Source organism: Rhinoraja longicauda, chromosome 28 (assembly GCF_053455715.1).
Source record: "Rhinoraja longicauda isolate Sanriku21f chromosome 28, sRhiLon1.1, whole genome shotgun sequence".
In the NCBI taxonomy this organism is placed as follows: domain Eukaryota; kingdom Metazoa; phylum Chordata; class Chondrichthyes; order Rajiformes; family Arhynchobatidae; genus Rhinoraja; species Rhinoraja longicauda.
The window spans coordinates 19678831-20255546 of record NC_135980.1 but is presented as its reverse complement, the minus strand read 5'-3'; the positions used below and the strand labels follow the sequence as shown (position 1 = coordinate 20255546).

The 576716-nt window shown below is 44.1% G+C and overlaps 5 protein-coding genes across 11 annotated transcripts in view; 2 read left to right on the top strand and 3 right to left on the bottom strand.

The window, feature by feature from the left end:
* The window catches only part of mob3a (MOB kinase activator 3A), an 18012-nt gene extending 16727 nt beyond the window's left edge, over positions 1-1285 (bottom strand). The window contains exon 1 of the mRNA XM_078424328.1: positions 1214-1285. The gene's annotated coding sequence lies outside the window, so the exon portion shown is untranslated. The remainder of the gene's footprint in view (positions 1-1213) is intronic.
* Positions 1286-10534: 9249 nt separating this feature from the next.
* On the bottom strand, positions 10535-42499 carry fzr1a (fizzy/cell division cycle 20 related 1a). 3 transcript variants are annotated; one of them, XM_078424136.1, is made up of 15 exons: positions 42279-42499; positions 35819-35929; positions 35336-35461; positions 34246-34309; positions 33059-33186; positions 30579-30661; positions 27595-27778; positions 24953-25018; positions 22445-22547; positions 20681-20865; positions 19677-19910; positions 18978-19082; positions 15751-15843; positions 11277-14502; positions 10535-11138 (listed from the first exon to the last, which is right to left on the bottom strand). In XM_078424136.1, exons 1-14 carry the CDS (start codon positions 42417-42419, stop codon positions 14461-14463), a joined length of 1665 nt encoding a protein of 554 aa, XP_078280262.1. In that variant the 5' UTR covers positions 42420-42499; the 3' UTR covers positions 10535-11138; positions 11277-14460. The 3 variants fall into 3 exon arrangements, with proteins under 3 accessions (XP_078280262.1, XP_078280263.1, XP_078280264.1); XM_078424137.1 differs by having other exon boundaries at positions 42195-42288; XM_078424138.1 differs by lacking the exon at positions 42279-42499 and adding an exon at positions 42191-42210.
* Positions 42500-46974: 4475 nt separating this feature from the next.
* Positions 46975-65110, top strand: dohh (deoxyhypusine hydroxylase/monooxygenase). The gene is made up of 6 exons (XM_078424139.1): positions 46975-47277; positions 48350-48426; positions 52769-53003; positions 54776-55085; positions 59550-59819; positions 64787-65110. Exons 1-5 carry the CDS (start codon positions 47004-47006, stop codon positions 59563-59565), a joined length of 912 nt encoding a protein of 303 aa, XP_078280265.1. The 5' UTR covers positions 46975-47003; the 3' UTR covers positions 59566-59819; positions 64787-65110.
* A 1911-nt stretch (positions 65111-67021) lies between these two features.
* LOC144607371 (uncharacterized) lies at positions 67022-79349 on the top strand. The gene is made up of 6 exons (XM_078424160.1): positions 67022-67085; positions 71154-71274; positions 73685-73732; positions 74077-74124; positions 76097-76144; positions 79280-79349. Exons 1-6 carry the CDS (start codon positions 67022-67024, stop codon positions 79347-79349), a joined length of 399 nt encoding a protein of 132 aa, XP_078280286.1.
* A 38911-nt stretch (positions 79350-118260) lies between these two features.
* On the bottom strand, positions 118261-574675 carry nfic (nuclear factor I/C). 5 transcript variants are annotated; one of them, XM_078423616.1, is made up of 13 exons: positions 465854-466352; positions 463260-463366; positions 410645-411176; positions 232176-232247; positions 223124-223198; positions 221384-221507; positions 219467-219591; positions 209829-209957; positions 199884-200071; positions 188286-188444; positions 172274-172448; positions 164648-164733; positions 118261-127614 (listed from the first exon to the last, which is right to left on the bottom strand). In XM_078423616.1, exons 2-13 carry the CDS (start codon positions 463287-463289, stop codon positions 127597-127599), a joined length of 1713 nt encoding a protein of 570 aa, XP_078279742.1. In that variant the 5' UTR covers positions 463290-463366; positions 465854-466352; the 3' UTR covers positions 118261-127596. The 5 variants fall into 5 exon arrangements, with proteins under 5 accessions (XP_078279742.1, XP_078279741.1, XP_078279743.1 ...); XM_078423615.1 differs by lacking the exons at positions 463260-463366; positions 465854-466352 and adding an exon at positions 574580-574675; XM_078423617.1 differs by lacking the exons at positions 463260-463366; positions 465854-466352 and adding an exon at positions 504295-504320.
* Positions 574676-576716: the final 2041 nt, after the last annotated feature.

Below are 576716 nucleotides of genomic sequence, written 5' to 3'. Positions count from 1 at the left end.
GAACTAGTGTAAACAGGTGATCGGTCGTCGACATAGACTTGGTGGGCCGAATGGCCTGTCTCCATGCTGTATCTTTCAATCAATGTTTCTCCTATTGCTCTATTTATTCCAACAGAAGTAGGTATGTAACAGTGGGCTTCAATTCTGCCTAATCCATCAAGTTTATGTGATGGGACAGACTTGGCTAAGCTGAAAAACATGCATCACCAACCGAACATAAAATGACAAGATGATACTTGTTTTAATTTTTTTCTTTTCTTGGCTTCTGGAGCCACATGCCCTGCTCCATTTATATCATACATTGTAATCTGAATGATATATAAATAATGCAAAACAAATTCACGAATGCTCCTCAGGGGAAAATATCTAGCACCTTCACTCTGTCTGGTCTATATGCAACTCAATACAATGGTCTCTTAAATGTCCTTGGCTGCAAAATTGCAAACACTATTGAATCTTTACTGCTATGATAAAACTGATGAAACTTAACACCAACTTGGATAAGGCGAAATCATTCACAGCCCAGTCACCATAATAAAGTCCTCTGCACAAACACTTAGGGGTGGAAATTGGCAAAAACAGTCGCACAGACTAGCAACAGTCTGACAGAATCACGTTGCACAGGCAACCGACTAGAATTCACCATCACACTTCGTGGGTATATCCCTTCTTAGTGGCAGGAGTTCTGCTTGCATCTCCTCACTGGCCTTTCAATCCCCACCCCTGAGGGGAGCTCGATCTGTACCACCCTCACATCCTGGCTTGGGGGGCTCTGACTGCATCGCCATCACTGGTTCCCACCCCCTTATCTTAGGGGGCTCTGTCAGCACAACCCTCACCCTGAGAGCCTGCTCTGTATCCGACCCTCCACCCCCCCAGGGGGTTCTGCCTGGACCATCCTCACTGTACCTTTGCTCCTCACCCTCACGGGGTTCTGCCAGCACCCCTAGTATCTCTGCATCCGACCCCACCCCCCGGCCGAGCCTAGGCCTCCTGGGCCCCGGGGCAGCCCCCACCCCGTCTCCCTCTCTCCCCGGGGAGCGGGGTCAAGGCCTGCCGCTCCTCACAACCCGACCTCCCTCCCTCCCTCCCTCCCTCCCTCCACCGCCCGGACTGTGGGGCCAACCCTCCCTCTCTCCCGCCCGCCCACTTCCCCCGGGCTGACCGGGCCCGGCTCTCTCTCTCTCCTGCCCGCCTCACGCCGCTCACTTACCCCGGGCCCCTCCGGCCGCGCTCCCGCCCTCTGGCTCCGGTCCCGACCGCCGCCTCACCGCGCAGGCGCTCCGCCGCCGTGCACGCCGGGAATTGTAGTCGACCCGCTGCAGGAACGCGGGTGAAGCAAGAAATGCAACTGCAAAGCATCGCCCCAGGTAATGCAAAAACAAAATATATATATAGACGCAGCAGAAAGGCAACGGCCCCAGGTAAAGCAAGAATAAAAAGCAGCGGAAGGGCCTCGTTCCCAGGTGTAACAGGCAGACATCGACCCCAGGTACAGCAAAGCAAAGTAAAACCACAAAGCTTCGTCCCAGGTAATACAAAGACGCAACAGCAGAGCATCGGCCCCCAAATAATGCCAAAAGGCAGCACAAATACATCGTCCTCACGTACAGCAAGAATTGCCCCCCAGGTAATGCAAACGTGCAGCAGAAGGGCATTATTTCCTGGAAGAGCAAAATGCAACAGCAAAGCTTTGACCCCAGGTAAAGAAATAACGCAACAGAAGAGCATCGTCCACAGGTAATGCAACAAAAAAAAAAGCAACTGCAAGGCGCAGCCTCTGGCAGGGAACTAACCAAGTGACAGCGATTTGCAACAAAACAGAGTTCGGTGCTCTGAAAGGTGCAAGCGGATGGAAACTGCATTAGCAAGAGAAGATTAAAACATTTTCCATATGTTAATATGAGACGATTAAAAGAACACGGGAAAGTACACATGTTGCAAATCATACGCCAACTTCCCAATATATGGACTTCCCTGTTTATTCTCTGCACAATATTTTGATTTGTCATGTAGCTTTTTTACTTTGAATCCAGAATCACTGATTCGGTAAGTTTGTGGAAGGGAATTGTGCCCGGAGCCACACTTGCCCTGCTCGTCCCCTTCGAAATGTTAAGTGCTTGAATCGACCAAAAGCAAAAGCTTTTAATCTTGTGTCAAATCTGGACTATTGTAAAAAAAAATTGCAATATGTAATACTGCCAAAGGATTCGGGGATCAATCCTAACCAGTAATTGAATGTCCTTGCACTAGACTCCGTTGGGACTTTACCAGCGTTGCCCAAAACCACCCTGAATTATATATTCAAACCACGTAGGCAAATAATTTTGTTTTAAACTTTTGCCTTTTATTTAAGAGCTTCTTTTGTAGTCTTGGGGCTAACGGAACCAAGGGATATGGGGAAAAAGCAGGAACAGGGTACTGATTTTGGATGATCAGCCCTGATCATATTGAATGGCGGTGCTGGCTCAAAGTGTGCCGAATGGCCGACTCCTGCACCTATTTTCTATGTTTCTAGCAGTGGTCTTTACCTCGAAAGAATAACAATAATTCTTCAATCACACTTGCAGTTTGAAACTGTTCTTTAAATCTTGTGTGATTTCTTTATGTTAATTATCATATTTAACTGTAGTTGGAAGAAAACGGGAATCATAATTTATTTTACTAATGTTAGTTTATTCACTTTTTGAAAAGTAGTACACTGTAAGTCACATGAAATGTGACAACATTTAGTTAAATATGGAAACAGGTTAGATAGAACAGCACAGCTCAGGAACGGGTACTTTGGCCCACAAGGTATGTGCCAAACACGATGGCAAGTTAAACTAATCTTCAATGCCTGCACGTGATCCATATCCTCCCACTCCCAGTATGTCCAGTTGCCTTTCTAAAAGGCTCTTAAAGCCACTATTGTATCTGTATCCTCCTCTGCTCTTGGCAAAAAAAAGAGAAAAGATTAATAGGTACCAGAACTAGGAAAGATTAGAAAAATTATAAATTGCAGAGAAGGGTGGGGGAAACAAAGGGAACATCTGTGATAGAGTGGAGATTTGGACTAAATAATGCAGATTGCAGTGAGGCTGTCTGAGAGAAAGTGGTGAAGGCAAATTAACCGCAGCTGATGTGGATGGAGAGCAGGAAGATGAATGAGATGAGAGAGCACAGGGTAACACTGGAACTATGTTGCAGAAGTCAGTAATTGACTGAAGGCAATACAGAACAGTAGTATACCTGGACTATCTCCGACCTGGACTATCTCCGACATCTCCCTCCCGTTTCTGGACCTCACCATCTCCATCACAGGAGACAGGCTAGTGACGGACATTTACTATAAACCCACTGACTCGCACAGCTATCTGGACTACACTTCTTCCCACCCGGTCCCCTGCAAAAAGTCTATCCCCTACTCCCAATTCCTCCATCTACGGCAGCGGCTGACTAGCAGTCTGTCCGTTTTTTTTTGTTGAGTGTCGGTGTTGGGATGATTTTTATATATATTTTTTTGGTTGTGTATGTGTGGGAGGGGGTGGTGGTGTGTGGGGGGTGGGTGTGGGTGTGGGGAACTTTTCTCTTCCTCACGGCGCGGGGTGCGGCTCAGCTGCGGGGCCTAACATCCCCCGGTGCGGCTCGGCCGCTGGACTTGCATCGCCCGGTGCAGCTCGGCTGCGGGGCTTAACACCGCCCGGTGCAACTCGGCTGCGGGACTTTACTTTACATCGCACGGTGCAGCTCGGCTGCGGGGCTTAACACCGCCCGGTGCAACTCGGCTGCGGGACTTTACTTTACACCGCCCGGTGCAGCTCGGCTGCGGGGCTTAACACCGCCCGGTGCAACTCGGCTGCGGGACTTAAAACCGCCCGGTGCAGCTCGGCTGCGGGGCTTAACACCGCCCGGTGCAACTCGGCTGCGGGACTTAACACCACCCGGTGCGGCTCGGCTGCGGGACTTTTCACCGCTGGTGCGGCTCGGCTGCGGGACTTAACACCGCCCGGTGCGGCTCGGCTGCGGGACTTTTCACCGCTGGTGCGGCTCGGCTGCGGGACTTAGCTGCGCAAGGCTTGGTCGCGGGCCTTTCATCGCCCGGTTCGGCCGCGAGACGTTTCAGCGCCCGGTGCGGGGACTGTGCGGGTCGGTCGGGGACGAGCTGTCTGTCCGTGGGCGTGGGGAAGAGAGGGGAAGTTTTGTTGCCTCCATCACAGTGAGGGGGTGTTTGGAGTCACTGTGATGGATGTTTGTGTTGGGGTTATGTGTCTTGTGTTCTTTTTTTTTTCTATGACTGCTATGTAGTTTCGTTCGGTACTTCGGTACCGAACGACAAATAAAGCTCTGTTATACCTGTTATACTGTTATCTGCACCCGGGATGAGGTGTTTCACACTAGGGCTTCCGAGATGTCCTCATTCTTCAGGAAACGGGGCTTCCCTTCCTCCATTATAGATGAAGCTCTCACTAGGGTCTCCTCTACGTCCCGCAGCTCCACTCTTGCTCCCCCTCCCCCCACCCGCAACAAGGACAGAATCCCCCTCGTTCTCACCTTCCACCCCACCAGCCAGCGGATCCAACATATCATCCACCAACATTTCCGTCACCTACAACGGGACCCCACCACTGGCCATATCTTCCCATCCCCTCCCCTCTCTGCGTTCCGCAGAGACCGTTCCCTCCGTAACTCCCTGGTCCACTCGTCCCTTCCTACCCAAACTACCCCAACCCCGGGCACTTTCCCCTGCAACCGCGCGAGATGCAACACCTGTCCTTTTACCTCCCCCCTCAACTCCATCCAAGGACCCAAACAGTCTTTCCAGGTGAGACAAAGGTTCACCTGCACCTCCTTCAACCTCATCTATTGCATCCGCTGCTCTAGATGTCAACTCATTTACATCGGCGAAACCAAGCGGAGGCTCGGCGATTGCTTCGCTGAACACCTGCGCTCGGTCCGCATTAACAAAACTGATCTCCCGGTGGCCGAGCACTTCAACTCCCCCTCCCATCCCCAGTCTGACCTTTCTGTCATGGGCCTCCTCCAGTGCCATAGTGAGGCCCACCAGAAATTGGAGGAACAGCACCTCATATTTCGCCTGGGCAGTTTGCAGCCCAGTGGTATGAACGTCGACTTCTTCAACTTTAGATAGTCCCTCTGTCCCTCTCTTCCCCTCCCCCTTCCCAGATCTCCCTCTATCTTCCTGTCTCCACCTATATCCTTCCTTTGTCCCGCCCCCCTGACATCAGTCTGAAGAAGGGTCTCGACCCGAAACGTCACCCATTCCTTCTCTCTCGAGATGCTGCCTGACCTGCTGAGTTACTCCAGCATTTTGTGAATAAGTAGATCAGTAGGGATCAGCCCCATCGGCCTACAATGTCTGTACCAAACTCAATGCGAAGTTAAGCTAATCTCCTCTTCCTGCATATGATCCATATTCCTCCATAATATCCATGTGTCAACCTAAAAGCCTCTTAACTACTAAACATGCCGTGCACATCTCCTTTAAATTTTGACTCTCACATTAAAGCTATGGACTCCAGTCTGAACAATTTCACCCTTAGAAAAAGGTTCTGATTGTCGTATCTATGCCTCTCATCATTTTATGCACTTCCATCAGGTCTCCCCTCAAATACTTGCAGCAACTTAACAGGCCAACATAGTTCCAGTGTTAACACAATGCACACAGAATGTATATGATACTGTAATTTTAAAAAAATCAATAATCAGGTAATATTAGTGCAAAAACGGAAGTGTTTAGTTTAGTGCTACTGGTCAGGAATGGAGGGAAAGAGAAAGCAGGAAACTGGGAGCAGGAAGCAGATAGTTCAAGATTTGTCATCATGATGGATTCACTATTTTCCTAGATAATAGGACATTTAGTAAATCAAAAGACAATCATGCAATCAGCATGGTTTTATGAAAAGAAAAATGTTTTTGCTGTTCTTTGAGGTTGCCGTAAGAGGAACAAATAGATGATTGTTTATTTGTATAATCAGAAGGCATTTGATAAAGTGTCACATTAAAGGTTATCTCAGACCACAGCATAGATGGAGAATTGGCTGACAAATAGAAAATAAGTGGCAAGATAAACAGGTCATTTTAAGATTGTCAATTAGTAAGTTAAGGGAACCACAGGGATCAATGCTTGGTCCTCAGCTCTATTGATGAATTGCATGAAGTCAGTCTTACAGCATCGAAACAGACTCTTCAGCACAACTTGCCCACACTGGCCAACATATCCCATCTGCACTAGTCCCACCTGCCTGCATTTGGCCCATATCCCTCCGAACCTGTCCTATCCATGTACCTGTCTAAATGTTTCTTAAATGTTGCAATAGCAGCTCCCTCAACTACCTCGTTCCATGCATCCATCACCTTTTGTGTGAAAAAGTTACTGCTCCAGTTGCTATTAAATCTTTTCCCCCTCATCTTAAACCTATGTCCCCTGGTTCATGATTCCCCTACTCTGGGCAAGAGACTCTGTGCATCTACCCGATCTATTCGTCTCATGATTTTGTACACCACTATAAGATCACCCCTCTTCGTCCTGTGTACTAGAGCATAGAGTCCTTCAATTTAGTACAATGGAAACACAACCACCTGGTGTCGCGAACATTGGGGGATAACATTCCTGTGTTTTGGAAATTCCCATGTAAAAAAATATTGGAAGGAATAAGCAACAATTTACTTTACTCAGCTCCACCTAGTGGTCAGTTGTGTTGAATTAGTTCTATAAAACCAAGGACAGCTATAGTGTAATGGTCATAGATACAACTCAGAAACAGGTCCTTCGCTGCACCGTCCACTCAACCACCAATTTACAATCCAATATTCATACCATTTTGTTATTCTCTCCACCTTTGTAATAACCCCCCCCATATTCCACCAGTGATCTACTTTATTTACAGCAGCCAATTAACCTACCCAACTTGCATGTTTGTGGGAAGTGAGAGGAAACCAACGGTCGCAGGGAGAACACGGAAACTCCACGCAGACAGTACCCGAGGTCAAATCTGAATCCACGTCTCTGGCGCTGTGAAGCAGCAGCTCCACCAACTGTGCCAATTTGCAGTCATTTTTTCCCCCAGTGAATTGGAAATATACAATGTTCCCATCATTTGGCCTCTTGGTAGTTATTTCCAAGTGAAGCTCTGAAGAATCCACATTGCTTATCCTGTCATTGGTTTATGGTTGTTGGGGTAGGAAAATGCGCGTAGTATAAAAAATAAAGTGGATGAGCTTGAGGCTCAGTTAGTCATGGGCAAGTATGATGTTGTAGGGATCACTGAGACATGGCTACAAGAGGACCAGGGCTGGGAACTGAATATTCAGGGGTACACAACGTATAGAAAAGACAGACAGGTGGGCAGAGGGGGTGGGGTTACTCTGATGGTAAGGAATGATATTCATTCCCTTGCAAGGGGTGACATAGAATCAGGAGATGTTGAATCAGTATGGATAGAAATGAGAAATTGTAAGGGTAAAAAGACCCTAATGGGAGTTATCTATAGGCCCCCAAACAGTAGCCTCGACATAGGGTGCAAGTTGAATCAGGAGATAAAATTGGCATGTCAAAAATGTAATGCTACGGTGGTTATGGGAGATTTCAACATGCAGGTAGACTGGGAAAATCAGGTTGGAAATGGACCCCAGGAAAGAGAGTTTGTAGAGTGCCTTCGAGATGGATTCTTAGAACAGCTTGTACTGGAGCCTACCAGGGAGAAGGCAATTCTGGATTTAGTGTTGTGTAATGATCCTGATCTGATAAGGGGACTAGAGGTAAAAGAGCCATTAGGAGGCAGTGATCACATCATGATAAGTTTTACTCTGCAAATGGAAAGGCAGAAGGGAAAATCGGAAGAGTCGGTATTACAGTATAGCAAAGGGGATTACAGAGGCATGAGGCTGGCCAAAATTGACTGGAAGGAGGCCCTAGCAGGGAAGACGGTAGAACAGCAATGGCAGGTATTCCTGGGAATAATGCAGAGGTTGCAGGATCAATTTATTCCAAAGAGGTGGAAAGACTCTAAGGGGAGTAATAAACACCTGTGGCTGACAAGGGAAGTCAGGGACAGCATAAAAATTAAGGAGAGGAAGTATAACATAGCAAAGAAGAGTGGGAAGACAGAGGATTGGGACTCTTTTAAAGAGCAACAAAAGTTAACTAAAAAGGCAATACGGGGAGAAAAGATGAGGTACGAGGGTAAACTAGCCAATAATATAAAGGAGGATAGCAAAAGTTTTTTTAGGTACGTGAAGAGGAAAAAAATAGTCAAGGCAAATGTGGGTCCCTTGAAGACAGAAACAGGGGAATTTATTATGGGGAACAAAGAAATGGCAGACGAGTTAAACCGTTACTTTGGATCTGTCTTCACTGAGGAAGATACACACAATCTCCCAAATGTTCTAGGGGCCGGAGAACCTAGTGTGATGGAGGAACTGAAGGAAATCCACATTAGGCAGGAAATGGTTTTGGGTAGACTGATGGGACTGAAGGCTGATAAATCCCCAGGGCCTGATGGTCTGCATCCCAGGGTACTTAAGGAGGTGGCGCTAGAAATAGTGGAAGCATTGGAGATCATTTTTCAATGTTCTATAGATTCAGGATCAGTTCCTGTGGATTGGAGGATAGCAAATGTTATCCCACTTTTTAAGAAAGGAGGGAGAGAGAAAACGGGTAATTATAGACCAGTTAGTCTGACATCAGTGGTGGGGAAGATGCTGGAGTCAATTATAAAAGTAACGGGATCATTCCGAGTCAGCATGGATTTACGAAGGGGAAATCATGCTTGACAAATCTACTGGAATTTTTTGAGGATGTAACTAGGAAAATTGACAGGGGAGAGTCAGTGGATGTGGTGTACCTCGACTTTCAGAAAGCCTTCGACAAGGTCCCACATAGATTAGTGGGCAAAATTAGGGCACATGGTATTGGGGGTAGGGTACTGACATGGATAGAAAATTGGTTGACAGACAGAAAGCAAAGAGTGGGGATAAATGGGGCCCTTTCGGAATGGCAGGCAGTGACCAGTGGGGTGCCGCAAGGTTCGGTGCTGGGACCCCAGCTATTTACGATATATTAATGACTTGGACGAAGGGATTAAAAGTACCATTAGCAAATTTGCAGATGATACTAAGCTGGGGGGTAGTGTGAATTGTGAGGAAGATGCAATAAGGCTGCAGGGTGACTTGGACAGGTTGTGTGAGTGGGCGGATACATGGCAGATGCAGTTTAATGTAGATAAGTGTGAGGTTATTCACTTTGGAAGTAAGAATAGAAAGGCAGATTATTATCTGAATGGTGTCAAGTTAGGAGGAGGGGGAGTTCAACGAGATCTGGGTGTCCTAGTGCATCAGTCAATGAAAGGAAGCATGCAGGTACAGCAGGCAGTGAAGAAAGCCAATGGAATGTTGGCCTTCGTAGCAAGAGGAGTTGAGTATAGGAGCAAAGAGGTCCTTCTCCAGTTGTACCGGGCCCTGGTGAGACCGCACCTGGAGTACTGTGTGCAGTTTTGGTCTCCAAATTTGAGGAAGGATATTCTTGCTATGGAGGGCGTGCAGCGTAGGTTCACTAGGTTAATTCCCGGAATGGCGGGACTGTCGTATGTTGAAAGGCTGGAGCGATTGGGCTTGTATACACTGGAATTTAGAAGGATGAGGGGGGATCTTATTGAAACATATAAGATAATTAGGGGATTGGACACATTAGAGGCAGGAAACATGTTCCCAATGTTGGGAGTCCAGAACAAGGGGCCACAGTTTAAGAATAAGGGGTAGGCCATTTAGAACGGAGATGAGGAAGAACTTTTTCAGTCAGAGAGTGGTGAAGGTGTGGAATTCTCTGCCTCAGAAGGCAGTGGAGGCCAGTTCGTTGGATGCTTTCAAGAGAGAGCTGGATAGAGCTCTTAAGGATAGCGGAGTGAGGGGGTATGGGGAGAAGGCAGGAACGGGGTACTGATTGAGAGTGATCAGCCATGATCGCATTGAATGGCGGTGCTGGCTCGAAGGGCTGAATGGCCTACTCCTGCACCTATTGTCTATTGTCTATTGAAAGTCACCAAGTTATCCCTTGTTATGATGGCCTGAGTACTACCTTATGAATCCATACTACAGTGCACCCTCATGTTATGGAGTAGTTGTGCTCCAAGAAAATAGTCTGTATTGTGATTTCCATAATACCAACCTTTGACATAAGTAAGGGAAACTTGAGCAAAACAGTGCTGGGCGAACTCAGTGGGTCAGGCAGCATCCATGGAGGGAATGGAAAGGTGATGTTTCTGGTCAGGACCCTTCCGTCTGTTTGAAAAACGCTTGTAACCCAAAACATAACCTAATCCATTCCGTCCACATACACTGCCGGACCCGTTGAGTTCCTCCACCACATTGTGTTTTGCCCATGACAAAAGTTGTTTGTTTTCACATTGTTTGTTTAATGTTAATTTTTCTCACATTAATTCTGTAAGAGCAAATGTTTATTCCGTATCTCAACTTTTTTGGCAGAGTTTTGTGAATCGTGTTAAGGGGCGAATTTCCACCCTACAAACTGTCATAACAGGAGTACATTAGAAATTGTATGTGTGGTTTATTCACCTGTATACATTACATTTAACTTGAACAGACAGCACTCTGTTAAGATGGGAGTTAAAACCTGAATAAGATTTTATATTTCGCTTATCCCCACACCCTCACATTTCCTCAACACTGGCATCTCTAATCTTAAATTAAAAAAAATACAAAATACACCTTTATCCTTTCAAATTAAGTGGTCAAGTTGATAGCATATTCACTACAATTTCCATTTTTTGATTTCTCAAAACTAAACATACAGAAATTAGATGCGACATGGAATTTACTTTGATATATTGAAACAAATCAAAATGCAAAATACAAATAACTACATGTATTCCAGGTTCCAAGAGTGTTCATTTCAGTCTTGAAGTGAACTCCACCTTTAACCTCATTCATATTATGGATAATGGTAGATTCCCGATTTATAATCTGTGCAAATTTAAAGATTCCTCCTCTCACTTAAATTGAGTGAGGTCTAGATGAAGAGGTGGGCAAGTACAGCTGTGACACAGGATGGATTTGAACTCCTTCCCACATTCTGAATATCCAGTCTTCTTCATTTTTAGAGGAAAGAGGAGAATGTGGTCCTGAAACAAGAGGAGAAAAACGCTCAGCCACCTGAAGATCGGCAAATGATTCTGTAGCAAATATTGAATATCATTGGACCTAGGGTCAAGTGCCTAAATGGCTGGAAAAAGTGATCACTTAATAAAATAATTACTTACATTAGTTATATTTTAAAACTGCTCCTCAAATGATAGTTGGAAACAAGGAACTGTAGATGCTGGTTTACAAAAAATTGTAACTCGGCGCGTCAGGCAACATCTCTGGAGAACATGGATAGGTGACGTTTCGGGTCAGGACCCTTCTTCAGATTCAGCTTCCAAGAGTGCTAATTCTGTCCTGAAGAAATCTTTATCCTCATTCATATTATACAGTAGATTCCAGACTTAAGACAGAAAGTTATTGACTGCAAATTATATTTCCATCAACATCTTACTTTTTAACATACAATGGGGTATTTGCCCTTCTCATACCACTCACAGGTTTATGACAGGACTTTTACCTCAATTTCCCCTTCCCGGCTGAATAGAGCAATTCTGTGTCCAAATGTTTCATGTTAAATATGTGAACATGGGCAAGCATTAGTGTAAAAAAAAAAAAAAAATGTAATCCACTGAATAAAGAAATTTCACACCTCAGGTGTAAATTGGGAGGAGCTGTAATTGGGCAAGTCCGTCTCTGACATGCGGAGTTGTTTAAAGACTACCTGATCAAAGTTCAGGGCTGGCATGTTGCAATAGGGAGAGGGGGGACAGGGAGGATTGGCAGAGTAATGGAACCTTGGATGATGAGAGGGGTCGTAAATTTGGTCAAAATGTGAAAGGAAGCATATGAAAGGTTTAGAAAGATGAAATCAGACAGGGCCTTTGAAGAATATAAAGAAAGCAGGAAAAAACTCAAGCGGGGAATTAGGAGGGTGCTATGAAATGTAATTGGCAAGTTGGATTAAAGAGAATCCCAAGGCATGGTATACATATAATAAAAGACAAGTGTAAATAGGGAGAGGGTGGAACCACTCAAGGTTAAAGGAGAAAAATGTATGCTTGGAGTTAATGGTTGTAGGCCATTACTTTTGCATTGGTATTCACCAAGGGGAAGGACATGGAGAATGCTAAGATCACTCTAATGTGCCAAGATACTTTGACATCAAGGAGGTGATGTTGGGTCTCTTAAAGAGCATTTAGGTGGTTAATCCCTAGGGCCTGATGGGATCCATGAAGCAAGTGAGGAGATTGCTGGGACCTTGACAAATCTTTGCATCCTCTCTATCCACAGGCATGATCCTGGAGGACTAGAAAGTAGACAATGATGTTCCTTTATTTAACAGGAAAAATAGGGATAATCCAGGAAATTATAGGCTGGGAATCATCACATCTGTGGTAGGGCAGCTTTGGAGAAGGTTCTTCGAGATAGAATTTATTCATAGTTAAAAAATGAGCTAATTAGGGAGAAGCAGTGTTGCTGTGTGTGGAATCTTACAAACATTTTGAGGCAATGATAAAAGTGAGTGATATTACTAGGGCAGTTGATGTTGTCTACATGGACTTTAAGGTATTTTACAAGGTCCTTCAGCCTTAAGAGGCCGACTCTTAAGGCCGAGTTTATGATGCATGGGATCCACAGGGACTTAAACTGAATTACCCATAGAAAACCAAGGGTCGTGGTGGTAGGGTGGTATTCTGACTGGAGGTCTGTAACTAGTAAGTTCCATAGGGATCAGTGCTGGGACCTCTGCTGTTTGTGATTTGTAGGGCAAAAATATAGATGAGCTGGTTAGTAAATTTACAGACGACACAAGAATTGGAGTTGCAAACTGCAATAGCAGCTGTCAAAGGATACAACAAGTTACAGATAGGGTGTGTTCTCTGTGGATCATCTCAGCCAATGGTCAGAGGACCAGGGGGTTAAGAAAAAATATATTTGAGGAAGGTTGAGTATTTGTACATTCTTTATGTGCAATGGCTGTTGGTACTCAATAATTGAGCATAGTTCTAGACCGAGTGAATCAAGAGATGGGGGGGTGGGGGGGTCGGGAATGGGCTGGAAAGTGGATAGATTCACAAAGCTGATTAGAAGGCCAATATGCTTGACTTCAGCTCATATTTTCAATTCTTTTGCCTTCTTACATGATCTTTTGGAACCAAAGTTATTTACAGGACCCATCCAAATTTCAGGTTCCCAGGTATACAAAAATGGCCGATTATTTTTTTTCTTATAAAAATTAAATGAAAGCAATCCACAACATTGTAATAGTTTTGGATTTTTCCTGTTTCTATTAACCTGTAACTGTACAATTCCAGTTTTGAAAAGTGTTAGCGAAGACTTGTACACGAGTAAACTTGTCACGTCATCTTACTGATTTTACAATTTAGTCATAGTGTAACACCAATTTTAAGATTTTCAACATCTTTACTCGTTTCCATTGCGCGCCAGAAGGTTCATTCACTTGCTATTACAGAATAGCGAGAGGAGTTTTACAGTGGAATAAAAGATCACAGATGGCATAAAGAAAAATGTACAAACATCAACAGTTTTAGCAATGGTCGCCACTGACAAGGTTTAAAAAATTCAAGTGCTTTCCCATCTGTATTTGTAGAGTTTTAGACAAAAGTATTTTCAACATTATAAGCAGAAAGACCCTTTAATCCTCCTGCAAATTTTCAGGTTTATGCTTCAATTAATGCTTATAACCAGTATTAGAATTTTAGCCAATTATTAATTTAAAATATGATTATTTTGTGTAATTCAACATGATGTTAATCTTCAGTAGCCAGAATTTTTAATAACAAAATACTTAATAGAAGTATTCTTCCTGCTTAATATTTTGAAAATCTCTGCAATAGTTTCTATATATATTATATATATATGTAGGCACACAGGAAAGTCCACTATTCCGATTTAAGCATTATGCTTATCACCATAATCAAGCTTTGATTAGCATTTTCACGGCATTTCTACAGAGCGATATTTAATGTACATTTCCTACATCAACCAAATATTTACAATTAACACTAAATAAAATGTTATCCACATCACTTTTTTTTAATCTGACAGTGAAAATTAGCTGGCTTTTTATATAAACTGTACAAAGAAAATTCGAAGGTAGCACATAACTAGACCTAATTCAAGACCTTTGGCAGTCTTTTCAAACAGTTCTTTGTAAACAAACATAATTGCAAACATATTTTTTTAAATTCGAGTTGTTTGGAATGAGCAGCAAGATCCTTCAAAAAGTCCTCTGAGATCCATCCACATGAAAAAAATCAGTACCAGCATGATGAAACAATTTCTTGTATATTTATGGGACGGTTGCCATCTCCCCCATTTAACATTATTCCTCAAATCTCATCGTATCCTCGTAAAAAGATTTAGCACAGATATGGACTCCTGCAAATAAATACAAAAATTGTTTCCATGTTCGTAAAAACAATTCCCCTTTTCCCAGGAGTTGTTATTCATGCTCCACTATGTTTATTAGTCTGTAAACCCAAGATATATGGGTCTTTTGAAAATCCAATAGCATGCAAAACAAAGCCTTTCACAATATCACGGTACACGTGACAATAATAAACCTAAATATCGGCCTTTACCAAATGTTTGCATTCCTTTTTAAAAATTGTTTTAGAGAGTTGAGTTTTAGAGAGCTTCAGCATGGAAACAGGTCATTTGGCCCACCGAGTCCATGCCGACCATTGATTAACATGTTATCCCACTTACTCATTCACTCCCAACACACTCATTCACTCCCAACACAAGACTCAGGTTCGATCCTGACCACGGGTGCTGCACTGTAAGGAGTTTGTACGTTCTCCCCGTGACCTGCGTGGGTTTTCCCCGAGATCTTCGGTTTCCTCCCACACTCCAAAGACGTACAGGTATGTAGGTTAATTGGCTGGGTAAATGTAAAAATTGTCCCTAGTGGGTGTAGGATAGTGTTAATGTACGGGGATCACTGGGCGGCGCGGACTTGGTGGGCCGAAAAGGCCTGTTTCCGCGCTGTATATATATGATATGATATGATTAGGAGCAATTCACAGAAGCCAATTAACCTACAAACCCACACATCGTAATTTTGAGAACTATTGCCATCTGCATGAAAAACATTTGGTCAACAAAGATAGCAAAAATATTTGATTCAGTGATGCTGGACACGATTTGTTTATCCACAAGCCATTTGTCATTAAGACCCCACTTTGCCTGCCCAGTCTGAAATCAATTGAGAAGTGCCCAACTACAACATGGCTGATTGAATTGATCTTGGCATATATGCCATCAAAAATAATATGGCGTTTTATAGACACATCTATTCACTAGCTTCAGTGCTGACAATGGTAAAGAACTACCAAAGTAATCACCAACGTTAACATCATGGACATGGTAACGTGTGTCCTGGTGAATGGATTGGGAGCACAGCAGACATCACTCAGTGAACAGTCAGTTTGGGAACTTTCAAATAACTGGGAAGGTCAGTGCTAAGTTCAGTAACATGGGAAATACATCCAATCTCCAGCAGATTCCATTCTTCTGCACTATAGTGCAGAACACACTGACATAGTAGTTTTTCTAGGGAATCCCCACTTTGTCATCAGCAGGAACTGGCCTAAAATCACCACAGCTATCTGTAGCACCACATACCTTAGTTGAACGAGTTTTACTAAAAACATTCCAGAATCGGAGCGTTTCATCTCCAGCACCAGTGACAATGGCTTCTCCATCTGGGGACATGGCCTACAGATTAAAAAGACAAATTTAGTTTATGCAGAATTACACATTCCTTTTGCAGGTACTAAAAACACAGTAACATTGGTTTCAACAATTTTTTTAATTTTTATTAACTGCCTTTCATTTGTCTACATTTTATGAGTTGTGCGGGGCAAGTTTATTTTTACACAGAGTGGTGGGTGCCTGGAGTGGTGGTGGGGGCAGATACTATGGTAACATTTAAGAGGCTTTTACATAGGCACAATGATATGCAGGGAATGGAGGGATAGGGATCATGTGCAGGCAAAGGAGGTTAGTTTAACAGCATCCTGTTCAGCATAGATATTGTGGGTGGAAGGGCCTGTGGATCAGTTCTGTTCTAGGATTAGATCTTCCCAGGAAAGTGCTAATGGGAGATTGCTTAACCTGCATTATTGGAGAGACGGGCAAAAATAATTTTCATTCTTATCTTTAGAAGTTTATAGTCACATTTTTATTTAGACCCTACACACATTTATATTTTTTGAGATATCTCCCCAGAGATTGTTTGTCAGAAGAATGTACAGATCCAAACTTATTTGTTCTGCAGTGTGGGTCAGCCAGAGGCAGATTGTTTGACTTTGAATCAGGTTGGGGATGGGCATTGTATATACTCATGAGAAGCATGTCAGATTGTTTTTGAAGACCATCAATTCTAGTACACAGATCCAATAATTTCTACCTTCTATAGCACTTAAAATGGTTTTATTATTATTATTATTGTCAGCTGTGCCAAGATGCAGCTCTCCAGACATCATCTGATATAGTTGAATGGGGTGGCTTGACCGGGTTATGCAATGGAAAAATGCATCCCGTAATCATCACCTGCGCTTGTATAGATAGTACAGGTAGCTCTGCTACAATGCACTAGTTGCATTCCTAAGAACTTGTTATAAAAATGTGAAAAAGAGTTTCAGATTCATTATAACAAAGTTATTTCTCCCACTGAATTTTCAAAGATAAAAGGTATTTTGAAATATTTAAAATAATTGTTGTCATTGCGAGCTAAAAATAGCAATGGCTGTAGGTTACATGATGTATTCTACATTTTCCTTGACCTTCATTCCCTTTGTCCTATTTTCGCACCTTATCCTTATCTCTGCATCTCCCTCTCCCCTGACATCAGTCTGAAGGGTCTCGACCCAAAATGTCACCCATTCCTGTCCCGCTGAGTTACTCCAGCATTTTGTGTATAATCTTCCGTTACATATCCTAGACTTCTTCTCCCCCCCTCCCCCACGACAACTTTATTTTACACACGTCAACGTTCGAAGTAACTTAAGTGGTTCGCTAGTTTAAGTGGTTTTCCACTTAAAAAAACATTCCTCAATTCATCAATCGTCTTATATCCATTTTGATGAAAGAAAACACAGATTGTTGCTGAACTGCCTGTATGTGTGATGTTTAGTACTGGTTACGATCTTTGGAGTCCAAATAAGAGTTCCAACTTGAAACATCACCTATCAATTCTCTCTACAGATGCTCCCTGACCCGCTGAGTTCGTCTAGTTTAATTTGTGTTTTGCTCCAGATTCCAGCAGCTGCTTTTCCTTTTGTCTGTATGATCTTTGGTTGGCCCGGTTGTATTTATCCTTGATCTGGACATCAACTCCTGATGATCTAATATTTTTTAGACCACTTAGGTCTTGTTGTGGATGTGAGCACCTTGCACAAAGTGGAGATGCAACCATAGCAGTCTACAGGAATGTGAAGATGTTGTTGCTGGAAATTGTGCAGAGTACTGCTTAGCTCTGAGCTACAACGTGTTAACTGCACCAAGATTATTGGAAAAGTAATATTTGTTCCAGGTTTCCCTTAAACTGTGGTTAATTCGTTTTTTCTCCAGCTCTCAACTGCTTAGTATCATCTACTCATCACACTGATTAATCAGTGAGTGATGCCAATTATAGGATTACAGTTTTGAATTACTCAAGAGGCGAGTAAAATATTGATAAAAAGATAATCTCAATGCTCGTAAAATTGATGTTGCAGTATAAGTGCATAAAAATATGTCTTTAAGGTTTGTGATTTTGCTACATAACATAATAAATGTCATAAAATCTTGATAAAATGGCAAATGTGGCAAAAAGGGAGCCAGTTTAGTTGTGGCCATATCTTTTTATAAAACACAGGCACATTATGACCCATATTATGTGGGAATATGGGTTTACCAAACGCAGGCTCGGCGATCATTTCGCTCAACACCTTCGCACAGTCCGCCTTAACCAACCTGATCTCCCGGTGGCTTAGCACTTCAACTCCCCCTACCACTCTGACCTTTGTCATGGGCCTCCTCCAGTGCCTTAGTGAGGCCCACCGGAAATTGGAGGAATAGCACCTCATATTTCGCTTGGGCAGCTTGCAGCCCAGCGGTATGAACATTGACTTCTCTAACTTTAGATAGTTCCTCTGTCCCTCTTCCCCTCCCCCTTTCCAGTTCTCCCTCCGTCTTCCTGTCTCCATCTATATCTTTTCTTTGTCCCGCCCCCCTGACATCAGTTTGAGGAAGGGTCTCAACCCGAAACATCACCCATTCCCTCTCTCCTAGATGCTGCTGAGTTACTCCAGCATTTTGTGATACCTTCGATTTGTTCCAGCATCTGCAGTTATATTCCTACACATATTGTGTGGGAAACATTTAGTTGTAGGATAGAGGCATAAGAGACTGCAGATGCTGGAATCTTTAATAAAAAACAAAGTGCTGGAGAAACTCAGCAGATCAGGCAGCATCTGAGGAAGGAATGGATAAGCCACAGTTCGGATGGGGACCTTTTTCAGACTGTTGTAGGATAGTTTATAAACCTTATAGAATACAAGTCCAATGTGAAACTGATTGTCGTGCAGTAAGTTGGCAGTGTGGATCTGGACCCTGAATTTACTGCCCAGGATGTGCAACTGATCTTCCATCATCCAGTGCCCAAAATGAAGATTAAAAATTATAGTCAAGGCTGCTATAACAAATTGCAACACAAGCAAAATGCAAGAACCATTTTCTGTTGCTGAAAAGAGCAAGCAGGTTTGTAGGTTGCAGGGCTGGATGAGTGGAGTTTGTTGTAGAGTTTGTTGTAGAGTTTCAGTACTTGTGTGACATGTAATGGATGTAAAGATAATGAAACAACTCACCAAGTACAGCACTCTGTATGAATGACCAGTCAATTTGGCTACTTGTGTCAATGATGGATACTTCCACACTAGAATTTGATTTTGCGAATATCCATGAGTACTCACCTAAGGAAATTAAAAGAATCACTTTACTAAAGAACATGCTTAAATAATTAAATTGTAAGACATTTGAATAAAAATGTGGTTCAATCAATCTTACAGAAATCCAAAATATCGGCAAAATTATATGAGAATTCTACAATTCATATCCTCTCTTCAATGCAATAAAAACACACAAAACTGTGTTCTGGAAATAGATCATTTTCCCCTCAAGCTAATTGTTCTTGGAAGTCCCAGTGAATGACTGGTTAATTCTGGTATTAAATCAAAAACCCAATTTTTAAAAAGCAATATTCAATGATGATTTAGTGAAATGTTAGAAGTACATAAAATCAATTAACAAAGCAATTGTAGTCTTTTTTATGAATGTGCACATCACCAGTAAGAGCTATATTAATCATTACATAACATATGGCAAACCAGGTGGGTGGAAAGAGTGTGAGAGTCTACCATACTGGTGCAGGAGTGGATTCCGAGATAGGTAAATCAGACAACAGCAGGCTTTTTCTACAAGGACTGTTGGCATTTTGAAGCAGTCTAATCGGTTCACTTTAACCAAAACAGAGACATAAAAATGCAAATAAAACACTTTGTACTTACTAGTTCATTGGCATGTTTGGACCAGGCAAGGTTGCACACCTGGGAACCTGTATCTATACACTGCAGAGGCTGAGAGGTCAGGGTATTCCAGAATCGAATGCACCGGTCTGCAGTTCCACCACCTGATGCAAGGAGACCGTGTTGATGGGGAGACCAGGCAATGGCTTTCACAGCTGCAAGATGCTCTGTATACTGCTGTACTGGACCTGAACTGGAGTTGTTCCATACTAGAAGCTAACCAAAGATAGAGAGATATGGTTTAGAAAAAGATGCATATAATCTTTTTATAATACACAAGATCAAATTAATTTTTCTTCTACATTACAAAACCCATCTTTGTAAAACATATCTTCAAAAGTCAATTAGTTATTCTTTCAGGAGCACAAGAGATTTACAGAAACGGCACAGACCAATAATATTCTGAAAACTTAAGTGCAGGACAGATTTTTTTCTTCAAAGTAATTAGTTTTTTTCCTGAGTCCCGAGTTTAACATACTCTTAATGTAATCATGAAGGCAGCTAGAGTCCAGTTTGACATCAGCTAACAAGACCACACACAACACTGAAACAATGCGATCTGAACCACCATGAGCCTCATGACAATTTTGCTTCAAAATCTAATGGCTGTTCCACACCATTTCATCCATGTATGTGATCCATTAGCGTAAAAAATACGCAAAGTGCTGGAGTAACTCAGCGGGTCAGGCAGCAACTCTAGAAAACATGAATAGATGATGTTTCAGGTCTGGACCCTTCTTCAGACTGATTGTGGTTGGGGGGGGGTGGAAGAAAGCTGGAAGAGAGTACTGGACAGTGTTGCAGAAGCAAATGCAGTAGACCATCAGTGAAAGGAATACAGCCAAGGAAATTTTTTCCAGTGTCCCTTTTTGCACCAACAACAAACTCATGTATGGTTGCTGGGCCAGACAAGATTCTACAGCCCACCCAACTTAGCTTAGCTAAAGTCAGTCTTTTGCAATACTTTGTGTTATAGATTTTATTACCTTGTTGTCATTTCCTCCAGAAGCCAGGAGCTGGTGATCCGTTGACCACTTTAAACCACAAACCTCCTGCCTGTGCCCCTGCAGTCGCCGCTCAGATTGCAGGGGTGGGGTGCGGATGTCTCTCTGGAGAATAAGACGATCCCTGCTTCCCGACGACAGCTGATCAGCATTCCAGGCTAGCGCTCCTAGAGCACAAAAAGCTTGAAATAAATTACCTGTGATGCCAAAAATGTGTGCGCCTCCTGACACAACATACTGATCGTCTTATGCAGAAATTAATTTTGATTTGATCGGAAAAAAAAATTAGTTTGACAACACCCTGATAAAAATGTATTCTCTATAGAGTATGTTAATTAACATCTGTAATTCCTTGCCCACGTGTTAACCAGTTTACCGTTTTTGATTAAATAATTACCAAATGTGGGCATCCTGGCAAGTCTGTTATATAATGCCCTTTCCTAATTATCTTTAAAAAGATGATGGTGAGCCATTCTTGAAGCAATGCGATTCATATGAAGATACTCCCAGAACAGTTACGTACATATCCTTACATCATGATGTAGCTTCAATTCAGTGGTAAACCTGCAGGTCAGGATGGCATGCAACTGCAAAGGGAATCTGCAAGATGGTTTCCCAGATACATTGTGCCTCTGGGCTTCTGGTGACAGAGGCTGCAGATGTGGACAGGTGCTGTAGAATATGCCGTGGCAAGTTGTTGCAGTGCATCTTGTATTTGGCCCCATTGAAAGGAGTGAATGCTTAAAGTAGTGAGAAGTAGTTAGATTAATCAGGATTTTACTTAGATGGCATTAAGATTCTTGATATTTGTTGGTGCCACACTTATATTTATCCAATAATTGAATTTAAATTGCTCTCCTGTCATTCATTTTGAAACCTTGCATCTGAGGTCTTGGCACATCTACTTGTGAACACCAATGAATAAATTGTTGTGGTGGACAAATGATCAGTTATTGAAATTTACATTTCATTTTTGTTTTGAAAAATTAATAAATCTTCATGACCTGAGGGGTTACCCTATTTTTTTTGTAATTAACTTGTTTCAATGAGGTACCATTGTCAAAAATGATCAGATCCAAGCCCATATAAAACTGTAGATGATTCAGACTTTGTTAGTACCACTGCTGGTTCTTATTCACAAATTTAATTGCTGTTTTTTATTTTAAATAGCCTTTTTGCAATCATTTTTAATTACTTTTTTTAATTAAATACGTTTTAGAGCAAGAAACCACAAGTCTCTCACATGTGGGGCATTAAATTGTGGCTTGGGAAGGGAATTTGATTGATATTTGTGCAGCTGGAGGAGCACATACCAAGTGCACAGAAAACCAGAACAATGAGTTGATGGAAAACAGCAATGGTAGCAGAAAATGTGAGCAGAGATATGGTTAGGAATTATTTTGAAGTACTGAAATGAATTTACAATGAAAATTACGATTTAATCTTAAATGTGTCAGATTTAGCCACTGACAAGCCCTTTAGAGAAATATACAAAATAAATACAATGCTAAATAGATGAGTTAAGTTTATTTCCCTTCTTTCATACCTACACTGTGTTTATTTGTTTGATGAACAAGAATCAAGAGAGAAGCAAGTGTTGAATTGTCATATGTACCGAAACAGACAATTAAATTCTAACCTGCAGGTTTGCCTTCTAAAATGTTGTGGCAGATTTGCAAACAATCTCCTGATCAATCGTAGTTTTTGTCAATTAAGTTTTCTATAAACTTAAATGGAACAACTTACCCACTCTGGCAGAGTGACCTTCAAGTGTGGATAATTTCTTCCCTGCAGCTGCATCCCAAATTTGCACGTATCCTTTGTGTGTTCCAACCGCTACCAAGTTTCCCTAGATTAAATTAAATAATTACAATTCTAAGAGCCTCTTCAGTTATTATTTGAAACTGGAAGATCATTATTGCTATTTCAATGACTGAATATTAGATCAGCACATTGTTATTAATTTGTCCTTTTAAAAGACCAATTCCTTAAAAAAGGAATAATCGAAATGCCAGAATAACATTTATGTCAATTTTCTAAAATTATATGGATAGAAAATTGGTTGGCAGACAGGGAACAAAGAGTAGGGATTAACGGGACCCTTTCAGAATGGCAGGTAGTGACTAGTGGGGTACCGCAAGGCTCGGTGCTGGGACCGCAGCTATTTAAAATATACATTAATGACAGATGAAGGGATTAAAAGTAACATTAGCAAATTTGCAGATGACACAAAGCTGGGTGGCAGAGTGAACTGTGAGGAGGATGCTATGAGGATGCAGGGTGAATTGGACAGGTTGTGTAAGTGGGCAGATGCAGTTTAATATGGATAAATGAGGTTATCCACTTTGGTGGAAAGAACAGGAAGGCAGTTTATCGGAATGGTGTCAAGTTAGGAAATGGGGAAGTACAAAGAGATATGGGTGTCCTTGTTCATCAGTCACTTAAAGTAAGCATGCAGCTACAGCAAGCAGTGAAGAAAGCTAATGGCATGTTGTCCTTTATGACAAGAGGAGTTGAGTATAGGAGCAAAGAGGTCCTTCTGCAGTTGTACAGGGCCCTAGTGAGACCACACCTGGAGTACTGTGTGCAGTTTTGGTCTCCAAATTTGAGGAAGGACATTCTTGCTATTGAGGGAGTGCAGCGTAGGTTCACTAGGTTAATTCCCAGAATGGCATGACTGTCATATGTTGAAAGACTGGAGCGACTAGACTTGTATACACTGGAATTTAGAAGGATGAGAGGGGATCTTATTGAAACATAAGATTAAGGGATTGGACACACTAGAGGCAGGAAACATGTTCCCAATGTTAGGGGAAGTCCAGAACCAGGGACCACAGTTTAAGAATAAGAGGTAGGCCATTTAGAACAGAGATGAGGAAAACCCTTTTCAGTCAGAGAGTTGTAAATCGGTGGAATTCTCTGCCTCAGAAGGCAGTGGAGGCCAATTCTCTGGATGCTTTCAAGAGAGAGCTAGATAGAGCTCTTAATGATAACAGAGTCAGGGGGTATGGGGAGAAGGCAGGAACAGGGTACTGATTGTGAAAGGTCAGCCATGATCACATTGAATGGCAGTGCTGGCTTGAAGGACCGAATGGCCTATTCCTGCACCTATTGTCTATTACCGAGGTAGATTCTCAGTATTTGAGTTTATAAAAACCACGAAATATTTGAAACAGACACTCCTCTTTTACCACAAAGAGTAACTCAAGTTAGATCCAGATAATGTACGAATGCCTGAAACAGAGAAGTGCTCCCACGATGAACACATGATAAAATAGTTATGGCATTGCAAATCTGGCTCCATAACAAACAACTGCCACAATAAACAGCAAATAATTTAGCACACAATGCACAGTTTGTTCCAGGTTTTTGTGATCTACTGTGCTGGAACATAAATAATTGTTTTAAAAATCACCCCCATTTTGTTAAATCAGGCTCCTTCCACCAACCTCAGCATAAACAAAACTTGTTTTGTCCAAAGTTTAAAGAACAAATATACGTTTATTTGTGGGCTCTCACAAATTGAGGGGACTGCTACGAAGTCTCAGTTTCTTCAATATTTACAAAGTAGTCACCATTGCAAAGGAGGGAAATATGGTGGTTAATTCATGTATATGATGTCATAAACCAAATTTTCGAGTTGTATGTTTTAGTTATACAAATAAGTTGACTTGACATGAACCCCCCTCCCCCAGCCTCACGTTACAGAGGGCTTGAGTGTGTTTGTGATCTTAGAAACAGCCCGCATTACGATTTTCTGCAAGGCAGAATCTGTGCTTGCAGCAGAAAATTGAGTTGATAAAAAATAGTAAATGTTCTCATTTGCTCTTTTTCATATTAATTCCACGAGAGATAATTTTATTCCATACCTCAAATATGTGGTTTGTGATTTATGAATTCTGTAAGGGCGAATGACCATTACCCACAGTGCTTACACAAACTGCTATTGTTGAAATGAAATGCTCTCCTCAGTTTACGTGGTCCCGACATGGATGTTGAACTTTGGAAATTTTTCATTCGCATTAAATGATATTACTAAGGCTGACATTTTATTCCTTCTATTATATTTTCTTTATGTATACCAGTTATGTATACTAGTTGTGCACGACTAAAGTTTTAAAACACACGAGCAAAATAAATATGTTTTCACATATTAACAAGTGACGAGGAAGAAAATAGAAGTAAGATGAAAGGTCACTTTAAATAAAACCTGTACTTAGTCATATTTTTTAAATCATAAGAAGAAAGACTTACTCTCTCTGACCAGCCAACTGATGTCACAGAATCTCCATCTATAGAAAGGTCACATAGTCTGGTCACCTACAAGGCAGAAAAATCAGTCGATAATTAAGCAAACATTTTTGTTTATAAAAAGAAATGTATTCTGGGCATCAACATTTTCTGAAACTTGCACTAAAAACCAAAAATGAAAAGAAAATTATTTTTTCTAAAAAGTGAACACTATTAAATTGAACTTTCTAATACTCATAAAAGTGCAGTTTCCCCAAGTGCAGGTGTGTGCAGCTAACTGTGTGGATGGAATCATTTTCATGCAACTTTTTTAGCAATTTGGAGTTTCATTTGCACCCCAAAGTATGTGATGCTGGAGTGTAAGCAAACTTTATTTTGCAACGAATTAGGTTTGTACATTACAATATGTATTATATTGCATTCTAATTTAGATTCGTTTACTGTCACTTGTACCAAGGTACAGTGAAAAGCATTTTGTTGCATGCTATCCAGTCAGTGGAACGACAATGCATGATTATAACCGAATCGTTCACTGTGTAGATACAGGATAAAGGGAATATATAGTGCAAGATGAAGTCCAGTAAAGTCCAAAGGTCTCCAATGAGGTACATTGTAGCTCAAGACTGCCCTCTAGTTGTTGATAGGATGGTTCAGTTGCCTGATGACAACTGTGAAGAAACTGTCCCCAAAATCTGGAGCTATGCGTTTTCACACTACTGTACCTCTTGCCTGATGGGAGAGGGAGTGACTGGGGTGCGACTCGTCCTTGATTATGCTGGTGGTGTCAATGGAAGGGAGATTGGTTTACGAGTCTGGGCTGGTCCACAATTCTCTGCAATTTCTTTGTTATCTTGGATGGAGCCGTTCCCAAACCATGCTGTGATGCATCCCTAAAAATGCTTTCTACGTCGCATCTGTTCAAGTAGGTGCGAGTTGCTGGGGACATGCCAAACTTCCTAACCTTCTAAGGAAGTAGAGGCGTTGGTGCGTTTTCTTGGACAATGCTTGTAATTGATGGTCCAGGACAGTTTGCCAGTGATATGTACTTGTAGGAACCTGAAGCTTTCAACTATACTACGCCGCTGTGAATGCCAGGTACCAGGGTATGTGTACCGCTACGCTTCCTGAAGCGATCACTATCTCCTTTGTCTTGCTGACATTGAGAAAAAGGTTGGCTTGACACCAGGTTGAGGTTTTCAATCTTGTTGTATGATTGCCAATTGTGACGATGTTATTATGGCAATTGGAGCATGCATTTATTTTATTTTCTAGGTTCAAAGTAATTAGATGTCATTGCTTTAATTAATGATAATGAAGATGGTAGCAACTAACCAAGTCATTATCATTAACACTGCTCCAAGAAAATTCCAATGTAGCATTTTTATTTTATTCCTGTCATGAAATATTTGAGTCAAGCATATTGAATTATTTGGCTGAGCAGGGCTACATCGCATTAATTCCATTCTTACTTTTCCATTGTTGTCCGAGTCCCCCCTGGCAATACTCTCTTCTGCCCATCCATTACTATCTGTCAGATCCTCCAATAATCTATTTTCAGTTCCTTCCTCTCACTCTGTTAAAGGATTGAGCAACAATAGCAAATCTATTCATTTGACATTAAAACCATATTTAATGATATTCTATTATTCATTATTATTGATGCATCTTTAGAAAATTATTGTCTAAGAGCCGAGATGTCCATTGGATTTAAAATACACAACAGACTTCAGTGTAGCTGTAAGACAAAATGACTGCAGCCAATTCCAGTAGTTGCATCTCAAAGCCCCAGTACCTTGTTCTTTGCTTTTTTCTTCGACTTCCTCGTACATCTTCCTCTAGTGACGCTCATGGTTAATTAGAATTAATTATGGTTAATTAGATTCTTTCTATGTTCTCACTTAGGTGTCACCTGAACAGTACAGTGGGGCAAGATAGTGCTGCTGCCTCTCCACTGCAGCAACAAAGTTTCATGGTCGAGCTCTGGAACATTCTATGGTTTTTGCACAGTCATCCTATGACTGAGTTTTCCCCAGGTCCTCTGGTGTTTTCCTCCCACATCTCAAAGACATGCTGGCTTGGAGGTCAATTGGCCTCTATAAATTAGCTCAAGTGTAGGTTGGTGGTCGGTGAATTAGGCTGGAGCTCGAAGAGAATAGGTTATAGGGAAGAATGAAGGAGAATGTGATTGGTCTGAGAGCTGGTATAGTCTCAAGGCCAATTAATCTATTTTTTCTAGCATAAGGAAATTAGATATGGGAAGAAGATAGGAATATGGGTTGGAGGGGGGAAATAGATCAGCCATGAACCGAAGGCCAAATCCTGCTCCTATCTCTTAAGGACTAAGGAAATATAAGATTTTGGATCACCACCCTATCACACTTCATGCTCTCTAACCCTATCTTGCTCTGCCACCCACCTTATCAGCCATTCCAATTATTCTCTCTACCCCTCGCTCTGCAACTTTAAAAACTTGTTCAGTTCTGAGAAAATGTCACTGACATGTCAAATGTTTCTCTTCCCACATTCACTGCCTGACTTGCTGAACACGCCCAGCATTCTAAACTAAATCACATAATACCCAAATGTGAGAGTTGCAGAGGAACACAAACAGGAACAAGGAGATAGTAGGGAAGCTAGAGGCTCACCTGGCTCGTACAGGCACTCCAAAGATACACGCAGGTGCCCAGACCAACACTCAATACATTTAGAGACGACCAGTCGACAAGATTTAAGTAAAAGTCATCCTGTAATTCTGGTGCATCAAGAACTTTAAAAGGAATCTTTGAGATTTTTCGAGTGGGTTTCCTTGGCGATCGCAACAATTTTTGGCTGTTTCAGAAAGAAAGGTCAAAATTAAATGTTTAGAAAATAGCACGGCTATTTTTTGTTAAATCTTGTAATGGTTCAAATCTTTAAATGGATAAAGTGCTACCAGGGTTAAATTCAACTCATTTTATGAAAAAGCGTAATGTGCCACATATTACTCATGCTATTTTGTGTTCACATGCTAGATGATGAAAAACTACTGAAATTGACCTGTCAGATATTAAAGTAATATAGAGTTTTGCTCATTTTAACCTGATAAATACCTCTGACAAAAAATAACTTTAGAAGGCAATTCATTAATTTTGCAATAAAAAAATCTGACGGATTTTAAAAACATGTTATCTCCATTGAGGGATCTCATGGGTGAACATGATGACAATATATCCCAAAGTTGGACCAATTGTTTCCTATTAGTCTGGCTCATAGTAACATGCACATCTCAATTGTATCAATGGCCAAACTCTTCTATATTTGGGAATAAGCCTGGCTTTGTACACATTGCAAATAATGACTAGAATTCCATTACATTTTATGATGGTTATGGATAAGGGTAAGGCAGGTCTTCAGGTAAGAGTGCTAAATTTGGGGAAAACTAATGACAACAGTATTATCCAGGAATTGCAGAAAATAGATTGGAAGCAGCTTTCTGAAGACAAATTCACAACTAATACGTGGGAATCTTTTAAAGGTCAGTTGAGCAGAGTTCAGGATCAGCATGTGAGAATGATAGGACGGCAAGGTTCAGAAACCTTGGATCAGAAGATATATTGTACGATTAGCGAAAAAGAAAAAGTATATAAGGTTTAGGAAGCTGAAATCAGCAAAGGCTTTTAAGGGAAAGCAAGAATGAACTTAAGCAAGACGTGAAGTGGGGAAATGGCGCTAAAGGGGCCATGAAGTACCTTTGGCAAATAGAATTAAAGAGAATGCCGAGGCATTTTATGCAAATATTAGGGGCAAGAAGATAGCTAAGGGTATGGTATGGACACTCATAGCAAAGGAAGAATTCCATTACATTTGGAGCCAGAGGAAGTCGGTGAGGTCCTTAATGTGTACTTTGCATCAGTATCCAGTTGATGGTAAGATCAGGGTGATATCTGGTGGCAATTGAATTGAATAAATTTTATTAGCCAAGTGTGTATACATGCAAGGAATTTGCCTTGGTGCTTTGCTGGCAAGTAACAACACGACATACAGTAGACAATTAAAAATGAAATATTATAATTTAAACATGTGAAGAATAAAATAAAATACCAGAGCAAAAGGAGGCTACAGACTTTTTGCTGTTGAGTTGAGTTATTGCTTGTGGAAAAAAAAGCTGTTTTTATGTCTGGCTGTGGCGGCTTAGACAGTCCGGAGTCGCCTTCCAGAGGGAAGTGCTTCAAAGAGTTTGTGGCCAGCGTGAGAGGGGTCAGAGATGATCTTACCCGCTCGCTTCCTGGCCCTTGCAGTGTACAGTTCATCAATGGGGAGAAGGTTGCAGCCAACAACATTTTCGGCTAATCGAACGATGCGCTTCAGCCTCCGGATGTCATGCTTGTTGGCTGAGCCAAACCAGACCATGATGGAGAAGGCGAGGACAGACTCTATGATGGCAGTATAAAACTGGACCATCATTGCCTGTGGCAGATTGTGTTTTCTCAGCAGCCACAGGAAGTACATCCTCTGTTGTGCCTTTTTGACTGTGGAGTCGATGGTCATCCATTTAAGATCCCTGGAGATGATGGTTCCAAGGAACTTAAATGACTCCACAGATGTGACTGTGGTGTTGTTGATGGTGAGTGGGAACTCTCCTAAAGTCTACAATCAATTCCACTGTCTTAAGAGCATTGAGCCCCAGGTTGTTGCGAAGGCACCAGGATGCCGGTTGTGTCACTTCCTGTCTGTAGGCAGATTCTTCCCCATCCTGGATCAGTGCAATCAGGGTTGTGTCTTCCACAAACTTGAGAAACTTAGAGCTGTCTGGGGCAGCGCAGTCGTTGGTGTAGAGAGTAAAGGAGAGGGGAGAGTACACAGCCTTGTGGTGCTCCGATGCGGAGGGTCAGCGGATCCAGATGTACTTTCCCAGCCTCACATGCTTCTTCCTGTCTGTCAGGAAGTCGGTGATCCACTGACAGAGGGGTTCAGGCACAGTCAACTAGGAGAGTTTGGAGTGTAGTAGCTTTGGCACAACGATGTTGAATGCAGAGCTAAAATTCACAAACAAAATCCTTGCATGGTTCCCCTGGCGGTCTAGGTGCTGGAGGATGAAGTGCATGCCTAGGTTGATGTTGATATGCAAGGGCACGTCGATATTAAGGAGGGAGTGGGCATGCGCTTGGGGAGGGGCTGGAGAGGGAGGATCCAATCATGTAATCATTCCTAAGATAAAGAGCAGGGATTGCTTGGGGCTTGACAGAGATCTTTTCACCCACAGGCAACATGCCAAAAGGCTGGAAAATAGCCATTGTTTTTATTTTGTTTAAGAAGGGCAACAGGGACAAACCAGGAAATTATAGGCAGGTGAGGCAAGTGTTTACTTGCATTTATAAAAGCATTAACCTATCGGTGTAGTCAGCATGGCTTTGTTGGGGGGAGGTCTGGTCTCATCTCCCAAATATGAATTGAGTTTAGAAATTCCAACATGGATTAAAATGAAGGTGTCTACAAAAAGGTCCAGTCTTTTACAGCTCAGGTGTCTAAACAGAAAAATGAAGGATTTTGCCAACTTTCCTTAAAATGTACAGATCATTTCAACATAAAAGTTGTTCAAATACAGAAGTTTTGCAATGTCAGAGTTCTCATTGTGAAGTAACAAGGTTACCTTTTATTGCTAACAGGAGATAAGGAATAAGGAGATATGTCATTTCCATCATCAGGATTTGCACGCTTTGTGCTGAGAGAGTACTAGAAAATAAAACAATTGCAATATAATTTTCATTAAAGACAATAAAATAATGTATTTTGAATTATGCATTGAATCACATTCGTTTAAAAAAAATAATTCCCAATGGAGCACACAAGTTTAATAGATTACTTCGCAAGGTGCGATGTATAATCAATGTTAAAAATATAGGTCTACAGAACTTTAGATCTGATAGTTATAATCAAGAGTTCCCTGGCTAGAATAATGGAACCAGATTAATTTCACTTTCAAAACATCTTAACATGGGTCAGCACATAAATGAGAAAAACACCAGAGGGGCTTTGGGGGCTCCTGGGGTAACATCAGGATTGGATGTAAATCCTTGCCATACAAATATATTTGGGCTGATAGCAGTCAACATTCACTCCTTTCCTGAGGCCAAAATGCAAGATTAGATTATATCCAAATATTAATTCATCTGTAGCAAAAAACATAGTAGAGGAATTCAGCAGGTCAGACAGTATCTTTGGAGAGAATGAACAGGATATGTTTTGGGCTATGGGCACTCGCATGGGCCCTAGCTACGCCTGCCTCTTTGTCGGGTACGTCGAACAATCCGTGTTCCAGACGTACACTGGCCCCATCCCCGAACTCTACCTCCGCTACATCGACGACTGCATTGGTGCTACCTCTTGCACCCATGCAGAACTCACTGACTTCATACACTTCACCTCCAATTTCCATCCTGCCCTTAAATATACCTGGACTATCTCTGACATCTCCCTCCCGTTTCTGGACCTCACCATCTCCATCACAGGAGAAAAACTAGTGACGGACATTTACTACAAGCCCACCGACTCGCACAGCTATCTGGACTACACTTCTTCCCACCCGGTCCCCAGCAAAAAGTCTATCCCCTACTCCCAATTCCTCCGTCTACGCCGCATCTGTGCCCGGGATGAGGTGTTTCAGACTAGGGCTTCCGAGATGTCCTCGTTTTTCAGAAAACGGGGCTTCCCCTCCTCCATTATAGATGAGGCTCTCAATAGGGTCTCTTCTACATCCCGCAGCTCCGCTCTTGCTCCCCCTCTCCCCACTCGCAACAAAGACAGGATCCCCCTCGTTCTCACCTTCCACCCCACCAGCCAGCGGATCCAACATATCATCCACCAACATTTCCGTCACCTACAACAGGACCCCACCACTGGCCATATCTTCCCATCCCCTCCCCTCTCTGCGTTCCGCAGAGACCGTTCCCTCCGCAACTCCCTGGTCCACTCGTCCCTTCCTACCCAAACCACCCTAACCCCGGGCACTTTCCCTTGCAACCGCACGAGATGCAACACCTGTCCCTTTACCTCCCCCCTCAACTCCATCAAAGGACCCAAACAGTCTTTCCAGGTGAGACAGAGGTTCACCTGCACCTCCTCCAACCTCATCTATTGCATCCGCTGCTCTAGATGTCAACTTATTTATATCGGCGAAACCAAGCGCAGGCTCGGCGATCGCTTCGCTGAACACCTGCGCTCGGTCCGCATTAACGCAACTGATCTCCCGGTGGCCCAGCACTTTAACTCCCCCTCCCATTCCCAGTCTGACCTCTCTGTCATGGGCCTCCTCCAGTGCCATAGTGAGGCCCGCCGGAAATTGGAGGAGCAGCACCTCATATTTCGCCTGGGCAGTTTGCGGCCCGGTGGTATGAACGTCGACTTCTATAACTTCAGATAGCTCCTCTGTCCCTCCCTTCCCCTCCTCCTTCCCAGATCTCCCTCTATCTTCCTGTCTCCACCTATATCCTTCCTTTGTCCCACCCCCGACATCAGTCTGAAGAAGGGTCTCGACCTGAAACGTCACCCATTCCTTCTCTCCCGAGATGCTGCCTGGCCTGCTGAGTTACTCCAGCATTTTGTGAATAAAAGGATATGTTTTGGGTTGGGACCCTTCTCCAGACTCATTGGCAGGACACTGACCTGAAACGTCATCCAGCCCTGTTTTTTTTGCTGCAGATTTCTGATATCTGTTATCAATTCCTCTGTAATTTGAGGTCGAGGTTAGGTTTCAGCACAAGTTCATCTTTCCAGAGTCCTGGATTGCTTTCACTTCTCAATTACAAACAAAAGCTTACTTTCCTAGCATTAATTAATGCTAAATTTGGGCTGAACAGGCAAAGTAATATTAAAACCTGGCTTGCACCTTCAAATTGAACAAATAAATTTCATCATTTCTTCATGTACTTTGTCAATCATTTTTCTCCCACTCACTGTAAAAATGCTGTTCATACAGCTATTGCCACTGTCTGTGAAAAATACCATATCAGTCTTAACTCACACATTCCCTTTTCCACCTACCAGCATTTTGTGGCTATGAATATGTTAAAGAGTGTGACTGAGGAAGTGAACAGGTTATATTGCCATGTTTTATGGGTACACAGATCATACCTTAAATAAACTTTTCTTTTCAGGGGTTGAAGGCTGTAGCCTTCTATCTTCGGTCTGAGGGTCTTGGACCTTTTCAATCCCTGCTCCAAGCAGCTCATTTCTCAGCAATGCAGAGTAAGCAAGCCCATCTGTAAACAAAATACGTTCAGCAGAAATTCTAAATTTAAAGAAAGCTCAAATTGAAGGCCGAGTTGTTACTACAGTTTGCTGAAATGTTTATCACATCACGCATAAACAGCAACCCTGCACCATTTAAGGATAAAGAAAACGATCTACTTTTAAGCTACAAATGGGTTTCCAGAGACAGGTAGTCCTGTAGTTGTACAATGTTTAGAGCTTGCGTGCCAAAAGGTGAAACACAATTTCTAAATATTGGAATCATTGGAAGCAGTCTGCTGTTGTCAGATTATTCTGGCGCCTACTAATGGGAGGCTCATGATTCATGAACGCAACAACATTGAAAATAAAAGTGGGGAGGCCATCTGTCTCCCCACACCTTCTCTGCTGTACAATATGGTTGATTGTGGATCTTTTACCTTTGTATCATTTTTCCATACCAATCCCACAACCCTGAATATCCAAAAATCCATCAATCATGCTCTTGATTATACAGAATGTGCACACCTGTCAAATGTATTGAATTTATTACCTTATGGGTGAAGAAATATTTCTTCTCATTCCCAACCTGAATGTCTGATCCCATATCAAGACCATAAGGCCTTAATTAGATATTATGTCTAAGGCCTAATCATTCTCTCCTCTACCCCACTGAAATGAATGAGTCATTGCACCTGCAACTGGCCCAATCTGCTACAGGATCATTTGATAGATTTCTTAACATAACTAGCATTCCAGCGCTGGAGTAGCACAACTGGAAACACAGTTATGATCAGCTGATAGAATGTTTAGGGTTTCTATGTCTGATTGAGCTTTGGTAAGAAACGTTCTCTGGTGACAGACAAACACATATTTCCACCGGTAATGGGCTTTTCTAAGTATATATTGTGATTTGATCTAAAATGCTAAGAATTATTTTCCCTTTAGTTTTACCTTGACTACTCATATTTTATTAAGCCTATACATAACTTGTAAACACCTGCTTCAAATAGGAAAACATGACACATCGTTGGTTTACTGAATTGTGGGAATGAGAAAGATTAAAATAACTAAAAATATAAGTACCAGACCTTTGCCAGTGTCAGAGGTTACATCTTTAGCTTTTCTGTTTTGACTGGGTGACTTTTCATTTTCCTAAAACAGATGAGAATCAGAATATATTTTCAGTTATATGGATTCAGCGCTCACCTTTACACAGATCTGTCCACTGTATCAACCTTGAAATCGTCCCCAAATGTTTCAATGAATAAATGATGTTTAATGTATACTTGCAAATCAGGGTGAGCTTCACTTTAGTTACTAACAACTGTTTTTCCGGTTCCTGGTCTGGTTTTGTAATTCAATACACAACCAAAAATGTTCTGTTGATGGGCAGGGCAGAATGACCAAAATAGTTTTACTCCTGCCAAACCACGCATGCTTGGTGGTCAGTTACTTTTACTGTCCATTAAAAGAATACAGATAAAGGTATGCTATTTTCTCTACGATATTTTTTCAAATTAAAAAATGTGGTACATAGCACTAAAGAAAATAAAAAAGAAAATCACAAATCAGAAAGGTAGCGCTTTTGTAAAAAAAATATATAACCTATGAATCCAGTAATTCTTAGTCCTTGCGAAATGTCATTATTGCTAAGACCCTTTTTTATTACCAAAAATGGTCTTAGCAAATGGATAAAGTTTAGAGAATATTAAATGATAGAAATTGGCACATCTACCAGTTAACTGTTAGAATCAATTCCATTGAGATGGCTGGATTTTACATATTTTAAAAAATCTGTTATATAACCAAACAGCCAACCAAAATCATTCAAATAGAGCAAAATAGATACATTCATGTAAAATAAATGGCTTATGAAACAAAAAGAATTTTGCTGAAAATCCAAAACCCAGGAATACTAAAGTAGAAAGCCAACGATTAATCATTCACAATTTCACAAAATATTGGAAGAACAGCTTTGGCAAATCAGGTAAAAATAACGTCAGAATTTGCACATAACCAAAAAAGAAAAAGACCCATATTACAATATTATATAAAAGACTTCACAGCCAATGAAGATGAGATCAACAAAAACTATGATCATAGTTACAATAGCTCTTAAGGCAGGTACGTTTACCCCCAAAATGTCTGCTAAACCAAATGATTTTGAAAACAACATACATTTATTCTGTGGAAGTTTATACTCCAGTTAGCTGCTGCTCTTGATGGAATAAACCGGTCCCCACTTTTACTTGGTGATGATACTGGTGAATTGGAAGGTGTTAATGTTCTCCTAACTTCTGATATCTGCACAAGATTAACAAAGGAAGAATGACATTAAGTTCCAATTAAATTGCGACAACATAATTTTTAAGATACAGACCGCAGAATTATTATATTTAATAAGAGATTCACATCAGTTTATCATATACTGTAGGTCAAGGTACAATTAAATGCCTTGTTCACATGAAGCTCAGAATAAATACAGTAATACTAAAACAAGCACAAAACAGCAGAATGATGCAAGATTGTAGTGCAAGTCCAAGTAGTGCAAAATAATATTAAAGTACAATATCAGATTAGCCAAATTAGCCAGAGTTGAGAGAACATGTATTCTGCTGTAGATGCATATCTCAATAAACATATTTAAAAAATAGTACTTACACAAGGTACTGTATTTTCATTCTGAACATTAATTTGTCTTAAAAGGCGCCTTTCATAGTCTTGATCCATACTGAGGGAGGTCAATTTAAAGATTTTACCAAGATATGAAATCTGAAATCAGGAAAGAAAAGTTGTTTGAAAAACCCAAAATGTAAACATTCGGATCTACTGTGGACCTTTGTACCAACCATAGCCATGACAGGAATAACAATCAATTCACTAATCGATATTCAGATAAACGAATTGGATATTTTTTCAGAAAAGATCCGCATGGCATGGTGTAATTGTTTCTTTCTTAATTGATGCTGCCAAATCTACACACACAATATTTTCACTTTTAATTCACTTTTCCAACATCTGCAATTCAGCGATTAATGCTTTGACTCCTGAAATATGGAAAGAAATTCCTTAAGTTTCAGAGATGCAGCGTGGAGACCCATACACTAGTTCTATCCTACAAACCAGGGATAAGCTACAGCAGCCAATTAACCCTCAAACCTGCAAATCATTAGAATGAGGGAGGAACCAGAGCACCCGAAGAAAACACACAGGGTCACAGGGAGAATGTGTCTGTACCGTAACTCCAGACAGCACCTATAGTCAAAATCGAAGCATGGTCTCTGGCACTGAAAGACAGCAACTCTACAGCTGCGCCACTGTGCCACCCCTAGTTTCAGTGTTGCCAGACACACATTTGTCTTTCCTTGTTTATTTAGTAATTTTCTGCTGCAGTAATGTTTTGTCCTGAAATATGGGGAAAAAAGTACATTTCGACCGAGAGGAGAAATAAAATCTCAGTTTCTACCCAAGAGTCGACTCTTGTCATTCCAGGACCACAATTTTTCAAATTACTCTCCACTCAAAATTAATTTTCACAGTGTTGGCATATTTAATTGATTAATATAGTGTTGCATTACAGAGGGCACCAAAGTTTTTATATTACTTCCAGAATTATCACTTAAAGACCATTTGGCAATCTGAAACCCATCTTCGCCTTCCTCTCTCTTATCTGTCTCACCAGCTGATTTTCCCCACCATAGGAAACACACCTTAGAAGTCCACCACAGCATTATTTTTTCAATGTACAGCCACCTCCATTGATCCCTAGAGATGTCTTGTGTGTACACATTATTACATCAATAAGGTACAGACACTTATAAGACCAATGAACTGATTGTGGACTTTGCAAGAGGAAGGATGAGGACCCACAATGCTGTTTATATCAACGGGACAATGGTGGAGAGTGAAAAACTTCACATTCCTGGGTGCGCATATTTACGAAAATCCTGGACCCAGCACACTGATGTAATTATAAAGAAAGCACATCAAAGCCTCTACTTCCTGAGACGATTACGGAGATTTGGTATGTCAGAAAGGATTCCCTTGAACCAATACAGATGTACAGTAGAGAGCATATTGACTGGTTGTATCACAGCCTCGTTCAGCAACTTGAATGCCCAGGAATGAAGACTGCAAAAAGTTTTGAACACTGCCCAGCCCATCACCAGCTCTGACCTCCCCACCATCGAAGGGATTTACCGGAGTCGCTGCCTCAAAAAGGCAGCCAGCATAATCAGAGACCCCCATCACCCTGGCCACACACTCATTACACCCCTGCCATAGGAACAGCTTCTTCCCTCCAGCCATTAAACACCATAACCTCAAATAAGCTCTGAACTACATAGACTATTATTGTTATTATTGCACTATTATTTTTTTTGTGTGCACAAATACACATAGGTATAGATTTTATACATAATATGTTTACAGTATACTATGTTTACATATTTTGAATATTTACATATTCTGTTGTGCTGTAAGAATTTCATTGCTCTATCTGGGACATATCTGACAATAAAACACCCTTGACTTGACCAATGACCCAGGAGTTAAATGACCTATTGCATCCATATCAGCTAAGGAAAAGATATCCAGTCATTATCAATTGCTCGTTCATGGTCCACAGCCCTGTAGATTATAGCACAAAGTGGTCGAATTTAAATACGTTTTCTGCCCAATAGCTCCAGTACACCTATCTAACGGCCTTTATTGTTCTACTGATTATAATGTAATGAACATTTGACAATTAATTACCTCTCTGCTAACAGAAGAAATCCATTAGCCACACTATCTTGGTCCTTCAGACATAAATGGAAGTTGTTTCTCTTTGACCCAGTGGGCCAATGTCATTCTCCACAAATAAATCAAAGCTATTTCAAACTCCTCAACAGCTTCATAATTACATGTTTGTGCATTTGTGGTCAAGTCTCAATCTACATGCTTCATTCTCTTCTACCAATTAATGAAGGCCTTCCGATCATTTCCTTTGGCCGCAGGATCATTTCTCTTGAACAGTCTTCAGATAACATACTGCCATGTTCTCTAGTATTAAAAAAAACCTCCAACAACATCCCTCTTCATCTCCCTTAAAATGTTCTGAAAAGATGAAAGGCGATTTATAAAAGATTGCCCCGATCATACCTGATTGCTAATTCAAATTGATTGCTGGATCTTGTCACTTACGAAATAGTTTTATTCAATTAAAAGGGGCAAACTTCTCAAGATAAGGAAACAAAAATAGCATACAATTCTCACACAGACAAAATATATTATCAATGCATTCACTGGCATTCATGGTTGCAAGAACATCTATGTTAATTCTGAAATGCACGTAATTGGGAACCCCAAAGACTGTTCTGTTAGAGGTTATAAATCTGTGATTGTTCACTCGACAACCTAAACTATAATTGACACAGCAACTTCCACTTTTGTGGCACAGATTAAGTGTTGCACCTTGGGAACATCAACTGCTAGCATGGAATATCAGGTATTGCTGCATGTTGATGTTCAAACCAACAAATTAGTAACTATTTTGCAAAACCTGTGAGAATTACAGCAAGTGATACATATCAAGAAACATTAAATCTATTAAACTGCAGGAATGGGGATTACTTACCCCATTCTTGAATTTTCTCAGTCATAAGTCAAATGCATTCTAAGCCGTTAAGATATATGTACGACAATTAACCAATTCCAGTATTATTTTACAAGGAGGTAGATGCTGAAATATATTTTTCATATTTTTTCATATTTCAGATACAGCGCGGAAACAGGCCTTTTCGGCCCACCAAGTCCGCGCCGCCCAGCGATCCCCGCACATTAACACTATCCTACACACACTAGGGACAATTTTTTAAAAAACATTTACCAGTCAATTAACCTACAAACCTGTACGTCTTTGGAGTGTGGGAGAAAACCGAAGATCTCGGAGAAAACCCACGCAGGTCACGGGGAGAACATACAAATTCCTTACAGTACAGCACCCGTAGACAGGATCGAACCTGAGTCTCCGGCGCTGCATTCGCTGTAAAGCAGCAACTCTACCGCTGCGCTACCGTGCCGCCTTATAGTTGGCCTTATGTTGCTCAGTGAGTATGAATTAGATGGTCCCATGCTGTTGTCAACAAGTATAATAGGTCAAGAAGATCTAGCTAACAGTACACAACTATAGGACTGCAACTACCTAAATCACATTTGACCTTGCGTTTGTGGAAATTACCTTTGTTGAGAAAAAAAGGGAACAAAATGAATGACATGGATGCAAATTGACACTCTTCTCTCCCCCCCCCCCCCACCTCCCAAGAATTGCCATTTTTGCAACTCTAAAGTGCCCAAGGAACATGTGGCATATGTTCATACTACATACTACTGTAACAAATTGCCTACTTAAAATAACAAGGAGGCACAGAGAAACAAGAGACTGCCAATGCTGGAATCTTGAGTGAAGTGCTGGAGGAACTCAGTAAGTCAGGCAGCATCTGCAGAAGGAAATGGACAGACAACGTTTTGGGTTGGGACCCTTCCTCATAATGTTGAGTACCCATAAAAGAGAGAAATGGGAATGGCCAAGGTAGCAAGCATCCTTGGCAATACTTCCAGTCTTCTCAATGCACCTATCAGGATAGTAATTGAAAAACTTGTTTTCTATGTGGTATAAAGCAGATGATTGCACAAATCACATGTGATGAGAAAGATTTTTTGATGAAAAAGTATGCTCATCCTTTTAAAGCTCTATTAAGTATTTGCCACCAGTTTTATGCTAGCATGCTTTTCTAAAAATATCTTTCCTATTATATCACCTTTGATGGATCGAGACAGTGGTTGCGTGGAGGGTTTAAACGAACATTCTATATGCTAAACTATAGCATTCTGTTCTGTCCAGATGCTGCATAACCTGCTGTTTCTAGTGTTTTCTTCAACACATTAAAAGCATGTGATTTTTATTTTTACACCCAATTTAGAGGGGTGAAAGGAAAACAAAAATGCAGTGAGAAGTGAAAGAACAGATGCACTGAAAACACTCAGTTCACATAGCACCTGTGGGAAATACTCCCGAGAGTCTTCGACGTGGAATGTTAATGCTGTTTCTCTTTCCACAGGTGCAGCGTTGCTTGATGAGTGTTTCCGGCATATTTTGTTTTTTCGCCTGATTTCCAGCACCTGTAGTTATTTCCCTAAAAACTTTCATTTGATGACCATTCCTATATTTTGGCTAACGATTCCCTCCCTCAGTTAACACAAAGGAATAAACAGATTTCATATCTCTGTATGAATGAACAAACATTGCTACAACTCAATAGTGGAGCTCCCAAATAGTTTCAATACAGACATGCAAGCACATGAAAGACATGAATCAAGATGATTCTTGGGTTCAGTGAAAAACCCTAGCCCACTGACAAGCAATGGTAATGCGCCTGCAGAGACCGAACAATGCACTGTTATGTTTCATGTGTTAGGTTTAGCATTTTGTGAAAGTAAAATGCCAGGAGCTATCCAATAGGTTTGAAGACACTTTTAAAACTAGGACATGCTCTAGTGAGAAAAAGGAGTGCCAGGGAATTCAGAGCATGAAGACGACAGGATGTTCAGGTGGCTGCTTCCAGTGCAAAACTCCACCTGGATCAGATGGCCCTTGGCCATGACACCAATTACCCACAGGCTCTAATCACCCTGACACTGAGTGCCCACCGGAACCAGGGCTCCATCTGCCACCAGGACCAAGCAATCCCTTAGCCTTTATACCCTTCTCACAGGGTAACCACCAGGATAATACACATATACCCCATTCAGCTCAGTCATGGGACTGTACCCTCTTAGCAACAGAAACCCCTGTCACCTGAGAAACCCACTGGGATGATAAACCCTGACACCAATTCCCCTCCAGGACCAGGAACATGTCCACTCCCATGCCACCAGGTACCTACCAAGAGCAGGCAATCCCTTTGGCCTTTCACAGAGTAAACACCCAGACCAGTCACACACACCAAGTACTGTACTCCATTGGCACTAGAAACGCATCACCAAGAATCCACTGGCACAGTATGCCCTGACACCATGTGCCCACCAGCACAAAGCACAACTATGGGACGTTCTCCCGAGTAACAAGAAGCCCTGCCACCAAGGACCCATTGGGATTATACACACCGGGATACGAAGTTACCACCAGGATGCCCACCCCACCACCAATTATACCATTCACAGGATAACTAAGATCAGGTACACAGACCTCAGTATCACACAGTGGTGGGGCTGTAGTGGCTAGAGGAACCCATCACCAGGTACCCACCCATGTACCTGTGCTTCTTACACCAGGTACCCACCAGGATCTGATACACACACCGACAAAGGGTGGTATTGCCTTGACAACAGGAGCCCATCACTAAATATCCACTGGAATCCCATTAAGGCACCCACCGCCACCAGGCACTCTTCTGCCACCAGGTACATGACAAGACCAAGTAACTTCTTAGCCTTTATACCTATCACAGGGCAATTACTAGGAACAGTCACGTTTACGTAGGCACCATGGGACTGCACCTACTTGGGAAAAGGAACCCTTCTTCAAAAGCATTCACTGGAATGATACACTCTGAATTCGTGCCCACCAGCGCCAGCCACTAGATTTTCGCCAGGACCAAGCACACACACCCTACGGAATCATGGAATGGTATTGGCAACAAGAGCCCTGCACTGAGACCATTCTCTGGTGCTTGCACCAGGTAGCTGACAGGACCCATTAACATTACTCTCTCCAGTCAAACCGCTTAACTTCAACTTTATTCGCGCAGGACAACCACCAGGATCCATGCATGGCACCGAGCACACAGACGTGGTCTGGACCCCTCACCGAGGGCTCCTAGACCGAGTGTCCGAGGTACCACCCTCGGGGCAAACACTCGCCGGGAACGGTCACCGTTGACTCTCCCGGTCCCACACCCTCCCAGCTACTTGTCACCACCATGGAAATTGGATTACAGGGTCCCAGTCAGGCACCTGCTGCCACCGCCATCATCCCAGTCCCCACACATGTACCTACCGCCGCCGGCCGGGCCGCGCTCTCCCGTCAGACGCGACTCCCACACAACATGGCGGCCACCGCTTCCGGCCGTCCGACCGTTACCTTTGTGACGTCACCAGGATTCAAACCGCCGCCGGAAGTGCTGCGTTGCCACGGCGACGACGCTTGCATTTGCCTGCGGGCGATGCTCAGGACCGGGACCCCGGGACCGCGGAACCCGTAGCCGTCGAGGCTGCAGGCCATCGGAGCGCTCTCCGCTCCCCTTCCTCATTCCCGCGATTCGTGCTGGAGTCTCGCTCGAAAGCTTCGGCGGCGAAGGGCGGAAGGGATGCCCGGAGTCACGTGGTGGGGAGAGGGGCACTTCCGGCGAACATGGCGGAGGAGACGGCGCTCCCGCTCATGTTCCTGCTCCTCTTCCTGCTCACCAGGCGCCGGGCCGACCTGGAGCACACCAGCCTGGGCCGGAGGAACGACGCGCGGCGCAGGCTGCGGATCAGGCAGTATTTCCAGCAGCGGCAACGCAAGATGATTCTGGTAGGAGGGGGTGGAGCGACGCGGCGGCGGGGTTGCCCGGGTTACGGTGGAAGAGAGGCGATGCCCGGGTCACCGGTTGGAGAGAGGGTTGGAATTGATATTCGGATTACGGGACGGTGGGGGTATTGATGTCCGGATTTCGGGAGGGAGGAGGGGTATTGATCGGTTTACGTGGAGGGGGAGTTGTAATTGCAAATGCTGAAGACAGAGACAAAATTATGGAGTAAATCAGCGGGACAGGCAGCATCTCTGGAAAGAAGGAAGGGGTGATGTTTCGGGTCGAGACCCTTCAGGCTCCTCGATTGAGGGGGGAATGGCGGTGCGGAAGAGCAGAAGCGATTCCCAGGTTTCGGGTGAAGGGTTTGTCTGGGTTAGGGAGAGTGGGGGAGGATTCCCGTATTGGGGTGTGGATGATACCCGTTTTGGTGGGGTGGTGGTGACGTGCAATGACTAATTTGGTGTGGGGGGATCTCCAGGTTGGGATGAGAGATGCCTGGGTTACAGGGTCTGGGATGCCTGGGTCATTGCGGGGCATGCCAGGTTACGGGAATGGGTTCTGCGATCGGGGAGGGAGCGGTGGTTATCCGGTATACAGTGGGCGGGAGAGGGATGCCCAGGGGAGAGGTTTTAGACTCTGAAGAAGAGTTCCGAACCGAAAAATCACCTCTTCCGTTTCTCCAGAGATGCTGTCTGACCCGATGAGTTACTCAAGTATTTTATGTCCATCTTCCTATAAAGTTGAGATAGCATGGACAAAGGGCCCATTTCCGTGCAATCCAGCTCCATGACTCTTTTAAAAGAAAAAGTGCAAGTGCCACAACTAGGTAGATTGGGAGTACATCTTTTGCATATGCATATTGCACCTATCTGACAGCTGTGATATCTGATAAACTGTTCTTTCAGCAGTGAAGCAAATAGAAGCTGAATTATTTCTGGGAAACACCTCTTTCTCAAGAAACTATAGGTGCTGGAGAAAAACATAAAATAATAGAGGAATGCAGCCGGTCAAGACAGCCTGTGGAGGGAATGGATAGGCAACAGTTCACCTGTCTTCAGGCTTCTCCCTACTCCAATCAGTCTGAAGAAATGTTCCAACCTGAAATATCCCACCCCAAAATGGGTTAAATGGCCAAATGTGTTTTGATAATTCTATAGCTTGGATTATCATGGATGAAATAGTAACATTGTTTGCTGTTAATTTCTAGCATGCTTTCCTCAGTGTGCAATGGTGTGCAACATTTATTTTTATTATTTAAAAACGTTGTGATTAAATGAATTCTCTGTGCACTGATTTTACAGTGAAATTAAATGTTGATTAGTGGTGGTATTCCTCTTAAATGATGTAACTTGGATATTTTTCTTTCTCTGTAAAATATTGTCAGGACAAGTGGAGAGAACTTTGTTGCAGTTGGCTACACACCCTGTGACCTGAAGTATTATTTCAAATATTGGGTGCCTGAAATGAAAAATGTTGAACATTCCCCCCTTGAATGCAATCATTTCCAAGATATTCCTTTGCATGCTGTGGTATTTCAAGGCAGGAACTAGCTGTAATGGCAAGTCCCTTTGCAATCTAACTTTTTTTCCATTAAAATTTTTTTTAAATCCTATGATATTTCTGGATGTTTAAGGAGTGCATTTGTGATGATTTCTTTGTTTTCAGATGGTGATGGCACACGGAAATAGTAGCTCTAACTGTCGCACACGAATCTGGTGTAAGCCAAGAAGTTCAGACTGGTGGGAACGTGTGGTTTTGGATGAGTTTCAGCCAAATGATTGGCTTGAAAATTTCAGAATGTCTAAAGAAACATTTTTTCATGTCTGCAACAAACTGAAGCCCATGGTTTCTCGCCGAAACACTCACCTACGTCCAGCGCTACCCTTCGAGAAGAGAGTGGCAGTGGCATTTTGGCGACTTGCTACTAATGTGGAATACAGAACAATTAGCCATTTGTTTGGGATTGGCCGTTCAACTGTGTGTAAATGTGTAAGGGAGGTGTGCCATGCTATAGTGTCCCTTTTAAAACCTCTGTATCTGAGTCTGCCTTCTAATGAAGGATTTGAAATGACGGTTCAGAGATTTGGAAGGAAGTGGAATTTCCCCCAGTGTGTTGGTGTGATCGACAGTTGCCACATACCCATCAGTGCCCCACCACAATATCACAGAAATTACTTAAATGGAAAAGGGTGGCATTCTGTTGTGTTACAAGGAGTGGTTGATGATACTGGGAAATTCTGGGATGTCTGCACTGGATTTTCTGGTAGTTCTCTTGACGCAAAAATTCTGAGGAACTCTGATCTGTGGACAATGGCTACTGAAAGAAGGTTGTTCCCTGACTGTTCAAAAAACATTATAGGCACTCCAGTGAACTACTTCCTGATAGGCAGTTCTTCGTATCCACTGCAGGAATGGCTCCTGAAGCCCTATTCAGAAACGGAAGTACTGACACCGCATCAGCTTGTGTTTAACTACAGGTTGAGCCAGGCTCACGCCATAATAGATGACACGTTCGGACGGCTCAAAGCACGTTGGCAGTGTCTTCTCAAGAGGAATGACTGCAGCCTTGAACTGATCCCGACCATGATCACTGCCTGTTGCATTCTTCACAATGTCTGTGAGACACATAACGATGGATTTAACAGTGAATGGCTGGGTGTTCTGGGCCAGGAGGAATTTCCTCAGCCAAATCAAATAGTGTTAGATAGAACCGTTGACAGCCAAGCAGAAGAGATCCGTGAGGCGTTGTCTGTTTATTTTATGGGTCTGCAGAAAAGATAGTTCTCTAAGTGGTAACATTTTTAGAAATTGTAAATAATATGATTTTTCACTAGCTATCTGAATAGGAATGTCTTGATATTGTGGTACGATATGCCATTATAATAAAACTATGCCTCATGGTTATTAAATGAAAAGTTTGTTGTTTTTGTTATACACTAATCAATAATTTGGTTAAATACAGCTGCTGTTAGCTCAGTAGTAGATTTATTTATTCAGTTCCAAGCATCGTGAGAAAGAAATTGAGAAGGGAAAGTGAGAGTGTTTTGATTGATGTTTAGATCTCGCCATGCAATGGTGCATGACATGACTTGTATCTAATTTCTATAATCAGCATAGGTAGTAATTTGCTGATACTATGCTTGAGCATAACCTTTCATTGTAGAATAAAGAAAACAGCTGGAATAGTATTGAATATCTCACCAGTGAGTTCAATGATACAGGACTCAGGCCTTTCAGCGCAATGACACATCATGTATCAGTTTTTGAAACAGTAAATGAGATATTTAACTATGGGTTTTTAAATAATGGATGAGATAGATCTGTAAATGTGGGTCAAGGGGTTATGGGGAGAAGGCAGGGGAATGGGTTAAGAGGGGAAGATAGATCAGCCATGATTGAATGTTGTAGTAGACTTGATGTGCCGATTAGCCTAACTCTGCTTCTGTCGCTTTTACGAACTAAACTGCAAATGACCCGCTGAGTTACTCCACCATTTTGTGTCTACCTTCGATTTTAACCAGCATCTGCAGTTTTTTTTCCTACACAATCTCCAGTTCTTTGGGTTTTTTGAACAATGAAGAAGGGTCTGGACCCGAAACGTCACCCATTCCTTCTCTCCTGCGAGGCTGCCTGGCCTGCTGAGTTACTCCAGCTCTTTGTGTCTATCTTCGGTTTAAACCAGCATCTGCAGTTCCTTATGTGTGGGAAAGAATGCAGATGCTGGTTTAAATCAGGTCGATACAAAATGGTGGTTTCGGGTCGAGACCCTTCTTCAGGCTAAAGAAGGGTCTCGACCCGAATATGCCAGAGATGCTGCCTATCCCGCTGAGTTACTCCAGCATTTTGTGTCTATCTGTAGTTCCTTCCCACACGAGACGTCTTTAACTGTGGGGGGTTTTTGTGAATCAGATACATCTTTAACTATGCGTTTTTAAACATGGAACGAGATTCATCACTAACCATGGATTTGTAAACACATTTTAAACATTGACTGGAACGCAAATTAATGGATGTGTGCACACGCTTTAAACATTGAGATCCAACATTATGGATTTGTAAAGAAAGTTTAAACATTGAGATACAACTTCATGGACTTGTAAACAAGTTTTAAACATTGACTGGGTTACAGATTTAAATGGGTTTTAAGTTTCGTGGCCAACTTTAAACACTGAATGAGTTGGTTCAGTCACTCTCTCCCACGGCCCCGCCCACCCGGCACGTGACTGAGCTACGATTGGCTGCTGACAGCGGTGGGGACGGGGCGGGATCACGTGCCCCCCCGGACGGGGTTGAAGATGGCGGACGACGAGGTGGTGGAGGCGGTCGGCAAGGTGCTGGTGGACGCGTCGAGGCCGTTGAAGCAGCGCTTCCGGGCGCTCTTCACCCTCCGCAACCTGGGCGGCGCGCTGGCCATCGAGTGGATCTCGAGGGGCTTCTCGGACGAGTCGGCGCTGCTGAAGCACGAGCTGGCCTACTGCCTGGGCCAGATGCAGGACGAGCGCGCCATCCCCGTGCTCCGGCGGCTGCTGCACGACCGCAGCCAGGAGCCCATGGTCCGGCACGAGGCAGGTGGGGACCCGGGACGCGGCACCGTGGGCTGCTGGGGACACAAGTGACTGCAGCTGCTGGAATCTCGAGCAAAGCACAAAGTGCTGAAGGAACTCAACGGGTCAGGCAGTACCTGTGGAGGGAGTGTGTAGGGAGGAGCTGGTTTAAACCGAAGATAGGCACAAAAAGCTGCAGTAATTCAGGGAGACCTGAAAGACGCAAAAAGGCTGGAGTAATTCAGTAGGTCAAGCAGCATCTCTGGGGAAAAGGAGTAGGTGACGTTTCGGGTTGAAACCCTTCTTCAGACTGAGTGTCAGGAGAGGGAAACTAAAGGTATGTAAGGGTACATAGAACAAATTAATGAAAGATATGCAAAAAGGCAGAGCAAAGCCAGCAATGATGATCAAGGAATAGTGGAGCCCTCCTCAGTGGGTGTTGTTGGCTGTGTGGGAAAGGTGACAACGAGTAATGCAAACTGAATCTCAGCAGGATAACAGTGAAGCTAGTATGCTAACGAAGGTGGGGGAGGGATGGAGAGAGAGGGGATGCAAGGGTTACTCGAAGTTTGAGAAATCAATATTTATACTGCAGGGTTATAACCGCAGATAGACACAAAAAGCTGCAGTAACTCAGCACATCAGACAGTATCTCTGGAGAAAAGGAACAGGCCACGTTTTGGGTCGAGACACTTCTTCTGAAGAAGGACCTCAACCCAAAACATGACCTATTCCTTTTCTGCAGAGTTACTGTCTGACCTGAGTTTTTGTGACTATCTTCAGTTTAAACCAGCATCTGCAGTTCCTTCATACACACCGCTGGGTTATAAACTGTCCAAGCAAAATATGTAGATGGAGGAATTTGGATTAAGGGATAGTCTTTGCAGGAAATAGGTTGGGTTGAAGTGTCTAGATAGTTGTGGGAGTTAGTATTTTTATAATAGACGTCAGTCGATAGTCTAACTCAATGGAAACGGTGAGATCAAGAAAGTGTGGGGAGGTGTCGGAGATGGACCAGGGTGAGTCGGAATACCGCAAATTCAAATTATTTATTTTCCTGAATTCTGATTTTTGTTTTTGTCACAATGTTATTTCAGGCGAGGCGTTGGGAGCTATTGGGAAACCAGAGGTCCTTGAAATGTTGAGAAACTACTCAAGTGATCCAGTCATAGAAGTAAGATTATCTTAATTGAATTTTACAGATCTACATTTTAATATTCAGTGGATTAGGTATGCCTGCTTGCATTACTTTAAAAGGTTTGAATGACACACTTTTAAGGAGAAAATTGATTTGTTGATAAATTTGTTATTGTTCATATTTTCAATTTCACAAAAGCAGCAGATGTAGATTACTTTGTTAGGTTTAAAATCCAATGGTACTTCAGCTTCATTAGTTAACTATATAGTTCCTTTTTGTCTAGAATGAATAGTTACGTGATTATTTTCTCCCACACAATGGGTTTGTAGTCTAATTTCAGGACTGACTATGGTTGCATAGTTGTATGCAACCTTTATGGTTGCAACCTTTCCTAGACCCAAACTGGAATATAAAAAGGGCAGGCAACACATGGCTTTCTTCCTGCCCCAACCCTCAAAGAGAAGTATGTAAGAAAGAACTACAAATGCTGGGTTAAATCAAAGGTAGACACAAGATGCTGGAGTAACAGCTGGACAGGCAGCATCTCTGGAGAGAAGGAATGGGTGACGTTTCGGGTCGCGACCCTTCAGACTGATGTCAGGGGAGTGGGCGGGATAGAGATAGAATGTAGTCGGAGACAGTAAGACTGGTGGGAGAACTGGGAAGGGGAGGGGATGGAGAGAGAAGGAAACAAAGAGCTATTTGAAGTTGGAGAAGTCAATGTTCATACCGCTGGGGTGCAAGCTACCCAAGCGAAATATGAGGTGCTGTTCCCCCAATTTGCGCTGGGCCTCACTCTATCAATTGAGAAGACCCAGGTCAGATTGGGAATGCGAGGGGGAGTTAATGTGCTGAGCAATCGGGAGATCAGGCAGGTTAAGGTGGACTGAGCGGAGGTGTTCAGCGAAATGATCGCCGTGCCTGCTCTTGGTCTTGCCGATGTACAGACGTTGACACCTGGAACAGCAGATACAGTAGATGAGGTTGGAGGAGGTGCAAGTGAACCTCTGCCTCATCTGAAAAGACTGTCAGGGTCCTTGGATGGAGTCGAGGGGGAAGGTAAAGGGAAAGTACCTGGGGAGGGGGTGGTTTGGGCAGGAAGGGACGCGTTGACCAGGGAGTTGCGGAGGGAACAGTCTCTGCGGAAAGTAGAAAGGGGTGGAGATGGGAAGATGTGGCCAGTAGTGGGATCCCGTTGGAGGTGGTGAAAATGTTGGAGGATTATATGCTGTGTACGACGGCTGATGGGGTGGAAGGTGAGGACAAGGGGGACTCTGTCCTTGTTGCGAATGGGGGGAGCAAGAGCGGAGCTGCGGGATATCAAGGAGACCCGAATGAGAGTCTCGTCTATAATGGAAGAGGGCAACCCCCATTTCCTAAAGAATGAGGACATCTCTGATGATCTAGTATGGAAAACCTCATCCTGGGCGCAGATGCAGCGTAGATGGAGGAATTCAGAATAGGGGATAGAGTTTTTACAGGAAGCAGGGTTGGAAGAAGTGTAGTCTAGATAGCTATGGGAGTCAGTAGGTTTGTAGTAGATGTCGGTCAATAGTTCCGTCTCCTGTGATGGAGACAATGAGATCCAGAAACGGTAGGGAGATGATCCAAGTGAATTTGAGTGCAGAATGGTAGTTGTGAAGTTGATACCTGCCCTCAAAGAGAAGTTTTGTTTTCCAGCTTGTGACTGTCGATAAATTGATCAATAGACATTAAGACTGGTTTCATTAATTCCTGTTAATTTGGTCAAATCTGGCTGTGTGGTTTCTGACTTTGATTTGACCATGTTGACAGGAATTAATGAAACCAGTCTTAATGTCTAGAGATCATCAATTAATGGAGGTGAGGATTCCTCAATTCCCTGCAAATCCATGTACCTGTCAAAAAGCCCCTGAAGTGCCACCATCTTATCTGCCTCCACCAGCTGCCAAGGGTGCCACCCTTGGCAGCTGGTTCCAGACACCCACCAACTTCTGTGTGTTAAAATCTTTAAACTTTTCCACTCTCATCTTAAAGCTATGTCCTCTAGTCTGACATTTCATTCAGGCAAAAAAGGCTCTGGCTGTCAACCCTATCTATTACGCCTCTCATAATTTTATATACTTCTATTAGGTCTCCCCTCAGCTTTTAGTGTTCTAGATTGGGCTGACTCACTGGTTTTGGATTACTTAGTTCACTGGTTTACATCCTTTTTGAACATAAACTCCACTTTTATGAAATGTATACCTCCTCAGAAACATATGCATTATGATGGATTATGGTTGTCCCAGGTCTGCTAACAACCTCAGACGAGGGTAGGTGCCATGCTGATTATTTTGGGGTTTTTTTGTGACCTTTCAGGCTAAATTACCTCTTACTGAAGCCTCACCTTCTCCATGTTTCCAGTTTCGGCGCTGTGCACACGGCAGCCAGCCACCAGTTCCCAGTTGATAGCTATCAAACTTTACAACTTCTCCTGTCGTGGGGTACTGTGACAGACCACCCCCCCCCTCCCCAATCTTTGCACATCCCCAAGACTTTCTCGTCACTTTAATTTCATGTTTCGTGTATTTTTTGTTTTTATAACTTGGCAGTTCAATTTTCCTCCTGGGAAAAATAAAGTTGTAGCGTATTGTACATAATCTCTGGTATCTTCCTGACTGGGCCCCATTTGCCAGGTTGTCAATTGCTGATGCAGTCTAAATCGGTCATTTTGCTGCATTTTCACCTTATCGGTGGCATTCTGTTGATGTTGGTCAAACATTTATCACAGTTTGCGAATGGTTAAAAAAAACGGAGCGAGAGTAGAAATTATTAGACAAACTTGCCCTTCTGCCACTTTGTTGCACTCTGCCGCTCTTTCACAGTCCTGCCCTGTGACCGCCAATGAAAATTTCGACCTAATCGCAATGTGTTTGGTGTTAAAATGAGATTTTAAAATGTCAACCAGATTTGTTTAATTTATTAGTACAGAGCTGAGTTAAAAGATATCTGCTTTTTGTTTCTGCCTGAGGACTTGGGTTTCTCTGGCTTGGTTCCAGATGCAGGAAATACGGATCCTGACCTGTGCTTGGTTCAGTGAGTTCAGCTTGATGATGTGTGTCAGAGACCATAGGGCATTACAACTGACCTTAAATCAGTGAGAAAAAATATATTTAAACCTGAATTCTGATTTCTCAACCCTATCCAGGGACTGCAATGCTGCATTGATATCTCAAATTTGAATTATTTATGCTCAGTGTTTCCAATTCAACATTTGGAACAATCTTCGAATGGTGTAGCTGGTCAAAAATGATGCAACAAGTTATCCAGAACTTGGAAAAACATTACTAAGTGTAATTCACTGATCTGTTCATTGCAACAGTAGCAAGGTTCTTTTGATAGTATCATGGCTTTCTAAATAATAGCACCTAATACGAATTTTCAGGAAATTGTTCTTTCACAACTTAACTAATATAGTTTAATTAATTAATCAATAAGTAGTTGGCTGAGCTGTGCCCAACTTCAAGCCTCAGTAATATGGGTTTCAAAACTAAGAAGAGGAATTGAAGGCACATTTTGGATGATATGAATAGATTTCAGTTGAATTGTTTAAGAAAATAACTGCAGATGCTGGTACAAATCGATTTATTCACAAAATGCTGGAGTAACTCAGCAGGTCAGGCAGCATCTCGGGAGAGAAGGAATGGGTGACGTTTCGGGTCGAGACCCTTCTTCAGACTCAAGAAGGGTCTCGACCCGAAACGTCACCCATTCCTTCTCTCCCGAGATGCTGCCTGACCTGCTGAGTTACTCCAGCATTTTGTGAATAAATCAGTTGAATTGTTGTCTGCTTTGGTTGAATTAGTAATCCATTAATTCGTTAGATTCTCAGATGGCATTCTGTGCAATATGTGGGGGGGGGGGGGGGGGGGAGTGAGGTTAGTGAAGGAAAGAAAATGAGTTGCAAGAAAGTCTACAAATCATCTTTCTGTTCTGTTATGTTCAATAAAAAGGTGGTGAGATTTATCTGACTTGTCTGCAGCAGTTCCCGACCCACGAGAAGTTGTCTGTCCGTTTACCTCCACAGATGCTGCTCGACCACACAGTTCCTCCAGCACTGTATTTTGGTGATGCTTTTTATATTGGTGAAAAAATTTATAATGCCAGACTTCAGTTTAGGAGATGGTGTAGTTCTTTTACTTTTGTAGTTCTTTTACTTTTGTTGAATGAACTGACAACCCATGAAGTATTATACTCCAAGGATCAACATGGTGTTGAAAGTCATGGCAGGTGAAAGTAATGGAATCTGAATTAAAGCGCAGAACTGGTTTTAAGGAGCCTGTGTGGTTTTAATTTACTTTGGAATGTTTGTAGCTGTCTAAGACTTAAAAGATGAATTATTGTATTCATTTTTTAGGTAGCTGAAACGTGCCAGCTTGCGGTTAAACGAATTGAATGGCTGCAGAACAACAAAGACCACAGCGAAAACCAATACTGTTCAATTGACCCTGCTCCCCCGTCTCCAGAGAAAGACATTCAAAAATTGAGGGAAACTCTGGTGGATGAATCCCTGCCCTTGTTCGACAGATACAGAGCTATGTTTGCCCTTCGGAATATTGGTACTAAAGAAGCAGTACTGGCTTTAGGCGATGGTATGAAGTTCATTTGTTTCTGCCATGTCATTCATTCACCTTGGGTGTTGGGTTAGATTGTAACTTAACACCTAAATCATGTTAAGTTTTCACTCTGACATGGTTTTTTGACCAACTAAGGTTGGTCTTTAGATTTATTATGTCAGAGTGAAAATTAATGTTCTCTTCTAACCACATCAGAATGTTGTGTGCTCTAGCTTTCATCTCAGAGATCAGAGAGCATAGAAACTAGATTAATATTCCAAAGGAGAAATGCGGCAGGGCTTTGATGTCTTAGAGTGAAACTATAAATTGGGTCTTTTTCTGATGTCTTCAGAACATTAAGATCTTATCGCATCATCCAGGGAAGAAAAAAAATAATGATATTGTTCCCATTGTCAAGTCAAGTCAATTTTATTTGTATAGCACATTTTAAAACAACACACGTTGACCAAAGTGCTGTACATAAGTTCAGGTACTAAGAGCGAACATACAATGGCACACAAACATAACAGCATATACATAAACAGTTCACAGCGCCCCCTCAGAGGGCCTCAAATTTTAGGGAGTAGAAATAGGTTTTGAACCTGGACTAAAGGAGTCGATGGAGGGGGCAGTTCTGATGGGGAGAGGGATGCTGTTCCACAGTCTAGGAGCTGCAACCGCAAAAGCGCAGTCACCCCTGAGCTTAAGCCGAGACCGCGGGATAGTCAGTTGCCCCAAGTCGGCCGACCTGAGGGACCTGGAGATAGAGTGTTGGGTTAGAAGATTTTCGACATGTGGGGGGGGCAAGCCCGTTTAGGGCTTTGTATGTGAATAGGAGGAGCTTGAAGTTGATTCTGTACTGTACTGGGAGCCAGTGGAGAGAGGCCAGAATCGGGGTGATGTGGTCCCTTTTACGGGTACCCGTCAGGAGTCTTGCTGCGGCGTTTTGGACCAATTGCAGGCGGGACAGGGATGATTGGCTGATCCCAGTGTATATGGAGTTGCAGTAGTCTAGGCGGGAGGAAATGAATGCGTGGTTGGTATTTGAACCAATCATCCAGTTATACTAGTTACTATTTTTAGTCATTACAACAAAACTACAAAATACTTTTCAGTGACATGAGATCCCTTCCCCCCCCTACGGGGGGAAGCCTGACAACAGAGGGGAAGAAGCTGTAGCTGAGATTAGTGGTATGCGCATTCAAGCTTTTGTATCTTCTGTGATGGGAGCAGGAAGAAGAGGGAATAACTGGGGTAGAGAAGGTGTAGGGTACTGCAGAAGCTGGCTTAAACCAAAGATAGACAAAAGGCTGGAGTAACTCAGTGGGACTGGCAGCATCTCTTCGGATCGAGACCCTTCTTCAGACCCAAGAAGGGTCTCGACCCGAATCATCACCCTTTCCTTCTTTCCAGGGGTAGAAAAAGTTCTTGATTAAGTTGACTGCTAATTACTGATAAATAGGCTCCTTTCAAATCATGTGTTGAAGGTGTTTTTGCAGCAGGGAAGCTAGTTCTTGTTCTCACTGACCAAAATAGCAACTACTAAAGGCAATGGGTCTTGGTTTGGAAAAATATGCAGCTACAATTTTCGCATTTCGGAGTGCTATTTACTCTTGTTTGATCTTGCAAATAGATTATGCCAAGAAGCTTTGTTTGCATTTGAGAAAGATGTGCCCCAATAAAGCAGCAAATTACCTATTATTTACATTGCTCAATGACTTTCCACACTTGGATGTATCAGATCTTACACGTGGGATCTTCTAAATACAACTTGTGGCATCTAACTTCATGTGCATTTTCTTGTCCAGGTTTACAATGTGGCAGTGCATTATTTCGACATGAAATCGGCTATGTCTTTGGTCAGATGCAGCATGAAGCCAGTATTCCTCCGCTTGTAACAGCGTTAAAAAAAATGGACGAGAGCTCCATGGTACGTCACGAGTGTGCAGAAGCCTTGGGTTCCATCGCCAAAGAGCCATGTGTGGAAGTATTGAAAGAATATCTGCACGATAAAGAACGCGTTGTGAAAGAGAGTTGTGAGGTGGCACTGGACATGTCTGAATACGAAAACAGTCCCGAGTTCCAGTATGCTGACAGTCTGATCAGATTACAGCCAAGGTGATGTGGAGAATTTAACATCGACTTAATGGGATTTCTGTCACACAGCCGATAGACTTTTCAGAGTCTTTGGGACACAATTCTCAAGAACTTCTTCCAGTATTGAAGATATTTATTGTAAATTTCTCGATGTTTAATTGTAACTTGCAGAAATGCCAATGAAATACGTTGCTTTATTTATCTATTGTCATATCTAATTACATATAGAGGATACTTGACCCATCAAATCTTTGCTAGCTCTGAGCATTGCCGTCAATCTTATTCCCCAGTAACCTAAGATAAATACAAAGTGCTGGAATAACTGAGCAGGTCAGGCAGCATCTGACCCGGGCAGTCCACGACCCGCAACATTGTTTCACCACGTCTTCCACAGGTGCTGCCTGACCAGCTGAGTTACTTCAGCACTTTGTGTTTGAATTAGTTAATGCATTAGATATGATAAAGATTGACTCAGTGGTGCCTCGGTCATTACTTTTATGCTCCAATTCCAGTGATTGTGTTTCGATCCAGCATCTGCAGTTTTTTTTTCTTCCCTGGAACCTATTCCATCTCACATGTTCATCATCTCCCCTTACTCCATTTGATTCTTCTGCTATCCTCCCAGAGCACCAATAATTTCTAGTAATCGGGTTCGCTATCAGCATATGTGGGAGGAAACTGACACACCCGGGTGAAGCTTGAGAGGTCACGGAGAATGTGCAAATTTCCACATAGGCACTGGAGACTGATGAGGATACTGATCTGATTTTCTTTATGTTCAGCAGCTAAAAGACCCCTGAGATGGGTTAAACCTTGAAACAATGAACGTACAATTCTCAAAACTAGTAACTTCCTCCAAGTAATGAAACAAAGTTGCTGGAATTGTGAGGCGGCAGCAATAAGTGATGCTCCGCTGGGTCATTCTTTATATTGCGTCTAATTTATTAACTCGTTCAAAATGTGATCATTTTATTTCATATTTTATTAGCTGCTAATTTTGAGGGAAATACGAGCAAACTTAGTACTTTGGGAAAAGGTTTCATTGATGATTGCAGATCTGCAGAACTGTGAAACCCTTGACCAGAAAATGTATTAAAAGCAATTTAGAATCCGTGTCCCTTGTGCATTTTTAGGAAATGTGAAATATTAATTTTTTTGGCAAATTCTGCAACAACTTAATAATTTGTAACTGGTCTGTTATAAAATTAAATTTGGTAAAGTAAACTTGTAACCTAGGAACATAAATTATAAGCAAGATAGAACATAGAATAGTATAGCACAGGAACATGCCTTCAGTGTTTGTGCCAACTGTGATCCCAAGTTATCCGATCACCTCTGCCTGTACATGATCCAAATCCCTCCATTCCCTGCACTACCATGTGCCGATCTAAAATTCTTTTAAATGCTACTATTGTATCTGTCTCCACCACCACTCCTGGCAATCCATTCCAGGTCCCCACTATGTAAAACAAAAACTTGCCCTGCACATCTCCATTAAACGTTCCCCTCTTATCTTGTAGCTATGCCCTCTAGTGTTGGACATTTCCACCCTGGGGAGAAAGTTTCAGACTGTTCCTGATAAAATTGGACTTGAATGTTAGCAACACATAACACAGCCTGAGACAGGCTTATTAATCATCAGATGTCCAGTCAGCTGATGGGAGGCATAGTGCATAATGCCACTACTTAATATTAGTTCACACGCATTTAATGTTTTAGTTGGTCTGAAGAAGGATCACGGCACAAAACGTCACCTACCCATGTTCTCCAGAGTTGCAGCCTAACCAGTTTAGATGGCTCTTAATTGGTTTGTTTAGGGGAGGAGTATCAATATTACCTGCAAAGGTAATTGTCCATCTTTTTTGGACAATTTTTTAAAAAAATTAGTAAATGCCGTAATTAAGTTGGGTATTTGAATCAGATTCTATACCTTGAATCTGTTCAATTGCAGTAGAGCAACTTCACGTTGGAACCGAATACTATTTTGTGTGCAAGAAATACAAAGACATCTCTTTCTAGCTAGCAATGCTTGTGTACATTGATGCTGAGGTGCCGGAAGTTGGTCAAAGAGATAAGTTCGCAGCTACATGTTAAAAGTGTCAGGTTTTGTGAGATAATTCCGCAGTTTAGGACCTTGGTAATTGAGGCATAGCTGCAAATGGTGACATTAGAACATAGAGCAGTATATCACAGAAACAGGCTCTTCAAACAAAAATGTCTGCTGATGATATTTCCAAATAAAACAAAGCCACCTATCTGCAGTAACACATTAATGTCTGATGAGCGTTTGACGGTTCTGGGGGTGTACTCACTGGAGTTTAGAAGGATTAAGGGGGGGGCTCTGAATTTTAATGAATAGTGAAAGGCCTGGATAGAGTGGACATTGAGAGGATGTTTCCACTAGTGGGAGGGTCTAGGGACAGAGGGCACAGTCTCGGAATAAAAGGATGTACCTTTAGAAAGATGAGGAATTTCTTTAGTCAGGGTGGTGAATCTGTGGAATTCATTTCCATGGATGGCTGTGGCGACCAAGACCTTGGGTACTTTTAAAGCACCCTTTATGGGCGATTATTTGCATACAGGTATACAAGCAAAGGATTTCACTGACTTGCCACATGTGATAAAATATTCAGTTCACAACTTCAGATAATAAATTTGGAACAGTCTGGCTGAACGGCCTGCTGTATGTTTTGATAACTTTCCTTAAATATTATATCTGAAACATTATACTTTCTCACTGCAAGTGCTGCCTGACTTAATGAGTGTGTTTCTGGCATTTATTTTTATTACAGAAGGTTATTGATGCAAGGGCGTAACTTACTTGCATGCTCCACATAAACCTTCACATCCAGGCTCACGCACACCATGACTCCCCTTGCCCTGTAATTAATATTTAGTAATTTATAAAAGTGCACCTTGTATCCTAATGCTGTTTATCTGTTTATAGTTATTAATTTACCTTTTAATTGCGTCATATGTAATTTCTTAGGCTAGGCTTTGTATTTTGCAGCTTCAGGGTTATAACTGCAATTGTTAGGTGTGTCTAAATCATAAGCTCTAAATACTGTGCCCATTTATGTCATAGTCATAGAGTGATACAGCTTGGAAACAGGCCCTTCGGCCCAATTTGCCCACACAGGCCAACACGTCCCAGCTACACTAGTCCTACATGCCCGCGTTTGGCATATATTCCTCCAAACGTGTGCTATCCATGTACCTGTCTAACTTTCTTAAATGTTGGGATAGTCCCAGCCTCAACTACCTCCTCTGGCAGCTCGTTCCATACATCCACCATCCCTTGTGTGAAAAAGGTACCCCTCAGATTCCTATTAAATCTTTTTCCTTTCACCTTAAACCTGTGTCCTCTGGACCTTGACTCACCTACACTCGGCAAGAGGCTCTGCATCTAGCTGATCTATTCCTCTCATGATTTTATACACCTCAATAAGATCACCCCTCATCCTCCTGTGTTCCAAGGTATAGAGTCCCAGCCTACTCAACCTCCCCCTATAGCTCAGACCCTCTAATCCTGGCAACATCCTTGTAAATCTTCTCTGTACCCTTTCCAGCTTGACAACATCTTTTCCTGGTGCCCAGAACTGAACACAATACTCTTAAATGTGGCCTCGCCAACATCTTATACACCTGCAACATGACCTCCCAACTCCTTTACTCCAATTTTGTGATTGATGAAGGCCAATGTGCCAAAAGGCTTTTTGACCACCCTATCTACCTGTGACTCTTAAGGCAGTAGACAAAGGTGAATACGAAATAAACTGATATACACAATGTGCAAGACCTCATGTTAATTATCATTGCTTTCATTTGGAGTTGTTAAGTATGCTTATTGGCATACATTCTTTTTTCTGTTACCTGTTATATTATTCCTTACCTTCAACAAATGGCGGAACATGGCACAACTGGTAGAGCCGCTGTCTCACAGTGCCTTAGAGCCGGATGCTGTGACCTTGGGTGCTGTCTGTGTGGAGTTTGCACGTTCTCCCTATGACCGAGTGGGTTACCTCCGGCTCCTCCGGTTTCCTCCCACAACCCAATGATGTGTGGGTTTGTAGGTTAGTTGACCCTCTCACCATCTAGAGTGCAGTCCTGATCTCCCATCTACCTCATTGGAGACTTTTAAATTATCTTTAATCGGACTTTGTCTTGAAACTAAATCACTAAACTAAATAAGGACAGTTTCTCCAGTCCTGTGATGAAAATATTTGGTCTCAGGAGCAGATACCACTACCTTTAGATGGAAGAAAATGAGGGATGAATATGTAATGAGTGGTAGAGCATTACAGAAACAGCCTCTTTAAAGGTACACACCTATGAATCTACTCAAATGCCAGGACGAAATGCAGCTTCTAAAGGATTAAGAACAGGAGAGGATAAAGGATATTATTTAATAAGACTTGTCAGGTGGAACCTAGGGTTAATCTGCACGATATGTATTTAACTGCAACCTTTTTGTAATACACACAGCATCTGCAAGGAGTAGCTATAATAACGTGAGCACTAGCTCATATACTGGTCCAGCTAAAAGTATGACTGGTATTCCAAACACAGCAGGATCCCCTTTCCAGTACACGCTTGGAGATGAAATTGTATACAAAGACTACAAACCACCATCAAGAGATGCTATTCATCTTCCTCAATATGTTATCTATTTGTTGATGGCAGGCCTGATTGTTATCTTGGTAGCATATGCCATAGTAGGACATCTAATCAAGGATCTGCTTCATGATTTTACAGGTAAGGCACTCTAGATAACGTTCAATTTAATTTTTTTATTTAGAGATACAGCGCGGAAACAGGCCCTTCGGCCCGCCAAGTCCACGCCGCCCAGCGATCCCCGCACACTAACTATCCTACACACACTAGGGACAATTTTTTACATTTTACCCAGTCAATTAACCTACAAACCTGTACGTCTTTCACAAAGTAGTCACTATTTGGAAAGAACAGAAATCTTGAGAAGGCCACCAGACAATCCTTGAACCGATGGATTTCATTTTGGGAGGCACAGTGGCACAGCAGCAGAGTTGCTGCCTTGCCATGCCAGAGACCCGGGTTTTGAACCTGATTATGGGTGCTGTCCGTATGGAGTTTGTCTGTTCTTCCTGTGACCGTTTGGCAGAGTTAGTTGCAGTCTTGAATAATTTATATTCTTGTGTGTTTGCCTGTCAGTGATGCTGTAGCAAGCAAAATTCTCCTTGTACCCGTACCTCACCGTACTTGTGCATTACCGTGACTTGACTTGACATAACACCATCTGGATCAAAGTTAGCACACCATCTACCTTGCCAAACATGAATTGCCTCCACCACCAGAGCTCAGTAACTACAGTGTGTGCAGTATTCACAATTCACAACAGTTATTTACTCAGGCCACTAACACAGCCCTAAAACCACAACCTCTATCACACAAAGGGCCATGCTGGTCAGCACATGGATACACTGACTCCACCTAAAGCTCCCCACTGTCAAACCCCATCCTGGTCATCACTGGTCCTTCACCATTGCTGCATCTAAATCTGGGAAGTCTCTCCTCAAAAGCAAAGGGGGGAGCACCTTCACCGGAAAGGTGACTCTCCACCATCATCTCAGAGATAATTAAGGTTGGACAATAAATCCTGGTCTGGCCACCACCTCCTCAGAAAATAAATCTGAGGCTTTATAGATTCCAGCTATGTCTTGTGTCCACCATTAAGGCTACCTTTTGCAGGATCTGAGTGGTGAAGGAAAGGTGTAGACCCTTTTAGTGGAGTCAGGACCAGGCAAAACTGACCAATTTGTCATTTGGAATCAGAATCAGAACACAAATTGCTGGATGAACTCAGTGGGTCAGGCAGCATCTGATCAGAGCAAAGACAGGTGACGTTTCAGGTTTTGGATCCTTCGTCGAATCAGAGCCAAAATGTGGCCCGTCCATTCCCTCCACAGATGCTGCCTGATCCGCTGAGTTGCTCTAACACTTTGTGCTCTGTTCAACATTCCAGCATCAGCAGTTCCTCGTGTCTCCAATGAATCTTAACTGATTTTTGACAGAACATGCATGGACGAACCGGGTTATCCGTCACTTAAAGATAGACACAAAATGCTGGAGTAACTCAGCGGGACAGGCGGCATCTCTGGATAGAAAGTATGGGAGACGTTTCGGGTCGAAACCCTTCTTCAGACATGGCTGAGGGACTGGTGCAGAGAGCAGGGATTTAGATTTCTGGACCACTGGGATCTCTTCTGGGCTAGGGGTGACTTGTACAAAAGGGACGGGTTGCATCTTAACAGCAGGGGGACAAACATTCTGGCAGGCAGGTTTGCTAGTGTGACACCTGTGGCTTTAAACTAAGTAGTGGGGGGGAGGGGTTGACAAATTGTGAATATGAAGATGAGGTAAAAGGGAATACAGGAGATATTGCAAAAGACTCTCGGAAGAATGGGAACAGAAGTTCTAGAGCGGAAAAGAAATTAAGGGCAGGGCCAATTGTGAACGATGTGAGAGGGGAGGTAAATACAGAAGTTAAAGTGTTGTACTTAAATGCGCGTAGTATAAAAAATAAAGTGGATGAGCTTGAGGCTCAGTTAGTCATGGGCAAGTATGATGTTGTAGGGATCACTGAGACATGGCTACAAGAGGACCAGGGCTGGGAACTGAATATTCAGGGGTACACAACGTATAGAAAAGACAGACAGGTGGGCAGAGGGGGTGGGGTTGCTCTGATGGTAAGGAATGATATTCATTCCCTTGCAAGGGGTGACATAGAATCAGGAGATGTTGAATCAGTATGGATAGAAATGAGAAATTGTAAGGGTAAAAAGACCCTAATGGGAGTTATCTATAGGCCCCCAAACAGTAGCCTCGACTTAGGGTGCAAGTTAAATCAGGAGATAAAATTGGCGTGTCAAAAATGTAATGCTACGGTGGTTATGGGAGATTTCAACATGCAGGTAGACTGGGAAAATCAGGTTGGAAATGGACCCCAGGAAAGAGAGTTTGTAGAGTGCCTTCGAGATGGATTCTTAGAACAGCTTGTACTGGAGCCTACCAGGGAGAAGGCAATTCTGGATTTAGTGTTGTGTAATTATCCTGATCTGATAAGGGGACTAGAGGTAAAAGAGCCATTAGGAGGCAGTGATCACAACATGATAAGTTTTACTCTGCAAATGGAAAGGCAGAAGGGAAAATCGGAAGTGTCGGTATTACAGTATAGCAAACGGGATTACAGAGACATGAGGCGGGAGCTGGCCAAAATTGATTGGAAGGAGGCCCTAGCAGGGAAGACGGTAGAACAGCAATGGCAGGTATTCCTGGGAATAATGCAGAGGTTGCAGGATCAATTTATTCCAAAGAGGTGGAAAGACTCTAAGGGGAGTAAGAGACACCTGTGGCTGACGAGGGAAGTCAGGGACAGCATAAAAATTAAGGAGAGGAAGTATAACATAGCAAAGAAGAGTGGGAAGACAGAGGATTGGGACTCTTTTAAAGAGCAACAAAAGTTAACTAAAAAGGCAATACGAGGAAAAAAGATGAGGTACGAGGGTAAACTAGCCAATAATATAAAGGAGGATAGCAAAAGTTTTTTTAGGTACGTGAAGAGGAAAAAAATAGTCAAGGCAAATGTGGGTCCCTTGAAGACAGAAGCAGGGGAATTTATTATGGGGAACAAAGAAATGGCAGACGAGTTAAACCGTTACTTTGGATCTGTCTTCACTGAGGAAGATACACACAATCTCCCAAATGTTCTAGGGGCTGGAGAACCTAGGGTGATGGAGGAGCTGAAGGAAATCCACATTAGGCAGGAAATGGTTTTGGGTAGACTGATGGGACTGAAGGCTGATAAATCCCCAGGGCCTGATGGTCTGCATCCCAGAGTACTTAAGGAGGTGGCTCTAGAAATAGTGGAAGCATTGGAGATCATTTTTCAATGTTCTATAGATTCAGGATCAGTTCCTGTGGATTGGAGAATAGCAAATGTTATCCCACTTTTTAAGAAAGCAGGGAGAGAGAAAACGGGTAATTATAGACCAGTTAGTCTGACATCAGTGGTGGGGAAAATGCTGGAGTCAATTATAAAAGACGAAATTGCTGAGCATTTGGATAGCAGTAACGGGATCGTTCCGAGTCAGCATGGATTTACGAAGGGGAAATCATGCTTGACAAATCTACTGGAATTTTTTGAGGATGTAACTAGGAAAATTGACAAGGGAGAGTCAGTGGATGTGGTGTACCTCGACTTTCAGAAAGCCTTCAACAAGGTCCCACATAGGAGATTAGTGGGCAAAATTAGGGCACATGGTATTGGGGGTAGGGTACTGACATGGATAGAAAATTGGATAACAGACAGAAAGCAAAGAGTGGGGATAAATGGGTCCCTTTCGGAATGGCAGGCAGTGACCAGTGGGGTACCGCAAGGTTCGATGCTGGGACCCCAGCTATTTACGATATACATTAATGACTTAGACGAAGGGATTAAAAGTACCATTAGCAAATTTGCAGATGATACTAAGTTGGGGGGTAGTGTGAATTGTGAGGAAGATGCAATAAGGCTGCAGGGTGACTTGGACAGGTTGTGTGAGTGGGCGGATACATGGCAGATGCAGTTTAATGTAGATAAGTGTGAGGTTATTCACTTTGGAAGTAAGAATAGAAAGGCAGATTATTATCTGAATGGTGTCAAGTTAGGAGGAGGGGGAGTTCAACGAGATCTGGGTGTCCTAGTGCATCAGTCAATGAAAGGAAGCATGCAGGTTCAGCAGGCAGTGAAGAAAGCCAATGGAATGTTGGCCTTCGTAACAAGAGGAGTTGAGTATAGGAGCAAAGAGGTCCTTCTACAGTTGTACCGGGCCCTGGTGAGACCGCACCTGGAGTACTGTGTGCAGTTTTGGTCTCCAAATTTGAGGAAGGATATTCTTGCTATGGAGGGCGTGCAGCGTAGGTTCACTAGATTAATTCCCGGAATGGCGGGACTGTCGTATGTTGAAAGGCTGGAGCGATTGGGCTTGTATACACTGGAATTTAGAAGGATGAGGGGGGATCTTATTGAAACATATAAGATAATTAGGGGATTGGACACATTAGAGGCAGATAACATGTTCCCAATGTTGGGGGAGTCCAGAACAAGGGGCCACAGTTTGAGAATAAGGGGTAGGCCATTTAGAACGGAGATGAGGAAGAACTTTTTCAGTCAGAGGGTGGTGAAGGTGTGGAATTCTCTGCCTCAGAAGGCAGTGGAGGCCAGTTCGTTGGATGCTTTCAAGAGAGAGCTGGATAGAGCTCTTAAGGATAGCGGAGTGAGGGGGTATGGGGAGAAGGCAGGAACGGGGTACTGATTGATAGTGATCAGCCATGATCGCATTGAATGGCGGTGCTGGCTCGAAGGGCTGAATGGCCTACTCCTGCACCTATTGTCTATTGTCTATTGTCTATTCCTTCTATCCAGAGATGCTGCCTGTCCCGTTGAGTTACTCCAGCATTTTGTGTCTATCTTCGGTGTAAACCAGCACCTGCAGTTCCTTCCTAAACATTTTACTGTCACTTAAATGACTAAGAACCAATTATTTAAACCTAACCGCAAACTCCAGCAAGAAACCACACATCATTGCCTAAAAAGGTCCAGCAATTGGCCATTAATGCGGTGAATCCATGCAAATTCACCCTTATCATAAATAGACCAGACAGGTTGATGCTTATTTCTAAAGCTGTACTTGCCTCCACTACAGATTGCTTACTTGGCCCTAGTCCTGATTTGGAAGACTGGAAGATGCAAATTACAGAAGATGATTTCATTGTGAGGATTGAAGAGCCAGAAGAACAAATAGACCATGTCAACATTGCAGTTAACATCCCGAAAATCCGCGTTACACCAAGCTACGAGCTGTACCAATGACTCCATTACAGACAGCCACTGATGTGGACAAGAAAAAATAAGGTTGTCCACAAAACCTCGCAGCATTACAGGAATGTGTAGCCAGTTCCTGAGAGAGACAAAGATCTGTCTGAAAGATTTTTGAATATTGGGTCAATATTGCTGTAAAACGATACTGTAGCCAATTGTTGTTAAATTAAATTATATTTAAACAAATAAACTAAACAAATCCATTTCCCAAAGAACTTTTCTACCTTTCCTGCCTCAGCGTTATAAATGAGAATTGAATAGTTCAGGATATATTCTCTGATCCCCACTTGACAAAGAATTTGTAGAAGTTGCTTTTATTCTTCTTGTTAAGGGCTGTGGAGGGCAAGTCAGTTGCTATTTTTAAGGCAGAGATAGACAAATTCTTGATTAGAACTGGTGTCCAGGGTTATGGGGAGAAGGCAGGAAAAATGGGATTAGGAGGCAAAGATCAGCCATGATTGAATGGCGGAGTTGACTCTATGGGTCGAATTGCCTAATTCTACCCAATAACTTGTGAACTATTAGTAGGTGTTTTACTCAGCAGTGAAGCTGAGAATTTAATATCTGGAGCAAAGGAGATCTCAGTCTTAAACCAACAATTATTTTCTGGGGAGAAAGCTTGCCACTCCTGGAGATACATATCGTATCATGTTCACAGAACATGGGACAGTACAGCACCGTAACTCTGTACGCTTAGTCTGAAGGACTGATGTTGGGGGAGTCCAGAACCAGAGGTCACAGTTTAAGAATAAGGGGTCGGCCATTTAGGACTGAGATGAGGAAAAACTTTTTCAGTCAGAGAGTTGTGAATCTGTGGAATTCTCTGCCTCAGAAGGTAGTGGAGGCCAATTCTCTGAATGCATTCAAGAGAGAGCTAGATAGAGCTCTTAAGGATAGCGGAGACAGGGGGTATGGGGAGAAGGCAGGAACAGAGTACTGATTGAGAATGATCAGCCATAATCACATTGAATGGCGGTGCTGGCTCGAAGGGCCGAATGGCCTCCTCCTGCACCTATTGTCTATAATAAGGGGTCGGCCATTTAGGACTGAGATGAGGAAAAGCTTCTTCACCCAGAGAGTTGTGAATCTGGAATTCTCTGTCAGAGAAGGCAGTGGAGGCCAATTCATTGGATGTTTTCAAGAGAGGGTTTGATTTAACTCTTAGGGCTAAAGGAATCAAGGGATATGGGGAAAAAGCAGGAACGGGGTACTGATTGTAGATGATCAGCCATGATCGATCATATTGAATGGCAGTGATGGCTCGAAGGGGCGAATGGCCTCCTCCTGCGCCTATTTTTCCATGTTTTCATGTTTCTATCTGATTTTTAATCCACTGTTTTTACTGCAACAGTAATAAGGCTGAATTGGAAAATGTTAGGCTAATTTAGTGTCTCAAAATTATAGGTCAGGAATTGAGGCTAAAATATTGTCTCCAGGACCTTTACAATAGAGCCCCTTCTTCAATAGGAATCACAAAAAAAACTTCTATGTTTGCTGCCTTTCATAAGCCCCACCCTAATGTTCAGCTAGGCTGAAGACAAAGTGTTTTGTTGGAATCTGAAACAGGAATTCAGAAAATGCTAATTAAAAATCCGAGTAACAGCTCAAAGTTCTACGAGTTATCTGTAAATGTGGGGAATTGATGCTTCGATTTCCAAGGGTCTCTATAAAAGCAAAGTTTCATTTGCCAATCTGAGCAGAAAACTGGGTGAGCATTGCATGAGCCTCACTCTCCAGAAACAAAACGTAGCACCCGGTCCCGGCGGAGAAAAGATTTCAAAGTCCATTCTTTCGTTGTTTATTTGCCAAAGCACCAGATAATAATATGTTTCATGTTGAATTAAATCTTCAGGCTGTTACTTTCACTAAAACTCCCAAGCAATCTTCATAAAACAAAGCTTCTTTTTAAATGTCCTAATATTCCTAAATATTCATGAGCATTTATTTGTTTAATTGCACACAGTGCTCAGTACTTTGATCCTTGGCTTGCCCTATAGATTAGAGCACTCGGGTCACCTGTGCTCATTGCTTGACACCATCTTAGATTCACCTGGTGAACATGGGTTTACCTTGGCAACCTCTTATTGTTCTGCTTTTAATCAGCACGGCAAATGCACAGAGCCGTAAGTACTATCTTATTATTTTTCCATGCTCTCTCTAGAAAGCTGAGTTGTAACTCTGTTTACAAGGAAGAAATGTCCAACAAAAAGACATTTATTGTGAAGTGTCAAAAGTCATTTTAATTCTGCCCATGCACTTTTACGGTAAACCTGATGTTTCAAGCAATCTAACCCACTGAGAGCTGTTTTATTTTAATTCTTGCAGAAATGGGAATTAGAGTTGTGGGATAACTCTTACAGGAAATGTGTGCTCAGAGCTCTAACTTTTAAGTTTAACATTTCCTGTATCTTTCTCCCTTTGGGTGATTTTATGGGGACAGATTAACGTTAATTGAACAGTGTCAATTGGAATACTCGTCTATATTTATGAACCCTTGAATAAAAACATGTTTTAGTTTAAACATACAGCATGGAAACAGGGCCTTCAGTCCACTGAATCCATGCACACTATCAATCACCCATTCATATTAGTTCAGTGTGATCCCACTTTAGCATCCACTCCCTACACGCTTGGAGCAATTTTACACAGGCCAATTAACCGGCAAATCCACTTGCCTTAGGTGTAGGACTATTATTGTCATGTGTACCGAGGTACTGTGCAAAGCTTTGTTTTGCATGGTATCCGAACAGATCAGATATTACCACACATAAATATGTACAAGCAAAACTCAAGTACAACAGTTCGAGCAAAGAGAAAGACATATAGTGTGGAATATAGTTTCTCAGCATTGAAGCAAAGCAGTTCCCGAGATGAAGTCTAATGTCTGTAATGAGATGTAGGAGAAGCAGACAGTACCCCAGCTCATGGAAGGGCTGTTCAGAAACCTGATACCAGAGGGAAGAAGCTGTTCCTGAGTCCTGAGGGGATCTTATCGAAACGTATAAGATTATTAAGGGGTTGGACACATTAGAGGCAGGAAACATGTTCCCAATGTTGGGGGAGTCCAGAACAAGGGGCCACAGTTTAAGAATAAGGGGTAGGTCATTTAGAACTGAGATGAGGAAAAACTTTTTCAGTCAGAGAGTTGTGAATCTGTGGAATTCTCTGCCTCAGAAGGCAGTGGAGGCCAATTCTCTGAATTCATTCAAGAGAGAGCTAGATAGAGCTCTTAAGGATAGCGGAGTCAGGGGGTATGGGGAGAAGGCAGGAACGGGGTACTGATTGAGAATGATCAGCCATGATCACATTGGATGGCGATGCTGGCTCGAAGGGCCGAATGGCCGAATGGCCACCTCCTGCACCTATTGTCTATTGAGTCTGGTGGTGCACGCTTTCAAGGGAATGGAGCGAAGAAGGAATGACCAGGGTGGGAAAGGTCTATCTGTATGTTGGCTGCTTTCCAGAGGTAGCGTGGTGGAGATGAAGTAAAAAGGGTGGACTCTGGTCTGTATGAAGGGCTGAGCTACATCCACAACTCTCTTCAATTTGTTGCTGTGTCTTAAACCCCTGCAATAGTCTGTTCGAACTTCTACCATCGGGCAGACGCTACAAGGCCTTCTATGCCAGCACCTACAGACTCAGGAACAGCTTCATCCCCAGGGCCTTAGCTGCCATGAACCGGTCCTGCTGAGCCGGATGGTCACATCGCACAGTGAACCGGCACAGATCTACTTGCATTTTATTCTGTTTTAAAACTGTTTCTAATTTGTTTCATTGGGTTGTTTATTTAAATTAATACTGATTAGCTAATTAATTTATTGCATCATATCGGAGGGGCATTCCCAATCTCGTTGTACCCCCCTGTACAATGACAATAAAGATATATTATTATTATTATTAACAAGGAACTGCAGATGCTGGTTTATACCAAAGTCACAGACTGCTTTTTTATGGTGAATCTGGTGAAATAATTGTAGACTCTTTAGTGAGTCTCTTAGGAGTCATTTTACTTGTAAGGAAAAAGTGTTCAATTAAACAATATTCAATGCAAAGTCAAAAGTAATGTTAATTTTGTCTATTCACCTTTACATTGAATTCTGATGTTTCAAACAAATTTGCCAGGACTTGAGGGCCTGAGCCATAGGGAGAGGTTGGACATGTTATGACTTTATTCCTTGGAGGCTGGGGGATGATCTTATAGAAGTATATAAAACTATTAGAGTAGATGGAGTGAATGCACAGAGTCTTTTTTACCAAGAATAAGGCAATCAAGAACCAGAGGACATAGATTTAAAGTGAGGGGGGCAAGATTTAATATAAATCTGAGGGGCAACTTTTTCACTCAGAAGGTGGTGGGTATACGGAATAAGCTGCCAGAGGAGATAGTTGAGGCAGGTACTATAACAACATTTAGAAGACACTTGGACATCTATAGCGATTGGAAAGGTTTCGAGGGATTTGAGCCACAAACAGGCAACTGGGAGTAGCTTAGATTTGGTACCTTGGTCGGCATGAACGAGTTGGGCTGAAAGGTCTGTTCCTATGCTGTATGACTCTCTGTGCTAGCAACTCATCGAGACAACCAAACGTACATAGCTCAATAAGTTAATTGTTTTCCATGGTTTGATATGTGACTATGATTTACTATGGACTTTATTTTGGTTGCATTACATACTTTGGTTTTGCACTGTTATGGGCTGATAAGCTAGTGCTATTGATTTTTTCATTTGTTTTAGTATTGCTTATCATATGGAGAACCAAGGAACTGCAGATTGTCAAGTCAAGTCAAGTCAATTTTATTTGTATAGCACATTTAAAAACAACCCACGTTGACCAAAGTGCTGCACATCTGATTAGGAAAATGATTTACAACCGAAAACACTGGTGGAGTAACTAAGCAGGTCAGGCAGTAACTCTATAGGACATGGATAGGGGACGTTTCAGGTCGGGACCCTTCTTCAGGGAGAAAGTTGGAAGAGAGGCAGAGGTGGGACAAAGCCTGGCAAGTGATAGGTGGATACAGGTGAGGGAGGAGGGGTGAACGGCAGATGGGTGGAGTAGGTGACAAATGCTAGAGCTGAAAATGAGACAAAAATGTTGTTAGATAAGGAGAGAAGGGGAGTGATATGTGAAGGCAGAGGAAGGGATATAAATGGAAGGGAATGGGAGGATTATTGTACATGTATTCTTGTGTTATTGCTTTGATGGGGCTGCAAAGCTGCAGGAAATAAGGATTTCACTTTTCTGTTGCTGGTACATATGATGATTAAACACTCTTAGCTGTAAGAAAATAACTGCTGGTACAAATCGAAGGTATTTATTCACAAAATGCTGAAATAACTCAGCAGGTCAGGCAGCATCTCAGGAGAGAAGGAATGGGCGACGTTTCGGGTCTCGACCCGAAGCGTCGCCCATTCCTTCTCTCCTGAGATGTTGCCTGACCTGCTGAGTTACTCCAGCATTTTGTGAATAAACACTCTTAGCTTCTCTCTTAATAAGGGTGGCACAGTGGCGCAACTGGTAGAGCTGCTGCCTCACAGTGCCAGTGCCAGAGGCCTGGGTTTGATCCTGACCACTTGTGTCTGTGTGGATTTTGCATGATCTTCAGGGTCCTCCAGTTTTCACCCATATCCCAAAGACATGTGGATATGTCAGTTAATTGGTCTCTGTGAAATTGCTCCTGGAGTGGATGTGAGAGTGGGATAACTAAAAGCTAATGTGAATGGGTGACCAATGGTCGCTGTGGGCCAAAGGGCTTGTTTCCATGCTGTATCTCTAAAACTAAAACGAAAACTAAATTAACACTTTAAAATCATATTCAGTTATAAATTAGTTTGATCCTGATGATGGGTGCTGTCTGCACGGAGTTTGTACGTTCTCCTTGTGACCGCATGTGTTTTCTCCGAATGCTCTGCTTTCCTCCCACATTCCAAAGACCAACAGCTTTGTAGGTTATTTGGCTTTGGTAAATAGTTCCTAGTGTGTAGGATAGACCTAGTGAACGGGTGATCGCTGGTCGGCACGGACTCAGTGGCCGAAGGACCTGTTTCCAAGCTGTATCTCTAAACTAAACCAAACCAAGACTGCTTTAAAATGTACTCAATGAAAGGCCAAAAGTGAACAGCTGTTTAGTGAAATGCTTTTTGTTAAGTTTATCTTAAAATATCTTTGAACTTTGTTGAATTTGAAAGGTTCAGCTAAAGCAGACACTCTCCTAGTCTGGCAACCTTGGCTGACTGGATTCACCGCTGTCATTGTGTTCCTCTTCATTGTCTTTGTTGCAATGATAATCAAGAAAGTTCTGCATGGAAAGTAAGTAAATGCATTGTATCTACTTAGAATTAGATATTAGATTTCCAAGGTCAAAGAATCACCAAAAGCTTCAAAAGAGAGAAGATAGAACATTGAACAGTACAGCACAGGAACAGGCCCTTTGGCCCACAATGTCCATGCAGGACATGATGCCCACTTAAACTAATCTCCTCTGCCTGCACGTGATCCATGTCCTTCCAATCCCTGTATACCTTCGAAATGCCACTATCGTATCTGCTTCCACCACCATCTCTGGCAGCGTGTTCCAGGCACCCACCACAAGCCACACCAACGCCACCACTCCCTCAGGAGACTGAGGGAATTCGGCAGGTCTCCAATGACTCCTACGAACTTCTACAGACACCGCAGAAAGCATGCTGTCGGGTTGCATCACAGCTTGGTTTGGGAAGATCTCTGCCTACGACTGCAAGAAATTGCAGAGTTGTGGACGTACCCCAGTCCACCACACATTCCAAACTCCCCACCATTGACTCCATCTACACTTCACGCTCCCTTTAATAAAGTAGCCAACATAATCAGAGACCTTTCCCACCCCAATCATTCCTTCCTCACCCAGCTCCCATTGGGCAAAAAGATACAGAAGCTTGAAAGCGGGCACCAACAGACTCAAGAACAACTTCTTCCCTTCCATTATCAGGCTTTTAAAAGGTCTTCCAGAATGTACTGTCCGATGCACCTCTGCTCCATTGTGCACAGTGGACTTTGACTCACTGTAATGCTACAATGCTGTGAACTATATTCTTCACTTTATATCTTCCCCTCTGCTCTTCCTATTGTACTTGAGTTTGGCGATTGCATTTATTTACGATTTTACCTGATCTAATCAAATAGCATGCAAAAAAAATTTTTCTCTGTGTAAAAACAATTGTCGCACACATCTCCTTTAATCTTTGCCCCTCTCCCCTTAAACCTATGCCCTTTAGTCCTTGACCTTTCCACCCTGGGAAAAAGCTTTGGACTGTTTACCCAATCTATGCCTCTTATAATTTTATGTACTTCTTTCAGGCCTCTCCTCAATGTCTGATCTTCCAGAGAAAACAATCCACGTTTGTCCAACCTCTTATCCAGTCAGCATTCGGGTGGCGCCGTCAGCGATGGCAGCCTCACCAACAGCCTGTCTGTCCTTTTGTCTTTTTTGTTATTTTTAGTGTGTTTTAAAAGTATGTGTTAATGTTCTTTGGTTTGTTTTATGTAGGGGGGGGGGAACTTTTTTCAATCTCTTACCTGGACAGAGATGTGATTTTTTTTCTGGATCGTATCTCCGGTTGCTCTGCGGCCTAACATCATGGAACTGGCGGCTTTGCTCGAGACTGACTTTGAGCCCCACCGCGGGGCCGTGGACTTACCATCCTTTGCCTGGGATCGACGCTCCAACCGCGGCCCGCGATTCCAACATCGAGGAGCTCGCAGTCTCGGGTAGAGACTGATGTCGAGAAGCTCCAAGCCACACGAGGCTCGACCAGCACCGACCCGGGGTCCGATCGCCTGGCGCGGGGAGCTGAGGTCCCCCTGATGCGGGAGCTTGATTGCCCCGATGCGGAGGACTCGACCGTCAGCTGCGTGAGCCAGGATCGCCCCGACAACGGAAGGTTCGAGTGACCCGACCGCGGGAGAAGAAAGAAGGGAAGAAGATTGCCTTCCATCACAGAGAGGAATGTGGGGGTGTCTCTTTGGCGGATGTCCATGTTAAACATTTATTTGGGTGTCTTGTTGCTCTTTATTGGTATGACTATATGGCAAATCAAATTCCTCATATGTTGCAAAACATACTTGGCTAATAGATTACTATTATGAGCATGGTTATTATTCTGGTAAACCTTTTATGAACCCTCTCCAAAGCTTCCACATCTTTCCTGGAATGGAGCAAACTATGCACACTTTGTAGTGAAGGAAGACACCGATAATAAAATTGTGTGATAATAAACAGGTGGATTGGGGTAGCCTTGACTCTGGGAAGAGTGAGTGAAGTTGGGGTCTGTGGACCCTGCATGGGGATTTTGATTTACCTTCCCTCCTGTAAGTCTCTGAGCCATGGGCACATTACAGCAAGCATCTTAAAGTACGGAAGAGATACCACCAATGTTGCATCCATAACTTACCTCGTTTCCATCGGAAGGATAAGTGGACGAACATCAATGTCCACTCCCAGGCTAACATCCCCAGCACAGACTCTCTATTGCAGTAAGGTATCTCCGAGGGGCAGACCATACCATCTGCACATCCAACACCTGTCCACAGTGGGCCCACAATTTATTTGCCCTTTCTTCTAAATCGCAAATGGCCATCAGTGAGGGTGCTGGGGCAATGCCGAGATATAGTTTAGTCCGTGGGTTCTGCGTTAATACTGCGGAAGAATTGTTGTAATTTATTTACTTGTTAAATTTTATAGGAAAAAAGAAACTGATGATTCTTGCCTTGGGTTAAACACTGAGGAAAGGTAAGGCACTGTTTTTATCAGAACTTTATATTTTACTCTTATATTCAATTCAGTATTAGCTTTGGAACGTATTCTGCTCTTCACGGGTAAAAAATAAATGTAAAACACCAGAGAATTCGATAAGTGGAGCTTTGATGTTAAAGGTCAAATCTTTCTTTGTCAAACTTGTCACTTGTGACGGAAAATGAAAAAAATCGTGTTTGGAGTTTGGGCCACACAGTGTTGCGGCGGTAGAGTTATTATCTTACAGTGCCAGAGACCCAGGTGCTGGGACATGGTTTATCTCTTGGTGTGTATACCTGGGGAAATATTGTCACATTTTATCTCCTCACTACATCCTACAGGAGCAAGGACGTTGAAATGCTTGGCACCAACTCATGCCCTGCTGAAAGGTAAGGTGCTCAATAATCTACCTCATCTCCATCTTCCTGTCCTGACACCGCTTGATGGATTTGCTTTCTCTCCAAATATCTGTCGTCCTCAGTCTTGACCATATCCAACAATAGAGCATCAGAGCTGGCTGAGATTTCCAAAGTTTCTCTGCGCTCCGAATGAAGATACCTTCCTCAGGTCTGACATAAATAACCAACAGCATCTCACAACGCTATGATCAGGAACTATGCATGTTTCAATCAAGTAGTTTCGTCATAAAGTCATAGGCCCAACTTGCCCCACTACAATAGTCCCACCTGCCCCTATTTGGCCCATATCCCTCCATTCCTGTCCTATCCATGTACCTGTCTAACTGTTTCTTAAACATTGGGATAGTCCCTGCCTCACCTACCTCCTCTGGCAGCTTGTTCCATACTCCCACCACCCTTTATGTGAAAAAAATACCCCTCAGATTCCTGTTAAATATTTTCCCCTTCAACTTAAACCTATGTCCTCTGGTCCTCGATTCACTTCCTCTGGGCAAGAGACTCCATGCATTTAGCTTAGTTTATTATTGCCATGTGTACTGAGGTACAGTGAAAAGCTTTTTGTTGCATGCTATCCAGTCAGCGAAAAGACTGTACATGGTTACAATCAAGCCGTTCAGAGTGTACAGGATAAAAAGTATAACGTCCAGTGTAAAATAAAGTCTAATAAAGACCGATTCGAGATAGTTCAAAGGTCTAAAACAAGGTAGATGGGAGGCCAGGACCACTCTCAAGCTAGTGAGAGGGATGGTTCAGTTGCCTGAAAACAGCTGGGAGCAAACTGTCCCTGAATCTGGAGGTATCCATTTTCACACTTCCATACCTCCTGCCTGATGGGATAGGGGAGAAGAGGGAGTGACCGGGATGAGACTCATCTATGATTTGCATCAAAGGCTAATTTGGAGATCGATTCTGTTTTTCAATCCCACTTCTTTCCTTCTGAAGAAATATTTGCTGCTTTTTCTCTCTTTTTGTCCTTCTAAATCGCAGCTGGCCATCTGTGAGGATGAATTGACACTGCTGAGACCTTGGTTGGTTGCTGAGTTACAGCCAGATTTGATCAGCTGCAGAAATAGCTGGGGAAATGGCAGGTAGAGTTTAATCCAAGCAAGTGTGAGGTGTTGCACTTTGGGAGGTCAAATGTCAAGGGAAAATATGGAATGAATAGCATGACCTCAACAGCAGTATGGAGGGATCTTTGATGTGCAGAGGACTCATGGGGTCCAAGTCCATAACTCCCTGAAAGTGACAGCACAATTAAATAGAGTGCTAATGAAGGCATATGGTATGGGGGCATTGTGTGAGAGAGTCAGGAAGTCATCATGCAGGTTTGTAGAACTTTGGTTAGGCTGCATTTGGGTATTGTGTGCATTTCTGGTTACCCTATTACGGAAAGGGATGTGGAGGCTTTGGAAAGAGTGCACAGGAGGTTTACTAGAATGATGCCTGGATTAAGGGGCATTACCCACAGGGAAAGGTTGGGCAGACTTGGATTGTTTTCTCTGGAATGCTGGAGGTTGCGGGGAGACTTGATAGAAGTATATCAAATTATGAGAGGCTTCGATAGTGTAGACAGTCAGAATCTTTTTCTCAGGATGAAAAAATCAAAAACTGGAGGGCATAGCTTTAAAGTTTAAAGGAGACATGCGGGACAAGTTTTTTTAAATACAGAGAGTGGTGAGTGCCTGGAACACGGGGTTTGTGGTTGAGGCAGATATGATCGTGACATTTGAGAGACTTCTGGTTAGGCATTTGGATATGTTGGAAATGGATGGATATAGATTATGTTTATGTCAGGCAGATAAGAGTTGGTCTTGGCATCATGTTTGGCACAGACATTTGTGGGCTGAAGGTCCTTTTCTTGCGCTGACCTGTTCTATGTTCTGCGTAACAGAAATATCTGCAGAAGGATTGCTATGTTTTATTATTCATTGAATTTTTACAGGAGCAAGAAGACTGGAGACTCCAGCAGAGACTTAAACGTGGAAGAAAGGTAGGGCACTGTCCTGTGCAAATGTTTATATTTTACCGCTATATTCAGCGAAGCGGAGATTTCTGTTGTAACTTCTACTGCTCTACTTCATTTGTAGTAAAAATAAAAGAAATGCAAAATAACCAGCACATTTTATTAGTGGGGAATTGATGTTGCTGTCCAATCATTTTTACATTTGCGTTAGAGTCATAAAGTCATACAGCACGGAAACAGGCCCTTTGGCCCAGCTTGTCCATGCTAACAAAGATGCCCCATTTACATTCGTCCCACCTGCCCGTGTTTGGCCGATATCCAACCAAACTGTTCCTATACACGTATCTGTCCAAATGTCTTTTAAATATTGTTTTTGTACCTGCTTCAACTACATCCACTGACCCCTCGTTTCATATACCCACCACCCTCTGTGTGCAAAAGATGCCCCTCAGGTTCCTATTAAATTTTTCCCCTCTCATCCTTAGGTTCCTCATACCCCTATCGTGGGTAAAAGACTCTGCGCGTTCACCTTATCAATTACAATTAAAAAGAAAAGCAACAGATTTAATTTTTGTAGACTATCTCCAGCTCTGTATGGTTAGAAAACATATATTTAACAAAGAGAAACAATCTGTAATCAATTGTTTCCGACTTTGGGTGTTGATTTAGAATTTTGGAATCTGAGGGGATGTAATTATTGGCCTCTGTAAATTGCCCCTAATGTGTAGGGAGTGAATGCGAAAATGGGATGTCGTTGAATAGTGTGAACGGGTGATGGATGGTTGGCGTGGACATTCCGGGCCTGCTTCCATGCTCTACATTTCAATCAAATAACTAACCAACCAACCAACCTACCCATCCATCCACCCATGTTTGGCCCACATCCCTCTAAACCTTTCCTGTCCATGTACCTGTCCAAATCTCTTTTAAATGGTGTTCACTCATGGAATTTTACAGGAACAAAGAAAATGATGATTCCAGCATTAACATTGCAAACATCGAAGAGAGGTAGGGCATTGTTTGTGCCAATCTTTATACATTATATTCAGTGAAATTGAGATTCACAGATACATAGACAATAGGTGCAGGAGTAGACCATTCGGCCCTTCCAGCCAGCACCGTCATTCAATGTGATCATGGCTGATCAACCACTATCACTACCCCGTTCCTACCTTCTCCCCATATCCCTTGATTTCACTAGCCCTAAGAGCTCTATCTAACTCTCTTTTAGATGCATCCAGCGAATCGCTGAGGCAGAGAATTCCACAGATTCACAACTCTCTGGGTGAAAAAGCTTTTCCTCATCTCAGTACTAAAAGGCCTACCCCTTATTCTTAAACTGTGGCCCCTGGTTCGGGACTCCCCCAACATCGGGAACATGTTTCCTGCATCTATCGTGTCCAATCCCTTAATAATTTTATATGTTTCTATAAGATCCCCTCCCATCCTTCTAAATTCCAGTGAATACAAGCCCAGTCGCTCCATTCTTTCACCATATGACAGTCTCGCCATCCCAGGAATTAACCTCATGAACCTACGCTGCACTCCCTCAATAGCAAGAATGTCTTTCCTCAAATTAGGAGACCAAAACTGCACACAATACTCCAGGTGCGGTCTCACCAGGGCCCTGTACAACTGCAGAAGGTCCTCTTTGCTCCTTTACTCAACTCCTCTTATTATGAAGGCCAACATACCGTTAGCTTTCTTCACTGCCTGCTGTACCTGCATGCTTACTTTCAGTGACTGATGTACAAGGACACCCAGGCATCTTTGTACTTCCCCTTTCCTAACCTGACTGACACCATTCAGATAAAAATCTGCCTTCCTGTTCTTGCCACCAAAGTGGATCTCACATTTATCCACATTATACTGCATCTGCCATGCATCTGCCCACTCACACAACCTGTCCAAGTCACCCTGCATCCTCATAGCATCCTCTTCATAGTTCACACTGCCACCCAGCTTTGTGTTGTCTGCAAATTTGCTATTGTCACTTTTAATTCCTTCATCTAACTCATTCATGTATATTGTAAATAGCTGCGGTCCCAGCACTGAGCCTTGCGGTACCCCAGTAGTCGCTGCCTGCCACTCTGAAAGGGACCCGTTAGTCCCTACTCTTTGTTTCCTTCTGCCAACCAATTTTCTATCCATGTCAATACCCTACCCCCAATACCATGTGCTCTAATTTTTCCCACTAATCTCCTGTGGGACCTTATCAAAGCCTTTCTGAAAGTCCAGGTACACTACATCCACTGGCTCTCCCTTGTCCATTTTACTTATTACCAGATTATTTTTGTAACTTCCACTGCTCTACTCCAGTCATTGTAAAAGTACAAGATTTGTGAAACACTAGTTTAATGGTGGGTATTGGTTTTATATACGTATCTAACTTGTCAATTGCAAAGATAAGTATGGAACAAGCTGCCAGAGGAGGTAGTTGAGGCTGGGACTATCCCATCGTTTAAGAAACAGTTAGGCAGGTACATGGATAGGACAGGTTTGGAGGGATATGGACCAAGCACAGGCAAGTGGGGCTAGTGCAGCTGGGACATTGTTGGCGGTGTGGGTGAGTTGGGCCAAAGGGCCTGTTTCCACACTGTATCACTCTATGACTATGACTCTATGAAGGATTTGATTTTTTTAGATTAGTTTAGTTTATTATTGTCACGTGTACAGTGAAAATAATTTTTTGTTGCCTGCTATCCAGTCAGAGAAAAGGATTATAACTAAGCCATCCACAGTATAAAGGGAATAACGTTTAGTGCAAAATAAAGTCCAGTAAAGTCCACTTAAAGATACTTTGAAGGCCTCCAATGAGGTAGATAGTGGGTCAGATCTGCTCTCCAGTGATGACAGGCTGATACAGTTGCTTGATAACAGCTGGGAAGAAACTGTTCCTGAATCTGGAGGTATGCATTTTCACACTACTGTACCACTTGCCTGATGGGAGAAGGGAGAAGAGGGAGTGACCGGGGTGAGACTCATCATTGATTATGCTGGTGACCTTCTTGAGGCGGCGTCATTTTTGGAGACTCATCTCTCTACACATTTAAAGGAGGATTGATAAGGAAGTCCCAACTCAACAGCTGATCATAAATCATATTCTTAATGTAGATAAACACGTAAACGATTGTTTCTAACTGTATCCATGTCTTGATTTAGAACTTCAGCCTGTGAGGAATCTGAGGGGATCTCTAACCCAACGGACATGGATAAAATGTCCAACCTATGAAGCGCTCTAAATGGAAGCTTGCCTCTGAGCTCATTGCCATCCCTCCATGGATAAAACATTTATTTTCCTTTGAAAGTATAAAAGTGACGACTCGGTGATTAGAAGCTTTCACGCTCTCCCCGTGGAATAATGTCCTTTCCTGCAATAAAGCCACGTAGAAAAGATTGGTGAACTTTTAAAATGTTTTGCGACTGATGAAAATGTAATTTATCCTGTGACAGGCAGCGATCTTCTGTAAGAGGTGGGTCTGTCCAAAATGATGCTGGAAATCTGCACTAATCCACTGAGTTTTTACTCTGAATTGGGGTTAATCGCATAGATACATGTTTGGAATTTGATGCAGATTTTGAATCCTTTAAATATTAATGAAATGCAACAGATGGTTTAATGTACTGCCTTGGCAGCTGTTCTTTCAAAGACCAAGATTAACTCGCTTAAATTGAAATAAATTGCCCTATTTTTGATCGTGTAATTGTTAATTTTTTTTTTCAATGTTATCCATACCAAAGTACCTCTTTGTGAAACAAGCTGAGTTTCTCCTGTTTAACAATTTAATATTAATTGTTAATATCAATATCAAAAGACAACCACATAATGGGCGATGCAGTGTTGTGGTGCAGCTCATGATGCTGCTGCCTCACAACACCATTGATCCCAGGTTCAATCCTGATATTCGGCGCTGACTGTGAGGAGTTTGCAGAGTCTCCCTGTGACTGCTTATTTTGGATGTTTAGAAGTTTTTAAACAAAGCCCAATAAAAGGGCACATGGTGTAATGGTAGAGCTACTGTCTTACAGCGCCAGGGACCCGGGTTCCATCCTGACCACGGGTGCTTGTCTGTACGTACGTTCTCCCCGTTCTGCCCTGTGACCTGTATGGGTTTTCTCCGAGTGCTCCGGTTTCCTCCCACACTCCGAAGACGTACAAGTTTGTAGATTAATTGGCTTGGTATATATGTAAAAAAATATTGCTAGCGTGTGTAGGATAGTGTTAATGTGCGGGAATCAATGGTTTGAGCCTGTTCTCACGCTGAATCTCTAAACTAAACTAAACTAAATAAGGGGAAAACGCAAAGTGCTGGAGTAACTCAGTGGGATGGGCAGCATCTGTCGAGGGAATGGACAGGTTACATTTTGGATCGGGATACTTCTTTAGATTGATTCTGTCCTGACTCAAAACATCCCCTGTCCATCCCCTCACACACCCCAAGGACATGTGGCTTTGTAGGCGTTCATTACACGGAGACACAAGGAACTGCAGATTCCGGTTGACAAAAAAAACATACAAAGTGCTGGAGCAATTCAGTGGATCAGGCAACCTTCTGGAGTGCGTGGATCGGTGACATTTTGGGACAAGACCCATCCTCATACTCAGACTGGTATTAGTATTGGTATAGTGTTGGCATGTATACTGAGATACAGTGGAAAATTATGTTTTGCGTGCTATCTAGCTAAACTATGCTTAATGTTGCTGCAATCAAACCATACATGGGTATAACAGGTACAACGTAAAGAGGAAGAAAGTGTAGAATATCGTGTTACAGCTACTGAGAAAGTACAGATAAAAAAGTGCCAGAGCTGCAACAAGGTAGATTGGGAGATTGGGAATGTACCCTTACCTAATGAAAGATTCTTTCAAGAGTCTGATAATAGCCGGGAAGAAGTTGTTCTTGAACCTGGTAGTACGTGCTTTCAACCTTTTGGAACTATCTACCCAACGGGAAAGGGGAGAAGAGAAAATGACCAGGGTGTGAGTGGTACTTGATTAAATTGCCTCCTTTCCCGAGGCAGCGTGAAGTATAGATTGAATCAAAGGGGGGATGAGGGTGGTCTGTGTGATGGACTGGGCTACATGTATCCGCAACTCTCTGCAATTTCTTGCGGTTTTGGGCAGAGCGGTTGCCAAACCGAGCTGCAATGAATGCTGATAGGATGTTTTCTACAGTGCATCTGCTGAGAGTCATTGGAAACATGCCAGATTTCCTTGGTCTTCTGGGGAAGCAAAGGCGTTGATGTGTAGGAAAGAACTGCAGATGCTGGTTTAAATCGAAGGTAGAGGCGTTGATATGCTCTCTTGACCATAGTCTGGTGGTTTCATGGTTAGCACTCATGAAATTAGTTCCAGATTTATTTAATTACTTGAATTTAAATCCACCAGCTGCCACAGTGGGATTCAAACTTCCTGGTCCAGTAATGTGGATGCTGCTTCAATCATTTAAGCAATACAAGAGAGTCAAGGACGTTCAAATGCCATGTAGGCCGACAATGGAAGAATTACATTCTTACCTGCTCTGCAGGCTCATTAATGTAGTAACACACAATCCATGACCAACCTCACAGTATATAATGCCATATAATATAATAAATTAATAATCAATAATACTAGGTAACTAAACCATTATAATGCAAAACCTAGTCCATGGTGCAACCAAACAAGTGCATTGTAGATCTGCTGTAGCATCCCATCCCGAAACATCACTTATCCATGTTCTCCAGAGATGCTGCCTGACCTGTTGAGTTACTCCAGCACTTTGTGTCCTTTTTGTAAATCAGCACCTGCGGGTCCTTGTTTTTCCACAGTAGATCATAGTTGCTGAGGTACAGTCCGTGTTCAAGAGCCTGATGGTTGTTGGTAAGAAGCTGTTCTTGAACCTGGAGCTCATGGTTTTCAGGCTCCTGTAACTTCTACCCGATGGTGGTAGCGAATTGAGTAGGGTTTTGTAGGTCTTTGGTGGTATTTGCTGGCATTTTGAGACAGCACCTCCTGTAGACCCCTTCGATGGTGGGGAGATCAGTATCCACAATAAATTGGGCACTGTCTACCACTCTTTGTAGCCCCCTTTGTTTCAGGGTGTTCTAGTTACCAAAGCAGGCCATGATGCAAGAGTCAATATATTATCTACTGTACATTTGATAGAGTATTGGGCACCAAACTGAATTTCTTTGATCTTCTAAGGAAGTAGAGGTGTTGATGAGCCATCTTTGAGATTGCATCAATGTGTTGGGCACCGGACAGGCCTTCAGAGATATGCATGCCCAGGAACTTGTTCTTGACTTTTTCCACCATGATTGCCATTGATGAAAACAGGTTCATGGAACCTCAGCTTTCCCTTCCCGAGGTCAATACCTAACTTCTTGGTCTTGTTGATGTTGAGAGCAACATTGTTGCTGTGGCAACATTCGATCAGACGATCGATCTCCCTACTACGCTCTGACTCGTCATTACCTGTAATTCGTCCAACAGCGGTGGTGTCATCGGCAAATTTAAAGATGGCATTGGAGCTGTGACTGACCACATAGTTATGGGTATAGAGTGAGTAGAGCAGGAGGCTGAGCAAACAGCCTTGAGGTGCCCCTATGCTGGTGTTCATCCAGGAGGAAGTGTTCATACTGATTGTGGTCTGTCAATGAGGAAGTTGAGGATCCAGTTGCCAAGGGAAACGCAGAGACCCTGTTCCCTGAGTTTAATGGTAAGTCCAGAGGGGATTGATGGTGATGAACACTGAGCTATAGTCGATGAATAACAAACAGCCTGTTGTACATGTCCTTCTGGTCCAGGTGGTTCAGTGCAGCGTGGCGAGCCAGCGAGATCGCATCCTCCATTGATCTGTTGTGGCAGTAGGTGAATTGTGGCGCATCCAGGTCCTTACTCAAGGAGGAGCTGATATGTATAGTAGCCAACCTATTAAAGATCTTGATAACGAGAGGATGTGAGTATCGGTCCTTCTGCAGTTATACAGGGCCCTGGTGAGACCACATCTGGAGTATTGTGTGCAGTTTTGGTCTCCTAATTTGAGGAAGGACATCCTTGCTATTGGGGCAGTGCAGTATAGGTTCACCAGGTTAATCCCCGGGATGGCGGGACCGTATTATGAGGAAAGATTGGAAAGACTGGGGTTGTATTCACTGGAATTTGGGATGAGAGGGAATCTTAAAGAAACATATAAAATTATAAGAGGACTGGAAAAACTAGATGCAGGAAAAATGCTCCCAATGTTGGGGGAGTTCAGAACCAGGGGCAACAGTCTAATAATAAAGGGGAGGCCATTTAAAACTGAGATGAGAAAAAAACATTTTGACCCAGAGAGTTGAAAATTTGTGGAATTCTCTGCCACAGAGGGCAGTAGATCACTGGATGAATTTAACAGAGAGTTAGATAGAGCTCTAGGGGCTAGCGGAATCAAAGGATATGGGGAGAAGGCAGGCATGGGTTACTGATTGTGGATGATCAGCCATGATCACAATGAATGGTGGTGCTGGCTCGAAGGCCAAATGGCTTCCTCCTGCATCTATTTTCTATGTTTCTATCACCATGGATGCCAGTGCCACTGGTCAGTAGTCATTGAGTCCTGGCACCTTTTTCTTCTTAGATACCGGTATTATGGATGCCCATTTTAAGCAGGTGGGGACCTAAACAGCCTCGTCTTGTGATATTTGACATTGAAATGCTCAGAGAGAATTTTACAATCCTCGGAAAAGGAGGTACGACATACTCTGATTGTCCTTGGTTTTGATCTGTGGACCTATTAAATCCATTGTGGAAACAAGAAACTACAGATGCTGGTTTACAAAAAAAGACACAAAGTGCTGGAGTGGGTCAGGCAGCAAAATTCCAATTGTGGATTGACCAGCACCTTATAAAGCCTCAACATTACTAGTTTAGTTTAGTTTAGTTTAGAGATACAGTGCAGATACAGGCCCTTCGGCCCACCGAGTCCGCATCGGCCTGCGATCCCCGCACATTAACACAAGCCTGCACACACTAGGAACAATTTACACTTACATGAACCCAAGCCAGTTAACCTACAAACCTGTACGTCTTTAGATTGTGGGAGGAAACCGAAGATCTCGGAGAAAACCCACGCGGTCACGGGGAGAACGTACAAACTCCATAAAGACAGCACCCGTAGTCGGGATCGAACCCGGTTCTCTGGCGCAGCAAGTGCTGTAAGGCAGCAACTCTACCGCTGCGCCACCGTGCCGCCCACTATTTTATATTCTACTTCTCTTGAAATACAGGCTAACATTGCTTTTGCTTTCCTTACTACCGCTCAACCTGAAAATTAACCTTTTTGGGAACCCTGTACCAGCACTCCCAAGCCCCCTTGCACCTCCGATTGCTGAAAATCCTCTCCCCATTTAAAAAAACAGCCTTTTTCTACCAAAGTGCATGGCTACGCACTTTGCTACGCTGTATTCCATTTGCCACTTCTCTGCCCACTCTCCCAACCTGTCCAAGTCCTTCTGCAGACTCCCTGCTTCCTCAACATGACCTGCCCATCTTCACATCATCCACAAACTTGGCCACAAACCAATCAATTCGGCACGGTGGCGCAGCGGTAGAGTTGCTGCCTTACAGCGAATGCAGCACCGGAGACTCAGGTTCGATCCTGACTACGGGCGCCGTCTGTACGGAGATTGTACGTTCTCCCCGTGACCTGCGTGGGTTTTCTCCGAGAACTTCGGTTTCCTCCCACACTCCAAAGACGTACAGGTATGTAGGTTAATTGACTGGGTAAATGTAAAAATTGTCCCTAGTGTGTGTAGGATAGTGTTAATGTGCGGGGATCGCTGGGCGGCGCGGACTCGGTGGGCCGAAGGGCCTGTTTCCGCGCTGTATCTCTAAATCTAGATCTAATTCAGTTTAGATTTATTATCGTCATGTGTACCGAGGTAGAGTGAAAAGCATTGTTTTGCATGCTATACAATCAAATCCAAACACTCAAACAACATTTAAAAGACACTTGGACACGTACATGGACAGGAAAGGGTGAGAGCGATAGGGGCCAAATGCGGACAAATGGGATTAGTGTAGATGGGGCATCTTGGTCAGCATTGACAAGCTGGGATGAAGGGTGTGTAGAAAGGAACCGCAGATGCAGGTATATACTGAAGACAGACAGAGACACAAAGTGCTGCAGTAACTCAGCAGGTCAGGCAGAGTCTCTGGAGAAAAAGAATGGGTGGCGTTTGGGTCTGGACCCTTCTTCAGACTGAAGGGCCTGCTGTATGACTCTATGACTAAATCAGATAAAACGATACTTAAATACAGTGAAGCCAAACTCAAGTACAGCAGACAGAGTGAAGGGATAGATACAGAGTACAGAATATCGTCCCACGCATTTCCAACATGGATATCCTGACCTTTTGTGTGTGGGCTCAGTTGCTATTTGGAAAATTATTCCATAATAACACTGTGAAAAACACTTTGCCTTGATACAAACAACCAGCAGAGGTCAGCAGAAGTTTGCATTTAAAGGAAGCACTTCCACTAATTTGACTGCCAAGAAGGTCCCAACCCCAAACGTCGGCTCTCTGTAAAGAACCATAAATGTTTAGAATCCTAGACATTACGTTGTCGCCTATCCATGTCCTCCAGAGATTCTGCCTGACCCACTGAGTTACTTCAGCACTTTGTGTCTTTTTCTTTTTTGCCAAGAATTAAACTTCAGCAACTTAAATATTATTAACCGAACTATGAGATAGAACATAGTTTCAGTATTCCAGTCAATGTTTAACTCTATGCAGTCACAAGTACGGGTTTCATAAAATGGCCTCCAAACGCCGATTGAGATCAGTCCCTAATATTCAAAGAGGGCAGCAAACTAAAGCTGGTTATTTTTCTCTTCACTGGGAAATTAAAGCTCGTAAATCTTCTAAGTTTCCTTTCTGTGCTGTTGCATATTGACCACTTGGAAGGACTGCCATTTCAGTCAGGCATTGATTCATCCACCTTAAAGGCCTTATTTTATTCACATTTTCCTTCCTCTCTGAGTCTAAAGAAGGGTCCCAACCCAAAAGTCACCTTAGGTTTAGGTTTATTAATGTCACGTGTGCCGAAGTACAGTGAAAATCTTTGTTTTGCATGCTATCCAAACAAATCAGATCATACTATACATATATACAAACAAGTCAAACTCATAGAGCAAAGGGGAAGATACAGAGTGCGGAATATAAGATAACTGCAGATGCTGGTACAAATCGAAGGTATTTATTCACAAAATGCTGGAGTAACTCAGCAGGTCAGGCAGCATCTCGGGAGAGAAGGAATGGGTGACGTTTCGGGTCGAGACCCTTCTTCAGACTGATGTCGGGGGGGCGGGACAAAGGAAGGATATAGGTGGAGACAGGAAGATAGAGGGAGATCTGGGAAGGAGGAGGGGACGGGAGGGACAGAGGAACTATCTAAAGTTGGAGAAGTCAAGGGACTATTTAGATAGTGCAGAATATAGTTCTCAGCATTGTAGCGCACCAGTTCCAGAGACAAAGTCCAATGTCCGCAATGGAGTAGAGCTGAATCAGACAGTACCCTAGATAATGGAAGGACCATTCAGAAGCCTGATAACAGAGGGGGAGAATCTGTTCCTGAGTGTGGTGGTGCACGTTTTCAAGCTTCTGTACCTTCTGCCAGATGGGAGCGGGGAGAAGGAATGGCTGTGGCTAGACAAGTCTCTGATTATGCTGGATGCTTTTCCAAGGCAGAAGTTCAGAAGCCTGATAACAGAAGGGAAGAATCCGTTCCTGAGTCTGTCGATATGTGCTGTCAAGCTTCTGTATCCACTGCCTGACAGGACCAGGGAAAAGAAGGAATCACCTGGGTGAGGCAAGCCGTTGATTATGTTGGCTGCTTTTCCGTGGCAGGGTGAAGTGTAGATGGAGTTAGTGGTGGGGAGTGTGGTCTGTGTGATGGACTGGGCCACCTCCACATCCCACTGCAATATCTCGTGGGCAGAGTTGATCCCCGACCAAGCTTGATGTAGTATGCTTTCAGCATGCTTTCTATGGTGCAAATGTAGAAGATCGTTTGCATTGTAGGAGACCAGCAGAAATTCGGCAGTCTCCCCCAATCAAATGTCAGCTATCCAGGCACAAGGAACTGCAGGTGCTGGTATTAGAAAAAAAGACACAAAGTGCTGGAATAACTCAGCGGGTCAGGCAGCTTCTCTGGAGAATAGGGACAGGACACCACTTTGTTTTCGTGCAGTTCTATGTTCTATGCTCTATGTTTTATGACTGTGTGACTTTGACACAGACTGGGCAAGTTACAGATGAACGACTGTGAACTAACACGTTGAAGTGATATGAATATGGCAGCGACTTCACGGAAAAATCAGCCCGGAATAAATGATTACACAAAAAAGTAGGAATTATCTGTGATGACTGCTGATATGGCAGCTGGACCCGTTTCTGAGTTTTCACAGTTTCCACGGCTTCTTCTGAGTGCATATAACATTTTTGAAAAGGAACATAATGATTTTTCTTTCCCAAGGATGGTGGTTTAGATTGGGGTGTTTTAAGTTGGCAGCACATTTCTGAGAGTCATTATGGATGTGTGTTGGAAGCCAAGGCTTAAATTATATAAATTCTCGATTTATAATCAATCGGCAGTTTTTTTTTTCTAACAATGGTATTTTGAAATAAAAGAAAACAACCCTTTGGAGGATACTCAGCGGGTCAGGCCGCATCTGTGGTGGCAGAGGAAAAGGGAAAGTCCACTGTTCGGGCCGAGACCTTGCTTCAGGGTCTGAGCGTCGGGAGGGGAGATACTGGTGTTTGGGAGGGGCGAGGCAGAGGCCTGGGGTGATGGATGGAGCCAGGTGAGGTGGGGGGATGATGGGCTGATGGAACCAGCTGGGGAGAAGGGAGGGGCGTGGGGTAGGGAGTGATGTTGGAAAGGGGTGAATGGAACCAGATCAGCGAGGGATAGGATCACAGTCATTTCATAAGTTCACAACAAATCGGAGCAGATTTAGGTCATTCGGCCCATCAAGTCTACTCCACCATTCAATCATGGCTGATCTATCTTTCCCTCTTAACCCCATTCTCCTGCCTTCTCCCTTCATTTTTCTATCTGGGACATATGACAATAAAACACTCGATCCTTGACTCTCTCTCCGTAACCCCTGACACCCGTGCTAATCAATGCAGCACAGAAACAGGCCCTTCAGCCCAACATGCCCATTCCAACCAATATTCCCCATTTACAGTCATCCCACTGACCACATTAGGCCCATATCCTTCTAAACCTTTCCTATCCATGTACTTGTCCAAATGTCTTTTAAACATAGAAATAGTACCTGCCTCAACTACCTTCTCCGGCAGCTCATTCCATACACTTACCACCCTTTGTATGAAAAAAGTTAATTCTCAGTTTCTTATTAAATCTTTCCCCCTTCACCATAAATCTGTGTCCTCTCGTTCTTGATTCCCTCACTCTGAGTAAAATATTCTTGGCATTCACCTTATTTATTCCCTTCACAACTTTATACACTTCTATATGATCATCCCTCAGTCTCCTGCACTCCAAAGAATAAGGTCCTAGCCGGCCCTTGATACCTGGCAACATCTTTGTAAATCTCTGCACTCTTTCCAGTTTAACACCATTCTTCCTACAGCGCATCCAACATCCATCATTCCCTTAGATGGTGGGCAGACGGGGGTGGGGATAGGTAGTGTAGGCCAAGGGAGAGGGAATCCTGGTGGGGTATGTGTGTGGGTGATGAGCAAGCGGAACCAGATAGGGGGTGGTGACATATCTAAATAACCAGGAGAGAGAGCACATTCGGATTGCTTGAAATCAAAGATATTAGAGGAACAAGATGGATCACTCCGTTGAAATCGTCTATACTGAAGTGCAATTCGTTAAGGAGCGGAATGGCCGCCATTTTAGTAGGCAAAACCCGCCGTTCGCTATGCTTCTCGCAGTGTAATCAGTGTTTTGGGGGAACAGTATGTGTGATGATATCGTTAAAATGCAGAATATATCTCATCTATCAATTCACAGAATTTTTTTTTTTCTTTTTAAATGTTTCTGCAAGTTTCTGCCTACTAAAATGGCGCCATGACATACTTAGGGTCGAGTAGTCTATCTTGCTCCTCTAGTATCTTAGGTTGAAATGGATAAGGTTGAATGAAGAGAGAGAACCTCAGTGGTTTAATAGTTCAATGGTTCGGTAGTTCGATGGTTCAATGGTACATTAATGTCACATGTATCTCGATGAAGTGAAATTCTTTGTTTTGCAACCAATACAGTAAAATCATACTATACATAAGCACAAACATACCTAAGTACAAGAGTTCAACAATTGTGTAACAATAGTCAATTACACCGAGGCAATACACAAAGAGTTGCTATGTTTCCAGTGCCATCTCGTGTCCTTCAAGTTCAACGTTGTTTAACATATTAAAATATTAGAATCTTATCTTGGCCACAAAGGGCCATTGTCCTGGCAACAGCATGGGTTCAGAGTTCGAGGGTCAACCGGGCCAGGCGATGTTGTCGATGACCTCCACCTCCACAGGAGGAGAGGAAAGACCAGGGTAAATCAAGGCCGGCAACAAATGACCACAGGCAGGGTGGTGCCCTGGTTGGCCAACTGTTGGCGAGGGAAGATGTAATCTCAAGAGTTGATATACCATCTCTGGGCAACATTTGGCAACAGAACCTAAATGGAAGGTCTACTATTGAACTCATCTCTGGATGTAACAACTTTGTGTAGAATCCTTAAGAACTGGGTTCAAATCTTTTGCAACCAGACATAACCCCTTGTAGATTTCATCAAGCTTGCATCCAAAATGCACAGATTGTAGATGTAAAGTCTAACGATGTCTCTTTGTTCTGCAATGTCACTTATGTTTCTCTTTCCATAGATGCTGCCTGGCCTGTTGAGTATTTTCTGTTTATATTGGGTGACAGTATGGTCCTTCCATAAGCCAGGGTATGGTATGAAGAAGGGTCTCGACCCAAAACATCACCTTTTCTCCAGAGATGTTGCCTGACCCACTGAGTTACTCCAGCACTTTGTGTCTATCTACCATCTGATTCATTTCCACCCCATTGCAGACATTGGACTGGTGCACTACAATACCGAGAACTACATTCTGCACTCTGTATCTTCCCCTTTGCTCTACCTATTGCTTTAGAGTTTGACTTTATTGCATGTTTTTTTTTAGTTTAGTTTAAAGATACAGCGTGGAAACAGGCCCTTCGGCCCTCCGAGTCCGCACCAACCAGCGATCCCCACACATTAACACTATCCTACACACACAAGGGACAATTTACACTTAAACCAAGCCAATTAACCTACAAACCTGTAAGTCTTTGGAGTGTGGGAGGAAACCGAAGATCTTGGAGAAATCCCACGCGGTCATGGGGAGAACGTGCAAACTCTGTACAGACAGCACCCATTGTCGGGATCGAACCCGTGTCTCTGGCGCTGTGAGTGCTGTAAGGCAGCAATGCCACCGCTGCGCCGCCGTGTCGCACCATCTATGTCTAATATTATCAGATTTGATTGGATAGCATACCAAACAAAGCTTTTCACTGTACCTCAGTACGCGTGATCCTGAGGCAAGATGTATAGCGTACAACCCAAACCATTCTCCCTTGAATAAAACGAGTTGGTATTCTTCAACCCCTATGAATTTCCTTTCTTCTGCCCGTCCTTGATGCGAATGATTGCTAATGCGCTTGGGTTGTTTGCCCAAGCAGTAAAGGATTAGCCAGATGAGGTGCCTGTGGAAGTAATGACTTCTTTCAATGTTGGAGGAAGTGTTGAAAATAAAACCCAGAAGAAACCCTCCATTTTGAGAGGCGGAGGAAGGATTTGCAAGGTTTTAGAATCCATCTGCCAGGGTGCCAGGTGGGCTTAGCTTTGCTGACGAGAAGATAAGGAGCACTTCAGCTGGCATGTGCCCGCGCCAGGTGCCATCTGCACAGACTTCGACAGGGACCATGTTTGGCCTGAACTTCCATTCCCTGACCGAAGCAGAGCTGGCCAAGTTTCTGTCATGAGCAGGAGATGAAAATCTTTTGCACAATCCAGTTATTACAGCTGTTGGGGTGAAACCCAAATGGCCGGGAACACTGAGTGGCATCGTGCCAAGAGAGAGGCGAATCGTGACCCTTCACCCTGATGTTATTGCAGCTGGCTTCGGATAACACGGGATTAATTCCTTTCTTAAATAACGGAAGAAATTTCTTTTTCCCACTGCCTCTGTTTACAATCCCAATCAGCTCAGCTCGGGCTGGGAAAGGTAGGTAATTATTTAAATAATGAGAACTTAGAGCAGGAATTAAAGCAGTAGACCCCTGAGCAAGTCTATGGGTAGTCGCTGTGTGTGCATCACAACAAGTCAGTTACAGTAATCCTGCATTGCAAAGTTGACTGGATTCATTGAGGTGAAATACTCTTTGGAATGTTCTGAGCTTGCAAAAAGGAATACGTAAATAAATGTCTGCACTCATCTGTATTTAGTGACAAGTGATAAAACCAGCTTGCTTGTACCTGATTGAATTGAAAGATTGAAACAGACCCTTCGGCCCATCGAGTCCACGCCGGCCATCAATTCCCCATACACACTAGTTATCCCGCATTCCCATCCACTCCCTATGCACTAGCGGCAATGAGCTGAGGCCAATTAACCCTCAAATCCACAAGCCTTTGGGATGTGGGATGAAACCGGTGTACCTGGAGGAAATCTACGTGGGTCACGGGGAGAACGTGCAAACCCCTCACAGACAGCACCCGAGGTCAGGATCGAACCTGTGCTTCTGAAGCTGTGAGGCAGCAGCTCTACCCGCTGCACCACTCTCTGCTGCCCTCAGCTCACATAATATTTCTTGTATAACGTTGCAAGAAATGTTTCTTGTACCAGTTTTGTCCCAAATGTATTATAAATCATTTGAGTAATTGATCATCAATGTGTCACCCATGTATTCCTGCGGCAGATTTTACAATCATTGAACATTACCTCATAGAATCTGGTTCTTTAGCTCTCAATATCTGTGCCAAACATGATCCAAGTTATACAAATCTCATCACCCTCCATTCCCTGTATATCGATGTGCCTATCTAAAAGCCTCTTAAACGCCACTATCGTATCTGCCTCCACCACCAGCCCTGAAAGTGCGTTCTAGGCACCCATCACTTTCACGTAAAAGATGTTGCCCACATCTTCTTTAAACTTTGTCCCTTTTGCCTTAAAACTATGCCCTCTAGTCTTTGCCATTTTCAATCTGGGAGAACGGTTCTGACTGTCAACTCTATCTACGCCTCTCGTAATGTTATAAACTTCTATCAGGCCACCCCACAACCTTCTATGCTGCAGGGAAAACAATCCAAGTTTGTCCAACCTCTCCTTGTAGTTAACACTCTCTAACCACTGGCACCACTGTTATATTTTCCATAAGTTTCTTTGTTAATTGGAGGTAGATATGATAGTGGTGTTTAATAGGCTTTTAGATAGGCATGGATATGCTGGGAATGGAGGGATATTAATCATGTGCAGGCAGAGATGATTAGTTTCATGGCATCATGTTCATCATGAACATTGTGGGCCAAAGGGCCTGTTCCTGTGCTGTACTGTTCTATGCCTATGCTACCGAGGGAATTCATTTGGTTGAATTCAACTATGGTACACTCTTTAGGAAGATCTTGAGCGAGGCACCTAGTAAATATTTTTCATCAATCTTCTGCGCAGAAGATGGGCCATTGGACCATGATAGAGAATGGACATATGTGTGAATCCTCTCTCTGTTACTTCATCAATTATGAAAAATAATGATAATGAATAAGTTTATTGACCAAGTATGTGCAAATACAAGGAATGTGCCTTGGTGCTCCGCTCACAAATGACAACACAAACATTCAGTTAACAATTAAGAATAAAGCATAAACACATCAAAACAATAAGGATACAACATTACGGTCTAAACATGGGTGGGTGAAAATAAACCAGAGCAAAAAGGAGACTACAGACTTTGGTTATTGAGTAGAACTACTACTCGTGGAAAAAAGCTGTTTTTATGTCTGGCTGTGGCTGCTTTGACAGTCCGGACATCCACCAAGGATGTGGTAAAGAAGCACAACTATGGACATATCCATCAGCTATACTGTCGCCATGGCCTCCTGTTTCTGGTGCAGATGGTCCTGTTGCAGTTTCATGTAATTTTTCATTGCCTGAGGTTTATTGCTGTCACGTGTACTGAGGTACAGTGGAAAGCTTTGTTTTGTATGCTATCTAATCAAATCAGATAATAAGATATATTAATGCAATCCGGTCAAACTTAAGTATAATAGGTAGAGCAAAGGGGAAGATACTGAGTGCAGTATACAGTTCTCAGCATTGTAGCGCACCAGTCCCACAGACAAAATCCAATGTCCGCATGGGATAGAAGTGAATCAGGCCATATCATGGCTTGTAGAAGGACCTAATATAAACAGAAAATGCCGAAAATATTCAGCAGATCAGGCAGCAACTTTGGAAAGAGAAACAGAAGTGAGACAAGGCAAGACAAGGAGGATTTTTCCAATGTCTGCAATGATAAAGACAAAGTCCAATATCTGCACCATCCATAATGGGGTAGAGGGGAATTGGACAGTGCCCTAGCTCATGGAAGGACAGTTCAGAAGCTTGATAACCTCGGGGAAGAAGCTGTTCCTGGGTCTGGTGGTGCTTTCAAGCTTCTGCCAGATGGGAGTACGGAGAAGAGGGAATGACTGGAGTGGGACAAGACTTTGATTATGTTGGCTGCTTTTCCCAGGCAGCGTGAAACGTAGATGGAGTCAATTCGATATCCACATGGAACCTGTGGTGGTCTCTTCAAAATCCACAGGATTCCAGTCTCAATAGATAAAGAGACATGTTTATCCCTTTCCTTCTAAAATATCATTAATGTAATCTACTGTCAGGAAGATGCAAGGGTTTCTGCTAATTCCGTCTGGAATAACTTTCATAATTTAATTTGTGTTTTCATTAAAACTCACACTCTATTATCAGCAGCTTTTAAGATATTTGCGGTTAGTGTAAAAATGCAAAATGTAAAAATGCAATAAAGTGGGTGGAAGACATATAATCTACATTTCAGTTCTATTTTGCGTATGTCAGCATGATCGAGAAAGGAATTGCTTCATTCCAGTTAGTCACAAGAAAAAGGTTTCATTGAGGCACAAGGAACTGCAGATGTTGGTTTACAAAAAATGGATACAAAGTGCTGGAGTAACTCAGCGGGTCAGACAGCAGCTGTGAACATGGATAGGTGACGTTTGGGTTAGGTCCCTTCTTCAGACTAGACTTTAGACTTTAGAGATACAGCGCGGAAACAGCGCGACCAATGATCACCCCATATACTAACACTTTCCTACACATTAGTGACAATTAACCTACAAACCTGTACATCTTAGGAGTGTGGGAGGAAACTGGACCTCTCCAGGAGAACGTACAAACTCTGTTCACACAGTACCAGTAGTCAGCATCGAACCTGGGTCTCTGGCGCTGTAAGGCAGCAACTCTACCGCTGTGCCACTGTGCTACAAGTCGGGCCGAAGGGCCTGTCTCCAAGACTCATGGTCTATGTCTCTATGTCTCTATGTCTCTATGACCTGATCAATTGTGTATGTCACGGATTTTCTGCTCTTTTTTTCACGCATCTTGCTTTTGACTAAAATTGAATTTGTGTGTGTGTGCATTTGTGTGTTTGTGTGTGTGTTTGTGCATGTGCTTGTGCATGCGTACGTGTGTGTATGTACACATGTGTGTGTGTATGTACACATGTGTGTGTCTGTGATTGTGTGTGTGTAATCTATGCAAACATCTGCAATGACGTTTTCAGGGTATATTTTGTAATTAAGTATTCTAACACTGCAGGCCTGATTTTACCCCACAATTTAGTTTAGTTTAGTTTAGTTCAGTTTAGTTTAGATGCAGCATGGAAACAGGCACTCGGTCCACCGAGTCCACGCCGACCATCGATCACCCATTCACAGTTCTCCTATGTTATCCCACTTTCTCATCCACTCCCTACACACTAAGGGCAATTGACAGGGGGCCAACTAACCTGCAAACCTGCACGTCTTTGTGATGTGGAAGGAAATCAGAGCACTCGGAGGAAACCCACGCGGTCACAGGGAGAACGTCCAAACTTCACACGGACAGCACCCGAGGTCAGGATCGAACTCATGCCCCTTGCGCTGTGAAGCAGCAGCTCTACCAGCTGCGCCACTGTGCCGCACGATACATTGCATGTGGCGTAAAATCTCTACAAACATGCACAATAATGTTCTCATGTGATGACAAGGCCGTATTTTATAATAAAAAAAATATTCTCGCAGTCCCATTGTTCCCACAATTCTTATATCTCTGGCACTCCTCAAAGATCCTGCTTGTTATTTGAGAGACTATTTGAACAAATAAAGGTACAATTAATTTTACAAATCTTATGATGCATCCCTCAGGGCAACACTGGCCAATAGCCACAACTAATAACCCTCTTCCATCCTTCAGCAAAATCTGCCAAAGAAAATGCCATATGAACTGTTTTCAAAGTACCAATTTTTCTCAAGGCTTCAAGCTTCACAATTGCCTTGTTTTTGAATTGTTAGTGTGACAAATGGCCTCATTTTTCAAATAAATATTTCAATAATCAAAGAAACCACAATTTCTTCAGCTTTCAACAGAAGTATATTTAACAAAAACTTCCAGCTGGCTAGATCAGCTTTGAAGGAAATTGGCCAGATGCCAATAATAATTAATGATCTAGATTATTTGTATTTTACTGTTTTTGGGATAAAATTTCATAAATTTAAATTATTGCGCTTTCAATTTAAATTCGTTTTAAAGTCCGGTGCCCATTTCACATAATGGCTTCCATTTGAGGGAAACATTTGGAACTGATCCGGTGGTTTTAACAAATCTGGGTTGACTCATCACAGCACTTGCTCTCCCCAGTGAAAAAGAAATGAAAGATTTCTACTCCCATATCTGCAATGTACACAATTACTCATTGCTGCCAGGATAAGACTTGGGCATTTTCCGCCATGTTTTTAATATGTAGTTGTTACAATGGGCTCCATGCAATTTTGACCCCTAATTGAGATCATATTGCTAAAACATCTCTGGGAAAGTCAACTCATTTTGACATCTGGATTCCATTTGCTTAGCATTTTGTTTTGCACCACCCACACAGCGCACTGTACATTACACCACTCAGTTTTAGAAGTTTATTCCATCTACTCAACATAGGCTGTCATCCACTTCGGGAGGAGGGAAGAGAGCGGAGTGTATGTGCAGCCGGGAATGAGCACCTGGCAAAACCAGCCAAGTAGAACAGGAAAAGTTCTTCACTGATGGCAATCAATCAGTACCCGCTTGGTCGGTAAGGTGGAAGGGCAGCATGGTGGCACAGCGGCAGAACTGCTGCCACACAGCGCCAGAGACCTGGGTTTGATCCTGACTACGGGTGCTGTCTGTGTGGAGTTTGTACCTTCTCCCAGTGGCCATGTGGATTTCCTCCGGGTGCTCCGGTTTCCTCCCACATCACAAAGGCGTGCAGGTTTGTAGGTTAATTGGCCTACTGCCCCCTCTAGAATGTGCAAATGGGAATCTGTAAAGTATTCACAAGTTATAGGAGTAGAATGAGGCCATTCTGCCCATTGAGTATACTCCACCATGCGCCCGATATAACGACAGCTTCACAGGCTGTTTAACACACGATGTCCCAACTGTAAAGCGAATAGAGGTGATATTTCTATCACCACTCTCTATTTTTTTTAAAATCCCAAAGCAGAGGCTTGTCCACAACCTCTGGGTGGGTGGTTATAGCAACTTCTGGTGCGCAGACTTGCCAAGTTCAGTGAGGTATTCCCAACATATGTGATTAGGTACGAAGTATAAATCCCAGCTTCCTTTCAGCATGTTGACATGTTTTTCCTTCCTCCTGTTTAATCCCACGTTCCTTTCTGCTGCATATCCATGTGCCTATCTAAATCCACTTAAACACCATTATTGTATCTGCCTCCACCACCACCCCTGGCAGCGCTATCCAGGCACCCACCACCCTCTTTCAAAAACCTTGCCCCTCACATCCCCTGCAAACTTTGTTGCCCCTTTTGACCTTAAAGCTATGCCCTCTAGTCATTGACATTTCCACTCTGGGAATTTTTTTTTGACTGTCTACCTTATCTATGCCACTCATAATTGCATATACTTCTACCAAGTCTCCCCTCAACCTCTGCTATTCCAGAGAAACCAACCCATAGTCTCTCCTAGATAGACACAAATGCTGGACTAACTCAGCGGGATAGGCAGCATCTCTGGAGAGAAGGAATGGGTGACGTTTCGGGTCAAGACCTTTCTTCAGAATCTATGTACCTCCCACTCCCTTGACATCAGTCTGAAGAAGAGGTCTCGACACAAAACGTCACCCATTCCTTCTCTCCAGAGACGATGACTGTCCCGCTGAGTTACTCCAACATTTTGTGTCTATCTTCGATTTGAACCAGTTCCTTCCTACACAGTTTCTCCTATCTCTCCTTACAGCGAATTCTCTCCAATCCAAGCATCATTTTGGTGAAACTCTTCTGCACCCTCACCAAAACCTTCACAGCCTTCCTGTGATGGGGTGACCTATACTACAGGCAACACTTCAGATTTCCCCAGTGTCTTTTTGCCTGACCAATTATCTCCTTCACTTGATTCTTCCGATGATATAACTTTCTCATATTTAAAGAATAAATATCAATTTTTGGTCAGTGTACAGTTAATTAAGGCAAGTTGAAGAAAAAAAAAACAATTTTCCCATTTTAAAAACAAAGCTTTGTGATGTTATCAGCCACACAGTCCAATTCTTCAACAATATTTGCAATGACTGCATATACAAGGGTCAGTACAAGTTGCAAAACTTCAAATCAAATATTTCTCCCTTCAGAGTGCAGCACTTTTTATTCCCCAAGGAACCAAAACACCATTCTGTTAGACTTCTTCTAAAATATGTTTATGAGAAGTCACAGAATGTGCAGAATAATAGAAAGAAATTGCAATTGTGGGAGGAAGCGACGGTCTTTTGTTATTTTTGGGTAGAATACAAGAACATGCCGTTGCCTTCATACAAGTGAAGCTGTCTCTTCAGCTGTAACTCTGTCTGGTCTTGTACAAAGCAAACGGGACATTAACAATAAGTCATCGAAGTGCTGGAGTAACTCAGCGGGTCGGGCAGCACCTGTGAGAAGGGAAAAGGTTGATGTTTTCAGTTTTTGGACCCTTCGTCTGAAGTGATAAGTTGTTGACCTTCAACTTCTAAAACAGTTGACTCCCGTCACCCATGTTTTTACACTGTTTCTCATCAAGTCAAGTCAAGTCAAGTCAAATTTATTTGTCACATACACATACACGATGTGCAGTGAAATGAAAGTGGCAATGCCTGCGGGTTGTGCACAAAAAGAATTACAATTACAGCATATAAATAAAGTTAATAAGTTACTATTAGTGTCGACAAAAATTTAGTCTCTGGGGTTATAAAAGTTGACAGTCCTGATGGCCTGTGGGAAGAAGCTCCGTCTCATCCTCTCCGTTTTCACAGCGTGACAGCGGAGGCGTTTGCCTGATCGTAGCATCTGGAACAGTCCGTTACTCAGGATACTGTATCTGAAGAAGGGTGCCCGCCCAAAACACTATCATGTTCTCAAGAGATGCTGCCTGACCTGCTGAGTGGCTCCAGCACTTTGTGTTATTTTTTTTGTGATCCAGCATCTGCAGTTCCTTGTGCCTTCCTCCACAGATGCTGCCAGTCCCACTGAGTGCCTCCAGCACTTTAATGTTTGCTCAAGATTCCAGCATCTGCAGTCTCTTGTGTCATCGTGACACTTCTGTTTTTTAAGATCGGTCGAAAGGAATCCCATAATTTGGTCTGCCAAATAATTTCAGATGTGCCCAAAACATTCACATTTCCATTATCAAAGGAAGCAACATTAAACAGGGCATCTTCACAAGGAGCTCTTTGGTGTTGCTTTAGGAACCATCCCCTTCCCTGTCCCCTTCCACCTCTATTCCTTCCTCTGACTTCATGCTTCTCCCTTTATCTTACAGTCTTTGTCTTCTTTCCATCTCTGGCTTTTGTCCACCAAACTGTCCCCCCCCATTGGTATCCACCTAGCACTTGCCAGGCTTATTCCTGCCCGCACCTCTCTTTTCTAGGTTTCTCCTCCCTACTATAATCAATCTGTAGAAGGACCCCATCCAAAACTTTACCTATCCAAGATGCTGCCTGACCTGCTGAGTTCATACTGCACTGTGTATTTTAAGAAAATAACTGCAGATGCTGGAACAAATCGAAGGTATTTACTCACAAAATGCTGGAGTAACTCAGCAGGTCAGGTAGCATCTCAGGAGAGAAGGAATGGGTGACGTTTCAGGTTCACAGAGGGGGAGCAGTGAGAGAGCATGTTGCTAAACTCTCGTCGAAGAGAGGAGGAGAACTTCTTCAAAGTGGACATGCCTTGAGGAGAAATCGCAGTGGAGCAACAGGTAGTATAAGAAAATAACTGCAGATGCTGGTACAAATAAAAGGTATGTAAGAAAATAACTGCATTCACAGTTATCTGAAGAAGGGTCTCGACCCGAAACGTCACCATTCCTTCTCTCCTGAGATGCTGCCCGACCTACTGAGTTACTCCAGCATTTTGTGAATAAGCACTTTGTATTTTGATCAGCGTCTTTAACTTCAAGTAACTAACTTTTCTGTCTGCACCAGAACTCACCAGTGACCCTGTGAGCAGGAAACGATGAGCTGGAGGAATGAAATAACCTGGCACTGTGATTTGAGTAAGATTTCTTTCTCTGCCATTTCAATCTGCACATAATGTTTCAGAGGTAACGATGGAGACAGATACAATATTGGTTATACAGAGGATTTTGGAAGGGCACGTGAAAATGCAGGGAGAGGATCACATGCAGGTAAATGAGAATAGTTCAACTTGGCATCATGTTCAGCACAGACATTAATGGCCGATGGACTGGTTCCTGTGCTGTAACTTTCAATGTTCTATGATTTCTTCAATCAAAAGCTCTGACTCAGAAACAGGAAGGTTTTAACGTTGACTAGCTAATACAACCTTATCTCACTTTCAGCAGCCAATCTTCAATAGTTCCATCTTAATTCTGGTGACATGGGCTGAGAAAATGTTACAGTGGATGGGAGGGTAATGTAAAATCGTGTGTGTGAAATGTGTGCTGGGAAATGTCTTGTCCAGATTGCCAACGATCTGTTGTGGACCAACCACGTTGAAGTGGCACCCAAGAAGGCACACCGGAGCCTCTGCTTCCTCAGGAAACGAAGGAAATGACTCTTACACACTTCTACAGAGGCACCAAAGAAAGCATACTGCCGGGTTGCGTCACCACCTGGATTGGGAACAGCTCTGCCCAAGACCGCAAGAAATCGCAGAGAGTTGTAGGTGTAGCCCAGTCCACCATAACAGACCAGAGGCTCCACCACTGACCCCATATACACGTCACGCTGTCTCGGAAAAGCAGCCAGCATAATCAGAGATTTGTCTAGCCCCGGTCATACCTTCTCCCTGCTCCCATCCGGCAGAAGGTACAGAAGCTTGAAAACGTGCACCATCAGACTCAGGAACAGCTTCTACCCCTCAGTTATCAGGCTTCTGAATGGTCCTTCCATAAGCTAGGGTACTGTCTGCTTCACCTCCACCCCATTGAGGACGTTGGCCTTTGTCGACAGAACTGAGGCTGAGAACTATATTCTGAATTCTGTATCTTCTGATTAGCTAATTTGATCGCATAGCTTGCAAAACAAAAGTTTTCACTGTACCTCGGTACACATGACGCATAAACCTAAACAGCGCACATGTGAACCAATGTGATTTTCCCCACCAATGGCCAAGAGAAGTGATATGTTTAGGAGATGGAATTTGTACTGTTTATTGGGGAGATAATTATCTCACAGATGTTTATTATTTCCAAACTATATTTTCAAAGCACAGTCTTAATTTATTTTGTTGTTAGCAGTATTAAAAGATAATTAATAGTGTATGCTGTTAAGATTAAAACACGCCATTTAAAAAAATATTCCGCACCGTTAATGGTTTCCAGCTGAGTTAACACAGAATTAGGATAATTTTTCATTTGTTTTAATTTTTGGGCTCTTGACCAAGGCGAACACTGAGGACAGTCTGTTCTGTGGATTCCAATCCCACTAGGGTATGCCTTAAAGCTGTCCAAAAATACTTCACTTCTGATCTTTCACATCTAGCAGGGAGGAGGGTGTTCCATCCCCCGGTGCGATTGGACAGGAATCAAACACGAAAGCGGAGATGAATGAGTGCCATTTAAGCTGGTTCTCTTGGCCCACACTTTCCTCTCTCAAGATACATTGGCCTGAATCAGTGCAAGCCTGTTACCTGCAAGGAATGTGCAAGGAGTTCAGAATGAAAAGGCTGTTAATTTGTTTATGATTAATGAGGGCAGTGCGAAATGGCACTCTGGCACTCTTGTTGCAGGATTCCTGTGCTGTCCATGGGGGTGGCAGCTGGTAGCACCGCTGCCTCACGGCTCCTGTGACCCAGGTTCGATCCTGACCTCGGGTGCTGCCTGGGTGGAGTACGCAAGTTCTCCCCGTGGCCGTGTGAATTTCCCCCCGGGCGCTCCAGTTTCCTCCCACATTAGGAGGTTAGTTAGCATTTGCAAATGACCATGAGTGTACAGGTTAGTGGTAGAATTTGTGGGGAGTGGAATTTGATGGAACTAGGGTGACAGAAATCGGATTCATGGTTGCTTAATGGTCAGCACAGATTCGATGGGTGAAGGGCCTGTTTGATTTTTTTAAAAGACACAAAGTGTTGGCATAACTCAGCAGGTCAGGCGGCCTCACTGGAGAATAAGACCATTGGTCACCCATTCACACTAGTTCTGTTATCTCACTTTTCATCTACTCCCGACACACTTTACAGAGGTCAATTAACCTACAAACCTGCAAGTCTTTGGGACGTGGGAGGAAACTGGAGCACCCAGAGGAAACCCATATGTCTCAGGGGGAACGTGCAAACTCCACACAGATAGCAGCTGAAGTCAGGATGGATCCCAGAGCTCTGGTGCTGTGAGGCAGCAGCTCTACCAGCTGCACCCCCATGCCACCCTGTAACTATGACTAACAGTACTATGTTTGTGATATAAATTCTTCAGGACACGTGTGTTCACTGCAGCTCAATTGATGGCTCTGTACGAGTTTCCTTGGAGACACAAAAGACTGCAGATGTTGGAACCTTCACCCAAACACAAAGTGCTGGTGGAACTCAGCGAGTCAGGCAGCACCTCGGGTCAGGAGGGTACAGACAGACAACTTTGCAGGTCGGGACCTTTCGCCAGACCAGGACACCCCTAGCATTTATTTCAAGAGGACTAGAATCCAAACACAGGGATGTAATACTGAGGCTCTATAAGGCACTGGTCAGGCTGCATATGGAGCATATTGAAACTTACTAAATAGTGAAAAGCTTGGATAGAGTGGATGTGGAGAGGATGTTTCCACTAGTGGGAGAGTCTAGGACCAGAGGTCATAGCCTCAGAATTAAAGGACAGCATTTAAAAGACATTTGGACAGGTACTTGGATCGGAAAGGTTTCAAGGGATATGGACCAAATGTAGGCAGGCGGGAGTTTAAATGGGGAATCTTGGTCACCATAAACAAGTTGGGCTAAAGGGCCTGTTTCCGTGCTGTATGATTCTATGATGCTAATTTAAGGTTATCCTTTCAATGGACCAACATATTACACAGCAGGGTCAAATTTACCCTATTCTCTGACTAGGACTGTAACTCTGAACCTTCTTGGTCTGAGGTCAGAGTACAATGATCAGATAAAGCTGCTGCCATGACATGCCTGTTCAATGGTTCAATGGCACTTTCTTATCATATGTACATAAGTACAGTGAAATTCCTTTCCTGCATACAGTTCAATAATAATCTCACTATACAGAGACACAATCAGCCTTCAGTACACAGTGTAGGAATAGTAGATTACACTGAGGCAGTACACAAGAGTCGTCATGTTTCTGGCACCATCTTGCATCCTCAAAGATACTAAAGAACTAGAGTCTTAACTTGGTCATAAAAGCTTGTTGTCCTGGTGGTGATAATGGGTTGGAGTTGCAGGGGTTGGCATGGCGAAGCGACCTGGTAAAAGTGCTCGACCACTGCGGCGCCACTCCGTGCCACTGTAGGCCATGTCCGATCCGCGCACTCTGCCTCGAGGAGCGGCTCCCGATCTAATCAAGCCCCAGGCTGATGTAGGGCCTCCTGCGGCCTTCTCCGCCGACAGCTCGATCCAGACACATCGAGCCGCGAACGTGCCGTCCCTGGCTTCATATGGCCACCGCTCGGCCTCCATACCACGGGGTGCCTCCCGCGGCCGACCTCGGAACATCTAGAGCGCCACCTAGTGCGTGGGAGGTGAGCCCACAGCCTGCTGACCAGCACCAAACTTCCCCTCCATCCACCAATCAATTCTTTTGCAGCCTAACTAAATGCAAGTCTCGTGCCATCGTCTATTTGTGCATTGAGAGTCGGTGAAATGCTAAAGCACTCTTCAATGTATTTTCAGAGCATTTTTCGAGCATGTCACAGTTTATTAACCTACTGCAAATCTGGTCATGGGATGTTAAATCAGGCTGACGATCCCACAGCTGGACAGTTTAATGGCGCCAGGTTCTGGCGTTAATATTTCATTCATAATCTGGCAGCTCTTATACAAGGCTTTTTCCAGTTGCCCGAGGAAAAATATTTCTTAAAAAGCATACGTTTAATAATGTCAAAAGAGGCATGTCCATGAGAGGCATAGATAGGGTAGACAGTCAGAACCTTTCTCCCTGGGTGGAAATGTCAAAGAACATATTCTTTGGGGTGGCACGGTGACACAGGAGTAGGGATGCTGCTTTAGAGCGCCAGAGTTCGATACTGACTAAGGGTGCTGTCTGTATGAAGTCTGTACGTTCTCCCTATGGCTGCGTGGGTTTTCCTCGGGTGCTCCGGTTTCCCTCCACACTGCAAAGACATACCGGTTTGTAGGTTAATTGCCTTTGGTAAAGATTGTAAATTGTCCCTAGTGTAGGCTGGTGCGAGTGCAAGGGGATCGATGGTCGGCACAGATTGGATGGGCCGAAGGGTCGTAGCTTTAAGGTAAGAGGGGCAATGCTTAAAGGAGATGTACAGGGCAAGTTTTGTTTGTACAGAAGGTGGTGGGTGCCTGGAGTGCTTTCAGGGATGGTGGTGGTGGTGGTGGTGGTGGAGGCAGATACGATACTGGTGTTTAGGAGGTTTTTAGGTTGGCACATGGAGATGCAAGGAAAGGAGGGATATGGATCACAATAGACAATAGACAATAGGTGCAGGAGGAGGCCATTCGGCCCTTCGAGCCAGCACCACCATTCAATTTGAGCATGGCTGATCATTCTCAATCAGTACCCCGTTCCTGCCTTCTCCCCATACCCCCTGACTCCGCTGTCCTTAAGAGCCCTATCTAGCTCTCTCTTGAATGCATGCAGATAGAAGAGATTAGTTTAACTTGGCATCATGTTCAGCATGAACAATATGGGCCGAAGGGCCTGTTACTGTGCTGTACTGTTCTATTTTCAATGTTTAAGATGATGCAAATCTTGGCATGGAAAAGACAAAATCTTTTCTCAAATATTCAGATAAATTGAGTGGGATTGATGTGCTAAAAAACCTTGCAAGAATAACAGCAGAAGTAGGATAGATATTTTTTATACAATCCTCGATGAGGAATGTGGTAAATTAAGTGTGGGAATTTGACATAGCTGATTGGAAAAACAAACATTGGATTGTGTGAAGTGAGACACCCAGAGAGAATCATTCGTTCCTGCCGGTTATTATTTTGAGATTTCTTTTTCTCAGTCATTTGGGAGCATCACTTCCTGAGGTTGTGGAACAAAAGAGGTTCTTACACGAGGCTGAATGGTAAACAAAGACACAGAGGAGCTCCGCAGGGAGGTGAGGAGAGAGATCTAAGATCCGGGACATAGAGTCATGGAGTCATACAGTATGGAAACAGGCCCTTTGGCCCTACTTGCCCAGGCCGACCAACATGTCCCATCTACACCAGTTCCACCTGCCTGCGTTTGGCCCATGCCCCTCTGAACCTATCTTATCCATGTACCTTTCCAAATGTTTTTTTAACACTCTGGGTGTAAACTTTTTCGCCTGAACCAACATGGAAATAATAATAGACACAAGGAACTGCAGATGCCGTGTGTAGGAAGGAACTGCAGGTGCTGGTTTACACTGAAGATGGACACAAAATGCTGGAGTAACTCAGCGGAACAAGCAGCATCTCTGGGTAGAAAGAATGGGTGACACTTCCGGCCGAGACCCTTCTCCAGACTGGCATCAGTTTGAAGAAGGGTCTCGGCCCGAAATGTCACCCATTCCTTTTATTGCAGATGCTGGTTTGACTTGATTATATTTATGAATAGTCTTATCTGATCTGATTGGATACCACACAAAACAAAGCTTTCTTTGTAGTTTGGTACACGTGACAATAATAAACCTAAATCCTAAGCCCTAAACTTCTATTAATTGATTACATTTTTGATTATTATATCTTATCTGTGTGTATTGCATTTATGTATGGACTTCTTAAACTGATGCAAGTAAGAATTTCATTGTTCTGTTGTCGATATATATGACAATTAAACACTCTTGACGCAAGACTTTCTTGATTGGCATGGGCAAGTAGTGCTGAAAGGTAATGAAAAGGAACTGCAGATGCTGGTTTACCAAAGAAAGACATCAAATATTGCAATGACTCAATGGTCAGGCAGTATCTCTGGAGAACACGCAGATGTGACGTTTTGGGTTGGGACCCTTTTTCAGTTAAAAAAAAGTCTGAAGAAGGGCCCTGAGTTGAAACATCACCCATCCATGTTCTCCAAAGATGCTGCCTCACTCACTGAGTTACTCCCGCATTCTTGTCCGTCTGTGTTTTTCTTGGGATGAAGGGCCTGTTTGTATGCTCGATAACCCTGTGACTCCATGAGTAGCAACCTACTGAATGTAGCAAATGATTACTGAGAAAAAGCAGATAAAACTATTTTTCTTTGGACTGCTCACACTTGACAATCCAGGAGAAGATGTCAGGAACTCTACTGAGCTCTGGGTTGCTGTAATCTGCCTGCTTTCATAGCATCGAGTTTCCAATAGCTATTTTTGACATCGTAACTTGTATTGGTGGCCCCAGTGACTACTTGCGAATCTGGAGCTACTGAACTGCCCTTTGCTGGGTGGTTTTGAAAAAAATTATTCACGGTGGTTGGAGCCATAACCTGCATATTTAGGAAATGTGCCTGATTACAGCACACACATCCAATGCCCAACAAAGTGACCACAGGGATTCAGCAACTTTCTCTGGGCACAGGATGTACCATTGTTTAATTAGTCTGCTTTCACCCCATAAAAGATGCAATTTCCACTCTAATGGGAATAACTTTAACTGTTAGAAACAGTTTAAATAGTGACTCAATGGAGAACAATCACCGGGTGTGGAATAATGACTTAGGCCTCACACACACACACACGCTCATACACATACACACACACACACACACACACACACACACACACACACACACACACACACACATGCTCATACACACACGCACACGCTCATACACACACACACACACGCTCATACACACACACACACACACACACACGCTCATACAACACACACACACACACACACACGCGCACACGCTCATACACATAACGTGTGGAATGGAATACTTTATTGTCACATGTGATGAGGTGCAGGGAAATTCTTTGCTCATGTGAACACACAAACACAGACTCACATACATGCGTACGCTCATACATGTACATGCACACATGCACAGATAAGCACACACACAGCCACACACACCCTGAGTCCATGCTGACCATCGATCACCTGTTCACGAAAGGCAGGACAAATCCAACTAGTTACCACCCAATCAGTCCACTCTCAATCATCCAAAGAGCATACAACCATCGAATTGTACAGCAGACCCACGATGTCCATTCAGAACACGGACATGAGGTTAAACTAATCTCTTCTGCCTGCAAGTGATCCACATCCCTCCATTCCCTGCAAATCTATGTGCTCATCCAAAACCCTCTTAAATGTCACTATCGTATCTGTCTCTAATCAACAGCGAAGCGATGGGGAAATAGACAACAGACAATAGACAATACACAATAGACAGTAGACAATAGGTGCAGGAGTAGGCCATTCGGCCCTTCGAGCCAGCACCGCCATTCACCATGATCATGGCTGATCATGCACAATCAGTACCCCATTCTTGCCTTCTCCCCATATCCCCTGACTCCACTAAGAGTTCTATCTAACTCTCTCATGAAAGCATGCAGTGAATTGGCCTCCACTGCCTTCTGAGGCAGAGAATTCCACAGCTTCACAACTCTGAGTAAAAAAGTTATCAAATATTATCAAATAAGGTTAATTGGCCTCTGTAAATTGCCCTCATAGGGAGTGGATGAGAAAGTGGGATAACATGGAACTAGTGTGAACAGGTTGTCAGCATGGACTCGGTGGGCCAAGGGGCCTGTTTCCTTGCTGAATCTTTCAGTTCAATCAATCAATCAAAAAATTATACTGCTTTCACACTTGCAGAGGCAGGTCCCACTGTTTATCAATAACCACTTCCTTACAAGGTTCAGAAGTTTGGCATGTCCCCAACAATCCTCACCAACTTCTACAGATGCATGTAGAAAGCATTTTATTGGGATGCATCACAGCACGGTTTGGGTACAGCTCCATTCAAAACTGCAAGAAATTACAGGGAATTGTGGACGCAGCCCAGACCATCACACAAACCAACCTCCCTTCCACTGACTCCATCTACAATTCGCACTGCCTCAGCAAGGCCACCAACATAATCAAGTACCAGTCTCACCCCAGTCATTCCCTCTTCTCCCATCAGGCAAGAGGTACTGATGTTTGAAAATGCATACCTCCAGATTCAGGGACAGATTCTTCCTAGCTGTTATGAGGCAACTGAACCGTCCTCTCACCAGCTAGAGTGCGATCTTGGCCTCCCATTTACCTCATTGGAGACCTTTGAACTATCTTTAATCGGACTTTATCTTTCACTAAATGTTGTACCCTGTATTCTTTATCTTTGCACTGTAGTCAGCTTGGTTGTAATCACGTATAGTCTTTTCTTTGACTCATGCACCGAAAGCTTTTCACTGTACCCATGACAATAATAAACAAAACTAAATTAAGTGGCACTAACCATTTGCAATGACATTAATATCTATTGTGAAGTTCTTTCATGCAAAGCTCTTTTAACTCACGGAGCCTTGATGGTACAGACTGCCCTGGGCTTTGAGGAACTTGATCCATGTAGACTCTTGTTCCCGCATCAATCACTGTATCTCAACATCTCAGCTATTCTGGGAGCTGTAGATTTTGCACTTCTCCAGCACAGTGTAGAGAAAGGGGAGCACGTTTCACTATTTTGCTTGTCCTTGCATGATCTTTACATTTTGCAAGGCCAAAAACACTCCAGTCCAGATGAGGGGTCCCGACCCGAAACATCGCCTGTCCATTTAGAATCAGAGTCAAGAGTGTTTTATTGTCATATGTCCCAAAATTCTTACTTGCAGCAGCACAACAGAATATGTAAACATAGTACACTGTAAACAATATCATAAATGCGAAAAACGAGAAAGGGTTGTGAATTTGTGGGATTCTCTGCCACAGAGGGCAGTGGAGGCCAAATCACTGGATGGATTTAAGAGAGAGTTAGATAGAGCTCTAGGGGCTAGTGGAATCAAGGGATATGGGAAGAAGGCAGGCATGGGTTATTGATTGTGGACGATCAGCCATGATCACAATGAATGGTGGTGCTGGCTCGAAGGGCCGAATGGTCTCCTCATGCACCTATTTTCTATGTTTCTAAAAAAAAAGTTCAGTATGTGCATATATACACATACTCACAAATACACACACATATAGATCATATATCTATATATATAATATATACATACATACAACTACACACAAAAAACATACAATGGTAGTGCAATAATAGTCTATGCAGTTCGGATCTTATTGAGGTTGTAGTGTTTAATAGCTGAATGGCTGTAGGGAAGGAGAGTCATGGAAACAGGCCTTTCGGCCCAATTTATCAATGCTGACCAAGTTGGTATGCTGGGCGAGTCCCATTCGCCTGCATTTTGCCCACAGCCCTCCAAACCTTTCCTATCCTATCCATATATCTGTCCAAATGTCTTTTAAAAGTTGTAATTGTATCAACTTCCATAGCTTCCTTTGGCAGCTCATTGCAGACATGGACTAACCTCTGAGTGAAAAAGATGCCCCTGAGATTCCTCCTGAATCCCCCCCCCCCCCCCCGCTCTCACCTTTAGCCTATGGCCTCTAAATTTAAAATCCTCCCCCCAGGAAAAAAGTGAGCGTTCACTTTATCCATGCCCTTTGTGATCTTGTCCACCTCAATAAGGTCGCTTCCTACGCTCCAAAGAAAAACGTCCAAACCTATCCAACCTCTCCCTGTAACTCAAGCCTGCAAGCCCAAGTAATATCCTGGTGAATCTCTTCTGCACTCTTTCTATCTTAATGGTTTCCATAAGCAGCCGAGGTCTGGATCAAACGAGGGACTTTGGCACTGTGAGGCAGCAGCCGTACCAGCCGCGCCACTGTGCCACCCTTTTCACAGAGTTAATCCCCTGTGATATTTTGTCTGGTACAAGCATTGACACAAATGCTTCATGGACAGCTTTCTGCTTGCCCCTTGTAACTTGTAATGTCGCCTGGAATTGACACCAGCTCTTCCAAGTCCAAGGCAGTGCAGCCATCTACACTATTGAGAAGACAGCATGGTTGATTACATGGCTGGGTCATGTAAAATGCTTGTGGACGGTGCCAAGTGGATCTCAGATGAAGATGAATTCATCCTGCCTTCATTTAGCCAGAGTGCATGCACCATTTACAAGATTAATAGCAGACAATCAATGACTATCCTTGGATAGATCTCCCATCAGGTTCAAAACAATGTACCAGCTAATAAAATGGCACACGATAGCCAAAGCGTTCAATTACGCAGAAAATGTTTTTCAATGCTGTGAGACTGAACTGTAGCATAAAATTGATCATTAAAAGCATTCAGAGCTTCATGTTGTGTGTGTGTGCAATGAGTCTTGAAATCACACGGTTCCCATCACTCACTCAAAGCTCAGAGACACGCAGGGATGGTGTTGGATCAGGGAATGTGCACAGTCGATGCTGTCTCCGTGTTGTCGACCTGTCCTAGGGCACCACGGATGGAGGGTGAGGTGAGAAAGGCAACACAGTGGCACAGCAGGGAGAGCCACTGCCTTACAGCGCCAGGGACCCGGGGTCGGTCCTGACCTCGGGTGCTGCCCGTGTGCGGCGTTTGCACGTTCTCCCTGTGACCGCGCGGGTTTCCTCCGGGTGCTTCCGATGTGTTGGTTTGTAGGAATACTGGTCTCGGTAAATTGCCTCTGGTGTGTAGGGAGTGGATGCGTAAATGGGATAGCATAGAACTCCAAAGACGTACAGGTATGTAGGTTAATTGACTGGGTAAAATGTAAAAATTATTCCTAGTGTGTGTAGGATAGTGTTAATGTGCGGGGATCGCTGGGCGGCGCGGACTCGGTGGGCCGAAGGGCCTGTTTCCATGCTGTATCTCTAAAAAAAAAGAACTAGTGTGATCGGGTGATCGATTGTCAGTGGGCCGAATGACCTGTTTCCATGCTGTATCTCTAAACTAAACTAAACTAAATGGTCGGGGCAAACTAAGAATCTATGCCTCCTGAAGGGACAGCCACTTGTTCAGGAATGCTTGGAGCATTAGGATTGGAATGCATTAGGGTTAGAGTGAAGCAGCATTTGGGAGCTTGTTGAAGAGGGATCACTTGTTTGGCCAACCATGGTGTTGTGCTTCAGTCATGGCATGGACATGGCCAGGAGGGGCTTGTTTGAGGGATGGGTGAGGTAATGAAAGGCAAAAAGGCCCATTTACAGACCAGACGGAAAAGGTGATAGGAAGTGGGGCCTGTCCATGATGACTCTCCTGGGAGCAATGCTCCATCCTCTATCTCTACGAGACTGGAACTTCCTTTCAATGGAGAAGAAGGGCAGACATCTTTAGTTGGAGCATCTCCACGCCTGGACCTTGGTGATGAAGGCCACAAACCCCCCAGAACTACTCAGCCTCCCTGAGGTCTTCCCAAACATTGGGTTAATATCTGGAGAAACAAGCTCCAGTTACTGGTCCTGACCTGAAACATCACCCGTGCATTGCCTCCACAGGTGCCACTTGACCCGCTGAGTTCCTCCAGCAGACTGTGTTTTGCTGTAGGGAGTCATCTCCCAGGCTGCATGCTCAAAGAGAAGGGAAATCATCTTCTTTTCCATGAGTAGAAAACCTTCTATGAGCAAGGGAGTTTGTTGCACCTGAACTATAGACTGGCCACAAGTGATTGGACTGGATCCATATGCTCTGGATCTCTGTCAATTAGACAGGTTCCCTACTCCCTGAATGTCCCTGTCCGGTGGCATTCAGATCCTTGTGGTGACCACCCTGAATATGGGCCGTTCACCCTGAGACAGATTGCCCTGACCGTCTTACTTTAGCCACTTTGCTCCTGGGTTCAAAGGCTACCCCTTCTGCCCTTAGCCCTTGCTATCAGCGTGGCTGCCTGTTGAATTATCAGCGTGACCTCCTGTTGAATTATAATCCAACCATCTCCAAGGTTACCAATAGACAATAGACAATAGGTGCAGGAGTAGGCCATTCGGCCCTTCGAGCCAGCGCGCGCCATTCAATGTGATCATGGCTGATCATCCACAATCAGTACCCCGTTCCTGCCTTCTGCCCATACCCAAGGGGTATCTCTGCCCTCTGGCCCTCACTGTGGATCTGTCAATCTTCGGACCAAAGCTTGTAGACACGTAAAACTTTAAACTCTGCCTGCCTGTCCTTAAAGCTATGCCCTTTATTGAAGCACAACACTGGGCCGAAGGGCCTGTTTCCATGCTTTATCTCTAAACGAAACTAAACTGAACTAAACTAAACAGTAGGGGCACAACACTGGGGGTTCCTCATATAATCAGGAGTCATACTGTTTATTCCAGAGGAGAGAAGCTGATATAATTACGACTTTTAAACAACCTTTGAACAGATGTATGGATCGAGTCATCGAGTCGAGTGATACAGTGTGGAAACAAGTCCTCCGACACAACTCGCCCACACCCCACGCTGGCCAACAATGCCCCAGCTACACTAGTCCCACTTGCCTGCGTTTGGTCCATATCCCTCCAAACCTGTCCTATCCATGTACCTATCTAATTGTTCCTTAAGTGATGGAATAGTCCCAGCCTCAACTTGTTCCATACGCCCACCACCCTTTGTTACCCCTCAGATTCTATTAAATCTTTTCCCCTTCACCTTGAACCTATGTCCTCTGGTTCTCGATTCCCCTACTCTGGGCAAAAGACTCTGTGCATCTACCCGATCTATTCCTCTCATGATTATGTACACCTCTATAAGATCTCCCCTCTTCCTCCAGTGCTCCATGCAAAACCTCTCCCTATAGCTCATACCCTCTAGTCCTGGCAACATCCTCGTAAATCTTTTTTGAACCCTTTCAAGCTTGACAATATCTTTCCTATAACATGGTGCCCAGAACTGAACACAATATTCTAAATGCAGTCTCACCAACATCTTATACAACTGCAACATGACCTCCCAACTTCTATACTCAATATTCTGACTGATGAAGGCCAAAGTGCCAAAAGCCTTTTTGACCGCCCTATCTACCTGTGACTCATCCTGCCCCTCCCTTAACCAGGTTTCAGTCATGGCTACAACGTTCCAGTCACTCAGACCTATCCATGCCCTAAGCTCATCTGCTTTATCCCTTGCATGAAGATACGTGCAGTTTAAACCAACCCTCCTTCCTCACTCTCCGCCTTTCACCTGCCTATTCTGTCCATTAACCTTTCTCACACCACCCTCCATACCACCTTCTAGCCTCTCACCTGCCTCTGTCCTGCACGAGATCCCTGCCACTCCCCTGCCAATCTAGTTTAAACCCTCCCGTGTAGCATTAGCAAACCTTCCCGCTACGATCTTATCGAAACATATAAGATTATTAAGGGGTTGGACATGTTAGAGGCAGGAAACATGTTCCTAATGTTGGGGGAGTCCAGAACAAGGGGCCACAGTTTAAGAATAAGGGGTAGGTCATTTGGAACTGAGATGAGGAAAAACATTTTCAGTCAGAGAGTTGTGAATCTGTGAAATTCTCTGCCTCAGAAGGCAGTGGAGGCCAATTCTCTGAATGCATTCAAGAGATAGTTAGATAGAGCTCTTAAGAATAGTGGAGTCAGGGGGTATGGGGAGAAGGCAGGAACGGGATACTGATTGAGAATGATCAGCCATGATTACATTGAATGGCGGTGCTAGCTCGAAGGGCCGAATGGCCTCCTCCTGCACCTATTGTCTATTGATGTTGGTCCCCCTGTAGTTTAGGGGCAACCCGTCCCTTTTATACAGGTCACCCCTGCCCCGGAAGAGATCCCAATGATCCAGAAATCTGAATCCATGCCCCCTACACCAACTCCTCAGCCACCCATTAATTTCCCCTATCTTCCTATTCTTACCTTCACTAGCATGAGGTACTGGAAGCAATCGTGAGATCACTACCCTGCAGGCCATGCTTTTCAGTCTTGTTGCAGAAAATTCTTGTTGCAGAACCTCCTTCCTCTTCCGACCTATATCATTTGTGCCAACATGCACAATAACCTCCGGCTGCTCCCCCTCACTCTTGATAGGAAGGGATTCGAAGGATGTGGGCCACTATGGGACCAATATGTCAACTTAGTCGTTGTGGATAAGGTGGGCCGAAGGGCCTGTTTCCGTGCTGCATAATTCTGTATGACACTGCATGATATAAAGTGGTTCTGAGAGGTATCCTACAAAATATATACAGCACACTTCTCCCATTTTTTGAAGGAAATAGGCAGTGGATTTGCGTCAGGTGGTTTATATTCTCCCACCCAACACCCCTCTGTGTTTATTGTGGTAAGGGAAGCAGGCAACAGAAGGTGGAATGTTCTCCAGATTACGATTCCCACACATTGACACAGACACTGTGCAGTGAACTTGGTGCAACCCTGCAATCAAAATGGTGTAATTAGCAGCAGCGAGATCAAAGAAAGCTGAAAGATTGACTAATTATAGCAACACTGAAGTCTGAGTGACTTTGTCTTCTGAGTGTGACACTCTGATCATTCCTGACTTATTTCTCTGAATACAGAGGAAACACACAGCAGCCGAAGCAGAAATTCTTTAATGTCTCTGATTGCTTATTTCTGCACAACATCGATTATGAGCTAATATCTGTGAAAGTGTAACAGAAAGAATGAAGTAATCTTATCTGACATCATGCAATCCATACACCACCGTTCCCTGCATATCCATGTGCCTTCCTTCTTTATTATTTTACATTTGGTTTATTTTTTTTTGTTTGGTTTAGAGATACAGTGCGGAAACAGGCCCTACGGCCTACTGAGTCCGCACCGACCAGCGACCCCCGCACATTAACACCATCCTACACTAGGGACAATTTACACATACACCAAGCCAATTAACCTACTTACCTGTATGACTTTGGAGTGTGGGAGGAAACCGAAGATCTCGGAGAAAACTTTTGCGGTCACGGGGAGAAGGTACAAACTCCGTAGAGACAAGCACCCGTAGTCGGGATCAAACCCGGGTCTCTGGCGCTGCAAGCACAGTAAGGCAGCAACTCTAACGCTGCGCCCTAGATTATTTAGTAATTATTTTACATTTAGCTAGATTTAAGATGTAACGGGAAGATGTGAGCATGTGGAGAAACTCTGCAAAACACTTCCTCACAAAAAACACTCCTCCAGTTTGGCTTGCAGACATTCCGGACCTCACAAATGACTATCAAAAAGATTAATAATAAGATTGATGGGACTGATAGGAATACTAAAGAGTTGACATGGATCACTGGGTCAAACAGCCTCCTCTCCATGTTTACCAGAAAAATACCAAAATAAAAATGATGAAATTCTTGCATCTTGCATACACTACTTCCTCTCAAGATGGAAGCCCTACAATCTAAAATACATAGTTTTACAAGAGATGTGCGGGCAAGTTGTTTACACAGAGAGTGGTGGGTGCGTGGAACTTGCTGCCAGGAGTGGAAGTGGAGGCAGATACAATCGTGGCATTTAAGAGGATTTTGGATAGGCACACGGATATGCAGGGAATGGAGGCATATGGAGGAACACTTAACAGGCAGAGGAGATCAGTTTAACCATCATGCCAACATGTTTGGCATGGACATTGTTGGACGAGGGGCTTGTCTCTGTGTTGGACTTTTCAAGTTTCTCGGGTAGACCTCCGTGGTGCAGGATCTTAAATGGTGCTACCCACTTAAAATTCTTCTCACCTGGGTGTCATGGTGCACCAGTCATTGAAAGCAAGCGTGCAGGTGCAGCAGGCAGTGAAGAAAGCGAATGGTATGTTAACATTCATAGCAAGAGGATTTGAGTATAAGAGCAGGGAGGTTCTGCTGCAGTTGTACAGGGCCTTGGTGAGACCGCACCTGGAGTATTGTGTACAGTTTTGGTCTCCTAATCTGAGGAAAGACATTCTAGCCTTAGAGGGAGTACAGAGAAGGTTCACCAGATTGATCCCTGGGATGGCAGGACTTTCATATGAAGAAAGACTGGATAGACTAGGCTTATACTCGCTGGAATTTAGAAGACTGAGGGGGGATCTGATTGAAACATATAAAATTCTTAAGGGGTTGGAGAGGCTAGATGCGGGAAGATTGTTCCCGATGTTGGGGAAGTCCAGAACCAGGGGTCACAGCTTAAGGATAAGGGGGAAGTCTTTCAGGACCGAGATGAGAAAACATTTTTTCACACAGAGAGTGGTGAGTCTGTGGAATTCTCTGCCACAGAAGGTAGTTGAGACCATTTCATTGGCTATATTTAAGAGGGAGTTAGATGTGGCCCTTGTGGCTAAAGGGATCAGGGGGTATGGAGAGAAGGCAGGTACGGGTTACTGAGCTGGATGATCAGCCATGATCATATTGAATGGCGGTGCAGGCTCGAAGGGCCGAATGGCCTACTCCTGCACCTATTTTCTATGTTTCCATGTTTCTCCTTCTTGTCGCATTTTAACCAGAACAGCATCCAGCTAAGGTTGTCAGTGTCATGAGCAAGACACAAAGTGCTGGAAATACTCAGTGGGACAGGCAGCCTATGTGGAGGGAATGGACAGGCAACATTTCGGGCCAGGACACTTCTTCAGATTGGCTTGAGTCAAATTGAGTAAGAAGAAAAAATGGGAAAAAAAGATGGGGACAGGACAAAGCATGGCAAGTGATAGGTAGATAGGAAGGATGGTTTTATTGGCGGATGGGCAGCATGGTGGCGCAGCTGGTAGAGTAGCCACCTCGAATGTCAGGTTCAATCTTGACATTTGGTACTATCTGTGTGGAATTTGCACGTTCTCCCTGTGACCACGTGGGTTTCCTCCAGGTGCTCTGATTTCCTCCCACAACTCAAAAACATGAAAGTTTATAGGTTAAGCGGCTTCTATAAATTACCTCAAATGTGTAGGGAGTGGATGAGAAAGTGAACAGAGTCTCACCATGGAGCCAGTTGCTCTTCAAAGAGAAATTGCTGTAAAATATCATAAGAATTACCTTGGTAATACCTTCTTCCTGCATCGGTCGGGCAGAAGGTGCAGAAGCTTGAAAGCGCGCACTGCCAGACTTAGGAACGGCGTCTTCCACAGTGTTATCAAACTGCCGAAGGGTCCTTCCATAAGCTCGGGTTCAGCACTGATTCTCCAACCCACCTTTTTGCGGACATTGGACTTTGTCCCTGGAACTGTTAAGCTACAATGCTGAGAAACAATGTTCTGCGCTCTTTGCTCTACCTGTACTTGTGTTTGGCTAGATTGAATTAGAGTCATAGATTAATTCAGCGCAGAAACAGGCTCTTCGACCCAACTCGTTCTTGCCGACCAACATATCCCTTCTAAGTTGTCCCATTTGCCCACGTATCACCTGGGACAAGACTTTATATCTTCCTGATCCACGTTCAAGTGTCTTAAATGCTGTTATAGTACCTGCCTCAACTATCTCCTCTGGCAGCTCGTTCCATACACCCACCACCATCTGAGTGATAAACATGCCCCTCAGGTTTGTATTAAATCTTGCCTCTCTCACCTTAAACCTGTGTCTTCCAGTTCCACGATTCCCCTACCCTGAGTAAAAGAGTCTGTACATTCACATTATATATTCTCATCTTGATTTTTTACACCTCTATAAGATCACCCCTCAGCCAACGAATAAAGTCCCTGCCTGTCCAACGTCTCTACAGCTCCGGCCCTTGAGTTCTGGCACCATTCTTGCAAACCCTCACATTGATGTATAGTATTATCTGTTGTGATTGGATAGCATGCAAAAGCTTTTCACTGTGGCTTGGTATACATTGGCAATAATAAACAAATTGTACTTGAGTTTGACTTGATTGCATTCATATATACTGTTACCTGATCTGTGTGGGTAGCATGCAAAACAAAGCTTTTCACTGTACATTGGTACACGTGACAATAATGAACCAAAACCTAAACTATATTCGGTACTCTATATCTTTCCCTTTGCTCTACCTTTTGTACCTGGGTTTGGCTTGATTGCATTTATGTCATGTATATCTGATCTGTTTGGATAGCCTGCAAAACAAAGCTTTTCACTGTACCTCGGTACGCGTGACAATAATAAATTTAAACCTACACTCCATTCTGCACTCTTTCCCTTTGGTCTATCTTTTGCACTTGAGTTTGGCTTGAATGTATAGTATGCCTGGTCTGATTTGCTAGCATGCAAAGCAAAGCTTTTCACTGTACCCGTGACAATAATAAACCTACAATTACAGAGCAGTCACATCGTTATGTTTCTGGGAGAGAAAAAAACCCCATCGCAAACTGAATGAAGACGACATAGCCAGATCTATAGCATAGCTTGTTTATTTTTTTAAACTTTTTTTTGCATAGGGAAACATACTCAATTCCAGTAACTGTATGTACTTTGAGCAGCTGCAACAGTAATGGCAGAATATGATGGTTATAATCAAAAGTCAAGCTGAGTTCACACCAGGTTTAAACGAGTGGTGATTTAGTTACATATATTCTGTACATCTGTGCGCATGAGCAGCACCTGAGGTGTTGCCCTTTCAGTTTGTCCCTTTACATACTTAGCTCAGGATTAAAAAGACAAGTACAATCAAAATAAAGGATACTTTTTTTAAAAACTTGTTTTAGTTGCTGGAGTAGATGTACTGTGATGAAGAACAATTACTGTGTCAGAAATTTGCATCTGGCAACTAAAGAGCCACAGGTTTTGATCTGGTGTGTAGTGTGTGTGTATGTCTTTGCAGCAAGCAAGCGATTATTGATTAACTACTGTAGTAACTACTGTAATATTCTAAAATATAATGAAAAACCCTCAGAAATAACATGGTCTCAACATGTTCTCAGGAGAATATGTTGTGTTGGAATCACGACAGTGATGTTCAAAGGACATTTGCAATTGAGACTGTGTGACAAAGAATTAAATGCAAGACTGGTAAACTGTGAAAGTTCAGGCTTTGCAAAGCAAAATTGAATCCAGCAGTCAATTATCAGGCACTGCATTTATTAAAAAGGTTTTTGGTACTTTTTTTTACTGCTGGCTTGTTAAAATTGTTATAAATAATTGCAGAGACTAATGCAACTGCATAGTCGACCATTGCTCTCTATACAAGTACGTCAACTTCCAAAGCTCCACTGTTGTTACTGCTGTAATGTTACACAGCAGATCACTCTCCACATAACCACATGCAGGAGGAAAGTGAGCTGCATTGGTGGATCTATTGCAGGTTTTCTTGTGGTTCTATACAGTGAAGTTCAGTGCAGTTGGAGCGAAGTTTGCTAAGATGAAACCTTCTTTACATGGACCTGCTTGATTTGGGTTCTGCAGGTGGGCTAAGGCTTTTAACATATGGTGTGTCGAAATTAATCTATATTGCTTTTGGTTACTGGTTTTAATAGTTAAACAAAGATCATGCAATCATTTCATCCTGGAGTGCTGACTGAATCATCATGTAGTAAGATTCGCAAATGAGTTATGTTAACCGCAAATTGTTTAAATGCAAAACAATTTTCAAAAATGACTCCAGCAGTCTGATTGTTTGCAGCGTTTGCCTCTTACAAACAAGACTTTACAATGATCAGAATTTGCTTCAGAGAGATTCTGCATGGAAACAGGTCCTTTGGCCTATCAAGTCGACACTGACCATCTATCACCTGCTCACACTAGTTTCTGTTATCCCACTTTCACATGCACTCCCTGGACATAAGGGGCGATTTACAGAGGCCAATTAACCTACAAACCCGCACGTCTTTGGGATGTGGGTGGAAATCGGAGTACCCTGGAGAAAACCCGCGTGGTCACAGGGAGAATGTGAGCACTCCACATAGACAGCACCCGAGGTCAGGATCAAGCCGGGGTCTCTGACGCTGTGAGGCAGGGGCTCTACCAGCGCATGCCACAGCGACTAAATTTAGACTTTGTAATTGGGCCAACAAGGTGAGGTATTCTGGATGGGTTTGAAAAGCAGTGGGGAGTGTTTCAATGATTTAGTTTTGGGGTCAAGGAGACTTATAGTCAACACTCTTAAAACAAAATGGTTAGGAGACAACTAAGACGAGCTAATTTTAAGAGGAAGATGATGTTGTCAGAGATAATCTGAAGAGCCCAGCTATTGCCAGACCCAACAGCAAGATAGTCTCCAACAGACAGATCCCAATCAATGGTCACTGTCCATGTAAAGAAGGTTGAGGAAATAACTGCCTTCGAAACCTGATTGTCAAAGATGGAAAACTGAGTTTGCCAAACTGGTTTTCTAACATCAGTATGTGTACAGGAACCTTCATGAACTTCCTTGCAAGTTAAGAGTTTTTGCACAGCCTGAATAAAAATGCCTGTGGAGGTGACAGGTGTCACCTCAACTGTCCTTGAGAACTCAGCTATTCCCTGCCTTTCAAAGAGATTTCCAGAGACCTAGTTACAGATGAACTGTGTGTGTGTGTATGTGTGAGATACAACAATACCAGTATATCTACTGTCTTCTACAAAATGTAATCTGGCTGTTTAATGTGAGTCATTGCGCCTTGCTGCAGAAGAGCTGCACAACAGATATTATAAAGATGGAGGTTGTGATGGAATTTGCATATTCCTTTCAGGCTAACTGAAGCAACTGGCACATTTTGCAGGGGGTTAGAGAAAACCTTAGAAAAAATATATCTGTGGTGTAGACCTAAGAATGGTGTTGATTTTCTTTACTAATGCTGTGACTGCAGGCAATGTCGGTGGCAACGTGTTCCGTCCTTGGGCCCTGCCTTGAGTTATTGCAGAAACGGAAAGGGTGATAGATGTGGAACAGTGCAAATTTGTCCAGGGTTTGAGGAGGCAAACGAGTTTTGTTAGTGTCTGGATGGGTGGTAGAGTGCATGCCTTCTTGGCAGCTCAGGTCTTGATACTGTGCAGACTGAGAGGTGATCTCATTGGGTATGGTGAGGGCAGCCAGCCACTGTATTCCTGAGAGCTTTGCATGGGCAAGGATTAAACTAATAGTGGTTAGAAACAACTCAAACTATTATTACAGCAAATGCTAAGGAGCAAAGTGCTGGAATAACTCAGCAGGTCAGGCAGCATCCTTGTAGAACATGGATAGGTGACGTTTCGGGTCGGGACTCTTCTTCAGTCTGATTGTAATAGGGGAAAGGCCAGGCTTTGTCCCGTCCCACTTCTGTTCAAGCTTTTTCCCCACGCCCACCACAATCAGTCTGTAGAAGGGTCCTGACCTACAACATCATCTATCCATGTTCTCCAGGTTTGCTGCCTGATTCATTGAGTTACTCCAGCACCTTGTGACTTAGGAAAACCAGCATCTGCATTTCCTTGTTCCTCTATTACAGCAATGGTCTTTCTTAAAATGGACCTGTGACTCCCTCCCAAAGTTTAAAAGTCACAGACATCTTCAAGATTTCCAGGACAATTTTCCAGATCCATTGTTTTGTTAATTTTGTTTAAAGTAAAGAATGTATTTTAGATTAGATTTTACATTATCTCACTGTAATCTACCTGATGCTTGCAACACGCACAGGTTCATTGGGTAAGAACGAGGATTGCCTTCCAAAATGATTGGAAAGGTAAGAATGAAACGGTTAGAAGAAACTGCAGATGTTGGAATCTTGAGCAGAAAAGACAAAGTGCTGGAGTAAGTCAGCGGGTCAGACTGCATCTCTGGAGAACATGAACGGGTACAAAGTGCTGGAGTAAGTCAGCGGGTCAGACTGCATCTCTGAGGGACATGAATAGGCAACGTTTTGGTTCAGGATCTTTCTCCAAACTCAGTATGTTCTTTGATCTCAAGAAGGTCCCGATCTGAAATATCGCCTGCCCATGTTCTCCCGAGATTCTGCCTGACCCACTGAGTTAACCCCAGCACTTTAAGAATAAAGGGGAATCGTTTCATTGAGATTAAGAATAAATTTTGATCGGCACGTTTTAATTAAAGAAGTATCTTCAAATTTTTTTTTGAAGAGAGTGCATAGAAAAATGCACTTTGGCCCACTTAGTCCACGCTGACCATTGATCACTCATTTACACTTGTTCTATGTTATCCCACAATCACATTCACTCCGTACACAATGGGAGCAATTTTACAGAGGTCAATTAACCTAGAATCCCACAAGTCTTTTCCCAGCAGAGATAAAGTGACAGGGCTGAAAAAACGATCAATATTTTCTATCGTAACTGTGACTTGGCGATGGGGTGCAACAGGCGATATCTTTTAGAGGGCAGACTATTTCTTGGGTCAGTAAGCAAGCTCTCAGTCTGTAGGAAAACTGAGTGGAGTGTTGGCATAAGAATGAACGCCAACATGGTGGCCGTATAAATCTGGAGAGAATCACTGAACATAGAAGGGTTGGAATTGATTAGAAAGGAACACAATAACAGGGACAAAGGTCACCTTTAGTCTGGGCAGCACAGAGACCTGATCTTGCACAAACTCCACTGATGTCAGGGTCCACCCTTACAAACCCCAACAAAAAGTCATCAACCAACTCGGAACCCCTTAAGTAATAATAGAAAGTCACACGATTGCCTGTGGCAGCGTTCTATCTTGCTTGAGACTGATGGATGAAGGAAAATTCTCCAGTACAAGGGTAGGACGGAACCTGCTGCCAGCCATTGCCAAAGGTTTAAATACACGTAAACATGTTTTCTGTCCTGCCTTAAAAATAAACTAGCTACCAGCATTGCATCGTTCTTTGTACAAACAATACTGTACATTGCATACAACAATTTGTCGGGCTCCCTTGCCCTACAAAGAGTACACATAATCTGTCCTACTCCCACCAGTTTAGCACTTGAAAGTCTACAGACTTTTTTTTCTTTTAAAACAGTCAAAAAGACTACAATGACAACACTCCTTCTCAAAATTCCAAGTGTTTCATACAAGTTTGACATAATTACTCTTCATAAAATAAAGCATTTTTTTTCCATTTACAATGGCTCTTTTACATCAGAAGCCTATACTTTTAAAGTATAGGAATATGCAAAACCATAAAAATGAGGACAATTACTGTATTTAAATACAATAAGGTAACGGGAGAGTTTAACTCAAATCCAGTTCCCATTGGAGGAAGAATACTCTACAAATGGTATATAATGCTGAACATTCTTAATAAGCCAGTGTAATGAAACATTTTTTGTTTGTACTTTTCTCATTACAAAAGTCTTTGCCTTATAAAATAGGGTAGATTAAGTAAAACATACTTAATAAAACTATACAGCTTACAAATTACACAGTCTGCAAGGAAGGCAGCTAATGTCAAAGACCAGATGCAACAAGGATCAGATGTTTTGGCACTGGCCTGATTCATGTCATCTTTGTTCAGCATCCCAGTTAGCATTACAAGTGTCGAATGAAATTCAAATTAAGAAAACTCGGAGACATTAGTAGGATCTTAAAGCAGAGTTATATGTGACTTGGTTATCACTTATCATTTCACCCCGTGCAGATGGGTTTTTACATTGAACACTTCCATAGCATATTGACACCCCACCGCTATTGCTTGTGTTTTGTATTTTTTTCTGATTAATGTTTTATGTACAACCTTAATTTGTGGTTTTCCAGATTCTGATGTGGAACTTTCCCCTCAAAGCTCAGGATAGTTTACAGTTGCAGCTGTGAAGCACTTGGGTCTGCTGGAAGAGTGGGCCCATCGACCCAATTTCTGCTCAGACCAGATTCAGAAGCAATCTGCTTAACAATTGATGTAAATCATGAATTTGTTTCTGAGAAAATGTAGCATTGAGGAATCTTATCCTCACAGAAAATAATAGGAGATTGATGCACTTTTTAAAATCTAATCTTTCCATAGCAATGCATAGGATTGATTTCAGATCAAACCAGTATCAAAGTGTGGGATCATACTTTGGGACCAAAATATTGGGCTTGACAACCTTAGTCGAACAATTGCCCGATCAACTTTAGTGGGACACAGCTGACTCCAATTGAGTTGATTATGATTTTTTTTGAGTCGAACATTTGAACCACACAGGAAAATAAAGGAAAAAATATTTGTTTCGTTAATTTGTTACCAACATGGTGCTTCACAGCTTTACTGTAAAATATACATTTCCCCCTCCTCATGTCCAGCCTCCCTAATCAAAGATTAAACATTGCTCATTTTAGGAAAAGGACGTCTCTTTATAGAGAGCTGCACCAACTTTGGTCAATTCAAACAAAATCAATATTTAAAAAAAAACTAGATAGGTATGATGCTGTAGTTATCGTGTGTGCTAACTCAAAGTGATTAAAACAAGCTACATGTCCTACAACTAAGACGAGACTGGTATTGCATATTTTCCAAAGATTTGAAACTATAGGTGCTGGAAGACACAAAGAGGGAGCAACAAAAATGAAACACTTTTCATTAAAATATTAGTGACGAATAACTTCTGAAAGCAATGTTCCTACACAACTGCAAGATGAATATATTCTTTTATGAAAATCCATAGAATCACTGGAATACTGATAATTAGTGCTGTTACAATGTCCTATGAAGCAAAAAATCATAAACCTTTACAATTTTACCAATGGTATTTTTCTTAATGACAGCAGCCAAACATGCATGCCAAAGATTTGTGCAGTGATACCAAGGAAATTTATTTTTTTTGTGTGTTTTTTAAAAAAACGTTTTTTTTCTCAAAGACAAGGCACATAATGTGGTATAAAATTTCCGTGCAAATCAGGAAAGGATCTTGTCAGGAGAAAAGAGTGAAGCCAGCACATAGTTGCCATGCATATCAGAAGTCAGTGTGTAGCTGACTGATTTTCATTTAGCTGGTTCACAAAGTTTACTACCAAAGCACCATGCATCCATCACTCAGCACCTTTGATGAAAAAGAACATGTTAATATAAATACGTCTATAGAGTTTGCCTCACTATTTCTGCGTACACTCGTGAGGTCTTTGGATGCCAGTATTTTGAGCTCAGGCAAGACCAGGCAAGCTGGTAAAATAAGCGCACGTGGAGAGAAATGTTTTCAGGTGCAGGCTGCTTTTGTCAAAAGCTTTCAGTTTGTGAACAAAAAAATGAAAAGTTATGCCAAATATTGCTTTTGATATGTGTCAGTTTAAATGGATGATGTCGTGTGCACAAGTGTTGTCTTTCCTTTCTCATGAGAGTAGCTGTTTACCCCCCTGATTAAAAAAAAGTAAAATAACACGTAACATACTAAGGCATTTGTGTTCACCTCTGACGGGTGGGGGAGGGAGAGGGAGGGCGTTGGCGCGTGGATGGGGGTCGGGAGATCTAGTTTGGATAGGTGTTGGTAGCTGTTTAGGTGGGGGTTGAGTGGGGGTCAGGAGATGTTATTTGGGTGGGGTCTTGGGAGATTTCGTTGGGGGTTAGGAATTTTGATGGGGGTTGGAGGTTTGGGTTGGTGTAGGGAGTTTGGGTGGGGGGGTTGGGAGTATGGGTGGGGGGTGGGAGTTTGGGTGGGGGGTTGGGAGTTTGGTTTGGTATAGGGAGTTTGGGTGAGGGCTGAGAGTTTGGGTGGGGGGTTGGGAGTTTGGTTTGGTATAGGGAGTTTGGGTGGGGGTTGAGAGTTTGGTTTGGGTGTTGGGAGTTTGAGTGGGTGTTGGGAGTTTGGCATTGGGAGTTTGGGTGGGGATTTGAATTGTTGTTCGGGTGGGTGTCAGGGCTTGTTGTTCGTTTGGATGTCGGGACTTTGGGTGGGGGTTTGAGCTGTTTTCTGGAGGTGCTTTGGAGTTGTAGTCTGCGTGGGGACTGGGAGCTAGGATCGGATGTGGGGGAGGGGGGTGGGGGGAATGGCCTTTCGGTGCACTTTTGTGCCACAGTCGCCTGGCGACAACAGTTTGCCCGTTTTACAGTCCTGAGCTACAAGGACAAGATAATAAGAATCGCTAAGTTAGAAATTTATTTACTTTCAATTGCACTTGCCTCTTAAATCTTTACAAAAGATTATTCTTTCTCTGTTTAAACAGGAAATTAACCTGTTCTTTAAAAATGCAGCAATCTCTTCTTCATTCCCCCCCCCCCCACCCCCCACCCCAATTTAAACATGATTATCGATTGAACATTAAATATCCAAGGCATGATTTTGAAGCTACCTTAGACATTGTTGAGATCTGGTCCAGTTTTCCTGCATAATAGCTTTAAAGTATTTAGGAATAACTTTAGAATTAAAACTAAAAAGAAAATCCCCAAATATATTGATTCTCGAAACATTTTACTCGGCCAAAGATAACCCACTAATGATACTCTCGAGTTTGCAGCCATTGTATGAAGCCATTGAAATAAAGGGTATCTCTAACTGGGAAGGTGAGGTAACCTATGCTTGGGACTGTGAGGCTTTGGACTGACACAGCTTCTGAGGACTTCCCTACAACCCTCTATGCAACCACCTAAGTCTCCCAGAACTATCACCAAAACCTAGTTATGGACTATGTCATGCACTATTGAAGATAAGCAATTAATAACTAAAACCAGTAAATCTACTGCTCTGGCAGGTGAGTGTCTATATCTGTACTATTAGCTGCATGCAAAAAAAAAAGTAAATGATACTTAGGGTGGGAAAATTGGAATTGAAAACTGTAAGCATTTATCTGACTGATTTTGCGTTTTGGTTTACGACAGTTAAATAATCGTAAAAATGTGTTTAAAGTTTCAGGTTGGTTAAATCATTCACGGCGTTGAGATTCTTAACACTGCATATATTTAATTTCTTCCTTAGCTTATAAACTGCAGTCAAAGTGAAATTGTTCCGTGATGTTCCTATTTAGTATGTTGAGACTAGGTGGGCACATCTGCAATTTGGGCTTGAAGGCGTTTTTTTTACACATGTCGGCAACTGAACTACTTAAAGGAATGATTTTACACCAAAGTATTAAACACATTTGTTTGTGTATCAGAAAAATAATTCTCAGGTTTAGTGTGGCCAGATTTTTTTGAACAGAAGCATAGAATGTAACTTGCTATTAAGCTAATGAATTAGCCGTACTGAAGTGATGGTGTCCAATGTGTAGGCTTCATTAGTGCACATTTTTTTTTAATATGATGAATAAAAGTTTACCGTCAAGTTAGTTTAAAAACAAAAATTCACAATTAAAATCAAGATTGTTTTCGCTTTGAAAAAGTGGAAGAATTGTCCTTAAACTGTGATAATTTCTTTTACACCAGACCACCAGTACTTCCACGCACAGGCACACAACGCTCTGTGCATTTCGGCACTTGAAGTCTAGTTCACGAGGCTTTTAGATGCTTAACGCATGTTTGCAGAAGGATTGTGCCTGCAAAAGTTGTTCTTTAAAAAGGAAAAATCAACAGGATAACCATAATGCAATTCGGACCTATGTTTAGCTGATGAAGATTAATTTTCCCACCCTGTCAAAAGCAGATTTAGTAAACTTTGTTCTGTAATTATTATTTTTTTGAAAGAAATATAAAGGCTTATTTGCATAAAACAGACAGGGAACCTCAGGCTAAGCATCAGCCAATGGAAGAAGTGAATTGCACCCATCTTCGGACCATGTTGGTAGGATGATAGATAGTGTTTCTGACTTTACATTTTCTTTTCAAGGCGAGCGGATAAATGACCTTCTCCCTTGTTTCTCTCCGTTTTTAACTTGAAACCAAAATCGGCGCTCAACCATGCTTCTTGAAACATGATCACACAACTTCTGTAATACTTGGAAGGAGGACTTCAACTACCCCAGATACCAGGACTGTGGAGACAAAGAAAACACAAACTTTAGTGACAAGGACAAAAACGCTTTCATGCAGTAGAACAAATCAAAGTGCAGACACTATTATTTATCAGCAAGGAAAAACATTGCAAACATCACTTCAATAGTAAACGATTCCCTGGCTGATTTCTCAGCAGTCTGGCACAGGATACATAGAGCATAGATCAGCACAGGAACAGGCAGGCGCTCAATGTCTGTGTCAAACATGATGCCAAGTGAAACTAACCTCCTGTGCCTGCACCTGATCCATATCCCACCATTAGCTGCATATCCATGTCTAAAGGCTTCTCAAACACCACTTTAGATTTCAGAGATACAGCGTGGAAACAAGCCCTTCAGCCCACCGAGTCCACGCCGACTAGCGATCACCCCGTACACTAGGACTATCCCACACACTAGAGACAATGTAAATTTTAACCAAAGCTGATTAACCAACAAACCTGTGCGTCATCGGAGTGTCGGAGGAAACCGGAGCACCTGGAGGAGACCCATGCGGACACAGGGAGAGCATACAAACTCTTTACAGACAGCACAAGTAGCCAGGATCGAATCCGGGTCTCTGGCGCTGTGAGGCCGCAGCTCTACCCCTGTGCCACCCTGTTGTGCACCACTGTTGTATCTGTCTGCACAAGGGCTATATCGCTCCAGTCATGTGTCTGTCCAAAGGCTCTTAACCGCCACTATCACATCTGCTCCACCACCACCACCCCTGGCAGCGTGTTCCAGGCACCCACCCTGGACATGCCCATTTACGGTACTGTTCTGAGTGTTTCTTTGCCAGGAGCTGATTATTCTATGAAGCAAACAATGTGATGCACACACAGTTGTGTTTCTCAGCCACTTAGTCTCTCAATAGCTGTATTGGATTATCCATTTTTAATGATGTTATGGAGCGATAGATTGACGCTCTGCGCTCCACTGTTCTCTGCACCAGTGTTTAGCTGCTGTTCGCAGTAAACTCAACGCACTTTGTATTGCACTTGACAGATGGCACTGGCATCTGTTTGCCAATTGAGCGGCTTTGACTCGTTTCTGTAAGCAGGCAGCTGCACAGCAAACATTGTCTGCTCCTGGGAGTTTACCGCAGCCAGCAGGCCAATGCTATCAGGAGTGTCATAGAGTCATACAGCATCCAAACAGGCTCTCTGCCCAACTTGTCCAGGCCGACCAACATGCCCCATCTATGCAAGTTCTATTTGGCTGCGTTTCTCCCATATCCCCCTTCACCTTTGTTATCCAAGTCTTTTCAAGTGGATCCAATCAGCAGAATACTAAAATTCTGCACAGAACCAATTAATAGCAGCAAATCTTGAGAAGAGCTAACAAGGGTAGAATAATTTGACGAATAATTCAAAGTCTTTGATCTGAAATTCTGTTTCTCCTTCCACTGGAGCTGCTGAGTGTTTGGATAGGAAAGGTTTGGAGGGATCTAAACGCCAAACCTGTGCAAATTGGATGAGCTTAAAGGCGGCATCTTGGTTGGTTTGGACGAGTTGGGCTGAAGGACCTGTTTCCGTGTTGTGTGACTCTACCTAGTAACATAGCTGAAGGTGTTAATATAAGACATTAAAATGACATTTCGGACTCTGCACCAATCAGAGAAATTTAAAAAGCAAACACTTTGTTCTAACAGAGTGTGCTGCCTAAATGCCATTTATTTAGATTAGTTTAGTTTCGAGATTCAGTGTGGAAACAGGCCCTTCGGCCCACTGATTTCGAGCTGAGCAGCGATCCCCGTACACTAGCACTATCCTGCACACACTAGGGTCAATTTACAACGTTACCAAGCCAATTAATCTACAAACCTGTACGTCTTTGGAGTGTAGGAGGAAAACTGGAGCACCCGGAGAAAACCTATGCAGGTACCCGGGGAGAACGTACAGACAGCACCCGTAGTTAGGATCAAACCTGGGTCTCTGGTGCTGTAAGGCAGCAACTCTACCGCTGCGTTACCATGCCCACTCTTATATTTTATAAAGGAATAAAAGTGGCTGTTTACATTATTGCTTTAAGAAGCTCTTTTACATTTAACGTCCAACAAACTAGACTATTCTGAGTGGGTAATATTTACCTTTGAGGAGAGGATGTCACAGAAAGTTGCTGAGCATTATAAAAAAAAGGGACCGTTATTCTTGAGTTGACAGCAGTCATCGTTGGAGCTGCAGAAATTCACCACAGCAGCTTCAAGGTTGTTTGAACTTATCACTGATTAGCAGAAACGTCCTTGGCGTATATCCCAGGAGGGAGTCATGAACAGTCTGCCACTCCTCTCCGCCAGTATCTCATGTGTACATTATCCCTTCAGCAAGATAGGGTTAATGCAAAGAGCATTTGCTCATCAGGTTTTAGTAAGCAGCGGGGCAAGCAAAGAGGACAACGTGCAAGGAATTCTGAGTGATGTTTCAGCATTAAAGGAGGAATGCGGGCGGTTCCAATCGATGCAAAGCAGCCCACTGTGTGCGGCATCTCTCCCTTGTACATTTCTACTGGTTCGCACAGAACTTCCAGGTAATATCACAGTGAAAAAGCCTAACAACTTCCCTCAAAGTCAAATAATCTCATTAAATTCTTCGACTAAATTCAGGTAACAAGAGATATACCTTTGAAAACAAAGTGGCCTTGAACAAGGCACAAAATGTGGATTAGTAGAATCGGTAGAACGATGGAACACAGAACATAAAATAGTACAGCACAGGAACAGGTCCTTCGGCTGTGCCAAACATGATGTCAAGATAAACGAATCCCCTTTGCCTGCATGGGATCCATATTCCTCCATTCCCTGTCTACCCATGTGCCAGTCCAAAAGTCCCATAAAGGCCACTATCGTACCTGCCTCCACCACCAGCCCCAATAGCGCATTCCAAGTACTTGCCACCACCTGTGTAAACTTGCCCCGCACATCTCCTTTAAACTTTGCCCCTCTCACCTCGAAGCTATGCCCTCTAGACTTTGACATTTTCACTCTGGGATAACATTCTGACTCTGCACCCTATCTATGCCTCTCACAATTGTGTATACTTCTATCGGGTCTCCTCTCAATCTCTGGCAGTTCAGAAGTTGGCAAGAGTTGAGAAAATACTTTCTTGAAGAAAAAGTGGTGCCGATGTAATATCTTATTCTAACAGGAATAGAAACAGCGCCTTGCTTATTTAAACAGATCTAAACCACATTACGGAGAGCAGCTAACTTGAAAGGATGTAATATGTGTTGATAAAATTATTTCTGTTGGCTTCGAAACACTTGCAGGTTATAAAATCCTTCTCACATGTTGAGAGATGTGCGTGCCTGACTCCACCAGGAAAATATAGCATATTTGCCTGCTGACGGGGACTATTGGCTTGGCTTCCTTTACTTTAGACACATTCCGTACAGGCAGCACCCAGAGTCAGGACCAAACCAGCGTTGCCCCTGACTGGCTTAGTGGTAGACTACGGAAGATGGTATCGACCTCTGACATGACTGAACCTCTCTGGTGCTCTACTTGAGGAGTTGTATCCGAGATCCTGATCATAAAGCAAAAATTAACATCTCAAGGGAGAGGCAAGTTTGTTTCATATACTTGAGACCCAAGGAATTGCAGATGTTGGAATCTTGAGCAAAACACAAAGTGCTGGATGAACTCAGTGTGTAAGGCAGCAACTGTGGTGGAAATAGATAGGTGATGTTTTGGGTCAAATTGAAGAAGGGTCCTGACTTGAAACGTCGCCTGTCCATTCCCTCCACAGATGCTGCCTGACCCGCTGAGTTCCTCCATCACTTTGTGTTTTAGAGTCATAGACTCATAGCGTCATACAGCACGGAATAGCCCTTTGGCCCAACTTGTCTACGTCGACTAAGCTAGTCCCATTTGCCCGCGTTTGGCCCATTTAAACCTTTCCAAATCCATGTATCTGTCTAAGTGTCTTATAAATGCTATTATAGTACCTGCCTCAACTACCTCATCTGGTAGCTTGTTCCATCTACCACCATCCTCTGCGTGAAAATGTTGGCTCTCAGATTCCTATTAAATCTTGCCCCACTTGTTTGTTTTATGTAATGGAGCTTTGCTGGTGAAAAATATTAATTCACAAGAATATTTATTCCTAACCTATACTTCATTGGTGACTATTCAGTTTGAATCTGTGCTTCTTAAGTTTAGCTCTTTGGTTGCCTGCCATTATAATAATAATATTCCAATTGTGCATTACTGCATTTATGTCCGGGTAAAAAAAACATTCTATGAAATAAGAGGTCATATTGTCATACAGCATGGAAACAGGCCCTTCAGCCTAACCTGGCCACTGCTGGCCAACATACCCCATCTACTGGAGTCCCGCCTGTCTGCTTTTGGCCCATATCATTCTAAACCCATATTCCCGATGCTGGAATCTTGAGCAAAACGCAAAATGCTGGCGGAATTCAGTGGGTCAGGCAGCATCTGTGGACGGAATGGACAGGCGACATTTCGGGTCGGGACATTTTTTCTCTCAGAGTCTCTGTCTCTCAAGACCGAGTCGGGTTATTAGGAGAGGTGTTTAATGGGACAGGAGTAGGCAGGAACAATGAGTCTGCCAGGGCATTTCTGCCAGTGGGTTTTGGGAATGAGATAGAAATGAATTGTGCAGAGATGGATGCTGTGGAGAACTGAAGAAGGGTCCTGACCCGAAATGTTGTCTGTTTGTTCTCTCCCCAGAAACTTCCTGACCCAGTGAGTTCCTTCAGCACTTTGTCCAAAATCTACTGTCTGTCTGGGACAGTCTTGAGTGACTGCTTGTACTATCAAACGAACCACCTTTTGATATCTTATGTCTCCACTTATCATCTATGTAAAATGTTCCATTGAGAACTTCAGAACTTTTCCAAATGGTTCTTCCAAATACATAGTCATACAGCATGGAAACAGGTCCTTCAACCCAACTTGCTCACATTGACCAACATGTCCCATCTACACTAGTCCCACCTGCCTGCGTTTGCCCCATATCCCTCTAAACCCGTCCTATCTTCCAACTCTGGATTAACACAGCGGGTTGGGCAGCATGGATAGGCGACGTTTCGGTAAGGGTCCTGGCCAGAAACTTCACCTATCCATGTCCTCCAGAGATGCTGCCTGTCATGCTGAGTTACTCCAGCACTTTGTGTTCATCTAGTTGGTTAACGAATCTCGCCACCTACAAATTGGCAGCTGTGCTTTCCTCCAGTAAAACTGTGATCTTACTTCCAAAGTATTTCACTGGCATGTGCCACGGATGCTTAATTCTTACTCTCAGGGATCAAACACATCAATCATTGGGAATGTTCCTCTGTTTCAGAGTGCTGCCAACATACACACCACTGATCTTAGCTCTGAGTCGAGGCTTCCGACCATTGAAAGTCTGCCCAAGTCCCGTGCCACTTTCATACAAAGCGCTCCTGTACGATGAATGTTTTCTCATCTACCTCACTCAAACGTGCTGCCTGTTTTTCTTTGACGCTCTCCAGTGTAATGAATGTTTCTCTAAAACATTCTCCCGGGTGATGGATGTTTTTTCTCCAAAACGCGGAGAATAATTCCCTCCCCGTTCGCGGTCCAGGCAGTTCGTTGTGAGACAGCCTCGATGAACAAGCGGCATTGATACCTGGGTCCGAGTTTACTACCGGTCGTGGGTGTTCTCGGCAATGATAGAATGGTTCCACCAACGTTGACCAAAAATGTTTCTCCAAGGAAATGGATGCCAGATCTTTGTAGGTGGCGGCCATCTCTGAGTTTCTGATTGACGGGTCATAAAGGCTTGGTTTAGATGATGTCATATCAGAGTCTGGTTTAGTGATGTGAAAATATTTTTCACTTTCAAAATGGCTCAAGCGGATAAATCCAAAAACAACATCACAGCCGACACGCTGCTGTAGATGGCGGTTTAGTTTAGTTTAGATTAAAGATACGGCATGAAAACAGCCCACTGAGTCCACGCCATCCGGCGATTACCCGTTCACACTGGTTCTATGTTATCTCACTTTCTCATCCACTCCCTACACACATGAGTCTCAGTGCAGTGGCATAGTGGTTAGTTAGTGGACTAGTCATCAGTGGCCTGGATCAGTGACCTGGAGACATCAGTTCAAATCCCATCATTGCAGCATGGCAATATAAATGTTGAGGGTGGCACAGTGGCGCAGCTGGTAGAGCCCCTGCCACACAGCACAGGAGATCTGGGTTCCATCCTCACCTCGGGTCCCCTTTGCGTGGTGTTTGCATGTTTTCCTTGTGACATTGTGGGTTTCCTCAGGGTGTTCTGGTTTCCTCCCATATCCCTAAGGTGTGTGGATTTGTAGGTTAATTGGCCTCTGTAAATTACACCTATTGTGTAGATAGAGAGGGATGCGAAAGTGGGATATGGGACATGAAACTAGTGTGAGAATAATATGTAGTATAAGAAAATAACTGCAGATGCTGGTACAAATCGATTTATTCACAAAATGCTGGAGTAACTCAGCAGGTCAGGCAGCATCTCGGGAGAGAAGGAATGGGTGACGTTTCGGGTCGAGACCCTTCTTCAGTCTGAGACCCTTCTTCACCCATTCCTTCTCTCTCGAGATGCTGCCTGACCTGCTGAGTTACTCCAGCATTTTGTGAATAAATGAAACTAGTGTGAATGGGTTATCGATGGTTGGGTTGAGGGGCCTGTAACCAAGCTGTATCTCTAATCTAAACATTAAGGTTAAGTTTTTTTAACAAAGTGAGTGGCGAGTTCCTGGAACGAGCTGCTGGTGTTGGTGGTGCAGTCAGATACAACAGCGGGTGGTTTTGAGATTTTTGCTTAGGTGTTTGAATACAAAGAGAATGGAGGGACATGGATCACATGCAGGCAGATAGGAGATTGGCTGCATCGTGTTCGACACAGACATTGTGGGCCGATGGGTCTGTTCCAGTGCTGTACTGTTTTATATTCTATGTTCTATGTTAACGAGTAACTGCACTCATGAGATGAGAAGGAACTTTTTCACCCAGAGAGTTGTGAATTTGTGGAATTCTCTGCCACAGAGGGCAGTGGAGGCTAAATCACTGGATGAATTTAAGAGAGAGTTAGATAGAGCTCTAGCGGCCAGTGGAACCAAGGGATATGGGGAGAAGTTGCACACAGGTTACTGATTGTGGATGATCAGCCATGATCACAATGCATGGCGGTGCTGGATCGAAGGGCCCGAATGGCCTCCTCCTGCACCTATTTCCTATGTAGTCAAGAGTCATGAGTGTTTAACTGCCATATGTTCCGAAAGTTAACAATGAAATCCTTGCCTGCAGCAGCATTACAGGTTTGTAAACACCGGACTCAATAGATAACGTAATAAAACAAACAAAAAAAGAGGTTCAATAAGTAACAAAATTCACAATATTAGTGAAAAACACAACAAAAGCCCAAAGTCCCCAGTGCACCCAAGACAGTTCGTAGTGAGAATTTTTAGTTACCGTTGTGTTTAATATCTGGAAGGTTGCTGAGAAGAAACTGTTCCTGAAACTGGAGGTCAGGGTTTTCAGACTCCTGCACCTTCTTCCCGATGACAGCAGTGAAATGAGAGCGTGGCAAGGGTGGTGTGGGACCTTGATGATGCTGGCTGCCTCTCTGAGTCATTGTCAATGTTTCAGATGTGAGTGACATTCTTATCAACTGGAGTTCATAATATCTGAAGAAGGGTCTCGGCCCGAAAAGTCACCCATTCCTTCTCTCCAGAGATGCTGGCTGTCCCGCTGAGTTACTCCAGCTTTTTGTGTCTTCCTTTGGTTTAAACCAGCATCTGCAGTTCCTTCCTACCCATAATATCCACGACAGAGTCAAGGCATTGGGGCTCCCAAACTCTCACTGCTGAACTATCTTTGTGAGTCTGTATGCACGTGACATATTCCGATAACTGCAACAATGCAGTTATCCCATCTAAGCTAGTCCCATTTGCTTGCATTTGGCCCACGTCCCTCTAAACAAGCTCTTGTGTAATGTTACAGAATGTTATAGTAAAACCACTTATTTGCCTTGAAAGCAGTCATACTGGGCTTGTTAAAACCTGGGGCTAATTAATGGCTCTAATTACAGAGACAATGTGACATATTTACCAACATTTGATTACCCATAATTTGAAAGAAAGGCATCATGAAAGTGGGTTATGATGCTGTGGGTTTGGGGAAAAATGCAAAGACAAACATAAAGCTCTGTAATTTTATGACAGTGTGGTCTAAAATCAGAGCGCTTTTTAAACTTGGGAGTATTCCCTCCAGAGCAGCAGTAATTGGCAAAGAAATTGCAACTACAATCAAAACTCAGAAGCCTTGAGTTTCGTCTTCATCAGTGTGGATAGTGGGGGCGTCATCGCCCCCTCAACCCCTGGTTCAATCCTGACCTCCGGTGCTGTCTGTGTGGAGTTCCCTATTCTCCCTGTGACCTCGTCAGTTCTCCCCCGGATGCTCCATCATCGAATGGCCAGGATCGAAGGAGATTAACAAAAGTGGTGGACACTGTCCGGTTCATCACGGGTACTGACCTCCCCACCATCAGAGAGATCTACAGGAGATTCTGCCTCAAAAAATCAAGTACCCACACCATCCTGGCCACGCTCTCATTTCACTACTGCCATCAGGAAGAAGGTACAGGAGTCTGAAAACAGTGACCACCAGGTTCAGCAGCAGCTTCTTCCCAACAAAGATCAGGCTACTGAACACTACAAACACCAACTAAACTTCCAACCATGAGCTATCTTGGTTGCACTTGGGGCGATGGGCTTTGTTTTGTTTTAATACACTAATATTATTATTTTTAATTTATCAAACTTATTTTTAAAAATGTTTTAATTATGTTGTCTATTGAGTACTGTGTTTACAGACCTGTTATCTGCTGCAAGTTAGAATTTCATTGCTGCATTTTGGTATAGATGACAATTGAGCACTCTCGACTCTTGAAAAGATACATGTGTCGGTGGGTTCATTGGTTGCTGTAAGGCGAGGTGCAAGTGAGTGATTGTATTTAGGAAAGTCGATGAGAGTGTAGGGAGTGTGCGTAAGGTTTGCGTAAATGGTTGCTTGATGGTTGACATTGAGGAAGGAGCTTTTTCTGGGGTAGACAGTCGCAAAAGGACTAAAGGACACAAAGTGCTGGAGTAACGCAGCAGTCAGGGAGCACCTCTGGAGAATAGACAATAGACAATAGGTGCAGGAGTAGGCCATTCAGCCCTTCGAGCCAGCACCGCCATTCAATGCGATCATGGCTGATCACTCTCAATCAGTACCCCGTTCCTGCCTTCTCCCCATACCCCCTCACTCCGCTATCCTTAAGAGCTCTATCCAGCTCTCTCTTGAAAGCATCCAACGAACTGGCCTCCACTGCCTTCTGAGGCAGAGAATTCCACACCTTCACCACTCTCTGACTGAAAAAGTTCTTCCTCATCTCCGTTCTAAATGGCCTACCCCTTATTCTTAAACTGTGGCCCCTTGTTCTGGACTCCCCCAACATTGGGAACATGTTTCCTGCCTCTAATGTGTCCAATCCCCTAATTATCTTATATGTTTCAATAAGATCCCCCCTCATCCTTCTAAATTCCAGTGTATACAAGCCTAATTGCTCCAGCCTTTCAACATACGACAATCCCGCCATTCCGGGAATCAACCTAGTGAACCTACGCTGCACGCCCTCAATAGCAAGAATATCCTTCCTCAAATTTGAGGAACATGAATAGGTGAGGACATTTCGGGTCTACCCTCTGCCTAGACAGTCATAACCTTTCTCTCAGGTTGGAAGTGTCAAATACTAAAGAACATAGCTGAAAATCTTAAAGAATAGATGCCATTGCTTTAAGGTGAGAGGGGCAAAGTTTAAAGGAGATGTGCGGGGCAAGTTTTTTACACAGAGATTTAGATTTTTTTAGATTTAGAGATACAGCGCAGAAACAGGCCCTGCGGCCCACCAGGTCCGCACCGCCCAGCGATCCCCGCACACTAACACTAGTCCTACACCCACTAGGGACAATTTTTACATTTACCCAGCCAATTAACCTACATACCTGTATGTCTTTGGAGTGTGGGAGGAAACCGAAGATCTCAGAGAAAACCCACGCAGGTCACGGGGAGAACGTGGGTGCCAGGAACGCACTGATAGAGGTGGCGTTGGATGTAGAAATGATAGTGTCATTTAAGAGGCTTTTAGACAGGCACATGGACATGCAGGAAATGGAGGTATATGGATCATGTGCATGCAGAGCAGATTAGTTTAGCTTGGCATTATGTTCGGTATGGACATTGTGGGCCGAAGGGCCTGTTCCCATACTGTACTGGTCTACTGTCTATGCTCCATGACTCTATGAGACACTGATCAGATTGCAACATTTCTGATGGACTCTCACTGAAGAAACATTTGCTTTTGGAGACATTCACAGCCTCAGATGATAAGAACGTCCACGGTTCACATGGCATTCCTGTGTCACACTCCCAACTCTGTTTGGGTACATTTCTTGGAGGTCGATTCACGTGACCCTTTCTCTGCAGTTATCAGTATGTGTTGCCTGCATCCATACTCGCAAAGATATCGCAGTAATGAGTCAGACCACTCCTCGAGTCTGCAGTAGTTCTTATGAACTCCTATTGATAAGAGTGTCAATCGCATCTGAAGCACTGACTGCTTTAGTTTGCTTACACACCCCCATCTCCAATAGCTGGCCAATTCCCTCCATATCCAACAACTGGCCAATTCACTCCATATCCAACAGCTGACCAATTCACTCCATATCCAACAGCTGGCCAATTCCCTCCGTATCCAATACTTTTACACCTAATTGACAAATTGTTCAAGACGATGTTTGGGGGAACAATAAATAAAATTCAATGTTCTCCTGATTTTGCTCACAAGAGGTAATAGAGCCCCTTTTCCCATTCTTTCAAAAATGTATCCACCATCCCATTAAATGTGTCCGAAGATTTAGCTGATCGATATCTTGCACACAAAGGCTTCATTGTTAACCAAAATTGAACAAAGTTATTAATGAAAACACTGGAAATTAGGATCACTTGGCACTCAAGCCAGACCTACCATTCAATGATCATCGCTATTCCGCCCTAGGCCTTAAGTATTGCTTCATAAGTTCATGTGATAGAAGCAGAATTAGGCCATTCGGCCCATCAAGTCTACTCCGCCATCCAAGCATGGCTGATCTACCTCTCCCTCTCGAAGGTATCACATAATGCTGGAGTAACTCAGCAGGTCAGGCAGCATCTTGGAGAGAAGGAATGGGTGACATTTCGGGTCGAGACCCTTCTTCAGACTCAACGTCACCCATTCCTTCTCTCCAAGATGCTGCCTGGCCTGCTGAGTTACTCCAGCATTTTGTGATACCTTTGATTTGTACCAGCATCAGCAGTTATTTTCCTACTCTCCCTCTCAACCCCATTCTCTTGCCTTCTCTGTATGACCCCTGACACCCGTACTAATCAAGAATCTATCAATCTCTGCCTTAAAAATATCTATTGACTTGGCCACCACAGCCTTCTGTGGCAATGAATTCCATAGATTCACCACCTTCTGAATAAAGGCACGCTCTGACCACCCTACTGCACTGTGATCGTTCCCTATAGTCCTCCAGTCCCCAATCTATCAGAAATGTATCCATGATCTCTTTAAATATCTCCAGAGAGCTAGCCTCTAGAAGTAGGTTAAAAAAAGATTGGAGTTGATGCAATTGCAGTGAAGAGATGTTGCCTTGTTGCAGAATGCTGCCTGGATTAGATAATATTAGCTGCAAGGAGAGATTGGACAAACTTAGATTGTTTACTCTAGAATGTCAGAGGTTGGGGGGGGGGGGGGGGGGGGGGGGGGTGGGGACCTGATAGAAGTATATAAAATTATGAGAGGGATATATAGGGTAGACAGTCAGAACCTTTCTCCCAGAGTGGAAATGCCAAAGACTAGAGGGCATCATTTTAAGGTGGAAAGGGCAAAGTTTAAAGGAGATGTATGGGGCAAGTCTTTAACACACAGAGTGGTGGGTGCCTGGAACGTGCTGTTAGGGGTAGTAATGGAGGCAGATGTGATAGTGCATTTATGCAGGGAATGGAGGGATATGGATCACATGCAGGCAGAGGCTCTTTGATGATATTGGGTCTCTTTTTGGAAAAGAAAGGAAGGGAGGGAAAGGGATATGGACCATGAGCAGGCAGAGGAGATTAATTTATTGTGGCATTATGTCCGTCATAGATATTGTGCATGAGAGGGTGGTGAATCTGTGGAATTCTTGCCACAATTGGCTGTGGAGACCAAGCAATTAGGTATTTCTAAGGCGGAGTTTGTAGATACTTGATTGGTAAGGGTGTCAAGGGTTATGAGGCGATGGCAAGAGAATGGTGTTGAGCGGGAAAGATAGATCAGCCGTGATTGAATGGCAGAGTAGACCCGATGGACCACATCCTCTAATTCTGCTCCTCTGACTTACGCACATGATTTTTCTGTTTAACTCTCTGGAATGGGATCTGAAGCTGGAACATTCCGGCAAGATTGCGGCCAAGTGATATTGCACCTCAAATTTTGGAAAAGTACTAAATATTATATTGTTGGAGTTTAGTGTTTGCTTCCAGTCATCTATATTCTTCACATCATATTAGTTTGCTCTAGTTTAGAGATACAGCATGGAAACAGACCCTTAGGCCTACCGAGTCCACGGCCGAACACTGGTTCTGCGTTGTCCCACTTTCTCATCCACTCCCCATCAGAGGCATTTTTTTAGAGAGGCCAATTAGTCTACAAAACTAGTGTACAAAGTCTTTGAGATGTAGGAGGAAACAGGAGCACCTGGAGGAAAACCACATGGTCACAGGGAGAACGTGCAAACTCCACACAGACAGAACCCTAAGTCAGGATCGAACCCAGGTCTATGGTAGAAGTTCTATCAGCGACGCCACCGTGCTGCCCAAAATATATTTCCCAAAATTAATCAGGCATATGCAGAAAATCAGCCAGCATTCTGGAAACGTGATAAATCTGATTGGGAAAAGATACATTGACTTCAAAGCTTTGAAAGCATTTAATGTTTAGCATCAAACGTTATTGCATTTGACTGAAAGAAAATATATAAATGGCTTCATGAACTCAGGGAGGCTAAATTTTACTGTTGACATAAATTTCTATCAGTATGGAAAAATATCCCAAGGACAGGGCTGTATTTGTGCTAGGACACTTATCTTTCCTCCTGCAATTAAGAAAATTTCCTGTTGGTGTGAGATTACTTTGAATAAAGCGCAGCACATTTCAAAGTACTGTAAATCAATCAGGACTTTAAATAGGGAGTGGAGTTCAAACAGAACTTTACAATTGCCAGACATTAGTCTGACACTTTGCAGTTAAATGGTGCACTGATAAAGGCCACTTAAGTTCCAAGGTGCTGCCGTCACAGAGTGATAGGATGTTGAGACTTTCAATGCTCCCAGGGCAGGAGAGGGTGATAGCATGAATCAGGGCAGAGAGGCAGAACTGGCAATCCCCTGGTGATTCCGATCCTTCCCAACTCCCCGGTGCTGTCTGATTAAATGACGGATCGACAAAGTTCGAAGCCTGCTAATCTACCTCCCGAGAGGCAAGGCAGAAAGCTAAACACAAAACAAAGACAAATACTTCAAAATGGAAGCCGGGAAACCTGTCTATAAACATTAGGGCTGCTTAGCAAAACAAAACAAATTTTTTAAAAAAAATGGCACCAAACAGCATTTGAAGTTTCGAAAAGAAAACATGGTGCAGTTAATCACAAAAAAATGTCCAACTGTGCTGCAGATTTTGAAAATAAATGTGACTGGGGTTTTAAAAACTCTCTGCGCAAGCTCCCAGTTCAACAGGAGTTACTTCAAAATCCAAGAAATCTTCATTGAAACAGGAAAAGGAGATCAAAGTTCTAACTGCAAACCAGGGTGCAGGAGATTATTCTGGAAGGCCTCCATCCATCTCTGTTGCTGGGGCCCAGGGGGGCTGCAGTCACGACAGGCTGCCTGTGCAATGCATGCATCGATCTACTCTCTTCCAATTAATTTAAGCTGGAGTGCAGACGATTCGGTTTCCGATCTGCCAGAAATACTACTCGGCATGAAGGCTTTCATTTTTAAAAAAAACTCCAGGCGGACAGAGTTGACGCGCGGTAGCCCGGCCGATGGTGTTTATTCACAGAGCCGGGAAGGAGCGGGTTGCATCGATTCCATTTTGTTTTTTTGGAAGTCCCTGAAGTTCAAGTTCATCCTGGGATTACATCATGTCTGGTTTCCCCTGGCAACCAGACAGCCCCGACGTGACTGCACTCTGCATGGGGGCAGTGCACACTTCCCTCAACGCAGTTGGGAAAGCAAAGGCAGCTCAAAATGCAGTCAGATATTGCGGGAGACTGCTTATCTCCATTTCCACGAAACAAAATGCAGTGAGAAAAGATTGAGGCGGCTTTCGACGGTTTCTGGAAGGTTCTTAATCTGCTTCCGTAATCAGTCAGCTAATATTTGCAGAAAAAGAATTGGTGGGGGTGGTGGTATAAAAAGCAATGGACAGGCCAGGAGTGAAGGAGATTGCAAAAGATGGTGGACACTGCCCGGTCCATCACGTGTGCTGACCTCCTCCCCGCCATCAAAGGGATAGATGGCGCTCACGTTGTCGACCTCCCCGTGGTGAGCCCTGTCAACTGACCTCACTCAGTCAGGCGAACGACAACAAACAGAGACAGCAGAAGCAGAAGCAGCTTCATAACTTCTGCTGCCTCAAACGCAAGAAGAAGAAAGGGATGGATCTACAGGAAACGCTGCCTCAAAAAGGCAGCCAGCATCATCAAAGACCGACAGCATCCTGGCGGCCACACTCTCATTTCACTCCTGCTGTCAGGAAGAAGGTACAGGAGTCCGAAAACCATGACCACCAGGTTCTAGAGCAGCTTCTTCCCAACAACTATCAGGCTCTTGAACGTACGCAACACTAACCACAACTATGAACTCGCACCTATTTCTCTCCTCCCCCTCCCCTTCCACCTACATTCCTTCCTCCAGCTTCACAATCTGCAACTCTTCAATTCTTTTGCTTCACAACTTCTATCTTTTCGTCTCTGACCTTTGTCCACCATCTGCCTATCACCCACCCCCTCACCTTAATCAACCTATTACCTGCCAGGCTTTGTCCTGCCCCTCCTCTCTTCCAGCTTTCTTCCCCCTCCCCTCCCCATCACCATAATCAGTCAGAAGAAGGGTCCTGATCCGAAATAGGCAATAGACAATAGGTGCAGGAGGAGGCCATTCGGCCCTTCGAGCCAGCACGGCCATTCAATGTGATCATGGCTGATCATTCTCAATCAGTACCCCGTTCCTGCCTTCTCCCCATACCCCCTGACTCCGCTATCCTTGAGCTCTATCTAGCTCTCTCTTGAATGCATTCAGAGAATTGGCCTCTACTGCCTTCTGAGGCAGAGAATTCCACAGATTCACAACTCTCTGACTGAAAAAGTTTTTCCTCATCTCTGTTCTAAATGGCCTACCCCTTATTCTTAAACTGTGGAAACATCCTTTCCACATCCACTCTGTCTATGCCTTTCATTATTCTGTAAGTTTCAATGAGGTTCCCCCCCCCCCCTCAACCTTCTAAACTCCAGCTGTCAAACGCTCATCATATGCTAACCCACTCATTCCTGGAATAATTCTTGTAAACCTCATCTGGACCCTCTCCAGAGCCAGCACAACCTTCCTCAGATATGGGGCCCAAATTTGCTCACAGTATCTGGCTCCATCGTATTTCAGACACCCACCACTCTCTATGTAAGAAGAATCTCGACCCGAAACATCACCTATTCCTTCTCTCCAGAGATGCTGCCTGTCCCGCCAAGTTACTCCAGCTTTTTTGTGTCTATCTATGTAAACAAAGATGTTCCCAACATCTCCTTTAAACTTTCCACCTCTTATCTTATAGCAATGCCCTCTAATCTTCAATATTTTCACTCTGGGAAAAAAGTTTCTGACTGTCTACCCTATCTGCGCCCCTTGTAATTTTATACATTTCTATCAGGTCTCCCCTCAGTCTGCAACATTCCAGACTAAACAATCCAAGCTTGTCCAACTTCTCCTTGGAGTATCCCCTAAACCAGGCAGCATCCTGGTAAACCTCGTCCGCACCTTCTCCAAAATCAGCACATCCTTCCTGTAACTGGGTGACCTGAACCACATGCAATATCATGCAAGTAATTTTCATCATATTCTTCAGACTTGTTGAATGATGGATTTCCAGGTACATGTTATCAAGTTAGTTAAAACCAATAAAATACATGCAGCCTATTGTGTATTTAAAATATGGTTTATGTTTGGTCTGATGATTTTCCTCAAGATTTGATGTGATAATTTTCCTGAGAGGTATGGTTCAGGTAGACAGCCAGAACCTTTTTCTCAGGGTGAAAAAGTCGAGCTGTAGAGGGCTTAACTACAAGGTGAGAGGGGAAATGTTTAATGGAAATGTGCTGGGCAAATCTTTAACACAAAGATTGGTGGGGGCCTGGAACGCATTGCTGGGAGTGCTGGTGGAAGCAGATATGAAGAGTGGCGTTTAAGAGACTTTTAGATAGGCACAAGGATATGCAGGGAATGGAGGGATATGAATTATATGCAGGTAGATAAGAGTTGGTCTTGGCATCATATTTGGCAAAGATGGCTTGCCAGGAATAATGTTGGAGGCAGATATGATAGTGGCATTTAAGAGGTTTTTAGATAAACACATTGAAGTGCAGAGAATGGAGGGATATGTATCATGTACCAGTGTATAAGATTAGTTTAACTTGGCCTCATGTTTTGCACAATCATTGTGGGCCAAAGGGCCTGTTCCTGTGCTGTACTGGTCAATGTTCTATATTCTATGTTCTATGCTCTATGTTCTATGTTTTATGTTCTGCAGAAAGATACTAGAGGAGCAAGATGGACCACTCCGTTGAAATCGCCTATACTGAAGTGTAGTACGCAAAGGAGCGTAATGTCCGCCATTTTAGAAAGGCAAAACCCGCCGTTCGCTATGCCTCTCGCAGTGTAATCAGTGTTTTGGGGGAACAGTATGTGTGATGATACCATTAAAATGCAGAAAATATCTCATCTATCAATTCACAACTTTTTGTTATTTTTCTTTTTAAATGTTTCTGCAAGTTTCTGCCTACTAAAATGTCGCCATGACATACTATGGTTTTTAGGGTCGAGTGGTCTATCTTGCTCTGCTCTATTATCTTTGGTTCTATATAAGATTACCGTTTAACTACAAGTGAAATAGGCCTTGCATTTTATTCGGTGGCTCTGACACTTCGTCATAGATTAATGAGTTTCAGTGTTAGCCTGGAAACTCAGCAACTCCCCAAGGACACCTGTTGAAAACATCTGCAGCTCTACTCCCAACGGGCCCATCTACTGATGTCTCAACATCAATAAACGGATATCCACCTCAGTGCATGTATATAGAAGATGCAAATGCCACTGGACACATCAAACATAAATCAGAGCAGAGCCTCCTGGCTCAATAAACTTAAGTACTTGGAAAAAAATGTTATACTGTGACCTACAAGCTCTTCTCAAGAAAATAAATGCCAATAAAGTTCAGGACAGAGATTTATTCTGCTAGCTAATTGTTAATGTGTATGATTCTGAGCGTTATTATTTGAAACTAAATGAATTACAAAAGGAATTAGCAGCCGTAGAGAAGACACTGTGGGGTGCTACCAAACCCATGGTGGTATTAGAGGGAAAGAGTTGCAATGTTTCAGTCGGTTGGGTCTTCACTTGAGATGATCACATTTTTTTTAGAGTTCTGAAAGGATTAAAATATATAGCTTTCACATCTTGCATGAAACATAGCGGGCATGGCAAGTCACTGAAATTATACATGTGGTGACACTGGCCAGTACTAACCTCCCCACCATCGAAGGGATCTATAGGAGGTGCTGCCTCAAAAAGGTCAACACCACCCTAGCCATACTCCCATTTCACTCCTGCCATCGGGACGAAGGTACTGGAGTCTGAAAACCATGACCTCCAGGTTCAAGAACAGCTTCTTCCCAACAACCATCACACACACTTGAACATACACACTAACCACAACTATGGGCTTGCACCTATTTCGCCCCTCCCCCTCGCCTGCCACCTACATTCTTTCCTCTAGCTTCACAACTCACAACCCTTCAATCCTTTTGTCTCACACCTTTTGTCTTTTTATCGCTGGCCTTTGTCCATCATCTGCCTATCAAGGTTCAAGTATAGTTTCTTCCCAACAACCATCAGGGTCTTGAACACTGCACGGCGCTAACCTCAAATATGAACTATGGCTGTCTTTAGTTGCACTAAACACTTCAGCCTTTTTTACATTTGTGTTGCAGTTATTAATTTATTGAATGTTTGTTTATTATATATTATCTATGTGTATGACTTCTTTACCATTTTATCCACATGTGTTGCCACTTTCAGGGAGTTATGTAGCCCAAGATCACTCTGTACATCAATTTAATATCAGATAAAACCTCTGCTATTGGGAGGAGTCATGAAGAACTCATGCTCATAAGTCAAAGGAGCAGAATTAGGCTATTCGGCCCATCGAGGCTACTCTGCCATTCAATCATGGCTGATCTATCTTTCCCTCTCAACCCCATTCTCCTGCATTCTCCCCATAACCCCTGACACATATTAATCAAGAACCTATCAATCTCCACCTTAAGATATCCATTGACTTGGCCTTCACAGATGTCTGTGGTAATGAATTCCACAGATTCACCACCCTCTGACTAAAGAACTTCCTCATCTTCTGCTTTCTAAAGGTCTGTCCTTTTATCATCATCATCATCATCATATATCTACAGCCGGAAACAGGCCTTTTCGGCCCTCCAAGTCCGTGCCGCCCAGTGATCCCCGTACATTAACACTATCCTACACCCACTAGGGACAATTTTTTTACATTTACCCAGCCAATTAACCTACATACCTGTACGTCTTTGGAGTGTGGGAGGAAACCGAAGATCTCGGAGAAAACCCACGCAGGTCACGGGGAGAACGTACAAACTCCTTACAGTGCAGCACCCGTAGTCAGGATCGAACCTGTGTCTCCGGCGCTGCATTCGCTGTAAAGCAGCAACTCTACCGCTGCGCTACCGTGCTACTGAAGCTATGGCCTCTGGTCCTAGCCTCTCCCACTAGTGGAAACATCCTCTCCACATCAACTCTAGCCAGGCCTTTCACTATTCAGTAAGTTTCAATGAGGTCCCCCCTCATCCTTCTAAACTCCAGCGAGTACAGGCCCAGTGCCGTCAAACGCTCATCATATGTTAACTCTAAGACTACTCTCAGCTTTCAGCCAAGAATGTGGCTGGAAGACATTTGCTCTAAGGAGCTTCATAGCTTCACCCAGGACTATTTGACACCATGATATCAGTTTCTTCAAAACAAAAAAAACCAAAATTAGCAATGGCTACAGATGCCCTTACACAATTTACTATGTTCAATTATGTAAATACAGTATCCATAAAATGGTATTCTGGATAAGTGTAAAGGTCATTTTTCTCAGTCTGCTGCTAACTAGCTGTGGCCAGTATCACTCACTGCAGATACGCATCTAACAGCCTTTAGAGGCCGCTAAATTACCCTTTGCGCTAAATATCAAGTTCTTTCACAAACTGAGATAAAAATGATGGGAAGCGAGCAGCTCGGAAGCAGAATTCTGCTTATCAGAGCCGCGTAACACTGTAGACAGCAATTCTTTGGCAAAATGATTTGAATTAATGCAAAGATCAAAATACCACTCTTTTATGCAGGAAATTTCTGACTTTGTTACAGGAGACAGTTTGCGGACTGGAAGGTGAATAACGCTATGATAATCACGTGATAGGTACTGCTTCTTCCCCTCTGTTATCAGGCTTCTGAACGGTTCTTCCATAAGCTAGGATACAGTCCGATCCACCTCTACCCAATTGTGGACATTGCACTTTGCGTCTGGAACTGATGCGCTACAATGCAGAGAACTATGTTCTGCACTTCTTATCTTCTCCTTTGCTCAATCTATTGTACTTGAGTTAGACTTGATTGTATTTATGTGTAGTATTATTCTATCTGTTTGGATAGCATATAAAACAAAGCTTTTCACTGTACCTCGGTACATGTGACAATAATAAACCTAAACCTAATCTATATTCTGCACTCTGTACCTTTTCCTTTGCTCTACCTATTGTATTTGAGTTAGATGTGATTGTATTTATGTATAGTATATTTTGGAATGATTGCATACCAAACAAAGAAAGCTTTTCACTGTACCTCGGTTCATGTGACAATAATAAGCCTCAGCCTAATGCCCTGTTTAAGCTGAAGGTTGGCATGATCAATGAGTTCAATAAGTTTAAGTTCAATAAGTTTACAGGTTGAAAACTGTATGTTTCTATGAAAAGCATTACAAACTGTCATCGCATTTTATAGCACGGTGGAATCATTCAGACCACCTTGTTTGTGCCATTCCCCAGAAAAGCTGGCGACTTTTCGGACTTTTACAACTTTAAAATAACTACTGCTGTGGCATGAGTTCTTACAAAATGTGAAATGTGAATTTCAGTGTATCTATGAGTTCAATTCTGTGCGTGTGTTTAGGTTCATTATCATCTTGTGTACCGAGGTATAGTGAAAAGCTTTTGTCAGTGTGCTATCCAATCAGATCAGATAATACCATACATGAATATAATGAAGCCAAACACAAGTACAGCAGGTCGAGTGAAAACAAAGATAGCAGAGTGCAGAATATAGTTTCTCAGCATTGTAGCACAACAGTTCCAGTGAAAGAGTCCAATGTCTGCAATGAGGAAGGTTGCAGAATTGGGATTGAACCCAGCCTGTGGAAGGACCGTTCAGAAGACTGATACAGAGGGGAAGAAGCTGTTGGTAAGTCTGGTGGTGCACACTTTCAAGCTTCTGTACCTTCTGCCTGACGAGAACGGGGAGAAGAAGGAATGACTGGGGTGGTCTTTGACTATTTTGGCTGCTTTCTCAAAGCAGCAGGAGGTATAGATGGAGCAAATGGGGTGTTTGTGTGTGCAAATGTGCATGTGTGTGACTGTGTATGTGTACGTGTGTGTGTGAGCGGGGCTGTGTTGGTATGTGTGTGTGTGTGCGTGTGTCTGTGTGTACGTGCGTATATGAGTGTATGTTTCCGTGAGTGTGTGTGAGAGTGTATGCATGTGTGAGTGTGTGCGGGTCAGTATGTGTGTGTGCATCTGTGTGTACGTGTGCGCCTGTGTGTATGTTTCCGTGTGTGTGTTCGTGTGTGCGTATGTGTGTGTGTTTGACCGTGAGTAAAGTAAGACAGCTGGTACCAGGGCTTTTGAAGTGCTTAACACGTCTAAGTGTGCCTTTGAAGTTCTTTTTTTCTGAATGCACTCTGTTCTAATGACTTTGCTACACTGCATACATGACCTTTTTAGAATATAAGCAACATCATAAGTTGAAATGACTTGGTTTCATTCACACTGAGACATTCTTTCTCAGTATTATACTCTTCAATAGCATTAAAGCAGTTCCCACCATTTAACATTTAACAGCCCATTAATCCTTTTTCATCTAAATCCCACCAGGATACAGGATAGATCCAAAGTTTTTGAACGCCACCTAGATCCCCATCAATCTTCAATGCAATTAGCTTCCTTCATTTTACGCTTGTTCCTAAACACATCCAAGTTTTCTTTACTCCTTTTTGGAATGCTGGATCAAAGATCATAAAACATAGGTACTCCAAAGATGTACAGGTATGTAGGTTAATTGACTGGGTAAATGTAAAAAATTGTCCCTAGTGGGTGTAGGATAGTGTTAATGTGCGGGGATCGCTGGGCGGCGCGGACTTGGTGGGCCGAAAAGGCCTGTTTCCGCGCTGTATATATATGATATGATATATGATATATGATATATGATAGGAGCAGAATTAGGCCAATCGGCCCATCGAGTCTGCTCCTCCATTCAAGCATGGCTGATCTATCTTTCCCTCTCAACCTCATTCTCCTGCCTTCTCCCCATAACCCCTGACACCCGTACTAATCAAGAAACTATCAATCTCCACCTTAAAAATATCCATTGACTTGGCACCACAGCCTTTTGTGGCAATGAATTCCACAGATTCATCATCCTCTGGCTAAAGAAATTCCTCCTCATCCCCATTGCAAAGGTACGTTCTATTATTCTGAGGCTGTGGCCTCTGGTCCTACACACTCCTGCAGCTGGAAACATCCTCTCCACATCCACTCGAATTAGGCCTTTCCTTATTCTGTAGGTTTCAATGGGATCCCACCTCATCAACTCCAGTGTGGACAAGCTCAGTAAATAGTCGGGCAGAGCGAAGCTTCATGGATCAAGTTGTGTCTTTTACTTTCTCTTTCCTTTTTCATCTCCAGCTACGTATCTGTTCCAGACTAAGTCATTCAGCAACCAACTTAGTAACTTTATAACAGACTGCCAACCTTACTGTGGTCACATTAATCAGAGGTTTGCTGTTTCTGGAGAGATTGGATGGTGGCACAATGGCACAGCTGCTGCCTGACAGAATCAGAGATCCAGGTTAGATTCTGTGAGTGGAGTTCACTCGTTCTCCCTGTGACCGCGTGGGTTTCCTCCAGGTGCTCCGGTTTCCTCCCACATCAAAAAGGATGTGCCGGTTAGTAGGTTAATTGGCCTCTGTAAATTGTTCCTAGTGTGTAGGGAGTGGATGAGAAAGTGGGATAACATAAAATTGGTATGGAACAGGTGATGGAGACACAAGGAACTGCAGATGCTGGTTTCCAAAAAAGCGCATAAAGTGCTGGAGTAACTCAGGCAGCACCTCTGGAGAACATGGATAGCAACATTTTGGGTTGGGACTCTTCGGTCAGCATGGACTTGGTGGCCAAATGGCCTCTTTCCATGCTGTATGTATGAATCAAAAAGAGCAGGCAACAAACTTTCATTTTTATTTTCTTGACACATCTCCAAAAGTGGTGATTAAAATGCTTATGAAACTTAAATAGTGCAAAAAACACCTTAAAACTATGAAGTTGCTGGTTCAGCCTGTTGCTAATCTACAAATTCACACCACAGTCTGTTATAAAGAAAATGTGTTTCCAGAAAATGTTTGGTTGGTTGTGCAAAGCATTACTGCATGAACTGATTAAAAGACACAGCATGGAAACAGGCCCTTCGGCCCACTGTTCCATGCTGACCAGCAATCACACCCGTTCACACTAGTTCTATGTTATCCCACTTTCTCATCCTTTCCCTACACACAAGGGGAACATTTACAGAGGCCAATTAACCTACAAGCCCGCACGTCTTTGTGATGCGGGTGGAAAGCGAAACACCCGGTGGAGACCCATGCGGTCACAGGAAGAATGTGCCAACGTGCCACCTCCACACAGACAGCACCCAAGCTCAGGATCGAACCCGAGCCTCTTTGCAGCGGCTCTACCAGCTGTTCCACGTTGGTTTATTATTTAAAGGGATGCATATTTGCCAAGGTTAAAAAGCTGCTGAAGTGCTTTGAACATAAATAATTGCTTTGGACGTGTCCACATGCAAAAGAGTGCATTGATGATTGACCGAGGGACAGAACCCTGGCCCAGAACCCGGAGCTTTACCAGAGCACCCGGAGGAAACCCACGCGGTCACGGGGAGAACGTGCAAACTCCACTCACAGACAGCGCCCGTGGTCAGGATCGAACCCTATTACTTTCCGTATTTCTTGTTTCGGAGCTGGAGATTCGTCGCATTGTGACTGGAAGCTGGAATGCATTTTGTGGGCAGCGCTATAGGACGTTGAAGGGTGCCGCGAATAGAGTGGAACATCTGATCGCTTTGACTTTCAAAGGTCATCTGCCTTTCTCTGGAATGCCAAGTTAAAAGCCCTTTTTGATTCCATTAGAATTAATTAATAACTTTCTAATCCAGAGCTGTGCCCTGGAAAAAAGAAATTGCTTCTGTGTGGCCTTGTTAGTAGACAGGATGTTCCATTATGAACTGTTTACAATTTCTAATGTCGCTTGTTAACTACCAAGGCTGACATTTGGCATGCTCCCACGTGCAGCTCTGTTCCCAGTGTATTCCAGGTGCCACAGTGATTGCAGCTGTGCACTGTCCATAGTCCTCGCTATTAGAGGTACGAGAGTTGTGACATGAACAGCTCACAGTGTTGGATTACCTGATAATGAAGGGCCTAGATAGAGTGGACTTGGAGAGGGTCGTTCCACTAGTGTAAGACTCTCAGAGCAGAGGGTACAGCCTCAGAATAAAAGGACGTACCTCTACAAATGGGACGAGGAGGAATTTCTTTAGCCAGAGGGTGGTGAATCTGTGGAATTCATTGCTACAGACAGCGGTGGAGGCCAAATCCTTGGGTGTTTTTAATGCGGAGATTGAGATTAGGAAGGGCAGAAAAGGTTACGGGGAGAAGGCTGGAGAATGGGTATGAGTGGGAAAAATAGATCAGCCATGAATGGCAGGGTAAACTCGATGGGCTGAATGGTCTAATTTTACTACTATGTCTTTTAGAAAGACTGCCAAGTAACCAGAAAAGGAAAATAACCTAAACAAAATTCCAGGCCTTTTCACCTCTTTTATGTATAAGGTTTGCTCTTAATATTTACATTCAGTAGACAGAATAAATTGACATTGATCTACTTTTCTAGCAAAATACATTTTATTTCAGACTGGCTACTAGTTTTAATTCACGCCTGGTGTAAAAAATCACTCTTGATATACAAGTGCATGCTCTACACACTGAAGACTGCTGTATCCATATTTTTATCCAGTTTCCCCTCTGACATCTGACGCTCCAGAAGAAAACTGGACCAAACTCTCCTTAAAGATAATATCCTATAATCCAGGCAGCATTCTGGTACATCCTTCCTGTATTCAAATTAAATAAATGGAGTAACAGCCCTGATGATGCCTCATCTAAGCCATTACCATTTGCCTATGTTTGGCCCATTTCCCTCTCAACAATTCCTGTCCAAATGTCTGTTCAGTGTCATTATAGTACCTGCCTCAACTGCTCATGCAGCTTGCGCTATATACCTACCACCTTGTGTGTAAAAAGGTTGCCCCTCAGATCCCTATTAAATCCTTCCCCTTTCTCCTTAAACTTCTGCCCTCTGTTTTCCTGCTCCCTCTAACCTGGGAAAAAGTCCATGTACACATGCTGTCTATTCCCTTCGTGATTGTATGCACCTCTTTAAGAATGCCCCTCAGCAATCCTGCACTCCAAGGAATAATGTCCCAGTCTTCCCAACCTCTCGCTACAGCTCACGCCCTCGGGTCCTGGCAACATCTTCGTAAATCTTCTCTGCGCTCTTTTCAGCCTAATGGCATCTTCGAACTGCCGTGTAATTTGTCCAGAAAAACTCTCCTTTGGACTCAAACAATGCTCACACTGGAATATTTGACCTTTCTGCCTTGCCGCGATTATAATTGTGGGGAGTCGTTCGTCACAAGAATGCCGTTATGCTAACAAAATATTAACATCCAACCTCAGAATCAGTCACCCTCGCCAGCCTTCCACCACAAGAAACAAACAGTTCAGGTTTCTGGAGAAGCACCAAAGCAAAAGCCTTCTAATACACTTATTAATTAAATACCTGCAAGCTGCTAATTTGCTAACTAAAGGAGAGATAAATTACAGGGGAAGCGAAGACTAAGTAGATCATTAGTATCCACATGGAGGAAACCACTGATGTGTGTTTTAGGAGACCAGAGTTTGTATCTAATTAGTCCGATTAATATAACAGTGACAGAACCATACGCCACAGGGCACCCAGTTGAAAATCTAGTCAAAATCATGGAAAATGTCTCGGTGGATATCAGAAATTTAGTTTAGTTTAGTTTAGAGATACAGCGCGGAATCAGGCCCTTCGGCCCACCGAGTCCGTGCCGACCAGCAATAGCTGCACACTAACACCATCCTACACACAGCTAGGGACAATCTACGATTATACCAAGCCAATTAACCTACAAAATGTGCAGGAAAGAACTGCAGATGCTGATTTAAATCGAAGATAGACACAAAATGCTGGAGTAACTCAGCGGGACAGGCAACATCTCTGGAGAGAAGGAATGGAGAATCTCTCCAGAGATGCTGCCTGTCCCGCTGAGTTACTACAGCATTTTGTGTCTATCATCAATAAACCTACAAACCTGCACGTTTTTGGAAGAAACCTGAGATCCTGGAGAAAACCCACGCAGGTCACGGGGAGAATGTACAAACTCCGTACAGACAGCACCCGCAGTCAGGATCACACCCGGGTAAGGCAGCAACTCTACCGCTGCGCCACCGTGCCGCCCAGAGTAAGGGGTTTCTTTATGTAGCATAGAGCAAGGGAAATATATTTGTGATATTTACTGCATTCTCAGCAGTTACAAGGCTGCTCGAAAAAGGTTCATGAATTCAATGTTCGTGCAGAATATTGCCCTCCATCAAAGACTAGACTATATTTAATGCAAAAGTGCTTGCCGACTACAAATTGCCTCCTGCCACGTTAAGGCAGACTCAAAGAAAAACAAAATCCCTGTACACAATCAGGAGTGAGGAAGCTGGCCACAAGTTCCGTGTGAACACAAAATGTGGGAACTAAACCAACTTGGTTAAACCCTCTGTAGAACAACTTCAAACATGCATTCAATGTAAAATGCTGCCTGACATCTTTACAGCATTTTATTGGTGTAATGAGTAGCATTTATATTCACCTGATGATTAAATGATCTATTTCAAGAGGTAATTTTCCAAGGTTTAAGATGGGCTGAGAGGCCATTGAACACAGGCATTCAATTCGATTATTTATAATCACCTTTGCACCACTGTGCATTTAATATAATTCAGTGTTGCTTAACCAAAATTACTTTTTAATTAATATTCCCTTCATAGAAATATTATCATGGAGGCATGAGGAACTGCAGATGCTGGTTTACAAAAAAAAAGCCACAAAGTGCTGAAGTAACTCAGTGGGTCAGGCAGCATCTCTGGAGAACATGGACAGGGGGTGTTTCTGATCTAGTCTCTTCCTCTTAAAAGATCACACAGCTTTACTGAAATTGGAAGATTTATTTTTTTCTTGACACAAAACAAACTGAAAGAACTTCATGGTGAGATCTACACTTGCAGTGGTTGCTCGGGTGACAGAGGTGTCACTTGGGCACACTGAGTGCATATAAACCTGTGGCACAAGTCGTGCCAAACGCCACATGAGAGCCATAGATTCATACAGCAGGGGAACAGGCCCTTCGGCCCAACTTGTCCATGCCAACCAAAATGCCCCACCTAAGATAGTCCATTCAGCCCATGGCTGGCCCATATCTCTCTGAACCTTTCCTTTCCCTGTACCTTGCTATTGTACCTGCCTCAGCTACCTCCTCTGGCAGCTTTTCCATACACACACCACCTGAGTGAAAACATTGCCCCTCAGGTTTCTATTAAGCGTTCCTCTCTTACTTTAAACCTGTACACCATACTTTTTTATTCCACCACCCTGGGAAACAGACTCTGTGTATTCCCCTTATCTATTCCCCTCATGATTTTATACACCTCTAAGATTTATAAGATCACCCTTCAGCATCCTGTGCTATCGGCTGATGAAGGCTAGCATCCTTAAAGCCTTCGTCAAAACCGTATCAAGCACTTTTAAGAAACTATGTGCTTGTACTCCCAGATCCCTGTGCTCTACAACATTCCCGGGTGTCAATGATACCTCAGCATAGAATTAAACTGAATTGAATTGAAAGACACGGCATGAAAATGGGCCCTTCGGCCCATCGAGTTCATGCTGACCATCGAGCACACGTCCACATTAGTTCTATGTTATCCCATTTTCGCATCCACTCCCTATACATTTGAGGCAACTTAGAGAGGCCAATTCACTTACAAAGCCGCATGTCTTTGGGATGTGGAATGAAACCGGGGCACCTGGAGGAAAGTCATGTGGTCACTGGGAGAACATGCAGACTCCACACAAACGGCATCCTGTGCCTCAGCGCCGGCCTCCGTATTAGCGTATTAGCATTGTGAGAGGGGCAAAGTTTAAAGGAGATGCACAGGGCAGGTGTATTATACAGAGGGTGGTGGGTGCCTGGAACGTGCTGTCGGGGATGATAGTGGTGGCAGATATGATGGTGGCATTTAAGAGGCTTTTAGATAGACACAGGGATATGCAGAGAATGGAGGGAGATGGATCACGTGTATGCAGAGGAGATTGGTTTAACCTGGCATCATAACTGGCGCAGACATTGTTGATCGAAGGGTCTGTCCCTGGGTGTGATGTAATTTTTGATGTTCTATCTCACCTGCTGACATCAATTGTTTCTAGATGTAGGTAGAGGTTAGGCAGCTCAGACTTTATTCCTTGGAGGGCAGGAGGATGTAAGGGGGGAGGGTGCAGGGTGATCTTATAGAGGTGTGTAAAATCAAGAGTGGGAATTCATAGGGTGAATGCAGAGTCTTTTACTCAGGTTTGGAGAATCATGAACCAGGCAACACAGGTTGAAGGTGAGAGGGGCAAGATTTAATAGGAACTTGAGAGGTAATTTTTTTCACACAGAGGGTGTTGGGTATATGGAAGGAGCAGCCAGAGGAGGTAGTTGAGGTGTCTATTATAACAACATTAAAAAAAACCTTGGATAGGAACATGGATAGGGAAGGTTTAGAGGGATATGAACCAAATACAGGCAAATGAAACTAGCATGAATGGGGCATCTTGGTCGGCATGGACATAGATCATACAACGTGGAAACAGGCCCTTCAGCCCAACTTGCCCACGTTGTCCAACATGCCCCATCCACACTAGTCCCACCTGCCCATGCTTGGCCCTTAACCCTCTAAATCTATCCTATCCATGTACCAGTGCAAATGTCTCTAAAATGGGCCGGATGGCCTGTTTTCGTGACTCTTTGACTCAATGACTCTATCTGCCGAAGCAGACCAATGGGAGGTGGTCTCCAGGCTTCATCTCACCATGTGCGGCCTCATTAATATTTTGCGAGCAGCAGAGATGCAGCACGGTGGCAGCTAATTAGGAGCAGGACATCTGTACACTGCCCAGAGTCATGCCAAGCCAGAGGGAGCACAACCACCAGATTGCTCGTTAGCATTCGGATAGCTGTACAATCTCGCTATTATTATCATGCATAAACTATGAAAGCCTCATCACAAATTGAGTTTGAGGTGTGAGTGCTGGAAAAGGTCACAAATGGTTAAATTGTGCATCACCAGCTTTGTACAGCTGGTACTTGAACATGCCGTCTCCACGAAACACACTGCAAAACCAGCATTGTGAAGTCCACAAAGTTCTGTCAGTGTTCATGGTCTGTAATAAATAAATGTCTGCTGCTTTTGAACTGAGAAATATGGACCTCCCGGTTCAAGACCAGCTTCTGCCCATCAACAATCAGGCTCTCGAACCCCACGTGCCCGACCCTAACTGCAACCCTACCTACCTCAGAAACTCGACATAAAATGCTGGAGCAACTCAGCAGGACAGGCAGCATCTCTGTAGAAAAGGAACACCTGGAGTACTGTGTGCAGTTTTGGTCTCCAAATTTGAGGAAGGACATTCTTGCTATTGAGGGAGTGCAGCGTGGGTTCACTAGGTTAATTCCCGGAATGGCGGGACTGTCATATGTTGAAAGACTGGAGCGACTAGGCTTGTATACACTGGAATTTAGAAGGATGAGGGGGGATCTTATTGAAACGTATAAAATTATTAAGGGGTTGGACACGTTAGAGGCATCTTGAGAGAGAGCATCTTATTGAAACATATAAGATTATTAAGGGATTGGACACGTTAGAGGCAGGAAACATGTTCCCAATGTTGGGGGAGTCCAGAACCAGGGGCCAGAGTTTAAGAATAAGGGGTAGGCCATTTAGAACGGAGATGAGGAAAAACTTTTTCACTCAGAGAGTTGTAAATCTGTGGAATTCTCTGCCTCAGAAGGCAGTGGAGGCCAATTCTTTGGATGCTTTCAAGAGAGAGCTAGATAGAGCTATTAAAGACAGTGGAGTCAGGGGGTATGGGGAGAAGGCAGGAACGGGGTGCTGATTGTGAATGATCAGCTATGATCACATTGAATGGCAGTGCTGGCTCGAAGGGCCGAATGGCCTACTCCTGCACCTATGAACCGGTGAAGTTTCGGGGTCGAGACCCTTTTTCAGATTGAGACTGAGACCCTTCTTCAGGCTAGCTCTTCAGTCTCAGTCTGAAGAAGGGTCACGGCCCGAAGCATCACATGTTCCTTTTCTCCAGAGATGTTGCCTGTCCCGCTGAGTTACGCCAGCATTCTGTACCTATCTTCAGTGTAGTTCTTTCCCACCTCAGAAACAATCTACAGTGGACTTCCTAAAAGGTGGCTCTGTGTACTTTGGCTTGCATTATTATTTTAGGATTGGCTAGTTATTGTCACCTGCACCGAAATACAGTGACAAGCTTGGTTTTGCATGCTGTGCAATGAATGTAAAGAATGTAATACTCTTAACTGCAAAAAAAAAGATTTACGAGGATTTTACTAAGATGGGAGGGTTTGAGTTATAAGGAGAGCAAGGACAAGATGGGACATTTTTCCAAGGAGTGTAGAAGGCTGAAGGACCTGGAGGTTTAGACAATCATAAAGATCAGAGATAAGATGCATAGATAGGGTGGACAGTCAGAACCTTTTTCCCCAGGGAGGAAATATCAAAGACTAGAGGGCATAGCTTTAAGGTGAGAGGGGCAAACATTAAAGGAGATGTGCCGGGGTATTTTTTTTCACACTGAGTGATGCGTGTCTGGAACGCGCTGCCAGGGGTGGTGGTGGAGGCAGATACGATAGTGGAATTTGAGTGGCTTTTGGATAGGCACATGGAAATGCAGGGAATGGCGGAGAATGGATCACATGCAGGCAGAGGAGATTAGTTTAACCTGGCATCGTGTTTGACACAGACATTGTGGGCTGAAGGGCTTGTTCCTGCTCTGCGTTCAATGATCAATGAACATCTTTTTTTTTCCGAAATGGGTAAGAATGTTGAAACTTGTACTTTTGACAAAGGAGGCAGTGATTTTTAATCTCAAGAATCTGAGCTGGAATCAAATGCCGAGTATTCTCAGGGTTTGAAGAGCAGTGTATAATTCCAATGACCTTCTTATCCCCCAGTGGTTTGCTGTTACTGAAGACCCCTTACACATTGAAAGGTTTATGCAAGCCTCTGAAACATATTACAGACAGATATTAATCATTCATTGAGCGGCACTGCTCCCAGCATTAATATTCCCATGCTATTCCTTAAATTTGCTGATTTGCAAGGTGACACTTTGTAAAGATTTCAATTACTGGAGCTTCAATTTCTGCTTATCGATCGACCAAACTGTGTAAGCCCTGTACTGCATTGGTATTGATTACAGCTTTTACAACTGGCACTCGACAAAGACAGAAGAAAGTGGGAATCTCTCAGTGGAAGATGTTTCATCTCGGTTTAGGAATTCCACATCGTACGTGAGTTAAGGTGCAGCAGCCACAAAGGCACATCCGCGCATCTATTCCCACAGGAGACCGAGGACATTCGGCCTGTCTTCAACAAATTTCTGCAGATACGCCGCAGAAGGCATACTGTGGTCCGGTTGCATCACAGCTTGGTTTGGGAACTGTTCTGCACAAGACCGTAAGAAATTGCAGAGAATTGTAGATGTAGCCCAGTCCATCACGCCGACCAGACTTCCCACCACTGACTCCATCTACACTTTAGGCTGGCTCGGGAGAGCAGCCAACATAATCAGACATGTCTCACCTTGGTTATTCCTTCTCATCCCTGCTCCCGTCCAGCAGAAGGTACAGAAGCTTCTCTGATTCACCTCTGCCCCAATGCTAACATTGGACTTTTCCCTATGAAACTGGTGCGCTACAATGCTGACAACTATATTCTGCACTTTGTATCTTCCCCTTTGCTCTTCCTATTGTACTTGAGTTTGATTTTATTGTATTTATGTAAAATATTATCTGATCGGATTGGATAACATGCAAAGCAAAGCTTTTCACTGAGCCTCAGTACACACGACAATACTAAACCTCAATAAACCTAGAAGGCAATGCTAGGATTTACCTCAGATAATGCCAATAATAAACCTAAACCTAACATGGCCATGTTACTTTTTCACACAGACAGTGGTGGTTATACAGAAGGAGCTGCCAGAGGAGGTAGTTAAGACAGATACCATGACAACATTTCAAAGACATTTGGACAGATACACAGACAGGAAAGTTTTAGATGGAAAAGGGCAGAAAGTGGGCAGGTGGGGCTAGTGTAGTGGAGCAGCTTGGTTGGCATGTGCAAGTTGAGCCGAAGGGCCTGTTTCGGTGCTGTATGACTGTATGGCACTCCCTCCATAGATGCTACATTGCCCTCTGAGTACTTCCAGCACTTTATATTTAACAAATATATACTCATTGAGAAAATTTACCCCTTGGTTACCCATGTTTAAAATGCTTAAGCACGCGTTGCAGATGCACGGAGCTGCAGAAGCTGTATTCTTACGTAGAACACAAAGTGCTGGAGTAATTCAGTGGTTGAGGCCCCATCTCTGTAGGACATGGATAGGCAACTTTTCGGGTCGAGACCGTTTTCAGGGACTGAAGCAGGGTCCCAACCCGAAGCATTGCCTGTCCAAACACCCGCATTATGTGTCTTTTTTTTTGTAAACCAGTATCTACAGTTCCTTGTTTCCATATCTGAGAGAGTAAGCGGCTAAAACTATCATAGAATGAGAGAACATTTTGCCTTCATCCACAAGTGGGAGATGTGTATCTCTTTTCTACCAACAGTTAGGAATGTTGAGGACAATATTTGTGACAATATGACGCCATTGTAAACAACAGTTAGAAACTTCTTGTCATCAGCAAACTGTGTTCCTTGCGCCTCTGTATATTTGGGCTGTTAATCTAATGTCGCAGATGCTTAACAGCAGCAAGCATCTACAGGTGCATGGTAGAGAGCATACTGACTGATTGCATCAGTAGGTGCAGGGGGTATGGGGGGAAGGCAGGAACGGGGTACTAATTGAGAATGATCAGCCATGATCACATTGAATGGCGGTGCTGGCTCGAAGGGCCGAATGGCCTCCTCCTGCACCTATTGTCTATTGTCTATCACGGCCTGGTTCAGCAACCTGAAAGCCCAGGAGTGAAGGAGATGACAAAAAGTGGTGGACGCTGCCTGGTCCATCAACGGTACTGATGTTCCCACCATCGAAGAGATCTATAGGAAGCGCTGCCTCAAAAAGACAATCAATATCGTGAAGAACCCACACCACCCTGGCCAAGCTTCTACCATCAGAAAGAAGGTACAGGAGCCTGAAGACCATGACCACCTGATTCAAGAACAGCTTCCTCCCAACAACCACCACACCCTTGAACACTGTACAACACAAACTCTCAGTTACTATGAACTTCTACAAACTGTGTCTTTGATTTCACTGCGGGCTTCTGCTTTTGCACCATTTTGGTTACCTTGTATTACAGTTATTAATTTATATTATGTTTTTAATTAAATTAATATTATCTGTGGATTTACGGGCCTGTTATGCTGCAGCAATAATTGTTCCATTGTCAGTGCATATGACAATTAAATACTCTCGACTTGTGACTCAAACCAACCCATACCACTTCAGAGGAACATTACCGAACAATTTTTAATGTTGAATCACATCAGGAGATCTGCTCGCTCTCAGATCCTAAAGTAACATAATCATCTTATTTACATCATGATTCCAACCTAATATTTAAGCAGAACTTGTATCAATGCCCCCTAAATTAAAGAAGGTATTTTTCTTAATGTCGCATGTAAGCCCCAATTCATCACTACCTTTCAATTATTCTGCATTAAATATAAAACTGCTTTATCCCTTTAATCTGTCATTTTTCCATCACATGGCATTTGCTATTATCGTTTTAAGTTGCCATTTTGATTTCTTTGCTTTTCTTCCGTTCTGCAGCTTTATGGTTTTGAAAGGGAAGGGTAAATCAATAGTTTTTAAAAATCCATAGATTTGGTAACCATGTCTACTGTCAAAGTAGAAAGTTAGAGAAGCCTTTTTCCTTTGCTTGCAAAGGGATTGGTGACATTGTTGAAAAGCAAACTGAACGAGAACTTGAAAAGGATAAATTGAAAAGGAAATGTGCGAAGAGGAGAGAGATGGTATTTACAGTGGATAACTTCAGTTAAAGATCTAACACTCACCCGGGCACAGTTGGCTGAACATAATTTCCATGATCCTCTCATTATTTTCACGCTGATTGGTTCTTTTCTCCTTTAATTCTAGTTTGCCAGACCACCCAATGGATCCATATACCAGCCCCTGAATGAGGGAGTCTGAGAGAGATTTAGTCAGTGATAGACAAGTCTTAGTCATGCTTGAGGGATTGCTGAAAGTCATTGACACGCCCCCACACCCAGACACACACATCCCCACTCATCATCTGTCCTCACCCTCATCTATGCTCATCCCTCTACCGGGAGAATAAACCTCATCTTACTTACATTTAGGTTTGGGGTTAGGTTTACCATTGTCACATGTACTGGGGTACGATGAAAAGCTTTGTTTCGTGAGTTATCCAATCCCATCAGGTAATATTACATGTGAATACAAACAAACCCAACTCAAGTACAATAGGTAGAGCAAAGAGGAAGATACAGAATGCAGAATATAGCTCTCGGCATTGGAGGGCATCAGTTCCATAGACAAAGTCCAATGTCCGCAATGGGGCCAAGGTGAATCAGGTGGTACTCTAGCTCATGGAAGGACTGTTCAGAAGCTTGATACCAGATGGGAACAAGGTGTTCCTGAGTCTGGTGGTGCGCGCTTTCAAGCTTCTGTGTCTCCTGTCGGACAGAAGCAAGGAGAAGCAGGAATGACCGGGGTGATTATGTTGGCTGCTTTTCCGAGGCAGCTTGAAGTGTAGATGGAGTCAATGGTAGGGAGTCTGGTCTGTGAGATGGACTGGGCTATATCTCCACAAGGCAGGCCACAGGTTGGAACATCATAGGGCCAACTCCGTAGCTATTACTCGCATCTGGTGCTGCTTTGCAAAATTATCCCTAAACACGTGAATTCAGGCTAGATTGCTCAAAATGTTTCAAAGTAGTAAATTAACTTGTGGCAACAAAGTGGTTGCCTTAGCCAAGAAAATGTTCTAGATCCTTGTACGATAATGTAGAAAGTGTTTGCTGAAGTCTCTGACTAGGTGTGTAAAGATTGTATCCCTTGAAGAGAACTACACTGACAAAAAGGGATTGAGACTGCTGTGAATTCTTACCATTAAAATGGTCTTTTTAAGCACGATTTACCAACTTTGATGTCAACTGAATTAGATACTTCAAATGATTTATATCAGATCCATGGCAAGCTAGTACAATCACTTTACAATGAGCAAGGTACTAGGATCGCTTATAGACACTTTAGAGAAACATAGAAACATTAAAAAAATAGGTGCAGGAGTAGGCCATTTGGCCCTTCGAGCCAGCACCGCCATTGAATATGATCATGGCTGATCATCTAAAATTAGTACCCCGTTCTTGCTTTTTCCCCATATCCCTTGATTCCTTTAGCCCTAAGAGCTAAAATATCCAGTGAATTGGCCTCCACTGCCTTCTGTGACAGAGAATTCCACAGATTCACAACTCTCTAGGTGAAGAAGTTTTTCTTCATCTCAGTCTTAAATGGCTTACCCCTTATGCTTAAACTGTGACCCCTGGTTCTGGACTCCTCCAACATCGGAAACATTTTTCCTGTATCTAGCATGTCCAATCCTTTAAGAATTTTAGATGTCTCTATAAGATCCCCTCTCATCCTTCTAAATTCCAGTGAATACAAGCCCATTCCTTCATCATATGTCAGTCCCGCCATCCCGGGAATTAACCTGGTGAACCTACACTGCACTCCCTCAATAGCAATAATGTCCTTCCTCAAATTAGATCAAAATTGCACACAATACTCCAGGTGCGGTCTCACCAGGGCCCTGTACAACTGCAATAGGACCTCCTTGCTCCTAAACTCAAATTCTCTCGCAATGAAGGCCTACATGCCATTAGCTTTCTTCACTGCCTGCTGTGCCTGCATGCTTACTTTCAGTAACTGATGTACAAGCACACCCAGGTCTCGTTGCACCTCCCCTTTTCCTAATCTGACACCATTCAAATAATAATTTGCCTTCCTATTCTTGCTACCAAGGTGGATAACCTCACATTTATCCACATTATACTGCATCTGCCATGCATCTGCCCACTCACCCAACCTGTCCAAGTCACCCTGCAGCCTCATAGCATCCTCATCGCATCTCACACTGGCACCCAGCTTTGTGTCATCCACAAACTTGGAGATGTCACATTTAATTCCCTCGTATAAATCGTTAATGCATATTATAAATAACTGGGGTCCCAGCATCGACCCCTGTGGCACCCACCAGTCACTGACTGCCATTCTGAAAAGGACCCGTTAATTCCTACTCATTGCTTCCTGTCTGCCAACCTGTTCTCTATCCATGTCAATACCCTACCCCCAATACCATGTGCTTTAATTTTGCACATTAATCTCTTGTGTGGGACCTTGTCAAAGGCTTTTTGAAAGTCCAGATACACCACATCCACTGGCTCTCCCTTATCCATTCTACTTGTTACATCCTCAAAAAATTCCAGAAGATTAGTCAAGCATGATTTCCCCATCATAAATCCATCCATCATAAATAATTTGACCGATCCTGTCACTGCTTTCCAAATGCATTGCTATAACATCTTTAACGATCGACTCAAGCATCTTCCCCACTACACATATATTGAATTAGTACCCCCAAATGTTTCTTTGCACAACTAAAACAAACCCCTAATAAAGGTGCTAGCAGTTCAAAAAACATTTCAACTTATTTCACAAGGATTGATTAGGAAACACTCTTCGGAATAAATATGCTTGTTGGTTATCAAGCATATTTTGAAAGATAAAATGATGAGCGAGCGATAAATGGAATAGGTCTCAAGTACAAACCACTTGGAGACTGAACCTTCTACAATACCTGCGGCTGATAAAGGCTACCAGGATCTCTTGGTCCTATTCCGACAAAGGATCGGTTAGCTGGGGGTGTGCCAGGTGTTGAGTATGCTGAAATAAAATAGCATTGTTACTAGCCATGACAGAGCCCAGACACGAATGAACATTGACCATATCATGACTCAAACACATTTTCATTAGATCGATAGAATCGCTGAACCACACGTACATACGTACACACAACAAGCTGAGCGGGAGCCGTGTGAGATTTGGGTCCGGTTTCCTCCCACACTCCAGAGACGTAAAGGTTTGAGGGTTAATTTGGCTTCTGCGAATAGTAAATTGGCCCTAGTGTGTAGGATAGTGCTAGTGTACGGAGTGATCGCTGGTCGGCACAGACTCGGTGGGCCGAAGGGCCTGTTGCCACGCTAAACGTCCAAACAAAACTAATGAGCGATGTTCCTAAGAAACAATATATTGAAATTTTCTTTCTTGAGTTTTAAATCATTTCGAAAAGGAGGTAAAAAAGCAACTGTTCTCAGAAGTAGATGTTAAATTGAAGGAAGGAAGCACGTGAGGTGGGAGACAAGGGGAAAACAATTAAGGTACCCATCAAGGCTGCTGTGTTGTTATTTCCTACTTCTTTAGGTTTTAGATCTTGCAGATCTTATCGAGAAGGAAGCTGATCGTGGGTACCCTACTGCTGTTCAACTTAAGGGCGACCAACAGTTTATTTACGATCATATTTATGGAAAATGGCTTTGTATCCAATATGTTTCATGAGCTAAAATGTAAACTTATCGCTGTTGTACTTTTTGGCCTCCATGCGTCAGAGGGAATGGGAATTTCTCTTTGTAGAATATTACAGACAGTGTCTCGAAGAAAATGCATAGCTGATTTATACAGAATTACTATTATGCTTCAAGTCAAAAAAGGGAAAGGCCGTCAAAAGAACATAAACATAGAACAGTACAGCACAGTACAGGCCCTTCAGCCCTAAATGTCGGTGCCAACCATGATGCCGATTTAAACTAATCCCATCTGCCTATACCCCTTCATCCCCTGCTTGTTCATATGTCCTTCGAAAAGCCTCTTAAAGGCTACTATCGTATCTACCTCCGCCATCACACCACAGCGTGTTCCAGGCATCCGCAACCCCTCTGTGCAAAAACCTGCCTCTCACATCTCCTTTAAACTTTGCCCTCTCACCTAAATGCTATGGGGCCTTAGCATTTGACATTTACATCCTGAGATAAAGACTATCTACTGTATCTGTGCCTCTTATAATGTTACATACTTCCATCAGGATGCATCTGGATTTGGGACTCAGAACATAGACCACGACAGCACAGGAACAGGCCCTTTGGCCCACAATGTCCGTGCTGAACATGATGCCCCTCTGCTTGCACGAGAACCATATCCCTCTAGTCTCTGCATATCCACGTGTCTATCTAAAAGCCTCTTAAATGCCACTATTGTATTTGCCTCCACCACCGCCCCTGGCAGTGTGTTCCAGACACCCACCACCCTTATACTTGCTACGCACATCTCCTTTATCTCCCTATAACTCTGGGCCTTGAGTCCTGGCAACATTGGTACCTAAGTTACAGAAATGCTGGGCAAAGTCCCAGAGTAAAGCTCTGCCAAACGGCTACACACAGATAAATAACAGTGCTGCACAGTATCCCACCTTGGAGAGAAGAATAAGTTCCACAAACTACAGGGGCTAACAATCCTGACTTCACAACCTGAAGCCCTCCTTCACTTTCCAGCCGCCTCCTGTTTCAAAAATAACTAATTGTTGATAGTCATTCTCAAAGCTCAGGCTGGAAAATTCATTGCCACAGGATCTGCTGTGAATTCAATTGTGTTAGAGGACGTCGACAACTGCAGTTCAATGGGATTCCCACCGCAATTCTGGCAAAGTCATGGAACTGGAGCTAAAGCACCTCAAAGAAAGTTCCTGGCCCACATCTTCTGTGGACAGCACGATGGCACAACGGTAGGGTTACTACATTCCAGCGCCAGAGACCTGGGTTCGGTCCTCTCTGTACAGGTACTCTTTGTACAGAGTTTGTACGTTCTCCCCCATGACCTGCGAGCGTTTTCTCTGGGTGCCCCGGTTTCCTCCCACACTCCAAAGACGTACAGGTTTGTAGGTTTATTGGCTTCGGTAAAACTTGTAACTTGTCCCTAATATGTGTAGGATTGGGTTAGTTTGCAGGGATCGCTGGTCAGCGTGGACTCGGTGGGCTGAAGGGCCTGTTACCGCACCGTATCTCTAAGCTAAACTAAATGTGCCAACTCATTATCTTTAACCCTCATGCGTTGAGCAGGTCCAGCAGCTTGCTATCAAATATCATAATCATATGACGTGGAAACAGGACCTCTGACACACTGAATCCGCACCAAACATCAAGCACCCATTTACCCTCGTCTGACACGAACCCCATTCCATTCTCCCCGTCTTTTACCGCAGTCAACCAAAGTGTCTTTGGGATGTGTAAGGAAACAAGAGTGGCACAGTGGCGCAGCCGGTAGAGCTGCTGCCTCACAGCGCCAGGGGCCTGGGTTCGATAGGGATCTTGGGTGTTGTCTGTGTGGAGTTTGCACGTTCTCCCTGTGACCTCGTGGGTTTCCTCCGGGTGCTCCGGTTTCCTCCCACGTCCAAAGGACTTGTGTGTTTGTAGGTTGATTGCCCTCTGTAAATCTCCCCTAGTGTGCAGGGAGTGGATGAGAACGTGAGATAACATAGAGCTGGTGGGAGTGGGTACTTGATGATCAGCATGGACTCGGTGGGCCAAAGGGACTGTTTCCATACTGTCTCTGTCACTCAAGAGACAGAGGAAACTCATGTGGCCATCGGGAGAATGTGAAAACTCCATACAAACAGCATCTGAGGTCAGGTTTGAACCTGGAGCTTTGAAGCAGCAGCTCTACCAGCTGCGCCACCCTGCCATCTGGGATGCCATTGTTGTGCCCATCTGAGTGGGGACCAGAGCTAACTTCAGCTCCAGTCCTCCTTCGATCTGCTCAGGGAAGCTCAACAATACCATCACCCATACTTGCAGGATCCCAGGACTGCCGTGCTTCCTTCACCAACTACACTAGATTCCTAACTCTCCCGAATGCTAACTATTTTAATTCCCATTCCCATACCAACCATTCAGTCCTGCCTCCTCCATTGCCAAAGTGAGGCCACATGCAAACTGGAGGAACAATACCTCATGATATGCTTGGGCAGCTTACAGCCCAACAGTATGAACATTGAACTCTCCAATTTTAGGCAACACCTCCCCTCCACCCCCCTACCCCCCTTTTCCCCTGGCTCACGGAAGACCTGATAGGAGCATTTAAACTCATGTGAGGCATAGATAGGGTAGACAGTTCGGAAAAGTCACAAGGTGCTGCTTCGGGTCGGGACCCTTCAGATTTAAGAGTCAGAATCTTTCTCCCAGGGTGGAAATGTCAAAGACTGAAGGTCATCGCTTAAAGCTAAGAGAGGCAAAGTTTAAAAGAGAGTTGTGGGGCAATTCTTTTACAGAGAGCGATGGGTGCCTGGAATGTGCTGCCAGGTGTGGTGGTGGAGGAAGACATGATAGTGATGTTTTAGAGGCTTTTAGATGGGCAGGGAAGGGAAGGGAAGGATATGGATCACATGCGATTAGTTTAACTTGACCTCATGTACAGCACAAACATAGTGGGCCAAAAGGCCCATTCCCGTGCTGTACTGCTTTGTGTTCTCCATCGTGGAGTTCTGTTTTTGCATTGAATATTATTTCTTTTAAGCAAACATACCGGGCACAGCAAGGACAAAGTACAAACGTTTGTTTACTGAGACCAAACCCTCTCACATCCCTTTACCAGTCCATGTATTTACGGATGGGAGCTAGCAATATACAGATGTTTCATAAATAAACTATGAGACAATAATAAATTATTTAAGTCAATCACCATCTAGGTAAGTATTCCTCTTTTCAGATGATTACCACCTCCATTTATGGGATTTGTAATGTAAATTATTCAGCAGGCTCAACTTGAGTCTTTAAGCAAAAAGTATTTGCCCAGAATTGCAGCCAAATTGTTAAATGCTTACATCTTTAACCATACACTGAAGGCACATTAAATTTAGAACATTTTTAATCAGTCGGCCAGAACGCTCATATCCCAAGGTAGGCACCTCAAAGTCTCTGCCAAAGTAAGACTCCGTTTGAAAATGTCTTTATTATTTATTCATAAAGCTCAAAGTAGAAAGTTCGCTTCATCCTGACTGTGACGATTCTTTATGGGATCTCTTTCCATTGCTACGTTTTGTTTTTGGATGTTTCTTGAATAAATGCTTGTGTTCCTATTGTAATGTAGGGAGATTAGTCTATCTTGGCATCATATTTGGCACAGGCACTGTGGGTTGAAGGGCCTGTTGTTCTGCTGTATCTTTCTGTGTTCGATGTAACTGGCCGAAGCCCATGTGGTCACAGGGAGAATGTGCAGTGTCCACATGGATGGTTTGGACAGGTGTACAGACAGGGTGGCACAGTGGCCGAGTTGCTGTCTTACAGCGTCAGAGACCCAGGTTCGATCCTGACTATGGGTGCTGTCTGTATGGAGTTTGTACGTTCTCCCTGTGATCTGCATGGGGTTTTCTCCGGGATCTCAGGTTTTCTCCCACACTCTAAAGATGTATAGGTTTGGTAGGTTAAATTGGCTCGGTATAACTGTAAATTGTCCCTAGTAGGATAGTGCAAATGTGCGAGGATCGCTGGTTGGCACGGACTCGGTGGGCCGAAGGGCCTGTTTCCGCTCTATTTCTATACTAAATTAAACTAAAGGAAGAGTTTCGAAGCAGCAAATGAGACTAGCCCAGAATGCCAACTTGGTCGGCATGTTCAAGGTGGGCCAAAGGGCATCTATCTGTGCCGTACGGCTCTATGATTCAACGATTCTATAACTGCAACCAAGATAAGGAACAAACCAAATTTTGAGGGCGTGCAGGGTAGGTTCACTAGGGTAATTCCTGGAATGGCGGGACTGTCGTATGTTGAAAGACTGGAGCGACTAGGCTTGTATACGCTGGAATTTAGAAGGATGAGAGGGGATCTAATTGAAACATATAAGATTATTAAGGGACTGGACACGTTAGAGGCAGGAATCATGTTCCCAATGTTGGGGGAGTCCAGAACCAGGGGCCACAATTTAAGAATAAGGGGTAGGCCATTTAGAACAGAGATGAGGAAAAACTTTTCCAATCAGAGCGTTGTAAATCTGTGGAATTCTCTGCCTCAGAAGGCCATGGAGGCCAATTCTCTGGATGTTTTCAAGAGTGAGCTAGATAGAGCTCTTAAATATAGCGGAATCAGGGGGTATGGGGAGAAGGCAGGAATGGGGTACTGATTGTGAATGATCAGCCATGATCACATTGAATGGCGGTGCTGTCTCGAAGGGCCGAATGGCCTACTCCTGCTCCTATTGTCTACAAAGCCGGGCCACTGACTGCTTAACACTGTGCTGCCCTTTGATAGACCTTTATAATCTCCGTGACCAGGTGAAGTAATCACTGCTGTGAATATTTTTTAAGGAGTGGACTTCATCCAATAGCCTTTGCATGAAACTCAGAAACAGTGAGTTAAAATTCAACACTAAGTTATGATGCTGTATTTTTGTATCATATTTACAGTTATGGAGTATGTGGGGCAGTTGCAAGATATGCTGTGATCAAAGCCTTCTTTATTTTTCACGTTAATCCATTTAATAAGAAAACAATCAAAACAAAAGAATATTCTGATTCTGTGAGCATCAGTGAGGACTAGAATCACTCAGTGAATAATGTGTTATATAGAAGACTTAAACTATGAATTATATTATAATTTGTGACTAGTAAAACATCTGGTTTGGTTTCATTACAAACATATGGGGGGGGGGGGGAATTCAAGACATAAACCTGCATAATCTGCTTAATCTCCTTATGCTGTTTCATGAAATATAGAACAGTACAGCATAGGAACAGGCCCTTCGGCCCACGATGTCCATGCTGAACCTGATGCCATGCTAAACTAATCTTAGATGGACACAAAAAGCTGGAGTAACTCAGGCAGGCAGCATCTCTGGAGAGAAGGAATGGGTGACGTTTCTTCTGAAGAAGGGTCTTGACCCAAAACGTCACCCATTCCTTCTCTCCAGAGCTGCTGCCTGCCTGAGTTACTGCAGCTTTTTGTGTCTATCTTCGGTTTAAACCAGCATCTGCAGTTCCTTCTTACAATAAACTATTCTTCTCTGTCTGCACGTGATCCCACATCCCTCCATTTGCTGCATATCCATCTGAAAGCCTCAAACGTCACTATCATATCCACCACCACCCATCACCCTCGGCTTAAAAAACTAGCCCCGGTTATACGTCTATCAGATTTCCCATCAGCGTCCAGCACTTCAGAGAAAGAAATCCTAATTCTTGCTGAAAATCTGGCACTCAAATTTGTGGGAGACATTTTTTCTGAGCTATAGTGCTGGAGGATTCATTCCACATTGCAGATGAAACCTGATTGATTTGATTTGGAGTTTTTGTGCAAGAATAATGGATGCTTTTCAATCCAGAGATCTAATCATTCTCTCTGAAAATGCAGAAAGAAGAATATAAAGGTACAGGCTACAAAAAGCGGTCGCAAGATAACACATAGGTCCTTGAGTCATAGTGCCGCACAGCATGGACAGAGGTTCCAAGACCCAAATCATCCATGCCGACCAAAATGCCCCATCTATGCTACTCCCATTTGCTTGCATTTGATCCATATCCTTCTAAACCTTTCACATCCATGTACCTGTCCAAGTGTCTTTACAGAACTGTTATAGACCCTGCTTCAACTATCTCCTCTGGCAGCTCGATCATATACCCACCACCCTCTGAGTAAAAAAGTTGCCTGTCAAGTTCCTGATAAATCTTGCCCCTCTCACCTTAGACCTTTGTCCTCTGGTTATTGCTTCTAACTCTGGGAAAAAGACTCTCCACATTCAAACTATCTATTCCCTTCAGGATTTTGTAGGCCTCTATAAGATCACCCCTCATCCTCTTGTGCTCCAAGGAATAAATTCCTACGCTGCCCAACCGGCCCTGAAGTCCTGCTAACATTGTCATTAATCGTCATTAACTCTGACCGATGAGGCCAAATGTAGTTTAGTTTATTTTGCTTTAGAGATCCAAAATGGAAACAGGCCCTTCGGTCCGCTGAGTCCACGCCGGCCATCAATCACCCGTTCACACTAGTTCACCCGTTCACACTAGTTCTACGTCATCAATCACCCGTTCACACTAGTTCTATGTCATCCCACTTTCGCATCCACTCCCTACACACATGGGGCAATTTACAGAGGCCAATTAGCTTACAAACCTGCACATCTATGGGATGTGGGAGGAAACCGGAGGAGACTCACACAGTCACAGGGAGAACATGCAAACACCACACAGAAAGCACCCAAGGAGCACCCCAGGGTCAGGATCGAACCTGGGTCTTGGGCGCTGTGGGGTAGCGGCTCTACCCGCTGTGCCACTGTGCCGAAAGCCTTCTGGACCACACCATCAACGTGTGATGCCAGTGTCAATGTTCCTGCAGATAATCCCAATCCATCCGAGTCAGTACTTAAGAAAAGAGACAGTGCTTACTGGGTGATGTTGGAGAGGTGGCTCCACCCTCTGTGGTTGTGGTGGTTGTTTTGGTGTCAGGTGGCATCGCCAAAGTTACCGATCTGGCCATGGTTGGGGGGGGCGGGGGAGCCAACATCGATGTGGAAATGTAGTGGCTCGGTACTTTGCTCACCACTTGACCGCTGCCGTTTAGCTGCAAAGAAAACGATCACAATCAACGATCACAATCAAAGCATTTCACAAAATTCATTGTGGTGGGTCTCTAATCCCAGAGAAAACAATCCAAGTTTGCTCAACCTCTCCTTACAGCTCATACCTCCTAATCCAGGCAGCTTTCTGTTAAACCTCTCCAAAGACCTCCACATCCTTCCGGTAATGGGATGAACAGAATTGCAGTTCTGTACCCAGCACTGACATTTACGTGGGAAATCAAAGCTATCACTTCTCTGTCGAATGATTGTGCTGCAGTTCAACGGTTCTCCCTATTATGCAGTGGGAGGTTACACATACTGGTGTTAAATCACGGACTGTATCAGACACTGACATGTAAAAAATGGACTAAAGACTTCTCCCACCCCGGTCATTCCTTCTTCTCACGTTCCCGTCAGGCGGAAGGTACAGAGGTTTGAAAGCGCACACCACTAGACTGGGGAACACTCTCTTCCTTTCTGTTATCAGGCTTCTGAAGTCATTCCATAAGCCAGGGTACTGTCCAATTCACCTGGATATTCACCTGAATATCCAATCAGTGGATATATTTAAGGCAGAGATAGATTGATTCTTGATTAGTATGGGTGTCAGAGGTTATGGGGAGAAGGCAGGAGAATGGGGTTTGGAGGGAGAGATAGATCAGCCATGATTGACTGGCGGAGTAGACTTGATGAGCCGAATGGCCTAATTCTACTCCTATTACGTTTAGCCTTATGACCTCTACTCCTCCATTGGACTTTGTCTATGGAACTGATACGCTAAGAACTAACGTAAGAACTAAGATGCTGAGAGCTATATTCTGCACTCTGTATCTTCCCCTTTGCTCTATCTATTGTACTTGAGGTTGAATTGATTGTATTTATGTATGGTATTCTCATATCCGTTTGGATAGTATGCAAAACAAAGCATTTCACTGTACCTCGCTCGGTACATGTGACAATAATAAACCTGAAGCAAAAGCTGAAGTTGACCAGCTGCATCAACAGTCACACCCATGCACACGGTTGTAACAACAGCAGGCACTTCCCATCTCGAACCTGCCTCAACTAGGGCCATTGATCAGGGTTCAATCCAAATCCAAATCCACCCAGAGTATAAATAAACCCAGGCAGCGCACGTACATATTTTCTTTAAGAGTCAGTTATTTTGAATCAGAGTTCAGTCGGTTCAATTTGAATTCAGAATGGCAAGCGGGCCTAAACATCTTTGGGTGTAGCGTTCAACCTGACTGGAGTAGTACCTATTTTTTAAGCAGTGCAAAATTAAGTTTGGAACAGAGAGTTAAGGAAGAAACTGAAATATCATGAACAGTTAAATAAATCAAAATCAAAAACACCCAGGGCTGAAGGAACCCAGGCAGCATCTGTGGAGGGAAAGGTCAGGCAACGTTTCGGGATGGGACCCTTCCTCAGACTGATTGGAGTAGGGGGAGGGAGAGAAAGCTGGGAAAGGGAGGCGGGGGCAGGACGGTCTGGCAAGTGAGAGGTGGATACAGGTGAGGGGGAGGGGGGAGTTGTTTGGTAGATGGGTGGAGTTAGTGACAAAGGCTGAAGGTGTAAAGGAGATAAAAGGGTGTGAGATAAGGAGAGCAGAGGAGTGAACTGTAAAGCTAGAGGGAGGGATATAGATGGGTAGGTGATTGGGGGGAAGAGAGGCAGGATAGTGGAAGAAATGGATGTGTACTGATGTGGAGAGAGGGCCAGGAAAGAGAGGGGGGGGAAGGGGGGGGGAGAGGACGGACGTTCTTGGACGTTACTTAACTTTGGACAACAGCCAAGAGTGTTTTATTGTCGTATGTACCAAAAGGAAACAATGAAACCCATACTTGCAGAAGCATAATAGGTTTGTACACACAATATTCAATAGATAATATAATAAACATACAAAAAAGTTAAATAAATTAAAAAAACCCATTATAGGGCAAAAGCAAAACAAAGCCTGAAGTCCCTCGGCAGTTCATAGTTTGGAGTTTAGTTCGGGTTCATCGTGTTCAATAGCCTGATGGTCATTGGGAAGAAACTGCTCTGAACCTGGACAGTAAGGTTTTAAGACTCCGATACCTTCTTGTTCATATAATCGAATTGTAAGTTTCCCAGAGTTACTTCAAAATCCATTTTGGTTTAAGATTGTCGCCTTGAAATTTGCGATCTACAAACATAAAATTATGATTTGTAGCCAACGAGCTTTCTCGACACCAATTATGGTTCGTGACCACTGACATCTTATGCCAGAAGCTACCGATTACAGGATATGTGAAAATTAGATGGTTTGCCCAGGCCACGGAGGTGCACTAAATCACCCACAATAACTCTGAAACTCTTTTTTGTTGTTGTCATTTTTGGGTTCTGGGTGGTACTGGCCATTTAGAGTCATAGAGCACGGAAACAGGCCCTTCAACCCAACACGTCCATGCTGGTCAAAATGCCCTATCTTTGTTAGCCCCTTTTGTCTGCAATTGATCTACATCCCTCTAAACCTTTCCTGTCCGTGTACCTGTCCAAGTGTTTTTAAATGCTATTATAGTACGTGCCTCAACTACCTCCTCTGCAGCTCGTTCCATACACCCACCTCCCACTAAGTGAAAAAGTTGCCCCCTCCCAGGTTCCTATTAAATCTTTCCCCTCTCATCTTGAAGCTTTGCCCTCTGGTTCTTGATTCACCTATTCTGGGGGGAAGACTGTGTATTCACCCCATCTATGCTCCTCATGATTTTATTCAGCTCTATAAGATCACTCCTCAGTCTCCTGCACTCCAAGGAATAAAGTCCTAGCCTGCCGAAACTCCCCCTTGCCTGTTTTGTACATTCTGAGCCAAAACATTTATATAAATTGTCAAAGGTTACAGGGAGAAGGCACGAGAATGGGATTGAGAGGGAAAACTAGATCAGCCATGATTGAATGGTTGAGTAGACTAGATGGGCTGAATGGCCTAATTCTGCTCCTATGTCTCATGGCCTTACAAATGACAAACACCAATAGGCCCAGCACTGATGAGTCCCACACCATGAGTTACAAGCTTCCAGTTCAAGAAACAACCTCCACCACCACTCTCTGCTTCCCATGTTTAGTTTAGAGATACAACGTGGAAACAGGCCCTTCGGCCCACCGGGTCCACGCCGGCCAGCGATCCCCACACATTAACACTATCCTACACATTCTGGGGACAATTTATTTTCACATTTACCAAGCCAATTTACCTACATACCTGTACGTCTTTGGAGTGAGGGAGGAAACCGAAGACCCTCGAAGTCAGAGGGTGGTGAAGGTGTGAAATTCTCTGCCTCAGAAGGCAGTGGAGGCCATTTCATTGGATGCTTTCAAGAGAGAGCTGGATAGAGCTCTTAAGGATAGCGGAGTGAGGGGGTATGGGGAGAAGGCAGGAACGGGGTACTGATTGAGAGTGATCAGCCATGATCGCATTGAATGGCGGTGCTGGCTCGAAGGGCTGAATGGCCTACTCCTGCACCTATTGTCTATTGTTTATTGTCTGTTGTCTATCTTGGGGAAAACCCATGCGGTCACGGGGAGAACGTAGAAATTCCGTACAAACAGCACTCACAGTCAGGATCAAACCCAGGTCTCTGGCGCTGCAAGTGCTGTAAGGCAGCAACTCTATCGCTGCGCCATCATGCCTATGATGAAGCCAACTTTATATCTCATTTGATGATAGACACCAAATGCTGGAATAACTCAGCGGGTCAGGCAGTATTTTTGGAGAAAAGGAATAGGTGACGTTTCGAGCCAAGACCTTTTCTTGAAGGGGATGGGGGAAAGGGAAAGGAGGGGCGGGGGGCGGGGGGCGGGCTAATGCAGAAATGGGTGCACATCCAGGTGTTAAGTTCAGAAACACTGCTAAAGTCTTGTATTCTCTGCTAAAGTCAAAATCTCTGCTGCTTAAAACTGTCACTTTGACAAGGCAATAAAAGATTTATTTTGTATTATTATGCCCTGGTAATCTCACTTCACACAGACAGCATCCATGAACCTTTAATGTTCATACAATCATCAACACTCAACTTTATTTGAAGTTGTGGAGAGACAGGAGGAATGTGTCCACAGACCAAGACTATGTTAATCATAGAGTCATACAGTGCAGAAACATGCCCTTCGGCCCAACTCATCCATGCAAACCCGGTTGATGGCTTTGCTAGTCCTATTCGCCTTACCTTTGTCCCACCTAATAACATTCATTTTGCAGCCTGATCAAGCATGGATTAAGCTTATTAGTCATGGTGCCATAGAGTCAGTCAGACAGCACAGAAACAGGCCCTTTGGCCCAACGAACCCATGGCAACCAAGAAGCCCCATCTACACCATCCCATCTGCCTGCCTTTGGCCAATATGTCACGAAACCTTTCCTATCCCTGTAACTGTCCATGGATCAAGTTGTCAAGCCGAATTTATTGTCATTGGCACGGTAGCGCAGCGGTAGAGTTGCTGCTTTACAGCGAATGCAGTGCCGGAGACTCAGGTTCGATCCTGACTACGGGTGCTGCACTGTAAGGAGTTTGTACGTTCTCCCCGTGACCTGCGTGGGTTTTCTCCGAGATCTTCGGTTTCCTCCCACACTCCAAAGACGTACAGGTATGTAGGTTAATTGGCTGGGTAAATGTAAAAAAAAAAAATTGTCCCTAGTGGGTGTAGGATAGTGTTAATGTACGGGGATCGTTGGGCGGCACGGACTTGGTGGGCCGAAAAGGCCTGTTTCCGGCTGTATATATATGATGATATGATGATATGATACAGGGAGGTACAGTTACAATGAAAATCTTGCCTAGTTTAGGGATTACTTAGTTTAGTTTAGAGTCACAGAGTGGAAACAGGCCCTTCGGCCCAGTGAATCCACGCCGACCAACGATCGCCTATACACTAGTTCTATGTTATCCCAGTTTCAAATCCTACACACTCGGCAGAATTTACAGAAGCCAATTAGCCTACAAACCTGCACGTCTTTGGAATGTGGCAGGAAACCAGAGCACCCGGAGAAAACCCACAATGGTTACAGGGAGAATGTGCAAGCTCCACACACACACACACACACACACACACACAGCACCCGAGGTCTGGATCGAACCCGGGTCTCTGGGGCCGTGAGGCAGCAGCTCTACCTTCTGAGCCATTGTGCCTTCCTGGCAATGATCATCACTGTCGCAATTGCTTCCAGCTGAGTCACGACGTCTATTATGATGTTTAATTTTTCCATTTCTAATGAATTAGACACCATTCCCATGTCTATCCCAGTGAGGAAAAAAAAAAGAATCTTCAATAATATTTTCCAAACTTTGAGTCTGTGGTTACACCAGAAGACTTGGGGACTTGCAGGGAAGTAGTTACATCTCCCACAGCTGAATAAATAACCGAATTAGAGACGAGAGAGCTCAAATATGTACACAGCAGCATATTCGACAGTTGTGGTGTGACTGGCAAGTAAACCACTTGCCTTAAGAATATGTTGTTGAGTAAACAGGACTGCACAGAGTCAACTTCCAGTGTCTTGCCAGTGGGAATCATTGCTGAGGAGGCAACTACACCATCGACCCAGGACTGGACGATTTTAAGGGGACTCAGCAAGGCATGGATCCCAACCTGCATCTTGCTTGCGAGAGGTTCCCTATAGGATGGAGTGGGCACAGAGTACAGGCCCCTGGTGGCAATGTGCTGGGAAAATGGGCTGCATTCAGTTAGTCACTGGTGGTGTGACCAAGGGCTTTAATGGAGCACAACACAAGGAAAATATTTGGGTTCATTGGCCTATTTTAGTTCAGTTTAGACAATAGACAATGGACAATAGGTGCCCTTCGAGCCAGCACCGCCATTCAATGCGATCATGGCTGATCACTCTCAATCAGTACCCCGTTCCTGCCTTCTCCCCATACCCCCTCACTCCGCTATCCTTAAGAGCTCTATCCAGCTCTCTCTTGAAAGCATCCAACGAACTGGCCTCCACTGCCTTCTGAGGCAGAGAATTCCACACCTTCACCACTCTCTGACTGAAAAAGTTCTTCCTCATCTCCGTTCTAAATGGCCTACCCCTTATTCTTAAACTGTGGCCCCTTGTTCTGGACTCCCCCAACATTGGGAACATGTTTCCTGCCTCTAATGTGTCCAATCCCCTAATTATCTTATATGTTTCAATAAGATCCCCCCTCATCCTTCTAAATTCCAGTGTATACAAGCCCAATCGCTCCAGCCTTTCAACAGTTTAGTGATACAGTGTAGAAACAGACCCTTTGGCCCACCACAAGCCCAAGTCAATCAACGATCATCCATTCACTAGTTCTATGTTATCCCACTTTTGCATCCTATAGGGGCAACTTCCAGAAGCCAATTGACCTACAAACCAACATGTCTTTGCGATGTGGAAGCAAACCAGAGCACCCGTAGAAAAACCATGCAGTCACAGGAAGAACATACAAACTCCTTACAGATAGCACCCGAGATCAGGATTGAATCTGGCACTGTAAGGCAGTGCTTTGCCCAAGATTGCAACATCTGCAGTTCCTTGCTTCTCCATTTTATTGATCCACTGCATAATTGCATCAAAGTCTGACTACTATGAAGAAAAATACCCACAAATTGCTGGAGTAACTCAGTGGGTCAGGCAGTATTTATGGTAGGTGTGGATGGGTGACGTTTTGGGTCGGGACCCTTCCTCAGAGTGCATTCATTGCAATGCACAGGACCAGCAACCAAGAGCCTGCTCCCTTGTCATTCTTGTCTTGGTGCTGGAAGTCATGGGTTTGGGTATACAGTTAGAGTATTGTCCAGGGCCTAGAAAAGGATCTGTTCAGATTAATCCACTTCCCATAGTGTGCTGTTAGGAAGTGGGTTAGGCAGACAGACAGAACCTTGTTCCCAAGGTGGAAATGTCAAACACTACAGGGCATAGCTTTAAGGTGAGAGGGGAAAGGTTTAAAGGAGATGCATGGGGCAAGTTTTTTTTTACGCAGAGGGTGGAGGGTGGCTGCAATGTCGTGGTGGAGGCAGAGACAATAGTGGTGTTTAAGAGGCTTTTGGATAGCCTCCTGGATATTCAGAGAATGGTGTGATAAGGATCACATGTAAGCAGTTAGGATTTTCTTTTGGCATCATGTTTTGTGCTGTACTGTTCAATGTTCTACATTCTAATCTCCTCTGCCTGCAAGTCTACGCTTGGTCGCGCCAAGGTACAGGAAGCCACACCGGGAACACGGATGCAGTAGATGGGGTTAGAGGAGGTGCACGTGAACCTCTCCCTCACTTGGTAGGACAGCTGCGGTCCCTGGATTATGGTGAGCGAGGAGGTATAGGGACAGGTGTTACATCTGTGGTTGCAGGGGAAAGTACCTGTGGAGGGAGTGGTCAGTCCATTTCCTCCACAGATGCTGCCTGACCTGCTGAATTTCTCCAGTACTTCTGTTTTGCTGAGCAGTCGAGCATCTACAGATCTTTGTGTCTCTCTTATATTTCAAGGATATGCCAAAATAATTTAACTTAAGAATCTGAATAGATATCACAGCAAAAATATATTTGGTCTGCATTTTCCATTGATAATATGTTTACAATCAGTACTAATTTACAGTCCAATTCAACCCACTAATTTTAACGTTAATGTAATGGTTGGGGCAATATCACTGGTATTCTATTTCAGGCAGTACAATCATTGTCACTATTAGATTGTAAAAAGGTTCACGTTCGGGAAAGCACAAATCAATCACTTCTAAATATCGATTCAAATTTTAGAACATAGACCAATCCAGCACAGCACAGTCTGAAGAGGGTCTCGACCCGAAATGTCACCCATTCCTTCTATCCAGAGATGCTGCCTGCCCGCTGAGTTACTCCAGCTTTTTGTCTCTATCTACAGCACAGGAAAGGCACTCTTCAGCCCACAATGTTGGTGCCGAACATGATGTCAAGTTAAACTGATCCCATCTGTCTGAACATGATCTATTCGCTGCACTTCTGGGTGCCTACCTAAAAGCCTCTTAAACTCCACTATCGTATCTGCCTCCATCACCACTCCTGGCAATGTGTGCCAGGCCCCCACCACTCACTGTCATAAAACTTGCCCTGCACATCCCCATTACACTTACCCCCTCTCATCTTATAGCTACGCCCTCTAGTGTTGGACATCTCCACCCTGGGATAAAGGTTCTGACTGTCTACCCTATTTATGCCTCTTAAGATTTTAAATACTTCTATCAAGACACCCTTCAACCTCTGACGTTCCAGAGAAAACAATCCAAGTTTATCCAACCTTCTCTTGTCGCTGAAACCCACTAATCCAGGCAGTATTCTGGTAAATCTCTGCACCATCTCCTAAGTCTCCAGATCCATCCTGTAATGGAGTGATCAGAACTGCATGCAATACTCCAAATACATCATTCAAAAATAACTTTGCTGGTGAAAGTACCTCATCATATGAAACAATCTTGTGTGGCTAAACTCAAAGTGCTGGAGTAACTTAGTCCGTCAAGCAGCATCTGAAGAGGGAATGGAGAGGTGATGTTTTGGGTTGGTACCCTTCTTCAGTGATTGAAATGGTGGGGGGGGGAAGGAACAACGCAAGAGACCCAGGTTCGATCCCAAATGGGTGCTGTCTGTACAAAGTTTGTACATTCTCACTGTGACTGCGTAGGTTTTCACCGGGTGCTCCGGTTTCCTCCCATACTCCAAAGCCAAACAGGTTTGTAGGTTAATTGGCTCCAGTAAAATTGTAAATTGTCCCTAGTGTTTAGAATAGTGCTAGTGTATGGGGTTATTGCTAGTGGGCTGAAGGGATTGGTAGATAGAGGGGTAAAGAAGGCATATGGTATGCTTGCCTTTGTAGGTTAGGGCATTGAGTATAAGAGTCAGGGCATTATGTTGCAGCTTTATTGGAGTTGGGTTGGGCCTTATTTGGAGAACTGTGTGCAGTTCAGGTTGCCCCATTACACAAAGGTTGAGGAGGTTTTGGAGAGCGTGCAGAAGAGGGTTACAAGAATGATGCCTGGATTAGTGGGTTTTAGCCATGAGGAGAGGTTGAACAAACTCAAATTGTTTTCCCTGGAACATTGGAGGTTGAGAAGAGACCTGGTAGAAATATTTAAAATTATGGGAAGCGTCGATAGATAGGGTAGATAGTCGGAGCCTTTTTTCCCAGGGTGGAAATGGTAAGGACTCGAGGGCATCGCTTTAAGGTGAGAAGGGCAAGTTTTGAAGGACCAAGTTTACTACATAGACGAGAGTGGTGGGTGTCTGAAACGCACTGCCAGGGGTGGTGGTGGAGGCAGGTAGAATATGACATTTAAAGGGCATTTAGAGAAGGGATGTAGAGATGCAGGGAATGGAGCAAGGCAGGCAGCAGAGATTAGTTTAACTTGGCATCTTGTCCAGCACGCATGTTGAGGGCCAAAGGGCCTGCTCTGTGCTGCACTGTTCTAAGTTCCATTCTGTAACACGGGCACCAGGTTGAATTGTCCTTGGAACAGTCCCAGCAGAGCAGTGAAGCCTCAGTCAGTGCAAAGAGACTGGGGGGCAGACATACAGAAACTGAACTTTACACAGTGATACAAGATGTAAAAATTTGTCTGAGCTCCACAGTAGACGTGAACTGAGATAAAACGTCTCTCCAACAACCTTACTGCAGTAAACTGGTCTGAAATGTTTCATTGTTTGGACTTTAGAGATACAGCGTGGAACAGAGTCTGTGGTGACCAGCGATCACCCCGTACACTAGCACTATCTGACATACTGAGGACAATTTACAATTTTACAATTAAAGACGCTTGACTTTATTCTTGAGCTACTCAATTGTCTTCTCCAATTTTTTTTCACAGAGAGGGTGGTGGGTAAATGGAACAAGCTGCCGGAGAAGGTAGATTCAAAATGCTGGAGTACTTCAGCGGGTTAGGCAGCATCTCTGGAGAAAAGGAATAGGTGACATTTCGCATGAGAGTCAGGGGAGAGGGAAACTAGAGGTATGAAAAGATACAAAGAACAAATGAATGAAAGGTATGAAAAGAACAAATCAAAGCCAGGAAAGATGATCAAGGAAAGGAAGACCCACAATGGTCAATTGTTGGCTGTGGAGAAGGTGATAACGAGTGGATAAAAAAACAATGAAACTAAGCAGGGCGAGAGTGAAGTAGTAAGACAACTCGGGTGGGAGAGGAACGGAGAGAGAAGGTAGTTGAGACAGGTTTAAAAGACAATATTTAAAAGACACTTGGATAGATACATGGATGGGAAAGGTTTAGAGGGACATAGGTCAAATGCTGGCAGGTTGGACTAGTATAGATGGAGCATTGTGGTCAGCATGGACAAGTTGGGCCGAAGGAACTGTTTCCATCCAATGACTCTATGACTCCATAAAGGCCACTGTGTCGTCAAGAGTCCCAATCGGATGTGAACAGCAACCGCCATCACAGCAACTTGACACCAGCAGCAACAATGAGTCAGGAACTTTGGCAGCAACATGTGAACAACACAAGACAGCTGCTTCAAACCATTAGGCCCCCATCACCCAGATCAGGATCGGTGGAAATTACAGACTGGATGTGGGAGAAAACACCCAGTGAATGAGTCATCAAGAATAGTGGCTGAAAGTGGGGAGAGGATCGCAAAGGAAGAATGAAACACAAGTTAAACCTCTCAGCTTTTTCCATCCACGTCGATGCTTATCTATTAATAATACAGATGGAAGAGGGATTGCAAAACCTCTCCCCAGAGCAAAACAAGAGAAACAGGGAACTGCAGATGCTGGTTAAAACACAAAAGGACACCAAGTGCTGGAGTAACTCAGCAGGTCAAGCAGCATCTCTGGAGAACATGGATAGGTGATGTTTCGGGTCAGTACAGTTCTGCGGTTTCGACCCGAAACATCACCTATCCATAAGTCAGACACAAAGTGCTGGAGTAACTCAACGTGTCAGGCAGCATCTCTGGAGAAAAAGAATGGGTGAAGTTTGATGGATGAAGAAGGGTACCGACCTGAAATGTCACCCATCCCTTTTTCTGCAGAGATGCTGCCTGGTGCACTGAGTTAGTCCAGCACTTTGTGTCTATCTTTGGTTTAAACCAGCATTATCAGTTCTTTGCTTCTACATTACCTATCCATGTTCTCCAGAGATGCTGCCTGATCTGCTGAGTAACTCCAGCACTTTGTATACTTTTCTGAACAATTCATTGATAATAATTGCACCAAAAAAGCAAATATCTTCAGGCACATTTCCCCCAGTTGATGTTTCAGGTGAAGTTACAAGTATTCCTTTACATCATGTTGCAGTTATACTGGAATTGTTTCCATGTTTAGAATGTGGTCAACACACTGGAATAAGAAGAAAGCTTGCCCATTGGTCCACTACATTACAGGATTATATTCAGCAGAGCTTTAAAGAAACACATCTGCAAATAGGTTTACTTAAAATGATGTTTCTGGCAGCACAGTAACACAGCTCATCGAGCCGCTGCCTCACAGCGCCAGAGACCCGGTTCGATCTTGAACTCGGGTGCTGTCTGTGTGTGGAGTTTGCACGTTCTCCCTGTGACCGCATGGGTTTCAATAGACAATAGGTGCAGGAGTAGGCCATTCAGCCCTTCGAGCCAGCACCGCCATTCAATGCGATCATGGCTGATCACTCTCAATCAGTACCCCGTTCCTGCCTTCTCCCCATACCCCCTCACTCCGCTATCCTTAAGAGCTCTATCCAGCTCTCTCTTGAAAGCATCCAACGAACTGGCCTCCACTGCCTTCTGAGGCAGAGAATTCCACACCTTCACCACTCTCTGACTGAAAAAGTTCTTCCTCATCTCCGTTCTAAATGGCCTACCCCTTATTCTTAAACTGTGGCCCCTTGTTCTGGACTCCCCCAACATTGGGAACATGTTTCCTGCCTCTAATGTGTCCAATCCCCTAATTATCTTATATGTTTCAATAAGATCCCCCCTCATCCTTCCAAATTCCAGTGTATACAAGCCCAATCGCTCCAGCCTTTCAACATACGACAGTCCCGCCATTCCGGGAATTAACCCAGTGAACCTACGCTGTACGCCCTCCGGTTTCCTCTAGGTGCTCCGGTTTCCTGCCACATCTCAAGGACGTGCGAGTTTGTAGGTTAATTGGCCTCTGTATATTGCCCCTTGGGTGCAGGGAGTAGATGAGAAAGTGGGATAATGTTGAACTAGTGTGAACGAACGATTGATGGTCAGAGTAGAGTCGGTGAGTCTGTTTCGATGATGTGTCTTTCAATCAATCAAGAAAACTATAAGATCTTCCTTCTGGGCAACAAAATGAAGAATAAAACTATCTTTGCAACTTTCATGACCTCAACAGGGACATTGCAGCCTGTGCTATTGAAGGGAGCTCACCACTGAAATGAAATAACTGTTCTAACTAAGCAGTGCAGAGATGCAGCAAAGGTATCAGTTTTGTTGATATTGACTATTGGTCAGATATGTAGGAGAATTCACCTGTTTTTATTTTAAAAGGTGCCTCAATATATTTTGCAGCACCTGGTCGCCCCATTACAGGATGGTGTGGAGGCTTCAGAAAAGGGTGCAGAAGAGGCTTTACCAGAATGTTGTTTAATGAAACAAGTTCACTTGCCATGGGTCAGGCATTGAAGATGGTGCAATCAAGTGACACAATGTCAGAGATTGAAAATTATTATAAATTGAGATTTTAAAAGAACATACCTAGTCTTTTAGAGTAGTGCGATAGAACCAACTGCAATTCCAGTTGCCCACCATTCATGCAGTTCCAACTACTGGTCACAATTGGTGATGTTTAAGAAATGGATCAAAAATGGGTGAAGATTGAATGATTGAAAGATACAGCATGGAAACAGGCCCTTCGACCCACTGAGTCCATGCTGACCATCGATCACCCATTTGCACTAGTTCTATGTTATCTCACTTTGGCATCTACTCCCTACACACTCGGGTTAATTTATAGAGGGCAATTAACCTACAACCCCACATGTCGTTGACTTTAGAGTTTAGAGATACTGCGTGGAAACAGACCAAGGTACAAACTCTGTACAGACAGCACCCGTAGTCAGGATCAAACCCAGGTCTCTGGCGCTGTGAGGCAGCGACTCTACAGCTGCGCCAGTGTTTGGGATGTGGAAGGAAACCAGAGCACCCGGAGGAAACTCAGGGAGACCGTGCAAACTCCACAGAGACAGCCCTGGGGATCAGGATTGATATCGGCTCACAAGAGCTGTGCTGCCACAATTCAATCTAGGCTTCACGACGGTTCAGTTCTCAAGCATTGACTTGTGAGCTGTATTTAATCAAGCAGAACATGTTTCTGTGTGGGTGCGAGCCCATTAGGCCCACCACTGATCAGTCAAAATGATTGAAGATGGTTCAGTGGTTAATAGTGCTGTTAGTAATGCACACAGACCAGGAAAGTCTGCTTTAATCAATAGCTGGTGCTGTTGTGGTTGAGAAGTGATGATAACACAATAACTACATTAACCAGGCCTAGATGAGGGATGTTAAAATCAGTTATTAGTCCTACCTTTCCCCTATTATACTGCGGGGTCGTTGAGGTGTGATTTCCACTCAACGATCCCACAGTGCATTCCCAGTTTGAAAATTGCAGCAAATATGGTAATATCATCAATAACAGAGAATCGCTCCCGACAGATGAGGAGCAGACTTTTCAGTGTTGTCCTTCATGTTCAGATATGCCATTAACATTTAGGCACTAGGAACTGCAGATGCTGGTTTACATTTAAAAAAAGGCCCAACGTGCTGGAGTAACTATTGCTGACACACTGAGTTTTACTCCAAGCTTTTGTGTCTTTTTTTGACATTAAAGTTTATTGTCCAGCTTCAGACAGGAATGGACATAGAACATAGAACGGGCACAGCACAGATGCAAGCCCTTTGGCCCAAAAGGTCTGTGATGAACATGATGCCGAGATAAACTAATCTCATCAGCCTTAACCTTTCATTCCCTGTATCTCCCATGTGCCTATCTAAAAGCTTCTTCAACAGCATTATCGTATCTGCCTCCTCCACCACCACCCCTGGCAGCGTGTTCCAGGTCTCTGCCACCATCTGTGTAAAAAAAACATGTCCTGTGCCACTCCATTAAACATTGTACCTCTCACCTAAAAGCTAAGCCCTCTAGTTTCAGTATTTACCCCCTGGGGAAAGGATTATGGCAGTCCACCCTGTCTATGTCTCTCATTATTTCATGTACTTCTTTCAGGTCTCCCTTCAGCTGGAATATAGTTCCATGTGAATGAATTCTATGAGTAGATGAGTATCAGTCTGAAGAAAGGTCCTGACCCGAAATGTCACCTATCCATGTTTACCAGAGGTACTGCCAGACCCGCTGAGTTACCCCAGCACTTTGTTTCCTTCTATGAGTAGATCCTGTTCATGATGCTGGATGTATTTTTATTCTGGATTGGTGGAAAAACTGTAAATGCAAATGTACAGCTTTATGCAGTGGGAGCTCGTAGTTGAATAAAGATCAATACTTGCACTTGGATCTTGAGGTATAAGCAAGGGAGCAAAGCAAGGTAGCGCTGGAATGAGGAGACTCCATGTGTGCTGATCCCAGAAAAAGATCCACTATCATCCCATGTAATCGGCCCACCTTTTAAAGTCCCTTTCCCACTTGTAAATCTATCACCATTTCTAGATGTACAATATTTCTTTATGCTACAATGCTGAGAATCTATATTCTGCATTCTGGCAGTTATCTCTTCATTCCGCCCCATTGTACTTATGTTTGGCTTGATTGTATTCATATACAGTATTATCTGTAGAAACAAAGAAATGCAGATGGTGCTTTACACAAAAGGAATCAGAGTGCTGGAGTAATTCAGAGGGTCAAGCAGCATCTCTGGAGAATATGGATAGTTGACATTTCACGTCGGGACACTTCTTCAGACTGGAATAGTCTGAAGAAGGGTCCTGACCCGAAACGCCACCTATCCATGTTCTCCAGAGATGCTGCTTGACCCGTTGAGTTACTCCAGCACTTTTGAGTCCTTTTATAGTATCACCTGAATTGATCGGGAGGCACACAAACAAAAGCTTTTCATCATACCTTGGTACATGTGACAATAATAAACCTAAACCTCTACCTAAACTTCTCAATCAATACATATATATATATTCTAAAAAATTGAAAGCATTTCAATAAATACATTGCGACTTATTTAATTGATTTAGTGTAGCATGTTTCAAACTAAATTCAATCATAAGGTCATTTTTATGTCAGAAGACTGAAAGAAACAATTATGCAATTTAATACACTGAATTTTTAAAACCTTAAACAGATTACTAAGAACACTAATCTTGCCCAATATAATTGAGCGAATGGTGTCAACCGGAGAACAAAAATGATAATGAACCACTAACATCTTCACCGCCCATTGACTGAGATCTACCTGGAGGGCATTTCCTCAAATTATAGGCATTGAGCGTTAAAACCAAAACCAACTTTAATTTCTGTCGAGAGAAGGGCTACCATATAAAGCACTCGACAGCAACTTGTTCTATTTATTGTTGAAAGAGCAATGGTAATGCATTACAGGCTTATAATTTCACCTCCCTGCCAGGCCGAGTTTCTAAGACAATCCAACTGTTGGAACAGTTACTATTGTGAGTCTTTGCTGTTGGTCAATGTGTTTTTAAAAAAAAATCAACTCTTCAAAGAAAAAGTGCAATATATGGTAGATATAATTTCCCGACAATTTGTAATTTCCACGCCGGAATCGTCGGAATTTTCCTACTTTAAGAAGACACTAACTAACGTAAAAAGAAAGAAAGAAAAAAAAAATAGCACAATAAAGTAGTCACTTTCACTGTAGGGTTGATAAGTACAATGTCACCTTCACGTGAGGATAACACTCCCCAGGTCCTGGGGAGTAGAACAACTGACACAGGGTGTCTCGTTCGGCAGGAAGTACTCGTCCTCTCATCTGAGCGCGGAGTGGGATTGTCACTGAAGTCATGGAGAAGTCCGTGGATCTCTCGCCCTCCCTCCCAGTCTGTGTGAAGGCAAAGGGCCCACGAATGGGAACAAAAACGGGGATAAATTGGGGGATAAAAGGTAAATGAAAAAATGAAAACATTTTGCAACACAATGCCGAGATAGATCATGTACACTTTACACACTACAGTTAATTTGCCGAATCGTTTTTTTCTAGTTATCGACTTGATTACACTTCTAGGTTGCAAAATACATTCCATAGCACGTCTAATTATAGTCTGCCAACTCAAACGAATCATTTGCAGACAAAATATAAATATCTATTCAAGTAGGGAAACTAATGAAATTCAAATAAAGGCCACTTATATCTGTCATACAGTACTATTAGTCACACTATGTTTAGTTTAGTTTAGAGATAGCATGGAAATAGGCCCTTTGGCCCACCAAGTCCATGCTGACCCATTGGTCACTTATTGACACTAGATCGATGTTGTCTTATTTTTGCATCCACTCCCTACACAACAGGGATAATTTACAGAGGTCAATTAACCCACAAACCGACACGTCTTTGGGATATTTTGGAAAACACTAGCCACTAGTAGAAAGCCTACATGCTGACAAGGAGAATGTACAAGCTCCACACATAGACGTCACCCGAGGTCAGGATCGAACCTGGGTCTCTGACGCTGTGAGGCAGCAGCTCTACCAGGTGCGTCACTGTACTGCCCTGTTTTAAACCTGTGTTTGAGTTAGGTGCATGTGCCCAGCATGAGGAAGATTTCAAACTTAAGTACTGCACAGTTCAGAGAGTAGAGTGATGACAGGCGATTATTCGTGGTCTTGTTAAAAGCAAATTCATAAACCTGTGTCACTAACACAGATGTTACTTTTTCTTATCAATGAGAGATGAAAGTGAAGGGCAGCATTTGTGGAGGCCGTGGTAAAAATGCATGTGTTGTAAATCACACTGCCGTGAGTAGCTAACATCAAGCTCCAGTTCTGAGGGATTAATCGAAGGACGCAGAGGGAGGAACACACATCTTTTATTCCAGCAAAGACTCAGCTGCACCTTCAACGAGATATGATCAAAAAAAATTGCAGCTGAGATTTCGACATTATTCAATTTAAAGGTTTGGATAAAATTCTGTAAAATGTAAACATTCTACAGAATTTGTTACTTTTGATTGTTACTACTTATCTTATAAGCTACCAAAATTCACGATATTTCCATCTAACTTATTGCTACAATAATAAATTATACAAAACTAAACTAAACTAAACTGGGGCAGCACGGTGGCACAGCGGTAGAGTTGCTGCCTTATAGCGCCAGAGATCCAGGTTCGATCCTGACCACGGGTGCTGTCTGTAGGAGTTTGTACGTGCTCCAGTTTTCTCCCACACTCTAAGGATGTGCAGTTTTGGTAAAATTATAAATTTTAAAGTTCTGGTCGCCCTGTTACAGGAAGGATGTGGAGGCTTTGGAGAAGGTGCAGAAGACATTTACTGAACACTGCATGGACTAAAAGGTATTCGCTACAAGGACAAGCTTGGCCAAACTTGGATTGTTCTCTCTTGAGCATTAGAGGTTGAGGGGAGAACTGATGGAAACATATAAAACAAGATGGAAATGTCAAAGACTAGTGGGCAGAGGTTTAAGATGAGAGGGGCAGAGTTTAAAGGAGATGTGCAGGGCAAGTTTTTACACAGAGGGTGGTGGGTGCCTGGAATGTGCTGCAAGGGGTGATAGTGGAGGCAGATGTGATGTTTGAGGCTTTTAGATAGGCGCATGGATATGTAGGGAATGGAGGGATATGGATTACGTTCAGACGGAGCAGTAGTTTAATTTGGCATCATGTTCTGCATGGACATTGTGGGCCAAAGGGCCTGTTCCTGTGCTGAACTATTTTATGTTCTATGCTCTCACCAGTTCTGACTGGCAGATTCACTGGATAGCAGTGTGGAGCAGAGCTGCTGGTATCCTTCAATCCCCAACACTTGCCTGGTCCGAGCTCAGTACAAGGCAAGGATTGTACTTGATACTCTCATGGTCCAAATGGACAAAATCACTTCATCTGCAACATGGAGTCCTAGAGCCATGTCGCACGGAAACAGGCCCCTCGGCCCAACTCATCCATGCTGACCAAGAGGCCCCATCTAAGCTAGTCCCACGCACGTTCACTGAGCCATAGATATTTTTCCAATGCAGCTTTTCTGAATTCATCTTAAAACCATAAGACTATAAGACATCGGCTCAGAATTGGGCCATTCAGCCCATTGAGTCTGCTCCACTATTCGATCATGGCTGATCTATCTTTCCCTTTCAACCCCAATCTCCTGGCATCTCCCCGTTACCTTTGACGCCCTTACTAATCAAGAATCTGACAATCTTCGCTTTAAAAATACGCAGTGTCTTGGCCTCCACAGCTGTCTGTAGCAACTAATTCCACAGATTTGCCACCCTATGGCTAAAGAAATTCCATTCTCAAGGTACATCCTTTTATTCTGAGGCTGTGCCCTCTAGTCCTAAATTCTCACACGACTGGAAACATTCTGTCCTCATCCACTCTATCCAGGCCTTTCATTATTCAGTAGGATTCATCCTTCTCAACTCCAATGAGTACAGGCCCTGAGCCATCAAATGCTCCTCATGCGTAAACCCAATCATCCCTGGGATCATTCTCGTAAACCTCCTCTGGACCCTCTCCAAGCCAGCACATCCTTCCTCTGATATGGGCCCCAAAACTACTCACAATATTTCAATTGTGTCCTGAGAAATCGAAACCCCGAGAATTGTTGCTGTAGTTGCTGCCCCCTCTCGTTCAGGTTACCTGGCAGCCTGGCCTGCTGATGGGTACATACGGAGAACCCAGCTGGCACAAGACTCCCCATGCCACCAACTCACCTGGCTTAACAGTCCGAGATATTTTCACTTGTCCAACTGTCAGCACTTTGAATACTGAACTGAAAAAGGGCTCATCGTGCTTTAGAGTGGCTTCAATAGATTGGCTTCATTGTGCTTTAGAGTGGCTTCAATAGAGTGGCTTCAATAAAACATAGAACGTAGAACAGTACAGCACAGGACCAGGCCCTTCGGCCCACAAACGCTGTGCCCAATATGATGCCTAATCTTCTCTGCCTGCACATGATCCATATCCCTCCATTTCCCGCATATCCATTTGCCTATCTTTCCCTTTCGGACAAAGAGTCTCGACATGAAACGTCACCTATCCACATCCTCCAGGAATGCTGCCTGACCCGCTGAGTTTTTAGTTTAGTTTAGTTGAGAGAAACAGTGCGGAAACAGGCCCTGTGGCCCACCGAGTCCGCACCGACCAGTGGTCCCCACACACCAACACTATCCTACACATACTAGGGACAATTTAAACATACACCAATCCAATTTACCTACATACCTGTACGTCATTGGAGTGTGGGAGGAAACCGAAGATCTTGGAGAAAACCCACGCCGTCACGGGGAAAACGTACAAACTCCGTACAGACAGCACCCATAGTCAGGATTGAACTCAGGTCTCCGGCACTGCAAGGCAGCAACTCTACCGCTGCGCCATTGTGAACAGCGTGGCGTTACTCCAGCACTTTGTGTTCTAAGCCTATTTAAAAACCTATTAAACGCCACTATTGTATGTGCCGCCACCACCACCCTTAGCAGCACGTTCCAGGCACCTACCATGCTCTGTGTAAAAAACTTGCCCTGCATCTGAAAACTCCTTTAAATGTTTCTATTCAATGTATTTTTGCTCCCATGGCATTGTTGTGAAAAACCTTTTGCCAGCCCACGGAGAAAAACAGCAAATAATGTAAATTCAATGCTGTCTATTTCTAATGACACCTACTTTCCACCACAGAACATGTGGGCTGCAAAACCATCTGTGAGCTGAACTTTTGACAGTAATTAGAGAAAGATTCACGATGACAAGTTGCGATACATGAAGTTACCTACTTATTGGCAAACCTGCCCATCAAATCTTGCTGAGATGTGTTTGCAGTCTGTTAATTATGATTTATACAGAAATGGTTCTTTGAAATAAACCCCATAAATTGATTAATTGGAAGATGCAGCATAGGAGCAGGCCTGGGTCAGTGGAAAGGACCCGACCTGAAACGTCATCCATGTTGTCTTCCTGAGATGCTGCCTGACCGACTGAGTCACTCCAGCACTTTGCATTTTACCATGGAAATAGGCCATTCGGCCCACTGAGTCAACACCAACCATCGATCACCCACACACATGAGTTCTATGTTATCCCACTTTCTCATCCATTCCCTACACTCTAGGGCCGATTTATAGAGGACAATTAACCTACAAACCCGTATGTCTTTAGGATGTGGGAGGAATCCCAGAGCACCCGGACGAAACCCATGCGGTCACAGGGAGAACGTGCAAACTCCACACAGACAGCACCCGAGGTCAGGATCAAACCTGGGTCTCTGATGCTGTGAGGCAGTGGCTCTGCCAGTTGCTCCAGTATGCTGCACAGTTTCTCTTGGCTATTTCTGGTGACTAATGAGTGAGTATCTGTTGACTAGTTACCGTTTATTACCTGTGGTTTCTGACAACGTTGACATTTCAGAATGTGACATGAAATGATTAGGGAAATGATAATGAAAGTCTTGGTCTAGCTAATTGAAGGGCTGTGCTGGTGGACATTTGTGCCTGCCCAATTGTACTAAAGCTTTGCTTTGGTAAGTTGTGCTGAAGATTTTCTCTTTACATTAGGAATGAAAAATATTGCACTCCCTCATCCAACAGTAGATTTCTTGGCTCAGTTCAGTTATATGGTACAGATCTCGTGACATTTTTCCTTCCCAAGTGGCCTTTTCAAGAAAACAGGGTGTCCAAATAGACTTAATAAGATCAGATTGAATAAACAAAGTGGGACCCACACAGCCGAGTTCCTCACTGGTACTGACCTCCCCACCATCGAAGGGATATATAGCTGCTGCAAGTAAGAATTTAATTGTTCTGTGGTCGGTATATATGACAATTTAGTTTAGTTTAAAGATGGAACTGAAACAGGTCCTTTGGCCCACTAAATCCACACCGACCATTAATCACCGTTCACATTGATTCTATGTTATCCCACTGTCGTGTCCACTCCTTACACACTAGGGGCAATTTACGGAGGGCCAATTAAACTGTAAACTCGAATGTGGGTGGAAACTGGAGGCACCCAGAGGAATCCCATGTGATCACAGGGAGAACGTGCAAACTCCACACAGACAGCACCCGAGGATCAGGATCAAACCAGGGCCTCTGGCGCTGTGAGGCAGCGGCTCTACCTGCTGTGCCACTGGTTAAACACTCCTGACTCTTGACATGATGGCCGAATGCCCTAGATTTCAGCTGAAAATTGACAAGAGCGTATTTTCACCTGGAACGGGTAGCCAATAGGTGCAGGAGTAGGCCATTCAGCCCTTCGAGCCAGCACCGCCATTCAATGCGATCATGGCTGATCACTCTCAATCAGTACCCCGTTCCTGCCTTCTCCCCATACCCCCTCACTCCGCTATCCTTAAGAGCTCTATCCAGCTCTCTCTTGAAAGCATCCAACGAACTGGCCTCCACTGCCTTCTGAGGCAGAGAATTCCACACCTTCACCACTCTCTGACTGAAAAAGTTCTTCCTCATCTCCGTTCTAAATGGCCTACCCCTTATTCTTAAACTGTGGCCCCTTGTTCTGGACTCCCCCAACATTGGGAACATGTTTCCTGCCTCTAATGTGTCCAATCCCCTAATTATCTTATATGTTTCAATAAGATCCCCCCTCATCCTTCTAAATTCCAGTGTATACAAGCCTAATTGCTCCAGCCTTTCAACATACGACAGTCCCGCCATTCCGGGAATTAACCTAGTGAACCTACGCTGCACGCCCTCAATAGCAAGAATATCCTTCCTCAAATTTGGAGACCAAAACTGCACACAGTACTCCAGGTGCGGTCTCACCAGGGCCCGGTACAACTGTAGAAGGACCTCTTTGCTCCTATAATGCAAGAGCAATTGAAAAAGTTACTTTTGCCCAATTATGCAAGGACAAAAGAATAAAGCAAAGAGAACAAATAGAGCCAAATAGAATCTTGTCCATGCTGACCAAGATGACCCAACTAAGCTAGTTCCATTTGCTCACATTTGGCCCATATCCCTCTAAACCTCTCCTATCTATGTACCCGTCCAAATGTCTTTAAATGCTGTTATTGTAGCTGCCTCAATGACCTCCTCTGGCAGCTCGTTCCACATATCCACCACCCTCAAAGTTAGAAGTTGCCCCCTCAAGTTTGTGTTAAATTTTTCCACTCTCACCTTAAACCTATGTCCCCTGGTTCTTGATTCCCCCGAAGCTGGGTAAAAGACCTATCAATGCCCCTCGTAATTTGATACACCTCTATAAGATCATCCCTCAGTCTCCATCGCTCCAAGGAAAGAAGTCCCACCTTGTCCAATCCTTACTTTCGCTCAGCCCCTCGACTCTTGGCAATATCCTTGTAAATCTTTCTTGCATTCTTCCCAGCTTAATGACATCCTCTCTTCAGCAGGGTGACCAAAACTGAACACAATACTCCAAATGCGGCCTCACCAATGCCTTGTACAACTTCTACACTCATGTGACACTGAAGTATTGATTCAATTCTTTTGACTGAAATTGTGCTGAAATTGACTTAAGTACAGGAGGCACAGAGACATTGACTACCAGAATGATGAACCTAATATTACTGAAGTGCTTATTAAAATTGCAAGATCAGTTCTTTAAAGCAGATTTCTGCCAACAGTTTAGCTTATAAACATTCTTTGATAATGTCTCCAAATTATATACGTTGACTCTACTGGTTTAATATATGACTAGACTGAAATTATACATAGAATAAAAGTTACAACTTTCCAACCAACTGATTGTTCTTAGCTAACAGCAGTAATTTTGCACAGCTGGAAGCACTCGATGGTTTTGAACGGATTAGTGGAATTATCATTCAAAGAATATTGAAATATTAAAAGAGCTGGACTTAAAACTTGAAGTGTAATAAACCACAGTAGACTAATCTGCTAAACAGTACTTGTTCTCTCTGTTCATCCAAAACACATGATGTAGATACTCCAAAACTGGGGAATGTGAACAATTAACTCGTGCATTGTGTAGATACATGGAACTGCAGATGCGCTTTTACAAAAAAAAGACACAAAATGCTGGAGTAACTCAGTGTGTCGGGAAGAATGTCGCCTATCCATGCTCTCCAGAGATGCAGCCTGACCTGCTGAGTTACTCCAGCACTTTGTGTCTGTTTTTAATCTCTTTTTAGTCTTTTTTTTTTAATCGCAAGAAGATCTAGCTTCTTCATCCTTCAGTCAGCGATGTGACTATATCTTTCCAGTGCTCTCCGGAGCACAATGCATCTACTGGGAGAAACTCCACTGTTCTCAGTGACTACCCACCGGGATGAGTGAAAATCACAAGAGGTTTTTAGACAGGCACATGGATGTGCAGAAAATGGAGGGATATGGATCATGTATATGGCAGAGGAGATTAGTTTATCTTAGCATTGTGATCGGCATTGACATTGTAGTCAGAAGGGCCTGTTCCTGAGCCTTACATTCCGCAGTCTAAGCAAACAAACTGTCCCTTCAGACTCATTCCAATTTTCATCTTCTTTGCCTAATGGTCCAATGGTACTTTACAGGTACCTAGATACAGTGATTTTTTTTTGTTTTGCACACACTTCAGTAAAATCTTACTATACATTAGCACAAGCATACATAGTAGAAGAGTGTAACTGTAGTGTAAGATCGGCAACTTGATCGCCCGAGAGCAAAGGAGATTATAAAAAATGGTGGTTACAGCCCGGTCCATTGTGGGTACTGACCTCCCAACCATTGAAGGGATCTACTTGAGGTGCAGCCAGTATCATCGAGGACCCACATCACTCTGGCAACACTCTCATTTCATCCCAGCCATCGGAACTAAGGTACAGGAGCCTGAAAACCGCGACCACCGGGTTCATGAACAGCATCTTCCCCACAACCATCAGGCTCTGTGAACACCATACAACACCAACTCAACTCTGAACTTTGGACTTTCTTTGGGTGCCCTCAGCACTTGAAGTTTTTTTTCCCCCACTAGTATTGGGGCTATTACATTTATTAATGTATATGTTTATGAAATGTTATCTATGATTGCTGTGTTTACAGGCCTGTCAAGCTTCTGCAAGTAGGAATTTCATTGGTGCATTTTGTTGGTGCATTGACAATGAAACACTCTTGACTCTGGACTCTTGAGCTCAGGTTCACGTCTTATCGGACAAACTCCCAACTGCACGCGGCCGGTGAACAGCCCTTAAAATATACACTTTTCATTACTTGTAAAAGCAAAAAAGACTGCAAATATAGTAGGATTAAAATGAACAAATATATATCTGAAAAGTAAAGGAGATACGAAGAATTACACTTTTCCAAAAAGGAGACAAAGTGCTGGAGTAACACAGAGGGTTAACTAAGAGGCAGCATCTCTGGAGAACATGGATAAGTGTTGTTTATAGATTGGGATCAGACTGAAGAAGGGTCCCAGCCTGAAACATCATCTATCCACGTTCTCTAAAGATGCTGGCAGACCCAGCACTTTGTGCCTTTTCCCAAAAAGTTAACCTGCCTTATCCTTTGACAGACCTGTTGGATTTTTTTTAACATTCACTTGTGGCTTTTGACCCTGTTTTTATGGTTTGGCATTTTAGGGGGTTGTCTGACTTGCAACTAAGACCCGACAGCAGGAGATTGGTTGGCATGGCAGTTCTGGTGAGCTGTTATGCCAAGTGATTTACTGGTGGTATGGGGTGGGGAGGGTCTGGAGATGTCGTGGGTGGCATTTTCATGCCCAGGTAGGGGTGTGAATGGCAGGAAGTTGCCACCTCGAGATATCCCAATTTCTTTAGATAGAAGGCAGCAAAATCATGCCATTAGATTGTATTAATATAAGCAACATGGCAGCGTACTTGACCCCATAGACAACTAAAACAGACACAACATGCTAGAGTAACTCAACAGATCAGGTGGCATCTCTGGAGAACATCAATAGGTGACATTTTGTTTCGGGACCCATCTACAGACTGATTTGAAACATCACCTAGCCATCATCCAGAGATGCTGCCTGGTCTGCTGAATTACTCCAGCACTTTGTGTCTTTTTTTTTGTTGCAAACCAGCATCTGCAGTTCCTTGTTTCTACCCAGCTCAAACCATGAAGCTGTTGACCATCTCTACAGCTGCTATGTTGAAGAGGACATAGCAAGGGGTGCGTCCGTAATGTCGGCAAATTTGGAGATAATGTATGCACAGAAAGAAACAACGTTGTAACAAATGAGTGGTAAATGTGATTTTTTTAAAAGACACAAAGTGCTGGAGTAACTCAGTGGGTCAGACAACATTTCTGGAGAACACGGATAGGTGATATTTCGGGTCAGGACCCTTCTTCAGTCTGATTTGAAACGTCAGCTATCCATATGCTCTAGAGATGCTGCCTGACCCGCTGAGTTACTCCAGCACTTTGTGTCTTTTTTTCCTAAACCAGCATCTGCAGTTCTTTGTATCTACCATAGACTTGAGCACCTGGGCCGAACTGGGCCAATCAATAATTATCCATATATTCATAATGATTCTAATTTTAGTTTAGAGATACAGCATGGAAACAGGCTCTTCAACCCACTGAGACCGTGCCAACCAATGATCACACTAGTTACATGTTAGACCATTCTACACACTAGGGGCAATTTACAGAAGCCAATTAACCCATAAACCTGTACGTCTTTGGAATGTGGGAGGAAGCCGGGGCATTCGGAGAAAACCCCCAGGGAGAACATACAGACTCCGTACAGTCAAGATCGAACCCGGGTCTACCGCTGTGCCACTGTGCTGCCCTCATTCTAATGAGCAAATGATACAGATAATGGCTTCTATGAATCATAATAGCCTGCTAACGTCTATCCCAGCACAATTATTGTATCTGCATTTCCCTGTTAACATTCACATATTGACAGAAATTCGAGCAACTCCTTCTACCTAACTGCTATATCCAGTTCACAGTCCACAAATTTAATTTCACAAAGATTTTACCACTTCTGGGTTTTGCTGAAGGAATGTGTAAATGTTCCTCGATATCACGTCCGGGTTAAAACACGTTCACGTTTGCATAGTTAACTTAGTTGCTTTTTAGGCTTGATGCTTTGGCGGCTAGGAACTAATTACCACTCCACTGGTTGCCCCCACTGGCATGCTCCACTGCAACCTCTCTGCTGGCTCTCCCTCCACTGGCACCCCCCCACTGGCACTTTGTCCACTGGCACTTGCTCCACTGCAACCTCTCCAATGGCTCTCCCTCCATTGGAACTGCCTTCATTACAACTCCCCCACTGCAACCTCTCCACTGGCTCTCCCTCCACTGGCACTCCCTATACTGGCACTTTGTCCACTGGCACTCCCTCTACTCATGCTCCCATCACTGCAACCTCTCCACTGGCTCTCCCTCCACTGGGTATAGCCTGCGTGTGGAGTTTGCACGTTCTCCCTGTGACTGCGTGCGTTTACCTCCGGGTGCTCCAGTTTCCTCCCACATCATAAAGGAAGTGTGGGCTGGTAGGAGATACTGGAGATTGGTCTCAGTCTAACTGCCCCTAGCATGCAGGGAGTGGTTGCGGAAGTGGGATAACATAGAACTAGTGTGAACGGTGGATCGATGGTCGGCGTGGACCTGGTGGGCCGACGGGGCTGAGGCCATGCTGTGCCTCTAAAGGAGATCTAAGGAGCGAGAGGAGCAAGGTCGGGAAAGGGTGATGGTTCTGGTGGCCAGAGAATGGGAGGTGATAGAGGACATGTGAGAAAAGGAGACAGCTCTAATGTCACTGCACCCAGGACTCTCTGACCAAACCTCTAGCAACCTTTATGACATCGCTTTGCAACCGAGCGTTTGGAAACCTTTTGGAATCGGAATTTTTTGATGAGATATCCTGTGAGGAAAATAAATTGGAAATCCTAAAAGCTGACGTGGAGGTAAGATGGCTTTAAAAATAAATTGAATTCCAAACTGTCTTGGCAATGCCTCTATCATCATATCATATCATATATCTACAGCCGGAAACAGGCCTTTTCGGCCCTCCAAGTCCGTGCCGCCCAGTGATCCCCGTACATTAACACTATCCTACACCCACTAGGGACAATTTTTACATTTACCCAGCCAATTAACCTACATACCTGTACGTCTTTGGAGTGTGGGAGGAAACCGAAGATCTCGGAGAAAACCCACGCAGGTCACGGGGAGAACGTACAAACTCCTTACAGTGCAGCACCCGTAGTCAGGATCGAACCTGCGTCTCCGGCGCTGCATTCGCTGTAAAGCAGCAACTCTACCGCTGCGCTACCGTGCCTCTATGTTCTTTTGCGACACAGAATGAAGTCCAATTTCACACCAGCGTGTTAGAACGTGTGCATGAAGGATTGCTCTTACCGGGCCAGGCTGTTGACTGGATGAATCGCAGGCAAGGGAGACCAAGTCCTTGAGAGGATCCTGAGGATTGAGATGAGGTGGGAACCGGATCGTTGTGTGGGGGAAGTAGCCGGAAGCACTCTGGGGAAGGATGGAAGTTGTTGGAAAATGCAACGATGAAGAGGCGTGCGGGCTTCTTGATGCGAGACCTACACATACACAGAAGAACACATTCAACTTCGAAACTTTTTGAAGGAAAAAAACAAACAATTGAAGTTCATTCAAGATAGACACAAAATACTGGAGTAACCCATGTGGCCAGGCAGCATCGCTGGAGGAAAAGAATAGGTGACGTTTTAGGTTTGGACCCCTCTTCACATTGTGTCTAACTTCGGCGTAAACCAGCACCTGCAGTTCCTTCCAACAGAAGTTTATTCAAATTTTGAATTTTTAAGGTTTTGTTTAGTTTAGAGATAGTTTATTGTTTGCTATTCGCCATCACTAGACATCATATCAGTTTAGTTTTATTTAGTTTAGAGATACAGCGCAGGAACAGGCCCTTTGGCCTACAGAGTCCACGTTGAACAACAATCACCTATTGGCACCAGTTCGCTGGTTCAATGGTTCAATGTTTCTTTATTATCACATGTACATTGTACGACGCACAATGACATTATTTTTTTTGCATACAGTTCAGCTTCAGCGGTTGCATAATGTACAGCAGTTTGCACTTTTATGGTCTGGTTACATAGTAATATCAATAATTTATTGCATTGTTGATGTTTTTTTATTTGTTATATTGTTCCATTACTGTTCTTGTAAAGCTGTAGCAAATAATAATTTCATTGTTCCATTCTTGATGTATGTGACAATTAAACACTTTTGACACTTGGAATGAGGATACAAATTATATTTTTTTGAAAGTTTTTTTCAGTTGATTCTCATTCCCACAAGTATAATTCCATCACATAAGAATCAGGAGCAGGGCAATTGAATCTGATCTTCCAATCTACCCTGTTGCAGCCCTTGCACATTTTCTTATCTGCACTTTCTCTGAGGCTGCAACACTATATTCTGCCTTCTGATTCGCTTCTCATTTTGCCCTTCCAGTTGTGGTCATGTATTGTATGATAGCACTCACAAACGGAATGATCTGCCTGCAAAACAGGTGACAATAGTAACCAAATGCCAACATCAATGGACCATTGAAAATGCTTAGAAACATAGAAAATAGATGCAGGAGTAGGCCATTCAGCCCTTTGAGACAGCACCGTCATTCAATGTGATCATGGCTGATCATCCACAATCAGTACCCCGTTCCTGCCTTCTCCCCATATCCCTTGATTCTGCTGGCCCTAAGAGCTCTATCTAATTCTCTTTTGAATTCATCCAGTGAATTGGCCTCCACTGCCTTCTGAGGCAGAGAATTCCACAAATTCACAACTCTCTGGGTGACAAAGTTTTTCCTCATCTCAGTTCTAAATGGCCTACCCCTTATTCTTAAACTGTGCCCCCCTGGTTCAGGACTAACCCAACATTGGGAACATGTTTCCCGCATCTAGCTTGTCCAATCCCTTAATAATTTTATGTTTCTATAAGATCCCCTCCCATCTTATATTCCAGTGAATACAAGCCCAGTCATTCCATTCTTTCATCATATGACAGTCCCACCATCCCAGGAATTAACTTGGTGAACCTAAGCTGCACTCCCACAAAAGCAAGAATGTCCTTCCTCAAAATTAGGAGACCAAAACTGCACACAATATTCCAGGTGTGGTCTAACCAGGGCCCTGTACAACCGCAGAAGGACCTCTTTGCTCTTATACTCAAATCCTCTCGTTATGAAGGTCAACATGCCATTAGCTTTCTTCACTGCCTTCTGTACCTGCATGCTTACTTTCAGTGACTGATGTACAAGGACACCCAGGTTTCGTTGCACCTCTCCTTTCCCTAATCTGACAGCATTCAGATAATGGATAACAGGCCTTCCTGTTCTTGCCACCAAAGTGGATATCCTCACATTTATCCACATTATACTGCATTTGCCATGCATCTGCCATGCATCTGCCCACTCAGCCAACCTATCCAATTCACCCTGCATCCTCATAGCATCCTCATTGCAGTTCACTCTGCCACCCAGTTTTGTGTCATCTGCAAACTTGGAGATGTCACATTTAATTCCCTCGTATAAATCGTTAATATATATTATAAATAACTGGGGTCCCAGCACCGATCCTTGCGGCACCCCACTAGTCACTGCCTGCCATTCTCAAAAGGACCCGTTAATTCCCACTCTTCGCTTCCTGTCTGCCAACCAGTTCTCTATCCATGTCAATGCCCTACCTCCAATACCATGTGCTCCAATTTTGCACACTAATCTCTTGTCAGGGGCCTTGTCAAAGGCTTTTTGAAAGTCTAGACACACCACATCCACTGGCTCTCCCTTCTCCATTCTACTTGTTACATCCTCAAAAAAATTCCAAAAGATTAGTCAAGCATGATTTCCCCATCATAAATCCATTCTGACTTTGACCGATCCTGTCACTGCTTTCCAAATGCACTACTGTAACATCTTTAATAAGTATAGTATAAAAAGCAATTTTGTCCAGATAAACACAGTAGTCACAATGATGACAGAGGTTTATTTGCACTCCTATCAATGGTGGATCGATATGTTTGAGTCAACAGAGCAAATAGGGGAACCAAAAGAAAGATTTGTAGTCATTTGAGTTATACAGCATGAAACCAGGCCAACCTCGCCATGTTGACCTATGCCCCCTTGTTTAGCTTAGTTGAGTTGAGTTTAGTTTAGTTTAGCTTAGTTTCATTTAGAGATATGGTGTGGCAACAGGCTCTTCGGCCCACTGAGTTCACATTGACCATCAATCACCCATATGCTAGTTCTTGGTTACCCCACTTTCTCATCTTACATACTAGGGGCAATTCACAGAACCCAATTAACTAACAAACCTGCTCATCTTTGGAATGTGGGAGGAAACCTGAGCACCCAGCGACAACCCACACGGTCACAGGGAGAATGTACAAACCCCACACAGACAGCACCTGTAGTTAGGATCGAACCCAGGTCTCTCCTATTCTGGGGAAAAAGACTGTGCATTTACCCTATCTATTCCCCTCATGATTTTATACACCTCCATAAGATCACCCCTCAGCCTCCTGCACTCCAAAGAATAGTGTGCTAGCCAACCTCTCCCATGTAGCACAGCCCCTTGAGTCAATGGAATGTTGTTGCTGGAGGGTCCTAGAGAAGTGACAGCTCTGACTTTCACTCCATGCCATGCCTCGAAGCTGTCCTTCCTGTCACTGTAGAATTTCTGGCATTTTGTAAATTTCCCCGGTGTGGGACGAATAAAGGAATATATTATCATTATTATTATTATTTAGTTTCCCCCATAGAGCCTAAACAAAAGCCAGAACTTTGACCGCCCACCTCAGGCTGCTCCTGTTTCATTGGACTTCAATTGGCATTGACCCAAGGCAAGTACTCTAATGACTGTTCAGCATTAATGATTGCAGACAGCACTCAGCCTTAATGCAGTCACATAATTTGAAGCAGAAGACTGTTTAAAAGAGTACAGGGGCTTCCTGGGTTACAGGGTTGGATTCGTATTGGTTTATTATTGTCACCTGTACCAAACGTACAGTGAAATGGTGTTGCCGTGTGGTATCCAGTTAAATCGGATAACAAGAAAGCAATCGAGCCAAACTCAAGTTCAATAGGTAGAGCGAAGAGAAAAATATCAGAAACCAGTTTCTCAACATTAAAGTGTAACAGTTTCAGAGAAAGAGTCCAATGACCGCAATGAGGAGAATGGGGACAATGCCCTAACTTGTCGGAGGAACGTTTATAAGTTTGATAACAGCGGTAAAGAATCTGGTGGTGTGGGCTTTTCAGCTTTTGTATCTTCTTCCCAATGGGAGAGGGGAGAAAAGGAAATGATTGGGGTGAAAAAGGTTTGTGATTATGTCGACTGCTTTCTCGTGGCAGTGTGAAGCGTAGATGGAGTCAATGATAGGGAGTTCAGTCTGCATGATGGACCGGGCTACATCCACAACTCTCTGTAAGATGACATAACTTAAGGCAATCTGCCTCCACCAAAGGCATATTTCGAGGTAGTATCATTAAAAACAAAATGTTTTCTGATATCAATTTAGTTCAGTTTAGTTTATTGTCAAGTGTTAGCAGCTTATATTGCACGCTGACCAGTCAGCGGAAAGACAATACATGATTACAATTGAACCACTTACAGTGCATCGATACATTATATGGGAATAACGTTTAGTGCAAGGTAAAGCCAGCAAAGTCCGATCAAAAGTAGTCCGAGGTTCAACAATGAGGTAGATAGTAGTTCAGAACTGCTCTTTTGTTGTGGTAGGAAGATCTCACACAAGAGATTAGTGTGCAAAATGAGAGCACATGGTATTGGAGGTAGGGTGTTGACATGGATAGAAAACTGGTTGGCCGACAGGAAGCAGAGTAGGAATTAACGGGTCCTTTTCAGAATGGCAGGCAATGACTAGTGGGGTGCCGCAAGGCTCAGTGCTGGGACCCCAGTTACTTACAATATATATTAACGATTTAAACGAGGGAATTAAATGTAACATCTCCAAGTTTGCAGATGACACAGGGTGGCAGTGTGAGCTGTGAGGAGGATGCTATGAGGCTGCAGGGTGACTTGGATAGATTGGGTGAGTGGGCAGATGCAGTATAATGTGGATAAATGTGAGGTTATCCACCTTGATGGCAAGAACAAGAAGGCAGATTATTATCTAAATGATATCAGATTAGGAGAAGGGGATGTGCAACGAGACCTGGGTGTGCTTGTACATCAGTCACTGAAAGTAAGCATGCCGGTACAGCAGGCAGTGAAGAAAGCTATGGCATGGCATGTTAGCGAGAGGATTTGAGTATAGATGCAAGGACGTCCTACTGCAGATGTACAGGGCCCTGGAGAGGAAGAACTTTTTCAGTCAGAGAGTGGTGAAGGTGTGGAATTCTCTGCCTCAGAAGGCAGTGGAGGCCAGTTCGTTGGATGCTTTCAAGAGAGAGCTGGATAGAGCTCTTAAGGATAGCGGAGTGAGGGGGTATGGGGAGAAGGCAGGAACGGGGTACTGATTGAGAGTGATCAGCCATGATCGCATTGAATGGCGGTGCTGGCTCGAAGGGCTGAATGGCCTACTCCTGCACCTATTGTCTATTGTCTATTGACCGCACCTTCTGTATCGTGTGCAGTTTTGGTCTCCTAATTTGAGGAAGGCCATTCTTGCTATTGAGGGAATGCAGCGTAGGTTCACCAGGTTAGTTCCAGGAATGGCATAACTGACATATGATGAAAGAATGGGTCAACTGGACTTATATTCACTGGAATTTAGAAGGATGAGAGGGGACCTTATAGAAACATATAAAATTCTTACGGAACTGGACCGGGTAGATGCAGGAAAAAAGTTCCCAACGTTGGGGGAGTCCAGAACCAGGGGTCACAGTTTAAGAATAAGGGGTAGGCTTGGTTTGGAAACACGAATGCCCAGGAACAAAGAAGAGTGGTGAAGATTACCCAGTCCATCGTAGGTACTGACCTCCCCATCATCGAAAGGATCTATAGTAGGAGCTGTCTCAAAAAGGCAACCACATCACCCTGGCTGCCATCTCATTTCATTCCTACCATCCTTCCATATCTCATTTAAATTTTGGCCCTTTCACCTTAAAGCTAGTCTATGACAGTTGGTACCCTGGGGGAAAGGTTGAGACTGCCTACCCTATCTATGCCTCTCATAGTTTCATAAGATCATGAGAGATAGGAGCAGAATTAGGCCATTCGACCCATCAAGTCTACTCCGCCATCCAATCATGGCTGATCAATCTCTCCCTCCTAAACCCCATTTTCCTATTTTCTCCCCATAACCTCTGGCATAATAATGAAAAAAACATGAAATTATAATTTCATATATTTCTATCAGGTCCCCCTCAACTTCTGGCATTCCAGGGAAAACAATCCAATTCCGTCCAACCTCTCCTTGTAGCTAATACCCTCTAATCCAGGCAGCATTCTGGTAAACAAATTTTGCACCCTCTCCAAAACCAGACCAGAACAGCACACTCCAATACTCCAAATGCAGCCAAATCAAAGTCCTATCAAGCTGCACCATGACATCTTGACAGACAATGCCTTGACCTATGAAGGCAACCATACCATATACCTTCACCACTCTATTTATATGCGTTTCCACTTTCACAGAGTTATGGACTTGGACCTCAAGATTGCTCTGTACATCAATGTTGCTCCGGTTCTTGCCGTTAACTGTTTATCATCCCCTTACTTTCAACCTAATGTGCTTCACCTCACACATAACTCTTCATAGCTGGTTTCCCACAGAAACTAGTTGGACAAATTCTTAGCTTATCTTTGTGGTTAAGGGAATACTTAGGTCAGGCCCTTCCAAGTATTTAAGGACCTCAAAAATAAATCTGAAAACAAACAGTCTCATCAATTTTCAACCAGGGAAAATTAAATTTAACCTCAATAAGGGGGCATTCTAGAGTTTTTGTTTTTTAAAAAGCTAAGTGTGGTGCACATCATTGTGCTGATAATAACTAACATGCAAACTTCCAGATATCTTGGTTGTGACGGTATTGAGCTACGAGCAGGTACATTCTGTTTTTTTTAATCTTCCGTGAGATAATCTATTCTCTCCCCTTGCATCCCTCAGCATGTACTGCTTGCATCCCTCAGCATGTACTGCTGCAGTCCCTCAGTACTGCTTGCACCCTTCAGTACTGCTGCAGTCCCTCAGTATCCTCAGTACTGCTTGCATCCCTCAGCATGTACTGCTGCAGTCCCTCAGTACTGCTTGCATCCCTCAGTACTGCTGCAGTCCCTCAGTATCCTCAGTACTGCTTGCATCCCTCAGCACGTACTGCTGCAGTCTGGGATGGGCCAGTCGGCAACATTCTCCATCGGGCATCTCGCTGAGCTGGGACGCCATCAAGTTTCGGGCGGACCGAAGAGCGCCTTTCATCAACTCGATGGTCCTCCAGCAGCAGTTAATGTGCGTCTCGGAGTGCGTCCCACAGAATAGCCCATAAATCGGAGAGTTCCACTCCCCGCACCACTGTGCCGCCCATGGGATTTTTGTTTTCTGTGTTTAAAGTGATTTTTGTGTTTTGTTTGGAATAATGCTGGCAGCCATGAGTCCTTGGCACATTAACACATTGGGTCCAGCACATTGAAGCAATCATAAAAAAAGCCCATCAACGCCTCTAGTTGCTTGGAAGATTGAGGAGATTTGGTATGTTTAGCTTTGTGTATTATTGTCATGTGTATCATCATCATATCATATATATACAGCCGGAAACAGGTCTTTTCGGCCCACCAAGTCCGTGCCACCCAGCGATCCCCGTACATTAACACTATTCTACACCCACTAGGGACAATTTTTACATTTACCCAGCCAATTAACCTACATACCTGTACGTCTTTGGAGTGTGGGAGGAAACCGAAGATCTCGGAGAAAACCCACGCAGGTCACGGGGAGAACGTACAAACTCCTTACCAGCACCCGTAGTCAGGATCGAACCTGAGTCTCCGGCGCTGCATTCGCTGTAAAGCAGCAACTCTACCGCTGCGCTACCGTGCCGCCAAGGGACAGGGAAAAGCGTTTTGTTGCATGCTATCCAGTCAGCGAAAAGACGGCACATGATTACCATCAAGCCATCCACGGTGTACAGGCACGGGATAAAGTTTAGTGTCAGATAAAATCCAATAAAGTCAGATTAAAGATGGTTCGAAGGTCTTCAATAAGGTAGATGGGAGGTCAGGATTGCTCTCTAGCTGGTGCCAAGGCGATCACAAGAAATTGTGTACACTGCATGGTTCATCATGGGTACTGATCTCCCCACCGTCGAAAGGATCTACAAGAGTCACTACTTCAAAAAGGCAGCCAGTATCAGCAAAGACCCACACCGCTCTGGTGTGGCATTCTCTCATTTCACTCCTGCCATTTGGAAGAAGGTATAGGAGCCTGAAAACTGTACCGTCCAGGTTCAAGAATAGCTTCTTCCCAACACCCATCGTGCTCTAGAACACCACATGGCACAAACTAAACTATGAACAGTCTTTGGTTGCACTGAGGACTTTGCGCTTTTTGCACAAGTCTTGGGGTTGAAATGTTTTCTTCTTTATTGTGTTATCTGTGTGTATTGTGTTTATGGGCCTGCGCGTAAATGTTTCAATGTTCCGTTCTAGGTACATATGATAATTAAACACTCTTGACTCGCAACATTAAAATATTGCTGGATTTCCACTGCCTTCTTAGTAATCCTGTAAGTATACAACTGACCCGTAACACCTCACATTAGAAAATATGAATTAGAGTGTGGTGTGGAACCAAGATTAATTAAGCTTGAGAAACGTTGTTCCATATTGACAACAGGATCTTCATGGTACCTGTCTAACATCCTGCAGTTTGGAAATAACAAATGTTTTCAACAAACCCATTTGTTTGAATCAGTATTCACAGAAAGCCAATTTTATGTAATTGCTTGGTATGTATCAATCGGAGCAGGCCAGCTAAGGGGAGGGGGGGGGGGGAAGGGATGGCTTGCTGTTTTCACATTACAGCAAGGAGTTAAGATTGCACTGCATATAAACAGGCCCTTCAGCCCGTGTGTCTATGCTGACTGCCATCCTACTTTCCTGCCTTGATTCCATGTTATACCAACATTTAAAAGACATTTGGACAGGTACGTAGACAGGAAAGGTTTAGAGGGATATGGTCCAAACGCGGGCAAGTGGGACTAATGGGGCAGCTTGGTTGGCCTGAGCAAGTTGGGCCAAAGGGCCTATTTCCGTGCTGTATGACTGTGTGACATTTACCTCACTTAAGAATTACCAACAAAGGTAAAAGGTTGTGTCTTTTTTAATCAAAAAATAGAAGGCGTGGTTTTAAGTTGAGATGGGCAACATTTAATAGGAACCGAAGGGGTAACTATTTCACTCAGAGGGTAATGGGTATATGGAATCAACTGCCAGAGGAGGTGATTGGGGCAAGTAGCAGGTAGGAAAGGTTTAGATGGATATTGGCCAAATGGGACTAGCTTAGACAGGGCATGTCCATTACAAACCTTGAGGGACAGGACATCTGTACAAAAAGGGTGTACATTGTTCAAATTCTGAACAAAATCTTATTTTGCCTGATTTATACAAAAGGACAAAATTTCATCCAATCCTAAAGCTATAATGTACAACAAGATCACGCAATCCAATGTATCTATAGATATTCAGACTAATTTGCACACTTATTTGCTTTATATTTGCACACTTATTTGCCATCTTATTTCCAGAACACGATGGAAAGTGATAGGGACCCAAGGAACTGCGGATGCTGGAATCTTGGAAGAAAACACAAAGTTTGGAGGAACTTAGAAGGCCAGGCAGCATCTGGGGAGGAAATGGGCAGACGACATTTCAGATTGGGACCCTTCTTCAGACCGAGAAATGACCCGATCCGAAACGTTGCATATCCATTCCCTCCACCGATGCTGCTTGACCCATTGAGATCCTCCAGCCTTTGGTTCAAAGGGGCGGAGTTAATCAGAAGCAGACAGCAGATGACACCCAGTAAATAATTGAAGTCAAAGACAGGCACAGCATGCTAGAATAACTAAGTGGGTCAGGCAGCATCTCTGGAGGAAATGGATAGGTGACAATTCGGGTCAGGTCCCTTCTTCAGCCTGATTGTAATCGGCGAAAGGAATCCTGACCCGAAAAGTCACCTGTATATTTTCTCCAGAGATGCTGTCTGACCCGCTGAGTTATTCTAGCATGCTGTGTCTATCTTTGGTATAAACCAGCGTTTGCAGTTCATTTCTTATTAAATAATTGGACGTCTCTGTTCTTGTCTTTCGAGGGGTTAGGTTTCCGTCGGCATTGTTGGCGGGATACTTACCACTGTGCACGGCGATCACGGGGCGGTGGTGCTGTGTGAAGCTACCCAATCGTGAAGACGAGTCCTGTGGAGAGGGGCTGTTGAACGGAGATTTGTCCATCTCGCTCTTCTTCACTGTAGGGGAGATCCCTAAAGGAAACACAAACAGGCAAGGTCTCAGTAACTCCCATCCACACAGTCCCACTCACTCTTAACGTCTTGATTGATTACACGCATTGAAAGATAGAGCATGGAAACATGCCCTTCAGCCCACAGACCATCAATCACACTAGTTCTATGTTATCCCACTTTCACCTCTGACACACTAGCGGCAATTTACAGAGGCCAATTGATGCTAACCTTTAGATTCTGTCAGAGAATGTCTCTGTATTTGTTACTTGTTCACTGTTTAATTAGAGATGCAGCGCGGTAACTGGCCCTTTGGCCCAGCGAGTCCACGCTGACCATCTACCACCCGTTCACACTAGTTCTATGTTATCCCACTTTCTCATCCACTCCTTACACACCAGGGGCCATTCAGAGAGGCCGATTAATCTACAAACCCCCACGTCTTTGGGATGTGGGAGGAAACCGGAGCACTCGGAGAAAACGCGTGCAGGTCACAAGGAGAAGGCGCAAACTCCGCACAGACAGCACCGGAGTGCAGGATCGAACCCGGGTCTCTGGCAGTGTGAGGCAGCAACTTTACCAGCTGCCCCCCCCCCCCTCCCCCCATACCACCATTCTTCTCTGCTGCTGGAGCAGGAGCTCCTGGACCAGCTAAAATGAGAGGTTAAGGATGTGGAATAATAGCACCACGTTAATCTGGTCCACAAACACAGGAGATGGTCGGTTGACAACCAACCTGATGCCCTTTGGTTTGCCCGAAACGTGTTGGTCTGCAGGCCAAGTGAGATGTTCGTCAGGGAAAGTTGCCGACTGGCCCCATTCCAGACTGTAGGAATACGTGCTGAGGGACGCACTGAAGCTCGGTGCAGCCAACGCCAAGGTTCTGTGGGGGAGGACCACAGTCTCGGGCCCTTCCTCTGCTGGACATTGAGGGGCAGAGTCCGGTGGGGACACCCCTCAGACAAGGGAATGGATATCACCCCAGGGGCCGCATCGCTGAACAATCTGGATCAAGGCAACGGCTGGAGGCCTTGCAGCCATGGCAACGGGTCTTTATGGCCAGCTGCATCTTGGAGTTTGAAAATGGCGCCAAAATCTGATGACTCTTGTTCAAGGCCCCTGCGGGATATTTCTATACACTTTGTACTTAATTTGGGATGGTGTTTATGTAGAGTCATGGAGTCATTCAGCATGGAAACAGGCCCTTTGGTTCACCTTGCCCACACTGACCAACATGTTCCATCTACACTAGTCTCACCTGCCTGCGTTTGGCCCATATCCCTCTAAACCTGTCCTATCCATGTACCTCTCCAGTTGTTTCATGAATGTTGACAGTCCCTGCCTCAACTACCTCCTCTGGCAGCTTGTTACTGTATAGTATTACCCTATATACCCGATTACTGTATGGTAACAATTTACTGAACTGTATGTAAATAAAGAATTTCACTTTAGTTTTGGTTTTTAGTTTAGAGATTTAGCGCGGAAACAGGCCCTTCAGCCCACCGAGTCTGCACCGACCAGCGATCTTTGCACATTAACAGTATCCTACACACACTAGGGAACATTTTTGCATTTACACCTAGCAAATTAGTGGTGCAGTCAAACCTGTATGTCTTCGGAGTGTGGGAGGAAACTGAAGATCTCGGAGAAAACCCACGCAGGTCACGGGGAGAACGTACAAACTCTGTACAGACAGCACCCGTAATCAGGATCGAACCTGGGTCTCAGGTGCTGTAAGGCAGCAACTCTACCACTGCGCCACCGTGTCGCTCTGTACCTCAGTGTATGTGATAATAAAGAACCATTGACCATGACTGGCAAGGGTGTTTTGTGTAAAGATACGTGCGAGCGCGACTAGTAGATGTACTGAAAATGTATGAAGAGTTTTTGCAGTTTGCGTTGTATATATATATTTACGATTAATAATGTTTATTTTTGGGATAAATAAAGGCTCCCTGGGCTGGATGGCCTGTTCTGTGTCGTGAGAAGTAAATCCTTATGATGTTCCATGATGATTAAGTGGTGTACACCATCTTCACGATGAATTCAAAGGTAGCTATTCGTTTTTGAGGTCTACAATACATCACTGTGCTCATGAGGGTACGTTCTTTTACCATGTCCTGCCTAACCCAGTAAACCACTTCTGTTAACCTTGGAAATACAAATGCGCACAGCGTGAAGGAACAAAGCAGTTTCCTGTTGCAGCAATTTGACCTTTTCCTCAACATCAGCGCACGACACCGTTTCATTCCCCAGCTAAACAAGCTAACATTATGACCTCCAGATCACTGTGCATCTCTGGAGGAGATGATCATGAATATTCAGCCCAGTATCCAAGGCTTTTAACCACATGCGTAACAATATTTGCTGCACAGTGGAAGGGCTGGTGGAGCTGCTGCCTCACGGTGCCTGAAACCCTGGTGCTGTCCGCGTGGAGTTTGCACGTTCTCCCAGTAACCGCCTGGATTTCCTCCCAATGTTCCGGCAAAGACAGGTGGGTTTGTAGGATAATTGGCCCTCTGTAAATTGCCCCGAGTGTGTAGGGAGTGGATGAGAAAGTGGGATAATATAGAATGAGTGAGAACGGGTAATCGATGGTGGGCATGCACTCAGTGTGCCGAAGAGCCTGTTTCCATGCTCTATAAGTTCATAACTTATGAACTTATATCGCATGCAAACAGTCCCTTCGGCCCACTGAAAACCGAGTTTGATCCTGACCGTGGGTGCTGTCTGGGTGGAGTTTGCACGTTCTCCCAGTGATTGCCTGGGTTTCCTCTTGGTGCTCTGGTTTCCTCCCGCATCCCAAAGATGTGTGGGTTTGTAGGATAATTGGCCCTCTGTAAATTGCTCCAAGTGGGGGGGCAGGGAGTGGATGAGAAAGTGGGATAATATAGAACGAGTGAGAACGATGGTGGTCATGGACTCAGTGGGCCAAAGGGACTGTTTCCAAGCTATATCTCTAAACAAAATTCAACCATGGGGAGAGACTGGCCAGGTTGGACTTGCTTACCCCGGAGTGAAAGAGGCTGAGAGAGTTGACCTACTAGAAGGAGAAAAAAGGGTCTCGACCCAAAACGTCACCCATTCGTTCCATCCAGAGATGGAGCCTGTCCCGCTGAGTTACCCCAGCACTTTGTGTCTATCTGCTAGGAATGTATATCATGAAGTAGGATACACCGTTAAGAACTTTTTCCCTTGGTAAGAGTATTGCGAGTAAGAGGACTTAGGTTTAAGTAGAGAGGAAGGAATTGAAAGAGAAGTTCAAAAAAAAATCTTTGTTAATATCTGGAATTTACTGCCAGAGGATGTGGTGAAATCAGATGCAGTTATTCGGTTTATGAGATGCTTACACGGTAGATGCTTACACGGGCTAGTATAGAAGAGTATGGACCTAATGTGGGCAAATGGGAATTATGCAGATGGATAAAAAAAAAGTTGGCACAGACTTGATGGGCTGAAGAGACCGTTTGTGTGCTGTATAAATGTATAAAATAGTTTAAGAATCGACACAGAATTTCATTGTCAGCTGTTCAATAAATTCAATAGGAACCTGAGGGACAACCTTTTCACACAGAAGGTGGTGGGTACATGGAAAGAGTTGCCACTGGAGATAGTTGAGACAGATACTATAACAAAAATTAAAAGACATTTGGAGAAGTATATGAATAGGAAAGATTTGGAGGAATATGGGCCAAACGTTGATTGGTGGCATTTGTAGATAGGGCATTTTGATTGGCATGGGCAATTTGGGCTGAAAGACCAACTTTAGTATATTTTTTAATGGGTATGGAATGAACACTGAATTCTCCAAATTTAGGTAACTAACCAATAAACACTACCACCCCATTCCCCCTCTCTTCCATGTTCCTTACCTGTATATGCACCGATTTCTCCCATAATCCCACCCTTTTGAGCTTTCCCCGTCCCCTTCCACATTTATCACTCCCTGCAGCCTTGCACGTAATGCCTCTTCTCTCCTTATCTCACAGCCTTTTGTCCTTTCATCTCTGGCCTTTTCCAACCATCTGCTAATAAGCTCGCTCCCTCCCTCCCCGGGTATCCACCTATCACTTGCCAGGCTTTGTCGCACCCCAACTTATTTCCAGCTTTCTCCCCTCTCAGTCTGAAGAAAGGACCTGACCCGAAACGGAGCCTGTTCATATTCTCCAGAGATGCTGCCTGACCCGCCGAGTTACTCCGGCACTTTGAGTCTTTTTTTGTAAACTAACATCTGCAATTCCTTGTGTCCTTCGAGCTATAGGGAGAGGTTGAGTAGGGTGGGTCTCTATTCCTTGGAGTGCAGGAGGATGAGGGGTGATCTTATACAGGTGTATAAAATCATGAGAGGAATAAATCGGGTAGATGCACAGAAACTCTTGCCCAGAGTATGGGAATTGAGGACCAGAGGTCATAGGTTCAAGGTGAAGGGGGAAAGATTTAACAGGAATCTGAGGGGTAACCTTTTCACACAAAGGGTGGTGGGTATATGGAACAAGCTGCCAGAGGAGGTAGTTCAGGCTGGGACAATCCCAATGTTTAAGAAACAGTTAGACAGGTACATGGATAGGTCAAGTTTGGAGGGATATGGACCAAATGTAGGCAGGTGGGACTAGTGTAGCCGGGACATGTTGGCTGGTGTGGGCAAGATGGGCCGAAGGGCCTGTTTCCACATTGTATCACTCTATGACTCTATAAATAAATACTTTGTTCCCTAACATGAGAAAAGCAGACGACAGCTATTAATGGAATGTCAATCGCTTATGAAATTCGCAGAAAAAGCAACCATCTCAATTGTGAGTTTCACAGAAAAGTGTTGTTGGTTTACTTATGGAAGCCCTATGGAAATTGCACATTTCTAGGTACAGGGAAGTATTGTTCCTGAATGAATGGATGGATATGGCAATGATGGGTGTCGAGAGGGAGAGTGTTTTCAGGATGTCAAGGGATCTAGGGCAGGATGGTTAATTAATTTAATTAATTGAAGGATGTAGCATGGAAACAGGCCCATGAGCCCACTGTGTCCATGCCAACCATCGATCACCTGTTCTCACTAATTCTATGTTATCCTACTTTCCCATCCACTCACTTTACACTAGGGGCCTGTTAACCTACAACCCCACAGGTTTGGGAGGTAGCCAGAGCATCCAGAGAGAATGTATGCAGTCACAGGGAAAACTTGCAAACTTCACACAGACAGCATCCGAGGTCAGGATCGAACCCAGGTCTCTGGCGCTGCCAGTGGCTCTACCAGCTGTGCCACTGTGCTGTTTGTAGCCTAAAATTCTGCTGGTGGCCCCACTGTTGTGCAATGGACAGGGAGGGAGAAGTGGGAATGAGGGAGGGAGATGGACGGGGGGGTGTGTTGCTAAGGAACCAGTGGCAGTGGCAGTGGCATCCACTGGTAAATGCTATTCTCCTTCAACGCAGCCGCACGGTGAGGCAGCTTGTAATTCGCTCCTCAGCTGTCAGGCCTGCTCTGCTTCCAGTGGAAGGTCTTTGAACGTAACCAGCTAACCACTTGTTAATGAAAGGCTAATTGGGACTGTCTAGACAGGAAAACAAAACCCCACGATAATCCCAACCACCTGCTGGGCCTATCACTTTAGGACTAAAGTTAGAGCCTTTCCCCAACCTTGGGGGGGGTCAAAGGATTTACTGGAGTCTATAAAATCCCGGCACTTCCAACGCTGGTCCCTGCCCTTCCACAAATCCACATTAAAAGAAAATGCCATTTGTCAACGGAGATATGATTTTATTCACAGCTTCTGAAAATCTATTTAACGTAAAGACGAGTAATTTACAACCTGCTAACTGTCGGGGGCAGGAAGCCGTAAATCACCAGCTAAACAACGCGTGCATCAATTTACACCAGCTCTGTCCGCACTCCTAATTCCTCAGACCATGCTTCTGAAGTAAATGTTTACAGCTACAACAATTTCACCGCCAACCTGATCTCCACTGGCGTGAATTTTGAGTAAATGAACAGGTAAGAGCAACTTCATTTAAGTGCCCTGTTTACCCTTCTGGGGATGTTGAGCTAACAGGATTTAAGATTACCCCAGGGGGCATTTTCATTCTGATCACCCACTACCAGCCTCACCGCTGCGTAACCAAGCTCACATCTCCCCCTGGCATCCCGGCCCATCCACAAATCCCACAGCATGAAGACGTATAAATCGACTGTCAGGATGACAGCCCTGTTGCTGCACATTTTATTTTGTTCAAAAATAGGAATCTCGCAAAAATGGTTGGAGCATGTTCATAAGCTCCAGGAGCAGAATTATGCCAATCAACCCATCAGGTCCACTCCGCTATTCAAGCATAGCTGATCTATCATTCCCTCTCAACCCCATTCTCCTGCTTTCTCCCTATAACCCCTGACACAGTTAGACAGGTACATGGATAGGATGTGTAGGAAGGAACTGCAGATGCTGGTTTACACATGGACAGGACAGGTTTGAAGGGATATGGTCCAAACGCAGGCAGGTGGGATTAGTGTAGACTAATGTAGCTGGTACATGTTGGCCGGTGTGGGCAAGTTGGGCAGAAGGGCCTGTTTCCACACTGTATCACTCTATGACACTCTCAATGAATATGCAGATCCCTGCATCAGCTTTATTTTCTTAAAACTACATCAACATCAGAGCCTTTTATAATGGAGTTTGTATTTGTAACATCTTTCACTCAATATTCACTGATATTCCAAATCTATTCATAATTAATTATGTACGTATTTTTAAGGGGGGTTTTATTTTTAAATAACTGCTTAATACATGATAGATGATGTCCACTTTGCATTAGTAAAATTCACTTTATTGTCAGTGTGTTTAAGAGACTTTTGGATAAGCACATGCATATGCTGGGAAAGAAAGAATATGGACTATGTGCAAGCACCATAGAACTACTTAGAACCGAGAATTTAGAATAGTGCAGCACTGGAACAGGTACTTCGGCCCAGAATGTCTGTGCCAAACATGATGCCAAGGCCAACTGTTATCTGCCTGCACGTGATCAATAACCCTCCAATCCCTAGATATCCATGTGCATATCCAAAAGTCTTCTAAATGCCACTGTTGTACCCGTATCCACCACCACACCCAGCAGATATCACAAAACGCTGGAGTAACTCAGCAGGTCAGGCAGCATCTCGGAGAGAGGGAATGGGTGACTTTTCGGGTCGAGACCGAAGAAGGGTCTCAGCCCGAAACGTCACCCATTCCCTCTCTCCTAGATGCTGCCTGACCTGCTGAGTTACTCCAGCATTTTGTGATACCTTCGATTTGTACCAGCATCTGCAGTTATTTTCCACCGCACCCAGCAGTGTAATCCAAGCACCTTCTGTAAAATACTTGTCCCGTACATCTCCTTTAAACTTTGCCCCTTAAAGCTATGCCATCTAATTTTTAATATTTCCATCCAGAAAAAAGGTTCTGACAACCTACCCGCTCCATGCCACTCATAATTTTATTTACTTCTATTAGGTCTCCTGTCAGCCTCCGATGTGCCAGATAAAACAATCCAAGTCTGTCCAACTTTACCTTGTACTAATGCCTCCTAATTCAGGCATCGTTCTGGTAAACCTCCGAAGCATCCTCTCTTAAACCTCCTCCACATCCTTCCTGTAATGGGGTGACCAGAACTGCACCCAATGCTCCAAATGTGGCCTAACCAAGGTACTATAGTGCAGCATCATGACTTCCTGACTCTCATACTCAATGCCCTGACCAATGAGGCAAGCAGAGCATACTTCTTTTACCATTCTATCTATTTGTGTTGCCACTTTCAGGATGTTATGGACGTGGACTTTAAGACGTGATGTTAAATGTCTTCTCCTTAATTGTACAAACTTGTATTACTATTATGTAATTATGGGCGGCACGGTAGCGCAGCGGTAGAGTTGCTGCTTTACAGCGAATGCAGCGCCGGAGACTCAGGTTCGATCCTGACTACGGGTGCTGCACTGTAAGGAGTTTGTACGTTCTCCCCGTGACCTGCGTGGGTTTACTCCGAGATCTTCGGTTTCCTCCCACACTCCAAAGACGTACAGGTATGTAGGTTAATTGGCTGGGTAAATGTAAAAGTTGTCCCTAGTGGGTGTAGGATAGTGTTAATGTACGGGGATCACTGGGCGGCACGGACTTGGAGGGCCGAAAAGGCCTGTTTCCGGCTGTATGTATATGATATGATATGATATGATGATATGATATGTTTTTATTGCATTGTTCATAGTTATATATTTATTACTATGTTGGATTAAGTTGCTAGAAGTAAGATTTTCATTGTTTCATCACCGGTAGATCTGACCATTGAACACTCTTAACACTTGACTTGACACTTGAGTCTGAGGAAGCATCTTCAAAGTACCAATAAACTGGTGTTCCCAAATTGGACCATTTACACAGGCTGGACCTCCCCCTTGGTCCTTCGAAGGTACAACCACCGTCAACCATCAGCGAAGGGCTGATGTAAAGCAGATGCTATTCAAGGCCTCTCTATCAGCCAGCTCCCACCCCTGAACCTTGGACTGAAGAAGGATCCCGATCAGAAACGCCACCTATCCATGATCTCCAGGGATGCTGCCGGACCCGCTGAGTTACTCCAGCACTTTGTGTCTTTTTTTTGCGAACCAGCATCTGCAGCTCCCTGCAACTACGTTTCCCCCACAGGTTCTGTGGAGTACCAACAGGTGGCACTCACGTTCCAGTGCCACCGGCGCCAGAACAAATCAGTCTGAAGACAGGTCCCAGCCCGAAACATCGTTTGTCCATTCCCTCGACAGATGCTGCCTGACCCGTTCAGTTACTCCAGCACTTTGTGCTTAGCTCAAGGTTCCAGCACCTGCAGTTCCTTGTGTCTCCCAGTCCAGTTCTGGATGCCCTTCAAAAATGGGTCCACCTGCTCCACCAACAATAACATTTTGGCAGTCGAGGGTGACATGGTGGTACAGCTGATAGAGTTGCTGCTTTCGCATCAGAGACCTGAGTTCGATCCTGACTTTGGTCGCTGTCCGTGTGGAGTTTGCACGTTCATCCTGTGACCGCGTGGGTTTCCTCTGGGTGCTCCAGTTTTCTCCTGCATCCCAAAGACGTGCAGGTTCGTACGGAGTTTGTACATTCTCCCCATGACCGGGTGGGTTTTCTCCGAGACCTTCGGTTTCCTCACACACTCCAAGGACGTACGGGTTTGTAGGTTAATTGGCTTGGTGTAAGTGTTAATTGTCCCTAGTGTGGGTGGGATAGTGTTGGTGTGCGGGGATCGCTGGTCGGTGTCTGGAGTTGGTGGGCCAAAGGGCCTGTTTCTGTGCCATATCTCCAAACTAAACCAAACAAATCTTCAGACGCATATAGATCTTCGAGAACGTGCAAACTCCACGCAGACAGCAGCCGAAGTCAGGTTTGAAGCCGGGTCTCTGGCACTGTGAGGCGGCAGCTCCACCAGCTTCGCCACTGTGCCACATGATGTTGTTACCTTGCTGCTAATATGGTTCCTTCTACAGGGTAGGAACGTGGCAGGTCAGGTACTGTACTCACCTCCTTCCAACTCCTCTTGCCAATTCCGACTGCTTCCGGCTGGTGAGCTGGGAGACGGGTAAAACTCCCCCCCTGGGCTAGTGTCAATATCATCTTCCATGGAGCCTGACTTGTGTCTCTTACTCCTGCAAAGTATTCAAAAACAAAATATTTTGTTTACTACCAAGTACAGGTCAGTTCGCACTCTTCCCTCTTTTGAATCAATGCATGCTGAGAATTATAGGTCACAAAAATTAGTTCCCAAGTATGTTGCATCCCAATGTTTTGTTCCACTGGAACAACCACCTCAAAGTTAATGGGATCTTTCTCCGTGAATAAGTTTCATCAGTGGTAGGGGCAGAATTAGGCCATTCGGTCCATCAAGTCCACTCCGCCATTCAACAGTGGCTGATCTATCTTTCCCACTCAACCCCATTCTCCTGCCTTCTCCACATAACCCTGACACCCGTACTAATCACAAATCTATCTATCTCTGCCTTAAAAATATCCATTGACGGCCTCCACAGCCTTCTGTGGCAATGAATTCCACAGATTCACCACCCTATATACAAACATTTCGAGGGGCTTCAGCTGAGTCTCAAGCCTAGCGGTTTACTACAAGGGCAAAGGTAAAAAAAGTTAAATATCGCCTATTAGTTTCAGAGGCTTGTCTCCAACTCAACTTATCACCTCAGGAAAAGCCCGGGTAAAACGAAATATAGAGACACAAGGAATCGCAGATCTCGATTCTGTGGTAAAATACTGGAGAGCTCAGTGGGTCAGGAAGCATCTGTGGAGGGAATGGATAGGCAATGTTTTGGGTCGGGACCCTTCATCAGACTGATTGTAACAAAGGGGGAGAAAATGAGAGGTGAAAGCGGGGCAAAGCTGGCAAATGATAGGTGGACACAGGCGGGGGGGGGGGTTGATTGGCAAATGAGTAGGCAAAGACTCGACATGAAGGATACAAAAAGGGGTTAGATAAGGAGAGAAGCGGAGCGAAATTAATGAGATGGAGGGATATAGATGGATGGAGACAGGGATGGGGAGAACGGGTAGGTAACGGGAGAATTAGATGCGCACTGGGATGGGTGAAGGAACACAGGAAAGGTGGATGAGGAAGGGAGGGGGGGGGGTATTATTCAAAATTGGAGAATTCAATGTTCATACTGTTGGGCTGTTAGTTACCCAAGTGGGATATGAGGTGCAGTTTGTGCGTGTGGCCTCATTGGGGGCAATGGAGAAAGCTCAGTACAGAAAGGTCAGAATGGGAAAGAGATTTAATTTTTTTTTTAAAAATAAATAAATAAATAATGATAATAATAATAATATCTATATACTAAAACTCTCGTTTGTTATCTTGTTTGTGACTGAACTTCAGCCAAAACGGTGCACGATAGCACGACAATTTTAGGCCCCCCTTACTCACCATTGTCACTTTAGTGATAATGCAAGTAGTTTTATTGAAATCGGTCTTATATTTTTAAAGTTATTCACATTTTAAATGAGTTTAAGTTGGCATCATGTTCACCATTGACAATGTGGGCCAAATGGCCTTTCCTATGTTGTACTGTTCTATGTTCAATGTCCTAGTTTCTATCAAGTGAGAAATGGGTAACAAGGGGACATGCGCCCTCCACCAAACCCTCCAGGCAGCTTAAGAGATACGAGAGGTGCTCTGATTCTTCACAGTGAAATCCTGTTTCAACCTCACTCACTGCTCTCTGCAATCTGTGCTTACCAACTTACTGGAATCATTTGGCACTTACCTTTCCATCAAATGCTCCAGAAAAAAAAAACAGCTCGTCAAAAAAGAAAGCAATGGAAGTTTGCACCTGATTGACTTTGCCAAGGAAATCACGGCTGCAGTTACAAGAACAGTCCGACAGTGTGTTCTGTTAAACAGCCCTGCTGGGTCAGAGAGTTTCAGACACGTACCCGCTCGAAGAGCTGCTTGGCAGAGTTCTCCTCATGCCTGCACTTGGTGGGTTCAGATCGTAGGCCAAGTGCCCTTGTAACTCTCCGAGAGAGAAATTCGGCCCTGTCCCCGTCACAATGGGGGCTAAAAAATGAAAGAATCAAAACATGTTAAAACAACCCATCAGAATTCCCGGAACATAGACACGAAGTGTGGAGTAACTCAGCACGTGAGGCAGCATCTCTGCAGAAAAAGGATGGGTTATGTTTTGAGTCAGGATCCTTCTTCAGACTTGGGTCTGAAGAAGGGTCCCGAACCCGAAACATTACCCATCCTTTTTCTCCAGAGATGCTGCCTCACACGCTGAGCTAATCCAGCACTTTGTGTCTATCTTCAGTGTACACCAGCATCTGCAGTTCCTTGCTACACAATCAAAATTCTCTAATCTCTACTGTGTTTAGTTTTCCATTCCGATTACGTTTAACTCCTTCCTTCCTTCCTTGGCGAATGTATAAATTGTCTCTAATGTGTGTAGGATAGTGTTAATGTGCGGGAAGTGCCAGTCGGCACGCACTCGGTGGGCCGAAGGGCCTGTTTCCGCGCTGTATCTCTAAATTAAACGAAACTAAAAGGGATATGGGCCAAGTACAAGCAAGCGGGACTACCTTCGATGGGGCATCTTGGTCAGCATGGGCGGGCTGGGCTGATGGGTCTGTTTCCGCGCTGTGTGACTCTCTGACTTTAATCAAACTCGGGTTACTGAACTGAGCATGCACTTTATGCATATCCAACCCTGCACAGAGTATCTCAAGCCACAAAGTACACGGGTCGAGTGATTCGAATCCAAATGTTCACATTTCTTACAAAATATTGACAGAAATTTGTAAAAATATTTATGGTTCTACAGCAGCCCTGCTGAGAGAGTGATGTTTATTGAAAGCCTCGTTAAAACTTCCAACTGAATGAAGCAAAGTCATTGCTTTCTCCCCCCCCCCCCCCCCCCCCCTTCTCCCCTCTACGTCTGAACTCCTTTGCTCGACCGTGCAATGGTTTGCAACGGATCAGTTCACTTAGAGTCAGAATCGATTTTCGGAGCCTCTTGTAGCTGCACACCATTTCACACCAATGGGGAGCTGTGAGGAATTTTCAGTGGCGAATGGTTCTGCAATCAGCACCAAATCCAAGGCTACAAGTTCAATTCAACTTTTCCCGATCTCTATCATTGCTAATTTAAACGTCAATGATGAGAGTAATTATTAGACAGTCGTAGAGTCATCCAGCAATGAAACAGGCCATTTGGCCCATCTTACCCACGCTGACCAGGATGCCCCATCTACGCTAGTCCCACCTGCCCCTGTTTGGCCCACGCCCCTTTAAAAACCTTGGATCAACAGAAAATGCTGGATTAGCTGAGTGGGTTAAGTGGCATCCCTGGAGGACGTTTCGGGTCAAGGCCCGTCAGAAGAAGGATCGTGACCCGAAACCTCATCTATCCATGTTCTCCAGGGATGCCGCCCCTGACTTACTCCAGCATTTTGTGTCTTTCCTTGGTAAACCAGCGTCAGCAGTTCCTTTTTTCTACATTCTCCCTCTAAACCTTTCCTACGCATTATACCCATAAAAATAATTAATAAAGCAGCATTCCTAAGCTACAAATGGCTACGATCTGTTATAACAAATCTAATCAATTTTTTTAAAAGGGCTATGTTAAAAATGACCATCCAAGCTGTAGAGTTAGTACAAATAAAAAAGACACTTACTTCTCGATACTTGCACCAGCTCCGTTACATTGAAGACACCTGAAGTCACAAAACTTTCTTGAAACTCGGTGTGTTCTGCAAAAGACAAGACAATGAACTGTTTCTGGTTGCCTGGCCCGACAAAAGGCACAGAAGAGTGAAGATGTGTACATTTCCAGATGGGTACACCAGGGGCAAATTTACAGAGGCCAATGACCTACAAACTTGCACGTCTTTGGGATGTGGGAGGAAACCAGAGCACCTGGAAGAAACCCACATAGTCACAGGGAGAACATGCAAACTTGACACAGATAGTACCCAAGTTCAGGATCGAACCTGGGTCTCTGGTGCTGTGAGGTAGCAGTTCTATTAGCCATTACCACTCTGCGTTCTTTCCAAGCTTCCCCCTCACACCTGGCTTCCACATTGAATGAGGAAGGATGGTAGAACTGCATGATACATAACTGTCACACATGTGCACCAAAAACATATGGCCTTGAGGGAAACCTCTCCAGATGCACCATAGAAACTGAACTATCCAGATGCATCCCAGCTTGCTTTGGCAACAGCTCTGCCCAAGACCGCATGTAATTAAAGAGAGTTGTGGATGTGGCCTCTCTTCCCATGGACTCCATCTATACTTCATTGCCTTGGGAAAGCAGCCAATATAATCAAGAACTATTTACACCCTGGTCATTCTCTCTTCTCCTTCTCCTGCCAGACAGAAGATACAAAAGCATGAAGGCATGTACCATCAGATTCAAGAACAGCTCTTCTGCCCGTTTTTCAGGCCAACTTGCCCACACTGACTAACATGCCCCATCGACACTAGTCCGACCTGCCTGCTTTTGGTCTATATCCCTCCAAACCTGAACTTGTCCAAATGTTTTATGAATGTTGTGATGGTACCTGCTTCATCTATCTCATCTGGCAGCCTGTCCCACCTACATAGCACCCTTTGTGTAAAAAGGTTGCCCCTCAGGTTCCCATTAAATCCACCCCCCCCCCCCCACCTTAAACCTATGTCCTCTGCTTCTTGTTCCTTTACTCCAGATAAAAGACTGTGCATTTAGCCTGTCTAATGATCTTGCACTAAACATTATTCCCTTTATCCTGTATCTGTTCACTGTGGACGGCTTGGTTGTATTCATACACAGTCTTTCTGCTGACTGGATAACATGCAACAAAAAACGTTTCACTGTACCTCCGTACACGTGATCGTGACCTAAACTAAACTAAACTACTGCGCCCGCATGTGTCATAGAGTCATAGAGTGATACAGTGTGGAAACAGGCCCTTCGACCCAACTTGCCCACACCGGCCAACATGTCCCAGCTACATTAGTCCCACCTGCCTGCGCTTGGTCCATATCCCTCCAAACCTGTCCTATCCAAGTACCTGCCTAACTGTTTCTTAAACATTGGGATAGTCCCAGCCTCAACTACCTCCTCTGGCATCTTGTTCCATACACCCACCGCCCTTTGTGTGAAAAAGTCACCCCTTGGATTCCAACTAAATCTTTTCCCCTTCACCTTGAACCTATGTCCTCTGGTCCTCGATTCCTCTACTCTGGGCAAGAGACTGTGTGCATTTAGTGGTTCTAAAATATGTGGTTCTAAAATAACTGCCTTACCATAAGTTCTGTCTGGGAAGGGCTACAACGAGTGACACACAAAGTTGTGGTTACAGCAACTAAGTAACCGTCACCTCCTGGGCCGACGTACAAGAAACATCCCATTGTAATTCAACACAAAGTTGAAACAAGGTCAGCCTTAAATTACGTAAGCTCCAGAAGAAATACGTTATCATGTCAACGCTAATGCAAATCTGGTTTGTGGTAGCGCTTTTGGCATCTAGAAGGGACATGGGTTACGGCAGATAACACACAGCACCACCCACACCAGGTTTCACAGCAACAGCTCTGCCCACAACACAGCAATAGCTACTTCCTGAGCTCCGTCTTCCCGTCAGCTGACAGACATGGGGGCAGTCGGTGCTTAAACGGGTAAATCCTCTCCTCTCTGAGCCTTCTCCGCCCACAGATTTCTGTTGGCAGTGCCTCCTGCAATTCCTCTGCACCCAGCACAACAATCCTATCTTTGTGTCACAGTTGAAAGCTAATGTAATCGTACTCACTGAACTTGCCTCTATCAGTTAACCACATCAAAGTTCTGTTTTCTGGGGAATTTTATTTGCAACAGCTGCCAAACACTGGAGTATCTAGAGAGTCACTGGCAGGCTCATCTCCAGGGGCATCTCCTTGAATAGTCAGGAGAAGCAAGGAACTGCAGATGATGGTTTACACTAAAAAGACAAAAAGTGCCGGAGTACTCGCTGGAATTTAGAAGATTGAGGGGGGATCTTATAGAAACTTACAAAATTCTTAAGGGGTTGGACAGGCTAGATGCAGGAAGGTTGTTCCCGATGTTGGGGAAGTCCAGAACAAGGGGTCACAGTTTAAGGATAAGGGGGAAGTCTTTTAGGACCGAGATGAGAAAGTTTTTTTTCACACAGAGTGGTGAATCTGTGGAATTCTCTGCCACAGAAGGTAGTTGAGGCCAGTTCATTGGCTATATTTAAGAGGGAGTTAGATGTGGCCCTTGTGGCTAAAGGAATCAGGGGGGATGGAGAGAAGGCAGGTACGGGATACTGAGTTGGATGATCAGCCATGATCATATTGAATGCTGGTCGGTGCAGGCTCGAAGGGCCGAATGGCCTACTCCTGCACCTATTTTCTATGTTTCTATGTTTCTATGTAACTCAGCGGGTCAGCCAGCAGCTCTGGAAAACGTGGATAGACGATGTCTCGGGTCGGGAACCTTCTTCAGACTGGGCCCTTCTTCGGGAACTGCGGATGCTGGAATCGTGAGCAAAGCACAAAGTGCTGGAGGAACTCAGTGGGTCAGGCAGCATCCGTGGAGGAAATGGATCAGTCTGAACATGCTGCCTGACCCGGTGAATTCTTCCAGCACTTTGTGATTTGCTGAACCATCTCGGGATGCTTTGCCACGTTAGATGTTGTTTTACTCTCTACATTTGTGCTTCCCTAGATCAGTAACTGAACTCAAAATAATTAAACTTAAATTTCTGACCCAGATGGAAGAAACACAACTTTTGTTGGGACCCGCTTTTCAGTTCAATTAATTTTTCGTGTGATGATAATTGAATAGTTTTAACACAGCCGGTTAAAATGTAGCACATGATTTGCTCCCAGTTAGTTGATCATTCTACCACAATATTCTCCTGACATTACAGTTCAAAAGAATTACCTTTAGTTAAGAACTCAACAAGAAAGACGTGGATAACACCATCAAGTTAAGATACAACATATTACATTTTGCATTTCTAGTCAACAATGAATATGAATGTATATATTTCAGCTATAAAAACAGGGAAGCGGAGAAGATTTACGAGGATGTTGCCAGGACTTGAGGGCCTGAGCTAAGGGGGGAGGTCGGGCAGGCTAGGATTCCATTCAGGAGGCTGAGGGATGATCTACGGAGCTGTATAAAATCACAAGGGGAATAGAAATGGTGAATGCATAGAGTCTTTTACCCAGGGTAGGGGAATCAAAAGCCAGAGGACATAGGTTTCAGATGAGAGGGAAAATATTTAATAGGAACCTGAGGGGTCAACTTTTTCGCTCAGAGGATGGTGGGTATACAGAAGGAGCTGCCAGAATTAAGGCAGGTATTATAACAGCAATTAAAGGACACTTGGATATGGATAAAAAAGATTTAGAGGGATATTTATCCAAATGTATGCATAAGGGATTAGCTTAGATGGGGCATCTTGGTCAGGAAGGATATGTTGGGGCTGAAGGGCCTGTTTCCATGCTGTATGATTCTATCACTAGTTAGGTACAATATGTAGAACTTATGTAGAAGGAATGGGTGACGTTTCGGGTCGAGACCCTTCTACAGACTAACGAAACCAAATTAAGCCTTCACTTTAGCCTGAGAAAAGAACTGAGTTTACGCTTAAAAAAATCAAAAAATCTGATGTATTACAAGTTGTGTTCCTGTGGTTGCATTCAGCGCAAATCATGTTTTACGACGCACTGTATTGTACGCTGTATCGCTGGGGCCATTTATTTACAGTGACTGAGTGTTTTTATTATGTAGCTCTTTGGATTGTTTATGGGTGCTTTGGACTCGGATTTCTCCAAGTGTTATTTATTCGGTGATAACAATAAAAGATGGCTTTCGTTTTCCGTACCTTCCTTTACCTTTTCATCAATACTTGCATAATTTGAAAATATGCAGAAGGATGTGCAGATGGTAGGTAGTGTGGCAGTGCAGGAGGTGGTGAGAGTGTATGGTTGGGTGAAGGGACGATAGAGCATTGTGGTGACCGGCTGTGAAGATACTGAGTTGCAGTGTCATAGAGCTGTACAGCATGGAAACAGGCCCTTCAGCCCAACCTGTCCACGCCGACCATCGTGCTATAATACAATAACAGCATTTGAAACACGTTTGGACGGGTGAATTGATAGGAAAGGTTTGGGGGCATATGAGCATTACACGGGCTGGTGGGACCTAGTGTAGATGGGGTATCTTTGTCGGCATGGGCAAGTCGGGCTGAAAGGCCTGTATGATTCTATAGCTTTAGTTGGGATTCTGGGCTGGTCTTTTTTGCCTGCAAATGTCTTTTGAAAGTTGTAATTGTATCTGCTTCTGCAGCTTTCACTGGCAGCTCAGTCCAGATACGTATTGCCCACCGAGTGAAAACGTTTTCACTGAGGTTCCTCTTAATCTCACACCATAAGCCTACAACCGTTAGATTTCGAGTCCTCTACCTTGAGTTTAAAAAAAAGACCGTGTGCATTCATTGTATCCTCATAGGCTGGCACAGTGGTACAGCTGCTGCCTCATAACGCGTTCGATCCTGACCTCAAGTGTTCTTTGTGTGCAGTTTACATGCATGGGTTTCGTCAGGGAGCTCTGATTTCCTCTCACTGACAGCAACCTCTGGATTTTGAGATTTAATTTTAAGTGCAGATGCCAAAAGTTGGCGTTAGGTTAGCTTGCTCTCATGGAATGAAGGCGGAAAGAACAGGCAACTGGGTGATCTATTCACACCACGCGTGCGCATACTTGATAACACAGATCCTGGTCAGCGTGGTCTCGACGGGCCGAAGGGCCTGTTTCAAGCTGTATCTCTAAACTAAAATACATCTCAATAATGTCACCCCTCAGCCTCCTACGCTCCAAAGACAGAAGTCCCATCCTATGCAGCCTCTCCCCATAACCCACCCCATAAGTCCAGGCCTAGTGAACCTCGTCCACACCCGCCCCGGCTGTGTGGTTGGCTGCAGAAATATCAATGTCACATTCATCCTTCACAATCAGTCATTTACAAGAATGATCCCTGGAATGAGTAAAGTTACCCTATGTTGAGCGTTTGTCAGCACTGGGCCTGTACTCACTGGAGGTTAGAAGAATGAGGGGGGGGGGGGACCTCATTGAAACATACAGAATAGTGAAAGGCTGGATCGGATGGGACTTCTGTCTTTGGAGTGGATGTGAAGAGGATGTTTCCACTAGTGGGAGAGTCTAGGACTAGAGGTCGTTGCCTCAGAATTAAAGGATATTCTTTTAGGAAGGAGATGAGGGGAAATGTCTTTTGTCAGATGGTGGTGAATCTGTGGAATTCTCTGCCACAGGAGGCTGTGGAGATCGTCAGTGGATATTTTTAAGGCAGAGATAGATGGATTCTTGATTAGTACAGGTGTCAGAGATTATGGGGAGAAGGCAGGAGAATGGGGTTAGGAGGGAGAGATAGATCAGCCATGATTGAAAAGCGGAGTAGACTTGATGGGCTGAATGGCCTAATTCTACTCCTATTCCTTATGACTTTATGACCTTCTGCACGGCTGTGGATATCTCGTTCATATGTTTATGTTTTGTTGGAACCTTCCAACTCTGGGTTACATCCGTCCAATTCGAGCTGTTAGAGTTATCGAATCACAGAGTCACACAGCACAGAAACAGGCCCTTTGGCCTAACTTGCCCATGCCTACTAATGTGCCCCATCTACGCTAGTCCCACCTGCCCACATTTGGCCCTTATCTCCCTAAACCTTTCCTGACAATTACTTGTCCAAATGTCTTTTGAAGTTAAGTGGGAAAATAATCAAAGAAGCTGTTGATGGGCATGTAAGAGGGATTAATTTTCAGGAGTACAGGGCTAATAAGGAGAGGGAGAATAGGGTTGATAGAATTGCTCTGCTGGGAGCTGGCATGAACTCAGTGGACTGAATGGCCTCCTTCCATGTCATGTTAAGTAAGAGTCAGAGGGACCGATGCATCTTTTAAATGTCGTTATAGTGCCTAACTATCTCAACTACCTCCTGTGGCAGCTCGATCCATATACCCACCACCCACTGTGAATGAAAAAGAATCAAAGAATCCTCAGGTTCCCATTAAATCTTTCCCCTCTCACCTTAAACCCGCGTCCTCTGGTTTGTGATTCCCCTACTGAATCCACGGATTAAATAACCTGATCCTAAATCGCCTGTGTCATTCACGGAGAATTAATGCCAGACTTGTTTCCAATACTTAGTTGGAGCAGATAATGGAAGCATCGTTGTACGGTTGATACCGATTTATAAATAAAAGGATTTCTGCATAACTCCAGGGATTCTTGCAGGGAACTGGACTGACCATCAAAGTCATTTTCCTCTCTGCAATCGGTAGCATTTTAAGTATCAAATATGCCACACCTCTGGAACAAAGGGGTAATGTATCACTGACAGACTTTCATAGCAAGGTGCTTCACCACTGGGGATTAAGTATGAGTTTATGTCTCCGGATGTGGTTTGAATTTATTATCTATCCTTTGTTGGGTCTAACTCACAGGATAAAACACAAGGCGGATCTTTAACGTACAAATAACCTGGATTAAAATAGAAAGACTGGTCATAGCTGCTTTATTTTACTCCTGCAAGCACATCGTAACTCAATTGCTTTCGCATTTGGTCGTTCGACTTTGGAAGGGTATTCAACTCAAATTAAATGAATTTACGAGGAATTGTTGGTATGTATTTTGTGCGAAGTTGCTTTAGAAATAAGAAACCGGTACTGCATAAATACGACAATGTCTTTGTCATAAAAAGCACAAGGAAAAAAATTCTAATAGTTCATTCCAATCAACTTAACCAGGAGTCAGATGAATACAGTAAACAGTGAAAGTGTGACCCTCTGGGCAATGTAAAGGTTTACACTGTGGGAGAGATAAGTTTTCTGCATCAGGACATTGGCAGGGGGACTAGCCGAGTGTAGATCTGTACCAGTGACAGGAGATACATCAACATGTATCCATCAATAACAAGTAATAAAAGTGATAGAGGGCTGGTGGAGTGTACACATCAGTAACGTTCTCTCCCCTCTCCCATCAGGCACAACGTAGAACAGTACAGTACAGGGACAGGCCCTTCGGCCCACAATGCCTGTGCCAAACATGACGACAACACCAATTCTTAACTGCCTGCACATAATCCATATCCGTCCATTCTCTGCATATCCACATGCCTATCCGAAAGTCTCTTAAACACCACTATCATATCTGCCTCCACCCCCACCCCTGGCAGCGCGTTCCATACACCCGCCACCTCTGTGAAAAAAAAACTTGTCCTACACATCTCCTTTAAACTTTGCCCCTTAAAGCTAAGCCCTCAAGTCTGTCCAACCTCTCCCTGTGGCTAACGCCTAATCCAGGCATTCTTCTGACAAACCTCCTCTGCACCCTCTCCAAAGCCTCCACATCCTTCCTGTAATGGGGCGACCAGAACTGCACATAAGACTCCAAATGCGGCCTAGCCAAAGTCCTTTAAAGTTGCATCAAGACTTCCTGACTCTTACACTTTACGCTTGACCAATGAAGGCAAGCATACCATATGCTTTCTTTACCACTCTATCTACTTGTATTGCCACTTTCAGGGAGTTATGGCAATTTACAGAGGCCAATTGACCGACAAACGCCAACGTTTTTGGGATGTGGGAGGAAACCGGAGCGCTCAGAGGAAACCCAAGCAGTCATAGTGAAAACATGCAAACTCCAACACAGACAGCAACCAAGGTCAGGATCGAACTCTGGTCTCTGGCGCTGCGAGGCAGCATCTCTACCAGCTGCGCCACAGTGCCATCCTAAATAAATATGTATTCCACGCAATATGTATGCCACGCAAATAAATATGTATTCATCAACAACGCAATAAATTCATAAAAATAATACAAAGCATGGGGAAAATATACAATTAATGGCAAGACTTTAACAGCCTGTGGTGGCACGGTGGTGCAGCGGTAGAGTTGCAGCCTCTCAGCGCCAGAGACCTGGGTTCGATCCTGACAAGGGGTGCTCTCTGTATGGAATTTGTACGTTCTCCCTGTGACCACGTGGGTTTTCTCCAGGTGCTCTGGTTTCCTCCCACATTCCAAAGACATACAGATTTGGTGGCTAATTGGCTTTGGTAAAAATTGAAAATTTGTCCCTAGGGTATGGGATAGTGCTAGTGTAGGGGGATCCAGTGGTCGGCATGGACTCTGTGGGCCGAAGGGCCTGTATCTGCGCTGTATCTCTAAACTAAACTAAACTGAAGTATTGATGTACAGAGTGTTCTTAGGACCGTTGCTCCTGTTTCAATGCTAGTTGGACTGTAGCTCCTGATTCTATGCTTGATTTCTAAGTACTGGCTTAAGTGGAGCATCTTGGTCATTGTGGATGAGGTGGGCTGAAGGATATGTTTCTGTGCTGTGTATCTCTATGACTGTAACTGATGGTCTCTGTGGGCATGAACGAGTTAGGCCCATGTTTCCATGCTGTATGTCTGTATGACCTTAACCGGTCAGCATGTGGCCTTGGTTACATGGTCGAGTTGGGCCGAAGGGCCTGTTTCCAAGCTGTACGTCTCTATGACTCTAACCGGTCAGCCTATGGGTTAGCATTGACGAGTTGGGGTGAAGGGGCCTGGCTCCGTGCCGTGTGTATCTGTGACTGCAACCGATGCACACACATTAGTAACTCTGACAGCAAAGGAACGATAGATAGCTGCCAATTGTTCACACAGTACTCACCAATAGTTCCTGCCTTGGTGTCATCAGCTTCAGAGCCGATGGCTGTCCTCGGGCTGCTACCTTGCTCTGATTCTGCGGAGAAAAAGAAGGTTCGAATGAGCAAGAAGCAGGTTTAACCATGCGCTCTAAAGCTACAACACTGCAAGATGCTGTGCATCCGAAGCCTTGTACCACATACACAATGAGCTAGTTATGACAATGAGCTGCCAAAGTAAGATCATCTATTACTCCAATCCAATAAAACACTGAAGGCTGCTTACCTGGACCTCTTGTCATAGAAACATAGAAAATGGGTGCAGGAGTAGGCCATTCAGCCCTTCAAACCAGCACCACCATTCAATATTAACATGGCTGATCATCCAAAATCAGTGCCCCGTTCTTGCTTTCTCCCCATATCCCTTGATTCTGTTAGCCCTCTCTAACTCTCTCTTGAAAACATCCAGTGAATTGGCCTCCACAGCCTTCTGTGGCAGAGAATTCCACAGATTCACAACTCTGGGTGAAAACGTTTTTCCTCACCTCAGTCCTAAATGGCCTCCCGCTTATTCTTAAACTTGTCTCTTCATCTGACACTCATTTATCCCCGTTTCACCTCCAGCCTTTGTCACCCACTCCACCCTTCTGCCAACCAAACCTGGGCAAGTGATGGGTGGATGCAGGAAAGGGGGGATGTGTTGATTGGCAGATGGTTGGGCAAAGTCAACAGATGAAAGGACAAAAAGTAGGAGATAAGGATAGAAGAGGCGTGAAATATGAAGCCAGAGGATGGAATGTAGGTGGAGGGGGCGCGGGGAGCAGGGGGAAAGGGACACAGTGGCACAGCAGTAGAGCTGCTGCCTCACAGTGCCAGAGAGCCAGGGTCGAACCTGACCTCGGGTGCTGTCCGAGCAGAGTTTGCACGTTCTCCCTGTGACCGAGTGGGTTTTTCTCCGGGTGCTCCAGTTTCCTCCCACATTCTAACGATGTGCAAGTTTGTAGGTTAATTAGCTTCTGTAAACTGCCCCGAGTGTGGAGGATAACACAGCACTGACATAGAGCTAGTGTGCATGTGGTCGACGCAGGCGTGTGCCGAAGGGCATGTTTCCAGAAATCTCTAATCTAATCTCACATTTTGTCTTTTTAACTCTGGCCTTTGTCCAAGCACCTGACTATCACCCCCCTCCCCCCTCCCCCCTCCTCACCTGCATCCACCTATCACTTGCCAAGCTTTGTCCTGCCCCCACTTCTCTTTTCCAGCTTTCCCCCCCCCTACTACAATGAGTCTGAAGAACGGTCCCAACTCGAAACGCCAACAGTCCACTCCTTCCACAGCTGCTGCCTGATCCACTGAGTTCGTCCAGCACTTTGTGTTTTGCACTGGATTAGTCATAAATTGCTGCATTGTGCATTTTTGAGACAGAATGGCGTGGAGAATCGTGTATAATTAATATGTTGCTAGCTCCACAGATAAATTTAAAACTCCTGGAAGCACACATTGACATTTTGTGACATTGTAAATTGCGAGATAGCTAAATTGCATCAACGCTTATTTATGTAACCTTTAAACAACAATGCATACTGGGACCCTATAACGATACAACCTTGTGCAACTTTTCATCCGTTGGTGGAAAATGACTCCACAATGGATGTTTATCTCGTCTTAAAGGTAAAATATTGACTTTGGTGAGATAGCATTTAACAGACAAGAAATCACTCTCTACTCATTGAAGTCCCTCCAGGCACTTTGTTATTCAATTTTGGCAAGAAAATCCAATACTGTATCTGAATTGAATTGAATTGAATAAATTTTATTAGCCAAGTATGTATACATTCAAGGAATTTGCCTTGGTGCTTTGCTCGCAAGTAACAACACGACATACAGTAAACAATTAAGAATAAAACATAAAACATTAAGAATAAAACATTATAGTTTAAACATGTGAAGAATGAAATAAAATACCAGAGCAAAAAGAGGCTACAGACTTTTGGTTGTTGAGTAGAGCTACTGCTCATGGAAAAAAACTGTTTTTATGTCTGGCTGTGGCGGCTTTGACAGTCCAGAGTCGCCTTCCAGAAGGAAGAGCTCCAAAGAGTTTGTGGCCAGGGTGAGAGGGGTCAGAGATGATCTTACCCACTCGCTTCCTGGCCCTTGCAGTGTACAGTTTGTCAATGGGGGGGAAGGTTGCAGCCAACAACCTTCTCGGCTGATCGAATGATGTGCTGCAGCCTCCGGATGTCATGCTTGGTGGCTGAGCCAAACCAGACCATGATGGAGAAGGTGAGGACAGGCTCTCTGATGGTAGTATAAAACTGGATCATCATTGCCTGTGGCAGATTGTGTTTGCAAGAGCTGAGAGCTCATTTACCAATGCTGACCCCACATCTGTAAAATGCACATACTTGCTGCCAGGGGTGGTTGTGGCGGTAGATACGATAGTGGCATTTAGATAGGCACATGGATGTGCAAGCAATGGAGGGATATGGATTGTGAGGAGGCAGCGGAGATTAGATTAACTTGGCATCATGTTTGGCACAGATATTGTGGGCCGAAGTGCCTGTTCCTGTACTGTATCATCCATCCTATGTTCTATGTTTTTCACAAAATGCTGGAGTAACTCAGCAGGTCAGGCAGCATCTCAGGAGAGAAGGAATGGGTGACGTTTCGGGTCGAGACCCTTCTTCAGACAGAATTCTCTCCTGAGATGCTGCCTGACCTGCTGAGTTACTCTAGCATTTTGTGAATAAATACCTTCGATTTGTACCAGCATCTGCAGTTATTTTCTTATACTTCTATGTTTTTCAGTTTAACAGATAATGGGAGATGAAAGTGGAATGAGAGTTCGGTGAATCTCATTCCAGTTCACTTTAGGGTTAAATCTGGCCCATCAAAGTGGACATTTCTTGCAAGTTCAGCATCGATATGAAGAGGTTTCAGCTTTTTCCTGATGCTGCAGTAAAATGATTAAATCATGAGGGGTAATTATCAAATGATAAGGAGAATTATAAAACCATGAGAAGAATAGATTGGGTGAATGTTCAGAGGTGAACCACAGTGATAGGGTGAATTAACTGAATCTTTTACTCAGGATCAAAGATACTAGAGGAACAAGATGGACCACTCTGTTGAAATTGCCTATAGTGAAATGTAGTACGCAAAGGAGCCATTTTAGTAAGCAAAACCCGCCGTTCGTTATGCCTCTCGCAGTGTAATCAGTGTTTTGGGGGAACAGTATGTGTGATGATACCATTAAAATGCAGAATATATCTCATCTATCAATGCACAGATTTTTGTTATTTTTCTTTTCAAATGTTTCTGCAAGTTTCTGCCTACTAAAATGGCGTCATGGCATACTACGGTTTTTAGGTCTATCTTGTTCCTCTAGTATCTTTGCCCAGGATAGAGGAGATAGGTTTAAGGAGAGAAGGTAATGATTTAATAGGAACCTGAGGGGAAACATTTTCATACAGAGGCTGGTGGGTATATGGAACAATCTGCCAGAGGAGGTGGTTGAGGCAGGTACAATCAGGGGTGCAGTGCTGACCGGAGCGTCGCTCCAACACCTCTGTTAAAAAAAAGCCAAAATAAACAGCAGGGAATCTTAATTAGCAGGGAATTTAACAGTGGCCGCTCCGACACCAGTGACAGCTCGGGAACCTAAAAAAATTAGCACTGCAACACTGGGTACAATAACAATGTTTAAAAGACACTCGGGCAGGTTTATGGAGAGTAAAGGTTTGGAGGGATATGGGCCAAGCACGGGCAAATGGTACTAGCTTAGTTGCGGCATCTAGGTTGGCATGGATGAGTTGGGATGAAGGGCCATGCTGCATGAGTCTATGCGTCTCCAGCTGTGAGGTGTGAATGCACCACTGATGTTGTGGCACGGTAGCGCAGCGGTAGAGTTGCTGCTTTACAGCGAATGCAGCGCTGGAGACTCAGGTTCGATCCTGACTACAGGTGCTGCACTGTAAGGAGTTTGTACGTTCTCCCCGTGACCTGCGTGGGTTTTCTCCGAGATCTTCGGTTTCCTCCCACACTCCAAAGACGTACAGGTATGTAGGTTAATTGGCTGGGTAAATGTAAAAATTGTCCCTAGTGGGTGTAGGATAGTGTTAATGTGCGGGGATCGCTGGGCGGCACGGACTTGGAGGGCCGAAAAGGCCTGTTTCCGGCTGTATATATATGACATGATATGATATGATATGTTGTGTGCTGCACACTGATGCTACTGAGAACAGTACCACACTGCCCGCTCTGGGTGGTGAACGAGAGAGACCTGGTCACACTATACTAGCGATCAGATCCACAGACTTCCTATTCTCGTAACATGAGACAAATTTCCTAATTATTGAGTGGTTCGCAACACAGTTTATGTCTGCAACGATTTGGAAATTGAAACCAGATAGAAACAAGTCAATGAGAAGATATTCATTTATAATTGTATGATATTCTATACAGATCCAATTCAGATTATTTTTTGACTAAAATGCCCTTAGTTTTGATGTATTTCTTGATTTATTTTTTCCTTTGACGCTGCTGCAAAAAAGCAACGTTATTTTAGCCACATATCAGAATGCAGCTTTAATACAACACTAACTGGATTTATGCCACATACCATACAGATTAGCTGCAGATGCTTCTAGTATCCTTCAGATTACTTATTATGTTTCACTGAAGCCAAACACCTAGCAATTTATTTTCTACTATTTACAGTTAGCTTAAACTTGAAGAGCTCAGTAACATCCCCAGCATGAAACATTAGATCTCTGCCACTTTTTGTAAGTATGTCAAATAGATAAAGCTGTAGGTGTTGGGAATTGATTGATTGATTGATTGATTGATTGATTGAAAGATACAGCATGGAAACAGGCCATTCGGCCCATTGAGTCCTCGCTGACCATCGATCGCTCGTTCACACTGATTCTATGTTAGCCCACTTACGACCACTGAGTCCATGCCGACCAATGATCACACGTGGACTAGTTCCACCTTATCCCAGTTTCAAATCCTACACACTAGCGGCAATTTACAAAGGTCAATTAACCTCCAAACTCACACGTCTTTGGGATGTGGGGGGGGGAAACCGGAGCAATTACGGAATTGATCCTCACGCATATCACTATGGTTTTGTCTGATGAGAGGCATTGTTAGGGGAGACAGTCAGAACTTTTTTCCCCAGAGTGGAAATGTCAGAGACTGGAAGTCATGGATATGCAGGGAATGGAGGGATTTGGATCACGTACATGCAGTAGAGATCAGTTTGATTTTGGCATCAGGTTCAGCACAGACATTGTGGGCCAAAGGGCCTGTTCCTGAGCTGTTCTGTTCTGTGTTCTGAACATCCACCAGGAAGTTTTTAGGTAAGGTATTAACAACAAGAGCAAAGCAGATTGAATGACCCATGAATTGTTTATGTGTTTTGTAAACCCCTGGAATGAAGTCAAGAGTCAAGAGTGTTTAATTGCCATACGTACTGACAATGGAACAATGGAATTCCTATTTGCAACAGCATAACAGGCCTGCAAACACAATGCACACAAGTAACATATAATAAACAAATGCATTAACAACTCCTATATTAGAGCAAATAAGCCCTAAGTCTTTAGTGCAACCAAGACAGCCCACAGTTCATTAGACACAAAATGCTGGAGTAACTTGGCAGGTCAGGCTGCATCTCTGAAGAACATGGATAGATGACATTTTGGGTTGAGACCTTTCTTGACTCGTCTAAAGAAGGGTGTCAGCCCGAAACGTCATCTATCCATGTTGTCCAGAGATGCTAGCTGACCTGCTGAGTTACTCCAGTACTTTGTGTCTTTTTATGTAAACCAGCATCCGCAGTTCTTTGAGACTCCTGAGTAACCAAGGAGATGCTGTAGAGAAGACGCTGCCTGTGACTTTCCAGATATTCTACTATTTTGCAGCTGCTGGACGTAAAATTCCCCAGAAAACAGAACTCCGGCTATTTGTGTCATTTTGTGTATTGACCAGCATCTGTGGTTCCTTGTTTCACCATAGTTCACAGTTTTAGTGTTTTGTTGTGTTCGACAGCCTGATGGTTGTTGGGAAGAAGAGTGACCATGTTTGGCGTCCAAGAGTTAAGATAAATATATGAATTTTGGGGGACACTGACCTACTATTTGTTATTGCACAGGTTACTGCACAGGTTATAAAGTATTACAGGCGGTGTTATTGGGATGGGTTTCTCAGAGGTGTGAGCCCGAGAGAGAATTTTGCTTTACTGTTATGTCAGCTGTGCCATGTCGGCCTGCTTTGTTCACATCTTTGGCGCCACGTTCAGCAGTAGTTATCAGACATGCGTTGCTACGGTTACGGATGCACGCTCACTCCTGCCAAGTGGTGGTGAGCAGCTGTCTCACTTTCTACAAACCGTCAGTGGCTTGGCTGCAAGTGATTGTGGACTGGATGTCCCCTCGTGTGACTGACACACGAAGCCAGCCTGCCAACCATGCCCGTAAACTCATCGTGTCGGGTTGCATCACAGCCTGGTTTGTGAACTGCTCGGCCCAAGGCTGCAAGAGGTTGTAGACAGATGGAGCCCAGTCCATCATTCACACAGACCAGACTCCCCACCACTGACTCCATCTACACTTCACACTGCCTCAGAAAAGCAGCCAACATAATCAAAGACATCTCTGGAGAGAAGGAATGAGTGACGTTTCGGGTTGAGACTGGTCTTAAGAAACGTCACCCATTCCTTCTCTCCAGAGATGCTGCCTGTCCCGCTGAATTACTCCAGCTTTTTGTGTCTTTCTTCAGTTTAAACCAACATCTGCCGTTAATCAAAGACATGTTGGACTCACCCTGGTCATTGCTTCTTCTCCCTGCTTTCATCCAGCAGAAGGTACAGAAGCTTAACACTCAGGAACAGCTTCTTTCCTTCTGTTATCAGGCTTCTGAATGGTCCTTCCATGAGCTAGGGCACTGTCCAATTCACCTCTACCCCATTGAGGACCTTGGACTATGGAACTGATGTGCGACAATGCTGAGAACTATAATCTGCACCCTGCATTTTCCCCTTTGCTTTATCTATTGTAATTGAGGTAGAACTGAATATATTTATGTATAGTATTATCTGAACTGTTTGATTGCATGCAAAACAGAACTCTTCACTCTACCTTGGTACAGGCGACAAAAATAAATCTAAACCGTTGACTTTGAATCCATCAAAATTGGCAAAACAAGGTGTGCAGTTCCCCTGCCCACTCCCACCTTTCTTTTCCAGCTCTCTCCCTCCTACTCCAATCACTCCCAAGAAGGGTCTCAACCTGAAACATCATCTGTCCATTCCTTCTGCAGATGCTGCCTGACCCACTGAGTTACTCCAGCACTTTGTGTTTTTCTCAATATTCCAGCATCTGCAGCTTGTCGTAATCCATTAACCGCTCTGCTGAGACATCTCTTCAAAGTGTGGCTACTGTGAAGATGATTAGTTTAGTGAAGCAGCGTGGAAGCAGGCTCTTTGGCCCATCGAGTCCATGCCAACCACTGACACCCATTCACATTATGCTACATTGGGGTAAATGTTGAAACGTTTCCACTGGTGGGAGAGTCTTAAGAAACATAATTAAAAATAATAGAGCTGGTTAAGGTGGTGCATTGTGGAGATCTCCACCCCAGAGGGTTGTGGAGGCTGGATCGCTAGAGATTTAAAGAGGATGGAAATCAATCTTTGAAAGATCGGGGATTCGAGGGCTGTGGGGAAATGGCACAGAAGTGGCGTTGAGGCCTGGGGCAGATCAGCCATGCTTATGCTGAACGGTGGGGCTGGCTTGAGGGGCCGAGTGGCCTAGTTCTACTCCTAGTTCCTTCTGCCCTTGTATTCACACAATGTAATGCAACCAATGACCCCCACCCATATTCTGCATCCCGACAGCATCTCAGAATGATTTCTAGGAAGTTACTTGGCTGAAAATAGATGCAGACTTTCTCTTCCGTAAACCGTTCCTGAAACTCCTAATTCAACTCTCAGTTTCAAACAGAAGTGGCACAACATCGTGGAAGTGGCGGCGCCTAACGGCTATGGCTCGCTAGCAGTCTGTTCGTCTTTTTACCTTTTTTTGTTGTTGTGTGTCGGTGTTGGGATGGTTTTTGTTTTTCTTTGGTTGTGTATGTGTGGGGGGTGGTGGTGGTGTGGGTGGGGGGGTGGTGGTGGGGGAGTGGGGGAAACCTTTCTCTTTTAGGTCTCTTCCTCACGGCGCGGGGTGCGGCTCGGCTGCGGGGCCTTCCATCGCCCGGTGCGGCTCGGCCGCGGGGCCTAACATCGCCCGGTGCGGCTCGGCCGCTGGACTTAACAGTGCCCGGTGCGGCTTGGCCGCGGGGCCTTCCATCGCCCGGTGCGGCTCGGCCGCGGGGCCTAACATCGCTGGTGCGGCTCGGCCGCTGGACTTAACATCGCCCGGTGCGGCTCGGCCGCGGGACTTTACATCGCCCGGCGCGGCTCGGCTGCGGGACTTTACATCGCCCGGCGCGGCTCGGCCGCGGGACTTTTCATCGCTGGTGCGGCTCGGCCGCTGGACTTAACATCGCCCGGTGCGGCTCGGCCGCGGGGCCTTCCATCGCCCGGTGCGGCTCGGCCGCGGGACTTAGCTGTGCAAGGCTCGGTCGCGGGGCCTTCCATCGCCCGGTTCGGCCGCGAGACGTTTCAGTGCCCGGTGCGACTCGGCCGCGGGGACTTCCATCCCCTTGCGGGGACTGTGCGGGTCGGTCGGGGACGAGCTGTCTGTCCATGGGCATGGGGAAGAGAGTGGAAGTTTTGTTGCCTCCATCACAGTGAGGGGGTGTTTGGAGTCACTGTGATGGACGTTTGTGTTGGGGTTATGTGTCTTGTGTTCTTTTTTGTGTATGACTGTTATGTAGTTTCGTTCGGTACCTTGGTACCGAATGACAAATAAAGCTCTGTTGAACTGTTGAAGGACATACTCGGATGATAATGTCCAGACTGAATACCCAGTGGGTAAGCCAGCATCTCTGGAGAACATGGATAGATGACGTTTCTGGTTGAGACCTTTGTTGACCCGTCCGAAGAAGGGTCCTGACCTGAGCCATGGTCTCCTGAGATGCTGCCTGACCCGCTGAGTCACTTCAGTGCCTTGTGTCTTTTTATGCAAACCAGCATCTACAGTTCTTTGTGCCTCCTGAGCTTTCAAGGAGATGCTACCAGAACAGACTGCCCGTGACTTTCTTGATAATCTTGTATTTTGCAGCTGCTGTACGTAAAATTCCCCAGAAAACAGAACTCCAGCACTTTGTGTCCTTTTGTGTATTAACCAGTATCTGTAGTTCCTTATTCCTCCATAGTTCATAGCTTAGTGTTTCATTGTGCTCAAGAACCTGATGGTTGTTGGGTCGAAGACTGACCATGTTTGACATCACGAGTTAAGATCAATAAATTATTTTTGTGAAACACTGACCTATTACTTTATATCGCACAGAGAAGTATTACAGGGGCAGGTTTCTCAGAGGTCCACTTGTCTCAATACCCAGTTGTTTTCATTTTGATACCTTGGGGAACATATACATGAATATCTATGCTTCCATTCTTAATCCCAACACCCAACACAAAGTGCTGGAGGAACAATAGTAGGTCAAGCAGCATCTGTGGAGGGAATGGACAGACAACAATCTTCAGACAAGGTCCTGACCTGAAACATCACCTATCGCCGCCCAAAGAGGGTCCCATCATTCCCAGATAATTTTCATATTCCCTAAAGCATCTCTGATCCGAGGCTTAGGTTTATTATTGTCATGTGTACCAGGATACAGTGAAAGGCTTTAGCTTGCGTGGTACCCAACCAAACCGAATCATACAAAACATGAACATGAGGTATTCAAGAATCCCAGGAATTAGTTGTTTGATGAGTGTTTGTCGGCACTGGGCCAGAACTCACTGGAGGGGGGACCTCATTCAAACATGCAGAATAGTGAAAGACTTGGATAGAGTGGATGTGGAGAGGATGTTTCCACTAGTGGGAAAGTCCAGGACGAGAGGTCATAGCCTCAGAATTAAAGGACGTTCTTTTAGAAAGGAGATGAGGAGAAATGTCTTTAGTCAGAGGGTGGTGAATTCTTTGCCACAGAAGGCTGTGGAGGCCAGGTCAGTGGATATTTTTAAGGCAGAGATAGATACATTTTTGATTTGTACAGGTGTCAGAGGTTATGGGGAGAAGGCAAGAGAATAGGGTTAGGAGGGAGAGATAGATCAGCCATGATTGAATGGCGGAGTAGACTTGATGGGCCGAATGGCTTAATTCTACTCCTATTCCTAATTACCTTATGAACACATGTATAATGTGATCTGATCTCACAAATACAATCAAGCCAAAGACAATAAACTAAACTCAATCTCACACAAAGTAAGATGCCTGCAATGGGGTTGGTTGGAAATTGGGACTGTACTCTTGTGTCTATGGGACTGGAGATCTCTTGGCCTCGCTCTTTGATGCTGTGCAATTTCTGAGGACAGTGAGTCACCATTATAAACCTTTGCACCATCCGCAAGGGTCCACTGTGATTTTAAGGGGGCCTGACAACAAGGAATAAAGTCCCAGCCTGCCCAAAATCTCCCTATAGCTCAGGCATTCGAGACCTGGCAACATCCATGTAAATCTTCTCTGCATTTTTTCCAACTTTATGACATCCTTCCTATAGTACGATGAACAAAACTGAACACATGGCTCCAAACCAGAGTCTTGTACAACTGTAATATAACATCCCCACTTCTATACTCAGTATCCTGACCGATGAAGGACAATGTACCAAGAGCCTCCTTGACCACCCTATCTGATGCCACTGTGACGCCACTTTCGGGGAACTATGTACCTGCAGTCCTACTTTTCTCTGCTCTATATCACTCCCCAGAGCCCTGCTATTCACTGTGAAGATCCTGCCCTGCTTTCACTTTTATAAATGCAACATTCTGCACTATAATGCATTAACCTGTTCAGTGCCACCTCCGAGTATAAGTGGGTCAAGGCCAATAGTGTGTAAAAAACAGTTGGCAGCCAACAGGTTAAACTCCGTTAACCATTCCACAGCTCACTTGCAAAGCTGATCAAGATCCTGCTGCATTTTTTGATAACCATCTTCACTGTCTCCAATACCACCGACTATTTACTTGACACTGGCTAGGCCAACCTATGCCCATCCCTTACTGCCCTTGACCTGAGTTGTTTTGCAAAGCCACATCAGAGGGCACTTGGCCAATCTGCCACTTCTTTGCGCACAAAGTGGGGTGCAACTCGCAACTATTTAGACAGGCGCTCATGCTGCGCTTTCAAACGACAGCTGCACAAACACTGCAGAGCATTTGGCTGACCTTACCCGGGTTCAGTAAGGGTAAGGAACAGAAGGCTGAGAAGCACAAGCGCAATTTGCCACCAATGGCTTCAGACAACAGGAACTGCAGAAATGGACAAGAATATCTGGTCGCAAAGCAAAACGAACTGAAACAATATACAGGCCACCACCATCGTACCAAAGTTCCATCGTATCTTTTCCACCATCTCCCCTGGTACAGGGTCCAGGCGCCCAACACCCTCTGTAGAAAAAAAACTTGCCTCGTACATCTCCTTTGACCTTTCCTCCCCTGACCTTAAATCTATGCCCTGTGATGGGTATTGATGGCTGGCATAGACACCATGGGCCAAAGGGCCTGTTTCTGCGTTGTGTAACTTCATGAGGTGCATAATTTCTGGTCAATTCTTGGAGTTAATGGCGCCTGGTCCCTCTGCCAGGGGAGATGGTGGAAAAGATACGATGGAACTTTGGTACGATGATGGTGACCTGTTTATTGCTTCAGTTAGTTTTGCTTTGCGACTAAATGAGTTTTGGGGAGGGCACTTGAGATAACAACTGCGGTGGTGTTAGCTGGGGAGTGGTGGGTGGTTCTGTATTAGCTGACCTCAATGTCTTTTCTGCAATGGAGAGTCCACCACTATGCACAGCATTCTTATTGAAACTTCAGTCCGAAGAAGGGTCTTGAGGCGAAATGTCACCCATACCTTCTCTCCAGAGATGCTACCTGTCCCGCTGAGTTACTCCACCATTTCGTGTCTATCTTCTTATTGTAACTACAGACTTAGTCCAAGGCAGAATACCCGAGATAACCGAGGAAAGCATTGAAACCTGCAATCTTGCAAGGTATGAGCTAGAGTAGAGGAAGTCAATGAAAGTGTTGGAATGCCAAGTATGAAACTCAGCTTATGGTAAAAACAGGAAGTTGGGGTTCCATAACTTGACTCCATCTGAATGAGGAACCAGGGAAAGTGATGCAACAATAATTATAGATGAAAAGAATGGATACCAACTGTAATTTAATGCAGACTGAAGAAGGGTCTGGTCCAGGTATGTCACCTGTTCATTCCGTCCTCAGTTGCTGCCTTACTCAAGATGCCAGCGCCTGCAGTTATTTGGATCTTTGTAATTTAATGACTGATTGAGTGGGGTTTGGCTGACAGTGTCATAGAGCTGTACTGCACAGAAACAGGCCCTTCAGCCCATCTTGCTCATGCTGATCGAGATGGTATAATTGGGCTAGTCCTATTTGACTGCATTTGGCCCTTTACCCTCCCTATCCATACATCTGTCCAAATGTCTGTGGAAAGGGATAGAATCATACAGTACAGAAACAGACCCATTGCATCTCATCCATGCTGACCCAGATGCCCAATCTAAGCCAGTCCCATTTGCCCGCATTTGGCCCATATCCATCTAAACTTTTCCTATTCATGGAACTGTCCAAATGTCTTTAAATTCTGTTACAGTGCCTCAACTACCTCCTCTGGCAGCCCGTTCCATATATCCACCACCCTCTGAGTGAAAATGTTGCCCCTCAGGTTCTTATTAAATCTTTTCCCTCTCACCTTAAACCTATGTTTTCTGGTCCTTGATTCCCCTGCCTTAGGTAAAAGGCCCTGTGCGTTCACCCTAGCTATTCCTTTCATATTTTCCATAAGATCATCCCTTAGCCTCCTGTGCTTCAAGGAATAACCAATGTTGTTATTGTACCTGCCTCAACTACTACCTCTGGCAGCTTGTTCTATATACCCACCACCCTCTGAGTGAAAAATTTGCCCCCTAGGTTACTATTAAATCTTTCCCCTCTCACCTTAAACCTGTGTCTTCCAGTTCTTGATTCTCCTACCCGAGGTAAAAAAGGTCCAATGTATTCACCCTGTCTTTAATTGTTGTTATAGAACCTGCCTCAACTACCTCTTCCAGCAGCTTATTCCATATACCCACCACCATTCTGTATGAAAAGGCTGTGCCTGCCCAACCTCTCCCTATAGCTCAGACCCTCAAATCTTGGCAACATTCTCGTAGACCTTCTCCGCACTTTTTCCAGCTTTCCGTTCCAGTTCTATTCTGGGAATGCAGTCGGGAGTCTGAGCGGTGAACTTCCAGTTTAGCAGCTGTGCTTAGATGCGGTGTGGAAGGTTCCTGGCGTCACGTGATCTGGATCTGCCGGCTCGCCAAGGTCATAACTCAAACATAAAGTCCTTGTGCTTCATTCACTTTATGTGACAACTGGACATCAGATGACCGGATCTAACTTTTTAAGGTTTCAGGAACTGTCAGTTCACAACAGAGGTTCCAAGAACCCCTTCACCGCTGGGGGGGAGTGATGCTCCCCGGAACCCCTCGAGAGGGTGGCACGGTGGCGCAGCAGTAAAGTTGCTGCCTTACAGCGGCAGAGACCCGGATTTGATCCTGACTGTACGGAGTTTGCACATTCCTTCCGTGACCACTTGGGGTTTCTCCGGGTGCTCCGGTTTCCTCCCACACTCCAAAGGCCTAAAGGCTTGCCGGTGAATTGGCTTCGGTAAAAATTGTAAATTGTCCCTCGTGTGTGGGGTAGTGCTAGTGTACGGGGATCGCTGGTTGGATGGTCGCTAGCCGGCATGGACTCTGTGGGCCGAAGGGCCTTTTTTTGTGCTCTATCTCTAAACTACACTAAACTAAAGTTTAATCCGAGCAAGTAGAACAGTACAGTGGAACAGTACAGAAAGGAACCAACCCTTCGGCCCACAACGTTTGTGCCCAACACCGCTCTCATCTTATAGCTATTCTCTCTAGTGTTGGACATTTGCAGTTCTGGTCGCCCCAGAGGGTTGGAGAGGGTTCAGAAGAGGCTTATCAGAATGCTGCCTGGATTAGAAGATATTAGTTACAAGGAGAGGTTGGACAAACTTGGGTTATCTTCTCTGGACCGTCGGAGGCTGAGGGGAGACCCGTTAGAAGTTTATTCAATTATGAGAGGCATAGATAGGATAGATAGTCAGAATCTTTTTTTCCCAGGGTGCAAATGTCAAAGACTAGAGTGCATAGCTTTAAGGTGTGAAGGGCAAAATGTAAAGGGCAAAATGTAAATGCAAAGCAAAATGTAAAATGTGAATGTTTCAGTGCTGTACTGTTCTATGTTCAATGTTCTTTGAATTTACTGCATACTTGGAACATAATAAAATCAGGAGCCCATGATGTAAACACTGCAGTTACATAAACCTTATCTAACCATTATCTAACCTGTGAGCCCAGACTGACCATCACACACCCATTTATACAAATCTTGTTTTATTTGATTCATTGTGTCTTTCAACTCTCCCCAGATTTTACCCCTCGCCTACACACGGAGACATTTACAGTGGCCAATTAACCTACTGACGTGTACACCTTTGGCATGTGGGAGGAACAGGGGGCAACTTACATGGACACAAGGAGAACATACAAATTCCATAAAGACAGCAAAGGAGGCTAGGATCTGTTCCCGTGGTGTATGACTCTCTGAGCCAGTGATTTAGAAGAAAAGCAGAAAGAAGAAAAGCCATTTTAGCTATTAATAAGAGGGAAAAAAATGTCTCATGTCTCTGACTTTAATAAGCTTAATTCAAAACATGCGCAGTAAAAACACATCGATCCAATCTCCCACCATCTCCCCACCCTACCCCAGAGTTACCATCCTTTCCCCTCCACCCCACACTCCTATCCTATTTCCCTATCACACAGGTAAGTTGCCATACCATCACTGAAAAGACGTTTGGACAGGTACATGCATAGAAAAGGTTGAGAGGGATACGGATCAAATGTGGACTAATGGGACTAATGTTTAAGTGAATGTCTGTACCAAATGTAACCTCCGGAAATGTCGGATGGGCTTGTTTAAGAATATGTTTTGTGAATGATATTTATTATTTGAATAAAGTATTTTTTGATATAAAAAAAAAAATCTTAGGTCACAAGGTTGGGCCGAAGGGCCTTGGTCCCGTGCTGTATGATTCTTTCAATCTCCTTGTTGAGCCCAGGGTCTGACTGGATCCCTTAACATTGTACAGTGGATGGTCACAGTTTGTTTCCCAGGGTAGAGGAATCTACAAAAAAACATAGATTTGAATGGAGAGGAGAAAAGTTTAAAAGGAACCTGTGCAGCAGGTGGGGTTTGGAATGTGTTGTCAGAGAATGCAGTAGAGGCAGGTACAATCACAATGTCTAGAAGATATTTGGACAAGCATAAGGATAGAAACAGGTTTCGAGGAATGTGGGCCAAATGGAATTAACTTGATTAGATATCTTCGACCAGTTGGGCCGAAGGGCCTGTTTCTGTTCTGTATGACTCCAAGACTCTAATTAGCTTTTGCGAAAGGATTAATGTTTTTTTTAATCAATTCACACATAAAATCTTCTCCTGTTAATTGGTCCTTGCAATCAAAAGTAGAAGCACAATTTAAGACAGGGCATGCCTTGGACAATGCAGACACTTGAGAATAATTAAAAGCAGGAAATGTCCCAAAATAACGAGGATTTTACAAACTCAGCAGCCATGTGCTCTGAGAATGACTGCCTTGAGATCTATTTTAAAACCCTGAAGCTACAAACCGACATCTACCATTCTCCCCCGACACCCTCCCAACCCAGTCCCGACCGATCAGCTTCACTTTCTTGGCACAAGGTCCACTGGCACTGGAAACGACCCAAATCTTTGCCAGGGAGTCAATAGACAATAGACAATAGGTGCAGGAGTAGGCCATTCAGCCCTTCGAGCCAGCACCGCCATTCAATGCGATCATGGCTGATCACTCTCAATCAGTACCCCGTTCCTGCCTTCTCCCCATACCCCCTCACTCCGCTATCCTTAAGAGCTCTATCCAGCTCTCTCTTGAAAGCATCCAACGAACTGGCCTCCACTGCCTTCTGAGGCAGAGAATTCCACACCTTCACCACTCTCTGACTGAAAAAGTTCTTCCTCATCTCCGTTCTAAATGGCCTACCCCTTATTCTTAAACTGTGGCCCACAGTGGAGTCATAGAACATAGATTAGTACAGCACAGGAACAGGCCCTTCGGCCCACCAGGGCTACTGATCTTGGATAATCAGCCATGATCATATTGAATGGTGGTGCTTGCTCGAAGGGCCGAATGGCCTAAACCTGCATCTATTTTCTATGTTTCTACCTCTGTGCAGAACACGATGCCGTTAATCTCCTTTGCCTGCACACGATCCATATCCCTCCATTCCTTGCTGCCTATGTAAAGGTCTCTTACACACCGCCACCATATCTGCCTCTGCCACCACCCCTGGCAGCGCATTCCCCCTGCACATCTCCTTTAAACTTTGCTGCTCCGTGCACTCTAGTCATTGGCATTTTTACATTACTCTGGTCCATCTGAGGATAACGTGCGTAATTTTGATACATTTAAGGCAGTGGAAAACTTTAGAATCAAAGAACTGCAGTTGCTGGAATCTTGCATTGAACACAGAGTGCTGGAGTAACTCGACGGGCCGGGCAGCATCTCTGGAGGGCATGGATCGTTTCAGACCGAAGAATGGTCCCGACTCAAAACGTCACCTATCCATCTCCTCCAGAGTTTCTGTCTATTCTGCTGAGCTACTCCAGTAGAAAACGTTGCCTTGTTGTCTGAACACAACGCAACTCAAACATGGTGGTGAAAAACAAAATTTGCCCTGTGGTGCGGAGATTGCACTGATATGTAAATGTTCTGCTTTTGTTTAAGTGTACATGCTGGAACTTAGTTTTACAATTAACAAAGTGAACGGAGCAGCAGTAAGGATGCACAGCATATTTGAACTTCACACCCCAGTTGAAGCTTCCTCTCACTGACAGGAAATGGTTGGGACTTTTGACCGGACAGTCAGCCTTGAACTCGAGCTGTGTACTCATGACCCCAGCTGGAGACCAACAACGCAAACACATCCAAGCGCACAGTGTTTCTGGTGCTGTGACGCCTTTCATGATAACGATGCACTAGAACAATCCGAGCAAGAGTAAATGCTGAGAAATAAGAGAATTACGACATAACAACATTTTAAAAGGCAGGTAAATGGGGAGGAAAGAGTTAGAGGCATATGGGCCAAATTGTGGGAAATTGAGGCATCTTAATCAGTATGGGCGGATTGGGCTGAAGGGCTGTTTTCGTGCTTGATGACCTTAAGGCTATAAGACATAGGAGCAGAATTAGGCCATTCGGCCCATCAAGTCTGCTCCACCATTCAATCAGAGCTGATCTATCTTTCCCTCTCAACCCCACTCTTCTGCCTTCTCCCCGAAACCTTTGACACCCTTATTAATGAGAAACCTATCAATCTCTGCTTTTAAAATACCCAATGACTTGACCTCCACAGCCATCTCCTTTTTGCATCTCCTACTTACCTTAAACCTATGCCCTCTAGTTTTAGCATCTTTTAATCTGGGAAAAAAGCATTTGCTTGATCCATGTCCCTCACGATCTTGTTCACCTCAACAAAGTCACCCCTCAGCCTCCTACACTGCAAAGACAAATGTACCAGCCTATCCAACCTCTCCCTGTGAGCCAACCTGCAAACCCAGGCAACATCCTGGTCAATCTCTTCTGCACCCTTTGTAACTGTTTGTTAACGGATTCAAATCTCCTTCACAAGTGCTCCAAGATCTCTGTGTTGTGTGCTAGTGTTAGGGAAGTGAGGAAATTATATCACACTTGGCTGGGCAAAACACCAAAGTGCTGGTGGAACTCAGCGGGTCAGGCAGCATCTGTGGAGGGAAATGGACAGATGATGTTTCGGGCTGAGACCCTTCTTCAGACTGTGGTCTGACAGGCTGAATATGTCTTCTTATTTCTCTGACAAGGGAGGTGCCTTCATGGTCTGGCAGCTGAATTGTTCATCTAACCGCCTGCCTGTCAAAAACACCTCTTGCCAAAGTCCACCTGTTTGCTGCCATGCTTTGTTATCCCCCCCCCCCAACAATCAGTGAAGAAGGTGTCCCAACCCAAAACGTCACCTATCCATGTTCTCCAGGGATCTTGCCTGACCCGCTGAGTTACTCCAGCACCTTGTGTCTTTTTTTTGTTGTAAACCAGCATCTGCAGTTCCTTGTTTCTAGAGTTTTGGGCAATGTAATTTCCAAAATTCACAAAGAAGCATGAACACAAATTTTGAGAAATTCAACATCAACATTCAGGCTGTACTTCACAAAGTCACCATCTTCCTCCTCTGTGTATAGTTAATGGCTCTGATTGTCATTGTAAATTGAACAAAATTTATTCGAGGTAAAGGTCAACAGTCTAATCAACTATCAGACATTTCTCTCATAAATGATTCACTATCTATTTCTTGTGGGATTTGACAGGCTCGTCAACTGAAAGTTGTATCACCAATGTATTCTTCCGATCATCAACAGTTGTTAGAACAGGTCTCAGAGTCATACAGCACAGAAACGGGCCCTTTGGCCCAAGTCGCCCATGCTGACCAAGGTGGCCCATCTAAGCTAGTCCCATTTCCCCCACGTTTGGCCCATATCTGCAGTGACGCAGCGGTAGAGGTACTGCCTTACAATGCCAGAGACCCGGGTTCAATCCTGACTACAGGTGCTGTCTATACGTTCTCCCTGTCAAGCCTTGGGCTTTCTCTGGGTGCTCCAGTTTTCTCCCACATTCCAAAAGTCATGCAGGTTTGTAGATTAATTGGTCCCTGTAAGTCTCTGTAAATTGTCCCTGGGTGTGTAGGATAGAACTCGTGTATGGATGGCTGGTCGGTGCAGACTCGGTGGGCCATACAGTCCGCTTCCATGCTGCATCGCTAAAAACTAAACCTAATCCCTCTAGACTTTTCCTTTCCATATACCTGTCAAAGTGTCTTTTAAATGCTGTTATGTTACCTGCCTCAACTACCTCCTCTGCCAGCTCATTCCATTATCCCACCGTACTCTGAGTGAAAAGTTGCCCCTCAGATTCCTTTTAAACCTTGCCCCTCTCACCTCATCTTGAGAGTCTACCTTCAAATTCGCCGCAAGCCCTTCTGCCTTGGACGAATAATGTACGCCAGTAAATAGCTCGAGAGATCGGAAGATTCTTCTGAGCTACTCCCAGTCTGTTGTGGAACCCATTTAACCAGAAGAGCAAAATAAATTCCTGGCTCTCATTAAAGGAAAGACTACGTTGTCCAAGCGAGAGTAAATGCTAAAACAAAGCTTCAGTACTGTGCATACTTGCACTGACTGCATTGCCCACATGTTTTGTTGGGTGAATTAATTTTGCGCTATGATACATCCAGTGAACATAGAACAGTACAGCACAGCAACAGACCCTTTGGTCTCCAATGACTGCGCTGAACATGAAACCAAGTTAAAATAATCTCCTCTGCCTCAACATGATTAATATCCCTCTATTCCCTGCAAATCCATACGTTGGTCCTAAAGCATATTGTATCTGCTTCCACCCCCACCCCTGGCAGTGCACTCCAGGCACCCACCAATCTCACTGTGTAAAAAAACTTGACCTGTGTATCTCCTTTAAACTTTGCCCCTCTCACCTCTCTCTGCCATTTTCATCCTGGAAAATAGATTGCAATTGTTTATCCTATCTACGCCTTTCATCATTTTTATATACTTTCTTCAGGTTCCCACTTTCCAGAGAAAACAACGGAATCAAGGGATATGGGGAAAAAGCAGGATCAGGGTACTGATTCTGGATGATCAGCCATGATCATATTGAAAGGCGTGCTGGCTCGAGGGGCCGAATGGCCTACTCCTGCACCTACTTTCTATGTCTATGTTTCTATGTTTCTACAACCCAGCGGTTTCTCTAACTTCAAGTAACCCTTGCTTTCCCTCTCTCTCTGTCCCTCCCCATCCTAATTCTCAGACTGGTTTCACTGCCCTTCTGATTAATTTTACTGATTGTATGCCTCCTTGTCCCCTTCCCCTCATCTAACAATGAACCATTCTACATGCTACATTGTCTGCTTTGATCTGTCGTTTTCACACCTTACCCCTCCATGTCTCTAGTCTGCCTCTCCCATGACTCTCAGTCTGAAGGAAGGTCTCGACCCGAAACATCACCCATTCCCTTTCTCCAGAGGTGCTGCCAATTCCTCTGTATTACTGTATTTTGCGTTTATCCAAGTTTTTACAACCTCCAGATAGCTAATACCCTCAAATCTAGGCAGCATTCTGGTAAACCCTTTGCACCCTCTCCAAAGTCTCCACATTCTTCCTGTAATGGGAATACTATGGCAGGAATGATTGAGATTACATAAAGTCACATAGCACAGAAACAGACCTTTCTGCCCAACTTGCACATGCTGACCAAGGTGCCCCATCTTCACTAGTCCTAGCTGCCCACATTTTTCCCATGTCACCTCTCAACCTTTCCTATCCATGTAGCTGTCCAAATGTCTTTTAAATGTTGTTATATTATCTTCCTCTACTAGTTCCTCTGGTGTAGACACAAAATGCTGGAGTAACTCAGCGGGACAGGCAGCATCTCTGGAGAGAAGGAATGGGTGGCGTTTCGAGGTCGCTCCAAAACATCACCCATTCCTACTCTCCAGAGGTGTTACCTTCCCGCTGAGTTACGCCAGTATTTTGTGTCCATCTTCGGTGTAAACGAGCATCTGCAGTTCCTTCCTATATACTTCCTCTGGCATCTCGTTCCATATTCCCACCGCTCTGTGTGTGAAAATGTTGCCTCTTTCAGGTTCCTATTAAATCTTCCCCCTCTCACCTTAAACCTATGACCAGTGGTTCTTGTTTCCCCTATTCTGGGTAAGAGACCCTGTTTACTCATTGAGTACAGCCAAAATTTGGTCTCAACGGTAAACAGAGTTAGATCTTAGAGTACAGTGCAGAAACAAGGAACGGCAGATGCTGGTTTACACAAAAGGGCACAAAATGCTGGAGTAACTCCGTGTGTCAGGCAGCATCTCTGGGGAACGTGGATAGGTGACGTTTCGGGTTGGGACTCTTCTTCAGACTGAGTTAGATCTTGTTCAATGCAGAGATGAAAATGATAATACTGCTGTGCATCACAGCTGCCACTGCTGTGGTAAATATTCTTGCAGAGATAAGGAACGACCCTGATCACTTCACACTAAACTGCCCTTCATTCTGAAATATGATGTTATTCTCAAGAGGCTCTTTTCCCTTTGCACTCGATGACTTGATGCAGCACAGCAAGTCTTACAAGGGAAGCGAAGACAAGAGCACAAAAATAAGATATTCTTTTGGGATTGGCACAACGCAGCACATTTTTTGTAATCAGTGGGGAACTCCACTGTCATAACCATTCCTCATCTGATATTGGCTCTGAATAGATCTTGTCAAAAGGAGTTAACATCCACCTTAATCATTTAAAAAGTAGAACTGTTATAAATTGCACAACCCACAATTTACATGCACTTCAAATGAGGGAGTGTCCCAAGAGAACATGCTCAGAAAATGGACATCATAATTAAGATTTAGCTCAATTAGTTTTCTTTTGTCATCTTCGCTTGCAGAGCAATGCAAAGATGAAACTTCAGAACTGCCATCTGTGGGTTTAAACAATAGGGAGGCATTTCCTGGCATTCTGTGGGATGAACAACATATTTTTTCATCTCTTCTTTTCACGAATGTTTTGGACATATTGAGTTGTGGAGGAAGGAGATACAAGGAACTACATTTTGCCCGTATTCTTCTCGACGTTTCCTATCCATGTTGCTGTCCAAATGTCTTTTAAATGTTGTTATAGTATCTTCCTCAACTACTTCCTCTGGCATCTCATTCCATATGCCCACCATTCTCTGTGTGAAAAAGTTGCCCCTTTTAGGTTCCTACCAAATCGTTCCCCTCTCACTTCAAACCTATGACATGTGGTTCTTGTTTCCCCAGTTCTGGGTAAGAGACCCTGTTAATTCATTGAGCACAGACCAAATTTGATCTCAATGGTAAACAGAGGTAGATCGTAGAGTACAATGTAGAAACAATGAACTGCAGATGCTGGTTTACCTAAAGGAACACAAAGTGCTGGAGTAACTCTGCAGGTCAGGCAGCATCTCGGGAGAATGTGGACAGGTGATGTTTTGGGTAAATAGAGCTAGATCTTAGAGTAAAGTGTAGAAAAAAGGAACTGCAGAAGCTGGTTTACCAAAATAAAACACAAAGTGCTGGAATAACTCAGCAGGTCCGGCAGCATCTCTGGACAATGTGGCTAAGCGATGTTTCGGTTTGGGAACCTTCTTTAGAACAAGCACTTCTTCAAAGTGGACATACTTTGAGGAGATTTTGCAGACGAACTGTAAAATCTAAAGGAAATGCAGATGCTACTTTACCAAAAGAACGCAAAGTGTTGGAGTAACTCAGGGGATCAGTCAGTGTCTCTGGAGAACACAGATAGGTGACATTTTGGTTAGGATCCAAGTTATAGAATCAATTAACATGCAGTCACTGCATTGTGCTCAGACTTGGAAGCATAGTGACGCAAGGTTGGCACAGTGGTACAACTGGCCGAGCTGCTGCCTCAGTGCTAGAGGCTTGGTTCGATCCTGACCTCAGGCACAGTCGTTGCACATTCTCCCTGTGACTGTGTATTCTCCTCCACATCCTAAATATGTGCAGGTTAATTGACCTCTGTAAAGCGCCCCTATTGTGCAGGGAGTGGATGAGAAAGTGAGATAACAGCGTGAACAAGTGATCGACGGTCAGTGTGGACTTGGTGGGCCCAAGGGCCTGTTTCAATGCTGTATCTCTCAATCGATCAAAATTTGTGGAGAGTTAATGTTTCCGCTCAATTCCCAGTCTACAGATGCTGCTTGCCCTACTAAACAATTCCAGCAGCTTTAATTTTGCTTTTGCTGGCATCGGTTTCAGTTACACAATACTCATTTAGTCCGGATGGCAGAGAAGGAGTGGTTTTGAAGGGGGTGGAAGGGATTAAACCTACAGTAACCTACAGTCAACAGACCGTGAGGACTTTTTTTTTAAGAAGAAGGGTCTCAACCCAAAACATCACCCATTCCTTCTCTCCAGAGATGCTGCCTGGCCCGCTGAGTTACTCCAGCATTTTTTGTCTACAGTCAACAGACCTTCCCTTGACACCGTAGAACATGGCACCAATCCCATAGATGGCAGACATTTGCTTGCCCTCCCTCCAACCCTGGAAGTGTTTGTGGGCAGTGTGAAACCAAGATGGTAATGGGTGTGGGATAAAGGATAAACCATGTAAACAAAATAAGGAAGATAAAAAAAACCCCACAAAACTATGGAAACCAATGATTACCACAATGTATTTATGATAGTACAGGCTAAAATTTATTCTGTAGTATATTCTGTAGCAAAGTACTATATATCCTGGCAGGTTCAGTTATATGAGATGTAATGAGATAAAGTCTGGAATTCAGGAATTTTGCTCAGTTGGACAGTTCATCCACCAACAAAATTGTTATCATCACCTACTTAATCTGTTATCTACAAGGGTATAGTTTGATAGTTTAGAGATAAAGCATGGAAACAGGCCCTTCGGCCCACCAAGTCTGTGCCAATCACTCATTGGCACTAGTTTTATGGTATCCCACTTTCTCAGCCACTCCCCATAGAAAGAGAATGAATATACATTTATTATAGCCAAAAGTGGACGACACTTGTCAGGATGCCCTGGAAAGTACTCTGTGATTCAGAAAGAGTGCCACATAAACTACCATTCCGTCAGTAGTCACTTACTTCAGTACATTCAATAAGTGAGGTTGAATAATGGGGATGGATGCAAGAAACTGCAGATGCTGCAATCTTGTGTGGAACACAAAGTGCTGGGGTAACTCAGTGGGTCAGGCAGCATCTCTGGAGGACGTGCAGAGGCAAAGTTTTTGGTCAGAACCCTTCTTCACACTTATTCCCACAAACGGCAACATTTATGTTCACATGTGGGAATAATGTACATGTGGATTATCTCAATTTATCTCAATCCTGACTCTTATGCTCAATGCAATGACCGATGATGGCAAGCATACCACACACCTTCTTAACCACTCATTCTACTTGTGTTGCCACTTTCAGAGAGCTGTGGACCTGGACCCCACGATCCCATTGTACATAAACGCTATTAACTGTATACTTTTCTCCCCTGTAACATCATCCCTTTCAGACAGGGTGGAATCAGTGACTTCTGCTGAAATTTGTAACGACCTTACTATACGACCACCAAATGCACCCTGGAAAGCAATGTGACAATAAACTAACCATCTAACCGATGCCAAAAACCCCCACAAACTGCTGGAGGAACTCAGCAGATCAGGCAGCATCTCTGGAGGACATGGATAGGTGATGTTTTGGGTCGGGGCCCTTCTTGGCACTACAATTAATCTGAAGAAAGGTCTTTACACAAAATATCACCAATCCATGCCTTCCGGAGATGTTGCCTGGCCCACTGAGTTATTCCAGCATTTTGTAAATTCCCTGTGTCGACGACTAAATAACGTCGCTGACTCGAGATTTGATCTTGGGGAGAATTAGGTCATTTATATAATGGAGGCTTTTCCTGGCCTCTGAAGCTGAAGTTCCAGTGTAATGGCTCAGCATTGTCGCCGGTTGATGTCCCATCTGATAGGAGCAGCCTCCTCCGCTCAAAGGCTTTAAAAGGCCACTGTTATGATTTAATGTGAGTTTGTTAAACCTGACAAACAACATACAGGGCTGCAGCATGAAGACAAAAGAGTGAGCTTTGATACCATGATTAGGTTCATATTATACTCTCAGCTAACATGACCCTCTTTTAGGTAAAACACCCCACAGATACATTAGCAGAAAATACTGGCAGAGAAATCTGTTCTCAACGTTATAATAGTGCAGTGCAATCTGTTTCTGAAATCTATACCAAGGGAAACCAAATTGTTAAACTGAAGTTGAATTTGTACACAAAACGATATTTTGAATCTAGTGGAAAAATAGCTACCCCCATGTGTAAAATATATAAGTAGTAAAGGCCTCTATTTCACCCTTCTCTTTCTACCAGCTATCTTCCCTCTCTGCCATCAGTATTGATGAAGGAGGGTTAGACTCACAGTTACACAGCATGGAAATAGGCCCTTCAGCCCAACTCGCCCATGCTGACCAAGATGTGCCATCTTCAATCAATCTGTAGAAGGGTCCCAACCTGAAGCTTTGCCTGTCCATTCCCGCAAAGATGCTGCCTGACCCGTTCAGTTACTCCAGCACTTTCTGTTTAGCTTAAGATTCTAGCATCTGCAGTTCTTTGTGAGAGCCAGAGGAACTCAGTGGGTCTTTTTCAGCTTTCCTACATCTTTTCCAGCTTTCTCCCCTATACTACAATCAGTCTGTAGAAGGGTCCTGACATGAAATGTCAGCCATCCATGTTCTTCAGAGGTGCTGCCTGACCCACTGAATTATTCCAGCACTTTGTGTTTTGCCTCCAAACATAAACGCTCGCACATGCGTTGCAGTGATAGTTTGCACCATACCTGAGCAAAAATCAGGTAGCAATCTCACTCAGAAAAGCCACAAGGATAGTAGATGTGACAAAATGAATAATTAAATTAGCACAGAACGGAAGTGAGGATTATCGCACAACGTTGTGGCCAAATGGACATTTCTTAGCAATCAACGCACTGCACCAACTCGGAACTGCTTGCTCAATGAATGACATGGAAATAATGGAACCTCAGAGTACTTCAAAATTGGTACAGCTGGTAGAGTTGCGGTCTCACAGCGCCAGAGACCCAAGTTCGATCCTGACCTGTCTGTGTGGAGTTTGCACGTTCCACCTGTGACCGTGTGGGTTGGCAATGGAGGTAGATACCACAGCAGCAATTAAGAGGCTTTTAGTCATATGGATATATGCAGGAAATTGAGGGATATGGATCGCATGGAGGCAGAGGAGATCAGTTTAACTTGGTATCATGTTTGGCATAGACATTGTCAAGTCAAGTCAAGTCAATTTTATTTGTATAGCACATTTAAAAACAACCCACGTTGACCAAAGTGCTGTACATTTGATTAGGTTCCAATAGAAAAAAAAATGAAAACATACAGTAGTACGCAAACAGTTCACAGCGCCTCCTCAATGAGCCTCAAACGCTAGGGAGTAGAAATATGTTTTGAGCCTGGACTTAAAGGAGTCGATGGAGGGGGCAGTTCTGATCGGGAGAGGGATGCTGTTCCACAGTCTAGGAGCTGCAACCGCAAAAGCGCGGTCACCCCTGAGTTTAAGCCTAGACCGTGGGATAGTGAATAGCCCCAAGTCGGCCGATCTGAGGGACCTGGAGTTAGAGAGGGGGGTTAGAAGATTTTTGATGTAGGGGGGGGAGTGTCCATTTAGGGCTTTATACGTGAATAGGAGGAGCTTGAAGTTGATTCTGTACCGTACAGGGAGCCAGTGGAGAGAGGCCAGAATCGGGGTGATGTGGTCCCTTTTACGGGTACCCGTCAGGAGTCTCGCTGCGGCGTTTTGGACCAGTTGCAGGCGGGACAGGGAAGATTGGCTGATCCCAGTGTATAGGGAGTTGCAGTAGTCTAGGCGGGAGGAAATGAAAGCGTGAATGATTTTTTCTGTGTCGTCGAATTTGAGGAAAGGTTTGATTTTAGCTATGGTTCGAAGTTGGAAGAAGCTGGCTTTTACCACAGCGTTGACTTGCTTATCAAATTTTAATGCAGAGTCAAATATCATGCCGAGGTTTTTGACATGCGGTTTGACTAGGCAGGATAGGCTTCCAAGACTGCCTGTTATCAATTTGATGGAGTCGGGGGGGCCGAATAGGATGACCTCAGACTTGCTCTCATTTAATTGGAGGAAGTTCTGTGCCATCCAACATTTTATGTCCTCAAGGCAGTGTGAGAGGCTGTTTAAATTTGACTGGTTGTTGGGTTTCAGGGGGAGGTAAAGCTGAGTGTCATCGGCATAGCAGTGGAAAGAAATGCCGTGCCTTTGAATGATTTGGCCAAGGGGGAGCATGTATAGAGAAAAGGGCAAAGGGCCTGTTCCTGTGCTGTACTGTTTTATTTTAGAACATAGAACAGTATAGCCCTTTAGCCCACAATAATTGTGGCAAACATGATGCCAAGTTAAATTGATCTTATCTGCCTGTACATGATCCATATCCCTCTATTCCCTTTAGAGGCCTGATTAAAAGCCTTTTAAACGCCACTATCATATTTGCCTCCACCACCACCACCGCTGGCAATGCGTTCCACATGCCCACAGACCTCCATTAAACTCTTCCCCTCTCACCCTATGGCTATGGCCTCCAGTGTTGGACATTGCCACCCTGGAAAAAAGGTTCTGACTGTCTACCCTTCTATATCTTATAATTTTATATACTTCTATCAAGTTTCCTCTCAACCCCCAACATTCCAGAGAAAATAATCCAAGTCTGTACAACCACTCCTTGTAGCTAATACCCCATAATCGAGGTAATTCTGGTAAACCACTTCTGCACCCTTTCCAAAGCCTCCACACCCTTCCTCTGATGGGGTGACCAGAACTGTCAAGTCAAGTTTATTTGTCACATACACATACCACGATGTGCAGTGAAATGAAAGTGGCAATGCCTGCGGATTGTGCACAAAAAAAGAATTACAGTTACAGCATATAAATAAAGTTAATAAGTTACTATAGTGTAGACAAAAATTTAGTCTCTGGAGTTATAAAAGTTGACAGTCCTGATGGCCTGTGGCAGCGGAGGCGTTTGCCTGATCGTAGCATCTGGAACAGTCCGTTACTGGGGTGGCAGGGGTCCCTCATGATCTTGCTTGCTCTGGATCTGCACCTCCTGATGTATAGGTCCTGCAGGGGGACGAGTGTAGTTCCCATGGTGCGTTCTGCCGAACGCACTACTCTCTGCAGGGCCATCCTGTCCTGGGCAGAGCTGTTCCCAAACCAGACTGTAATGTTGCCGGACAGGATGCTGTCTACAGCCCCAGAATAGAAGCAATGAAGACACAACTGAACACACAATACTCCAAATGTGGCCTAACCAAAGACCTAGAGAGCTGTATCATGATGCCACTTCTGTGCTGCCCCACTTAAAAAATTGTGCCTTATTATTAAACTACGTCGAATGACTAGTAGTAGCCATATAAAAGTGGGAAAATGTGTCTCTAAGTTTAATCTTTAACAACCTTTCCTTGTGCATTTGTCTGTTTGGTTTTTATATGCACTGAACTTTTTTGTTGTTTATTGTGGGTTATACGGGTACTATGTTTACATATCAGTTGCGCTGCCGCAAGTATGGATGTCCTTGTTACGATTCGGGATCTATCTATAACAATAAAACACTCTCGACTCTCAAAAAATCTTTTTGAATAAATAATCATTTCTTGTGGAATGCAAAGTACAAATCCTTTGGCTTGCTTCATTCAAAGTGAACAAATGAACCGCTTATTACAGTATGGCAATCAGCAGTTGTGCCAGATGTTTCGGACATGTTGCATTCTCCACAACAACTATTCACCAGGGGAAACCTCCCACGGATATAAATGATTACCAACAAAAATGACCATGGAAATAAAAACAGGTCGCTTGAAACACTCAGCAAGTTAGACAGCACCTGTGGAGAAAGAAACAACGTTGATGTTTCAGGTCAAAGACTGTCCATCAGTTATGTTCTGCTGAAGGATCATTCATCTGAAACACTGCATTGCGTAGAAGGGTCTTGACCCGAAACGTCACCCATTCCTCCTCTCCAGAGATGTTGCCTGTCTTGCTGAGTTACTCCAGCATTTTGCGTCTATCTTCATTGTATTGGTGCTGGTATTGGTGTAACGAGCACTGTCAAAAACCTTGTTTGCTTGCTATCCAGTTACATTATACCATGTCTGAGTACAATCAAATCCTACACAAGCACAAAGGATGGCACGGTGGCGCAGCGGTAGAGTTGCTGCCTTACAGCACCAGAGATCCAGGTTCAATCCAGACTACGGGTGCTACCTGTACGGAGTTTGTACGTTCTCCCTGTGATCGCTTGGGGTCTCCCTTTAAAGCTCTGCCCTCCAGTCTTTGATATCTTTCACCTGGGAATAAGGTTCTGACTGTCTACCTTGTCTATGCCTCTCATAATTTTGTATATTTTTATCAAGTCTCCCCTCCAATGTTCCAGAGAAAACAATCCAAATTTGTTCAACATGTCCTTGTAGCTAATACCCTGTAATACAGGCATAAACTTGGTAAATCTCTTCTACACCATAGAAACATAGAAAATGGCTGCAGTAGGCCATTTGGCCCTTCGAGCCAGCACCACCATTCAATATTATCATGGCTGATCATCCAAAATCAGTACCCCATTCCTGCTTTCTCCCCATATATACCTTGATTCCGTTAGCGAATACATTTTGATTTCGAATACATCATCTCCAAAGCCCTCACATCCTTTCTGTAATGGAGCACCCAGAACAGCACACAATACTCCAAGTACGGCCTAACCAAAGTCCTATAAAGCTAAATCATGACTTCCTGACTCTTATATTCAATGCCCCGACTGATGAAGGCAAGCATACCTAATGGTTTGAACAGTGAATTCTCCAATTTTAGGTAACTAACCTACAACTGCCCCCCCCCCCCCCCCCCCTTCAAGGGCCAAACGTGGGCAGGTGGGACCAGTGGGGCAACTTGGTTGGCATGGGCAAGTTGGGCTGAAGGGCCTGTTTCCATGCTGTATGACTGGTTCTTCCGGGAATTGAGCATTCCTCGACATTCCATATGGTCGGCAGAGTATTGCAGCTGGTACAGCCGCTGCCTAACAGCGCCAGAGTCCCAGGTTTGATCCTAAACTCAGATGCTGCCTGTGCAGATCTTGTGCGTTCTCCCTGTGAGCGCATGGATTTCCTCTGGGTGCTCCGCTTTCCTCCCACATCCCATTGATGTGCAGGTTTGTCGGCCAATTGGCCGCTGCAAAGTGCCCCTGGTGTGTGGGGAATGGATGCGAAAGTGGGAAAACATAGAACTAATGTGAACGGCTCGGTGGGCCGGAGGATCTGTTTCTATGCTAAACTAAACTAGACTAAACTAAATACATTAAACTAATCTAAACTAAATGTATAATTTGTTGTCTAGCCACCCAATCCACCAGCCTTGCCCTTGAACACTCTCTGCCTTACAAATCTTCACATCGTCAAATTGCAAATATTCATATTTCTATTATTAAAGAGCAGCTGACTGTAAGATGCAATTTGGAGTCAATAATAATAATAATAATAATGCATTATATGTATATAGCGCTTTTCATATACTCAAAGACGCTTTACAGGGATTTAGAGAACATAGGGAAATGAATAAATAGATAAATAAGTAAATAAGTAAACGAACAGAGAAAGGAGACAGAAGGTGAGGTGACCTTCAGTGGTTGAAGGCAGTACTGAACAGGTGAGACTTCAGTGATGTTTTGAATGTGGTGAGTGTGGAGGAGTCTCTAACGGTTTGGGGTAGTGAGTTCCATAGGGTGGGAGCAGCGATGGAGAAAGCCCTGTCCCCCCCAGGATCTGAGTTTGGTCCGGATGTGGGGGGGATAGGAGATTGGCAGCAGCAGAGCGGAGGGTGCAGGTGGGAGTGTGCCTGTGGAGGAGGTCGGTCAGGTAGGATGGGGCCAGGTTATGGAGGGCTTTGTAGGTTATGAGGAGGATTTTGTACTGGATGAATGAATGGAGAAATCCTATGATATTTAACATAACACTCAATGGAAGAAATGAGAAACAAGAGAGTTATTTACAAGAGATCTCCATGGATCTGAACAAATGCTAGACTCCACCTGTTTCCCAGGATGGAAAGATCAGACATAGCATTAAGCTGAGAAGGGCAACGTTTAAAGGAGATGTGCAGGGCAGAGAGAGAGTGGTGAGTGCCAGGAACGCACTGAAAGGAGAGGTGGTGATGGAGGCTATAGCGGTGTTTAAGAGACTTTTGGCAGGCACATGGATCTGCAGGAAATGGAAGGATATAGAGAAGCAAAGAACCGTAAATGCTGGTGATACACAAAAGGACACAAAGGAATATGGAACATGTGCAGGCAGAGGAAATTAGTTTAACTTGGCATCATGTTCGGCACAGACATTGTGGGCTGAAGGGCCTGTTCTTGTGCTGTACAGTTCTATGTTTGATGTTTGTGCAGCATCCTTCAGATAGCGAAATCATTGACCCCAGGTCTTTACAATCCTTAGTCCAATTTCTTTATCTTTATCTTCTGTAGTGCTCTATTTTCCAGCATCTTTTGATTGATTGATTGATTGATTGATTGATTGACTGATTGATTGACACTTTAACGCAAGACTTCTTTACAAATATCAGATAGAACGCTGCCATTCTTCTCGGTTAACGCACAGAACAATTCTGACTGTCTCCATTTCGTGCGCTCATTCCGCTGTTGTACTTTATGAAATGTAATAAAAATAAGTGCACAAAAATAATTTGTACATTTCTTTATTTTGAAGTGGCAGACAGCTGTCGCTGCCCAGATGTATTAGATTTAATTCAACAGGCAAAATGTGGAACTAAAATACAAAGGAAGCAACTGTGCTGCTATCAGTCTGACATTTTCAATACCAGGGAGTATCCCGCTGGGCAGATCAGAAGAAATTCCAAGGCTTTTTGATGTTTTTTGTTTTTAAAAAAAGTTGCATTCTTTTTAGAATCATGGATAATAACTCCTAATTCTGCCTTACAACTGCAGCCTATTTGTTGGGTAAGTAAATTATTTATTTGTAATCCTCCTGTTCAGTTACACTTTGAGCCAATTTTATGGATGTTCACATAGTTATTTGTGGTTTGGTTGAATTCTGTTTCTGTTTCTATGTGGTCTGAAGGGTAGAGGCACAGAGGCATAGATTCATACAGTGTGGAAATAGGCCCTTCGTCCTAACTTGCCCACGCCGACCAAGATGCCCCATCTGCACTCGTCCCACCTACCTGCATTCGGCCCTTATCCCTCTAAGCCTGTCCGATCCATGTACCTGGCAATGTTTCTTAAACGTTGCGATAGCACTTGCCTCAATACCTCCTCCGGCAGCTCATTGAGAGCAACCACCCTCTCTGTGACACAAAGTTGCCCTCAGGTTGCTATTACAACTCCCCCCCTCACCTTAAACCCATGTCCTCTGGTTCTCATAGTAGTAGACAACTTCCAATGTGTTTGCTTCCAGGCCTACTCTACTGTGTTTGAGATTCAAAAAAAGGGTTATGTTGAGGTCTTTCCAATTGGGAAACTGTTTTTTTGCACTAGCTTGGGTTTACTTAATCTGGATTTCATAATGTTGCCATGAGCTCACAGGTTGTAGTTCAATGTTTCAGAGCTGCTGCCAGGCATTTTTAGTTATTTGCTTCCAATTTGGTGCCTCTTTGGTTTGATGCAATATACCAGAGACAAGAAGGGTCTCGACCCGAAACGTCACCCATTCCTTCTCTCCCGAGATGCTGCCTGACCTGCTGAGTTACTCCAGCATTTTGTGAATAAATACCAGAGACAAGTGGTGCCTGCCAAAATGCAACCCGATTAAATCTGAAATTATACTTTCGTTATAAAGTGGTCTCGCCTTACATTGCACCTGAGACTTGGATCAATTGACAGACACAGCATGGAAACAGGCTCTTCGGCCCACCGTCAATCAGCTGTTTGCACTAATTCTATGTTATCCCACTTTCTCATCCATTCCCTACACACTAGGGGGCAGTTTACAGAGGACAATTAACCTACAAACCCACATGTCTTTGGGATGTGGGAGGGAGCCGCCGAAGAACCCAGAGGAAACCTATCGGGTCACAAGGTGCTGGAGTAACTCCGCAGGTCAGGCAGTATCTCTGGAGAACATGGATTGGTGGTGTATCGGGTTGAGACCCTTCTTCGTTTCCACAGGGAGAACGTGCAAACTCCACACACAGACACCACCCAATGTTGGAACTGAGCCCATGTCTCCGGTGCTTGAGAATGCGCCATTGTGCCATTCCAAAATCAAAATTGGAACTGCTTCTAAGCTAAATCCTGTCTTACTGGAGAATGCTTTCCTGGCCTTTGTAGTAATGGCACATTTTACACAGTGGTCGGAGCTGTAGCACAAGTGTAGTCTCTGGAGTGGCTCTGTGTAAGCATTAAAACTACCGGGGGTTGGTCCATGTATTGGACTGCAAACTTCACAGTGTTTCATTAAAAGCAAGTGTAGATAGATCCCATCAAGTATTTTTAATAACTCTCCAGTGGTTCGCATTACAATTCTCTCCCAGATGGTCAAAAGGTTGCACACTCAAGGATATCCACTCTGGCAACCATTTATCATGTTCTCATTTGTTCAGAAAATTACTAAATCCCTGGTCCCAGAGGTATGAAAACATGAAGGCCAGGGTCAAAATGTTGACTAAACAGTGTTTGGACTGTGGTCTAACAGCTCATGCATAGACATCTGTTAAGTACAATACAGCAATTCAGGTTTTGCTGGAGGCTTTTTAATAACTCAACGGAGAGGACATTATGTTCTTTATTAGTGTTCCCTGCCCCTCCTTCCCAGGGAGGTTCTGCCAAACATTTCCTTGTACGAAAATGCAGACAGATTTCCACAGATCACTTTCAATACGATCGTATCGGCGGCTGGAACTACGGACCACAGTACAATGTTCGCACAATGCTTCAGGTCAAGTTTCCAAACAGACCACGCCACAGGACGTCCCACCTGGTGTCCTGCCAATAAGCTCGGAAACAATTCCAATATTTACCTCCCTCCGAGCTTCTAGCTTTTAAAATTCTGGATGAACTTTACAGGATTCGGCAAGAATCCAATTCCTGACAGAAGGCAAGACACGGGGAAATTGCCCGCTAATAAAATGCAGGGTTTTACAAATATTTTTGATTTTTCTCTCCATCGCCACCCCACCCCCAACAAAAATAACTGCGAAAGCAACAAAGGCATCAAAGCAACAAAGCAAGTATTCTTGAGCCTCTGTGTAAGTTATCGAGATAAGTGGCCAACTAGTAATTTCCTTCAATGTTTTTTTTTTACCAGTTTCACATGGTGACCATGGTGAGGTCGGCTTTATTAAAATAAAAGTTAAACCAAGACTGCTTTCCCTTTTCGAGAAAGATTCCAAGAGCTGATTTCTTCGGAGTTTAAACTGAAGTTTGATTCAAAGATTGCAGGAGTCATTTTCACCTTAAACGGAACGACGACTTTCACGGCATGCACACATAGCGATTCGCTTTTCCCCACTAACTTTTTCTTAGCATATCATAAATATTTAAATCCGATCAAGTAACTGAAGCCAAGTTCTCCCTTTGTTATTCCCTCTGCTTTAAATAATTCATTTGCTTTTTAATCAAATCTTGGCTGCCGTTCTGTGCCACAAAGTTCTTGGCTGCCATTTCGAGTACAAAAAAGCTTTTTGGCAGCCATTTTAGGTAGCTTCTTGATCAGTGTGTACACAGTGTGTGTGGAGCTCAGTGCCAGTCTAAGCAAGTGCCAAAATAGAAGTCCCAAACATCTTTCCAATGTCATCAGTCGCACGATGACACAAATAAATGGCATAAAATAAAATAAAAGATAATAAGTAATCACTTTGCATTGTGAAAAGAAATGTGTACTTGCATCTCTCTTTGCTTGTCCCATCATGTTTATCATTGCAAGGAAGAAAAATACTGAAATAAATAGGCAGGTGGAGTAAATTAAACAGCGTTTTGATTATGTGATATATGTTTTTGAACTTCTCCACTTACTATGTGCAATTAACCTTTTGTGTCTGCAAACTTCTGACTCAAGGATACACCATCTAAATGTTTCTTTAATTGAAAGCTCTGATTCAGTTTCTAATCATTTACAATTAGTCTGCCAATCATTACGGGATTGGATTTGTTACATTAACACTTAAATTCCAAAAGCACCAAATGCTGCATCTTGTAGCTACTATATTTGGCAATGTTAAAAAAAAATATTTAGCCACGGTGCTATTTGTGTTATTTAGATTTAGATTTAGATTTATGGTCAACACTGCACTGGTTTATCTTTAAATTTTTCTTGACGGTAAATAAAGAAATGATCCTTCATCAGTCCATCCTGCAGAAGGAAAAATCAGCTACTCCCTGCTACTTTAATTCCCCCACTTGTAGATTAGAATTGAGCAGATTGTGTCTAGTTTCATGCAGTTGAAAAAAAAAGTAGGTTCAAAATGAATCACAGTATTTGGAAGATAAGATGCAGTGCGTTGAGTTCCAGTGCTAAATTAATGTTATGAAATTTCTACTTACTATTAAATTGGTATAGTTTTCCCTGTCAACTTAGATGCCTCACCATACTATTGAGGAGACATTTGTCATTGGTCACCAGGACACTACAGGTGCAAGAGTATTGGCGACTCACTGTGCATATCGTTTTTCAATTTTGTTGATAATCCTGTCTACAGGTAGCATTTATGACCAAGGAATTCCGCTTAAGGTCGTTCAGATGTCCTGCACCACTGCATTTCAAGCGCACAGTGCTGGAGGAGCTCAGCGGGTCAGGCAGCATCTGAGCAGAGAATGAACAGACAACGTATTGGGTCAGGATCCTTCTTCAGACTGATTTGAGCCTGAACCCGTGCATGGCACAAGCTTCCATGGGTAGTGGTGGGTGCAGACAGGATAGCCTTGATTTGAGGCTTTTGGTTAGGCACAGGGGTATGCAGGGAATGGAGGAATATGCATCATGTGCAGGCAAAAGGGATTCGTTTTATCTTGGCAAGGACACTGTGGGCCTGAGTGTGCTATTCTATGTTCTATAAATGCCCCAACCCCATACATGGTCTGTCCATTCTCTCCACAGATGCTGCCTGACCTGCTAAGTTCCTCTTCCTGTTCTGCTTAAGATTCCAACGTCTGCACTTCCTCATGTCCCCATTGCATTTAAATCAGTCTTTAGACTTTACTTTAGACTTTATAGATACGACACGGAAACAAGTCCCCTGGGCCATTGTGTCCGCGCCGACAGCGATCACCCTGAACACGAACATTACTCTACAGACTAGGGATAACGTACAATTTTACTGAAGCCAGTTAACCTACAAATCTGTACGGAATTAAAACGGAGCACTGGGAGAAAACCCACGTGGTCACAGGGAGAACGTACAAACTCTATGCAGGTTGCACCCAAATTCAGGATCAAACCCTGTTCTCTGGTGCTGTGTGGCAGCAGCTCTACTGTTGCATCACCATGCCACCCAGTTAACTTATTTCTAAATTCACAATTTTTATTCCGATTTCTCGCTGTTAGGGCATTTTAGGGCATTTAGTGCAGTTGAGTGACAGGGAAGTCTGCAGTCTCCTTCGTGGGTTCTCCAGCTTGAATGGTTTGAACCACACTTTGACTGCATGGCAAGTCTAGGTTTAGTTTTAGGTTTAGGTTACGTGTACCGTGGTACAGTGAAAAATTCTGGTTTGCACACTATCGAATCTGGATATTTTTAAGGCAGAGATAGATAGATTCTTAATTAATACAGGTGTCAGGGGTTATGGAGAGAAGACAGAAGAATAGCAATTCTTGCTATTGAGGGCGTGCAGCGTAGGTTTACTAGGTTAATTCCCGGAATGGCAGGACTGTCATATGTTGAAAGACTGGAGCGACTAGGTTTGTATACACTGGAATTTAGAAGGATGAGAGGGGATCTTACCGAAACGTATAAAATTATTAAGGGGTTGGACAAGTTAGAGGCAGGAAACATGTTCCCAATGTTGGGGGAGTCCAGAACCAGGGGCCACAGTTTAAGAATAAGGGGAGGCCATTTAGAACAGAGATGAGGAAAAACATTTTTAGTCAGAGAGTTGTAAATCTGTGGAATTCTCTGCCTCAGAGGGCAGTGGAGGCCAATTCTCTGAATACATTCAAGAGAGAGCTAGATAGAGCTCTTAAGGATAGCGGAGTCAGGGGGTATGGGGAGAAGGCAGGAACGGGGTACTGATTGAGAATGATCAGCCATGATCACATTGAATGGCGGTGCTGGCTCAAAGGGCCGAATGGCCTTCTCCTGCACCTATTTTCTATTGTCTATTGTCTATAATGGGGTTAGGGGGGAGAGATAGATCAGCCATGATTGAATGGCGGAGTAGACTTGATGGGACAGATGGCCTAATTCTGTTCCTATCACATATGGACATGAACTTTTGAACTGATCAGGTAATACTAGAGATAAATATAATCAAGCCAATGTCAAGTATAATAGCAGAGCAAAGGGGATGTACAAGCAGACAGGGCAAAAGGTTCTGAAGAAGGGTCCCGATCCATTTCCCTCCACAGATTCTGCCTGACCCACTGTTCCTCCAGCACTTAGTGCTTTTGTTTTAGGACAAACAGATGTTTGTAAATATTTTTTTGCATCAAGCCACATTTGGCATCACATCCACTGTCTAATAATGAAATAGCAGTGTCTGCAAAACCACCATGTCACTTAGCCCTTAGAATTAGCTTAAGCCAAGCCAGCTACAATCCACGTCAACACTGCCTTCATTTAAAGTCACAGAACTTCAGTTTTCCTTTTGCATTTGTCCGAGATCACAGGACCGCACAAGTTGGCAAATTCACTCTCATTGTGTGACGCAGTTTGACCAAGACTTGAACTCTTATGTTAGCAGTTCAGAGAGGAAGGATCTAGTCTCTGTAGTTAGGTTTGAGGTTTATCACAGCTGCAGTCAAAACCAATATAATGAAACTCTCGCTTCTGTGAAGGTAAACAACATTTGGACTTTTTGGTAATCAGACTTTAATGATGAGTTGTTATGACTTTTTGTGCATCTTGTCCCCTACATCACAACAGTGACCACATTTCAAGCTATTTACAGTCATGACTTTTAAAGACATTTGGACAGATATAGTCTGAAGAAGGGTCCCAACCCAAAACATCACCCATCCATGTTCTCCACAGATGCTGCCTGACCCACTGAGTTACTCCAGCAATTTCCATTTTTTTGTAAACCAGCACCTGCAGTTCCTTGTGTCTCCATTGTACAGATAGGTCTAGGTCTACAATACGATACGATACGATAAAACTTTATTCATCCCCTGAGGGAAATTGATCTGCAAACAGTCACAACACACAAGATACACAAAATTTAAAGTGAAAAAAAAGAAAAAGACAAGCGACTGTTGGCTGGCTGCTTTGTGCATAGCGCCTTCACCGGAACAAACCAACAAACCAACACAAACTTATCCCCTGGGCAGAGGATTCTAAACTAAGGTCCCCCTTTGTAATCCCACTGTCCCTCACGGCGGTCCCCCCATGCCGGGTCCCCATTGTTCTTCACGGTGGTTCCCCCACCCCCCAGCAGGTCCTCCATTGTCTTCCCCACCCTCCCCCCTCACGTTCCACCATTGCTGTGGCACAAGCTGCCGCCACGTTTCCCACTGCCGCCACCGGGCTCCCATCACCGCTGCCGCTGAGGCTCCTTTGACCCAGGCAGGCCTCGCCGCCCGGCTTCTCTGCAGTCCCCTGGGAGGCCTGTGGGGCGAGTCGGGCCTACTCCCGCTGCGCGTGCGGCGCCCCAGCCTAGGTTTATTATTGTCACGGGTACTGAGGTGCAGTGAAAAACTTTTGTTTGCATGCTAGCCATTCAAATCAGATAATAACATACATGAGTGCAATCAAGCTCAAGTACAACTGGTAGAGCAAAGGGAAGAATACCAGAGTGCAGACAGCACAATAAAAGTTGGTAATGAAAAGCAGAGCAAAGTGTCCTTGAACATCATCTGTACTTCAACACTTTGAGTCAGAATGTTTTAAAACGTTCATATATGTGAACTAAAAATTCTCTTTTAAGGAGAAGTTAAAAATCTCAAAGCACTCATTGAAAATTGCAATATTATATTAATGCTTAATAATTCATCATACTCCTTCAACTAACGTTTTAATGGAAATGCTAAAATGTTTAGAATATATTAAAAGCCCCCATGAAAATTGTAGTAAACAAGTTTCTTTGGAATATATTCAGTGCATCGGCACATTCCGCTTTACAAAGCCTACCTTCAAGGCCACAGGGTATTAACTATCTCTGGTTCCAAAAAGCAGAGTTATCAAAATTAATCTTTTTCAACAGCTCCAGCTTCCAACCAGAATGATTCAGCTAAATGTGCAGATTTATTTGCATTCTTTCACAAACGTTTAAAATGTGATTGTGGGAGAGGAGGGGAGATATCAGAGCATGGCCCACCTTTCACTTCTCGAACCTGGTTCCCAAGGCAACACACCCTGAACTTGGAATGCTGCACCTTGTAGCTAATACCAATCAAATTTTATTTACTTCTAGCAAGACTCTCTTTAGTCTCTGATGCTCCAGAGAAAACTAAGTTTGTCCAACCACTCCTTATAGGTAGAAACAAGGAACTGCAGATACTGGTTTAAAAAAGACACAAAGTGCTGGAGTAATTCGGTGAATCGAGCATCATCTCTGGAGAACATGGATAGGTGATGTTTTGGGTCGGGACCCTTCTATGGATGGGGCCCAACCTGAAACGTCACCTATCCATGCTCTCCAGGGATGCTGCCAGACCCGCTGAGTTACTCCAGCAGTTTGTGATTCCTTATACCTAATACCCCCTAATCCAGGCAGCAACCTCCTCTGCACACTCTCCAAAGCCTCCACATCTTTCATGCAATGGTGTGACCAGAACTGCATGCAATGCTCTAGATGCGTCCTCACCAAAGTCCTATGAAGTTGCAACATGACATCCTGATTCGTATGGTCAATGCCCCGACTAATGAAGGCAACATACCATATGCCTTCTTTACCATTCTATCTACTTTGTCACTCTACCTTGATTGCTTCTCTGTGTCAAGGTTGATAATGAGGTAATGCTTCAATACAACACAGAACTGCTCAGGAGGTGTAATAGTGATTTCCAGTGTGGAAAATAGGAGCAAGGGAGGGAATCATCTAAAAGCGGAACCCTGCAGTAATTACTCCCCGTCTTGTGTTACTGAGGTTTCTCCAGGCCAGACTGGGAAAGGAGACACAAGGAACTGCAGATGCTGGTTTACAAAAAGAGACACAAAGTGCTGGAGTAATGCAGCGGGTCAAGCAGCTTCTTCAGAGGACACGAATGGGTGACGTTTTGGGTCGGGACCCTTCTTCAGACCGATTGATAGTAGGGAGGAAATTGCTGGAGAAGAGATGGGAGCAGGACAAAGCCAAGCAAGTGATAGGTGGATACTGGTGAAGGGGGGGGGGCGGGGGGGTGTCGAGGGTGGCGTTGATAGGCAGATGGTTTGGACAAAGACCAGAGACAAAAAGACAAAAGGCTGTCTTTTCACTAATACCTTCACTCTAAAAAGTGCTCGGTCTAACAACACATTGTGATCAAAGAAGTAAAGCTTTTAAACAGTCATGTGAACTGGTTAAAAAGAGGTTAACATTCTCCCTGTAGCATCTGCAGCATTTAAATAAGATGCCAGAAGGAAGCCACAGGCACCTCAGAGATGCTCTCGACAGAGTCTAATTGAAGAACTTCATCTATTGACTTGTCCGATTGTAATGGTTCTTTTGCTGCGTTACGTTCTGTAGAGGAACAGAGAAGCCAGGCCTGCAGTTCTCTCCGGAGATGCTGCCTGAACCGCTGAGTTACTCCAGCATTTTATGTGACTATCTGCAGTTTTTCATTCCGGGTCATAGACGTCAAAGACTTGCAGTCAATTACTCAGATTCGAGCAAAGTGCCGATGTCTCTGTGTCCACAGAGCCAATAACTACCAGAAAAACGTCCTCGGGCGATTTGGCTAACTCTCGTATATTACGCTTCAATTTTTGCCAAGTTTGACATCTAACCAAGTCACAACAGTTGCCAAGTATTTACCCACATCGAACAAAAGTTAAAAGGACATTACTGTGTTATTAGAGACAAGGCACAATTATCAAAAACTATTATGGCACATGCTGAGATTGTTAGCTATCTGCCAGCTCATTCAAAGACTGATGAATTACCTATCGCTTAACCATGACCCCCACGAACAAACACTCCTCCTCATACCTACCCCTTGACAATGACCCCACTGACCAACTCCTCCTCTTGCACACCCCCTGATGGCCTTCTACCCCCTCTGACCTTTTTATTTGCTGCCAGGACACCAACCGTGCTGAGTCCTCCACTCCACCTACCCACCAACCCCAACCACCTCTGAACGCACAGTCCTCCTCTCACTCAGTAACAATCCCACCATTGTCATTAAAGCCGCTGACAAGGGAGGTGTACAGTGGAGAGCGTATTGACTGGTTCGATCACGGTCTGGTTTGGCAACTTGAACGCCCAGGAGTGAAGAAAACGTCAAAAAGTGGCAAGCACTGCCCAATCCATCACGGGTACTGAACTTCCCACCATCGAAGGGATCTATAGGAGTCGCTGCATCATCAGAGACCCATACCACCCTGGCCAAACACTCATTTCACTCCTGCCATCGGGAAGAAGATATAGGAGCCTGAAAACTGTAACGTCCAGGTTCAGGAACAGCTTCCAGGTGGCTCTTCCCTACAGCCATCAGGCTAATAAACACTACAACCTCCAAATAAGTTCTGAACTATTCACAAAATGCTGGAGTAACTCGGCAGGTCAGGCAGCATCTCGGGAGAGAAGGAATGGGTGACGTTTCGGGTCGAGACCCTTCTTCAGACTGATGTCGGGGGTGGGACAAAGGAAGGATATAGGTGGAGACAGGAAGATAGAGGGAGATCTGGGAAGGAGGAGGGGAAGGGAGGGACAGAGGAGCTATCTGAAGTTGGAGAAGTCGACGTTCATACCACCAGGCCGCAAACTGCCCAGGCGAAATATGAGGTGCTGCTCCTCCAATTTCCGGCGGGCATCACTATGGCATTAGAGGAGGCCCATGACAGAGAGGTCAGACTGGGAATGGGAGGGGGAGTTAAAGTGCTGGGCCACCGGGAGATCAGTTGCGTTAATGCGGACTATATAGTTCTGAACTATATAGAGTTGGGGTGGTGGTTTTGTCTTTTTGCACTATTATTGTTTGTTTGTTTTATATGTATGAATGCATACATAAATACAATTTCCCTCCTGGGATAAATAAAGTTCCATCATATCGTATCATATTTATCTATATATTATATATATTTTTTAAATGTATATATTCAAGGTTTTTATTTATTTACACAATGAATCTAAGGCGTGTAATGTAAGAAGCTGCAAGAGGAAGAAGTGATAAGGAGCAGGGTAACGGGACTGATTGGATTGGTCTGCTGGAGGACTGTGTGGACTCAAACGGCTGCATGGCCTCTTTCTACATTGTGAAAATTAAGTAAGAAAATGCCACTAAATTCACTCAGACTCAGGCAGCATCTGGGGAGGAAATAGACAGGTGACATTTTCAGATCAGGGTACTTCTACAGTCTGAAGAAGGTCCAGACCCGAAAGGTTGCTTGTCCATTTCTCTCTCCTCATCCGCTGAGTTCCTCCAGCATTTTATTTATTGCAGTTCTTCTTCAAACTTGAATTACTCTCCCTGTTGGCGGTTGGCATAATCACAGATCCCATTTGACACAAAATGGTGGTAACTTGGAGACACCAGGAACTGCAGATGCTGGAACACAAAGTGCTGGAATAACTCAAAGGATCAGGTTGCATCTCTGGAGGACATGGGTAGGTGATACGTCAGGTCTGGACTCTTCTTCAGACCAATGGTAAATTGACCTTGAAGTTGTTGCCTTCATATGAGCCAATTCCACATATCCACAATCAATGGAACATAGTTTTGATTAATTACTGGTATTTTCTGAACAATGTAATAATACTACCTGATATAGAAAATGGCTGGTTGTTCTTTTTCCCTCAGGAGCTACTTAACAATTACTGATTTTACAGTCAATTAGATAAAACTTTGTCACTGACAGGTACAATGAGAAATACAGTCACTATAATATGGTTTATAATAGAGGGACTTGATGCATCCTGAATGGACTTGCACAATGCTGAAAGGATGTAACTGCCTTCACTTGTTTGACAGAAGGTATTTTTCCCAATGAAAAATCACCGACATTTAATTAACACTTCCTTAAATCATTTTCTCTTTCGTAGCATCTCAGAGAATGTTCAGTTTCAGGCTCTGCTCTGAATATCTGCCCCAAATAGACATCATAACGCAGGAACGCAGAAATAGAACAGTACAGTTTGAAGAAAGGCCCCCAACCCGAAATGTCACCTATCCATGTTCTTCAGAGATGCTGCCTAACCCACTGAGTTATCCCAGCACTTTGTGTCTTTTTTTGTAAACCTGTACCTGCAGTTCCTTGTTGTTACATAGAACAGCACAGCGCAGGAAGCACTTTTTGTTTGTAAACTAGTATCTGCAGTTCCTTGTTTCTACATAGAACAGTACAACACAGAAACAGGCCCTTTGGCCCACAATGTCTGTGCAGAACATGATGCCAAATTAAACTAGTCTCATCTACCTGCATGTGATCCTTATACTTTCATTAGCCACATATCCAAGCGCCTATACAAAAGATGCTTAAACACCACTATCATATCTGCCACCACCACCACCATGGCAGCACATTCCAGGCATCTACCAGTCTCTGCGTTAAAAATTCCCCTCAACATCCGAGGTTCCAGAGAAAACAATTCAAGAATGTCCCAGTTAAAAGATAATACCCTTCAATTCAGACAGCATTCTGGTAAATCTTTTCTGCACCCTCTACCAAAACCTCCACATCTTTTACGTGACCAAAACTGCACACAATACTCCAAATGCAACCCAACTAAGAATCTTTGTAATGCTTGCTTTATAAAGTTTTATAAAGCAAAGAAAGATTCACCAGATCGACTGTTTCGGATTATGATTTCATGGAATGAGTTGAGATTAGCAGACTGGGCGTTTAGTCCAACGTGTACTGTTATGTAACTTTGCTAAGGTTCAACTCATTGAATCGTGGATTGCTGTGATAAAGGTTAACACAAACAAAGACAAAAGATGCTGGAAAACTCAGCAGGTCAGACAGCAACCATGGAGAGAGAAAAACAGAGTTAACATCTCAGCTGTGGGGAAGCAGTTCCACCCGCTGCGCCACTGCGACACCCAGGAACCATATCATATCATATCATATCATATATATACAGCCGGAAACAGGCCTTTTCGGCCCTCCAAGTCCCGTGCCGCCCAGCAATCCCCGTACATTAACACTATCCTACACCCACTAGGGACAATTTTTACATTTACCCAGCCAATTAACCTCCATACCTGTACGTCTTTGGAGTGTGGGAGGAAACCGAAGATCTCGGAGAAAACCCACGCAGGTCACGGGGAGAACGTACAAACTCCTTACAGTGCAGCACCCGTAGTCAGGATCGAACCTGAGTCTCCGGCGCTGCATTCGCTGTAAAGCAGCAACTCTACCACTGCGCTACCGGTCCGCCTAAGACATAAGACATATCCTTCCATGTCTTATCAATCTATCTTATCTTCCACGCCTTGAATCATAGAATCATACAGCACAGAAACAGACCCTTCAGCCCATCCTGACCAAGATGCCCCACTTGTTAGTCCCATTTGCCCACGTTTGGCCCATATCCCTCTAAACATCTATATAATAAAACTCTTGTTTGTTTGTTTGTTTGTTTGTTTGTTTGTTTGTTCCTGAACTACAGCTAAAATGATACACAATAGTGCAACAATTTTAGGCCCACCTTACTCATCGTCGTTCCTTTGGTGCTAATGGAAGAAGTTTCATTGAAATCGGTGATATATTTTTAAGGTTATTCACATTTCCTAGGGAGGGAGGGAGGGTGGAGGGAGGGGGAGAGGGGGGTAGGAGGGAGGATAAGGGGGGTTGAGGGGGATGGAGTGGGGGAGGGGAAGGGGAGGGGGGTGGAGGGAGGGGGTGGAGGGAGGGGGAGGGGGTGGAGGGAGGGGAAGAGGGGGAAGGGGAGGGGGGTGGAGGGGAGGGAGGGGGGTGGAGGGAGGGGGAGAGGGGGGAAGGGGAGGGGAGGGGGAGGAGGGAGAGAGGGGAGGAGGAGGGAGGGAGGGGGGGAGGAGGGAGGGAGGGTGGGAGGGTTGGGGGGTGAGGGTACTGCACCAGTGCAGGAGAGGTTTGGGCCCAATGGGTCCACTTGTTCTAGTTGTCTATAAAGCTACCCGTTTGGGGGAATGCTGGTTTGAATAAAAGCAGAGAAAGCCCTTGAAAAGCAATCACTGTGCTCCTTGATGTAATTATAATGCTTTATTTTGCAGAGACCTATAGTCAGTATTTTTGCTGTTGCATATTATAGTTAGAAACTGCTGACTCAGCCATGTTCTCATAATGACCTTAAAGGAAATATATATCACAAATAATTAACAATTCAGAGCAGTACTATTTTTCATGGGGATTTGTTTTGGAACTCTACTACAAGGGTATAGTGTTTTGTACAATTTATTTTTCAATCCTTTTGAAATATTTTTAATTCAGTTACCAAGGCTGTTAAGTGCAGCAGGTTTCAATTATTTTACTTTTTTTAATTTTTAAAGATTCAGCATGGAAACAGGCCCTTCCGCCCACTGAGTCCACGCTGACCACTAATCACCTGCTCACACTAGTTCAATTTTATACCACTTTCGCATCCACTCCCTAAATGATATGGTCAGGGCCAATTATCCTACAAACCCGCACGTCTTTGGGACAAGGGAGGAAACTGGAGTTCCTGGAGGAACTCAAGCAGTCACAGGGAGAACGTGCAAACTCCACACAGACAGTACCCGAGGTCAGGATCGAACCTGGATCTCTGGCGCTGCTAGAGACTATCAGCGTGACCATATCACCCCCGTCCTTTATAAACTCCACTGGCTCCCCATCCCCCAGAGAATCCAGTACAAAATCCTCCTCATAACCTACAAAGCCCTCCATAACCTGGCCCCATCCTACCTGACCGACCTCCTCCACAGGCACACTCCCACCTGCACCCTCCGCTCTGCTGCTGCCAATCTCCTATCCCCCCACATCTGGACTAAACTCAGATCCTGGGGGGACAGGGCTTTCTCCATCGCTGCTCCCACCCTATGGAACTCACTACCCCAAACCGTTAGAGACTCCCCCACACTCACCACATTCAAAACATCGCTGAAGTCTCACCTGTTCAGTACTGCCTTCAACCACTGAAGGTCACCTCACCTTCTGTCTCCTTTCTCTGTTCATTTATTTATTTACTTATTTATCTATTTATTCATTTCCCTATGTTCTCAAAATCTCTGTAAAGCGTCTTTGAGTATATGAAAAGCGCTATATAAATAAAATGTATTATTATTATTATTATTATTATCAGAATTAGCAGCAGCATTAAGCCTTTCTGGGTGCATGACGCAAGCTAGAGTCATAGAGTCAGAGTGATACAGTGTGGAAACAGACCCTTTGGCCCATCTACTCGAATGGATCAACTGGGCTTACATTCACTGGAATTTAGAACGATGAGAGGGGATCTTATAGAAACATATGAAATTCTTAAGTGATTGGACAGGCGAGATGCAGGAAAAATGTTCCCCATGTTGGGGGAGTCCAGAACCAGGGGTCGCAGTTTAAGAATAAGCGGTAGGCCATTTAGGACTGAGATGAGGAAAAACCTTTTCAGCCAGAGTTGTGAATCTGTGGAATTCTCTGCCACAGAAGGCAGTGGAAGTCAATTCACTGGATGTATTCAAGAGAGAGTTAGATATTAGCTCTTTGGGCTAATGGAATCAAGGGATATAGGGAGAAAGCAGGAACAGGGTACTGATTTTGGGTAATCAGCCATGATCATATTGAATGGCGGTGCAGGCTCGAAGCGCCGAATGGCCTACTCCTGCACGTATTTTCTATGGTTCTATGTTCTATGTTTCTAACTTGCCCACACCAGCCAACATGTCTCAGCTACACTAGCCCCATTGCCCGCATTTGGTCCATATCCCTCCAAACCTGTCTGATCGATGTACCTATTTAACTTTCTTAAAATGTTGGGATAGTCCCAGCCTCAACTACCTCCTCTGGCAGCTTGTTCCATACACCCACCCCTCAGAAAACGTTGCCCCTCAGATTCCTATTAAATCTTTTCCACTTCATCTTAAACCTATGTCCTCTGGTCCTCAATTCACCTACTCTGGGCAAGAGACTCTGTACATCTACCCGACCTATTTATTGCTCTCATGATTTTATACACGGGTTCACGGGTTATTGCATCAGTCTCAGAATTTGTGTGATAAAAAATTAAAAAGTGCATCCTTAGGAACAATCTCTTGACACATAATAGGGACGGCATAATAGCCACATATTATCTTGACACATAATAGGGATGGCACAGTGGCGCAGATGGTAGAGCTGCTGCCTCGCAGCACCAGAGACCCGGGTTTGATGCTGACCTCAGGTGCTGCCTGTGTGGAGCTTGCACGCTCTCCCTGTGACAGTGTGGGTTTCCTCCAGGGTGGTCCGGTTTCCTCCCACATCCCAAAGTCGTGCGGGTTTGTAGGTTAATCGGCCTCTGTAAATCGCCCTCCAGCTTGTAGGGAATTGGGGTAACAGATGTGAGATTTTCTCTCACACCTACTGTCCTTTCATCTCTGGCCTTTGCACCAACCATTTGGCTATCAAAAACCTCCTCTGAAGAAAGGGTTCCGATCCAAAACGTCACCCATCCCTTTTCTCCAGAGATGCTGCCTGACCCGCTGCGTTCCCCCAGTGCTTTATGTCCTTAATTTTGCGGTTCCTTCTTTCTCCGTGCATTGAACATCATCAGTCGTGGACGGACAAGATGTCCCTCGCTTGTGACATCACACAAATAACCCTTTTTTTTTTTAGAAAGCCGGAGATGTTTTCTCACATGCCGCATGCAAGCTTATTTGTAAAGTGACATGAAACAGAATATTTGACTGGTTTGGACGGGTTTAAGTTGCGAATCAATGCGTCCATTGTATTTGTGGTCTTATGCCTTAATCAGATTATATCAGAATTTCCTGCCACTTCAAAAGAAAGGGATGGCGTGTCCTCCTGCTCTCTTCTACTTGCATTCCCATTTCAAGAAAGAAACGTCTTTATAAACTTGGGCTTCACTTGCCATAAAGATAGCTTGACGTTAAGTCATTCTGTTACTTGTCCTACTGCTCCAAGTTCTCCTGCAGGGCAAAATGCCTCGTTTGGTTCCCTCCGCCATTCCACAAGAAAATGCCCGTCTCTAAAATCTCGTTGGGGTTTCATTCCACATTTAATGCCTACATTTTAACGAGGAAATTCCCCAGCAAATCTTTGCGGAAAGGATTGTGAACGGTGGGCCAGTGTCACAGCTGGTAGAGCCGCTGCCTCACAGCGCCAGATACCCCAGTTCGGTCCTGACCTGAGGTGCTCGGCTGTGTGGAGTTCGGCCTTCCTCCCGTATCCCAAAGACATGCTAGTTTGTAGGTTAAGTTGCCTCTGTAAATTGCCCCTAGTATGTAGGGAGTGGATGTGGAGTTGGAATTAACATAGAACTAATGTGAATGGGTGATTGATAATTGAGATGGACTCTGCGGACCAAAGGGCCTGTTTTCATGCTGTATCTCACTCTCTAAATATAGCAGAAGACAATAAAGAAGATGTGAAAGTGTAGGGCAGACACTTAATTCTGCACTCTGTTTCCTTTCTCTTTTTACACAACCTGTTGTATTCATGTCTTGTTTAATTGTACACCTGTGTGTCACGACGGATCTAGGGAGCGCTACATGTCTGTGTATGTGACAATAATAAACCAATAAGAGATAATAAGATTCGATTAAATACATTTAAAAGAATAACATAGAATAGTACTGCACAGGAAAAGGGACTTTGGCCCACAATGTCTGTGCCAAACATCTACATACTAAAACTCTCGTTTGTTTGTTTGTTTGTTTGTTCCTGAACTACAGCCAAAATGATACACGATAGCGCGACAATTTTAGGCCCACCTTACTCACCGTCATCCCTTTGGTGCTAATGGAAGAAGTTTCATGGAAATCGGTGTCATATTTTTAAAGTTAGTCACATTTTAAAGTTTAACTCTATCTCCTAGGGGGGGGAGGGGAAGGGAGGGGGGAGGGTGAGAGGGAGGGAAGGGGTGGAGGAGGGGGGAGGGTAGGAGGATAAGAGGGGTTGGGGGGGTGGAGTGGGGGAGGGGAAGGGGAGGGGGATGGGGGTGGAGGGAGGGGGAGGGGATGGGAGGGGGAGGGAGTGGGGAGGAGGGCGGAGGGAGGGAGGCGTGGAGGGGGAAATGGGGAAGGGAGGGGGGGGCAAGGGGGGAGGGGAGAGGGAGGGGGAGGGAGGGAGGGGGAGGAGGGAGGGGGGGGGTGGGGTGGAGGGGGAAAGGGGGGTGAGGGGGGAGGGGGAGGAGAGAGTGCTGCACCAATGCAGGAGAGGTTTGGGCCCAACGGGTCCACTTGGTCTAGTGTGAATCAAAACTCCTCTGCCTGCAAGTGATCCATATCCCTCCATTCCCTGCAGATCCATGTGCCTATCCAAAAACCCTCTTAAATACCACCATTGTATCTCCCTCCACCACCACCCCTGGCAGCAAGTCCAAGGCATCCACCATCCATTGTGTAAAAAACTTACCTAACACATCTTTAACCTTTGCCCATCTCACTTTATATCTATGCCTACGAGTCTTTGACATTTCCACCCTGTGAAAGAGATTCTGACTGTTTACAGCCACAATTTTACCTATTCTAAGCTATTTTCCAGGCATAGGCTCCTGAGAAGAAGTGATCCTATTTGTCAAAACCTTGTTATTGCACAGCAAAGAATTCCAGTGTTAAAAATATTATCCCTCCAGCTCCAATATGCCCCATTGCTTTTTAAACAGATGCCTTGTAGTGTATTTTTCATGGAATAAAGGTTCTGAGAACCGAGTGAGTTTAAAATACCCTATTCCAGTGAAAAAAGACCCACACGTACATTTCAGAAAGCAACATATTGGAGAATTCACAGAATAATCAAACTATTTCAGACACCAAAGCGTGCGAAACATTTTGAAATGAAACTCTCTGAAAATTGCCTTGTAAATGCAAACATTATTCATAAATGTTAGAATAAATATACAGTTTTGAACTCTGAATTCCAAGAATAAACACAGACATTTATCTAAGATTTAACATCTTAATTCCAATCTCCAATATTAATGTAAAATACACGCCAACACACTTTGATATTTTTCTTTTACCTCTGCAGGTTAATTTCCTTTTAGAAGTTATTAAATGAAGCTCTCTATCCGTGGTGTTTATATTTAATTTCGAGTTTGCCTTGTGGCAAAACTGGCACTTGCGACATCTCAATCTGTCTTGTTTGAAAACCAAGAGAATCCCACACAGAGATTATGGGGGCTGAGGAATGGTAACTGGCTGGATAAGTAGATCCGAGGACAAAAGGTGCTGGAGTAACTCAGCGGGTCAGGCAGCGGGTCTGGACAACATGGACAGGTGACGTTTCGGGTCAGGACCTTCTTCAGGCTGATTATAGGTGGGCAAGAAATCTCCCCAGCGTGGGGTCACAAAGGCTGGCAGGTAATAGGTGAACAAAATGTGCAGGAAGGAACTACAGATGCTGGTTTCAACCGAAGATAGACATAAAAAGCTGGAGTAACTCAGCGGATCAGGTCGCATCTCTGGAGAAAAGGAACAGGTGACGTTTCGGCTCGAGATCCTTCTTCAGACTGAGAGTCAGGGGAAAGGGAAAGAAGAGTTATAGACGGTGATACAGAGAGATATAGAACAAATGAATGGAATAAATGCAAAAAGTAACCATGATCAAGGAAAGGTGGAGTCCATTGTTGGCTGTGGGCGAGATATACAGACAGTGAAACTCAACAGGATGACAGTGAAATTAGTACGGTGACTAGGGAGGGGGAGGGACGGAGAGAGAGAGGGGATGCAAGCGTTACTTGAAGTTAGGGAAATCAATATTCATACCGCTGGGTTGTAAGCTGCCCAAGCAAAATATGAGGTGCTGTTGGTACAGGCGAGGGGGTTATTGATCGGCAGATAGTGGGAACAAAGGCCAGAGATGGAGGGACAGTAGCTGTGAGAGAGAAAGATTGAAGAGTTGAGAATTGTGAAGCCAGAGGAAGGAATGCAGGAGAGACTAAGTCACGACTTCCTGACTCTTATACTCAATGAGAACAGATGAAGGGGAGCATGCCATACACCTTCTTTACTGCTCACGTCTACTTGTGTTGCCACATTCAGGGAGAAATGCAAACATCTCCACAGCCATAGAATCTCAATACAGGACCATTTTATTATTTTTAACATTTGTTACATGAAATGCAGGAAATACAAAAATGCTGCCACAGTATCAGACAGATGCTCCTGCTCTGAATTCAAAACTGTGGTCCAATTCTAATCAACTGAATCCTAGACTGCCTTTGCACAAGGCATCTCACACAGACCGTGAAATAAAATGACAAAACAAATCAATACTTTTTAAATAGAATGTAGTGTCCTTGCAATCTGCAAAGTGCTTTAGGGTTCAATCAAGAGTATCGATCTTTTTTATTGATCAGAACGGTGCTATGTATTCTGATTAACATTTATGAAACAGTGAGGCAGAGTGGAACACATTCCAGTAGCCATCATTGAGGCAGAACAATGGGCGATTGAGTAAGGTAGGTTACAGGATGAGACACAAAGTGCTGGAGTAACTCAGCGGGTCAGGCAGCATCTCTGGAGAACATGCATAGTTGACGTTTCGGGTCGGGACCCTTCTTCAGACTGCAGAATGCATTCTTCACATGTCCGGTCTGGACCTGAAACATCGCCTGCCCATGTTCTCCAGAGATGCTGCCTGACCCGCTGAGTTACTCCAGCTTTTTTTGCTTATCTCCAGTTTAACTAAAATGGTTTTGGTGGGACACAACTAACAAGCTTTGGAGAAGGAGGTCTTTGATTATATGTGGCAGACACAAGGAACTGCAGATGCTGCAAACCTGTATAGAACACAAAGTGCTGGAGGAACTCAGGTGGTCTGGTAGCATCTCTGGAGAACATGGACAGGCAACGTTTCAGATCGGGACCCATCTTCAGACTGATGTTGCAAGCTCCCACTAACAACATTTGCTGATTTTGTAGGATATGGGCCAAACACCGGCAGTTTGGACTAGTGTAGATGGGGCACCTTGGTCAGCATGGGCAAGTTGGGCTGAAGGGCCTGTTTCCATGATGTATGACTCCATGACTCCGTGAGAAGATTGAAATGTTATCAATTGCACAAAAGATGTTAAAAGGGCAGGGAAAGTGTGAACATCACCGACCATAGTTCTAAGGTGAGGGGGCAAAGTTTAAAGGGGATGTGTGGGCAAGTTTATTGCACTAAAATGGTGGGTGCCTGGAACGCACTGCCAGGGGTGGTAGTGGAGGCAGATATAATAGTGGTGTTTAAATTGGCTTCTAGGTTTTCACATAAATATGCAGAGAATGGAGGGATATGGATCGCGTGCAGGCAGTGCAGATTAATTTAGCTTGGCATCATGTTCGGCACGGATGTTGTAGGATGAAGGGCCTGTTGCTGTGATGTATCTTACTTTGTTCTATGTTTATTAATGATGGGGCAGATTTATTATCAGACTGGCTTGCTGTCAGGAGACGTAAAACCTTGTGATTTTATTCCCTTTCCACTGATACTTCCTTCCTTGTTTGTTTGCTGGTGCCTTGGACATTTCTTGGACTGCAAGATTGATGCAAGAAGTAAATATTTTGCAGCAGTCTATGCAGTTGAGGAGAAAGACGTTGAAGGGAAGTTGTTACTGATCTGAGTACTGATGGCTATGTTGCAGTGGAGGAGGAAGTGAGATCACCTCAGGTCAGGAGTTGCATGACTGAAGCCGTTTCTGGCCTGAACAGCAGGTGAACCAGTGATAGGGTGAATGCACCGTCTTTAATCCAGAGTAGAGGAGTCAAGAACCAGAGGACACTGTTTTAAGGTGAGGGGGGAAAGATTTAATAGGAACCTGAGGGACAACATTTTCACACATAGTAGTAGCTATATGGAATGAACTGCCAGAGGAGGTAATTGAGGCAGATACCATAACAACATTTAAAAGACATTTGAACAGGTACAGGGACAGGAAAGGTTTAGAGGGATAGGAAAGGTTTAGAGGGATATGGGCCAAACACAGGAGGCTGGGTCTAGTGTTGAGGTGGCATCTTGGTCGGCATGGGCAGGTTGGGCTGAAGGGCCTGTTTCCATGCTGTGTGAATCTATGGCTTGAACCCACCACAGCAGCTCTGCATAATTCCGCTCCCGACTGTGGAAGTTGCTCTCATTATCAAAATGGTAGCTGGCCAGCTTTAGAGATACAGCACGTAGCAGGCCCTTCGGCCCACTGAGTCCACGCCGACCGTTAATCACCCGTTCACACTCGCTCTAAGTCATCCCGTATCTGCATCCACTCCCTACACACTACGGGCAACTTGCAGAGGCCACAACCTACAAACCTGCAGATCTTTGGGATGTGGGAAGAAACCGGAGCACCCGAATGAAACACAGGCAAACTCCACAGACAGCGGGCGAGGCCAGGATCGGACCCAGGCCTATGACGCAGCAGCTCTACCGGCTTTGCCATTGTGCTGCCCAAACCACACTTGGGTCATGTGTGTACCGATGACACTAAATCCCCCATGTATACTCCTTGCTAATTTTACAGACACACAAGTGACTTCTGATTAATATTCTGCAGCTCCAGCTGCCTGCCTTTGAAAGGTATCCCTTTGAAAGTGCATTTACCCAATCGATTAGTGAAGCACATTTATTGTTTTAAGTTCCCAAGAGAATTCCTTCTTGCTCTGTATTGTGCGTCCTTCACCATTCAACTGCTAATTTCTTCTTTCAAAGCCATCCTTGTTCATTAAGCTTCGTATCTTAGCACGCACCATCTAATATCTTTGTTGCAAAACTCTCCAGCAGTTCAGCACAGAAACATGCAATCTGGCCCACAATGTCTGTGCTGAACGTGATGGCAGGTGAAAAATCAGGCCACACTCAAGCACAATAGGTAGCGCGAAGGGAAAGATACAGAGTACAGAATGTAATTTAGGTTTAGGTTTATTATTGTCACCTGTACCAAGGTGACTGTTTCACAGGCTATCCAACCCGATTAAATACTACTGCTATGTATACATTTAATCAAGTCAAACTCAAGTACAATAGATAGAGCAAAGGGGGAGATACAGGGTGCAGAATATAATGGTGCAGCATTTCCATAGACCTATCGGGAGAACTGATGGAGATAAACACAATTAAAGGGGCAAATGTAGACACAAGTGACTGGAGATGCTGGAATCTTGCAAGGAACATACAAAGTGCTGGAGTAACTCAGCGGGTCAGGCAGCATCTCTGGAAGACCTGGATAGGCAACGTTTCAGGTCGGGATTTTCCTTTGGACTAGTGGGACATATATTGGGTAGATAGTGAGAAACTCTTCCCTATGGCACTTGGTGTTGAAAACTAGAGGGCATAGGTTCAGGGATTACAGGTTTCAAGGAGATCTGAGGAAGAACTCTCACCCAGGGCATGGTTGGAGTCTAGCACGCACTGCCTGAGGAGATGGTGGAGGCAGAGACTCTCACAACAAAGAAATACATGGACAAACACTTAAAATCACCAAGGCAGAGAAGACTGTAAACGAACTGCCGGTAAATTGGATCAATACAGTTCTATTCTTAATGGTGGGCATTGATGAAATGGGCCGAAGGGCCTGTTTCAGTACTGTACGATTCTATAACTCCAATGACAGTCGGCGTGCTGGAGTGTCTGCAACATTCCACAATCCCTTATTTTTATTTAGCAACTCAACTGAAAATATCTATCATGTGTTGGGCAGGTTGTTGCATGCAGCATATTTTATTAATACAATGCCACCAGATGAATTATTTAAAATAAGCATTTTCTGATATTTTATATTGCACGCTAATAATGAAGCCAGCCTTTTTTTTAAATTGCGGAGCAACAGCAGATATTTTAATGCCCACTTACACTGAATTGTTTTTCTGGCTGACCACAACATATCAGAAACACCCGCCTTGTCTGGACTGCATCACTGACAATTTGTGGGCGGCACGGTGGCAGAGTTGCTGCCTTACAGCACTTGCAGCACCGGAGACCCATGTTCAATCCCGACTACGGGCGCTGTCTGTACGGAGTTTGTACGTTCTCCCCATGACCGAGTAGGTTTTCTCCAAGATCTTCGGTTTCCACCCACACTCTAAAGACGTACAGGTCTGTAGGTAAATCGGGTTGGTGTAAGTGTAAATTGTCTCTAGTACGTGTAGGATAGCGGGCATCACTGGTCGGTGCGGATTCAGAAAGCCAAAGGGCCTGTTTCCGCGCTGTATCTCTAAACTAAACTAAACCAAATTCAAGGTGACCTGTCCAACCGAACAAAGCGTTCTCTATGGTTTTTGCAAAAGCAAATCGTGTTTTATGAAGCTGTAAAATTGTGTGAGGAGGTTTGCCGTGGTGGAGATGGAAGTGCGGTGGGTTTAATTATAGTCCCAGAAGATATTAAATTGTGTTGCACATAAAAGTTTTAAAGCAAATATAAAGAGAAATTAAGAACTTGTAAAAGATCAATCGGTCATTGCCATTTAAATGGCATAGAGTGGACTGTAAATAGGATTCTTGGGGATGGGTTTCTCAATGGTACTTTTATTTCTAGTTAGTTTTTGTTTGGTTTAGAGATACAGCAAGGAAACCGGCTCTTCGGCTCACCGAAAATAGACACAAAATGCTGGAGTAACTCAGCGGGACAGGCAGCATCTCTGGAGAGAAGGAAAGGGTGATGTTTTGGGTCGAGACCCTTCTTCAGACTGATGTCAGGGGAGGGGCTGGGACAGAGATAGACTGTAGATGGAGACAGTAAGACTGGTGGGAGAACTGGGAAGGGGGAGGGGATGGAGAGAGAGGGAAAGCAAGGGTTATTTGAAGATAGACAAGTCAATGTTCATACCGCTGGGGTGCAAGCTACCCAAGCAAAATATGAGATGCTGTTCCTCCAATTTGCACTGGGCCTCACTCTGGCAATGGAGGAGGCCCAGGACAGAAAGGTCAGATTCGGAATGGGAGGGGGTGTTAAAGTGTTGAGCCACCGGGAGATCAGGTAGGTTAAGGCGGACTGAGCAGAGGTGTTCAGCGAAATGATCGCCGAGCCTGCGCTTGGTCTCGCCGAGGTACATACGTTGACACCTGGAACAGCAGACACAGTAGATGAGGTTGGAGGAGGTGCAAGTGAACCTCTGCCTCACCTGAAAAGATTGTCAGGGTCCTTGGATGGAGTCGAGGGGGGAGGTAAAAGGTGTTGCATCTCCTGCGGTTGCAGGGGAAAGTACCTGGGAGGGGGTGGTTTGGGTGGGAAGGGACGATTGGACCAGGGAGTTGCGGAGGGAATGGTCTCTAAGGAAAGCAGAAAGGGGTGGAGATGGGAAGATGTAACCAGTAGTGGGATCCCGTTGGAGGAGGCTAAAGTGTTGGAGGATTATATGCTGTATGCGATGGCTGATGGGGTGGAAGGTGAGGACAAGGGGGACTCTGTCCTTGTTGCGAATGGGGGGAGGGGGAGCAAGAGCGGAGCTGTGGGATATCGAGGAGGCCCTAGTGAGAGCCTCATCTATAATGGAAGAGGGGAACCCCCGTTTCCTAAAGAATGAGGACATCTCCGATGGTCTCGTATGGAAAACCTCATCCTGAGCGCAGATGTGGCATAAACGGAAGAATTGTGAATAGGGGATAGAGTCTTTACAGGAAGCAGGTTGGGAGGAAGTGTAGTCTAGATAGCTATGGGAATCAGTAGGTTTGTAAACCTCCTCTTCAGCCCACCGGACCATCAATCGCCAGATCGCACGAGTTCTATGTTATTCTATTTTCTCATCCACTCCAGACACACTAGGGACAATTTACAGAGGGCAATTAACCTACAAACCCGCGCCTCTTTGGGATGTGGGGGGAAACCCACAATGTCACAGGGAAGCTGTAATGTTCATGGGCAACACGGTGGCACAGCAGTAGAGTTGCTGCCTTACATCGCCAGAGACCTGGGTTCGAGCCTGACTACGGGTGCTGTCTGTACGGAGTTTGCATGTTCTCCCCGTGACCGCATGGGTTTTTTTCTGGGTGATCCGGTTTCCTCCCACATTCCAAAGATATACAAGCTTGTAGGTTAATTGGCTTTGGTAAAATTGTCCATAGTGTGTAGGATAGTGATCGTGTACGGGGATCGCTGGTCAGCGCAGACTTGGTGGGCTGAAGGGCCTGTTTCCTCGTTGCATCTCTAAACTAAACTAAACTAAACATGCAAACTCCACAAAGGCACCACCCGAGGTCAGGATCGAACCCGGGTCTCTGGAACTGTGAGGCAGCGGCTCTACCGGCTGCTCTACTGTGCTGCTCCAAGCAGGGGTTAACTTTGACGTAGGTTAGACCTCCCACACAGTTTAATTTAACACTGTGGAAAAGTTAAAGTGTTACAAACACTTTTAACGAATTAACATTGCACATGCCGCGGTTTAAGTGTGTTCTTTAAATGATTGTGGGACGTTTTTACTGATTCTATAAGTAACAGTTTATTGTGTGGAGTAACTCAGTATTTTTCCAAACCAACTTAATGGAGGTCAAAATAACTGAGTGAAATAATCCAACCCACCAGAGTCAATAAAGAGAGAAGAGTGTGACTTGTGTGGAGTTGTCATTTACTGGTTTTGTAAGTTATTATGAGCTGCAGTTTTCTGCAACGTATTCCCTGAGTTCAATATCCACGTGGCAAAATGTGCTGCATGCATTGGTGCATTGAGGCTGCACTGTTGCAGCTCAGATGAGGCTAATTACTGTCCCCAATTACTGCAGGGATTTACAAGGAGACTTTGCACAAACGTAGATTGTTTTCTTTGGAGCATCAGAGGTTGAGGGGTGACCTGATAGGAGTTTATAAAATTATGAAAGACATAGATAGGGTAGACAGTCAGCACCTTTTTCCAAGGGTGGAAATGTCAAAGACTGGAGGCCACAGCTATAAGGTGAGAGGGGAAATGTTTAAAGGAGATGTGTGGGGCAAGATTTTTTACACAGAGGGTGGTGGGTACCAGGGGTGGCGGTGGAGGCAGGTATAGTCGTGGCAATTAAGAGGCTTTTAGATAGGCACATGGATATGCAGGGAATGGTGGGATATGGATCACCTGCAGGCAGAGGAGATTTGTTTACTCGTGTTCGGCACAGACACGATGGGACAAAGGGCCTCTTGTACTTTTTTAAGTTAAGTGTTTAAATTGACATGAGTTAATTTTGATATGAGTAGTTTTGGTTTAGTTTAGAGATAGAGAGCGGAAGCAGGCCCTTCGGCCCACCGAGTCTGTGCCGACCAGCGGTCCCCAAACGCCAGCATCATCCTACACACTCGGGAAATATTTACAATCTTTACCGAGGCCAATTAACCTACAAACTTGTAAGTCTTTGGAGTGCGGGAGGAAACCGGAACATCCGGAGAAAACCCATGCGGTCACAGGGAGAACGTACAAACTCCGTACCGACAGCACCCGTGGTCAAGGTCGAACCCGGGTCTCTGGCGCTGTGAGGCAGCAACAATACCGCTGTGCCACCATGCTACACCTAGAGACACAGGTTAATTTTGCAAAGCTGTTCCTTTGCCATACCGCAATATTTGGTGATTTAATTTAAATATACCTGTAGAAGTGTAATGATGAGCATCCTATAAGTGGAAGCAGGAAGCATGTGCAATGCGGGAGTCACTCTCTGTCTGTGCAGAGTAAATGTGCCAATCCACTCAAGTCTGTTTCAGAAAGCAGTCAGAATGGGTCACATGTTTTGCAGAAGGTTGTTCAAGGAAAATAAAACTGGAGACACAAGGAACTGCAGATGCTGATTTCATGCAAAAAAAAAACCAAAGTGCTGGAGTAACTCAGCAGGTCCAATAGCATTTCTGGAGAACATGGATGGGTGATATTTCAGGTCTTCAGACTGATTGTAGTGGGGTGGGGGGTGAGAACATTTCAAGTAAGAAACTGGAATCAGATCACTCTGTTGAGCTGCATTTACATAGAGAAGCCCGGATATTGTTGGCAGAAGGGCCTGTTCCTGTGTTGTACTGCTCTGTATGAGGCCTAATGTTGATGCATCATGGTTCTGAACTGGTGCAGGATTTGTGTTGAGGCTTGAAACGACTGCAGAGCTGATCAGAGTCAGTTTCCCTCCCGAACCTTTGTGTCTGGACATGCCTGGACTCCTGAATCAGGCAGCAGGGATGAATCAAACACACAGTGCTGAAGGAACGTAGTGGGTCAGTCAAGCAGCATCTGTGGACTGAGTGGAGATGCAGCAAATGGAGATGCGACCCTTCTTCAGACTGATGAGGTAGGGGTGAGAAAACTGGAAAGGAGAGGTGGGAACGAGACTAAGCCGGGCAAGTGATAGGTGGATACATGTGAGGGGGTGGGAGGATTGATTGGCAAAAAGGGTGGAGTGAGTGACAAAGTCTCGAGGAATGCAGATGCTGGTTTACAACAAAAAAAAAGACACAAAGTGCTGGAGTAACTCAGCAGACCGTCCTATGTACCTTTTCATATCTATCGGTTCCCTCTCCCCTGACTCGCAGTCTGAAAAAGGGTCTTGACCCATAACGTCACCTATTCCTTTTCTCCAGAGATGCTGCTCCATGTTATGGTATTGCTGCCTGACTTGTTGAGTTACTCCAGCACTTTGTGTGTTTTTTTAGATTTGGCTTCTTTATTGTCACATGTAAGGAGATACAGTGAACAGATACTTCTGCTTGCATACTCTTCAATCAAATCAGATAATGCTATAGATGAATACAATGAAGCCAAACTCAACTGCATAAGGCAAAACAAAGAAAGAGATACCAGAGTGCAGAATATAGTTGTTTTTAGAAATATAGCATGGAAACAGGCACTTTGGCCAATCGAGTCCATGCCAACCATTCATCACCCGTTCACACTAGTTCCATGTTATCCCATTTTCTTATCCACTCCCTACACACCAGGGGCAACTTACAGAGGCCAATAACCTACAAACCTGCATGTCTTTGGCATGTGGGAGGAAACTGGAGCACCCGGAGGAAACCCACGCAGGTCACAGAAAGGACATGCAACCTCCACACAGACAGCACCCGAGGTCAGGTTCGAACCCGGGCATCTTGCGCGATGAGGCAGCGGTTCTACCAGCTGCTCCACTGTGTCGCACCCAGTTCTCAACATTGCAGCTTAACACATCGTGTAAGTAACAATGAAATGAATGATTGATGAATCAATTGTGCTAATGTGAGTGGTAGATTGAATGAATATACACAGGCCAGAATCAACATGAGAACACTCTGCACTTCTTCTTAAACTAACATACTGTACTACTTATTGTCCACCAAAAAACATGAAGCGGTGTCTCAGTTTAACATGTCAGTGCTGTTTGCTTGCTCAGTGGCCCTCCAATAGGCTTTAATATATTACCCCTTTCTTCCCTGACAGGCTTTGGCTGGGAAACCAAGTGGCCAAACAAAAGAACAGGTCAACTGTACACTGAAAGCTGCCCCCACTTCTGTGACATGTCCCGCTGATGCCAAGATATTCTGCACTCTCTATCTTCCCCCTTTGCTCTACCTATTGTATTTGAGTTTGACTTGTTTGTATTTAAGAGCCAAAAGTGTTTAACTGTCAGTTGAACCGACAATGGATCAACAAAATTCTTATTTGCAGCTGCTTAACAGGTCTGTAACACATTACACATAGATAATACATAACAATCTAATATAAAGCAATCAATAAATTAATAACCCCCAAATTGTGAACGGCATGGATAGGGTAGACAGAACCATTTTCTAAGGGTGAAACTGTCACTAGGCTAGAGGGCATAGTTTTGAGGCAAGAGGAACAAAATTTAAAGATGAGCAGAGCAACATTTTTTACACAGGTTGGGTGCCTGGAACATGGTTTCAGAGATGGTGGTGGAGGCACGTATGATGGTGGCTTTTAAGGAGAGGAGATGGGGCCACAGTTTAAGAATAAGGGGTAGGCCATTTAGAACGGAGATGAGGAGGAACTTTTTCAGTCAGAGAGTGGTGAAGGTGTGGAATTCTCTGCCTCAGAAGGCAGTGGAGGCCAGTTCGTTGGATGCTTTCAAGAGAGAGCTGGATAGAGCTCTTAAGGATAGCGGAGTGAGGGGGTATGGGGAGAAGGCAGGAACGGGGTACTGAGAGTGATCAGCCATGATCGCATTGAATGGCGGTGCTGGCTCGAAGGGCTGAATGGCCTACTCCTGCACCTATTGTCTATTGTCTATTGTCTATTGAGATCAATTCATTTGGCATCATGTTTGGTATGGACATTGTGGGCTGAAAAGCCTGTTTCTGTGTTGTACCGTTCAAAGTTCTATGGAGCATATGGTGAACGTAGGGTTCAGGCACCAACCGTTACAGCTATTCTCCTACCAAATTATTAAAAGCTAATCACCACGCTTCAATAATCAGTAGGGATGGTTCGTGGATAGCACAACTCATGAATTCAAAGACTGCCCCTCAGACTTCCACTGAGATGTAGATCTGAAATTTAAGCTGTCTTCTCATTGAAAGGTGATCAAGATCTCACCAGACCAGAACTCATCCAAGATCTAAACAGTGACCCGCCAATGGTACACCAAGGCCTTGACTTGTTTTGCTTGGCCATTTCTTTCCTTCAACAATCACCAGGCAAAGCAGAACTCCGTGTTCTGCGTGTGATGTGAATCTATCCATTAAACTCAACTCAGAAGTCAAATATTTATACAGTTAGCATTCATGGTGTTTTCCAGAGGTAGCGAGGGAAAGAGGCAGGGCGCCATTAAGCGCAGAATAGATTAACTATTCTGTTTCACCTTTATTTAATTCAAAAGTTCTAGCATCGTCCACATCATCTGCCATTTGTGCATCCATAAAGTTAGTTTAAAGCAGTGAAGGCGGACTTGATAAACTGTTTTTTATATGGTTATTTTCCCCTGCGCAGTGTGAATAAAAGAATATAACTATGAAAGATAGACACAAAGTGCTGGAGTAATGGAGTAACTCAGCAGGGTCAGGCAGCATCTCTGGAGAAAATGGATGGGTGACATTTTGGGTCAGGACCCTTCTTCAGACTGAAACTGTGGGGGAATACTGGAGGAAAGAAAAGACCTGGATAAATCAAGGTCGGCAACAGATGACCTCAGGCAGGGTAGTTCCTGCATGGAGAGGACATTTGCCTTCTATTAAAAACAATTCTTGTTCTGTGTTCAAGAAAGGGCATTTCTCCAGAGAAAAGGATGGAAGTTAAGGCAAATTAAGACTGTCTAATTAATTCTCTCATTTTTAATAATATCCACCTTTGCACCTTCTGTCTTTCCTGTAGAGCTCAGAGATATGGTTACAGAGCCAAACTGCACAGACTGTAAATGGGACCTATACATTTCTATTCTTAGCATGGTTTGCTCAGAGAGTTTAAAATTAATATAAAAAGCCGGCTAGAATTAAAGGGGCCATACCAAACATCAACTCAAAACAGTAGCAATTCATGAACACATTTATCGATCTTTGAAATTCCTATCTTACATTTTACAGCTTTATATGTCACACTAAATCCGTTTTAAAAGTTTCTGAGTGATCTTGGAGCGCAGGAGGCTATGAGGTGATTGAAGGTTGTCAAAGGTTCTGAGGAGAAGGCAGGAGAATGCGGTTGAGAGGGAAAAACTGAGCAGCCTTGATCGAATGGTGGAGCAAACTCAATGGACTGAATGGCCTAATTCTGCTCCGATGTCTTATGATCTGAAAAGGTGCATAAGATCATGAGGGGGGATAGATAGGGTGAATGCACACTTTTACCCAGAGTGGAGGAATCAAGAACCAAAGGGACAACCAACCTGAGGGGCAACTTTTTCACACATTGGGTGGTGGGTATATGCAACGAGCTGCCAGAGGAGTTAGTTGAGGCAAGTACTATAACAACATTTAAAACACATTTGGACAGGTGCCTGGATATGAAAGGTTTAGAGGGATATATCCCAAACACAGGCAGGTGGGATTAGTGTAGATGGGGCTTCTTGGTCAGCATGGGCAAGTTGGGCTGAAGGGGCTGTTTCCGTGCTGTATGACAATAGGACTCTTAAAATGCAATGTGTCCAGAACAAGTCTCCTGAGCATGATCTTGAATAGAGACGCAAGGAACTGCAGATGCTGGATATTTATAGTCGGGATATATAGTTTCGATATTTCAACATCATAACAAGGAAGTTATTAGTTATGACATTTCAACCAACAACTGGTGAACCATCTTTATGTTAAATCAAAGTCACAGGGCTGGGGTATCCTTGTGCAGAAATAACAATTATAAAATTAATTGAAGTAGTTCAAAAGCATTTCTAAGGCTACAAAGCAGCAAAGGGCTAAATCACTGCCTTGGTTATAAGGCATTAGCTACAACGAGAGGTTGTACAAGCTTGGATTGTTTTCTGTGGCGCACCAGAGACTAAGGGGAGACCAGATGCAAGTATATAAAATTGTGTGGCATAGATGGGGTGGACAGTCAGTACTCTTTTTACAGGATAAGATTTTTTTACACAGAGGGTGGTGGGTGCCTGGAACACACTGGCAGGGGCGCATTGACCAAACTGATCTCCCGGTGGCCGAGCACTTCAACTCACCCTCCCATTTCCAGTCTGACCTTTCTGTCATGGGCCTCCTCCAGTGCCATAGTGAGGCCCACCGGAAATTGGAGGAACAGCACCTCATATTTCGCCTGGGCAGTTTGCAGCCCAGTGGTATGAACATCGACTTCTCCAACTTTAGATAGCTCCTCTGTCCCTCCCTTCCCCTCCCCCTTCCCAGATCTCCCTCTATCTTCCTGTCTCCACCTATATCCTTCCTTTGTCCCGCCCCCCTGACATCAGTCTGAAGAAGGGTCTCGACCCGAAACGTCACCCATTCCTTCTCTCCCGAGATACTGCCTGACCTGCTGAGTTACTCCTGCATTTTGTGAATAAATACCTTCGATTTGTACCAGCATCTGCAGTTGTTTTCTTATACACTGGCAGGGGTGGTGGGAGAGGCAGATGCGATAGTGGCATTTAAGAGGCTTTTAGATGGGCACATCAATAGGCAGGGAATGGAGGAACATGGATCACGTGCAGGCAGAGGAGATTGGTTTAACTTGGCATCATGTTTGGCATGGACATTGTGGGCTGAAGGGCCTGTTCCTGTGCTGTACTGTTCTACGTTCTATGTTCTAGGTAAGGAAAGTATCTGAGCTGTAACGAAACACAACAATTTTAATTGAAACTAACATGTCAGGAATAATTTTATTTTGTCAATTTCTGCTCGCTGTCTATATTTATTAATCATTTAAAAAGGCTTTGGAGCTTATATCTTGCCTCTATCGTTATGCAAATGCAAGTGCTTCCAGTTCATTTGATTGCAAAGCTGAAGGAAGAAGCCTAGCTATTTTTGAACAGTCTCAGACTGTCTGATTCATTTAGTTAGGTGTTTGACAGCCAATTATTTTTGAACGTGGTTGACAGCAAATATAAGACCAGTGAAGTCTCGATGAAAAAGGAAGTTGGAACCCTCTATGAAAATAAAATGAAATTTAAAATCTATAATAACAAAAAGACTCAATTAACATAATGCTGACTCGGAAGGTTAAAGTCGAAATTAACTGGATAGTTTTTCAATGAATTTCGAAAAGAGTTGCTTTTTCACACAGAAGGTGGTGGGTATTTGGAACAAACTGCCAGAGGAGGTAGTTGAGGCAGGTACAATGACAACATTTAAAAGGCATTTGGACAGGTACATGGGTAGGAATGGTTTAAGGGGATAAGGGCAAATGGGACTAGCATAGATGAAGCATCTTGGTCAGCATGGACACATTGGGCCAAAAGGCCTGTTTCTGTGCTGTATGAATCTATATTTAATTATATTTGTTTATGTTCTTGATCACCCCAGCTGTCCAGGATAAAAAATGACCCAAACCATTTTTTTGTGCATAATTTTAGAGATTTAATATTTAATCATTAGAGATTTAGAGAAAGTTAAATTGCATTAAGAACTGCCACACTTTAACTTGACATTCTAAATAAGTGCTCTATAATAACATTGTTCCTTTTCTTATTTATAATAATAGTGTGTGGGAAGGAACTGCAGATGCCGGTTTATACCGAAGATAGACACAAAGTGCTGGAGTGACTGGGTGGATCAGGTGAAAAAGGACAGGTAACGTTTCAAGTCGGAATTCTTCTTCAGACCGAAGAAAGGTTCTGACCCAAAACGTCACCCATCCTTTTTCTGCCTGACTCACCGAGTTACTCCAGCACTTTGTGTTTATAATATTTATAATTGATTTACAAGAAACACAGACTATCTACGGCTAAATTAACTGTTTAGTTATGGAATTTAATTCTATTCCTTGTCATGCTGTCCATCGATCACCCATACACTAGATCTGTGTTATCCCACTTTCTCATCCTACACACTAGGGGCAATTTTACAGAGGCCAATTAACCAACAAACCTACACGTCTTTGGGATGTGGGAGGAAACCAGAGCACCTGGAGAAACCCATGCGGTCAACAGGGAGAATGTGCAAACTCCACACAAAGAGCATCTATGTCTCCACACAGACAGAGTCGTGTTCACACCAGATCTATTATCCCACTTTCGCATCCACACCCTGGGGCAAATTTACAGAGGCCAACTAACTTACAAACCCGCATATCTTTGGGGTATGGGAGGAATCTGGGGTCACCAAAGGAAACCCATGCAGTCACAGGAAGAATGTACAAATTCCACACAGAAGGTACTCAAGGTCAGGATCGAACACGGGTCTCTAGTGCTGTGATGCAGTGGCTTTACCAACTGTGCCACTGTGCCGCCCCATCTTAACATCATCGCCATATCACCCGATGAATCCTACGGCCCTTTAAAAGCCCTTTAATCTGCCGTATGATCCATTGAACTCCCTGGCATGGTGCTTCAAAGCAAAAGTGATTTTGGTTCCTGAAACAGATGACATTCAACTTCACTTTGTAAGATCCATGGATTGCATGATGAGTCCACATTGCAATTGTGCTTCTCATGATTCACACATCATTAATAGTACGCCCAATATCACTGTCCATTTATATTGCTACTCTGACCTCAAAACAAAGTCAAGTCACAGAGGTCTAAGCCATGGAGATGTTCAAATGATCTTTGATAAGGATATCTTTGCAAGATAAGATGTCTTAGTTTTGGTTGTACTATATCAGCATGAATAAAGAATTGGCTAATCAGCAAAAGAAGCAAGCAGGTATAAGGTGATGATGTTAAATACTGTCTCCTACCCAGCCTCTCTTTCCTGTGACCCCCCATCCCTTTCTCCCACTATTTCATCCCCCCCCCCATCCATTTCCACCTATATCCATCCCTCTGGCTTTACATTTCACTCCTTTTCTCTCGTCATCTTACAAGCTTTGGTCCCCTTTTCATCTCTTGCCTTTGTCCACATATCTGTGAATCAAAACTCTTCCTCACCTGTATCCACCTATCACTTGCCAGGCTTTGTCCTGACCCCTCCCCCACCTTCCTCCTACTACAATCAGTCTGAAGAAGGGTCGCGACCCGAAATGTCGCCTGTCCATTTCACTCCACAGGTGTAGAAACAAGGAACTGCAGATGTTGGTTTTGCAAATAAAAAAGACCCAAAGTGCTGGAGTAACTCAGCGGGTCTGGCAGCACCTGTGGAGAACATGAATAGGCGACGTTTCGCTTGAGATTGATTGTCAGACAAAGCCTGGCAGGTAAAAGGTAGATAAAGGTGAGTGGGGTTTTTGATAAACTGGAACAGAGGGACAGGACCGAGCCTGACAACTGGAAGAGAGGATGGGCAGGACAAGCCATCCACAGGTGCCACCTGACAAGCCATCCCCAGGTGCCACCTGACAAGCCATCCCCAGGTGCCGCCTGACAAGCCATCCCCAGGTGCCACCTGACAAGCCATCCCCAGGTGCCACCTGACAAGCCATCCCCAGGTGCCACCTGACAAGCCATCCCCAGGTGCCACCTGACAAGCCATCCACAGGTGCCACCTGACCCACTGAGTTACTCCCACACATTATGTTTTGCTCAAGATTTTAGCATCTGCAGTTCCTTGTGTCTCTGGAAATGGAGTGCTGGCAATAACTCAGCGTGTCAGGCAGCATCTCTGGAGAAGGTGGATAGGTGCTGTTTTGGGTCGGGACCTTTCTTCAGACTGATTGTAGGTGGATGGGGGGGGGGGGGGAGCAGGAAGAGAGGTGGAGGTCATAAGGTCATAAGGGATAGGAGTAAAATTAGACTATTCGGCTCATCAGGTCTACACTGCAATTCAATCATGGCTGATCTATCTCTCCCTCCTATTCTCCTGCCTTCTCCCCAGAACGTCTGACACCTGTACTAATCAAGAATCTATCTATCTCTTCCGTAAAAATATTCATTGACGGCCTCTACAGCCTTCTGTGGCAAAGGATTGCACAGATTCACCACCCTCTGACTAAAGAAATTTCTTCTCATCTTCCTAAAGGAACGTCCTTTAATTCTGAGGCTATGACCTCTAGTCCTACAGGGAGGGCAATTTCTGGCAAGTGGTAGCTGGCCACACGTGAGGCGGGGTTTGAATGGTAAATGGTTAAGCAAAGGCTAGAGATGAAAAGAAAAAAGCATTCTCCCATTCCCCATCCCCACATCCCCTTCCACCTATATTTCACCTTCCTCTTCACATTTCACACCTATCCTTATCGTCTCATCTCACATATTTTGTCTTTTCATCTCTGGCCTTTGTCCAAGCATCTGCCAATCAAACCCCATCCCCTCACCTGTATCCACCCATCATTCGCCACGCTTCGTCCCACCACCACTTCCCAGCGTTTCCCCCCAACCCCCCCCCCCCCCTCACTACAATCGGTCTGAAGAAGGGTCACGACGCGAAACATAGTCCATTCGTGGACACAAAATGCTGGAGTAACTCGGCGGGACAGGCAGCATCTCTGGAGAGAAGGAGTGGTTGACGTTTCGGGTCGAGACTCTTCTTCAGACTGACCCTTCTTCCCCGCTGAGTTACTCCAGCATTTTGTGTCTATATCGTCGGTTTAAACCAGCGTCTGCAGTTCCTTCCTTACACACATAGTCTGAAGAAAGGTCTCGACCCGAAACGTCACCCATTTCTTCTCTCCAGAGATGCTGCCTGTCCCGCTGAGTTACACCAGCATTTTGTGTCCATCAAAGCCTATTCATGTTCTCCAGAGATGCTGCCTGACCAGCTGAGCACTTTGGGTTCTTTTTTGGTCAAGCAGCATCTGCAGTTCCTTGTGTCGACGCCATGCAGGGAGGGTCCTCTTGGTGTGCAGTCTGGCTCCCAGCCTGTTGCCTTCAGCGCAAAGGAAGTAGCTACGTGGCAGGGCTCTGATTTGGAAAGAAGCTTGGAGCGGATGAAGCCAGCCGATGTGTTGCGGCTTCTTAGGTAGCTTGCTGTTCTTTACTGGGACCGATTCAAGAATGTGTGCTCAGTTAAAAAAAAAACTAAAAAAAAACATATGGTCTGGGTTCCATTTGCAGGCATTATTTATTCAAAATGAAAAGTTGAAATTTATAGAAGTTCCACACTGACATTTATACTAAAGGATGATCGAATGTTTGCAGCTTGGCAAAGCATTCAGACCTTATGTTATTCCTGCAAAAACATTGCCCAGCCTCATGGAGTCAATAAACCTTGCATCCTTCAATGGAGGTAATTAAAATAAGAACTCTTCCACCTTCCCAAAGCCACTGAACTTTTTCCTCCTCCCATCTTTGCATACGTTTTGTTCTCTATTAGGTTATCCCCGAGTGTGTAGGGAGTGGATAACATAGAACTACTGTGAGTGTGTGATCGATGGTCGGCCAGTTCCGTGCTGTATCTTTCAATCAATAATTTAGATTGTTGGCACCTTTGAACTCGAGGGGTTTTTAGTCCTCCACAATGGCGTCTCGTCACTATCTCTTGACTTTGGTTATAAGTTCATAAGTGACCAGAGCAGAATTAGGCCATTCAGCCCATCGAGTCTACTAAGCCATTCAATCAAGGTTGTTCTGTCTTTCCCTCTCAACTCCATTCTCCTGCCTTCTCCCCATAATGTTTGACACCCTTAATAATCAAGAACCTGCCAATCTCTGCTTTAAAAATACCCAATGACTTGACCTCCACAGCAGTCTGTGGCAATGATATCTACAGATTCACCATGCTCTGACTAAAAACATTCTTCCTGATCTCTTTTCTACAGCGACGTCTTTTTATTCTGAGGCTGTGCCCTCTGGTCCTAGACTCTCCCATTAACGGAAACATCCTTTCCACTTCCACACTATCCAGGCCTTTCACTATACGATAAGACTCAATGAGGTCATTCCTTCCCCCACCCCCCCCCCCCCCCCTCCCCATCCTTCTAAACACCAGCGAGTACAGCTGTCAAACGCTCATCATACCTCAACCCAATCATCCCCGGGATTATTCTCACAAAGAATTGCTCTCATTCCCAGACTTCTGACGTTGACCCAATGCTCTCTCAATCGGGTCTGACAACTTAGAACAAGGTTATTGGAGCACCATGTAAAAATTGAGGGCCGTGGAAATGGCTGCTCATCTGAAATTGCTCTACCCCAACCCTTTAGGGTGAATCAAGTGCAGAAGTGATTCTTGCAGCAGAGCGAGTTAGGTTTCTTGAACAAAACACAAAGGGTTGGAGTAACTCGGCGGGTCAGATAGCATCTGTGACAGGAGTGGAGACATTTCGTTTCAGGTTGGGACCAATCTTCAGACTCCAGGACAAGTTTCTCACAGGGTCTTGAACTACACTTTCAGAAGACCTCCAATCTCCAGATATGTGCTGGATGGACATCTTTCGGCTGCTGAAAGCAGTTTCACCCCGCACAACTGTCAAGTGGATTTGGGATTTAGACTTTACTTTAGAGATACAGTGTGGAAACAGGCCCTTCGGCCCACTGAGTCCGCACCGACCAGCAACCACCCTGTACACTGGCACCCACACACTGGGGACAATTTAATAAGTTATGGAAGCTAATTAACTTACAAACCTGAACGCTTTTAGAGTGTTGGAGGAAACTGGAGCACTCAGAGAAAACCCATGTGGTCACAAGGAGAATGTACAAACTCTGTACAGACAGCACCTGGAGCCAGGATCGAACCCTCATCTTTGGCGATGTAAGGCAGTAACTCTACCGCTGCGCCACTGTGCTGCCTGTTTCCATGCTGTACAACTCCATGAATCTAATCTGTTTTCTTAATAACTCACTGCCAATTAGGATATTTAGAAAATTATTTAGGATACTTGGCAACGACCAATTAAGGGTTTAGAAAATAACACAATTTGCCTTAATGTGTTAATGAGTATGTGTGTTTGTGTTTGTGTGTGTGTGTGTGTGCGTGTGCTCTGGGCTGTGCGCGTGTGATAATGTGCGTGTGCGCTTGTGTGCATGCGTGTCACAGTGTGTGTGCGCGCGCGCGTTTGCCTGTGTGTGTGTGTGTGTGTGTGTGTGTGTGTGAGTGTGTGTGTGTGTGTGTGTGAGTGTGTGTGTGTGTGTGTGTGTGAGTGTGTGTGTGTGTGTGTGTGAGTGTGTGTGTGTGTGTGTGTGTGTGTGAGTGTGTGAGTGTGTGCGTGTGTGTGTGCGTGTGTTCTCAAAAAGATATTTACAGAAAATGATTGATACAGGGAGCCAAGAGAGCAGGATATGAGAAACTCATGAGGACATGAGTAGACTACCAACTACCTGACTCTGACCCATATCCCAACCCCTTTCACCTGTCCATGACAGTTCAAGATAGGCATTCTTGAACCTCAAAAGCAGCCATACACACATTCTATTCCCCCATCATATAAAAGCACAGCATCAGCCCAATCTTCCAAAGTCATCCTGCTCATATTTCTAATTTCCAGGACCTGTAATGTTTGGGTAATTATTTGCCCTTGTACAGTTGACCTTCACTTCCAGCAGAGAGCACCGCGTGTCTTTAACCTTCCCGAGCGGGCAACTTTTGGAAAGACTGCTCACCAACAGAGCAACAAGTGCGTTCGCTCCGAGCCTGTTCCACATGTCCACCAGTTTAAAAAAACAAACACGGCATGTGACGTTTTACATAAGGAAAAAATTAGCTATTCTGAAATCATACCATGGGACGAGGTTCCCCCCCCCCTCCCTCCCTCCCTCTTCCCCTCTGCTATTCCAATAATTCTCATCTGGTTTTCTTTATGTGGTCATTTTTGTTGGCAACCTAGCATAATTGCGATGACTTGGATTACTTTTAGGCTACAAAGCAACATGCCTCCCAGAGCCGATGTGCAGGAAGGAACTGTGTGTGGATGCTGGTTTAAACGGAAGATAGACACACAAAGCTGGAGTAACTCAATGGGTCAGACAGAATAGGTGATGTTTCTATGTATCTCAATACATCACAAGTCTATATCTCTCATTTCCCTTTCCCCTGACTCTCAGTTTGAAGAAGGGTCTCGACCCGAAACGTCACCTATTCCTTTTCTTCAGAGATGCTGCCTGACCCGCTGCGTTACTCCAGTTTTTTGTGTCCATGGCTCCCGGGACCAATGACTGTAACGCAGCGCAAATGCTCTGTAGCCACGTTGGGCTGGTTTCCATTCAATAGCTAACGTCCACTGATCCATCTGCTGTGGATCCTGCGACCCGGGGCACAATCCAGGGCATGGCCGTCTTGCGATTGGAAAGATCATGTCACCCTGCTCCACGGCATCCATTTCCCTGACATAAACAGTGGGAGAATTCCTGGCCCAAGTGCATGTTCACACAGAATCGGCCTTGTGCAATTCTGCCAGGAGCTCCAGGGCGGTTTGTGGTTGCACAGATCAACAATACTAAAAATATAGTCAAAGGCTTTGCAGCAGTTTGGTAAGAGCAAGTAACGACCATAGACTGCTTTTCACATCGAAAATTTGCATGAAGGAAGTACATCCTTCAGTGTCAAAGAATAAAAGGACCATCACCCGTTCTGAATGAGTCCCAGCACGGAGCCATTGTGCTTATGGAATCATGGAATCACAGAGCCATTCAGCCTAACTCATCCATGCCAACCAAGATGCCTCATCTAAGCCAGTCCCACCTGACCTGTTTGGCCCCTCTCCCTTGAAACCTTTCCTACGTTTCGGGTTGAGGGCCTCGGTCTGAAGAAGGTTCTCGACCCGAAACATCACCCATTCCCTCTATCCAGAGATGCTGCCTGTCCTGCTGAGTTACTCCAGCATTTTGTGTTAGTCTTCGAAGGTATTTATTCACAAAATGCTGGAGTAACTCAGCAGGTCAGGCAGCATCTCAGGAGAGAAGGAATGGGTGACGTTTCGGGTCGAGACCCTTCTTCAGACTGAGTTACTCCAGCATTTTGTGAATAAATACCTTCGATTTGTACCAGCATCTGCAGTTATTTTCTTATACTACCTTGTGTTAGTCTTCAGTTAGGTCAGGATCATCTACATCTGCAGTTCCTTCCTACAAATTTTAAAAGCTGTTTCACCAGCTTTGGAAAATAATAGACAATAGACAATAGGTTCAGGACTAGACCATTCGGCCCTTCGAGCCAGCACCACCATTCAATGTGATCATGGCTGATTATTCTCCATCAGTACCCCGTTCCTGCCTTCTCCCCATACCCCATGACTCCGCTATCCTTAAGAGCTCTATCTAGCTCTCTCTTGAATGCATTCAGAGAATTGGCGTCCACTGCCTTCTGAGGCAGAGAATTCCACAGATTCACAACTCTCTGACTGAATTTTTTTTTCCTCATCTCCATTCTTAATGGCCTACCCCTTATTCTTAAACTGTGGCCCCTGGTTCTGGACTCCCCCATCATTGGGAACATGTTTCCTACATCTAAAGTGTCGAACCCCTTAACAATCTTATACGTTTCGATAAAATCCCCTCTCATCCTTCTAAATTCCAGTGTATACAAGCCTAGTCGCTCCAGTCTTTCAACATATGACAGTCCCGCCATTCCAGGAATTAACCTAGTAAACCTACACTGCACTGCACGCCCTCAATAGCAAGAATATCCAAGAATGACATCGTCCAAACAGAATGCAATCTTTGGCAGAATGATTCTTTCATTTCAAAAGGTGAAATTTTTGATAAAGTGCAGGAGGTCATCTGTGGAGCAAAGTGACATGTGATTCAACTGATGCACGTTGGAAACAAACACTGTTGTTGGGCAATGTGCAAATTTCAACAGACACAATGACACAGCCGGTCGAGCTGCTGCCTCACAGCGCCAGAGACCCAGGATTGATCCTGACCTCGGGTGCTGTCTGCGTGGGGTTTGCACGTTCTCCCCGTGACCGAGTGGATTTCGTGACCGAGTGCTCCAGTTTGTCGGGAGTGGATGCAAAAGTGGGATAACTTTTTTTGTTGTACATTATGGTGTTTACAGAGTTCTAAGTTTACATACCAACAGTGCTGCTGCTAGTAAGAATTTCATTGTCACATTTTGGGACATTTGACGATAAAACTTCCTGGACTCTTGAACTAGTGAATGGGCAATCAATGGTCAGCATGGACTTGGTGGGCTGAAGGACCTGTTTCCATGCTTTATCTTTCAATGAATGAATCAATCAAGCCCTCTCTCTGACAGCTAAATTGTGCATGGTAATGCAGGCCGGTTTTACGTGCACCAGTATAAAGTACTACAGTGTTCACAATTACCATCATTGTTTTAGGCGGTTTTCATTTCCGTGACATTTCAATGTAAAACCAGACACAAGAGTGCGACAAGCAGCCATTGACCTGTTAGGACTTGAGTCAAGGGAAATTTCTATCCAACTATCTTTCAACAAAGTGCTCCCATATCTATATATAATTAAGCACCATCATTGCTGGCATGGAATATTTACCGCAATGTTACAAACAAGATGTTAGACTACAAGTACAGGAACGACAGAACTTTTATTTGTTCATTTAGAGGAAGTGGCCATCAGTGGCATAGACAGTGTTTATTGTCAATGTGGTTGCCCCTGATTGCTGACACACTTAGACCACACTGAGGTGATGGCACATTGAGCAAACAAGTTAAAAAGATGATATTTCATAGAACAGAGATCAGTACTGCACAAGAACAGGCCCTATGGCCCACAATGTCCATGCCTAACGTTATGTCGTTAAACTCTTCTCCTCTGCCTGCATGTGATCCACATCCCTCCATTCCCTGCAGATCCATGTGCCGATAAAAAGCCTCTTGGGCCACCATTGTATCTGCCTCTGCCAGTGCATTCCAGGCACCTGCCAGCCTTTGTGTACAAAACTTGCCCCGTACAACTGCTTTAAACTCTTTCCTTCTCAGTTTGTGCCATCTAGGCTTTGCCATTATCAGGGAAAACGGTTCTGTCTACCCTATCTATAATTCTCAAAATATTATAAGTTTTAAACTGAGACTCTGTGGGTCTACCCGATTTATTCCTCTCATGATTTATTGAACAGAAGAACAAAATAAATTTGGATCTGGAGAAGGCCACCCAGCCCCTCATGCTTGGCTGGTCTGACTCAGGTCTCATGGTTTTGTGGACAATTCCCTAAAGCCCTCAACTCCCTGGAGCAAAGGGGCGGCCGCTGGAGGCAAAAGGTGGACGAGATGCTGTCCAGTTTAGTTTCGAGATACAACGGGGAAACAGGCCCTTCGGCCCACCGATTTTGCATTGACCACTATCCAACACATACTTGGGATAATTTACTTATACCAAACCAATTAACCCGTTGCGGGGCATGGTGTTGGCGGAGGCAGCGCGAGAGGCCCTGCAGCAGCCGGGCGAGCGGTCGGATCGAGCACAGCCTGTATGGAGAGGCGGTGGAAGGAGCCGGCATCACGCTGGACTAGGCCGACCCCTGCTTCATCGACCCCGTGCCGCCAGGACACCGGCCATTAATGTGAGAAAATAGGAAATTGCAGAAATGTCCTTGAGCCAAGATCAGACCTTTCAGACAAAATGTGTAGGAAGGAACTGCAGAAGCGGGTTTAGACCGGAGATAGACACAAAATGTTTGAGTAACTCAGCATCTCAGGAGAAAAGGAATAGATGACGTTTCGGATCGAGACCCTTCTTGTGTCCATCTTCGGACTTTTCGTGGATTTGTAAGTTGCAAGATGGCGCCAGAATGTGGCGGCTCTCTGCGTGCTGTTCCAGTAAAAGATCTATTGTATTCAGGCAAGGTATAATTTGACGGGACAGCATGCAGGACCAGCTTTACATTGTATCTCTTTGCAGGCTACAATAATAGACTGAACGAAACAAAAACAAAACAGCAAAGGTAGGTGTGGTCTTCCCGTTGAAATGCTGAATTGAGGCATTCTTCGATTATCCTGGGGCAGGTTGTCAGTGTACAGGGAGTTCCCTTGACTGCGCCCACCAATATTCCTCTCTCAATCATCCCCGCCACAACAGAGATGAATTAGTCATTTATCTCATTTTCTATTTGCAAGCCCTCCTTGCTCTGTACTAATTGACTGCAGCATTTCTCTAAATAAGAGTGACTACATTTTTCAAAGTGATTAACAAACGTAGAAGCGCAGTAAGGCAGCTTCCAGGCATGCGAGGCATCGCGCAAGGGCAAGTTTGTTCTTTCTTCTGCAGCAAGCCCTTTGCTGATGTGCATGTAATCAAAGAACCTCCTCTGTGGAGACAGCCTGGCAAGTTTTTGATAATCCAGCACAGATCTCGCTAAATGACATAGGAGGCTTTCTCTGTAGTCACTTCGAAGCAGGCTGTGAGTGTTCTCATTGGGATTTCTTGGAGAGCACAGAACAAAGCTCGCTGTGTTACTGCAGTCATTATGTTACGTTTTATCCCTAGGTCTGAGCTGACCAACACTATCAGACCAGCGTAGACGAGACACAGTCCAGTTTAGTTTAGTTTAGTTTAGAGAAACAGGCCCTTCGGCCCACCGAGTCCGCATCGTCCAGAGATCTCCACCTACCAGCGATTCCCACACATTAACACTATCCTACACACACTTGGGACAATCTACACATATACCAAGCCAATTAACCTACAAACCTGTACATCTTCGGAGTGTGGGAGGAAACCGAAGATCTCGGAGAAAACCCGCGCGGTCATGGGGAGAACGTGCAAACTCCGTACAGACAGCACCCGTCGTCGGGATCGAACCCGGGTCTCTGGCACTGCAAGCTCTGGAAGGCAGCAACTCTACCGCTGCACCACCGTGCCACCTCAGTAGTTTTGAACGAGGAGGATGTGAAGATCCCCAGTCCTCGCTATCTGTCGGAAAAATGTTGAAAAACACCGCAGATGCTGGAAATCTGAGATTAAAAAATAAACTGCTGCAACCACTCAGCTGGACAGGCAGCATCTGTGGAGTGAGGAACAGTTGGACTTTAGTCCAGGGTCCTACGTCAGAATGGAGGCATAAGGAACTGCAGATGCTGGTTTGCAAAAAACCCACACAGAGTGCTGGAGTAACTCAGTGGGTCAGGCAGCATCCCTGGAGAAGATAGATGGATGATGTTCCGGGTTGGATCCTCCTTCAGACTGATAGGTCATGCAGCATTCTGGTAAACCTCCTCTCCACCTATTCTAAAGCCTCCACATCCTTCCTGTAATGGGGTAACCAGAACTGCACACAACACTCCAAATGTGGCCTAACTAAAGTCCCATGAAGCTTAATGACGTTGTGACACTTATACTCTTACGGCGGCATCTAGCTACTCGTGTTGCCACTTTCAGGGAGTTGTGGACGGAACCCAAAATCCCTTTATGCACCAATGCTATTAAGGGTCTTGCCATTAATTATATACTTTTTCCGTACGTTTTAATGGTGGCACAGTGACACAGCTGGAAGAGCTGCTGCCTCACAGTGCCAGAGACCAGGTCCTGGTTCAATCCTGACCTAGTGAGCATCCTATGCAGAGTTTGCACATTCTCCCCGTGAGCACGTGGGTTTCCTCCGGGTGCTCCGGTTTCCTCCCATATTGCGTGCAGGGTCTGTAGGTGAATTGGCCCTCTGTAAATTGCCCCTAGTGTACAGGGAGTGGATGAGACAGTGGGATAACATAGTACTAGAGTGAAGGGGTGATCGATGGTCGGCGTGGACTCGGTGGGCCAAAGAGCCTGTTTCCATGCTGTAGCGTTCAATCTTGCACTCTTTGAATTTGACTGCCCAAACTGCAATACCTTAAGCTTGCTCAGATTTGAACTCCATCTGCCAGTTCTCTGCCCATTTCTGTGACTCATTTGAGAGGCCCTCACAGTGTGAGGGGCAGACAGCTGGATGTACTGGTCACGAAAGTCATTGGCGCAGAGTTGAAGTCCCCCACCACCTTCAGGGTCAAAACTGATGGAGAATACAGGCAATTCCTCTCTATAACTTGAGAAGGAACGAAAAGCTCACATACCCATTTCCACAGATCTACCATCTCTATCCCAGTGTGATTGCTATGTAGCTCAGATGACCTGGCCTGCCTTGGCTATCCAACTATTTCAGATAAATCAGCGCTTCCTGGCCAAGGAAAATAAAACATTCATTCAAAAGATGGCTTTTCAGAAAATGAATTCTATAAAGAGCATGTCACAAACTGTTATGAAATATGATTTTTTAGAAATATTCAGGTCTGAGGTGCTTGGAAATATAACTCATCTTTCAGAATGTTCACATTATCAGCGATGGTCATGTTCTGTAATCTGTGTACGGCAGCTTCCTGATGTGCTTCCTGCAAAATGCTCCATTGTTGTCGCAGATGTTATGTGCCGTAACATTACTCTGCAACTGTATAAAGGTTGTCAGAAAGAGTCAAAGGAAACAGTGCTGGATGGGAGAAGATTACGTTCAGGAACTCACAGCAGCCTTAATGCACCTGACAATATCAGAATAACCAAGAGACACGGCCGATGCTGAAATCCTCAGCAAACCGCAAAGTGCTGGAGGAACTCAGCAGGTCAGGCAGTATCAATGGAAGAATGGACAGACGACTTTTCAGGTCTGAAGAAGGGTCCCAATCAGAAACATCGCCTGTCCAGGGGCAACACGGTGGCGCAGCGGTAGAGTTGCTGCCTTACACTGCGAGAGACGCTGGTTCAATCCTGACTTGGGGTGCTGTCTGCACGTAGTTTGTACGTTCTCCCCAAGGCCTGCATGGGTTTCCTCCAGGTAGCTCCGGTTTCCTCCCACACTCCAGAGACGTACAGGTTTGTAGGCTAATTGGCATGGTGAAATTGTAAATTGTCCATGGTGTGCGTAGGATAGTGTTAGTGTGTAGGGATCGCTAGTTGGCGCGGACTCAATGGGCCATAGGGCCTGTTTCCGCATTGTATTTCAAAACTCATCTAAACTAAACTGTCCATTTACCTCTATAGATAATGACACAGGGTGCTGGAGTAACTCAGTCCTCATCAATGGAGCACTACGGTTCATTTCTTGCAAGACTATAGAGTTGTTATTTTAGTTTAGTTTGGTTTAGTTTAGAGATACAGCATGGAAACAGGCCCTTCGGCCCACCGGATCCGCACCGACCAGCAATCCCACATATTAACACTATCCTACACCCACTCAGGACAATTTATTATATTTATCAAGCCAATTAACCTACACACCTGTACATTTGGAGTTTGGGAGGAAACCGAAGATCTCGGAGAAAACCCACGCAAGTCACGGGGAGAATGCACAAACTCCGTACAGACAGCACCCATAGTCGGGATTGAACCCGGGTTTCCGGCGCTGCGTTTGCTGTAAGGCTGCAGGACCTATAAATAATTTCTGTTTTTCCATGGTTCAATGCCTTCCGTCTTTGAGAACTTTATGTGTAATTTATACCTACATAATCTATATATAATTTCTGTTTTTGTGTGTTGTTCTTTTTTCTAATTATGTTTTTGCACTAATGTCTTTGTTTTTTGTTGCAAAATCCATGTTTCAACGCCTTCCGTCTTTGAGAACTTTATATGTAATTTATACTTACATAATCGATATATAATTTCTGTTTTTTGTGTGTTGGCTGAGTGTGCCAGTGATGCTGCCGTAAGAGAGATTTTATTGTTCCTGCAGCTCACTGCCATGGGGTAGATGACTGATATTGAACTTGAAATTCTTGTTCTCGAAAATTTGACTGTGCCATCTTTTGGCATTAAAATAATAACACTGCCAAATGCATCGACAAATTGCAAAACATTTTATGATGCAAATTTAAAAGCAGCTGTCTGAATACAGGTGTGTCTGGTTCTTTAAATAACCTTCTGATGTAGCTGGAGGCTTATTCTGTGAACAAACAACACCCACTGTTGGCAGCAGAAATCTCACTGGAGATGAATTTTGGGCACCGGGCAGAAATCACACTGTCAAACTCCAAGGAAAAATACCAAGTACCAAAATAATCCTTCCGTTGTGGGTGGCACAACAGCATAGCGGTAAAGTCACTGCCATTCAGTGCCAGAGACACAGGTTCCATCCTGTCTGTGCAGAGTTTGCATTTCTCCCTGTGACCACGTGGGTGTCCAGCAGGTGCTCCGGTTTCCTCCCAAATTCCCACAAAACGTTAACGACTTGGATGAAGAGATTAAAAGTACCATTAGCAAATTTGCAGATGATACAAAGCTGGGTGGCAGTGTGAGCTGTGAGGAAGATGCTATGAGGTTGCAGGGTGACTTGGACAGGTTGTGTGAGTGGGCGGATGCATGGCAGATGCAGTTTAATGTGGATAAGTGTGAGGTTACCCACTTTGGTGGTAAGAATAAGAAGGCAGATTATTATCTGAATGGTGTCAAGTTAGGAAAAGGGGACGTACAACGAGATCCGGGTGTCCTAGTGCATCAGTCACTGAAAGGAAGCATGCAGGTACAGCAGGCAGTGAAGAAAGCCAATGGAATGTTGGCCTTCATAACTCGGGACGCAGCGCAGCGGTAGAGTTGCTGCCTTACAGCGAATGCAGCGCCGGAGACTCAGGTACGATCCTGACTACGGGCGCCGTCTGTACAGAGTTTGTACGTTCTCCCCGTGACCTGCGTGGGTTTTCTCCGAGATCTTCGGTTTTCTCCCACACTCCAAAGACGTACAGGTATGTAGGTTAATTGGCTGGACAAATGTAAAACAAAAAATTGTCCCTAGTGTGTGTAGGATAGTGTTAGTGTGCGGGGATCGCTGGGCAGCGCGGACCCGGTGGGCCGAAGGGCCTGTTTCTGCGCTGTATCTCTACATATAAAAAATCCAAAATCTAAAAAAATCTATAACAAGAGGAGTTTAGTATAGGAGCAAAGAGGTCCTTCTGCAGTTGTATAGGGCCCTAGTGAGACCGCACCTGCAGTACTGTGTGCAGTTTTGGTCTCCAAATTTGAGGAAGGATATTCTTGCTATTGAGGGAGTGCAGCGTAGGTTAACTAGGTTAATTCCTGGAATGGCGAGACTGTTATATATTGAAAGACTGGAGCGGCTAGGCTTGTATACACTGGAATTTAGAAGGATGAGAGGGGATCTTATCGAAACATATAAGATTATTAAGGGGTTGGACACGTTAGAGGCAGGAAACATGTTCCCAATGTTGGGGGAGTCCAGAACCAGGGGCCACAGTTTAAGAATAAGGGGTAGGTCATTTAGAACAGAGATGAGGAAAAACGTTTTCAGTCAGAGAGTTGTAAATCTGTGGAATTCACTACCTCAGAAGGCAGTGGAGGCCAATTCTCTGAATACATTCAAGAGAGAGCTAGATAGAGCTCTTAAGGATAGCGGAGTCAAGGGGTATGGGGAGAAGGCAGGAACGGGGTACAATGAGAATGATCAGCCATAATCACATTGAATGGTGGTGCTGGCTCGAAGGGCCGAATGGCCTACTCCAGCACCTATTGTCTATTGTCTATTGACATGCGGATTTGTAGGTTAATTGGCTTTTGTAAAGTGCCCCTAATGTGTAGGATAGTAGTGCATGGGGTGATTGTTGGTCTGAATGGACTAGGTTGGCCAAAAGGCCTGTATCACCAGACTAAACTAAACTAAGCTCAACTAACCTAACCTAAACTAAACCAAACAAAACTATTAACGACTGATGTTACCACATCCAGAAACGCTGATCAATTGGCCAATGGAACATTAACATGACTCTCAATTTCACAAGACCTATTCCTCCAGCCTCGCTCACTCAAAATGATACAAAGTGCTGGAGTAACTGTGTGGGTCAGGCAACCTATCTGGAGATCATGGGTAGGTGATGTTTCGTGTCGGGACCATTCTTCAGATTGATTGTGGTGTGGCGGGTGGAGGGGGAGCGGGGGTGAAAGCTGGAAGAGAAAAAGGGGCCTGGCGAGTGATAGGTGGATTCAGGTGTGTGGGGGGGGGGGGTTTGATTGGCAGATGAAAGGACAAAAAATATGTGATAAGGATCGAAAAGGTGCGAATTGTGAAGTCAGAGGAGGAATATATGTGGAAGGGGTCAAGGGGTGGGGAAGGGGAAGAAATGGAAGCCAATCTAAGTTGAACACAGAGAAGCAGGAAAAACAGGGAAGAGGGATTGTTAGTAAGTTGGTTACCTGAACACACAGATATCTAATACTTCCTCCTTCCCAAACCAATTTATTATTACAGATCTTTGGCTTCACCCCACAACTAACATCATACTTCACTCTACATAATCCCACCTTAAAATGTCCCTCTCCATTTTTGTCTTTTAAAGTCACAATGACCAACAAAACTTCACCCCCTGGTGTTTTCTCTTTTCAGTCCAGCATCCAGTTTTTGCTTTAAAACACAAAGTGCTGGAGGAACTCAGCGGGCCAGGCAACATCTGTGGAAGGAACGGAGAGGTGGGCCGGGAACCTTCTTCAGACTGAACAAAGGTTCAAGACTGCTCCAGATTCCAGCATCTGCAGTTCCTCGTATCTCAGCGTTTTTAAAAAACCCAACTTGTGCTTCCACAAAGCAACTTCAGGCAATTCCTGTACATTAAAGTGCTTCATAAAATGGGATTTTTTTGTTTGGGGTCAGACCGGCTCTACAATATTTATCAGCACTTAAGAGTTCTCTGACCACAGAACTGTTCTGACGCAGACTTTTACAGTGCAATACCACTTAATGACAGGAAGCTCAACATTTTTGTAACAACAGCAAGCTTTTATACTGCCTGCCTGTTTTCTGCAGGGAACGACCCGTGCCCTGTAATTCAGATCAATTTTGAAGCTGCAGCTAAATGACAGAGTGCACTGCTCATCAATCTGGGCACAGCACGGTGTCTTATATCAAACAGCCCTCACAAGATTCAGTTCAATGGCCATTCTGGTCCAAGTGGTCCCCATAACCCTGGGCATTCCAGGATAGATAGGGTAGACAATCAGAACCCATTCCCCCCGGGTGCAAATGTTAAAGACTAGAGGGCATAGCTTTAAGGAGAGGGGGGAGGACAACGTTTAACGGAGATGTACAAGGCAATATATATTTTTTTACACAGAGGATCATGTGCCTGGAACGCAATGCTTGTGGGTGGGGGGGGGGGGGGGGGGGGGGGGTGATGGAGGCAGATACAATAGTGCCGTTAAGAGGCTTTTTAGTCATTAAGCTGGAAAGACAATTTACGAGGATGTTGCCGGGACTCAAGGGCCTGAGCTATAGGGAAATATTTGGCAAGGAAGGACTTTATTCCTTGGAGCGCAGGAGGCTAAGGGGTGATTTTATGGAGGTGTATAAAATCATGAGGGGATTTGATAGGGTGAATGCACAGGTTCTTCAAAGTAGGGGAATCAAGAACCAGAGGACAAAGATTTAAGGTGAAGGGGGCAAGGTTTAATAGGAGTGTGAGGAGCAACATTTTCACTCAGAGGGTGATGTGTATATGGAATGAGTTGCCAGAGGAGGAAGTTAAGGCAGATATAATAACAACACTTGAAAGACACTTGGACGGGCACATGGATAGGAAAGCTTTAGAGGGATATAGGCCAAATACAGGCAAAGGCAAATGAGCCCAGCTTAGATGGGGCATCTTGGTCAGCATGGAAAGGTTGGACTTTCTGACTCACTAGATAAGCACATGGACATGCAGCGAATGGAGGAATATGGATTACATGCAGGCAGAGGACGTTTAACTTGGCATTATGTTCGGCATGGACACTGTGGGCCAAAGGGCTTGTTCTGGTGCTGTGTTGCTATGTTCTATGTTTGCAACAGTACACAAACTGAGCCTGTCCTCCAGTGAACCTCAGAATTGGGTTAAAATAAAACCATTTAAAGTAAAATTTGTCCTTTATCAATCAGACTGCACGGGTCAACAGAATCATCTATTGTAAGTGCCATCTGGTGATAGTCTTTCTGTGTGACCCAATGAGCAGCATCAGGGATTTACACTGTAGCAGCAAATGGCTTGTGTAGAATGTTTAAAGGGAGAAAACAAAAATCACATCTTGCTCTTCAAGCCGAGACTAGGTTCAAGACATATTTTAAAAACATGCGCTGGCATGCTCAGTTCTGCAAACGTGCAGCATTTCAAAATGCATATTTAATTCATTTAATTTGCAGATCCCATTAGTTTGATTTCAACTCATGATTAAAAGTACATCCTTCCATAAAACCCTCATGGAGGAATGAGGCTGGATTCTCAGCTAAAGTGTGGAATCGATTGCAAGCTGGGAATGAGCAGAAATCGCTTGGCAGACATAGGTCGCTGGATCTTGGTGTTCTAGAAGGATGCAAAGGGAATAAACAATGGAGCTTTCTCGAAAGGGGCGAGGAGGAGTTACGGGATTAATGAACATCCTGCATGAACAGGGTATTGTGTTCACAAAATCCACACAAATTAAAAGTGCTGACGAACACCACTGTGATGCTTCATGCAGTTTCCCTTTGCACCTCACCCTCAACTTCAAATGATTGAGTTATTAGCTGTGGTTGATCATCCTGAGAAGAATTTGCAGACTTTGTGTCTTTGTGCTGGAAAGTATGCAGCAAAGATGTACGAGGATGTAGCCAGCGCTACAGGAAGAGGCTTGGGCTGGCTGGGACTTTATTCCTTGGGGTGCAGAAAGCTGAGGGGTGATTTGGTAGCGATGTAAAGAATCACGAGGGGAATAGATTGAGTGAATGCACAGAGTCTTTAACCTGGGGTAGGGGAATCAAGGAGCAGAGGGCATAGGTCTGATAGAATATCCTGCCAATTATTGATTTGATTCAGATACAGCATAGAAACCGGCCCTTCGGCCTACCGAGCCCATGCCGACCATCGGTCACCCGTTCACACTAGTGCTATGTTATCCCACTTCCTTACATACTATTTACAGCAGTCAATTTACAGTGGCCAATTAACCTTCAAACCCGCACATCTTTGGGATGTGGGAGGAAACCGAAGCACCTGGAGAAGACCCATACAGTCAGAGGAAGAACGTGCAAACTCTACACCGCAGACAGCACCCGAGGTCAGGATCGAACCCGGGTCTCTGGTGCCATGAGGCAGCAGCTCTACCAGCTGCAACAAAACATCCTGATGTGGTGGCAAGCAATGGGGTTTTTTTTTACACTTCTCACACTCAGAGCACAAGTTTGTTTTTACAGAAGGTCCTTAGGAATTGGGCACCTCCATTCTCAAATCTTCTCCACATTCTGCAGTGCCGTCAGGCCTAGAGCTGCCATCTGTAACTTTGTGAAGAAATGTGTTGAAGGTGCAATCTGCTGTTGTATTAAGTGCCTGGAATTTAGCAGTAATTATGTCATATACCCCAGATCCTGTTCAAAGCCACACTGCATCCATTACAAGCATCTGTTCTTCTACAGATGCCTGCGTATTTGTTGCCAAAACATATTCATTATTGTTTATAGTTCATAGATAAAATCTGTCACACACTGTTAATTCTGAATGTAAAGAATGTAAATATTCCCACACTAGCTGTGCATTGCCCTGTATGCATGGTACGGTATTTACATACCAATGTTTTCATGTTCTCGGGAATTTTTCATGATCGGGGTCAAGTAGGCTTACGCAGGGTGACAACAATAAAAGAAAAGAGATGGGGAATTCGAGACCCAGAGCAGGGAAATCGTGAACCAGAGGACATTGGTTTAAAGTGAGGAGGACAAGATGTAATAGGAATCCGAGGGTTTTTTACACAAAGGGTGGTGGGTGCATGGAAGGAGCTGCTGGAGGAGGTAGTTGAGGAAGGGACGATTGCAATGTTCAAGAAACATTCAGACAGGTACATGGATAGGATAGGTTTAGAAGGATAAGGGCCAAACGCAGGCAGGTGGGACTTCAGTAGAGGGACAAGTTGGTCGGTGTGGGCGTTTGGTCAAAGTGCCTGCTTTAAACGCTTTATGACTATGACTTTATGACAAGGAACTGTGCAAAGGGGAGAAAAAAAGACAACGTGCTGGAGAAACTCAGCAGGTCAGGCTTCATATCTGGAGAACATAGATAGGTGACATTTGGGATCAGGCCCTGATAGAAGGATATAAAATTATGAGAGGCATGATAGGGTGGATAAAACCTTTTATCCCAGGGTGGAATGTCAAAGACACAGCTTTAAGGTAAGAAGGGTCATGTTTAAAGGAGATGTGCCGGGCAGATGTTTTATGTATGCAGAGGGTGATGGGTGCCTGGAACATGCTGCCAGGAGTAGTGGTGTAGGCCGATATGATCATGGCTTTTCAGAGGCTTTGAGATGGGAACATAGATATGCAGGTGATGGAGGGATATGGATCACATGCAGGCAGAGGAGATTAATTTAACTTGGCATCATGTTCGCATGGACAATGTGGGCCGAGGGGCCAGTTCCTGTGCTGCACTGTTTTATGTTCTATGGTTAATAACTAGAACAAGGTGAAAACCTTTTATACAAAAGCTCGGTGTGGAAACAGGGGATCAGTGATTTAGGGGGATGTCAACCACGATCAAAAGGACACAAAGTGCTGGAGTAACACAGCAGGGTCAAGCAACATCGCTGGAGAAAATGGATAGGTGACATTTTTGGGTCGGGATCCTACTTCAGACTAATTTTGGGATGGGGCAGGGGCTGGGGGGAGGTGGGGATGAAAACTGGGAGCAAAGAGAGGCAGGACTAAGCGAGGCAGGTAATGGATGGAAAGTGGGGTTTTGATAAGGAAGATGGTTGGAACAAAGGCCAGAGATAAAAGCAGAAGGTGTGAGACAGGATTGAAGAGTTACAAATTGTGAAGCCAGAGGAAGAAATGTAGGAGAGGGGGGAGGGGGAGGGGAGAAATTAGTGGGAGTGGCACAAGGGAGGGGAGGGGGGAATGTAAGGGAGAAAGGGGAGGTGGAGGGGGCGGTTTGATAGAAGTGACCTAAAATTGGAGAGTTCAACATTCATACCGTTGGTCAAGCTACCCAAGTGGAATACGAGGTGCTGTTCCTCCAGTTTGCATGTGGCTTCACTCTAGCAATGGAGGAGGCCCAGACCAGCAAGGTCAGTGTGGGAATGGGAAGGGGAGTTACAATAGTTCAACCAGTATTAGGTAGGTGGCTTCCTGATGAACACAAAAGCCAAGAATTCGTATCTTTGACGATGCCTTTCAAGATGAATGTTAACAGCAATCGCAAAATCTGACCTCGACACACCGGGCTCCTCATGTGGCTGGAAAGGTTGTAACACTTGATTTGATTTAAGTCTGTTGTTTAAGTCAGAAACCATACCAATTAATGATGCTGCGACATGCCATGCATTAAGTTGCCTGAAATTGAAAGTTTATGTAGCAACAATATCATCGACTGTACAAGAGTACAAGGCATGCACTGAAAGTTAATGGGGTGATGGGCCATAGATGGCCTTAAATCACTTTGATGCTTACTTCATCCAACTGTGATTGTCTTTCCCAGCCAACCGTGAGCGCAACGAGATTGTTGCAAAGCAATCCCACTGATCATCAATCTTGATGGAAGTGGGGAAGGGATGCACAGCATCAGATAGCATGGAAACAGGCCCTTCGGCCCAACTCATTCATGCTGCCCAAGATGCCCCATCTAAGCAAGTTTCAGCTATACGTGTTTAGCCCATATCTCTATCATAGAAACATAGAAAATAGGTGCAGGAGGAGGCCATTTGGCCCTTTGAGCCAGCACCGCCATTCATTGTGATCATGGCTGATCGTCCCCAATCAATAACCCGTGCCTGCCTTCTCCCCATATCCCTTGATTTCACTAGCCCCTAGAGCTCTATCTAACTCTCTCTTAAATCCATCCAGTGATTTGGCTTCCACTGCCCTCTGTGGCAGAGAATTCCACAAATTCACAACTCTCTGGGTGAAAAAGTTTTTTCTCACCTCAGTTTTAAATGGCCTCCCCTTTATTCTAAGACTGTGGCCCCTGGTTCTGGACTCGCCCAACATTGGGAACATTTTTCCTGCATCTAGCTTGTCCAGTCCTTTTATGATTTTATATGTTTCCATAAGATCCCCTCTCATCCTTCTAAACTCCAGTAAATACATGCATGTGCCCAAATATCTTTTACATATTAATATAGTATCTGCCTCAATTATTTCCTCTGGCAGCTCGTTCTATATACCCACCACCGTCCATGTGATGAAGTTGCCCCTCAGGTTCGTATTAAATCTTGCCCCCCTCACCTTAAACCTATGTGGTTTCCTCTGGTTCTTGATTCCCTGACCCTGGGCAAAAGACTCAGTGCATTCATCCTATTTATTTCCTTCATGATTTTATACACCTCCATAAGATAACCCCTCAACCTCCTGCACTCTAAGGCTTAAAGTCCTAGCCTGCAAACCCTTTCCAATAGCTTAGGCCTCAACATCCTTGTGAATCTTCTCTGCACTCTTTCTACCTCCATAACATCTTTCCTTTCACAGGATCATAAGGTCATACGGGATAGGAGTAGAATTAGGCCATTTGGCCCATCAAGTCTACTCCACCATTTAATCATGGCTGATCTATTTCTCCCTCCTAACCCCAATCTCCTGCCTTCCCCCCATAACCTCTGACACCTGTACTAATCAAGAATCTATCTATCTCGGCCTTAAAAATATCCACTGAGTTGGCCTCCACAGCCTTCTGTGGCAAAGAATTCCACAGATTGACCAGCCTCTGACTAAATAAATTTCTCCTCATCTCCTTCCTAAAAGAATGTCCTTTAATTGTTAGGCTATGTCCTCTAGTCCTAGACTCTCCCACTAGTGGAAACATCCTCTCCACATCCACTCTATCCAAGCCTTTCACTATTCTGTATGCTTCAATGAGGCCCCCTCATTCTTTTAAATTCCAGCGAGTACAGGCCCAGTGCTGACAAACGCTCATCATAGGTTAACCTACTCATTCCTGGGATCATTCTTGTAAAACTGGACACCATGCTCCAATAAGATGCACTTTTTAGGGACTCTGGCACCTCTCTGAAGTAATGCTCCAATGAGAAAACGTCTGGCATAAAGCAACATTCTGCTTCATCATTCTAAATTCATTATTGAAGTGGTGAAAAATTTAAAAAAACACAATCTTCCCTTTATAAGTAAACTTCCTCAAGGGAAGCGGATTTTGGAAAAGCCAAGTGCTGGAATATTGCTGGCTTGGACACAATGAGCTGGTTTCTGTGCTGTGCCACTCGAGAGCAAATAACACCTTTAAAAAGTAAAATGATTCAGGAGTTTTCATTCTGCCGGAGCAAAAGCTGAGAGGTTTATTGAAATATTTTTTGTTGTTTGGAATTTTTTGCAAGTTCTGGAACACACCCAGAACAGGAGAAAGACATTGGTTCCCCATTCCACCCAAGCTATTTTCAAGAGACAACCCTAATCCTGCCTCGATAACGGAACACTCCAGTGCCAATATGCACCGTAGAAAGCAGATGGTTGTGTTGCATCACAACCTAGGCCTCATAGCAGAAGCGTCCACGTCGCGGGGCTGGAAACTGGAAGTGTCCTGAGCTCATTCTGCTACCACCATCGTCTACTGTACAAGTAAGGTCCCCACTGATTGTCACCGGAAGCTTGTGCCCTTTTCAGGACGGACGACGACAGTGATGTAACATTTGAATGATGGACACGAAAGAAGATCACAACCTAGTTTGGGAACAGTTCTGCCCAAGACTGCAAAAAATTGCCGAGCGTTGTGGGTGTGGTCCAGTCCATCACACAGAGTAGACCCCATCGTTGACTCTATCTACACTTCATGCTGCCTCGGGAAAACAACCAACATACTCAGGACCATTCCCACCCTGGTCATTCTCTCTTCTCCCCACACAAGTTGGCCAGAAAATACAATAGCTTGAAAGCACATCCCACCAGGTTCAGAAACAGTTTCTTCCCCACTGTTATCAGACTTCTGAACAGTCCTTCCATAAGCTCGGGTACAGTCCTGATCTTCCAATCTACCTCAATGCAGTCATTGGAATTTTTCTCTGGAACTGTTACACTGCTGAGAAACTGTATTCAGCAATGTGATATTGTTCTCTTTGCTCTACCTGTTGTAGTTGTGTGAGGCTTGACTGTATTCATACATTCATTACAAATGTAATGCATTATTATTATTATTATCATACATAGTATTAACTGATGTGACTGGAAGCGCACAAACAAGTTGTTCACTGTATCTTCTTAAACACGACTATAATAAATCAATATCAATACCCCTTGCACCACAATGGACTTATTTTTTTCTAATTATGTTTTTGCACTAATGCCTTGTTTTTGTACATTCTTCTCTCTTTTTAAGAATTTTATGTGTTGTTTCTGTACAATTTGTTTTTGTGTGCTTGTCAGTGTCTCTGTGTCTAAAAAATGCTGCTGCAATTATAATTGTACCTCACAGCACTGGTGCAGCTGACAATAAACTTGAACATTGAACTTGGAAGAGTGTTAGGGAGAGTCTTGAAAAAACTGAAGATGCATCTTCCCTCAACAAATCAAACCAGTTCCATGTAAAAAAAGGGCCGTATCACTGCCAAGGCAGGGGTCTATTACACATCTTAATTGGGATGAAAAATTGGGAGTTATTGGTAATCTTTGCTCTGATTTACACTTTACACTTTTACCTATTCATTTTTGACACTTTTGCCCGTTTCAATAGCTGCTTTGATAAACGGTAGTCTTTCTCCCTAACCTTGGAGCCATTAACACTAAGCTTCAGTGCCTGAGGTCTACTTTGCAATCTTGCAATACAATGGTTACAGTGGTTACAATGGTATTTACAATGGTACTTTATTTGTCACATGTACCGAGGTACAGTGAAATTCATTTTTGTTTCCAGTTCAGTACAATTATCACTATACATAAGCACCCTTGTTGCGGCTTTTTGAGCCCTATCTAACTTGAGATAGAGTTTCAAATGTTGTAGCTCACAATCTAGGTTGGTCTCACAATTAAACAGAACAATATTAGTTTAACTGAGCTCTTCCACTATACTTTACATATGATTATTCATCTAATGTTATTGGGAAGCTTCGTAACACCTTTATGGAAATACCTTTGTAACACCGTTATGGAAATATCTTCGCCACTAAGACTGCTAAGACTTGTTCAAGAACAATATACAATTAGCAATACTATGTGGTTTTGCCAGGGTCTCTTATATTATGCAAACACAAGGTTTAATAAAACACAGGACACAAAGTATTGGAGTAACTCAGTGCGACAGACTGCATATCGAGAGCCAGGCGAACAGGGATAGGTGACATTTTGGGTTGAGACCCTTTTTGAGAGTCAGAAGTAAGGTCTGAACCTGAAACGTCACCCATCCATGTTGAGTTTGAAGAAAGGTCTAGACCCAAAACATCACCCATCCATGTTAAGTCTGAAGAAGGGTCTCAACCCGAAAGGTCACCTATCCATGTTCTTCAGAGATGCTGCCTGGCCCACTGAGTTACTCCAGCATTTGTGTCCTTTTGTGTATAAACCAGCATCCGCAGTTCTTTGCTTCTACAATAAAACTCAATGTCTGTCCACATTTTGTGTCTCTCATCTATCTAGACGACTGGTCCATCTGTTGCTAGACAACTCCCAGACTATTTATTACCGCCCATAGCTTAACAAACAATACCACAGGGATGGATGCCAACAGTGTGGTCTGGAATGTGCTCTGTGGGAGAAAGCTCCCCACACTACTGGGCACAACCCTGTTACTACCAGCTGAAAGTGGCAATCAGGCCATCAATGTGTGAATCAGGAAATGAAGCAGGAGGTGATAATATTATAAGGAACTTACACTGTCCCCCTTTCACCAAAGTCTCTCCCTCGGGCTTTTACATTCCTCTTCCCTCCTAATCTGACACACTTTCAGTCTCATTTTCAGCTCGAGCCATTGTCCACCAATCCGACAATCAAACCGCACCTCCCTCCCCCACTTACCTGTATCCACCTATCACTTGCCTGGCTTTGTCCTGCCCCCACCTCCCTTTTCCAGCTTTCTCCCCCCCCCCCCCCCTACTACAATCAGTCTGAAAAAGGGTCCCATCCTGAAATGTCACGTATCCATGTACTCCAGAGATGCTGCCTCACAGGTAACCTGCTGAGTTACTCCAGCACAGATTATCATCATCATCATCATCATATATATACAGCGGGGAAACAGGCCTTTTCGGCCCACCAAGTCCGCGCCGCCCAGCGATCCCCGCACATTAACACTATCCTACACCCACTAGGGACAATTTTTTTTACATTTACCCAGTCAATTAACCTACATACCTGTACGTCTTTGGAGACCAGGATTATCTTCCTGGTATCTTTCTCTTTGTTCTACTTCTGTACCTGTATTTGGTTTGATTGCGTTCATGTATAGTATTATCTGCTTAGATTGGAGAGCAGGCAAATAAAGACTTTTCACTGTAACTCGGCACACGTGACAATAATAAACCTGAATGTTAGCTGTATTTACATAGTTCTGAAAATAATCTAAGTGCCCTAAATTTTATGATTTAATGCTCTGAAGTTTTCCCACATGGCCTTGGTCCTCTGTGAACAATTAATGTTTGTGGCTGCTGCACAACACACACTTTACTAACTACATATCGTTCTGCATTACCAGTCCCTTAAACCGTTACCCAAATCTGTCAGCAGTCCCCTGTTTGAATCGCACATTTTGGAAAGGAACGTCTTTTGGTTTAATACCTTTTGTGGCCATTACAGTAATCTGATACCAGAATTAGGACCGTTTGGAGTAATGACAGTAATGGATGCATAACTTGAAGGCATAAACCAAACTTGAAGGCATAAACCAAAACCAGATGCTCCAATCCCTCTGATCCACCTTCAGATACTTGTGCAAAAGCCCACTCCCCAATGGGTGAAGTGGACTTCACCAAACATTATTGGAACCACACCAGCTTTCTGTCCCACTAAGTTATCTGGTTTTAGTTGCCAAACTTCAACAGAACCTCAGTGCACTTGTGGAGATTTTTTCGGCTGTCAACTTGCCTTTGGATTTCGTTAAGTGGAATGTGTTTTGTGCTGGCCAGTTACAAATATTGCAACCACAGCTCTCTCAGCAGCTTGGTTTAGAGATGCTTAATTGTGGTGATTGGTTTGCATGCGTGCCAAACACACAGATGACCGACCAAAAGAAAGGGAACTTTGGTTTAGTTCGGAGATACAGAGTGGAAATAGACCATTTGGCCCACCGAGTCCGTGACGACCAGCGATCGATCACCCACACGCTAGTTCTATCTTACACACTAGGGACAATTTACAGAAGCCACTTAACCTACAGGAAAGAAACCAACTCGGTCACAGAAGGAATGCACTAACTGTACGCAGACAGCACCCATAGTCAGGATCAAACCCGGGTCTCTGGTGCTTTAAGGCAGCAATTCTACCGCTGCGCCACCAGGCCGCCGCTCGGGCAGAAGAAACTCTCAGACGTGTTCTGTCAGTTGTTCTGTCCGTGTTATTTGGACAGAAATGAGGGAGAAAGTCTTGCTTGTGAGTAAACGGAATTTCTTCCGCACTTCCAGTCTGGTGGTGTTGTTGGCAGAGGAGCAGTTCTGAGGAATTCCCCAGCCTGGATGGCAGGGTTGTACTTTTGTTGGAGATGCATGAACTATTCCATCCCAAGGGCCTCCCTCACCATCGCCTCTTCATCAACAAGCCCCAAAAACAGTGCTAATGCAGAACATACAACATGGTGCAGTACTGGAACAGGCAGCATCACTGGAGAACATGGACAGGTGATGTTTCAGGCCAGGACCCTTCACAAATAATTTATTGAGCACCTCAAACACCTTATGTGTCCTGTGATCCCTTAAGAGTCAATATGAAAACCCTTAATTGGCTGGAAGATTATGGACTTATGCTCAAGAGCTGAGATGCTTTGCTCCATAATACGATTCTCAGAATGTTTACTTTTGTCTCCTGACAGGAAATTCTTGCTGTATCCTTTCCGTTGCTCTGTGTGCAGAGTTGCTCTGTACTCTCACCTCAGCCAGGCAGCTTCAGCCAGTCCTGTCACCCAAACCAAACCTCACACAAGCGACATACAGCACAATTAAGTTTTCTTTTAACTGGGGTTCCTGTTAGATCAGTGTGTTCATATGATTGTGAAAGTCTTTGTTTTAGAGTCATACAGCATGGCAACAATTCGGCAATGCCAACCAAGACGTCCCATTTAAGCCAGTCCCATTTGCCTGTGTTTGGCCCATCTATATACTAAAACTCTCGTTTGTTATCTTGTTTGAAACTGAACTTCAGCCAAAATGGTACACGATAGCGCGACAATTTTAGGCCCACCTTACTCACCATTGTCACTTTAGTGATAATGCAAGTAGTTTTATTGAAATCGATGTTATATTTTTAAAGTTATTCACATTTTTAAGTTTAAAAGGAGGAGAGGGGGAGGGGAGGAGAGAGGGAGGAGGGAAGGGGGGAGTGAGGGAGAAAGGAGATGGGAGGGTTGAGGAGAGAGGGGAGGGGGGGAGGACAGGGTGCTGCACCAATGCAGGAGAGGTTTGGGCCCAACGGGTCCGCTTGGTCTAGTATTCCTCTAAACCTTAATGTGAATCCATGTACCTGTCCAAGTATCTTTTAAATGATGTTATGGTACCTGTCTTCACTACCTCATTTGGTTCCCTATATCCACCAAGTATATTTTAAATGTACCCACTTCCTCCGGTAGCTCGTTCCATACACTCACCTTCCTCAGTGTGAAAAAGTTGCCTCGCAGGTTCCAATTAAATCTTTCCCCTCTCACCTTTTTTTCCACTGCTATGCCGATGACACTCAGCTTTACCTCCCCCTGAAACCCAACAACCAGTCAAATTTAAACAGCCTCTTGCACTGCCTTGAGGACATAAAATGTTGGATGGCACAGAACTTCCTCCAATTAAATGAGAGCAAGTCTGAGGTCATCCTATTCGCCCCCCCCCCCCGACTCCATCAAATCGATAACAGGCAGTCTTGGAAGTCTATCCTGCCTAGTCAAACCGCATGTCAAAAACCTCGGCATGATATTTGACTCTGCATTAAAATTTGATAAGCAAGTCAACGCTGTGGTAAAAGCCAGCTTCTTCCAACTTCGAACTATAGCTAAAATCAAACCTTTCCTCCAATTCGACGACACAGAAAAAATCATTCACGCTTTCATTTCCTCCCGCCTAGACTACTGCAACTCCCTATACACTGGGATCAGCCAATCTTCCCTTTCCCGCCTGCAACTGGTCCAAAACGCCGCAGCGAGACTCCTGACGGGTACCCGTAAAAGGGACCACATCACCCCGATTCTGGCCTCTCTCCACTGGCTCCCTGTACGGTACAGAATCAACTTCAAGCTCCTCCTATTCACGTATAAAGCCCTAAATGGACATTCCCCCCCCTACATCAAAAATCTTCTAACCCCCCTCTCTAACTCCAGGTCCCTCAGGTCGGCCGACTTGGGGCTACTCACTATCCCGCGGTCTAGGCTTAAGCTCAGAGGTGACAGCGCTTTTGCGGTTGCAGCTCCTAGACTGTGGAACAGCATCCCTCTCCCCATCAGAACTGCCCCCTCCATCGACTCCTTTAAGTCCAGGCTCAAAACCAATTTCTACTCCCTAGCGTTTGAGGCTCATTGAGGAGGCGCTGTGAACTGTTTGCGTGCTACTGTATGTTTCATTTTTTTCCTTAGTACCTAATCAGATGTACAGCACTTTGGTCAACGTGGGTTGTTTTTAAATGTGCTATACAAATAAAATTGACTTGACTTGACTTGACCTTAAACCATTGGTTCTTGATTTCCCAACTCTGGGTAAAAGATTCTGTGCATTCAACCTTTGTATTCCTCTCATGATTTTATACACCTCTGTAAGATCAAAGAGGAGCCAGTTCTAAAGTAAAACATGAGGATCAATGGAAATCAGCATTCAAGATCCAGTTTTGATTAAGGCAATGAATGTTACTGATGCCAAATCAAGTAGAACCTTCTTTTAATAAGGGGGGGGGGGAACAAAGGCTGATTGGCCTGTCTCCACTGATTGTTTGGACTGAGTTTCCTTAACCAATAATTTATCAATGAGCACATCTCACATACAGTGTTCATGGTGAGAAAGAGAATCAACTGCACCAAATTAGCGGTAAAGATGCTGCCATACAGCGCCAAAGACCTATGTTCAATCCTGTCTATGAGTGTTGTCTGTATGGTGTTTGTAAGTTCACACAGTGACAGCGTGGGTTTTCTTCTGATGCTCCGGTTTCGGCCCACACTCCAAAGACGTACAGGGTTGTAGGTTAATTGGCTTTGGTAAAATTGTAAATTGTCCCCAGTGTGTAGGATAGTGCTAGTGATCGCTGGTCTGTGAAGACTCGGTGGGCCAAAGGGCCTGTTTCCACGCTGTATCTCTAAAGTCTAAAAGTCTAGTCTAAAGTCTAAACACACTGGAGATATTGACATTTTGCACAGAATATTGATTGCGCAAGGCACCGACAGTGGCAAAAAACAACCCACAAAGTGCTCAGCAGGTCAGGCAGCATCACTGAAGAACATGGATAGGCAAAGTTTTGGGTCGCGACCCTTCTTCAGACTGTGGACAAAGGGTTTGAGATCAGGTGTAAATTGTGAAACCGGAAGAAGAAATATAGGTGGAATGGAACAGGGGAGGGGAGGGGAGTAATAGGTACGATTCCAGTTGGGGCACAGGGTAGGGAGGGAGGATAAAAGGGAGGAGGGGTGAGGGGGGGAGGAAAAGAAGGGGGGGTTGTAGAATTTACCTAAAATTGGAGAATTCAATTTTCATACCATTGGGTTGCAAGCTGCCTAACAAGTGTGAGTTTGTAGGAGTGTTATTTTGTAATTTTAGCTCCAGAGACCCTGGTTCGATCCTAACAATGGGTGCTTGTCTGTACAGAGTTTGTACTTTCTCCCCGTGACCTGCGTGGATTTTCTCTGTGATCTTCAGTTTCCTCCCACACTCTAAAAACGTACAGGTTTGTAGGTTAATTGGCTTGGTAAATTGTCCCTAGGACAGTGAGAGAATGTGGGAAACGCTGGTCAGGGTAGACTCAGTGGGCCTAAGTTTCCACACTGTATCTCTAAACCAAACTAAACTAGCATTTTGGAATGTACCCTTTGTTCCGAACTCTTTGATTTATTCCCTGTTCAACAGAATCTTTAAATGATGGTCTGTGTTTGTGGCCTTTTTAACCACAGAGTGTAATAATCATTCAAGAGCCAGTTATAGATTGCATGGTGAGGGAGAAGCAGCAGATAGTACAAAGCTATGGCCAAATTCAGGATGCATGTTTGGCAGACCTACCCGCCTTCTGGAACTTCATTAATGTCACAAGTACCAACGTACAGCAGACAGCTTTTACTTCACTGCAATACAATCAAAACAGATAATACCATAGAAACAATGAGCTGCAGATGCCGGTTTATAAAAAGCACACAAATGCTGGTTTAACTCAGCGGGTCAGGTAGCATCTCTGGAAAACATGGATAGGCGACGTTTCAGACTAAAGAAGGATCTCAACCCAAAACGTCACCTATCCATGTTCTCCAGAGATGCTGCCTGACCTGCTGAGTTACTCCAGCACTTTGTGCATATTTCAGATAATATTACACATAAAAACAATCAAGCCAAACTCAAGTACAATAGGTAGAGCGAAGGGAAAGATACAGAGTGCAGAATATAGTTTTTCATGATATGGATCATGTGCATGCAGATGAGATCAGTTTAACATCATCATGCTCAGCGCCACATTGTGGGCTGAAGACCCCATTCCTGTGCTGTACTGTTCTATGTTCCGTGTTCCCAGCCACTCCCTACATACAAGAGGCAATTTACAGAGGCCAATTAACCTACAAATCTACACGTCTTTGGGATGGGGGAGGAAACAAGAGCACCCGGTTTCTCACGCAGTCACAGGGAGAACATGCAAACGCCACAAAGACAGCAACCGAGGTCAAGAGCGAACCCTTGCCTCTGGTGTTGTGAGGCAGCAGCTCTACCACCTGCGCCCTTGTATCGTCCATGTTTTGTTGGTCCTTACTTTTGGTAAAGTTGCTTGTAAGAACCAGCAAGAAAGTGAGCTTGCAAGTCGTCATTGGTTGAGGTGTTGTTGTGCAATGGACCCCAGAATGGACTCCTTACATTCAAGATAGACACAAATTGCTGGAGTAACTCAGCGGGACAGGCAGCACCTCCAGAGAAAAGGAATCGGTGATGTTTCAGGTCGATACCCTTCTTCAGACTGAGAGCCATGGGAGAGGGAGACATGGAGATATGGAAGGGTAAGGTGTGAAAACATAGGTCAAAGGGGACGATGCACAGAGGGGGAGCAGCGAGAGAGGGTGTTGCAGAATTCTCGTCGGAGAGAGGAGAACTTCTTCCAAGTAAGTACACCTTGAGTTGATTTTGCAGTGGAGCAGACAAAATGTGTTGGAGATTCGGGTTTACACTGGACATAGACACAAAATGCTAAAGTAAATCAGTCTGCTGGAGTTCTTTTTTAAGCACAATTGGACTAGATAGAGGGAATATGAATAGGATGTTTCCACTAGTGGGAGATTCTAGGATCAGAGGTCATAGTCAGAATTAAAGGATGTTCCTTTAGGAAGGAGATGAGGAGGAATTTCTTTCGTCAGAGGGTGGTGAATCTGTGGAATTCATTGCCACAGAAGGCTGTGGAGGCCAAGTCAATGGGTATTTTTAAGGAAGACATAGATTCTTGATTAGTACGGGTGTCAGGGGTTATGGGGAGAAGGCAGGAGAATGGGGTTAGGAGGGAGAGATAGATCAGCCATGATTGAGTGGCGGAGTAGATCTTAATTCTGCTCCTATCACTTATGATCTTTGCACTGCCTCGGGAAAGAAGAGACAACCTCCTATGCTCCAAAGGACAAGCTCCCAGCCTATCCACCCTCGTCCTATAACCCTAGCCCGCAGGAAACCTGTTTGTGCACGTTTCTGCGTGTGTTTGGACAGTGAGGCTGCACAGGAGAGGAAATGGCAGAGTGTGATGATTTAACATTGGTTGCAGCAAGGAAGAAAGACAAAGGATTTCCTCCGGCTGAGGTTGTTTTAAAAAATAAGAACGCATTTTGAGAGAAAACTCACCAATTTATTTGTTTTTTAAAATCTACAGCGTGGAAATATGCCCTTCCGGCCCACCGAGTCCTCGCCGACCATCGATCACCTGTTCACACTAGTTCTATGTTACCCCATTTTCTCATCCATTCTGTGCACTCGAGGGGCAAATTACAGAAGCCAATTAACCTACAAGGTGGGTGCCTGGAACACATTGCCAGGGGTGGTGGTGGAGGCAGATATGATAATGGCATTTAAGAAGCTTTTTGTGTAACAACATACTCAGCATCCACTATACGGGCTGATATATTCAGTAGTAGATCATTTTACATGATGATTTTAGTGATGGAGGAAATAGACAAATTAAGAACATTTGATAGTGCAGCACAATTAATACAGTTAAGGCAGAGATCTGTGCAATGGAGACCAAAACATTGTAGCCTGGGCTGCTCAAAGATATTAATTGACTTGTGATTCTAATTCTACGCCCTTTTGTGTATTAAAGACTTTTAGTCTTTCAATAGAAACGGGTGGCATTGGTGGTGCAGCGGCAGAGTTGCTGCCTTACAGGGCCAGAGAACCGAGTTCGATCCTGACCATGGATGTTTGTCTGTACGGTGTTTGTACATTCTCCCTGTGACCTGCGTGAGTTTTACCGGGAGCTCCAGTTTCTTCCTACATCCAACGAGGTACAGGTTTGTAGGTTATTTGGCTTGGTAAAATTGTAAAATGTTCCTAGCGTGTGAAGAATGGTGTTAGTGTGCGGGGATCGCTGCTCGGTGTGGACTCGGTGGGCTGAAGGGCCTATTTCCGCTCTGTATTTCTAAACTAAACCAAACAAAACAAAAAAGTAAACTCCACAGCCTTACATGGATGGACTGGTCTCCAGAGACAGAATACCAATGGCAAGTCGGTTTTGTTTTGTAATAATTCCTCTTACCTCAGCAAACACACAATCATTTGACTCCCAAAGGGTACCACTGGGAGAATCATAGAGTCACACAGCATGGAAACAAGCCCTTCGGCCCAACTGGTCCATGCCGACCAAAATGCCATTTGACCATGTTTGGCCGATACCCCTCTAAACCCTTCCTTTCCATGTACCCGTCCATGGATGCTATTATAGTACCTGCCTCAACTACTTCCTATGACAGCTTGTTCCATATACCCACCACCTCTGAGTGAAAGAGTTGCCCCTCAGGTTCCTATTAAATCACGCCCCTCACCCCTTAAACCTATATCTTCTGGTTTTTGATTCCCCTACCCTGGGTAAAAGACTCTGCATTCACCCTATCTATTCCCCTCATTTTTTTAATACATCTCTGCAAGATCATCCCTCAGCCTCCTGCGGTCCAAGGAATAAAGTCCTAGTCTGTCCAATTTCTTCCAGAACACCTTGTGAACAGAGTACTCGGATGCAGAGTGAGGGATGTGATGTTTGACATTGTAGGAATGTCAAATGTCAAATGGAGATAGGTATCTCAAAGAGTTAAATGCATGATAGCAAAACGTTTACATAATGACCCTTGTAAACTGAAGAATCTCTTCCCCAATATGCAGCAGGCATTTTATGCATTCTTAACGCAAAACACAGTGGCGTAGCTGGCAGAGCTGCTGCCTCACAGCACCTGAGACCCGGGTTTGATCCTGATCTCATGTGCTGTCTGTGTGGAGTTTGCCAGATCTCCCTTAATAACTGCAGGGTTTCCTCCCGGGGCCCTGGTTTCCTCCCACATCCCAAAGACGTGCAGGTTTGTAGGTTACTTGGCCTCTGTAAATTATCCCTAATTTGTAGGCAGTGGATGAGAAAATGAGACAACATAGAACTAGTGTTAACATGTGATTGATGGTTGGCATGGGCCGAGGGGCCTGTTTCCATATTGTATCTCTACAACTAAAAACGAAAACTAAAGGGTTCAGAAAAGGATATGTAATGAACGTCTTTGACTGCCAATAGACAATAGACAATAGGTGCAGGAGGAGGCCATTCGGCCCTTTGAGCCAGCACCGCCATTCAATGTGATCATGGCTGATCATTCTCAATCAGTACCCCGTTCCTGCCTTCTCCCCATACCCCCTGACTCCGCTATCCTTAAGAGCTCTATCTAGCTCTCTCTTTAATGCATTCAGAGAATTGGCCTCCACTGCCTTCTGAGGCAGAGAATTCCACAGATTCACAACTCTCTGACTGAAAAAGTTTTTCCTCATCTCAGTTCTAAATGGCCTACCCCTTATTCTTAAACTGAAGGGTTACAGAAAAAAATACAGCTTTGCTGTCTCTTGATGAGATAGCATCAACAATTGGGTTGGTAGAAGGAAAATATTTCCAGTAATATCCAACTGTTTAGTCTTACATTTGACTTTGTTTTGATTGTTCAACCATTATTAAAATTAAACTCTTATCTGATTTAACATGTTCTTTTCTGTGATTCATTAGCCTTTTCTATCTCAGTTACAGTATCAGTTCTAACATTAACCTTTAGATTAATTCCACATATCTGAAATGCTCGTGGATTTATTTTCTACATTCAGGGTGCTATATAAATGCCATATGACTTTGTCATTGGTACAAGCTTGCTAATCTTTTGCCGCTTGTACAAACCAATTGCAATGTTCGCGCAGCAGGTTGAGCTGCTGCCTCACAACACCAGAGACCCGGGATCGATCCTGACACCGGGTGCTGTGTGGAGTTTGCACGATCTCCCTGCATGACAGCCTGGGTTTCCTCCGGGTGCTCCGGTTTCTTCCCACACCCCAAGGACGTGCAGGCTTTTAGGTTAGACACAAGAAACTGCAGATGATGGTTTGCAAAAAAATTAGACACAAAGTGCTGGAATAACTTAGTAGGACAGGCAGCATCTTGGAGAATATGAAGAGTTGATGTTTTGGCTCTTGACCCTTCTTCAGACTGACTGTAATAGGGGGGAGAAAGCTGGAAGATACTTGTTGGTTTGTAGGTCTCTGATTGCCCCAAATGTGTAGACGATAGATGAGAAAGTGGGATAACATCGCACGAGTATGAATGGGTGATCGATAGTCGGCGTGGACTTGGTGGGCTGAAGGGCCTATTTCCATGCTGTATCTGTAAACGTAACAATTCTTCCTATTCCCTTGCAGTCCAGTAACTCCAGATCTGTGTATCAAGTCTATTGCCCCAATGGTGCCCCGAGTGAATTTTTACTGGTGCTTTAAGTGTATTAAATATTATGGATGGGAGATAAGACAGAAAATGGTGAATGTACACAAAGAACAGGAGAAGCATCTCAGGAGGAACAGGAAGGCTAGGAAATTGCACAATTAAATTATTTCAAGACTATTAAATTATTTCAAGAGAAGATAACAATTCAGTTCCTTAGATCAGGGAAAGCTCAAAAGCTGAATCAAAAAGTGATTTGCAGAAAATAGGCTAAAGAAATTAAAATGAAATGAATTGAAAGATACAGCATGGAAAAAAGGCTCTAAGGCCCACCAAGTCCACACTGACCATCGATCACCCATTCACACTAGTTCCATGTTATCCCACTTTTGCATCCACACACTAGGGGCGATTCACAGAGGCCGATTGACCAACAAACCCTTCGGGATGTGAGAGGAAATCAAAGCACCCAGAGGGAACCCACAGGGAGAAGGTGCAAACTCCACACAAAGACGGCAGCCCAGGTCGAGATCGAACGCGGGTCCCTGGTGCTGTGAGGCAACGTCTCGACCAGCTGCGCCACTCTGCCGCCCTTCCTAAATCTGGATCCTTTAACATTTTAACTGCAGCATACGTGGAACTGTTTGGACCTCAGATGTGTGGCAATCTCACATTCCGGTCACTTTCTTGGACTCGATTTGCAGATTTGGTTTCCTTGTAGTCTTTGATCGAGTGGCAGTTGAAATCTTTCAACATGTACAGCCAAAGTGAAAAGCAGGCACACTTAATGAAAAGCAACATCAGAAGGCAGCACCACGGAGGTTTACGTTGATGCCCACTGCTCCACCCTTTATATGTAAGGGGACACATTTTATGCACATTGATTGAATATTTCCTTACTCCCAAAGCACTGAACCCTGGAGAGGGACCTTCTCCCTCCTGGTATCGGGGAGAGTGCTCGTGTTACCAGCCTAGAATGTAATGTCAAGAGTAAGCAGTGTAGTCAGAAGGAGCCTTGGCAGCAGAATGTCAGCTAAAGTTATGGTTTGTAGTATGATCTGATCTCAGAATAAATCCCGAACTCAACTCCGAGTACACGGATGTAGCTTCTATGATTACACTGGCCCGATCCTGTCCATCACACAGTGGTTGTGAACTGAAACTTTGGTTTGGGTTTAGGTCTATTAGCGTCATATGTACCGAGGTACATACGAAAAGCTTTGCTTTGCATGCTATCCAAACAGTGCAGGTGATACTATATGCAGAATCAAAAGTCAAACTCAAGGACAGTAGTTGGAGCAAAAGGGAAGATACAGAGTGTAGAATATTTGACTATACTACAGCATTGTAGTGGATCAGTTCCATAGACGGTCCAATGTCCACAATGGGGTAGAGGTGAATTGGACAGTACCCTAGCTTGTGGAAGAATCATTCAGAAGCCTGATAACAGAAAGGAAGAAGTTGTTCCTGAGTCTGGTAGTGCGCACTTTCAAGCTTCTGTATCTTCTGCCTGATGGGAGCAAGGAGTAGAAGGAGTGACCGGGGGTTGGGATAAGTCTTTGATTATGTTGGTGCTTTTCTGTGGTTGCTTATTTCATATTTCATTCAAGCACTCATTCAAAAAACACACCAGTGCCACATCTTGACTGAATTTAAAGATGCAGCATAGAAACATGCCCTTCGGCCCACCGAGCCTATACCGGCCATCAATCACACTAGATCTACGTTATCCCACTTTCACATCCACTCCCTACACACCACGGACCATTTCCAGTGGCCAATGAACCTACAAACTTGCACGTCCCTGGGACGCGGGCGGAAAACGGAGCACCCGGAGAAAACCCGCGTGGTCACGGAGAATGTGCAAACTCCATGCACAGACAGCACACGAGCTCCGGATCAAACCTGGGTCTCTGGCACTGTGAGGCAGCACCTCTACCAACTACGCCACTGTGCCGATATTACTGAAGTTTGATACGTTGCAATTCATTTCCAAAAATAGTTGCCTGTTTATTAAATTCATGGCAAAAGCTTTGATTCTGACCCAGCACACTCCCCCCCCCCCCCCCCCCTCTGGTTTACATGCGCTGAAGGTAGTTGAACCTGGACTCACATCATGTGGTTTGTCCTATTAATCATCCACTAATCACTCAGTCAGAAATAAAAAAGGAACGTGTTAAAAGCTTGCTTAAAAAGATCATAAGGAGGCCTATGCATCACTTTAACAAGAAGTTACTTGAGGCACGATTTGACCATTTGCTTCTGAAAAATTACGCAGAATCCATTGTTGCTCAGTCTTAGCAAAAAAAGAAATTGGCTTGTTTACAGAAGGTGCTCCCTCGTGTTGACAAGTGAGGGCAAAGAGGACTACCCTGCCACTAGGGGGAGTAACGGGGCAGGGGCCAGATACTCCTGAGATGGATAAGGTTCAGGCCGGCAAGCATTATAAGATGCTGTTAGATACAGACTGGCAATGGTTAAAAGCCCAAGAGCAAGTTTATCATGCTGTGTCAATAAAAAAGGAATATATAAAATGGTACAACTAAAGGTAAAGAGTATAAGGTTGCATAGAAATGTACTGAGTTTGGAGACAGTTTCTATTACAGTTGGAAAACTCACACCAGTGAACAGCGCAGCCAAATTTGACACACTATACATGAATCACAGTTTAAAATATTGCATCTTGATCTCATTCAATATTTCATGATATGCTGTACGCATCCATAAAAATGCAAAGATTTATTTTATCGCTCTATTCTCATCAAAATGTATTTCATTAGAAAGCTTTCCCTATTTATAAAATAATGAGCAAGCGAGATTACATCTTTCTTTGGAAATGATATGATACATCTGCAACACTGTCAGAGAGGAAACTCAGTGTGCAGTAAAGGCCTATGTTTTGGGAATAACCTATGCAGTGTTTGAGTTCTATGCATGATATCATTTTGTTCTCTACTATTGTAAGAGGCATTGTTTAGCTTAAATGAGTTATGGACTTAAATAACAACAAAACACAACATTCTGACTACTCAATGGATAAAGAAATTTCTCCAACATTTGCTGTTTGCTGTGTTACAAACTATTGTACAGATAGTTATCTGAAAGTGGCGTCACAGGTAGATAGGGTGATAAAGAAGGCTATTGGTACATTGGATTTTATAAGTCAGGATACTGAGTATAGAAGTTGGAGTGTTATGATTTGGCTGTACAGGACTTTGGTGAGACCGCATTTGGAGCACAGTGTTCAGTTTTGATCGCCCTGCTGTAGGAAGGGTGTCATTAAGCTAGAAAGAATGCAGAGAAAATTAATGAGCATGGTGCCAGGGCTGAGTTATAGAGAGAGGTTGAGCAGACAAACACTTTATTCCATACAGCACCTGAGGTTGAGGGGTATCTTATAGAGGTGTATAGATAGGGGAAATAGATAGGGTGATTGCTCAGAGCAGGGGAATCAAGAACTAGAGGACAGAGGTTTAAGGTGAAATGGAAAAGATTTAATAGGAACATGAGAAGCTACTTTTTCACTCAGAGGGGTGGTGGGTATATGGAACCATCTGCCAGAGGAGGTAGTTGAAGCAGTTACTATAAAAGCATTTAAAAGACACTTGGGCAGATGGATTGATAGGAAACATTTAGAGGGATATGGGCCAGATGCGTAAAAATGGGACTGACTTAGATGGGGAATCTTGGTCGGCATGGACAAATTGGGCCGAGGGGCCTGTTTCCATGCTTTTTGACTCAATATGTACAACTGTCCCTAAATCCAAGTACAAGTGGAAACAGCATTTTTGAATCTTACTGTTTAAAAACCATCAGGATACTACCTGTACAGAGAAGGAAGACTAACTCGTTCATTCTTTCTTGACTGCATTCCCTCAATTCTGAACAAACTTAAGATTTAAAATAACAGCAAAGGAAATCAACCGAGTTTCTGACTGTGTGGAGTTTACATGTTCTCCCTGGGACTGCATGGGTTCCTAACAAAGATAGACACAAAATGCTGGAGTAACTCAGCAGGACAGGCAGCATCTCTGACCCTTCTTCAGGCTGAGAGTCCGGGGAAAGGGGAACGAGAGATATAGAGAGATATAGAACAAATAAATGAAAGATATGAAAAAAGTAACGATGATCAAGGAAGCACTCATTACTTTTTGACATATCTTTCATTTCTTTGTTCTATATCTCTCTTTCACAGTGGCACAGTTGGTGGAGCAGCTGCCTCAGAGCACCAGAGACCTGGCCCCGATCCTGACCTGGCGTGCTTCCTGCGTGGAGTTTGCACGTTCTCCCTGTGATCGTGTGGATTTCCTCCAGGTTACTCCGATTTCCCCCCACATCCCAAGACACGTGGGTTTGTAAGTTAATTGGCTTCTGTAAATTGCCCTGAGTGCCTGGGGAGTGGATGCGAAAGTGGGAAAACATTGATCTGGTATAAATGGCGTGGACTCAGGGGGCCAAACAGCATGGACTTGGTGGGCCGAAGAGCCTGTTTCCACGACGCATCTCTGAACTAAACGAAGCTAAATAAACAGAAATTCGATTTAGCAGTGATTCCGAAGAGAAACGAGTGCACAAGAACTTGCCACATCTTTCCGAGTGGACTGCTGCAACTTAAAACAAATACTCAAATACAGAGATCTGTCGGGTTTTAGCATCGGTCAGAACGTCCTTACTGTTGGTGAACAGGCGTTGCTTTGTGATGTAAACAGAGGTCAATGGTTGCTACTCTGACCTCCAAACCATCATTGGCATCAACCCAGCATCGCAGGCTGATTGACATCGGGATGTGGCTGCCCTGTATATTTCCAACAGGCACTCACTGTCCATCGGCCGATGTCCTCCTTGTCATGATGGCGTCTGGCACATTTTTGCCTCTCCAATGTGGCACAGACTTTATCTCGATGCTTTCAGGGTCAAAAACGCAACGGTGATCCCAATTCCTTGCCAACAGCCACATCTTACTCGATGTGCAAGAAGGAAGTGCATCTATACCGAACCGGACTAATGAAAAAAGTCTTAATCTTCACCCGCTGCTGGGTCGCAGTTACATCAGTTGTGTGACAATAACGCGCCCCACTTAGATTTTATAATTTCAGGTGGCACTGTTTCACTTTAATAAATATCACATCACAATTTTGGCATCAGAATGGTGTTACTTTAGTGAAGTTTGTTTTCATTCAATAGAATAAAGTAAAGGAAAAGTTGAAATTGAGTCCGACATCTTGAACCGTTCTTTTAGCTGCAAAGAAGGGAGTGAAGATTATGTATGACATGATGCGTGAGTGTACTACAGTTAAAACAGCCCTTGCCAGAGGAACTGTAGGAAATGGCTACATCCTGTGCGATTACAAGTAAAAATTCTCTTGGTGTCAATTTTCAGACTGTACACAAGCCCCTGTATTTTCTGTAGATGTGCAGGGCAGGTTTCATTTGCAGAAAGTGGTGGGGGCCTGGAACGCACTGCCAAGGATGGTGGTGGAGGCAGACACGGTAATGCCTTTTAAGAGGCCTTTAGAGAGGCACATGGATATGTAGGGAATTGAGGGATATGGGGAGAAGGCAGGAGAATGGCAAGATCGATCAGCCATAATTGAATGGCAGAGCAGACTCCATGGGTTGAATGGCCCAATTCTGCTCCTATGTCTTATGAGCTTATATTATGAACGTATTTCGATCACGTGCAGGCAGAGAACATTAGTTAACATGGCAACATGTCTGGCATGGACATGTGGGCTGAAGGGTCTTTTCCGCTGCTGTACTGTTCTATGTGCAGAACACAATTTCTTGTTTTAAATATAAAGGAGAAAATTATAGATTGCATACAATTCCATCCAGTTTCATAGCTGTGGTCTCATATAATAAAATAAATTCTCCTCCTCTCTCCGATGGGAGATCTGCGAGACCCTTTCTCTTGCTCCTTAAGAATGTTACCCATCTGCTAATCAAACCACCTCCCCTCACCTGTATCCACCTATCACTTGCCTGGACCTATCCCACCCTCACCGATCTTTTCCAGCTTTCTCCCTCTTACTACAATTAGTCTGAAGAGGGGTCTAATCAGAAACGTTGCCTGTCCATTCCCTCCACAGACCACCGGCTGACCTGCTGAGTTCCTCCTGCACATTGTGTTTTTTTCTCATATTGTGAGGCTAGTATTTATTATTGATTTATTGGTTAAAGGGTACAGCATGGAAACAGGCCCTTCGGCCCTTTAAGTCCACGATGACCACTGATTACCCATTCGCATTAGTCCTATGTTCTCCCACTTTCACAGCTCCACTGCCTACACATCAGGGACAATTTGCAGAGGCCAATTAACCTACAAACCCGCCCGCTTACGGGATGTGGGAGGAAACCGGAGCACCCAGAGGAAATCCAGGCGATCACAGGGAGAACGAGCGAACAGCACACATCGAGGTCAGGATTGAACCTGGCCTCTGGCGCTGAAAGGCAGCAGATCTACCAGCTGCGCTGTTATACTTCCACCTGTGAATAGGTGGCTCGAGTCAGGTGCACTTTTTCATGCATCGCATCTTTCAGCCACAGAGGAAGTTGGTTGCATTGTCCAGCTGTGGCTGACTGAGTCACTTATAATATATTTGGAAGCGATCGCTGGAAGCATCACAAGAAATACTCTCTCTCTGGTCTGCTGCCATGCATTCTTTCCCTTGAGTACCATCTTCTAATTGCAACAGTCACCAGCTGTCTATCCTGGCACAGAAAGTAGAAGACACGATAGGTTTGCCTGATGTCCAAGTTCAATTATGCAGCATTAGGGCAGAGCACTAAAATGTGTGCAGCAAATGTGTTTGGCTTTACCCACAACTCCGTGCTGTGGAAGAGGGGAGTGGCGTTCTCTCTCAGACTTTAACCGGTTTGTTCCTTGAAGCACTCAACAATAACAAAGATGGCAGTCTGCCGACACACTGTTAACTCATTCACTGACTAAGCTGGCTCGTCACGGTGCAGTGCCTGGACTCTGGAGAATTTAATTCCTGCTTCCCTTCTGTGTCTCTCTGATTCATAGAACAGTTAAGCAAAGGAAAAAAATCCCTTCAGCCCACAATGTCAGGCGTGGGCCAAAGGGCCCGTTTCCATGCTGTATATCGAAACTAAACTACACTCAGCATTTCCTTTGGACTGCAAAATGTTTACATTGGTCACTTTGTGTAGTTTAGTTTCGATTAGTTTAGCTTAGAGATACGGTGTGGAAATAGGTCCTTTGGCACACCAAGCCCAAGCCGACCAGTCCCCGTACACTAGGTCTTGTTCTATCCTACACATTAGGGATAATTTACAGAAGCCAATTAACTTACAAACCTGCACCTGAATGTGGGACGAAACCCGAGCACCCAGGGAAAACCCACGAGGTCACAGGGAGAAGGTGCACATCCCATACAGGCAGCCCCCCGAGGTCAGGATCGGACCTGGGTCCCTGGCACTGTGAGGCAGCAGCTCCACCAGCTGCGCCACCGGGCCGCCCACTTGAAAGGAAATACCTCAGTTTAACAACTCACCTGACAACGCTGTACTCAGCTAAAACTACACCGAAGTTTCCCCATGTGTTTATATGCTTGTGCCTGGAGTTAATTCGAGGCTTGAACCCTACGAACCAAACCACCGCTCACACTTAAATCACTCAAAACTGATTACTCAGAAATGTAGCTTTAAGAAAAGTCATGTAGGAATGTTGGAGGGAATACAGGGCCGGCATTTAGTCTTGAAACCACACACAACCGAGGCACACAAGCACAGAGAGTGAACTTGCTGCCCACTGGAGTCATGGACACAGCAGGTGTTCAACTTGCAAATCACTGTGGAATGTTAACTGCCATTTCAACCATCCCTTTTGGACAGCAAAGATGCTTTGAATAGCACGATTTGGCTCTCCGCTTGGAAAAATCTGGTAAATTTATAGACTATCAGAGATTCCCATGTTCTGAAGCAGAAATATCTGCCGAAGAATAAAGCTCACAAGGGCTGGGTGTCAAAGTCCCTTTGAGAGGAGACCGCCAGCTTCAGTGTGAATCATATGGCCTTCTGGAGGGGAAAGTCAAGGTACAGAGGCTCACAAGTGACGTCACAGATAGATAGGGAGTTGGAGAAGGCGTTCAGTACATTAGCCTTCATGGTACTGATTATAGAGACAAGGATCAGCAGATGCTGGTTTACACAAAGGGATACAAACCGCGCTGGAGTAACTCAGCTGGTCAGGCAGCGTCTCTGGACAGCATGGATAAGTAACAGCCTGAGGAAGGGTCCCAACTCAAAACGTCACCTATCCATGTTCTCCAAAGATGCTGCTTGACCCGCCAAGTGACTCCAGTACTTTGTGTGCCACTGAGTAGGAAGTTGGGATGTTGTGTTGCAGTTGTACAACACGTTGAGTTGTTATTTGGAGTATTGTGTTCAGCTTGGAGTCACCCTGCTATAGGAGGCATGCCACTTAGCTGGAAAGAGTTCAGAGATTTACGAGGAGGTTGCCAAGAATGGAGAGGCTGAGCTGTATGGAGAGGTTGGGCAGGCGAGGACTTTATTCCTTGGAGGGCAGGAGGATGGGAGGTGATCTTATAGAGGTGCATAAAATTATGAGAGGAATAGATAAGAGTTAATGCACTTTGACTTTTATTCAAGGTAGGGGATTCAAGAATCAGAGGACGTGGGTTTAACGTGAGAGTGCAACGATTTAATAGGAACCTGAGGAGCAACATTTTCAGTCGGAAGGTGTTTGGTATATGGAACGAGATGCAAGGGGAGGTGGTTGAGGCAGGAACGATAACAGCATGAAAAAGAGACTTGGACAGGTGCATGGATAGGAAAGGGCAGCTTGGTCGGCACGGACGAGTTGGGCCAAAAGGCCTATTTCTGTGCTGTGTGACTCTATGACTCCACGATGACGCAGCGATACAGGAAATAGTTTAATGCCTCAGCATTCTTCAGGCCGCACTTGAGCGGACAGGCTCAGGTCAGTAACAAGCGTGACGAAGTTCACAAAAGTCATCTTAATTAGCGTGGGTGAAATTCTGTCCATGTTTTTGCCAACAGCTGCACTTGCTGGTGGAGTGGACGGTGGAGCAAGTGGTCCAACAGTTTGAGAGCCATCTACGTTTCACAGCACAATATCCTTATCCTTTTCTACAGTGGCGCAGCTGGTAGTGCCTTGCCTCACCTCTGCAAAGACCCGGGTTCAATCCTGGCCTTAGGCCCAACTGGCCCATGCTGACCAACGTGCCCCATCTACACTGGGTCCCACCCGCCCATGCTTGGGACACATTCCTCCAAACCTATCCTATCCATGCACCTCAGCGGCTCAGGCAGCGTCTCTGGAGGAAAACGATGGGTGATGTTTCGAGTCGGGACCCTTCTTCTGACACGAAACCTGACCCGAAACTTCTTCAATCCCGACCCAAAACACTGCATATCCTTTTTCTCCCGAGATGGTGCCTGACCTGCTGAGTTAGCCCGGCATTTTGCGTCTCTCTTTGATATAAACCAGCATCTGCAGTTTCTTGTTTCTACCATCCATGTACCTGTCAGTGTGCTCTCCATCACTCACTCCCGGCTGGTGGAGGTGCCTGCTGAGAGCATTCACTCCGTGTGCGCACGAAACACAATTTTCCAAAATCTAATTTGAGTCGCAATACTGTGCTACCTTTCCGCTCATCCCAATACAAGAGCCGACGAAGGGAGAATATGCAGAGAGTGGATGCCGTCGATACTCAGCATTGGTGATTTTTTGTCTTTTGAACAGAGACGGGATTCAAACAATGCACAATTTTAATACACCAAATGTACAATAAAATGCAGCCAAGACACACACACACACACACAACACAATCTCACTTTACATCAAATCACATGCCCGTCTCATGTCATGACAGAACAACATGTCAACGCCGATATTCATCACATTCTAAGTTGCCTTTGAACTGAGTTGTTCCTGACCCTGGGGCTGCCAGTAATGTCAGTGGACTTGGAAAAAAAAAAACCTTGTTATCTGTTTGTGCAAACACGCTGCTGGAAAGCTCCGGCATTCCGAGTCCGCCGCATATTTTGCTGGATTACAGCAAAAAAAAAAACCTGGTAAGATGAAGAGTTTATTCGGCTGCTTTTGCGCTCCTAATGAAGTTTGACTTTGACAGGGCTGGACGAGAGGATCTGAGCATCTGTCAGGATAGCTTTCTCTCACTTACATTTAATGAGACATGGCACGGTGCCAACCCGGAAGCCAGAGCGAACCCATTAGAACACACTGCCTCTGCCAAAATCGTACAAGATTAAACAAGGTTTCTTGAAGAAATAAGGTCACATTAGGTGCATCGCAGGCAAACATTCAGCTGATGTTTTATTCATGAAGGGGCCTCCTTAACAACACTTTCTGTTACCCGAGTGGCATAATATGTTCACTTTGTCCACAGCTTTGATCTAAATTGCGATTTATTGAGACTGAGATGCGCCAAACAAACCTTGTTTAAAGAGACAGTGACTCTTTCACCCCTTTTGAAGATCCTCTCTGAAACAACCAACCTACTGATCGAACAATTTGAAACTTAGGCCTAAACAACTGGATGATAACAGACACAAAATGCTGGAGTTACTCAGTGGGACAGGCAGCATCTTTGGAGAGAGGAACGGGTGACGTTTCGGGTTGAGACCCTTCAACATTGACTTCAAATTCATCTAGTGGAGCCGCTGCCTCACAGCATCAAAGACCCGGGTTCGATCCTGACCTCGCGTGTTGTCTATGTGGAGCTTACATGTTCTCCATGTGACCACTCCAACCCAGACAACCCCCCCTTACCTGTATCCACCAATCACTTAACAGACTTTAGTCTGTCCCCACTTCCCTTTATCACTTTCTCCCCGCTACTACAATATTAGAAGGGTCCCGACCTGAAAATTTGCCTGTCCATTTCCCTCCGCAGATGCTGCCTGACCCGCTGAGTACCTCCAGCACTTTTGGTGCAAAAGCAAACTCAAATGGAATGGCCGTTTTAAATGCCTAACTTTTTCTAAGATTGAGGACTTGTGATGTTCATAACACAATGGTTTTTTATGCCATTTCTACAGTAAAACTCACAACAGTTTGGACACAATTTGTCTAACTTCCATTCTATCGCAAAAAGACACAAAGTGCTAGAGTATCTCAGAATCTCAGAAGGTCAGGCAGCATCCCCGGGGAACATGGATAGGTGATGCTTCGGGTCAGGACCCTTCTTCAGTCTGATTGTGGTGCGGGGAGGGGGAGAAATCTACAAGAAAGGAGGGGCCGGACAAAGCCTAGTGAGTGATAGGTGGATACAGGTGAGGGGGGGAGGGTGCGTTGGTAGACAAATGACTAGACAATGGCCGCAGATGAAAAGACAAAAAGTGTGAGATAAGAAATAAGGGAAAGAGGCTTGAAATGTGAAGCCAGAAGAAGGAATATAGGTGGAAAGGAATGGGAGGAGGGAAAGGGAGAAATGGGTGCACATCCAAGTGGGGAAAAGGAAAGAGAGCCTCCCCCCCATCCACTTACTGCAATCTGAAGAAGAGTTCTGACCCAAACCAGTGCCTATCCATGTGTAGGAAGAAACTGCAGATGATAGACACAAAGTGCTGGAGTAATTCAGCAGAACAGGCAGCATCTTTGGATAGAAAGACTGGGTGACGTTTCGGGTCGAGACCCTTCCTCACCCGAAACGTCACCCATTCCTTCTATCCAGAGAGGCTGCCTGTTACATGGAGTTAGTCCGACACTTTGTTTAGTTTAGTTTAGAGATACAGCGCAAGAAAAGGCCCTTCGGCCTACCGAGTCTGCACCGACCAGCGATCCCCGCACATTGACACTATCCTTGGGACAATTTTCCTTTTTTTTAAAAACCAAGCCAAGTTAAAACTTTGGAGTGTGCAAGGAAACCAAAGATCTCGGAGAAACCCCACTCAGGTCACGGGGAGAACGTACAAACTCTGTACAGACAGCACCCGTAGTCGGGATCGAACTTGGGGGCTCCGCCGCTGCAAGGCAGCAACTCTACTGCTGCGCCACCGTGCCGCACTTAGTGTCTATCTTCCATTGCCGTTACTCCCACATTTTGCCTATTTTGTGAACCGGCATCTCTGGTTCCTTGTGTCTCGCATTATCTCAACCGAGAAGCGACTTGCGCAGAATCACACGCAGTTGTGTCCTCTCTTGCATGTGGTTAGCCACAGCTGACTTCACACTTTAAAATTTAAGGCAAATTGAATGTGAACATTTGCAAACAATTGGGCCTTTTTTTCAGATGCGAAAGAAAATAAGGAAAGCTATCATGTTGCACTAAGTAAATATACAATTTGGAATATGACAGTAATGGTTGTAAAAAGATCACTTAAAATAAATTAATTGAATTCATCTTTGAAGCTCTCTCAATAAGAAAGAGTATGTTTGTTTCTCTCCTGCTCCATAAATAATTTGCGGTAACCACATTTCAGGCAGGCACAGTGTAGGTTTAGAAATCTGCAACCCTGCAGGAGCCCCCTTGATGTGACATATCCACAGCAAGTTATACAAAAACAATATTTCATTCAATAGCCCTTTGAAATATTCCAGTTGAAGGATTCAGAAAGGCTGCCTTAAAAACTCCTAAATGCCTGTTCAAGATGTACATTGACACTTTAAAGATTGCTTATAAGTGCCGTACATGTGTTTCGCAGAACAATCAACGTCAATTTTAATTCTGACAACTCAATGGAAACAAGGCAGTTAAAATAGACCTACTCATTTTCCTTTGAGTCCTGAGCAAAACGCAAAGGGCTGGACGATCTCAGCGGGCCGAGCAGCATCTGGGGAGAGAATGGACAGGCGACATTCTGGGTCAGGACCCTTTATCAGACATGAAACGTCGCCTGTCCATTTCCCTCCACAGATGCTGCCCGACCCGCTGAGTTCCTCCAGCACTTTGTGTTTTGCTCAAGATTCCAGCATCTGCAGTTCCTTCAGTCTTCCTATGAATTCTGTTTTGTTCTCGAAGGTTCTGGTTCATGCTGATGTCTCAGTTGTCTCCCTCAGAACGTGGACCGACTGGGCTCTGATAACCCAACCACGAGTATGGCTGCCATCTTAACCAAAGGTCTGCGCGGTAAAACCATCAGGATTCCTTGCCAAGCCAACCCGCTGAGAAAAGGAAGGAGACACAAGGAACTGCAAATGCTGGAATCTTGAGTAAAGCACAAAGTGCTAGAGGAACTCAGCGGGTCAGGCAGCATCTCTGGAGGACGTGGACAGGCGATGGCTCAGGTCAGGACCCTCCTTCAGACGCCAGGGCTGGAAGAGGCAGAAGTGACCCGATGAATTTTTGTTTTATCTTCTTGGGGGGTGCGGAAGCTCAGAAAAGAAGACATTGGCTCTCTCCCCAAATTCGATTGTTCTTGATTACAGCTAATGTGAAATTTTACAATATTGTCGATTTTTTAAAAGATTTTTTTAGATTTAGAGATACAGCGCAGAAACAGGCCCTTCGGCCCACCGGGTCCGCGCCGCCCAGCGATCCCCGCACATTAACACTATCCTACACCCACTAGGAACAATTTTTACATTTGCCCAGCCAATTAACCTACAAACCTGTGCGTCTTTGGAGTGTGGGAGGAAACCGAAGATCTCGGAGAAAACCCACGCAGGTCATGGGGAGAACGTACAAACTCCGTACAGTACAGCACCCGTAGTCAGGATCGAACCCGAGTCTCCGGTGCTGCATTCGCTGTAAGGCAGCAACTCTACCGCTGTGCCACCGTGCCACCGTGCCACCGTGCCGATTCAAAGAAACATTAGTGTGCATATTTTGATTGAATTGACTGGTTGAAAGATGCAGCGTAGAAACAGGCCCTTCAGCCCACCACGTCCGCCCATGACCACCAACATCGATCACCCATTCACACGTTCGATGTTATCCCACTTTCACATCCACTAGGGGCAATTTACAACGAGCCAATTAACCTACAAACCCACACGTCTTTGGGACATGAGAGGAAACCGGGGCACCTGGAGAAAACTCATGCTGTCACAAGGAGAACGTGCAAACTCCACACAGTCAGCACCCAAGGTCAGGATCGAGGCCGGGTCTCTGGCTTTGTGCGGCAGCAGCTCTACCAGCCACTGTGGTTTCCTAGAATTTCTAGTACTTGACCTTCATGTACATCTACATGTTAGCTCCTCCTGTTAGTTCGCGACAAAGCCACTCTTTCAGGCAGCCCTTACACAAAGGCGACAAACCAGTTTTATGATATAAATAGTTTGCCTATTTTAGAAACATCTTCATGTATTTTAATCTCCGTAATTATCAGTAGCTCTGACAGACTAGTATCTGAGACAGTCAAAACCTCTTTGGTATGACAGATATTTTAATCAGTTTTTTTGGTTCATTGACAATTAGGCCAGGGAAAGGGAACAATACTGGAGACGTGTGTGAGTATAAACACTGGGAGAAAGAAATGCTTATATTTAAAGGAGACGTGCGAGTAAGCTTTTTTTTCACGCAGAGAGCGGTGAGTGCCTGGAACGAGCTGCCAGAAGTGGTGATGGAGGTATATATGACAGAGATATTACAAAATGCTGGAGTAACTCAGCAGGTCAGGCAGCATCTAGGGAACGGGTGACGTTTCGGGTTGAGACCCTTATTCAGTCTGAAGAAGGGTCTCGACCCAAAACGTCACCCATTCCCTCTCTCCTAGATGCTGCCTGACCTCCAGCATTTTGTGAATAAATACCTTCGATTTGTACCAGCATCTGCAGTTATTTTCCTATACCACAGAGATATTGATATATTGATCAGAAACAGAGGAGTTAATTTTAACTTGGCTTCGTGTTCGGCACGGACATCGTGGGCCGAAGGGCATGCCCTAGCGCTGTAGTGTTCTGATGTCTGTGGACAAAGCTCCAGTGAGACACATGTAGCATCTGCAGTGAACCCATGCAATTCCTGCAGGGCCAACTGGTGCTTGCGACAAAAGCACAAATTGTAATCCCAGTCATTGCACAAACACTTTACCGGCTCTGAGCATTGCAGGTGCTATTAAAAGAATGCTTACATGAGGTGGAAGTGTCTAAGACAAGATGACAGACACAGGAGTTGAGAAGTAGATGGTAAAATAGGGATCAGAGGGGGAGATAACATTTAGAACATAGAACATACAGCAGTACAGCACAGGAAGAGGCCCTTCGGCCCACAATGTCAGTACTGAATATGGGTCCATTTCCATCTCTTATCAACCTGCACATATTCCATATCCCTTCTTTTCCCCATGGTGGAAACATCAAAGAATAGAGAGCACAGCTTTAAGAAGAGAGGGGCCAAATTTAAAGGAGATGTGTGGGGCAATTTTGTTTTTACACAGGGACTGGTGGGTGCCTGGAACACTGCCAGGGGTGGTGGTGGTGGTGGAGGCAGATACGATAGTGGCGATTAAGAGGCTTTTAGATAGGCACATGGATATGCAGGGAATGGATGGATAGGGATGTATCCCTCTGATATATCTGGCTCATCGTCACCTCTGGCTGCGTTCCAGGCACACCCGCCTTGGCCGTCCAAGCTCAGAGAATGGCCACTTGAAGGAAGTACCAGAGGTTTCCTATGGAGTCGCATGTAGAAGCTGGCTTCAGGAAAGGTTGGGGACAATGGCGGGGATTTTGGAAAGGAATCATTTCCAAGTAGGAACTTCCTGCACTGAGATTCTTTTGATGCCACAAACCATGTGATTTACCCAGATCCCACAAGGGACTGTTTACAATTTACCTCAGATGTTCAGTTTTATTTTTTTTAACCTTGGGTCTTTTGGTTTGAGACCCAAGGTAGATACAAAGTGCTGGAGTAACTCAGCTGGAGTAACTCAGGCAGCATCTCTGGAGATAAAGGATAGGTGATGATTCGGGTTGCGACCCTTCTTCAATTTGAAAGTATTTTGGGGGTGGGAGGGGAGGGGTTATCATATCATATCATATATATACAGCCGGAAACAGGCCTTTTCGGCCCTCCAAGTCCGTGCCGCCCAGCGATCCCCGTACATTAACACTATCCTACACCCACTAGGGACAATTTTTACATTTACCCAGCCAATTAACCTACAAACCTGTACGTCTTTGGAGTGTGGGAGGAAACCGAAGATCTCGGAGAAAACCCACGCAGGTCACGGGGAGAACGTACAAACTCCTTACAGTGCAGCACCCGTAGTCAGGATCGAACCTGAGTCTCCGGCGCTGCATTCGCTGTAAGGCAGCAACTCTACCGCTGCGCTACCTTGGACGGCAACAAATGTCCTCAGGCAGGGTGGTGCCTTGGTAGGCCCATTATTGGCTTGGGAAGGTGTGAGCTCAAGAGGGATACAATGCGGTGAACTGTGGAACTGGTTAAATGATTAGGATGGGGGGAAGAGGGGAGAGGAGTGTTGGTAGAAGTTACTTAAAATGACCAAATTCAACATTTAAACCACTGGGTTATAAGCCTACCCAAGAGAAATAGAGTCCAATGGTCTATTTCCATCACTGTCTGGATTGATAATAATCCAAAAATAACAAGACAGCAACCTAAAGGAACACATTTACTGTTGTGTTGAAGTAAACATTAAGAACAAGAGAAGAAGTTGCAAACAACAACACTAGTGGGATTTCAAAGCATTGGGAGTATCCACATGACTGGATTTATTTTAGAGCTACTGCTGCTGTTAAGATAAAGGGGGGAAAAAATCTATACATAAAATCAAAAAGGATATTGTTTCATTATACAAAAGAAAAGCTCATTGCCAGTGATCATCTACAGGAAGACATTAAGCAGAGGAAACAAGGCTGCAGGCCAGACAATGGCCTGTTTCCATGCTGTATGGCTGAACTAAACTAAACTGAGCGTCAGAGATGTAGCAAAATAAATACTTCCATTACAGAACAGACAATTCATGAGGGGAATAGATCGGGTGAATGCACAGAGTCTTTTCCCCAGAGTAGGGGAATCAAGAACCAGAGGACATTGTTTTAAGGTGAGAGGTGAAACGTTTAATAGGAACCTGAGTGGGAACTTTATCACACAGATGATGTATGGAATGAATTGCCGCTCCAGAGGAGATAGTTGAGACAGGTACTACAACAGCATTTAAAAGACATTTGGATAGGTACATGGATAGGAAAGGTTTAGAAGGATAGAGGCCAAACGCTGGCAAATGGGACATGAGTTGGGGCATGATGGGGCATGAGTTGGGCCGAAGCACCTATTTCCATGGTGTATTACTCTATGACTCTATAACAAAGATTTTCACCATCACATGATAACACTGAGCAAACAGAAGCCCCAGTTAAAAGAAAAGCTGAATGATGAAAGACGTACTCCAAAGACGTACAGGTATGTAGGTTAATTGACTGGGTAAATGTAAAAAATTGTCCCTAGTGGGTGTAGGATAGTGTTAATGTGTGGGGATCGCTGGGCGGCGCGGACTTGGTGGGCCGAAAAGGCCTGTTTCCGCGCTGTATATATATGATATGATGATATGATGAAGATTGGTACCAAGCTGACTGTAGGAATAACATTTAAGGGCATGTGGGCATTCAAAGACGACCATGAGATTGGATAACCATTGAATTGAAAGTAATAGGAACATAAATTGTGTGATGAACTGTGGTGGCAGATGTATGGAATAATAGGAAAACAGTTCACACTGTAGACTGGGAATAACTACAAGCCATGCATGTCAAAGACACAAGAGACTGCAGATGCTGGAATCGGGAGCAAAAACAAACTGCTGGAGGAACTCACTTGTATTCCATTGAGTCCCTTCTCCTTACTGTTCCCCCATTTGCCTCATCCACCTCAATTATTTAGTTTAGTTTAGAGACGCAGCATGGAAACAGGCCCTTCAGCCCACGGGGTCTGTGCCGACCAGTGATCCCCGCATAGTAACACCATCCTACACACAACCTTTACCAAGCTAATTTACCCACAAACCAAACCAGTACGTCTTTGGAGTGTGGGAGGAAACAGTAGATCTCGGAGAAAACCCACGCGGTCACGGGGAGAACGTGCAAACTCTGTACAGACAGCACCCGTAGTCGGAATCGAACCCGGTTCTCCGGCGCTGCAAGCGCTGCAAGGCAGCAACTCTACCGCTGCGCCACCGTGCCACCCATTTGCTCCCTTTCTTCCCCTTTGTTATCAGGTTCTGGGTAAACAGGGCACTGTCCGAGTCACCTCTTCCTCATTGCGGACATTGGACTTGATGCGCTACCACGCTGAGAACTATATCCCACACTGTATCTTCCCCTTTGCACTACCTATAGTACTCGAGTCTGACACGATTGTATTTATGTACAGTAAATATCTGATAGCATGAAAAACTTTTCACTGTCCGTTGGTACACGAATCAATGGTAAACCAAAACCTAAACCTAAACCTAAACATGCAGGCAGAGGAGATTAGTTTAACTTGGCATCATGTTTAGCACAGACATTGCGGGCCGAAGGGCCTGTTCCTGTGCTCTACTGTTCTGTGTTAACTCCCTCATGTGTAGTCCAACTTTCTTCTGCACAAGTGTTAGCACTGGATGGTAAGGAGTTGCAGTGCGTGGAGCCTCACATGCTCTACGACATTATTATTGAGTGAGTACAAGGATTTTTTTGCCACAGCAGACCTCTTCACTTAGCTTTGTATTATAGCTACATTACTCACAGTCCTCTCGACTCAATCATTGATATGGATTATAATCGGATGACGCCAGGCACTAATACTCCTGGCACCTCACAATTTACAAACTGCCAGCAAAATGACCACAAAAAAATGCCCTCTGTCTGTGCTGAGAGGATACACTCTGCGTAAAGAAAACTTTCTTGATGGTTGGACACAGATGAAAAGACAGGAGGTCTGAAGTCAGGACAACAGCTTTTCATCTCGTGCCTTTGTCCAACCATCTGCTTCTCACCCCCCCCCCCCCCCCACCCTCCCCTCATCTGTATCCAACCATTACCTGCCAGGCATTGCTCTGCGTCTCCTCTCCCCACCCTCCCACCCACCCCCACGTACAATCAGTCTGAAGAAGAGCCCCGAACCGAAATGTCACCTATCCATGTTCTCCAGGGATGCTGCCTGACCCATTTTCTTCCAGCACTTGTGTCCTTTTTTTGTAAACCAGCATCTTCGGTTCCGTGTTTCTATATGTTGCAGCAAGTAAGACTTATCCCATTGTCAGTACATGTGACGATTAAACGTTCTTGACTCGTGACTCATGCTCTTTGAGCCACGAAGAGACCTTGAAATTGCCGTCAATGACTACAGCTCAGAAAGCAGGCAGCTGGACTTTCCACAGTTTTCTTTCACCTTACCCCCATATTGAAAATTAAATCAGCAGCAGCCGAATTTATAAAAAATTGCTGTCATAAATGTCTGGACTTTGAAAGATCAAAAGCGGCTGGGATGTGGTTTGGCAATCAATGCTTAACTGGAACAGACACCAGGCAGAATATGAAATGGATTGAAATACTCAAGAGATGTGCAAGGTTAGTATGTTTCCCTTCAGCGAACTTTCCTGGTGTTTCAGTTCATGATAAAATCGTCTGAAGTAAAAAACGTAGTTTAGTTTACTCTGATCTACGTACGAGGTCCCAATCATCAACACTAACTACATTACTAAAAACAATGAGTTAGATTTTCTCCCATCTCCAGCTGTGAACAGTGGGGACCTCCGTCAAAAACAAGAAAGTGTGAGGAACACACGGTCTTTTCTGCTGTTGAACCATGGAACAGTGCAGCACAGACTCAGATACTGGCACACAATGACTGTGCCGAACATGATGCCTAAAGATGTGTCCCGACCCGAAAGGTCACCTATCAATGTTCTCCAGAGATGCTTCCTGACCTGCTGAGCTTTTCCAGCACTCTGTGTCCTTTTGTGTAAACCAACAGCTGCAGTTCCTTGTTTCTGCTTAATGCCATGACCATCTCCTATTTACCTGCACATAATCCACATCCCTTCATTCTCTGCATATCCATGCGCCTATCTGAAAGTCTCTTAAATGCTACGATCGTATCTCCCTCCACCATTCCTCCAGGCACCCACGACCTTCCGTATGAAACACTTGGCCCGCACATCTTCTTTAAACTTTGACCATCTCACCCTTATGTTACACCTTCCTGGGAAAAGGTTGAGGCTGTCGACCCTATTTATGCCTCTCAAAATTCTATATATTTCCATCGGGTCTCCCCTCAACCTCTGGCAAAACTGAAACTGTTCACTCTTTAGCATGACAGTAACACAGGTGATCCTTCTCCAAGTGTGAAGAAGGGTTCCGACCCAAAATGTCACCTGTCCATTCCTTCCACAGATGCTGCCTGACCCACTGAGTTTCTCCAGCACTTTGTGTTTTGTTCAAGAGTCCATCATCTGGAGTTCCTTGTGTCTCCAAGTGATCCTTAGCCCACTCTTCTTAGGGAGAAAGGACTGGAAGAGCTTATTTTGCCTTGAGATCCAAAGGGCAGAGTAACTTAATGGAGTCACGAGGAACAGCAGATGCTGGAATCATTAGCAGATGCTGGAATCATCAGCAGATGCTGGAATCATGAGCAAAACACAAGGTGCTGAAGTAATTGTGGTGGCACAATGGTCCATGGTAGTTGCTGCCTTACAGCACCAGAGACTGAGGGTTGATCCTGACTACATATGCTGTCAGTGTGGAGTTTGCACGTTCTCCCTGTGACTGCTTGGGTTTCCTCCGGGTGCTCCAGTTTCCTCCCACATTCCCAAAGACGTGCAGGTTTGTCGGTTAATTAGCTTCTGTATATTGTACCTAGTGTAGGATATAACTAGTGGAGGGGTGATCGCTGATAGGCTCAGAATCGGTGGGATGAAGGGCGTGCTCCTATAGACAATAGGTGCAGGAGTAGGCCATTCGGTCCTTTGAGCCAGCACCACCATTCAATGTGAACATGGCTGATGATTCTCAATCAGTACCCCGTTCCTGCCTTCTCCCCATACCCCCTGACTCCGCTATCCTTAAGAGCTCTACCTAGCTCTCTCTTGAATGCATTCAGAGAATTGGTCTCCACTGCCTTCTGAGGCAGTGAATTCCACAGATTTACAACTCTATAACTGAAAAAGATTTTCCTCATCTCCGTTCGAAATGGCCTACCCCTTATTCTTAAATGTTGCAATGTTCTATGTACTTTGAGTGAATTAAAGAGTATATTCATGAGTCATTTCATATTGATGCTAACACGCAAAGTCCTTCTCATAAACAAATGACAAGCTGCTTTTGGTTTGTTCTGAGAGATTGGGAAGATTTGTTAACCAATTATGCTATAAAACAGTACGATAGTGGCATTCAGCCGACTTTTGGATAACCACATGGATATGCAGGGAATGGAGAGATATGGATTTGTGGAGCAGATAAGGATTGGTCTTGGGATTATGTTCGGCACTGACATAGTGGGCCGAAGGGCCTGTTCCTGTGCTGTACGGTTCCATGCTCTATGTCCTATGTTCTAAAACCAATGACATCACCATTGTATTGACTAGCAACCATCTTTAAGTACATAAAGCGCTGGAGTAACTCAGCGGTTCAGGTAACATCTCTGGAGACCATGGATAGATGACGTTTTGAGTTGTGATCTTCAGACCGAAGATCCTCCCCTGCTGAGTTATTCCAGCACTATGTGTCTTTTTTTGTCAGCCAACACCTGCAATTCCTTATGTCTCCAAAAATGTTGGTCGATCCTTGTTCTCCAGTAAATGCTGCCTGACCCACTGAGATACTCCAGCACTTTGTCTCTTTTTTGTGTTGTAAATCAGCACCTGCACTTCCTTGTGACATCCTGGGCAGTAGCCACTTCCTGCTCCTGTGCCAGGGCGCCAGTGTCCCACTGGGTGTAGAGGCTTCTGGAAAACTGGGCCGAACGGAGTTCTTGCCAACAATTGACCTGCCCGAATTTCTCTCTTACTAATTTAAATTGAGAAACAAATAACTCAGAGTCTGTGGATACTTATTCTCCCGACACACACTCACTTACGCAATCATCTTTTAGCCTGCCAGGCAGGAAGGTCGCCTTGTATCTTTCCGAGGCTTGGCTGGCTAAAGAGTAATCGGCAGTGTTGGTGGAGGTGTCAACGCACAGACTAAATATTGCATCACCATTAATCTCATCAACACTCTCCCTGGGCTTTTTCCTCTTCCTTTGCCAATTACCTCAGAGCCAAGAATCCCCAACCCTGGATTATTGGCAGCTCCTGCCCAAACTCTTCACCGATAGAACGTGCAATTTGGTTTTTTTTAATATCTCCCGGGCCTGCTTCCTATGTGTAAACAAGGCTGCTCGTGCTCAATTGTTCAGAGGCCGAGCGCCCAGCACAAGGCTTCTGCCACGTCCCACCTACGTCCCGAAGCTGCAAAGAATTTCGGATGCAGCAAATTAATTGCAAACTAGAGACAGTGTGTTCCAATTTATCTTGGCTCTCGCTCGGCAGACTTGGAATCCAAACCATGCAGCTGGTATGTTTGCAGCCCGAGAATGGACACGGATAGGAACCACCCCTCCCACCCCCCCACTGAAAGGACACGTTTAAAAATAAAACTTATCTGCATCTGATTGTTTAAACTAGGGGCCAGGAATGAGTACAGATTGCACAATCCTATTAGAAAGCTCTGCCCATTAGTTCAGTTTAGTTTAGAGATACAGCACGGAATCGGGCCCGTCAGCCCACCGAGTCCGTGCCAACCATCGATCAACCGTTCACATTAGTTCTATGTTATCCCACAACAGGGGAAATTTTACAAGAGGGCCAATTAACCTACAAACCCGCGGGTTCTTTGGGACCTGGGAGGAAACAGGAGCACCCGGGACAAACCCCGCGCGGTCACAGGGAGAACGTGCAAACTCCACCCACAGACAGCACCCGAGGTCAGGATCGAACCTGGTTCTCCGGCACCGTGACGCAGTGGCTCCACCCCTGTGCCGAGTTGACCCGTTACTATAACCAGTTAAAAAAATATTCAATAGTGAACAGCCCATTAGAGACTTTGCACATCGCTAATACAGAGGAAAATGACAGGGCAGCGTTCCTCTTGGCCTTTCCACTTTATATTTCTAAGTGCTCCGTGTGCAAAATGAACGAAAAAATGCTGATTATGACACAGGGAATAAAAAGGTTGTGCTTCCAGCACAGGCTGACCTTGGTACAAAAAATGACACAGAGTTCTGAGCTAAATCAGAGGGTCAGGCAGCATCCCTGGAGAACATGTATGGTGACCCTTCTTTAGACCTATTGTGGTGGGGAGAGAGGTGGTAGGGGGGATGAAAGCTCCAAGTGAGGAGGGGCAGGACGAAGCCTGGCAGTGACAGGTGGATACGGGTGAGGTGGGGGGAGGGGGGTTTGATAGGCAGACGGTTGGGTCAGAACATGGTCAAAGAGCAGGAGAGCAGAAGTAATCACAGATGGGGAACAGTGCGAGGGGGTCTCACAGAACTGTTGAAGAGAGGAGAAGGACCTTCAAATAAGGCATTTCTTGAGGAGATTTTGTAGTGGAGCATTAAAAAGGAGACACAAGATTATTTTAAATAATCTATAATAATCTATAATAAACTACAGATGCTGGTTTGCAAAGAAAGGCACAAAGTACTGGAGTAACTCAGCGGGTCAGGCAGCATCTTTGGAGAACATGGATAGGTGATATTTCGCATCGGGGCCCTTCTTCAGACTGATTGTGGTGGGGGAATGGGGGGAGGGGTGGGGAAAGATAGCTAGATGAGAGGAGGGGCAGGCTAAAGCTGCACCAATTGTGTGCATGGCCTGAGCACGTGGCTGGTCAACACTTTGGACAACAGGGTGTCTTTAAAGAGGAGCGGGAGGGTGACAAACCTCCTCTTAGCATCTCAGAAGCACGCTAGAGTATTTCCTTTCCACAGACACCCGTGCTTCAGATGTGGACGTTAAGGCTCCACTCCTGGCAAATAATTTGGAATTTTTTGACAAAGAAAAGAATGATTTTTTTCCCCAAGGAAAAATAATCAATCTTATTCGTTGGAGGAAATCTAACTTTGCCCAGAATTTAGAATAAATGTATATACATTTTATTCATTTAATAAATATTTTTTCCAATTTTGTCCAGAAAGAATAAACATTTTTTCTTATATGTCAGTACAAATCTAAATGTATTTAGAGTTTAGAATAAATTGAAATAAATTTCATTTTATAAATAAATATTTTTATAATTTTGTCAAGAAAGAATAATCACTTCTAAAATAAATCTCTCTTCTAAATTTATTTAGAATTGGGAATAAATTTAATTATATGATATTAATATTTCAATATTAAAATTATTAATATTTAAATGATATTTATTTATTAATGAATAATATATTATAATTATTATTTTATAATTTTGTCAAGAAGGAATAATCTTTATTTCCTATTCTTTTGAAGAAATCTAAATTTCTTCAACATTTATTTAGAATAAATTTAAATACATTTAATAATAAAAATATTTAAATAAATAAATAATTTTTGCTTTTATCATTTCGTCAAGAAAGACAACTTTCTTTTGTATTCTTTAGAGGAAATCTAAATTTCATTTACATTCATTTTAGAATAAATGTAACTAAATGTTATTTATTTAATAAATAGATAGTGATTAGTATTTTTATAATAAACAATAAGAAATGATTTTATTCAAGTTGTACACATTGAATTATTTGCAAGTTACTGGTCTCCAAATTATCTTCCACAAAATGTCTGGTGTGTTTCAATGTAACTATTTTTTAAAATATCAAACAATAAGCTTTCACGGTTAAATTAAACTGAATGTTGAACATCTAATAAATACTGTACACAGGATCCCGAAGAACAAAGATACAATTTGAGCAAGGGCTACTGATTTATCAAAGTGAACCTACAGGTAATATAATTCAGTGACCAATAACCGGGTCAGTTTCTTAAGGCCTGTACACAGAGGCTCACTCACTGGGTACGAATATCAAAGAGCAGCCTTAACACGCAAATTAATGTGCAAATAATCCACAGCCTTTCCTTTCACATGTTTGTAGAGCACAAATTTCCAGAGCAATGTATCATCGTTCAATTATGCCATGTAAACATCTTGTTTATGAGAAAGTTCAACATTATAATGCGGGCGTAGCCAAAGAGCTAAAACAATCTCTACCTGCAGAGCTTTATGAATAAACTGAGAAAAGAAATGACATTTTATTGAATGACAAAGTGCAGAATGACTTGTAGCTATCTGAGATATAGTGATATAATTGCAGGCCTTGCAATAAGCCGTAAATGGCAAGAATGAAACCAGAGAGATTTATGTTCTTTATTTAAACCCACATTTAGATTGGAGCCTGAAATGCGTTTCTGATTGTTGTTATTATAAAATAAAAGACTCCATTTCTTTGTCGGTGACAGTTTCATTCTCCGTGTAGGTAACTGAAGGGCCGGATCTCCTGGAGCAATGCCGATGGTTGTGACCAGACCTGTCCTGGCCAAGCTCTCATCTCGCTGCTACCATCGGGAAGAAGGGACAGGAGCCTCAGAGCCATCACCCGAAGGTCAAGAACAGCTTCCTCCCATCAACCAAGACTCTTGAACCACCCTGCACAACCCTGAGCACAACCTTACTGCAGGGCGACACAGTGGCGAAGCAGCGGAGTTGCTGCCTTATAGCGCCAGAGACACGGGTTTGATCCTGACCACGGGTGCTGTCTGTACGGAGTTTGTACGTTTCCCTGTGACCACGTGGGTTTTCTCCAGGTGCTCTGGTTTCCACCTGCACTCCAAAAGTGTACAGGTTTGTAGGTTAATTGGCTTCTGTAAATTATCCTTCGTGTGTAAGATAGAACATGTGTATGGGTGATCGCTAGTCGGCACGGACTTGGTGGAATGAAGGGCCTGTTCCCACGCTGTATTTCTAAACTAAACTAAATTATGGACTTTATATAATGTTGCAGTAGGTATTTCACCTTACACAGTTACGGTCTGGTCACGTAGAACAACTGATAATAAATACATTGTGTTATTCATTATTTCATATTTATTTGTGATGTTTATATTGATGTTGATGTTGATATTTAGGCGCATTAATGAGCCTGTAAAGCTCCAAAGCAACAAGTCTGGTCTCAGTGCAAATGACAATTAAACATGCTTGACTCAATGATGTTTAGGATGTGGTATAGCTGGCAAGCCCAGCATCTACGATCAGCTCTGACTGCCCTCTGAACAGACAAGCCTGTTGGGCCATTACAGAGAATATTCATGAGTCAACCACATTGTTGGGGACTGGAGTCACATGTACGTTAGTTAATCAGATGGACTTCTATGGTGATCCACTCGTCTTGTGCTCAGCATTGCGAAATAATTATTTAAAAAACAACATACTAACTGAATGTAAGCACCACACAGTTGCTTGGCGGTATTTAAATTCGGGTCGCTGGGTTACTGGCTGAGGTTTCTGGGCTACTTATAGCAGCATCTTAACCACAGTGCTACCATCAACATGTCCAGAGTCTATTTTGACTGCTCCACTGTGAAATCTCCTCAAGGTGTGCCTACTTTGAAGAAATCCTCCTCTCTGTGACGAGAGTTCCGTGAGACCCTCTCGCTGCTACCTATTACCTACAGGCTTGGTCCTGCCTTGCCCCTTTTCTCACCCCCCCCCCCCCCCCCCTCCTCCTCACCTACAATCAGTCTGAAGAAGGGTCTGGACCCAAAGCATCACCTATCCATGCTCTCCAGAGGTGCTGCCTGACCCACTGAGTTACTCCAGCATTTTGTGTCTATCTTTGACTTCAATTATTTATTGGGTGTTATATGCTGTATTTTACATAGCTGCAGCACTTCTGATTAACTCCACCCCTTTCTACAAAACACAAAGTGCTGGAAGATCTCAGCGGGTCAAGCAGCATCTGTGGAGGGAACGGATTTGCGATGTTCTGGGTCAGGACATTTCTCAGTCTGAAGAAGGTTTATGTCCCATTGTGCATTAACCAGCATGTGGAGTTCTTTGTTTCTCCCCAATCCTTCCGCATGTTTACACAACTTCAATTCCAGCCACTTGCCCAAGTTTCATTTTAATAGTCCATAGTTCATAGAGTCAGAGACATACAGCATAGAAACAGGCCCTTCGGCCCATTACATCCATGTAATGTCTGTACTAATGCTACTTTCCTGAAGTTGGCCAGTAGTCTTCCATGCCTTGGTGTTCACCCAGATACTTCTTAAATCTTGTGAAAGAGCTACCTCCAATAGTGGACTGAAGGGCCTGTTTCCATGCTGTCTGACTCTATGACTCTTGTGTTTCTATGTTGGTTATCACAGAACATGCAACAGTACGCCACAGGAACAGATCCTTCGGCCCTTTAGGTCTGTGCCAAACAGGCTGCCAAGTGAAACCCATCTTAAACACCACTATTCTATCTGCCTCCCCCACACCCACCAACCCCTGTGAAAAAAAACCTGCCCCTCACATCTTTCAACTTTTGATAGACACAAAAAGCTGGAGTAACGCAGCGGGACAAGCAGCATCTCTGGAGAGAAGGAATGAAGCCTGAAGAAGTGTCTCGACCCAAAACGTCACCCATTCTATCTCTCCAGAGATGCTGCCTGTCTGGAGGGCATGTCTGCCTGCCTGTCCCGCTGAGTTACTCCAGCTTTTTGTGTCTATCTTCGGTTTAAACAAGCATCTGCAGTTTATTCCTACTCCTTTCAACTTTCCCTCTCTCACCTCTAGTCTTTGACATTTCCACCCTGGGGAAAAGGTTCTGACTGTCTACCTCATCTAAGCCTCTCATACTTTTATACATTTCGGTGAAACACCATGGCACAACGCACTTAATTCTGATGAAGCGTCACTGAATAAAAACACTCATTCGGTTTCCCTTTCCACAGATGCTGCCGGTCTTGCTGAGTGTTCCCAGCACTTGCTGTGTTTTTATTTTTGTTATAAACTCAAGCTGATGTTGTTGTTGACAGGAGCTTAGGTGAATGATCTCTGTGAGAGGTATCTGTGAGAGGATTAGAGAATCTCAAATCGTGCAGTCTCCAGACGAGGGTTAAGTCAGTACAGAACCAGGTAATGACGTTTGACTCTCAGCTCTGACTTGGGTAAAATAATTCAGTCCTATGAATAGGAACATAGAATATAGAAAAACACAGCACAGGAAACAGGCACTATGGCCTACAATGTCTGTGCCGAACATGATGTAAAGTTAAACTGATCTCAAGAGAGAGTTGGATATAGATCTTAGGGCTAACGGAATCAAGGGATGTGGGGAGAAAGCAGGAACGATACTGATTCTGGATGATCAGCCATGATCATATTGAATGGTGGTGCTGGCTCAAAGGGCCGAATGGCCTACTCCTGTACCTATTTTCTATGTTTTATCTGCCTGTACAAGATCCATATCCCTCTATTCCTTGCACTACCATATGCCTACCTAAAGGCGTCTTAAACACTCCTATTTTATCTGTCTCCACCAGCACCCTGACAATGGCCCTCACCATTCTCTGAGTAAAAAATTTGCCTTGCACATCGCCATTAAACTTTCTCCCTCTCTCCTTATAGCTATGCCCTCTAGTGTTGGGAATCTCCACACTCGGGGAAAAAGGTTCTGACTGTCTACCCTATCTATGCCTGTCCTCATTTTATTTACTCCTATCAGGTCTCCCCACAACCTCTTAAAAGCCACTATCGTATCTGTAATTAGAAGACAGATACGGTAGCGGTGTTTAAGCCTTAAATAGATACACGGAGGCAGCGCATTCCAGGCACCCACCATCCTCTGTGTGAAATACACATCTCCTTTAAATTTTCCCCCTCTCACCTTAAAGCTATGCCCTCTAGTCTTTGACATTTCCACCCTTTTTCTGCCCTATCTATGTTGCTCACAATTTTATATACTTCTATATAATTTTATCTACTTCTGCGAAGTTGTACCTCCGCCGTATTACTGAGACGATAAGGCTCTATCTGAACCCATCTCCCATTAAATAATCATCTTACTGCTGCCACATCACCAGCTGGGGAACAGTTCAGCCGCGCTAACCCCGAGAGGTTGCTGCTTTACTTCACGTTCGGCTGGGCTGTGTCAGATCTGCAGGAAATGTCAGAGGAAGTGTCGCTGGAAGGAAGACTCCTGCCTTCGTTGTGCTGCCTTGACACTGCTGAAGTGGCAATCACACCGCTCTGTACTACCAAACCAGACACGCACTGTACTCTCACACAGTGCCAACGACCAAACATTGCCCCTTCTTACAATAATCCTTTTCTGTTTGCCTCCCCCCCACTCTTAGACTTTGAATATGTAACTTGCTCTTGTCGCTCGTTCATAAAAGCTCTCCGCAGTCTGCCTTCAAGTGATATCTCTCAGGCCAGCTGGCAAAAGAGGCTCATGCAGACTTTCACTTTATTTGTAACTGGCAACGCCTTCTTCATATCATCAGCAGCAGCAGAGCATCAACACAGAAGGCCTTGCTAATAGAATTACATTGAAACATAAACCCTTGTATTCACTGATAAAGATGAAAAATACAACCTTTTATGTTAATCTCTACTTGCTTCGCAATTATATAACAATGTTAAAAAAAAAAGAACTAGCCGCCAATGCATTTATGATCAGTAATAAACATGCCCAAAATAAAACTCAGCTGCATGGCTGGCTTTTGAAGTGTTTTTGGATACTCCTGCTATGTAACTATAAGTCATTTGACACACTGGAGAGAATACAGGCTTCCATTACTCCCTTCCATAGTTTGAAGAGACGGACCCGAAACGTCGCCTATCCATGTCCTCCAGAGGTGCTTCCTGACTCGCTGGGTTGCTTGTTTGTTGCTTGTGATTCCACCGCCTACAGTCCCTTGTGCCTCCACTTTATCATTTGATGGCCTCCACACTTCACGATCCAACCCATCAGTCATTTCCGAGGACGTTGTTTAAACATCGTTTGTCTCTTTCAGTCAGGGCACCTTCGCAGTCTGAAGGGGTCTCGATAGCGCAACTTGGAGTTGAACCTGAGCTTCCTAAGCCGACACTGGCAAAGTTTAACCCGGCTCATATCACTTTGGTGAAATTTATAAACATCTTGAGCTCGTACAGAGCCATGCACAGTGCTCATATGAAGTTCACATTGCAATCTTTCACACAATGAAATCTGAATTTCAATTCTGGCGTCAAGGCAGTGGAATGAAGGCCAGGAATTTTCCTCGTGGGAAGAGGGGAAAAAGTGAGCAGAACGTAGTCAGAACTGCTGGTGCAAAACGCCCATTTAGCTTTATTATTTTCATGTGTACCACAGTATATTGCATATTAGTTTGAATCATTCTGATCATTAACTGATTTAGCTTTCATGTTTGACTTACACATTGTCATATGTACGGTAAGAAGTTTTGTTTTGCATGCTATCCAAACCGATCAGATAATACCATACATAAATACAATCAAGTCAAACTCAAGTATAATAGATGGAGCAAAGGGGAAGATACAGAGTTCTCAGAATACAGTTGTCAGCATTGTAGTGCATCAGTTCCAGAGACAAAGTCCAATGTCTGCAATGAGGTAGAGGTGAATCGGACAGTACCCAAGCTTGTGGAAGAACCACTGGGAAGCCTGATAACAGGGAGGAAGACGATGATCCTGAGCCTCTTTGGAACAGAGAATTGCAGATGCTGGAATCTCAAATAAAACACAGAATGCTGGAGGAACACCACGGGTCAAGCAGCATCTGTGAAAGAAATGGACATGCGGCGTTTTGGATCGGGACCCTTCTTCGGACTCTGAGGGTGAGTGAGGTGAAAGAGACAGAAATTAAAAAATGAAAACTTTTAATTCAAGAGGCAAAATGGAATACTATTTAGGTTTAGGTTTGTAATTGTCACGTGGACTGATGTACAGTGAAGAGCTTTGTTTTGCTTGCTATCTTAGCAGATCAGATATACTATACATAAATGCCATCGTCAAATTCGAGTACAATAGGTAGAAAAAAAGGAGAAGATAGAGTGCAGAATATAGTATAAGAAAATAACTGCAGATGCTGGTACAAATCGGAGGTATTTATTCACAAAATGCTGGAGTAACTCAGCAGGTCAGGCAGCATCTCGGGAGAGAAGGAATGGGTGACGTTTCGGGTCGAGACCCTTCTTCAGAATATAGTGCAGAATATAGTTCTCAGCGTTGTAGCGCATCAGTTCCATAGAGAGTGCTGGAGGAACTCAGCGGGTAAGGCAGCATCTATGGAGGGAATGGACAGTTGACATTTCAGGTTGGAACCCCTTCTTCAGAACTGCTCTTGTATAGCTGGTGCATTGGGAAGTAGTGGCGAAGAGCGTCCACTAATAGTAAATTCAAAAATAGAACGTCTAATTTTTCCAGAGTGAAATGGAGAACAACCATTTGTGCATCACTTGAGAAATTCGACCAGCATCTTCCTGACATGAACTCTCGGCTGACACTATTTTCAGACCGGAGACTAGGTGTTAGAACAGGGAACAGCGCGGCACATTAACAGGCCCTAAGGCCGACAACATCCGTGCCGAACATTTACCGTGCCGAGCAAGGTAAACGAACCTCCTCTGCCTGCACATGATCCATATCCCTCCATGTCCACATGCCTGTCTAAAAGCCTCTTAAATGCCGCCATCATATCTGCTCCCGCTACCAGCCCTGGCAACGCGTTCCAGGCACCCACCACCCTCTGTGTGAAAAAAGATTCCCAACACATCTTTAAACTTTGTCCCTCTCACCATAAACCTATGCCCCCTTTAAGTTGAGCCATGTGATGATGCCATATCCGAGCCAATATGTGGACCATGTCTGTGATGTCTCTCTGTTTAACTGTGCCTAGATACAGATTCTGCACCCCTACACCCTACTGCCAGTGTCCAGAATCTGAATCCCACCTACCCAACCCGATCGACTATGACATGTTGGGCTCAATGGCTTGTTTCCATGCTGTATGACTCCAAGACCCTACATCTGCTCAACCACGAGAGTCTCGACTTCCTGCACCACCCACACCCGCAGTCACCCATCTGCCAATCTCTGGACCCTTCACCCATCATCCTCTGACCTGCCAGACATCAGTGCCACCCTTGCCAACCCACTTTGGGCAGGTGCACCCCATCTCGTCCAACAGCAGTCATGGAGAGCACCTACTCAACTCTGAACAGATGCGATGCCTAATAATTTGTAATGGGCAACTAATATCGAAAAACTAAAAGGTTGTGAAGTCTGTGATACGCGTTGCTTCACAGAATAATCTCGGGCATGTGTGAAAAGCGCAACTGAGTTAGAAGCCCATATTCTCAGCGGTGGAATTAAGTACAGAGCTACCGCAGGCATGAAAAATAAACAACTCAATCAAATATTTTTCATTTGAATGAAGAATCTGGTCCATTCACAAAAAATTCCAGCTCAACACTAAACAGAAGTAAAATACTGTAACAAGTTCTGACCAAATATTTTATCCTTTGTGTAGGGGCCTAATGGGCACATTATTTGGAGAATGGTTGGTGGGTGTGATAGCACTGGTGGTTTTTTGAGAATTGATTTTTATCTCAAATCTAAATCTGCCATTTATCTGAACTTACCCTTACGATGAATGGATTTATTAAGACTCGGTGTTTCACACTTGTTGGCACAACTTACTTTTGTAGGTAGACTGGAAGGCTCTCTGGCCTTCATCCGTCAGGGAACTGTGTAAAGAAGTTGGGACTTTTGTTTGCATTTGGAGCATTGTGTTCAGTTTTGCCAGAGGAAAGGTGTTGTTAAGCTAGAAAGAGTGCAGAGAAGATTTACAAGGATGTTACCAGGACTCAATGGCCTGAGCTACAGTGAGAGGTTGGGCAGGCTAGGACTTTATTCCATGGAGCAGGATCTTATAGAGGTGTATTAGATCATGAGTAGAATAGGTAAGGTGAATGCACCGAGTCTTTTTAATGAGAGAAAGAAGCACTTAAAGGAAATATAAAGAAATACAGATGCTGGTTTACAAAAAAAGACACATAGCGCTGGACTGGAGTAACTCAGTGGATCAGGCAGCATCTCTGATGAAGTGATGTTTTGTTTTGGGACCCTTTCCCAAACTAAAGGACCACTAGAGTGTGTGGGATTAAGGTGAGAGGAGAAAGATTTATTAGAAACCTGATGGGCAATCTTATCCACAGGGAGAGTGTTGGGTATATGGAACAAGCTGCCAGAGGAGGAGTTGAAGCAGGTACAATAAATTCTTGTGTCACCAAAAAAACAGGAATGATGAAAACAGCCTGCTTTTCATCTCTGGCCTTTATCCACCCATCTGCCAATTAACACACCTCCACTCATTTTTATCCACCTGTCACTTGCAAGGGTTTGTTCCACCCCCTCCTCTCTTTTCCAGCTTTCTCTCCCCTACTACAATCAGTCTGAAGAAGGGTCACAACGCAAAACGTCAGCTATCCATGTCCTCCAGAACTACTTGGACAGCTTACAACCCAGCGGTTATGAATATTGATTTCTTTAACTTCAAGTAACCCTTGCATTCCCTCTCTCTCCGCCCCTCCCCCACACTAGTCGCCCTACTGGTTTCACGTGTGTCCTGCTTAGTTTCACTGTTTGTATTCACTCGTTTTCACCTTCTCCACAGACAACAATGAACCATTGTGGGCTCCACCTTTCCTTGATCACCGTTGCTGGCTTTGATTTGTTCTTTTGCATACCATTCATTAATTTGTTCTTTGTACCTTTTCATATCCCCGGTTTCCCTCTCCCCTGCCTTTTAGTCTGAAGAAGGGTCTTGCTCCGAAACGTTACCTATTCTTTTTCTCCAGAGATGCTGCGTGACTCGCTGAGTTACTCCAGCACTTTAAGAGTGTAATGTTCTTGTCTGCGATTTCTTGTGTGTACATTTTCCTTTCACTTGCTGTCTTTGTCACTGTTACCTCCTGCAGTGCTCTTGTTTAGAAGGGTGAACAGTTCTTTACGGTTTAGAGTGCCATTGATTATCCAGGCCTGTAAGTGATTCAATATTGCCTTCCTATGTTAGACTCAACAAACTGCAGATGCTGGAACCTTGAGTCAAAAGCATAAGTGGAAGAACTCAGAGGGTCAGCCAGCATCTGTGGAGGCGATGGACAGACAACATTTATGGTTGGGACCCTCCTTCAGACACTTCCTCTGTGACATTTGCTTGCATCTATTGTTTTCCTCTATGTGTAACATCCATCCAGTCAGTGTTGGTATTGAAATGCAAAACTTTGGAAATAAAAACAGGCAATTTGCCTTTTTGATATTTTTAAAAAATTGATAAAATGGAAATGCTGAACATCTGAAATACCAAAAAAACTTGCGGAAAATATCCAGTGATTCGGGCAGAATGGGTGCGTAGAGAAACGGAGTTAATGCTTCAAGTTAATTATCTTTCATCCAAAGGTTTGAAAGATGAAAGGGGCAACGTTTAATGGAGATATGCCGAGGGAAAGTTTTACATGGAGGGTGGTGGGTGCCTGGAACACGCTGCCATGGTGGCATTTAAGAAGCTTTTCAATAGGTGCAAGGATATGCAGTGAATGGAGGGATATAGATCATGTGCAGGCTGAGGAGATTAGTTCAACTTGGCATCATGTACGGCACAGACACTGTGGGCTGAAGGGTCTGTTCCTTTGCTGTACTGTTCTATGTTCTCTGTTTGCATTTATCTTTTGACATGCTTCCAGCAAGAGGCAAAGCTGCAGCAGAAAATAGATCAAGTGGATGATGTGTCAGTTTCTTGGGTGGTAGTCAATGGTATTTTACACTACAGTCGAGTGCCACAGCTCAAAGATTTGCAGTTCGTTGCTTATTGTCGGCAGACTGGTTTGGATTACAGCCAAAGTCATGAGTCTGAAACTGGAAAAGTTTGTGGCTAGTATGTGTAGAATTGGTGGGTCTACTTTGAATAGAACTTCGCGGTTGAAAGCAGCACAAAATGAATTCCATTTAACACTCATGTGATGCTTCTGCTTTTAGCCAGATTTGTCGGCATATATCACCAGCCCTGGCTAAGCCCCACCCAATGTGCCAACAGCCTCGATGTACAGCAAAATCAGGGCATTTTGAAACTGAAAGCTACTTCAGATAATCATTCAAAACAAAAGTCAAAATGGGAAATCCTTGTTAAAATGAAGACTTCATTGACGTCAATGCAGATGGCACAAATCTGCAGTTCACTCTAGGATAGAACATTATCAATCATCATTCCAGACCAAAACACAAACCTCTGGAGAAACTCGGTGGACCAGCCAGCAACTGGGGAGGGAATGGGCAGGAAACAGTCTGAAGAACAGCCCTAACTCAAAACATCATTGGTCCATTTTCCTTCACAGATGCCGCCTGACTCTCTCAGTTGCTCCAGCACTTTGTGTTTTGCTTAAGATTTCAGTATCTGCAGTCTCTTGTGCCAACCTATTTAACGGTTAAATACGTTAACCTCACAAGAATTCATCTCCTTTTTCATGAGACTCAGAGGGTGGTGGGTATATAAGTTGCCAGAGGAGGTAGTTGAGGCAGGTACTATAACAGCATTGGGACTAGTTTAGATGGACCATCTTGGTTGGCATGGCCGAGATGGACCGAAGGGCCTGTTTCCGTGCTGTATGACTATGAGAACTAGAATGTGTGCCACGGTTGATGATTTCTGATCATCGTTAGTCAGGCACTGCACAACTCCACAGTGCAGCCCAACTACTGAGTACATGAAACATACGTTCTTTCTTTGGCAGCTTACTTGAAGAATATTATCTTCTCCATCTGTTGCCATGCGAACTGTAACCATTCAATGCTGCACCTGTCAGGTATGTTGCATTGTGTTATTCTGGCTTGGAGTTCCAAACAAACCTATACTGACCCTCGTGTTTATGCACTCCAAAAGCAATTATCTTGCATCTTTGCATTTATTTTGTCAGTCGCTAGCTCCCGGCTGCTCCTTTATTCCCATTGTTCATGGCCGCTGGACGTTTGCTTGGATTGTTTTCCCTGCAGCGTCAAGGACTGAGGGGAGACCTGATAGAAGTCCGTAAAATTATGAGGAATTTATAGGGTAGACAGTCAGAAACCTTTTCTCAGGGTGGAAATATCAAAGACGACGGAGCTTTAAGGTGAGAGGGAAAAGACTGAGGGGCAACCTTTTCACTCTGATGGTGGAGGGTATATGAATGAGCTTCCAGAGGAGGTAGTTTAGGCAGGTACTGTAATGGCATTTAAAAGACACTTGGACAGGTACATGGATAGGAAAGGTTTAGAGGGATATGGGCCAATACGGGAAATGGGGCAAGCTTAGATGGGCATCTTGGACGAGTTAGGCCAAAGGGCCTGTATGATTCCATGGCTCTAACAGTTACTGCATGCTCACTCAAAGTTTCACTCAACCTTCTCCGTTTCCATAGTTCCCAATCTCGAGGTCATCGTGTTCCCTTGTTTGCTTTCACCACTGTTTTTTGTGTGACATGCATAAGATCTTACCGGTCTATTTTTATATTTCCTGCTAGTTTCATTTTCTGGTTTCTCACGTTTTATCATGTTTTTGTGTCATTATTTGTTCGCTTCTGAAACTATCTGTGACCTCATTAGAAAGATCATCGGAGGACAAGGAGCATTCCAAGCATCAGTTGAAGGACCTGCGCTGTTTCTAATTTATCTTAATTAGTTTTGCTCGGAAACAGTGGTTATATCATGGTTATATTATGAGAGTGGGCGTGCAGCAAAGCTGGTGGGGGAGGAGAGGGAACTGGGCTCTGACCTTTCGCACCCTCAAGGTCGGCCGTGGGAGGCATCCTCAGGGAACAAAGGTGGATGGGCGAGTAGAGGACCTTTTTAATTTTTAATTTTAGTTTTTGAGATACAGTGCAGAAACAGGCCCTTCGGCCCACAGAGACCCCACCAACCAGTGATCCCCCCAAACATTAACACAAGCCTACCTACACGCACTGGGGACAATTTACACTTATACCAAGTATAGAAACCCAAGCCAACTAACCTACAAACTGGTACGTCTTTGGAGTGTGGGTGGAAACCGAAGATCTCAGAGAAAACCCACGCGGTCACAGGGAGAACGTGCCAGCTCCATACAGACAGTACCCGCCGTCGGGATCGAACCCGGGTCTCCGGCGCTGCAAGCGCTGTAAGGCAGCAACTCTACCGCCGCGCCACCGTGCCGATGCACTGCTCATTATAACTTGAGGGCAGACTTGACTTCGGAAATGGCGCCAAACCACGGCGCCTTTTGCATGCGGGATCAGTAGACTATTTCTGTATCATTTGCAAATCGGGGATGTGCTTAGGTATACCAATACCCTACTGGACTGTTTATTAAGAAAATAATTTCACTGTACGTTTGCACTTTGCACGTGTGACAATAAAAGCACCATTGAACCATTATATTTAAAATAAATATTTAAAATGATCTTAAAGACATTTGGACAGGTGCATGGATAAGAGATACATGGATTTAGAAATACATCGCCGACCAGCAATCCCCGCACACTAACACTATCCTACACACATGGGACAATTTACAATTTTACAAAACCAATTAGCCTATGAACCTGTACGTCTTTGGAGTGTGGGAGGAAACTGGAGCTCCCGGAGAAAACCCATGCAGGTCACGGGGTGAACGTACAAACTCCATACAGGCACCCCCCGTAATCAGGATCAAACCCGGGTCTCTGGCACTGCAAGTCAGCAACTCTACCACTGTCCCACCGTGCCGCCCCTGAGTTTGGGAGGGACATGGCCAAAAGCAGGCAAATGGGACTATCTTAGATGGGGCATCTTGGTCAGCATGAACAGATTGGGCCGAAGGGCCTGTTTTCGTGCTGCATGGCTACGGCTCTATTTAAAAAGTAGGACATGCAACAGCAAGAATACTTTATGAAATTCATCGTGGAGGAGTTACGGTCATGGTTAAGTTTCCACGACTTCACCGTTCCATCTTTCTCGAAGTTATGATTCAAATAATTCACCGTGGAAGCTTCCAACACACACTTCTCTTTTAGAGAAAATTAATGAGTAATTGAGAACCAGGATGCTTTGAAGACAGTGTGTGTTTAAAATCAGAAAGTGTAACGATGGTTGTTTATAATTTGCAAGGAAAGTCTGATTAACCCCAATGAAGTTATCCAGCGGTTTCCTGTGCTTTCAGTGTACTGATTAGCAAATCATTCATCCACATTCTACCACAAACAGAACCGTGCAAATGTATTTTACGGCATATTCCCAGATTCTGGGGGCTTGGTACACCTTTCACATTCATGTTGCAGGAATGGGTGGTTTGAGAATAGACAATTCAGCAGATCTCAAGGGGATTCTGTTTCGATCCTGACTTTGGAGGATGTCAGTGCAGACAGTGCATGCTGTCTCAGTACAAAAGGGCATCACCGTCAAGCATCGCTGAAACAACTGTGGGACAACGAGATTGAGGTGGCAAAGCTGGAGAGTTGGTGCCTTCCAGCGCAGGAGACGGGTTCAATCCTGACTACGGGTGCTGTCTGTACGGAGTTTGTACGTTCTCCCCATGACCGCGTGCGTTTTCCCCGGGTGCTCCGGTTTCCTCCCACATTCCAAAAACGTACAGGTTTGTAGGTTCATTGGCTTTGGTTGTAAATTGCCCCTAGTGTGTCGGATAGTGCTAGTTTATGGGGATCATGTCAGGGCGGACATGGTGGGCCGAAGGACCTGTTTCCATGCTGTATCTCTGAACCAAGCTAAACTAAAACCAAACTAAACTAAACCAGCACCTCATATTTTGCCTGGGCAGTTTGCAGCCCAGTGGTATGAACATCGACTTCTCCAACTTTAGATAGTTCCTCTGTCCCTCCCGTCCCTTTCTCCTTCCCAGATCTCCCTCTATCTTCCTGTCTCCACCTATATCCTTCCTTTGTCCCGCCCCCCTGACATCAGTCTGAAGAAGGGTCTCGACCCGAAAAGTCACCCATTCCTTCTCTCCCGAGATGCTGTGTTAATCCAGCATTTTGTGAATAAATACCTTTGATTTGTACCAGCATCTGCAGTTATCTTCATAAACTAAACCTCCATCTGGGAGGTTGAAGGAAACCCTCCTCTTGAAACAATGGAGGAGGCTGCCTATGTGCGTCTTAATCACTGGACCCTAAATGTGAACTGTTTGCGTGCTACTGTATGTTTCATTTTTTTTCCTTAGTACCTAATCAGATGTACAGCACTTTGGTCAACGTGGGTTGTTTTTAAATGTGCTATACAAATAAAATTGACTTGACTTGACTTGACTAAATCCACAATTTTTCAACCCAGACGCAAGTACTCTGCCATGGAGCCATGGTAACAACTGCAGAGGATGGTGGGTGCCTGGACTGCCCTGTCAGGGGTGGTGGTGGAAGCAGATACAACAGCGGTTTTTAAGAGGCTGTTAGATAGGCAGAAAAAGACCGGGTCAGGCAGCATCTCTGAAGAACAAGCATAGGTGACATTTCATGTCAAGACCCTTCTTCAGACTTTGAGATAGGCACATGGATATGTGGGGAATGGAGGGATATGGATCACGTGCAGGCAGATAATGAGCTTAACCGGCCGTCATGTTGGCACACGTTGGTACAGTCCAGCTCTGTAACATGTTACGTGCTATGTTCATAAAAATCCCATACCTACTGTTTATCCACTCAGAGCATTTCACTGTGAAGAACCTTAGCAAGTGACGGAAGAGAATGGAAAATTGATCATAGATATCTCTGAGCAATGAGACTGGTGGATTAAGCAAAAAACAAAGTGCTAAAACTCAGCCAGGTAGGCAGCATCAATGGAGGGAAATGGACATATGACATTTTAGGTCAGGACCCTTCTTCAGACTGGTGGCCTTGAAAATTGTTAGGGTGGCATGGTGGTGCAGCTGATAGAGCTGTTGGCTCACAACCTCTGATTCCCGGTCAGCATGGAGTTTGCACGTTCTCTCTGTGACTACGTGTGTTTCCTCCGGGTGCTTTGGTTTCCTCCCACATCCCAAAGACATATGGGTTTGTAGGTTAATTGTCCCCTGTAAATTGCCCCTGGTGTGTAGGGAGCGGATGCAAAGGGGATAACATAGAACTGGTCTGAACGGGTGATCGATGGTCGGCAGTGACTCGGTGGACTGAAGTGCCCATTTCCATGCTGCATCTCTAAACTAAACTAAAATACTCTTCAAACTACATTTTCTTGACACACACTCCAGTTGCCTTTTTTGGCTAAAAATATCCAAACATTAAGCTATCCACTGGTGGATTAGCGGGCTCAATGATAATGAATATTTTATTGGCAACTTGTTTTTATTAATTCCTAAGAACTAACTTTTAGCACGTTCATATGGGAAGAATTTGTCTGCCATTTGACCACTGTCAACATAAAATAGTAACTTTACACATTGAAACAACAAACTAAATGTTCACAGAATAATATTGGAATCAGAAAGTCACACAGCTCGCAGACAGGCCCTTCAGCCCAACTCATCCATGCCAACCGACAGGCCCCAATAAATGTTAGTCCCTCTTCTCCGTGTTTAACCCAAGTGTTTTTAAAATGTTGCTATTGTAGCTGCTTCAACAACCTCCTCTGGTAGCTATACCCATCACCCTCTGTGTGAAAAAGGTTACCCATCAAGTTCCCATTAAATCTCCCCTCTCATCATAAGCCTACATCCTCTGATTCTTGATTCCCCAACTCTGGGTAAAAGACTCAGTGCATTCACTCAAGCTATGCCCCTCATCATTTTAAACACCTCCATAAGATCACCCCTCAGCCCCCTGCACCGCAAGGAATAAAGTCTTAGCCTGCCCAACCTCCTCCGATAGCTCAGGCTCGCAAATCCTGGCAACATCCTCATAAATCTTTTTTGCATTCTATCCAGCTTAAAGATATCCTTCATGCAAAAGGGTGACCAGAACTGAACATATCACCCCAAATGCAGCTTCACTGACATCCTGTACTCAATACCCTGACCAATGAAGACCAATGTATCAAAAGCTGTCTTGTTCACCCTATCGACCTGTGACGCCACTTTCAGAGAACTGTGCACCTTTGTATAAATGACAGAAGATCAATAGAGGAAGCAACACACTGAATGTCTGAAGTGGGATTAACAGCAAAACATTAATTACTGACTTAATTACATTGGTGTTCAGATACGGGGAGAGGGAATATGAGGTCTAGTGATCACAGCTGAGACTGAGGAAGTAAGCAATGGAAACGAGATATGAAGATTGGAAATGGGTCCAGCTGAGAATTAAATTAATGCATAATGCAGACAACATGAGATAGAGCAACAAGGAGAAATTACGATAATTAATTTCCATTCAAAGACGAGTCCAGTACTATTTAATTTAGTTTAGTTTAGAGATACAGCATGCAAACAGGCCCTTCGGCCCACCAAGCCCATACCGGCCATTCTAGTTCACATTAGTTCTATGTTATTCTACTTTCTCAGCCATTCCCTACACCCTAGGGGGGAATTTTACAGAGGCCAATTAACCTACAAAACCTGCAGGTCTTTGGGACATGTGAGGAAACCGGAGCACCTGGGTGAAACCCAAGTGGTCACAGGGATAACGTTGAAACTACACGTCGTTGGAGGGTCGAAAGGGCCTGTTTCCGGCTGTATATATATGATATGATATGATATGATGATAGCATCCAAGGTCGGGATTGAATCCAGGTCTCTGGCACTATGAGGCAGCAGCTCGAACTCAGGAGGAGCAATGAAGATAAAGGGAGAAGAGTGCAGATTTATAAGTATTTCCAAGGTACGTCAGAATCAGTGAGCTTGTGAAAGATGCATTGCATATCAAAAGTGATCTAGATAAGAGTACGGTTGAATTCAACAGTGTAACACTTTATGGGGCTAAAAACAATGCGTACGTCATTTAATTAATCTCATCGGAGTTAAACGGGACTCTATCTCTATGCAAATAAAGATGACATTGTAATGCAAAACCAGTTGCTTCATTTCAAGGTGAACTAAACTGCTGCAGATTTACTCCTTGCTGCAGAAAGATGCAGCTGTCAAAGTGGACCAGTCCCCTACAATCAGAAAGCAACAACCTTGTTGTGAAAGAAAGTCGTGTGAAATCTTATCAATGTCACATAGAAACCAGAGGTTGCCACAAGATGTTTTGCCGTGACCTTTCCCACCTTGGTCATTCCTTCTTCTCCCTGCTCCCATCGGGAAGAAGATGCAAAAACTTGAAAGCATGTAGCACCAGAATGAGGAACAGCCTCTTCCTCTCTATTATTAGACTTCCAAATGGTCCTTCCATAAGTTAGGGTTCATTCCTGATCTTCCAACCTACCTTATTGCAGATATTGCACCTTTTCTCTGGAACTGTTATGCTACTATGCTGCACTGATATTTTTCAGTCTATTTTTTGTACCTGTGTTTGGCTTGATTGGATCCACGTATTCTTTGACAATGTGTAGGAAGGAACTGCAGATGCTGGTTTAAACCGAAGATAGACACAAAATGCTGGAGTAACTCTGCAGGACAGGCAGCATCTCTGGAGAGAAGTAATGGGTGACGTGTCGGTTTGAGACCCTTCTTCAGAATCACTTTGCCTCAGTACACATTAGAATAATAAACCTTAACCTAAACATAAAGAGAGCCTTTAGTATAAAAGGGAATGACATCTACATCGTGTGTCACAGAGATTCTCTTCAAACTCAATCAGAACAAGAATTAATAATGTCCAATTTAGAGTTATTGTTGCATTGGAAGGTGCACCAAAAGTTAAACTCCATCAGAATATGTTCAGGTTAAAACAAACCTTTAGCTCAACAGAACACCGAATTGTAGATTCAGCTGAGCAGGATCAGTGCACCAATTCTCCTCCACGCTGACTGTCAACAGTACAAATCAATGCCGTTCTTGCAAACTAATTAAGAGGCTATCAGAGAGCCACATGGGTATCCAGGGAATGGAGTGATGTGGAAGAATAATGAGAGTAGTTTAACTTGACATCGTGTTCAGCTTGGACATTGTGGGTTGAAGGGCCTATGCTGTTGTGTTCTATGTTCGAATCCACGCCTGGGACCCTGCATTAATCAATGCTCATTTATCAGGCTATTAAGAGCAAAAGTACTTTTTTTTTGGAAAGGTTATTATCCACCAACACCTGACATGGATGTGAATTAACTTGGCACCATCCATGTCCCCTGATGAATGTTATGCATTTACCATCATCACGTATGTGACATTTCAAAGCCACGATAGGGGTCTTGGTATAGTTATGATAAGATGCACTTAAGGTGTCAGGGGTTACGGGGAGAAGTCAGGAGAATGGGGTTAGGCGGGAGAGATCGATCAGCCATGATTGAATGGCGGAGCAGACTTGATTAGCCGAATGGCTTAATTCTCCTCCTATCACTCATGAACATGAACTTTTTAAGGAAGGGATATGGTCAGCCGATCCCACTACAATCCATATCCAGGCACGGTTTATTCTTTTGGTTGCAATGAAAATTTGATGGAAGTGGGCATGTTGCCTATTAAACATCCTAATCAACTTTACATTTTATTCAGTTAATGATAATACTGACCAGTTGCACCACGGCCTGGTTCAGCAATTTGAATGCCCAGGAACGAAGGAGATTACGGAGAGTGGTAGATGCTGCCCGGTCCATCGTGGATACTGATCTCGCCACCATTGAAAGGAGGTGCTAGAGGAGGCACTGCCTCAAAAAGGCAGCTAGTATCATCAAGGACCCATTCCACCTTGGCCACACTCTCATTTCACTCCCAGCCTCAGGAAGAAAGTATCGGACGCTGAAAACTGTGACCACCTGGTTTAAAAACTGTATCTTCCGAGCACCCATCAGGCTCTTGAACACAGCACAACACTAACCACATCCACTACTTTGGACTGTCTTTGGTTGCTCTATGGACTTTTGGTCATTTTTGCATTCGTAATATGGTTATTAATTCATTGAATTAAAAATATATATATTATATATTATGCAATATTGCACTTAGGGGCCTAAAAAGCCACAGGATGTAAGAATTCAATTGTTCCATTGATGGTACGTACATATGACAATTAAACACTCTGGACTCTTAAGGAAGTCTAATGAATACGTATCATGGACGCCCTACATCTGTCAATTTGAAACATGCTGAAAGTGAAAATGGACACATGTCTAGACACAATTGCTTAACTCACTGGCCCCAGCTCAAAAATGAAAAAAAGGCCGTGCAGAAAGCAGATAACGATATCACTTCACAGTCAAACACCCCAGGTCAGAGCAACATTTCATGGAAAAGAGATATGACGGATTGCAAGATAAAACCCTGCCTCCATCACAGTTGCCACGCTTGGAATAAATGTAAATTGTCCCCAGTGTTTGTAGGATAGTGTTAGTGTGCGGGGATTTCTGGTCGGTGCAGACTCGGTGGGCCGAAGGGCCTGCTTCCATGCAGGAACTCTAAACTAAACTAAAAAGAACAAAATGCCAGGTTAAACTATTCTGAAGAAGGGTCTCAACCCGAAATGTCACCCATTCCTTCTCTCCAAAGATGCTGCCTGTCCCGCTGAGTTACTCCTGCTTTTTGTGTCTTTCTTTGGTTTAAACCAGCATCTGCAGTTCCTTCCTACACATTAAACTAATCTTCTCTGCCTGCAGGTGAACTGTTTCCTTCCATTCCCTGCATATGCACTTGCCTATTGAAAAGCCTCTTAAATGCCCCTATTGTACCTGCCTCCATCAGGCACCCACTGACCTCTCTGTAAAAAAAAAAACTTGCCCCGCTCATCTCCTTTAAACTTCGTCCCTTTCACCTCAAAGCTATGACATTTCTTTGACATTTCTACCCTCGGAAAAGTTTCTGACTGTCTACGCCTCTATGCCTCTCATTCTCTGTGAATTTCTTCTGAGACTGAAGCCAAGTATTTATCCCTGGTATAAAGCGGGCACCAATGGTACAGCAATGGCGTGAACCCAAACCCTACTGGTAACAAGCCTGCTTCTGTATCAGCCTGGCACAGGTAGAGGAGAGCCAAGAGCAGTCAATAAGCCTCAACTACCTCCTCTGGCAGTTCATTCCATAAACCAACTGCCCTCTGTGTGAAAAGGTTGCTTCTCAGATTCCTATGAAATCTTTCCCCTCACACCTTAAACCGATTTCCTCTGGTTCTTGATTCCCATATTCTGGGTAAAAGACTGTGCATTCACCCTACCTCTTTATGATCTTATACACGTTCTGTGCTCATACCACAACTATGTCTTTCAATGCCAATTCTCTCAGTGAACAATGCTGTGGGGAATCCCAAACAGTCACGCCACGTTTCTGCATTTGAAAGTGCATGTGCAGACTCCCGAGATTGTGGTCCAACTTGTTGCAAACCAGCAATGACCAGTTTTGGTTACCCATTTTCATTTCCAGAAAGTGCAGGGCACTTAAGGGCCTCTCCCAGTTACGCGATTTTTAAGGCGACTGCCGGCGACTGTCAAAGTCATAGCAGATCGCCAAAATTTTCTTTGACCCTACAACAATGACGAGTCAGGTCGATACAAGTTACTTTTTTTTGTGAAATTAGCACCTGGCTAAGAGATTACACCGTCTTTGGAAACATCGCAAAATTCCCACGCTTATCTGACCGTCAAACTGTCGCCTCCAATCTACCTGTCAAATGTCCTGACGGTAAATAAATTGGTTACACAAAACTATCTTCTGGTATCTTCAAATGCCTTTTCTTAATTTAATATTACGTGCTTCTAAATGCATCTGCGACAACCTAGCAAACCTGGGAACACCATGCGACATGCTCGCGATAAGCTACGATACCTGGCAACAAGCCAGCTGTCGCCGGGAAATTTCTAGCAGGCAAATTTTTCCGGGACGCGCCGAGATCCGCTACGATTCACTGAAGACTCCCCACGGTTATGCCCGCGACACCCCGGCGAACGTTCGGCAACAGCCAAGTCGCCGACAGTCGCCTTAAAATCGCCTAACTGGAACAGGCCCTTTAATCGTTTAAAATATGAATTTTCCTTGCTTTGATCGTCAGGGGTTAGACTGACTCCAATGTGATATTGTGGGTTTGCTTCAAAAATGAGTCTCAACCTGAATCTTCACAGATTTGTTCTGCCTTATCTCAGAGTTACTCGAGACTGAGGGAAAGAAATACCATGTGTTTCCCTCCCTTCTCTAGTCACAAGTCTTTTCTTGTTATTTCTGCATTGATTTTTTTACCTGCTTAATTTTTCAACTGATTACCAAATGCTGAGAACGTTAAAAAAAAATGTGATGGTAACTTTCACAATGCTTCAAGTGGGTTTTCGAGAATTCTGTGTGCCGTGCAGGTTTTGGTAATTTAATTTGCAAGGCTCTCCCTCTCCCTCGGAAAACAAAGGGCTTTCTTCTTCACTGGCACTTTAGCTGGTGCTTAATGAAATAATTGCATGGGGCTGCCAGGCAGATTTAAGGTCTGTTAGTCCTAAGTAATGTTCTCCCACCAGATTCTGCAGTCAGCAAAACCTCCTTTCTGCCTTGCAGATCACAGCACACCAATTCGGAAGATTGATTACCTTAATACTGCCGTGGCTTTGACTTTGAACCGTGACCTCCCCACATAATCCAAGGTTAGGAGCTACCAACCCTGACAGGCATGAGAGTGCAGCAATGCTCATCAAGGGAACATAATGATCATTAGTTAATGCAGAGCCATTTTTTTTTCCACAGGATGCTCTCTCTAGCTAGGATGCAGGTAGCATGGAAATGTCATTGAGACCTTCAGCGCTTTTATTAATTGATTCTGAAGGCCTTTCAGATTTTAACGTAGTTCGTACTCTCACTGTTGCAGTTCAAAGTGAATTATGCTGGAAACACATTTAAAAATCGTACGACCTGGCTGTCTTAGGCTCTCCTTTTTGCTACAATCACACAGATAATTTTATTTTTAATATCACAGTGCCCCTCCAATTGTGATTTCATAGAGGATGTACCTTTAACCCTTGAGAAGACGGACAGACTCTTACAAGCTGCAACAAAACTTGATCTTACACCCAATGCAGCAAAGACACAGGTGATGCAGATCCATTCCAAAACCAGCAATCCTATCCTCATGCACAGCACTGCCCTGGAGGAGGAAGAAACATTCACATACCTAGGCTGTGTTGTGGACACCACAACAGATGCAGACATAAAAAAAACAGAATCAATAAGGCTAGGATGCTCAGGAAGATCTGGAGTTCAAAATACATCTCAATCAACACCAAAATACGCATCTTTAATTCAAATGTGAAGCATGTGTGGATCAGAGACATGGAAAACAACAAAACACACAACAAACAGGCTGCAAACATTAATTAACACTTGTCCCAGGAGAATACTAAACATCTGGAGGAGAGACAAAGTAAGCAATGTGGACCTGTGGAAAAGAACAAGCAAGGATCCCATTGACTTACACATTCGAAAGAGAAAATGGAGTTGGATTGGACACACCCTCAGAAAACCTGCCACAAACGTCACCCGGCAAGCCCTGAAATGGAACCCCCAAGGAAAAAGGAAAAGAGGTCGCCCCAGGAACAGCTGGAGATGAGGTGTCCAGGCAGAAATGTCTGGGAGTGGGCTCAACTGGGGAGATCTCGAAAGAACCGCCAACAACCGAGTGAGGTGGAGGACATTTGTCAATGGCCTATGCTCCCTAGAGGAGCCAAGGGCTTAAGAAGAAGTAGAAGAAGTACCTTTAACCCTTGGGTGACATTAGTTGTTAGATTTGTAGAGTCAAAAACAGCATGGAAACAGGCCATTTGGCCCAACTCATCCAGGCCACCCATGATGTCCCATCTCAGCTGGTCCCATTTACCCATGTTTGCCCTATATACCTCTAAATCTTTCCGACGCATGTACCTGTCAAATTACCCATGAAATGTTGGCACAAGGAACTGCAGATGCTGGAATCTTGAGCAAGACGCAAAGTGACCCGAAACGTCGCCTACCCATTCCTTCTCCAGAAGCTGCCTGACCTGCTGAGTTCCTCCAGCACTTTGTGGCTATTAAATGTTGTTATCGTGGCTGCTGTTACATAGAACATTTAGACAAGGCAAGTACAGTACAAAAACAGGCCCTTAGGCCCACAATGTCTGTTTACTGAACACAAGGCCAAGATAAACTAATCTCATCTGCATATGATCCAAATCCCTCTATTCCCTCCATATCTATGTGCCTATCTTCACAATACTCATATTGTGAAGATGAAAGGGAATGAAAATGGGAATTTGCCAAGGCTCTCTTCGTACATGCTTCAGAACTATATGTATTTAATTGACCATGACATTGAGAGATTTATTTTCAACGACCATTGTCCAAATGATGAAACCAGAACATAAACACTACCTTGAAAGCATGACACGAGCCTTTCAATAGTGTATGTTGTCACACCGAATAACATGCATAACTATTCAGCAAAAAAAACAAACATTCCAGTGAATTATCAGTTCTGACATTTGCTAACAAATACATTCAATGCCCACACACTGTTCACCTTCAGTTACTTGCCCTGAATTCCACATCCAAATGATAAAAATATTTTTAAAGTTTTATATTCAGCAGTTGTGAGTTTATAACCACTAGTCACAAAGTCCTACAGCTTGGAAAGAGGCCCTTCAGCCCAACTCATTTTATCATTCCTGCCAACAAAAATGCCCCATCTCAGTTAGTTCCTTTTGCCTGTTCTTGGCCCGTGTCCTCCTAAACCTTTTCTATCCATGTACCAATCCAAGTGCCTTTTAAATGTTGTGATTATACCCACCTCCTTTGGCAGCTCATTCCATATATACCCACCAACTTCTGAGTGAAAAAGATGCGGAGAGAAAGTTGAAAAAGGAGAGGTGAGGAGGTTAGAAGGATGAGAGGGGATCTTATCGAAACATATAAGATTATTAAGGGGTTGGACACGTTAGAGGCAAGAAATATGTTCCCAATGTTGGGGGAGTCCAGAACCAGGGGCCACAGTTTAAGAATAAGGGGTAGGCCATTAAGAATGGAGATGAGGAAAAAAATTCAGTCAGAGAGTTGTAAATTTGTGGAATTCACTGCCTCAGAAGGCAGTGGAGGCCAATTCTCTGAATTCATTCAAGAGAGAGCTAGATAGAGCTCTTAAAGATAGCGGAGTCAGGGGGTATGAGGAGAAGGCAGGAACAGGGTACTGATTGAGAATGATCAGCCATGATCACATTGAATGGTGGTGCTGGCTCGAAGGGCCGAATGGCTTACTCCTGCACCTATTGTCTATTGGGACAAAAAAGTGTTAGGTGAAAACAAAGAACTGTAGGTGCTAGTTTACCAAGAAAGACACAAAGTGCTATTTTGTCTGATCCGCTGAGTTACTCCAGCAATTTGTGCCGTTTCGAGTGATAGGTGGATGCAGGTGGGGGGGGGGGGGGGGGGGGTGGATAGGCAGCTGGATGAAGTAGCTGACCAAGGAGCCAAAAGTGTGTCAGATAAGGAGATAAGAGGAGTGAAATGTAAAGCCAGAGGGAGGGATATAGGTGGAAGGGGATGGGGAAGAGGGGACAGAGGAGAGATATAAAAAAGAGAAATGAGGATCTCAGGGATGGGAGGCGAGTGTACAAAGGAGGGGAAAGGAGTGAGGTAACTGGAGGGTGCGGGAGATAGTGGAATAAATTGGTCGGGTGGTGTGGGGTGAGGTAGGGTGGGGTAGGAGGCATGAAAGATATAGGGGAAAAATAACCACGTACTCAGAATATACACACGAGAGGAAATCTCTCTCCAGGAGCCACGGCAGAGCGGATGCAGGTGACATATTAGGATTTGAATGTTGACTTGTACTGTCATAAAAATTACCGGAATTCCAAGGCTATTTTTCACCAGCTGAGCAAGGGTTCCAGCAGGCAAATCCCTTTGATGAAAATAATTAGGACACACTGTATATTTGGGTGGAGAGATTAACTCTGAAGACTTAAGCTCAAATAACATACTTGGATTGTTTTCTCTGGAGCGTCGGAGGCTGAGGGGAGACCTGATAGAAGTGTATAAAACTATCAGAGCCATAGCAAGGATAGACAGTCAAAATCTTATTCCCCCAGGGCGGAATATCAAAGACTACAGGGCCCAGCTTTAAAGGGAGGAGGACAATGTTTAAAGGAGATGAGCGGGGCAGGTTCTTTTGACACAGTGGGTGGTCATAAGGTCATAAGTGATAGGAGCAGAATTAAGTCTACTCTACTCATTCATGGCTGATCTATCTCTCCCTCCTAACCCCATTCTCCTGCCTTCTCCCCGTAACCCCTGACACCCGTACTAATCAAGAATCTATCTATCTCTGTCTTACAAATATCCATTGACGGCCTCCACACCCTTCTGAGGCAAAGAATACCACAGATTCACCACCCCTCTGACTAAAGAAATTCCTCATCTCCTTCCTAAAAGAACATCCTTTAATTAAGGCTATGACCTCTAGTTCTAGGCTCTCCCTCTAGTGGAAACATCCTCTCCACATCCACTCTATCCAAACCTTTCACTGTTCAGTACATTTCAATGAGGTCCCCCCTCATCCTTCTCAACTCCAGCGAATACAGGCCCAGTGCCGTCAAATGCTCATCATATGTTAGATGTGTTAGGTGGGTGCCTGGAGTGTGCTGCCAGGGGTGGAAGTGGAGGCAGATATGATAGTGGCATTTAAAAGGCTTTTAGATAGGCAGGTGGATATGCAGGGCAGGGGGGGATAAGGATCATGTGCTGGCACAGCAGATTATTTTAACTAAGCATCATGTTCAGCACAGACATTGTGGGCTGAAGGGCCTGTCCCTGAGCTGTACTGTCCTCTGTTCTGACTCTGTGGTATGTTAAGATCAGAGGAGAAAACAGTTACCTGACGCAGAAGACTAACGATGAGAAGGGTGAAGTTTCAACTAAGCAACTGGGAATATTTAAGTGGACAAAACAGAACAATGAACTGAAAAATAATGAGAAAAAGTGACATAATAATTGCACAGAGAATTCAAGATGTAAGTTTACAAAAATACAAAGGAGCAGAAGGGACAAATTGTGCAAAGGGATGGTGAATAGAAAGCAATTAGACATCACCACTGAGCGACTAGAGAGAATTTAATCTCTGCTGTAAATTTTGAGGACGACTTAGGGAAAACACAGATAAATGCTTTGTTATAATTTCTTGAAGTAAAAAATAATGGAAACCATATTTGGGCCAGGAGAAATAACTGCCTTTGTGGAAAAATGTTGAAAATCAGTTGAAATTCGTAAAAATCTGAAGTGAAATTAAAAGTTGCTGGAAACACCCAGCTGGTCAGGCAGCATCTGTGGTAAGAGAGATAGTGTTTAATATTTTGATCAAAGGCACTTCATGAGACGTGGGAAAGAGAGCACGGAACTCTCCCTTTCTCAGTTCTAATGAAAGATCTTTGATGTGAGACATTAACTCTTGTTTCTTACTCCACAGATACTGCCTGCCTGCTGAGGCCCTCCAGCAGTTTGTTTCCCAAGACTGGTTATACCATCCTTTTAGCCAGAGACGATTTTCTGATCCTCAGCAAAAGACGCAGAGTGCTGGAATAACTCAGTTGGTCAAGCAGCATTTGCGGATGGAATGGACGGGCCTATCCATTCTCTCAACAGACCTGCTGTGTTACTCCAGCACTCAGATCGCCACTCAAACATCAGATACCCTGACATCAGTCTGAAGAAGGGTCTCGACCCGAAACGTCACCCATTCCTTCTCTCCAGAGATGCTGCCTGTCCCGCTGAGTTACTCCAGCATTTTGCGTCTACCCTCTCCACTCAAACAGTTCACTGGTGTGCTTTAAAACCCCGCTGAGTTGCTCCAGCATTTTGTGTCTATCTTCGGTGTAAACCAGCATCTGCAGTTCCTTCCTACACAGGTCTGCCTTTTGCCTCCACCGTGAGTATCACAAGCCATGTGTAAGTGGGAGATCTGATGTTCCCTCCCAATTGTGCACGGCAGCTTCAGTGGCAGCCCGTTAGAAAGACCAGAGGAACAGAACAAGCTTAGAGCTTCCATCAGAGGTATAGTGGATAATGGAGAGAATCCATAGAAATTCAACCCACGGTAATTATATGATCATTCATCCCGTAGCACAATGATTACCAGAGAGTGGTTGTCTTGCTGTCAGAGAGCATGGGAATAACACTACAGAACCTTAATGAGTAGTCTTGGATGTACATAGAACACAGAACAGTACAGCACAAGAACGGGTCCTTCGATCCACAGTGTGTGCCATGATGCCTAGACCAACTCCTCTCTGCTTGTTTTTGATTCACATCCCTCCGTTCCCTACATATCCATGTGCCTATCCAAAAGTCTCTTAAATACCCCGATCTTATGCTTCCACCATCACTCCTGGAAGTGTGTACCAGGCATCACCACCCTCTGTGTAAAAGATTAAAAACTTGCCCCGCACCACTCCTTTAAACTTTGTTCCTCTCACTTACACAATAGACAATAGACAATAGGTGCAGGAGGAGGCCATTCGGCCCTTCGAGCCAGCACCGCCATTCAATGTGATCATGGCTGATCATTCTCAATCAGTACCCCGTTCCTGCCTTCTCCCCATACCCCCTGACTCCGCTATCCTTAAGAGCTCTATCCAGCTCTCTCTTGAATGTATTCAGAGAATTGGCCTCCACTGCCTTCTGAGGCAGAGAATTCCACAGATTCACAACTCACTTTAAGGATATTCCCTCATAATATTTGATATTTCCATCGTGGGAACAAGTAACTCTATATTCTGCACTCTGGTATTTTTCTCTTTGTACTTGTGTAAGGGCTTCATTGTGCTTATGTACAGCATGATTTGGCTGGATAGTACGCAAACATTTTGACTGTATTTGAGCACACATGACACTAATAAACCAATAACAATAAAAAAAAATCCACCAAGCTTACTTTAGTTATTTCATGTTATTAAACAGAAGTTCAAACTTGTAAGTGCAATGTTGAGATCTGCAGGACCAAAGAATGAAAAATCTTCAAGCGATTATGGCTTGTATAAACCCCCAGCAGCCAGAAATACCTAGTCACTTCAGCTTGTTTCTGCAATGCTTGCCACTCTCTTGTTCAAAAGATGCTTCCCGAAGCCATGTAACCTCATTTAAACTATTCGATTACCATGGCATTACCAACTCACTTAGCTCGAGATGAATCAGCGGTGATAAACTGATCTACTGGAAGCACTTCCCAAAGAGGCCAGAAATGTCTACTTGCCTTCCATAAAAATGCAGAAGATGACATATCGTTATTTGCAACGTTAACTAGTAATCAGGGAAAAGTTCCTTTCAAAACACAATCGACGTTATTAAGCACTGCAAAAAATGATAAATATATCAGCTGTGTCTTCATTCTGTATATTATTCAGTGGTGGTTAATTGGAACAGCTAAAATTACTTATGTCATGGTTCTGTATTTATTAATACAGAAACTAAGGAAGAGCAAACAATTTTCAAATGACTGTACTCTTGATGAAGTGTTTTCATTTCAGTGAGGATATGAGAGAGTTCAACGAAAGAAAAAGCAATAATACCTCTACAACACAAACGCTCCCTTCGCATCAGATGTTGGTATTTACATTCTAAATCATTTATTAATCACATTTAGTAAATTGTGTATTTGCTATTTCGTTTGTTGCGGAATACTTTGTGGAAGGCATAGAGGCTGGTAGCATCACGGCCTGGTTCAGCAACTCGAATGCACAGTTACGAAGGAGACTACAGGGAGTGTTAGATGCTGTACCACGGGGACTGACCTCCCCACCATCGAAGAAATCTACAGGAGGCACTGCCTCAAAAATAGGCAATTTACAATTTTACCTTAAGCATCTTAACCTACAAGCCGTTGGACGTAACTGTGGGAGGAAACCCGAGCACACAGAGAAAACCCATGCAGGTCAGAGAGAGGGAATGAATGGGTGAGGGTCGAGACCCTTCTTCAGACTGAAGAAGGGTCTCGACCCAAAACGTCACCCATTCCCTCTCTCCTGAATGCTGCCTGACCTGCTGAGTTACTCCAGCATTTTGTGATACCTTCGATTTGTACCAGCATCTGCAGTTATTTTCCTACACGAGAAAACCCATGCGGTAACAGGGATGACGTACAAACACCATACAGCCAGCATTCGTAGTCAGGATCAAACCACGGTCTCTGGCGCCGCAAGGCTCCCCTGCAACGTACGTACATAGTGCAACCAAAACAAAACCTACAATAGATCATGGTTGCTGAGGTAGGATTGCTGTTAGTGTTGTGCAGGGTGGTTCAAAAGCCTGCTGCCTGCATCATCAAAGACCCGCACTACCCTGGCCACGCTCTCATCCTGCTGCTACTATCGGATAGAAGGTATGGGAGGAGCCTGAGAATTGTTACCTCCAGCTTCAAGAACAGATTCTTCGCAACAACCATCAGGCTTTTGAACCACCCTGCACAACACTAACAGCAATCGTACCTCAGCAGCCATGATGTACTGAGTTGCGGAGCGGCACAGTGGAGCAGCGGTAGTGTTGCTGTCTTGCAACCTGACTACGAATGCTGGCTGTATGTAGTTTGTACGTCGTCTCTGTTACCACATGGGTTTTCTCCGGGTGCTCCGGTTTCCTCCCACACTCCAACGGTGTACAGGGTTTGTAGGTTAAGTTGCTCCGGTAAAATCGTAAATTGGGCCTAGTGTGTAGGATAATGTTGGTGTACGGGATAATCTGGTCGGCGCGGACTCGGTGGGCCGAAGGGCCTGTTTCCGCGCTGTATCTCTAAACTAAACCAAACTGCAAAGATATACAGGTTTGTAGGTTAATTAGCTTTGGTAAAATTGTAAATTGTCGCTAGTGTGTAGGAGAGTGCTGGTGTACAGTGAGATCGCTGGTCAGCGTGAACTGTTTCCAAGCTGTATCTCTAAAGTCTAGTTTGGCAACCTTGTATTAATGATTATTGTATATTTATATGCGAGTTATTGGATTAACGGGCCTTTAAAGGTGCACCAAGTAAGAATTTAATTGTTCCATTGTCAGTACATATTACAATTACACAGTCTTGACTCGATCTTAATTTTGATGTTATTAAAGTAGAGGAAATTAATCTTGGCAGCACAATGCAACTTAACTGCAACCCATTCACGTGGGGCACCAGACCCAGCTCTCTATACAACACAGCAAATACATTACAGGCAATTTTATCTAAAAACAACAGCTCTGCCTAAGACCGCAAGAAATTACAGAGAGTTAGTTGTAGACGGAGTCCAGTCCATCACACAGAACAGACTCCCCATCATTAACTCAATCTACACCACACTTCCTTGGGAAAGCAGCCAGCATAATCAAAGACTTGTCTCACCCTGGTTATTCCTTCTTCTCTCCACTCCCATCGGACAGAAGATACAGAAGCTTGGAAGTCTGCAACACCAGACTCAGGAACCACTTATTCTCCCCCCTCCCCCCTAAGAATAAGTGGTAGGCCATTTAGAACGGAGATGAGGAAAAACTTTTTCAGTCAGAGTTGTAAATCTGTGGAATTCACTGCCTCAAAAGGCAGTGGAGGCCAATTCTCTGAATGCATTCAAGAGAGAGCTAGATAGAGCTCTTAAGGATAGCGGAGTCAGGGGGTATGGGGAGAAGGCAGGAACGGGGTACTGATTGAGAATGATCAGCCATGATCACATTGAATGGTGGTGCTGGCTCGAAGGGCCGAATGGCCTACTCCTGCACCTATTGTCTATTGTCTATTCCCTTCGTTCCAAGTTCAAAGATCCTTTCATCTGCTTAAATTCTTGGACAACAGACTGGGAGTGTTTTCTCTGGAATGATGGAGGCTGAGGGGAGACTTGACAGAAGTATATGAAATGATGAGAGGCAAAGATAAAGTAGACAATCAGAACCTCTCACCCAGGATGGAAATATCAAATACTGGCGGGCATAGGTTTAAGGTGAGAGGGGCAAAGATTACAGCAGGTGTGCGGCACAAGTTTTTATTTTACACATAGGGTGGTGGGTGCCTGGAACGCACTGCCAGGGGTAGTGGTGGAGGCAGAAACTATAGTGGCGTTTAAAAAGCTTCCAGATAGGCACATGAGTATTCAGGAAATGGAGGGATATGGATTATGTGCAGGCAGATATGTGTTGGTCTTGGCATTATGTTGTGAGCCGAAGGGCCTGTTCCTGTGATGTACTATTCTATGTTCCATATTCTCCTTGTGGAAGAGAAACAGCCTCTGTTGCATGGTCCTCGAATATACCTTTAACTTTGTGTAACGTTGCCTTGTGATTGTCGTTGGTATAATGCATTGCTTGCGGCAGCAGCACAAGGGAAGAATCAGTAATAAAGACTTAAAAACACAAGCACTGATTAAAGTGATATAGGCAGTAAATCATTGTCCTTTTATCCTGTGTTTGTTTCAATAATACTCTTTCTAAATTCATCTACTTCAAAAAAAACCTTGAGTTCTCCGCCACAGAGGGCAGTGGAGGCCAATTCACTGGATTTATTCAAGACAGAGATAGATATAGCTCTTAGGGCTAATGGGATCAAGGGATAATGGGAGAAAGCGGGAACAGGGTACTGATTCTGGATGATCAGCCATTGAATGGCAGTGCTGGCTCGAAGGGCCGAATGGCCTACTCCTGCACCTATTTTCTACGTTTCTACGTTTTTTTTGCATCAAATATAAAGCAGGTGAGTTATATTTCTTTGAAACAAAGCAGTGTTTTTACTAAAACATTAAGTGCAAGTACAAGACTGAAGCAAGGGGGCGTAAAGGTTTGATGTTATGATGAGGTTTGACCTGGAGTACTGCAGGCAGCTGATGTGAGAGTGCTCCTTTTACCCGATTAATGTGTGCGGTATTTATACAATTACATACTGAGTGTGTGCTCACTCAGTCAGAGTGTTCTAAATGTTATTTGCTCGTGGCCAAAGGCAAAGACAATTTCAGAGATTGAACAGTGCAAGATGGAATGACTGGCTCTTGCACAGAGAGAGAGAGAGAGAGAGAGAGAGAGAGAGAGAGAGAGAGAGAGAGAGAGAGACAAGTTGCAGCCTCGAAAATTGATTTTGAAAGGAGAAATGGATTGGACGCTGGTCCAACCATTTTTATAATTGAGGACTTGTCCGCAAAGTGCAAGATAGAAACAAAAGGCAACATACTGTTAGTAATATAGCTCAGAATGCAATATTGGTACTATAGTGACTACGGACAGACAAAATCAAAGATGGTTGATTTCAATTAATTGAAGCAAGATGGGCTGAAAGATGAATTTAATCAGTGAAAAACTATCCTCTTTCAGAAATAGGGCAGGCAGTCAGAACCATTTTTTCCCCCAAGGTGGAAATATCAAAGATGAGGGGGGGGGAGTGGGGCTTAGCTTTGAGATGAGAGGGGGGGGGAAGTGTAAAGGAGATGAGCAGGGCAGATTTTTTTTGCTGGTGGGTGCCTGGAACGCACTGTCAGGTTTGGTGGTGGAGGCAGATACTACAGAGGCGTCTAAGAGGCTTTTAGATGGGAACATGGATATGCAAGGAATGGAGAGCAGAGATTAGTTTAACTTGGCATCACGTTCGGAACAGACATTGTGGGCTGAAGGGCCTGTTCCTGTGCAGCACAAAAAAAAACCCCACTGATTTCTTAATTGTGCAAAATTCAGTTTACTGAGAGTAGATCAAACTTTCTAAATGCATCAGCATCACTTGTGAGATGGAATCAGGCAAGATCGAAGGACGCATGGAAACACAAGGAACTGCAGATGCCGGAATCCTGAGCAAAATACAATGTGCTGGATGAACTCAGCGGGTCAGGCAGCATCTCAAGAGGACATGGATGGGCGACATTTTGGGTTGGGATCCTCCTTCAGACTGAAGGTTCTGACCCTAAACGTCACTTACTCATGTTCTCAAAAGATGCTGCCTGACCTGCTGAGTTACACGAGCACTTTGTTCCTTTTTTAATAAACCAGCACCTGCAGTTCCCAGCATCCCCTGCAGAAATGCCTGAAGCTTGCTTTTTGCCCTGGATGTCTACGTCAGAAACAGTCAACTGGCTCATGGTTTGACAATGCACTGAGGCAGCTATTCGGCCGCCTTTCCCTCCACAATATAACGCACATTAGTTTGAATCATTCTGATCATCCATTAATTTAGGTTTTATGTTTATTTACACATTGTCATATGTACGGTGAAAAGTTTTGTCCTGCATGCTATCCAATCAGATCAGATGATACTCTACACACAAATACAATCAACTCAAACTCAAGTACAAAAGATAGAGCAAAGAGTGCAGAATACAGTTCTCAGCATCTGTTGGGCCAAAGGGCCTGTTTCCGTGCTGGACGACGGACTGTATGAATTCCAGAGACAAAGTCCAATATTCGCAGTGGGGTAGAGATGAATCGGACAGTACCCTCGCTTATGGAAGGACCGTTCAGATGCCTGATACCAGAGGGGAAGAAGCTGTTCCTGAGTCTGATGGTGCGTGCTTTCAAGCTTCTGTATCTTCTACCCGGATGTGAGCGGGGAGAATGGGGGAAATGAAGGTAGGCTTGATTTGTACGCAACTGAAATGATGGGATTCATTTTGATGAACTGATGCCAGTCACCGACACACAATAACATTAAAATAATGAACAAGCTTTGCTTCCCCTTTCAGTGGAATTTCCTCTCTGTCTTAACAGACTGCCTAGCAATGTTTCAAGTCTCTGAGCCCTTTGTTTGCAGAATCCTATTTGCCTCACTCGCTCACTCAAGGAGAAAGTGTGACTACTGTTTAGGTGTCTGTCGTTCAACGTTATTTTTGTGTGCTCAGACAGAGCAGAACAGAAATCTCCTGACGCTCTGCAAACAATTATTTACAGTCAATTATTTACAGTTTGCAAGGAAAGCCACATCTAAGCTAGAAAGTTAAATAACTTCTATGACACCCTTTTTTTAAACTAAAAAAAACTCTGCTTTTGAACCAACGCTTTTGGAGTGATTGTTCTTCAAATTCTCTCCGTGGTAAAATGATCAAAGAATTCCAAACTGTGACAGGAGTCCTTGAAATAAATTTCACAGGGCGAACTCACATCTTCCACAGGCTTGGAGTCCACTTGCGGAAGCTAAAAATACTTATTGAAACATTTGGTGAAGACATTATGCTCAGCGTGTTCAGAGTAAGCAATGTAGAGGGTCTTGGCAGGTCCACCCGTATCCAGGTAGCTTCCTCTTGTAGATTTAATACTGCTAATAAGCTAGTGTCATTTGGAAACAAGGGTATGTATCATTGACTCCATCTACACCTCAAGCTTCCGTGGAAAAGCAGCAAAGGTAATCAAAGACTTGTCCCACCCCAGTCATTCCTTCTTCTCCCTGCTCCCATATGCTCCCATATGGCAGAAGGTACAGAAGCTTGAAAGCATGCACCACCAGACTCAGGAACAACTTCTCTCCCCGTGTGTTTTCAGACTTCTGAATCGTCCTTCCATAAGCTAGGGTTCCGCATGATTTGCCTCTATTTCATCGCGGACATTGGACTTTGTCTCTGGAACTCATACAGTCACACAGCGTGGAAACAGGCCCTTTGGCCCAATTGCTGCTCTACAATGTTGAGAACTAATTAATTTTAAGGTGCAAGACTTGAGAGGAAAATCAAACCCTTGATTAAGTGATGCTAATATGACCAGCAAATTCCTGTGTAACCGTGCCAAGTGTCGTGACCAGAATTGAATTTCTATTTGCGTGGTAACAATTCTGAATGCTGATTACAATTCTGAATGCTGATTGTTTCACTGTCATTCCAATAGAAATTTTCGGATCTTTGAATAGTGTATCATCATCATGTGGTGATATCAGGCCAAATACCTGCCGCTCAGAGTGGGCCTTTTGTCAACATGGTGTCACCTGTCATCATGGTATCATCAACATCTGTCAGCACAGTGGCGCAGTGGTAGTGTTGCTGCCATACAGCACCAGAGACCCGGGTTCGATCCTGACTACAGGTGCTGTCTGCAAGGAGTTTGTACATTCTCCCCATGACCTGCATAGATTTTCTCCGGGTGCTTCGGTTTCCTCTCACACTCCAAACACATAAAGGTGGTAGGTTAATTGGCTTCTCTAAAAGTGTAAATTGTCCTTAGTGTGTGTAGGATAGTGCTAGTGTGCGGGGATCACTGGTTGGCGCAGACTTGGTGGGCCGAAGGGCCCGTTTCAGCACTGAACAAAAAACAAAATGGAGGCAACAAATGATCTCTCATGAATGTTGAGATAGTTGCTACCACATCAGTCATATACTGATTATGAGGCAAGGATCGAGGTTGTCAAATAAATCTAACAATTGGAACAACATTCAGAATGCCACATTGAAAGTCAATGTCAATTATTTTGTTCCAATGCCAACTGACTAGATACTCGTGGCATTCAAAACCTGTTAAAACGGTCAAACTACTAAATTCAATACTGCTGCCGGGTACATTGTGACAGATGAAAGAACAAAGAATTCAAGTTCAACCAGTCCACTGTTGGAGACAATACCTTCATCTGCCAAGGCCCTAAAGCTTGGAATTCATTCTCTAAATCATTCTGTACTCCCACCATAATATCTCTTTGTGGCTCGGTGTCAAATGATATTTGATAAAACTCTTGCAAAGTGTCTGGGCTTGTTTTACCAAGTTAAATCCACAACATAAAATGCAAACTTTTGTTTCTGTTCGTGTTAATGCAAATTTAGGCACGAGAGGAACATTTCATGTCCCTATTGCGGACATTGGACTTTGTCTATGGAACCGGTGCGCTACAATGCTGAGATCTATATTCTGCACTCTGTATCTTTCCCTGGGCTCTACTTATTCTACTTGAGTTTGTCTTGAATGTATTTAATGTACAGTATTTGCTGATCTAATTGGATAGCATGCAAATCAAAGCCTATCATTGTGCCTCGGTACATGTGACAATAATAAATCTAATCCTAAATCTCATTGCTATAATGAACAATAGTGGGAGTTTATGGCAGCAGGAGTTTTATAAAACGGGGAGACAGGAAAGGAAGTTGGCCACTAGTTCAGGTACTTCATTCAAATCCTGCCAATGTGAGTGGAACTGGTCTGAAGAAGGGTCCTGACCCGAAATGTCACCTATCCACTATCTCTGGAGATGCTGCCTGCCCCGCTGAGTTAATCCAGCACTTTTTTTGGAATCTGTACATTCATACTTTAGAGATACAGCATGGAAATAGGCCCTTCAGCACACCGAGTCCATGCCAACCAGCAATCACCCTGTACTCTAACACTATCCTGCACACTAGGGACAATTTTACTATTTTGCCAAAGCCAATTAAAATACAAACCTGTACGTCTTTGGAGTTAGGGAGGAAACCGGAGCACCCGGAGAAAACCCACGCAGTCACAGGGAGAACGTACAAACTCTGTACAGACAGCACCTGTAGTCAGGATCGAACCTGGGTCTCTGGCGCTGTAAGGTAGCAACTTTACCGCTGCGCCACATTGCAGATGATGGGTGAATATACTTTATTTTCTACCAATATGAAGTGTTTGTACGGCCAAATCAGCTCACATTACACCAAAGCTCCATGCCCACGATGTGAAGTGTTACTTCTGATCAGACACATTAATGCAGCTGTAACAAGACTGCTATCTTCTGGATCAGTAACCTGATCTGTTACATTCAGTACCTGATGAAAAGCCAGCAGCTGCCCTTGCCATTTACCAGAGTAAAACCCAGTCATTTATTTTTCCTTGTTCACCCCAGTGTGAACTGAACGAAGATCCACTGAAGAAATAAATGAAAGGTCTTCAAAAAAAAATGACAGGAGCTAAAAAAAGAATATATCCATCTGGGTGAATCTTAAGAGGATTCAAGGAAACGCGGAGGGCAATTTGAAGTGCCACCATTAGAAAATAGAACAGTACAGCACAGAAACAGGCCCTTCAGCCCACAATGTCTGCGCTGAACATAATGCCAAGACAACCTCTTACCTGCCTGTAAATAATCTATATCCCTCCATTCCTTGCATATCTATGTGCCTATCTAAAAAGCATCTTAAACACCACTAGAGTATCTACCTCCACCACCTCCACCAACGCATTGGCAGCACGTTGCAGGCACCCACCACTTGCAGCATGCATCGCAAGTGAAAGCCATCGAACATGCATGGGACCTTGTGCCAATGCATGGGGTTACAAGGGAATATCACAAGTCCTTTCTGAGCTGTTTCTGTGCAGGTCCCAGAGGGAAATTAGATTTGTGTGCATAAATTATTCACTGGCAGCTTCTCACAAAAGGAAAATGCTCCCAAATTTATCCAGTTTGTCTAGGCGCAAATCATCAGCTGACTTGAGGAACTGCAGATGCTGGGGTCTTGGTCAAAACACAAAATGCTGGAGGAACTCAACGGGTCAGGCAGCAATTGTGAAAGCGAATGGATAGATGACATTTTGGGATGGAATCCTTCTTCAGATAAATCATTGGCAGCAACTTGGTAGAAGTATATAAAATCATGAGAGGCCGAGATAGGGTCAACAGCCAGCAGCTTTTTCCCCCCAAGGTGGAAATATCAAAGAGGAGAGGGCATAACTTTAAGGTAAGAGGGGCACAGTAGAAAGGAGAAGTGAGGGGCAAGTGAGGGGGAAAGACCATGGAAAGGATATGGAAGGAGCTGCCAGTGGAGGTAGTTGTGGCAGGTGCTAGCACAACATTTGGACAGGTGCATGGATAGGATAGGCCTCGTGGAATATGGGCCACACGCAGGCAGGTGGGACCATGGGGCATTTTGGTTGGCGTGAGCAACTTGGGCCCAAAGGCCTGTTTTCACGCTGATGACTCTCAGCACCGTTTTACAGAGAGCGGTGGGTGCCTGGAACATGCTGCCTGGGAAGAATGGTGGAGCCAGTTACTATAGTGGCGTTTAAGTTTTTAATAAGCATGATGGATGTGCAGGGATGGAGGGATATGGATCACGTTCAGACAGAGGAGATTAGTTTAGCCTGGCATCATGCTCGGTACAGACATTGTGGGCTGAAGGGCCTGTTCCTGTGCTGAAGAAGGTCTCGACCCGAAACATCACCTATTCCTTTTCTGCTGCCTGACCCGCTGAGTTACTCCAGCATTTTGTGTCTATCTTCAGTGTAAACCTGTTCCTTCCTACACTGTTACTGTGCTGTACTGTTCTATGTTCGAACTTTGCTGCCGAATACTAATGGAGCTCCCGACGCCTGATTATATCCATAGTGTAGCCGCGGTAACTTGGGACAAGGTTCTGACAACAGTTCACCAACACCCGAGAGTTGTTGGCTGGGTTTTTACTGCCCCAGTATTAACATCATAGAATCGGCATCTCACATTCTGCCTCACCCTGAAATATGCCGAGGGCATGTGGCTGCTATTTTTGCGCAGGAGATGCTAACTAAACTTGGCCCCGAAAATGAGATCTAAGTATCTGTTACAGTTTAAGCTTTGATTTAATCACTACACTTTGAAGCATGGGATAACTTTTGAGTCTGAAGAAGGGTCCCGACCCAAAATGTCTCCTATCCTTTTCCTCCAGAGATGCCGCCTGACCCACTGAGTTATTCCAGCACTTTGTGTCTATCTTTTAATTTCCTCAATCAATTTTTCGTTTACTTTTTCGTTTTGAGGTGCAGCGTGGAAACAGGCCCTTCAGCCCACCGAGTCCACACTGACCTGCGATCCCCGCACATTAATGTTATCCTACACACACTAGGGACAATTTACACATACTCCAAGCCAATTAACCTACATACAGTACCTGTACGTCTTTGAAGTGTGGACGGAAACCAAAGATCTTGGAGAAAATCCATGCGGTCGTGGGGAGAACATACAAACTCTGTACAGACAGCACCCGTATTCGGGATCGAACCCGGGTCTCCGACGCTGCAAGCACTGTAAGGCAGCAACTCTACCGCTGCGCCACTAATTATAACAACATTTAAAAGACATTTGTACACGTACATGGATAGGAAAGGTTTAGAGGGATACGGGCCAAATGCGGGCAGGTAGGACTAGTGTAGATGGGGCATCTTGGTTGACGTGGGAAAGTTGGACTAAAGGGCCTGTTTCCGTGCTATGTGACTCTATAACTCAATCTCTCTGCGATTACTCCTTCAACCATGGGGTATTCCTTGAACTGTTGATGGAGATATATTTTTTTATTTTGCCTTTCTTTTCTTCTCTTAATTCTCAGCTTCCTGCTCTATTCAGTAGATGATTTGGTAGAGTTTGCCCACTCTACAATTCCTTGCACTGTTAGTTATTAAGACTGCACCATTTACCTGCCCCTCACATGCCAGATGCTCCATTTTTCTTGTGAACACAAGGAACTGCAGATGCTGGTTTACTAAAAAAAAAGACACAAATTTCTGGAGTAACTCAGTGGGTCAAGGAGCATCTCTAGAAAACATGGTTAGGTGACGTTTCGGCTAAGGACCCTTCTTCTAACTGATTGTGATGTGTGGGGGAGGTGGGTGGGTGGGGGGAGAGAAAACTGGAAGGGAGAAAGGACAAAGTCTAGTCAGTTATAGGTGGATTCAGGTTAAGGGGGAGTTTATGATTGGCAGATAGTTGTACAAAGGCTCACGATGAAATGACAAAAAGCGTGAGAAAAGGATAGAAAAGGTGTGAAATGTGAAGCCAGAGAAAGGAATACAGGTAAAAGGGAATGGGGGGTGAGGGCGGGAGGGAAGGGAGGATTCCCTGTTTGAATAAAACTTTTTTTTTCCACGCTCTATCAGTCTGCATTTTTAGCAACTTGTGGAATATTCACAAAGCTCTAAACATGCAAGGGCAGGTCTAACTGGAAAAGCCATTAGATGTTCTGCCACAGCAACCTGTGAGCCAATATTTATTTAAAACTAAATATGATGCAATTATGTTTGGTATAATTTTTTCTCTTCCAATATTTCCCTTTTGTTTCAGCCTCTGAGCAAAGATCTCACGAATGAAGCCAATGTGTCCAATACTTGTGTTATGCTGATGAGCTGTTTCTATTCTGTTTCTTAATTTAGTGCATAGAACAAAGAACAGCACAGTACAGGAACAGGCCCTTTGGCCCGCAATGTCTGTGCCGAACATGATGCCAAGCTAAATGAATCACTTTTGCCTGCTTGTGATCCAAATTGTTCCATTCCTTACATGGAATCATAGGATCATAGAGTGATACAGTGTGGAAACAGGCCCTTCGGCCCAACTTGCCCACACTGGCCAACAATGTCCCAGCTACCCTAGTCCCACTTGCCTGCGCTTGGTCCATATCCCTCCAAACCTGTCCTATCAATTTACCTGTCTAACTGTTTCTTAAACAATGGCATAGTCTCAGCCTCAACTACCTCCTCTGGCAGCTTGTTGAATACACCCACCACCCTTTGTTTGAAAAAGTTACCCCTCGGATTCCTATTAAATCTTTTCCCTTTCACCTTGAACCTATGTCGTCTGGTCCTCGATTCCCCTACTCTGGGCAAAAGACTCTGCGCATCTACCTGATCTATTCCTCTCATGATCTTATACACCCCTTATCCTCCTGCGCTCAGAGACCCAGCCTACTCAACCCCTCCCTATAGCTCACACCCTCTAGTCCTGGCAACATCCTCGTAAATCTTTTCTGAACCATTTAAAACTTGACAATAACTTTCCTATAACATGGTGCCCAGAACTGAACACAATATTCTAAATGCGGTCTCACCAATGTCTTATACAACTGCAACATGATCTCCCAACTTCTAATACTTAATACTCATGACCTCCCAAGTTCTATACTCAATACTCTGAAGGCCAAAGTGGCAAAAGCCTTATCTACCTGCGACTCGACCTTCAAGGAACCATGCACCTGTACTCCTAGATCCCTCCGCTCTACAATACTGCCCAGAGGCCAAAATGTTAGATAGAGCTCTAGGGGCTAGCGGAATCAAGGGATATGGGGAGAAGGCAAGCACCGGTTACTGATTGTGGATGATCGGCTATGATCACAATGAATGGCGGTGCTGGCTCGAAAGGCCAAATGGCCTCCTCCTGCACCTATTTTCTATGTTTCTATGTTTAATTGTTGGAGCAGTTCAAATATGCATTTTGTACATTTACTCTTGCTATTCCCAGCAATCTGTTCTTGATCCAAACTACAAAAGTAAACCATCCTTGCATCAGCTCAGTACTTTACATAAGTTCCATTTCATGTTTCCCAAATCTGTGCCAATGTTTTTATGTTTGAATACTTAACTGGGAAGTATAAATGTGTACATTACAACCAGTCATTGTCATACAGCATGGAAACAGGCCCTCCATGCCAACCAGGTTGCCTCCAACATGCTGGTCCCACGGGCCTGTGGCCCACATTCCTCCAAACCTTTCCAGTCTGCCTACCCATCCAAGTATCTTTTAAATGTCACAATTGCCTCTACCCACCCACCTCTACTACTTCATTCCACAGACCCTCTATGGGCAAACTTTGCCCCTTTGCACCCTTTCATATCTTTCCTCTATCATCCTCCCCCATGTCCTCTAGATTCAGACGCGCCTACCTTTGGGACAAAGATGGTGTCTATTCACCCAACCAGTGCCCCTCGTGGTTTTATCATAGATAAATAGCAGCAAGGGGCAACTTTTTACTCAAAGGGTGGTGGGTATATAACGCTAGATGTCAGAGGAGGTAGTTGACGCAGGTACTAGAACAGCATTTAAAAGACATTTGGGCAGGTTGGAAGGGTTTAGGGGGCTATGGACCAAATGTGGGTAAAGGGGACTAGCTTAGATGGGGCATCTTGGTTGGTACAGATGACTTGGGCCGAAGGGTCTGTTTCCTTGCTGTATGACTCTACGTATAGCAAGTTGCAATGGCCAGTCCCTAATCACAAGGGTTAGCAAAAGGCAACAACAGTGTATCTGTGACAGCTGTAAGTGCTATCAGGGCACAGATGGACTGTTACGTAGGGCAGGGTGGCCTGAATTAGTTCCAAGGTGCCGGGGAGGTTTCTGGTCGATTGCTACAGTTCAATGCTATTACAGCTCAGAGAGCAAATCCCAGGAATGTCTGCCACTTAAATCCATCTGCTTGCGTAGTGAATGAGCCTCGTCCGTCTCGAGTGTAAACCTACTGCAGTATCCTACAGACTGACACAGTTGGACTGCCACACTCCACTCCTCTGTATTCCAGACACAACTCCTGCCTGGCTTTCAAACTGTGGAATCCGAAGGGAAACAGGAAGAATTAGAAAATACAGAGCTCGGCCATTCAGGATTAGAATAAAGTAAAACAAAAACAAACTCGTCTCTGGAACCTGCCTGCCAATTTATATTTTCCACGAACCAAAATATTTCTCTTACTTTGAGAGGCTACAGGTGGAGATTAACACATTTGATTTCCAGGATGGTGTCCAATCGTCTTCTCCTGTAAAAGGAAGGCCTCAAGTGCCAAAGCCATTTATTATTTTCCAGAGACATTCCATAGTCTAGGGATTAACTATTAACCTGCAGTCGGCATGTTTGTAACCATGGCTCACGGCTGTGATACTGATTTTAATGGAGTCCTGATTGTTCGAAGGGACTTTGCAAAATTAGCCATTAGTCTGATATACAAAAAAGATTTTGTTGATTTCTCTAATTTCAAGTAACCCCTGCATTCTCCCTCCCCCTCCACCACCCTAGTTGTCCTACTAGTTCCACTGTACGCATCCTTGCAGCCCTTTGTTATCACCTCTTCCCCAGCCAACAATAGGCCATTATAGGCAGCACCCCTCCTTGGTCATCTGTTGCCGACCCTGCCTTGATCTGGCCTTTTCTTACCTCCCATTCCATCCCCTCTACTTTCAGTCTGAAGAAGGGTCTCAACCCGAAACATCACCCATGCCTTTTCTCCAGAGATGCAGCCTAACCCATTGAGTTACTCCAACACTTTGTGTCTATCTAAAGATCCGAAATCTATAGATGTTTCTTTTTAGAATGGAAATGTCAAAGTACTTCCATTAGATCACATAGTTGTGTTATAATTTCAAAAGTTCTCATGTGGAGTATACATTTTATTTCTTGGCATTGTGGTCACATTGGGTTAACTATGAATCTAGTTCATGCCATATTTTTTTGATGAAAATATGTTCTATTATGGCTCTGTATGCCAACATAATAAAAGTCAAAATATGTTCTTTTCCTGTTTCATTAGAACTACTGCCATCTGTTCCCTGGTCTTCGTCAGTCTAAAATAATAAAGTTAAACTCCAATCCAAGGTTTCTAAGTAAGGAGTTAACGTCATTACCACGAAATATAGAAAACAGGAGGAGTTCGCCCCTTGACCCTTTTAGTCTGGCCTACCATTCACCAGGCCGGCGAGGCTTTTTCTAGTGCTGTAGTGTTCTATGCTCTATTTCCTATGATCATGGTTAATCATCCAAACCCAGCCCCCTGTTCAAGCTCCCCCTTCACCCCAACCCTCCCCCTTGCCCCTTGCTAAGAACCCTTCTAATCTGAAGAACTCGCTTTACAGAAATTAATACCAAGTCTGAAGAAGGGTCTCGACCCGAAACGTCACCCATTCCTTCTATCCAGAGATGCTGCCTGACCCGCTGAGTTACTCCAACATTTTGTGTCTATCTTCCTTTAATACTACCAAGCTTCACTTCAATACAACCAAGTTAATCTGCTAAATGTTTTCACCAAATCTTCATACCGTCAATGCTAATTTGCCTTCTAATGCTGGACTTACAGTAGCAACAAGCCTTTTGCCTCCTGAGAGGCAGGCCCCAATGAATTCTGACAAAGATCTCAAATGCCAAGAAATTGCTGGAAAAAGTCAGGGAATTTTCAGGGGAATTTTCTTGTCCAATATGAAAATTACATCACAATGAGCCAATAATGCCTTGCACTCTTAATCATCAACTGGTATTGTAAACCATTCAGAGCGGCACAGTGGCGCAGTGGTGGAGTTGCTGACTTACAGCTCCAGAGACACAGGTTTGACCCTGACTACGGGCGCTGTCTGTGCGGAGTTTGCATGTCTCTCTGCCTCAGAGTGGAATTCTCTGCCTCAGAGTGGAATTCTCTGCCTCAGAAGGCAGTGGAGGCCAATTCTCTGAATGCGTTCAAGAGAGAGCTAGATAGAGCTCTTAAGGATAGCGCAGTCAGGGGGTATGGGGAGAAGGCAGGAACGGGGTACTGATTGAGAATGATCAGCCATGATCACATTGAATGGTGGTGCTGGCTCGAAGGACCGAATGGCCTACTCCTGCATCTATTGTCCTCCCTGTAACCGCCTAGGTTCTATCCTGGTGCTCCGGTTTCCTCCCACATGCCAAAGACGCGCAGGTTTGTAGGTTAATTGGCTTCTGTAAAATATTCCCTATTGTGTCGGATAGAACTAATGTATGGGTGATCGTTGGTCGGCACGAGCTCGGTGGGCCGAAGGGCCTGTTTCCACACCGTATCTCGAAAATAAACTAAATACTGCTGGCCTTTTATTAATTTTTATTTATCCTTCTGAAATTGTAAGTTAATATTTTTCATTAACTTTCCTTATGATAGCGGTCAGATGCAATTTGATGTCCCACCTGGCAGGGGAGTTTAAACGTAGCACATAAAATCCAGTGCATAGTTGATTGTGAATGACTAATGGTTAATTTAAATCATGCATTATACGCAAGCATAGATTACTTTAAAAAGTACAGTCGCATGATTGCCAAAGTTGCAAAACCACTGAAAGAGAAAATAGGATTTAAAAATTATTTGCATCAGCTGAAATGACCTCCAAGATTTAAAAAAAACTAACTCCAGCCTTCTTGAAATCCAGGCAGCTGATATTTGTTGAACCACGCATACAGTCAAGAGATTGATAGGTTCTGTAGTACCTGTGGATTCTCAGCAAACCATGGCGTACAACAAGCCAGCTGCTGGTTAACTTTCTGAATGCAAAATTAACAAGTTTGAAGATGACATGAAACTAGGTGATACAGAAGGTAGTAAAGATGGTTGTCAAGAATTACAGCAGATATTGATCAGACGGGCAAGTGTGCAAAGGAATGGCAAACGGAGTTTAATTCAGATAAGTGAGAGGAATTGCATTTTGTAAACCAAGGCAGGAGCGTAGTGAATGGTAGGGCCCTGGGAGTGTTGTAGAGCAGAGAGATCTAGAAATAGAAGTATTTAGTCACTTAGATACGCACATGGATATACAGGGAACGGAGAGACACGGATCACATGCAGTGGGGAGAGGTTAATTTAACTTGGCATTATGTAGGGCCCTGGGGAGTATTATCGAGCAATATATAGTCATTTAGGAACATGATTATGTAGGGAATGGATGTGGTTCACGTGCAAACAGAAGAGATTCGTTTAACTTGGCATCATATTTGGCATGGACACTGTGGGCCGAAGTCCCTGTTCCTGTGGTGTACTGTTCTCTAATCTATGTCGAAAAATAAGATGGAGCAAGGTGTCTGTTCCTAAAAACATCTTAATTATGCCGCTTGAGGATTAACCCAGAAGCAGCAGATACGGATGAAATGTTAGCAATGTTGTACAAAGGCATTAAAGCACATCAAGATGCAGTATAATATAGATAAATGTGAGGTTATCCACTTTGGCGGCAAAAACAAGGAGGCAGAATATTATCTCAATGGTGTTAGGTTAGGTAAGGGGGAGGTGCAGCGAGACCTGGATGTCCTTGTACACCAGTCACTGAAAGTTGGCGTGCGGGTACAGCAGGCAGTGAAGCAAGCCAATGGAATGTTGGCCTTCATAACAAGAGGATTTCAGTATAGGAGAAAAGAGGTTCTTCTGCAGTTGTATAGGGCACTGGTAAGACCACATCTGGAGTATTGTGTACAGTTTTGGTCTCCTAATTTGAGGAAGGACATCCTTGTAATTGAGGCAGTGCAGCGTAGGTTCACGAGATTGATCCCTGGGATGGCGGGACTGCCATATGAGGAAAGATTGAAAAGACTAGGTTTGTATTCACTGGAGTTTAGAAGGATGAGAAAGGGATCTTATAGAAACATATAAAATTATAAAAGGAATGGACAAGCTAGATGCAGGAAAAATGTTCCCAATGTTGGGCGAGTCCAGAACCAGGGGCCACAGTCTTAGATTAAAGGGGAGGCCATTTAAAACTGAGGTGAGAAGAAACATTTTCACCCAGAGAGTTGTGAATTTGTGGAATTCTCTGCCACAGAGGGCAGTGGAGGCCAAATCACTGGATGGATTTAAGAGAGAGTTAGATAGAGCTCTGCGGCTAGTGGAATCAAGGGATATGGGGAGAAGGCAGGCACGGGGTATTGATTGTGGACGATCAGCCATGATCACAATGAATGGTGGTGCTGGCTCGAAGGGCCGAATGGCTCCTCCTGCACCTATTTTCTATGTTTCTATGTCTCTATGTTTCTAAGGTCAAATTACTGTCAGTGGAAATGGAGGGCAGAGCAAGTCCAGCAAAGTTCTGGACTCTAATAACAAAGTTATTAAAATATATGACACTCACTAACCAACATTACTGCTTCATCTCAGTATTTCTGAATGAAGGTAAAGTTAGATATTAAAATAGAACATAGAATGGAACAACACAGGAAGAGGCCCTTCGGCCCACAATATCCATGCCGAACATGATGCCAAGATTAACTAATCTCCTCTGCCTGCATGTGATCCATATCCCTCCATTCCCTGTATTCCCATGTCCCTATCTAAAAGCTTCTTAAACGGAAAATTGAAAGGTTTCTTTAAACAAGATTTATCAGGATTTTTTTTGTGATTTTTTAAAAAAATTTAATTTTTGAAAGCATATGTACAAATAATAATAAACGACAAACTGGTTATAGAGTTCTTACATAGCTTCAATTTTTAAATTTTTAAAGAAAAAATAAAGATGAAAAGAGACTGAAAAAAAAAGACTATAAACTAATAGAGAGAAAGCAAAGAAAAAAGAGAATTACAAACATAAAGATTATGGGGATAGATCCGGGAGTTAATGAGCATAGTTGTACTTCCAACCCTAAACTCAAGTTTTAACTTTAGTTTTAAATTTTAGTTTTGTGACAAACCCATTTACTTTTTTTAAAATTCAATAAATGGAGACCATATTTTAAAAAATAGATCTGGTTTGTCAATTAAGGCAAACCTTATTTTTTCCAAATGCAAGGTCTCGGTCATTTCCGTAATCCACATTTTAATTGTGGGGGTTAGATTTTTCAGAATTTAATGGAGTAAATAAACAGTAACAGGTTCTCACGTTGGATGGAGTAGAGCTGGTTTCACAAAGCTTCATGTGGGAGTAGATGCTGCTGCTTGATATAATGCTAATGAAAAGACTTTATAACTACTTGGCAGCCTTTTCCATTGTGCATTAACTGATCAATCCCCCTCATCCAAAACATGCTGTGTGTTGGAGACACAAGTGACTGCAGATGATACAATCCCGAGCAAAATGCAAAGTTCTGGAGGAACTCAGCGGGTCAGGCAGCGTCTTGGGAAGGAATGGACAGACGGCGTTTTGGGTCGGTATGGAACTGATGGTGGATAATGCAGAGAACTATATTCTGCACTCTGCACCTTCCCCTTTGCTCTATCTATTGTACTTGAGTTTGACTTTCTTGTGTCTATATATGGTATATCTGATCTGTTTGGATAGCATGCAAAACATGCACACGTAACACATAACAATACTCGGTACACTTAACAATAATAAACCTAAACCCTCCTGAGTTGCTCCAGCACGTTGTGTTCTGCTGTATATTGTCTTGTACTCCCACACCCACATAGCTATTGACCTGGGATCTTCTCCCTTAGTTCACCTTTCCAAACCCCTCCCCACCTGATTCCACGTCCATTGTTGCCCCCTCCCACCCCTTATTGTTTCACCTATCAGCCACCGTCTCCACTCTCCTCCCTTCTCCTCCCCACCTGACACCATCCGCCATTATTTATTTTGATCTGTTTCCACCTATCACCCACCAGCTTGTCTCACCCCCCCACTCCAGACAATCTCTTCTCTTCTCTACTCTCCTGGTTCTGATTCAGAGTCTTGGCCTGAAGTGATGACTGCCCCATTGCCTCCACAGATGATGTTCGACCTGCTGCACGCTTTCCGTGGTTTGTTTTAAGCTCCAGTGCACAAGAGAGTTGCTCTTTCCACTGCTATAAAAAGGCCAAGGGCCTTGGAATACCTGCTAAGTACACCCTCAATATTTCGCCATTTATCACACTACTGAACCATCCTCCCATGAGCGAGAGCATAATCCCGATCTTCCAACGTACCTCATTTAGGACCTTACACTTTTTTATAATCACCACTTTCTCTGTAACTATAACATTGAAACACTATATTCTTCACTCTAATATTTTTCTCTTTGTATCACCTATTGTACTTGATTGTACTCATGCCTAGTATGGGGTGATTGTACTTATGTATAGTATGATTTGGATAGCACGCAAACAAAGCTGTTAGCTGTGTCCCGATATACGTGACTATAATAAACCAACACCAGTGTCTCTCAATACCCGCTTCACCTAAAGTGACTTCTACTTATTGTTGCTCAAAATCTTCCATTTATTTTTCTTTAAATTTTCTCTGAAAGCTGACATTTTGTGCACTAATCTTTTTTCTGACATCTAATCATTGTGTCTTCAACTTTTCACCAGATGGTAAAAAAACTTTAAAATATTGAAAATCACGATTGCACTTCATGCTATATTTAAATAAATAACACCACTTGTCTTGCAAACAGTAAATTATTGGATTACAAAATCCATTTGCCCTTAGTGAGGATTAAGAGCAATCAAAGCTTACATTTTATAGTTTCTCCTCATTTATCCCATCTACAAGGGTCTCTGACGGAACAGAAAGCAAACATTAACTCACACCCTTACTCAAGACACAAGGTCAATCTGTTCCAACAAGTAACCTGCAATGGAAGACAGGACAACTTCACCCGAAGCCACACCCAACATCAACCATCTTTACGGAACAGATAACATGTCATTTGTGCCTAGAAATCTCCTCTTGTTTTTAACAAACAGGAAAGAAAAAATTATTACACAAAAACAACGGCACACCATTATTATTTTATATGTGCTGATTCAGTCCAAAAATTGCACATTGCATCCTCTGCAAGGAAAAGTCTCGGTAAACTTCATTGTTCCCAGTAATTCTACAGAAGATACATTGGATTAGCTGTTCGGTAACAGCCAGGGCTTGAAACGGATTCGTCCAGGAACATAACTATACAAGAACGTGTCCTTTGCCAACTCAGATCAAAGTGGAAAATCACAGGCAGTATAAATGAGGCTTTTGATACATTCAGGTGTGAACAGAATCGATACTGTGTCGTTGACCTGTACTGCACTCACAGTACTGAAACCCGTTATTTACGTCCAGTTAATGTAATCCCACTGGATTTGAGGGGGCAGAATCCACAGGAACACAAGATTCCAGGAAATCAGACCTTTTACAAAATTACTTGAAGAAATAAATCACATTTTAGATTTTAATTCTAGTTAAAAGCAAAAAACTTGCAATAAAAAGCAATAAATTATTACTGGTGACATGAGATAAACTTGTATTGCATTTAGGGTCCTTATTCTAACATAGACATTAACCTTCTTATTGGAAGTATGATGACCCTGATTCTAAACCGCATGCTGAGGAACGTTATCTCACAATGTGCGTTAGTTTACTAATTCAGGTTCACACTCATTTGATGGTGAGAGTGGTATTTTTACAATCGTCCCTAATAAAATAGTTGTAATCTAACTGGCTCTACGTTTGACAAGGACCAAACATAGAACATAGAAACATAGAAAATAGGTGCAGGAGTAGGCCATTCGGCCCTTCGAGCCTGCACCGCCATTCAATATGATCATGGCTGATCATTCAGCTCAGTAGCCTGTACCTGCCTTCTCTCCATACCCCCTGATCCCTTTAGCAAAAAGGGCCACATCTAACTCCCTCTTAAATATAGCCAATGAACTGGCCTCAACTACCTTCTGTGGCAGAGAATTCCACAGACTCACCACTCTCTGTGTGAAGAAATGTTTTCTCATCTCGGTCCTAAAAGACTTCCCCCTTATCCTTAAGCTGTGACCCCTGGTTCTGGACTCCCCCAACATCGGGAACAATCTTTCCGCATCTAGCCTCTCCAACCCCTTAAGAATTTTATATGTTTCTATAAGATCCCCCCTCAGTCTTCTAAATTCCAGCGAATACAAGCCCAGTCTATCTAGTCTTTCCTCATATGTAAGTCCCGCCATCCCAGGGATCAATCTGGTGAACCTTCTCTGTACTCCCTCTAAGGCAAGAACGTCTTTCCTCAGGTTAGGAGACCAAAACTGCACACAATACTCCAGGTGCGGTCTCACCAAGGCCCTGTACAACTGCAGCAGAACCTCCCTGCTCCTAAACTCAAATCCTCTTGCTATGAATGCCAACATACCATTCGCTTTCTTCACTGCCTGCTGCACCTGCATGCTTGCTTTCAATGACTGGTGCACCATGACACCCAGGTCACGTTGCATCTCCCCTTCTCCCAATCAGTCACCATTCAGGTAATACTCTGCTTTCCTGTTCTTGCCGCCAAAGTGGATAACCTCACATTTATCCACATTATATTGCATCTGCCATGCATTTGCCCACTCGCCTAATCTATCCAAGTCACTCTGCAGCCTCCTAGCATCCTCCTCGCAGCTAACACTGCCACCCAGCTTCGTGTCATCCGCAAACTTAGAGATGTTGCATTCAATTCCCTCGTCCAAATCATTAATATACACTGTAAATAACTGGGGTCCCAGCACTGAGCCTTGCGGTACCCCACTAGTCACTGCCTGCCATTCCGAAAAGGACCCATTTATTCCTACTCTTTGCTTCCTGTCCGCCAACCAATTTTCTATCCACCTCAACACTGAACCCTCAATACCGTGTGCTTTAAGTTTGTACACCAATCTCCTATGTGGGACCTTGTCGAAGGCCTTCTGAAAGTCCAGATATAACACATCGACTGGTTCTCCCTTATCCACTCTACTAGTTACATCCTCGAAAAATTCTATAAGATTCGTCAGACATGATTTGCCTTTGGTAAATCCATGCTGACTTTGTCCGATGATTTCACCACTTTCCAAATGTAATGCTATCACATCTTTAATAACTGACTCTAGCATTTTCCCCACTACCGATGTTAGGCTAACTGGTCTATAATTCCCCGTTTTCTCTCTCCCTCCCTTTTTAAAAAGTGGGGTTACATTAGCTACCCTCCAGTCCTCAGGAACTACTCCAGAATCTAAAGAGTTTTGAAAAATTATCACTAATGCATAATTCTAAGAATTATGATGACTTGTTCGCAAAGTTTACAAACATATTACAGCTGTTAATCCTGTTGACAAAAGGTTAGAGCAACAATGCAGCAGTTTAAAAATGTACAAATGGACATGAAGTAGAACATGGAAAGACACGTTAAGTAACTGACCTGCAAGATCAAAACATTTGCAACCAAACTACCTTTCATTAAAAAAATGAAGCATTTCTCCATCCAGTTATTGATACAATCAAACAGTATGTTAACACAAGGTCTATTGCCTTTGGTTTAGAAATGGGATTGTGCTTGGCACATTATTTCCATCAATACATATGGACATTACGTCACATGCACTGTACGATGCATGTTTATTAAGTGTAATGTGCCAAATAACTGGGATCAACATTTCAAAACACAGTGCTTCTGCACAAAGAAACTTTGCAAGCTTTCATATTGTCTGCAGTGGGAGAAAGAGTATAAGTCAAATTTTCAAAACGCATCATGAAATCACTTACCTCTTTCTTGCACAAAGTATGCCAAGTATAAATCAAGTTCCTTAACTGAAACACTTATGTGATGGGGCTGAACGCACAGCGTGGGGTTACTACACTGTTGGGACTTCACCAGACGCTCTCCATCAGTACTTTCCAAAGGGATCCCTTTAAACAGGATCACCATCACCAGATCCAACCTCCAAACTTTATCCGCTTGCCGTAAACAATCTATGCGTCTTATTTTGCCTTTCTGGTCCGGATTTGAGAGAACGCAGCATGGAGCCTTCTTCCCAGTGATGGTCAGCACAAAATCCTCACGGTACTCTGGACGGATGTCCTTGCGCAGTTTGGCCAGTAGCCTCGAGGCCCACTTTTGCTTCACCTCCGCTTTCTCGCTCAACAACTCGTCCTTCACCGCTCTCTCCTCATCCTTTGTCATCCGCTTCTCGTGCTTCTTGAAGTACTTTCGCTTCCGAGCTTGCAGGTTGAACCATGTGTAGGCAAATGCACGGACGTGCGGAAGAAGTGCCTCGATGAATGGATGGAATTCATCCTGGTGAAAGAGATCACAAAGTCTCAGAGGATGCGGTAAATAACCGAACACAGAACACAGAGCAGTCCAGCACGGAAACAGGCCCTTTGGCTTTGGCCCGCAATGTCCGTGCCCAACATGATGCCAAGATTAACTCTTATCTGCTTGAACGTGATCCATATCCCCCCATTCCCCACGTATCCAGGTTCCTATCCAAATGCCACTGTTGTATCATCTTCCACCACCACCACCTCCCCTTGTAGCGTGTCCCAGGCAACCTCTGTAAAAAAACTTGCCTCACACATCTCCTGTAAACTTTACCCCTCTCACCTTAAAGGTCTGTCCTCTACCCTTTCACATTTCCACCCTGGAAAAAAGGTCCAAACTGTCTACCCTATCTGTGGTCTTATAATTTTATCTACTACAATCAGGTCTCCCCTCAGCCTCTGAGACAACAATTCGCTGCCAGTGCATTTATTATCATTGTATGTTATTTTTTTTAATTTCGGAATCACAAAATTGTTACTGCATGGAAGGTGTCTGAATATAGCAACAAAACACAACGTGAATTTTAATAAGAGTGTCCATTTCTCTCAGAGCTGCCAAAGTCTCATCTCACAGCAGTCCTTTCCTCATCTAAAAGTTAAAAGCTGCAGATGCTGAAAATCTGAAACAATATCAGGTGATGTCGGAAACACTCAGCAGGTTAGGCAGCATCTGCTTTCAGATCAATGACTTTGCATCAGAAGGCAAAAACATGCTTTGTTTTTGATTGAATGATTGAAAGGAACAATGTGGAAAAAGACCCTTTGGCCCATCCAGTCCATGCCTTCCATTGATCACCTGTACACATTAATTCTATGTTATCCCATGTTCACGTCCAGGGTCCATACACTAGTGGCAATTTACAGAGGTTAACTGACCGACAAATCTGCACCCAGGAGGCAACTGGAGCACCCGGAGGAAACCCAAGTGGTCTTGGGGAGAACGTGTAAACTCCACAAAGACAGCTCCCATGGTCAGGATTGAACCCGGGACTGGTGCAATGAGGCAGCAGTTTATATAGTTGATTGCTTTGGAATGGAAAATACTGAAATGGTGGGGGAGTCAGACATGATAGTCATTTCGCTGTGAGCCAGCAACTCTAACCCAGGAGTAACAATCAAGGTGAAGGGAAAATAGCACAGATTTAAACGTGTGAGGCAGCAGCTTTTCCAGTTTTGCTATTGTGCTGTCCTAACGTTATTGATATGATACCTTTAAACATGTTTTTAAACTTGCTAAGATGTGCCATAGCCTTAAACAGCACGATGCTTGTTCCACAATGAACTAACATTCAGCAGTTAAATTTGGCTTAAGAAAGAATCTTCCAAAGCTGAGAAGATGTTTTATTTGCTGAGAAGGTCTGACGGATAAAAAAGTACAACATGAAAGGGCAGAAGATCATGCAGCATCTGTGCAGAGAGAAACGAAGCCTGCGTTTCAAGATGATGGTCTTTCAACACAAGAGGGAGGAAACGAGCCTGCTGCAGGTTGCACAAAGAGGGTTGGGTGGCAAGACCAATGAGGTAATCTGAGTGATATGAATCTGTAAACAGCTCTTCCCAAGACAGCGATAAATTGCAGAGAGATGCAGATGTAGCCCAGTCCATCACACAGACCAACCAGACTCTCCACCATTGCCTCCATCTACACTTCATGCTACAGCCAACAGAATCAAAGACCTTTCCCACCCCGGTCATTCTGTCCTCTCCCCGCTCCCATCAAGCAAAAGTCGCTGAAGCTTGAAAGCGTGCACTACCAGACTCAGGACCTGCTTCTATCTCTCTGTTATCAGGCTTCTGAACGGTGTTTCCAGCAGCTAGGGTATTGTCCATTTCACCTCAACCCCATTGCGGACATTGGACTTTGTCTATGGGACACCCCCACCAAGATGGTGCTGAAGCCAGGCCACTCTTTGCACGCTGGTCTCAGAAGAGGATCTACTATCACACATTACAATCGCACTACGCCTTTAAACCTTTATTTACCCTTTATCTGTACACTGTAGACAGCTTGATTGTATTTATGTATAGTAGTATCTTTGACTGGATAGCATGCAAACAAATGCTTTTCCCTGTACCCTGGTACACTTTAGACTTTTAGACTCTGGAGATACAGCATGGAAATAGGCCCTTCAGCCCACCAACTCCGTGCCGACCAGTGATCGCCACATGTACTAGCACTATCCTATACATACTAGGGACAATTTACAATTTTACCGAAGCCAATTAACTTACAAACCTGTATCGGAAAGAACTGCAGATGCTGGTTTAAATCGAAGGGAGATACAAAATGCTGGAGTAACTCAGCGGGACAGGCAGCGTCTCTGGGGAGAAGGAATTGGTGACGTTTCAGGTCAAGGCCCTTCTTCAGTCTCAAGAAGTGCCTCGACCCGAAACGTCACCCATTCCTTCTCTCCAGAGATGCTGCCTGTCCCACTAATTTACAAACCTGTACATTTTTGGAATGTGGGAGGAAACCGGAGCACTCGCAGAAACGCACGCGGAGACAGGGAGAACGTTTAAACTCCGTTCAGATAGCAACCGCAATCAGCATCGAACCCGTGTCTCTGGCGTAGTAAGGCAGCTACCCTACTGCTGCGCCATTGTGCTGCCCAAATAAACAATAATAAACTAAACTGACCTAAAACTAAACAAAGCTTTACGTTGTTCCTCGCTACAGGTGGCAATAGTAACCCTAAACTTAATACAGTGCCACAGATGCAAAGAGAGGGTGATGAATGTTATTCATCATAGTTGATGCCATCTAAAGAGAGGGTGATTAATGTTATTCATCATAGTTCTTCTGACTGAAGGAGGTGCAAATGGAGGGAAATGAACGAGGACAGATGCAAGGACAAGTAGAGTGAACAGTGCTGGAACAGGAAGAGGCAAGCTCTGCAGCTGCAGGAAACCCGAGATAAAAGAGGACGTTGGAAATACTTGGCAGGTCAGATCGTGTCTGCAGAGAGAGGAGCGATTATTCATGTCATAGACAGATGACCATAAATCAATTTTGATGCAAACAGATAAAGCTGGTTTTGCATGAATTCAACGTCGAGTCCCAAAGGCTACAACGTATCCAGACAAGAGATTTGTCTCAGATTTCTAGCAACTGCTGTACTGCTCATGTCACAGTTCCAGTTTGCTGTTCCTCTTCTGTGCTGTCGCTCTTTATACCTGCTCCAGACAGATCAGTTAAGGATAATGAGGCTTCACCGTCCCTTGTCAGGCAGCACCACCACCATCTGTGTCCTCTGCAAACCCTTGCTCTCCATCCTATCGCAAACATTCCGTCCTATCACTGATATCCTTCATTCATTTTAGTTTAGTTTACAGATACAGCGCGGAAACAGGCCCTTCGGCCCACCGAGTCTGCACCGACCAGCCATCTCCGGCACATTAACACTGTCATACACACACTAGGAACAATTTACACATATACCAAGCCAATTAACCTACAAACCTGTACATCTTTGGAGTGTGGGAAGAAACTGAAGATCTCGGAGAAAGCCCGCACGGTCACGGGGAGAAAGTACAAACTCCATACAAACAGTATTCGTAGTCGTGATCGAACCCGGTTTTCTGGCGCTGCCAGCGTAGCAAGGCAGCAACCCTGCCGCTGCGCCACCGTGCTGCCCTGTTCCATCTGTAGCTCTTGTTTTCCTTTCCCCTGACTCTCACTCTGAGAAAGGGTCTCGACCCGAAAGGGTCACCAATTCCTTTTCTCCAGAGATACTGCCTGACCTGCTGTTACTCCGACTTTCTGCACTTCTTCCCATCTAACCCAGACCCATTTACCAGTATCTTCAGACAATTCCTTTGTTCTCTCCACTCTTTCTTCTTCGCTGCAACTTCGAATATGTTTCATTTCTAACCATTCCTGTTCTGATGAAAGACCACTGACCAGAAACATTAACATTAGTTCTTCCACCACAGGTGTTGCCTGAACTGCTGAGATAAGACGTACACGTTTGTAGGTTAATTGGCTTGGTATAAGTGTGTGTAGGATAGTGTTAACATGTGGGGATCGCTGGTCAGTGCGGACTTGGTGGGCTGAAGGGCCTGTTTCCGCACTGTATCTCTTTTTTTTTTTATGAGATAAATTTTTTATTGGAGATAGGTACATCTTTACAGTCATACATTTTTAAATTGATAATATTGTCAATTATTATTATATTGTCTCCAATACCTTTTGCCCCCTTTTTTTTTTTAAACTAGATAGAACTAAAGAAATAGATGAAGTAAAGAAAGAAAAGAGAGAGAAGCAAAATAAAAACAAAAACAAAAACAAATTATAAAGATAAGGAAAAAGTTAGTTAAAGAAGAATGGAAAAATTTATTAAAATAACAAAAACTTCATTCGAGATATATACGTACATTTCAAAGTATAGCATTTCATCCATTCTTTAGTCCGAGTGCTAGTCAGGTTCCTGTGCTGAACCATTCTGACCCTTTAAGTAATCAATAAAAGGAGACCATATTCCAATGAATAATTCCTGTTTGTCCAACAGGGAAAATCTGATTCTTTCCACGTTTAAGGTCTCCGTCATTTCTATAATCCACATTTTGATTGTGGGGACCGTAGGGCCTTTCCAAAATTTTAGAATTAATTTTTTTCCCGTTATTAAACTATAATCCATAAAGTTTCTTTGTATTGTTCTAAATGTTTGATTTAATTCTAATATTCCGAGTATAATTAATTTTGGATCTGGGTCCAATTGTGTGCTGGTTACTTTAGATATTATGCTAAAAATATTTACCCAGAATTTTTTAATTTTTATACAGTTTGCGAACATATGAAATAATGTAGCTTCTAAATGTTGACATTTATCACATTTGGGTGAGATATGTTGGAAAATTTTATGTAGTTTTGTTTTTGAATAGTGTAACCTATGTATTACTTTAAATTGTATTAGAGAATGTCTGGCGTTTAGTGAACACTGATGTATATGTTGCAAACTTTCTTCCCAAGTATCTTTCGTAATTACTTGGTTTAATTCTTTTTCCCATTTTTGTCTGTATAAGTCCGTGGAGGGAATGTCACTGTCTAATAAGATATTATATATATAAGATATTAATTTTTCTGTATTAGGATGTTTGTTCCAACATTCATCAAGAATTTCTGAATTTCTAATTCGAAAATTTTGGGAGTTCGATTTTACATAATCTCTAAGTTGAAGATATCTGAAATAATCATTTCCACGAAGACCATAAGTCTGTTGCAACTCCTGAAATGTCAGAAAGGTGCCTTCCTTATAAAGTTGTCCCATATTTTTAATTCCATAATCCTTCCATTGTGTAAAACCCCCGTCTACCCATGAAGGCTTAAACAAAGGATTATTCACAATTGGAAGAAAAAGTGATAAATTATCTAATTTTAATGTCTTTTTTAATTGTTTCCAAATTCGTGTAGCACTAAATATTATAGGGTTTTCCCTATAAATTTTTTTGTTTAATTTAGACGTAGCAAATAATATCGAACCAATATCAAAAGGTAAACAATCTTCCTTTTCCATTTTTAACCAGTCTGGTTGATGATCTATTTCTTCCAACCAGAAATTCATATTTTTAATATTAACTGCCCAGAAATAAAACAAAAAATTGGGTAAAGCCAGGCCTCCATTTATTTTTGATTTACACAAGTGTCTTTTGTTTATCCTATGATTCTTATAATCCCAGATAAAATCATTAACAATAGAGTCCAATTTTTTAAAAAAGTTTTTTGTCAGATATATCGGAATTGTCTGAAAAAGGTATAATATTTGCGGTAAAAAAATCATTTTTATGGCATTAATTTTGCCAACCATTGAGATAGGGAGTGTTTTCCAATATTGAATATTCTTATGTAGTTTGTTCAGTAATGGGGGGAAATTTGCTTTAAATAATGATGTATATATCTTAGTTACATAGATACCTAGATATTTAAATTTTTCATTTACTATTTTAAATGGAAATTGTTGTATTATCTGTTTATTATGTTCCCTTATTGGCATAATTTCGCTTTTATTCCAATTTATTCTGTATCCTGAAAATGAACCAAATTGGGTTATTAGCTTTAATAGGTTTGGAATACTAATTTCTGGTTTTGTGATGTAAATTAATACGTCATCTGCGTATAGAGAAATTTTATTCACTGTGTCCTTTGTGTTATATCCATGTATTTCCGGATGCCCCCTAACTCTTTCTGCCAGTGGCTCAATAGCAAGCGCAAATAATAATGGGGATAACGGGCATCCTTGTCTACAACCTCTAGATAGGCTAAATTTCGATGACAACCTTTGGTTTGTAAATATTCTGGCCGTGGGATTTGTATATAACAGTTTTATCCATGTACAGAATTTCTCCCCTAGCTGCATATTTTCCATCACCGAAAATAAATAAGACCATTCAACCTGATCAAATGCTTTTTCAGCATCAAGTGAGATTATTGCTAGATCTTCATTAATAATTCTCTTGGAATATATAATATTAAATAATCTTCTTAGATTATAGTATGAGTATCGTTTCTGAATGAAGCCTGTTTGGTCAGGGTGTATTAATTTATTCATCACTGTACTTAATCTATACGCTAGTATTTTAGTTAAAATTTTTTGATCTGTATTTAAAAGTGCAATTGCTCTGTATGATCCCGGATCTTCCGGATCTTTATCAGCTTTAGGAATGAGTGTTATTATAGATTCATTTAGAGTGTCTGGAAGTTTCTGTTGAGTATATATATACTCATACAGTCTATGTAAACGTGGGCTAAGCAAATCATAAAATTTTTTATAAAATTCGGAGCCTAAACCATCTGGTCCTACTGCTTTACCATTTTTTAAAGAACCAATAGACTCCTCAATATCCTTTGTCGTAATCTCCCTTTCTAATACTTCTCTATCGTTTGAATCTAAACCTTTTAAATTACATTTTTTTTAAAAGTCTGCTATTCCTTCTGATTGTGCTACGGTTTTAGTTGAATAAAGGCTCTGATAATATTGGAGAAATCTATCATTTATGTCCTTGGGCATTTTTAAACTAAACTAAACTAAACTAAACTAATGCTTAGTTCCTTTAAAGATTACAAATTTCTAAAAAAATATAAAGTATTCCGTACATTGGGCAACACTATCCTTAGCAAAATCTAACCGCAAAATGCTATTTTGCCTACACTACAAAGCTCCAATACATGATCACACATTTAAAAACACAGTTTATTATTGTATTCCGAAGAAGAGCATTGACATGAAATATTAGAACTTAGAACAGTACAGACCAGGAACAGGCCCTTCGGCCTACATTGTCTGTGCCGAACATGATGCCAAGATAAACAAATCTCTTCGGTCTGCATATGATCTATATCCCTCTATATTCATAAGCCTCTTAAATTCCACTATTGTATCTGCGTCCTCCACCAAGCCCCAGCAGCACATTCCAGGCACTACCATTTGTGAAAAAAAAACAATTGCCCCACACATCTCCTTTAAACTTTGCATCTCTCACCATAAAGCGAGTTTTTAACATCTCCACTCTGGGACAAAGGTTCTGGATGTTTACCCTCTCGTGATTTCATATACTTCTATCAGGTCTCTCCTCAATCTCCGACATTCCAGAGAAAACAATCCAAAGTCAACTGGATCTCATCTGCAGGTTTCTTGCATTCTGATTTGTGACGTGCCAATTTGGAACAAAACCAGGGGGCGGATAGAGCTGCTACCTCACAGTGCCAGAAACCCGTGCTCAGTCCTGTCCTTGGGTGCTGATCCAGAGATCTGGCAGCAACTCCAGAGACACCGGTTCAAATCCCACCATGGTGGCTGGGGAATTGAAATTCAAAGACAGAAATAAATTCTGGAAATTAAATAACAAAAGTTCAGCAGCTAGGAGATTACTAGACTAGATTAATTCACGAATGTCCCCCAGTGAATGAAATTTGTCATCCTTCCTGTCTGCAACCCACAATTAGTAAGTTTGCAGATGACACTAAAATAGGTGGTATCGTAGGCAGCGAGGATGGTTATCAAGAATTGATGCTAGATCTTGAGCAGTTGGGCAGGTGGGCTGATAAATGGCAAATGGAGTTTAATTCAGATAAGTATGAGGTGATATATTTTGGGAAGTTAAACCAGGGCTTCATAGTGCATGGCAGCGCCCTGGGGAGTGTTGTACAGCAAAGGGACCCAGGAGTATGGCTACATTGCATGTTGGCCTTCTTGACAAGAGGAGTTGAGTATAGAAGCAAAGAGGTCCTTCTGCAGTTGTACAGGGCCCTAGTGAGACCGCACCTGGAGTACTGTGTGCAGTTTTTTGTCTCCAAATTTGAAGAAGGACATTCTTGCTATTGAGGGCATGCAGCGTAGGTTTACTAGGTTAATTCCCGGAATGACCGGGCTGTCGTGTGTGGAAAGACTGGAGTGACTGGGCTTGTATACACTGGAATTAAGAAGGATGAGAGGGGATCTTTTTGAAACAAATAAGATTATTAAGGGATTGGACACGCTAGAGGCAGGAAACATGTTCCCGATGTTAGGGGAGTCCTGAACCAGGGGCCACAGTTTAAGAATAAGGGGTAGGCCATTTAGAACGGAGTAGAGGAAAAACGTTTTCACTCAGAGAGTTGTAAATCTGTGGAATTCTCTGCCTCAGAAGGCAGTGGAGGCCAATTCTCTGGATGCTTTCAAGAGAGAGTTAGATAGAGCTCTTAATGATAGCGGAGTCAGGGGGTATGGGGAGAGGGCAGGAACGGGGTACTGATTGTGAATGATCAGCCATGATCACATTGAATGGCGGTGCTGGCTCAAAGGGCCGAATGGCCTACTCCTGCACCTATTGTCTATTGTCTATTGAAAGTGGCATCCCAGGTAGGTGGTTAAGAAGGCTTTGGGCACACTGACCTTTAACAGTCAGGGAATTGTACATAGAAGCTGGGACACTATGTTGCACAACATGGTGAGGCTGCATTTGAAATACTGTGTTCAGTTTCATCACCCTTTTGTAGGGAAAGTGCCATTAAGCCACCCAAGATGTCCCATCTAAGCTAGTCCCATTTACCTGTGTTTGGCCCATATCCCTCTAAACCTTTCCTATCCACGTACCTGTCTAAACGTCCTTTAAATGTTGTTATTGTACCTGGCTCAACTACCTTTTCTGACAGCTTGTTTCATATATCCACCACCCTCTGTGTGGAAAACGTTGCCCTTCAGATTCCCATTAAATCTTGCCCCTCTCACCTTAAACCCATGTCCTCTTGGTGTTGATTCCCCTACTCTGGGTAAAAGCCTTTGTGCATTCACCCTGAGAAATAAAATTTCAAGAAGAACCATGCATAGCGTGTGAAAATGGCAGTACAGATGACGAGCTTGGTCTTGGATTTAATTCTGGATCCTATTAAAATGAAAGATTCCGAATAGCTATTGAAATAACTGGTTATTTAAAAAAATATTTTATTCAATTCATGTTCCTGAATCAATTGGAAATTTTTATTTCATTGCAAAGCCTTAGCATGAAAGGTTAGCGCAAACTGTATCAAAAACATTGATCAGTTACCAGCAGCTAGCAGTGTAGGCTACCACAATAAAACATATCCAAGCTGAGACATTCTCATCTTATGTGCAGTTTTTTGTGATTATAAGCAACAGGAGATATTTTGGCTCCTTCGTTTTCATATTAAAAAGGAACAACAGCACAGGAGTTGGTCGTACATCTGTCCAAATCTATCAATTCTGTTACAAGTTCAAAGCAAAAGATGTGGAGCAAATGCAACATCAATCTGATGGCCTGATCGCTGAAACTTATTATTTTGGACTGATAACAATATTATTACCTTGCCTGAAAACACTTTAAGCTGCTTCCAGCTTAGTGCTGTTTAGAGCCAGTCAAATTTCATGAGTGGAAGGTCCCTGATTTTCAACCATCTAACCAAGTCCAACACTCACGAGAGCTTAGCTTCATTTAGTTTAGGGAAACAGCATAGAAATAGGCCCCTCGGCCAATCGAGTCCACGCTGACCATCCATCACCCGTTCACACCAGTTCCCATCCACTCCTTGCACACTAGGGGGAATTCGCCGAGGATAAATAAACTATAAACCCGCACGTCTTTGGGATGTGTGAGGAAACCGGAGCACCTGGGGAAAACCCAGGCAGTCACAGGGAGAACGTGCAAATTCCAGATAAAGAGCAAAAGAGGTCAGGATCGAACCTGGGTCTCTGGCGCTGTGAGGCAGCAGCTCTACCTGTTGAACCATTCTACCGCCCTCGCTCATTCTTGGAGCAAGTCAGCACCTGAGACAAAATTTACAGGCGTTTCCTTTCCCTTTGGTTCAGAGTGAGTGCCGGGGATATCTGGCATGTACGATCCTTTACTGCGTCGTTCTCTGTGCATTAATGACAATGCTGGTTTGAAGTACATAATGTCCATTTAGGATCTTGCACAGTAACACATTAGTTATCAAAACAAATTAGTCCCTGCATGTGCAGACCACGATCTGCATCTGGCAATGTTTAACTGGTTCCTGTCTCATAAATGAAGAAATAAAAATTATTTATCTACGTTCTGTAGATCAGACTTGTTTTTCTATGGAGTGGGGATTATCAAATCAAATGTGCATTCGGTCCATGCAATCCTGAATAAGTGGCTTAATACAAGGTTATTTCTGATTGATTTACGATGTCAAACGCATTTGCTCTTCAAGGTGACTTTTTCTTTTCATAATCAATCACTTCTTCCTAATTGACTCTGAAATGCTAGTGTGCCTTTGTATTGTAAACCAGAGCGTTTCAGGCTTTGGGAGGTTGAATATTAGAAGAAGGTAAACAATTAATGACTCTTAACGGCATTGATGTCGAGAGAGTAAAACAGCCCTGTGCATTCACCCTATCTATACCCCTGATGGTTTTATACACCTCTACAAGATCGCACCTCAGCCTTCTATCTCAAAGGAATAAAGGCCCAGACTGCCCAACCTCTCCCTATAGCTGAGGCCCTCTAGTTCTGGTGACATCCTCGTAAGCTCGACACTCTACAATACAATACAATACAATACAATACAATACAATAAATCTTTATTGTCATTGTACAGGGGTATAACGAGATTGGGAATGCGCCTCCCATACGACGCAATAATTTAGTTCGTTTAAACAACAGCAACCAGCTTAATGACATTCTTCCTAATGCAGGGTGACCAAAACTGAACACAATACCCCGTCTGAATCTGAAGAAAGGCCCCCACTCAAAATGTCACCTATCCATATCCTCCAGAAATGCTGAGTTACACCAGCACTATTGTGTTCGTTTTTGTAAACCAGCATCTGGAGTTCCTTGTGTCCATGATACATCTAGTGTGGCCTCACCAACGTCTTGTACAACTGTAACATACTGTATTAAGGTGTCAGGCCAAAGATTGGTTAAAGAACACAAACTAAAAGTCATGAAATTGTATACACAACTAACAATATTCCACAACTATTATTTTGGTATTACAATCTTCAGGAATACACAGCAATAAAAAATGTAGATCCTTAAATGAATATCCTATTGAATATCAATGGGACCTCTTTACAACACAGAACCATCAACAACATTGGTGGAGCTTTTGTACATAAACAGCTTTGTCAGTTAGTAATTTGCTCTTTGGAGCTTTTACTATAGAACAAGGACTGAAGTGAAATTGATTTGATCTGAATTGAAAGAACAACATGGAAACAGGCCCTTCAGCCCTTCGACTCCACACCATCCATCGACACCTCGTTCTATGTTATCTCACTTTCTCATCCACTTCTTACACACCAAGATCAATTTACAGAGGCTACTTAACCTCCAAACATACCAAGTCTTTGGGGGCTATGGGAGGAAACTGGAGCTCCCAGAGGAAACCTACGTGGTCACAGGGAGAATGTGCAACATCCACACAAACAGCACCCGAGGTCAGAATCAAACCTGGGTCTCTGGCATTGTGAGCGAGCTACTCTACTGGCTACATCATTATTTTGCAGTTTAGAGATACAGCGTGACAACAAGCCCTTCAGCCCACCGAGTCCGCATCATCCCGGATCACTCGTACACTAGTTCTATTCTTGACACTTGGAACAATTTGCAGAAGCCAATTAATATACAACCCTGGATGTGTTTGGAGTGTGGGAGGAAAGTGGGGCACTTGGAGAAAACCCACGCAGTCACGGGGAGAACGTACCAACCCCATATAGACAGCACCCGAGGTCGGGATCAAACCCGGATCTCTGCTGCTGTAAGGCAGCAACTCTATCACAACGCCACTTGTGCCGCCCCAAGATAAGAGTGACACGATGGTGCAGCAGTAGAGTTGCTGCCTTACAGCGCTTACAGTGCCAGAGACCCGGGTTCAATCCCGACTACGGGCGCTGTCTTTACGGAGTTAGTACATTCTCCCCGTGACAGCGTGGGTTTTCGCCGAGATCTTCGGTTTCCTCCCACACTCCAAAGACGCACAGGTTTGTAGGTTAATTGGCTTTTGGTATAAATGTAAATTGTCCTTGGTGCATGTAGGATGGTGTTAACGTGTGGGAATCGTTGGTTGGTGCGTACTCGGTGGGCCGAAGGGCCTATTTCTGCGCTGTATCTCTAAACTGAACTAAAAAAAAGTGTTTCTCAGCATTCCTGGAGCCATTCTTTCTTTTAAGTTCGAGGGTAAAATTATTCAGCCCAAATTTCTATCAGTGTCCTAAAGTTCACCCTGGGTTTAATAGTTTTCTGCTGTCAACATGGTCAGTGGCAAAGATAGACAAGCTGTCATGTGTCACGGTGACTTTGTACAGACCCTCTAAAAATAGCATCTGCACAGCAACAAAATAAAACACAAAGGCTCGCAGGCAATGGAACACTCCAGTATCCAGGAAGACTCAAAATCTCTGAGCTAATTTTAATTTTACTTGATACATGAGTTCATACAAAATTTGTGCAAACAGCCAGCATGATACCCAACCACCCACTCATCAAGAACAGAGAAAAAAGAAAAAAAAACTAATTATTTTAATGCATCATTTAGTCATCTAACAACACGAAATTGGACGCCAATTTATTTTGTAATCAGCTATGTTATTGGTCAGGTGCAATAGCTGAAAAAATCTGTTAAAACATCTTGTTTCACTATTTCCTTACTTACCTTGTAAGTTAAGTGCTTCGTATTCTTGGATCAAAAGGCATTGTCAATGAATTTTAAAAAATTGAAGATACAGAGAGAATAGATACCATGTGGGTTTGACGTTAATATAGACAAAGCTTCTTTTTGTGACAGTTCGGTGTACTGGCACTGCTAAAACTGTAAGATCTAGACTGCAGCTGGTAGAGCTGCTGCCTCACAGCACCAGAGACCCGGGTTCGATCCTGAGAAGGATTTGATTCCATGCTGCATCTCTAAACTAAACCAGATTTTCAAGTTTAAAAAAAAATTGTGATTTTTATGCACTTCAATTTGAAATTATCAGTTTTACGATTAAAAAGTTTAATAACATTTTTAAAACTTTTGATTGAGAGATACAGTGTGGCTTTAAAGTCTTCCGGCCCATCAAGTTTATGCCCATCATTGAACGCTGGTTCACACTAGTTTGATGTGACTATGCCACTTTTGCATCCACTGCCTACACACTTGGGGCAATTTACAGAGGCCAATTAATCTGAAGAAGGGTCTCGACCCGAAACGTCACCCATTCCTTCTATCCAGAGATGCTGCCTGTCCTGCTGAGTTACTCCAACATTTTGTGTCTATTTTCAGTGTAAACCAGCATCTGCAGTTCCTTCCTACACCTTTAATCTACAAATTTGCACGTCTTTGGGATGTGGTAGGAAACCAGAGCACCCAGAGGAAACCCATGCAGTCTCAGGGAGAACGTGCAAAGTCACACAGTCTCAGTTTAGTTTACTATTGTCACATGTACCAAGGTGAAAAGCTTTGTTTGGTTGCTATCCTGTAAAAACTGTGCAAGATTACGATCAAGCTGTCCACAGTGAATAGATAAAGGATAAAGAGTACAACATTTAGTGCAAGAGAAAGTCTGACAAAGTCCGATTCAAGATAGTTCAAAAGTCTCTAAAGAGGGAGATGGGAGGTCAGGATTGCTCTCTGGCTGATGAGTCAGCACGTGAGGTCAGGATTGAACCCAGGTCTCTGGCAGTGTGAGGCAGCAGCTCTACCAGCTGTGCCTCTGTGCCACAAGGGTGATTAGTCTCAAAATCAAAACAGAAAAGGTGGCCATAGTGATGGGAAAAAAAACATTGATAAATGTGGCCGAATTTTAATTGGCATGTATACTGGAACCATTTTATCTACAAATATAGCACGGATTCGACATTTATGTAGCATCTATAAACACGAAAGGTTCTGTGGTCACAAATGTGTGATATTCAATCTTACAAACTGAATCAAAAGAAAATAGGAGTAATTCTACAGCCATGTCAATAAAAACTTGCATATCCATGACATAAAATTAAAAAGAATCCCAGGGTGCATCAGAAGCAAAAAGGAAAAGTAACCCCATAAGGAAACAAAATGCTGGAGCAACTCAGAGGGTCAGGCAGCATCTGTGGAGAACATGAACGTTTTCAATCGGAACCCTTCTTCAGCCTGATTGTAGGGGGTGGGGGGTGGGGGGGGGGAGAAGCTGAGAGAGAGGAGAGGCAGGATAAAGCATGATAATAAATGGTCACAGGTGAGAGGGGGAGGGTTTGATAAGCAGATTGTTGGAACACAGTCCAGAGATAAAAGCGGAAGGTGTGAGACAGATTGATGTGCCGAATGGCAAATTGTGAAGCCAGAGAAAGGAATGTTGGAGGAAGTCTCCAAAGATGCTGCCTGACCCGCTGTTACTCCAGCACTTTGTGTAAACCAGCATCTGCAGTTTCTTGTTTCCACAGAAAAGAAAAGACAAAATAGGACACTTAGTTGAACGGAGACATCAGTAGAATGGGGAGACTGAGAAACTGTGGTCAGCGAGATAAACATTAATGACAGTCTTGTGGAAGTAGTGAAAAATGAGTTCAAGGAAGAAATTGCACCAAAATATATAACCTGCAGGCAATCAATGAATAGGCAAAATATTTCTATAAGAGATGATGTTAGGATGAACTAAGTTTAAAAGAGCCAGTGAGACAGCCAGGAACAGAAAAATCCATGAAAGGGTGGCAAAGACATGAAAAGATTTTAATTTGAAGGCATCAACTTGGATTGGAAATTTTGGAAGACTAGTTGAAGGCTGCCAGGGCCTGATTATGGGTGACCTGGAATAGGTGCAGAGTGCTTTGGTGAAGGGCAGGAAGGCATGGTGCAGCTTTATAAGACTTTGGTTAGGCCACATTTGGAGTATTGCATTCAGTTCTGGTCACCTCATTACAGGAAGGGTGGGGAAGCTTTGAAGAGGGTACAGAAGAGGTTTACCAGAATGCAGTCTGGATTAGAAGGTATTAGCTACCAGGAGAATTTGGAGAAAAAAATTGGTGTGTAGAAAGGAAGTGCAGATGTTGGTTTATACTGAAGAAGGGTCCCGACCCGCTGAGTGACTCTAGTACTTTGTGTCTATCTGGAAAAATGTGGGTCATTTTCTCTAAAATGCCAGAGGCGAAGGGGAGACCTGATAGAAGTATATAAAATTACAGAGGCATAGATAGGGTGGACATACAGAACCTTTTTCGCTGGGTGGAAATGTCAAAGACTAGAGAGTATAGCTTTAAGGCGAAAGGGACTGAGTTTAAAGGAGATGCGTGGGGCACCGTGGCAGGTACAACAAAAACATTTAAAAGATATTTGGGCATGTACATGGATGGGAAAGGTTCGGTGGATATGGGTCAAATCCAGACAAATCCAGGCAAATGGAACTAGCTTAAATGGGCATAATGGTTGGCATGGATGAGTTGGGCCGAAGGGCTCGTTTCCTGCTGCATGACTCCATGACACTAAAACTAAATATAGCACAGTGGTTCAAACTCTGAACACAACTGCAGAATCTGTTATTAATACGGTGTGGGTCATGTTCAAAATGTATTTCAGTATTCTGTATACTAGAAGATTGAATGCAGAAGAGAACAGCATGGGAACAAGTTCTTCGGCCCACAATGTCTGTGCTGAACATGATGTCAAGTTGAACTAAACTCCTCTGTTTGTACATGATCCGTATCCCCCCATTCCCTGCATATCCAAGTGCCGATCTAAAAGCGTATTAAATGCCATAATCGTATCACAACCACCAGAAGCACATTGCAGGCACCCGCCACACAGTGTAAAAAAACTTGCCTCACACATCTCCTTCAAATATTGCCCCTCTCCCATTAAAGTATGCCCTTAACACTATTAAACAACTCCAGAATTACAGCAGACTAGAGGGTTTAATTTCAAAATTAATTTTACCTACAAGTGATAGAAATCAGCTCATCTATACAATGCAGGAGCTTGAAACCGCACACCACCAGACTCAGGGACAGCTTCTTCCCCTCTGTACAGCCCTTCCATAAGCTACTGTCTGATTCAACTGCACCCCACTAAGGACATCAGAGTTTGTCTCTGGAACTGATGCGCTGCAATGCTGAGAACTATATTCTTCACTCTGTATCTTCCCCTTTGCTCTCTCTGTTTTACTTGAGTTTGACTTCATTGTGTTTATGCGTAGTATTATTTGATCGGATTAGATAGCGTGCAAAACAATGATTTTCAGTAGTCAGTACACATGACAATAATAAACCAAGACCTGAACTGTCATTAAAAACTGCAGGAAGGAACTGAAGGAACTGCAGATGCTGGTTTACACCAAAGATACTCACAAAAAGCTGAAGTAACTCAGTGGGTCAGGCAACATCTCTGGAGAAAAGGATTAGGTGATATTTCGTGGTCAAGACCCTTCTTCAGACTATGAGTCAGGGAAGAGGGAAATGAGAGATATGAAAAGGGTCAAAGGACAAATGAATGAAAGATATTCAAAAGGGCAAATCAAAGTCAGCATCGATGATCAAGGAAAGGTGGAACCCACAATGGTCCATTGTTGGCTGTGGAGAAGGTAATAATGAGTGATACAAACAGTGGAACTAAGCAGGACAACAGTGAAACTAATAGGACAACTAGGGTGGGGAGGAATGGAGAGTGAGGGAATGCAAGAGTTACTTGGTTAGAGAAATTAATGTTCATTCCGCTGGGTTGTAAGCTGCCCAAGCGAAATATGAGGTGCTATTCTTGTTTCAAAACAAGCTGTCTTGTAAAGGCATTGTGAAATGACATAATTCATTGGGTTAAAGCAGTTCCATAGCTTTATAATGCACTTGTACAGAATATGAACTCTTAAAGGATGCAGAGTGAACATGCTTGATGAACAAAGCTATTAGCCACACTGATAACCTCACAAACTCAATAATAGTTTCTCAATCCATCTGCGGTTGTAAAAACACTGATCAAAGCTGTTTGAACTGTAGGGGATTGGGTATCCTATATGAAAGAAATTTGTCAAGCTAAATTTGGTTCAGCAGTCAAACAGAATTTTTAACTTGAAACGGGTAGGCAGACAGCACCACAGAGCTACAAGACTACTAATCAAGGAGGTTTCGTTGAGCAACGATCACCCATTAACAGTGCTGCCTGGCTCTTCCACCCACCTGTTATTTTGAATAAATTCAAACAAGTATCAATCCCGTCACCAACTGCATTTGGCCCCATGCACAGTAAGAACCAGTCAATCACCAGTTCACTGCACTCCGAGAAACATAGCCAAGGGTAGACCTCAGGTGAAACAAACTGAGTACAATAATACTCAATCCTTATTTGTAAATTCAGACATACGCATAATATTGTATGATTAGTTCATAAGTCATAGGAGCAGAAATAGGCCATTCGGCCCATCGAGTCTACTCCACCATTCAATCATGGCTGATCTATCTTTCCCTCTCAAACTCATTAGAGGGAACCCATCCTGCTTCTTCCCAATACCCTTTGACATGCTTACTGATCAAGAATGATGTTCGGACTAGATTATGTGCAATAGCATTATTTGGGATGATTTTAAAAAGAAAAATTATTTGCAACAAGTATTTTCCCTGCAGGGTGCAGCAAAAGGTTATTCGACACATGAGGGCAGCACAGTGGGTAGAGCTGCTGGCTCACAGTGCCAGAAACTCAGGTTCGATCCTGACCTCGGGTGCTGTCTGTGTGGAGTTTGCAAGTTCTCCCTGGGACCGTGTGGATTTCCTCAAGGAGCTCCAATTATCCTCTAGTGCGTTGGGAGTGGTTGCAAAGGTGGGATAACTTAGAACTAGTGTGAATGGGTGATCAATGGTAGGTGTGGACTTGGTGGGCCGAAGAGCCTATTTCCATGCTGTATCTCGAAACTAAACAGACATGGTGGTGTTTAAGAAGCTATTAGACAGGCACATGGATATGGAGGGAATGGAAGAATATGGATCATATGCAAGCAGAGGAGATTCGTTTATCTTGGCATCATGTTCGGCACTTACATTGTGGGCTTAAGGGTCTGTTCCTGTACAGTTCCATGTTTTTATAGAAAATAGAGATGTTAGGGGCCAGAGCCGACAAGATTTGCAGTGCTATAAGTTTGCAAAAGCAGTTTTGATTATAAATTGGACATAGGAATTCATAACGGAACAATAAGACGACAAACTTCATAACCAGAAGTGATACTTTGTGGATGGGTAACACCAAAATGTTAAAGATGTGTAAACTAAATTGCAGAGACACTGACTTCTGCAGAAAGCTAATTATGAGCGAAGTCTATCAGCATGTTTGGAACCTGAGAAACATTTCTCACAGCCTGTGAATTCCTGACACAAGCTGTTTTATTAAACTTTTGTGCTAAATGAATTACTAAAGAGGTAAATTAAAATGATTAAGACAGTGGCCTACGACAACATTGCAGGTCCGAAAATGTAATACACAGATAAAAAATATATTTTAAAAATTGAATAAATGAATAACCTTAATGGTTCTTCCATACACTGGGGTAATGTCCGATCCTCCACTACCACACTGCAAATATTGGACGTTTGTCTCTAGAACTGATGCACTGCAATCCTGAGAACTATATTTCCCACTCTGTATCTTCCCCTTTGCTCTATCTGCCGCACCTGGAGTATTGTGTGCAGTTTTGGTCTCCTAACCTGAGGAAAGACGTTCTTGCCTTAGAGGGAGTACAGAGAAGGTTCACCAGATTGATCCCTGGGATGGCGGGACTTACATATGAGGAAAGACTGGATAGACTGGGTTTGTACTCGCTGGAATTTAGAAGACTGAGGGGGGATCTTATAGAAACATATAAAATTCTTAAGGGGTTGGAGAGGCTAGATGCGGGAAGATTGTTCCCGATGTTGGGAGAGTCCAGAACCAGGGGTCACAGCTTAAGGATAAGGGGGAAGTCTTTTAGGACCGAGATGAGAAAACATTTCTTCACACAGAGAGTGGTGAGTCTGTGGAATTCTCTGCCACAGAAGGTAGTTGAGGTCAGTTCATTGGCTATATTTAAGAGGGAGTTAGATGTGGCCCTTTTTGCTAAAGGGATCAGGGGGTATGGAGAGAAGGCAGGTACAGGCTACTGAGCTGAATGATCAGCCATGATCATATTGAATGGCGGTGCAGGCTCGAAGGGCCGAATGGCCTACTCCTGCACCTATTTTCTATGTTTCTATGTTTCTATCTATTGTACTTGAGTTTAACTTGATTGTATTAATGTATAGTATTAACTGATTTGATTGGAAAGCATAGAAAACAAAGCGTTTCACTGTACCTCGTTACACGCGACAATAATAAACCTAAACCTGGACAAAATAGTACAAAATCCGAAGTTTGTAGTACAACCAAAGACAGTCCATAGACAGTTCAGAGTTGCTGAAGTTAGTTCAAGAACCTGATGATTGATGGGAAGAAGCTGTTCTTGAACCTGGAGGTCAGGGGATTCAGACCCCTGTACCTTCTTCCCGATGGTAGAAGTGAATTGAGAGTGGACAGGATGGTGTGGGTCTGACGATATTGGCTGCCTTTTTGAGGCAGTGTCTCCTGTAGATCCCTTTGATGCTTATTAAATATTGTGATGGTGTGATGGAGGCAGAGAGTCTCACAATATTTAATTATGATTTGAGGATGATCTTTCATCCAAAGACAGGGATGGAATCTGGATCATCCTCAAATCTTCTCTAAATCTCTATCCCCAAAGCTTCTGTCTTACAAGGGTTGACACCTCTGCTATTGGGTAATGTTCTTCACCAAATAACTACCCCATCTTTACTCTTTGTTATTTTGTATGCCTCTATCAGATTACCCCCTTCCCTTCCTCCGCTCCGCTCCATAAACTATCCAGTCGCTCTTCATTGTTGAAATACACCATCCCAGGCAACATCACAGTAAATCTCCATGAATCTTCTCCAGTCCAAAATGTACAGTAGTGCGGCGACCAGAATTCTATACAGTCCTCCTGTTTAGGACTTATCATTATTTAAAAAGTAACCTATCTGCTATTGTATTGTCAGGCCTGGCTAATAAAGGCTGTTATCAGCTTATCTACCAGTGCTGCCACCTTCAGGGGTCCCTGAACTTGCACACTGAGGTCTCTACATTTTTCAAAACTCCCAATAGTTTTGACATTCATTACGTACTGTATGTCCCAACATTATTAGTCCTCTGACAATGCATTACCTTGCACTTATCGGGATTAAATTGCATCTACCATTGTTCTGCCCATTTTACCAAGAAATCAATGTCTTAGTTTAGTTTAATTTAGTTTAGAGATATAGCATGGAAACAGGCCCTTCAGCCCACTGCGTCTACACTGACCATCGGTCACTCGTTCACACCAGTTCTACTTTCTCATCCACTCCATACACACTAGGGAACATTTGTACAGAGGCCAATTAACCTACAAACCTGCACATCTTTAGCAATGGCAGAGAAAACAGAGGCACACGGAGGAAACCACGGCAGTCAGAGGGAGAACTTGCAAACTCCACACAGACAGCACCCAAGGTCAGGATCAAACCTGGGTCTCTGAGAGGCCCTTCTTGTAACCTGGCTCACCTCCACCACATCAACTGAACCACCATTGTTCAGGTCATCTGCAAACATATTAATGACATTCCTACAATACCCCCAAATGGTTCGGGCGGCATAGTGGCTGTCTCACAGCATCAGAGACCTCAGGTTCAATCCTGACTTTGGGTACTGTGTGAAGTTTATACGTTCTCCAAGTGGCCGCGTGGGTTTCCAGCTGGTGCTCCGGTATCCTCCCATATCCCAAATATATGTGGGTTTGTAGGTTAATTGGCCTCTGTCAAGTCAAGTTTATTTGTCACATACACATACACGATGTGCAGTGAAATGAAAGTGGCAATGCCTGCAGATTGTGCAAAAATAAATAAAAAATTACAATTACAGCATATAAATTAAAATACAGAAAATAAAATTTAGTCCCTGGAGTTATAATAGTTAACAGTCCTGATGGCCTGTGGGAAGAAGTGGATTGGGCCTTTGTTCTCCACAGTGAAACGAGTGGAGAACAATGAAGGCATGCACTCTAGTTGGAGACACAAGGAACTGCAGACACTGGACGCTTGAGAAAAACACAAGGAGGAACTCAGTGGGTCACCAGCTGGACGCTTGAGCAAACAACAACAGATGCTGGAGGAACTCAGTGGGTCACCAGGATCTGGGGAGAAAAATAGACAGACAAGCTTTCTGGTTGGGACCCTTCTACAGTCTGATTGGAATGGGGTAGGGGGGAGCAAGCTGAGAAAGAGAGTTTGGGGTGGGACAATGGTGGCAAGTGATAGGTGGATACAGGTGAGAGGGGTTCCAGGTGATTCTAGTTCCATGGACACTAATTTAGCCAACATAATTAAAGACCTCTCTCACCCCAGTCATTCCTCCTTCTCTCCCTCTCATCAGGCTAAAGATACAAAGGCTTGAACCTTACGTAGCCACCTAAACCTTCAAACTGACTATGGACCATTCAGCCCATCTAACCTGTCGGAATTATTTACTTTATATCTGTGAACTTATAGAGTTGTATAAGATCATGAGAGGAATAGATCGGGTAGACGCACAGAATCTTTTGTCCAGAATAGGGGAATCAAGAACCCGAGGATATAAGTTTAAGGTGAGGGGGGAAAGATTTCATAGGAATCTGAGGGGTACTTTTTGACACAAAGGGTGGTAGGTGTATGTAACGAGCTGCCGGAGAAGGCAGTTGAGGCAGGTACTCAGTTCAGTTGAGTTTATTGTCACGTGCACCAAGGTTCAGTGAAAAGCTTTTGTTGCATGCTAACCAGTCAGCAGATTACAATCGAGCCATCGACAATCGTACGATCGAAACATAGCATCGCAACGTTTAAGAAACATTTAGAAAGGTACATGGATAGGACAGGTTTAGAGGGATAGGGACCAAACGCAGGCATATGGGACTAGTGTAGATGGGACACGTTGGCCGATGTGGGCAAGTTGGGCCGAAGGGCCTTTTTCTATGTTGTAAGACTCTATGAACTGTTTTATGTTAAATTGAGTGCTATGCTTTGCAAATCTATTACTGGGACTATATGAACTTAGTTCCCGTGTTAGAAAGATAAAGTATTTCTATCAGAACTGCGAAACCAGGTACTGAAAGAAATAATCTGCTGGATCACACGACACTCTGAGTTTCCAACTATTTTGCAGGACCTTTAGCAATCTCCTCTTTGTCACGGATCAAAACCACTGATCTATGGCACGCACATGACCCAAGAATTTCCTTGTGGAATTCAGGGAATGTTAGCTTACAAAGAGGTAAATGTGTGTGCTTGGTCCCAGGAGACTCACTCGTCAGTTTTCCTTCAGACCCTCCTATTTTGGCTCCATAACTTACGGTGTCAGGGCTTCATATTAATACCAGGAAATCCTGACAAAGTGGAGACACAAGAAACTGCCGATGAAGAATCTTGAGCAGGAAACAAAGCGCTGGAGGAACTCAGTGGGACAGATGACGTTTGAGTCTGACTGAAGGAGACGTTTGAGTCTGACTACCAGAAACGTCGCCCAGCTATTCCCTCGCCAGATGCCGCCTGACCCGCTGGGTTCCTCCAGAGCCTTGTTAAACTCAGCAAAGGGCCTCGTCTCATAGTTCTTTTGACAAAGGATAGCGAAGCTCTGGAATGCTCTATCCCAGAGAAGGTCAGGAATATTAAAGTGGAGGCAGATCATCTTTTGAACGACCAGGGGGTTGAGGACAAAGGGGATCTGGCACAGAGGGGAGTTGCGGCCCTGGTGTAGGCTTGAGGGGTTTGTTAGGTGGCCTACACCTGCTGTGATTTAATTGTGTTCTTGTATTCTCATCTTAATTAATATTGTTCCAATATTAACAAATACATTAAAATAGTTACAACATGGTGGGTATATGGAATGAGCTGCCAGAGGAGGTAGTTGAAGTAGTTACAATAAGAACATTTAAAAGGCACTTGCACAGATAGTCATAGGGTCATATTGCATGGAAACCGGCCCTTCAGAACAACTTGCCCACACCGACCAATATGCCATCTACACTGGTCCCACCTGCCCGCACTTGGCCCATATCCCTCAAACCTACCCTACCCACGTACCCATCTAAATTGTCTCTTAAATGTTATGATGGTATCTGCCTCAACTACCTCCTCCGGCAGCTTGTTCCAGACACCCACCATCCTTTGTGTAAAAAAGTTACCCTTCAGGTTCCTATTAAATCATTCCCTACCTCACCTTAACATGGATAGGAATAGATTGGAGAGATATGGACCAAATGCAGGCAAATGGGTCTAGCCAAATGCAGGCAAATGGAAAGGGCATTTTGGTCAGCATGGATTAGTTGGGCCAAAGGGCTTTTTTTCCATGCTGTATGACTATCACTGTATCTATAAACAGAGGAGCAAATGTACCCAATAATTACAGACCAGCAAATAGTGTTAGGGCATACTCCAGAATGAGTAGGTGCAGAACAAAAGCTATACTAAATAATAATATGTGAAGCCTTGCAAACACAGTTAGATCCTTTGGGCTGGTAACTGCCTCAGATTCCATTTCTCACCTGCACACTCAGGGCAATATACAATGGCCAATTAACCTACCAACCCCCATGTCTTTGGGATGAGGGAGGAAACCAAAGCACTCCGAGGAAACCCACACAGTCACAGAGAGGGCGTGCAAACTCCACACAGTCAGCAACACAGAGAAGAATTGAACCTGCGTCTCTGGTGCTGTGAGGCAGCAGCTCTACCAGCTGCAACACCGTGGCACCCTCGATTAATGATAGGGAAAAGGGTCTCTCTCATAGCCTTATTTAACTTAATGTTGGCATAAAACTACTTGGGAGGTCCCCATTCTTACAGAGAGAATTGGAGCAATTAAATAGATGAGTTGAGATATGGAAGATGATCTTAGTGTGGTTAAAACTAAATGAATCCAAAATAAACTAAACCCAAAAGTCCTGCCACAGAACCACCATCTGTCTGTTGGGAGGCACAGTGGTGCAGCAGTAGAGTTGCTGTCTTACAGCACCAGAGACCCAGGTTCGATGGTGACTTCGGGTGCTGTCTGTACGGAGTTTGTACATTCTCCCAATGACTGCGTGGGTTTTCCCCGGGTGCCCCAGTTTCCTCCCACACTCCAAAGATGTTTAGGTTAATTGGCTGTGGTTAAGAAATTTTAAATTGTCCCTAGTGTATAGGATAGTGCTGGTGTACAGTGATCGCTGGCCAGCACGGACACGTTGGGCTGAAGGGCCTGTTTATGCGCTGTATCTCTAAACTAAACTAAAGGCATCATGAAGGCGAAAGTGATCCATTAGTAGAGGCTGGAAGCTAAAAGAGACTTAAAAAATTCACCAAATTAGTATATGGCAGTTATAAAGATTGCGGATCAGATAGGAAAATTCTTTTGTAAAGCAAGTCAGAACAGATTAGATCCACTTTGCATAAACTAAAAGTGATCACTCTCGATAGCAACACAGTCTCTATTCCCTGCATTTCCTTGTGTCTATCCAAAAGCCTCTTAAACACCAATTTGCAACTAACACTCTCCAGTATCTAAAAGCAACCGATATCAAAAAACTGAATGGTATTCTCAGCTGAAAAACAAACCTTTGAACACATTGAGAATGTGCAAAGTAACCCTCCTCAATATCAGTATTTATTCAGCAACTTAGGAACCATACAGAAGATTGTACCCGTGTAAAGGGGGAACTGATTTAATCACACAGCATGCAAACAAAATATTTTCACTGCACCTTGGTACACGTGACAATAATAGAGTCTCTTGTCAAAATACAGTCTTTTACCCAGAGTAGGGGAATCAAGAACCAGAGGACATACATTTAAGGTGAGAGGCGAGAGGTTTAATTGGAACCTGAGGGGAAACCTTTTCACACAGAGGATGGTAAGTATGGAACAGGGTGACAGAGGATGAAGCTGAGACGGGCAATATAACAACATTTAAAAGACATTTGGACAGGTACATAAATAAGAAAGGCCGAGAGGGTTATGGGCCAAACTCAGGCAGGCGGGACTAGCATAGATGGGGCATCTTGGTCAGCATGAGCAAGTTGGGCTGAAGGGCCTGCTTCGGTGCTGTATGACTCCATGACTCTAATAATAAACCAACACCAACTTGTAATGTGGCATCAGCTCTCCTAGGTGAACAAGTTATCCTTCTCCTTTGGTGACAAATCATTTATAGTTTACAAGAATGATCCCAGGAATGAGTAGGTTAACCTATGATGAGCGTTTGTCGGCATTGGGCCTGTACTCGCTGGAGTTTAGAAGAATGAGGGGGGACCTCATTGAAACATGCAGAATAGTGAAAGGCTTGGATAGAGTGGAAGTGGAGACAATGTTCCCACTAGTGGGAGAGTCTAGGGCTAGAGGTCATAGCCTCAGAATTAAAGGACGTTCTTTTATGAAAGGGAGGAGGAGGAATTTCTTTAGTCAGAGGGTGGTGAATCTGTGGAATTCTTTGCCACAGAAGGCAGTGGAGCCCAAGTCAGTGGATATTTTTAAAGGCAGAGATAGGTAGATTCTTGATTAGTACAGTTGTCAGAGGTAATGGGGAGAAGGCAGGAGAATGGGGTTAGGAGGGAGAGATAGATCATTCACGATTGAATGGCGGAGAAGAATTGATGGGCCGAATGGCCTAATTCTACTGCTATTCCTTATGACCTTAGTGCGGGAGTCAGACAAATGGGTTAAAGAAAGTTACGCAATGAAATATTGCTAAAGTGGCTCCACCTCCTCCGGCATTCACACTGAGGGGGAACTAGCAGTCAATTCAAGCTAAACCTATAAAAATATTTAGCTTTGTTTTGTTCAAAATGTTTGCGGTGGAAGGGATATGTATGAAAGAGTTTGTATTGTAGGAAACCCCACTCATGATGCTGAGTTCATCGCCCACACATACCTGTGGTGGTTGTGGGTTGTGAGGTTTGATTTCACTCTATGGAGAAGTTTGCACAGACCACTGCTCACTATTAAATTGTACGCAGCCTTCTTAGTTAGCAAAACCAGGAATGACTGAATAAGTAGTATTAAAAAGGAAACATAACTAAAAGGCAGACAAGATTTGTGGCAGTGCTGAATTTCTTTTTCAACAATACATTGGCAATGGCAGCTGTACTGATTGAATATCAAGAATGTACAGGCAACAATCGAGTTTAAAAGGACACAAAGTGTTGGAGTCACTCAGCGGGTCAGGCATCATCTCTGGAGATCATGCCTAGGTGTTGTTTTGGGTCTGGACCATACTTATATTCTGAAGAATATAAGTAATTGTAGTCTGGAGGAGTGTCACGAGTTGAAACGTCACCTATCCTTTTTCTGAAGGGCCTGTTCCAGTGCTGTACTGTTCTATGTTCTAGATTTTAGAATGAAAGAAATAGAACAGAAATTATTTTTTGAACTAAATTCTCTCTAGAACGAATTTCTTTTGGATCACATTTCATTTAAGCATAACAATGATCTCTGTCCCAAATGTGTACATTTATCTACAATGAATTTCTCCGTAAACAGGATCTGAATCCTGATAGTTCACCTGCATCTTAGAGTTGTTAAGAAGCCGCAGCACTCTCTGTTTTTCCAGAGAGTTGTGGATGTAGCCCAGTCCTTTACACAGGCCAGAATCTACTATTCTAACACTCTTGTACTTAAGTATTGTTGTGCCTATTTTTACTAAACTGTATGGAAGAAAAGGAATTTTACTGTTCCTAGGTACCTACTTTCCATCATTGACTCCATCTGCACCTCATGCTCAGAAAAGCAGCCAAGATAATCAAAGACTTGTCCCTCCCCGGTCATTCCTTCTTTTCCTTGCTGCCATCTGGCAGAAGGTACAGAAGCTTGAAAATGTGCATCAGACTCAGGAAGAGAAACTTCCCCTCTTGTTTTCAGCCTTGTGAATGGTCCATCCAGAAGCTAAGGCACTGTCCGATTCACTTCTATTCCATTTGTGGACACTTTAGTCTGTCTATTGAACTGGCGCACTACAATGTTGAAAACTATATTCTGAACTTGGTATTGTACGAGTTTGAACTGATTGTATCTATGCCGGGTGTATCTGATCTGTTTGGATAGCATGCAGAACATAGCTGTTCATTGCACCTTGGTAGATGTGACAATAATAAACCTAAACCAAACCTTAAATTGTCATTGAAACACAATGTCTTGAAATGGCATTGTGAAGCAACTTGACAACATTGTGCTAAAGCACTTCCATAGTCTTAGGCTGTGCTTGCATAAGATATGAACTCTTATAGGATGCACAGTGTACTTGCTTGTTAATTAACCTTAGCCTGCGGTTTCTCTCAAACTTCTGTTCCTAACGCCTTATTTTCCACTGCCCAGCAGCAGTGTTCTGTCTCATGCTAGTGGGGCGTTTTATTCCATGGTACCACATCATAAAGCAAACACCAACTCTGTCCGTGTCCCAGTGGAAAAATCTAACCTCAGAACAGTAGGTTCTCTGACTGCGACTGAACATTATTTGGTTTAGGTTTATGATTGTCACACGCACCAAGATACAGTGAAAAGCTTTGTTTTGTATCCGACCCAATCGAATCTGATAATATCATACACAAATGCAATTAAGCCAAACTGAAGTATAATAGATAGAGCCCAGAGAAAGATAGAGAGTGCAGAATATAGTTGTCAGCACCGTAGAGCAACATTTCCAGGGACAAAGTCCAATGTCCACAATGAAGTAGGTTGGAGAATCAGACTCTGCCCTGGCTCATGGAAGGACAACAAGCCTGATAGCAGAGGGGAAGAAGCTTTTCCCGAGTCTGGTGGTGCGTGCTTTTCAAACCTCTGTATCTTCCGCCCGAAGGCAGCAGAGAAAAGAAGAAATGACCGGGGTGGGAAAGCTCTGATTATGTTGGCTGTTTTTCCAAGGCAGCAGGGGATGCCCATGGTGGCAATGGGGGAGAGGCTGGTGTGTTTGCTGGACTGGGCTCCATCCACAACTCTCTGCAGTTTTGAAGTATGCTCAGTATTTCAAACAATTGATTAGCTCTTTAGAGCCGCACTTTATTCCAACAGCGGAGAACTGATTGCAGTACACAATGGCCTGATGTCTGTGGCAGTAACGACAGCTAAGTTGCTGGCAAGTGCCACATTATTTTATGGAGTGAAGTTTGAAATGGAAATTGCAACGATGTTGGGCTTGCTGTGGTAAGTCTGCAGGATTCATCCTCTCTAATATATTGGAAGGAATCTCCTTCAACAGATATCAATTTCAGCCGTTTGTAAGCCATTCATACTGCAAACTGCCCTGAAATTCTGACACAGGCAGTCCCTAGTTTGTGAGAGGATTCCATTCTTGAGAACTATCTGTAAATCAATTTATCCACAAGTCAGAAATATCAATTTTCTACAGCCACCCGCATCATATTGTTCTCGATACACTTGCTATGATTCTTTCACCCTAACACTACCTGTAATTAAAGTAATGGAATATATAAACTGTATCCAGTCACAAATGTATACCATGAAACATTTTATTATTACAGATAATTCCATTATAAATGCATGTTTCCACAAAGACAATTGGATATAACACAAATGATGAATTAGGGAACAATTTTGTATTCCACAAGCCAAAAATGGTTACAGCACGGTTTCAATCAGAAACTGGAGAACCATTTAAAAGTTACTTTTGAAATAGACAAGTGGAAAAAAAAGCCTTTTAGCTTACTTTAGTTTAGAGATATAACGGGGAAACAGGCCCTTCGGCCCACTGAATCCGGGCCAACCAGCGATCCCCGCACACTAGCACCACCCTACATACTAGGGACAGTTTACAATTTTACCGAGCCAATTAACCTACAAACCCATACATCTTTGGAGTGTGGGAGGAAACTGGAGCTCCCAGAGTAAACCCACGCAGACCACAAGGAGAATGCACAAACTCCATACAGACAGCACCTGTAGTCAGGATCATACCCGGTTCTCTGGCACTATAAAACAGCAACTATACCGCTGCAATTGAAAAGAAAAAGGTCCAGGGGGATAAAACTGTTTCATGTAACATCCCTGCAGTAATCAGGCAAAAAAAACCAGTCTGTCAGTTTCACTACTAGAGGCTATTTAACAACAAGCAATCTCTTTTTTGACACTTCTGCAGTGATACTCAATTAAACAATGTAACATACAGCCTTTAGCATTGTGTAGGAAATAACTGCAAATGCTGGTTTAAATCGAAGGTAGACACAAAATGCTGGAGTAACTCAGCGGGTCAGGCAGGATCTCCAGAGAGAAGAAATGTGTGACGTTTCAGTCTGAAGGGTCTCGACCCGAAACGTCACCCATTCCTTCTCTCTAGAGATGCTGCCTGACCCGCTGAGTTACTCCAGCATTTTGTGCCAGCCTTTAGCATTGAGGCTTGCAGTCACAAAATAAACCATTATTTACGAAACTTCTCTGGGGATAAAACTTTGCAATTGCAAGTCTGAATCTCTCTAACCTCTAACCCACTTGTCTCCATTGACACAATTATTTTTATAATGCGATTTTCTATAGTGGGAGGTTTTCTTCGGGACACAACTATCAAGTTGTAGCAGATCTACCTGTAGATTTAGCTTTAAAACTGTCTGGGTGACTCTGAACAAATTTCTGCAAGTCCATAACCGGGGAGCCTCTGTACTTTGTTGTAAGTGAGATTTTAATTTAGTTTCATTTGGAGATACAGCATGGAAACGGGCCCTTCAGCCCACCGAGTCCACGCCGACTATCAATCACCCATTCACACTAGTTCTATGTTATCCCACTTTCCCATCCACTCCCTACACACGAGGGGCAATTTACAGAAGCCAATTAACCTCCAAACCTGCATGCATACCTTTGGGATGCGGGGGGAAACCGGAGCACCCGGAGGAAACCCACGAGGTCACAGGGAGAACGTGCAAACTCCTCACACGGACAGCACCCGAGGTCAGGATTGAACCCGCATCTCTGACACTGTGAGGCAGCAGTTCTCTGCCAAGTTAAATCCTAACAACTGTAGGCAAACCACCTCCCTGGAAAAGAACGAACTTCACATGAATATTTCAAAACATAAAATGTATTCAATGCTTTTTAATACCTGCTTATTTCAACTTCTATTTTAATCAGATGTGTGCGCGTTTATATTCAGCACCATGTGTAATGTTTAAATAATTAATTAGGAAATGTGTGCATCTAGTTTCCAGGTGTGCTGTGAGTGTGTTGGGCTGTTCAATCACGCACAACACAGCACGGGTGTTTGGTGCCAAGAACAGGCTGCACTGATGTTGAACATTGTCGGCATCAGAGAAGGGAAAGCTTATAGCCAAAGTTTAGTTTAGTTTAGAGATTTAGTTTAGTTTAGATCTACAGCCCGTCAGCCCACCGATTCCGCGCTGACCATGATCCCTGCACATTAACACGACCCTACACACACCAGGGACAATTTACATTTATACCTAGCCAGTCAACCTATAAACCTGTATATCTTTGGAGTGTGGGAGGAAACCGAAGATCTTGGATAAAACCCACATGGTCACGGGGAGAACGTGCAAACTCCGTACTGACAGCACCCGTAGTCGGGATCGAACCAGAGTCTCTGGCGCTGAAAGAGCTATGAGGCAGCAACTCTACCGCTGCGCCATAGTTCCGACAAGATCACTCGTCCTGTGTGGGGAGCTGCGTTTGAGGTCAATGACAACACCACCACTTTTGCAATCGCAAGAGTCTGCAGATGCTAGAATCTGCAGCAACAAGCAATCTGCCGGTGGAACGCAGCAGGCCGAGCTGTATCTGGGTAGGGTTTTAGAATCATAGAGTCATACAGCTTGGAAACAGGACCTTCGGCCCAACTCACCCATGCCGGCCAAGATGCCCCCTCTATGCTAGTCCCACCTCAGAATAAAAGGACGTACCTTTAGAAACGAGACGAGGAGGATTTTCTTTAGTCAGAGGGCAGTGAATCTGTGGAATTAATTGCCACAGAAGTCTGTGGAGGCCACGTTAATGGATATTGTTAAGGTGGAGATTGATAGATTCTTGATCAGTACAGGTATCAGGGGTTATGGGGAGAAGGCAGGAGAATGGGGTTGAGAGGGGAAGATAGATCAACCATGGTTGAATGGTGGAATAGGCTTGATGGCCCGAATGGCCTAATTCTGCTCCTAGAACATGAACCTATGAACCTTCGCATGATTGGCCCATATTCCTCTATCTATGTCCTCTGGGTCTCAATTCTCCTATTCCGTATAAAAGGCTCTGGGCACTGTTTATTCGGTGGGGGGTGAAAGATGGCCCCTGATGTTGAGTTTCAATCCAAAATTCCTTTCTCCACCTCCCTCATCCCCATTTCGATGCTGTTTAATGCACTGAGCTCCTCCAACAGGTTCTGTGACATCTCATATTCTGCTTAGGTTTCTTACTGCCCAATGGTATGAACATTGAAATCTCAGATTTCAAGTAATACCTCCTCCCCCCCACCTCTCAAATTTTCCTGTGCACCCCCAATCTGACACCCTTCCGCTTCCCTTTCACCTTTAACCTTTGTCATGTACTCCACCCATTTGCCATTCATTCCCCTCCACCTCACCTGTGTCCACCTATCACTCGCCACGCTTTGTTCCGCCCCTAACTTTCTTCTAACTCTCCCCCCCCCTCAATACAATCAGCCTGAAGAAGGGTCCCAACCCGAAATCTCATTCCGAGCCATTCCCTCCAGAGATGCTGCCTGATCCGCTGGGTTACTCAGGTACTTTGTGCTTTGCACAAGTTTCCAGCATCTGCAGTTCCTTCTGTCTCCTCCATTAGATTGTTTGCTGTGCAGAACTACTACTGCTACTGGTGTTATTGTCCCCAAACTCAGATCAGCTCAGGCTGCAAGATGATCCAAAGGCCGTTGTTCATGATGCCCAAAGGATGCCACAAATGAGTTCCCAATCAGCAACGGTACAGATATCTTTCAGTGAGAGTGCAACAACTGGACTGTGACATTATATTCTTGCTTCCAGCAACTGGAGCTCAAATTTCAGAATTAGGAAGCTTTTACTCAAGTTGGCTTTAATTTTTGATAATTATTCACCAGGTCATCTGGTGTAATAGTTGAACATTTTGAGTCATACTGCACAAAAATAGGCCCTTCAACCCAACTCGTCCATGCCGACTAGGATGCCTCATGCAGACTAGGCCCATTTGCCTGACATGTGGCACAGTTGAAGCTTGTATTCAGCATTTTTACCAATAGTGCGTCCTCCTGGCCTTTTCAACACTTAAAACAAAGTGTTCTGTCCATTTACTTTGTAAATCCACATCCTTCTAAAGCTTTCCTATCCATGTAGTAGCCCATATGTTGTTATTGTACCCACATCCTCATGTAGCTCGTTCCATATAACTACCACTGTCTGAGTGAAGAACTTGCCCCTCTTAACTTTAACCTATACCCTCATGTTCTTGATTCCCCTACCCTTCAGGGAAAAGATCCTGTGCATTCACCCTATCTATTCTCCTCCTGAGTTTATGCACCTCTATAAGGCCACTCGTCAGCCTCCTGCGTTCCAAAGATAAAATGCAGCCTATTTAATCTCTCCCTTTAGCACAGGCCCTCAAGTCCTGGCAACCTCCTGATAAATATTCCCTGCATTTTTAATCTCCCCTGCCTGCATGTGATCCATATCCCTGCATTTCCTGCATATCCAGGTGAATTTTTCTTCATTCCAAAGTAACAGGTTGTACAGGGCTTTTTTTTCTAGCAGTAACCTGAATTATGAGTGAGATGAGCCAAGAAATCTGTCCAATGTGCAGTGCAATATCCATCCCTCAGCTGGTGCATGCAAATATTGATCCCCTAATCTAGCTAGTCATCGACTTCAGGAAGAATGGTGGAGTACACGCCATTATCAGCATCAATAACGCTGAAGTGGAAATAGTTGAGAGCTGGCGTTAATACTACCAATCATCTGTCTTGGACTAGCTACATTGAAGCGACAGCCATGAAGGTACAGCAGTGCCTCTTCTTCCTTAGGAGATGGAGGCGATTCAGCATGTCTCCAAAGACTCTTACAAACTTCCACAGGTGCTCCATAGAAAGCATGCTGTTGGGTTGCATTGCAACTTGGTTTGGGAGCAGCTCTTCCCAAGAAATTGCAGGGAGTTGTAGATGTAGCCCAGTCCATCACACAGACCCAACTCCCCTTCAGTGACTACATCTACACTTCACGATGCCTTGCGAAAGCATAATCAAAGACTTGTCCCATGCCGGTCATTCCTCCTTCTCCCTGCATCCATCAGGCAGAAGGTACAGAAGATTGGAAGTGCACACCACCACACTCAGGTGCAGCTTCTGTTTTTAGGCTTCAGAATGGTCCTTCCATAAGCTAGTGTACTGTTCAATTGGCCTCTACCCCTGTGACCACACACCCCATTCTGCATCTTTTCCTTTGCTCTACCTATAGTGCTTGAGTTTTACATCGTTGGATTTATGTCTAATATTGTCTGATCTGATAGCATACAAAGCAAAGCTTTTCACTGTACCTCGGTACACGTGACAAGAATAAACCTAAACCCATTCGCCCAGTGTCGGTGGGACATTTGCTCTGGGAACAACTGTGACTAATGTTTCATGACCAATTGTTCTCAAGCACTTTGAGGATTTCCAAGGACTGGATGCTTATAAAAATGTTAATTTGCCTACCTCAAATGACAAGGTCACATTTGGAGAGATGTTAATGAATTGGAGTATTCATAACAGAACAAGATTAGAGTTCAGACATAAACTTTGAAATCGTGATGATAGACACACATGATCAAGCTTGTTTTAGTTGGGGAGGAGGAAAGAATTATGCTGTAGGGAAGTCTTTCATGTTCAATATTAATAGCAATTCAGTGTATGATGGATATATATATATTTTCCATAAGTAGCAAATAGCACACATATTGCCCTTGGCATTTACTTTTACCAACAGGGATGACTACCACTGATTTAGAATATAAACACATAACACTACACCACAGGAACAGGCCCTTCGGCCCACAATGTCTGTGCTGAACATGATGCCAAGATAAGCCATTCGCCTCTGCAATGCACGTGATCCATATCCCTCCACATCCATGTACCTATCTAAAAGTCTCTTCAACACCACTATCATAACTGCCTCTACCACCACCTCTGGCAGCACGTTCCAGGCACCCACCACCATCTGTGTAAAAAAACCTGCCCCACACACCTCTTTTAAACTTTGACCCTCCCGCCTTAAAGCTTTTCCCTCCAGTCTTGGACTATTTTTTAAAAGTTTTTAACTTTGACAAGTTTTAATAAACTTGTTTCCCCCTTTACAACTGGTTCCCTCCCTTCACCTAAATGCTTTACACTTTTTCTTACACTTAATGCTTTACAGTATCAGTGAGGATAATCACAGCTGAATTCAACCCTGTGCTTATCTAATGAGGGGCATAGATAGGGTAGACAGTGAAAACCTTATTCCCCAGGGTGGAAGTGTCAAAGACTAGCAAGCATCGCTTCAAGGTGGGAGGGGCAAAGTTTAAGGGAGGTGTGTTTTTAGTACATGGTGGGTGCCTGGAAGGTGCTACCCGGATCGATAGTGCAGGCTGATACGATAGTGGCATTTAAGAGGCTTCTAGATCGGCACATGGAATTGCAGAGAATAGAGGGATATGGATCACATGCAGGCAGAAGAAATTAGTTTATCCTGGGTAGACACAAAATGCTGGAGCAACTCAGCGGGATAGGCAGCATCCCTGGAGAGAAGGAACAGGCGATGCCTCGGGTAGAGACCCTTCCCCAAAAATTAGTTTATCCTGGCAACATTAACTGCACGCACATTGTGGGCCGAAGGGCCTGTTCCTGTGCTATACTGTACTGCTCCATGTGTATGCATCTTCCAGCGCAACACATCAGATAGATATTAGCTGCAGTGTCCCTTGCTAATTTTTCTACTAGAGTAGGCACCTATAAGCAAAACATGGTGCTTCCATCCTTGAAATGAACTAATTCACTGGAGACTGGGACTTCTTGATCTGACTGGTTTAGTTTGCACAAGGCAAGCTGCCTGGAAAGGGGAAAGCCCTCTGCAAGCTATTTAATTGAAAATGTCCTCTCAGAAATAAAATATAAAATGTCTCGATTGATTTATTCTCCGCATAAGCCGTGGGTAAAATGGGCAGGAGGAAAAGAAAATCTCTCATCAAAAGGAGTTAAACAAATGTGGTTAACCCTTTAGAGATAAATATTTAATATTGTAGGAGAGGTACAAGCACAAAGCTTTAAGTGGCTTGCAGATGGAGAATGGAAGGATATGGCTGCCTCGAGCTCGATTAGATCAGGCACTGCTGAGCACATGGATCAGACGCGGTCTGCCGCGGAGCGGAGCAGCGGCGGAGGACATTGACACATCGCTAGGCCAGGCCGACCCTGCAACTCCGACCCAGTGCTGCCGCCATGACAATGGGCCTTCATGGCCAAGTTAAGACTCTACATTTTTAACAACTTTGAAACTTGAAGTAAACAAGTTGGAAACGTGGCAACTCTTGTGTACTTCCTAAGTGTATTGTACTCTTTTTTGCACTCTTCTTATACATAAGTGTAATTGCACCTATGTGTGGGAAGATTTTCACTGAACTGCGTGCAAAGAACAGAATTTCACTTTGCCTAGGTACATGTGACAATAAAGTACCATTGAATCACATGCAGGCAGAGGAGATTATTAAGCTGACATTATATTCAGCAGGGACATTGTGGGCGGAAAGGCCTGTTCCTGTGCTGCATTGCTCTATATTCTATGTTCTACGTACTCATACCAAACCAAATTGGGAAGTGATATGTTTCCTGTGTTACATGGATATAGTTGAGTTTGAAAAACCATGGCCTTCACTCCCAATCACTTAATTTCAAATTTGGCAACAGCAGCTTGCAACTCCTGGTGTCAATCTTAGCTACCCACAGCTAAAGGAGGCAGAGAGGTATCAGCTGAGGGAGCTGGGCTTGGCTGGGAAGGGGAGCGAAGCCAGAGGCCACAATTCTTCCCATCAAATCACTTGTGCAGCCTAAGTATTCATCCACCGATGTCACAGTGGAGGTTTCACACAGGTGAGAAGACTTCATTTTTTTCCCCCATTTCCCCCACCCTTAATAGTTTTTGAAGGTATGGATTTAAGAGAACAACTACATGGTAATATAAAACATAGAACACAGAACAATACAGCAAAGGATCTGGCCCTTACCGCCCACAGAGTCAGTGACGAACACGATGGCCAAGTTAAACGATTCTTCTCTGCCTGCACATGATCCATATCACTCCATTTTCTGCATACCCGTGCTTATCTAAAAGCTTCTAAAATGCCACTATCGTATCTGCCTCCTCCACCACCCCCGGCAGCGCGTTGCAGACACTCATCAACCTCAGTGGAAACAAACTTGCCCCGCACATCTCCTTTAAAGTTTGCCTCTCTCACCTCGAAGCAGTGGCCTCTAGTCTTTGACATTTCCACCATGGGGAAAAAGGATCTGATTGTTTACCCTTTCTATGCCTCCCATAATGTATATATTTTAGATACCTCTTTCGGGAAGTTCAATATAAATTTCCACGGTATCATTAAACAGAGCAAGTGTTTACACATTTCCCTCTTTGCACTGTCAGTTAGTTCTCCACTTTCCGCCTCAACGTTAAAGAAAGGTTTTTCAGGTAATGGACTGAACACTTGTAGTTAACCTAAGTGCTGCGGTAACTGAGAGCTTTTTTTTTTACTGTTGCTGAAAACCTACAGAGCTAGCTAGGTACATACTAGAGAAGAGCTGAGCAAAAAATGTTAATACCAGCCATCTCGTGGATTCAGTATCACGTTTTGGCTAGAAAGCTTTCACATGAAGGATAAAACTGATGGAGGGATTTAACACAAGGGAAAAGCAGTTGCTTCAATTATTTCCTATAAATAATCAATAAAGAAAATACTGACTTGCTAACAGTTTGACTGTTACCACCAAAAAAAACCCAGAAGTTAGCATTGAGAAAATAAACAAGTTGACAAAACTGTGAAACAAACAATCAGGTAAATCAAGTAATATATGCAAAGATAAGGAAGCACCAAGTCATGCTTGAGTCCGGGAAACAATGAATAGTTATTGCCGGAATTCTGCAATGCAACTTTATAGGGTCTGTTGCAATGTCTGTGCTCAATAAGATGTCAGGTTAACACAATCTCCTCTGCCTGTATATGTTCCATACCCCTTCATTCCCTGCATATCCATGTGCCTTTCTAAAAGCGTCTTAAACACCACCATTCTATCTGCCTAGACCATCTCCCCTGATAGCACCTTCCAAGCTCCCAGCACTTAAGTGGTTAGTTAAAGTGATTAGTAACTGGGAATCCAATAGGCCTTGGTGGACCGAGCACAAGTGTTCAGCGAAACGGTCGCCAAGTCTATGCTTGGTCTTGCTGACATGCAGGAGACCACATCGGGGACACCGGATATAGTAGATGAGGTTGAAGGAGGTGCAAGTGAACCTCTGTCTCACCTGGAAGGACTGCTGGGGTCCTGGATACAGTCGAGAAAGGAGGTATAAGCACCCAAGTGTGTTACACCTCCTGCAGTTGCAGGGGAAAGTACCTGTGGAGGGGGTGGATGGGGTGGGAAAGAACGAGTAAACCAAGCTTCTCAAGAATCTAAAGTGATTAAACCCAGCATCTGAAGGCACAATGTTCCTCTTTGCTCTGTCTTCACTGGGCTCCCAATCTCTGCAATAGTAGCCCAGGCAAGGAGTTGTTCCACTGACTACATCCTGTGCCACCCATCCTGGTGTGCATCCATTTCTCCCACCATCCCGTCCTCTTATCCCCAGCCCCTTTACCCATCCACCTCTCTCTCTGGCTTTACATTTCACTCCTTTTCTCTCCTTATCTGACATACCTTTCTCTCCTTTTCATCTCGAGCCTTTCACCTGCTAATCTAACCCCCTTCACCTGTGCCCACCTACAGGGTGCAAAGCCGGCGCTGCCTGACCCGCTGAGTTACTCCAGCATTTCATGCATTTCCTTGGTGAACCGGCATTCACAGCTCCTTGTTTCTCCACCTATCACTTGCTAGCCATAGCCAACGGGACACTGATTCTGGATGATCAGCCATGATCATATTGAATGGCGGTGTTGGCCCGAAGGGCCGAATGGCCTACTCCTGCACCTCTGTTTCCATCAGTCTGAAGAAGGGCACAAAATACTGGAGTAACTCAGTGGAGCAGGCAGCATCTTTGGAGAGAAGGAATGGGTGACGTTTCGGGTCAAGACCCTTCTTTATACTGAGAGTCAGGGGAGAGGGATTCTAGAGATATAGAAAGGTAAGGTGGGAAAACAACAGATCAAAGCGGATGGTGATGATAAGGAAATGTAGAACGGTTCATTGTTAGCTGAGGGGAAGGTGACAAAAAGTCAGTAATATTTAATCAAGTGCCGACAGTCTGAAGAAGGGTCCTGACCCAAGACATCGCCTGTCCGTTCCCTCCACAGTGCTGCCTGACCCGCTGAGTTCCTCTTTGTGCTTTGCTCCATTTCCATGCTGCTGGTCTCTAACAGAAACCACAATCCAAGCCCCAGGGACAAAGCGACGTACATTTGGTGATCCACCAGCAATAGCAACTAGGCCCAAAAAAGAAAATCTGCTTTCCAAATAAACATTCAAACATTCTGAAATACAATACTGCTCTGTTTAGTACCAAAAGGATTTACTCGCTATTATATATTTACATCAAAACACCGCATATTGTTTGATATGCTGACTCAACCTCGAGATTTCGATTGATTCTTGTATTGATTTACTCAATGTATATTTAGATTTCCCGGCAATTGACTCGTAAGCAGAATAGTGAGATCAAGGCTCATGCGTGACAGAGCAAAACATGGCAACTTCTCAAACTGGTATGATCACCAAAGGCCCAAAGAAATAAACTAAGGGTGTGATTTGTTAATGACTCATTCGGGACTATTGTCATGGCCACAGCAGAGATTCTGGAACGAGAGGTTGGCGTTTGGAAGGAAGGGTGGGCTGCTAGCCGTGGGAGGCATCATTTAGTACGAGGTCAGACTGGCATGTTCCACGGTCCACGACTCTGACGAAGGGTCTCAACCCGAAATGTCGCCTATCCCCATTCTCCAGAGATGCTGCCTGACCGGATGAGTTATTCCAGCACTTTGTGTCCTAATATTTTGAAGCGCATTTGTTTGAAATTTTTCACAGACAGGTAGTTCTGCTCCAACACAATGGTTGCATTCCTATAAAATGCAACCTCGTACAGAAGAAAATGTTGTTATTGAATAGATGACTTGGATGAAGGGATTAAAAATACCATTAGCAAATTTGCTGATGATACAAAGCTAGGTGGCAGTGTGAACTGTGAGGAAGGTGCTATGAGGTTGCAGGGTGACTTGGACAGGTTGTGTGAGTGGGCGGATGCATGGCAGATGCAGTTTAATGTGGATAAGTGTGAGGTGATCCACTTTGGTGGTAAGAATAGGAAGGCAGATTATTATTTGAATGGTGTCAAGTTAGGAAAAGGGGTTGTACAACGTGATCTGGGTGTCTTAGTGCATCAGTCACTGAAAGGAAGCATGCAGGTACAGCAGGCAGTGAAGAAAGCCAATGGAATGTTGGCATTCATAACAAGAGGAGTTGAGTATAGGAGCAAAGAGGTCCTTCTGCAGTTGTACAGGGCCCTAGTGAGACCGCACCTGGAGTACTGTGTGCAGTTTTGGTCTCCAAATTTGAGAAGGATATTCTTGCTATTGAGGGCGTGCAGCGTAGGTTTACTAGGTTAATTCCCGGAATGGCGGGACTGTCATATGTTGAAAGACTGGAGCGACTAGGTTTGTATACACTGGAATTTAGAAGGATGAGAGGGGATCTTATCGAAATGTATAAGATTATTAAGGGTTGGACATGTTAGAGGCAGGAAACATGTTCCCAATGTTGGGGGAGTCCAGAACCAGGGGCCACAGTTTAAGAATAAGGGGTAGGCCATTTAGAACAGAGATGAGGAAAAACTTTTTTAGTCAGAGTTGTGAATCTGTGGAATTCTCTGCCTCAGAGGGCAGTGGAGGCCAATTCTCTGAATACATTCAAGAGAGAGCTAGATAGAGCTCTTAAGGATAGCGGAGTCAGGGGGTATGGGGAGAAAGCAGGAACGGGGTACTGATTGAGAATGATCAGCCATGATCACATTGAATGGCGGTGCTGGCTCGAAGGGCCGAATGGCCTACTCCTACACCTATTGTCTATTGACCGTGTCAATAACAAAAAGAGTGTTCGAGGGAGGGGGGGGGGGGGGGGGGGGGCGGGAGAGAGTTTCACTCTCTCAATAACAACGTTTATTTTCCTGCACAGTTTTGAAAAGTAAAGGTCTTTTCAGGAGCAATAAGTTAATTTAGTACTAAGGACTGAATGTTACATTGTTTAACAGAGTATCCTTGCACGAGTTCAAATCGAATGGCTCAGTTAAAGTTGACCTGTGTTCTTAAGAGACACAGCGGTCTGATTACTATGGGGAGGTTACCTTAAGGCCATTTTCCACCTATACTATTTAAATCCTAGACAGCTTTTTTTCTGTTAATTTCCAAGGAAACTTTTAAGTGGTTCTCTGGTTCCCGATCAATTTCAGTTTTCAGCCAATTCAGCTCACATAATGCAAATAATATTTCCTAATTCATCACTCGCGTTATATCCAATTTGTATTACGGAAACATGCATTATAGCAGAACAACCTGTACTCCAACTATAAATTGTTGTTCCTGGTTTAATCGAAGTACAAGTTGCAAACAAATTTAAGTAAAGTAGGCAAACAGAAAACAGATAATTTATTATGTGCATCAAATTTGCAGCTTACAGATCACATACAATCAAATGAATCCTTGTTAGAAAGGGCAGATATATATTGGTCAAGGAAAGGTAAGAAAAGTTTCTAAATGTTTATTCATCTCCACTTTACTATTTTAAAATGATGTACAGAAAGATCTTGGGGTCCAAGCTCATAGCTCCCTGATAGTGACCACGCAGATAGAGAGAGCGATAAAGAAGGTGTATGGAATGTTTGCCTTCATTGATTGAGGCATTGTTTACAAGATTCAGGAAGTCATGTTGTAGCTTTATAGGACTTTGCTTAAGCCGTGTTTGAAGTATTGTTCTAGTCACAGGATGTGGAGGCTTTGGAAAGGATGCAGAAGAGGTTTACTAGAATGCTACCTTGATTAAATGCATGAGCGATATGGGGAGGTTGGTCTGTCTTGGGTTGTTTTCTCTCGAACACCCGAGGTTGATAGAAGATCTGATACAAGTATATAAAATTATTAGAAGCATAGATAGTGTAGACAGAACTTTTTTACCTAGGGTGGCAGTCAAAGGCTAGAAGGCATAACTTTAAGGTGGGAGAGACAGTTTAAAGAGGTGTGCTGGGCAATATTTGTTTATGCAGGGAGTGCCGTGGAATTATTTCCAGGTCCATGGAATAAGGAAATGGAGAGATATGGATCACGTGCAGGCAGAAGTGATTGGCTTATCTTGACAACATGTTTGACATGGACATTGTGGGCCGAAGGGCCTGTTTTTGTGATTTACTCTTTCATGTTCTATGATCCTTCTACACATTACACTTACTAGAGTATTAAAATGGAAAGGGACAATCAAAGCCGATGTAGAATTTGATCAGAATCTATACCCACCCAAAAAAACATTGAACACTTATCCAAAAAAAAAAATCAGACTTCCATTACACTGATTCACTCCGAGGAAAGAAAAATGTTCCCAGTTTCTAAACTTATAGTACACTTATTGAAACTTAAGATCATCAGTTCTCCAGAACAAGATGCGATCAACGTGGTCAACAGCTGCAGATTTAAAGACTGCTAAAGTGACCCCAAAGAGTCCGAAAATTCACCACAGACTGAGTTCTGAATGTTTTATAGAACATAGAAAAGTACAGCACAAGAACATGCCCCTCAGCCCACAATGTCTACGCTGAACATGATGCTGACCAACTCTTAACAGCCTGCATGTAATCCATATATTCCTCCATTCCCTGTGTATCCCAATGCCCATCCAAAAGTCTCTTAAACGATTGCATCTGCCTCCACCACCACCCCCAACAGCACATTCCAGACGCTCACCACACACTCTGCCCCGCACACCTCCTTTAAACTTTGCTCCTCTCACATCTTGGGGGGAAAAGGGTCTGACTGCCTGCCCAATCTATGCCTCTCATAATTTTTACAAATTTCAATCAGGTCTCCCCTCAACCCCCGGTGTTCCAGCGAAAACAATGCAAGTCTGTCCAACTCCTCCCTGTAGCTAATACCCCCCTCAAACAGGCATCATTTTGACTACACTGAGCACATTTCCCAAAAGGCTGCCCACTGAGAGGGGGCTCTGCCAAATTCAGCAGGAACTTCAAGGTGTGCAAACAGAGAGCGGGTCTTGAAAATCACCCCACTGCTAAATGGCACAAATCTGTGCTTTTGTAACGCCCAGAAATAGCACCCTGATGTTGAATTTATGTCCCTTTCATCTGAAAACTCTAGTCCGCAGGTTAAATGCTGACAAATCATCATAGAGGAATACAGCAGGAAAGATGCAAGCTCACGCCATCATGCTTTAGCCAATTCTCCAGCAGAGTTTGCTGATCAGTTCGGCTCTCTATTGCCAGAGAAATGTCAATGCCCCTTCAAGCATATATCTTGTTCCCTTTCAAAAATTACTATCGCGCCTGTTTCTCCCGCCATTTCAGTATTTTCTTCAGACCAAACCAGTGCATTGCAACAAAATAACAAGAAAACGAACCAAATATTTTCTCTGCACGTTAGAGCAAAAGGTTCTTTGACACTTGAGGGCAGCACTGTGGTGCAGCGGGTAGAGCTGCTGCCTCGCAGCACCAGAGACCTGGGTTCAATCCCGACCTCTGATGCTGTCTGTGTGGAATTTGCACGTTCTCACTGTGAACGCGTGGGTTTCCTCCGGGTGGTCCTGTTTCCACCCAAATCCTCAAAACGTGTGGATTTTTGTGGATTCATTGGCCTGTAAATCGGCCCCAATGTGTAGGGAGTGGATGTGAAAGTGGGATAATACAGAACTTGTGTTCAAAGGTCAGTGGCTTTAGTGGGCCGAAGGGCCTGTTTCTTTGCAGTATCTTTCAATCAATTAATCAATCAATCCACCCCCCTTTCAAAAAATATTATCAAGTGCGTGGCATGGTGGCACAGCGATGAAATTGCTGCTTGCAGCGCCAGAGACATGGGTTTGGTCCTGACCACAAATGCTCTCTGTACGGAGTTTGTACGTTCTCCCCGTGACCTGCGTGAGTTTTCTCCGGTTTCCTCCCACACTCCAAAGACGTGGAGGTTCGTTGGTTAATTGGTCTCTGTACATTGCCCCCAGTGTGTAGGGAGTGGATGAGAAAGTGGGATAACATAGAACTAGTGTTCGAAGGTCGGTGTGGTTTCAATGGGCAGAAGGGCCTGTTTCCACGCTCTATCTTCCAATCAGTGAATCAATCAATCCACCACCCTTTCAAAATGTATCATCAAATCTGCCGCTTCTACCGTCGCATGTGGCCATGTCCGCAAGCCAGTCTGCTGTTCTCTCGGATGCTCGTACATGGGCTCTGCATAGGACCACCGATGTGGTCTTCCGCCTTGCATAACATCTGACTTACGTAAGTCGGAGAGCATCTGTATTTCTTTTTAAGCTTCCCCTTCCTCCCCTGTGTAGCTGAGGCTAACACTATTTAACCATCACTCTGAGCTTCTGGTTAATGAAAACATGGACCCTCTCTCTTTCAAATTCTCCTTTCAGTTTGCCTTGCAACCATCAAAGGTTTTGGGGAGAAACACCCCAGGTTTTCTACCTTCAAAATCTTTTCAAAACTGTTCCATTCGATTTATTTTTCCTCTTCTCATTTTACCGGCCCAAATGAATCACTTTACACTGGCGTGTTAAACTTTAGTGCCACATGTCTGTCCATTTCCACAGCCTGCCAATATTCTCCTGAAACCTGTGGAAGTCTTTAAAATATTGCAGGGGTTTTTTAAATCTTGTTATATCTCTCTCCAATCAAAACAATCTTGGAGAATAATTAAGATTGCTTTTCAAAGCAGAAGCAAATCATAGAAAACTTTGTTAATCTCAAGAGTCTGGAATATTTAACTGCCATATGCAGCTTTACAGGCAAGGCAAGATGGAATTTCATTATTTTATAACGACACAATTATAATCTTGTTTTATAATGGCACAATTAAAGGGTAATTTGCCTGTTAGATCCATGACAGCAGCCAGGGAGTAATCCCATTAGTCACATTTCCCCTCTCCTTATTTCCCGTACCCCTGCAAATGAGTCCCTCACAATCCCCCTTCGACTCTTTCTCCCCTTATACTAGATACGAAAGGATAGTTTATCAATCTGATCTAACAAACTTGGATAGTTTTCTCTGGAGTGTCAGAGGCTGAGTAAGGACCTGATAAAACTTTTTTTTTAATTATGAGAGGTGTCGATAGGGTAGCCAGTCGGTATCATTCTCCCAGGCTAGAAGGAACAGCTAGAAAGCGAACGGGGCAATGTTTAAAGGAGATAGGTGGGGAAAGGTTTTTATTGAAACACAGAGTGGTGGATGCCAGGGGTAGGGATGGAGGCAGCAGATACAATAACAGTGTTTAAGAGGCTTTTAGATAGGCACATGGATTTGCATGGAATAGAGGGATATGGACCGTATGCAGGCAGAAGAGATTACTTTTACTTGGTATCATGTTCGGCACCTGTTCCTGTGGCCTGTTCCTGTGCTGTGCTGCTCTATGTTCAGTGTTCTACATTTTTGGGGTGAGGAGAATGTGCAAACTCCACACAGAGAACACCCAAGGTTAGGATCGAACCCGGGCCATGGAGCTGTGAAGCACTCTCTGTGACACCCAACCATAACCCATTCAGCAGCTCCCTCTCCTGAGATGCTGCCTGACCCGCTGAGTTACTCCAGCATTTGTGATACCCTCAGCCTTGCCATCACCTGCAATGGCAGTGGGTAGAGCTTCTGCCTCACAGCACCAGAGACCCAAGTTCGATCCTGATGACAGCTGTTGTCTGGGTGGAGCTTGCACATTCTTCCTGTGACTGTATGGGTTTCCTTTGGGTGCTCCTCTCACACCCCCAAAGACATGTGGGTTTGTAGGTTAATTGGCCTCTGTAAATTGCCCCTGGTGTGTAGGGAGTGGATGAGAAAGAGGGACAACATAGAACTAGTTTGAACGGGTGATCGATGGTCGGCCCGGACTTGTGGGCCTAAGGGCCTATTTCTGTGATGTTTCTCTAAACTAAACTAGCCAAAATGAAGAAACATTGAACTGCAGATATTGGTGTGACAAAGAAAGACACAAAATGCTGGAGTAACTCAGCAGGTCAGGCAGCAACCCTGGAGAACATGGATATGTGACATTTCGGGTCGAGACCTTCAAACAGTGAGATGGGGCTAAAGTGAGTGTCTGTGGGGAAACCATGTGCTCTGCAAGCATATTCCCTGCCCTTACAAGCACTCATGCAGTCAATCGGCTACACTTGAAACAGCATTTCAGTCAGTGAATGCCATATCAGTAGATGAGCTACGTAATTTTAATCTGTGAGACTAGGTATTAATAAGTAACATACCTTTAACTCCCAACGCCATTATAATGTAATACTAATTAACCAACTATCATTTTACTGTCCTCAATTTCAGTGAGAATTTTTTTCAGTGAGGAACTGGGATTCTTTTTCATTTGATCTCAGTTGCTTTGCAGTGTGCACCAGCAGGTCAGTTGTGGTGGCTGTGAATTAAAGCCCTGCTCTGCCTCGAAACTGTGACAGAACAGCAGCCGTCGAACACCCAGGCGGGGTTTTTCACGGCCAAAACATTACCAAACTGCTGACCATTTTGCGTTTTCAGAAACATGCCACTGAGAAATATTCACAACAGAGCAAAGGCACAGAGTCTTTTAGCGTAAATGCACAGAGTCTTTTACCCAAAGTAGGTGAATCAAGAAACCAGAGGACATACGTTTAAGGTGAGAGGGGAAAGATTTAATAAGAACGTGAGGGGCAGCGTTTTCACTCAGACGTGGTGGGAAAACGGAACGAGTTGCCAGAGGAGGTGGTTGATTAACGATATTTGGACAGGTATGTGGATAGGAAAGGTTTAGAGGGATATGGGCCAAACGCAGGCATATGGGACCAACTCACATGGCGCATCCTGGTCGATATGGACGAGTTGGGCCAAAGAGCCCGTCTCTGTGCTGTATGACTCTATGACTGCGGAGGAATGAGTGGGTATGTACCATGGGCCGAAACTCCCCAGCAATGTCACTGCATGTGATTGGGACCACTCTGGTACGTTGATTTCGGGAACTGACGGCCCCATTGGAGGTTTGTCCGGCTCCCAATTAAATGAGTGGACTGACATCTCCGAAGCCTTCAGTGAACGGAAACACCAGATTCAGTTTATGTAAGTACAGTTCAGTACGTGCAAGTGGGGAAAACTGAATCTGGCGAAGAATTTGCCTCAAGTAAATGCAAGCTGTCGTCTTAAAGATGACCGCCCTTGCCCTGCAGCATGTGACCTTACAGCTGACGTACCCTAACTGATAAAACAGTGGATTTAATCTTTTCCATGCTCCAGGAAGCTGCCCCATTGGCAGCCACAGTTCCCAGCAGCATGGAAAATTAATTGGTTCAGTTTAATGCATGTCCATCCTGTGACCTCCTTCCCATCCCAACTCTCACACTTCTACACGCAGTGAACCTCAGTCTATTTCCCCGACGTTGTGTGTAAATTAGCAACTACAGATGCCCAGAGGCATTTCACATTGAATATCTGCAACCACTGGCCTATATATATATATTTATTGTGTGTGTGCACGTGCGTGTGTACACACACATATAATACATACATACATAATACATACACACACACACATACATATATACACACACATATATATACACATATACATGCACACACATATATATACGTGTATATATATATACACACACACCCACATTATATATATATATATATATACACACATGTATACACACATGTGTAAATATATATTAAAAAATGTGTGTGCCTGTCTGTATACGTATGTGCATATACGTGTGTGTGTGTGTGTGTGTGTGTGTGTGTGTGTGTGTGTGTGTGTGTGTGTGTGTGTGTGTGTGTGTGTGTGTGTGTGTGTGTGTGTGTGTGTGTGTGTGTGTGTGTGTGTGTGTGACACACACACAATATGTAGGTTTAATGTACATATGCTGTAATTACAAGTAGATAACTTTAGTTTGCAAACTCAGGCGAGTATTTTTTTTAATACAAAACGATTGTAGTTGTGTACAGGACTGCACACAATTAGCATTATCTCCTGCTACTGTTTAGCAAGTGGATGCCAGCTGGTTATTCACAGAGTGTGTTACTGCCATCAGTACTGTAGCAATGTGACACATGACTGTGGCCAGACAATGTTCCCATTCTCTGCTCCTTAGTCATTATAAAATAGCAAGGTAATATTCAAAGCAGCGCCCATTTTAACTGGAACACCATTGTACAAGACCTGACCAGATACTTTAAAAAGAAAGGCAATGCACACCAAATTCACGCTGAAAATCTTCCTTCATAATCTGAGAATGCTTTGAATCCCAGGCCATAAATGAATAGTATTTTTCATGTCAACACCCACTGCTGACAATTAGAAATTATAGTTCACTGACTCCCACAAGCTTCAACTTCAGAGTTTCACATTATTTTCCATGCTTTTACATTGTGACTGCAAGTAATAGTGCAGGCCAGAGAATAAAGAATTTCTCTGATAAAAGCGTTTTGATTTGGTGATCGTACCAACAGTCTCCTATTTTACTCGAGTCAGTTTCTTAAAGCACACAGGTCCACTGACAAGGACTTTCGACCTTCTCAATAATTGATGGGATATTAAAATCGGCAATAAAAATGTTTGGATATATTTTATGTTGAGGAATAGAAGTTAAGAGGGATTGATAAAAACATGTCAAAGGATTGACAAGTGAAAGAACGTATCAAAGAACAAAGAAGCATCGTGTGACATTTTTTAAAGTTGTGTGGAACAACATAAAAGGTAAATTAATTTAAATGTGAAGTGATAAAGAAAATACAGTAAGAAATAAAAATATTTAAAAATAAATAAAATATACTGGCAAATAAGCCTTCAGGTTTTAGATTGTATTGTATACATTAAGTTCCTTTCACTTTCATTTTTCCTTGCTATGTATCTGAAATGTCTTCTAGCTCCAAATAGGAAGTTCCCTTTTGTCTGTTATTATCAAAGAATGTTTATAATGCTTCTAGACCATGAAACTATTTAAATAATTATTAGGACAATAATGCAGCTTTGTTATCCGATACAGACTGTCTGGACAGATTAGCTACACTTCAACTGCTTTCCGATTACTGCAAGCTGCACTCCCTCTTCAGAATAGATTTCACGTTCTCGATCCTCAGAAATAAAAATAACTTGCAAGTAAATTATAAATGCCCGCCATTAGTACATTATCACCTTTTCCCTGCGTCTGGTGTTCCAGTTGCTACTGAGTTTTCACTTTAGGAATCCACGTTTCGATTCCCATGCATTTCACAAACTGGAATACAAAATCTGGCACCTCCAAAGGAAGTAGCGAGGAGACGTATTTACAAAGTTTCTCACCGAGCTCGGGTTTTTTTTTCCCTGAACCAAAATAAAAACTCTTCAAAAAAAATGTGTAACGTGACATCTCTTGAAAGAGCAAGTGAAATTGCGTGATCAGATCACCACTGTACCGAGTCTGTTGTTCAATTTTAGTAAGCAACCACGGAACTTTCCTAACCAGGTAGAGAACTTAACTGAATATAGATCCACGTCGAAAATACAAACTGAATCACCATGACCAAATGACTTAAATTATATACCTCAAACACAATTAAAAAATTAAATAGTTTAACTACATTTTAAGAAAATATGGGATTAAATGAACAGACGAAAACTGTAGCAAATGGATTCTCGTGGGGAAAAAAAACTCTTGCAACCTGCAGGAGTTCCAATAGGACACAAATCATGTTCCATTCTTGGGATCCCAAATACAGGATTCCTCCGGCAAACTACCTCCAATCCAAGTCCTCTCGTTTTACCACAACGCCGAATGTTTGCAATATAATTTGGACTTTAAATTTGTTTTTTAAAGTTTGATAAATAAACGACAATAAATAAATGTCTTCCTATAAATGAAGTGGCAAAAGGATCAACAAACTGCAATGTTCAACAAAATAAAAGTTCTTCCAATTTCAAATGGCCGCAGTAACAATGTTTTTTTTAAAATCCATACTTGCAGCTGGAAGTGTTCTGCAAAGTTTGAAAGAGCCAAGTGGGAAGAGGGGAGTAGCAGAAGGGGAGGAGGGAGAAAATGTGGACTCATTTTCTTTCTGCAGAGACTGGCAGGCGTGGGTAAGGGGGAGGGAGAGGGAGAGGAGGAGATGGACGGAGGGAGGGAGGGGAATAGGGAGGCAGATGGACAGGTATAGGGAGGGAGGAGAGGAATAGGGGGAGAGGGAGGGGAGGGAGAAAGGGTTGGCATGGAGAGGGGGAGATAGGGGATTGAGGGAGAGGGGAAGACAGAGGGAGAGGGAAAAGATTGGGGGAAGGGAGGGGGAGAAGATTGGGAAAGAGGGTAGAATTGGGGAGGGAGGGAGGGATAGATGGGTGGGGAGGATGAGATTTTTGGAGCATGAACAGTGTAGGGGACAGGGAAAGGGGGTTACAAGAAGGGGATGGGTGGAGAGGCTGGAAGGAGAGGTGGGGGACAGAGGGCAAAGATGCAGAAGAAGGGAAACAAGTGTAAGAAAGCATGGTGGAGAACAGGCGAGAGATTCAGAAAGGCGGCATGGGTAGCACATGGAAGGCAGATAAGGGTAGATAGTGGAGTGGTGAAGTTGGAAGGGAAGAGGTTACGTGGGGAAGGAAAAGGGGGCAGAAGCAGAGTGGTGATGGGAAAAAGGGCCACCACTGGGCATGGCAGGGTGGGGGAGAGGGCCGAATTGGAAGAGTTGAGATGGAAATAAAAAAGAGGCAGCTGAATGAGGGAGATGTTGAAGGGGGGAGGGTGGAATGATGCCAAGCGGGAAGAGAAAGGGGTGAAAGAGGTAGGGAGGAGTAGGGGTTAAGGTAAGGAATGGAAAGGGGAAGATGGCAAAGAAGGGGAAAAAATTAAGAAGATGAATTCAAAGGTGAAAGGGGTGGAAGAGGGGAACAGAAGGAGCAAAGTGAGGAGAAAGTGAGGGATAGGGGAAGAGGAGAAAGCCAGTGAGGATAGAACTGGAATAGAGGGGGAAAGGGCGAGGGGAGAGGAGGGTTAGGAAAAAGCAGTGCTGGCAGACAGGGGAGGAGTGGGGAATGTCAGTGTGTATTGAGAAAGGAAAGGAGGTAGAAGCTGGGATAATGGGAGGGCTTTGGAGCAGGAAGGAGGCTAGAGGTCGGCATGAGGAGGGGGGGTAGAGGGGGGCATGAGGAGGGCATGAGGAGGGGGGTAGAGAGGGGCATGAGGAAGGTGGGTTGAGGTGGGCATGAGGAGGGGGGTAGAGGTGGGCATGAGGAGGGGGTAGAGGCAGGCATTGGGAGGAGGTAGAGGTGGGCATTAGGAGGTGGGATAGAAGTAGGCATGAGGTGGGCAAAAGGTGGGCATGAGGAGGGGAGTAGAGGCAGGCCTGAGGAGGGGTCTAGAAGTTGGGATGAAGGGAGGAGAGGTAGGCACGAGGAGGGGATAGAGTGGGCATTAAGAGGGGGGTAGAGAGGTGGGCATTAGGAGGGGAGCTAGAGGGAGGCCTGAGGAGGGGGCTAGAGGTGGGCAAGAGGAAAGTGAGGGGCTTGCTAGTGGTGGCAGGGGAGGGCAAGTGGAGGGGTGTTAGAGCAGGTGGTACAGGAGGCAAAAAGTGAGGGGAGATCAGAGATGGGTGTGGAGGGGCATTAGAGGCATGGGTGGAGAGGGGGCATAGGATGGGAAGGGGAATTCGAGAGAAGGGAGCAGAGGGGGAGTTCAGAAGGAGGGGGGGTGAGATCAGAGGGATTATGGGGGTGATCAGAGAGAGTGGAGTTGAAATCAGGGGGATATTGGGGTGATCAGAGGGAGAGGGGTGATCAGGGGCAAAGGAGGTAGGAGGTTAGCGGGAAGGTGATCAGAGGGAGGCGGATCAGGTGGGGAGAGGGAGAAATCAGAGGTGGGGGAGGGGAGTGGGAAATTCGGAGGAAGAGTGGGGAAAGAGATGGTGGGATAACGAGATGGGGGGGGTGGTGGAAGGGGGAACAGTGGACGAGGGTGGGATTGGGGGAGATATCAGGAGATGGCATGGACTGGGAGATGGGAGGGGGGCGAGGGCTGCGAGGCGCACGTTGCCTGCTCCCCTCCCGCCATTTTCACCAGTTGCCGCGTTGCCCAGGCAGAAGGCGCCGCGGTGAGAATGGGATAGTAGAAAGACGATGGTCCAGGGTCAGGAATGGAGGGGGGAGGGGTGGGGGGAGAGAGAGAGAGAGAGAGAGAGAGAGAGAGGCTTGGCAGCCCCAACTTACCTGGGTCAGGCAGAGCGGGGAGAACATCATAACGGCCTGCAAGCAAAGTCTCTCTCTCTAGATCATCCAAAAGTTACGGAATCATCGCTGCGGCGTCTCGATCCCACCTACACACACTCGCACAGTGAGAGGGGGCAGTGAGTGGCTCCAAGCTCAGTCCGCCCAGCCCAGCCCAGCCCAGCCCAGCCGCCCGCTACACCGCCGGCCAAGCCAAGCCAAGCCAGGGAGTCCCACGACCAGGGCTCTGAACAGCCCAGGGGTGGGGGTGGGGGTGGGGGTGGGGTGGGGGGGGGGCAATGTCAGCGCTGGGGGGGTAATACAACCTTTTACCCCCAGTCCATGCAATACTGTACTCTCTCTTTCTCACCCTCTCTCCCTCCCTCTATGTCTCTCTCCCTCTCTATCTCTCCCTGTCAACCGGCAACATACTCGCTCTCGCTCACTCACTCTGTGTCTGTCTCTCTCTCTCTCTCTCTCTCTCTCTCTCTCTCTCTCTCTCACACACACACACACTCAGTCCCTCTTCATCCGTTGAGGGAGCATTTCAGCAAAGTCCCATTTCGACCAAAAAGAAATTATCCCACAAACATTCCCATATGGGTGGGAGAGGACGTGGAGGGAGGGAGGGATGGAGGGAGGGGGGGTTGATGGAGGGAGGGAGGGATGGAGTGAGCGAGGGAGGGAGTGAATGAGGGAGGGAGGGAGTGAATGAGGGAGGGAGGGAGGGAGGGAGTGAATGAGGGAGGGATGGATGGAGGGAAGGAGGGAGGGAAGGAGGGAGGGAAGGAGGGAGGGAGAACCCGGCGCGTTTTGCAGCAGTGTCAACCAGAAGCGAAAATATCGCTACTCTCTCTCTCTCTCTCTCTCTCTCGGACTGCTGCAAAATCTATCAGCCACAACTCTCGCCTCTTGCAACGTTACAGCCAAGTTCAAATATTTTTAAAACAAAAGGACTCCAATAAATCACCAGTTGTGTGAATGACTCCGCTTGGGTTGCAGAAAGTGTAAAAGTTATTAGTAATCACTGTACCCGCTTTCTAGAGTCCCATGCATTGGGTTGCAGAAGGAAACACACGCAGCCGCACAAACAATGATTAGCTTCACAACAAAATAGCTATTCGGATACATGAAACCCCGATTCTATTTAAGAGATTGTTCCTCTAAATATTTCCGAATAATTGAGACTTCGGGGGTAAATAGTCATTTGTCTACATGTTACTAAATGCCGATGAGGGAGGGTCATCCGAGGTACATAAATCACAACTATTGTACGCTCGGCCGAGCAACTAACCGATGTTATCAGTGCAAACCAATACTGAACATAATAAAAGATTAAAATAGTCAGTTCACTTCACCAAGGTAGCCGGACCTTACTAAAAGACAATATACACATACAACGCCAAACCAAGCTACCGAAACCAAACGCACAAACCACAATGGTTTTGTTCAGAAATATATACATGATCCCTTTAATATAACGCGCATTATGAATCGGGCATTTACTTTTTTTTTCTCGTTCAATCTGTTTTCCTCCTCTTTGGTCGGTCAATCAATAGTGTTGACTGCAATAATTTAATCTCTATTTCTCCATTCACTTTGGAAATATAATGGAAATCTTCCTAAGAAACGAGGGCGACCGGATTGTGGAATATTATGAGCAAGTTATTCTGCGCACAGTTTCAAACGGGACTGGTTACAGATAAAAACAATATTCCCCGACTTAAACTTAATTGATCAAAACTAGCTTCCAATGCGAAACTGTTACATATAAACATTGCAGTGCTGAAAAGCGGCGCAGAAACTTAAGGGTATTTGGTCAAGAGTATTATCCCACCAAGGAACTTGAGCATTTCTGAACGATTCGATATTTTGCAATTAACACGAAAGCATTTTTTGAATAGTCATGGCGAATTTGAGCAGCTAACCTATTTTCCTGGCCACTAGATAGTGGATTAATAGCAGAACCAGAACAATACTGCTTTTATTCTCGAAACTTTGTGAAAATGGACCAGAAAATCAATTTTAAAATTTAACCCACCCCCCCCCCCAAAAACAAAATAACACCGCACTGCAACAAAGTGTGTTTTTTTTACGAATTGGGATTGTTAAATTATATTTAGATATGTTTGGGAGAAGGATATGATCTCAGGGAAAGGCTACTTGTGCAGGCCGAACAAGACGCGGTGTCCCTTTATCAGGGAGTGGGTTATAAACGCGTCCCAGTCTTGGTGGCCCGCGTCTCGGTTCACGAGTCAGGTTGAAGCCGGCGGCTTCTCGGAGCGCCTCGGCCATTACCGCTACGATCACACACGCAGGACTTGGACTTGGACTCTAAATGTACGTAGCCGATGCACACGTATACAGATCACGCACAAATTCATTTCAGCTGGCAAGCAAACTGCTCGCAGATGGGAAATGTGCCAAGATCAGCGCTTTTGCTTTCTGTCTGTCTCTCCCCCCCCCCCCTCTCTCTCTCTCTCTCCCCCTCCCTTCCACCACCACAGAAATCTTGGCGCAAACCCGGTCGCAACGAACAACTGCGCCAATCCACCCACCCACCCACCGGCCTGACGGTGCACCGAGATAATACGTACCATTGCCATGTGAAAGTACGTATTGAACTTGCAGCCGATTTAGAAGCGCGGCTAACCCTTCATTTGTATTCCTTTCCAATTCGCTTACTTCATCCAGAGGGGATATATATATTTTTTGCCTTCGGGCTTTGGCTCTGTGTTGTGGGTGTTGTGTATAGATGAGTGTGGGGGGGCTTTTTAACTCGCTGCTTCTAACAAATCCGATGTAAAAGTGAACGCAATCGGCGGATCCTGATTGCCTAGCAAGGCGATGGGGGAGGGCTACTTTTGGCCGCTTTAGTGATGAGCTGATGGCGTCGTATAAAAATATTACAGAAGTGAAACGAGCGGGCGAGGCGTTGCTGTGTATTTCCGCAATGGCTTAGATTTGCATAGGGAAATCGCTCTATTACCATATTAAGCTTTTTGTACACATTCATTACAGGACAGATTACTGTACATTGTTTCTTCCTCTATCTCTCACTCCTGGAGCAATATTACGTTGGGCGCGTTGTCATCTTTAGGTTTACACAAGTACAGCAAATGACCTTAAAGCAACCAACACGTGGTGCTGTCTGGCGTTCACTGCCGGTTACAGTTTAAGGAAATAGCATTTTATAAAATAATAATAAATGACTGCTCTGCTCCAACAGGCTTATTAATCACCAAATAAGTTCCAAACTACATAGACCTGGAGGGCACTATTAATGTTTGTTTTTCATATACTGAACTTTTTTTGTTTATTAGGGTGTTTACAGTATATATATATATATATGGGACATGTGTAGATGGGCATCTTGGTCGACATGGGCATATATATATATATATTTGCCCACGTCGACCAAGATGCCCCATCTACACATGTCCCACCTGTCCGTGTTTGGCCCACATATCTCTAAACCTTATATATACACCGTGTAAACACCATTATATATATATATATATATAAATATATAAATAATATATAAAATGGTGTTTACAGAGTGCGCGTGTGTGAATATATATAAATATATATATATATATATAATGGTGTTTACATGGTGCATATATAAGGTTTAGAGATATGTGGGCCAAACGCAGACAGGTGGGACATGTGTAGATGGGGCATCTTGGTCGACGTGGGCAAATATATATATATATATATATATATATATATATATATATATATATATATGCCCATGTCGACTAAGATGCCCATCTACACATGTCCCATCTGTCCGCGTTTGGCCCATATATATATATATATATATCTAAACCTTTCCTATCCAGATTGATTCTTAAGAATCAAGAGTGTGTTATTGTCATATTTTGACTTGAAGCAGCACAACAGATTTTATATATATACATATATATGCTTCAAGGTTTAGAGATGGGCCAAACGCGGAAAGATGGGACATGTGTTCATGGGGCACCTTGGTCGATATGGGAAAATCCGGCTAAAGGGTCTGCTTCCACGTTGTATGATTCCATGACTCTATGAGCAGCCGGCCTTCACCTAACTTTTCATCGGAGGGGCAAATCAAAAGATTGACTAACACCTCTTAAAAAGATCAAGACGAACGGTGCCTGTGAGAAATGTTTAGTAAAATTAAATTAAGACATTCACGTCCAATGGCAAGAAGGGATATTTGCCATTTGTCCAATTTCTACACAGGAAATGCACCTTCAATTTTCCAGAACAGAATTCCAAGAAGTAGGATCAATATAAAAATAATGTGTCTCAGAAAACTGGGCGGCCTTTCCATAATTCATTTGCCAATTGCTTTTATTTTGCCTGTTTTTTTTTGTTTTAGAGAGAGGATGGAGAATGTTATATGTTTTGATTTAAAATGCGAGTTGATCCCCTGTTGTAAAATAGAATTAAACTAGGCGGTCTTTCCACAATTCATTTGCCAATTGCCTTGATTTTGCATGTTTTTGTTTTGGAGAAGGGGTAGGAGAATGATATATATATTTAACTGACTTGATCTGTTGTGAAATAGAATTCATATAATAGTCTTGCTACAACTTTATTTCAAAATAAAATGCCAACCTATCCAGAGGTGACGCCTGACCCACTGAGTTACTCCAGTACTTGTTTTTTATTTTATTCCAAACAGATTGACTTTCATTTTCCTTGTAATCGCAACATGGGCAGACTATTTCGTCCCCAGCTCTGTTTCCAAAGTATGACTAACGTTTACTTCAACACCCTTATTGGTTAACAGAAACACATATCAACTATTGATTTTGTTTGGCTCAACACTAAGAATGTTGGAAACACACATGCTGGCGGGCCAGGTAGCATCCGTGGAAAGGGAATCCGAGTTAACGTCTCAGCTCAAGTCCCGGTGAACGGACTTCGGCCTGAAACATAAATTGTTTATTTCTTCACCTGCTGGGCGTTTCCAGCATTTTCTGGGGTTTTATTTTTATTAAGGATTTCTAGTACCTGCGTGTCTCTGATCTTCAATCGGTTTGACTGATTTCCATTTGAGAAGAAAGCTGGAGAATTTCTACCGACTTTTCACTCTCCAAACGACCCGCGTCTAATTCTGACTCGGGCCACACTGCAATAGATTATTCTGTTAGCAAGACCGCCTCCAGTGATCAGATCACGCAACCATAATTACTGTACATGGGAGACTTGCATGGACCACAAATTCCCTGGAGGGTCAAATTCAGGCAATATCAAGACACCAAATTTACTTTTAAACTATCAACCGAAAGGTTAAGAAACTGAAATCACACAATTAATCTCTAGAAATAGAGTTTAGTAGAAAAATGATGTTTTTTCAAGATAATTGTGTATAACTAATAATGAATTAGTAAACCAAGTATACACAATGGAAAGAAAAGTTAGCATACATGGGACGAAGGGCGAGCCTGATATGGAAAAAAAAAATAACTGCACCTGTCGGTAGCAATGGAATTATCAAGTGTAACTAATGGAACACCATTGTCGCTTTGGTGATGCTTGTTAATGTTACACACGGAGAAAGGGAAGCAACAACTCAATTAGTGCACCAGCGCGGAAGACCGCCAGTAAGGATGAGAGAAATGCATTTGAGAAACGTAGAGTTTTTAAATTCCTTTATGTTGGCTTGAAACCATATTACAGCCAGTTCACAGGAAACAAATCTGGCCAAATGTCCTCGTTTGATTCTCACCAGCCAACCCAACTGACCCTGGGAACTGCTGGAAAATGCTGGTTGTATCTCATGGTTTTTCGCCTCTATGACAATTTACAGCCAGTGGGCTTTTTTTTAAGGCAATTTCCTTCTTCAGAAGAAATTAAAATAGATGGATTTGAGACACAACGAACTGCAGATGCTGGGATCTTGGGAAAATCACAACGTGCTGGAGGAACTCAGCGGGCCAGGCAGCATGTGTGGAGGGAATGGACAGGCGACGTTTCGGGTCGGGGCCCTTCTCCAGACCACGTTGCTCTTGGCTAACGCCGCTTCGAATTCCTCCCAGTTTTCAGCGTTCCCTGCTCCGTGACAGTTAGATGGTCGCTGTGTTTATTTTTTATTTTATTTTTTTAAAGAACTTAGAGAAAATTATGCAACTTCTTAAAACAAGAATAAAGCTATATATGCTGCAAATTTGCACTAAAAGCAGAACAGGCTGGGAACAGAGGACAGACTAGTCAGCATCTGCCGAGAGAGAAACACCACGAATGTTTCAGGTTAAAACGCAAAGTGCCAGAGCAACTCTCGGTTGCAAGCAGCATCTGTGGAGGGAATGAACGTTGGACTCTCTTCAGTTATTTATTTTTAAATAATTTCTATTTTCATTTCACTTCATTTCTTGTCGCACTGGCCTGAATCCGAAGCGGAACCCCATTCTGCTCGGGAGTGGAGTCGTTTTCCCGCTTTGAACCAAGATTGCTAAGTTATTGCCGGCCCGCAACCATAGGTTAAATCAATTGAGACCAAAATAAGCCGTTGCCAGCCTCCGTCATAGTGACAGCAAACAAGGGACATGATAGTGAATTCGGGGTGTGCGAGCTTTTGTTAAACTGTTTATTGTGATTGGCGAATGGAGGGATATGGGTTATGTGCAGGCGGATAAGAGTTGGTGATATAACGAACTGCAGAGGCTGATTTACCACAACAAAAAGACACAAAGGACTGGAGTAACATTGCGGATCAGGCAGCATAGACTTCACTATCCATGACCTCCGGAGATGCTGCCTGACCCGCTGAGTTCCTCCAGACAGTAGGTCTTCGCATCATGTGCGGCACAGACAGTGTGGGCCGAAGGGCCTGTTCCTGCGCTGTATTATTCTATGTTTCAGGTTCAAATCGGGCAAACAAGTTTTGCAAACTGCTGAAACTCCTTCATTTTAGTGAGATACACAGCACGGAAACAGGCCATTTTGCTTCAAACACCCATTAAAGATAATCCCACACAAATCAAGCACCATTAAATATCAATATAATTATTATATGTATCATCCTTCATGTCAATTTTCCACCGCCCATTTACACTAATCCTACACTAATCCAATTTTATTTTCTGCAGATTGTTATCGGTTCCCCCCAGATTCCACCACTCCCGACACTCCAAGAGCAATTTACAGAGGCCAATTAACTTAGAAGCCCGCTCACCTTTGGGATGCGGGGGGAAACCGCAACACCCAGAGGAAGCCAATGCAGTTACAGGGAGAATGTGCAAACCCCACACAGACAGCATCCGAGGTGTGGATCGAAGCCGGGTCTCTGGCGCTGTGAGGCAGCGCCTCTACCAGAACAGCGCAAATGGATAATACAGAGCGTGTAACCACCTCGCAAGGTCGATCTGTGTCAAGCTTACCTTGGCTTCTGGGGAGAGCAGGGGTCGAGTGAGGCTCACTCACCTGTGTGTTATCCTCGTTCAGCCGGCGGTGATTTGTGGCAAGGACTCGTTATTTTAAACTGCAACCCAGTGTCAAACTAGTCCTGGTGGGACATTTCAAAAAAAATAAATCCGGTTTCCCGAAGATATACCGCAACGTACATCCTTACAGAACGCAATCATTTGTTAACCCCTGTCTTATCCAAATCTTAAATAAAGTGCTGGAGGAACGAAGGAGATTACAGGGAATGGTAGAGAGTGTCAGAGAGTGGTGGGCGCTACTCGGTCCATCACGGGTACTGACCTCCCCGCCATTGAAGAGATCTCTTGGAGGCGCTGCCTCGAAAAAAAACAGCCAGTGTCACCAAAGACTCATAGCGCCCTGGCCACGCTCTCATTTCACCCCTGTCACCGGGAAGAAGGTACAGGAGCCTGAAAACCATGATCTTCAGGTTAAAGAACAGCTGCTTCCTAACAACCGTCAGGATGTTGAACAATACACAACACGAACCAAACTATGAACTTTTATGGACTGTCTTTATTTGCACCCAAAGACTTCGGGTTATTTGCACTAATATTTTGGTTATTAATCATTTTTTCTTATTATATATTATCCATGCATATTGTGTTACAGGCCTGTTATGCTGTTGCAAGTAAGAGTTTAATTGTTCTCTTGTCGGTACATATGACAATTCAACATTCTTAACTCTTGGCTCGTCAACTCGGCGGATCAGCCACTGCTGTAGAGGGAATGTACAAACCACACCATATACTCCCTCCACAGATGCTGCCTGGTCTGCTGGGTTCCTCCAGCACTTTATCTTCAAATATTAGTGTGTAGGATTTGTGCCCCTAAGGATCAGAGACTTGGATGTGATAGTCTTGTCAGTGCTGCTCTAGTAAGGACCTGCACATTATTCGTCCCCCACCTCTCTTTTCCAGTTCTCTCCCTCTCCCTTCTCCCATCAGAATCAGTCTGAAGAAGGGCCCTGACCGAAACGTCGCCTGTCCATTCCCTCCACAGGTGCTGCCTGACCCGCTGAGTTCCTCCAGCACCGAAGATCGACACAAAAAGCTGGAGTAACGTTTCGGTTTACAGTCAAGAACCTTGTCTGAAGAAGGGTCTCGACCCGAAACGTCACCTATTCCTTTTCTCCAGAGACGCTACCTGACCCGCTGAGTTACTCCAAATGTTTGTGTCTATCGTCTGTGTTATCCAGCGTTTGCTGTTCCTTCCTACACGAGTTCCTCCAGCATTTTGTGTCTTGCTCAATACATTTCCAAGGCAAGCCAAGGACTGCCCTTACCATTTAAGATCCTTGTGCCTATGTAAATTATTCGTCTTCACTCAAAGTGGGTTCCAGATTATGCAAGGGTACTTTTGATCATTTTGAAGCACCTCGTTTCTGAATAGCAGTGTGTCTCACTCTGAATATTTTGCTCTCATTACGAAAATAAATCATTTTGGAAAGTAGTTGGATCGTGCTTTCTCAGTCTGCAGTGAATCTCGGGTGAAGTATCTGCAAAGGCAATTTAAAAAATGGATTGTGAAATACTCCCGGCTCACGACAGGGCACAACACTGGATATTATTAAAATAAAGCCGCCAAGAGGATTTCAAAGTAGTCCGAAGAAAGACGTGGAAATAATATAGTGCGTTCAGATATAGGTTCAGGACGCGGGGCAGGGAGGAGTCTGTATAGTGGACAGATATGACCCTGTCGCTGAAGAGACTTGGCAACTTGAAAACGTTCAGCAACTTTGTATTAGGTTGCGTCGAGTGTGGAGAAAGTGTATCTGTTGTGGATGTTTTAACACCTTAGGAACTGGTTTGGGAAGCGAACATTGGTGGGGAGGGGGAGTGGTGGAGGGAAGGGAGAGGGTGTGGGGAGTGGGAAGTGTTGATGGCGGGGGAGAGGGAGGCTGGTGGGGGAAGCTACTGGGGGCGTAATGAGGGAGTGGGGTTAGTAAAGGGTGGTATAATGGGGAGGGGATGGGGTGAGTGAGGGAGGGGAATTAATGAGGATGGGGATTTAAAGGAGGGGGGTTCGCGTGGAAAGGGGATTTGGATTAGAGGGATGGGGGGAATTAGTGGGGGGAGGGAGGGAGGGGGTCAATGGGGAAGGAGGAATAGTGGGGGAGGGGGAAATCAGCGGGGTAGGGCGGGAATTAAGGGGGACGGGGGGATTAGCGGGGAGGGGGGTTAGCGGGGGGGGATTAGTGGGGAGGGGGATTAGCGGGGAGGGGATTAGCGGGGGAGGGGGATTAGTGGGGGAGGGGGGGATTAGCGGGGAGGGGGATTAGCGGGGGAGGGGATTAGCGGGGGAGGGGATTAGTGGGGGGGGGATTAGCGGGGGAGGGGGATTAGCGGGGGAGGGGATTAGCGGGGGAAGGGATTAGTGGGGGGGGATTAGCGGGGGAGGGGGATTAGCGGGGGAGGGGGATTAGCGGGGGAGGGGGATTAGTGGGGAGTGGGATTAGCGGGGAGGGGGATTAGCGGGGGAGGGGATTAGCGCGGGGTGGGGATTAGCGGGGTGGGGATTAGCGGGGAGGGGGATTAGCGGGGAGGGGGATTAGCGGGGAGGGTGGGGATTAGCGGGGGGGATTAGCGGGGGGGGGATTAGTGGGGGAGGGGGATTAGCGGGGAGGGTGGGGATTAGCGGGGGGGGGATTAGTGGGGGAGGGGGATTGGTGGGGATTAGCGGGGGGGATTAGCGGGGGGGGGAATTAGTGGGGGAGGGGGATTAGCGGGGAGGGTGGGGATTAGCGGGGGGGGGGATCAGTGGGGGAGGGGGATTAGCGGGGAGGGTGGGGATTAGCGGGGAGGGGGGGATTAGCGGGGAGGGGGGGATTAGCGGGGAGGGTGGGGATTAGCGGGGAGGTGGGGATTAGCGGGGAGGGTGGGGATTAGCGGGGAGGGTGGGGATTAGTGGGGAGGGTGGGGATTAGCGGGGAGGGTGGGGATTAGCGGGGAGGTGGGGATTAGCGGGGAGGGTGGGGATTAGCGGGGAGGGTGGGGATTAGCGGGGAGGTGGGGATTAGCGGGGAGGGTGGGGATTAGCGGGGAGGGTGGGGATTAGCGGGGAGGTGGGGATTAGTGGGGGAGGGGGATTGGCGGGGAGGGTGGGGATTGGCGGAGGAGGGGGAATTACAGGGGGAAGGGAGGATTACAGGGGGGTGATTAGCGGGGGAGGGGAGAATTAGTGGACGATTAGCGGGTCAGATGAGGATTGGCGGGGAAGGGGAGGGTTAGCAAGAGAGGTGAGAAAGCGGGGGAGAGGGATTAGCGGGGAAATGGGATTAGCGGGGGAGGGGATGAACGGGGGAGGGTGGGGGATTAGCGGGGAAGGGGTGGGATAAGCGGGGGAGGGGAGGATTATCGTGGAGGGAAGAATTAGCGGGGGAGGGGGGGGGGGATTAGCGGGATAGGGAGATTAACGGTTTAGGGGGATTAGCGGGGTAGGGGATTGGTGGGGGGTGGAATTAGTGTGACGAGGGTGGGATTAGGGGGAGCGGAGGGTTAGCGGGGGAGGGGAGGGTTAGCGGGGAGGGGGGATTAGCGGGAGGGGGGTGTCGGTGTTATTGCAACATTGCAGTGCCGGCTGAGGGCACATTTGTGGGGGTGGGGGAGCTCAAATTCTATAACTGCTGTCAAATATTTCCAATTAAACATATAGGCAGACAAGCTCAAATAAGTGACCAAGGCCTGGACCCCATTCAATATTAAATAAAATGCATTTTCTCAAAATGTGATAATACCCGAGGAGCGTAGAAGTATTTGGCACCCCGTCCTCAGACTAATACATCTTTAGCGACACCGTGCGCGCCACCCTGGTGGTTTACATCGTCAGTAATACCTTGTAGTACTCAGGGGAAATGGATCTTCACCAGTTAGGTGAGCATTCAGAAGCTCCGCAAGGTTTCGGATTCGTGTGACTTCATATATATATATATATATATTAGGATTTACAACCCACGCACACGTCTACTGGACGTGTAATGGAAATAGTGAACCCCGGACAACTGGCGAAGCGGACAAAAATCTGACAATAACATCAAACTTGGACTGTTTTCTCTGGAGCGTCGAAGGCTGAGGGAAGACCTGATAGAAGTATATAAAGTTATGAGAAGCAGAGATAGGGTGGGCAGACAGAACCCTTCCCCCCAGGGTTGGAATGTCAAAGACTAGAGGGCATACATAGTTTTAAAGATTAGACTGGCAAAGTTTAAAGGAGATTTGCGGGGCAATTTTTGTTTTACACAGAGGGTGGAAGAGGATGCCTAGAACAGTGTTTAGAATAGTGTTTAAGAAGCTTTTAAAATGGGCATTTCGATATGCGGGGAATAGAGGCGTATAAACGACGTACAGGCAAAGAAGATTAATTTAACTTTTACCCATCATGTTGGTCAGGGATATTGTGGGCCGAAGGGCCTCTTCCTGTGTTGTGCTGTTCTATAATGATACAAAAAAACTGGGGTTTGCAGAAAGACTGTGATATTATTTCCCCTTTATGTACAGAATATCGGAATCTAGAAGCGGATGGCATTGGCAATATTGAATAGGGACCCGAGAGGCACCTTTTTCACGCAGTGTATGGAATGAGCTGCCAGAGGAGGTAGTTGAGGCAGGGACGATAACAGCATTTAAAAGACACTTGGAGCGATACATGGATAGGGAAGGATCAAAGGGATGTGGGCCATACGCGGGCAAATATGGCTAACTTGATTGTCAATGGTTCTGGGAGAGAAGGCAGGAGAATGGGGTTGAGAGAGGAAAGGTACATCAGCCAATGTTTGAATAGCTGAGTAGACTCGATTGGCCGAATGGCCTAATTCTGCTACGATGGACCATGAATGAGTGAATTTATCTTACATCATGCATCTTGGTCAGCATGGACGAGTTGGGGAGAAGGGCCTGTTTTCCTGCTGTACGACTCTATATGGACTCAGAGTAGAAAGCTATTAAAAGAAGTTATTAGTAAATCTAAACTGAAACCTACATTCTTTGGGGGAATTACCATTTTGAAAACTCGGAGTATCATTATAAGTCACCTTTCATACAAAAAATAATTCATAACCATAATACAACAAAGTTAGTGTTTAAAGCCCAATGGAAGGTGGGAGTTAATGCCTCAGAATATGGTTAACTTGCCAAGATGCTGATAACTGGCATCTGAGAGTTTTAATAACACATCCTGAATATTTTAGTTCACTATGTAATCCGAGTCTCTCTCTTGTAATCCCAGTGGACGGAAAGGATGGTTTTATTTCCTCCTGGTAAGTAAATATTACAAAACACACTGATTGTTTCACTCCTTGCTTCCAGACCAACGTCTCTCATTGAGCCCTGTGGCTCTCGTGATAACTGAACGTACATTCATGAATGGACTAATTTCGCCTTAGAGGGAGTGGGATGCCTGAAGGCCAGGGTACCTGGATTGGATTCGTGTCAGCTTCGAACGAGCAACAATAGTTCAACTCTACTGACATAACGGCGCAGCAAATTCCAGACATTAGTATGCTGCAACATTAACTTTTATTTTACTACTCCATCTCTAAACTTAAACTAAACTATTTTTCTCTTTCTCTTCTTAATGGAGTCGTTATGGACCCGCGATGGGTGCATTTAAATGTTTTGCGCAGAAACGGGATTTTAAAATGAACCCCTCCCCCCCACCCCCCATGTTTTTAAGGCGAGGGGGGCAAGATTTAACAGGAACAGATGCTGCCCGACCTGCTGAGTGTTTTACAGCATTTTAAAGTTAAGGAGTCATAGAGCATCTAGCACGGAAGCAAGCCCTTTGGCCCAACTCGTCCATGCCAACCAATATGCCTCATCTGGGCTAATGCCATCTGCCAACGTTTGGTCCATATTCCTCTAAACCTTTCAATAGACAATGGACAATAGACAATAGGTGCAGGAGGAGGCCATTCGGCCCTTCGAGCCAGCACCGCCATTCTATGTGATCATGGCTGATCATTCTCAATCAGTACCCCGTTCCTGGCCTCTCCCCATACCCCCTGACTCCGCTATCCTTAAGAGCTCTATCTAGCTCTCTCTTGAATGCATTCAGAGAATTGGCCTCCACTGCCTTCTGAGGTAGAGAATTCCACAGATTCACAACTCTCTGACTGAAAACGTTTTTCCTCATCTTTGTTCTAAATGGCCTACCCCTTATTCTTAAACGATGGCCCCTTGTTCTGGACTCCCCCAACATTGGGAACATGTTTCCTGCCTCTAACGTGTCCAACCCCTTAATAATCTTATACGTTTCGATAAGAACTCCTCTCATCCTTTCCTATCCATGAACCTGTCCAGATGTATTTTACAGTACCTGCCTCACCTACCTCCTCTGGCAGTTTGTTCCATAGACCCACCACCTTCTGTGTGAAAATGATGTCCATTAGGTTCCTATTAAATCTTGCTTCTCTCCCCTTAAACCCACGTTATCTGGTTCTTAATTTCCCAGCCCTGGGTAAAAGACTCTGCATTCTATCTTTCAGGGTGACCACAGTAGGAAAGCAAATCTAATCGAAATAAATATAGAAATGACTGTAAACAGATAATTAAATATTTTATTGGTGGTTTCTACCGTTTGAAATAAATGGCTGGACTTTCATTTAACATGTAATACTGACTCTCTAACAATTTACTATTCAATACACAGAGAATGATTTAGTTTAGTTTAGAGCTGCAGCGTGGAAACAGGCCCTTCGGCCCACTGAGTCTGCACAAACCAGCGATCCCTGCACATTAACACTGCCCTACACGCACGAGAGACAATTTTACATTCATACCAAGCCAATTAACCTACGTCTTCGGAGTGGGGGAGGAAACCGAAGGTATCGGAGAAAACCCTCACAGGTCACGGGGAGAATGTGCAAACTCCATACGGACAAACTAAAGGGCTTTGTCGTTGATGATGACACTCAGCTATACTATCCTACTATCATTGAGTCAGCCTGAATCTGCTACCTGAGCTATGAAACTGATGGCCTGTGAAACAACGTTCGTGACTATTCCTCTCGTCATTGGCAACTGAGCCCCAAATGAGCAGAAGACTAATGCTGAAGCTCTTTGGTCATTTTCAACCAGAAGTGATCCATTTCTTTTCTCCTACAGAGTAGAACAGCACAGCACAGGAATGGGACCGGTGACACACGATCTGCAGGTTTTCATATTGTGATAAGAAAATGGCAAACTGCAGAAGGCTGATTGAAACCTGGAATCAACCGATGCTAAACTGAGATGGACTGACCTCCCCACCATCGAAGGGATCTATCGGAGACGCTGCCTCAAAGAGACAGTCAATATGATCAAGGAACCACACCACCCTGGTACGCTCTCATTTTACTCCGACCATTGGGAAGAAGGTACAAGAGTCTGAAAACCGTGACCACCAGGTTAAAGGATAGCTTCTTCCCAACAGCCATCAGGCTTTTGAACACTACACAAGACGAACTAAACTATGAACTGTGAACAGTCTTAGTTCCACTGAAGTCTTCAGGTGTCTTGAATTAATATTGAAGTTTTTAACATATTGATTTTTTTTTGTTAATTATGTTATCTATGAGTAATGTGTTTGCAGGCCTGTTATGCTGCTGCAAATAGGAATTTAATTGTTCCGTTGTCAGTTTGGGCAGCACCATGGCGCAGCGGGAGAGTTGCTGCCTTACTAGTGCCAGAGACCCGGGTTCAATTCTGACCACGGGTGCTGTCTGTACGGAGTTTGTGGGTTCTCCGGGAGCTCCGGTTTCCTCCCACACTCCAAAGACGTTTAATTTTTGTCTTGCTAAAATTGGAAATGGTCCCTCGTGGTGTTTAGGATAGTATTAGTGTGCAGGGATTGCTGGTCGGAATGGATTCGGTGGGCTGAAGGGCCTGTTTCCACGCTGTTTCGCTAAACTAAATTAAACTACACTACATATGACAATTAAACACTCTTGACCCTTTTAGTTTAGTTTAATAATAATGCATTTTATTTATATAGCGCTTTTCATATACTCAAAGACGCTTTACAGAGATTTTGAGAACATAGGTAAATGAATAAATAGATAAATAAGTAAATAAATAAATGAACAGAGAAAGGAGACAGAAGGTGAGGTGACCTTCAGTGGTTGAAGGCAGTACTGAACAGGTGAGACTTCAGCGATGTTTTGAATGTGGTGAGTGTGGGGGAGTCTCTAACGGTTTGGGGTAGTGAGTTCCATAGGGTGGGAGCAGCGATGGAGAAAGCCCTGTCCCCCCAGGATCTGAGTTTAGTCCGGATGTGGGGGGATAGGAGATTGGCAGCGGCAGAGCGGAGGGTGCAGGTGGGAGTGTGCCTGTGGAGGAGGTCGGTCAGGTAGGATGGGGCCAGGTTATGGAGGGCTTTGTAGGTTATGAGGAGGATTTTGTACTGGATTCTCTGGGGGATGGGGAGCCAGTGGAGTTTATAAAGGACGGGGGTGATATGGTCACGGATCGAGGTGTGTGTGAGTAGACGGGCAGCGGAGTTTTGAATGTATTGAAGTTTATTGATGATTTTTGAGGGTGCGCCATAGAGGAGGCTGTTGCAGTAGTCCAGACGGGAGGTGATGAAGGCGTGGATGAGGGTTTCTGCAGCTGTGGAGGAGAGGGATGGACGGAGACGGGCAATGTTTTTGAGGTGGAAGAAGGCTGTCTTTGTGATGTGTTTGATGTGTTTGTCGAAGGAGAGGGTTTGATCAAGGATGATTCCAAGATTCCGGATGTGAGGTGAGGTGGATACTGGGAGACCATCAATGTTGAGGATGAAGTTTTGGGTGGATTTGGTGAGCGTTTTTGGACCAATGATGATGATTTCAGATTTGTTGCAATTGAGTTTGAGGAAGTTTGATTGAAGCCAAGATTTTATTTCAGTAATGCAGTTTGTCAGTGTAGAGTGTGTGGTGGGGGAGATTGACTTGGTGGAGATGAGGAGCTGGATATCATCGGCGAAGCAGTGGAAGTTGAGTCCATGACGGCGGATTAATTGACCAAGGGGGAACAGGTAGAGGATGAAGAGGAGGGGGCCAAGGACTGAGCCTTGGGGGACACCTTGGGGGAGGGGAGCGGTGGGGGATTTACAGTTGTTAATGGAGATGAACTGGTGTCTGTCAGAGAGGTAAGATTTGAACCAGGATAGGGCTGTGCCGGTGATGTTAAGGGAGGTTTCAAGTCGGGTGAGGAGAATGGAGTGATTTATGGTGTCAAAGGCGGCGCTGAGGTCAAGTAGGATGAGGATGTTGAGGTTGCCAGCGTCGGAGGAGAGGAGAATGTTTAGAGACACAGCGCAGATGCAAGCCCTTCGGTCCACGCCGACCAGCAATCCCCGCACTTTAACACTATCCTACACACACTAGGAATAATCTACAATCTTGCCAAGCCAATTAAACGTCTTTGGAGCGTATGTAGAAACCGGAGCTCCAGAGGAAAACCCACGCAGGTCACGGGGAGAATGTGCAAATTCCGTGCAGACAAGCACCCAGTCAGGATCGAACCCGGGTCTCTGGCTCTGTAAGGCAGCAACTCAACCTCTGTGCCGCCCTTGACTCTTAAATTCGCTGCTAGAGTTCCTTTCACGTACATTGAATGAATCTGAACTGAGAATGTTGTTTATTTTAATGAATGATTAATGGACATTTGCCACTGATATTATGTTATGATCAGCAGTGGAAACTATTTTCCAACATATGGCCTGTTTTCAGCCAATCCCATCATGTGCCTCTTCCCAAGTTTTATTGTTGAGTTCTCACAGACTAGGTGGTTGGATCGCTGGGCACCCAGTTATCTAAAAATGTCTCTGATACATAACTGATTGGGGTTTTGTAACACTAACATCTGGTATTGCATAAAAACAAAATGATTTTGGAAACAAGTAAATCAAAAACAGGCTGGGGCCGTGTAAGAAACAGCAGATGCAGTTCAAAAACTTACTCAAGGTTAACACCAACTTTCATTTTGAATATAAGAATGATGCCAATGTAGATAGCAGTTTTTAAACACTGTGGAAAAAATGGACAGTGATACCACCGTGTTTTACTTTGAGCTTTAGTTTAAAGATACAGCATGGAAACAGGCCATTCGGCCCATCGAAAGACATGACTGGAGATCACCCATTTGCAGTAGTTCTATGTTATTCCATTAAAAAGGCACAAACTGCTGGAGTATCTCAGCGGGTCAGGCAGCATCTTTGGAGGACTGGATAGGTGTTTCGGGTCAAGACCCTTTTTCAGACCAATCGCCTGTGTTCTCATCCATGTTCTCCAGAGATGATTTTCTTGTAAACAGCATCAGCAGTTCCTGGTTTTCCTTCTCGCTACCTACACACTAGGGGCATTTTACAGAGGCCGATTAACTTACAAATCTGCACGTCTTTGGAATGTGGGAGGAAACCAGAGCACCCAGAGGAAACCCAACCGGTCACAGGGAGAACGTACAAACTCCACACAGACAGCACCTGAAGCAAGGATTGAACTCGGGTCTCCGATGCTGTGAGGCAGCAGCTCTACCAGTTGCGCCACTGTGCCACCTTGAATGCCTGTGCCCAGGTGTGGCAAGAGGTATCTTGCACTAAATGTTATTCCCTTTATCTTGTATCTGTACACTGCGGACCGCTTGATTGTAATTATGTACAGTCTTTCCACTGACTAGATAGCATGCAATAAAGCTTTTCACTGTGCCTTGGTACACGTGACAATAAACTAAACTTAAACTAGAGACATATAGGCCAAATGTGGGCAAATGGGACTAGCTTAGCTGGGGCATCTTGGTTGGCATGGACGAATTAGGGTGAAGGACCTGTTCTCGTGCTGTATGACTCTATGCCTTAACAAGAATTAGTGGGTGCAAAAGATAGTATATTTAATTACTGGTTGCAAGCACAATTTGTCTGATACTGCTGAACTTTGATGTAGAGCACAGAGGCAGCACACAGCTGGTATATTGAATCCGCTCTTGATGTAGGTATTTCAGATGTGGTTTTTCGGCATTTTGTGAAACATGACTTATTTATTCAACTGTTTGTCTAACTGAGAGTACACCTGTCATTTTTTCAACACTAATTTGGGCACAAGTGTTGTTACGTCTTAAGAAATACTTCCAACCTTTAAGAAATTTAGCTATGACTTAAAAAATGAATTTCAAAATATACCATTGTACCATGATCATGGGATTAAACAAAATGAAGAAAATAAGCAAGTTAGTTTGATCAGTTATTCTCTGATAACAGCAAAAAGTTGTTATTGTACAATATAATCTTTAACGGAAGAACTGGGGGCGATGAGTAATTTAACGATCACGATCAATTCACGATCAATAGTGCAGATGTAAAATATTAATTAATCGTGGTTTTAATGGGATTCTAAAACATTTGGAATAGTAATATTTATGAAGTGTAGAAGAAAAATATTTTGGCTTGGTGAGGTCAAATGGGGTGTGTGGATAGTACAAGAGGGTGGGGAGAGAAGCTGTGGAGAGGTTGAGAGAGAAGAATTGGGGTCGAAGATGAATGTTGACTAAAGGACAGACCCAGGGCTAGAGAGGGGAGGAATGAGGGGTAGAGAGTAGGTGGATTAAAGGGAGAGAGGGGTTGTAGTGGCAGGGAGAAGCACACTGAAGGATGAATGGAGGGTAGTGAGAGAGGGAGTGGGAGGAAAGAGCAGTGACAATGAGGGTGGTGAGAAGGGGAGCAAGGGAAAGCGTTGGGTGAGGAGAGTTGGATGTAGGGGTGAAGAGAGGAACAGTGGCGAGCAGAAGAAGGGGAATGAGAGAGGGGAGTGATGATGGTTAGAAGAAAGAGGAACATAGATCATTGAATAGTGCAGCACAGGATCAGGCCCTCCTTGCTGAACATGAAGTCATGTTAAACTTAATATCCTCTGTCTACACGTGATCCATATCCCTCCACTCCCCACATATCCATGTGCCTGTCGAAAAGCCTCTTAAATGCCACTATCGTATCTCCCTCCACCACCACCCCTGATCTCCACCCATACTCTCTGTTTTACAGCTGGTCATCTCAAAGCATCTGTAGATACTGAGTGTTGAGGTCATCAGACTTTTGGAAATTAACTGTGCAGTTCTGGTGGCCCCATTACAGGCAGGATATGGAGGCTTTGGAGGGGATGCAGAGGAAGTCCACCAGAATACTGCCTGAATTAGAGTGTACTCACTATATGGAGAGGTTGGACAATCTTAGATAACTTTATCTGGAGCAGAGGAGGTTGTGAGGTGACTCTGACAGAAGTATATAGAATTATAAGAGGCATAGATAGGGTATGCCTTTTTCCCTAGGGTGGAAATGTCAAAGACTAGAGGGCATAGCTTTAAGGTGAGAAGGGCAAAGTTTAAAGAAAATGTACAGGGCAAGATTTTTACACCAAGTGTGGTGGGGGCCTGGAACATGGATATACAGGGAATGAAGGGATACAGTTCGTATGCAGGCAGGAGATTAGTTTATGTTGGTATCATGTTCAGCACAGACATTGTGGGCCGAAGGGCCTGTTCCTGTGCTGTACTGTTCCATGTTCTCTGAACTGATCTACTAACATGAGTTGGTATCCCACCAAGGCAGCCGGTGAATTTAAATTCAAAGTAAATATACCTTGGAATTGGAAAGACTGGGTTCACTGATGGCCTTGAAAGAATAAGCTGTTTTTCTGAGATAGACACAAAATGCTGGAGTAACTCAATGGGACAGGCAGCATCTCTGGAGAGAAGGATTGGGTGACATTTCGGGTCAAGACCCTTCTTCAGACTGTTTTTCTGATATACGTCAGAAAAGGAAAGTTATTGTCTCAAGTGGCTTGACCTGTATGTGACTCTAGACTTACAGCAAAGTGAGGGAGACTTAAATGATCTCCAAAATCCTGAGCAAGGGAATTAGAGATGGATTATAAATATGATCTTGCCAGTAATGTCTACATCATGCGAAAGAATTATAAGACAAATTGCTGGTAGCAAAATTTTCAAAAGCTCCAAGCTTGCGATTTGGTCCTAATTAACAGCAGTGATTGGCAGAAACGAGGATAGAGAAATATCAGTAGACGCAAGGAGCTGCAGATGCTGGTTTATAACAAAAAAGGCACAAAGTGCTGGAGTATCTCAGTGGATCCCTGATAAACATGGAGTGTTGACGTTTCGGGTCGGGACCCTTCGTCAGACTGATTGTGGTGGATGGAGAACGCTGGGTGGGGCTGGACTAACCCAGGCAAGTGATAGGTGGATACGGGGAGGTTGGTATAAAAATAACATTTGATCCAGTTTCTAAGGGGGTCGTCGAGTGTTAACCAGTGAAGATAAACTGTCTCTTTATTAGAAATTGAAAAGTAAAATATCGCAGCTGCGGATAATCTAAAATTAAAAAACCAGCAAATACTAGGGTACACAGCTGGTCAGGCAGCATCTCTGGGGACAATAACCAAATTCACATTTCAAATCAATGACCGTTTATTAGAATGTTTCTTAATTCTGTTTCTCTCTCCACAGATGCTGCCTGACCTGCTGATAATCTTCAAATTTGTCTGTACGGAGTTTGTGCGTTCTCTCCATGACCTGCGTGGGTTTTCTCCGAGGTCTTTGTTTCCCTCCCACACTCCAAAGACGTACAGGTTAGCACATTAATTGGCTTGGTGTTAATGTAAAACGGTCTCATTATTAAGGAGCCTTCTTAGGCAAGCCCAGCTAAAGCTGATCACTTTGATGATACATACAGTGTTGGCATTGCTTTGATGCCTCATTATTGGCACTGCATTTATGACTCAGGAATTCAAGGTGTAGCTCGAAGAGATTTTGGTTAGGCCGCATTTATAGTTGCCCCAGCCTGCATTCCTGGTTGCCCCATTACAGGAAGGACGTGTTGGCTTTGGAGGGAGGTGCAGAAGAAGTTTACCAGAATGCTTCCAGCCTGAAGAGGGGTCAATGTCAACTATCCATGTTCTTCAGAGATGCTGCCTGACTCGTTGAGTTACTCCAGTATTTTGTGTCCTTTTACCAGAATGCTGCCTGGATTAGGGGGAATTAGCTACAAGGAGATGTTGGACAAACTTAATTGTCTTCTCTGAACACCAGAGGTTGAGGGGAGACCTGATAAAAGTATATAAAATTATGAGAGGCATAGGTAGGGTAGACGGTCAGAACCTTTCTCCTAGGCTGGAAATGTCAATGACCAGTCTGCATAGCTTTACCCTGACAGGCACAAAGTTTAAAGGAGATGTGTGGGGCATTTTTTTATACAGTGGGCGATGGGTGCTTGGAACACTCTACCAGGAATGGTGGTGGAAGCAAACATGATTGTGGCATTTAAGAGGCATTTAGATAGGCATATATATAAAATTTATATATATTTAGAGATACAGCACGGAAACAGACCCTTCGGCCCACCAAGTCCACACCGACCAGCACACCAACACTATTCTACACACACTAGGGACAATTTTACATTTAAACCAAGCCAATTAACCTACAAACCTGTACGTCTTTGGAGTGCGGGAGGGAGACAAAGATCTTGGAGAAAACCCACGCAGGTCACGGAGAGAACGCACAAACTCCGTACAGACAAACACCCGTAATCAGGATCGAACCCGAGTCTCAGGCGCTGTAAGGCAGTAGTTCTACTGCTACGCCACTGTGCTGCCCCGATATGTAATGGATATGGAAGGAATGGAGGGATATGGATCACATGCGGGCTGTGTGGGATTAGTTTAATTTGGGACCATGATCAGCACAGATATTGTGGGTCAAAGGGCCTGTTCCTGAGCTATATTCTTCTATGTTCTGTGTTCTATGTTTCATTATGACTCATTGTATTCATTGGAAAGGAAGCCACCAATTCTGATGAACTCAAGGCTCATGAAGAAATAGTAAACTCTCCCTTAGGACTCAGATGCTGATCTGGACAGTCTGCTTTCCGAGTCTGTTATAGGCCTATGGTACTGTCCACTTGCTCATTGCACTGGTGTCTACAATGGGCCTTCGACTTGCGATCCCACCCAGAGTCGACATTCACTGCTGGCATTCCCTGCATCAGAAGGCAGTGGAGGCCAGTTCTCTGAATGCATTCAAGAGAGAGCTAGATAGAGCTCTTAAGGATAGACAATAGACAATAGACAATAGGTGCAGGAGTAGGCCATTCAGCCCTTCGAGCCAGCACCGCCATTCAATGCGATCATGGCTGATCACTCTCAATCAGTACCCCGTTCCTGCCTTCTCCCCATACCCCCTCACTCCGCTATCCTTAAGAGCTCTATCCAGCTCTCTCTTGAAAGCATCCAACGAACTGGCCTCCACTGCCTTCTGAGGCAGAGAATTCCACACCTTCACCACCCTCTGACTGAAAAAGTTCTTCCTCATCTCCGTTCTAAATGGCCTACCCCTTATTCTTAAACTGTGGCCCCTTGTTCTGGACTCCCCCAACATTGGGAACATGTTATCTGCCTCTAATGTGTCCAATCCCCTAATTATCTTATATGTTTCAATAAGATCCCCCCTCATCCTTCTAAATTCCAGTGTATACAAGCCCAATCGCTCCAGCCTTTCAACGTACGACAGTCCCGCCATTCCGGGAATTAACCTAGTGAACCTACGCTGCACGCCCTCCATAGCAAGAATATCCTTCCTCAAATTTGGAGACCAAAACTGCACACAGTACTCCAGGTGCGGTCTCACCAGGGCCCGGTACAACTGTAGAAGGACCTCTTTGCTCCTATACTCAACTCCTCTTGTTAAGAAGGCCAACATTCCATTGGCTTTCTTCACTGCCTGCTGTACCTGCATGCTTTCTTTCATTGACTGATGCACTAGGACACCCAGATCTCATTGAACTCCCCCTCCTCCTAACTTGACACCATTCAGATAATAATCTGCCTTTCTATTCTTACTTCCAAAGTGAATAACCTCACACTTGTATTCATTGGAAAGGAAGCCACCAATTCTGATGAACTCAAGGCTCATGAAGAAATAGTAAACTCTCCCTTAGGACTCAGATGCTGATCTGGACAGTCTGCTTTCCGAGTCTGTTATAGGCCTATGGTTCTGTCCACTTGCTCATTGCACTGGTGTCTACAATGGGCCTTTGACTTGCGATCCCACCCAGAGTCGACATTCACTGCTGGCATTCTCTGCCTCAGAAGGCAGTGGAGGCCAGTTCTCTGAATGCATTCAAGAGAGAGCTAGATAGAGCTCTTAAGGATAGCTCAGGGGGTATGGGGAGAAGGCAGGAACGGGGTGCTGAATGAGAATGATCAGCCATGATCACATTGAATGGTGGTGCTGGTTCGAAGGGCTGAATGGCCTACTCCTGCACCTATTGTCAATTGTCTATAGTTTCTCACGTCTTAGTCAATGATGAAGGCTTTCAGCAGACATAAAAGACAGCAGATGCTGGAATATGGAGCAAGACACAAAGTGCTGGAGGATCTCAATGGGTCAGACAGCATCTGTGGAGGGAGTGGACAGTCGACATTTTGGGTCGAGGATTTTATATCCCTTTCAGTCACACAACCATAGAAGAAGAAGGGTCTTGACCCAAAACGTCACCCATTCCTTCTCTCCGGAGATATTCCCTGTGTCGCTGAGTTACTTCATCATTTTGTGTCTATCTTCGGTTGAAACCAGCATCTGCAGTTCCTTTCTGCACAACTAAATTAAAATGTAGGCTCCCTGTTGTTCTTTTTCCTGGCACGTTTCCAACTACAGTGAATCGTTGGGGAGGCAGCCATCTTTTACCTTGTCCACTTGCTCAAGCCAGGATCAGGAACAACTACTTTCCTACAATCATCAGGTTATAAACCAAACTGCACAACCCTAATCCTACCTCGGCAACGGTAAACTATGGACCACCTCTTGCACCACCATAGACCTGTTTTCTATTTATATTTTGCACCAGTGTCTTGGTTTTTCTCTCGTCAGTCTTTTTCTTTTCACTCTTTTGTAGAATTTAAGTGTAATGTTGGTATGTTTGGCCGAGTCTCTGAGTCTGTGATGCTGTGGCAAGCACGATTTTCATTGTACCTGTACCTCAACGCACTTGTGCAGATGTCAATACACTTGACTTAATTTGAGCAGCATCTCATATTCCCGTTTGAGTAGCTAGCAACCTAACAGTATAACCATTGACTTCTCCAAATCTAGGCAATCTCCAACAACAGGGGCGGTACAGTGGCGCAACAGTTGCTACCTTGCAGCGCCAGAGACCGGGTTCGATCCTGACTACGGGTGCCATTTGTATGGAGTTTGTACGTTCTCCCTGTGATCACGTGCATTTTCTCAGGATGCTCCGGTTTCCTCCCACATTCCAAAGACCTATAGGTTTGTAGGTTAATTGTCTTCAGTAGGTTGTAAAATCATCTCTAGTGTGTGTAGGTTAGTGTACAGGGCGATCGCCGGTCAGCATGGACTCGGTGGGCTGAAGGGCCTGGTTCCCTGCTGTATCTCTAACATCTAAAAGTCTAACTCTCCCCTCCCCCTTCTCCCCAACGGCATCCTTACTTCCTCCACCACCCCCTTCTCCTGTGCCCCAAATGTACCTGCACCTGTTTCTCTCCATCCCCTCCCACCTACATTCCTTCCTCTGACTTCACAATTCACAACTCTTCAATCCTTTTGTATCACACCTTTTTTTCTCCCCATCTCTTGTCCTTTGTCCCACCACCTGCCTATCACCCCCCCCCCTTCGTCTTTGTTCATCTATCACCTGCCACGCTAGTCCTGCTCCTTCTCGCTTCCAGCTTTCTTCCCCCTCCCCTCCCCTCCCCCCCCCCCAACAATCAGTAGGGTCCTGACACGAAACATCATCAATCAATGTTGCCTGCCTGACCCGCTGAGTTACTCCAGCACTTAAAAATAAAGCATATATCATCCAGAGATCATTTTAATAATCGGCAGTTGGGCATATTTTCTAATAACAAGCACTCCTTCAGAGTCAATGGGTTCCTCAAATAAAGGGGAAGGTGCTGATAAAAACCGTCTTTTCTCGTTTTCTTTGAGTTCAGCACATCGTTATTCAAAGCAGTGAAACACATTTTGGGGATTTGCCAAGCCAACGAGGAACAGAAGACCAGGGCTACCCATTACTTCCATCTCATTTACAGATGTACTGTGAAGCCATATTGTTGGTCCTGGTACATTTTATTAACGTGGGACATCAATAATATGGCTACACCTATTACAACTAGGACTTGAAAATGATGCCAAATCTGGCGACTCTATATATTGTCTCAGTGTACTACTGCTTCACACCTGTAGTGTATCCGAGATGTTTATCTAAGTTATCTAATTGCTTATGCATAGTGATATTTGTACTGAACTGCATACAAAAATGAATTTCACTGTACCTCGGTACGTGACAAATAAAGTTCCATTGAACCATTGACTGGAGGATAACTACATGATAACCAGACATGCTAACCACCCCCTGCAGTTTGCATACAGGACCAATAGATCGTTGGACGACGCAGCTAATCTAGGCCTGCACTTCATCCTCCAGCACCTAGGCCGCAAGGGGACCTATGCCAGGATTCTGTTTGTGGACTTTAGCTCTGCTTTTAACACCATTGTGCCAGAGCTACTACACTACAAACTCTCCCAGCTGACTGAGCCTGAACCCCTCTGTCAGTGGATCATCAACTTCCTGACGGACAGGAAGCAGCATGTGAGGCAGGGAAAGCACATCTCGGACCCGCAGACCCTCAGCATAGGAGCACCGCAAGGCTGCGTACTCTCCCCTCTCCTTTACTCTCTCGACACCAACGACTGCACCTCCACAGACTCCTCTGTCAAGCTCCTCAAGTTTGCGGATGACACTACCCTGATTGGACTGATCCAGGATGGGGAGGAATCTGCCTACAGAGGTGAAGTGACACAGCTGGCGTCCTGGTGCCATCGCAACAACTTGGAGCTCAATGCTCTCATGACAGTGGAACTAATTGTAGACTTTCAAAGAGATCCCCCTCCCCTCCTCCCACTCACTATCAACAACACCACAGTCACATCTGTGGAGTCATTTAAGTTCCTTGGAACCATCAACTTCAGGGACCTTAAATGGGGGGCCACCATCGACTCCACAGTCAAAAAGGCCCAACAGAGAATGTACTTCCTGCAGCAACTGAAGAAACACAGTCTGCCACAGGCAATGATGGTCCAATTCTATACTGCTATCATTGAGTCCGCCCTCACCTTCCCCATCATGGTCTTGTTTGGCTCAGCCACCAAGCACAACATCCGAAGGCTGCAACGGATCATTCGCACAGCTGAGAAGGTTGTTGACTGCAACCTTCCCCCCATTGACGAACTGTACACTGCAAGGGCCAGGAAGCGAGCGGGCAAGATCATCTCTGACCCCTCTCACCCTGGCCACAAACTCTTTGAAGCACTTCCCTCTGGAAGGCGACTCCGGACTGTCAAAGCAGCCACAGCCAGACATAAAAACAGCTTTTTTTTCCAGGAGTGATAGTTATACTCAATAACCAAAGTCTGTAGTCTCTTTTTTGCTCTGGTTTATTTTCACCCACATGTTTAGACCATAATGTTGTATCCTTATTGTTTTGATGTGGTTATGCTTTATTCTTAATTGTTAACTGTATGTTTGTGTTGTCATTTGTGAGCGGAGCACCAAGGCACATTCCTTGTATATGCATACTTGGCCAATAAACTTATTCATTCATTCATTCATTCATTCATTCATTCATTCATTCATTCACATGTTCTAATGCTCTTATTATTCTAATGTTCCAATGTTCTCATGTTCCAATTGCTACATACGTTCTAAATACACATGATCTAATTTATTAATTTGGAGCAGACCTGATCACAGGACATCCACATGATTCATAGGATCATGAGACATAGATGCAGAATTAGGTCACTCGGCCTATCGAGAGCGCTCCGCCATTTGATCATGGCTGGTCTATTTTTTCCTCTCAGTCCCATTCTCCTGCCTTCTCCCCCTGATTGCTACACATGCTCTTATGGGCTTGTTCTCTCAATGTCCTGTGCTGGCTCACTTATACCGGGAGCATAGACTAAGGGAGAATGGTTTGCTGCGTAGATGGCATTTGATCAAACATCAGCATGTTAGACAATAGACAATAGGTGCAGGAGGAGGCCATTCGGCCCTTCGAGCCCTTGAGAGCAGATGGCTTGGATTGTGTAGTTGGTAAAAGGCCTCAAATCCTGCAGTTGTTATTATCAAAGAAAATATATTGAGAAGAGAAAGACCAAGTGTGGATGGTTTCTTTTGAATGCAACCCCTTCGTAAAGTGTGGGTGTATTGTATCATATATCTTAAATATAAAGATAGATATTTCTTTCCTCACAGATGCTGGCTGATCTGTTTCGTGTTTCCAACATTTTCAGTCTTTATTTCAGATTTCCTGCATTTGCTTTTTGAAGGTGAAGAGAGGAGATTTGCCCAGGGTAGTGCAAAACCATACAAGTTTTAACAATGAACAGTTCAAAGACGAAGGGATGCAGATGCAAAACGAATGACAAAGCACTGGGGGAGGAATGAGACGGGAATCATACATGGAATATAAGAAGCAATAACACCCCATGTTATAGAGTTTCTAGGTGTAAATATCACCAACAATTTAACCTGGTCGAACCACATCGACACTACTGCCAAGAAAATACACCAACACTTTTACTTCCTCAGAGGGCAAAGGAAATTTGATGCGTCTTCAATGATCGTCACCGATTTTCACCGATGCACCAGAGAAAACATCCTATCCATTTGTGTCGCACTTGGTTTGCCAATTGCTCAGCCCACGTCCGCAAACATTGTCAAGAGTTCTCAACGCAGCCCAGTCCATCACACAAGCTAGCCTCTCCACACTCCCCCCACCGCTCCATCAATACTTCACGCTGCCTCGGGAAAGCAGCCGACAAAATCAAGGACAACTCGCTCCCCCGTCATTCTCTCCTCTCCCCTCTCCTGATGGGTAGAGGATACAAAAGGTTGAAAGATGTACCACCAGATTCAGGAACAGCTTTTTCCCGACCATTATCGGACTTTTAAATGGATCTCTCACATGCTGGGGATGGTCAACTATTCCATCTTGTTGTGGCCCTTGCACTTTGTTGTACTCTGGACTTTCTCAGAAGCTGTAACACTGTCTACTGCATTCTGTTCATTTTCCCCTTTTGCTAACCGATGTACTCATGTATGATATAGATTGCTTGGAGAACATGTACAAGAAAGTTTGTCACTGTGTCGTGGTACGTATGACAAAAATAAGTGAATAATAGCAATAAACCAATAATCATACAGGAAGGATTGTGGTGGCATTTGGATTGTTAGAATTACAGAGGCATCATTGTTTCTTAAATCCCAGTTTAGCCACAATTCCATGGTGTGTCTCTTCCTGCCTCCGCATTCCAGGAGTTCAAAGTACACAGAAAATACACTGATATTCTCTTGGATTTCCCTTGGTGTTTACAAGAATGATTCCAGGAATGAGTGGGTTAGCATATGATGAGCGTTTGACAGCACTGGGCCTGTACTCGCTGGAGTTTAGAAGGTTGAGGGGGGACCTCATTGAAACTTACAGAATAATGAAAGGCATAGATAGTGTGGATGTGGAAAGGATGTTTCCACTGGTCAGAGAGTCCAGGGTCAGAGCCTCAGAATTGAAAGGCGCTCTTTTTGATAGGAGGTGAGGAGAAACATCTTTAGTCAGAGGGTAGTTAATCTGTGGAACTCATTGCCGCAGAGGGTTGTGGAGGCCAAGTCAGTGGATATTTTTAAGGCAGCGATAGACAAATTCTTGATTAGAATGGGTGTCAAGGGTTATGAGGAGAAGGCAGGAAAATGGAATTAGGAGGCAGAGATCAGCCATGATTGAATGGCAGAGTGGACTCGATGGGCTGAATGGCCTAATTCTCCTCCTATAACTTGTGAACTTGTGAAACAGTGAGCACTGTTGTACTTCAGCTGAGAATGCCCATGATAAACATAGAACAGTAGAGCAGTAGGAGCAGGCCGTTTGGCCTACAATATCTGTGCCGAACACGGTGCCAAGCCCAACTCCTATCTGCCTACACATAATCCATGTCCCTCCATTTTCTGTGTATCTATAAGCCATTCAAGAAAGTCAGTTTTGTCAGTAGGGTATTTGTTGTGTCTCCACAGAAGTCAAGCGCATTAAAAAAAAATTATAATCTGTATTAACACACTTCATATACTGTGTGTGTCTTGTTGCATTCCCCTGGGCTTGGCCATTCATGCTGTATCAGAACCCTATTCCGTTGGAATAGGCCAGCAATCCTATACACTACCTGGAGAAAGGGAAGGTTCATGGATTGAATCCCTGCCACCTTTTCTCTCAGTTTAAGTTTAGGTTTACAATTGCCATGTGTACCAAGGTACAGGAAAAGGCTTCTGTTTGTGTGCTATCCAATCAAATCAGAAAATACTACACATTAATACAATTGAACCAAACACAAGTACAAGAGAGAGAGATACCAGAGTGCAGAATATAGTTCTCAACTTTGTAGCCTTATAGTTTCAGAGAAAAAGTCCAATGTTTGCATTGAGGTAGGTTAGAGCATTGGGACCATATGGAAGGACCGTTCAGAACCCTGGTAACAGAGGGTGAAGAAGCAGTCCTGAGTCTGGTGTTACGCACTCTCAAGCTTCGGTACCTTATGTGCAATGGAGTGGGGAGCAGAAGGAATGACCAGGGTGGGAAACGTCCTCGATTATGTTTGCTGCTTTTCCAAGGCAGTGTGAAGTGTAGATGGAGTCAATGATGGGGAGTCTGGTCTGTGTGATGGACTGGGCTACATGCACAATTCTGCCATTTCAAACGCTCTTGAGCAAAGCTGTTCTCAAATCATGTTGAGATGCAGGCCGACAGTACGCTTTCTACGGTGTGCCTGTAGAGGTTTGTAAGAGCTGTTGGAGACAGGCCAAACTTCCTCGGTCTCTGGAGGAAGGAGAGGCGTTGGTGTGTTTTTTTGGCTGTTGCTTCAATGTGGTTGGTCCAGTCACTGACAGGCTCCAGGTTATAATACGATTTGGTATGCTGCAGGATTATCAACACGGTACTAAGTTGAATAGATGAGTATAATCTGCGAGCATACCTAGGGATGCCACAAACATGCATTTGAAACAAGCCATGGCAATAAACAGGCAAAGGAAATCCTGGTTCTCTCTGCTTTTCAAACCCCATTTCAACTGGTTCCACCTATCACTTGCTAGCTCCCGTCTCACCCTTCCCTCCCTGTCTCTTCCTTTTACTGGTTATCTTCCCTCTACGAACACAGTCCTAATGTAGAGCTCCGACCCGAAACGTTGACCATTTCTTTGCCTCCACAGATGCTGCTTGAGCCACTGAGTTTCCCCGGCAGTTTGAGTTTGAACTCTATGATCACAGGAATGATTGGGTCAGCATATGATGAGCACATGAAGGCACTGGGCCTGTACTCGCTGGAGTTTAGAAGGATGAGTGGGCACCTCATTAAAACTTACTGAATAGTGAAAGGCCTGCATTGAGTGAATGTGGAGAGGATGTTTCCGCAAGTGGGATAGTCTAGGACCAAAGACCATAGCCGAAGAATAAAAGGACGTACCTTTAGAAAAGAGGTGAAGAAGAATTTCTTTCGTCAGAAGGTGGTGAATCTGTGGAATTCATTGCCACAGACGGCTGTGGAGGCCGTCAATGGATAATTTTGAAGGCAGAGATTGATAGGTTCTTGATTAGGAAGGGTGTCAGGAGTTATGGGGGGGGGGGGGGTGGCAGGGGAATGGGGTTGAGAGGGAAAGATAGATCAGCAATGATTGAGTGGCGGAATAGACTTGATGGAGTGTCGAATGGCCTAAATCTGCTCCTAAACCTTATGAGTTTCTGAACTTATGAACTCGTGTGAGGTTGCTTACCTCAGAGGCCCCGAAGGTCCACTTGATAAGTCAAGTCAAGTCAAGTCAAATTTATTTGTCACATACACATACACGATGTGCAGTGAAATGAAAGTGGCAATGCCTGCGGGTTGTGCACAAAAAAGAATTACAGTTACAGCATATAAATAAAGTTAATAAGTTACTATTAGTGTCGACAAAAATGTAGTCTCTGGGGTTATAAAAGTTGACAGTCCTGATGGCCTGTGGGAAGAAGCTCCGTCTCATCCTCTCCGTTTTCGCAGCGTGACAACGGAGGCGTTTGCCTGATCGTAGCATCTGGAACAGTCCGTTACTGGGGTGGCAGGGGTTCCTCATGATCTTGCTTGCTCTGGATCTGCACCTCCTGATGTATAGGTCCTGCAGGGGGACGAGTGTAGTTCCCATGGTGCGTTCTGCCGAACGCACTACTCTCTGCAGGGCCATCCTGTCCTGGGCAGAGCTGTTCCCAAACCAGACTGTAATGTTGCCGGACAGGATGCTCTCTACAGTCCCAGAGTAGAAGCAATGAAGGATCCTCAGAGACACTCTGAATTTCCTCAATTGTCTAAGGTGGTAAAGGCGCTGCTTAGCCTTACCCACCAGTGCGGCAATGTGCTTTGCCCACGTCAGATCCTCTGTTGGCGGCAGTGAGGATTGCTGTTAGAGCAGTGCGATTGACTGACTGCCATTCCATTCCATTTTCTGTGGGCGGGTTAGTATTCCTCAGACACTATGAGCGCTGTTATTAGTAAATGCATGAAACAAATGCATACTTTTGTTGTTGGCTTGAGCAATGGAGGAAGCGGTAGAGCATTAGAGCTCTTGCCCATTTCCCCATCTCATTGTGAACTGCATAAAAATAGCATCAAAACAGACCACTGACAAAGAGATCCAGGTCTGTGCTGATACTCCATGTGTTTTCTTCCTAGTCCAACTGGCATAATGTCTTCCTTTCTCCTTTACACTTTTATCCTGACTGTCCTTATGAGCAATTGTCCCAACAACATTCCGATTACCTTTTTGTGTAATGATTTTCTTTGTGAATTCCCTATTCAATTTGTTAGTGGCCACGAATGTTAAAGTCCTCCAAAAAAAAAGGTACTTTGGATTTTGGCTTTGCTAAAAGCTAGGGGGAAAATCTGGATCAGAAAACAGACACAAGAGACTGCTGGTATCCTGAGCTAAAGACAAAACAGATGCTGGAATCCTGAGCAGTAACAAAATGCTGGAATATCTCAGCGGGCCAGGCAGCATCTGTGGAAGGAAATGGACAGATGATGTTCCGAGTTGGGACCCTTCTTCAGTCTAAAATGTAAGTAATAGAAACATCGAGGGGTAAAGCATGAGAAACAGGCCTTTTATTTAAAGTAATCCTACAGTAACTCTCTTTTAGTCTCATTCTCATCAAGTTATCCTTGATTAGTGCGGGTGTCAGGGGTTATGGGGAGAAGGCAGGAGAATAGGGTTGAGAGGGAAAGATAGATCAGCCATGATTGAATGGCGGAGTAGATTGATGGGTCGAATGGGCCAATTCTGCACCTAGGACTTATGATTCTAACATTCACGAACATGCTGGGGGCAATTTACATGGCCAATGAATCTACCAATCCAGCGGGTTTTTCCCCCCAATGTGGGAGAAAACCGGAGCTTCTGCAGGAGATTCACACAGTCACAGGGAGAATGGGAGAACGTGCAAACTCCACGCGGATAGATCGGGATTGAAACCCAGGTCCTTGGCGCCATGAGGTTGCGGCTCTCCTAGCTACGCCACTGTGCCAGCCCAGCCCAGCCACACCCTATCATCTCACTGACAGCATTTCAAAGAAATCTTGCTCCTATTATTTTGTTTTGCATTGCACACTACAATTACACAGCTGTGATTAATTAAAATATTTATTTTAATTTTGCTAACCCATAAACAAAAACGCAAATCTTAAACCCTAATTTTAACTCTGGTTGGGCACTGGGTGAGGCAGAGAAAAACTATCTTCAATTTGGCAACAATTAATTGCACAGTCTTATTTGCACAGACCTGTCAGTGCTCTGTCAAAACTGGCAGGCAGCCTAGATGACCGAAGATAGATACAAAAAGCTGGAGTATCTCAGCGGGTCAGACAGCATCTCCGGAGAAAAGAAATAGCTGACGTTTCGGGTCGAGATCCTTCCTCAGACATCCAAGTCCAGATGACCGTTGGAGAGGGGAATTGGAGGTGGAGAACTGATCAACTTGTACCCCAATACTTTAACTGCTGAGAATATACCAGCATTTCACAATTTAGAACATAAATATTTTTACACAGATGGTGGTGGGTGCCTGGAATGCACAGCAAGAGGTGGTGGTGGAGGCAGATGGAGGGATATCGATCACATGCAGGCAGATGAGATTAGTTTACCTTGGCATTATGTTTGGCACGGTCATTGTGAGATGAAGGGTCTGTTCCTGTGCCATTCTGTTCTATGTTTCATTAGGACAGAAAGACTGAGTTACAAGGAGAGGTTGGGTAGGCTGGGTCATTTTTCCCTGGGGCAGAGGAGCCTGAGGGGTGACCTTGTGGAGGTGTATAACATCATGAGGGGCATTGATAAGGGGAATAGCCACAGTCTTTTCCCCAGGGTAGAGGAGCCTAAACGTAGAGGGCACAAGTTTAAGTTGAGAAGGGAAAGGTCTAATAATATCCAGAGGGGCACCTTTATCACACAGAGGTTGGTGTGTTTATGGAACGAGTTGCTAAGGAAGTAGTCGAAGATAGACACGAAAAGCTGGAGTAACTCAACAGGTGAGACAGCATCTCTGGAGAAATGGAATAGGTGACGATTTCGGTCAAGACTGACAATGAAGTAGTCGAGGCAGGTACGTTATAAAAATATTAAAGACATTTGCACCGGTACAGTGCTGGGAGTGGTTTGGAGGAATAGGGGCTAGATGCAGGCAAGTGGCACTAGCTTGATTAGCAATTTAGTTGCATGGACAAGTTGGGCTGAAGGACCTGTTTCAGTGCTGTCTAGCTTTTCGACTCTGTGACGCAAGCTTCTACTGATGGAACATTGAGGCCAAATCCTCCAGACTAGGATTGCTAATAGCAACCAGACTGAGATGGGGGTCTAAATACTGGGGAAGTAGCCCTGAACTTGTACTGTTCTTTTCTGTCTTCTGTGTTCTAATATACTCTGCCCACACCCTTGGAAATGATAAGACTATTTAATGGGGGGAAGTTACACAACACTTTAGTTCTCTTCATTCTTCCACGTTCCAACTCCCCTTCTACAGCTCCCCTCGGCTCTCACTTCACTGTGTGTTTGATCTTCATTTCTGTTTGTCTTGGGTCCGTTTCCCAGACAAATATGTCATGTAACACTTACCGTCAGAATCCCTTGCAAAAACAAAGTGACTGTAAGTCTGCAGAGCCTTCCCTGTTCTATACTTATGGGACAGCTTATCTCTATTAAAACCCTCCAACAGGCTAAAGAATAAAGATACTGCTTCAAACGTTCTGAGCAATTGTCTCATGATATGAAAGAGGCAGCATCAAATAAGTGAAGAGACGGTAATATTGCTTTAGGGATTATTCCTTCAAAATTGGATTGGACCCATGTCTAGTCATCAACTAGTGCAGTGTGGGAGATGCAAGGAACTGCAGATGCTGGTTTATTTAAAAAAAGACGCAAAGTGCTGGAGTAACATGGACAGGTCAAGTCTAAAGAAGGGTCCTGACCTGAAACGTCAGCTATCCATGTCCTCAGGAGATGCTGTCTGACCTGCTAGATTGCTCCAGCACTTTGTGTTTTATTTCAGATGTGGTGACATGAATAGCAGAGAGAAATGCCCGGCCCCATTTTGTGTATGCCACATTTCCTCACAGAGATGATCTCCAGTGCAATCTATAAATTGACGGAAGAACTCAATGGGTCAAGCAGCATCTGTGGAGGAAAGGGACGGTGGTGGTTTTGGGTTGAGATCCTGCATTGACTGTTATGCAGGGCCTTGACCCAACAATTGACCTCTCTTTGACCTGCTGAATCCTTCCACGGGTTTATTTTAGCTCCAGTTTCCAACATCTGCAGTCCCTTATGTTTGCTGCACCATCAACTCTGAACAAAACTGAAATTGGAACAGATGGTGCCTGTTTCTAGGAGTTTAGTTTAGAGATACAGCATGGAAACAGGGCCTATGGCCCACAGAATCCACGCCAAACACCAATCACCTGTTCATACTAGTTCTCTATGTTATTCCACTTTCTCATCCACTCCCTGCACGCTAGGATTGATTTACCGAGGCCAATTAAGCTACAAACCTACACGTCTTTGAGATCTGGGAGAAAACTGGGGCATCCGAAAGAAAACCCGTGCAGGCACATGAAGAGCGTGCAAACAACACACAGACATCACCCGAGGTCAGGACTGAACTCGGGCCTCCAGCGCTGTGAAGCAACAGCTTTACCAGCTGCACCACCCATTGCTATGGGGCATGTTTTGGGCATTTATCTATGTGCATGCCCTCTCAGTGCATGAAAGGTTTCAACTGATAGAAAACTTCAGCTAGAGACAAATTATTAATATCATTTTTATGAAATTTATCTTACACGTATTGAACTGGCGCAAGCAGTAAACCATGAGGCGAATAATATCTGACCAGCAATGATTCGTGTAAGTGCTCGAATTGAATCTTAATATTTACAATGACTAGTTACAGCAATACATTCCAACACAAAATCCGCTGAATGCACACAAACTTCCCACTATATTCAGTCTTAACCACTGACTAAACATTATAGTTTTCTGTTCAGCCTTCCCTGGAATACACTCTATGTTATTGCACATTATTTGGCATCTCTCGGCCCCCCCCCATTCCTGATATTTATGTAGAAGGAACAAGCAGCTGAATCACAACGCACGTTAAACCATCACAGTCTACGACGGGTTTTATCGTTGTTGCCACACAGAAACAGCAGGGCCTGCAATTGCAAGCTAATAATTTAAGAAGCAGAAACAGATTTAAGTTTAGGTTTATTATGGTCATGTGTACTGTGGTACAATGAAAGGCTTTGTTTTGCAGGTTATTCAATCAAATCAGATAATACTATACATAAATACAATCAGACCAAACTCAAGTATAATAATTAGAACAAAGGGAAAGATACAGAGTGCAGAATATAGTTAAAGTATTATCAGAACAACTTGAAATGGTGCTAGATTTACATGTGGACATTTGTTTTTAGGCCCGTCAGCCCACCAACCACCAACCACCCGTACAGTAGCACTATCCGACATACAAGGGACAATTTACAATTTCAATGATGCCAATTAACCTATGTTTTTGGAGCGTTGAGGAAACCGGAGCGCTCGGAGAAAACCCACGTGGTCATAGGCAGAATGTACAAACTCCACACAGACAGCACCTGTGGTCAGGATCCGACTCTTGTCTCTGGTGCTGTAAGGCAGCAACCTTACCGCTGCGCCACTGTGCCGCCCTTAGTTATAAGAGTACGTTTGAGCTCCAGCCCGAAACGTCACCTGCTCGTGTTTTCCAGGGATGCTGCCTGACGCTATGAGTAACTCCAGCACTTTGTGTCTCTTATAAGAGCAAAGTGATTGTATTAGAAGATAGTAGACCCTCCCCAGGGAAGTTGTCGAAGTGGGTGTCAGTGAATTAGATGCCCTTCTCTAATAACACTGCTTCATAGTGAGTCCTTGATCCAGGAGGTGGAGGAATGTTGTCAATGAACACCGGTCAGTTTTCAGAAGGTGCGCTCCTGAAATGTTACTCGCGCTTTCGCAGTTAACGCGAAATGCACTCAAGGCGCACATGCGGAATCCAGGCGCAAACTCCTCGCCCTTCACCAATTTTGCGCTTATTTTTTTTAAACGAGGTAATGAATCTCCAGGCCTGTTTCTTGCCTTGATACCGATCTGACAGCGATAAAGTTATCACCAGAACTTATTAAAAAGACACACACAGGAACACCATTCTTAAATTGCAGTTTGCAGGTGTTAAATGCATGTTAATTCTTGCCAGCGATAAAGTTCTCACCAGAAGTAATTAAAAAGACACACAGAGGAGCTCTATTATTTAAATACAGATTGCAGGTGTTCGTCTGCGTGTTGTTTATTAATATAGTTCGAAAATAAATACAAATCAGCAAATAATTGATCAATATTTAAAATTAGAACCAAATTTCACTTAAGTCTCTACTTGGAATTGTGCAGTTTGGTTAGCCCGTGTTGTAGCAAGGAAATACATATGCTGGTTTACTGGGGAAAAAGACACAAAGTGCTGGAGTAACTCAGCGGGTCGGTCAGCCAGGAGAACATCGATAGGCGACATCTGTGCGTGTTCTCCAGAGATGCTGCCTGACCCGCTGAGTTACTCCAGCACTCTGAGTTACTCCAGCACTCTGAGTTACTCCAGCACCCTGAGTTACTCCAGCACCCTGAGTTACTCCAGCACTCTGTGTTACTCCAGCACTCTGTGTTACTCCAGCACTCTGAGTTACTCCAGCACTCTGAGTTACTCCAGCACTCTGAGTTACTCCAGCACTCTGAGTTACTCCAGCACTCTGAGTTACTCCAGCACTCTGAGTTACTCCAGCACTCTGAGTTACTCTGACCCGCTGAGTTACTCCAGCACTCTGAGTTACTCCAGCACCCTGAGTTACTCCAGCACCCTGAGTTACTCCAGCACCCTGAGTTACTCCAGCACCCTGAGTTACTCCAGCACCCTGAGTTACTCCAGCACCCTGAGTTACTCCAGCACTCTGAGTTACTCTGACCCGCTGAGTTACTCCAGCACTCTGAGTTACTCCAGCACCCTGAGTTACTCCAGCACCCTGAGTTACTCCAGCACCCTGAGTTACTCCAGCACCCTGAGTTACTCCAGCACCCTGAGTTACTCCAGCACCCTGAGTTACTCCAGCACTCTGAGTTACTCTGACCCGCTGAGTTACTCCAGCACTCTGAGTTACTCCAGCACCCTGAGTTACTCCAGCACCCTGAGTTACTCCAGCACCCTGAGTTACTCCAGCACCCTGAGTTACTCCAGCACCCTGAGTTACTCCAGCACCCTGAGTTACTCCAGCACCCTGAGTTACTCCAGCACCCTGAGTTACTCCAGCACCCTGAGTTACTCCAGCACTCTGAGTTACTCTGACCCGCTGAGTTACTCCAGCACCCTGAGTTACTCCAGCACCCTGAGTTACTCCAGCACCCTGAGTTACTCCAGCACCCTGAGTTACTCCAGCACCCTGAGTTACTCCAGCACCCTGAGTTACTCCAGCACCCTGAGTTACTCCAGCACCCTGAGTTACTCCAGCACCCTGAGTTACTCCAGCACTCTGAGTTACTCTGACCCGCTGAGTTACTCCAGCACTCTGAGTTACTCCAGCACCCTGAGTTACTCCAACACCCTGAGTTACTCCAGCACCCTGAGTTACTCCAGCACTCTGAGTTACTCTGACCCGCTGAGTTACTCCAGCACTCTGAGTTACTCCAGCACCCTGAGTTACTCCAGCACCCTGAGTTACTCCAGCACCCTGAGTTACTCCAGCACCCTGAGTTACTCCAGCACCCTGAGTTATTCCAGCACCCTGAGTTACTCCAGCACCCTGAGTTACTCCAGCACTCTGAGTTACTCTGACCCGCTGAGTTACTCCAGCACCCTGAGTTACTCCAGCACCCTGAGTTACTCCAGCACCCTGAGTTACTCCAGCACCCTGAGTTACCCCAGCACCCTGAGTTACTCCAGCACCCTGAGTTACTCCAGCACCCTGAGTTACTCCAGCACCCTGAGTTACTCCAGCACTCTGAGTTACTCTGACCCGCTGAGTTACTCCAGCACCCTGAGTTACTCCAGCACCCTGAGTTACTCCAGCACCCTGAGTTACTCCAGCACCCTGAGTTACTCCAGCACCCTGAGTTACTCCAGCACCCTGAGTTACTCCAGCACCCTGAGTTACTCCAGCACTCTGAGTTACTCCAGCACTCTGTGTCCTTTTTGTTTGGTTCACCCCTTGGTTGAGGTTGCCGCTGGCTTGCCGGGAGCTGGTCGTGGGGACCGCCTGGACGATATTCAGCTCAAGGTACCTACCACAAGTCCCACACTTTCGATTATCTAACTCGACAGCAATAAAGCTTCAACAAAACTAGACAGCACGTCCGTGCCGGCTGGAGACCTCGGGGGCTCGCAGAGATTGCCAGCAGACACGAATAAATTATTCACCGAGATATCGAAGAGACACTGAGAGAGTTTCACAGACGCAGGAGAGAAAAAAAATATAAAAAATAAAGTTTTGTTTTCGATGCAGATTTCCCTCAAATTCACGAATATCTTTCACAATGGAGATCAAAATAAACAACATAATGAAATACTTTTGCGTTTAGCCTAAAAAAAACTGCATGTGTATGTCTTAATATTGTGTTGTTGTTAATAATAATCATCTGTAATTACAGTAAGAAGTGCTAATTTGTCTCAGGAATCTTGTGAAATTCGGTTCTGTTTTTAACATTTAGTTTTAAAGAAGTTGGTTTGTATTTTGTATTGGTTTGGAAGGTGTGCATTAATTCTGCTCCTAAAACTTATGAATCAGTCAGTGGCTATCTCTTTATTGAACTGAAGGTGACAAAGAAGGAATAATATTGTGTCTTTCACAACCTATTATATTTGAGTTTGGCTTGATAGTACTATACATAAATACATTCTCATTTGATCAGATCGCCTGCTTTCACAGTGTCATTATTTCTTTAATAATGAAATTTAATTTAATTTAACCACTGAAGGTCACCTCACCTTCTGTCTCCTTTCTCTGTTCCTTTATTTATTTACTTATTTATCTATTTATTAATTTCCCTATGTTCTCTAAATCTCTGTAAAGCGTCTTTGAGTATATGAAAAGCGCTATATAAATAAAATACATTATTATTATTATTATTAATAAAAGGAAACAAAGCCACCAGTTCGCAAGAAGGAATCTCACCCCCCCCACAATAGAAATTATATAAATGACTAATTAGTACCATTGGCAGAAGGAAAGGTGTTTTTTTCTGGACTAAGGAAGGCTTCCCTTCTCTTCTTTGAATGGAGTTATGACTCAATAGAGGGAATGGTTTCCAACTATTAGTTTCAACTTGGTGGAAAAGTGTTTCCTGTCAACTCATTGACCCACTATCAATTTCCATGTCCTACACAGCTTGAAATATTGTGGTCCGATCCTCAGCAATTTCCTCTCCAACTCGGTGAAAGACGCTCTTTGGTCTGTCCGAAACCTATTGGCTTCCTAGCACAGCAAGATGCTACTTTGAGGGAACTATGGACCTGGACCCCAAGATCCCTCTGTACACCAATGCTGTTAAGAGTCTTGCTTTTAATTGCCCAAGGTCATCCTTGGCATTTTTAAAGCAGGTTCGTGATTAGCAGGGATGTCAAAGGTTATGGGGAGAAGGTAGAAGGGATTGAGAGCAAAAGATTGATCAGCCGTGATTGAATAGCACAGTAGCCTTGATGTGCTGAATGGCCTAATTCTGCTCCTGTGACTTATGAAGGTCTAATGAACTCTATTTGAAATAATTCTAGCACTGGAGTAATTCTACAATTGTGGCCATTGAGTTACTCAAAACACTGCTGAAAACACTGCTTCATCACACTGACAAACATTTAACCTTGATAGAGTTTCAAGTCAAGTCATTCAACAACCTTCAACACGACATGGCTTATCGATTTCAGCAACTAAGACCATTGATTTATATTCGGACGTCATACATCTTGAAGTACTCCTACCAAAATATTCCACTGTTCCATCTCTGCCAATGCACATTGAAAGCACAAGAATTCCTCTCCGATCCGACAAACTGATGCAACTTCTTCAGAGTCCTCCATTGACATGTGGAGGTTTACGAAAATGGTTTGGAGTTACCACCACCTGGTGGAGGAAACTGATATGCCTGGTATCAGGGGAGGAAGAGATGTTTTGACCAGAGTATCTCAAGGAGATTAGTCCTAATTAATACAAGCCTCTGTTTGTACATTGAAAACAGATTATCCAGAATGTGTGTGCACAATTAAAATAACTCGCACAGATTTTGTTGAGTGATTATAACAGCAACAAGATGGGATGAAGGTGGGGGTAGGGGTGGTTCATAAAACAGTACAGCACAGGAACTGGCCCTTCAGCCCACAACATCCATGTCTAAGATAATGTCTAGTTAAGTTAAACTCCTCTGCCTGCACGTGATCCATACCCCGCCATTCCCTACATGTCCAGTGTGCTCTATGGTTTCATATATTTTGGGGGAAGGGCAGGCACTGGAATTGAAGGAATTGCTCTGGCAAATGGCATGGACTCAGTGGGCTGATTGGCTTCCTGTTTTGGAGGGAAATGTAAAGAATAAAATTATGATAGACAGTGAGGGAGAACGGCTGGCTTTTAGCACAAACAATGTTAACTGTCAAATTAGCGTGGAACAAAGAACAGTACAGGGTCCTTCGGCCCACAATGTCTGTGCTGAACACGATGGCAAGCTAAACTAATCTCGTCAGACTGCACATGGTCCATATCACTCCATTCATCACTCATCCATGTGCCTATACAAAAGTCTCTTCAATGCCACTATCATATCTGCCTTCATCACTACCCTTTGTAGCACTTTCCAGGCATTTAACATTCTCAGTGTTAAAAAATAAATTGTCCCGCACATCTCATCTCCTTTAAACTTTGCTTCTCTCACCTTAAAGCTATGCTCTCTAGTCTTTGACATTTCCACCCTGGGGTACGAGGTGCTGACTGTCCTCCCTACCTATGCCTCTCATAATTTTATATATTTCTATTTGTATTTGTAATCAATGTGATATATTGATTACACCAATACATACTCATCAACAATCATTAATAACAGCAGTGTTGACTTGACCACCGGTGAGTACGACATAGAGATTTTTAGAGACACTGCATGGAAGCAGGCCCTTCAGCCTACCAAGTCCAACACCTGAGGTTAGGATCGAAACCGGATCTCTGCTGCTTTGAGGCAGCAGCTCTACAAGTTGCACCACTGTGCCACTACAAAGCCATTAAAAGCTGCCAAAGCCAAACTGTGAGTTCCATGTGTGTCTGCAGTGTTGCACTCACTGAAGGTTAGTGGGCTAATCGGCCTCTGTAAATTGTCCCTAGTGTGTAGGGAGTGGATGGGAAATAACATGGAACTAGTGTAAATAGATGATCGATGGTCGATAATCAATCAATCATTTAATCAATCAATCAATCAATCAATCATGTGTGTCTTTGGTATTTACACCCAACGATAATATCTCTTAAATCTCTTGTCTTTTGTCACTATTAGTCAAGTCAAGTCAAGTTTATTTGTCACATACACATACACAATGTGCAGTGAAATGAAAGTGGCAATGCCTGCGGATTGTGCACAAAAAAGAATTACAGTTACAGCATATAAATAAAGTTAATAAAGTTAATATAGAGAAGACAAAATTTAGTCCCTGGAGTTATAAAAGTTAACAGTCCTGATGGCCTGTGGGAAGAAACTCCGTCTCATCCTCTCCGTTTTCACAGCGTGACAGCGGAGGCGTTTGCCTGACTGTAGCATCTAGAACAGTCCGTTGCTGGGGTAGCAGGGGTCCCTCATAATCTTGCTTGCTCTGGATCTGCACCTCCTGATGTATAGGTCCCGCAGGGGGGGCGAGTGTAGTTCCCATGGTGCGTTCTGCTGAACGCACTACTCTCTGCAGGGCCATCCTGTCCTGGGCAGAGCTGTTCCCAAACCAGACTGTAATGTTGCCGGACAGGATGCTCTCTACATCCCCAGAGTAGAAGCAATGAAGGATCTTCAGAGACTGTCGACCCTACACGATGTGTTGTGTCAACACCAAAACAAGAACCCTGATGCGGCTGGAGATTTCAATAGGGGAAATCTTATTATTAAGTATTAGTAATTGTGCCAAGCTTACTTTGTGTAACATGCTTTGAGTCATTGATTTATAAAGTCATGGAGTCATACAGTATAGAACCAGGCCCTTCGGCCCAACTCATCCATGCAGATCAAGATGCCCCATCCAAACTAGTCTCATTTTCCCGCATTTGGCCCATATATCCTTCTGAACCTATCCATGTTCCTTAGCTAGTAACTAAATTCATCCCTAATATTTTATTTTGGTCTGACCCGCGGACATGCGGCCATATTAGGATGGCAGAGTGATGCAACTGGTAGAACTGCTGCCTCATGGGTTCGATCCTCACCTCGGGTGCTGACTGTGTAGAGTCTGCATGTCCTCCTTGTGAATGCGTGGGTTTCCTTCGGATGCTCCAGAATCCCCAAAAGGGGATGGTGGGTGAATCGGCCACAGTAAATTGGTCCTCGTGTGCAAGTGATTGGGAGAATCTTGGGGAGAAGCAGGAGACTGAAGACAATGTGAGGAGAGTTTTCAAAATGGGATTAATGTGCACTCCAAAGTAAAGTAAGGCAGCAGCTCTACCAGCTGCACCACTAAGCCACCCTTTATTTGAACTGAAACAGTTGCAACCAGAGGTGATTCCGTAAGCTTGCGGACTGTCCAATTCACCGCCACCTCTGTGGACATTGGACTTTGTCTCTGGAACAGATGCGCTACAATGCTGAGAACTATATTCTGCGTGCTGTATCTTCCCCTTCACTCTATCTATTGTATTTGAGTTTGGTTTGATTGTATTAATGTATAGTACCATCTCATTTGATTGGATAGCCTGCAAAACAAAGCTTTTCACTGTACCTCGGTACACGTGACAACAAATAAACCAAACCTAAACCTGAGAAAGCAGCTTGCATGGTCAACACACCATTAACCACACCAACTGCTCATTCCGTCCACCACCAGTGCACACAATCTGAATTGTACGCACAGACTGCGCAACAGTTCCTCACACAGGTTACTTCAACAGCCCCTTCTCAAACCAACACTCTCTATCACCGAAGAAAAGACAGGAATAGCTGGCTTGTGTAAAACACTATCCAAGTTCCACACCATCCAGACTTGGAGATCAGAGATCGTAGCACATAGAGTCATAGAGTCATACAGCACAGAATCAGGACCTTCAGCCCAACTTGTCCATGCTGACCAAAATGCCCAATCTAAGCAATCTAATGACCAATTACCCAGGTTTGGTCATTGTGGCCAAAATCTTTCCTATCCATGTATCTGTCCAAGTGTCTTTTCAATGCTATTATAATACTTGCCTCAATTATTCCCTCTGGCAGCTCATTCTATATATCCACCGCATGAGGCCATTCGGCCCATCATACTGGATTCTTGACCAATGCAACTCCCCAGTGGAGAGTCCAAATTCTTAAAACTGCTCCCTGATGAAGGATCCAAACTGGATTGAGGCACATACTTCCTAAGGTCAGGACCCAAAGCGAATCTTCAATGTTATCAGGGCAGAATATTAAAGCAGGCGGCGAGATTAGGTTTCAGAACAAAGTATATTTCGTTTGAGGATAATGGACAAAGCAAGGATTTTGGGGAAAACGATGCTCTTGAAAGGGTGTAACCAGTGAAAAGAGATTTCGGATTATTTGTAATTTGTTTCCGTCAAATCTCCAAATCTCTTTGTCCCCCAAATAAAAAATGCCTGCGTGGAGAGGTTTGAGTCCCCTGCTGCTGCCGGCATGGTGATAGTTAACCGGTTCATGTTTAAAAGGGGCACAAGTTTCATGAGAAATTTCATGAGTACAAAATGTCTCGATTGAGGATGGAAATTGACTCCTTGCCCACCTCACACCTCGAGGTTTTTGCCACTGGGGATGGAAACAAAGAGCTATTGGTGCCATCGTTTATTCCGTCGGTGGAAAAAGCATGAGGTATCCAAACAAAGTAACGGCCAGCGGCAGTGATGATCTGTGGTGGAGGAACAAGGCCAATGGAGCAAAATTACAAAGAACGGAATTTGGAAATGAACTAATTGTGGAAGTATTCCTACGTGAAACAGAACTAATTGAGGCATGGTGGCCAGAAAGATCAACGACAGTTTTGTTTCTTTTTCGTCTCTAGTCTTTGTCTATCAATCTGCCAATTAAATCTTCCTCAGCTAATCTTCCTCAATTAAATCTTCATCACCTACCAACTTTGTCCTGGCCCCAGCTCTTCTCCCCCCTGCTACATTCAGCCTGAAACATTGTCTGTCCATGTCCCCCCCCCCCCCACCAGATGCTACCTGACCCGCTGAGTTACTCCAGCACTTGGTGTTTTACCCAAAGAAAATGTGCACTGATTTGATTTGTTTTAGACCGATAGACTATGCTGAGCACGGCCAACCACTTTTGGAGCAACCAGAATGATGAACTCTATCACCAAACCAGTGGAGTAGAAGTCATTGAGTGGACTTAATGAGGCACAGGACAGAAAGGTCACTGAACCAAACTCTACCCAGAGTGAGCTACAGAGGTGTATAAAATCATGAGGGGAATAGATAAGGTGGATGAGTCTTTTTCCCAGGTTGGGGGATCATAATTAGATAGCAAAGCTGTAAGGTGAGAGAGGCAGAGTCTTTCACCCAGAGTTGGGAAGTAAGAACCAGAGGACTTAGGTTTAAGGTGAGAGGGGCAAAATATAATAGGAACTGAGGGACAACTTTTCTACTCAGAGGGTGGTGGAACTATGGAGCGAGCTGCCAAAGGAAGTAGTTAAGGCAGATACTATTACAACATCTCAAAGGCATTTAGACAGGTACATGGATAGGAAAGGTTTAGAGGGAAATGGGCAAAACGTGGGGTGGTAGGACTGGCATAGATGGGGTCATTTGGTTGGCATGGACGAGTTGGGCCAAGGGGTCTGTTTCCGTGCTACGTGATTCTATGAGATCTTTTTTCATTGTGTTTGGCAGGAGATACCTAACTTTGATAGCACAGAGGTATTCAGGAAACAGAATGAAAGGGTTAACCTCAATGTTTGGGATTTCAGAGATGGGCTGAGATCCAAATCAAGCTCAGATGACCAAAAGGATAAGGTAGACCTTGTTGTAACTGGTGAATGGCACACCTTAGGATTTATGACAGAACGGCAATGAATAGAATAGGCTTCTCAGCAGAATTCTGAAGGTAGAAATCTTGGAATAATTCAAGACCTATCTCAATGAGTCGATAGAGAGTAAGAGAGTGGAGTGAGCACTACAATAGCCCAAATCACCTTCCTCATCCCACAATATCATAGTCTATGGTCCCTTTTCTGGAACCAAAGAGGATTTTCACTTTTCAATAGACAATAGACAATAGACAATAAGTGCAGGAGGAGGCCATTCGGCCCTTCGAGCTAGCACCGCCATTCAATGTGATCATGGCTGATCATTCTCAATCAGTACCCCGTTCCTGCCTTCTCCCCATACCCCCTGACTCCGCTATCCTTAAGAGCTCTATCTAGCTCTCTCTTGAATGCATTCAGAGAATTGGCCTCCACTGCCTTCTGAGGCAGAGAATTCCACAGATTCACAACTCTCTGACTGAAAAAGTTTTTCCTCATCTCTGTTCTAAATGGCCTACCCCTTATTCTTAAACTGTGGCCCCTTGTTCTGGACTCCCCCAGCATTGGGAACATGTTTCCTGCTTCTAACGTGTCCAACCCCTTAATAATCTTATACGTTTCGATAAGATCTCCTCTCATCCTTCTGAATTCCAGTGTATACTTAAATGCTTTCAATGCTTACCTGTCCATCACAAACAATCACAAATCGGCTGAAGTGGATATGATATGGTCGGCATGGGCTTGGTGGGCTGAAGGGTCCGTTTCTGCGTTGCACAACCCGATGATTCTTTGACATTATGGTTAATGATATTGTTTTGGTAATACAGAGAGAGATACCTGGAATACCACTTGCTAAACATTTTACAGAACTTTTGTTTCAAGTAAGAATGTTCATTTAATTTTTTTTATCTTGGGTTAATTCATTGACAACATAAAGTCTTGTCCATGGTAGGGGTTTATATTCCTCCGTGCATGAAGCCATTCTTTTCCTTGCCATTCACATGATTCACCCGGCACAGATTTTACAAAATCACCACCCAAATATCTCAATAACAGAATAAAATCTACTCTCATGGAACCTGACCACCAACTTTAAGTTTATTTTCAGCTTGCATTTCTTTGCACATGCACAAATAGTTGTGTGGTTTTGCATTATGGAAAATTGCAATGCGAATAAATTTCTAGGAAAGGAAATCTGCCTGTACACTGATGTATGGGTGAACTTCTGTTTCTTGATACTGGAGGGTCACTTCATGATTTCTATAGAGGAGAATGCCAACCACATGCCCCCATCTACCCATGTTTGGCCCATATCCCTCAAGCCAATTTCGTCTCCTTTTCACTTCTAGCCCTTGTCACATAATCCCACCCATCTGCCATTCAACCCCCACCCTCCCCTCACCCCCAACCTGTATCCACCTATAAATTGCCAGGCTTTGACCTGCCCCCACCTCTCTTCCAGCTTTTCCACTCGTGCTACAATCAGTCTGATTGAGGGTCTTACCCAAAACATCATCTGTCCATTTTCCTCCACAGATGCTGCCTGACCTGCTGAGTTCCTCTAGCACTTTGTGTTCTGCCCAAAATTCCAGCATCTGCTGCTTCTTGTGTCTCCTCTGCACCATTAAAACTGATGGTTGTCTTTTTATCAACATACTGTTGCCCACAATCAGTTGTCACTCCTTGCCCACAGAACATTCAATTTTCCATTAAAATGAATGGCGGCGCAGTGGCGTAGCGGTAGAGTTGCTGCCTAGCAGTGCCAGAGACCTGGGTTCAATCCTGACTACGGGTGCTGTCTGTACGGAGTTTGTATGTTCTCCCCGTGACCGTGTGGATTCCACACTCCAAAGACATACAGGTTTTTTAGGTTACATGGCTTCTGTAAATTGTAAATTGCCTTCGTGTGTAGGATAGTGTTAGTGTAAGGGGTGATCGCTGGTCAGCACAGACTCAGTGGGCCGAAGGGCCTGTTTGCATGCTGTATGCATGGTCTAAAGTCTAAAGGAAGGTCTAAAGAATGAGTGAAGTCTTGGTAAAGGGGCAGTGCCTTTAACTGGCTTCTCCAAAGCCCATGTATTAGGTGAGCTTAACTCAAATGAGAAAACAATTGCTTTTATGACGACAGTAATCTTGTAAAATAGGAGAAAGGAAAACAATGAATAGAAATTTATATTAAATCCAATTTTTATGTAGACTGTGGTTTCATTTGTGGTTCTTACATTTTCAATGGGGTTGTATTTTTGATGAGATCAACTGGTTTATTGTAGGGAAGGCTTTCTGCCATTTCTACTTAACCACGCAAGGCCGAATGAAAGTGGAAGGAATTGTGCAATTGCTTGTGATCTTATTCAGGTGGCCAATAATAGAAATGGATGAAACACACTTTTTATTCCAATTGTCTTTGCACTTGGATGGAGGAGAATATTAACCACATCAAAACAAATTCTTTACGTGTATACTAACAATGAGCTAATACAGAAATATGTTTGTGGCTTTAAGAAAAGGGAGGGTCATGGAAGAAAAAAGAAAAATACTGTTATTTTAAGGAAAATTAACATCTCCAGCAAAGTTCAAGTGGTATGTGCATCCAAGTAGTTTGGATGGAAGGATTTAGTTTAGAGATGCAGCATGGAAACAGGCCCTTCGACCCACCGAGTCCACACCTAATATTGATCACCCGTTCACATCAGTTCTATGTTTTCCACTTTCTCATCCACTCCCTGCACACCAGGGGCAATTTTTAGAGGACAATTAACCTGCAAACCCGCACGTCTTTGGGATGTAGGAGGAAACCGGAGCACCCGGGGAAACCTACGCGGTCACAGGGAGCACGTGCAAACTCCGCACAGACAGCACCCGAGGTCAGGATTGAACCCGGGTCTCTGGAGCGGTGAGGCAGCAGCTTTACCAGCTGCACCACTGTGCCGTTATGTACAGGAATGTGTAACCATGGGGAATGAAAAGCACATATTACGTTAAAAATATTATTTATTTTAAAGATTTTAATTAAGTCTTTAAACAAAACAGCGGATAAGCTGTGCTAAGCAATAATTAGATTCCCGCAACTGTGGGCACCAAGTAATAAGTAAGTGCTTTACTTGTATTTATTTGTTGGTGGATCCAGTGGCAGGCTTATTTCAGTGGGGTTGTGGCAATGTGCTCTGTGCGACTGGATTGTAAGATCCGCCTTAGATAATACTAACTAATTATATCTGTGCTCGGCACAACGATCCTCATAACAATTTAAAAGAGGGCTGATGACGTTAACTGCATGTCTTTGCACTGCATAGTGCAGACTCTGTTCTTGCCCCACGTCATTGGATTATCTGAAGAAGAGTCCCAACCCAAAACGTGGTCAGTCCATTCCTTCCACAGATTCTGCCTGGCCCGCTGAGGTCCTCCATCACCCTCTGTGTTGTCCAGATTCTAGCATCTGCAGTTTCTTGAGTCAAGGCTGGATTGTCGGACTGGTGAAACACATCTGTGACTGCCACACATACTACCAGCACTCTTGGTTCACCAACCTTCTTCCCATGCGGGACTCTGTTTGGCAGCATCCCTGCCCGAGACCTAAAACTGCAGAGAGTTATGGATGCAGCCCAGTTCATCACGCAAACCATCCTCAACCTGGGAGGGCGTGGTTTGGGTGGGAAGGGATGAGTTAACCATGGAGTTACGGAGGAAACGGTCTCTGCAGAAAATGGAAAAGGGTGGAGATGGGAAGATGTGGCCAGTGGTGGGATCCTTTTGGAGGTGGCAAAAATGTCGGAGGATTATATGCTGCATGCGACAGCTCCCTCCTTCTATCCATGGAGGGGAATAGACAGGTAATGTTTCGGAAGATCCTGACCTGAAACGGCACCTATCCATGTCCTGCAGAGATGCTGCCTGTCCCACTGAGTTACTCCAGCATTTTGTGTTTTGATATTGACGAAATGTGCCTGTTTGTCTCCATCCTTTGTATGTAGGCTGTGTGTTTGTTTGTAGCCTATTCTGGCCTTGCATTTCCACAGAGATCCAATCTCACAAGATGCTCAGCCATAGACATTAATATGGATTAGGTCATATACATTGAACTCTCCAATTAGATGACATTTTACGCTTCTTGCTTCCTCTCACCTTTAATGCAGGACATATAAAAATTGTTGCAGGCACCAATAATTTACTTCACCACAATAGCCATACCAGTCTTCACAAAACCGTGGACAACGACCGTAACTGTGGGATGTTTTTAATGTCAATAGGAGCAGACTTAATCCCTCATTAGAACAGAGAGATTATTTGATGGCATCAGAATGGGAGGATCAAAACTTGAAATAGCTATGCTGCATCTGTACAATGCAGATGCTGGTTTATGCCAAATATAGACACCAAATGCTGGAGTAACTCAGCGGATCCTTCTTCAGACTGATTGCAGGTATGACTCACATATGGCATGAAATTGCTGAGTTGTCGATGTAGCCCAGTCCACCACACAGACCAGCCTCCCCACTATTAACTCCATCTACATCTCATGCTGCCTCAGCAAAGCAGCAACATAATCAAGGGCCTTCCTCATCCCAGTCACTCCTCTTCTCCTCTACAGTCAGTCAGAAGGCACAAAAGCTTTAAAGCGCGGATAACCAGACTCAGGGATAGCTTCTTCCCCACTGTTAGCAGTGTGCCGAACGGTCCACCGATAAGCTAGAGTGTAATCCAGATCTTCCAACCTACCTCATTGTGGACATTGGACTTTTTCTCTGGAGCTGCCACGCTGTAACGCTGTAACGCTCTACCCTGCACTCTGGTATTTTTCTTTTTGCACTACCAGTTGTGCTTGTGTACAGCTCGATTGTGCCCATGTATGGTCGGATGTGACTGGAGAGCACACAAACAAAGCACTTTTCACCGTGTCTCGGGACAGGTGGCAATAATATACCAATACCAGTAATGTGGTGGAAATTCTCACACCTCTGTTCAAATTTATAAAAGCCATCAATCACAAAAGGGAAACGCTGGAAATCTGAAACAATAACTAAAGTTATTGCTCAGGAGAAGAGCAGCTCATTCGGCACGTGTTTGACCTGAGACTTGTGGTGAAGTGTTTACACAAAACACAGAGCTAAACTGCTAGAATCAGCTGTGTCTTCACTGGCAACTGCCTTGTCTCTGAGCCAAAGGCTTGAGTCCAGAGCCACATTCAGCTGCAGTGCTAAGGGGCATCCACACTGTTGGAGGTTCTGCTCTTTAACTCAACAATTAGACCGAGGCCCTAATGTTCTCATGAATGGAAATAACTGTGGGCGGCTGAGTGGTGCAGTTGGAAACGCTGCTGCCTCACAACGCCAGAGACCCGGGTTCGATCCTGACCTCAGGTGCTCTGCTCGTGTGGAGTCTGCACGTTCGTGTTGTGAGCATGTTGTGCTCCGGTTTCCTCCCACCTCCCAAAGACTTGCGCGTTTGTAGGTTAGCTGGCCTCCGTAAATTACCCCTAATGTGTCGAAGGGAAAGTGGAATAACATAGAACTCGTGAGAATGGATGATCGATGGCCAGTCATTAATATGGATCAGGTCAGATGGTTGGTGTGGACTCGGTGGGCCGAAAGGCATGTTTCCATACTGTATCATTCAATCATTCAAAAGAAATATTGGTTCCCCCAAGTTATTGGGAACCCTGATTCCATCAGTGAGCATCAACCACAAACCAGATCATATTGCTGTGGGACATTGCTGTATAAAATATGTGTCCCCTCAGTACAACAGTGACCACAGTTTACTTACAGTAAAGCACTTACAGTCATAGAGTCATACAGCACTGAAACTGGCCCCTTAGCCCAACCTGCCCATGCCGACCAAAATGCTCGCTTACAATAATCCTATTTGCTACCGTTTGGCCCATATCCCACCAAACCTTTCCTATCCATGTATCTATCTAAGTGTCTTTAAAATATTGTTATTGTACCTGCCTCAACTACCTCCTCCGGCAGCTCGTTTCACACTCTGTGTGTGAAGAAGTTGCCCCTCAGGTTCCTATTAAACATTTCCCACTCACCCTAAACCAATGCCCTCTAGTTTTGATTCCACTAACATGGGAAAAAGACTCTGTGCATCCACCCTATCCATTCCCTTCGTGATTTTATACACATGTATATGATCACCCTTAAGCATCCTGCGCTCCAAGGAATAAAGTCCTAGCCAGCCCAACCTCTCCCTGTAGCTCAGGCCCTCGAGTCCTGGCAACATCCTCGTATATCTTCTCTGCACTCTTTCCAGCTTAATGACATTCTTCTTATAGCAGGGTGACCAAAACTGATTACAATACTCCAAGTGTGGCCTCACCTAACATCTTGTACAAACGTAACCTAATGATTCAACCTCTATACTGATGAAGGCCTGGGTGCCAAAAGCCTTCTTCAACAACCTTGTTTCTAGTCTATCAATTCAAGGAATATTCGGATCTTTCTTAAATCTCCTTCTGTGCTCAAACCTCGGGCAGGGCTGAACTCCCTTTGATAATGACGTTCGAATCGTTAAGCCTGCGAGAAAACCACTCTTTGTCTGGGGCAAGGCTACAGACACAAGAAACTGCAGATGCTGGATTACAAAATACAAGACTCATAAAATCATAAGGCCATGTTTTAGGAGTAGAATTAGGCCATTTAGCCCATCAAGTCTACTCCGTCATTCAACCATGGCTGATCAATCTCTCCCTGTTCACCCCATTCTCCTGCCTTCTCCCCATAACCTCTGCCTTAAAAATAGCCACTGACTTGGCCTCCACAGCCTTCTGTGACAAACAATTCCACAGATTCACCACCCTCTGACTAAAGAAATGTCTTCTCGTCCCCTTGCTTAAAGAACGTCCTTTAATTCTGAGGCTATGACCTCTAGTCCGAGACTCTCCCACTAGTGGAAACATCCTCTCCACATCCACTCTATCCAAGCCTCAAGGTGCTGGATTAACTCAGTAGGTCAGACAGCATCTCCGGAGAACATGGATAGGTGACGTTTTGGGTCGGGACCCTTCTCAGACTCCCGACCCAAAATGTCACCTATCCATGTTCTCCAGAGAGGTTGCCTGGACCCGTTGACTTACTCCAGCAACTTGTGCTTACAGTTGCACTGTGGATTGGTAGAGTGCAGCCACCGCTGCCACCTGGTGGTAGGAAAATACAATTGCACTCGGAAAGGTTTTCCTTATAAAATTTGGCCCAGACAAAGCCATGGGTTTGTTATAAACTCTGCTCATTTAATCTCTTTTGATATCAAAGAATTCGTGTGGAGGCCAGATTGTAAGGATATGGTACACAATGAATCTGGGTAACTGTGCTCACAGACAGAGAATTACTAAGAGAAGAGTCCTGACCCGAAACGCTACCCATGTTCTGGAGATGCTGCCTGACCCACTGAATTACTCCAACATTTTATGTCCTTTTCTTTATTATTCTATGTTCTAAGTTTTACCGAAAACATAGGGTGACAGGTGGAACCATGGAAGTAGTTGATGATGGACAGATTGAGCTAGGTGGGGTGTAGAGATCGGGGAAGAATTGTGTAAATTCAGCTTCTGCAGTTCCTCGTTTCTGCTAAGCTCAGAGACTGGTCCGATAGTTTTAGCTCGGAGAACTGGCAGATCAGATACCTGCCGTGCACTTCCACTTGGTGTGCCTTCCAAGGTAATTGGTGAAAAGGAAATCTAGAACAGATGTAAAATGAAGTATCACTCAGAGGGTGGTGGGGTGTGGAACGAGCTGCCGGAGGAGGTATACGAACAACACTTAAAAGACATTTGGACAGGTACACGGATAGGAAAGATGTGGAAGGATAAGGGCCAAATACAGGTAGGTGCGATTAGTGTAGATGGGGCATCTTGGTTAGCATGGGCGAGTTGGGTCAAACAGCCTGTTTCTGTGCTGTGCGGCTCTATGACTATCAATATGTCCAAAGGTGTAATTACAGTACCAGAGAGGATCAGGATATAACCATGCGTACTGGCAACAAATGAACCCTGGGTCATGGATCTTGACTACCGCTCCTGAAAGTACTAACACAAGTATAGGTGGCATGCTTGCCTTCATCAGACAGGGTATTGAGTATGAGAGTCCAGACGTCATGTTTGCAGGTTTATGTATCTTTGCTTAGGCTGCATTTGGAGTATTGCGTGCAGTTCTGGCCGCCCCATCACAGGAAAGATGTGGAGGCTTTGGACAACGCTCAGATGAGGCTTACCAGAATGTTTATGGTAACACTAGGGTTAGAGGGTATGAGCTATAAGGAAATTTATTTAGAATTTCGAGGTGCAGGATGAAAACAGGCCCTTCAGTCCAGAGTCCATGCCAACCATCAATCACCCGTACACTAGTTCCTGATTAACCCACTTTTGCACTTTTGCAAAATTTGGATAATTTTCTCTGGAGCATCGGAGATTGTGGGGAAACCTGATAGAAGTTCATAAAATTCTGAGAGACATCGATGGGGTAGACAGTCAGAACCTGTTTTCCTAGGTGGAAATCTCAAAGATTAGAGGGCATCGCTGTAAGGTGAGAGGGGCAAGGCTTAAAGGAGCTGTGCGAGGCAAGTTTGTACACAGAGCTTGGTGGGTGCTTGGAATGTGTTGCCAGGGATGGTGGAGGAGGCAGATACAACAGTAACATTTAAAAGAGCCTTTTAGATAGGCACATACATATGTAGGGAGGGAATAAAGTGATTTAGATCACATGCAGGCTTGGGTGTTGGTTCTAGGTTCTTGGTCCTCCAAAATATTCCAAATGGAATTTAAACTGGAGGTGGCGGAGTATGGACTTAAGCAAGAAGGGCTTCTTGGAGAAGAAGAGCTGCCTTAAATTTAGTTGCGTCTGGTTGAGTAACTATAGTAGGGTGAGGACTATTCCAGGCAAGGGGAGATTAGTTTAATCTGGCATCTGGTTTGGCGCAGACATGGTGGGCTGTGGTGCCACAGCCTGACTTTAGAAGGGGAAAGAAGCTGTCATTATCATCAGGTTGGCGATAAAGTCAATAACCTCAAGTCGCACAATAACTTCGACATGCGCATCTCTAACTATCTGCCCTGGCCCTGCACATTGATGCAATCACAATGAAAGTTCATCAACTCTTCTACTTCTGTGGAAGACTGATGCGATTCAGTGCATCAGTGAACACTGTAGTGAAGAAAGGGGCTGGTTAATAGCGAAGATAGACACAAATTGCTGTAGTAACATGGCGGGCCAGGCAGCATCTCTTGAGAAAATGGATGGGTGATGTTTTTTGACGTCACCCATCCTTTTTCTCCCGAGATGCTGCCTGATCCCGCTGAGTTACTCCAGCCCTTTGTGACTATATAACACTGTAGTAAACTTCTACATGCCTATTGTAGAGATCATAGTGACTGGTTGAATCATGGCCTGGTTAGGCAACTTGAACGCTCAGAATCAATAGAGATTGCAGAGAGTGGTCGACACTGCCAGGTCCATCATGGATATTAATCTTCCCACCATCAAAGGGATCTATAGGAGGCACTGTGTCAAAAAGCCAGCCAGTATCACCAAGGACCCACACCAGCCTGGCCATGCTCTCATTTCATTCTAATCATCAGGAAGAAGGAATAGGAGTCTGAAAAACGTGACCACTAGGTTCAAGAACAGCTCTTCCCAACAACCATCTGGCTTTTGAACACAACACAACACTAACTAAACTATGAACTATGGACTGTGTTTGTTTACACTAAGTACTATGGAGTTTTTATTTGCTCAGGTATTGAAGTTATTCATTTATTTAAATAATATTTATATATTATCTCTGCGTATTGTGTTACAGGCCTGTTATACTGCTGCAAGTAAGAATGTTATTGTGCCGCTGATATGTTTAATGTGACGATGGGGCGGCACGGTGGCGCAGTGGTAGATTTGCTGCCTTGCAGCGCCAGAGACCTAGGTTTGAACCTGACTATGGGTGCTGTCTGTACGGAGATTGTACGTTCTCCCCATGACCTGCATGGGTTTTCTCCAGGATCTCCGGTTCCCTCCCACACTCCAAAGACGTAGACGTTTGTAAGTTAATTGGATTGGTATAATTGTAAATTGTCCCCAGTACGTATAGGATAGTGTAAGTGAGCGGGGTTCGGTGGTCAGCGCTGACTCGGTGGGCCGAAGGGCCTGTTTCCGCGCTGTATCTCTAAACTAAACTAAACTGAACTTTACTGTTCTTTGAAATATACTGAAGGTTTGAAATCACTTTTTGTGCATCCGCTATTTCAATCGTGCATTCCAGATGCACAAAATGACAGTCAGACAGCTATGGAGGGCGTGCAGCGTAGGTTCACTAGGTTAATTCCCGGAATGGCGGGACTGTCGTATGTTGAAAGGCTGGAGCGATTGGGCTTGTATACACTGGAATTTAGAAGGATGAGGGGGGATCTTATTGAAACATATAAGATAATTAGGGGATTGGACACATTAGAGGCAGGAAACATGTTCCCAATGTTGGGGGAGTCCAGAACAAGGGGCCACAGTTTAAGAATAAGGGGTAGGCCATTTAGAACGGAGATGAGGAAGAACTTTTTCAGTCAGAGAGTGGTGAAGGTGTGGAATTCTCTGCCTCAGAAGGCAGTGGAGGCCAGTTCGTTGGATGCTTTCAAGAGAGAGCTGGATAGAGCTCTTAAGGATAGCGGAGTGAGGTGGTATGGGGAGAAGGCAGGAACGGGGTACTGATTGAGAGTGATCAGCCATGATCGCATTGAATGGCGGTGCTGGCTGGAAGGGCTGAATGGCCTCCTCCTGCACCGATTGTCTATTGTCTATTGACCATGTTCACCAAGCAGGTGTGCTGGTCCTTCACAGGCTGTGATTTCTGCCAGTGTGAGTGGATTAACATTTGTGGATTTGCATCCAGGAACGAAAGAGTTTACAACAAGTGGTGGACACTGCCCAATCCATCACAGGATTCCCACCATCGAAGGGATCTGACGAAGGGCCTCGACCCCGAAATGTCACCTATTCCTTTCCTCCAGAGGTGCTGTGTGACCCGCTGAGTTACTCCAGGTATTTGTGCTAAAACCTACCTTCCGGATACAGAGAAGGTGGTGTCGGAAAAGCCCAGTGTTTCTTGCGTTGCAGTTCACACGGTGACACATGGTGGTGCTAGAGGGCAGCTTTGCGGTGATCCCCAGGCTAGAACACTTGTGAAAATGTGGAGACAACTTCTGTAGAGTTGTGCAGGGAGGGGAAAGCAGACTGATTTCAGGGCTCGAGTCTGCGTCTAGAGAGTTCCACAGAACCAATCCAAAGGCCAGCAGGGTCTCGACCCCGGAACGTCACCCATTCCTTCTCTCCAGAGATGCTGCCTGTCCCGCTGAGTTACTCCAGCATTTTGTGTCTATCTTCTGCAGTTCCTTCCTACAACTTGTCCCAACATTTTATTAGTGAACCAATTTGTCAGGGAGATCAGGGCAACTTTACATAAGACATAGAACAGTACAGCTCAGGAAGGGGCCCTTCGGCCCACAATGTTCCTGCCGGACACAATGTCGAGTTAAACTAATATCCTCTGCCTGCACCTGATCCATGCCCCACCATTCCCCACATGCAATCATGTGTCTGTCTTACAGTGGTGGGTGAAAGTGGTGTCAGCAAAGACTGTCTCCAACAAGAGGGTACCTTGAATCACCACTGGTGAGGGTCTCCTACCCCACCCCACCAACCTGTCTTATGTTGAACAACTCAGCCCCTTACACTCAAAATACTTCCCCCACCTCTACACCCACCGAGCTCTATTTGTCCATCATTCACCACCGCTATGGATCCATCTGTCACACTACGTATCATAGAACCTCGAGCATAAAACAGTACAGTGCAGGAACAGGTAGAAACAGGCTGCTGAAACAAGTGCAATAGGTGGAGTGAAGGGGGACATACGGAGTGCAGAATATAATTCTCAGCATTGCAGTGCACCAGTTCCAGAGAAAAGTCCAATATCAGCGAGGGGGAAGAGGTGAATGAGACAGTACTGCATATGGAAGGACATAGAAACACAGAAAATAGGTGCAGTAGGCCATTCAGCCCTTCAAGACAGTACCGGCCATTCAATGTGATCATGGCTGATCTCCAAAATCAGTACCCCGTTCTGGCTTTTTCCCCATACCCCTTGATTCCATTAGCCCTAAGAGCTATATCTAACTCTCTCTTGAACACATCCAATGAATTGGCCTCCACTGTCTTTTGTGGCAGAGAATTCCACAGATTCACAACTCTCTGGGTGAAAAGGTTTTTCCTTTTCTCAATCCAAAATGGCCTACCCTTTATTCTTAAACTGTGAATCCTGGTTCTGAACTCCCCCAACATCGGGAACAATTTTCCTGCGTCTAGTCTATCCAATCCCTTAAGAATTTTATATGTTTCTAGATGATCCTTCTGAAAACTCTCATCCTTCTAAATTCCATTGAACATAAGCCCAGTCGATCCATTCTTTCATCATATGTCGGTCCTGCCATCCCGATTCATAAGCCTGATAACAGAGGAGAAGAAACTGTTCCCGAGTCTGGTGGTGCACGCTTTCAAGCTCTGTACCTCTGCTCGATGGAAGCAGAGAGACGTACAGATGACCGCGGTGGGACAACAAAGACTTGTTGGCTGCTTTCCAAGGCAGTGTGAAGTGTAGATTGAGTCAATGGTGGGGAGTCTGGTCAGTGTGAAGGACTGGACAACATCCACATCTCTCTGCAATGTCTTGTGGTCTTATCCAAATATCTGACAAAGATATTTGTACCATCCTATCAACAACTTGAGAGCGGCCCTGAGCAACTATCTACCCCATTGGAGACTCTCAGACTGTCTTAAACGGACTTTACTGGATTTTATCTTGAACTAAATGCTCTTGCCTTTATCATGTATTTGTACACTGTGATTGGCTCGATTCTAATCACATATGCGGGCGGCACGGTAGCGCAGCGGTAGAGTCGCTGCTTTACAGCGAATGCAGCGCCGGAGACTCAGGTTCGATCCTGACTACGGCTGCTGCACTGTAAGGAGTTTGTATGTTCTCCCCGTGACCTGCGTGGCTCCCACACTCCAAAGACGTACAGGTTTGTAGGTTAATTGGCTGGGTAAATGTAAAAAATTGTCCCTAGTGGGTGTAGGATAGTGTTAATGTACGGGGATCGCTGGGCGGCGCGGACTTGGTGGGCCGAAAAGGCCTGTTTCCGCGCTGTTTATATATGATATGATATGATATGGTCTTTTTGCTGACTGATTAGCACGCAACAAAAGTTTTCATTGCCCCTTGGTACATGTGACAATAAACTGAACTAATTGTATCCACTTTTGTAGAACACATAGAACAGCACAGGAAAAGGCCCTTTCGGCCCACGATGACCATGTTGAACGTAGAAACGAGAAAATAGGTGCAGGAGTTGGCCATTCGGCCCCTCGAGCCAGCACCGCCATTCAATATGATCATGGCCGATCGTCCAAAATCAGTACCCTGTTCCGGCATTTTCCCCATGTCCCTTGATTTCCCAAGCCACAGGAGCCAAATCTAACTCTCTTTTGAAAACATCCAGTGAATTGGCCTCCACTGCCTTCTGTGGCACCGAATTCCACAGATTCACAATTCTCTGAGTGAAAAAGTTTTTCCTCGTCTCAGTCCTAAATGGCCTACTCCTTATTCTTAAACTGTGACCCCCCTGGTTCTGGACTCCCCCAACATCGGGAACATTTTTCCTGCATCTAGCCTGTCCAATCATTTAAGAATTTTATATGTTTCTATAAGATCCCCTCTCATCCTTCTAAATTCCAGTGAACACAAACCCAGTCAGCCCATTCTTTCATTAAACGTCAGTCCCGCCATCCCGGGAATTAACCTGGTGAACCTATGCTTCACTCCCTCAATAGCAATCATGTCCTTCCTCAAATTAGGAGACCAAAATTGCACACAATACTCCAGGTGTGGTCTCGCCAGGAGTAGTAGGACAACTGCAGTAGGACCTCCTTGCTCTGAAACTCAGATCCTCTTGCAATGAAGGCCAACATGCCATTAGCTTTCTTCACTGCCTGCTGTACCTGCATGTTTACTTTCAGTAACTGATGTACAAGCACACCCAGGTCTCGTTGCACCTCCCCTTCTCCTAATCTGACACCATTCAGATAATAATCTGCCTTCCTGTTCTTGCCACCAAAGTGGATAACCTCACATTTATCCACATTATACTGCATCTGCCATGCTTCTGCCCACTCACCCAACCTATCCAAGGCTCCCTGCAGCCTCATAGCATCCTCCTCACAGCTTCCAATGCCACCCAGCTTTGTATCATCTGCAAACTTAGAGATGTTACATTAAATTCCCTCGTCTAAATCATTAATATATATTGTAAACAACGGAGGTCCCAGCACCGAGCCTTGCGGCACCCCACTAGTCACTGTGGAACATGATACCAAGTTGAACTAATCTCCTCTGCCTGCACAGGATCTATAGCCCTCCATTTCCTACATATCCGTGTGCCTTTCTAAAAGCCTCTTAACGCTCCTATCTTATTGGCCTCCTCTAATGTCTGTTGGAAGATCTGCCATGATCTGAATAGATGGCAGAGCCAACTCTAAGGGCCAGTTGGCTGGCTTCTCTTGGTCTTTCTTTATTTCTTGAAGTGTTTGTTCTGCAGGAAGAAAAGGGTGTGGAAGTGGGAAACACTTGGCAACTTCTAGTGTTGGTGCTGGCCTGAATCTCAGTGGGAAGACTTACCTCAGACCCCTGTTGGGTCAGTTTAAAAAAGAACCATTCAACGCACAGCCTAATATTAATCATTTCTGTAGACCCACTAAATATCTCAAAAATGATGAAAAAAAAGACAGGGCTCACTTCTCTTTTGATATATTCAGGATGAAAGTGTGTGTCCACATAAAAAAAAGTATTCACTTGTTTGAAAGCTGTCCCATTCATATAAAAATTGCTTTTTTAAACTGAGGAATAATTTAAAAAGAGCATTTGTTTTAACAGGAACAGATTGTACCATTTTACACGTGTTAATGTATTTACAGGATAGAATGTGTAACAAAATAATGTGTGTTAGACACTAGGTTGCTATTGGTCATTCCTTGGGGAGGGGTCACCACTAGATAGTAAAGATATTTGGGGGGAAATTCCTCTTTAAGATCTGAATGATAACCGTGTGATTTCATAGAGTTATAGACTCATCCAGCATTGAAACAGGCCCTTCTGCCCAACTTGCCCATGCTGACCACAATGTCCCATCTACACTAGTCCCACCTGCTTGCATTTGACACATATCCCTCTCAATCAACCTTTCCTATCCATGTACCTGTCCAAATGTATTTTAAAAGTTGTTATATTATCTGCCTCAATTACCTCCTCTGGCAGCCCGTTCACATAGCACTACCCTCTGTGTGAAAATGAGAAACTGTAGACTGCAAGTGTGGTAAATATTGAACAAAGAATGGTACAGCACAGGAACAGGTCGTTTGGCCATCATGTCTCTGCTGCTGAACATGATGACAAGTTAAAGTAATCTCAAGATTCATGCCAAGCAAATGATCTATATCCCTCCATTCCCTGCAGATCCATGTGCCTGTCTAAAAGCACCTGAAACACCAATGTCATATCTACCTCCATCACCAGCGCTGGCAGTGTTGCAGGCACCCACCACCCTCTGTGTAAAAGACTTGCCCCACACATCTCCTTTAATCTTTTCCCTTCTCACCTTAAAGCCATGTCGTCTGGCTTGACCGTTCTACCCTAGGAAGAAATGGTAAGGAGCTGAAGATTGACATTTATTGTAATGGATGGAAGGATTAGAGGGGAGGGGAGGGGAGGACTTTTATCCAAAGGGTGGTGGGGGCGTGGAACTCAATTTGTGCAAGTGCTGTCAAGTCAGAAACCCAGCTCCTGGCATCCCCCAAGATTTAAAATGTGCCTGGATGTGCCACGGTGGTGGACATGGCCGACATCTTCAAGTTCTTTGATGTGAAAATTTCGGAGGATCTGTTCTGGGCCCAGCACATTAATGCATTCACAAAGAAAGGTGAACAAGGCCTCTGCTTCCTTAGAAGATTGAGGAGATTCCGAATGTCAATTAATACTGTAGTGACCTTCAACAGGTGTACAGTATAGTGCATACTAACTGTGGGGGACATTGCCCGGTCCATCACAGGTGCTGACCTCCCCACCATCAAAGTGACCTGCAGGAGGCGCTGCCTCAAAAAGGCAGGCATCATCATCAATGACCACACTACCCTAGTCATGCTCTCATTTCACTCCTGCTAGCGGGATGAAGTGTATGAAAACGATAATCTCCAGGTTCACAAACGGTTTCTTCCTAACAACCACCAGGCTCGAACACTACAAGCACCAAACAAAGCATGAAGTTCGAACTGTTTCGGTTTCACTAAGGACTTTTTGCAATAATATTGGCTTTATTTATTTTTTTTAATTTGTTTTTTTTATTATGTTATCTGAGTACTATATTTACAGACTTGTCGTGCTGCTGCAAGTGAGAATTTCATTGTTCTGTTCCCTGTACATATGCCAATCAAACGCTTGACTCTGATATTTGCACTAATATTACGGTTATTAGACAATAGACAATAGACAATAGGTGCAGGAGGAGGCCATTCGGCCCTTCGAGCCAGCACCACCATTCAATGTGATCATGGCTGATCATTCTCAATCAGTACCCCGTTCCTGCTTTCTCCCCATACCCCCTGACTCCGCTATCCTTAAGAGCTCTATCTAGCTCTCTCTTGAATGTATTCAGAGAATTGGCCTCCACTGCCCTCTGAGGCAGAGAATTCCACAGATTCACAACTCTCTGACTAAAAAAGTTTTTCCTCATCTCTGTTCTAAATGGCCTACCCCTTATTCTTAAACTGTGGCCCCTGGTTCTGGACTCCCCCAACATTGGGAACATGTTTCCTGCCTCTAACGTGTCCAACCCCTTAATAATCTTATACATTTCGATAAGATCACCTCTCATCCTTCTAAATTCCAGTGTATACAAACCTAGTCGCTCCAGTCTTTCAACATATGACAGTCCCGCCATTCCGGGAATTAACCTAGTAAACCTACGCTGCACGCCCTCAATAGCAAGAATATCCTTCCTCAAATTTGATTTATTGAATTTTATAACATTTTAAAAATCTGTGAGTTACACTTAATTTAGTGTCTGTTAAGCTGCTGCAAGTACGAATTTCAATCTTGCATTGTAGGTACATATGACATTTAAACTCTCTTGACTCTCTCTTGACTCTTTTGCCTCAGGATGCAAGTTGGATTAGCCTGGGAATGCTGCCTCTAGTCTGGTACAGACAAAATGGGCTGAATGGCCTCTTGCTCTTCTGCAAAGTTTTGTGATCCTTCAAAATTGAATAGCATTCAATGGCAACAGCATTCAGGGTGGCACGGTGGCGCAGCGGTAGGGTTGCTGCATTCACAACTCTTGCAGAGCCAGACAATAGACAATAGACAATAGGTGCAGGAGGAGGCCATTCGGCCCTTCGAGCCAGCACCGTCATTCAATGTGATCATGGCTGATCATTCTCAATCAGTACCCCGTTCCTGTCTTCTCCCCATACCCCCTGACTCCGCTATCCTTAAGAGCTCTATCTAGCTCTCTCTTGAATACTTTCAGAGAATTGGCCTCCACTGCCTTCTGAGGCAGGGAATTAAACAAATTCACAACTCTCTGACTGAAAAAGTGTTTCCTCATCTCAGTTCTAAATGGCCTACCCCTTATTCTTAAACTGTGGCCCCTTGTTCTGGACTCCCCCAACATTGGGAACATGTTTCCTGCCTCTAACGTGTCCAACCCCTTAATAATCTTATACGTTTCGATAAGATCTCCTCTCATCCTTCTAAATTCCAGTATATACCAGCCTGGTTCGATCCCGACTACGGGTGCTGTCTGTACAGAGTTTGTACGTTCTCCCCGTGACCTCATGGGTTTTCTCTGAGATCTTCGGTTTCCTCCCGCACTCCAAAGACGTACAGGTTTGTAGATTAATTGGCTTGGTGTAAATGTAAATTGTCCCAAGTGTGTGTAGGATACAGTAGGTAATGTGCGGGGATCGCTGGTTAATGCGGACCCAGTGGGCCAAAGGGCCTGTTTCCGCGCTGTATCTCTAAGGTAAAGGAAAGTAAAGTAATTCACGTGACAAAAAACAGCTGGGATGATCACACCTCAGCGAGTGGGAAACCTTTGTCCTCACGTGCTGTGTTCGTGACAGCTTTCTATTTTGTGTTATGTTGTTACCAACAATCACTCGCCTGTTTTCTTTTGCCAAAGCAGACATGGTTTGGACTTCAGTGGTAATTGGCCAGTGTAGATAGAAATTTGTTGTATTTGCATTCGATTTTACCACAGTTAGCTCATGGCAAAGCTGGACATGTGGATTTGGAACAAGAGATTTGGAGCCTGGGTGAAGTTGAGCATTTCATGCGGATAAAAGTTTAACGGCAAAGGAGGGGGAGATGGACAATAAGTGCTGAAAAGCTTTAGCGTGGGTCAGAGGTCCTCTCAGTCTTAAACGGGAAAGGCAACTCACTCTCTGTAAGTGTGCTTTTGCACCAACGTCTTGTTCTTTTTTTGCATGGTCTTCTTTATTTTAGAATTTTATGTGTGATTTATATATAATTTGATACGCTTGCCTTCGTAGGTCAGGGCATTGAGTGAAAGAGTGAGGAAGTCATGATGCACTTTATAGGGCTTTGGTCAGGCCACATTTAAAGTATTGCCCGCAGTTCCAACCCCATTACAGGAAGGATGTGGGGGCTTTGGAAAAGGTGCAGAGGAGGTTTATCAGAATGGTGCCTGGATTAGAGGGCATTATCTGCAGGGAGAAGTTGGACAGACTTGGATTGTTTTCTCTGGAATGCCAGAGGTTACAGGGAGACCTGATGGAAATTAAGAGAGGCATTGATATGGGGAGGATTTGAGTTAAGGAGCAAGGAGGTCTTACTGCAGTTGTATAGGGCCCTGGTGAGACCGCACCTGGAGAATTGTGTGCAAGTTTGGTCTCCTAATTTGAGGAAGGACATTATTGCTTTTGAGGGAGTGCAATGTAGGTTCACCAGGTTAATTACTGTGTTGGCAGGACTGACATATGATGAAAGAATGGGTCGACAGGGCTTGTATTCACTGGAATTTACATGAGAGGAGATCTTATAGCAACATATAACATTCTTAAAGGATTGGACAGGCTAGATGCATGAAAAATGTTCCCGATGTTGGGGGAGTCCAGAACCAGGGGTCACAGTTTAAGAATAAGGGGTAGGCCATTTAGGACTGAGATGAGGAAAAACTTCTTCACCCAGAGAGTTGTGAATCTGTGGAATTCTCTGCCACAGAAGGCAGTGGAGGCCAATTCACTGGATGTTTTCAAGAGAGAGTTAGATTTAGCTCTTCGGGCTAAAGGAATCAAGGGAATATTGAGAAAAAGCAGGAACGGGGTACTGATTTTAGATGATCAGCCATGATCATATTGATCATATTGATCATATTGAATGGCGGTGACGGCTCGAAGGGCCAAATGGCCTACTCCTGCACATATTTTTCTATGTTTCTGCGCAGCGGTAGAGTTGCTGCTTTACAGCGAATGCAGCGCCTGAGACTCAGGTTCGATCCTGACTACGGGTGCTGCACTGTAAGGAGTTTGTACGTTCTCCCCGTGACCTGCGTGGGTTTTCTCCGAGATCTTCGGTTTCCTCCCACACTCCAAAGACGTACAGGTATGTAGGTTAATTGGCTGGGTAAATGTAAAAATTGTCCCTAGTGGGTGTAGGATAGTGTTAATGTACGGGGATCACTGGGCGGCACGGACTTTGAGGGCCGAAAAGGACTGTTTCCGGCTGTATATATATGATATGATATGATATGATATGATATGATAGACAGTCAGAATCTTTTTCCCAGGATGACTATTGTCTATTGTCTATTGTCTATTGAAATATCATATACTGGCGGGCATAGCTTTAAGGTGTGAGGAGCAAAGTTTAAAGGGGATGTGCAAGGCTAGCTTTTTTGCACAGAGAGTGGTGAGTGCCTACCATAAGGTGAGGGGTAATGGTTGGGGCAGATACAATAGAGACTGTTGAATATGCGTATGGATATGCAGGGAATCGACGGATATGGATTATGTGTAGGAAAGAACTGCAGATGCTGATTTATACCGATATAAGATAGACACAAAATGCTGGAGTAACTCAGCAGAACAGTCAGCATCTCTGTAGAAAAGGAATAGATGACGTTTCGGGTTGGAACCCTACTTCAGATGGATTATAACCATATCAGAAGGATATGGATTATGTGCAGGTAGATAAGAGTTGGCATCATGTTTGGCACCGATAATGTGGGCCGAAAGGCCTGTCCCGTGCTGTACTGTTCTATAAAGTCATAAGGTCATAAGTGATAGGAGTAGTATTAGGCCATTCGGCCCATAAAGTCCACTCCACCATTCAATCATGGCTGATCTATCTCTCCCTCCTAACCCCTTTCTCCTTCCTTCTCTTCATAACCTCTGACACCTGTACGGTCTATGTGTGGTTTATGTGCCTGTAATGCTGCTGCAAGCAAGGTGTTTCAATGTACCTCTACCTCACCAAACCTGTGCATATGACAATAAGTGTGACCGTGATTCATTTTACAGTGGAGTACAGTGTACAAGAACAACAATGGCCACCACAAACAGAAACAGGATGAAGCAACACATCTAAAATGGTGCAAGGGGCACCCAGCAAGTGAGAGAATAGAAATAACCATAGGAAATGCATTAGGGTTTTCTCTGCCTTTCTGTCAGGCAGTAAACAGTGAGGGGCGGAGCTTTTTCAGGCCAATGTGTCCGTGTCAAGGTGTTGGTGGAGTGGGCCCCTGGAGGCCCTGCAACAGCCTGAGGCTCAATTGGATCAGGCACTGCTCCGAGAGGCTTAATGTATGGACTGGAAGAGGCCTGCAGCAGCACGGAGCGACGGGGCAGCGGCGGAGGACATCAACAACATCACCTGGTCGCCTGGTCAGGCCGACCCCTGCAACACCAACCCAATGCTGCCGCCACGACAACGACCAATTAGGATTGTGTGGGAAGGAACTGCAGATGCTGGTTTACACTGAAGATCGACACAGAATGCTGGAGTAACAGCGGGACAGGCAGCATCTCTGGAGAGATGTAATGGGTGATGTTTTGGGTCTTCAGAGTGGGCCAACTAAGTTCGGAGTCAGGCCTAATAGGACTCTAATGTTTTAAACAAATTTGAACTTCAATTATTTAAAATGGCACCAGAAACATGGCAACTCTTCTGTACTGCCTCAGTGTAATCTACTATTCTTACACTCTTGTACATAAGTATGATTGAGCCCTAAGTATGATTTTTACTGAACCGTATGCAAAAAAAAGGAATTTCACTGTACCTAGGTATATGTGACAATAAAATACCATTGAACCATTTATTCATGGCCAAACACTATTGCATATGGAGTATCTCAGCAGGACAGGCAGCATCTCTGGAGAGACGTAACGGGTGATGTTTCAGGTCGAGACCCTTCCATACTCTAGTATTTTGTGTCTATCTTCGATTTAAACCAACAACTACAGTTCTTTCCTACACTATTGCATGTGGTGTTTCCATGTGAACACTCAGCGTGTCAGACAGCATCTGCGGGGAGAGAAACAGGGATAACACTTTGGGTTGTCAGTTCTGCTGAAGAATCTCAGCCCGAAACATTAATGCTGTTTGTTGCCAGATCTGCAGAGTGTGCTCAGCATTTTCTGTTTGTATTACGGATTCCCACTTCTAGTTTTGTAACTTTTTTTCAATTATAGAACGCATTGACAGGGTTAAAATAACACTGGGCCCACAGTTCAGCAATCCTTATGCTGCCAACACATGGCAGAATTATAGATGGAATCAAGCCCCCAGCTAGAAGGGAGCGATTTCAAGGGAATTAACTATCCATGAGGTTTAGATGACAGTTGGGAACCAAGTCAGTTTTACCACTGTGGGTTACAATCTACTGCAAATAGACTAGTCTTGTGGAGACATTATTTAACAAAGATGCTTGACATGAAGCTTTGTGGTAAACTCAATTATGAAAGGAACTACAAGATGTTGGTGAAGCCGCATTTGGAGTATTGTGTTCAGTTCTGTTTTGGTCACCCTGCAATAGGAAAGATGTTGTTAAGCTGGAAAGAGTGCTGTGAGGATGTTGCCGGGACTTGAGGTGCCTGAGCTAGAGGGAGAGGTTGGGCAGGCGAGGACCTTTATTCCTTGGAGCGCAGGAGGATGAGAAGTGATCTTATAGAGGAGTAAGAGATCATGAGGGGAATAAATTGACACAAAAAGCTGGAGTAACTCAGCGGGTCAGACAGCATCTTGGAGAATAGGAATAGAGATGCTGCCTGACCCGCTGAGTTACTCCAGCTTTTTGTGTCTATCTTTGGTGTCTATCTGCAGTTCCTTCTTACACAGGGGAATAGATAGGCTAGATGCACAGAGTCTTTTACCTAGAGTTGGGGAATCAAGAACCAAAGGACATAGGTTTAAGGTGAGAAGGGCAATATTTAATAGGAATCTGACTAAACACTGCTATTATATCTGCCTCCACCAACTCTCATGGCAGTGCGTTCTAGGCTCCCAGCACTCACTGTGTAAAAAAATCATCCCACATATCTTCTTAAAACTTTCCCCCTCCCATCTAACCTATGTCCTTCAGTGTTTAAAATTTTCACCCTGTGAAAAAGTTTCTGATCTTCTGCCCTATCTATACCTCTCATAATTTTATTCACTTCTGCCAGGTCTCCCCTCAGCCTCCGATGCTCCAGAGAAAACAATCCAAATTTGTCCAATCTCTCCTTGTAGAGAATCCCCTCTAATCCAGACAGCCTCCTGGTAAACCTCCTCTGCACCCTTCACATTCTTCCTGTGATGCCATGACTAGAAATACTCGCAATACTCTAAATGTGGCCTGACCAAAGTTTTATAAAGCTGCAACATGACTTGAGGACCTTTATACACAATGCTTTAACTGATAAAGACAAGCATGCCACACACCTACTTTATCACTCAACCTGTGATGCCACTTTCAAGGAGCTATCGACTTGCAGCCCAAGATGCCTCTGTACATTTATGCTTCTTAGAATGAATATAAATTATTTAAATAAGTTGCTGATGCAGTGGTTGAAGAGTGTATATATGTTGATTTACAAATAAGATTTGGAATTAAAAAAAATCCCTCATCGGGGACCGATTGCTTGTGAAACCTGAAGCTCATTGAAGTGAAGACAATTTATTGAGATGGCTTTGAAGGTAATTGAGTGGCAGGAGACTGCATTGCTGCATTGCATTGCTGCAAATGAACAAATTGATGAGAGGAGTCCTGTTCTTATGAAGCAACTAGTGGCGCAGCGGTAGAGTTGCTGCCTTACAGCGAATGCAGCACCGGAGACTCAGGTTCGATCCTGACTACGGGCGCCGTACGGAGTTTGTACGTTCTCCCCGTGACCTGCGTGGATTTTCTCCGAGATCTTCGGTTTCCTCCCACACTCCAAAGACGTACAGGTATGTAGGTTAATTGGCTGGGCAAATGTAAAAATTGTCCCTATTGGGTGTGTTAGGATAGTGTTAGTGTGCGGGGATCGCTGGGCGGCACGGACCCGGTGGGCCGAAGGGCCTGTTTCTGCGCTGTATCTCTAAATCTAAATCAAAAAATCTAAAAATCTAAACTATTTGTTTGTTGTATTTGCAAATGACTTAGCTGATCAGACAGAAAATCATGTAAGTTCTTTGCCAAGGAACAATGCGAGCCATTGTAAGCGTGTTAATATATAAAATTATGAGAGGCATAGATGGGGGAGACATCCATTTTACCTAGAATGGAAAAATCAAAAACTAGAGGGCATAGCTTTAAGCTGAGAAGGGCAAGTTTAAAGGAGATGTGCAGGGCAAGTTTATTACACTGAGGGTAGTGAGTGCCTGGAACACGCTGCCAGGGGTGGTGGTGAAGGCAGATACAGCAGTGACATTTAAGAGACTTTTAGATCGGCACATGAATATGCAGGGATGGAGGGATATGAATTATGTACAAACAGATAAGTGTGGTCTTGGCATGATGTTTGACATGGACATTGTAGGCCGAAGGGTCTGTTCCTATGCTGTACTGTTCTATGTTCGATGTAAGCAGATTGAATGGAATCACTATGTTATAATGCAGCATTAATACATTGTTCAAAAGGGCAAAACTTGCCAAATGGATTTCAATGTGGACAAACATGGGGAAAATCTGTTGCCACCACCTATCCCTAGATAGTGGGGCAGCACAGTGGCACAGATGGTAGAGCTGCTGCTTCACCATGCCAGAGACCCAGGTTCAATCCTGACCTCGAATGCTGCCTGTGTGGAGTTTGCATGTTGTTCCTGTGGCCACGTAGGTTTCCTCCGGGTGCTCTGGTTTCTTCCCACATCTCAAAGATGGGGAGAAGGCAGGAACAGGGTACTGATTGAGAATGATCAGCCATGATCACATTGAATGGCGGTGCTGGCTCGAAGGGCCGAATGGCCTCCTCCTGCACCTATTGTCTATTGTCTATAAAGATGCACGGGTTTGTATGTTAATTGGCCCTCAGTAAATTCCCCCCATTGCGTAGGGAAGTGGAAGAGAAAGTGGGATAGCATAGGACTAGTGCAAATGGGTTTCATGTTGTATATCCAGACTAAACACCAGTAGGCACTTTCTAAAAATAACAGAAAATTCTGGAAATACTCAGCAAGTCAGGACGAGAAACAGGTTTTGATTTTGATTTATTATTGCCATGTGCACCGAGGTACAGAGAAAAGCTTTTGCTTGCATGCTATCCAGTCAAAGAAAAGACTATACATGAATACGTTCAAGCTGCCCACAGTGCACAGACAAAGGATAAATGGTACAACATTAAGTGCAAGATAGAGTCTGATTAAAGATAGTTCAAAGGTCTCCAAAGAGGTAGATGGGAGGTCAGGACCACACTCTAGCTGATGAGAGAACCTTTCAGTTGCCTGAAATCAGTTGGGAAGAAACCGTCCCTGAATCTGGAGGTATACATTTTGAAACTTCTGCATCTATTGTCAGATGGGAGAGGGAAGAAAAGGGAGTGACCGGGGTGAGACTGGTCCTTGATTTTGCTGGTGACCTTGCCAAGGCAGGGTGAAGTAAGAGACAAAATAGATTTCTGGAGTTAGGTGATAAAGATGAACTTCTGTCTCTATTTTTACATTGAGACAAAAGGCATTGAAAGGCTATCAAGGCAGAAACATTTACAACCGTTTCTTTCTCTGTACAGATGATTACCTCTCACTATATTCATAAACAAATACATAGAACATACAGGCCCTTCAGCCTGTAATGCCTGTGCAGAACATTATGCTAAGATGAACTAATCTTATCTGCCTGCACATGCTACATATCCTTCCATTCCCTGCTTAAAGCACACGGTGTTGTGGGTTCAGTATTGATGTGGATAGAGAACTGGCTGGCAGACAGGAAGCAAAGAGTAGGAATAAACGGGTCCTTTTCAGAATGGCAGGCAGTGACTAGTGGGGTACCGCAAGGCTCAGTGCTGGGACCCCAGCTATTTACAATATATATTAATGATTTGGACGAGGGAATTGAATGCAACATCTCCAAGTTTGCAGATGAAACAAAACTGGGGGGCAGTTTTAGCTGTGAGGAGGATGCTAGGAGGCTGTAAGGTGACTTGGATAGGTTAGGTGAGTGGGCAAATGCATGGCAGATACAGTATAATGTGGATAAATGTGAGGTTATCCACTTTGGTGGCAAGAACAGGAAAGCAGACTATTATCTGAATGGTGGCCGATTAGGAAAAGGGGAGATGCAACGAGACCTGGGTGTCGTGGTACACCAGTCATTGAAAGTGGGCATGCAGGTGCAGCAGGCAGTGAAGAAAGCGAATGGTATGTTAGCATTCATAACGAGGGGATTTGAGTGTAGGAGCAGGGAGGTTCTGCTGCAGTTGTACAGGGCATTGGTGAGACCACACCTGGAGTATTGCATCCGGAGGAAAGACATTCTTGCCATAGAGGGAGTACAGAGAAGGTTCACCAGATTGATTCCTGGGATGGCAGGACTTTCATATGAAGAAAGACTGGATAGACTCGGCTTGTACTCGCTGGAATTTAGAAGATTGAGGGGGGATCTTATAGAAACTTACAAAATTCTTAAGGGGTTGGACAGGCAAGATGCAGGAAGATTGTTCCCGATGTTGGGGAAGTCCAGAACAAGGGGTCACAGTTTAAGGATAAGGGGGAAGTCTTTTAGGACCGAGATGAGAAAGTTTTTTTTTCACACAAAGAGTGGTGAATCTGTGGAATTCTCTGCCACAGAAGGTAGTTGAGGCCAGTTCATTGGCTATATTTAAGAGGGAGTTAGATGTGGCCCTTGTGGCTAAAGGGATCAGGGGGTATGGAGAGAAGGCAGGTACAGGATACTGAGTTGGATGATCAGCCATGATCATATTGAATGGCGGTGCAGGCTCGAAGGACCGAATGGCCTACTCCTGCACCTATTTTCTATGTTTCTATATCCATGTATCAATGTACAAGGCTCATGAATACCACCATTGTATCTGCCTCTACCACCATCCTTAGCAGCGCACTTCAAGCACCCACCACCCTCTTTACAAAAAATTCCCAATGCACATCACTTTCCCCCTCTTATCTTAAAGTTATGCCCTCTAGCTTCAACAATTCTACCCTAGGATAAACATTCTGATTGTCTACCCTACCTCATAATTTTGTATATTTCTATCAGGTCCCTCTCTTCGATCTCCAACGTTCCAGAGAAAACAATCCAAATTTGAGCAACCTCTCCTTATCACTCATACCTCCTAATCCAGGCAGCATCCTGGTAAACCTCCTGCACCCCCTCCAAAGCCTCTGCACCCTTCCTGAATGGGGTAACCAGAACTGCTCAAATACCCAAATGCAGCCTAACCAAAGTCTTGGAGAGCTGCATCATGACTTCCTGACTCTTATACTCAATGCTCCAACCAATGAAAGCGATATTGCCATATGCCTTCTTTCACCAATACATCAAAATGATATCAAAACTGACAGGATTTAAGAGAATGTAAATCCCAGGTTTAAATTATCATGAATCACTTTGAAAAGATATCCAAGCAATAACTCTTATCTATAATAAGATCTACAATTTGCAAAATATGCAAACGTTATTAGGATTGGTTGACAAAAAATAGTAATTGCAAATAAAAGCCGGAAAATAAACAACTGCAGTCCGTAATATCATGGGTGGAGACCAATAAAATGACACAACACTTAGTAGCTAAAAAGGCAACTGCCCAGTAAACATAGAAATCCATCTGCTCAGATGAAATATAGTCGAGGAATATTTTTATAAATTAGTAAAGGTTGGGGTGGTAACCGAGCAACATTGTATATTTGTGTGTAGGAAGGAACTGCAGATGCTGGTTTAAACCGAAGATAGGCACAAAAAGCTGGAGTAACTCAGCGGGACAGGCAGCATCTCTGCAGAGAAGGAATGGGGGACATTTCGGGACGAGACCCTTTTTCAGACTGTCTGAAGAAGGGTCTCAACCGGAAATGTCACCCTTGTGGGCATATAACTTGTGTACTTGTGCTTTTGTGTCATAATGTTACAGCATCAAACATATGAACATTAACCACAGTTTTAACATTTCTAAATAAGTAAAGTTGCTTCATCAACCATTTTGGCCATTGTATGAGTCAAGAATGTTTAATTGACATACGTACTGGCAATGGTACGATGAAATTATTACTTGCTGCAGCCTTAACACTCGCACAATGGCACAATAACACTCGATAAAAATATTAATAATCAGTAACACCAGATCTTAATAGTGCAAAATGAAGTACGTAGTGCAACCAAAACCAAGTCCATAACAGATAATAATTGCTGAGGTAGTGGTTTGTATTCTCCGGTGATGATCACTGGGAAACTATTCTTGAACCTGGTCATGGTACCTCCCTACTGAAGGTAGTAACAAAATTAAAGTGTGGCCAGTGTGGTGTGGACCTTTGATGGTATTAGCTCCTTTTTTGAGGCAGACCTGCTGTCGATCCTGTGAACGATGCGGAGGTCAGTACACATGATGGACCAGGCAATGCCCACCACTTTCTAAAGCCTCCTTCGTTCCTGGGCGTTCGATCGAGATGCAAACAGTCAGCCATGCTTTGTACAGCACACAGTGACACAGCTGATAGAGCTGCTGCCTCGCAGTGCCAGAGACCCGGTTTCAATCCTGACCGCAGATGCTGCCTGTGTGCAGTTTGAACTAATCTTCCTTCACATGATCCATATCCCTCCATTCCCTGCACATCCATGTGCCTAGCTAAAAGCTTCTGAAGCACCACTATCGTATCTGGCTCTACCACCATCCCCAGCAACAGGTTCCAGGCACCCACCCATCTCTGCATAAAAAAAACATTGCCCATACAACTCCTTTAAACATTGCACCTTAAAGCTGTGCCCTCTATTTTGTGACATATTCACCCTGGGGAAAAAGTTCTGACTCTTTACCCTATCTCATAATGTTGTATACTTCTATCAAATCTCCCCTCAACCTCCGATGATCCAGAGAAAACAATCCAAGTTGTTGCCATAAATTGTAGAAACTAAGAACTGCAGATGCGGATTTACCAAGGAAAGACACAAGAGCTCAGAGTCTGAAGAAGGGCCCTGATACGAAACATCACCTATCCGTGTTCTCCATGGATGCTGCCTGGCCCGCTGAGTTACTCCAGAACTTTGTGTATTTCCTTGTGGGCATAAATTGTTTTATTCCAATTTCTTTCTTATCGCACTGGGACCTATTCCACATCTGGTGTGGGGTGCGTCTTGAAAATATCTTTCTTTCAGTAAGTTATTTTCTTCGGCGGGGCTGAGGAGTAGTTAATTATCATTCTAAAATGACACGGACCCATCGTTATTTTATGGTTAACCTTTGGACATTAACGCCAGTGAACACCACCTGTCCACAGGTTCATGAATACATTTAGATTTAGGTTTAGGTTTGTTATTGTCATGTGTACCGAGGTGCAGAGGGCAGGTTTGTGTTGCCTGCTCTACATTCAGATCAGATGACACTATAAATAAATAAATACAATCAAGTCAAACTACAATAGGATAGAGCAAAAGGGAAGATGTAGTGTGCAGAATATAGTTCTCATCATTGTAGTGCATCAGTTTTATAGACAGGAAAAGTTGAGAGGGATACGGGCCAAACATGGGCAAGTGGGTTAAGCCTAGATTGGGCATCTTGGTTGGCATGGATGGGTTGGGCCAAAGTGCCTTTTCCGTGCCATGCTGCTCAATAACTCTAACACAATCTACTCTTGTTTTAAAAACCATGAAGAATGTGAGGGTGGTACAGAGCTCGCTATTTAGTGTTACTGGAACACTGCCCGTTTTCCACACAGTTGTTAAATAGGAAACTCCTACGTCTCTAAGGATCGTTTAAAAAAAAAACCTTTTAACCCTGCATCCTATGAGGTTGTGAGTGGGAAGTAGAGTTCCTGTCCCATGGCCAAAGAATATACCACATATGCACCAGCCCCAATCATCCCCAAAACCCACATGAGAGGGATGCTAATAAAAGTCATTCCAACCACAAATCCAGGGAGATGTACTTAATTAGTACAAAGCTCTTCAAATGAGCAAACAAACATAAATGAATCAAAGACAATTTATTAACTACAACTTCTCAGATGCAGCTGGTTGTTAGTATTTTACATTTAACTTAGAGCTGGCTGTCACAGCTGTTCTCTGACTTGGACACATCTCAGGTTTGGGTTAAGGCTTATTATTGTCACATATGCCACGTTACAGTGAAAAGCTTTGTCTTGCAGCTATCCAATCAGATCAGATAATACCGTACGTAAATGCAATCATGCCAGACTCAAGTGCAATAGGTGGGGCAAAGGGCGAGATACAGAGTGAGAACATAGTTCTCAGCATTGCAGCACATCAGTTCCAGAGACAAAGTCCAATGCCCACAATGGGGTAGAGGTGAGTGGGACAGTACCCTAGCTTATGGAAGGACTGTTCAGAAGGACTGCCTGTGGCACAGCAGCACAGCAGTAGAGTTGCTGCTTTACAGCGCCAGAGACCCAGGGTGGATCCTGACTGTGGGTACTGTCTGTATGAAGTTTGCATGCTGTCTGCACATTCTCCCTGTGATCGCATTGGGTTTTCTCCAGGTGCTCCAGTATCCTCCCACATTTCAAAGGCATGCAGGTTTGTAGGTTAATTGGCCCTGGTAAAATTGTAAATTGTGTGTGGGATATTGGTAGTGTACGGGGTGATTGATGGTTGGCACAGACTCGGGGGGGCCGATGGGCCGATGGGCCGACTTCCGCGCTGTATCTCTAAAATCTAAAAGTAAAGCCCTGATAACAGAGGGCAACAAACCGTTCTTGAGTCTGATGTTGCACGCTTTCAAACATCTGTATGTTCTGCCGGACAGGATCGGGAAGAACAAGGAATGACAGGGGTGGGACAAGTGTTTGATGAGATGGAGTCAATGGTGTGGAATCTAGTCTGCGTGGTGGACCGGGCTACATCCACAACTCTCTGCCGTTTCTTGCGGTCTTTGGTGGACCTGTTCCCAAACCAAGTTGTGATGTAACCTAAGGCAGACATAAAAGGCTGGAGCAACTAAACAGGTCAGGCAGCATCTCTGGAGAAAAGGAATAGGTGATGTTTTGGATCGAGACCTTTCTTCAGACTGAGAGTCGTGGGTAAGGGAAATGAGAGATATAGGACAAATGAATGGAAGATATGCAAAAAGCAACGATAATCAAGGAAAGGTGGAGCCCATAATGGTCCATTGTTGGTTGTGGGATAGGTGATAACAAGTTATACAGACACTGAAACTCAACAGGTCGACAGTGAAGCTAATGCAATGACTGGGGTGGGGGAGGGGCAGAGAGAGAGGGGGGGGTGGAATGTTTGCTTGAAGTTAGAGAAATCAATATCATACCGCTGGGTTGTAAGCTGCCCAAGTGAAATATAAGCTGCTGTTTCTCCAATTTACGTTTGGCCTCACTCTAACAATGGAGGAGGCCCAGGGCAGATAGGTCAGTGTGGGAATGGGAAGGACAGTTAAAGTGTTTGGCAACAGGGAGATCACGTTGGGTGAGGTGGACTGAGCGCAGAGGTTCAGCGAAATGATTGCTTAGTCCGCGCTTGGCAGTATGACCTGACAATATGCTCTCCATGGACCAACTGTAGACGTTTGTAAGAGTCATTGGAGACACGCTGGGAGATCTGCCACTGCCAGAAGCGTTTAAAATCATGAGGGGAATAGATAGGGTGATTGCACAGCCTTTTACCCTGGGTGGAGGAATCAAGAATTAGAGGACATGAAGTAAGGGTTAAGGTGAGAGGGGAAAAATTAAGTGGGAACCTGATGGGGAACTTTTCCACACAGAGGGAGGTGGATATATGGAATCAGCTACTAAAGGGGATCGTTGAGGCAGATACAATAACAACATGGACAGGTACATCGACAGGTACATGGACAGGAAAAGTTAAGAGGAAAATGGACCAAATGCAGACAAATGAGTCTAGCTCAGGTAGTGCATTTTGGTTGGCATGGAAGAGTTGGGCTGGAAGGCCTGTTTCCACGTTGTATGCTCTATGACCATCCTGATTTGCAGTTTATTACAGTTCCCTGATTGCCTTAATGTTTCAATTCAGGTACCAACACTGTGGGAGATCTTTCATCAGAAGGACTGAGACAGTTACTGATGCATCAGTGAAAGCATAAAGCATAGAAAGCATCACAGATTGGTTTGAGAACAGTTCTGCCCAAGACTGCAAGAAATTGCGGAGAGCTGTGGATGTAGCCCATTGCACCACATTGACTGGACTTCCCATCATCAACTCTATCTACATTCCACGCTGCCTCAGAAAAGCAGCCGGCATAAAGACATGTCCCACCCCAGTCATTCCTTCTTTTCCCTGCTCCTGTTGGGCAGAAGGTACAGAAGCTTGAAAACATGCATCACCAGACTCAGGAACAACCACTTCCCCTCTAATCAGGCTTCTGAATGTTCCTTCCATAAACTAGGGTATTGTCTGATTAATCTCTACCCCCCATTGAGGCCATTAGACCTTGTCTATAGTACTGTATAGGGCGGAACTGTAGATGCTGGTTTAAACCGAAGATAGACACAAAAAGCTGGGGTAACTCAGCGGGGCAGGCAGCATCTCTGGAGAGAAGGAATAAATGACGTTTCGGGTCGAGATCCTTCTTCAGACTGAGAGTCAGGGGAAAGGGAAATGGGAGATATAGATGGTAATATGGAGAGATTTAGAAATGAAGAAATACATAAATGAAAGATATGCAAAAAAAGTAGCGATGATCAAGGAAAGATGAGCCTAGATTGTGGCTGTGGGCTAGGTGATCGTGAGTGAAACAGACAATGAAACTCCACAAGACTATAGTGAAACTAGTGCAACGACTCGGGTGGGGGAGGGACGGGGAAAATAGTAATGCAGGGGTTAATTGAAGTTAGAGAAATCAATATTCATAACACTGAGTTGTAAGCTGCCCAAGCGAAATATGAGGCGCTATTCCTCCAATTTGTTGTCCATAGAACTAATGCGCTACAATGCTAAGAACTATATTCTGCACTCCGTATCTTACCCTGGATCTACCTATTGTACTTGACTTCGACTTGATTGTATTTATGTACAGTCTTACCTGATCTGATCGGATAGCATGCACAAGAAAATGTTTCACTGTAGCTCGGTACTTGTGACAATAATAAACCTAAACCGAAAACCGAAACCTAAGGGAATATGGCAGCATCCTTCCGCCCATGTGAGGAGAATAATGGCTGGGCAGTAAAATGTCAGCCTTCCTGGCAACGTTCATATCCTATGAAGGGAAGAAACAACTCGAACACCCAGTGGGAGCTTCAGTCTGTGAGCCTTCAACAGTTAACAACCTGGCAGCGGATGATTCCTTGTCCCGCAGTCTGATTGCTGCCAACACATAGTTATCTCATTGTAAACTTGGAAGGCCATGTGGTGTTAATAACAACAGTTTTTAGAGGTCTATTTAACATTTGATTGCATGAAAGCTGGAAATGTCCTGACTTCCTCACCGTGAGCCTGGTGTGGCCCACTCCAAGACCAACCCCTGTGGTTCTACTACTATCTACTACTATCCTGTATAGAAATTGGGGCCATGTTGCAGGTTTGAATGGCTGTTGAACCCCACTGCACACTCCTAACCACAACCCTACCACCACCATGGGCTTTGTGCACCATGTACTTTGGCTTACATCATTTTGGGCTGGTTACCCAGATATCTGTCAGGGAATGGTGCCAACTGGCCTGCTCCAGACTGCAGGAGTACGTGCTGAGGGGCTCACTGAAGCTCGGTGCAGCCAACGGCAAGGCTCTGCGGGGGAGGACCACTCTCGAGGATCCTTCTGCTGCTGGACATTAAGGGGCGGAGTGACCCCTCAAACAAGGGACAGGACATCGCCCCAGGGAGCCACATAAGTGGCAGGGATATTTTATTTAAAGATAGGTGCAATCGCCACTGAGTATGACAACAAAATGACACTATAGGAATCTGGAGGGTAACATTTTCACACAAAGGGTGGTGGGTGTATGGAATGAGCTGCCGGAGGATATAGTTGAGGTAGGGACTATCACAACGTTTAAGAAGCAATTGGACAGGTACATCGATAGGACAGGTTTAGAGGGAAAAGTGCCAAATGCACGCATGGACTTAGTGTAGATGGGACATGTTGGTTGGTGTGGGCAAGTTGGGCCGAAGAGTCTGCTTCCACACCTAAAGTCTCCATGACTCTATAACTCTTGATTAGTAAGGGTGTCAGGGGTTATGGGGAGAAGGCAGGAGAATGGGGTTGGAGGGAGAGATGGATCAGCCATGATTGAATGATGGAGTAGAGGTGATGGGCTAAATGGCTTAATTTTGCTCATATCGCTTAAGACCTTACAACCTAATGACTATTGAATGTATAGACACTGAGAATGTATGTAGAGTTTTAGGACTTTTTGGTTTGTATATATTTTTTTATTATGGATAAAGTACATATTTAGTATAGATCTTATCGAAACGTATAAGATTATAGATTTTATCGAAACGTATAAGATTATTAAGGGGTTGGACACGTTAGAGGCAGGGAACATATTCCCAATGTTGGGGGAGTCCAGAACAAGGGGCCAACGTTTAAGAATAAGGGGTAGGCCATTTAGAACTGAGATGAGGAAAAACTTTTTCAGTCAGAGAGTTGTGAATCTGTGGAATTCTCTGCCTCAGAAGGCAGTGGAGGCCAATTCTCTGAATGCATTCAAGAGAGAGCTAGGTAGAGCTCTTAAGGATAGCGGAGTCAGGGGGTATGGGGAGAAGGCAGGAACGGGGTGCTGATTGAGAATGATCAGCCATGATCACATTGAATGGCGGTGCTGGCTCGAAGGGCCGAATGGCCTCCTCCTGCATCTATTGTCTATTGTCTATTGTCTCTATTTGAAATAAAAAGCAGATAATTTATTGTATTATTGTTTAATGTATATTTATGTTAATGTGCCTGTGACAGGTGCAGTAAACAAGAAGTTCATTGTTCCAGTCCTGGTGCATGTGATAATTATACACTCTTAACACTCTTGTTGAATCCTAAATGAAACTCCAATTAATTAACAGTTACCCAGGCAAAACGCTACCGTGGCAGACGACAATCCTATTTATTACAGCGACCTAGAGAGTCATTGCAGGGGCTTGTTAATATAGACACTGGTGAGAAAGGGACCACTGATGAACATAGAACATCGAACATAGAACAGTGCAGTCCAGTAACAGGCCCTTTGGCCCACAATGTCCATGCTGAACATAACATCAAATTAAACTAATCTCCTGTACATGCAGGGAATGGAGTGGGATGGACTATGTGCAGGCAGATAAGGATTAAGCCTGGCATCATGTTTGACTGTACTGTTCTATGTTCTATGGATAGTTCATGAGAGGTACATCGAAGCAGGTGGTGTGTTACAGCTACAGTGTGTGGGAGTCAATGGAAGGGAAGGGACGTACGGTGATTAAACCTACAGTATAAATCTCACGTTCCAGGTGTTTTTGCTCAAGAGTCAAGACCCAACAAACCTGCCCCCACCTCTTTTCCACTTTTCTCCCTCCTCCTACAATCAGTCGGGTCAGGACCCTTCTTCAGAGAGTAGTAACCCCGTCAGTCACGCGGGAGACCCGGGTTCAAGTCCACGACGAATCTGAAGACAGATCCCGACCCGATGTGCATTCTGTCCATTCCCTCCACAGATGCTGCCTGACCCACTGAGTAACTCCAGCGCTTTGTGTGTCTTGCTCAAGATTCCAGCATCTGCAGTTCCTTGTGTTTCAAACAGAATCTCCACCTTACATAATACAAATGCAAGTTTACGATGTACAATTATGTCTTCCTGTCATGATCGTTAAATATAATTTGCTGGCCGTTCTGAGACAAGAGGGCAATAAATTCAAGCCATGGTACCCCAAAATGATATACTAATACATCCCCAGGTTTGCCTTGGACTGTGGCAGCACTGAATACCCTCTGGCAGTGTACTGTACTATGCTTCCTCTGAATAAGATTGTTGAATTACATCCCGAGGGTAAAATCTTGTTAGATGGAAGATCTCACATATTGCCCATTAACAAGATATTTCCTGCCCCCTACAGTTTGAAGAGTTTTGATGCAAAGTGTCAGTAGTTAACGGTGCCTCAGGGACTGGGGGTGGAATTGGGGACATTAATAAACCATGAACAACTAGTCCTGGGATTTCGTGAAAACAGGAAGGAAACAGTCAGGGTATGGAGACACAAGGAACTGCAGATGCTGGTTTACCAAAAAATGCACAAGTTGCTGGTGTACCTCAGCTGGTCAGGCAGCATCAATGGAGAACATGGATGATTGATGTTTTGGGTTGGGACCCTTCTTCAGACAGTCAGAACCTCTTTCCCAGGGTGATGTAAAAAACCAGAGGGCATCAACTTAAGGTGGGAGATACAAAGTTTAGGGGTGATGTGCAGGCTGTTTTTTTTTTACATAGAGGGTGGTGGGTGTCTTGAAACACACTGACAGGGGTGGTGGTGGAGGACTTGTGGTGTTTAAGAGGCTTTTAGATAGACACATGTATATGCAGGGAATGGAGGGATATGGAAACGGATCTTGCATTTGTTTTTTAGGAAAGATAGAAAAAAGAGAGAAGATTACGAAAAATCCTGGGAGTATCTGGGGATCTGAATCTCAAATATCCAACATGTAGGAATGTGGTGAGCAATGTATGAACAAACTTTTTCAAGGTTCAAAATATTGATTAGCTTTGGATAATTAAGTATCTCATCATTCCATGGATAGATGTCATAGTTACGAGTCCTACCTTTCTGGGCCGTGCTTAATAGAAAATTAACAAGCAAATCTAATGAAGCAAGAAGGGGATTGATGTAAATTGGCCAACAAGTACTGGTGATTTTTAAACTAGCGTCTCTCTTAATTCATCAAAACTTGCTGGACAATCAGCTACGATGAGCCTAATTAGCACACTGTTAACTTTCTAGCAAGTTTACATTAAGTACTTTTGTGTTTTGGTTAGGCACTGGGTGTGTGAACGATTGGAAATTAAAATCTGCTCTGCTGCATGGAAATGATTGCAGAGATCTGGAAGGAGAATGTTGTAACATTAATTCCATCAGTAAAACCCTCTCTGTCTGTGATTCCCCATTCCTGTAAATACAGTTCTGTGCATAAATTCTTCTCGGACAAAATTGAAAATTTTTGTAGCTCTTATAAATGACAATAAAACAGTCACAGATTGTTTTGTTAAATGCCACCATTCTTCCAGTGATATCTCTGCGTGGCAGATGCAGTATAATATAGATAAATGTGAGGTTATCCACTTTGGCAGCAGAAACAAGGAGGCAGATTATTATCTCAATGGAGTTAGGTTAGGTAAGGGGGAGGTCCAGCGAGTTCTGGGTGTCCTTGTACACCAGTCACTGAAAGTTGGCGTGCAGGTACAGCAGGCAGTAAAGAAAGCTAATGGAATGTTGGCCTTCATAACAAGAGGATTTCAGTATAGGAGTAAAGAGGTTCTTCTGCAGTTGTATAGGGCCCTGGTAAGACCACATCTGGAGTATTGTGTACAGTTTTGGTCTCCTAATTTGAGGAAGGACATCCTTGTAATTGAGGCAGTGCAGCGTAGGTTCACAAGATTGATCCCTGGGATGGCGGGACTGACATATGAGGAAAGATTGAAAAGACTAGGCCCGTATTCACGGGAGTTTAGAAGGATGAGAGGGGATCTTATAGAAACAAATAAAATTTATAAAAGGACTGGACAAGCTAGATGCAGGAAAAATGTTCCCAATGTTGGGCGAGTCCAGAACCAGGGGCCACAGTCTTAGAATAAAGGGGAGGCCATTTAAAACTGAGGTGAGAAAAAACCTTTTCACCCAGAGAGTTGTGAATTTGTGCAATTCTCTGCCACAGAGGGCAGTGGAAGCCAAATCACTGGATGGATTTAAGAGAGAGTTAGATAAAGCTCTAGGGGCTAGTGGAATCAAGGGATATGGGGAGAAGGCAGGCATGGGGCATTGATTGGGGACGATCAGCCATGATCACAATGAATGGCGGTGCTGGCTCAAAGGGCCAAATGGCCTCCTCCTGCACCGATTTTCTATGGTTCTATGTTTCTATCTCCATTAAACTTTCCCCCTTTCACCTTACAGCTATGTCCTCTAGTGTTGGACATTTCCACCCGGGGAAAAATGTTCTGACTGTCTACCATATATCTCGCATAAATTTATATACTTCAATCAAGTATCCTCTCAACCTTCAACTTTCCAGAGAAAATAATCCAAGTTTATCCAATCTTGCGACTGAAACCCTTTGATCCAGTCTTTACCAGTATTCTGGTAAACCTTCTCTGCAACCTCCCCAAATCATCCACATCCTTCCAGCATCGGGTGGCTAGAACTGCGCACAATACTCCAAATGCAACCTAACCAAAATCCTATAGAGCTGCATCACAACTTCATGACTCTCTACACTGTAAATGGGTCAGATGTAATCATGTATTGTCTTTCTGCTGACTGGATAGCACGCACCAAACGCTTTTCACTGTACCTCAGTACACTTGACAATAAACTAAACAAACTAATCTTATACTCAATGGGCCTACTAATGAAGACAAGCATACCATACTTGCAGAGAAACGTGCAAACTCCACACAGACAGCAACGTTTTGAGTCAGGATCTTTTTTCAGATATGGACAGCGCTGTGTAAAGAGTGACAGTACCCCCAGTAAGTTAATTACATGCCAATTAAAGAGTTTCCCTCTGCTTGATTGTCAGCCAAAGTGTATTTACCACAGTAGCCACGTTTGTAAGTAGCACTCAATACGATTACAGATAATTAGTTTGTAAACATAGCAGGAACTATGGACTAAGAGTAAATCACTTCACAGGAATACAGTGCTAAATGTTACTGGGTACGGAAATATTTAGTGAATTGAAGATCAGTCTGAAGATAGGTCCTGTTCCGAAACACCATCTGTGCATTCCCTTCACAGATGCTGCTTGACCCGTTGAGTTCTTCCAGCACTCTGTGATTTGCTCTGTGTTTTGCACCTGCAGGTCCTTGTATCTCTAATGATTAGGATATTGGTACTTGTTCGTGTTGTGTCTTCTTTGCCAGAAACTTAATTGACAGTGTTTTGAAACCAGATGTGTTGGATTTTAGATGTCTAATTTCACAAATGGCTTTACTTTGATAATTTCATCGCTTTAATGGAAGTATTATTGTACTAGGGTATTACAGACAATGTTTTATATATCTAAAGTCCAGAATTTATTATTGATTATAAATAATTGCCCGGACTTTGACAAACTACAACTTCCCCGTGGTTTTATGATATGTTTGGTCCAGAGGAAATTTGAAATAGGCTGTAACTGTCACCAGAATCTTGAAAAGGGATTAATGAAGTCATTCTCTGCTCACAGTGATACAACGCGTCTTATGATTCATAACCTGAATGGTTTCAAACTACGCACTTTGAAAATTCACTGCTCTGCCAGAAGCAAAATACCAATGATTTGACGTGTCATTTGCTGAAATCAAGCAACTGTTTCTGAAAGTTAGGAGCTTTTACCTTGAATGGAAGTTCATGCACATTTTTTTCTGTTCGACCATAGAACAGTACAGTACAGCACAGGAACAGGCCCTTCAGCCCACAGTGTCTGTGCTGAACGCACGACCACCTCTTATCTGCCTGCATGTGAACCATATCCCACCATTCCGTACATATCCACGTGCCGAACCAAAATCCCCCCCCCCCCCCCCCCCCCAGGTGGCATGTTCCAGGCACCCACCACCTCTGTGTGAAAAACTTTGCTCAAGATTCCCACACATCTCCTTTAAACTTTGGTTTTTCTATCCTGGGGAAAAGGATCTGACTATCTACCTTATCTATGCCTCTCATACTTTTATATCCTTCGATCAGGTCTCTCCGCAACCTCCGGCATTCCAGAGAAAACAATCCAAGTCTGTCCAACCTCTCCCTGTAGCTAATACACCCCAATCCAGGAATCATTCTGGTAAACGACATCCTAAGTGGGAAAGAAACGCAAAGGCATTTTACAAACATTCAGGACTTATTTTGTCTCAGAATATTTTAAACAATGCAGAAATAGTGATAATGAAACTATTTCGCATTAACCAAGTCATTACTTTATTAACAATATCCAAAATATTTAATGTTGAAGAGATGTTACTGTAAATGGATCTCAAATCTCATGTAATTTCAACATAATCTATAAGAACTATCTAATCTACTAGACAAGAATGCTAACCTGCAGATCATAGCAGCTTGTCCCTCTGGTTTAATATCATGGATATTAGAGTCATAGAGTAATGCAACTGGGAAACAGATCCTTCAGCCCAACTTGTCCATGCCAAAATGCCTCTTCTACGTTAGTCCCATTTGCCCAGGTTTGGTCCTTATCCCTCCAAACCTTTTCTATCCACGTACCTGTCCAAGTGTCTTTTAAATGTTATTATTGTACCTGCCTCATTTATCTCCATATACTCACTACCCTCTGAGTGAAAAACGTTGCTCCTTAAATTCTTATTACATATTTTTACCTTGTCCTTAAATCTGTGGCTTCTGGTTCTTGATTTCCCAATTCCGGGCAAAAGCCTCTGCGCATGCACCCTATCTACCCCCCTTGTGATTTTATGCACCACTATAAGATCAGCCCTCAGCCTTCTGCGCTCCAAGGTATAAGTTCACACTCAACAATGTTCTCTTAACTCTTTGGAAGGTGAGCTGCAAAGCATTTAAGAAGACAAAATGAATTGCAAATTAACAAAGCGATTAATTTTACGCTAACAGTACGAATGAGCAGTGAGTTTGATTGCCACCCCAATCATCCCCTACATTATAAAACAATGAAACGTTGCGTTGACCAAGAACCAAACCCACCAACAAGGTAGCAATGCCTGAACTCTTTGATATACAATGCAGATACATTGTGGCCACAATGGCGGCAGTGGATGTTGATGGGGAAAGTCGGCACCTCGAACGATTTGCCAACTCACCTCCTGAGCTCTCGGAAAGTGCCCTAAAGTTCATAAATTCAGAAGTGATAGGAGCAGCTTTAGGCCATTCAGCCCATTAAGTCTACTCCGCCATTTAATCATGGCTGATCTATCTTTCCCTCTCAATCCCATTCTCCTGCCTTCACCCCATAACCCCTGACGTCCGTACTAATCAAGAATCTATCCATCGCCGCCTTAAAGATATCCCTTGGCTCGGCCTCCGCAGCCTTCAGTGGCAATGAAGTTCTGTAATCAACTTTGGAAGCAGGACACTCCGACCTCGGCGTACGGAAGCGGAGGGGCGGCTGCTGGAGGTGACAGTTTGCGGTGGTCGCGGGTGGTGGTGTTGGCGGAGATGGCCGCAGGAGGCCCTGCAGCAGCCAGGTGAGCGAGCGAGCGAGCGGATTGAGTGCGGCCTGCAGGAGCTGCAGGGAGCAGCGGCAGCCTAGCGCTGGGCCAGGCCGATCTCCACTTCAATGGACCAATGTTGCCAGGACACCGGGCCGTAAAATGAGAAAATAACAAATCGCAAAATCTCCTTGGGTCCAGTTCAGTCTTCTAAAATAGTGCTGGAATGTAGCGACTGTCTGCAAGCTGTTTCCTCCAGGTGCTCCGGTTTGCTCCCACAGGTTTGCAGGTTAATTTTCCTCTGTAAATGACCCCTAGTATGTAGCGAGCAGTTGAGAAAGGGGGATAACAGAACTAGTGTGAATGGGTAAGAAAGACACAAAATGCTGGAGTTACTCAGCGGGACAGGCAGCATCTCAGGAGAGAAGGAATGGGTGACACTTCAGGTCGGGACCCTTCTGCAGACTAGTCAGGGGAAAGGGAAAGGAGAGATATTGATTATGATGTAGAGAGATATAGAACAAATGAACAAGTGAATGTGTGATTGATGGTCAGCTTGGACTCAGAAGGCCTGTTTCTATGCTATACTGTATTTCTAAACTAATTGATCTTGGCACTTCAGAGCCATATCCTACAGCAGATCAGATCCGACAAATCACTTTTAATGAACTGTAATTGTTGTCGGAAACAAGATTGTGCTCATTACTTGCTTATGGTAAACTGTTTTCAACTCCTTTCTCAAGCTAACAGCCTGAAATATTCTAACCTCTAAATGTAAAAACTATTTAAAAACAACATTCACTTCTGTAAACATCAATTGAACATGACCGCGCACTAATTAGGCGATCCTATCTCCGAGTTGCTGTAAGTAGGAAGTACAGTTGTCAGCTGAAATGTCAAGCATATTTTAAACTTTTCTTTCTTTTGTTAAAACCACATCTATTGCATGTTTTGTGAATGCGACACGACCTTCAGTTCCCTTGGTAGTTGGTACTTTGCATTTCGAAGCATGATTTACCATGGCGATTAGAAAATGAGAACTTTGAGGATCGTTGAGGATTGGTAACAAAAGAGCATACCACATGATCCTCATCCCAATGGGAGTAAGTGAATTGCGGTAAAGAGACCGATTGTCAAGACAAAAGAGTCAAGAACGTCATGAAGAGTATAAATTAGCTGTCAACATTAAACTTCTCAATGGTTCGATGGTTCTTTATTGTCACGTGTACCGAGGTATAGTGAAATTCTTTTTTTTGCATACGGTTCACTAAAGTATTACTGTGCAGAGGCACAATCTTAGATTAAGTACAGCGTCTACAGAAATAATCCACTGAGTCAATATGCAAGAGTCGCCAGGCTTTGGCGCCATTTTCAAAGTCCAAGTTGCTCCAAGTGCAGCTGGCCATAAAGACGTTGTCCTGGTGGTGTTGCAGGGTTGTCCTGTCCAAGCAATGTTATTGGTGGCTTCTACCACCGCTCCACGCTGCATTCAGTCCCAGCACTCAGTTTCTTAGAGCGGTGTCCGCTCCAGTCGAGCCCCAGGCTGCTGCAGGGCCTCCAGCCGTCACCTCAGTCTGGATCCTCACATTGGCCATTGGTCATCCCTCTCCTCGCCCATGCCACTGTGCAGCCTTTGTGCCCTGGGAGCGTCTCCCACAGCCAACTTTGAGAGCACAGAAGGTAAGACCCCCCCCGTTCCTCTTGTCGACACTTTGTCCTTTGCGTCCCCTGCCGCCACCATCTTGACTCTCTCTGCAGCTCAAGCCCACATCCTGGTGAATCTGTTTTGAACCTTTGCACCTTAATGGTATCCTAATATTAAAGTTTGTGTTTAGAAAGGAAATGGAGCATAGATTTTTGCATATGCGAGGTCCTTTTCTCCAATTGTTTCTTCTTCATGGGTGTATAAGTATGTACATTCATGAAGTTCTAGGTGGCAAAATTTTTTCTTCAAGATCGATCCCCAGAAGCATGAGTGGAATGGTAAATCCTGTCTTTATCTCCTAATCAGAACACATATAAGTTTGCTTACCAGAGTTTTCCATTGGGGCCCAAGATCACATTATAAAGAGTTTATTAACTACATTTATTACATGAATACATTGAGTCCTTGGAGCCCAGGAGGATGAGGTGTATAAGATCATGAGGAGAATAGATAGATGCGCAGAGTACATGGATAGATAATTGCACAGTCTTTTACTCAGAATCGGAGAATCAAGAACCAGAAAATATTGGTTTAAGGTGAAAGAGGATGGATTTAACAGGAACCCGAGGAGCGTTTTTCACTCAGAGGGTGGTGGGAATATGGAACGACCTACCAGAAGAGGTGGTTGAGGCAAGTACTATAACAACATTTAAAAGACATTAGGACAGGTACATGAATAGGAAAGATTTAGAGGGATTTGGGCCAAACGCAGGCAGGCGGGACTAGTGTAGATGGGGCATCTTGGTTGGCAAGGGGAAGTTGGGATGAAAGGCCTGTTTCCATGCTGTGTGACTCTCTGCTCTATTCCAGATTATCAGCATGAATCCCTTCTCCTCACAGCAAGCACAAAGTGCTGGAGGAACTCAGCTAGTCCGGAAGCATCTGTGAATGGAAATGGACAGACAATATTTTGGATCAGGACCTGAAGTCTGAAGAGGGATTCTGACTTGAAACATCATTTGTCCATTCGCCACATGACCCGCTCAGTTCCTCCAGCATTCTGTGTTTTGGTCAAGATTCCAGCATCTGCAGTTTTTTGTGTCGCTGAACAACAGTTATTACAAATCAAAAGCAACAAATCTTATTGTACAAGACACTTGGACTGGTACAAGAATAGGAAAGGTTTAGCGGGATATTGGACAAATGCCTCTATGGCAAATAGGACTTGCTTAGATGAGGCATCTTGGTTGGCATGGATGAGTTGGGCCGAAGGGCCCGTTTCCATGCGGTATAACTCCATGACTCTATTTACCAATCTAAACTCATCCGCGTATTGTTGCTAACCCATTTGCTCAAATTTAAATTTTAATCTTTCATTGACTTTTAAACCACAAATAAATGACAAATTTCAATGGTAGCAGAATGAGGAAACCAAAGCAGAATAATATTATGGGCTCCACCCTTCCCGGTCATCTGTTCTGGCCTTTTTTCGCCTCCTGTGTCCCCCCCACCTCCCCCACTTCTACCTTTCAGCCTGCAGAAGGGTTTCCGACCCGAAACGACACCTGTTCCTTTTCCCCCAGAGATGCTGCCTGACCCGCTGAGTTACTCCAGCATTTTATGTCTATCTTTGATATAAACCAGCATTTGCAGTTCCTTCCTACACATAAGGTTATTGCTGTTTAGGGAACTGAGCCCTGCACTACTCATGTAACACACATAGTGGTAGAAAAATCAACCAAACTTCATTTCTTCTAGGAACTAGGATTTTGTAATTGTTGGGTATCTGCTTCACGATATTTCAACAAATTGTGTTTTTAGCCAAGACAAAATCATAATTTGAAACATCTATTTGGGTTTTTCTCTTTGCCAATGAATAACTGGTAGAAAGTTTAGCCTGTATTTACATATGAACATGATTACTGTGTCCTTTAATTCATATTTTGCCTGAGGAGGAAACCAATTAAGTATCTTTCAAATATCACATGGTGGGTCTTGTAATCATATTTCGGGAATAATGCATGAAACTTCATGAATAAGCTCCCAAATGTTTTCTGGCTGTTAGAGAAGTATGGTTTCAGACCACACAGCTTCACAGAACACTGGCTGGATCAGTGTGTTGGCTGCACAGAGCCACACAGAGACCGCGTACTACCATTTTTACAGGCTTTAGTCAGAAAGCTGGTGATCCCATGACCGGCACAGCATCACAGTAAAAGCTGAGCTAATATTTCCTAAACAATCTGAGAGCCTGATGCTGGTGGAAGCCAGGAGTGACGACCAATATTGAAGTGTATAAAACATTTACAAGTTTAACTCTCAACTGGGCAGTGTTTATATTTGCAATACTGGTCCAAATGGAATTGAATCAAAACCAGTGTAATATAATCATAGAGTCATAAAGCATGGAAATAGGCCTTTCACTATATGCCAACACGACCATGCCAACCATGATACCCCATCTTAGCTAGTTCCATTTGCCCATGTTTGGGTCTGGCAAAGGGTGATTGGCCTGAAATTTGGCTCCGTTCTATGTTTGATGTACGAATGATGGCGATTCTATATTCTATGTACGGATGATGGGTAAATGCCTGGTTTCCGGTCTGCACAATTCCATGTGTAAGAAGGAACAGCAGATGCTGGTATACACCAAAGATGGGCATGGAATACTGGAGTAACTCAGCGAGTCAGGCAGCATCTCCAGAGAAGTGGAATAGATGACGTTTCCGGTCGAGACCTTTCATCAGACAGCTAGTTGATGAAGGGTCTCAACCTGAAAAGGGTCACCTATTCCTTTTCTCCAGAGATGCTGCCTGACCTGCTGAGTTACACCAGCATTCCGTGTCTATCTGCACTATTACATGCTCTGCACTGTCAGGATATCAGAAAGAACCCGGAAAGAGAAACGTACACGGAGCTTTTTTTAGGATGGCAGTGGTGAACCCTCGCGGCAGCGGCGAAGCCTTGCGGGTCGATCCACGGTCGGCGGTCGACGAGAGCGTGAAGGGACCGCGATGAGGGAGGGGGAAGAACAATGGAAAATGGGGAGGGAGGGGGGTGAGGGGAGGAGATCAATGGACAATGGAGGACCCTGTGTGGGGGAACCGCAGTGAGGGGGTGGGGTGGGGGGGGAAGGAAGGCTGTGGAGGGGTGGGGGGGGAACAAAGTAGGAGCCGGTGTACTTTGTAACTCTGTCAGCGTCGTAGGTGGCCTCTATTTGTATACCTTGGGTATGCAAGCAAAGAATTGCACTGTGCCTTGTCACAGGTGACAATAATGTATTCCATTCCATGCCAGTGCGATGTACCGGCACCTCTAAAAGGTTTATTATTGTCACAGGTACAGTGAAGAGCTTTGTTTTGCATGCTATCCTATTAGATCAGATAATACTACACATAAATACAATCAGGTCAAACTCAAGTACAATAGTGTCAAGGAGTGCAGAATATAACGTGAAGAAGGGTCTCGACCCCCTTCTCTCCAGAGATCCTGCCTGTCCTGCTGAGTTACTCCAGCATTATGTGTCTATATAACGTTAAACAACATTGTTTTGTTTTCCGACCATGTGACACGTATGTTTGTATCGGTACCTTTTTGTCTACAAAGAAAGCACCGGATATATTTATTGTCAAGAAAATCATTTGTGACAAGTTAATTGCAATGAAGAGGGGCCAGTCAATTACAATAACTGAAGAAGGGTCTCGACCCGAAACCTCACTATTCCTTCTCTCCTGAGATGCTGCCTGAGCCGCTGAGTTACTCCAGCTTTTTGTGATACCTTCAATTTGTACCAGCATCTGCAATTATTTTCCTACACAGTTAATTACAATAAATTAGTTCAGTTCATTGCATTAAAGAGGACTTTTGTTTTCAAGGAGCACAATTGTAGATGAAGTGGATGGGGATTTCATTGGAAGTCACAAATTCTCTTTGATTGAGATTTCATATCAAAATTTGTATCTTCCACAAGCTGGGGTACTGCTCCATTCACCCCTAACCCATTGTAGACACTGGACTTTGTCAATGGAACTGATGCATGAGTATGCTGAGAACTATATTCTGCACTTTGTACCTTCCCCTCTGCTGTACGTGTGTTTGATTGTATTTGTGTATAGTATTATCTGATCTGTTTGGATAGCATGAAAAACACAGCCTTTCACTGTATCGGTTAATCTGACAACAATAAACCAAAACCTAAAGGAAGAAAGGGTGACTGTGTTGGGAGAAATAAACAGAGGATGGTGGTCAGTGGTTTGCTGGCATTAACATTGAAGAGGAGAAATTGTGCTTCAAAGACACAGTCTAAAGAATCCAGTACAAAATCCTCCTCATGACCTACAAAGCCCTCCATAACCTGGCCCCATCCTACCTGACTGACCTCCTCCACAGGCACACTCCCACCTGCACCCTCCGCTCTGCTGCTGCCAATCTCCTGTCCCCCCCCCATCCGGACCAAACTCAGATCCTGGGGGGACAGGGCTTTCTCCATCGCTGCTCCCACCCTATGGAACTCACTACCCCAAACCGTCAGAGACTCCTCCTCACTCACCACATTCAAAACATCACTGAAGTCTCACCTCTTCAGCACTGCCTTCAACCAATGAAGGTCACCTCACCTTCTGTCTCCTTTCTCTGTTTGTTTACTTATTTATCTATTTATTCACTTCTCTATGTTCTAGAAATCCCTGTAAAGCGTCTTTGAGTGTTTGAAAAGCGCTATATAAATGTAATGCATTATTATTATTATTATTATTAAAGGAAATGTGCATGGCAAGTTTTGTTAATAGAGAGAGTGATGGGTGCCTGGAACATGCTGTGGGGAGGGGTGGGGGGGGGGGGGGGGGTGGGGGGGTGGAGGCAGGTACAATTGTAGCGTTGAAGAGATTTTTAGACAGGCACATGGATTTACAGAGAATGGAAGGATATGGATCACATGCAGACAGAGGAGCTTAGTTTAAATTGACATCGTGTTTGGCGTAGGCATTGTAGACAGAAGGGCCTGTTGTGTGCTGGACTGCCTTATGTTCTGTCCACCCCATCCCTCAGTCCGTAATGCTCCATTTTATTTTGTCTGTAATATGTTTGGAATTGCAATTACCTCCAAAAATCGAGAAAGAGGAGATTAAACATAGAAACATAGAAAATTACCACCGATGCAAGGCTCACTGGTCTATAATTCCCCGTTTTCTCTCTCCCTCCTTTCTTCACAAGTGGGGTTACATTAACTAACTTCCGGTCCACAGAAATTAATCCAGAGTCCATAGAACATTGGAAAATGATCACCAATGCATCCACGATTTCTCGGGCCACCTCCTTGAGTACTCTGGGATGGTGACTAATCCTTCCTCATTACACAATACCCAGTCTAGGATGGCCTACTCTCTAGTTGGTTCCTCTACATATTGGCTTAGAAAACCATCCCATATACACTCCAGGAAATACTCCTCCTCAGCGTTGTTAAATATGAGGCTGTTACTTTGTTCCAGAATGTGGTATTTTATATGCTTAATAAAATGAATAAACACCTTAAAGAAAAAACTGCCATATATTTCACTTATATCGTATGCCCCAGAGCTGTGCTGTCTCAATGCAGTCCTAAAGTTCTGGCACTTTTCCACTGTGACTTTGAGATTCTTATTTGATAAATCGGCAAAAAAAAAAAATGATGCAGAAAAATTGTGAGAAGCTCTCATAAAAGGAGTAATGTCTGACAAAAACGTATATTTAGTGCTTAACACTCGATAGCTGAGTAATTCCTTCCCAATGTGGTTCATTGTGTTGTTCAAACACTGACTTGAAATACCCCTAAAGATCACAATCTTTGCAAATGCAGATTAAATGGGTGCGCATTTCATCTATTTGACTGAGAATTTATGTGAAATTCAAATGAATTACATTTTTCTGCAATCTTGTTAGAGAGCATGTTGACTGGTTGCATCACGGCCTGGTTTGGCAACTTGAACACCCAGGAACAAAGGCGGTCACATAAAGTGATGAACACAGCCCAGTCCATCGCAGGCACCGACCTCTCCACCATCGAAGGGATCTATCTACACGACGGGCTGCCTCAACAAGGCAGCCAGCATCATCAAGTACCCATACCATCCTGTCCAAGTTCTTGTTTCATTCCTGCCATCGGGAAGAAGATATAGGAGTCTGAAAACTAACATCCAGGTTCAGGAACAGCTTCTTCCTGCCAACCATCAGCCTATTGAATGCTACAAACGCCAACTAAACTCTGAACTACAAACTTCCTTGATTGCACTAGAGCTTTATTTTGTTCTTTTGCACAAATTGGGTGCTTTATTCATTTATTGGACTTTTTATGTTTGTTTATTATATTATCCATTGAGTACTGTGTCTTTTTTGAAGACCTGCTGTGCTGCTGTAAGAAAGCATTTCATTGTTCCGTATCGGTGCATATGATAATAGAACACTCTCGACTCTTGATTTGACTCTTGAAGTTGCATCTGTTTTGCTCACATTAATAAGTAAATGAACAATGACAACAATGTGAAGATAGGCACAAAAAGCTTGAGTAGCTAAGCGGGACAGGCAGCGTCTCTGGAAAGAAGGAATGGGTGACGTTTCGGGTCAAGACCCTTCTTCACGCTTCTTCCTTGAACCGAAACGTCACCCATTCTTTCTCTCCAGAGATGCTGCTTGTCCCGCTGATTTACTCCAGCTTTTTGTATCTATCTTCAGTTTAAACCAGCATCTGCAGTTCCTTGGTAGACACAAAATGCTGGAGTAATTCAGCGGGTCAGGCAGCATCTCGGTAGAGAAGGAATGGGTGACGTTTCGGGTCGAGACCCTTCTTCAGACCATCTATCTGTGAAAGCAAAAGGTATAATTGGAAATTTCAGGTCAAGGACCTGCATCAGAACTGGTGGATGGCAAATGTTGTTGCTAACGTTGAAGAAGGCTCCCTGTGAAGGTCCAGCCATCTCAGTAGCCTGTCCCTGTGGACTTCCACTGCTGCCAGGCACCAATTCAACAAGATCCAAGGCATCCTTGGAACAACAACAATATTTAAAAGACACTTGGACAGGTACATGGATAGGAAAGGTTTAGAGGGAATGGGCCAAACGCAGGCAAATGGGCCTACCTTGGATGGGACACATGTTGGTCGGCATGGCCTTTTTGTGTTCTGAATGAATCTATGATTCTATTCCCTCCAGAGATGCTGCCTGGCCCATTGAGTTCCTCCGGCATTGTGTTTTACTCACGATTCCAGCATCTGCATTTCCTTTTGTCTATTAGTATTAAGTCAATTTTTCATCAAATTCTTCTTTCATCGTTATTATATCCATTTATACTAATTCTGAGCACTTATGCCCATTCATTTTGCACATTGCCTTACAAATCTGGTTTTAATATGTACTTTCCTGTTCGCAGTGTTTAATTCCTACCTTCACTGATATAAAAATTACCTGCTACTGAAGACTATATGACAACCCTTGTGGCACAATACGTAGCTTTCACTTCCTGAGTTTTACTTCAGAATCAAAGCGGAATAGTTCACCATTCATTTGATTTAATTCCTTAATGCTACACCACAGACGGAAAGAACTCCCTTTAGACATAAACAATATTTCATCCAGCTGGAATTAAGGTGGCAGGAACGTCACTAAAAACTGAGGTGTCCATAAACTATTTAGGTTAATATGTCCATGTAATACTTTCCTTGTAAAAAGAACACAAAGTGCTGGAGTAACTCAACGGGTCAGGCAGTGTCACTGGGTGCCGTGAACATGAATGGGTGTCGTTTCACGTCGGGACCTTTCTTCAGACTGATTGGGGGGGGGGGGGGGGGTGGGGAACAAAAGCTAGAAGAGATGGACAGGACAAAAGTTGGCAGGTAATAGACGAACACAGGCAAGGAGGGCTTTGACAGGCATGTGGTTGGACAAGGCCAGAGATGAAATAAAATGTGTGAGACAAAAGTTGCGAATTGCGAAGCCAAAAGAAGGATGTGGGTAGGGGGGAGGAGGAAGGGGAGGGAAGAAATTGGTGCAAGTCTAGGTGGGGCACAGGGGAATGGGGAGGGTGAACGCGGTATGTGGGGGAGAAAGAGAAGGAGGAGGTGGGGGGTGTTGATAGATGCTTGGACAAAGGCTAGAGATTGGACCTGAGGTCAGAGATCTTTCCTTATGGTGACACAGTGGAGCAGCTGGTAGACCCACTGCCTCATAACGCCAGAGATCGGATGCTGTCTGTGTGGAGTTGGTGTATTCTCTCCGCGACTGCTTTGGTTTCCTCTGCATCCTCCGGTTTCCTCCCAAATTCCGAACACGTGTAGGCTTGCAGGCTAATTGGCCTCTGTAAATCACCCTTAGTGTGTAGGGAGTGGATGCAAAAGTGGGATAAAATAGAACTAGTGTGAACGCGTGATCGATGTTCGGCGTGAAACCGGTGGGCCGAAGGGCCTGTTTCCATTCTGCATCTCTAAAGTAAATTAAATGTATGGATTGTCTGATGCAAATAAGGATGGGGTAAACAATGTGAACTGATGTGAGAGTATTCTCTCTCTGCTCTTTGAGATCATTGATGGTGGAATGGCCAAAAATGAAGGAGGCTGCGGAAATGAATGAATGAATGAATGAATGAATGAATGAATGAATGAATGAATGAATCAATCAATCAATCAATGACTGAATGAATAAATGAATACTTTATTGTCACGTGACAAGTCTTGTCACATGACAAGGCATGCAAATAGTCGCCCATAAAGGACGCTTACAAAGTTACAAAGTACCTCCGCGCCAGGTCCCCCTTTGTTCTTCCCCCTCCCCCTCCCCCCCCCCTCACAGCGGATCCTCCATTGTCCATTGTTCTTCCCCCTCCCACACGGCAGTCCACGTCACAACTTGCCACACCAAAGGTGGTGGAGATTGCTTGTCCATCAGAGGTATTGACCTCCCAACATCGCAGGGATCCTCAAGAAGGCAGCTAACATCACCAAATATCCACACCACCCTGATCACACTTCGTATCTTGCTGTCACAATTGGGAAGATGGCACGGGTGCCTGAAAACCTTGACCTCCAGGTTCAACAACAGCTTACTGCCATCAACCATCAGACCTATCAACTTGGCCCAACCCTAACCATAACCCTACCTTAGCACTGAACCACGGTGGTCTTTTTAAAAGTCACATTTAAAAGACCTTTGGACAGGTATATTTGATAGGAAAGGTTATGAAGGATTTAGTCCAAATGCGAGCAAATAGAACTAGCAGTAGATCTACTGCCTCACAGCACCAGAGACCCAGGTTCGATCCTGACCTAGGTTGCTGTCTGTGTGGAGTTTGCACATTCTCCCTGTGACTGTGTGGGTTTTCTCTGGGTGCTCGGGTTTCCTCCCACAACCCAAAGATGTTCACATTTGTAAGTTAATTGGCTTCTGTAAATTGTCCCTAGAGTGTAGGATACAATTTGTGTACTGGTTGGCACGGACTCGGTGGGCCAAAGGGTCTGTTTCCATACTTTATCTCTAAACTAAACTAAATTTAGATGAGGCATTTTGGTTGGCATGGGCAAGTTGAGCCGAAGGGCCTGTCTCCATGATGTGGGACTCTATAACTGTGTTAAGTAACAGACCATCCAGTACTCACTTGAGCTTGACTTCACAACACCTCAGCTTCCTACCACTGCCCCAACTATTCCATGTTGCCCCCAGCCTGTTTAAGGGGCACAAAAAGGTGGGGGAATTATTGTCAGAAAGAAAACCGCTCTCCTGATTATAACTTGTGTGCAAATTGTGCCTGCTCAAAGAAAACTTAATGCTTCAGTAGTTAAATAGTTCAGCAAATGAAGCTCTGCAGAACACAGTCTGGGAGGCATCCTGGGGAGTCCTCAGAAGAGCCATGAAGTGTACCACTTACCGACGTCACCAGCTGTAATTACAGGGAACCGAAGGCACTGCACACAGCAACAGGAATGCCTGATCCATTGCCCCTCACCACTTCCTGAATGCGTTCGTGGACAAAATGAAACACGTTTAAAATCCTAAGCTTGTTCAGTTTGACGATTGGAATCCTTGTTTACAGTCATTCACAAATCCTGCTCACAATCTGTAGGAGATTTCATTGGTGGTGTCTGTTAGCACAGTGCAGGTGCCTAAGAATGTGTAGAAAGGAGCTGCAGATGCTGGTATATGCCTGACGAGAGACACAAGGTGCTGGAGTAACTCAGCGGGTCAGGCAACATCTCCGGAGAAAAAGGATGGGTGATGTTTCTGATCGGGAACCTTCTTCAGACTTTTGATATTCCTTTTAACTTTCAGTTATTCCTTTTACAGTATCTGATATTCTAGAAACATAGAAAGTAGGTGCAGGAGTAGGCCATTCAGCCCTTCGAGCCAGCACATCCATTCAATATGATCATGGCCGATCATCCTGAATCAGTACCCCATTTCTGCTTTCTCCCCATATCCCTTTATTCCGTAAATTCTATTCAATTTTTGCGGCCGATTTGGTACTGACCACTTTACATCACCAATCAAAGTAAACTTCACCCACATATTTGAGAAGAGCAGAAATACCATAATTTCTAATGTACTGTTGTTGTGCTAATTCATGTTGCAACGCATAGAGCATAGAACAGGACCCCGTAGGAACAAGCATTTAGGTCGATAATGTTCATGTCAAACGTGATGCAAAGTCAACCTAATCTCATCTGCCTGCACGTGATCCATATCCCTACATTCCCTTCATATCCATGTGCCTCTCGTAAAAGCCTCTTAAATGCCATTATCATATCTGCCTGCACCATCCTACACCCAACCATTCCTACATTTATAAAAGACGGCCCATATATCTCTTAAACTTTGTCCCTTTCTCCTTAAAGCTATACCCTCTAGTCTTTGACATTTCTACTCTGGGGATAAAGGTTCTGACTGTCTACCCTATCTATACCTCTCTTACCTTTATAAACTTCTATCAGGTCTTCTCTCATTCTCTGACACTCTGGAGAAAATAATCCAAATTGGTCCAGCCTCTTCCTGAAGCCATTACCACCTAATCCACATGTCATTCTAACCTGAATTCTGACCTTTCTTCAGTCTGAAGGGTCTGGACCTGAAACATCCCCCATTCCTTCTCTCCAGAGATGCTGTCTGAGTTACTCCAGCTTTTTGTGTCTATCTTTTGTCATTCTGACCTTTCTGTCCTAGGCCTCCTCCATTGTCAGAGTGAGGCTAAACGCAAATTGGAAGAACATCTCATATTTTGCTTGGGCAGCTTACAGCCCAGGGGTATGAATATTGATTTCTCTAACTTCAAGTAACCCCTGCATTCCCTCTCTCCCCATCCCTCCCCCACCCATGTCACACCAGCTTTCATTCTCACCTAGCTACAGCTAACAATGGCCTGTTTCCTTTATCATTGCATCTTTTTTGCATATCTTTCATTGATTTGTTCTAGATCTCTCTACATCATTGTCTATATCACTCGTTTCCCTTTCCAATGACTTTCAGTCTGAAGAAGAGTCTCGATCCGAAACATGATCCTTTCCTTCCCTCCAGGGATGCTGCCTGTCCCGCTGAGTTACTTCAGTATTTTGTGTCATTCTGGTGAACCTCTTTTGCATCCTCTCCAAAGCCTCCACATCCTTCCTGTAATGGGGTGACCAGAACTGCACACAATATTCCAAATGCGGCCTAATCAAAGTTCTACAAAGCTGAAATATGACTTCCTGACTCTTACACTCAACTGAAGGCCAGCATACACCACTGAAGGCAAGCATACCATGCACTTTCTTTACCACTCTATCTACTTGTGTTGGCACTTTTTGGGAGCATGGCAACAGGGGCCCTAGTGAGTTTAAAAGGAGTGCAGGAGATGAGGGCTTGGTAAACTAGCGGGAGCCTGGGAACTGGGGAGCTTGGAGTGTATTAAAGGAAGTGCAGGAATCCAGACCCTATGAATTTAAAAGGGAGCACAGGAATAGGGTGCACAGTGTGTGAAACGGAATGTGGAAACTGGGACCAGTTAGTATGAATGAGTGCAAGGACTAAGGCCTCAGTGGGTTTAAAGGGAGTGTGGTAACAAGGGCCCCAGTAAGTGTAGGAGGAGTGAGGGAACTAGGGCCCCAGTAAGTGTAAAGGGGACAGCACTGTAAATAAGAGTCCCACTGAGTGAGAGTTGGACTGTCCCAGTGAAATAAAAGGAGGTGGGAACAAGGGTCACAGTGAGTTTAAAGGGAATGTAGGAAGTGGGTCCCCATGATGTTAAGGAGAACACGGAATCAGCATCCGGAGAGCCAGATGCCTAACCATTTCTGGACGGCAGATGATCAGAGTTTTCCTGTAATGGCTACTGTATCTTGGTGAACAGAATAACTCCCTCCAATTTATCTCAGAACAACTCACGGGATTGTGTGTGTGTGTGCGTGTGCATGTGCGTGTGCGTGTGCGTATGTGCGCGCGTGTGCACATGTGTATGTGAAAGTCGGAAGAATTGGAATCTTTGTGTTGACTCTCTGCTAGTTCTGTCACCCTCTGCGGCAGCCTGATGAATGACTTGAACAGAATACTGTGTAATATTGTAGGGTAATTTGGGGAGTGATTAAGGTTACCACAATCCCTGCCAGCAAAAGTAAAGGTTCATTTAAATTTTTAGTGCTACACTAATTAGTCAGTAGGTGTCAGAGACACAGAGCAGCGATTTTTTTCAGTTCCCAGCTAAGTTCAAAGCTTGCCTTCCATGCCCAGCTTTTCTAAAGAGACAACGGTGATTTCTCGAGTAAACACAGAACAACCAAAACCAAAATGAAGTGAAGTCGTGTGAAGAAGCTTTGTTTCTCAAGTCAAGAGAGAGTCAAGTGTGTTTAATTGCCAAGTGTGCTGACAACACAACGACAAAAGAGAAGGTAAACACAAAGTGCTGGAGTAACTCTACGGGTCAGGCAGCATCAAATGATAGGTGATGTTTTGGGTCAGGACCCTTCTTCAGATGGGTCTAAAGAAGGGGTTCTGATGGGTCTGAAGAAGGGTTCCAATCATGTATCTCCAAGGATGCTGCCTGACCTGCTGAGTTGCTCCAGCATTTTGTGTCTTTCCTTGTTAAACCAACATCTGCAGTTCCTTGTTTCTACAACCCACAAGCCTACATATCTTTTGGATGTGGGAGAAAACTGAAGCACCTGTAGAAAATCCACACGGTTAGAGGGAGAACATGTAAACTCCACACAGTCAGCATTTGAGGTCAAGATCTGGTGCTGTGAGGCAATAGCTCTACCAGCTGAACCTCTATGCCATGTCATAGATTCATAGTGTCATACAGCATGGAACCAGGCCCTTCAGTCCAATGCCCATACCAACCAAAATGCCCCACCTACACTGGTCCCACCTACCTGCATTTGGCCCTATACCTCTCTAAATCTGGTGGATGGTTGCTAATTGACTCTATTTCCTTTTGCCTCACCGTACTTCCTGTTTGCTCTTTCTGGATATCTTTTTTAAAGGAGGAAACACCACAGTGAGGAACTGAAGGAGTTTGCCTCACTTCAAGGTTTTGGAAACAGCCAACTGCTCCCAGACACGTGTCAATAATTATTCCCCTGGTAACGCAGCCAAGACAGGGAGAGCATGGGCAGACTGAGGAGGAAGAGTTTCAGAGGGACATCAAAGATTCACAGCTTTGAAGAGGAGATGAGCACACTTCCTTCTCTGGCACCAGGAAACAGTGGCAAATTGAGCGTGAAAAGCCCTTGGCTCTCCATTGACACAGTGCCATTGATTGCATGCCGACACCATCCATGAACATGGAGGCACAGGAAAGGTTTAGGTTTAGGTTTATTATTGCCATGTGTACTAAGATGTAGCGCAAAGCTTTGTTTAGCCTGCTCTTCAATCAGATTAGGTAATACTGTACATGAATATAAACAAGCCATACTCAAGTACAAACCCAAACTCAAGTTGGGCGACGTGGTGCAGCGGTAGAAGTGCTGCCTGACAGCGCCAGAGACCCAGGTTTGATCCTGACTACGGGTGTTGGCTGTACAGAGTTTGTATGTTCTCCCTGTATGTTTCTTCTCGGTGTTCTGGTTGCCTCCCGCAGTTCAAAGACGTGCAAGTTTGTAGGTTAATTGGCTTCTGTAAATTGTAAATTGTCCACAGTGTATAGGTTAGTGCTATTGTATGGAGTTATCACTGGTTGGTGTGGACTTGGTGGGCCGAAGGGCATGTTTCCATGTTGTATCTCGAAAGTCTAAAGTCTACAATAGACGGAGCAAAAGGGAAGATACAGAGTGCAGAATATGGTTGTTAGCATTGTAGCGTAACAATTCTATAGACAAAGTCCAATGTCTGCAATGAGGTTGGAGAATTGGGACAGACCCCAGCTTATGGAAGGACCATTCGGAAGCCTGAAAACCGAGGGGAAGCAGCTGTTTCTATGTCTGGTGGTGTCTTTGAAGCTTCTGTACCTTCTGCCTGACTGGAGCAGACAGCGGGGCGGGAAAGATCCTTGATTATGTTGGCTGATTTCCCGAGGGAACGTGAAGTGCAGAAGAGGCAATGGTGGGGAGTCTGGTCTGTCTGATGGACAGGGCTACATCCACAACTCTGCAATTTCTGGCACGCTTGGGGAGAGCAGTTTTCCAAAAGGTTTTCTGAGTATTGTCTGACTGTGTAGAGTGTACCTGCAGTGTAATCCCTAGGATAGACAGAAAATGCTGGAGTAACTCAGTGGGACAGGCAGCATCTCTGGGGAGAAGGAATGGGTGATGTTTCAGGTTGGGACCCTTCTTCAGATTCAGTGTAATCCCCAATACCACACAACAAATCTCCAGCTTTCTACCTTCCCATCCATAGTAAATCAGGCAGTGGTGGGGTTGCTGCCTGATAGCACCAGAGACCTGGGTTTGAACCTGACTACAGGTGCTCGTCTGTACAGAGTTTGTACATTCTGCCCCTGAGCCAAGCAAGGGCAAATGGGATGAGCTAAGATGTGCCATTATGCTCGGCATGAATGAATTGGGCTGAAAGGCCTGTTTCCGTGCTGTACGACTCCATAACTTTTAGTTTCATGCTTGTAGAGATGACAGTAACTACACTGAGATTCAGCGTGAGTTATGAGACCCTGATTTTAACTTAACCCAACTTATGGGATCAACATAGTGTTGTCATGGACCTTTTGACTTTTCATTAAAATCTGAACAATAAAATCAACCACAGGATTTAACGAATGCCAAATCTAAATCCCTAACCACGCTGCCTCTTCCCACAACTGTATGCCCTACACAGTTTAAAATGAAACCAATCTGTTTGCCTTTGAACAGCTTAAAGATTTTCTTTGGACATGCCTAAATCTTGATTAAAAATTAGTTAAGAAAGGATTAAGTAATCTAAGGTTGCCCCAAGTCTATGAATGCCTCTGCATTAGTCAGACAGCAACACTCTTGGGAGAAATACAAAAGTTGATAATGCCAATAATGCTGGTTAAAATGGACGTTGTGCAAGACTGTGCAATGTACTTACTTTGGCTTGCACTTTTATGGTCTGGTTACCGAGTATAACTGACAATTTATTGTACCATTGTTTATTGTATATTTATTTATCTGTCGTGTTGTTGTGTTAATGGGCCTGTAAAGGTGCAGCGAGTTAGATTTCATTATTGCGGTCCTGGTGCAGTTGACAATTAAACGCTCTTGACTAAAATGCAACACTGCTTCTTTCCACTGAGGAACAAGGCACAGAGGTGCAGCAGCAGAGTTGCTGCCTTACAGCACCAGAGACTCAGGTTCGATCCTGTCTACGGATGCTCTGTGTGGTGTTTGCACTTTCTCCTTGTTTGCACTTTCTTCTTGCTCTTTTTCCGCGTGCTCTGGTTTCCTTCCACTTTCCACAGACATGCAGGTTTTGTGCGTTAATCAGCCTCTGTAAAGTGGCCCTAGCTGGTAGGATAGAACTATTGTACAGTCGGACTCAATGGGTTGAAGGGCCTGTTCCCACATTGTATCTCTAAACTAAACTAAACTAAACAAAACATGCACACCCATGATGTGTAAGAAGGAACTGCAGATGCTGGTTTAAACCGAAGATAAACACAAAAATCTGGAGTACCTCAGCGGGCCAGGCAGCATCTCTGGAGAGAAGGAACGGGTGACGTTTCGGGTCGAGACCCTTCTTCAGAGTCTGAAGAAGGGTCTCGACCCGAAACGTCTCCCGTTCCTTCTCTCCAGAGATGCTGCCTGGCCCGCTGAGTTACTCCAGCTTTTTGTGTCTATTGTCTGCTTGATATTCTATAAAGGCCCCAAAACACCTGCCATAGTCATACGGCAGGAAAACAGGCCCCTTAGCTCAACGTGTCCATGCCGTCCAAGATCTACACCCGCCCCACCTGCCCGGTTTTGGCCCACACCCCTCTGAGCCTTTCCTATCCGTGAGAAGGTGCGGGCTCCTGCGCTGATGGGAACTTGCTTTTGGAACATTTGTTTTATTTTTTGAAGTTGGAGGCTTTGGATGAACCCCCCCAAAAAAATTTAAATGATTTGCCCCAGTTTAGTAATTACAAATCCAATAATAGTACAGTGAAAATAATCTTATATTTCTTGACTTTGTTGCTTTAGCCTCCAAAGGCTAATCTAGAGCCTAGAGGACCGGAGAAACTGTCTTCCTGTGGCATAATGTTGAGACTATATTATCTCTCCTTAATGTGGCCCAGATGTAACGCACAATGAGCACCTCAGCAGAACATCCTCAACTGCACCTTAGCACTCATCTAATTTTTCCTGATTCTGATTACCCTATGAGTTCTCTGTGACACTGTTAATTTGGTCACCACAGTATGGAAGTTAGGGGCAACGGCTGGAAACTGAATTCATTTTCCAAGTTTAATTTGATTTAGCTTAGTTCATTCAAAGCAGATTGCAAAGCAGAAACGCCAGTCTCATGTAATGGATCCGTGAAACAGAGCTGGGAACAACTTCCCCATTTCGCAATGGGAAACCTTTACTGAATTGTTGGTGAAGAAATGCTAACACAACACGAGCATTGTTTTGCTATTTTCTTGCAGAATTAAATGTTAGTTTAGTTTAGGGATTCAACATGGAAGCAGGCCCTTCGACCCAACATGCTGGCCATCGATCACCCGTTCACACTAGTTTATTTTAGTTCAGCGATACAGCGCACAAACAGGCTCTTCGGCCCACTGAGGCCGCGCTGACCAACAATCCCCGCACATTAACACTATCCTACACACACTAGGGACAATTTACACATACACCAAGCCAATTAATCTACACACCTATACGTCTTTGGAGTTTGTGAGGAAACCGAAGGTCTCGGAGAAAACCCACGCAGTCACAGGGAGAACGCACAATCTCCGTACAGGCAGCACCCGTAGTCGGGATCAAACCCGGGTCTCCGGCGCTACAAGCGCTTTAAGGCAGCAACTCTACCGCTGTGCCACCGTGCCGCCCCTCTATGTTATCGCACTTTCGCATCCACTCCCTATATATTAAGAGCAATTTGCAGAGGCCAGTTAACCTAAAAACCTGCACGTCTTTGGGATGTGGGAGGAAACTGGAGCACCTGAAGGAAATCCAGGCGGTCACAGGAAGAACGTGCAAACTCGACACAGACAGCAGCTGTCAGGATCAAACCCGGGTCTCTGGGGCCATGAGGCAGCAGCTCTGTCTCAGTTGGTGGCTAGCAACCCTGAATGGCATGGTTGAAAGGCAAAGGCCAATAGCAAGCTGAAGGGCAGATGCCGACAGCATGTTCCAGGCACCAATCATCAACGACATTAAAAAACTTGCACAGCACATCTCCTCTACCCCTTTAATCTAAAAGCCATTCTTTCTAGTATTTAATTTTAGCATCCGAGGAAAAAGTTCCTGGCTGCTTCACCCTATCAATGTCTTACAATACACACAAAGCTGAGAAAAGTGAAGGAACACAAAATGCTGGAGTAACTCAGCAGGACATGCAGCATCTCTGGATGAAAGGAATGGGTGCTATTTTCTTGATCCTTCTCTTGATCTGAAACTTTACCCATTCCTTTCATCCAGCGATGCTGCCTGTCCCATTGAGTTACTCCAGCATTTTGTGTCTATCTTCAGTGTAAACCAGCATCTGCAGTTCCTTCCTACACAAAGTGAAGGAACAGCCGGTTTCAATTCCGTCTCCACAAAGATTTTTCATCATAGCTTGTTGTATTCTAAGTAGCAATAATCTGCTGAATACCAAGGATTTCTTACCAGTTGCAACTTTATATTAGATATTGAACTACCACTGAAAAGTAAATTCACCTTTTTCAGGTAAGTCATATGAAGTGGTGAAATTATTCATGAACTGTAGTAAGATACAGATTAGCTGATAAATCTCAGCCACAGAATGAACTGTTGCATTGTGAAATAACAATCATGTCTTATATTTAACAATAATAATGCAGATAGTACTGTTTTTTTGACAAAGGATGCTGTACACATCTCACTTCTGCCTCCTGTGTCATATCTGATGGGCTGAATGGCTTCCTTCTGTATCTTGTGGGACTAGGTTACTGTATATGGGGCATCGTGGTATCACAAAGACGTGCGGGTTTGTAGGTATCCTTCTAAACCTTTCCTAACTTTAGTTTAGTTTAGTTCAGAGATACAGCATGGAAACAGTCCATAAAAACTTTATACTTTTTTATTTGACGAAAATGCATCATAAGTTCGCAAATGAGTGCTCGATGTTTTTGGCCTCTGATCATAACAGTTGTGCATTTAATGTTACCAACTATTATAAGAGGGCTAGGTTTAAAAATAATAAATTTGTGATCCAAAGTTAACTTTCTCAATCTTTCTAAGAATGTGCCATTAGGCCCATGGAATATACATGTTGGGCAAGGTTCAAGCTTTAGCCACAGTTGGCTATCTGTCTACGACTTGGCCCCAGCATTTTAATGTGAAATTATGCTTCATGTTTCTGCTCAAATTCCATTGCATAATCACAAGCACAAAATCTTCCTTCTGCCAGTTCAATTACCCAGCATTTCAGGAACTTGTTTTGGACAATATATTTAAAAATATTTCATGGTATTATCGATCTGTTCCACCAATACACTTGAAAATGGATTTAAATGCAGAAAATAGGCAGATTTAATGAGAACAAAGGTAGACACAAAATGCTGGAGTAACTCAGTGGGACAGGCAGCATCTCTGGAGAGAAGGAATGGGTGACGTTTCGGGTCGAGACCCTTCTTCAGACTGTAATGAGAATGATACAGGTTGGATAGACTTGAATTATTACCTCTGGAATGTCAGAGGTTGAGGGGAGACTTAGTAGAAGTGTATAAAATTATGAGAGGCATAGAAAGGGTAGACAGTCGGAACCTGTTTCGCAGGGGAGGAATGTCCAACACGAGAGGACATCGCTATGAGAAAGGGGACAGTTGAATGGAGATGTGCAAGGCAAGTTTTTTTTACACGGAGAGTGGTGGGGGCCTGGAACGCATTGTCAGGGGTGATGGTGGCTGCAGATACAATAGTAGTACTAGGAGGCTTTTGCATAGGCACATGGATATGCAGGGAGTGGAGGATGTGGATTATGTACAGGCAGATAAGATCAGTTTAAATTGGCATCATCTTCGGCACAAACATTGTGCGTTGTAGGGCCTGTCCCTGTGCTGTACTGTTCTACGTTATATCTTCAATAAACCTTTCACTGAATATTATAAATAAATGATATTTAAAAATATTAATTTATCGATTCCACCATAAACTCTCTACGGAACTGATTTGCGGCAATACTGAGAATTATATACTACATTCTCTATCTTCCCCTTTGCTCAACCTGTTATGCTTGAGTTTGTCTTGATTGTCTTGATTGTATTGATTGTATTGATTGTATTGATGTACAATATTATCTGGTCTGATTGAATAGCATGCCAAACAAAGCTGTTCATTGTACCCATGACATCCACTGTACACATGACAATAATAAACCTAAACCGAAACTTTAGTGCCGTTGTACATCAAAACAAGCTTAACTTTAAGAGCCTCTGTGAAGATTTGTAAATGCTGGCAATTAACATAAACTTGCCTTAGTGATGAGTTTAATTTGTAGGGTTCCCTGCTTTGTGGGTAGTGTCAGACTCTACAGCAATGTTTTTGAAACTTCTGCAGATTACCTCAAAAATTCAATTTGCACTTCCCGTCACTTCCAATGGAAATTTCTGCCGATTTTCCACGTTTTATCAACTGGTAGACATTTATTTTGACTGCAAAATAAACCATCTAATGAACTGACTCTGTCAATTGACTTTGTGCAATTATTGATGTCTATTCTGCAATGCGCAAATTATGTTTTGTACAAAAGTCATCAATTGCAGATTATTTTCACAGATGATATATACAAATGCAAAGCAAATACAGGTTGATGATACTGACCACATTTCAATTGCTTGTTCGTCTCTTTAATATACTTGCAAAAACTGGCTGATTGTGAGTGGAAACAATAAAGTCCGACACATTTGCTGATGACGCATTTCACATTTGTTTAATGTGAAATATGCTGCAATCAGATCAAACTTGCTTATTTTCGATTCTGAAAACTATTTTGTGTGATACCATGTTAATGAGTTCATTTGCTGTAAGCTAAACAAAGCAATCTCACAGATGATATGTTGAACAGAGGAAGAATTCTGCATCCCATGAATGTTTATTTTTGATTCCTGGCTACATAACTGATTAGCATGCAGTTAGAACTGCAGGAAAATAACACAACTGTATAAACAACGTTTTAATCTATTAAAATATACACATCAATCAGGCCACCATTAGTAACAGGTTATGCTTCAAAAATCAGAGGGTCTTCCGTACTTCTTACCCCAGTCTCTCAGACAAATCCAACATGTTGTTTGATCAAACAAGAACTCAATTCAACCATTAGAGAGACAACATTGCACTGATCTTGGAGACAATGATGAATCAATACAAACGTTTTTTAAAAATTGCTGCATTTTGTGATATTTGCTAATTATAACTGGCCAGATTACGATGCTTAGACTGACATGAAGCAGACTGAATAACACAAATCTTTTGGAGCAAAGAATGATCAAGTCTGAAACAGACAGCAAATGAGAAGAGGAACCAGTGACTGAGTAACTGCCGCATTGTGTTGTCAGTGATTTTAGCTCATTTAATATCAGGACAGGATTTCCAACCCAACTAAAGTTATTCAACTGTCTTGGCAGCCAGACACGGTTCTGACAAGGTAAACTTGTAGAGGTAAATAGTTTTTCCGCTATGAGACAACATAAGCTTTTTCAAATGACATTCAAGAAAAATAACCCACTTTATCAACAGAACATATTCCACCAAATAGCATGCTTAAAAAAGCCTCATATCCCAACATCAGCTTGCACGGACACACTTCGCAACTGATGTTCAAAGACCGCCAATAAACAAATCCCAATCTTAAGAGTTAAACACCTCTCAAAACCCCAAAGCAGCGGAGAATTACAGACAAAAGACAATTACACATCCAATTTACACTGTCTAAAATCTACCTCAACTGGGGGAAAAAAATTGGAATTGTTCAAAGATGCACAGCAAGAAAATTACAGCTCACTATTAAACAGTCAGACGGTAAATATTGCACATATTCTATCAATAAAGCCACGGGTGTGACTGATTGTTGTGGGAATACTCACTGTTTGAAACCCAGCAGGGCTAAGAATGAACAAATCTAATAGTTGGGCATTAGAGTTTGCTGCAAAAATGTAAACATTTTACAACGCCAATGATTAAAACTAAGTATACAATGAAGCACTATGCTGGTTGGAAAGTACAAATAAAGGGCAGAGTATTTGGAGCCTGGTGAATGGGGGACACTTCTGAAACATCTTCATGCATGGACAATCTGATGACTTATTTTATACAATAGGCATTCTCCTTAATGAAGCACAATTACTCCATCAACAGTGGTAGCCAGTCTGAATAGGCAAACTCATTATACCACTGAATTAGCGACATTGATTTGCTGCATTTATTAGAGCAGTACAGAAGTGGGAAAAAGTTAAGAACTGGTTTGTTCCTCGACCAAATTCACCAATTGGTTTATATCCTTGTATATTTTCTTATACTATAATAACAGCGTTTTCCCAGCTACTGCTGCACATTCGAGACAAAGATTACGATATAAATCATCTTGCTCTAGAAGCACAGTGACCACAACATGAGGTGAAACACAGGGGTTTCTTTGAAATATTGCCTTATTTTGCACCGCACAGCCTCTTTGATTGAAAGTTCATGCCTACATCGTTACCCTTTGATAAGTAATACTTCATAAAATCCCAAATTTCTCCCTACGTTATCCCCTTACGAAAAGACACCAGACATCGCTGAATTGTGAATGCCCCTCACATTATCTATTGAGTCGGCGTGAGGCGCAAAACGCTGGAGAAAAAGAGACTGGCTGCCAACTCACCATCCACCACGTCTTGGCTGACATGTCATAGCACAGCTGCCATTTGATGGAGCTGTCATTTGCCTTCCCGGCCATTCTGTTGCCAGCAACCTGCATGTGATATAGCTTGCTGAAGATAAGAAGCCTAATCGAGAGGACGTATGCTGCGGCATGTTAAGGCAGATGTAAGGCAATCCCTGTCAGGCTGCATGACGGGTAGAGACATTTTGCCCCTAATAGCCCAACCTGGCAGCTGTATTAAGCATATTAGGTTTACTTAGGCTGCAGAGAGTGAGTGTGAGAGAGTGGGAGCTTCCAATGTGTTCTGGTGGGTGACTACAGAGGTTAAGAGGCAGTCCACTTTGATTTGCATATTCTCAGTTCCACGCATTCCACTCGAGAATGGTTACCCCAATTGCACTCAGCATTTATCATCAAACGATATTTTACGACTGATCTAGATTTTCAGTGGTTTGTGACTGGGACAGCCCTATTTCTGCACAGTGCTTATGGGCCAGAACACACAGGTTGTACAGACTGCTGGGAGAGAGCCGAACTTGCCACAGGCTATGACTTCTCACCCCATAACAGCAGATGGAACTGGTTAAGGCTTCATTCCACATTTTGTTTTCACTATCTTACTGGAAAGAAAAAGGAGAAAAAGGGAACTCATTATCGGCGCAGAGGTTTTTTTTGCCCTGTGCGTGTTTTTACCGTGCAGAAGTTGAACAGACCCTCTCACACATCCGGCAGTGGCCCACGTTACAAGTGCAACTGAACCTTGAGGCTTACTTTCAAAATCTTCATGTGCTTTGGGGTTTTTTTTCTAATTCTCGTTGATAGGACAGTATTCTTTGGTAATGCCTGTCAAATGCCAGCAGTGATACACACTCTTCAGAAATGCAAGCAACGTCCACATTTCCCACATCTTGCATCTGTGGATCATTGCGAATACAAAAGTTGGCATGGATTTAAATACTAAAGCCATTTGTACCCCCTCCCCTGATGGAATTTAGTTTTGTTTTTACTAGAAGAACTCCTTGTAAATTTGGAACGAGCATTGTAACGAGGCAGGCGAGATTGCACTGAACGTCGAAGGTATTTGTTTCACAAAATGCTGGAGTAACTCAGCAGGTCAGGCAGCATCTCAGGAGAGAAGGAATCTCGGACCCGTCACCCATTCCTTCTCTCCTGAGATGCTGCCTGACCTGCTGAGTTACTCCAGCATTTTGTGAAATAAATACCTTCGATTTGTACCAGCATCTGCAGTTATTTTCTTACACTGAACGTCGAGATTATGATGATTATCATAGAAACAATGTTTTGAAATTTACCACACCTTGTGACATTTGCTGAACGTAACAGCACAGATTAAAATGAGCACAGACTGCCATAAAGCGAGCTAAATAATGCAGATCTTTGGAGCAAAGAATGTTCAACTCTGAAACAGACTGCAAATGAGACCAGCGAAACTTTGTAATTTTGGAACCAGCGTTGATACATGATTTATTAATTATGATAATTGTCTTCCAGGATTCTGCACCATTTTGAATGATTTATGTTTTAATGTCATTGCTATCTTATGAAAAAAAAGTTATTAACACTATAAAAAATGATTGGTGGCTAAAAGCATGTCTGTGGGCGCCAATGATGCCGTAAATCCCAGCACAACTCAACGTCTGCCCTTACTGGAGATGTTGAACACTCACGCAAAATGTATTTCTCAGGCGACTTTCCAAACAAAAATTAAGAAGAAATTCGTCTTCAAATTCATGGTCGCGTTGTGGAGCAGTATTTCGCAGAGGTGACCTGTATATTCGTAAGTGAGGCTTCCCGATGCATGTAAATGTGTTCCATTCCCTGCTGAGTTTTTCTGTTTATACAGGTGTATGATTCCCTTTTGTGAAAATGCAGATTATTTTTGTGACTTCAGAAATAATTCTTATAATGAGGGGCCTCTTTCCTGAAGTGACCACTCTTCGATAATTTTTACAGTCTTTACAGTATTCTTGGTGGCATTCACACGTACACTTTTATTTGTCCCTGGGTGATTTCACACGCAGGCGAGAAAGAGGTGTGGATTGGGCTACATTGTGATCACTCTTGTGGTTCATTTTCAATTAACTTTTCCTAGGTTCAAACATGCCATTTAAGATTT

What these genes read in the sequence shown, in the direction of transcription:
- fzr1a (XM_078424136.1), bottom strand. Translation starts at nt 42,419, where the DNA reads ATGGCCTGCAGCCTCGACGGCTACGGGTTCCGCGGTCCCGGGGTCCCG. An exon ending in CAGTTGGCTGGTCAGAGAGA is followed by an intron (nt 22,548 to 24,952) that starts GTAAGTCTTTCT and finishes AATTTAATCTAG; the next exon opens with GGAAACTTGGTAGCGGTTGG. An exon ending in CCAAACATGCCAATGAACTA is followed by an intron (nt 19,083 to 19,676) that starts GTAAGTACAAAG and finishes TAATTTCCTTAG; the next exon opens with GTGAGTACTCATGGATATTC.
- dohh (XM_078424139.1), top strand. Translation starts at nt 47,004, where the DNA reads ATGGCGGACGACGAGGTGGTGGAGGCGGTCGGCAAGGTGCTGGTGGAC. An exon ending in CATGGTCCGGCACGAGGCAG is followed by an intron (nt 47,278 to 48,349) that starts GTGGGGACCCGG and finishes ATGTTATTTCAG; the next exon opens with GCGAGGCGTTGGGAGCTATT. An exon ending in CAAGTGATCCAGTCATAGAA is followed by an intron (nt 48,427 to 52,768) that starts GTAAGATTATCT and finishes TTCATTTTTTAG; the next exon opens with GTAGCTGAAACGTGCCAGCT.
- LOC144607371 (XM_078424160.1), top strand. Translation starts at nt 67,022, where the DNA reads ATGGGTTTACCTTGGCAACCTCTTATTGTTCTGCTTTTAATCAGCACG. An exon ending in GGGTTAAACACTGAGGAAAG is followed by an intron (nt 73,733 to 74,076) that starts GTAAGGCACTGT and finishes TACATCCTACAG; the next exon opens with GAGCAAGGACGTTGAAATGC. An exon ending in GACTTAAACGTGGAAGAAAG is followed by an intron (nt 76,145 to 79,279) that starts GTAGGGCACTGT and finishes GTCTTGATTTAG; the next exon opens with AACTTCAGCCTGTGAGGAAT.
- nfic (XM_078423615.1), bottom strand. Translation starts at nt 574,675, where the DNA reads ATGCAGGTTGCTGGCAACAGAATGGCCGGGAAGGCAAATGACAGCTCC. An exon ending in GCTGGTGCAAGTATCGAGAA is followed by an intron (nt 221,508 to 223,123) that starts GTAAGTGTCTTT and finishes TTCATTTTTTAG; the next exon opens with CCCCCATTGTGACGGGGACA. An exon ending in CGTGATCGCCGTGCACAGTG is followed by an intron (nt 200,072 to 209,828) that starts GTAAGTATCCCG and finishes GTGTATGTGTAG; the next exon opens with GTCTCGCATCAAGAAGCCCG.